Source organism: Ctenopharyngodon idella, chromosome 15 (assembly GCF_019924925.1).
Source record: "Ctenopharyngodon idella isolate HZGC_01 chromosome 15, HZGC01, whole genome shotgun sequence".
Classification (NCBI taxonomy): domain Eukaryota; kingdom Metazoa; phylum Chordata; class Actinopteri; order Cypriniformes; family Xenocyprididae; genus Ctenopharyngodon; species Ctenopharyngodon idella.
In genome coordinates, this window is record NC_067234.1 from 4,674,829 (window position 1) to 5,251,544 (window position 576,716).

Below are 576,716 nucleotides of genomic sequence, written 5' to 3' on the forward strand. Positions count from 1 at the left end.
ATTTTCCACAACAGACCTATATTATTTATTTCATTCCCTTCCCCTGTCTCTGTCAGAGTGGCTCTGATGGGGTTAATAAAACAGGGGCCCGGGGTCTCGACTGTTTTCTGCCAAGGACAAAGCAGCATCTTTGATTCGCAACTAGCCTCCTTCAATCGATGTATCCATGTCAATATGTTTACCTAGCGCTTCATTCTTTACTCCTCCTCATCCAGCTCTCAAAAAATACCTCCGTTCTTCGCATTCCTTCCCCGAGCTGAGCGACCTACATGCCTGTCAGAGCGATTTACTAAGAAAAGCAGATTTGTTTGGGCTGGCTCACCATCTCATTGTCTCTCAGTAAATGTATTTTTTTAGTAAATCCCTCTCCTTTCAGAGGCCAGGATATGAAATCATAGTGAAATGTGAAGGAGCAGCAGTGTCAGGCTGAAGAAAATCCCCATCTAATGAACTCATGCTCCCGTGGCCACCTGCCTTACGTTCTAAAGCTCAACGCGCACATTGACTGCTTAATGCTAACGCAATGACTTACAACAGAGTCTTTCAGAGGAAACAGAATGAGAGTGTGTCAGAGCATGAGTGTTGAGCGATGTACATAAATCCTTGCCAAACAACAACTGGCGTCACTAGACCTGAGCTGAAAGGAGCTGTAGCCTCAAATCTTTTCTGGAAAGTTTAGAATGTCAATAGAGTACAAGAACATCATGAAAGCCATGGAAGTAAAAGTCTTTCTTTCTGTTTCTCTCCCTGTATCCCAGCGCCCAGTGCTCCTCCTCAGCAGGTGACAGTTCTCACAGTGGGCAATCAGAACAGTACATCCATCAGTATCTCATGGGATCCTCCTCCTGCAGAACATCAGAACGGCATCATCCAGGAATATAAGGTAAACAACTTGCACTCTTTATTCTGAGAAAAAATATTTCACCATTTTCTTATATTACATTATAGTATTATTTTTTCAGTGTTAAAGAAGATAAATGTGCATTTTCTATGCAATTATAACATATTACTTAACTTTATTAAGAAAAAATCTCTTAATTATTATATTATATTATATTATATTATATTATATTATATTATATTATATTATATTGAAACAACAACAAGCATGTGTGACTCCATATGATGTTGTTAAATTTAGCAGTATTTCATATTTACAGTATTAAGGAAAAATCCAAATAAGCTTGCGCTCTAAATTATGAGAAAAGTATATTATATTATATTATATTATTTTTTCATATATTATATTATATTTAGGCTTGGGAGGGTTACTTTAAAAATGTATTCCGTTACAGTTACAAATTACTTCATAAAAAAAGTATTCAGTAACGTAATCCAAGTACCACAATATGAAAGTAATGTAATCTGATTACTTTTGGATTACTTCAAGGTCCCATATATATATATATATATAAGAAAGAAAGAAAGAAAGAAAGCAAGAGAAATTTGGGGGGGGATCAACTTTACTATAAATAAATTGCATTTTTAAATTTAATTTTAATTATTTTTTCTCAATTTCTGCAAGTTTTTAAATGTTACACGTTCCATACTTTTGAATGGGTCTCAACAATAAAAATATTTTATAAATCTGATAAATTATCTATTACAATATTTTTATCATCGTTGTTGTTTAGAGCTTAAAAATATTAAAGTCACATCAGATCATAAACAAACTGAACAAGCTCAGATCAAACATTTCTGTTTCATTTTAATGTTTAGCATTTTGGTTACTTTTAAAACCGATTAAAACTAAGCAATCATGTCTCATTTCCACAACTTGGGAATACACAGCCCTGAATATATATATATATATATATATATATATATATATAAAGGGCTATTCAGACATCTAGTGGCTACAGTATGGTATTACAGATTATTTTTTTAGTCCTTTAATAAAGAAAGTGTTTTCGTAGCCGGAAGGCTGAGTTTGCACTGTACGACCATGTTGTTTGCATTTTCTTCCTTGAAAACAAAATAGCAGCAGAATTTACATTAATTGAAAGTGTTTTTCCCCGCGGGCAGCATCATTTCAACTAGCAGCAGTGATTAAATCTGCTCTGAGGAGATTGTAGACGGATGTTATTTGCGCATGCACCAGCGGGTGGCTCACATGAGTCATCACTGGCAGCAGAACCAGGAAATACTGTATAATCAAGCAGCACTTAATATGTGTTATTATGGCAAAATAATGATTTATTTAGTTTTAAATGAAACGATTGTAATCATGATAGTATCCCCCCTTTTTTCAAAATGTAACTGTAATCTGATTACTACGTTTTCTGACGTAACTGTAACGAATTACAGTTACTGGATTTTTGTATCCTGATTACGTAACGCCGTTACATGTATTCCGTTACTCCCCAACCCTGATTTTATTATATTATATTATATATCTGCATTAGAAAATTAAAGGCTGTAAGTTCAAGTCCCACATGGGGCAATTTCCATTCTTCCTGAGAATTTCATATAACCTCAGGTTGTTTGATGGAGATTGAACTCAATAAATAAGTCATTGTGGATAAATGTTTGTACTACATGACTGTTTACTGTATTTACTTTTGTGCAAAATGGGCCTCATTTATGAAACAAGCAGAACAAATTTCTGTATAAATTGTCTGTAAATCCCATTATTCATAAATTGCTGTACTGAATTGAATGCACTAATTTACATAAGAATGGCTTTACGAGTAATTTACACAAAAATCATTTTCGTTAATGAAGCCCAATCATTAAAAATTGACTTTTTACAGACAATTTGCTGTTTTCCCTCTCTCTCAGATCTGGTGTTTAGGGAACGAGACCCGTTTCCATGTAAATAAGACTGTGGACGCAGCCATCCGTTCAGTGGTGGTGGGGGGTCTGCAGGCGGGGGTCCAGTACCGGGTGGAGGTGGCCGCCAGCACCAGCGCTGGGGTGGGAGTGAAGAGCGAACCACAAACCATCATTATTGGTATGAGACATCTTTTGCTTTCGATAACCTTTACTGTCACACTGCATATGCCATTTATCTGTGATGGTCAGTGAAGAAACTCACTTTTCTTTGGATTGGTTTTGAGTGGGGTCACCAAAATCAAAATTAAATCTTACGGTCAGGGCTGTAAATTTTTTTTCTGTGCTTTGGGTGTTTACAGTGTGAGTTATGTGAGTTGTAGCAGGTTGTGACTGGCTTGACCCATAAGTGATGATTTGGTCGGTGACGTGCCCTTATTCCCAAATGTCAAGCTCACTATCCATCTTCACGCACAGCCAGGGGCTGATAAACTATTTATCAACACTGCAGTTTGTGTGAATGTGTGTGTCCTACCATCTTTTGAAGTAAAAAGGCTGATTAAAAAAAAAGTTACAAGCCAACATAAAAATCAAAATGGACCCCTTTTAAACTTTTTTTTTTTTTTTTTTTAAACTAAGGGGGGATTTACACAACACTGTTTTCAACTAAAAACAGAAAACCTTTTATGTGTTTTGGCCATTCATTTACATGACAAAGATGTTTTGGGGGCCTGAAAATGCAAACTTTTGAAAACGGGTTTCAAAGTGCAAGTTTTTAAAACAATACTTTATCGTCTCCATGTAAACTATAAAAACACGAATTTGTGAAAACGGTGACGTCATGCGCATGCGTATTATATGTTCAGTCTATAGGCGCATAGTGTTTCTTTAGAAAGTGACATCGCTACTGGCCAGGCAGCAGAATACAGCGTTTTTAGTTATTTTCGCCGATCCGTGTGAACATGGATTGTTTTAACAATATTGTCGTCTGTACGCAAAACTTTTAAAAAATGCAAAGGAAAAACATTTCCGTTTTTTGTACATTGTTGTCATGTAAACATATTCTAAATATCAGTAGTTTTATTGTGAATGATTCATCAGTGCACATTACTTCAAAAGGGAATTTTTTTTAATAATATTTCATCAACTTTCTTTGCCTCCAAACAAATTTTTTGCTGTGGGATGGGGTTAAGTAATATTAACCAATAATATTTATAGCCTAACATGATTCCATCCAATCAAATCTTGATGGATAAAAAAAGAAGTCTCAACTTGCATTATTTCCTATTAATATTGTCACATTTAAAACATAATAATAAATGTGCTGTAAATACTGTTTCTAGTTATTTATACAACATTTGTATTACTTATTTTTTTATTTAATTTTTTTTACCATCTGTTCACTGAAGTAACGCTAAAGATCAAGGTGATGAGCTTTTAACGCTCTAGTTGAGTTGATTAAATTCTGTGCTGATGTTCGCTGGAGCACAAGTGTTTTTCTCATGCTATTAAACTCATTTAGAAACTCACCCACAATTTTCAGTTTACTAAATAGCAGTTTTCTCTTGTGTGTGTGTGTATTCATGTAGGTAAAGACTTCCGGGATGTGATCATGAGCAGGAACAACAGCATCACGGAGCAGATCACGGACGTGGTGAAGCAGCCCGCCTTCATCGCGGGCATCGGAGGGGCCTGCTGGGTCATTCTCATGGGCTTCAGCATCTGGCTCTACTGGAGGAGAAAGAAGAGAAAGGGTCTCAGCAATTATGCAGGTAGAGACAAGATCCGCTTGCGGCTACTCAAATACACAGTGGCGATTGTTTTCAGATGTCTCGGAAAGCACAACTTCTTATAGAATTTAATAATAATTGCAGAAATCATGTTTATTTAGATACAAATAATTCCTATATGTATTATATAATCACTCTTGGTGTGTTTCAGTATTTTAAAACCATGGCTCATTGAGCCCAATTGAAGTGCTCTATGGCTCTATGGTTCAAAGAGTGATGCTCATTGGCAAAGAGCTTTTAATGTGCCATTTTGGGCTCCTGTTTGCATTAGAAATGATGATTGGGCACATTCAGCTTTCAGTCAACATTTTTTTTCTCAGCTTCTCTACACAGTGATTGGTCGAGCTTTCAGATGAGTGGGACTTTTCAACAAACAGCTAATAATTCAAACAGTGATATGTTTTATTTATTATAGTATGTTTATTGTGGTAAAAATACAATTCTATATTATTTTTAATTAGCAATTTTTCTGTTTAGTAGTAGTTTTAGAAGCAGAATTGTAAAAATAGTTTAAAATAAAGTACAAGTTATAACATTGATAAGTCATATCTATGGAAGCTTGTTTCCGTCATGAAATAAAAAATAAAAAAGGTTTTTAAAAAATAAAAAAGGCTTTTTATCTCATAATTCTGACTTTTTTCTCAGAATTGCAAGATATAAACTCACAATTGCGAGTTATAAAGTCAGAATTGATATAAAGTCAGAATTTCTTAATATAAAGTCAGAATTGCGAGTTATAAAGTCAGAATTGATATAAAGTCAGAATTTCTTGATATGAAGTCAGAATTGTGAGTTATAAAGTCAGAATTTCTTGATATAGTCAGAATTGTGTGATATAAAGTCAGAATTTCTTGATATAAAGTCAGAATTGTGATATAAAGTCAGAATTGCGAGTTATAAAGTCAGAATTGTGAGTTAGTCAGAATTGTGATATAAAGTCAGAATTGCAAGTTATAAAGTCAGAATTGTGTGATATAAAGTCAGAATTTCTTGATATAAAGTCAGAATTGTGAGTTATAGTCAGAATTGTGATATAAAGTCAGAATTTCTTGATATAAAGTCAGAATTGTGAGATATAGTCAGAATTGTGATATAAAGTCAGAATTTCTTGATATAAAGTCAGAATTGTGAGTTATAAAGTCAGAATTGTGAGTTAAAGTCAGAATTGTGTGATATAAAGTCAGAATTTCTTGATATAAAGTCAGAATTGTGTGATATAAAGTCAGAATTTCTTGATATAAAGTCAGAATTGCGAGTTATAAAGTCAGAATTGTGAGTTAAAGTCAGAATTGTGTGATAAAAAGTCAGAATTTCTTGATATAAAGTCAGAATTGTGTGATATAAAGTCAGAATTTCTTGATATAAAGTCAGAATTGTGATATAAAGTCAGAATTGTGATATAAAGTCAGAATTGCAAGTTATAAAATCTGAATTGTGTGATATAAAATCAGAATTTCTTAATATAAAGTCAGAATTTCTTGATATAAAGTCAGAATTGTGTGATATAAAGTCAGAATTGTGAGTTATAAAGTCAAAATTGTGATATAAAGTCAGAATTTCTTGATATAAAGTCAGAATTGCGTGATATAAAGTCAGAATTTCTTGATATAAAGTCAGAATTGTGAGTTATAGTCAGAATTGTGATATAAAGTCAGAATTTCTTGATATAAAGTCAGAATTGTGAGATATAGTCAGAATTGTGATATAAAGTCAGAATTTCTTGATATAAAGTCAGAATTGTGAGTTATAAAGTCAGAATTGTGAGTTAAAGTCAGAATTGTGTGATATAAAGTCAGAATTTCTTGATATAAAGTCAGAATTGTGTGATATAAAGTCAGAATTTCTTGATATAAAGTCAGAATTGCGAGTTATAAAGTCAGAATTGTGAGTTAAAGTCAGAATTGTGTGATAAAAAGTCAGAATTTCTTGATATAAAGTCAGAATTGTGTGATATAAAGTCAGAATTTCTTGATATAAAGTCAGAATTGTGATATAAAGTCAGAATTGTGATATAAAGTCAGAATTGCAAGTTATAAAATCTGAATTGTGTGATATAAAATCAGAATTTCTTAATATAAAGTCAGAATTTCTTGATATAAAGTCAGAATTGTGTGATATAAAGTCAGAATTGTGATATAAATTCAGAATTTCTTGATATAAAGTCAGAATTGTGAGTTATAAAGTCAAAATTGTGATATAAAGTCAGAATTTCTTGATATAAAGTCAGAATTGCGTGATATAAAGTCAGAATTGTGTGATATAAAGTCAGAATTTCTTGATATAAAGTCAGAATTGTGAGTTATACAGTCAGAATTGTGATATAAAGTCAGAATTTCTTGATATAAAATCAGAATTGTGAGTTAGTCAGAATTCTGATATAAAGTCAGAATTTCTTAATATAAAGTCAGAATTGCGAGTTATAAAGTCAGAATTGTGAGTTATAAAGTCAGAATTGTGATATAAAGTCAGAATTGTGTGATAAAAAGTCAGAATTGTGTGATATAAAGTCAGAATTTCTTGATATAAAAATGACTGACATTTTTTTCTCAGAATTACAAGTTTATATCTCATAATTCTGACTTTATAAGACGCATTTGCAAGATCACACAAATGCAAGAAAAAAAGTAAGAATTGTGAGATGCAAACTCGCAATTACGAAAAAAAAAGTCAGAATTATGAGATAAAAAGTCACAATTACATTTTTTTTTTTTTTTTTTTTTTTCAATTTAGTGAAGGAAACAAGCTTCCATAGATATCTGTGCTTCCCCACTCTTGAAAAGCACCAGCCACCACTGAAACACACACTCTTTTATTATTATTATTATTATTATTATTTGTTTGTTTGTTTGTTTGTGTGTCTTCTGTGTTAGACTGCCTGTCTCATTCCTTTGGCTGCTGTCTTGCTGTCGTGACTCTGATGGCATAACACAAACCTTCAAACACACTCCAATATGCATGCAAATAATCATGCACAGAAACACACAAACCTTCCAAAGCCCGACTGAGCACTGCAGGCTTTTTAACACACACTCTTCTCTGTCTTCTTGTTTTTGCAGTTCAGTCGTTCACCTTCACCCCTGCAGGTACTGTTCATTTGTCCCGTCTTTTCGAAGCCCCAATTCCTTCTTCCTGCATTTCTCTTACTTTCCTTTACCCAATCAAGTATCCCTTTCCCATGATTCAAGTTGAAGTCTTCAGATGATGCCCACCTGACTTTGTCAGCACAATATGAGGAGTAATTTAACATTTGGCTGAAATAGAAACAGTTTCAGGGGTCTCAAACACAAAATATGAATAATTTTTTGTCATCCAAAAGTTGCATACATATATATATGTAAGCTAAAATGCAAAAAGTGAACATTGATTTGTTGGCTGTGTATAAACTGTGACCCCCGTTTTTCTTTGTAAACTGTATTGACAGAGTCAGATGGAAGATCTGTGGGCTGCAAGATCCTGCAGTTCTCCATTTGTGTTTCTTTGTACTTTTCTTCAGGTCATTTTTTTTCAGTGGTCACCTGTGCTGATTTTCTCATGTGGTTTTTCCATCTCATCTTTATCCTTCTTTTATTGTCCTATTTTCTCTTTCTAACTTTTTGTTTGTGCAGGTGTTGTGAACTGTTTTTGTTCTCTACCCGAGTTCTCCGTTCTTTGATTCATACCTGGCTTTGTTATTAACCGCTTGAACAAACTTACATGTGGGATTCAATTGTTCTCGCCATACGAGGTTGTCGACATGTTTTCTGAAGGTTTTCTCATTTCCCTCCAGTCATATATGCTTCTACATGTTCTGTTTTAACCAATATAGATATTATGGACATGGCTCTGAGTTTTTTAAAGAGTGGAATACTTGCTTACTGAATACTGTTTAGTATATACTGCATGTTTTTACAAATTGTTTGTGAGACACAGCATCAATGTTATTTTAGTATTATTTACATACAATTATAATTTGGGTGAGTTGCATTGTGGGATATTGAACCCAGTGAAATGTGCTTTGCAGCTTTTAGCAAATATAGTATTCATTGTATATACGGCAGAAAATAGTATGCCGTTCTGAACATAGCCATATTGCCACCGATCTCATGATTTTCGGTCTATCAAATACCATCCCATTCTGAAATATGGTCACGCTGCCATTGATTTTCCACTTTATGTTCACAATAGCAGAGAAGTGTTTGTAATTCAATGGTTGGTTTGTCCGCAAGTAACGTGAAATATAGGAGATTCACAGGCCTACAGAGGTTAACCAGTGATGACCTGATACAGTCACATGGTCGGCCACAATCACACAGTGAATTGATAACACAAAAAGAAAAAAAAAGTCACTCAGCTAGCCCAGGTTCCCTCCACATCTCTCGGGGATTGTGTGCGGATTGAGGTGTGCTTTTATCTTGTAGTAGGGTTTCGCTCCAAACTTCATTACCGATGAAATCAGTCTCCCTCTAAAAGTGGACACCGCTGCACTTCACTTTTCCCCAGGAAGATAAGACCTTAGCAGTCAGGTGTCCAAGTCGTATGGCCTCAATATCCCCAGTTTTCGTTTTAATGCACTCCAGTGATCTCTCCTCACCTCTGCTTCAGTGGGCTTCAAGGTTGCCGGCTCCCAGGGGACCACATCCTTCTTGGTTTCCCAGCACCTATGTGCCGAGCAGATAAGTGTGGCGTTCAGACACATTACCGACATGCCAGACCCCATGTGCGTGATGCTCGCAGAGGCAGCGGCCCATGCTAGCGAGGGCATCTTCTTGCACTGAGTGAAAATCTTTGTTTTATTCTTGTTTCCTGCAGCCAAATTGTCTTCATCTCATTATCATGGTTCACTGCAAATTATGTGAACATTTCAAGGTTTAGAGAACAAAGAAAGGCGGCCGATTCTAAAAGGATGGGACGTTTGCATCAAAGCATCTTTGTTCTGAAAAGATATGGCATGCAGTTGTATGTTTAATTGAGGCCGTAGGGTGTTAAAAACATGCAATCCGAATACACCTGTTCACACAAACGCACACTTTCCCTCTTTAAACCTGTCATCGCCACGAGGCTAAATCAAGTTGTGCTCAGGCGAGAAGGAAGGATTTGATGGAATTTTTATACGGGCGATTTTGTCGTGCCGCAGTAAATGCTTATTAAAGAGGAGTAATCAGTTTTCATATTGGAGAGAGTGCTTATCTGGAGCTCAGCCTAAAGCCGAGACCAGCGCCAGTCTACGGGCCACATCAAAGCGCCAGCAATGTGTCCTATTGTAGATAGGCACTTAACAGACCCGCACACACACATAGTGCCACATAAAACGAGTCCCTTGGGGAGAGAAAATACCTTTAGTGTTTGTTCTCAATTTACTGAAATGCCAGATTCTGGAATTAGCCATGAATGCAAATAAACCCAACAAACAGCAGGCTCAGAGGAGAGACGGACCTTGGTTAATGTTCATCAGGTTTAATGTTTGGACTGTCTGTTTGTCAAAAGAGGTGATGGATTGTCAACAGTTGAGAGAAAATGTCACTATTTTAATTAAGATTGGCTGTGTTCTCATTGTCAGTTTTTGGGATTGACAACCGCATTTACTTACAGGTTTGAGTCTCGAAATGTCTCGTTCACACAGCAACTTATAGTAGCGTCTCGAATGTGCAACTGGAGTCAAGCCCGTATTCTCTTACCAGTAACTAGTGACGGTGACCAAAATAATATCAAAGATGAAGCGATGAGGCTTTTCAGTTTTATAGTGACGTCCATGGCTCAGGACGATGGCGAAGCCTCAACGCTTTTGACATGATGATAGTCCAATTGAGCTGCGAGTTTGTCCGTCAAATCTGCATTAACCAATCGCAGCTTTTATGAGTCGCGTGTAAAGCACAAATTTGACAGGAGCAGCTGTAGTGTAGACCTCTTCCTACAGGGTTTTGCGGGTGGGAACAGGAAAAACGTTAAAGTTTTGGGCGGGAGCTGGATAAAATCTAACATATTTTTGGCGGAAGCGGTACATAATCTTGCGGGAGTGGGCAGGAGCGGGATTGGAAAAATATATCCCTCACAGACCTCTACACTGCAGATCAACTCACTCACACTAGCTGCGTTTCCATTAACCTTTAAATTGCGCAAATTGAAAATACACTCCTTGGAAAATGTCAATTTCGCAAAAACTCCCATATATTGAAAAAAATTTTTACGCTCACGAGGTGGTTTTTCAGGCAATTCGAAAAAGAAATATTTCGCAAAACTGCAATGGAAACAGTTTGCAGGACACCTGCCGCATGGAAAAGTCGATCATTCTTTAAAGACTGCGCAGTAATTTTGGACAGAAGATGAGAGTTCTTCATTAAACTCATAAAAGACAAAAGTATTATGGAAATACTGGATTCTAAACAACAAAGAAATGCCATAATTTGAATTTAACTAGACCTCGAAGCACATAGGAGGGAGAAACGCCCAGAAACGTGGTCACTCCCAAATATAAGGGGCTTTCCTTGCCATAAATGCTTGGATAACATGTCTACATCTCTTTTGATTAAAAATAATGGCTAGTGCAGCGGCTGGGATATACGTAAACCTACCAACATCCGTTGTCATGATTTCTGGAATGACTTATCACAAGAGGGAAAAAAAGACGTTTTAGTCACATAACATTGGTTAATGGAAATGCCATCATTTCGCAATAGTTTTTTATTGATATTTAGAAAATATCACAAAAGTTTTGCGCAAATCTGTAATGGAAATGCGGCTACTGTCTGACACAACAGACAACAAGTTAACCAGTCCGGTTCCGTTCACACACTCAGGTTTTCCGAGAATGTGGTTGTGAATCCTGAAAATTTACGGGTGTGAGTTTGGTTATAGAATGCGGTTGTCACTCCCGTAAATAACTGAACTGTGTGTGAACGTAACCGTATTAAGGACTCAAATACAGGACTGACAACTGTATTCTGCTCCTGGGTAAACGTGACCTCAGATTCTCTGCAGTCTAAACAGACCAAGAGTCACTCTGGATTAGTTCATGTGATATTTGTTAAATAAGTGTGAATGCTTAGATGGAAAATTAAAAGGGAAAATGAAAATTCTGTATTAATTTACTTTAAAATTTATTCTAAAAGAAGAAAAAAAAAATACTGAATACACACAGTGGGATTAAGTATTGTTTTACACTCCATTTACATTAATTGAATGGACAAAAACATTCTTCAAAATATCTGGAATCAAAAAGTTCCCGGTTTGATCCCTGCCAGGAGCGAGTCATGGGCTATTGCTGTTGTGCACTTGAGCAAGGCACTTTGAGTTACTTTGGATGAAAGTGTTTTCAAAATGAGTGCTTACTAAATAAGTACACCTGATTTAGTCTCCTTTTTATCAGTCATCCATCCATTCTGTCTTTCTTTGTGCACACTTTTTTGTTTCAGTTGCTTTCTTTTGGCAAGAATATGAAGAAAAAACTCACGGGAAAAAATAGGAAATCATGGAGATAAAGTGTCAGGATGCTTTGATTTCATAAATTCATTGTGCATGTTCATCTAATATGTGCTCTGAGCAGTTCAGTCACTTTTTCACAAGATTACGATGACATATATACACACACACGCATACATAGACTTTTTATTTCTTAATCAGTTCCCGCTGTTTTTAACTTGTCAGTGTGGAATCATGTTTAAAAACCATTAATTAGAACAAGAATGATGCATAAGAGATTGAATTTTTGCTGTGAGTTTATGATGATGTTACAATGACTCAGTTTCTTTCTCTCTCTCTCTCGCTCTTTCTCTCTGTTTTCTACCCTCTTTCTGACCCCAGTGACGTTCCAGCGTGTTGATGGAGGCTTGATGAGCAACGGGAGGTAAGATTCCTGTCATCCACTCTCTCTTTTCCCCTTGTTTTTCCTCGGCATGCCACAAAACAGCGCTGGTTATTATCTTTGTGCCAATCACCTGCCTTTAACCTTCAAAGACCAGCCCCTCAATTCCAAACCTCATTCATATTCTGTCCATCATCCCCTGGAAGGTCATCAAAACCATTATCCTCTACAAGGCAGTCGTCTTCCAACCCGTACTCCGCTTTTAAGGGTTCGCGCCATCCCTGCACTGTTAGAAATTCATCTTGAGAGACGCTGCAGAGGAGAGAACTGAAAGGTTGTTTCTGTAGGTTTCCGTGAGAGCTCTTGTGGCACACAACCGTTTCACATGGGTCAACGGCTTGATTAACCTTCTAAAAGTCACAGTAGAGTCCATCAATGCGGAACAATTCTTTGCATAACCATTAATACAGTTCTTTCAAATTTAAATAAACAATTCAACCAGATGTATTCTTAATACTCGGCGCTATGAGGGTCTTCAGCAGGGGGTCCATGCATCAGTAATAAAGACAATATTATGTCATTTATTTTATACGCGTATATATATATATATATATATATATTTTATATAAATTTTATATTAAAATTCTATATTATAATATTATATAATATAATATTTACATTTTTGAGACTTAAAAATAAATTTAAAAATAAATGATTAACTATACAATTGTTTAATTGTACAATAAATTAATTTTACATTTATTTATTATTAATAATAATTATAATATTAGGCCTTGTTAACTTATTTAAAATAATTTCATATAAATATATATATATATATATATATATATATATATATAATATAAACAATAAGCTATTCAAAATATAAATTAAATATCAATTGAATAGCTCATTGTTTATATTAAATTAAATATATTAATTATTTAAAATAAGTTAAGTGTCTAATATTACAATTTAATAACATTTAGTTAAACATTCAAATGAACTCTAGATTTTTGTCATATAAGAACTATTTTGACACGAAGTCGTATGTACCCATGAACACCCAGTTTAATCAACAGATCACCCACAGCAAGTCTGCGCTTATACATCAAGCTCGCTCCGATATCATCATGTGACTGATGGATAAAAATATGAGCTCTGCCTGTTTGTGTACCCTACATTCTGTCAAACACACACCACACACACATACTGTACGTACACACACAAATCTCCGCACATCTCCCTTCACGGACGGCTAGGCACTCATAAATCTCACCCCCCAAAAAGAATTAGCAGGAACAATTTAAGCAGAGAGGGGTTTTATTTTATCATTTGTCAGTCCCCCCCCTTCGTCCCGCTGCCTGTACGGACCCCCGCAGTGATAAATTTGCCTGTCACCTCAGCTGGGCGGCTGGAATATGAGCATGTGTAATAATGTAAAAATAATTACCCCAGGGAGAGCCTAGACTAACCCTTCCGGAATCTTCCGGCAAGCTTTAGTTTTTTTTAGGGGGCGGGATGGAGAGTAAGGGTTCGTTTGAATGACACCAGTTACCAGTCGGACAGGAATGGAAGGTCTGTCTTTTTTGCGCCCGGGTGTCTTTTATCAAACCCGACAGGCCAAATTCACTCAGAATCTGAGTTTGTGGATCTTTTTTGTATTAATTCCACACACCTACACGTCCTCTCATTGTCTCTGCTGCTGTATCTATAGATTGAAGGTGTTTTAGAAGCTGAAATTAAAGCCCCAGCAAGTGTCACCTGATTCCCCTGCAGGAAGTGAAGTTCTGCTGATTGATTTGAAGATTCCATTCCAGATCCCATGGGTCTCGTATCTAATCAAAAAGGACGTCCAATTGTATTTTTTTTAATAGTGATACCTTGTCTTTAGCTATATAGCACCCTAGAGATCAGAGATAAGGACTTACCTCTGTAGATCTCAATTAAGACAATCATTCTTGGTAACACTATGAGGTCTGTGTATATGATACATTATATAGCCATTGACTTATTCTCATTTTAACCTATATATAAGTCATCATACATATTCAAAATGATTCTAAGCTGTTTTGTAAGGCATTATGAATGTATAGTAAAAAAGCTGTCTCATTGCTTATATTTTCTTTGAAATTAAAATAGTAGTAATATTGTTTAAAACTATATATATATATATATATATATATATATATATTTCATTTACATATTATTTTATTAAACAAATTCACTCTTTTGCTTGAGCATATATATATATATATATATATATATATATATATATATATACCAATCAGCATCCAGTACCTTAATATAATGAATTATATATACTGTCTTCATAGGAAGTGTTACCAAAAGTGGGTTTATGCTGTGAAGGTGCTCTACATGCATCAGAACACTTGATCTGCCTTCTTCTGTCAGATCGGGATGAATCCCCATGCTAAAGTTCCTGGAGAGATGATGGGCGAACAGGAGAATGTGTTCATTTGTTACAGTCTTTGTTTATTGCATTAATTAGACGATGGCAAATGAAGCCGCGTCTGTTTCTGCAGCTCCTCATTGGCTGTTGCCAAATTGCTTGTACTGAACAATTACGCTTAATCGATCACAGAATAAATGATTCATGGAAGATGAATAGGCAGCATATTGGTCAGGCCTTGAACTGATGGAAACTGATAATGGCAGTTTTTTTCTTACATGCTTTCTTTTTCTTACACACTTTTTCTTCCTTTTTTCCTTTTTATTTCTTTATTAGCAAATTCATTCATTTTCTTTTTTGTAGCTCCCACAAAACACACACATAGTGCTGGAAAGTAACTGATTACATGCAATCTGGATTACGTAATCAGATTTTAAAAATTAAGTAATCGTAACTAGAATATATTACGTTTTAATACTCGTAATCATACAGTTACTTTTTATAGATTGCATGATTACATATTATTCACACAATGGGCCTCATTCATGAAACAAATGTTTGTGTAAATCATTCCTAAAGCCGTTCAGATGTAAATTTTCGGATTCTTGAAAATGTTTGTATTTTCAAAATGTTAAGAAATTTACACCCGCACCTTACCATGTGTAAATAGTAGGGGTGTAACGATACCTTCATGTCACAATATGATACATATCACGATACTGAACTCACGATACGATATTATTGCGATACTCCAAGACGTGGTAAAAGGTTAACAAAAAATTTACTGTTGATTAAAATGCTAAATTTGGAATTACATTGGGAATAGGCTTGGACTTGGTGTTGGTAACCCAATGCACAGGACGATGTTGACACCAGAATAAAAATATTCATGATTCTAATGCTGAAACAGATTTATTGTCACTGATTAGATATATTTAAAATAATGTAGGCCACTTTTTACTGGTAACATAAGATATTTGGCATTATCAGGACCCACAAATATTCCCCCATTGCATTATACATAATATTCAACATTATATATAGTAGTTTAATGTAGTACTGGCACTAAAACACTGTAAACTTTTTTTCTCACACAGTAATTTTCATTTTGGGTAAACTATGCACAATACATAGTGTCACTATCCTGGATACGATATTATTGCATTTTTTGTATTTCAATATATTGTGTCACAATATATCGCTACACCCCTAGTAAATAGTGCGTAAAACAATTTTTTTTTTTTTTTTTTCCCAAAGCTCATTCCTTCCCTTCCTTTCTTTCAGATCTATATGTTTATACCGGCATGTTTGTGTGTATATTAGATTTTCACTGTGCTCAAAGCAAGCGACAGCATCCTCCAGCTAATGTAAATCCAAAAAGCAAATGCATGTTTCAGCATGCTTTAAGCATAATTTAATGTGCAGGCTTTTAGTTCAGTCTCTCTCACGTTCTCTCTCTTTCTGCTGCTGTATTGGAGGGCGTGTGGGCCTGTAAAGCCCGTCTGATTTATGAAGTAGGATTGGGATTAATATTGCTCACTCGGCTTGTTTACTACGATCCTCACAGACGCGCTGCGAGGTTGTATTTCACAGTTGCGCGCGTGTCTAGGAGCGTGGCAGGGAAAAATGGAGCCAAATCAAATCTCTTTGGTCTCAAGGCCACAGTGCGCTCTTGCTGTCTGAGAAGAGGGATTCAGGGCTGGTGTCAGGGCTGGGATGAGGCCCCTGGCCCCGCTCCCGGTGATTTGCAGGGCAGAAATATGCCCGCTAAAACGATATTTCTCAATCTAATCATCTCGCACGGGAGAAGATGAATGCAAGGACAGAGCCGCCGTTACCACAGTCAACATCATCATCACCCACACTTACAAATGATCCCTGTGAGGGCTGGTGGAGAGTATGCATGTGCTTGTTTACAAGAGAAATCAAAGTCAAACTCATGAAAGTCCATTTTTCTGGCTCGCTCAATTTACCAACTCTTCAATTTAAAGTAAACTGCATTCACTACACATTTAGCTTACATGATAAAGCTAACCTATAACTATAGCTATATTAGCGTCCACACTAACAAACGATAATGATCTGTTTATGATAAGCACATGGTGCAGTTTTGTCTTCTTCCACTTTAAATGCTCGAGCTCTTTAAAGTCTGGTGGACTCTGATTGGCTGTCAATGCTTTTATTGTTCATCAGCTGGAAAAAAAAAAAATCCTTCTTAAAGTGATTCCAATGCTGTTGTTTCTCTGTTGTGGTGTGGACTCTGCTATTCTTTAATATTTAGAACGATTTTTAGAACTATATCTATATCGTAGTTGTCGTCCTTGGTGTGAACAGGCCTTAAACACTTTATACTAATCTTGTATATGTTAATGTCTTTGTTAATGTTCATTTTTATACAAACTGACACATTTTGACTTAACAATTTGTATATACAGTAATACATGATCAACTATTATGAAAAAATATTTTTCAGAAATTGTTCAAAATGCTCAACACTTTAGCTAAAGTTATAGAACCTGCAGGAATACAACTTTCCTGTGAAACAGAAATAATATTGGGCAGGGCTTGCTGTAATTTATCAGGATTTGATTTGATTAGATTGTGAAACGCCAATCTGTGATATTATTGGTTAATATTATTGGTCCCCGCCCACACAAAATGACAGATGAAGTATAGAATGGAAAGTCTGACAAAAAGTCATTTCAGAGATGGAAAGAGTTATTATGGAAGCCCATTTCTGCCTTGAAGGGGGGAAAATAAGTTAACTGTAAGATAAATTTTTTTAATTTAAGTAAATAAATAAGAGAATATAGTCACATTGTGAGATATAAAATCACACTGTGATGTTTAAAATATATAAAAAAAAAAAGATAAAAAATATTAGAAAAAAAGTAAATAAGAACATGCAGTTGTACATAGTCACTATTATGATAAATAAAGTCATATTTTTTTTCTTACTGTGGAGCAGAAACAACCTTCCTTTATATGATATTTTGATGAAACACGAAAGAAAACAAATTTCCCTCTAAAATAACATGCACATTTATTTTAAATATGGAACATCTTATTTAAAAAAAAATTGTTAAAACACTTGAGATTTCGATTTCGATTTTAGAACGAAAAGTAACTCGTAAAGATCACCTGAGGGCTAAACGAAACAAAAACAGCAAATGTAGAGAGGACCTGATTGTAAAGAGGTAGGAAAGTGCATTTCTTCAGAGGTGAGGAGGGCACAGCATTGTTTTTCAGACAGAAAAAATAAATAAATAAATAAAGCAGAGGCAGAGGGGGAAGGTTTGAGAAGTCCTCAACGTATTACCCTATAAAAAGTCAACGTGTCTTAGGAGGAACCATCAATTTGAATGACTCGTCCCCCCTGAGGGCCTGTTTTGGCATTCAGCTGCCATATCAGGGGGCGCTTAGTCTGTCAGGACCCCCGCCTCCTCAGCATGAGACCCTCCATTCGGGCTCCGCTGGTTCTTATTAAAACCTGTGGCTTAGAGAGCGACAGGCTGCTACACTGCCATTACCGGTATATTGCCCCCGGCTTCAAAAACCACACACTGTTCCCCGGACCTGGGGGAGACAAGCCACCTCAGGGCAAATGTACATCCACAGAGAGCAGGTGTGGGAGGAGACGAGAGAGAAAGTCACAGTGAAATAGAGAAAGAAAAGAGACAAAGACGACTGGTGTGTCTTGATGCACATCTACAGTACGCCTGAGTCACTGGATGAGCTTGTTTGCGCCGGAGACTGTACACAGGTCAAACGAGGTCAAATAAATAGGAGATATCACAACGCTCAGTATGGCAGCTGACAGAAATGAAGCCTCAACTCAAATGAAGCTCAGTTTTGGGTTAATTATAAGTTGCAAAGGAATATTGTGGATTAAATATATACGTACATGAATGCACTTACAGTGGAAGATTATTCGACAACTACGGTTAAACCTATCAAGAAAATTTTGTGTATATGAAGTATATAAGCTGGACCAGTGTTTGTTTTTGTTGTTTTTTGTTTTTAGTTGCCATGAGAAGGGGTCATGGACTTTATTTGTATATTAATAGTAATAATAAATACTTATCTATATATGTATTTATTTGTTTTATTTTTTGGCACAATATTACAGTTATACAATACAATAATGCAATTTGGAACAATATATTATTATTATTATTATTATTATTATTATTGAAACAACATGCATGTGGGTAAATGACAGAAACTGTATTTATTTAGTTACTTATTTTTGGAACAATAATACAATTGTACAATACAATAATGCAATTTGGAACAATAGTACTATTTGTTTGTTTGCTTGTTTGAACAAAAATACCTTTGGGTGGTAAATGACAGAATTATAATTAAAATTCAATTTAGAAGTTTTTAAACACTTCAGTTTTTATTTATTTTGTTTTTATTTGCTTAATAATACTTTATTATTAAGCTAATTATTTATTATTATTATTATTATTATACAATTAATAAATTATTAATGATATAATACAATAATGTAATTTGGAACAACAGTATAATAATTATTATTATTATTATTTGGAACAACATGCATGTGGGTAAATGACAGAAAATTTAGTTAGTTAGTTAGTTAGTTAGTTTTGGAACAGCAATACAATTGTACAATACAATGCTGCAGTGGTTCCCAAACTATTACTATTACTATTACTATCCTTCTGCGTACCCCCTCTCTTCCACTTAGACTGCACCTTTTCCATTAAGGGACAATATTTGCCCCCTAAATTGACTTTCCAGTGCATTTATTATCTTTATAAATACCTTTACAAAATTAATAATGTTTTAAATAAAAATAAAAAAATGTTCAAAAGAGAAACATGCAATGATGATAAAAATGTGAAAAGTGATTCTTTTACATACTAAAACCGCCAGTAGGTGGTGGTAAGTCTTAATGCGTGAGTCATTTATGAATCATTGAATCAATGACTTTCACGAACGATTCATCCCAACAGATTCGTTCACGAAACACCGCTGTCTGTTGTAGTTCTGCTGTGGCTTTCGTTGGAACTATTTCGTTGCAAATACTGACAATACTGTGAAGAACATCACTTAATATTACCTGTTTGTTTTTTGAACTGTTCTATAAAATCAATGTCACATTTGCAAACGTGTGAATATTTGGATTTGCATTCTTGCTCATGTAATATTATCAAAATTAAAAACAAGAACTCACAAAAGGTATGTTTTGTATCAAGAGTTTAAATCTTAAATTGATCTTTATATGCGCCTTCTGTGCCAGGCTATTTGTTTTTCATGTTAGTAAGTGCTAAATCTACAAGTACATTATCGAGAACGGCAGTAATGTAGCGCGATCTGCTTAAGGCAGCAGACTCTGACGTAATCTATAGTCACCCATATGCAGTTTGACCGCAAAAGATGTGGTATTTTGATTGGATTTCATGTATTTATGGCATTATGTCATGAAATACATGATCGGTTTTAATGTTATTTTAAGAATTAAATTAACAACAAAACTCAGCATTTTGTTCGCGTACCCCCTCTGTCACGTCACGTACCCCCAGGGGTACGCGTACCCCAGTTTGGGAACCAGTGAAATAATGCAATTTGGAACAACAGTATTGATTGATTGATTGATTGATTGTTGGAACAGAAATACCTTTGGGTGTGCACATGACAGAATTATAATTAAAATTCAATTTAGAATTTTTTTAAACGCTTCAATTTTATTTATTTGTTTTTATTTGCTTAACAACAATAACAATAATAATAATAGTAGTAAAAATTTGAACAACATGTGGGTAAATGTACTGTATTTATTTAGTTTTATATTTTTGGAACAATAATACAATTGTACAATACAATAATGCAATTTGGAAAAACAGTAATTTTTATTTATTTATTTATTTATATCAGTTTTGTAGATTTCAAGTAGATAGGAGCTGTACTTGCATGGCTTGAAAATAGCTGTTGGGCGTTTGATGGCCGTCGAGTGGACTGACTTGCTTTTAAAAATGTCTTTTGGTTTGTGCTCCTTGTGTTCTTTTAAAATCTCTCATTCGCACCAGCATTTCTCTGACTCTCTGTGACCATGACCACAAATTGCTCCTCTAACAGTGATGAAAGGCGAAATACATAGATGTGGGCCGAAAAAATGAGGAAGTCCTTGAGCATTTCATTCATCCACCTCTCCACTCATTCTCCATTCCTCTATTGTTACATTCCCAGCCTTGGCACAACCAATGGCTCTTTATTTCCATCTACACTCATTCTGAAGAGAAAAAAAACAGCCATTTTTTATAGTGGGAATGGTGCTTTAGCAGCACAAAAACGAAGGAATGGGGGTAAAAACACCACAGAGAGGTTGGAACACAAGCTCTCCTCAGCATCTGTTGCCCATGGCAACAAGCATCCGAGAGGTGATTGCACAGTAAAGTGGTCGTAATGGCCCACAGCACTCACCCATGACAGCTTAAAGTCTTAATGATGCCTTTACACCACACACACCCTTGGGAAGACTCACAACACCTGTTAAATGAAACCTCCAATGTGAGCCGATTGTCAGATGTGGAGGAGTGTGTTGTAAAACACAGGAGTTTGGTGAGCTAAAGATGCTGTATTATAGTGAGGGGTGATCTGTTAAATGAGGGTGTGTGTCTGTCGGCTTGTGTGTTCGGTTTGTGTGTTTCTTATGCATATACAATGAAAGATGCCTTCTAAAGCTTTCTGTTTATTTCCAGGTTTCAATGAAAAACAAAATATTGAGTTGACCCCACTATAATACTAGTGTTTCAAATAAGAATAAATTGGAAAAATGTGGTAATCCTCACTAAAATCCCTAGAAAAATTAGCATTTTCTATTGAAAAGAGATGCCATGAGAATGGCAAACACGTGTTACTTCACTAGTAACTTGAAAAAGTAATCTGATTACATAATTTGCGTTACTTGTAATGCATTACCCCCAACACTGTCTGTAATGAAAATACATATTCCATGTGCTGTTGTGGAGCTTATGAATAAAACTTTCATACACCCATGAGTGAAATTCTTCTTTTCAGTCAAACCAGTTCACTATTATTAAATTATTCTGTCTCAGTCAATCTGAATCAGTATTTAAAAATCCATATCCAATAATCACAAATGAGTTGCAAAGTTATGGAAATTCATTGCACAAATAGTGTGGAAACTCAATATGGAGAATCAAGTCTCACATGCATGGTTTCTCTTCCCGCAGTCGTCCTGGTCTGCTGAATGCCAGTGATTCGGGGTACCCGTGGCTTGCCGACTCCTGGCCGACCACCAGTCTCCCTGTTAACAGCGGTTCTGGAGGACCCAATGACCTCAACAACTTCGGCCGGGGAGGTAAATCTACTGTTAGACCCATTGCTGCATTGGCTAGAAATTTTGGACATGTTAAAATGATCAAAAATGTGGTTGTAGTCAAGAGTTTAAAGTGTTAAAAGCAAGCTCTCTCCATCATCTGAAAGAAAATGTCCCCTTCCCTTTTGACATTTCTGGACAATGATGTACACCTGTATGCATATTGCATCGGGTGTGTTTGGACACACGCATTTATTCATCGTGCGCTGGAGACAGACCTATATCGCCACCCGCATCCTGCTGTCATGCTGAAACTAATGGCTGTCGTTCTGACCCACTGTCAGACAGAGGAAGGGCCGATAGCAGAGGAGAGAGGTGGGGGGTGTGAGGAAAAGATGGTGGTCGGGCAGCGAGTCGTGAAGGACAGCCACAGCTTGAGTGGTGCAGATGCAGCTGCTGTATATCATTTTCCCTTCAGTACACACACATACACACAAATGTGGAGTTACAGCATTATTTCACCCAGAAGTGTGAAGAAAAAATGCAAAAAGAGCATAGTAGTAGCAGTGAGCTAAAGGGAAATACTGAAAATAAATTAAAGACCTGTTCACACCAAATAGTATAGTATTGTATTGTATTGTATTGTATTGTATAGTGTGGTGTGGTGTGGTGTGGTGTGTAGTCTAGTCTAGTCTACAGTCTACTCTAGTCTAGTCTTGTCTAGTCTATAGACTAGTCTAATCTAGTCTAGTCTAGTTTAGTCTTCAGTCTAGTCTACAGTCTAGTCTAGTTTAGTCTAGTCTACAGTCTAGTCTAGTTTAGTCTACAGTCTAGTTTAGTCTACAGTCTAATTTAGTCTAGTCTACAGTCTAATTTAGTCTACAGTCTAGTCTAGTTTAGTCTACAGTCTGGTCTAGTCTACAGTCTAGTCTAGTTTAGTCTACAGTCTAGTCTAATTTAGTCTACAGTCTAGTCTAGTTTAGTCTACAGTCTAGTCTAATTTAGTCTACAGTCTAGTCTAGTTTAGTCTACAGTCTAGTCTAATTTAGTCTATAGTCTAGTCTATAGTCTAGTCTACAGTCTAGTCTAGTTTAGTCTACAGTCTAGTCTAGTCTACAGTCTAGTTTAGTCTAGTCTAGTCTATAGTCTAGTCTAGTCTAGTTTAGTCTACAGTCGTCTAGTTTAGTCTACAGTCTAGTCTAGGTTAGTCTATAGTCTAATTTAGTCTACAGTCTAGTCTAGTTTAGTCTACAGTCTAGTCTAATTTAGTCTACAGTCTAGTCTAGTTTAGTCTACAGTCTAGTCTAATTTAGTCTATAGTCTAGTCTATAGTCTAGTCTACAGTCTAGTCTAGTTTAGTCTACAGTCTAGTCTAGTCTACAGTCTAGTTTAGTCTAGTCTAGTCTATAGTCTAGTCTAGTCTAGTTTAGTCTACAGTCGTCTAGTTTAGTCTACAGTCTAGTCTAGGTTAGTCTATAGTCTAGTTTAGTGTACAGTCTAGTCTAGTTTAGTCTAGTCTAGTCTAGTCTAGTCCAGTCCAATCCAATCGCACATATTCACAAACTATGTGTGATGTTTATTTTTAATAGAACTGTATATATTTTGTTATCTTTCGTATATATTTGTTATATTTTGTTATCTGAAATTTTGTTATCTGAGTCGGTGTAAAATTATTAGTATTATTAGTAGTATTCTTACATATATATTTTAATTTATTTAATTTATATAATATATGATATGACATTTAAAAATTAATTACTAGTAATATATAAAATCACATTTGACAACATCATTTTTAAATATTATCATATAAATTACATTAAATAATATAAATAATACTACTAATAATAATTTTACACTTACTCAGATAACAAAATTTCATAATTCCATAATTATCTGAATATTAGGTATAAAAATAATAATATTTGAGAATATTAATAATTTACAACGATTCTTCTTCATATCATACATTTATTGTACGCATATAATTGTATTGTTATTATTATTAATTGCATGGTGTATTACTGTATTATTATTATTATTATTATTATTATTATTATTATTTACACTGACTCACATTCCATAATTATTTAAGCATTATGTATATGTGTGAATGTGTGTGACACTTTTTGGGGTATTTAAAATGTAAAAATTTACCTACAAAATCAACCTGGTTTTCTGAAAGAAATAATATAATATTAAAATTAAATAAACATAATATTTTAATGGCAGTTTGTAGAAATACATTGAAATATTTTGTTTTGATTTATTTCAAAAGAGACATCACTTCTGCACTTCTACTCAAATGTCTCTAAGATATTAGCCTCACAATCTTGTTCATCTCTCCTTCCTTCCATCTTTCCGTGCCTCTCAGACGTGATGCCCAGTGCCCAGGCTGATAAAACAGGCACCATGCTTTCAGACGGAGCCATTTACAGCAGCATTGACTTCACCACCAAAGGTGGATTTGGCAGTCCAAGCCCCGCCTCCCAGGCTACGCCCTACGCCACAACCCAGATCCTCCATTCCAACAGCATTCATGAGCTGGCCGTCGATCTGCCCGAAGCCCAATGGAAGACCTCCCTACAGGCCAAGCAGGAAATGGCCAGCCTGGGCTACTCACTGCCAGACAAGAACTCCTGCAACAACAGTGAGTCTTGCTGAAGGGCCAGGGGTCTCTGTGTGTGTGTGTGTGTGTGTGTGTGTGTGTGTGTGTGTGTGTGTGTGTGTGTGTGTGTGTGTGTGTGTGTGTTACTTCATGTGAGCTTGTTTTTGTGCAGTTTTTATGTCCAAAATCTTTTGAAACAAAGCCAATTGCTCTATTTCTGGATATTGCCTGAGGTTTGTATCAGTGTTAATTTGACCAACATTGTATTAATGTTGCATTTTTTTGACATCCAGAAATAATATGAATGCGTATCATTGGCCCATAACAAAATCCGTGACCCTTGAATGTGTTTCCGACCAAACGGACTGCATTTATTATTTAAATTGTCTTTGGGCTAAAAGAATGTAACATCATTATCCAAGATTTATTCTATTTTGAAAAGCTTTTAAACAAATGCACACTGCTTTTTTAATCGAAAAAGTACTACTATCCATATTAATGAACTTATTCTCCTCAGTTGAACAGAATGATAAATTGTAGCTGTTCCTTAACGCAATTAAAAACCATTTGCGCTTTCATTTGGACTTGAATAAACCTCCAACTATAAAATTACTGTAAATCACACGTATAAATGTTTCCATGGACTGGTTAACTTGCCAACAAATAGAATTAATTCCAGGAAAAATTAGCACTAATGTATGTTGTTAACATCTGAATGAGACACTTTCCCAAGAAACTAGACAAATTGAGAGATTTTAAAACAATTAGGCTCTGTTCCAAAACCTAGTGAGCTGCCATGCTGCCTGCTACCTATTAAGGCAGCATCTTAACTGATGCTAAAGATGCCTCAATTGTATATTTAAATATTATTATATTATATATTATATTATATTATCGGCAACTCACTCCGTTTGGGAACAGATTGAAAAGTGTTCAAATTAAGTAACAAGTCTAAGCATTGTTAAATTAGAAATAATAGGCATTTTAAATAGGAGTTGTGTGTGAATTCAGTGCTTTGCTTGTTGCTCTAACTGCACGCCCTTGCATGCGCTTGTGCCATCTTGCCCTCCACCTGATGCCACTTTTTTGCCCTTCGCCTCCCACTAGCACTCCTTTTCATTCCTGACTACCGATTGGCTGACGGATTGTCTAATAGAATGCCACACAACCAATCGCAGGATTTCAGCACCACCAGCTCCCACAACAGCTCAGATCGAAGCAACAGTCTGTCAGGTTGGTATTTCACCGGTCCAGGGTCAGCAACCCACCCGCATCTTTCCTTCAGTCTGCTCCTCTCCCCTTTCACCTCCACTAACCGTGGTGCACACGCCATGACTCCTGCTGTATACTGTGAATTGTGTGGTTTATATAATAATTGTGTTCCTTGTAGCTGTCATCTCTACTAGATCTACATCCACTGTGTGAATGTAAAAGTCCTGTTTATCTAAAAAAGAAAAGGTTTATATAAACCAGCAGGTTCAAAGTGGTAAAATATGATGGATTCTGCTGTGATATTAGGTGCTTCACAAACCTTTCTGTAATAAGTTTGTCCATAAATTCATTCTTAAAAAGTCTGTTTAAAATCAAGAACGTCTACACTATGTCTACACCAGATGCAAGCGGCGCGACATGAAGCAACAAAAGCAGATGGAACCTATTATAATCAGTGATGCTGTCTACACTGGATGCGGCGCGACACGACAAATTCCTGTGTTACTAGTAGTGTTGGGGAAAGTTACTTTTAAAAGTAATGCGTTACAATATTGCGTTAACTAATTGCGTTACTTAGTTACTTGTTATGAAAAGTAATGAGTTACGTTACTTTTGCGCTACTTTTTCTAAATATTCTGTTTGCATTTCACTGGCTTTATTAATTTTGAGGAATACTGAATCTGTTTATTTATTTATTTATTTTTTTTGTGAAATAAGTAAATGCATGCTCACATTTAGTGTAGAACTACAATAACCATCATGTTCACACACAACGCCTCTGCACTTATTCATGATTTCTCTCAACATGGAGACAGGAGAGCTGTCAGTCAATACATGGGGTCAATACATCAATACACTTGCATTACTTATTTGAAAAGTAACTCAGATATTTTTGTGAATTTAAAAGTAATGCATTACTTTACTAGTTATTTGAAAAAAGTAATCTGATTACGTAACTCGAGTTACTTGTAATGCGTTACCCCCAACACTGGTTACTAGAATCTGATTTCACAGATAATTTGTTTTTTAATAGAAAAAATGTAGACAGAATGTAAAGCACTTGCTTTGGCCCTTGTTTTAAATGATTTTGTTCCGTTTTTGTGTTTGTTGTTGTCCTCTCTTGTCGTTGTACAAGCAGAATGTGACGGTTGGTCGTGTGGTATTTGTCCCGCCCCTCCTCCACTGTGATTGGACGGCTGGGTAAAAAGTGACAGCGATTAGCGTTACGTTTTACCCAAAGTTGAACATTTTTCAACTCTCAGCGCCAGGCGCGCATGAACAGGTTACTGAGCGCCTATTTCATGCGCGCTTGGCATATTTTTCTGGTCGCCAAGAGTTGAAAAATGTTCAACTATGGATAAAACGTAGCGCTAATCACTGTCACTTTTTACCCAGCCGTCCAATCACAGTGGAGGAGGGGCAGGACAAATACCACACCGACCAACCGTCACATTCTGCTAGTTGAACATTTTTCAACTCTTGGCGACCAGAAAAATACACCAAGCGCGCATGAAATAGACGCTCAGTAACCTGTTCATACTGCTGTTTTTAAATACACAGTGTTCCCACTGGAAACAATTGAAAAAATATGCTGACCTTACCAAAAAACAAAAAAAAATGTTTTGGTGGACACACTGCCTTAAAGTTTGAAGAATTTAGCATAGATTTTCTGGTCTTCTCCTTTCACATTTTGGTTCCTCATGTGAATGGGAAATGGTGCATGACATGGTCCACTCAATCTTTATCTTCTGCCTCCATTTGACATGTTGCACATGCTGTAATTCCAGCAAAGCATCTTTTGACATTGTCATTGACCTTGTGTTAACAATGTCAATTTGTTTATGATTTAAGCACAGGTTTGTTTTGCCATTGGCAATTGTTGCAATGTAAAAGAAACCACTCAGAAATGCACACACACTCTTGAGAGGGTTGATTTGAGCGAATTCCTCCCGTTAATGGTTACAAGCTACAATAAAATTCATGTACTGAAAATTACAATGTCATTTATAGGACACAGAGACGGCCCCCATCCTCTCGTCTCATTGTCCATGTGGCTCTCTTTCTCCTCTCTAATCAAGTTTCATGCCAGTGCTTTAACTGTGCAGTAACCCTACACAGCCTCAGACATTAGATGGGAAGCTCTCCAAGCATCTGGCTCAAGTGTTTCAGAGACCACAATTAGGACTCCAAGGGTAGATTTAGGTCAAACATCTCAAGCTCTTCAGGCAAGGATTGTTTGGAAGATAGAGATCATGACCAAATCAAATCAATCTGATCTTGTTTAACCTTTGCGTAGCATTTTAAGGCTGTAATGATATACTGTGATACTACATGCAGCATACAGTGCCACTTGAAAGTTTGTGAACCCCTTGCAGAATCTGTGAAAATGTGAAAAATTTTAACAAATTAAAAGAGATAATACAAAATGCATGTTATTTTTTATTTAGTACTGTCCTGATTAAGATATTTTACATAAAAGATGTTTACATATAATTCACAAGACAAAAAATAGCTGAATTTATTAAAATGACCCCATTCAAAAGTTTGTGAACCATTGATTCTTAATACTGTGTGTGGTTACCTGGATGATCCACGACTGTTTTTTTTTTTGTTTTTGTTTTTGATGGTTGTTCATGAGTCTCTTGTTTGTTCTGAACAGTTAAACTGAGCTCTGTTCTTCAGAAAAATCCTCCAGGACCTGCAGATTCTTCAGATTTCCAGCATCTTTTGCATATTTGAACCCTTTCCAGCAGTGACTGAATGATTTTGAGATCTATTTTTTTCACACTTGAGGACAATTGAGGGACTCAAACACAACTATTAAAAAAGGTTCAGACATTCACTGATGCTCCAGAAGGAAACACGATGCATTGAGAGTCGGGGGGTGAAAACTTTTGAACAGGTTGAAGATGTCCAAATTTTTCTTAATTTGTTTAAATATAAATTTTCTTCATTTAGTACTGCCCTTTGGAAGCAACAGAAGATACCTACATGTTTCCCGGAGACAAATTAAGTACAATTTACCTTGATCTTCAAATTCAAAAAGTTTTCACCCCCCGGCTCTTAATGCATCGTGTTTCCTTCTGGAGCATCAGTGAATGTTTGAACCTTTTTTAATAGTTGTGTTTGAGTCCCTCAGTTGTCCTCAGTGTGAAAAGACGGATCTCAAAATCATTCAGTCACTGCTGGAAAGGGTTTGAATATGCAAAAAATGCTTGAAATCTGAAGAATCTGCAGGACCAGGAGGATTTTTCTGAAGAACGCTGGGCAATTCAACTGCTCAGAACAAACAAGGGACTTATGAACAACCGTCACAAAACAAAAAACAGTCGTGGATCATCCAGGTAACCACACACAGTATTAGAAATCAATGGTTCACAAATTTTTGAATGGGGTCATTTTAATAAATTCAGCTATTTTTTTGTCTTGTGAATTATATGTAAACATCTTTTATGTAAAATATCTTAATCAGGACAGTACTAAATTAAAAATAACATGCATTTTGTATTATCTCTTTTATTTTGTTAAAATTTTTCACATTTTCACAGATTCTGCAAGGGGTTCACAAACTTTCAAGTGGCACTGTATCTAACAACCTGATTAACATGGAAAAAAACTGTTTTCGCATTTCCATACTCATCATTCAGAAAATTTATAGAGATCATGCTTTTGGAAATATACATTATCGTTCAAAAGTTAGTAAAAACAGTAATAATGTGAAATAATTTATTTAGAATTTTCAGAAGCCATAACAGTGTCACATGATCCTTCAGAAATCAATCTAATATGCTGATTGGCTGCTCAAGAAACATTTCTTATTATTATAAATGTTGAAAACAGTTGTGCTGCTTCATATTTTAAAAAAAGTGATTTTTTCAAGATTCTGTGATGAAAAGAACAGCATTTGTTTGAAGTAGATTTTTTTTTTTTTTTTTTTTTTTGTAACAATATTAAGGACCTACTGTCATTTTTGATCAATTAAATGCTAGTAACAAAAATAATAAATGTATCAAGTAATACAAGTATTAAAAGTATTAAATAAGTATTAATAAAAGTGTTAAAATTGACCCTAAACTTTTGAAGGTTATATATTTTATCATTTTTTACTGAAATAATTGATTATGTCAAGATGGTTTATTCAAAAAATGCTTTGAGCAAATGGCAGAGAGAACAAATTCGAAGTATGCATGACTGAAGGAGAAAAAAGCTGAGTGAATAAGCAAGGGTCACATTTGCATTTCCAAAGACTACGCTTGATTGTTTCCAAGCAAACACATGTACTTCATTTGTTTGCAGCAGGTCATTTTGGCTTACTATCCCAAATAATTGTGAAATATTTGGACTTTTAATATTGATCCCAGTGTATTGGCATGATGTCCACACAGAACATGTGAATCATTTCAGTGCTTGAGTTTAATTCTATATCAGGAATCACGTCACTTTTAGAATCTGACCTTCTATTATAGATGTCAAGGCAGGTTTTTAATTAATTTAAAGGTGTTTAAGGAAAGCAAAAACAGTGAAACATGTTTCACCCATTCAAAGGGTATATTTGCTGTTTTGAAAGCCAAAATTCACAGCCTTCCTTAGTGAAAAACGTTCTTGTCATAATCAAAAACACATGCATTTCCCTGTAACAGAAAGCCATAAAGTCTTTGTACTGCCCCATTAAATACAAATTATTTTCAAATACTGTTATTACTCCTTTTTCCCACCATAGTGTACAATTAGGTCATAATTCATTGTACAAGATAGAACAGATCTGAGTTGAGCAAGCTCTCACTGATGTGTTAAAAGTATGGAACTTTAAGTTATGAAATACAGCCAAGTTTCTTCACCTCTGATCTGGCCTAGTTCAGAAAGCAACCTCATGTTTGTCAGTTGAGTCACTGCCGTCCCATAGCACCCCTCCTGTCTGTTTTCCTCACATTTCTTACGTTGGTAATTTCAGGAGCTGCCCCGACTCCTCAGCAGAGACTCGTTTACATTATTGATGCCCTCTACTCAACAAACAGAGGGAGAAAGAAAGGAGGAGAGAGAGTGAGGAAGTGAGGGAGTGATTGAGTAATCATGCCATCTCTCCATTTATTGTCCGACGCCACGCGTCACCCAGAGGAACGATTAGGAAACCCAATTACTTCCCCCCACTCCAGCCACTTCTGCCTCTTCTGCCTCTAGCCTGTTGTTATTTTTTTATTACTAGCATGCTTTATTCATCTTCGTTTGACACTTCCATCCTTTCGCAAGTCTCCTAATGCCTCCCGCTCTCGCTCACCCGTCGGAACAATAGCGCACCGTCAGCGAGAAGTTCCGGCGATGGGAACGCTCTCTAATAGGCCGACTGCCGAGAGTATCATAAACGTCAGCCTCCGTATGACAAATCTGCCTTAAACTGTGCATAGCTACAGTACTCATCCTATTGCTTTCTCGTTTCTTCACACTTTCTTAAAGGAACAGTGCACCCTGAAATGAACATTTTGAAAACACACTCTTGTGTCATTTCAAACCTGTATGACTTTCTTCAGTTTAACACAAACACAATTTTTTAGAGCTATACATGTTCATCTTTACTATGTAAGGACTGCTTAATAAATGTGAACCTAAGCTTTCAAGCTTAAGATAGGGCTAAAAATACAGTTTTTCATTTCATTCACCCGAATCTTTTAGACACAGTTTTGTGAACTAGATCAACTAATAATCAAATGGTTTAGCCATTTTCTAGTTCACAGCCAGTTCACAAAATCCGGTCTGAACTGGGTTTTGTGAATTGAATAGACCAACTGTTTGAAAAGATTTAAAAGAATGATTCTTATTGCACCGAGAACTAGTTATTTAATGTCCATAAATGACTTCAATTTGGGACAAACTAATCCTAAAGTACTATAAAATCATAAAGTACTAGTCATAGGGACCAATTTTATGTTGCTTTTGCATCTGACAGCCTCAGTCTTTAATTCAACTCATTGATCAGCACAATTTCTTTATGTTCCACAGAAGAAGGAAAGTCATTGGGTTTTTGAACAACATGATCATTTTCATTTTTTGGGTGGAATATTCCTTTAGGATCCTGGAAAGATAGTCTATTCATAGCCCTTGAATGTGATTCAACATGGCTTTTATAAAGAATTTTTTAGACTTAATGTATAGCCCTGTCAAAGTCCTGGCATCATATTAAATAACATGATGTTTGTAGCCACAGGGTTGCCTGAATCGGAACATTTCGAGGCGGCAGGGACGATTAGAGGCCATTGGCAGACAGAGGCAGATGATGACAGATAGGATCCCATACAATACAAGTGCTGCCAGTGAAGGTTTTCCCCCCTGTTTGCATTTGGCCGTGTGTCTGACTCCATCAGCCTCAGCTATTTTATGCCTGGCTTGAAACACGGGAGGATCTGGCAACATGCACCAAAGCACTGGTCACGTCGAGTTTGCCAACGGCAGCATTAATAATTTACAGTAATGAATCCTGCCGCCTCTGCATGTACTCTGCGGAGGACACGCATATACATCACTTCCTCGTCCCAAATGTCTTCATCTGGCATTGATGGCCGTTACATTTAGATGGTTTTGTTAATTAGATTGTGACAGAAGGGTGATTAATTACTATCCTACGTACTGGTTCTTGGGCAAGTTTGTGATTTGCCAAATCGTTTGTCCTGGGAGATTGTGGGAGTGTCATATTCAAGTTTAACAGCCTTTTTTTCTTCCCATCTTTCACACATTTCTGTTTCTTTCTCAGTAGTTTTTTGTTGTTGTTAGGATAAATAAAATGAAGTGCATATACTCATTGAATGGAACTAGAGTTGCAAACAAAGACACTCCAGCAAGTTGCATGAATGGCAATCGTGGTAAAAAGGTCAAAGTTTTTTACAGAAATGTCTTTTTTTGAGTCTTCATCTTTTCAGACATTGACATGCCGTAAACGGTTTCTTTCACCACGCAGCCTTGAGATTGCTTTTATGGCTGTGTTGGCTCAGAACATTTTGAAAGCAGTCGTGTGCAGAGGAGTTGTATATGCTAAAATACAAGCAATTGCATTTGACAGTGGCATTGGAAGAGCCTTCACTTAGTGTAGAGAATTTCAAGCACATGTAATGTTTGGGGAATAAATCAGTGTGAAAACATGGAAATTGGAAATCACGTGACTCCATTCTGTATTCAAGCTCTAACTAATACCCCCAACTTTTGCTCTTGTAGGTGGGAAAGGTGGAAAGAAGAAGAAGACCAAAGCAAACGCCAAGCCCACCAAGATGAATGGCTCCAACTGGGCTAACGTTCCACTGCCTCCCCCTCCTGTCCACCCTCTTCCAGGCACGGAGATGGACCACTACGCATCAGAGCACCATGATGGAGGAGGGTAGGGTCCTGAGTCACTCTTTCAGCTCTGCTTAGTACAAGTAATAGTGTCAATACATACTTCAAATTTAACGCTCACATCTATAATATCTAGAGATGGTGATCCATGTAATTAAGCATTGAATTTTCCCCATCAAGTTTAAAATAAAACCGGCTATGATGTGCATAGGACATTGTTCAAAGCCTTGTTCTTGCTGGCTAATACCATCTGTAAATCCACTAATGGTATTTATTTATTCCTTAGAGAGTTAATCAAACTGCTTGCACTAAATGGTTTATTTGTTGTCCATTATAAATGGATGGGATGTTTCTGCCAATGTGTGATAATCTTAAAACCTTGTTTGACAAACTGTTCAAGCTCAGCAACTTTTAATATACTTTCGCCACTGACGACACTCCACTCTGGTCTGACATCAGCGTCTGCCCATCTGTACAGTTAAAGGAAAACGTGAAGGTGGTGATTCAAATTAAATATCCTTCTCGAGAGGTGTGCTTGCCTTTCAACCCTGTTAATTTCCATCTAGGAGAGTCATCCAGCTTAATAGGCTCTCTGGCAAATGAGTAGTCTTCTACGCTGTAAATCTCGCCACTGTCTTTAATGGCTTCAGATTAAAACTGTTATGTCCTACGGGATGTGCACTGACAAATTCCTCTAATGAATGTTGGCTTTATGACATGTATTATTTCAGCATGTATAAGCACAGTTCTGGGAAATAAAAAACACAGTCGTTCTGCTAGATCAGCCTGTATTAAAGAACATGTAAAGCTGTGAAAATCCCTCTTGATTTTTTTGCATTTAACCCAAGATTTAACACTATGTTGCTAAACTTGAGTCTCACTATATCCAGAACTGTTGGCTAGACTGACATTTAAAACATTTTTAAGACATTTAAAAAAAAAAAAAAAAAGTCATGCCTAACACACAACTGGTAGTGGGGTGCCACAGGGACCCGTCTGCATTCCATTTTCATTTTGTTTCTGTGTTTTGTTCTAGATATGATAGTGATGGTTGGGGCCCGCCATTGCCAGTGCAGACGTACCTCCATCAGGGTTTAGAGGATGAGCTGGAGGAAGAGGAAGAACGGGTGCCCACTCCACCCATAAGGGGCGTGGCCTCTTCCCCTGCAGCAGTTTCCTTTGGCAAACAGTCCACAGCCACACTGAGCCCATCCCCACGTGAAGAAATACAGCCCATGCTCCAGGCCCACCTAGATGAGCTAACCCGCGCTTACCAGTTGGACATGGCTAAACAGGCTTGGTAAGATCTGAGTTAAAGGGGAATTTTTGTACCACTAGAGCAGAGATGCCCAATTTAGGATCCACTGGTTAAGTGCACTGTTGAATTTGCACAAATAATAGTATGTAATTTGCTCTGGAAATTTTATAGAGGTTGTCTGAGAAAAACACAGACATGGCAGATTAGGATGATATTCTGCAATCATTTGAAATTTACCTATGACATTCTATGACATGAAATTTATCTAAATTTAAACAATCTCATGGATGTGGCTGTTGTGGTTTGTGATCATATGGGCACCAGCTGCTGCAGTAAATGTGGTGTATTCAAATGACTTTGACATAGTCCTTTTATGTTTACCCATTTTAAATGCCTATTGCCCGCCATGCACAGTTGCCCTGAAGCCACCGGCTTGGCGGTGCCACCGGCCTTGGGCCCGTCATCGCTGCTTGCAGCTATATTTTAATTTTTATGTTTTGAAATGTAGATAATATAAATGAATTTGATTTAAAAATGTAAATTTTAATATAATACACAGCAAAATCCCCAAAGTTAAATCAACTCTGCTCAGAGAACATATGGTCCCTCTCTATATAGAGTTAAAATAACACTGAAGCAGAGGTAAAGTTAATGAGATAATATGCTGTTTGTGGAGTTGTGTAATCAGATCTTGAGAGATTTAATGTCTTTTATCTTCAGTTGAGTTCATCTCAGACTGTGGCTGGAAGTCAATTGTAGTTCTTGTTTTTTACTTCAGTGATTCTGCTTGTTAACAGCAGGTGTTCATTACTAATGCTCAATCATCACTTAATTAATCACTTAATTATCTCATTAACTTCAACTCTGCTTCAGTGTTACTTTAACACTATATAGAGAGGGACCATATGTACTCTGAGCAGAGCTGATTTAACTTTTGCTTTGTATAGTTAGATGTGATGCAACATTTTAGGGGGGGACACCTCTGCACTAGAGGCACCAAATGCAGTTGTAAAATATAATGGCTGAAGATCTGATTTTTCTTTGACTTTCTTTTTCTTTTTACCCACACAAAATTTCATTACAATTTAAACTGAATAAGATGTTTTTTATTGCACCGTATTTGTTAGTCGTTTTCAATAAAAGCAAGGTATTCAATAAAAAAAAAATGTGAATGCAGCTAAATTAAATCTGAAAACAATTCATAGCCGTCCACCCCACACTGTGTAAAGCATTCTTAAAAAGCCCCCATGCTAAACCCTTGCTTCAACCTGTCTTTCCGAGAGAAACCGACTTCCGCTTATTACAGTCGGCACTGAGGGAACGGCCACCACTTGTCAGGAGGAAGATGTCATGTTGCCGCCATAATGAGTATGTTGCTCATAGTGCGTTTTTGACGACTGAGAAGAGCCCATAATTATATCCAAATCCTGGCACAGACCGCATCAAAGAAGCAGCAGCACTGCACAAGCACACACGATACACATATATATAGACACACAGTGGCTGTCATCGAACCTAGCTGTCTAGTGGGTGACAGCCACAGCAAAGACATGCCTGTGGTGGTTGCCATTGTATCCCCTTCAAGCTGCAATTAGTAGGTCATTGTGTTAGCATGCAAACCGTGGCACTGCTGAATTAGCCGAATTGTCCCAATTCATCTGAGAGATGACAAGGAATGTTCTAGGAATACTACATTTCGCCTGACAGACAGCACACCCCACGCATTTCTCTTTTGTCTGGGCTTGTCGCTCATTGACACCCTTTGTCTCCCGCTGACAACCCTTGAAGCTCTTGCTTGGTTATGCAAAAAAGCATGATATGTTCATGTTTGACTTCTTTGGAATTCTCCGCAGGCACATGCAGGGTGGGCCTTACCCGCCCCAGGCCCCTGCGCCACCCGTTGGGTACGTTTCCAGCACTCTAGTGTCCGATATCGAGACAGACCTCCCTGACGAAGACGACGATGATGAGGAGGATGAAGGATACGAGATGTCGCCACCAATTAGGGGCATCGAACACACACCAGGCTCCAGCATGGACAACTTGGACAGCTCTGTTACGGGTAAGCATACACTTTTATGATTATTTCTGTGATCTTATTTCTATGAACTTTTCCTGTGAAAGAACATGAAGAAGTTCTTCAAAAAGAGCCCTTATCTAAACCTTTAAACCATGTTCAGTTTGGTGCACAGTTAGATGTCCGGTGCAGATTGCGTTCTTTCACTGCAATAACTCTAAGCACTGCAGGGGTGGCCATTTCATTTGCTCATTATCCCATCCATTGGGATTTCTATCTCTCTTAAATCATTTCAGGACTTTTGAACTCAGCATGGACAGTAAAGAAAAAAAAATCTCTATTTTTTATTTAAAAAGTTATTTAACATGCAGTCCATTTGGTCAGAAACACCAAATGATATGATCTACTCACATATCAAATTACAATTCAACAGCATGTGCACATAAAGATAAGACAATAAAACAGAGGTACTTATCTCTGTCTATAAAGCAGCATATTTCAGTCCAGCGGGCACGTTCAGATTGTACTGCTGATGTTTACATGGGAAGCAGTCGTGGTTTATTCACATGTGTACCGCATGTGGTGGCTTTGTTTATACTAGCATGGTAAAATACTATGTTTTGCTCTGCTTGTCTGTAAATAGTTGTGTTGGTTTGTCATTATGCTCACGTGTGTGGCTGGGTGCATGTTTATTTTCACCTCACCTGAAAATGGGCGGATTGAAATCCAGTTTGTTCTGGCATTTGGGGATAAACTCTAATCACCATAATGAGGAGAGATAGACTAAAAGACTAAAAAAGGGGGAGTAAAGTAACTTAGAAAATTGAAACAAATGATTTTACTCAATCACAGCCCTCATTGCTTCCATTTTCCCATGAAGATTTTGAATAAATCTCACGTTCAAGGCTCCATTTCCCCATTGAAGACAGGAGGCACCATTTACATTTTACAACTTATTGAAAGGGTTTTATGGGCCGTCTGTCATAAGGGACACATGAAGGGTATGACATTGCAGGGTTAGAAACTAAAAGCCCTCTGTTCTCTAATTTACCACAGGACTGAGGCAAAATGGGACAGTGGTGCTCCTCTAATCAGGCCGAGATTATCATTGCACTTGACATGGGTGCGGATGGATGGATGGATGGATGGATGGACGGATTGACTGACTGACTGACTGACCGACTGACTGACGGATTGATTGATTGATTGATTGATTGATTGATTGATTGATTGATTGGTTGATTGATTGGCTGGTTGGTGGGTTGGTTGGTTGGTTGGTTGGTTGGTTGGTTGGTTGGTTCATTGGTTCATTCGTTCGTTCGTTCATTCATTCATTCATTCATTTTGAGTTGGACTGGACCTGTGAGGTGCATTTTTCCCCTGAATGATGAAGAATTGGTCATCTCTGACATCTCTCTGTAGAGAGATATCTGGTGAAACACAAAACAAGTGTTGTTTAGTGGTGGCTGTTGTCCACTCTCGACAACTTCCTTTCACTGCTTTCTTCCACCAGAGTCCTTTGTTTTTGCCCACAGTAGCACCAAACTGACACTACACTAGTAGAGGCAGAGATTTGTTCTTCCTAAAGAGAATAAAACAGTATTAACAACCATTTCTTTTGGGCAGCTTAGTTGAGGAGAAATAAAGATCACTGGAACATATTTTTCTTTATTGTGCTTGATTATTTATTGCATGCACAACCCTCAGCAGATCAGTGAGTTTGTGAAATAGCGAGGGTGTTTTATAGGAGTTGTAATGTGAGCAGTGAGCTCACTGTCCTGCTCCACTCTGCTCCCATAAACCCTTGCACCAACTGCAGATCGGCAGGTCACGTGTCCTGAGGCGGGCGTCTCCTCCTACTCGTCAAGGGGAATGATTACGATGCTTAACGATATGCAGATGAGGGCTCGGGGCAGTGTAAATCAGCTTTAGTGGCAGCAGGGTGTTGGATGAGTTTTACAGTCCTGCGTAACTCCATTTGGCCAAGCTGTGAATATTAAGCGTGGATTATCGGAATGGAAAGACGTTCTGACTGTGTCAAAAATAGCCTTTATTGAATCCATAAAATGTTCAAAAACCATGACAGATTTTTGTATTAGCTCCATATTTATAGCTACAGTATTGTAGCTTCAAATGTTTGCTGTTTGTGACTGCCAACTCCAAATTAGCAACAATTTGTGGGAAGTTCTCTTCATGGTACGCCACGCTGTATAAAAACATTTGGGTTTGCGAACGTGATCCAGAATTTATTTTGGCCAGAGAATGGTTATTGTTTTGCAGCTGCCAGCATTATTATATGGCGAAGAGTGAAAGCTTGGTATTTTCGAGGATCTGTTTTAGGTGGCTGGTTGTTAGAGAGGATGTCGTCTCTGGAGGAGGCAGGAGGCGCTGAGGCGTAGTGCAGGTATTCTGCAGGAGCCGTCCCTTCTGATGTGGAGCTCTGTACCTGCCTCTGTCTCTGCCAGCACATTCAATTCATTATATGCAGTCTTGCTTTGCTGAGAGACAGTCTCGAGGGACTCAACTTTTTTTTTAGCGAAACAAAGCAGTATGCAGTTTCTGAGGAAATTAAAAGGAAGAGACTGTCAGGGAGAGTTTTCTTTTTTTCAGGTTTTTTTTTTTTTTTTTTTTTAGTCTGCATCCTATTATTTTCTCTTTTAGACAAAAGAAACACGAAATGTATTTTGGTGCTTTGAAAATCTTTATATTTGCAGGTATTACAGGAATTTGCAGGTATTAATATGATTATTTTTAGGGTTTTATATTCCAGCAGGAAGCAGTATTTACTTTACAATATTAACACAGTGTTGTATATTTACCATTTTTATTCGCAGGTATTATAATATGGGGGTTGTATGCTAGCAACAATCAGTATTTACTTCACAGTATAAAGATAGTGTTACAGATAATAATAAATAACTGATAATAATAAATAACTAATAAGTTATTAGTAGTAGTAGTATTTTCTAATAAACTATTTTTATAGTAGTAATAAATACATTTTAAAGCCGCAAGCAAAAAAAAAAAATCTTAAAGAAAAAATGTTTTGAAAGCACTACACTGTTTTTAGTGTCACCAAGACCTACAAATCTGTCACCAAGACCTAATTAGCTCAATGTTAAATCTTGAAACATACTTGAAACTATAAAAATATTTCCCAGGCAACATTGTAACCCTCTTAACTTTACTCTCGGATCATTAAGCAATAGTCGCGCCATCTCACATCAGCTTCCCCGAGGATATTTGTGCCAGGTTGCCATCAATCAAAAAAAAATCCATGCCATAAATCTGACAAGTGCCAAAGAAGAAGAACAGCACAGAGCCGTGTGGTTGCTTTGATCATGCTGCGTGTTTCTGTGTGAGATATCAGCTGCTTCACCTCAGGCCACGTGCAGGTGCGTGCATTCCTTCCCATCAAAGCAATCAAAAGGAAGTGAGGTCGTGATGTTGTAGTCAGGTGGCTGGTGTGAGTTTATATGCTGGATGAAAGCAGGATAAGTTACTTAAAAAAAAAAAAAAAAAAATCCTAAAAATGCCAGAACAGATTAATGAACCAGAAAGATTATTTATAAAAAAAAATAAAAAAAACTTCTTCTGTGATATTAAATTACATTAATGTTTTAGTTAACGAATTACGCATATAATGTAACAGTGATATGTTAACCAAAGCCTTTATTCTATGCTGTTTTTCTTTTCTTTTTATTTATTTATTCCGTTATTTTGCTTACTTGTTTTGTCTGTTTTGTATGTTTTGTGTTGCCTTTTTTGTTTAGTTTTTTTTTTTTTGTTTCATCATTTTTGTTTGGTTTGTTTTCTTTTGTTTGTGTCTTGGTGTTTTGCTTTTTTTTTTTTTTTTTGGCTGTATTCTGTAATCTACCTTACTCAGCCATTTTGTTTTGGTTATTAGTTTCATAACAGTGACTACCTAATAATTATGAAGGTGTCTGGCTCATCTCGTCAAACGTGCTCGTCACCTGTGCTATAACACATCTTTATTCAGATGAGAGGATAATCATTCCCAGCACACATCCAAAGCCGAATTTTACAGTATTATTCTGATCATAAATGTATTTTTCCATTTGCCCTCGTAAAGGCATCAGTAACTTATTAGTGTGTAAATATTAATAAAGCGTATATCCTGTCTCAGCATACATCCTGTTTTTTCTGGAAAAAACGAAACTAGAAAACTTGGTCAATCTAACGCCCATGCGGCCGCTCCTCTCCAGGCTCTATGGTGAACGGTTGGGGCTCGGCTTCAGATGATGATGACAGAAACTTCTCCAGCAGGAGGTCTAGTGCCGGCAGCTCCTCTGACGGCTCACTCTTCACCCATTGCAGCTTTGCACGAGCCCTGGTGGCGGCCGCAGACAAGGCTGGTTACCGTCTGGACGGCACCAGCCTGAGCAAGAGAGGTCGGTTTGGAGGAATCAAAGGAATTCGAGTCTGAAAGTCTGGTGTTTGTTGACTGCACAATGGCTCACTTTTAACAGAATGATGCTTCTTTTCTGCTTTCTGATTTTACGCTGATGAACTTTTGCTTTTATCTGAAGGGTTTTTGAAAGCAGCATGGTACAAATACTAACATCTTTTTGGATTTGCTTGTTGGGTTTTGGTGACGGCTGTTTTTACTTAGCAGGGTTTTGGTTCTATGCTTTCAGTTTACACTGCAAGCGAATGAAATAACTGGGAACAGATCTGGCGCTTATGTCTTCAGATTCTTTTATTATGTACTTTAGGTTCGACTTTGTGCCTCTTTCTGACTCTATAATAATCTTGATTGTTAAGAACTTCATCCACAGATATTCAAGAAGCCACTTTCACAATCTTAAACCTTTTTTCCAACAGGCTACGCAATAAAAATGAAATGATTCTGCTGCTTCTGAATCAAACTAACAAGCTATCCACCCTAATTCTGAGCAACATGTCATGCTTTCCTCTCAAAATTCGTTTACATTCTCTAACATTTCGACAACTTTACAGGCTAACCACAGTTCTTTCTTTGTTCCCTGCAGATAAAGGTCTACCTCATAGACCTCGTCCCGCTAGCCCGTTTTCCACAGATGGAAGCACGGTGGGCACACACAGCCTTGGTCACCAGCGGGCGCCGAGGCCCACCCGTAAACACAAAGGCCCTGGCACTGCCCCGCACCGCCGCGATGCCAGCGCTGATGGTGAACTTTAGTCCAGTTTTAAATGAATAGATAATACTAAAGCATGGTTTACACTTGATAACTGATCTCTCTTGCATGCGTTATTGAATTAATGTGGTAGTCAACATTGGTTAAAGGAGACAGATGGGGTCATAAGCAAATGCATTTAGCAATAGCAAATATCCGAGCCATTAAAATCATTTATCAAATAGAATGAAATCAATATTACCCTTTTGAGACCATTTATGTAGTTACAAAAGACACCTACTGTCAAATTATGATAAATGCATAATTTACATAAATGGAAATGCTGTTCCTGCACGTTGAATTCACATGGCCCTTCTTGCTTCTATCCCAGATCTGCCTCCACCACCAGAGCCTCCACCCTGCCAGACAGCTCGTGTCCAGGGGACGAGGAATGTGCCCAACCCCTCTGACCGCAAGGCTTCCTCTTTGGAGAGGCAACCCATGATGGGCCTGGAGGAGATGAAGAGTTCCTTGGACCGGCAGGCCCGAACCTCACTGGAGCGCCACCGACAAGCCCAGGACAGACTGGGATCCACAGAGAGAGGAGAGGAGAGCAGAAGAGGACAGAAAAATGGCCCTGTTTCAGGTAGGATGACGGACAGTTTACCTTGAATGTATGACACAGCTCAGTTAGGAGTCTTAAATTGAGACATAAAGGAGAAAGTGTTAGCAGGGGATGCTAGTTAAGCTAATTTGTCCACCAAGGGATTCTTGGTCAACCCGCTTGACGGGAAAGACCATTTTGGTCAACCAGCTTCCAAGAATTTAGGTTTAGGTTGTAGTTTACTTCCAGTCCTACTCCAGGAGGGCCAAGGTCCTGCAGAGTTTAGCTCCAACCCTGGTTAAACACATCCGAACCAACTAATCAATGTCTTCAGGATTTCTCGGAACAGGTAGGTTGGAGCTAAACTCTGCAGGAAGGTGGCCCTCAATGCGCAGGATTGGACACCCCTGAGCTAGGCCAACACCACACTAGAGCTAACCAATTTCAGCACCAAGACTTCTTTAGAGAACCAGCAGGATAATTTTGATCAACCAGCTTCCAAGAATCCAAACTTAACTAGCACAATAACCCTGAGCTAGGTCAACACCAAACTAGTGTTAACCAATTTCAGCACCAAGACTTCCTTAGTCAACCAGCAGGATAATATTGGTCAACCAACTTCCAAGAATCCAAACTAGCACAATCGTGCTGTTCACCAGTTACTCCAGTCCTGCTCCCCAAGGGCCAAGGTCCTGCAGAGTTGAGCTCCAACCCTAATTAGCTGGTCTGAACCAGCTAATTAAGGTCCTCAGGATCACTAGAAACATCTAGTCAGGTAGGTTGAAGCTAAACTCTACAGGAAGGTGCCTAGGCCAATAACAAATTGGTGCTAACCAATTTAAGTCTGAACTGGGTCTTCAGCACCAAGATTTCTTAGTCAACCAGCTTGTCCAGAAAGACATTTTGGTCATCCAGCTTCCAAAATTTGAATAGTTCACAAACTAGACCAGCACCAAACTATCTCTAACCAGCTTGTACCTAAGCTTCAGCAGATTTAATGGGCATCATAAATGCCTTCTTATGGTTTTTTACTTCCTTTTAAATGACTCAAAAAATGAAATATGTTATTTATTTTATTTTTTTTTATGAAAGAACTGAACCTGGTCTTACATGTCCTCATGAGTTAAATCAGCCTGACAGAGTAAACACGCTCTTAATTCAGCAGAGCAGGTCTATAAAATATTATCTTGCTATCGTGGTCATCAGAGGCAGATGTTTGACAGCGCCAGCTGTGGACCCTTGGCATTCATTTACGGTCCCTGCTGTAAGGAGGCCAAGCTGGAGCAAACAGATTGCCTTGTCTCCCCCTCTTAGTGAGCTCTTCCATGGCCAACACTGGCCTTCTCCAGGAACCAGCAGACAGGAGGCACACTTAGCTGCACAGATGTACTCTAATCGTTCCAGCCCTAATTTTTCACTGTATACACACACATGCTGCAATGAAGCCGAGCTCCATCTGTGCCTGTCTGATCATTAGGATCCACCATTCTGGGTTTCCAGCCCAAACGAAGCATAAAGAACCAGGCCTGGATCTGGCTTGACACAGAGAAGAATGTGGGTTGGGCAACCCGTCTGGTTTGGTCTCATATGTCTTCATTTTCATCTTAAACTTTGGTGTGGAGATTTGTTTAGCCATCTGAACATATTGCTAATGAGTACAGTTCGGTCAAAGCTGGCAAGAGTTGGTCACCTCAGTATTAGTCAGAAAGAAACCAATCATGGACATATTCCAAGCTGGAAAAAGTCCAAAAAAATTTATATATGGTTTGGATATTTGTATGTTTCCAGAAGAGGCCATATTGCCATACAACAAACCATCATTCCCATCCCCCGGGGGCCACAGCTCGTCTGGGACGGCCTCATCTAAAGGGTCAACGGGTCCTCGTAAAGGAGAAGGGACGAGGGGACAGCACCAGCGCTCCACCACAGAGCAGGGTGAAAGCAGCTACATGGGGACCAACGCGCAGTACTCTGGAGAGTTATGTGAGTCTGAATAGGTTATTCTGGTACAATTTCAATATAAAAGGTGCATGGACAATAGAGAAAATTATCAAGCAACACTTGCTGATTGAAAAGAATTTAATCTATTTAAATGAATGCATTTTGCACATTGGCCTTGAAGTGTGAAAAGGAGCCATTTAATACAAATCAAAGCAGAGTACAAATTTAAAATGTTTTAGATTTGAAATTAGTTGGTGAAAGGAACAGCAAAGGAAGTGTGCTGAAACCTTGGTTTAAAAGTTAAAGGTATTGCTGGTTTACCTTCTCTAGAGTTAGTACTTTTTCAGTACTTTTCCATTGGTGTAAAATAAACATGCCCCCAAGTTTCTGTATAGAACAAGTAATTAAGAAGTTTGTGCAGTTTTTTTTTTCTTCAGTTTCTTAAAATCTGACAGTGAATATAAAACTAAGGGGTGCATCAATGTTTCATTATTTTTACATTTTTCAAAACTGACTTGCATGTTCACTTTGTATTGTTTACAGAGTGAGCCTTTTTGATGGAAACTGAAGAATGCCTTTATCTGTTCTGGAAATGCCTCACCTGCTTGGTGCAGTGGACTTGTGAAGCGTCAGAAGGAAGAAGAAAAAAAAAGAAAAAACATGAAAAGGACAAACTGTAAATGTGATGTAAAGATGGACATGCAACCCACAAGATCCGCAACATCCCTCACCTTCCTCCTTAAACTATTCATTCACGGAAAAAAAAAAAAAAATGTTGGGGACAAAAAAAAAACAAAACAAAAAAACCATGGAAGGCCTGAGATCTGAGTCGCCCAGCTTTGGTGAACTTGCGGAAAGGAAATCGAGTTTCCTGTAAATATATTCTTGACATCGGAGATTGAAAATGACATTATTGTTATTGCATTGCTATGCAAGCCAAGTTCTGTTTCTGCGCTCTCCTCCCTCTTACGCTGTTGGTCGTTTGTACGATATGTGAATTGATGGGCTGTGGTGCCATAGAAATTATGTTGTCATCCATCATTTGTTAATACTTCTCATGAATTAATTGTTGTCATTATAATAATTATTATAATTAATTATTTTCTTTTGCACTGCAATTTTGGTGATAAGCACAATACCATAGCTCCTGCTGACATGAAGAATTGGAGGAAAAGAAATGTGAAGGGGAGTTTCTGTACTGTAACTAGAGATAAGAAAATATATAACCGTGTACAGAGATATATTAAGAGATGCCTGAGTCTATGCTGGCGGAAAGACTTACAGTTCTTACGAAACGAATTGCGAACTTTCAGCAGTGGGGTTCCTGCGAGAGGAACCAGACCCTCTCCATGCTGGAAATAGTCTGAGATAGGTTCGGAAACTGTTTGCAGGGAAATTTATTCTAAGTGGTTCTCTTTTCAACACATCCAACTACCCCTACTAGTTAATACTACTCAATCTAGTCCAATTGGAATATATTTAGGCCAGATCTTTGAACTACACTGGACTACAGGTACCAACTTTGCCTCTTCCGCCTGCTCACTGTTCGCCGCTTGCTTTTGTTTTGCATTTAGTATTTTGGTTATTTAATTTGGTCCATCTGAGCATAGCAAAATTAATAGACACCAACATGGCTAATGTTTGGAGGTGAATAGTTCTTTCACTTGCAAGATAATTGGGCTTTTTTTAATTTTTTGATCTCCACTCAAAATTTGATTACAAGCACTTGAAACCTGAGTAATTTAAAAGCCATATGAACAAGACTACAAGGTCCCTGCCTTCCCGTAAGGCTTCTGCCTTACTCTAGAGGTCTTGTAGACGTCAAGATCCCGTGCTTGTCTTGAGATTCTGCGTACGTCTCAGATCACGAGTGGAGAATCAAGTCAGGTAACTTAATTTAGATTTTTTTGTTGAGCACTTAATGTATCTTGTTTTTTATATTTCTGATGATGTCCCAAATCCTTGTTTTCAAGTTCTACTTTACCTATGCAGGGCACTGAATCACTAGGATCCATAAACAAATCCACATTCATTGGTATCTTGATTCAGATATTCGTCCTGTAATCACATGCGGAAGTCTCAAAATGACTGCATCGAGCTAAAGCCAATAACATTTTGCCTTTGCAAAAATACGGCAATATCTCTCACATGATCGCTAAGATTTTTCCACGTCCTCGGTGTGTGCTGTAAAACGTCAATCAGACCTCCAGAAAACGTTTCCACTGTCTTCGGCCACTACATACAGTACGTTTACCGAACAGTCCAGTTGGTTGTTTTTGCTTGATGAAATTTTACATTATATAAATATATTATTAAAAACAAAATGTACAAAAGGCTGCTCAAAAAAGGATATTTTTTACTGTGGAATCTTCAGGAGTTACTGGTGAAATGACTGTTTTCTTTCGTTATTTCCGTCTTCGTTTTTGTACAACGTTACTGAGGAGAGGTCTCCCAGACCGGGCCGACGTCCCGTCCACGTCTTTCTCTCGGAATTCACATCATTTCAACGCTAGTGTCCAGCTGTTTGGAATAATGAGGTGCGAACGAGTATCTCAGGTGATTTTACATCTATATCGGTGGTGTTGATGTGGGTGTATATAAATGTATATATTCATATGCATCCTCACGTAAGAGAGTTCATTCCATGTTCGCTATTGAAACGTTTCTCCACCCCTTGTACCTGATGGATTGCTATGCTCTCTCTTCCTTTTTGGCCCTGTCGACAGTGGATTTCCATTCCTTTTCTCTTCCATCTGAAAACGTGCCGGTACACTAAATGTCCATAAGACAAAGATGTCACTTACAGAACATACCAAAATTAATATTGATATTTCTAATGTCTAATGCATTTTAGTGTCTTTTTTAATACTTGTTTCTTTAAACATCACAGTGTTGTTGTTTTTTTGTATTTATTAAGATAATAAAGGTATATTGTGAAAAATGCATAAAAGCTTGTGGTGTGTTTCTCCTCGATTTCCTGCACACTTACTTCATTTCACACCAAGGTTTTGTTTTCACGGGCTGAATCGGCTGAATTTGAGATGCTCGGATCATTTTTTATCATTTGTATGCGCAACCTCCCGCTGCTTTCTCAACAGAAAGGCAACAAAAGGATGATAAATACAGAAACGGCGACAAAAGTCATCAATCCTTTCCAGAGATGGCACACATACTGTTTTTTAATACCATGTGCTCTTAGTCTGTCCCCCTTTCCATCTGTACTTTAATAGCCTACCTGTTTTTCCAGAAATATAGATTATGTACTATAAAAACTGGAAAGTTTTGAAGGAAATGTTCATTTGATATACAACCTGAATTTTGAATAAAATGAAAACTTAAAAGACTTTCAAATCACCAATATTTTATTCACAATAGAACATAGATAACATAACATAAATGTTTAAACTGAGAAATTTTACAATTTTATGCACAAAATGAGCTAATTTCAAATTTGGTGCCTGCTACAGGTCTCAAAATAGTTGGGACGGGGGCATGTTTACCATGGTGTAGCATCTCCTCTTCTTTTCAAAACAGTGGGAAGACGTCTGGGCATCGAGGTTATGAGTTTCTGGAGTTTTGGTGTTGGAATTTAGTCCCATTCTTGCCTGATATAGGTTTCCAGCTGCTTAAGAGTTTGTGGTTGTCTTTGACATATTTTTTGTTTAATGTTGCTCTAAAACCTTTATATACCTTTCAGCATTCATAGTGCCTTCCAAAACATGTAAGCTGCCCATACCGTATGCAATTATGCACCCCCATACCATCAGAGATGCTGGCCTTTGAACTGAATGCTGATAACACGCTGGAAGGTCTCCATCCTCTTTAGCCCGGAGGACACGGCATCCGTGATTTCCAACAAGAATGTCAAATTTGGACTCGTCTGACCATAGAACACTTTTCCACTTTGAAACCGTCCATTTTAAATGAGCCTTGGCCCACAGGACATGACAGCGCTTCTGGATCATGTTCACATATGGCTTCCTTTTTGCATGATAGAGCTTTAGTTGGCATCTGCAGATGGCACAGCGGATTGTGTTTACTGACAGTGGTTTCTGGAAGTATTCCTGGGCCCATTTAGTAATGTCATTGACACAATCATGCTGATGAGTGATGCAGTGTTGTCTGAGGGCCCGAAGACCATGAGCATGCAATAAAGGTCTTCAGCCTTGTCCCTTATGAACAGAGATTTCTCCAGTTTCTCTGAATCTTTTGATGATGTTATGCACTGTAGATGATGAGATTTGCAAAGCCTTTGCCATTTGACATTGAGGAACATTGTTTTTAAAGTATTCCACAATCTTTTTACGCACTCTTTCACAGACTGGAGACATCCCTCTAAGACATCCCTTATATAGCTAATAAAAATGATCAATTAACTTAATTAGTTGCTAGATGTTCTCCCAGCTAAGTCTTACCAAAATATCTTGCTTTTTTAGCCATTTGTTGCCCCGTGCCAATTTTTTTGAGACCTGTAGCAGGCATCAAATTTGAAATGAGCTCATTTTGTGCATAATATTGTAAAAATTTCTCAGTTTAAACATTTGTTACGTTATCTATGTTCTATTGTGAATAAAAGATTGGATCATGTGATTTGAAAGTCTTTTAGTTTTCATTTTATTCAAATGTAAAAAACGTCCCAACTTTTCCAGAATTCGGGTTGTATATTCTATACAGGGCCAGACAGACAGACAGATATATAGATCTAGTACTTAACTGGAGTCATTTAGACAGATATATTTAAGCAGTACGATCAGAGGTCTGATGAATGAGATTAAAAAATGACACATTCATCCTGCAAAATCCACTAAATTATCTGTGTAACTCGTGCAAATATGCAAATTCAGGTGACTAGACTTTGTTTCGATTGTGAGAACATGCTGTTCCCTGCATGGTAAAGGTTCAACCGAACCCTGCCAGCTTGGACTCCTCATTTTTCAAACAGGAAATTCCTCCAGGGTGTCTTTCGCTCCTAGGGTGCCCAAGATGGCGCACTCTCTCCAGCCTGAGGCATGCCAGTCCCCTCGTTCTGACTGCCTGGTTCTCGGTCCATGTTTAATATTTTCTGTGTCCACCTTTGTCTCCTCCTCCCCAACACCGTGATGACCCATTTAACACCACTCTGTGCTCGCAACCACTGCCCAGAAGCCGCACAGATCTTTCTTTGGTGCCCAAGATGGCACAATCTGCAATCCAGATGTCGAATGATCAAATCATTACAGGAAGTTGGTAAAAACAGATTCTATTTGTTGGTAATATTAAAGTAAATCCAAATGTACATTATCAAAGAATCTAAAGATGGTCTAAAACTAATAGGTCATCATTTCGCATTACTTTTTTTCTTTTGTATAACATAAAAGAAGTGTTTTTTATTAATTGCAATGACAAGGCGCAAACCAATGCTGTTTGGTGCCATATAAATGATGACACTTTTTGGTGTTTTTGAACACAAAGATGGGAGTGATGTTTTGTCATTTTCAGTTCTACATTTCAGAGATATCTTCAGACTATGAATGAAAAAAGGGACTGAAAATATGAGAAAAAGAAACAGTCAAAACCTGCCTTTGTTTTCACTGAAAAATGAGCATTTTTGTGTTTATGGCATAACCTGGCTTGTGTTTTCATTTAATCTGACCCTTTGAGTAAACTACGCACACACTGCTGTATAAGCCTGCAAGGCTGAAAAATAATGACTAGCCCTTTTATTTTGCCAGCAAAGCAACTTTTCCTCTCTCTCCCAATTTCATGGCTTTTTCCTTCTCATTTTTCACCTGCTTCACCTAAATCTATTTTCCCCTTTTTATCCATTTATTTGGGAAATGATTGCCTTCTACAGTTGCAACATTAACACCCCGTCTACGCCATTTTATCGCTGGTCCTCATGGTGATAAGAGATGAACTCGTGCTTAACTATTGACTTTTAATTGTGTGTACGGAGCATGACGTTTGGTGTTTGATTTCATTGTGTTGGTGCTGCATTTGAACCCACAACTGCAGCAGATAAATGCATGAGGGTGCTGCCATTTGTGGTTGTTGGAGAAGTGCTGGTATGTGGGTTAATTAAAGGAAACATCCCTGGCTGCTGTTGCTGTTTTTTCCTCTCTCTTTTTGTATTCTCTCTCACACACAGTAATGAGGAATGGAAGCTGAGGGGCTTGTGGTACCAGTACAGCACAATTCATCATTCATGTCATCCATACTAAAGCCAGCTGCTCGGAACAGACACAGAAAATTAGCATTTCACCCCCATCTCTTTTCTTTCTCTCTCGCTTTGAGTCGCTCTTCTTCATCAACCCCCTTTATGTCACTTCCTCACTGTTAATGGTCCTCTCTTCTTATCATTTAACTGGGAAACTAATTCCTGTCTTTGATTACTGTCAACCACAGCACAATGACCCATATCCGTCTCCTCTGGTTTTGCTGAAACTGCCGTTTCCCTGGATTGGATGTCAAGACAAAGTAATTATTCTCTTTTTAAACTTCTGGTTTGAGTTTCTGTCTTGGCTTGTCTTGCAATACATTTACATTTACATGTGAACAGAAATGTGAACTGGGCAAATGTTGTCTTTCATGACACATGAAGTGAACTCAGACCTGCAAATTTACATTGCAGACATTTGACCATTGGAGGCAGTAAATGTGGCAGATTGAACTCTGGGCTGAATTCAGTGAACTGGACCATGAACTTCTGGACCATGTTCACATATGGCTTCCTTTTTGCATGATAGAGCTTTAGTTGGCATCTGCAGATGGCACAGCGGATTGTGTTTACCGACAGTGGTTTCTGGAAGTATTCCTGGGCCCATTTAGTAATGTCATTGATACAATCATGCTGATGAGTGAAGCAGTGTCGTCTGAGGGCCCGAAGACCACGGGCATCCAATAAAGGTCTTCGACCTCGTCCCTTCCACACAGAGATTTCTCCAGTTTCTCTGAATCTTTTGATGATGATATGCACTGTCGATGATGAGATTTGCAAAGCCTTTGCAATTTGACATTGAGGAACATGTTTTTAAAGTATTCCACAATCTTCGCCACTCGTGGTTTTCAGAGTAGCAGAGACTTAAGTACTGCATTTCTGCTGCATATCAGAGCTGCAGTTCTACACAGAAAATAGTCCACCAAGACCAGCACATCCCACGGATGCTCAATTGGATTGAGATCTGGGGAGTTTGGAGGCCGGAGAAACACCTTGAACTCTTCACCATGTTCCTCGAACCATTGCTGAACAATGTGTGCAGTGTGGCAGAGTGTGTAATCCTGCTGAAATCATAGGCACTATGATTGGTCTGTAGCTGCGCAACCCCATACGCAGCAGAGTGTGATTCACAGTGTTGTGACACATTCCTTCCATAACCATCATTAAAATTTTGTGTGACTTTTGCCACAGTAGATGTTTTATAGCACGTCCTGATTTTGCTGAGTAAGACATGTTCCTGGACCAAGATATTTTGTTGATCCTTAAACAACAAAATGTCTGAAAATTCAGTCCTAAACATATCCCTAACCCTAAACCTAACCCTACCCATAAGTTATCCCTTATGATAGGTGAAAAACAGTGGTGCAGAAGCACCTAACCCTGGTTGTAAGCCTAAACTTGACATAAACTGTAAACTTGTCCCTCAAATCTGATTGGTTAATTGGAATGTTGCTCTAGGACCAACAAAGATGTTGATCCAGGAACATGTTGTACTTGGTGAAATCAGGTTCTGCCCTTCTAGACGGGATAGCTTTCATTGCCCTCATGCATCGATGAGCCTTGGGCGCCCAGCACCCTGTCTCCAGTTTGTAGTTTGTCTCTCCTTGGACCACTGTTGGTAAATTCTCAGTACTGCTGACCTGGGAACAACCCATAAGCCTTGCCGTTTCAGAGATATTCTGATCCAGACACTTGCCATAACAATTTGGCCCTTGTCAATGTCGCTCAGATCTTTATTCCTTCCCATTTCTCCAGCATCCAACTAATCAAATATACTTAGACCTTAATGTGTGGCCTTGTTAGGAGATGATGGTCATAATGTTTTGGCTCATCAGTGTTTTTTTTTTTTTTTTAATATTAAATAAAGGTTATTAGGCATTGGATATTGAGAATTCTTACAAAATTAGCATCATGAAGTTTAATTTACATGAGGGAAAGTGTCATATTTACATCCAAATGGTAATAACCTAAACTGAAAAGAACCCAAACTGTGGAATTTAAATATTCCTGTAGCTAGAACAGTAGTCACAGGTTTGATTCTGTGTAAGATAAATGAGCAACAGTGTGATATGGCTGTATATCAGCCATTTGGCCTTAATATTAAATAATTAACTTTAACATAGCCCAATTCAATTAGCTCAGGAACAAGTAATAGATTAATAAGATCAAAATTGCCCATTTTGTGTACCTAAAATGAATTATATCTCATGTTTAACCACTATAAGACACAGCAGCAAATCGCTGAAGCACTGGCCGAGATGAAGCTGTTCTCGGCGGGTACACGAGCACCTGAACGGACACTGACGGCCTGGAGCTCGCATCTCCAAAAACATCTAAACAAATTGTAAAATAGGCACTATGATTAAATATGAGTCACATATTTCAGGTCTAAACAAATACATTATCGCCTAAAAAACTCTTAAAACTACAGTTTGTGGTACAACAAGTGTAGTATTTGTAAAACATACGGTGGGTTTGCTTGGCCGCCATGACAGTCATTTCAAGTGGAGTGATACAAATGGTGAAAAGATAAGAGTGGTTATCACTACAATATCGCACGGCTCTCAGCCAATCAGATTCAAGAACCAGAAAGAACTGCTGTATAAAAATATATATCTTCAGTGCAATACATGATGCTTTGGATAACATCATCTGCCAAATACATGCGTCAGTGCAAATGTAAATACTGAAATCATCTGCATTCAGTCAGATTTACTGTGTGTTTGTGTATTTGCCACTGCATGTGGAACTTGAATCAATCTCGACAGACATTTTATTTCAACCAGTGGGTGGGTAGAGTTCATTCCAATATTTACAGAATATTATGTTGATAAATAAGTTTATAGTGTATTTTTGTATTTGCCGAGTTGCTAAGCAGCATTACTTTGCTTATGTGTGTGGTTAGAAACATCATGTTTTTATGGACCATGCCATCTGTACTGCAGTGAGGTCCAATCACTGTAAATTAATTTAACATTTATGCTTCCCAAACTGGTCAGTTCTTCCTTTTGTTTGAAAGCAGATAAATTGAAATGAGGTCTTTTCTTTTCATTTCACTTTTAACTCCTAGGTCTTGTTTTTCCTCTTATCTCACAGCTCTACCATCTTTTCATAGAGTCAGCTCGACTAGGCTCTCATTGCTGTCTTTATAAGCTATATCCTTCCAACGGATAGCTGAAGGACTGCTGTAATTAACCATGAACCTTTGCTGCAGCTTTTCCTTTTATCAGCCTAAAGAAACCAGAAGGCCAATCTCGGAGCGGCTGTGACATTATCTTCAGATTGAATAAAAGTTGAAGGAACTCTTTGTAAGAGAACATCTATTCAACCAAAGAATCAAAACGAAGAAGTTTTTCCAATCCTCACACTGGTTATCCACCTGCAAGTCCACCTGTTGGAGGTTTCGGAGACTGATTTGGTCCAAGCCTTGGCTTGTCTTCAGGTGGGATTTCCTTGATGAACATCTCTTAATCAAGCTGTAATTGTTTGAGCATGACCTTACTTGACTTGGTTAATGGGAAAGGCCCTGATTAACGATGTGTGCTCAGTCACACAGTGGGAGGCGCCGCCCACACCCACGAGCCATTGGTTCATTAATTAATTTATTAATTAAAGGGTAACAATGAGGCAGAAAACAAAGGACCAGCCAAAGGACAATGAGAAAGCAATAGTCTTCCTGTGGTTTGCTGTTAAAAATGATTTATGTTTATAAGCATGATGATTGATAATTGTAAAGCATCAAGCTATATCAAATTGCTCTCAGTTTTAAATTAAGCAAAGGAGGGTATAGAAGTGCTACATGTAATTTAATCATATTCCCTGAAGACTCCAACAGGAGAGGAATGGTGGCATAAATTAAACATCTATTATATATTTAATGGACAATGTTATAGTTGCAGTAAGATTAAAACAAAACTAATCTCTCTAATCCCTGAAAACCATTATTTCGCCAAGTATTCCTAACATTTTAGCGATCCTAGAACAAACAATCTTAACAAATATGTATAATACATAGAGATAACTATCTGTTAGCATTTTCATCTCATTTCAATGATAGTAAATGATTTGTTTATTTGAATTATAGTGCACAAATTGCATTAACTTTATGGTTCTGTAACGTTTTTTTTTTTTTATAGAAAGAAACAACTCCTTTTGTTCCATGAATCAAAGTCAAGGTTAGGAAATGAGAGTGAGTAAATGATGACAGATTATTTCTTTAATAGATATTAAAATGCAATATATTTGTTTTATTTATTTATTTTAAAATAAATGTAACTATAGCTTACCTAACCTGTGCTATACAGAACATTTGACTGCCCAGCCAGATACTAAACATTCATACACACGCTGATGTACATAAAGCAGGGACAATAAACATACACGCATATATTAATTGTGACTGTTTGATAAGCTTTAATGACATACACATTTGTTTGGTGAAGCAAATGTCATACTGAGTCACCGTTGTGTTCCAAATACCTTCTGTATTTGTTCACACTAATAATCGACAGATTTTTATTGACATTAAAATGTCAACATTGAATGAAAAAGTAGAAGATCCATTTCACAAACTTTGGTGATGTGACAGATCATATTCGCCTCACGTCCCGCAATCTTTAATGTGAGGAAAATGTCACTCCTTTTATGTTTGCATTTACTTCGGAACCAGAGTCAAAAGGAAAGGTTGGGGTCTTAAAGAGTTAGTTCACCCAAAAATGAAAATTCTGTCATTAATTACTCACCCTCATGTCATTCCACACCCGTAAGGACCTTTGTTCATCTTCAGAACACAAATTAAGATATTTTTGATGAAATCCGAGAGGTATATGACTCGTCCATAGACAGCAATATAACCACCACTTTCAAGGTCCAGAAAGATACTAAAGACATCATTAAAACAGTCAACGTGACTGCAGTGGTTCAACTTTAATTTTATGAAGCGATGAGAATACTTTTTGTGCTCAAAAACAAAACAAAAATAACAACTTTATTCAACAATCTCTTCTTTTCCCTGTCATTTTCCTTACGCAGGTGACGCAGTAAGCACAGTGAAGCCTTCCGTGTTTACATCTGAATGCCAGCTCAGTATTGGCCAAAGCTGCACACATGATGCAGGAGCCGGCCAATAATGAGCCCGTGTTCTGACGTAGAACCTGGAAGCGCTGGATTTAAACAATGTAGGAGACTGACACAGAGGAGAAGATATTGTTCAATAAAGTCATTATTTTTGTTTTGTTTTTGCCCACAAAAAGTATTCTCGTCGCTTCATAAAATGAAGGTTGAACCACTGCAGTCACGTCGACTGTTTTAACCAATGTCTTTAGTACTTTCTGGACCTTGAAAGTGTCCGTTATATTGCTGCCTATGGACGAGTCATATGCCTCTTACATATCAGTTCTTACGTGTGTGGAACGACATGAGGGTGAGTAAATAATGACAGAATTTTTCATTTTTGGGTGAATTTAAAAACCGCTTCCCCCAGGATTTTGTGAGGCTACCTAGCTCTGGTGTTTTAGGAAGCCAAACAATTAGAAAAATAATAATAATAACAGCTAATAATAATAATAATCATCATTTTATATAATTCCTATGACAGTAATAGCCATATATTTGTAAAACAAATGCACTGGAAAATTAATATTTCATAAGTATATTATTTTACTTTACGACACAGTAGCAAAATCACAGTACTTTTGTCATAATTTCTACACTTGCAAGAGACGAACCCTCGAGCTTTTATTTTGACGGAAAAACACCGGATCACGAGCTGATCACGTGCAGTGCATACTTCGCTTTGAAACACGCAGGCGCAAACAGTATACTTATTTAATTAAAACATTTTTATTTGATAAGTCCATAAGCCATTAGATTTTGGTTCATTTGACATGTACTTTGCCAAAGCAGTTTATCTTGTTTATGTCATTACGAGAAGTTTTAAAATATTTTCGGTTCATTGTGAATGTGAAACAGTGGCGGCACAGATTACAATATGGCGGCCGCCAGTCTGGTAACTGATGGGAAATACTGCATTTTAAAACGTCTCAGTATATATTTTGTGTAATTAATTCGTCAAGCTCACCATCGCATGGAGAAAAAGACAGTACTCTTGAAAAACTAACAACAAATATAATTAATTACTGAGTAAAAAAGAAATTAGCATCTTAAAATGTTTTAAGTGGCATTTGTTGCGCATGTGTATGTCACGGTGCTTAGCTCAGTTATCATTTGCTCAGGGAAACAAGCGAATAAAGATGTGTTGGTAATGTATTTGCCCTTTGTTTTTTTCTTAAAAAGGTACTTTCTGTTGTGTCTTTGAGACAGGAAAATGTCGATGTGAGTTACACCTGGAAGTTGAAACGCAGGAGAGCAACAAGACATCTCTCTCATCAGTTTTACCCGCAAAGACAGGTAGAAAGCTTCACAATCCCGTCTTGCATGTCTGGTAAATCCTCTGATTTAGGGACGCATAATAGTGAAGGTTATTTTTAATAATTTGAGTGGCACCTGAGCGTGTGACTCTGATGTGTTTTTTTGCGTGAAGGCGGCTGAAGTTATTAGACATGGCGCTTTCGATGTAGCGTCTCACTGAAGCAGCAAATTAACACAAAGACACGGCGACACATTAAGAAAGGGGGAAAGGGGGATAGAGAAAAGAAATATTCCTTTCCTGCTGTATCCTTCCACTCTCGCACCTCTCAATTTCCTTCACCGTTTAATCCCACAATCTGTTCCAGTGTTGACACATCCACGTGTGTAATGTGGAACCCATTAGATGTTGAGCAGGTAACTGAGAGCGGCGTACCTCAGGGGCACAACACTTCTGTATACAAAACACTCTTCTGAGAGCGGATGGAATGCAATCAGCTTGAAATTGCGTTCATAAATCCATAACAGCGCGATATTTTGTTGGCGCACTTTTAGTCTCTACGCAATTATTCTGTCTGCAGATGTGCAGTATTTAAAACAATGAGTCATAACTCTGTAGGCAACACTTTTCATTTAGTATTTCAATTAAACACAAACATCATCTGAGGCACATGTTCTCCTGAGGGCCAAATAGTGACACGGCAGTTCAATCAAGAGGGTTTACAGCTGGTTGGTTGAACACTGCGAGTATCTTGAAAAGGAAAATTAATAACGAAACATCCCCTTGCTGTTATTTTTTGTAGAGCAAAATACTCTAATTTTTTTTAATCCTCTGGTGCCCCTCATTTAGGAGTCACACTCATACTCCTCCTGAACACCTCAAATGTAACTTTTTTTTTTTCTCTCTCTCTCAGTAAAATCAGTGTAATAGTATAATATCATTTTTTCAATTAATTCCTGCATTGTGATGTATTGTACTCCCAAAAAAATTATATATATATATATATATATGTATATGTATAATTTCCCATTCATTTCTGTGGCAGTCATTTTCAATCAGGATGAGTACAAGTGTGAATATTTTTTTAGGACCATGCAGGACCTTTTCAAATGAAATCATGTCCACAATTTTTTTTTTGTGTGGTCACATAGCAAGAGCCACAAAAGTCATCAAGTATCATACCATTCCGATGAAGTAAAAAAAAAAAAAAAAAAAAAAAATCAAAAAGTAACATTTTTTGGTCAGTGACTGCAGGGCTCAATACTAATTTTTTCAAATTTTTACTTGTCCTTCCAGAGTGTTTACTGGCCCCACAACAAAAACATTAAAAATTAAAAAGTAAAAAAAAACAAAACAAAAAAAACAAATATATATATATATATATATATATATATATATATATATATATATATATATATATATATATATAAAATAATCCTACTTATTGTTTTTAATACATGTGAGGTTATGACACCAAAAGCTGTTTGATTAACTCACTTAAATGTTAAATATTGTTAAATAAGTAAACATTAAGTAATACGATAGGAACAAATCATCAAATTACAAGTAATAGCACAAATAAATACAACAGAACAAAACATAAATTAAATTGTGCTTTTCAGGTTTTTTTTTTTTTTATGTAGGCTAGAGGAGATTTTTCAGGTACAGAAATTGTAATCTAATGTATAGCCTAACTGTAAACTTTATTAAAGTTAATCAATCATGAGCGGTTACAGATGCATAAATAATGTTTTGAAATGTTGAAAATATAAAATGTTAAATACTGTTATTTGAAATTATTTATAAAATGAAAAGATAGTTTAAATGTGAAATTCAACCTGCCAGTAGGTGGCAGCAACTTCCTGTTAATGAGCGAGTCATTGAGATTCAACCGATTCATTCAAACGGCTGATTCATTCAGGAAGTGTTGCTCAGAGACGCAAAACAATTCTGTGGACTTTGTTTGGAACTATTTTTGTTGGCAAAATAGAGCGAAACATGCGATTTGGTGTCTAAAATGTAAGTCACTTAATATAAACTGCTTGTTTATTAAACTGTATGTTGTATTAAATCAGTATCACGTTTGTAATCATGCTTATGTGGATAAAAATGGCGCTCTTCGTGTAATATTGGTGAACTACATTAAATTATATAAAGACATACAGGGGTATTTTTGCTTTATCTTGAATTCTGTGGGCATTCTAATATTCTATATCTGTCTGATTTTAATAGACTAAATCACGCAGTGAAAGCGTACACTCTAAAAGTCACACGCGCACTCATCTAATCTACTAAACTACGTCACTTAGTGTATACGTGCACTCAATGGGTGTGTTTTGGTTTGGTTTTTGTAAAGTGAGGGACTTACTCAATAATGTCAGATCGTTAAATTAACAATCACAATATCATAGAAGATATATAACGCACGCCCCTACAGCACTGGCCCGATCGGGCAAGTCTAACTGTTCCAAGCGTCGTTCACACTAGCCATCGAGCAGTCCTCCTTATTGTCAAACATTTCTAAGAAATTAGCACTTGCATTTTGATCTACTTGTACTTTCATCTCAAATGTCATTGACCCTCATACTAGACATTGTAATATTTTGTTCTTTTGCGATATATATTGCGATATGGAGGAAAAAAAATCACCAGATGACTTGAACAGCTCTATTTGGAAAGAATTAATCATTCTAGAATGATTGGGGTGATTTTGTAGGGGATTGAATGTGCATAGAAAATAATTAACAAATTACAAGTACAGATGAATAGATACAAATGAAGGGTACAGAAATTGAATAATCAAATGCAAAATAACACTGCATAATCTTCACTCTGTAAATTAAATATAATTAATCTTTGCTAAAGCTACAAAAGTGATATTCTCTTTGTGTTTTGTTGTTTGATTAAAATTAATGACTCAGACTGCAGCAAGAATATTAGGCTGCTGTCACTTTAAGACAGAATGCACTCACCATAATGATACGCATCCGTTTTCTTTCTTGTTTATGTTCACATAAGCCATAAGCGACTGTGTTTACAAGAATACCCACCAAGACAGGCATTTTGACATAATTAGTGTGTGTATGTGTCCATTCAAGCACAAATAGAGCAAGAGGAAGAGAGTGTTCGGTATTCGCGTGCCTGTGTGTGTGCAAGTGTTCAGAATTGAGTTCTTTCGTGCCTTCTTGCACTCGAATGGTTTAAAATCTCTTGAATGTTTAAACTAACAGGACCAAAACGTGAAATCGTGCGTTTCGAGCAGTGGTGTTGGTCCATACGGGTCAACTATGATCCCAGTACTGGATCCCAATCGCATATGTGCACATCGCAATATCGATGCTAAAAGGATTGTGCAGCCCTACCTCATACATTTAAGTACATTTTAGTTAAACTGTATATACAATTTCACATTTCAGTCTTTAGATGTTCATATAATCTTTCAGAGCAATAAAGGTAAAAGTTTTGTCTTGCGCTGTCCTCAATGCAGTGGCGCGAGACCGGACTCTACGATTTTCAGACCGAATTCATTATAGAAATAAAGGTGCGGCTGGAGGATGGATGTCACTGTTGCCAAAGGAGTGAGGTATGCAGGCATATAGTATGAATTCATTGTTTTTTTTCCACTTAAGTATTGTGTGTAGAGTCCATAATGCAACAGCATGCAATAGTATTTTTAATTGTGCGGTCTTTACAACAAGTCTCTGTGGGTAAGCACTTCATTATTTATTTGAGTTTTATGCAAGTAAATTGCCATTTTATCAGTTTGCATCTTTCACAAACATAATGCAATTCCTCATAAAATGCTTGTAAATGAGGGCAACATATTTTACATTTCGGATTTTATCTGTATTTCAGCTTTTTACGCCCTGAAGCCACTTAATCTTTATTTCATTCAGACTGGTGACAGAACATACATTTGTCATACAGCATTGTAAAACAATCGTAAATACCTCTCCTTACACAAAGCCATTGTGTTTAATATTATCGTGGGTTTATAACCCCTTCACGTGGGATTTTATCACTAAGCCTGCTAAGCATTTGATCATAAATGTGTATGTGTGCGAGTAATAAAACGTTTGGAAATGTGCAGAGAACAGCATTGTTCTAATGGATGTGCAAATTCTGCCTCGGAGGGATAGAAACCACATCACGTTACCATCCAATTTGTGTTCCACTCACCAATTACTTTCATGCTCGGCTTCCCCCCATCTTAGACCGAAAAGAGATTATCTGTATTGCGTCTGAACGCTGCGGTTCCTAATTAAAAAAACACAAACGAGAGGCATGTGTGCTGATAACACAACTGTGAAAATACTTCGAACGTATAGGTCCTTATGACAATATTTACATGTTATGCAATTTTTTTTTTTTTTTTTTTTTTTTTTTCAAAAATGTGACCCTCTGTGGTTATGATGTTTGCTGATAATGCTAAAATCTTAACGGTATGATGCATCAGTATTAGCGTTTTCTGTCAACTGTTTTGTTTTGCTAGGTCAGGAATGTAACATGAAATATGACTCAAAATTGGTTGATGTTTATAGTATGTGAAAATGTATTCAATTTATATTTATAAATATTCCATTGATGCTAGTGAAGATTGAAGGAAGGTGTCCCTGTTAACCTATGTTTAGATAGTTTTTAGCTGCTGTTAGCATTGTAGCATTTGTTTACTGGTGAATTTTTGTTTTTGAGTTATCACAGATTTGACCTAAAGACCAGTAAAATTACTAATTTCAGTGTGACGTAAGTTTTCGAAAGTGTCCATATACATTTTAGGGAAGCTGTATACAATTTTACAATTTGAAAATGGTGATATAATCTTTTATGTTGATAAAGTTTAAACTGTTTTGTCTGTTCTTCCTCAATGCAGGTTCACAGGAGTGAGAGTAGACTTGACTCTACAGTACCCAGACCTAATTAAATAAAGAAGTAAAGGTGGAGTTGGAGGATGGATGCCAGAGGAATTGTCTAAGGAGTAAGGTATGCAGCCAGTCTGTGGATTTATGAATTCATTTATATTATTTTTCCCCTAAACCAGTTCAGTGCAAACTCCACTCTGCAGCCATTTCTAAAGCTTTCATTTGGCATGTTAATCACAGTTCTGAATTCCAAAAATGGGAAGTAACAAAGTACAAATACTTTGTTACTGTACTTAAGTTGATTTTTCTGGTATCAGTACTTTACTTAACTATTTATTTGTTTGACAACTTTTTTTACATGGTAATGCAATATGTTCAGTATTTTTCTATTTTTCAATTATTATTGCACATATTTTGACATTTAGGCAATTCAGAAAATACAGTTTTGTTAATTCTAGATTGTCATTTTAAAACAATAACACATGGTCATAAGGTGACACTTTAAATTTAGGTACAATAAATTTATATTATGTGCAAACAAATTACAATGAGGTGGTTGTTTTGCAACAAGGTGGAGACAGTTCTGTTCATAACAGTAGGCAAGCTGAAAAAGTGACAGGTACAAGAAAATGAGTAAAAATACACAGACAGACAGACTTGATGCATTCATTAGCTAACAACATTTGAAATGTACTTTTTTTTTTTTTTTTTTTTTAATTAATATGATGTGAGGTCCAGTTACCAAAATGACACTAAAACAGGTGGTAGTAATAGCTACTTTTTACTTAAGTGCATGTCAGAGCCCATACTTCTTTACTTTAACTTGAGTAAAAAAGTGTAGTCTGTAATTCAACTTTTACCAGTCTTTTTAAACAGTATATGTGAAGGATGTCTGTACTTTTTCCATCTCTGATGGATTTATGAATTAAATTATAGGTTTTGAATGCACAGTTTGTTTGGATGCTGTTTTCGCACATTTTTTTCTCTATATCAGTTCGCAGGCGCAAACTCCACCCCACAGCCAAAGCTTTCATTGGTCATTTTAATTACAGTGCTAAATGCCTATCCAATACTAAATCAATGCCAACCCTAACCTACACCCTAACCTTAACAAAAACATTTTTAATTTAACATTAAAAAAAAAAAAAAACACTTAAACACAAAAACACTTGTCTTAAATATACTTTTTTTCCAAAAGTATTTAAGTAAATTTTAATACAGTTTCATGGCTGGTAAGAAATATATATGGCTTTTTTTTTTTTTTTTTTTTTTTTTTTTTAATTGTCACTGAATGCTGTTTGAAATGCGTTCATCATCACAACATTACTGACAACCTGCTGTTGTCTTTTTTTTTTTTTTTTTTTTGAGAGAGAGAGAGAGAGAGAAGAGTGCAAGACTGTAAGGAATTGTTGCAATGGGGCTACTGATGCAAGATCTTGATCTTAGATTAGCATCCCTACTGCAAATACAAACTAAGATCCATACATCTGTGAAATGCTTTAGAAATACATACTCTACCCATCTGGCCTTATTTCTAAGTTTTTCTCAGAACTGAATGTGAAATTTCCCAGTGTAGAAATACCAATTTGTGTGTTTTTCTATTATGCATAGTTTGAAGCCATCTATTGGGTTTCTATTTTAAAGGATTAGTTATGCAGCACATTTATAAGAGCTTGTTGCACAAATGCATGAATGCACACACCAGGTAGCATCCCTCTACTTCTTCCCATCGGCCTAATGAAGATGGATTTATCCAATCTATTCCTTGACACCAGAACCAGAACAAGCCAACCCGTCCCCTGTGTGGTGTCATACTCCTCTTCTTCTTCTCATCCTTTTCTCTTCCGTTCCTCCGCTGTACGTTTCGCTCTGTACAACGGATCAGGCCTCCCCGGTGCGCCACCAGACCAAAAAGCGAAAAGGGCAAGAAATTTGTCATCCTCCCCAACAAGACCCTCACCAGACAAAAGAACAACGGCATTAATCATCTGACATTTCAATATTGTATTACCCTTTCTGGTGAAAATCAAGGGGGTCATTAAACTGGTAAAAGGAGACGGGGGTGCTGATCAATAGAACAAGCCTCGAACAGAACCTTGAGCTTTACTGCCGTCTGCAGATTCACAGCTGCTGTCAGTAGGTATGATAGGAGACGGCCTTAACTAATTGCCTCTACGTGAAGGGCATGAAGTGGCGTTCAATGCATTGATGGCGGCAGTGAAGAGAACACTTAATCAGCAGGCAATGAATATAAACAGGCAGAGACCACCAGAGGGGAGCTCCTTGTTTGTGGTGGCATTCGTAATGAGGATCACTGGTAGTGTGAGGTTTTGTCTCTGTAAAGCAGTAAAAATATACATTGTATATTTTTATAAAATATACAATATACATTATACAAATTATTTAATTCCCCAATGTATTAAATACATTGGGGAATTGCGAATGTTGAGTTTGAAATGTCATCATAGAAATGATTTTGACAAGGGTAGATTTTGAGAATATGAAGTTTGGGTTTGTGCCCTCAAAATGTTTTTATGTTCTGTTTTATAGTAGAGAGACAGGGAATGTTTTTCTTCAAGGATGAATTAAACGACTGACTAAGTCATTTCTCTTCGCTTTCACAAGTCTTTCCTGGCCGTTCACCTGTGTCTTCACCTATCATCATTCATCATGCTGCAATCGTGGTGTGTCTGTTCAGCAGGTCGTTTAACTACAAAAACATGCCAATTTAGTTGTTTGTGTGTCCACGGTCCTTTTCAAACGCTGTTTGATGTGGTCAGTCATCATCATGTTTTAGCTTGGTCAGAGTTCGGGTTTGTGATTGTGGAGCTCTTAAAGGGAACCCCTGGTGTTAAGACTTGTATGGCTTAATATAACAAATGATGTCTCTTACTGAAATATGTAGTAGAAAACCCATGAAAGATTTACGTTATTTAAAAAATCCATGACACATTTGGACAATGGGCGGCGCCATTTTGTTTGCATTTTATGTCGCTGACGTCAAATGGTTGCACTCACTGCTCACCAAAACATAAAGATAAAAAGCCTCAGTCATCAGGGCTAAAGTGAAGAGAACAAAGATGCAGTTAGGAAGTTTTATTCGTCCACATTCTTCACAACTTCCCATTCTTTTCTCCTCTTATCGCTAGTAAAGCAGTAAAGACATCACTTCTCTTGTGGCTTATCGACTGAAAATTACAACCAAAAGCTGCACAGTGTGGCATCGTACATTATATTCCGAGTTGTGTTGCGTTAAAAATAGCAATATGACAGTGTCAGTAGAGCAGTGAGTGCAACCATTTGACGTCATCGACATAGAACGCAAACAAAATGGCGCCGCCCATTGTCCAAATTGTTCCAGATATGTCAAGGATTTTTTAAATAACATAAATTTTTCATGGGGTTTCTACTACATATTTCAGTAAGAGACATCATTTACGTTATATTAAGCCATACAAGTCTTAACACCAGGGGTTCCCTTTAACAAAACAGTGATTAAGGCACAATATGTAAGATTTTTGGATTAAAATATCCAAGAACAATGTGTATATTTTGTTGACTTGTGTACTTACATTATCCCAAATGATTCCAAGAATATTTAAATCCAGAGAAATAAGCAATTTTAACCAGGACACGAATCGTGTCCTTGCGTCGTTTTTCAATGACATCATACCTGCGTTACCCTCGATTTCCGATTTTTATTTTGTAGAAACCATGGAAACCCCAAAGACGCTTTATGTGAGCAATTGTTTAGATACATTCATTGAGAGAAAACTAATCATTGTTATAGCTCAACACAGTAAGTCTTATTGTTTAAATCTTGTTTTCTTCATGTATCGCGATTACCATGTTTTACCATGACTAATATTGATCTAGCTTACTGCAGTGTGCAACAAGTGTCTCGTAGCCGCCGAGCGAATGCGCAGAGTAGCATTATAACAATTTTTAGCACACATATGTATCTAATATGGTAAAACAGCGCTGCTTTACCCCACATACACATGACCAGAAGAAGCGGACACGGTCGTTTGCGGCATAATAAAAGCTCCACTGCGCTCGAGCCGTGTGTCGCGCTTGTCTCTCATTAGCATTGCTCCAGTGGCCTCGTTCCACTCCAACGGCTTTCAGCCACACCCTGCTTCATGCTTCACAGTAATGTTAATAAATCTTTAATACATTAGCTCATCAATGAATATTATTTCTGCCTGAGTCCCATCAGGTTCTTTCCATCGGCTGTAGACGTAAAGACAACACCTCCCATGATTCTGCGAAATCAGGGCGTCTTCAAGCTACACCTTTGTTTTGAATAAGTGACCTCTAGTGGCATAAAATTGCATATTGTTCCTTTAAAGACTGAAAAGTGTTTCATCTTTTTTTTTTTTTTTTTTTTGTTAAAATATTTCCCCTTAATATGTCTTAATATGCAAAGAGGCATTCGTTGATATCATTTGATCACAAAAAAAAGTCTTTCGTTGGTTTATTTTCCATGAAAAGCACAAACACTTCGGCCTTCTGTTTGTTTGAACCTGTTTTTGCATTTCTGTTTAGTGATGGTTAGCAATAATGAGAGGGATAGATGAATCCAAGAATTAACAAATGCTTGAATGATTGTACCTGTGCAACTCCTTTTTACATATGAATGGTTCCATGAATTGCTTTTTGATAATTTACCTGTTTTTGCAGATCAGCGTACGGTTCACTGAAAGTCTTTTGGCTTTAACAGGTTCTAACGTTTACCATGTGGTATTGCACAGGTCTGTAAGGAATTGTGCCATTTATCAGCTTGGCATGTCATTTCTTTTAATCATTGGTTTATAGAGACATCTTGGTGCATAATTCATCCATTCATTTTCCTTTAAGATGGAATGTCTTTGTCAGCATCTGTTGATTGCTTCACACATTTACGGTCTTCCTGTCATCCACTGGTGATTTGGCTCGTTCCAGCGTTCTGCTTTTGGCAGGGAGATAGTTGCATAAATTTGACTAAACTTCTTCCTGACTATGTGAGCCTTATAATGTAATTGATGAAAACTAATAATAAAGTAGATGGAAAAACTGGCCGCGACTCGTTGGCTGATGGGACGCATGGGGTTACGTCAGCCTGTGAGATGTGCGGGACCGACTGCGGGGAGGAGAGGTGAAGTTCTTCCAGGTTAATTGTGAGGTCTGAACACGGATGGAGTGAGTTCTTCTGGAAGGACTTATTAAAATGGTGTTATTAAAAAAAACCCTGCAGTTTGGTAGCCAAGACACTCAGGGGAAGACCAACTCCACAGCTGAGAGAAAGATGATTGGAGAAAAGTTGGGCATCGATTTAATTGAATTCGACAAATTTGTTCAGAGAAGTTTTCCAGGGTGATGAGCTGTTGTTATTTTAAGTTCTCGTCTTATGAGAAGACATACTTTATTTGGAAAGAAAAAGAGGTGAAGGAATGGAGGAAGGGATGGAAAAGAAAGGAAGAAAATGAAATGAGATGAAGGAAGAAGTGTGTAAAGAGAGTGGGATGAATTAAAGATGAAAGGGAAAAGAAAGAAAGAAAATAAAATGATTCCAATCAAAATCCTGTCATCTAGGCTCCACAAAGAAAAGACATTGTAAATGAAATTCGGCTTCTCCTCTCGCGGTGATCGGGGTGAATGAGGGTGGTGGGTGAGCAGGTGGGATTGAGTCGACACTGGTCTCTGTGGGCAGCGGCAGACAGGAGGATGGCTTTTCTGACGGCATACAGCTGTTACTCTTAATTACCTCCCGTTATGCGTGTGGGGTTAATTAAACCAGTTTAGGTGAAAAATAAGACATGAATTTCCTAACAAAGGATATTAGGTTAAACCCTACACGTCAACAGAAAAACACTGAATTGAGCCTGTGTTAGCTCAGAATTTAGCGTCTCATTTAGCTAGCGAGCACTCATTAGCGCCACAACAACGTTAGCAGGAAGCAGATTGGATGTTTGGTTCATTTCCTTTTTCCTTGCATCCGTTTATGTTGTAAAAACAAAAAGCTTGCATTTTCTAGTCAAGCACATGCTGTTTTCAAACAAATTAGCTAGTTTCTTCTAGAGTTCTGTGAAGCTAACGGCTGTGTGTTTGATAGCAATGAGAGACTCAGAATTGACCCTGTGTCGCCAGGTACTGTATGTCGTCTTATAATAATGACCGAGATGTACTCATCTCTAGGCTACGTATATTCATAATATTTGCAGCAGAGTCAGTGTCTGCGTGTGTACTACCTTTAATCACCTGTGCCTCATTGTGCGCAGCATACACACCTTAGCTCATTAAAATGATGGATCGAGCCAGAGGGGAAGCTCTCGGTCGCTCCAGATTTGTTCTCGTTTAAAAGGTGTTTAATAGGGGAACACCTGTAGGGAACTGCTCTTGTTTTCTGACAGCAACCAAGACTGGTGGCAGATGCACAGGAGAAGGCATGCGTTTGACATTTTAGTTTCTGTATGTCCCAATATTTGTCTGTGGATTTTGAAATGAAGCGTGTATATAGTTGTCATAGTGCAGTGGCTCTCAATAGGGATGTTCTGAACACTATACGTTTTCAAAATCGACTTTGTCAGTGGGTTGCCTAAATGACTAATAGGCCTTAAAGAATCCAGATATAATTAGGCTGCTGTTGGGTTCTAATCAGACGCATTCATTATGGGCCTTTATATCTTGTTTAAAAAAAAAAAAAAATAGATTGAATGCAACAAAGTCGAATAGAACACGGACTTACTGTGCAGTGAAAAATGTGTAGCCTTGCATAGTTAGAATAGTAAACATAAATAGGCGTTTCTAGGTTTAAAAGGGCTGAGAAATGCTTCCCATATTGTTTGTTGTGAATGTCAAAGGCAGTATATCTAGCCACAAATTTATCTGTTATATGTAATATGGCTAATACATTATTTTTGTTCCATGTTTTAGGCTGGAAAATGACACTTGTGCTGTTTGTGCATTTATAAAATTTTCAATTTTTCCTTATGCAATTTATTGCAAGATTAGAAATGTTTTATTTTTAATTACATTTTTATTAGCTACCTTTCAGTTGATGTCCAATGTAAAAAGCTAAGAAAGGCTACATGGGCTACAGCTAGTGGTGTTTTTGGGCCTGTTTACACCTGGTCACTTCATGCGTTTCCTCTGATCAGATAGCTATCTGATTTATCAAAACGATTCCATTTACACTTAATAAATGTGTGTCCGCAAAACAGATACATTCGATCTTCAATTCTTGCATTATATGCAGATTTCAAGTCACTGAAAGCAACAAATATGAGCTGCATTTTATTGATCATCAGCTAATTTTAAAATCAAAGACCGCAATAGGAGAGAGAGCGTGGCAACAGCACTGGTAAGATCATTTAGTTTCATTACTTTTAATGAAGATGATTGCATGTTGTGCATCTGTGACTTGCTTTCAGTTTCATTTGCAGCAGTTTGCGCGTTGGCTTGCTGAAGAGATACTCAGCTGCTCATCTGTGGCGATGTGTGTAGATAGATGTTGGCTATAACATGTTATTTAGCCTACACGCTCTCACACGTTTATTTTTTTAGAGTTTTTGGGAGGAGTTACATTTATATATGTGGTTTCAACAACCAGATGCATTTAGACCTGTTCAGTTTTGACTGGTTCCAGACCATCCCCTGAAGTGGTTTGAGCAATTGGATTTAAATCCGTCTTGAAGGGCATTTACACCTGGTCTTTTCACGATCGGATAGCTATCTGATCAGAGAAAACGCATGAAGTGACCAGGTGTAAACAGGCCCGTTGATAGTACCAGTACTTGGGTCACTTTTTCAAAACTCTTCACACAGTTCTCCAATTCAACTTGACACATTGACACAGAAGTTAATTTCACAATCAAAATGCACTAAAACTACCAAAACACTTCATACATGTCTCAAATCAGGTCTTTTTTCTGTGACACTAGCAAAGGTTTTCAACCAGCAAACATACTTTGTCACTCGTAAAACAATGACCTAAAACACCAACAGCAGGTAGCATTATACAGTGTTTTCTGTTGTAAAGTTTCTTTACAAAACAAGATTGACATGCTACTGTTTATAATTCACTTTAGTTTCTGGTACGTGGTCTGTGTTTACATTACTGTACAAAATGATTGCTATGTCTTTCCCTTTTGTATAGATGGTAATGAAATTGAACTGTGTTGGTGTTCAGCTACTTCTAATTACTTTGGTGTTTAATTCAAGATTTGGAGTATATTTCAATATTACTGTAGAAATGTAGCAAATTGTGAGCTTAAACAGTTTTGAAAAGAGTGTGTAAACATGTTCAGATTGGCCTGTAGGTTCATAGAGGTGTTTGTTTCTAAGTGAGAAATGTATTCATGTCATTTGATTGATGTAGTCATTGAACGCGTTTAATTTTGTGCCAAAGCAATGATAAATGATCCACAGTTTATCCCAATAGACTGTTGTCACTGTGTGAAGAGTTTTGAAAAAGTGACCTAAGTATTGAGAAATGTGCCCTTGTGATTGTAAATTGAAAGGCTAATACCTGTGTGGGAATTTAGCTACATCTAATTGTTTTGAACTGAAGTTTAATGGTTTTGAAGAGAGTATGTAAACACGTGCAAACTGGCTTGTAGGTATATAGAGGTTTGGTGGTGGTTGTAGTAATGCATAAATAAGCCAAAAAACAAGCAGTCAGTTTCAGTATTTTGATTTATTTTTTTTCTTCGCTTTTTTTGTTTTAAGAAACAAATGCTTGCAGATGTCAAATGAATTAACACTCACATCCTCACCACTTTTAGAGCATGACTGACACAACCAACCCATGAGAGCCGGGCCCTCGGCCAGCCAATCACGACCACCCCAGATTCTCAAACCGACACCCACTTCCTGTTAAGTGCATATGTAAATCAAAAAAATGATTTCTCTTTTTAGTAACGAAAGTGCACAGGTGGAGCAATACTTTCGTAAGCATAACATCCCTGCATTATTCCTGTATCTTTTTCATTTTTGCAGGATGTCTTGAGCTGGAATGAGAATCTGGAAAAGACACCGAAGGTAAGGATGCAGGGATTCGTTTCCATTCATTCACTCGTTTGTAAACAGCTTATCCTTTTTTTCTTTTCTCATAACCCTACATCGACAGGTTTAACAAGGCCTTTTGTCGTACCGTCCGCGCTCCCCTCGCGTAAGACAAAGGTTAATCAATAACATGGTTTAAAATAAAGTTTAGTGATTGTGCTTTTAAAACCAAAGTCAAACATAGAACAACAAACATCAACAATGACAAAAGAATAACAGTGCATTACAAAAAACAAAAACGAACAAACAATAACCCTCAAAATGTGGCACGTTTCCTGGGGCAGTTTAAACACTATGACAATTTACAACCAGGATGATGGCTATAAAAAAAAAATTATATTAACTGGCGTAATTTAAAATTATTCAAATAAGTCAAGGAAGACAAATTTAATGTACCACAATGGATTATAAAAGACAGTTAGATATGTATACACGTGTATGTACATGTCAGTCAGTCCCTTTGTGCCTGGAGTTTCATTACAGTAACAGCTGACTGACAACCTTCTCGCCAAGGTGAACAAAGCCATAATCAGTTTCAGGAGCTAACGGACGCATCATATTGCATTGGAATCAAAACAAAACTGCTTTAGCCCCTCTCAAATGTACCCTTTGTTTTTTTTTTTTTGTCTATTTTTTTTTTTTGCTTCTGTATTTTTTTTCTTCTTTAAATGCACATTGAAATTAAGGTAAATAAATGAAGAATGGTTGGTCAGTTTTCCAAACGTGACTCTGGGTCGGTAGTTTCCAGTAAAGCACCGCCGAGATGGTCAAACTGCACTGAAGATGGTTGCTGAGGACATTTAGACAGCCATATGTTTTATCTTCAGCTCTCCACCATCTGAAAAATCAAGAAAACAAAATCAAACATCAAGGAAGAAAAAAAGTACTATCCAAAGAGGGATTAGGCACAGTAACAGTAATGAACTTAGTTTTTTAGTATTTCTATTTAGGATGTCTTCTGAGGATATATCAGGGGTGTCAAATTCTGTTCCTGCAAGGCCAATGTACTGCAGATTTTAGCTCTAACCTGCCCCAACACACTTGGCTAAGGCTGCATTTACACCGCAAGTCTTAATGCACAAATCTGATCTTTTGACCATATCCGATTTTTTGGCCAGTGTGTTTACATTCACTTTAGACGCGACTGGTATCCGATATCTGTGTTTACATTACTTCCTGCCCAAAAATGATTGTCATTAATAGTTTTACATGCACATAGCAGACCCTCGGGTTTTGAATGGCCGTGCTATTAAAATTATTTATATATTTCATGTCGAGTGGCCATGATTACCTGTCAGAATGGATAAGTTAACAGCTGTCAGTGTCATGGCTGTATTGCAGTGCGAATTCTGACTGAACGGATATAGACCGGAAAATAAAGGTAATTTGCGTTTGATATTTTATGTACAGTTATCAGTTTTAGAATTCCATTTTTTTTAATGAATTCGAGTGAGCTAGGGAGAGAGAGAGAGTAGCTACAGTGCTTTTGGCTTATAAGAAAAACAACAACATGGCGGTCGCTTTTAAATTAACCGGGCAAAGGTTGAAATTCAGCTGCTGAATGTATGTGTGTGCGTGCAATTTCTTTCTAGAAAAATAGATAATGTTAAACATATATCCCACCTCAATAAAGCTGCGAATTTTTAGTGCGAGTGCATACAAGCACGTCTGCTTCATAATGCAACATAAAAGCTACCTTTTAGTGAGCAAACGTGCCACCCTCGCCTTGTGATGGCTTGGAATTCCAATGGGAATCGGATATGCGTGTTTAGTCGCATGTCCAGAGATTGGATATGTATTGGATTTAAAACCACATTTGGAAGTGGCTCAGATCGGATGCGAAAAAAATCGGATCTCGTGTGAATTGTTGTGTTTACACGTGTGCAACTAATTCCGATCTGTGTCAGCAAAAGATAGGATTTTTTTGAGCAGGTGTAAACGCAGCCTAAGTTTCTTGTAATCCTGAACACCTTGATGGTTCAGGTGATTTAGATTAGGGTTGGAGCTCAACTCTGCAGGATAGTGGCCTTCCTGGAACATATATATGTATAGTTATATATAGAATATAAATATATATAGTTGACCACAGAATGTTATTGACCAATCAGATTGAAGTATTCATTTCCAGGAAGCGAGGACATACCTCAAGTTCCTCCCCTCCTGTCTGGAAGGCTCCTGTGGTGTTTAGCCCAACATCTGCAGGGTTTCTGCGGGCCCCTGGAGCCCCCTCACCTCTCCGCCGTCCACCAGACCCCCGAGAGGACAGTGAACTGGAGGAGCTGGGGTCCCTCTCTCCACGAGGACTGTGGACGGCTGGGAAAGATGGGCGACTATAAGGTAGGATGTCCTCTGAGCCTGAAACAGACAAGAAAATGCTAAAGATAGTAGGGCTGGGCGATATGGCAAAAAAAAAAACTGTTTAACTAGTCAACTTAAAACTTAACTATAATATGATTTAAGTAAAATTCTCTTTATTAACAATATAGTTAAATAAAGTTCCATTCCAAGTGCACCACACATGAAGTGATCAACATGGTGTAAATGTAAAACAATTTGTTAAATATCTTTGCAGAAATATGCCTGAAATATGAAGGCAAATGTTGTACAAACTTCTTAAACACATCCTATATACTCAGAAATAATATAAAATGCTAAATATTTCTTAGCCACAAATAACACCAGTAATAGACTATTATTAACAGCAAATGCTTTGTAAAAACAGAAAACAGCAGCTTTCAGCCTGTCACCATCATGCAAACATGAAATATCAAACAGGTTTACAGGTTTTTGCATTCCATTGCGCTATTTGTCCTATTGTTTTTATGTTTGGTGGACATGTTTAGGTGTTGCACTGGTGTCTCGCATCTTTTGCAGCATCTCACCCATGAAACGGCATTCTAAAAACACGGCGGTCAAGTTAAACTTGCATTTAATAACTTTGCCTTTTTTTCTCATTCCACTGCCTGCGTCTCATTTTTATAACGCATTTCTGAATGAACAGCCGCTTAAGAATAGTGATGTGTTCTACTTTCATAGAGCGTCACATGAGAGCGGTTAATCAGGCGCGCCGGCATGAGGTCGGATCATTTTCTTCTCCTAATACGGTTATCATTGCTGTATTGTCAACATGTCCAATTGTAACGCTTGCTAACATTATTCAACATCGTGATTTCTCGATTTAATAAAATCGAGGCAAAACATTAAATTTCAATTAATCGAAAAAAGCCCTAAAAGGTAGGTAACTTGACCGTTAATCAATTAAAAAAAATGTAACTAATCACACTTTTTTTTTGTGATTAATCACACCTAACATTAAAGTTTTTAATGTTGTAGTAATTTCACATTTAACCAAATTAATGTAGAAACAACATAAAAACAGTACATTGATCCAACAGGTAGGAAATATACAGAAATCGAATAAGATAAGTTATCAAACACTTCACAGCATAAATTAAATATAGATATATTTAATTTAATATTATATAAAAGTTATTCAGTCAAGAGCAGTGAGTAATTTTCTCTTTCTTTTGTTGTTTAACATTTGACATCACAGCAGCATTATTAGGCTGCTGTCACTTTAAGATCTGACACGCATTCCATTTCCTCACAACGCTAAGTTCATTTAAGACTATGCTTATGAGGATACTTAACGGGCATTTTGGCATAATTGTGTTGTTTTTTTTTTTTTGTTTGTTTTTTTTTGTCCAAGGGCAAAAGTTCTCTTGTGCTATAAAAAAGCATTTGCATGAATAAGAACATGATCATATAATGTAACGCTAGCTAAAGGTTGACAGAAAAAACAGATGCTGCGTTAATTGCTTGAAATATTTTTAACGTGTTACACTGGAAAAACTTAATTGCATGTGTTAACGCATTAATTTTGACAGGCATAATCATAGTATTTAATGTGAGACGACAAGAATGTAGTGCAGTACCTGGGTGCTGGCGGCTCTTCGGGGCTGCACTGGCATCTTGTTTGCTGCTTTTCCCGGTTCTTTGACCCCTCTGTATATCTTGGCCCTCCCGCCGTTCTGAAGAGCTGGTCCGGGTGTCCGAGCCATCCCGGGGCCTGGGTCCGCCCGAACCTGTTCGCTTGTCCTTGCCATCAGCAGAACTGGATCTGGGCGACATAGCCCCCCGTGGGCCCTCCGGGATAGTTTTGGCTGGGTGTGTTGGAGACTTCAGCATGGCTGGGGGAGGAATTGGAGGAGGGGGAAGATCTGTGAGGAAACAAATTAAAAAAGCATTAGTTTTGTGAATGTTTGATATCTTGTGTCAGTATACCAATGCTAGCGTTTACCATGCAAGATTATGTTTTAGCTCACTCAAGACACGCTATATTCGCACATGCTAGTGTCCTTCAGAACCAGACGTTCAACTAATTGACACCAGAACTCATTTGTCTGGCACCCAGAAGGTGCCATGGAAACACAGCTGTGCCGTTGCGTTGCAACCCTCCAAACAGCTGCACGCTGGAGCTCTTTCCCACCGAGGTGCTGCTAGTCAGTCGAAAAACTGTGAATGACGGTTCATCACTGTCACTGGATGTCTCAACGCTTCCCATGCCAGTTATTCAGGGTTGTTTACAATTGCTGTTCTTGTTAAATAGCATCGCCTAAAAAAAGTCTTCTGAGCTTCACGGATCCTGTAAACTTGTGCCAGGAACAATGAAATCTGAATAAATTTTGAATGCATATGAATGACCAGAGACACAAATATACCCGTTACGTAAACACTGCGTCACTAAGACGCTTAAAAAGTGCTAAAATTGTGCCTTGGTGCTGCGTCAACATTTTTACACATTCAAGGTCAAAGCACACCGAGCGCGTGTCTCGTTTTGTTGGGGAGAGCTTAGCTTCATCGCTGCTCTGGCACTCAGCAAAATACGAGAAGGATCAGTCGATCATGGACGTGGATGGGTTTTTTTTAAGTCCTGTGGTGTCTTGCAGTAAGTCAGGCAGCGGATCGATGCCAGGGTGAGAGAGATAGGGCACATTTCACAAGAGCAGAAGAACGCTGTTAGATTTACGAGGGGGATGAATGAGCGAGGGAGGGCTCAATGCTTTATTCAACAGCTAACGCTACTGTCCTTATTTGCTTGTGTGGTTTCTGCAAAACACGTGCTTCTTGCTTGGGTGAGGTTTGAATGACAGTGTTTAACTTTGTCATCACAGGAATAAATTAATTTTTAAGTTGTAATATTTCACAGAATTGCTGTTTTTCAGATCAAATAAATGACGCCTTAGTGAGCAGAAGAGACTTCTCTCAAAAACAAAAAAAATCTAATCAAACTTTTGAAAAGGTAGTGTATGTCTTTGCAAGTGCATTAGCTATTTATAAAATTGCCTTTTGCTTGAGATCAGATGGTAGTTTTAAATCAATCTGAGCTGCTTAACACACACTCCATTCGAGCAGAGGCATGAAACCTATTTCTACAGATTGTTTCTAATGTCTTCCTGTATTTTATTTTTACTTGGCTGCAGTGCAAAGAAGTCGAATGTTAACCAACTGAAACCTCTAGAATGTCAGCCATGTCAGCTTGGCTCATGAATAGCCAAACTGAAATCAGTCCTACAGCTGTTTGTAAAGTTCGAAAATGACTGTCAACCGGACAGGATTAGTTTTGGAGAGGTGGGGTAAAGTAATTATTACCCCGTCCGAATGCGAATGTCTGTGATTGCTGATGTTGTATTATCCTAATGCTTCTCATGTGTTTTGTGAGCTACCATTTGCACACCAATCTTCAGCATACTTTAATTTCATTTCAATAGCAATTCAAGACCCTCTGTCTAGAAAACACACATTCACCTCTGTAATAAACACAGAGATGTTAGTCCCGTCCAAATCGGTACACGAAATCACAGACAGAGTGATTTAAAAAATAAATAACATCGTTTGGAAAACTAGTCCCGTCCTCATAGGGCTTAAGAATATTCATCATTCAAAATCTAACAGACAATTTTGTCATTGTAATATTTGCATCATGAATTTATAGAATTTCTTGTATAAAATTCTAAAATATTTTTTTCTAGTTGTGCTCACTACCAAAAATGTCTGACATTCCTGTAGAAAACTTTTCTTGAAATCTGAATAGAAACATGCAAAAGAAGGAAAATAAGACAAAGAGAGGGAAGAACGTCTGGAAAAGACTGGCTCTTTTCTCTCCAGACAGAAGTGGAGGCAGATGAAAGGTTAACAGGGCCTTCTGGAGAGGAGTTGGAGGACGACGAGATAATAAGCCTGGTGTCACCCAAAGCACTGAGCAAACAAGAGCAAAATTAACAGAGGCGGGAGGGATTGCGTGTTTGACGCGTGGTATTTGGGGGGGTTGGTAGGCAATCTGTGTTTCAGATCATTTAGTTTTGAGTGTGTTTGTGTGAAATGCACTCAAACGACAACCTTCTTCTTCTCTGTGCGAAACACTGTATTTAACCCTCCCACACAGCGTAGCCCGACGAAGGCCTATCAAATCACACATTCAACAGAAACTTGAGCTGACACAGACTGATCAATCTGGGTCTCTTCAGCGGCCAACCGCGAACAAAGACGAGAGAGAGAGGGAAGGGAGAAGATTAGAAGAGGGGGAGGAAGAGATTACAGTGAAGGGAGGGAGCGAAGGACAGATGAGAAGAGCTAGTTGATCTGATAGAGCCGACCAAGGCCTGTGTGTGTCTGATATTAAATCTTAGTGTCAACACACAAGGACAACTGACTCAATGACGAGACGCAGCAGATGAGAACGTGTGCACAAATACACACTTGCACAAATGCGAGCAGAAATTTCGGATGCATTTGTAAGCACTTCCTTTTTCAGTTCCACACGCATCACACACATAACATGACCTTTCTGAAGGCTTCAGAGAGCTCTTCAAGCTTTGGAACCTGCTGCAATTTCATTAGAGACTCAATAGGAGTCCTTGCTTATGACACACTGTAGCTGGACGTCACTGTTCCACCAACCTCTCCATACCTTCTTGCTCTTCATAATATATAGAGTAGGTACTTTATGCATAATATACCCATTGACTTTTTAAGCAACATCAAGATTTTAGATTCAAATTTACTGTATATAAATGAATTATGTTCACCTCCAAATAATCTTTTTGTATTTCAGGCTCATGAGATGTTTTAATATTCTAATTTATTTCATTATATTTAAGTAAATTAAATATTAAAAACATTAAAATGTTATCAAAATAATATTAAAAAAAAAAAAAAAATGTATTTTTAAGGAACGCTGAAAACAAAACATTGTTACCAAAAATGTAATTTTTTTTAATGAATCTTCAAAGCTGTTTTTTACTTCTTAAAAATACTACAAATTCATAATGTAAATGTCTGGCGACACTTTGCTAACATGTTTAGTCCTTTGATAATATAATTATATTCTTTAAAAAAATATGTATAATATAAATCATATTTATAATGTAAATTATATGTTTGGCAACATTTTAATGTTCAGTTTTTATTAATTTTATTTAAAATTATAATTTAAATTATAATATTTTGGTTATATTTTAATGTTTCATTTTTATTATTTATTAATGATAAAAAGCAAAACATTGCATTTTTTCCAAAAAATAGTAAACAAGAATTTAGCATTCATGAATCCCATCTGTAATGATGGTGTACAGAAAGCAGAATTGTGTGTGTGTGCGTGAATGCGGACGTACCCTCTGTATAGGCCTCTCGTCGCTGGTAGCCTGTCTGAGCAGCTGGATGTTGTTTTTGCCTCTTTAGGGGCCTCCTCTGACCCGGGGCTGCGCTAACGTTACTGTCTGTGGACACTGGGCTGCCTGGACGATGGCCCGCAGGGAGGTTTTGGTATTTCCGTGCTGCTCGCAAATTAGAGGACAGAGAGTTTGCTTAGTTCAGCTCTATTAAAGGCTGTAGATTTGAATACAAATTAATTCACAAGGTGTAGAACATACAGTATTACAGTTGGTGTCTCCATTTAAAACCATTAGCATTTAAATTCCTGAGCAAACATTAACAACTTTTGGTGGAACACTTCCATATCTTCCATAATGTGGCATATCTCCAAGTGAAACAGAATATTTTGTGAAAATAATGCAGGCTGGGACTTAACTGTCCATAAAGAATTGATTCAGGAGTAGGTTTAAAATGTTAGGCCTTGGTTAGCAGAAAAGAAAGTAGCGCAATAACGTCAGGAATGTTTATTAATAAATTGTATACACATTCCATTACCTCCAGACACTGGAAGCTGATGGTGGCCTTTCCCAGGATGCTTTGCCACTCGTAGACCAGCATATTCGGCCGCAGCTGCCACGGCCTGAGCAAAATCAGCATCGGTAAAGAAAGATCCGTCTGATGAGCTGACGGCGCTGGAACGACCCGATGAGGCGTTGTCCTCCTCTGAAGCCGAGCCCCAGCCGTTGATCATAGATCCAGTGACGGAGCTCTCCAGGTCACAGGTGCTGGAGGCCGGGGTCTGTTCCAGGCCCCGCAGGAGAGCCCTCTGCTGGGGCAAGTGCTGCTGGTGAGGGTGGGTGTGGTGCTGGTGGACTCGAGCCACCTCTGCATCTGTCTCGTCACCCTCTTCCTCATCCTCTTCTTCCTCCAGGCCATCTGTGTCCAGACCCAAGGGGCTGGAGATGTAGCCGTACGTGTGCGGCGGGGAGAGGGGGCGTGGTGGAGGGGGTGGGCTCACCAAGAGTCGCCTAACAGACGTCAAATATATTGAAACTGTAAACTGGGCATAAATAGTTTAAAAAAGAAAAGCATCATCAAGCCGTTGCAGCTGGTGTACCTGCGCTCATGTAAGTCAGGGTTATCCTGCAGCATGGGATGCATCTCCTCCTGAGGGGACGGGGTGAGGGTCGCGGTGGACTGGTGACTGTAGGACACGGCAGCAGGTGAGGAAGCCGCTCCCCGTACAGGAGGTGTAGGTCCGCGCTCCAGCTCCACCTCTTCCTCCTCCTCTTCTAGCTCATCAGGTTGCAGATACATCCGAGATGGTGGTAAAGGACACTGCATGTCTGTGTCATAACTGAAGAGAGGACAAAAGAACATATGATCGCTTTAAAAAAACATAAATTAGAGACATTTTTATGTATTTTTCAAAGACATAACCCCATAAACACCATAAGTGAAAACCTGTCTGTGTGTTGACCTCACCTGTCGTCCATCGAGAGGGTGTATTCCTGACATGGTGGTGGATTAACCGGAGGAGGCGGCAACAGTTCGGTCCAATTCATTGTGTTCTGTTTGGCCTGTTTAGTTGTTCGCCCACCTTTTTTCTGCCCTTGACTTCCTGTAAAGCAAACAACCAAAAAATAAATAGTGGCAAACACAGCTATAGTAGTTCTCAGCCAACAATGCCATCTGAACTCTTAAATCAATTTGATTGCAAACTAAAATGTGTTTATAAGCTCTGGTTCATTTCTTTTTTGTTAGTTTGTTTGCTGAGCTTGATGCATGTGTGAAACAAATGGCACTTTTACACTCAGGAGAAGCAACATTAATGACACCCACACCATAATTTATGCGGTGTAAAACGCTTATGTGCATTATCTCTCTATTTGTAATTAACGCTGCACTCTCCATCAAAAATGAGTCATTTTTCAAAACTAACACTCTCCATTGCCCAGAGGAGAGGTAGAGTGAGAGAACATTAAAAAGAGAAACATTGGAGGCCAATTAACAGAAAGGAATTAAAATTCAGAGCCAATGAGCTGTGAGGACCTCCACGTACTCAGACCCTCTCTTTAATTACCTGAACTTCAAATACAATATAAAAATAGATACGACGCATTACGCCAGCAGCCTTGCATACGCCGCAGAATGGGGCTCATTTATCTTTGTCCCGCAACAAACACCAGCTTTCTGACAACATTATCCCCCCTTTCTTTGAGTCGGATGGATGAAAGCCGGAGTAATTAATGACGGTGGGGCGAAATGCAAAAAGGGAGGGGGGGGGGATATCCTCCCAATCAGAAACATCCCGGGAAAATGCGGCAGAAATCTGCAGGGAACATGGTTTAAACTAAAGGAATTAAGAAGGAGGAAGTGATTGTTGCTGCTGTGTTTAAGATATGCAGCCATGCACCTCAGAAATAGTAGGGAAGAATCACCCCCTTTTGTTCTGGCATAAACGTTTCTCTTTGTTCCCCGGAGTTTCTCAACAATGAGCGAGCGATTTGAAAATGTCCTGTTTTGCATATGATTTACTGCCCCTTAAAGTGATGAAAAGGCCCAGAAATAATGAAAATGAAAAGAAAATGGAATAATGGGTAAATTGCAACTGTTTAGTTAGTTATGTCTGCAGGTTTTAGGATGGATGGATGGAACAATAGATGGATGTCTTACCAGAGGTGCTGCTCCCCCTGTCTGAGCTGCTGTAGGTTCCTCCTGTGAGGGCGTCCTGGGCCTGGTTATAGGGGATGGTGACTGAGACAGGACCCTCACCTCGGTAGTGGTCTAACGGGGTTACAGTCAAGGCATTATAAAACAGGCTTTCATATACCAGAGTAACTGAAAAATTATTTTGTGAACTAGACAAATGAAAGCTCTTATAAAAGCAGACACTTTAAAAAAGAATGTTTCAGAGTGGAACATCAGACAGTCAAGTGGTAAAAGGTTACAAAAGGGTTTCAGTCATAAGCTGTTATGACTTGTTGGTGACTGGTTTCAATTGTCTACCAAGTGTGAAATATCACACCCACACACAGTTAAATTCATGCAAGTTGAGTAAGAAAGCAAACACAATGACCTTTTTAGTGGCACAATATGAAGCAGCAGATAATGGATAGCTTTGAGCTTGAGTTACATTCCCCCTTATTTGTACAGTAATCTAAGATCTCTGGCTTCACACTGTTCTGAGACATCCGACACTTCACAGCCTCCTCTTTACCTTCATCCCCATCCAAACAGTAAAACAACAGCTATAAATATGGATTAAGTTGACTAGCAGAGCATAGAGTTAAATTACACATATATGCAATACGAGCAGCCGTGACAGATATAAAAGTGGTTAGAAAGTGAAAGAGCCCCATGTAAAGGTGCCAGAGATGCTATTAAGAATCAAAATTGTGTAACACTTTTATTACGGTCTGAATATGAGACAGCTGAACAACAAAACCAGAAGAGCAGCAATTTGATGACGCACCTTTGTGGTAAACCGAGAAAACATGGTATGGGTTTCTTTGAAGAGTTTGAACTAGTCTTCACAATCAAATTTGAATATGAGGAGACAACTGAACAACAAGACCAGAAGAGCAGCAATTTGATGACACACCTTTGTGGTAAACCGAGAAAATGTGACATGGGTTTCTTTGAAGAGTTTGAACTAGTCTTCACAATCAAATTTGAATAAATCTGCTTTAACTTTTTGGGTACGCTCTGAATATGAAATGACAACTGAACAACAAGACAAGAAAAGCAGCAATTTGATGACACACCTCTGTTGTAAACCGAGAAAATGTGACATGTGTTTCTTTGAAGAGTTTGAACTAATCTTCACAATCAAATTTGAATAAATCTGCTTTAACTTTTTGGGGACTGCAAATAAATCCACAGAACTCACCCTTATTCAGTTTGTTTTGTTCCATGACATTATACTGCAGTGGTGTGTTGATGTCGGCCTGTTTTTGAGGCGTTCCCTGGCTGCTCTTCCAGCTCTGCTTCTCGTTAAGGTCGGCGCTTCCTCCTCCACTTCCACCACCACTGCTGTTCATGTTGTTGTTGGCCAGGCTGGACTGGATGAGCTGGGTGGTGGCATAGGGCGTGGGCTGACCACCGGGCCCCACGAAACGGCCATCCTTCAGGTTGGGGCTGTTGAAGGTCTTCATCTCATTGATCTTGTTGGAGAGGTCCACGTCACTGTAAAGGCCTGTGTCTGGAGCCAGCAGGTTGCTGGCCTTGTTGTCCATTTGGTTGCTATAGTTGGCAATGCAGTCGGCTGGACGATAGAAGAGGGGTAAGACATTTTAATAGCCAAAGGACTTAGTAGACTGTTTAGGGTCTATGGATAAACCTGGATTCTGATAAATTGATCACACTGAAGAGCATTTAAAAAAAAGTGAACATTTACATAAACTCATGGAGCGAAGACACTAGGTTGGTTGTAATAAATGCTGATTAGCTTTAAACCAAAAAGAACGATGTTTTCAGACAGAAAGGACACTTGAAACTACAAATTTCTAAGGTGATGTGGCATACCCAAAATTCCAATACTAAGATAAAACTTGTTTGTCAAAATCCCTGATACCGTACAATCTTTTTTCTCTATAGCTTCTCCCTCGTCCATGACACAAGCCAAGCGTGTCACTTTGAGTTTCCCAAGAAGCCGCGCGAAAGGCATCGCAGCTCATCAAGCGGGATGTTCCAACACGTCCAAATCAAAAGCCTCCAAAACGAGGAACGCTGTAAAAGACCATCCTCTGACAGATCCAATTTTCCCCGGCTCATAAAATATTCAAATCCTCCCTGGGATCTGAGCGAGAAGCTTGGCGCGTAAATACCGCGGCCTGCCATTGGACAGATTTCGAGCATAGCTCGTGTTTCCATATGAAGGAACGGCTCTGTACTTCAAAGGTTGACGTATCAATGAAAAAAAGATCCCATGGAATGAGACAAACTAAGTCGTCTTTCCAGAGAAGCCCTGTGGGTACTGATCCGGTTAATATCCTGGAGATTTTTAGTATTTGGCACACCAGGCAAGCGGGTGTCAAGCTTTTAAAATGTCATGCTGTGAGAATCACTCGACATTTATCCTTCATTCCTGCTTTGATGAAGGCGACATGGATAAAATCTGTTAGTGAAAACACTCCCAATAAACGGATATCAAAGGTAAAGCAAATCTTTTGTGGTAAAAAATAGCCCCGTCTATGGTTTCTGTGAATGGTATGAACAAACACAAAGCCTAATCCTCAGGTCTACCCATGAATATGGTGGCAAATTTCTTATATTCAATAGAAAGACATTTTCTAAAAGGATTGGATCCATTTAAGGGTTGTTATGATTGAAATACTCTTAGCCAATGGATTAGTTACACCAGCTGATATCTGAGAACAAAAAAGCTCTTGTAGTGACGTTTAAATATCATTAAATGATCAACAGTAACACTGCTTTCCAAACTAAGACTTGCTTTGTGAAAACTGGGTGACTGTGTATATTAACACCACTTTGTCACTTTCAGTGTGCATGTCTCTTTGGACTCATGAGTCAACCTGGTGTTCTTTTGTTTGTAAAGTAACTTGCTGACTCCTGAAATAAAGCCACCTGGAGGTGTTCCATCACTCCTTCTCTTTCCTCGCCCTCTCTTTTTCTCTCTCAGGTCTATTTTGACCTCTGCATCTACTCCTGGTTTTCTGAATAAGCGAGCACTTAGAGAAACTGCATTAAAAGGTTCTAACGGCGGTATGGAAATCAGGTGGCTGATTGGATTAGCTGGACTACAGCCTGCAGGGCCTTTTCAATATCGGGAGCTTTTATTTTCCCTAAAACGTCCACGTTCCAACAAATCACACACAGTTGTGTGTCAAAGGAAGGCCACAATACTTATGTTGCATTCCATTAAACTTGGAAATTTGGAATTTCCTGCTTGGAACGGTGCAATAGAAAGCCACTTCTTCCAAGTTGGAAACTTCAGTGGAAATTAACAAGCCGAAACTTCAATGAGATTTAGGAAAATGTCATTGCACGAACACGGTGGTATAAGGGGGAAATGAACACCGTTAATGGTAATTGGTTACTTTAAATCAAATAAAACACATAATTTAGTCACAGTTACCATAATAAAACCTGTTTAGCTAGTCGTTAGCAAGTCTTTTCCTCATTTATAAGTAACATACTCTTTTCCTCATTTGTCACTTCAGATAAAAATGCTTACTAAATATTGATAATCATAATTTTGTTTCTTTACACATCAGCTTCCATGAATTTTAAACTAAAATGCTACATCTTTGGAAGTGCAAGATGTTTGTACACTACAACAACTAGACTACTACACACAATCACACGCTTACCTGGGCGGCTGTAGGTAGCCAGGTTGCTGTCGCTGTTTCCGTTGCTCCCGGTGCAGCAGTTGATAGTGCAATCATTGTGATTGGAGCAGCTGTTGGGCCAGGTGTCTGCAAGCCAGGGCTGGGTTGCTGGTTCACCTATATTCAATAAACCTGGCCTGAAAAACACAGACACAATGCTATTTATTACTAAATTTAACTTAGAAATAGTAAATGTATAAGGTATGATTCATGATCAGAAATATTAAGTCCTGTTTTAATTTGAATTTTAGACTTTTGTCACTTTTATTGACAATACAGACAGGAATCATTTGAGGCCAACACAGTAACGTTGGAACAGCCAATAGCATAAGTTTTAGGGCTGGGCTGTTTGTCTGACCAATGGAAGGCAGAGGGAAAACTATTCCATTTGGTGGAGCAAAAAAGACACAATTCAGCTTTAAACAAGAAGCCCATCCCATCTTCTTCTATCCCAGTGCATCTCTCAGGGCATTAGGCTCTATCTGTGCTAAATGGATTGTGTTTGCTTGAGTTGCTCATGGCTGATGACACTGTTCCCTAAAGCCTCGTGACCGTTAGATCTCTGTGTGGATTACCCAAGTGCTGGAGAACATTGCTGCTCCAGCCTGGGAAAGAAAAACACAAATGAACCAAGCCATCGCTAAAAGAAGGACTTGGAGCTTCCAGCGCATGCCAGGGTGTCACAGTCAATCACCATGATCTCAAGAGCTGGAGAAGGCTCTGGATGAACTCGTATATGAACACACCCAGAGCCGTAGTAACCGTTTCAAGTCAGTGGTATGAGATATTTATATTTCAAAACACTGATTTTCATTAGATAATTAGCTATTGTGATAAAACAAGGTCACATTATAGTGATTTTGAGGAAACCGAGAGAAATAAAGGAGGGTTTTTTTTCAGGGACGTTCATCAAAGACAAAAAGAGCATCAAAGAAAGGGTTTTGTGCAATGAATCTTCAACATGATGCTTCAAAGTAAACGTAGCTTCCTCTTCACCCGGTGCGTGCCTTATCCCTGCAGCATAGTCTGTTAGTCTGTCTCTTTCTTGTATTTTTCTAACATACTCTTTAAGCTTCAAAAACGGCTTAAACCTTTCATTTAGGCAAGGGCAAAGACTTGCTCGATGAAAAGCTGGACTCCAAAAGACAACATAAAGGGAAAGACACACTAAGTATCGTCTGCAACTATTCAAACGAGGACAGAGATGTCACACATGCACAACTGCACGAGCATGGGTGCACCTACATGCACACAATGCACCAGTGTAAATGGTTAAATGAATTGAAATTATTGCATTAACATGGTAGAAATGAAGGGCTTTTGTCTCATCTGGGTTCTGCAGGACTCTGTCTGAACGTACAACCTCCAAAGGCCTCTTTGCAAAGACAAAAATGCCCCCTAGTGTCAATAAAATGCAACTACACTACAGTACACACCCTCCACATGGACATTGTTGGCTTCTGATGAATATTAACTGGAGTATTTTAAGGTGTAAAATAACGAAATGTGTATTTTTTCTGAACATCTCACCTTCCTGCACTGCTGACAGCCTCTCCTCCTCTCTGATAGGCCACTGGAGATAAAAGAAATTACATTAATGAAGAAAAAATAACATGGAAAACATCTAAACATTTAGCTGTTAAAGGCAAAGACAATTTCTTTAAAATATTTACTTTTGTGTTCCACAGTAGAAAACAAGTCATGGAAAAGTATGTGGATGAATAAATGATGGCAGATTTTTAATTTTTGGGTGAACTATTTCAAGCTAAGAATGCTCATCCAAGCTTGTATATTTTCTTTCATATCTCACAAGTCCTCATCAGTGTTGCCAAGTCCGCGGTTCTCCCGCAGAATTGGGCTACTTTTACACTGTTGCCGCGGGTTGTTTTTCATGTCCGCGGGTTCAAGCAACCCCAAATAACATGATATTTAGCCCCTGGAATGCGAATTTTACCAGGGGATCCCCCCAAAACACGATTGGGCTGGTTTTGGGCTAGTTTTGAGAAGCAATTGGGCAGGTTTTGTTGTGAAAACCTGGCAACCCTGGTGTTTCGTTTAAAGCCAGTAAACGTGTGAAAATAAAGCTTGCTTGGTTGCATTTGCTACTAAAAACAAGCATTCTCTTTCTCAATCCTTCCCACCCCTCTCGTCTCTCATCCCTTTAATAAAAAAAATCCCAAAACTAGGTGAGTCAACAGCGGTTACAGACAGATTGCACGAGATGAAAAATAATGAAAGGGTCTAAGTGTCTTTCTCTGGTATGTAAAAGTCATCTGAGTTCAATCCTCACGCTAGGCCAGTTCCTCTCTTTGTCTAATTGGCCACAAAACTTCTGATGTCACAGCTTCCTATCCAGCGTTAGGGTGGGTGCCTGCGCTTTGATCAGCTCCTTTGCCAGTTCTAACAGCCCTCTTTAGTCAAGCACTCTTCTCTTTAAGCATTTTTCTCCCTCTCTGTCTTTTATTTTTTACTTCTTTTTATGCTGACAAGTCCGTGCGACTGAAGTTCTCTTTGATTATCCATGTAAACCTCAGACTGGGGTTCCTTTCTTGTGGCGAGATGTATTTTTAAAGAGAGACCGTACCTCCCACACTTCGCCTGGTGTCATATTTGTTTCGAGTTCTGCTGGGCAAAACGAACGTGACTGAAGTGAGTGTTGAGGGACACTTCATTACACTGGCTGAAACACATTATACTGCAGTGCACTTTCCAACGCCAATGGGCAGGAAGTCGTCACACTCTAGGGATTGTGGGAATTATGGGCATATGTGCTGCGAGGAAGGTGTGATTACCTGTGGGGGTGAAGGTGAAGGAGGGCACTGCAGACACAGAACAAAGAGAAAGAAAAAGAATGCATTAATTATTCATCAGATTCATATTCAGAATTATTATTCGAAAATTAAATATTCATCATAGCAGAACTGTGCATTAAACTATGTATGCAGTTATTGGAAAAAGTTTTCAGTAAGGCATATTTTTACAGTCTCAGATGTAACAGGTCTGTTACCAATTACTCAGAACATTTAAACCTCATCATAAATAGAGTTAATTTCTTTCTCCTTGTCGTCTGAACTCTGTGGTTTTACAGTTGTGGGTTTCTGTGTTTGATTTGCTGCATATATCTATCCCAGAGAGAAGAAAATATTGATATCTAGATTTTAGGGAATTCAGAGTGGTCGCTTATACTCGCCAAAGTAAAAAGACTTACATATACATACACACACATACACACACATATAATATAATTAACAATATAACAATATATATATATATATATATATATATACACAGTATATACACACAACTATATTCTGGTTCCTATATGTGGCTTAATTGTAAATCTATAGAATTCCTCCTCAATTTTTATCATTCGATTCGATTACAGTATCAATAGTGATACTGATACAAAAGCTCCACTAAATGTAATTTAAGCATGATAATAAATCATAATATTTAATTTATATTATATAATATTATTATAGCAAATCATTTAAAATTATATTAATATTAATATAGTTAAATAATAATAAAAAATAAATATATAATTAAATAATTAAAGCAAGCATTCGTGCCAGGCTGCACTCTAACAGGGTAATTTATTAACTTTGACTTAAATCTATTATAACACATGGCCTCGATCTGATCTGAAATCTAGTTTCTTTCATGTTGATCAAAGGCTCCAATAAGCAGATGAACACGGCTGAATCAATCTGAGCGATATGGGGTCAGAATTCATAATAAACAGCCCATCAAAAACATCAAAGTATCCGTGCAGGAAGCTGTTGCGCGTGATGCCGTCAGGATTGTTCTTTGGCAGCGTTACACCGATACATCAGAATTCAACACCTGCTGTCTTCACCTTCTCATCTTCGCATATTTACGGGAAAACAACCTTTAAAATTGTCAGCCGCTGCCGTCCTTTTCAAATGTCACGTTTATCGGCTGCGCTCGTCTGGTTCTTGGCAGTGCTCTGAGAAAAGAGGAGTCTAATAGATTGGCCTGTTTTTTTGATGATTGTATCCTGTATGCATTGAGGTTTTGAAGCAGAAGTAGACTGATGCTTGGCAGGCCATATTCAGCATGGGAAAAAGAACATTTGATGGACGATAAGTAAATCAAAATCTAGGAGGTCTGGGGATGATCTGTGTATTTAAACAATTTATCACACATACACAGGTAAACGCACATACTTAGACAGACACACTGCAAGATTATACATCTCTCCCAGCCGCCCTGCCTGCATCACCCCGTTCCACCCGGAAAACAGATTACCACTTCATGTGTTTACTATTATCCACCTTTGCTCAAACACGTTCACGCTTAAGAAACTCGCAGCTACTGGTTCAAACATGGCAACCTGTGGATTCTTGTGGCTTACAGAGCAATACAGGAAGTGGGAAACCATGGCTAAAACCAATACAGAGGCCCATTGTGGTGCCAAAAGTCACTTGCGGGCACAAAGAGACACTTCTTTTTGACGTACCTTCTGCAAAACGTAAGTTTATACTATCATCCACAAATCAGGGTGGATGTGCTGGATGTGTACTGGGAAAAAAATATATATTCCCAAGCTTCCAATTCTATTGATTCTAAGCTTCCAAGACAGATAACATGGTTACAACTAACTTGACTAGGAGATGACTAGACTAAATAACATGTCTTATAACAAGTTTGCAAGTCATAAAAGCACATATCCACATGTAATCCTTAATGTTAAGCCTAACTAGTCTAAGATGTTTTATATAATTCCACTAACATTTAGAAAGAATGTCTCTTTAAAAGCTGCCTGTCAATCTCATGCAGTTGTTGAAACAAGATGTTGTCGAGTCATCCTGGTAAATGAATTCAGGTGCTCTCAACCTTGAAAAATGGACATATTCATTTTGGCTTTTTTGTGCTCTTGTGGTCGACACGTTCAATTAACTTGAATGCAGCCCAGCCTTGGGAGTCTATGAATGCTAACGCTAATGAATGGCTTGGATCTTTTCCTTTAGATTCCTGCCAATAAACATTCCATTAGCTTCATGTCCTTGAGACATGCTAGCTACCACACATCGGAAAAAAAAAACAGCATTGTTCCGTTCACCATCTCTGTCATCTCTTCAATGAAGGAGAAAACGGAAAGAAAGCAAAAGCTGCTCTGAATTCAGACTGTAAGGGATCTTTTGTGATTCATCAGGGTCGAAAGAGGAAACGGCCTTTTAAAATACCGGACCACAGAAAAAAAAAAAGAAAAAAAAATTCTATGGCAGTGAAGGGATCAGACTTATCTAATTTAAGAAAACTGGACTAAGTCACAAAACCTTGAGTATTTTCATACTAGCTTTAATAAAAGAGCCTGACGTTTGGGATTAAACCTGAGATTACAGAGAAAAACACAAGCAGCTGCACAGCTCAAGGCCAAACACTAAACCAGAGACATTACTAGAGAAAGAAAGAAAGAAAGAAAGAGTAGCTGATAGTGAAACATCTGCCTCTGACTAACACATGAACACACAAACTCTATATTAAAAGATCAGTTGGATTTCTTTTCTTTGAGACACATGTCACGCCTTCTTAATGAAAGCTCATGGACTCATAATTATTAGGTTGGAGTGACTAACTTCTTACTCATGTTATATTTTATCTATTTTTAAATCATTATATGTGAATAGACAGTAAAATCAGTAGTATAGTATTAACAGCGCTAAAAGAAAAATCAAGTTAACATCTGAACCTGTGTGACTGGACTGACCTTTGCGGATGCCGGCGTAGCTGGTGCTGAGCCCGTTTCTCTTCTTACGGTGGCGGTACAGCCAGATGCTGAAGACCATGAGGATGATCCAGCAGGCTGCGCCGATGCCTGCGATGAAAGCCGGCTGACGGACCACGTCTGAGATCTGCTGAGAAATCGTATTCTCATCGTCCAGCGGCGGTGGAAGAACACGACCTGATGAGTCTGAGATAAAGACAATGAGAAATGAGATATAGGATTGAGAGGTTCATAAAATATTTGATATAAACCATATCACTGATACAAAAACTAGAATATTCCAGGTTAAATACACCTGCGGCATGCTGTCAACTTCACAAGAAATGACTTGTACTTTTCAATCCAGTTCCAAAATAAATAAAAAAAAATGCATTGACAATTAAAGTTGATAAATTTAGTATTCAAGTCAAATAATATAATAGACAATTGAAGTCAATAAACAATATTTTTTTCCATGTCAGAACTTGTCTAACCCAGAATATAGTTTACGGATAATAATATTAACAACAATAATTATTATGAACAAAAGCCATAATTCAACTTTAAACATAAAACAACAACAAAAATGTTTTATTTAGTGCTGTTCATTTCTCTATAAATTCTATTTGAATTTTGCTAAAAATGGACTTTGAACTGGAATAAGAATTAGAATGGAATGTTCGGTGCTTTTATCTATTATGTAAAAAATAAATTATGAATGACAAGACACTGTCTGTCTGCAACCAAAAAAAGCAACTTCCCTTCTTTTTTTTTCTTTTCATTAAAGAGAAACTAGGGCTGTCGACCCAAAAGACATTTCATTCTGTTGACTTGTTTCTTTGTTTTCATCTTTTCCTCTTCCCCCCTGTTTCATGTGGGCATCACTTTCATCATTTTACTATGTTCAATTTTTTGTCTTCTTTTCCAGCCAGGGGCAAACAGGTTCCTCTGAAACCTAAGCATTTCTTCCTCATCCCTGCTCCGTTTTTGTTAGTCTGTCCTTTGTACTTCCTGTCTCTGAGGTTTGTTTGTTGTTTGGTTGTGACGGAGACTCTGCTGAGAAGCTAGGCCAGGACAGGTGCGTAGGATGCAGAGATGCAAGAAAGCCCACGGTGTGACACATGCTTTTGAGACCAGCATCCTCTGCTTCCAGTGGCCCTTTTATACCTCGGTGTAAGGCCACAGAAGCACACTCAGCAGGGGAATCGGCGGCGGTGAATGGAAGCAGATCAGTCACTCTGTTCGAGAGTTCATTCATCCCACACTGCACTTCAATGCAGGAGCAAACAGACTGTCTGAAAATCTACTGCGGATCTGTTTGTGAAGTTACAGTTCAACTCTGTACTAGCAAACAACTTTCAGTGTGGGACAAGTATTAGTGTTACCCAGAATGCAATGTAATGTTACTCTAAAACATGCAGACAACTATATAAACTACCATTCAAAATTTTGGGGTCAGTAAATTTTTTTTATGTTTTTGAAAGAAGTCTCTGCATTTTTTAGATAAAAAAAGCAGTAAAAACAGTAACATTGTGAAATATAATAATACGTCTTGTAATCCAGAGATGTCTCTATGGTTTTTTGCTCGAGTAATCCTGTGTTTGCGTTTGTTTTGGATTTACTACTACATGACATGCGTGAATCGGTGGGCGGGGCTAAAGAGGCAATGATGTAGAGGTAGGCGTCGATCTTCTTCTGCAGAGGCGGTCTTTTGTCACACTACTATATCATGCTGAGTAAAATCCGAAAGAAGTCATTTTTGGACTAATAAGGAAGTTTTGAGTTCTGAAACTTACAGGATATTTTATAGTAAAATTACCTCTTATTGGTCAAAAGGCTAAGGAAAATTTGATTTCTCAATTTATGACCCTTTAAAAATCAGCTCATTCTACAATTGAGAACAAGGCGATCAACTGTTTTTCTTAGTGTACTTTAATGTATGTGTCTCTCTGTGCATCCAGCAAGTTTTCAATATACTATTTAATCTCTTTCTGTCAAACATCTGACTGTAAATTAGTCTTTTAAGGCACTGTGATTGACATCTTATTAAAAACAGATTTACATAAAAGGATGGCCTATTATCCACCTGTATAAACTGGCACAACACCAGGCTGCGTCACAATCATTTCCATTTAGTGCAATTTAACTGCTTTCACCGATGTCCTGAGGCTGAACAAGTTAAAGCTGGTGAATTTATGAAGAAATAAGCTTTCAAAGCTATCAAAGGCTTTAAACTACACTTTACGTGACATCTCTTTTATTCTCGGATGAGAATGAGGACTCTGATAAGGTTGTTTTTGTAAATTACATACATTTTGGTGACTAACCACAAGGCAAGTTACAACCGTGCCATTCACAAGCGTAAACGGTACATTTTTTAAAGAGAGGGCTCAAATAATGGCCATTATCATAAACCTTTCCAGACATAACACAGCTGGGCATTAAAAAGGGCCGGTAGCTGTATTAGAGAGTTTGTTGTGTTTCAGTAACCCATTTTCAAGAGAATGAACTGTTTATTGTGCTCTTCTTTAGCTGCTAGTATTGAACAACAGCTGTCAGGCAGGGTCGAGCATCTTGGTTAACCAGAAACAACAACCCGGTCTGACTCACCTAGCTGAAAGGACGTAGCCTCGCTCTTCACCCCGGGACCGGCCCCGGTGCTGGCTGCCACCTCAACCTTGTACGTGATCCCTGCGACCAGGCCGGGAATCAGAACAGAGTATGTAAAACCATCCACAGTGCGGTTAATGTGGTATCGGCTTTCGTTACCAAGACACCAGATCTGAGGGAGGAAAAGTAAAGAAAACAGGATGGGAGACAAGTGTTTAGCACTTAATAAAAAATTATTTATGTTGAATAACAAGTCTGATCTGAACGAGAGAACCTTTTTAAGTGATACTAACACAGACTAACCAGTCAAAACTATAACTATTTTGCACATTTTTAATAAAACCCTTTAAAACTTTTACTTAAACTTATTGTTTTAATAACAAACAAAACTTTAATTAAACTTCTAATATGTAGGATTTATTATTATTATTTACTTTTAACAAATAACTAATTTAAAGCATTTAAGCACGTCTTTTGAACAAAATAATTTTACGTTCATTAGAAGAATTGTGTCCAAACATTTGTGTAAAATTATATTTTTTTAAATATAAAATATATTTATATTTTGTCTAAAAAAACAATTTCAAGCATTTAAAATGAGTCTTTAGAACAAAATATTTTAATATCAAGAGAAGCATAAATTCAGGCGTGTGTCCAAACCTTTGTGTAAAATTATTAATTTATTTTTAATATTCAGTCAAGTGTCCTATGTGTAATATTATTATTATATTTGTGTCTAAACACTAATCTCAAGCATTTAAACACATTTTGATCAAAATGTTTTTAAGATCATGAAAAGCATCAGTTCAGTTAAGTGTGTCCCAACTCTTGTTTATACAAACAGACATAACTTGTTTCACTAAATTACTAACTTTATCTGATGTTATATAAATATCTCTTGTCTGGAAATTATGACTGTCCTTAAAATAATACTAGTTTCCTCAAAGCTGATAAGTAAATCAATTTGAACATTACGTCAGCCAGCGTTGCCAAGTCTGCAATTTTCACGTAGAATTGGGCTACTTTTAAACTGTTGCCGTAGGTTGATTTACCCCCGTGGGTTAAAGGTTTGACATATTGCATAAATTATATTTGACTGAAATGTTTGTATTGAAAATTGTTATATTCTACCAATGATTACTATGTCTTGTGATCACTATGACATAGTGGTGTTTATTTTGCATAACAGTGACTATAAAATAAGTATTTTAGGTATTGGAATGGCATATTTTGAATTTTGATATTTGGACTATTTTTGATTGGCAATTGAGCTAGTTTTGTTATGCAGACCTGGCAACCCTGCCGTCCTGCATAAATTCACACGCTATCATGTAGCGCTAAAGTCGAAACGTGTCATGAAAACAAGATTCACCACCTACAATAACACTCCCTATCTGTGGTACAGACATTCCGTCTTCATGTCAAAGGCCTGTTTTTCCCTAACATGAAAATGCAGTTTTCTTTGTTTTGATTGCGCGCAGTGAACCCTGGCCTGTTTTCTCCTCTTGGGAAGCTCAGCCAGCCGTGCCGTCCAAATGAGCGTCAAAGTGTGTGTGCGACCCTGTGCGTGACCAGAGCTTGGATCACCCACCCTCACCCTAACACAATCACAGGCCCGGCAGGGGGCCCATTCACTGGAGTGAAATGTGATATAGCCCCCTCTCTGACCGCCTAACTTCCATCATAGGGTCACAGATCTACACTGAGCTCTACTGAATGACACAGAGAAAAAAGAAATGCATTTTTACATGTTTTTCAATGCTGACGTCCCGATTTTCAGAAACGCTAACCAGATTTAGATATCCCCGAAGGCTTCGAAAGGGAAAAAAGTGTAAAAAAAGAGAGAAAGTGAGGTAACCAGAAAAGACGTTCTGAGGGTTCTAAAGTTCTCCTGAGGCACAATGGGGCAGAAAAAAATAAGTGTGCAAGAAAAGTGATTAGCGAAAAATCCTCCTCCACCCAATTTAACAAGCATGAAATTACTCACTAGCTTCCTTTACACTGCCTGAAAACATTTACCTGGAAAATTAACTGGGACTGAACGACTCAAACCGCGCCTCTTCCCGTCAGCCGCGGCCTACGAACTAAATGCTGAAACGCCGCAAACCCATTAAAATTTGAGCGCTTGAGAGGAATATCGTATGAGATGGGCTCTGTTATCTTGTTTGGACAAGAAAAGCACATAAAGACATGCAGAAAGAGAATAAAGAATGAACGGTACGCTGGGAAATTGCTGCTGCAATTATAATTGTATGTCTAGTCATATTGCGATTGTACATACTAGCAAAACAGACACTAAAAGCCACAAAGCGACTACAAATAAAAATCTAATTTATATTCCTTAAACGAAATCATCTTAAGAAAAATAACGTAGCGTGTTCATAAGGGAACATTGTGGCACATTACTAATCAGTCAAAAGGATATTTTGTCAAAAAGACCACCAATAAAACATGGCAATTTTATAGTGTGTATATATATATATATATATATGCTTGTAAGGGAATGTTTTGACATATTGTTAACCGGGATATTGAAAGTACCCTATATGACCCTCTACCCTGTCTATGAGCACATCTGTCTGGCAAACATTGTGGTAACACCCCATTTTAACCACTAGGTGGCAGCATGTCACAACAACTAAATTCCCCTCAAAGAAAATCAAACCAATATCCTCTAAACTCTCTCCATTCATTCACCAGCACATCATAAAATGAATGGACTGTAACCCAGTAAATATAATTTCCTTTTCCACTTCCTACTTCCTTCCTCTACTTCCATCCTTCATTCTATTGTTTTTTTCACACTCTCTTTGTCTGCCTCTCTCATTGTCTGTTTCCTCTCGTTCGTACCTTATACTCCTGCACCACGCCGTTCTGCTCCTCCTCTGGGGGCGGTTGCCAGGATACCAGAATCGTTGTGCCGTTGTCTCCGCTTCCTGTTACAGTGACCCCCCTGGGAGCGGCGCTGGGCGCTGCGATAAGAGACACGAGCAGAATGTTACACACACAATATACACGTGTTCTTAACACCTTAAATTATGCAGATTTCACGCATCATACATGTACTTGTGTGCATTATGTACACATGCATATGGACTATACTGTACGTCTGCATGCAGTAGCTTGTGTATATGTGTGTGTTCTCCGAAACACATGTAAGCACTCATTTTAATAGTACATACTCAGCAGTATTAGTGCACTTAAATAATGAGCAGCGACTGCCAAGCAACATGATTCAGCCGCCCCACAGTGCCAGATGCCAGCAGAACGACTACTTGAGCTCAGAATGTTGTCACTGTACTTCACATAACTATTATCCACTTAATTCATACATGAATGTTAACACAAAGCCCTGGAGTGAAACATTTGTTTTGCGTTTGCCGTCATTTCAATTTGTGTTTCAAACAAAAACAGGCGCACAGACAGGAGAAGTTGGAGCAAACCAAATCGCTGCCGTTCTCCAGAGCCACAGACAGACACACCCTCAGAACAATTAGCACAGCAGTTGTTTGAGCTTTCGGTTTTTGGCTTCTCGTTGGCTGCTTGGCTTTCGTGAAGCTTTTTAAATGGACTGCTTTGCCCTTCCTCATGGGCCACAGACCACACGTTAACATAAATGAGAACTACTGAATGCAGGCGGACGTCTTTCTTACGCCAGACGTCTGCGTGGGCATGCGGGAAGCCAGAATGTAGCCTGTAAATGTGATCGAAACAACCCAAAAATAATACCAATGTCTATACATTTCACCTAGGTGCAAACGCAGGAAGCAAGAGTGTTCGAATTCGCCGAGTGAATATAAATATCATATATAAATATAAAAAAATATTTATAATAATTTATATTTATACAAAAAGAAATATATATATATATATATATATATATATATACACATATACATATATATATATACATATATACACATACACACAGTATATTATTAATTCATTTTTTATTTTATTCTTTAATTAAATAAATGTAAAAAATATATTATATTGTGTATTATAAACTTATGGAAGCTTGTTTCCACCACTGAATAAAAAAAGAAAAAAAAAAAGTAACTGTGACTTTTAATCTCACAATTCTGACTTTTTTTCCCCTCACAGTTCTGACTTTTTTTCTCAGAATTGTGTGATATAAACCCTCAACTGTGAGAAATAAAGACAGAATTGTGAGAAAAAAAAAGTCAGAATTGTGAGAAAGTTGCGAGTTAACGTCACAATTAGGACTTGTACGCAAGCCAAATATTCACACATGCAAGGCAACAAATGTTCTTCAAAACATCTAAGCAGTCATTTTAATAGCCAAGCAACTGCCAAAAATCTGACTCAAATTTTGTCTGCAAATCACATTTGTCATATCACATTTGACTTGTGTGAAGCGAATGAGAAAGGAATCATGGGACATTAAGCTATAAAGCACACAGAGCACATGGTCAGATGGGCGGAAAGCTCTCCTCACCTTCCTCGAGGGTCTTGCCCACTTTGATGTCGCTGTCGGTGCCTTGGAACTCGTTGAAGAAAGGTCGGACTTTGAACTCATAGGTCACGCCCTTCTTGAGCTGGGGGACGACTGCGCTGTGCTCCCCTGGGGTTCGAACCTCAGACATGGCCCATTCCACACGCTGCTGAGCACCCTCAGGGGACGGCCGGTACATCACCTTATAGCCCTGAATGTACTGAGACTGCTGCTCCACCTAGAGGAAAGAACATGAGAACATTTAAGGACAAAACCACTTGAATGTCTTTAAATGCCTGCTATTAATTAACATTAGCATTACCCATGACTAGGACACTAGGAAGCTCTAAAGAAAGCGAGTTTTTAGTTTTTGTGTATGGTTAGCTAAACTATGCTTTATTATCAGACATCTTTATCAACATAAAGTAGGTAAGTATTATAATTTACTATAACTTTGGTTACAATGAATGAAGATGAATATATACCATATTTTCCAGAACTTAAGTCACTTTATCGTCATCTAAAACATGCTGTGACTTGCTGGTAACTCAGTTTCATTTAAATAATAAATATTAAATTATTTAAATAAATTTGTTTAGGCATTTATAATAAACATTTTTGTAATGACTACCACTTATGTTCTATTCTGAATATCGATAAATTGAATTTGTTGTGGAGTAAGGGGAACTTATACTTATAATACATATTCTAGATTTAATGTGTAAAAATCAAATTTAAAGATTCAGATTTGACTTTTTATGTGAAGGTATTTTTATATGATTTTTATATCAGAGGTGTTCAGCACTGGGATCAGTCCATATGGCTGTGGAGGGAGGAGAATTGTACACGCTTGTAAAGATTTTAATCAATTCTTGATCCGCCCCAATAAAAGCAGATGTTGTTTCAGCTGTTTTTGATTAAATACGTATAAAGTGCAAACAACCCAAAATGCTAAAAACAAACATGCTGGGAATATTTCTGTTTGTGTGCATGTGTTTGTGACGTGAAAGTCAGTACGGATTTAACCGCAACTTCAGATGTTTGAACACATAATTAACGCTTCATTAATTTGTTCACTACCACAAAATACGTGAAATTTATGATTAAAATTAGATAAAAAGTCAGTGAGTTAAGAAAAATTAACTTCATTGAAGAATAATTCTCTTTAAATAAGTCTTACTATTGTACACAATTTTGATTCTCAAGTAAGCACTGTTTATCTTACTTTGAGGATGTTTACATACAGTATTTCACTGGAAAACAATAATAATAAAAAAAATTACTGAGAAACTGAATTTCATGTGCCAAGTTGTGACTCACCAGTTTTGGGGGTAACGCATTATAGGTAATGCAGATTACAAGTAATCAGATTACTTTTAAAAGTAACTAGTAAAGTAACACATTACTTTTAATTTTATAACAAAATATCTGAGTTACTTTTCCAAAAAAGTAATGCAAGTTACTATGTATTGACAGACAGCTCTCCTGTCCCCATATTGAGAGAAATCGTGAGTAAGTGCAGAGGTGTTGTGTGCACTGTGTGTAAACATGATGGTTATTGTAGTTCTAGACTAAATGTGAACATGCATTTACTCATTTCACTTGCATGAAAACAGATTCAGTATTCCTAAAAAGGAATAAAAACTATGAAATGAAAACTTTGTTAAATAACACAAATATACTTTATGTATTTAATCTCACTTTATTAACCAACGTAATTAGCAAAATTGACTTTAGATAAACATCACAATTCTGTTACTTTCTTTTTTTTATTGCTAAAGTAAGAGTGTTGAACTTTCTTCTCCTGCGTCCTATTCTTCTGCAATCCAGAATGGCAGCACAGCTAAAAGGTTTGTTTGAGCGGCGCCCTCTACTGTACAGGTGTGAATTTCCTTCAGCCTGAGACTTATTCATTTCAATTTTGGTGTGAAATGGCCTTTAAATTGACAAAAATAGGACTTTTTTATTTTATTAAAAATAAACAAGCAAGCCCAGCCCAGATGTGAAAAAGTAACGCAAAAGTAATGTAACATATTACTTTCTAGTTACTTATTAGTAACTAGCAAGTAATTAGTAACTTTTACATAACTGGTTTATTTTTAAGGAGTAATGCAATATTGTAACACATTACTTTTAAAAAGTATCTTTCCCCAACACTGATTGTGACAACTAAATTTACATTTTTGTGTGAACTGTCCCTTTAAAAGAAAATGTGGCGGCACTCACAGTCCACTGGACTCTGACAGAGGATGATGAGAGAATTGTGGGATTGTGGAGGTGAATGACAACATCTCCTAGTTCCCTCTGGATCTGGCCATGGTCCACTCCCTGACTGGTTGGTGGGATGTCTACTCGCATAAATACAAACCACACAAAAAATATATAGTACATGCATATACGTTTCTAAACACACAAGCATATATGCAAATCAAATACCCCAGAATACACAAAACAGCAATGAATTAATGTAAAAAAAAAAAAAAAAAAATGTAAAACACATGACAGGATACTTGTCTGTGAGGTCAAAGGTTAACAGACCTTGTGTTTTGACAGCGTCGCTGATGGGGCTGGGGTCGCTCAGGCCGTACGCATTGGCCGCTCTCACCAGGAACAGGTAGACAGCGCTGGGCTTCAGACCCTTTAGAACGAAGCTCTCTGTCTTCACGTGATCTGCAAGCGTCTGCCAGCTGCTGCCCGCCGCATGGCTGCCGTCCATACCACACAAATCAAACATGAGTATTTATCCTGCAAATTGCTGCAGCCCAAACTTTATATCGAAATATCGTTACTACAAACATTATACCAAACAACGAGGTTACCGCAAAACGCTCGGCTTACAGGAAAGCACGGACATGGGTATGATTATTTATGACATGCCGCAGCAAATGGACTTGGTATTTACACAACCCCCATTAGCTTGTGAACTGTATTTACAAATGCTTGTAAAACACAAGCTTGTACAACCAAACCAACCAATGACAAATAAGTATACTGTCAACACTGATGATGTCACCTGAAGGCCTCTATCACATAAGATGTGGGCGTGGCTCCAGCGTTCAGGTTGGGCTTCCAAGACAGAGACACCGAGGTGCGGCTGACGTCTGTGACCTCTGGTTTGGAAGGGGCACTGGGGATGAGGTTTGGATCTGTGGGTCGGCCAGGCTGAACTGGAGCGCCAAACTCTGAAAGAAAGCCACATACACACACATAAGCATGTCATCCTGTGCAACTGCTCTGGATTACACCAAAAAACAGAAATGTGATTACATTCATGTTCATAAATTGTTCATTTTATATATATATATATATATATATATATATATATATATATATATATATATATATATATATACACACACACACACACACACACACTAGCATATAAATGTATCTTGCTTTAAATATGTTCAGTTATTTATAGGACAACAAGACAAAAACACTGAAAAAGAAAATTATTATTTTTATAATTTTTTTTTTTTGGGCAGTGCAGCAGCTCAAGTTTACATCAAGAAACAATGAAAACCAATTACAGCCAGACGAAGGTTTAATTTCAAACTCAATTTAAAACTTAATTTCCTGCCGTTCGTTTCTCAGTGCCTTCCACTGTTATCTTACAGTCTGTCTCTCGGCCATACCTTGCACCTCCAGGTAAGCCTTCCACGACGCCTCTCCGCTGGGGGTGGACGCGGTGCAGGTGTACATGCCAGTGTCTCCCAGCTGAAAGAAAAAAAAACCTCTATGAATGCAAATATATGCATATACATTATTAATGCTTTTCCTACATTCAGCTCCAAAATAACTTATAGTTTGAAGCAATATTGTTTCATTTCACACAAAAACACACAATATGTGTACCTCATTGAGACGTTTATTCAATGTATCGTTTTTATATTGAAGATGCCTTTTTTGCTCACTTATTTGCCATACGTTGCTAAAATGTTAAAATGACATTCAGAAGATGTTTTCGCAATATTTACGATTTAGAATGTATGAAAAGCTGCTTTTTTAGAAGATTGTTAGATGGTTGTACACCAATATAATATTTAAAGGTGATGTGTGCAGTTTCTGCACCACCACTTCTGCACATTTGAAAAGAAAATTGGAGGACTTACTAGGTAACCTGAATAAATAAGTATTAACAGAAAGAAAGAAAATAAGGACAGACAGATATATAAGAACATCTACATGTATGTTCCTAGACATAGCTTTCTTGGAAAAGAGTGACAATAATAGTAATTGTATGATGTGGTGTTGGCGTATGCTAATATCTTAAGGAAAAAAAGGACACATTTAAGAACACGTCAACCGATCCGTCAGTCAGTTTTCACAGGCGGTATGAAAGTCCCCAGAAATAGACAGTCTATCTTGAGCTACTGGTGTGCATGTGTTCGCTTAATGACATGTTCATTAATGCGGACCGCCCGAAGCGCAACAGATAGAGACGCATCTCCTCGTTTCGCTTTATCTCTCCTCTATTCTTTAAAAGAAGCGAGACGTCGTCAAGTGAGACATCTACGTTAATTAAAGTCGCATTCTGACAGCCCACACTGCGGGGACCTTTGACCCCTGTGCAGGGGAACCCGGGTGTTCGTGTGTGTGTGTGTGTGTGTGTGCTGTGACAGGAAACGCTCCCCTCCCCCTCGCTCACGTTCGGAGGGTATGTGTAGCTCCACGCTGCTGATGGGGGGTGACAGCGGGAGTGTGTGTTCGCACATCAAAACCTGCAGGCTGACTGACGGCTCTGAACACTGGCCGTCTGTGTGTGAGATGATGTTTGTGCTGTAGTGAGGGATGAAAGGAAAGCCTGTCTTATGGAGCATAGCACACATGTATGTCTATGTTCACTCACACATGTACAAAAGCACAAACCTTCAAAGATGCAAAGATATTATGACTGTTTTGCAATCATTATCAAATTTTGATAATTAAAAGGTACACTATGCAACATTTGGCCCTCTAACAGTTAAAAAACAACGCATGCATTTTGCGGAAGAACATTGTTTTGGTTGTGCTTCGGCTCTGTGTGACTCTGTGGATGAATATGGTGATCCTACTGCTCATAAAACATTCACTACAAGGCTTAAGAGATATAACCAGTTTAGAGAGAAAGGATCTCAAGCTGACTAGCTGAATACGTTACTGTAGCTTTACCCATTATATACACGGTGCTTCCTTGAAAATAAATTCCAGCACAGCTCTACAACAACCATAATGAAATGACCCTTCACAATAAATAATGCTTTACAATGAACACTGTTAGAGAGCTACATATGGCAATTTATCTGTTCAATAAAATACCTTACTCACCTGTTGAGTAATACAAATGCCATCTCCTTTTATGACATTTTAAATCTCCAAAAAACCAAGCTAATGTTGGTTCTTGTTTTATTACGAGCTCTGTCGCGTTCTCTTTTTGCCATCAGACTCTCCTCTGTTCACTGGTTTTTAAAATGTGTGATTCCCTGAAGGTTGCAGATTTAGCTGCTCCATGTCAACCTTTCTCACTCGTTGTATCAACTAACCTCTGCCACACCCACACCAGACACGTGTCAAAGTAGCCGAAGCAACTTTTCTCTATTTATGACGAGACGCACGGGCGAGTGACGCATATATACGCAATTTCCCACGAAAACCATCCTGTCGAGTCTAAAATATAAACATTTGTAACAGGCTAACCATTTTGAATCAGGGTAAGACAAAAACACGTTTTGGAAGAAGGATTGATGTATTGATTCTTTATTTCAATTTTGTTAATTTTGAAAAAAAAGTTGCATAGTGTATTGTACCTTTAAGGAAGTTTAATAATATATCAATATAGTTGTATATTGCATCAATACTTTTAGACCCTTGTATCTGTATTTTTTTATTTATTTACAGTGAGGCCCAAAAGTACGAGACCACACTCAAAATATGGGATACAAAATCTAGTTTAAACCTGGAAACAAAGATTTAAGAAAAAAAAAAAAAAAAAGGCAGCAAATCAAAAAATAGTGTTTTTGTCTAGTTTTTTAAAGGATTAGTCCATTTTCACATAAAAATTACCCCAAGCTTTACTCACCCTCAAGCCATCCTAGGTGTATATGACTTTCTTCTTTCTGATGAAGACAATCAGAGAAATAATAAATATCCTGACGCATCCAAGCTTTATAGGGTGAGGGTGAGTAAAGCTTGGGCTAATTTTCATTTGAACATGAACTAATCCTTTAATAAAAACTATCTAAACATCCTTAAAACAAGATAAATTTACTTGAGAAGCAAAATGCTGTATGAAATATGATGTACTATATGAAATATTAATGAGATTTTAAAGGTGCAATAAGCAATTTCTGAGAAACGCTGTTGATATTTGAAATCACCAAAGCAAACACGCCCATACCCAAAAGTATCACACCCTGATATTTATAGCTCCTCCCCCAAATTCACAAACACGCTATGCAACACAGGCACCTCCCCCTAATGAGTGGACACGCCCCTTACTACTGATTGGCTACAAGTGTGTCCTGGTCCTGGGTCTGATCCACTTTTAACAGCATTTTTCAGAAATGGCTTACTGCACCATTAAGTCTTGTTTTCAGAGAAATTAGTGAGATTTATGCTTAAAAAATGCCAATAGGGTAAAAAAATAAACTTGTTTTTCCTCTGAATTATGTTTATTTTTTAGTTTATGAAAATGATCAAAATAAAATAAAACTATTTTCAATACTTAGTAATGAACTTGTGAATAAGGTTAATAAAAATAAGCTAATAAACAAATTAACTAATAAAAAGTCACATTGCCAACAGTTGGGACAATAATATGTGGTAAATCTGCGGAAATGTTACCCAAACATGTGCAAAAAGAATTCGAGAAACAGTATTTTTTTAAGGGAAGCTGTGATTTTTGATTCTGTCAGTGAATCCTGCAGTGCTGTCTCAGATATTCTGAATAAAACAGCTAACTGCTCAAAAAAAGATCTGCCAACTTCAGCTCAGAAAGAAACAGCAGTTAACCGCATCCGATAAACCATATTGCCGCATTCAGAAACCTCCATGAATAAAATATTAATAAAAGTAAAAAAGAGAGGCGCTGAGTCTGAGACGAGCGGCACAACACAACCGCTCACGATTCCCTGTAAATAGTTGTTCTGTGTGGTGTGCTTGGAATGGAAAATTCCATAAAAAAATCTGTTACTAAGGAAAACCGAACAAGGGAAACAGTACTTTACGAGAACAAGTTGGTTTGGTGCACCAAACGAACACATGCTCAAACCTCCATACGTGAGCCTTTTTAATGCATCATAGGGGTCAGAAAGGAGTTACAAAGCTATAAATCCATGAAAGGAAATGGTTCTCATGAACCGGAGTCATGTCCCCTGTTACTGTACATTAATCTGCATGATAAATATGTCAGGCTTTGATGTAGTCCCGACCCCTCAGAGCCACCGTACCTTAGCGTAGCGGATCTGCAGGGCTCCCGTGTCGAGTTGTTTGAGTCGAGAATCATGGGTGGACACCAGAACCCCATCTTTCCTCCACAGGATGGTGGGAGTCGGCGTGCCGGTGGCTTGGCATCCCAGGACCACCGTCCCATCCACAGCCACGGTTTGGTTGGTGGGACCCTGGCGGACGATGGGTGGAGGTCTGTCTGATATCACTGTGAAAGAGACAGACAGAAAGAGACACCCTCAGAAACCAATCACTGCCTTATTTAGGAATATAATAGTATGAGAGTATAAAAATAGTAACAAAATAATAGCATTCCTAATGTTCACTTATATTAAAATAAAATAAATCAGACGATTTCTGATAATCATTAAAAATTATGAAAATTTTTTCCTCTTCCTTTTTTCTTTTCATTGCCTTTATTTCTAAAATAAAATAAAAGAATAAAAAATAAAATCAATCACTTTAAGATGAATCGCTTTGTTGTATTTGTAAGTCTCTTAAAATAAAATAATAATATAATAATAAAATAATAGTAAAATAAAAAAAATAAATCAGTGTTGTAGTTTTTAATCATTAAAAAATATAAATAAAATAAAATATATCATTTTAAAATGAGTCATTTTGTTATATTTGTAAGTCACTTTGGATAAAAGCATCTGATAAAATAAAATAATAAAATAAAATGATTTTTTATGCATGCAGCTAAGCTACAAATGGTTTGGCACTATGAATGTAAATGATCTATCATGCCACTAAAATGCATTAAACTAAAAAACAAGAGAAAGACAGGATGAGACAAAGAGAAAGAGAGTGAGACAGAGCGAGACACAGACATATTGGTCTCATTTGAAGACAGAGTTTTAAAGCTGTCCCAGACCTACTAATATCATTATAATAACTATAATGAAACACTACTGTACTCCAAACCAAAATCCAAAATACCTCCTTCCACAATTTATAAGAGCCACAGAAGCGAGTGCGTGTACGGTCAGAGGTAAAGAGAACGAAGAACGCAAATAAAAATAAATGTAACCAAGGAAAAAGAGCATGTGAGAGTGGAATGTCTGGCAGCAAACGAGCTGAGTACATGTTTTAAGAACGAGAGAGAGAAATAGAGATGGAATCCAATTTTTTCAACTGGAAGCAATTTTCTAATCAGTCAACAGCAGTAGAAGAATGAAGCCAAACTAGAGACGAGCAATTAATACCGGCAGCATTTCAATAGCACTAAATCTCCCTCACACACCAGCCATCATCACCACACTAAAACACAGAAATACGCCACGTCTATTAAAATCACCCCCCGCGCGTCCTCTTCTCTCTCACAGAAGACCTAGGCTGCATGATAAATGCTGTGATGTTTACGTCCATATGATTGGGTTCGACACTGCTAGAAGCATTACTGCCATTTAAGCGGCTGCAATTTGCATAACCGCCACTACAGCGAATTTTCAAAGCTGTACTACACTTTTGTAAGGACCATCAAAGGCATGAATTATGCATCAGATGACATGCTCGCACATGCACGGATGTGTCCCCGCGTCGATGCTGTTGTAATTACTGAATCATCATGGCGGTGACCTGTAATTACGATCCGTGCCCACAGTAAGAGCGAGGCCAGAGAGCAGATAGGCGCTAAAATAACTGTTATTATTCTTTCTTTACCTCACTCTCCTTCTTTTTGTCTTGCTTTGGTGTTTTTTTAATAGACTCACAGGTGATTATATTGGATGAGATTGAACTGTCACTATTCTGTTGACGTGTCTTATTTACTATTTTGAGCATACAAAGTAGGGCTGGGCGATTTTTTCCGATTTTTTTTTTCGATTAATTCGAATTTAATGTTTTGCCTCGATTTAAATATTTTTTTATACGAGAAATCGCGATTTTGAATAAAAATGTTAGCAAACGTTACAATTAGACGTTGACAATACAGCAATGATAACCGTTAAGAGAAGAAAATGATCCGACCACATGATGGCGCCGGCGCGCCTGATTAACCGCTCTCATGTGACGCTCTATGAACGTAGAATGCATCACTAGTCTTGAGCGGCTGTTCACTCAGAAATGCTTTATTGTGTTGAAAAAATGAAAGGCGGGCAGTGGAATGGGAAAAGAGCAAAGTTATTAAAGGATTTTTTTATTTTAAATTATTTCTGAGTATATAGGATGTTTAAGATAAGTTTGTCATATTTAATGCATATTTTTAGAACTTTAACCAGATGGTTAATAAAGAAAATGTTACTTGAATCATATTGCAGTTAAGTTTTTAAGTTGAATAGTTAAACATTTAAAAAAAAAAAAAAAAAAAAAAAAAAATCAAAATCGGTCAATTGTTCTGAAAAAATCTAGATTTTATTTTTTAAATCGCCCAGCCCTAATACAAAGTAATCAATGTTGGGGTAACGCATGGATTTCTTTTAAAATTGTTGTTATTTGTGTTGCATATAGGATTTTGATTTAATAAGTTCTGTCATGATGGCGCAGGCTGATGACACCAACTCAACTGATATTTACATTGTTAAAGCGTTAGTTCAACCAAAAATGAAATTTCTGTTATTAAGTACTCACCCTTGTGACGTTCCACACCCGTAAGACCTTTGTTCATCTTTGGAACACAAATTAAGATATTTTTGATGAAATTCGAGAGGTTTTTTTTTTTTTTAATCACCCATAGAAAGCAATGAATTTAACACATTCAAGGTCTAGAAAAGTAGTAAAGACATCATTAAAACCGTCAACGTGACTACAGTGGTTTAACCTTAACGTTATGAAGCGACGAGAATACTTTTTGTGCGCAAAAACAAAACAAAAATAGTCACTTTATTCCATAAACATGGAAGTGCTGCACTGCATTCACTGCGTCAACTGCGTAGGAGACTGACAGGGTAGAGAAGAAATTGTTGAATAAAGTTGTTACTTTTGCTTTGTTTTTGCATACAAATTATACTTCTCTGGACCTTGAATGTGGTAATTTTGTTGCTTTCTATAGAAGATAAAAAAAAACCCTCAGATTTCATCAAAAATATCTTAATTTGTGTTCTGAAGATGAACGAAGGTCTTGCAGGTTTGAAACAACATGAGGGTGAGTAATTAATGACAGAAATTTTATTTTTGGGTGAACTAATCCTTTAACTACATAGCACAAGCTGATAGGTTCATGTCGCATCTGCAGCCAATGAGCTTGCAGCTCAACATTTAAATAGCTGGTTAGCATTCACTATAGAGTTTCTCTGAAACCCTCCCCCTTCCCCAGCTCCACCTGTATAGATCTGCTATGGGTAATTCTATATATGCTATTTGTCCAGCCACAAATATTAAACAGCTTTTAGCCCTTTATACAGTGCATGCTGCAAGTTTTTCTGCATGCAGCAATGTCTACTAAGCCAGTTTTATGAACTGGTTCTTTTTAATGTCTCAGTCAAAAACATTCATGAACTCGCTGCTGAGTCAGACTCTTTTAGTCAGCGAATCGTTCAGAGAAATTACTGAATTCACAACTGACATCCTTCATCACATACATCATGTATGATATTTACAAAAAAAGAATGTTACAATATTAAAATTTAAAATTAGTAAAATTAGTTATGAATACAAAATGTTCCTGGCGAATTACACCTCTTATTCTGTATTGTGCTGAAATAATCTGTTTAAGCATTTGTCATGGCTACACAAACCTAACAGCCAGAAATCTGAGTAGTGAAGGACAAATCTGTTTTTATCCTTATAATTCCCATATGGAAAAGGCTCTTTTGGGTTTTACAAATAAATAAAAGAAATATAATGAGTAATGCATTCACAGTGCAAAACTGAGCAATTCATATATTGCAATCAGAATAAAACAAAACAAAACAAAACAAAAATCAAAACAAAACTTTTGGGACTAACTTCCTCAAAACTAAGTAGCAAAAAAAAAAAAGGAAATATATGCACACAAATGTCTTTGCATTTACCATCTGTAACCTCCAGCAGGGCTTTGGTGATCACACTTCCAGCGATGTTTAGAGCCTGACAGCTGTAGTAGCCTCCGTCCGAACGCTCCACTGCCGTGATGGTCAGATCGCCCGTCTGAGAGACAGAGAATCGACTGGAGGGAGGAGGAGGTTGAGAGGAGAACAGGAGGTTCTGGAGAAGGAAAAAAGGAAAAGATGTATGAATAGAGAGGTAGTATTTGATAACAAAAATAGAACAAAATAAGTTCTAATTTATCCAAGAATATTCAGTATGTGAGAAATAAACATCTTGTCAGGACTTGCACATTTACACTTATTATTGGCACTGTGTGCCTGAATTCTTGAATGTGTGACGAGTGATATTGATCAAACCAAGATGACTTGAGGTGTGTTAGAGGTGTGGAGTGTTACAGAGCCCATTAGATGTGTGTAAATGTGCAGATGGCCTTATAAATCTACCAGCCTCATAAATCTGACTGACTTTAACGGGGGAGAGTGCCAAGCATGTGTTACTGTAAAAGTGTGCTCAGGAAATGCATCTTTGTATCACAAGCGAACATACACTGATACTCACCTGACTGCCTTCTTTCTGCCAAAATATGGCAGGCTGAGGACTTCCTGTGGCTTCGCACTGAAAGGTCACAGTGCGGCCCATCCCGGCTACTTGATTCCTGGGTCGCACCACAAACACTGGAGGAACTGCAGAAATAGGAGTTAAACAAATCAATTACCAAAGACAATATTTCGACTCTTGGATTGTAAAAAAAACAAACAACAACACATTTACATTAATGCATTTAAAATGGAAGTCTATGGAGCAACACAATAATACTCTTTAAAAGCCAATGTACAGTCTTTATTTTATATAGTAATTTGTATTTTATTAAATCGTCTTTCAATATATATAAAACAGTTGTGCTGCTAAATATTTTTGTGGAAATCATGCTTTTTTCAGGATTCTTTGATGAATGGAAAGTTCAAAAGAACAGCATTTATTTGAAATAATCTTTTGTAACATTATAAATGTCTTTACTGATTTTTTGATCAATTTTATGCATCCTTGCTGAATATATGTATCAATTTAAAATAAATAATAGAAATCAGTGAACATAATATATGCTACCCTATTCTAAAGTGTATATACACACACACACACACACATATATACATATATATATATATATATATACATATATATATATATATATATACATATATATATATATAGCCTATTTATTTATTACGCTTACATTGGAAGTGTAACTGTAAATGCAATTTTTATGGCTAATGAATTTCTTTAAGCAATGCTATAAAATGGCTTTTTATGCAGTTTTCAGTAACACTTTACTTAAAGCCTTTATGATAAACACATTATTCATAATGTAGGTTTTAATGCATTATCTTTTCATAAATAATTGTAACCAAAATTTAAAATGTATTATAATATTTGCAGATTCTTTGTTACATCTTAAACTGGTTGTTTGCTACGTGTTTTAATGCATTATACTTTCTAAAGGTGTAGCAATGAATAGATTAGTTTTATAATGTATTATAACTCTGGTTACAATTATTCATAAGAACAAAATGCATTATAAGGTGCATTACAAGTAGGGCTAGGCAAAAAAAAAAAAAAAAAAAATGTTTTTTAAAATGTGGTCAATTCGATATCGATTCTCAGAAGCCAGGAATTTATTTTTTTCGTATTTATTTCCGCAAACATTGAACTCAATATCTGATTGACCTTAATATTATCCTCTTAATTACCTTGCGTGATGTTACAGCGGGGACAGTTTCATTCATTCATTCAGGCCTCAACATGGCGGATGCACGCGCGCCTTTCAGCGTTAAAGATGTTCCGGACAGTTGAAGGAACTGTCAGTGTCCCGATCGGGCCAGCGCTGCATGGTCACTAAAGTTTATCATTTGCACTCGTTTTCAAGCCTTGCCAATTTAAGCACTGAAGTGAAAGAGAACTCGCGCGCGCTGTGTGAGAACTTTTGTGACACACCCGAAGCACTCACAGCTTGCGCGTCTCAGACCGTCTCTTTCACCTCTCCTTGCGTCTAAACGGACAAATTCACACAAATTTATCTCAAAATGTCCGCCTTTGCGAGTATCCAGGTAAACATAGTCGGTTACGGTAATGGTAAGCATTAGAGAAAGAACGCGCATTAGTCTTAAAGTGACAGCAACCGAATATTCCTGCAGCTGTCTGTGTTTTAATGTTAATCAAACTACAAAAGGCAAAGAGAAAACCACTTCCTGTTCTTCACTGAATAACGTTTTTGTAACTTTAATAAGGATGAACCTTTATTTAATTTGTACAGTGAAGATCATATGCAGTGTTATTTTACATTTGATTACTTTATTCAGTTTCTGTACCTGAAAACTACTGTTAGACCTACCTGAAAAACCTAAAAAGCACTGATTATTTCATTTGTATCTTTGTTCTATTGTATTTATTTGTGCTATTGCTTGTAGTTTAATCTTTTTTTTTTTTTTTTTTTAGTAAAGACTGTTTACTTGCCTTTAATAATATGAAATTTATATTAGTAGTTTTAGCTGTGTCTCAAATGGAATCGAGAATTGTTAAATTTCACTGGTATCTAAAATATTGGGTGTCATAACCTTATTTATTACAATACAAGGATACATGGGTCAAAAACAATAATTATTTTATTCATTTATTACTTTTTTGTGGTGGGGCCAGTGAAAATTTAATAATTGAATTCACTGAATCGAAAATCGAAAATATATCGAGAATCGCAATCGAATTGGGACATCTGAATCGATAATTGAAGTAAAGTGTTACCCAGGTTTTTTTTGTGTGTGTGTGTGTGTGTGTGTGTGTGTGTGTGTGTGTGTGTGTGTGTGTTGATATTTTCATATTTTTTCTTGAAACAGGAAGTTGGGTCAATAATCTTTTGTTTATGTTATAGGCACATTTGGACATACCATGAGTGAAAGATGAGTCATTAATAATTTTGGTCCTCGAAGAGAAAGACTGCATATTTTATATGTACATTTCTGCTAAAAAATTAATTCTGTCTACTATTACTAGCAAATTTCTCATTTTGATTTCAGGGGGACTTTGATATCAGCCAAATTTCTTGCATATAAAGAGCTCCAGCCTTTGGCGTCAAGTTAACGGCAGAGATAAAAGAGAGAGTCACACTGGTGTTTAATGGAAGGATATGCAGGTATGCTGGAACATAAAAACACATGTAGGCGCAATATAAAAATGGCATGACCGCCACGTCTGCTTCATTTGCATCGACAAGGGCACAAAGCAATAAAATTTACATGGAGATGGGGGGATAAATTTGGGCCATCTGTCCCGTACTGACACTCTTTAATGGCAACGGAATGCCATTTTTTCATGCATCTTAATGACTCGGAGTGGAGAGACGCTGATTCCTGACGCAAACTCCACTTCAGCTTGTAATAAGAATGAATATGTTCATAATATGTGATGTGACACAAAGTATGATCCCATAGTATGACGGCAAGCGCCACGTACACCAGCAGTGCCTCCTTCTACCAGTGAACCAATCTTAAACCTGTCAAATCTTACACTGCTATAATGCGTCCGGAGGAATAGAATTTTCAACTAAGTGAGAATAAAATGAGGCGAATTTGACGTTACCTTGTACGCTCAGAAAGAGCATTAGTTTTACCCAGGCCTGCTGTGCTGTCACTGTTGCCGGTGACAACCCAGACAAGCGTGCTGATTGGTGGGAGGATGGAAGGTGGATGGATGGTGGTTCTGACAACTTCCTGTTGCTGTCAATGCAGCAAAAATGGTGACGGGTGACATTTGCAACTTACCAGACACAACTGAAAGAGGAAAAAAAAAAATAGAAGCATGATAAAACACAGATGTGATAGATGTGCAAATTAACCGCACACGACATGAAGCAAAAATGACAGGAAATGCTTACTGAACAAAATCAGCGCAGTGATGTATTTATGAGCATAACACAAAACATACAAGAAACATTAGGTGTGGCAAGCACACACACACATTGTAAATATATCATGAGGCTGAAATATATAGCATAAACCACACAAAGAAACAGTTGTATCAGTATTGAGTTGTGAGTGCGAGGTATGAATGGAGGTTTTATTCTTCTGGTCTGGCCAAAGGTTTTATTAGGTGGACAATGTAACCTGGTGTGTGACCCTTTTAAAGCTGCAGTGTGTCATTTTTACACCACTAGCCTGACATAACAACACTGGCTCAGCCAATGGCATGAGTTTGTGGGCGGGACTACCTGCTTGTCTGAATCTTGGCAGACGATAATTTTATTTCTCAAATATCTTTATTTTTGCAAATTTGTTTATTTCTGCTAGTGTGTGGAAATTAGCTAAACTCTTTAAAGCTGCAGTCCGCAAGTTTTGCCTCTTTGTCGCCATCTCTGTTTGAAACCTGCAATTGCAGTTATTTGCGGATTTATCATGTTTACGTGGGTTGTGCATTGGCACAGCTCCTCAGCGCGGGTGAATCTAATGTTTGCTGTCAGTCACCATACCGATGTGGATACTATACTTTGGAATCACAGATTGTACTCTTTAAGTATGACCAAAATAAGAATTTTCACCAGAAAATGTCATCTGAAGACGTAAGTAACATGTCTGCCACTTTTGTTCTGACCAACTGAGGGGAAAAAAAGCATTACAATAAATCGCGCTGCCAATGGTGATTAAATCTAACGATCGCTTAGCTCATATAACATCAAACCGTGCAAATTATTATTATTGTTATACTATGTTCTCAAATTGTTAATGTTAACAACATCAGCATTGCGTAAATTGTGTATTCAGTGTTTAGCTTAACCTGTAGATTACAATTTCTGTAAATCTAATCTCTAACGTTAATTTGTCATACCATACAATACGCCATCCAAATGATAAATTTAATTATTGCAGCTGCTGTGAGAAAAAGCTATAAATGATCCGCCTCACATGTGATTTAGCCTACTAGCTGGGACTGTGACGCAATGATGAACGGCGACATGCTCGAATTTCCCGTGGCTAAGGTAAGGAGATAGTTTTGAACACTGGCTGGTTATGTACTTGCTCAAATTGATTTTGGATCATTTTTAACCAAAAAAAGTTACGGACAGCAGCTTTAAGCACAAATTCTTAAACATTTGAGCAGCGATTTAATATTTTAAGGAACCTAAAAGCCTGTTGCTGTGTAAAAACCCTCAATCTCCAGGACTTTTAATTTTGAAAAGTTGAAAATAACATGAAATGGCATTTAAAAAGCATTTAACATCTGTAAAGTGACATATTTCCAAATGAAACCTACTACTTTTAGTTTGAATAATGTCAGGTGGGAATTACATTCTGATGAAAGATTATATGAAAATAAGAATTTTCTGTAACACTTCATAATAAGGTTTCATTTGTTAACATTAGTTAACTACATTAGATAACATGAACTAACAATGAACAAGACTTCTACAGCATTTAATAATCTTTGTTAACTCTTTCCCCGTCAGTGTTTTTTTTTTTTTTTTTTTTTTGTTAAGCTGCCAGCCACTGCCAGAATTTTGGATAATTTTCCTAAAAATTTCATGGCCCCCAGAATATTTTGTTGTATGAATATCTGAACATGCAATATATCAAAAGAAAGAACAGAGCCTCTGCTTAAAAAAAAAAAAAAATATATATATATATATATATATATATATTTATTTATTTATTTTTATTTTTATTTTTTTTGAACAAAAAGCTGAGAAAATACTTTTTTGTTGTTGTTTTTCCCCCCCAAAGACTACAATGTTTAAAGGTGCAATATGTAGGATTTTCTGTCCGCTAGAGGTCACTAGAGGCCTATTCAAAACAAAGGCGTAGCTTGATGACGCCAAGTTTGAGCGTGGAATCTTGGGACATGTGGTCTTCACCTCACAGCCGGTGGAAAAGAATTGGGATAGGACTCGGAAGAAATCATGTTCATGGATGCGATTATTAACGTTACTGAAGTATGAAGCAGAGCAGGGCCGAGTGTTGTGGGAGCTGAACGAGGCCGCTGGAGCGATTGCGCAACACACACTGTGAGAAGCGGGACTTTTATTATGCCACAGTCGCCGCCGTTGCTTCCGCTTTTCCGGTCATAAGTATGAGGTAACACAGCTCTGTTTATCATATTAGATACATTTGAGTGTGTTGGCAATGATGTTATAACGTTACTCTGTGCGTTTGCTCGATGGCTGCTGCGAGACACTTGTTACACACTGCAGTAAGCTAGATCGATAATAGAATATCATATTAAATGCTGGATGGCTTGTGTTGATAAATGGCATGAAATTAATTTTAAAATGTACTGTATGATGGAGAAAATTCTGTATTACTGTTACTAAAAATAAAGCTGCATCTGATTATGCTATGTTAGCTACTTGACAAAATAGTGTTTTTCTCTGAGGCATGGTAAAGCATGGTACTCGCAAAAATCAAGAAAATTAGATTTAAACAATAAGACTAAACGTGTTGAGCTATATAACAATAATTAGTTTTCTGTCTATAAATATAACAAAACAGTTGTTCCCTTGTCTAATAAAACATAATATATTAAAGCGCCTTTGGTGTTTCCATGGTTTCTACAAAATAAAACCGGAAATCGAGGATAACGCGGGTATGACGCAATTGACAGGCGACTCCTCACACGTCCCGGAGCCTTGGTTAAAATTGCAATTTTCTCACGATTTACAAATAGTTGGAAACATTTGGGATATTGTAAGTACTCAAGTGAACAAAATATATAATACTGGCCTAGTGGTTTTTGGATATTTTACTGCAAAATTCTTACATATTGCACATTTAAGCAATGCTTCTATCGCTTGTTTTTACTCCTTTTTTGTCTGTGTTTTGATCTGGAGGTTTCAGAAGATGCATAATAGCACCCCCTTCCGTATAACAATGAAAATACGGAAAGCCTGGAAAATTCCGGCGATGGCGGAGAAAGAGTTAATGTTAACATTTAATAATTTAAAATTAATGATGAACTATTCCTTTATCATTAGTTAAAGGAATAGTTCATCCAAAAATGAAAATTCTGTCATCATTTACTCACCCTCAAGTTGTTCCAAACCTGTATGAGTTTCTTTCTTCTGCTTAACACAAAAGAAGATATTTTGAAGAATGTTGGTAACCAAACAGTTGATGTACTCCATTGACTTCCATAGTACTTTTTTTCCTACTATAGAAGTCAATGGGGTCCATCAACTGTTTGCTTAACCATATTCTTCAAAATATCTTCTTTTGTGTTTAGCAGAAGAAAGAAATTCATATACATTTGGAACAACTTGAGGGTGAGTAAATGATCACAGAATTTTCATTTTTGGGTGAACTATCCCTTTAATGCACTGTGAACTAACATGAACAAATAATGAACAACAGTATTTTTAACTAACATTAAGAAAAATTAATAAATTCTGTGTAACACATTGTTTATTGTTATTTCATGTTAACTAATGCATTAATTAATGTTAAAATATGAGACCTTACTGTAAAATGTTTCTGACTTTCCTTTAGAATAAAGATGAATCGCGCATAATAAAATCAAGGAAATTTGTTAAGCAAATACAGTAAATAAGCCAATTTTGAACTTAAAGTGCAATAACTCAGCCCATTTGGAGTCAATCCTATGAGATGGACAGAATAACACAAATGAAGGGTGAGAAATGAGGGAAAGCAGTAGATTTCAGAACAGCTGCTTAAAGAGAACTCGACTTGGACGGGGTCGTTTGCTCTTTTGGCAATGGTTGTGGCTCTCGGTCTACTTTGTTTCCATGGCCCCATTAGCGCAGCTACTCCTGGGACTCGCATGGCATTCTAGCACTTTCCTCAAATACATCAATACTAATGACTAAATCACCAGCTGAGAGAGGCCTCGTTTGTACCAAACATTATCTTTTCATGGCCTTTTAACAGAGAACTGACTCTTATTCGAAATTACTTATCTCGGAGAATGTGTGTTTGTGTGTACATGTGCGCTTGACTGTGTCTCAAATTCTTGGGAGCTGCATACCTAGATGACATTTACAAATTCAGAATTGACAAATGGTTTAATGAATGCACCTACAATGTCTAAACATGCTGTCTAGGTAGGCAGCTCACTAATGTAATTCCTTTAAAACACCAACCAGACAAAAGACATTCTATAATCGAAGTAATCATTTTGATGAATGTCATTCCTTGGCATCTGAAAAGCAATAGTGTGCCAAAGGCAAGTTTATTAATAAGTCCCTTCGCTGGATGGACTGGTTATTGAAGCAGACTTGTTTATAAGTCTGGTTCAAATGCTACTGGCCCGCTAAACACACATGTAAAATAATAATTCAGCAATTTCTGTAAGCAGTAAAAACCAGTAAAAGCAATAAGTGGCGCAACGAGGAGAAGGAGAAAACTGCTCAGGAGTGTCAGGAGACAATGTGGACATTATTCTCTAAAGAGTTGAGCCTTCAAGAGTGTGAAATACACTCAAGGGGACTTAAAATGAACAGGACGAAACAAAATGGACCTACTTCATGAGTAAAATAGATGTGTTCTTATGTATGGGTGTTTATTAAACCACTAAACCACCATTATGTCATAGTGATTGATGGTGTTTTTTTTATTAACTTACATTTTTTTTTAATTAAATTATTTCATTATAAATAAATTATAAATAATAATAATTTTTCTTTGTTAAATAAATATTATTGCTGTTTTATCTTTTAAAAAAACTGCTATTCTAAACCAAAAGAGTGACATAAACCTAAACCAATTCAATATTTACAACCCGAAGTCCAGAAAAGTTGGGACGCTTTTTAAATTTGAATAAAATGAAAACTAAAAGACTTTCAAATCACATGAGCCAATATTTTTATTCACAATGGAACATAGATAACAAAACAAATGTTTAAACGGAGAAATTTTACAATTTTATGCACAAAATGAGCTCTTTTCAAATTTGAAGACTGCTACAGGTCTAAAAATAGTTTAGGGAATGTTTACCATGGTGTAAGAGGGCATCTCCTCTTCTTTTCAAAACAGTTTAAAGGCGTCTGGGCATCGAGGTTGTGGGTTTCTGCAGTTTAGGTGTTGGAATTTGGTCCCATTCTTGTGTGATATAGGCTTCCAGCTGCTGAACAGTTCGTGGTTGTCTTTGATGTATTTTTCATTTAATGTTGCTCTAAAAACTTTATATAATTTTCAGCATTCATAGTGCCTTCCAAAACATGCATGCTGCCCATACCGTATGCACTTATGCACCCCCATACCATCAGAGATGCTGGCTTTTGAACTGAACGCTGATAACATGCAGGAAGGTCTCTCTCCTCTTTAGCCCGGAGGACACGGCATCCGTGATTTCGAACAAGAATATCAAATTTGGACTCGTCTGACCATAGAACACTTTTCCACTTTGAAACAGTCCATTTTAAATGAGCCTTGGCCCACATGACACAATGGTGCTTCTGGACCATGTTCACATATGGCTTCCTTTTTGCATGATTTATAGCTTTAGTTGGCATCTGCAGATGGCACGGCGGATTGTGTTTACCGACAGTGGTTTCTGGAAGTATTCCTGGGCCCATTTAGTAATGTCATTGATACAATCATGCTGATGAGTGAAGCAGTGTCGTCTGAGGGCCCGAAGACCACGGGCATCCAATAAAGGTCTTCGACCTCGTCCCTTCCACATAGAGATTTCTCCAGTTTCTCTGAATCTTTTGATGATGATATGCACTGTCGATGATGAGATTTGCAAAGCCTTTGCAATCTGATGTTGAGGAGCATTGTTTTTCAAGTATTTTTACGCACTCTTTCACAGATTGGAGAGCTTCTGCCCATCTTTACTTCTGAGAGACTCTGCCTCTCTAAGACAATCCTTTTATAGCTAATCATGTTACAGACCTGATATCAATTAACTTAATTAGTTGCTAGATTTTCTCCCAGCTAAATCTTTTCAAAATTTCTTGCTTTTTCAGCCATTTGTTGCCCCCGTGCCAACTTTTTTGAGACCTGTAGCAGGCATCAAATTTGAAATTAGCTAATTTTGTGCTAATTTGTTCATTTCTCACTTTAAACATTTGTTATGTTATCTATGTTCTATTGTGAATAAAATATTGCCTCATGTGATTTGAAAGTCTTTTAGTTTTCATTTTATTCAAATTTAAAAAACGTGCCAACTTTTCTGGAATTCTGGAATTCTGTTTATTGTGAAAAATTATTACTACACACACGGCATACAACTGTGCCTCAGTTGTAGCATATTAAGTAAAATAAACAAAATAATTTCCAATCAAGTTGGGAATTTTGACCAAAAAGTTGACCAAAAATGTTTTGTTTTGTGCAGTTAGGATGCAAAAAATACTAGCTTTGAATTTAACCCAAGCAAGACGAAGATGTCAGTGATTTTAAACATTTAAAAATGTAATTTACACCACAGGGTGTTATCAAACACAATAAATCATCTGAGATGTGGAAATGACAGTGTGGTGGGAATTATGCTTCAGAAAAAATGACAGAAATCATCCTGTGTCACTCACAGGATACAGAAAAATATGGTTTTCCAACAGCTAGGAAAAAAAATGGGAAGGAACATTCACAACGATCCAGCATCCATTCGGACAAAACAATCTGACAACCTGTCAAAGCTGCAAACGTCTGTCTAGAAACTAACAGCCGTGAATAAACAGGTCAAAACACACAAACACAGATTCCCGCCTATCAAAAGCATTGGTTATTTTAAATTATAGATTAGTGCTGACAGGATCAGAGCAGTTTGTCAAACAGCGTGAGATGAGTGACAGCGTGTGTTTGTGCATTCTTACCGTGGACGGTGAGGGTGGCGCTGGCCTCCGTCTTCCCCATCATGTTCTCCGCCTGACAGGTGTAAGTACCGGCATCTCCTGAAGTCAGTCTCTTCAGTTTGAGAGTGTGATCCTCCCAGATCTCATGCCTGAGAAGACAATACACAAACAAATATAGATGCCATTAAACAAGGCCATCCTGAGACAGTTCATGTACTCTTTCTTATCAGGAGGTTCTTTAAGACTTTAAAGGACAGAAAACACATTCCTCATCTGCATGTAATTGGCTTAATATAAGCTAACTAGACATTTTATCACTCATACCTTCCCTTGGGTAGCTCTCCGTCCTCTTTCCTCCAACGGATGGTGGGAACAGGGTCTCCTTGAGCTTCACACCTGAACTCAACACTCTGGTCCACCAGAACAGACTGACTGCTCGGCTTTCGCAAGAAGCTGGGCCTCTCTGCACACAAACACAGTGTATTATGTAATACAAGAAGTTTCCCAGTCTTCCCTATGAGATATTCCCTTCTCTGATCCGATTATGAACTTACAGTGAACTATATCTATTAAACTCTGACTTGTTGTTTTAACCTAAACTTTCATGCAGCTAATCCTAAAGTAAGCTTCCTATCTGATTTATTTATTTATTAAGATTATGTAACTTTTATGTTAGGATACTAATAATCTGTTACAGGGATAAGTCAACCAAAGATGAAAAACCATCATCATTTACTCACCCTCAAGCAGTGTTAATATTCAGAGCAAATTTTGATTTAGTTTTGGTCATAGTCTTTTGACTAAAATGCCTTTAAGTTTTAGTCATATTTTAGTCATCTGAATTGTTTTAGTTTTAGTCTAGTAGATTTAGTCGATTAAAATCTAATGGGTTTAGTTAAATTGTAATGCATCAATTAAGCATTTCTCTAAAATGTTCAAACTCATTATATACTCCTGGAGAAAACATCTATTAACCTGCAAATATGAATTATATTAAGGTCTAAACATGCAATACAGACAGATTTAACTAATGTGACATATAACGTCTTTATTTATATCTTAAAATTAAATAAAACCACTTCTCATAAAGAAACAAGAACATGGTCTTTTTAGTTAATGATATGCATTCTTTATAACAACTTGCATACAACATTCTTCATTCTTTTTCAGCAGACATAATTATTTGTATAAATTAAATATATATTAATACTTAAAGATATTAAAGTTATTCAGTCAAGAACATTGAGTGATCTTTTTCTTTTGTTGTTTGATTAATATTCACGGGGCTGCTGTCACTTTAAGGCAGAATGCACGGAAACAATTCACTGATACACATCCGATATTCTCCCAACTGTTTAAACACTTGTTTTATTTTTAATCATAAAACAAGTGTTTACATGAATACTCGCCAAAACTGACATTTTGACAATTTTGTGTGTATTTGTCCTTTTAAGTGCGAAAAGACGTGAAAGAGAGCTTGATTCAGTACTCGTATGCTGACGTCTGAGAGGCAGATTTCTGTGTGCGCACAAAAAAAACATACTGAATTGAGCTCTCTTTCACGTCGTCAAGATTTTTTTCAGATTTATTCATATGTCTGCTCTTCTCTTTTTCACAAACATTTATATTTTGGAATGTTTTATGAGACATGTAGCAAGTGGATGTCAACTTATGTCCTGTTGGGTAGATCAGCACATTACAATTTAAATGTGCGCATCTTCCACGTAGGACATCAGTTCTGACTGGATCTCATCCCAAATCGTCCCTCCGAAACATTGCCTCATTTTTATTCACCGACGAAAATGTCAATAGATTTTCGTCAATAGTTTTTGTCATTCAAATCCAGCTTTTATTTAGTTATAGTCTCATTTTCGTCAGTGAAAAAATGTCGTTGATGAAAATTATTTATCAACAAAATTAACAATGCCCTCAAGTTGTTCTAAAACTGTATGACTTTCTTTGCTCTGCTGGACACAAAAGAAGATATTTTGAAGACTGTTAGTAACCAAACAGTTTCTGGTCCCCACTGACCATAGTAATTTTTTATTTTTATTTTTTTCATACTATGGAAGTCAATGGGGACCAGCAGCTATCTCACTCTATAACATGATTAATTCGTACATATTTTACGAGGTGGCTAACTCGTAAGGATCTGTACGACGTCACTCATACGATTCATACGATTTGCCTAAACCCCAGTGGCGGGTAGGTTTAGGGGCAGGGTTAGGGTTAGGTCATTCGTACGAATTCAAACGAATTTGGAAACTCGTAAAATATGTACGATTTAGCAAAAAATGTACAAATTTGTACGAGTGAGGTCATACAAATTAACATCATATAAAATATCTTTTCTGTTTAAGAGAACAAAGAAATTCATACAGGTTTAGAACAAATTAAGGGTGAGTAAATGATGATATAATTTAAATTTTTGGTGGAACTATCCCTTTAAGATTAGGACTATCTAATGGACAACAATTAAAATCAGAAATGTTGCCTCGGTAGCAAACTGAAACAAATACCTTCAAGTTGAAGAACTAAAATGACTAAACCAATGGCATGAGTTGGGGGCGGGGCTATCTGTTTGAGCAACCAATGGCAGAGGGAAGAGTATTCAAAATCTGGTATAAAAGTCATTCATTTTGCCATTCTGTTTTGTGAGTCTACTGCCACTAAAGATGGCACACTTCACCTCTAAATTGAATCTGAGGAGATGTTTTTGGAGGAATTAGGTTTCGCTCCATTTCTTACACTTGATCTAAATTGAGAATGACAGTAATCTTGACTTGACGTGGCTGGTGACTTTCTCCCTGTAATGTGTAAATATGCAAGCAGACATTGAATAATGATGGTAATGAGGATGGCTGTGTTGCAGAGATTAAGGAGAGAAGGTCAAAGGTCACAACTCTGATGTGGAATAGTGTAAACTGATATGTTAGGGTGTTGGACACAATGTATATTTTTGTGTGTATGTGTGAATGAAGGGGTGTGTGAAGGGTGAGCTGGTATTTGTTTCATGGCAAACTCTGATGATAAGGTTTAAGGGTCCATGTCTCCTAAACGGGGTCAATGACACGCTGGAGTCTTCCTACAGCTAAGCACACAAACTCTAAACATCTGGACTCTCTCCTGCACTGCCTATAAACAAACACTTCATACAACGTGTGTGTGTTTAAGTGAATCCATCTGCATGCTTTTCACAATCAAATGCACCAGAGGTTTGTGTGGGAACCTGATTACATATACACATGTGCCTCTTAAGGAAGGCCGATCATATGCCCGAGTATTTGAGAATAAGACATCTGATTTACTGAAATACATAAATTAAAGCTGAAATATATTGAAAACGTACCGAGAACGGTCAACTCTGCGATCTCACTCTCTCGTTCCCCCATCATGTTGGTTCCCACGCACACGTATTTCCCTGCATCCGTTTTGCGGGTGTTGGTAATCATCAGTTTTCCTCCTCGTATCTGATGGAAAGAAAATATAAGAAAACATAAATATAACTATTTAAGGTCAAAACCCTTATGGTGGGAGGGTGGGAGGGTGGGGGGTATGTTTAAAGCCTCCTTAATTACACATATATATATATATATATATATATATATATATATATACATACACACACACACACACATACACATATATATATATATATATATAATATAATATAATATTATATTATATTTATAAATGAGCCACGTCTCCCTGAGAACATTAGCAGCTGTGTTTTTCACCCTTTTTGTCAGCTGGGTGTCCATCATAAAGTTATGTACATGTTTTTCGGCTTTAGTTAATTCCATTTTTTTTGCGACCACAGCGAGTACCAAAGCAGTGCATCCGGCACCCATGATGCCGGTTAGGAGACAGACCCCTTTCCCACAGTATGTATTAGGAACCATATCTCTTATACGTATGTAGTGTCTATTCTGGTGGCTTATAGTTTCCCAGGATCTGAGTACAGGCCAAAGGGGCCCTTTTTTTTTTGTTCTCAAGCAATTGCATGTGCAGCTGGGGGTTCTCATTCACCTGAGCACATCAAAATCACACACAACAAATCTGACCCCTGCATCAGGGGACCACACGGTGAGAGTCAATGAGGGGGAGCAGAATGTGGCCGCTCTCCTGCGGTCCCCTACCTGCCTGCACTTACACAGGTCAACATGTGGGTTCACTTTATAACAGATCATGTCATGTCTCATTGATTATCATTCACTGCGGTCAGTGTGCCGCAGAGTCCAGCGGCTGGATCTGACTGTGTTTAACATGTGGAATGTGTAAACAGAGTCTCAGTGATAAAGACCAGAGGCATTTGCTGTATATCCCATAATTTACAAATTAGATACAGTTATTACACTTATGAGACACAAATGCCACATACAATCTAGTCTGCACTAAAATGTGACACTGCAGCTCAAAATTTTGATGGATGGATGGATGGATGGAGTGCATGAAAATGTGACACTGCAGCTCAAAATTCCCAATAATTGATGGATGGATGGATGGATGGATGGATAGATGGAAAATTAGAGTTTTTATCTGATAGGTGTAAAATGAGAGTTTTTATCTGATTGATTTTTACAGTCATTTACATTTAAAGGACACCAAACATGTATGGATGGATGGATGGATGGATGGATGGAGTCTGCACTAAATTGTGACATTGCAGCTCAAAATTCACAATAATTGATGGATGGATGGATGTATGGATGGAAAATGAGAGTTTTCATCTGATAGGTGTAAAATTAGAGTTTTTATCTGATTGATTTTTACAGTCATTTACATTTAAAGGCCAGCAAACATGGATGGATGGATGGATGGATGGATGGATGGATCAAAAGGTGGATGGTTGATGATGAATGATGGAACCATGAAAGAAAAGCTGGATGATAATTTGTGGTAACGATGAAACGAAAGGTGGATGGAACTATGAAACAAAAGATGGATGATAGATGATGGGAAGATGAAACCAAATGTGGATGAAGAATTGATGGATGGATGGATGGATGGATGGAACAATGAAACAAAATATGGATGGATGGTTGATGGGTGAATTGATGGATAGAATGATGGATGGATGGATGGATGGATGGATAGAACAATAGACAGACAGACAGACAAACAGATGAAAATATGGAAAAGTATAGAAAGTATAAATGTAGTATCAATAAACATTAAAATGTAAATTTTTCATTTTCTGTTCACAAACACTCAGAGGTGTAAAATGAGAATTTTTATCTGATTGGTTTTTACAGTCATTTACATTTAAAGGACAGCAAGCATCTAAACAAAACATTCGCCAGGTCTCATGGGACGTCTCGGAGCACTTCCAAACCGGACACGTTCTAAAACTTTCTGAAGCATTCTTGAGCCCTGTCGCCTCTCCTAAATATTAATGGTGGAAAAGAGTCTTCAAACAAAGGAGAGGTAGGAGGGGAAAGGAAGGAGGGTGAGTTTATTTAAGGCACCCTATGGTGTTGGAGAGGGTTTGAAGTGTCATTATGTTACTGTTTGTTTGAGCAAGAGCTTAACGGCTGAAACGGCACAAGACTCACAAAGTAGACAAGGTCAGGTCAGACGTAGGAGTGAGTGTATGTGTGTGTGTGTCTACTGGGGAAATTATACAGTGAAGAGGCTGAAACCAAAGGAAAAGTGAGAATGTGCCTCAGGGAAAACTCAAGCTCCATTTCAAAAGATGAGCTGCTTGTTGCAATGAGGTGTGGTGTTGCCTTATCTGTTAATGAATACATGTAGCATAATCTAAAAGCATACCTATGAAACCTAAAAACTGTTGTCTAGATAGGAAGCTTGCCGTTACATAAAAAAAAATATGTAAGAGCTCTGCTAGACAGCCCCAAAACTCCTCTTCACATCCCAAGCACACGCAGACACATATTTGGAGTTCCATCACGGCAGGGCGGCTTCACTGTCGGCCCAGAGTCAATGAACCCACCTTCGCTCCCTCTGTCCTCGGCCTGCTGAGGATGCGATCAATCTGAGCATTGGGAGATTACTTTATTCGCATGCCTTTTGTCTCGTGTGGTTTGGCAGCGCTGCCTAAGCAGAAGTGCTCGTACAGGGCTCATGGTGTGGAGTCATTCAGCAGGCCAGATAATCACACACCAACTCAGAACAAAAAGCTGCAAAACAATATGGAGCACAAGCTTCAATCTGCTGCGCTGCTCCAGTTAATTTAAGCAGACTGCAGCAATTACTGCTGAAAAGCAATTAATGGCCACATTGGAGCTCTTTAATTTAGAGATAACAGTGGAATGCAAAACAAAAGTATAATGTTGATGCTCATTACTGTATGCAGAGCTGTAGTTGAGCCAATGTTTCAACAAAAATCAGTTCATTGCTGTGAACTGCATTTTGCCCCTAAACAAAAAACAAAGATGCTTCTTACAGGAACAAAACATGTTTACACTCTTTGCACAATTAAACCATTCTGTATTCTCATTTGCATAATGGCCACTCTCAAGTCTCATTGCTGTAATGCAATAAAAATTAAAAATTTAAATATAATATAATATTTTAAAATATATTATTTAATTACTCACTACATCCTGTTAGTATTGTTGTACCACTTTAAATTTATGATGTTAATTAAAAAAATCTTATATTCCATAGATATCCAGTAGGTAATCACAACGTGCTGATATACAGCCATATCACACGGCTACGAGTGTGATATTGCATTTATATAACAATTCGACAGCACGAGTGTGTAAATAAATAAGGACAACAACGGAGTGTCTTTAAAACCCTCTTTTGTGCAGAACTATTTCCTTCCGCCATGGATTCAAATCTCAAGTTGACAGTTCGACCAAGCCTCCATTACTAATTTTAAAACGTCACTTTAGAACTAGTAACAAAGGAATGTTGAGTCCCTCCATTGAAACTCACTGTATTTGTACAGTATTAGAGAGAGAGAGAGAGAGAGAGAGAGAGAGAGAGAGAGAGAGAGAGAGAAAGATATCGCCTGAGCGAGCATTACCTGTGTCTGGTATAACATTCATTCTTCAGGTCAATGTTCATAATAACTGTTTGAATGTCCGCTGAGGAAAACAATCTTTGTATTTGTCCTTTTTATGGTTAAGGGGATTTCCCATAACAGTGCAAAAACATCCTTTGTTTACAAAATTCCCATTCAATTTAAAAGTCTCTTGCGACTGACTCATAAATATAGCCTTAATATTAAATTATTAAACTTAACATAGCCCAATTCGATTTGCTCAGGAACAAGTAATAGATTAATACGATTTTATTTACCCAAAATTAATTATATCTCATGTTTAACCACTATAAGGGGGCAAATCCCCGAAGCACTAGCCGAGATGAAGCTGTTCTCGGCGGGTACACAAGCACTGAATGGCCACTGATGGCCTGGAGCTCGCATCTCTGAAAAAGTCTAAAAAAATTGTAAAATAGGCACTATGATTAAATATGAGTCACAAATTTCAGGTCTAAACAACTACATTCTTGCCTAAAAAAAACTCTTAAAACTACAGTTCGAGGTAAAACAAGTGTAGTTTTTGTAGTATTTGTTTTTGAAGTACCCATAAAACATGGAAACCAGTGTGTATGTGTGTGTGTGTGTGTGTACTGGTTTGACTTACGTTATAAGGACCCTTATATTTTAATGTGTATTCAGGTTTCAGGCCACGCCCCCTACAGTATGAGTACATGCCGATGTCTTCATAATTCAAATTGCTAACTGAACATACTAAACTCTTTTTTTTTTTATTAAAAATGTAAAAGAAAGATTTCTGTGATGGGTAGGTTTAGTGGTAGGGTTATGGCCTAGAAAATGTCATTAGCTCAGTATAAAAACCATTATGCCTATGCAATGTCCTCATAATGATAAGTGTATCAATGTGTGTGTGTGTGTCTGTGTGTGTGTGTGTGTGTGTGTGTGTGTCTGTGTGTGTTTGAGATGACCATACAGTTTAATGTCTACAAAATTGTAGACTGCAGACTGGAGATAAGCTAAACACACATCCACCACCACCACCACTAACATCAACAACAAACTTGATCTTGTTTGATTCAGCTTCATCCTAATCAGCACAATCACAACAACATCATAGTTACATGTTGTCGGATCTTTGGAATGCGTAACACATTCCTTCATTGCCTTTATAGTCAGTGCTAAGCACTAAATTGCTATTCTCAAAGACCCTGTCTACGGTTTGATTAAAAATAACAAAACCCCCCAAACCACCTTTAGCCTTATTCTACACAAATAAGCCACATGGAAAACGAGCAGCAGCGTGCACATCAAAGTCACTCTTTTAACGACAAAAGAGGCCTGATTGATCCCGTTACTTAATTTCCCACACATTTAATTAGAAAAACCTAATTGGTGGCCCTGGTTTAAAGACTGCATTAAATCAGCAGAGAGAGAGAGTTTTCGGCTCGTGAACGCTAGCGAAGGCAAACTTTCATTCCCACATGCCCTTCCAATCAGATGAATGGGCTCCATTAATTTTCCCTGACAGAGTCGGCCACGACGCAGTTTAAACACTCATCAGCAGTGCCCTAATCGGCCTTCATTTGCTTGAAAAATGCAGCAGAAGCAATTGTTATCCACATGCATTAAATAAAGGAACTTCTTTTCGCTGTGTCTTTTTATTAACGAATCAGCAGGGTTTCGTTAGCAACTCTAAAATGAAAATTAGGAAGGGACCTGGTTTAATTTGCAAACACAAGGCCGGACGTGAAGCTTACAACAGTAAGTCATCCATAAAAAATGTGTAATTTGAGCACTAAATTGGTTCAAGTCATCAGTTTTGCAGTGGGACTACTGTTTTAGGTGGATACATTTTAAGTGGATAGTTTTTCATATTATCCAACAAATCCTCTCATCTGAGCTTTAAGTGTAACTTTGCCGATTTTCACCCTGCTTTATATGGTTACAATGTCGGTAGTTAATGTAAATGAACAATGTTTATTCTTTCTCCGTGTTACATGGACCGAGAAATTCACGTATATTTCTCAGCAAAAGTCCGCTGGATGACGCATTTTGCGATGTCTCTGACTTTTGACAGCTACAGATTATACTTCTGAATTTTTGTATCCCATCCACGGACAGTCGGACCGGCAGAGGGTTATTAACAGAACAGTTTTTATCACTGAAAATTGTATTTGTACTTTGTCTACTCTTTAAACAGTATTATGGTGAAAATGGAACACTATGGCAACAGGTTTCTTACCTGAACTCGACGGCGTTTTCCTTTGGGAAGAAAGAATGGCAGTTTGACCTAAAACACTGTGTTTGAAATCATCCAGCTTGAATGATGTTGACTACAAATAGTGAGGCTCTTCAGATTTTCTGTCGCGGCATTCTCTCCATATTTACGATTCTTTGCAGCCTTTAGCCGCTGTCTACAACACGCTGGATCCTTCACTGGAAACTAAAAGTAACTCACGTTCCACTAAATGTTTACTCTTTAAAATCTTGCACCCAGGAACAATACAAGCCGACACTATTAAAAGATTAAAAATTTAATAAGAAGTATTTCCTACTAAAGCAAAGTATTTGACTCTGGTAAGCGTATCCATAGCAGACTGGTAGGAGTGGCCTTGGACGGCAACCTAGTGCATTATGGGTGTTGAAGTTTTCCTACCTATTTGGCAACAGCCATTTTTCTCTGTTTTCTCTAGTCAGGCTTTATTGAAAGCCCATTTTGTAAGCAGTGAAGTACCCCTTTAACCAGCCAGTGTAAAACGCTCTTCCACCAGCTAGATGAGCAGCACTAACCAGCTGGTCTTTTCAACAGGAAACATTATCAGATATGCTTACCGTTATTCTCTCATCTCTGTCGTCGATGGTGACTCCATCTTTCTTCCAGGAGATGGTGGGTTCGGGGTGTCCGCGGGGCGGCTGGCACTCCATGACCGCTGGCTCACCCGCTGCCACCATCACGTCCACAGGGTTCTGTCTGAAATCATCTCGAAGAACTGATAAAAAAGAGAGAAGGAAAAAGAGGGATTTTAGAAACCCGTACAGCATTTCTATCAGGAAACTACTCATGCTAACATTTAAAGGAGAGGAATAACAAATTAGAAACCACGAGAGGAACATCTTTCTACTCTTGCCCAGTGCAAACCACCTCTAATCTATTTCAAACATACAAAGATTAAACCTAAAACTCCTGTTTACATTAGCTAAAAAGGCACAAAAGAGGGTTTGAAATATAAAGTGCTCTTCCTGCATGGAAGTGGAAGTGATATTAATGTGGGACACAAGTGAGCAGTGAAGATTGAACATTCATCTAGACCACTGCTGAAGTGTGCAATAATGCCTGAACCCAAAAACACACTGTATATTTGAGAGTATAAGCATGTTAGTTGACCCTGTTACCCTTCTGATGGATCTGCTTAAAGCATTCCCATTAATCCGAGACAGCATTCCTTTCAGTGTCAAGTAGATACTGTACAGCAGCACATTAGATTAGTCCAATGTTTTAAATTATACACACATGACATGGGAAAAGCACATGTGGTGAAACACGACAACTTGACATGAGATATTTTCCAAAACCCAGCGAGCTGCCAACCATATTTGCTTTTGCAAAGCACATTTCTGATCTTATTACACATCGTTTCACACATTATTACAAAGAAAATTAATGTTAGACTTGGTAATCTTTTTGGAAACATTACAAATTTTTTATGTTTTTGAAAGAAGTCTCTTATGCTTACCAAGGCTGCATTTATTTAATCAAAAATATAGTAAAAACAGTAATATTGTGAAATATTATTACAATTTAAACTATTAGTTTTTTAGTTTAACATATTTTAAAATTAAATTTATTCCTATGATGACAAAACTGAATTTTCAGTATCATTACTCCAGGTCTTCAGTGTCACATGATCCTTCAGAAATCATTCTAATATGATGATTTGCTGCTCAAGAAACATTATTTATTATTACATAATTATAACATTTATTATTGTTATTACTATTATTTATTAAAAGGTTACCAAGGTGAACATGTGTATATAATATTTTAATATATATATATATATATATATATATATATATAAAAATATTATATATATATATATATATATATATATATATATATATATATATATATATATATACACACACATATATTTTAATATATATATATATATATTATTATTTTTTTTTTATTTTTTTTTTTTGTATTTGTTGAAAGAATAAATATTATATAAATAATTAAGCACATATCAGTAATTCCTTTTTCATAAAAGTACTTGCAAGTCAACAGAAACGCAAACTTCTTTTGGCTCTCACGCCCCTGAACGTGTTCCTGTCAGCACGATTACCCTCAGCGCTAGATCAAAGTGAGATGCTCAAGGTAACCTGAACTCCTGACTGCCTCCAAATTCCTTTAAGACTTTAAGCACTTAATTGGCCATATGATTCCAGTTTCTACTGCTTGTAATGTCACAGCAGGTAAAAGTCCTCCTTTACCCCACTGAAAAGTCCAAGAGGAGGTGATTCGCTGAAAGAAATGGAAATAATTTCTTCTCCTCCTCTCTCACTCTCTTTTTCCATCGTTTCTCTGTAACAATCTCTCAAGCATATCATTCCTTCCAGCCAAGGATTTCAACAGGCGTCTCGTTTTCCTCGACTGGCTTAATTAGGCAGTCTATAGAGGAAAGATACACATGTACACCAGAAGATCACTGGCCAGTGGAGAGAGAGATGAGGGTCAGTGTCTAATGTGAACTGTGTTCGCTGTCCGTGGATCAGCTCAGGGATTCTGATTTTCGCAGCGGACCAACAAACTTGGATTGAGTTTGCACAGTTGTGTGAAACCAACCCACGCTTGATTTGCACCCTAAGCTGAGAAACTTGATAACATGGTTGCTTTCTAACAGGGCCTTGTGGGGAAAGTTGTGTCTGTGTGTGTGTGTGTGTACAGATGTCAAGTTCTGAACATGTGTCTACAAAATGGGAATAGTCCTGGAAATGATATAAACCGCTGAAGTGAGACAGAAAGAGTGATGGTAAGAGAGAGAACCTAAGCCTGTCTCTTTAAAGTGACAGTCCACCCAAAAAAGTAATTTAACCTACTTTCTTCTATGAAACTTTTGAAGAGCATCGAATAGTCATATTAATTACTTTTATTCTGCATTTGTATCATATTTGCAGCTTGAAAGCATCAATCCATATTCAGTGTAATTGTATGAAAAATGAGCTACCAGTATAATGTTCAAATTTTTTTTCTTTTTTGTGCTCACAGAAGAAATAAAGTCATATTGGATTGAAATGACACAAAGGTGAATATAGAGTATGACAGCATAATTTTCATTGAGAATTTTGCCTTTAAACCTTCTAATCAAAATTTATATTGAATGAAAACAGCAAATAAATAACCACAATAAGCATATCCCCAGTAATTCTATGACTTCATTTTTGTATTAATTACAAAATATAGGCCATATCATTTTTTGGATGAGCTTTGGATGAGCAGACCAACTTCTAATGATCCATCTATGTGTAAAAAAAAGTATCAAATCTGTACACAAAGTACTGTATGCTCAGTCTCTTCACTGCCATCCAAATCCTCACTTCGTAATGTGGCAACCAAAAAAGTGGTTGTTCAGTTTCTAGAACTTTTTATTTCACAGAAATTTGAAACAGATGTGGTAACGTCAAATTAAAATGAGATTTGTGTTGATATGCCTCCGACATTAATGAAATGAATATTTAATACCACACACGGGTTACAGAGGGATGATAGTACGAGCTCTGCTGGGCGGAAATGAAATGGATTTTGCTGAGCCACCACTGAGGGTTTCTGGAGTGTTCTACTGGAGCCATTGGGGAACTGGAGATTTGCTAAAAAAAGCACTTCAAAAACCCAGAGCTGGCAAAGACGCAGGGAGATTTGTCAGGAACAGGATTGTGGGCCTTGAAGAGAAACCATGGGGAACGACCAAAATACAGCAGTTACAGAAGAATAAATATGTATTATAATCACGATGTCTATCTGCTTAGAAGTTTCCTAAACATTATCATCCTGAAAAGCCCAGCCTATGGTGTGTTTTGGATGTTGGTGTGCTGGTTCGTCCCCACCAGACTGCCTAACCTCAACTAGCATAGCACTTTTAAACCAAAAATTCACAATAATTGTAAAAGCAAGATCCTGGTTCTTCACTAGCTTAGTCAGCAATGTGTTCACCAAACTAGCACTAACCTAACTTGGTAGGTTTCAAACCATGGGGAATTCTGCTATAGAAACGGAAAGGAACTGTCATCATCATCATGTTTCATCACAAACAATCCATAACTTCCAGCATCTGTCCAATCCAGTATCACGTACAAAGTGAAATGTCATTGGGACGAGATTGCAGAATCGTGAGAATATTTGAAGAAATCAGAACATGTACGTCAGGTTTGCGAGAACAAGTCCACATGAACAATGTGCATATGTGAATGCAATCGTTCCCAGATGTGAACCCATGGAACACCACCGCACATTCCCTCTCCTCCAGATCATCTGTCCACATGGTGCCTGCTAAACATAATACAAAAATGGAGGGATGACAAATTAGAGCGAGACCTCATTTAGAACGCTCTCCGCACCCTGGGTCACCGCGCCATTGCAGGTCAGACTAAAGCTGGAGTCATGCCAGTCGCTGGTTATCCAACACTGAAGACCACCCGCTAAAAGAATCAGTTCTGAAGAATGGAAAAGAGGTAGGAAAAGCAAAGTGTGCGTCTGCCATTACAAAAACTACTGTGGCGGCACCATGGAATAGTGACAGCAAAAAGCAATACCACAGTACTCTTGATATATGGGTCAGTGACGTGACGGTTCATTTTTTTTTTTTTTTGTCCAAAGGCCTTAATAATAATTAACAAAGATATGACATCCAAAGTATGTAAGGTAGTACAACTAGATCTCCAAAAGGTTTTGATTTCATTTAGCTACATATTAATGTATTTTAAAGATTCTGAAGTGTCAAAAGGTCATTCGGTTTAACCGTCCAAAGGTCAACACAGCCAATTCATTTGTGATTAAAATATCTTAAAATGTAATAAACATATATATTGTTTATTCTGGCATAATTTTATAACATCATATATCAACATAGTGCAAAATGGTATTAAAATTATGTGTAGAAGTCATTGCTTTGTTATGAGAAAGAATGTCCAGAAAAATGAGTTTCACTGATGTAATTCGGAGTAACCAATATAAAGGGTCCATTTTGGATCAAGCCATGAGGTCAGTATCATGTGACAGGATGTGACATCATTCAGACACCTGCAAAGGACCACATGGTCTTGAAGCAAAGTAACTAACTCTCTCTTAACTACTTGAAAAATTCATTTTTTCACTTTCCGTCATACGCATGTCCCGAAACATCAGGTCATTCGGTTCAACCGCTATAAAACATGGAAAATGTTGTAATATTTTAAAAACTTCTACTAAATATAAAATGTTTGATTGTCCTTTTGCTAGCAAGCTAACTAGCTAGCTAGATATCAGCCTGTTAGCATTGTTTGAAAATATCGTCATTCTGTATAACCAAAAGTGGTTTGGTAAATCAAAATTTTGGTTAAACCAAATGACTTTTTTGGTAACAAATTTTGTCCATCTTGTAAAAAATGACAAAAGCAGTGTTAATGATTATAAAAACCACATAATCTCATTGTAAACATTTAATAAAACTTCCAAATTAATTATATCTCCATTATGTTTTTTTACACTTGTTGATGGAGTTTTTTTTTTTTTTTTTTACACCTTATTCATCAATGACCCATATACCATGGTACCATAATTTTAAATGTAAAATTCTAGCTGGTAAAAATGATAATTATTGTTAGACTATAAATGGCAGATATTAAAATTCTATATTATTTATATTATGTCTAAATAAAAAAACATCTGAATACTACAATTAAAAGGCTAGACCGCCTTCCGTATTCAACTAACAAAGAAAGTGTACAACTTTTGCAGTTCAAAATGCTTATACTACTTACACTGCCATTATAAAGCTTGAATGTGTCAGGATATTTAATAATATAACTCAGATTGTGTTCATCAGAAAGAAGAAAGTCAAATACACCTAGGATGGCTTGAGGGTGAGTAAAGCTTTGGGTAATTTACATTTTAAAGTGAACTAATCTTTTAAATATCCATTATCACCCGACTCAGTTTACTTTATTAATGGACAACATTCCAAAGGAAAAAAAAAAAGAAAAAAGAAAAAAGAAAAAAGTCTTTTTTTGTGAAATTATGCTATTTAGCTATTTAGGCAATTTAGCTATCACAATTACTAAATTGTGAATTTTTTCTTTTTTTTTTTTTCTTATTGAATACAATTTTTAACTCAAATTACTGAGGTAAAATGGACTATAAAAGCAAAATTTACTAGCTAGTCAAACATCTAGAGGACAAGCTTACTTTCACCTCAACAAATGCCTCTTCCACTCTTCCTCCCTCCATTATTTTCCACCAAACCATCATGAGTGCCAACCTCATTCATCACTGCCTGATGCTTGAACCCTCTCTGCTGTCTGTAGGGTCTCCAGGGCTGGTGAGGGCCAGAACTTGCCGCTGGAAATGCACACTTTAGAGAGGACATACTATACCTGCCTAGAGTCTCAAAGAGCGGATCGATACGCTGCTCTCATTAGCAGCAGAGAGCTGGGAGGAGATGGGGGGATACAACCCCGCAAGTGCATTCACAGCAAGCTAACCCTGCCTGGAGCTGCGGCGTCCACTGGGGTTTACAACTCTCTTTCGCTCTCCGCAGCTGATACCGCTCTCCTGGTGAGTCTCGACTTCAAAGGAAGGCCCCCAGCTATGGTGCGTTAACCCCCTGCTCCTGCGCCCATGTGGCGGCACGGTCAAGGTCTGGTGTGTGCGCGGATAAGGTGTCTCTGAGGAGACGAGACGTAACGCGCGATCTCAAAGGTAACAAAGTAATCTTTGGCACATTCTCCAATAAAGAACTGCCCCTCTCTGAGCCTAGTTTCTCCCAAGTTTTTTTTTTCCTCCCCTCCCTCTGTCACCTGATGGAGTTAGGTTCTTTGCCACTGTCGCCTTTGACTTGCTTAGTTGGGGTTTGAAAGACACTTAATATTTAGTAATATAGACCTTAGTCAGGTTAGGCGCTATATTGAATTTAAAGGTGCAATAGGTGATTCTCTACAGAGACATTTTTTGTTATACTGGCTGAAAGTCTCCTCATATCCTGATAGCAATGTTAAACGGTCTAAATGTATTTTAATAAATGTATATTGTCTGTGGAAGGCGTAGGACCATAAAATGTTCATCCAATCATTAAATTCAGTCCGAATGAAATAATACGATGTCCTACCTGCCTGTCAACGTATGTTTTTTTTTTTTTTTTTTTACATTTCGCGGACCCTGTTTGTGCAGACATCATACGTCATCAGTGTGTTTCATGCCATGCAGAGTTTATGTAGACAGACGTCAGTCACGGAGCACCACAAACAAACAGCAGCCACCTTTTACAGTTCCTACCGAATCAAAACAACGAGCTTATGCTAACTACCATAATTAAGAGATGGTAACCCGCGACATTCTAACTGGAGCTGTTCGTGTCCTCAGACTCGGAATTATGCATTTTCATGTCAACAATATCAACACCAAAATGAATCTGCAGCAGTCAAGTGGTACAGGTCAGTGCTCTTTAAAGTTGTTTACATTCATTATTATTTGTAATGTTATGTGCTTTGAGACATGAGGTAGTTTAATGCCTTCTCGTGGCACTTTGCCGAAAGCAGCTGTGTGCGCACACACGTTCATGTGTTTTGAAGGAGGCGTGGCTTTGGAGACGCTCTGAAGGAAGGGTGGGATGTTATGATTTGAAAGTTAGCTTGCTATAGCTAGCCTCTCCGAAAATGTCCTATTGCACCTTTAACACAGATAAAAACAAGGCTGTGAGGGATAGGCTTACAGTCTTTACTATGGCAAGCATTATCTAAGTCCAAGAGTCACAACTTTCAACACTGTTTTATGGAGTTTTTGTCTACTGAATTTTTTTTTTCTTTTTTTCGGAAAGACATTTCGTTAGCTGAACAATCGGTATGCTATTAAACAACAGTACAATCCATTAAACACACTGTACTTGTATTTACGATCCTGTCAGTAATTAAATATGGCACTCGATTAAGGTCTTTTATATCAATTAAGGTCTATTGATTTGATTGTACTGACACTATTGAATGAGAACAAAAAATGAACTGCTTTATAGCTGAATCGAATAGATAATTGATTAATTTTGCAACATCGACACAGTTATTGAACTGAACCCACAATGAACTGACTCGAGGTGATGAACGACACTATTGCCTTCTGTAGAGCTGCTTGTAGCTGAATTGGACTCATTTCATAATTGATGAACTTTACACAGTTATTTAACTGAACTGAATCAACACTGAACTGACTTGATCTGAATAATGACACTATTGTCGTCTGAATTTGTCTTATATCTGATGAAGTTTGAATCATTGATTCTGTTATTTCCCTGTTTTCCTCTTGAAACTATCGGTTTTACATAAAGTGCTGTATAGGTAAAGGTGACTTGGCTTGACTTTAAACCAAATATCAGCACTTTAAACCAATAAGACTCATATTGAGCATGTGCAAGAGTGTGTACGGCATCTGGCGATGAGGTAAACAGTGGTGTACGCTTCAGCTATGCAGAAATAAACAGACAGTATGTGAACGGCAACCAACAAACTAACGCTTGAGAAGAGGCACCCGTCACACTTAACCAACACACCTGACAGTGGCGTTTCAGATTAAATCTCCCCTATCGCTCTCGCAATGACCTCAAAACGAGGCTCGTGCTCTGATGTGCCTCAATGTGTGTGTGGAAATAAAGGCTTCTTTTCAACCCCTCCACGGTCTGTTAGTCTTCAGGGGGCCTGTGGAAATGAAACAGCAGGCACATGATTTTACTGCCATATGCTTTGCTTGGCACTGATGAAGGACAAGTCCTCCCTTAACTATTCAATTACCTAGTGACCTGTTTTTTTTAGGGGTGGCAGACACGGTACAGGACATGTAGTGTACTTCAGTGGGGTGATTTAGAGGGTCTTATAACTCATTTGGGAGCGCTAAAGAGTGTTAACATAGAGGGGGGAAAAAGTTACATTAGGACGAGAGTTGGGAGACTTTTCCTAACTCGCCCAACCAGCCGGTTCCAGCAAGAAGGGATTACGAGAGGAAAAAAGAGGAAACTCTAATCAAGAGATTTAAACAATGACGCTACAATCAATAAACAAATATGAGGGAAACATCATTTCAGTGGCCGTCAGGAATTCAAACTTGGCCTAACTGGCTACGATTATGAAAACATTTAACAAGTCGCTGGAGATGCCAAACGAAAGCGAAGTTGGAATCGAATGGAAACCGTTTCGGTTGATTAATAGTACTTGTCAGGTTTTAGTGACCTGTTATTTTAGGGTGGCGGACTAAGAAAAAGGCTAATTCATCAAGTCTAGTGGAAGAGGACCTGAAAGGAAACAGCTATTGATAGGAGTCCCTGCCTCATTCAGAAAGGCGACACTAAAAAGCACAGGAGACAGAGAGCCTATTCACTATATCTGTTTATTAACATGGTCAAAGCTGTTTGTAGGTGCTTGAAGAACGTCAGGAGCTTACCAAACCAGGTTTAGGTTTAGGTCACATTTAGCATGCCATGCAGCAAGGCAGACTGGGAAAATGTAGCTCTTTTAAATGAATAATTCACCCAAAATGAAAATTCTGTCATTGACACACCCTCATGTAATTCCTAATCAGAACACTTTCTTTCTTCTGTGGTCGTTTGGACCCCATTGACTTTCAAAATATCTTCATACAGATTTGGAACAGCATGAGCGTGAGCAAATGATAACAGAATTTCATTTTTGGGTGAGCTATTATCCCTCAGTTTCAGCACTACATCATTTATCACATACCACGTGCCTGTTTTTGGAAACACCGTTATCAGAGTCACAAATCGTTTTTTCTTTTAACCTCAGAGGCAAAGGAAACACAAAGTAGCTATTAGTTTGATCAAGCCTTTGTCACGATTCACACAGTGCTCAGCTTCCGCTGTCATTAACAGAAGCGCCGTGGGGCGTCCGTTCACAATCGCCATCAAACAGCAACAGGGTTGCAATGATGGCGAGGGGGGTGTAATAATAACAAAAGCTTTCAAATATACTGTCCAAACAAGTCATATCGGCCCACTTGAGTGGTGATGTTGTTTTGTGTGGAGGGTTTTTTGTCAAGAGCAGAGCAGCAGAGCGTTTGACAGGTCCTCATGTAGCTACGTGGGTTAAATTGCCACAGCGGAGAGCAGCTGAACGATGGTTTAAATTAGCGGACAGCAAGAATAAAATGAGTCTCACTGAAAACCGAAGACAAATAGGACTAGATTTTAACATTTTCTGAGCATAATAATGAGAGGCGTCTATGCAAAAGCCACTAGTGTGCTATGGATGGTTGCTATGTGGTTGATAGGTTGTTACTTACAGGCCTAAATAAAAAAGTCCCTCTTTATACAAAAGTCACACTCTCTCTCTTTCTCTATATATATATGGGTCAATGACGAATAAGGTTTTTAAAAAGGTTTTTTAAAGTGTTAAACAGTTTTAAAGTGTCATTCGGTTTAACCAAAATTTCAGTTTTACCAAATGACACTTGGTTATACCATATGACGATATTTTTAAACAATGCTGAAAGGCTGATATCTAGCTAGCTAGCTAGTTAGCTTGCTAGCTAGCTAACAAAAGGACAATCAAACATTTTATATTTAGTAGAAGTTTTTAAAATATTATAACATTTTTCATGTTTTATAGCGGTTGTACCAAATGACCTGATGATTCCGGACATGAGCAAGTGAAAACATGAATTTTTCAAATAGTTAAGAGAGAGTTAGTTACTTTGCTTCACGACCATGTGGTCCTTTGCAGGTGTCTGAATGATGTCACATCCTGTCACATGATATTGACCGCATGACTTGATCCAAAATGGTCCCTTTATATTGGTTACTCCGAATGACATCAATGAAATTCATTTTTCCGGACATTCTTTCTCATAACAAAGTAATGACTTCTACACATAATTTTAATACCATTTTGCACTATGTTGATATATGATGTTATAAAATCATGCCAGAATAAAAAAAAACATACGTTTATTATATTTTACATTTTTATTTTAGTCACAAATGAAAAAGCTGTATTGGCCTTTGGACGGTTAAACTGAATGACCTTCTGACACTTCAAAATGTTTAAAATACCTTTATATGTAGCAAAATATAATTAAAACCTTTTGATTCAATAAAAGAGATCTAGTTGTACTACCTTACATACTTTGGATGTCATATCTTTGTTTTTATTATTATTAAAGCCTTTGGACTTGAAAAGAAAAAAAAAAAGACCCGTCACATCATTGACCCATATATATATATATATATATATATATATATATGCTCAACAAGTCACATGATAAAATAAAATAAAAATATTAGCTTTGAAAAATTATGAACATTATTTTTATCTCTTCTTTTTTTCCTTTTATTTCTAAAATAAAATGTGAAAAAATAATAATCAATAAATGAATCACTTTAATATGAATCGCTTTGTTGTATTTGTAAGTCACTTTGAATAAAAGCATCTGCTAAATAAAATAAAATAAAATAAAATAAAATAAAATAAAATAAAATAAAATAAAATAAAATAAAATAAAATAAAATAAAATAAAATAAAATAAAATAAAATAAAATAAAGCCATTAGCCAGTAACAGTAAAAGGCAACAAAAAATTTGGAAAGGCATAACATTTGTAATGACATGTTGTGGGAAACTTAATCAACGATAAACCAAACAAATTTTGCAGCTACATTTGGGCTCTTGTTAGACCTCTTCAAGTCAAACATTTATCTTCAGTTTCTACTTGCACAATTAGTGGTTGAACAAATGTATGATTTGTTTAGAAAACTACAGTTGAGCAAATGAAAGCTCTTGTCAGTGTGAACACACAGACATGCTATTGTCTGCTCTAGCTATTTCTCTTCAAAATGAAGCATAAATGCAGCACGCAGACACTGCTTAGGGCACGGCGAGCAGGACGACCTCCAGAGCGCACGCAGAGGGGCATCGAGCCCCGGGGGCCGTAACATAAGCCTGAGGTCTTCAGAAACACACACTCACACAGCACACCACATACTACTCTACAAGTACAAGTTTTCCTCTGTGGTTAGATAATGGTGTAGACACGGGTCAGAACTACCAGTGTTTGGTTTTCTTTTGTTTGGAATGAAAATTGTATTGTTTATTGGCTTGATTTGGAGCTTTATTCTTATGCTTTGCACCGAAATTGTGATTTGCCGCATACATAAACGATCTGATTTTCATGCGTAAACAAACTGACGAAATCAGACAAAAGGATTAGATGCTAGAAGCTTTGGGCAACCATCTCCACATATTTGCAACCAAGAGTAACAAGCAGAAATGAATGTGTGCGTGTGTGAAAGATTGGAGCAGGAAGCGTGCCAAGAAAACTCAACAGCTGGAGTAGTTATCTAGCCTGTGTGCTGTTTCCATCGTCTTACATACAGATACACATTTTCGTTTTCTGGGAGCCAAAGCCATAAACACCAAACACATCTTCATAAATCCACATAAAACGAACATAAATAAGTATACAAAAGTAGATCGTGCGGCCCACAGCAGCAGGAGAGCGGGTTAATCCAGCTCTACTTCAACTGTGTTCTGGTTTCCCGTCAAAAGACTCTGGAGACGTGGGTCTGGAGATCAGGGACTGCGGTGAGCTGCGAGTACAAATGTATTATTTATTCTTAAGGCCAATACTGAGTCTTGGCAGTGTGACGGGTAAAGTGATATATCAGGACATTAAGTTACAGCGCGATCGCTAAGAAAGGATCAGTGGTTTCGACTAAGTGCTGGTTACCACTTTGGTTTGTTTTTCTTTTCTTTTTTTTTTGGGTTTGTTCAGCAGAAATATCCCAAGTACCTCAAGAAAATCAGGCAGTGAGATCTTAAAGGTGCATGTACTCCATCATTTAAAACGTTTTACACAAATAAAAAGTTTAAAATATGCATTTTAGTCAAATCAGTAGCTTAATAAAAGCTGTTATATTCAACAAAGAGTTCACCAGTCACATGACCAACACCACTCGCTTTAGGTCAGTTTCAACATCCCTACTACAAAACAAATCATGGCTGACAGCAAATAGCACATTTCTACAATGCCGTTGGGAACCAAAAACTATTGGATTTATGTCATAAATGTTCATACTCTCAAATCGTTCACTGGCAATAATAATTCACATTTGAGTTCACATCAAAATATCAGAGGTTTTTCTGTTCTGTGCAGTTTAACGCCTCATTTTCTAAATAATAAAATAAAATACAATATATATATATATATATATATATATATATATATATTGTAAACACCTAATTTTCTCATATTAGTGTACAAAATGTTCAAAAAGAATTGTCATTATTCCAGCAGAGAGTTCTGGGAAGATGAGGTATAGTATAAAATATTGTAAAGCCAGTTGGTGGAAAAAATGAAGCTGGTTTTGAGATTTTAGTTTGTTGAGATCATTTGTGTCCATTTGGCAATGTATATCTGTAACTAATTATTTTGCAAGCTGTTTTCTGAAATGTCGAACAGTCTGTGTACGAGAGAGTGAGAGAGAACTGGAGAGAGTGGGTGACAGACCGTAATGTGCTGAATAGAATGAGAAACTGGGATTACGTCAGTCACATGAGGAGGAAACATAATACAGGCTGTTTTACTGTCATAAAACACTGTCAGACAAAGAGAGAAAAGAGAGAGAGTGACAAATAGCGAGAAGGTTACAGTAAAGACAGACACTGATATTCACTCAGGCTATGTTGGGAATGGAATACTAGCCTACTACTTACTGAAAACTGTGCAGTTTACAATGTATACTGCATATTAGCTTTTAAAAATAGTATGTGAAACAGTAGCCATTATTCTATTGCTCAGTGTTTCAAAACATTTTTTGTTTTCTACATTGTTGTCACATGACTTCATCTTGAGAGTCCAGTTATCATGATAGTTTTGTGTAACAGTGTCTCACATTTGGCAGTCTGATCACATAATGAGTCAAGAAATTGTGTAATTTATTTTATCACACTGAAAATGGAAGTTGAGCACATTGCATTGTGGGATACCTAGGGCCAGATTTACTAAACAGGGCAAATTAGCATGAGACAGCAATCCCATAAAATCCCATCCCATCTCATTACAATAGTTTTGCAAGAAAAATATCCATATTTAACACATTATAAAGTAAAATAATGCCTTCCATATTCAACTTCGCAGTTTAAAACGCTTACGCGACGTCAGTTACGCTTTCTTCCTAAGCTAAATATGGAAGGCGGTCTGGCAGAACCTAGTTATTTTAATTTATAACGTGTTAAATATGGATATTTTTCTTACACAAACCCATCACTTTGCTTCAGAAGGCCTTTATTAACCTCCCTGAGCCGTGTGGAGTACGTTTATGATGGATGGATGCACTTTTTTGAGTTTCAAACGGGTGGTTTCTGTGCACTGCCATTATAAAGCTTAGGAGCATCAGGGTGATTATTAATATACCTCAGATTGTGTTCATCAGAAAGAAGAAAGTCATATACACCTAGGATGGCTTGAGGGTGAGTAAATCATGGGGAATTTTTTTATTTTAAAGTGAACTAATCCTTTAAGTGTTACCAAGATATCTTCTTATGTGTTCCATAATGAACAAAAGTCTTATGGGTTTGGAACAAATTAATTTTCATTTTTGGGTGAACAAATGTCCTTTAAGTCATGCTTTTTAAATAGTGGCGCAAATACCGTAAATTGACTAGCGCAAACCTTAGTAAGGTTTAGCAAGGCTTAGCAAGGTCAGCCGCAAAAATAATCGTGTCCAAGCCTTTTCATTGCTAATTTTTCACTGTGTGTCTTTAGCAAATCCTGACAGCAGTTTTTTAACGCCAAAAAAAGGGTTTGTGATGGCGCAAGCTGTCAGTAGATCTGGCCCCTAGTGTGCACATTTTAGCAAACAACAGCAAGATAGTAAGAGAATGGCAATAGTAAGAGTATTAATACTATACTAAGCTTACTCAAACTCCGTTTTTATTCACAATTCAGCAGATGAAGACACTGCAAATGCTGCGACCGACTGTCTGAAACAATCTGACTGGCCGTTGGATAATCACAGCTTCTTCCAATAGCAATTTTACAAAAGCATCCTCAGCAAACCCCTCCAACAAAGAGTGAGAGACAGAGAGAATACAGAGGAAAGAGAGAGAGATGGGGGTAATTGGAGGGGGAATGAGAGAATGAGAGGGGTAGGAATGTTAAAGAAAGCGAGACAGAGCAAATAAGGGTCCCGGGATTCAAACATGTGCAGCAGTAGATCCAGAGGGGCACATCTTTCTCTGATCAGCCCGGGTCCTCAGTCCAATGGCTTCCACATGCCTGCTAACCTCTACCAGATGAGCCCGGGGAAGATGAAACAGCGCTCATATCCCCTATCTTTAAAAAGAATCTAAGAGGATGGCTACGGAATAAGAGGGAGAGGGAGAGAGAGATAGAGAGAGACAAAGCAATGTGGAAAGAGATAGAAATTGCAGTGCTGGTGGCGTTGCAAACATTCTTGAGAAAAGGACAAAAAAAAATGCTTTTGAAGAATTTGGGAATGACAGATAATTAATGAATTATGTATTTAAGTAGAAACAGTATTTCCTGTCTTGTTTTCCAATGTAAAACTTGAGAAGAAAAAGATATTAAGAAGATATTCAGATTTACGCAATTATGCGTCTCAAGTAAACAAGGATGTTGCTTTAATATTACAACATTCCTTACAATATTCCCAGAGCACCAAAACAAAGCCAAACAGTGTCGAAAGACTGTGGAAAACTGGGTCGGAGGTAATCTCAGACTCTGCCACCGAGGAAAGCCATAGATTTCTCCTGCTCTCGTTTTACGGCCGACTCTGCTACTGTTCACCGTAAAGACATTCAACTGTATGATCTACGATTCCTTTTCCCCTCAGGCACAACAGAACGCTGCCAAAATGTAGGACTACTAAAATCCAGAATATTCCCTAAAAATATATGGTGCTGAGCCAGGCTTTTCCCCTGATATGGTTCCTTGTTTTCTCCTTCGAAACAAAGGAAACACATGGGAGATTACTGAAGCACAAGAATATTTAAATACATCTCCCCATCGATCGCTCTTTTGCATTATTGAGGCACAAGTCAGACTAGAATCTGAATATTGCTGAAGGCAACAGATTTACTGTTCATAACAAGCTCAAACACATCAACAAGCTTTTCCACTCACACTTAGACTGTCATTTTAATTGATTTGTTTGCGCTTAAACAAAACATTAAACCTGCCAATTGAATAAAAATGCTTCAAATATTTTAAAATTGTCATAATAACCAAAATGCTGTATATGCTGATTACATAATCCGATAGTTATCTTTTACAGCCTGTTCACAATCAGAATGGGTGATTGCAGATGTCTTGGATCTTCTTTGTGCAGGTGGTTTAAAGCGGAAGGGAATACCTCTGCATCACCTGTTCATTTCCAGGAAGAAAAAACAAAACAAAACAGAAGCGATAAAACACAAATGCCACTGTAAGGCTACAGCGAAACACAGACTGCTAATATGCAGTGTACAGTGACTGGTTAGGGGATGACATCTGGAAAGCAAAAGAAAAAGGAGGAGGAAATTAAACGAATGTAAGATGAATGGAGAGAGAAAGAGAGCGACAGATGTTAGAAAATCCTTTGCCAAAGTAAAGTAGCTGACTATTTGTTCCAGCGGCCTGTGTAAGCCTGGTGTCAGCGGACAGTCTCGAGCACTGGTGCCTTTTATCAAGCGAACGGAACAAAGTAAGACAGGAAGAGAGAAACAGAGAACGCATGAGCATAAAACATGTGCTTTCGTACAAACATTAGTCTGATATTTAGTCTGATATTCTGGGAAAATATGTGGATCATTCTACAAAACGGAACCATTTGTGTGAGTTTAACAATGACGTGCTGATGACAAGTTGAACCATATTTTAATATAAATATACATTTATATATTACTCAACACACTGACAAGAACTAGTAACTTCATATTTGTTCTCTTTCTTTCATCTTCAAATATGCTTTTTTGGACTGTTCCCAACCCAATGTCTCCATGCTGTATTAGCAAATATGCACATTTTGAAGAAAATAAAGCTAGCATTTTAATCTTTTTCTCTCCATCTATATAATTGTATATTTTAGTCGACATTATGCTTATTAAAAATGTGTCACCAGGTTATGCGGCAACCCAGTTCCAATCAAATTTTCCTTTTTAAAGTAATTAAACATTTTATTAAAAAAAAAAAAAAAAAAAAAAAGTCAATCAGTGTTAGGGTAACGCATTACAAGAAACTTGAGTTATGTAATCAGATTACTTTTTTCAAGTAACTAGTAAAGTAACATTACTTTTAAATTTACAACAGTTACTTTTTCAAATAATTAACTCAAGTTACTTTGTTTTTCCATTTATTGACTAAAGGCTCTCCTGTCCCCATGTTGAGAGAAATTGTGAGTAAGTGCAGAGGTGTTGTGTGTGACATGATGGTTATTGTAGTTTTAGAATAAATGTGAGCATGCATTTACTCATCTCACTCGCAAAAAAAAAAAAAAAAAAGGAAACACATGGGATGTTTTATTTTAATGTGCTATTTTAATGTTTTATTTTAATGTTTTTCAGTAGGGAATGATCTTAAAATGTCAACTCAAGCAATTGATTGATCATTGGAAAGTGGATTTTTGTAGAAATATCAGCATTAAATGGCCTTATAGTTTTACTACACGCAAAGTTTGTCAAATGAACATATACTAAACTATTAAAAACATTGGTAACACTTTACAATAAGGTTTCATTTGTTAACATCAGTTAACTACATAAATTAACATGAACTAACAATGAACAATACCTCTACGCCATTTATTAATCTTATTATTCTTAACCTGCGCAATCAATCAATCAATCGATCGATCGATCAATCAATCAATCAATCAATCATCGATCGATCAATAAATCAATCAATCAATCGATCCATCAATCAATCAATCAATTTTAATAATCAAAAGTATTAATATAACTTGAGATGGCAGAATGCAATTAAAGTTGGTCAGCTAGACAGGAAGTACAAGTATGATTTTTTTTTATCCATATATTGTAATATTTATGCCTAATTTAACAGTCCAATGAAGAACCACCCAAAGACAGTTTCACCAAAAGGCTATTCAGATCAGGTAGAACAAACAATGTGTGATGGGAGGAAGAGATAAACGCTTCTGCGTTCCACACGCTGCAAAGATAAGACCATGATTTCAACCAAGACCAAAACAGTCAGTTCAAGCACCCCACCGTTTCATGTATAAATTCAAAAGATGCACCAAAATATGACAACAAATAACAGATAGTGCATCAGCGAGCTAAAACGCTACATTGTATTCTGCTGTGAACCTCGTCTTTCAGCTAGAGGATGTGACAGGACACGCTCAAGCAGGGCAGATTCAACATTCGCTATCTCTAAAAGCAGGGAGAAAAAAAAAAGAAAAAAGAAAAAATCAAGCCCACACTGCAGACAGGAAAATGCGGGCAAAAAACGCTCCATGGGGGCAACGGTCCCGACTCAACAAACCTCCCAGATCCCAGCTGCTCTACCTTCCCAAAGCAAGATAAAACCAAATCTCCAGCCACAGGCAAAATCTGTTGTTAAATATTTAACACTAAGCCCAAAACGTCAGTCCACACGTTATATTTCAGGCCCCAAACACCTGAACCTCTCCTGTTGCCTATGAATGCCCCAAGGGGGAAGATGTTCCTCTTGTCAAGCCCGGAACTGGGAGCTGTACATCTGCCGGAGAAGAGCAGCACACCTGCACGGCACAAAAGGAGACGACAATACGAAGCAGCCCATTGACGTTCACCTTTGATGTGTGAATAGCTGAGCGAATAGGCCCTCAGAACCTCTCCACCATCCTTCAGCCACAATCGTGTGGTTTCATCTCTGCCTTTGAGCACGGAATGCTTTTGAGACTCGGCAAGGGGACGTTTTTGAGGTCACAGGAGAGGCTGAGCCGACCGCAGACCACGTGAGATTGCGAACATTTGATCGCACCCTCTTTAAAGCATTGTTTAAGTTTAGAGGCCGGCTCTTCAAATAGGACCTATCAATGTCACAACGTTTCCACAGTAGGAACTTTTGTTTCGGTCATGGTACGTCTGGTTCGAGAACTTTTGGGACACTATTCTGAGTGCATTCTGGCACTGTCTAAATCCAAACCAATTCATTTTAAGCTTCATACGCTACAGAATATCTTACTCACCAAGGCCACGTAAAACGCTTTTAACTGATTTTGAGGCTGATTAACGCGGGCTATAAAAGTGGAACTGGCAAAAACTCACAGGCGCCGGAGGTCACCGGCAGTTTTGTTTGTGTTGGCTGATGAGTGTGCTGCTCTTAGCGGGACACAAAGTGAAGATGACTTCACTTCTGTTTGTATTGGCATACGCAAGGCAGTCGGGATCTCGAACGCTCTACATGAGTAGGATTTACTCTTGTAGGTTCCCCCCTCCCGCTCCTAAACGTTGCCCAGCCATGAAAAATCGCATAATAAAGAGCTACGGTTTTTGATTATACATAACCCGTGCATTATTCAGCCCAAATAGTGGACTCTTCCTAACATCATTCCCATGTTGTTCTGACCACCCAGAATCTGAATGTTGAATGAAAAATGGCGTCTCTGATTTCTACTTCTGAACGGATTGTGGAGATGAGGGCAGGAGATGACAACCTGAAGTCCTTGTAAATAAGGCCAGTGTGTTGGTTGATAGATATCTGTTCAAATAAAGATTAAGAAAAACCTAAATAAGTGCACACGAGTCTTTCATCTGGGCTATAGTAAAGCCATGACATACTCTATGACCTCAGCACTTCTTTGTCTCTTCAAAAAGTACACAAAATGGACAAAAAGCCGTCAAAGCTTTTGACACTTTTTGTGCCACACTGCAACAACAGTGTTAACTTATCAACAGAATTACATACAAAAATGTTTGAGACTGTTTGACACTGCAGAGAAGCTTAGGAGTTTTGCATGCGTAACTCAATTTCTAAAGTCTGTTGACAGTTATTAGCACGTCATCTATCTGCTGGTTACCGGCTGGCAGCTTCACTTTGTTCTGAATGGCTCTCAGTCGGACCACCATGTCTCTGTCTCCACAAAATCACAGCCTTTCAATTCTGACCAGCTCTTAAGCAAACACAAACACTATTCGTCTGCCTGCCCTGTGGAAGTCCACACATAACCCGTCAGCGCCGCTCATTCACACTTCCATCATATCTCACGCTCCTCACAGTGGGCGAGACCGAGGCGGTCTGGGATTCATCATAGTCTCGAGATCTGTTTCCTTTTGGGGTGAGGAGGTCAAAAATTCAAGCTACTCCATCACTGAACTTTGTTGATTGGTCTGAAGGAGAGAAAGAGACAGCGGCAAAAGAAAAAGAGGGCGAGAGAGACTGGTAGGATAAAAACATGAGAAGCTAATTTCCTGACCTGAAGTGTTTTTCTTTTTCAATGCAATAACTACAGTAATGGAGAGAAAATGAAATAACTCAGGAAGATGGATGGAGCATGACATTCATTCAAAAAACATGTGCATGTAGGTAGAGACACACACACTCACGCATAAGGTTCATTCGCTGGCAGTACTGCTAAATGTGCGATATCACCTCCTGAACATCCTTCTCATGTGCGTTCCTGTGCCAAGAGAGCCGTGATAATGCCCCATTTACAGTCGATCACCAGAGACACGCTGTAATATTTCACTTAAAGGTGAAGTGTGTCGTTTTTCCAATGTTATAATACTGTCTCCTATTCCAGCTTAATATGCAGAGACTCAATTTGACTCTAGAAGCACAGAAATGATGCACTTCTGCCAAGCTAACCTGCAGAAATCAGGAGAATGAGTTAGGAGAATACATTTTCACATTGTCAGGGCATGAGAGAAGCTTTAAATGAAATGTGACTTGAACATAACAGATCTATAAGAAAATTGAATGTTGTATTAGTTTTGATGTTTCGCGATACTGAAAATTTATATGCACATTATTAGCAGCATTAATGCAAACTGCATTACTACTAATGTTCATACAATAAGTTTAATACACAGGATTTTTGTCTAAACCTGTCTTACAAACCTGCGTTATTACTTTTCTAAGCAATTCAGGCCTGCAATTTTTATCTGACATTTATCTGAATACAACATATTATTTATATAAAATAATATTTATTGAACAACAATATTTAAATTAATAATAATAGCCATTATAAATGACAACAGGAAATAAACAATTGTACAAGTCACACATACAAAAGCAGTGCTCTACAGGGTGGAAGTTAAATATAGCCTTAATATTAAATTATTAAATTTAACATAGCCCAATTCAATTTGCTCAGGAAAAAGTAATAAATTAATAAGACAAAAGATTGCCTGTTTTATGTAACCAAAATGAATTATATCTCATGTTTAACCACTATAAGAGCCAGTGGCAAATCCCCGAAGAACTGGCCGAGATGAAGCTGTTCTCGGCGGGTACACGAGCACTGAATGGCCGCTGACAGCCTGGAGCTCGCATCTCCGAAAACGTCTAAACAAATTGTAAAATAGCCACTATGATTAAATATGAGTCACATATTTCAGGTCTAAACAAATACATTATCGCCTAAAAAACTCTTAAAACTACAGTTCGTGTAGCATTTGTAAAAAATACAGTGGATTTGCTCGGCTGCCATGACAGTCGCTTCCAGCGGTGTAATACAAACGGTGAAAGGGTAGGAGTGCTGTTATCGCTAGAATATCAAATGGCTCTCAGCCAATCAGATTCAAGAACTAGAAAGAAGTGTTGTATAATATGTATATAACATCTTAAATATTTCACCAACTTAAACTATCAACACTGACTTGCACATTGATGGTCAAACAAAAGAAACTATACTCTCTTAAAAATAAAGGTTCTCTATTGGCATTAATGGTTCAATGAAGAACCTTTAACATTCACGGAACCTTCTTGAAAATGCACAAAAGGCTCTTTATGGAAAACGTATCTTGATTATTAAAATGTTCTTCACACAAAGAAGAAAATGGTTCTTGTAAGAACTGTTCACTGAAAGGTTCCAGAAATGGTTCTCCACTGTGAAACCTCTCTTTTGGAACCTTTATTTTTAAGAGTGAAGCACTCAGTCCAAGTGCAGCTCCAGCATGGGCTTATTAGCTTCTTCATGCTCTTGTTCTCAAGTTCAATGAAAGCCAGATGGACCAGTGTAGTTCCGGTGATTGACCCCTGAGCCTTTGGCCGGCAGCCCGACGGCTGAGACAGAACAGTGACCCGCACCAGGGATGTGACCGTGGCCTTATCAGTGTTTCTAAGACAACCACAAAGACTCAAGAGCCGAAGGTGACTCAAGACCCAACTTCTCTGATGACAAGCCAATTTCCAAAGAGACTGTGTCTCTCATTAAGAATCAGAAAACCTTAAAAAAAATCACGTATTCAGATTTACATACTCAAAAAAAGAGAGAGAGAAAAAAAAGTTCTGTTTTAGTGACAGAGATTGAAACTTAAGGGCCTTTAGTAACTGTAACTCATTTGATTTCAGAACAAAGTTCCTTTTGTTTCCTTCATATGACATTTATACAGGAAACAATCCAGTGCTTGTTTATCCATTCCTTTCATTGTCCATTTTACATGTTTATGTTGGTCTGTTCCCTCAAATTAAGGACTTCCACACTCAATAGTCTTGCTGTTGTCTTGAGGAGTGTTCCCAAGTGCTTCTCCGCAGATAACATCTGCAGAGATACAGCTCAGGGAGGGGAAGACATCTAATTGGCCTTAAATTAAAGCAATTGCCCTCTAATTTACTCACTTCCTGCATCAGTGTAAAAGGAGGGATTGAAGGAGAATATTCTCATGGAAGCAACCGAGGGAAGCGCCAACAATGCCAGCTGAGAGAATCTGACGGTGATCGAGTGGTTTGTCAGTGGACAGTTAATGCCGCGTGTCACACGTCAAAGTCTGAAGATCTTCGATGTCAGATGTTACAAATGCATGTTGACAAGAGGCTAATTGTGATAGACACTAATATAAATTCAGTGTTTAGTGATGTTATTCAAATGTTCATTCAAAAGTGTCCCAGATATGAAAAGTAGATTACTAGGATGTCAATACAAAGTGTATGTTTTCACCTGGAAGATGAAGTCATTGGAGCACTTTCTCATTTAGTAAATTCTCACTGATGTTTTTGCAGTGTTCTTAAAGATTTAAGATTAAATTTTTATAAAATGTTTGCAGACAACTGTGATGCTTTAACATGAAATAGCATTCATAACCCATTTTACTCCAATAATGTGACATATTTCCAAATGAAAAAAGATATTCTAGGACAAAGGTGAGAAAAACTACAAAAATGTGAGCGGGACTTAATTTTATCAATTGGGAATTGCTTGGATTGTGAAAAGTCCATGTTTCTGTCTTTGGTTTTTGGCCTAAAATTAATGTTTTTTGTTTTTGTTTTTTTTAGAATGTTTTACTTCATTGGAATGGTATGAAACTTTGTAAAGGTTTTGGCACTTACTATGTGAACATACATACAAAAAACAATAAAAAAAAAAATCATGGACAGGATTTGAAAAGGTCAAAAATGACTGCACTGGAAATAAATTTCATCTAGTGGACATGTTTGGTACTGCGACCAAACAAAATCTTACTGAAAGCTAATTTTTTGAGAAATCACCATCAAATTTGGAACACAACTTGTTGATAATTATGGCTTTGATTTTCTTTTTGGGCATTTTTCATAACAATAAACTATTTTTAAGTGAAATTTAAGTGAAAGACACTTTTTTTCCCACTTCAGCAATAATCTGCCAAGTGTCTTTAAAAAGAGACCAAACTGGAAATTTCATTTTCAGCTCCTCAAAAAGTGATTAACAAATAAATGGATTATAACTACTGCATAAATATAATTTACTACCATAAAATCCACTAAAAATACAAAATATTACATAAAAACATTATCGAACTAAAATATAGTCCATTCATTTCATTAAAAAAATTAAAATAAAAATCTGTCATGGCGCAAGAAGCACCCAGAGGGTTAAAATGTGATTAATACAGAACTACTGTATCAAAGGAATAACTACATCTATTCTACGGACGTGGCTAAATCAACAGCATGCCTTGTGGTTTTTACCTCAGCCAAACCATTCCCAGCATCCACTCAGTGTCTAAGAACCCTCCTCTTAAACTGAAGCAGCGTGAGGGCTTGTTTTGTGTAAACTCTCCAATAAAAGAGGCTCTGAGGTATCACATGAGCAGTGGAGGGTAAGAAGTGGATATACCAGATTACATTAAAGACATTCCGATGCAGCCGTGGTCATCCTCAGCACCGGCTCGGGAACACAATCCATCGGTGTTGTGAATCCCCCACGCCAGACAGATGCCAGAGTCATTGTTTCCCAGGCTTGGAACCCGACACCCCATGACTGCGGGTGTCACCACGAGACCCTCTCCTCTCCCTAAGTCATCCGATCCGTCCTCTCCTCCGCTCAGGAATGCTTTCTTTTTGCCTTTTCAGCTCTCCAGCATCACCGCTGGTCTCCAAGCTGTGTGGAGAACTTCAGTCTCTCTGAGCCCTTGATAAAGAAACTCTATCCCTCTCTGTGAACAGATCTGGACGGTGTCAATCACGAGGTGCTCTGGTCACCGTCAGGGTGAAGTGTAGAGGAAGGGAGGACCGCCGAGGACTAATTAGTCATGTCAAACAAGTCTGCAGCGCAGTAAGCGTTAGATCAAGTGCCAGGGTTATACTCACAGAATATTGAGGTCATATATTTAGACTGCTCACATATGCTTGGAACAACTAAAAATTGAACTACCCTGCCAAAATACAGAAGGTACTAAAGTTTACTGTAAAATCATTTTAAATTAATAAGATCTATCTGTCTATCTAGCCTTTGTCTGTCTGTCTGTCTATCTATCTATTAGGGGTGTGACGAGATAGTTAGCTCATGAGACGAGACACGAGATTTAGTTCACGAGAACGAGACGAGATTTTTTAAGTATTTAAGAAATCCTCAATGACAAAATACATGACTAGAAAAATAGTCTCCAGGTTATTTGCTTTGACCAAGCATCTTGTAATGAATGTCATTTCAGTCCTACATTTGAATTTACACTAGCGTTTTACTTTCGCGATCGCGCATACTCTGTGAACAGGGAGCGCCGGTGCTGAGCACGAATTCTACAATATAAGACATTTATCAGACGCTTAGGCTCTGTCGTGCAACGACTCCTCCGCCATGGTCTTGTCAGTCATCTCGTCATTTACTCTCGTCACATGATCAGTGAACTCTGATTCCTGCTGCACTATGTACAGCTCTGCTGCTCGTGTTGGATGAGATGGACGGAATTGAAGCGACCGTTATCCAACTGAATTAAATGGTTTTTATTTTTATAAAAAGCCATATGAAAGTGGAGGCGTAATGTAAATGTAGTGGTGGCATATTCTACCCTAATTTCACCCTCACGCTCTGTCATGACAATATCTATCTATCTATCTATCTATCTATCTATCTATCTATCTATCTGTCCGTTCGTACCTCCGTCTGTCTGTCCGTCCGTCTAACGTTATATCTGTCTATCTATCTATCTATGGTGCTCCAAGGTGCTTTGGTTACTATGGTCTAAAATTAAAAAAACACAGTAGCACCACAGTACTATTCAGCACTTTTTTGTTAGAAAGGGCTATTTAAAAAAATCTGAAATTCATAGTTAATTTTTGGGTGTTTCAAAATGTTGCAAACACTAGCAAATCAGTAGTCAAATGGTCAATAAAATAGTGAGAACAGACATACTTCTAGTTCAACAGCACTGTTTGAGAAATGCCTCAGAGACTAAAAACCAACACTAACACTTCTATCTCCATCTCTGTCCTTATCCGAGCTCTCATATTAGCATAATCCACCACAGTGCATGTAATTTGTGTAGAATTAATTCACTCCTGCTTCATTATGAAGCATAGCCATTAAAAACAACAGAATTACCATTTCAATGAGCTCTACATAACGCTTTGTGTTGCAAGTGTTTCACACAGTAATTGGCTCTATTAAGCCAAGAGAAATGACACTTGTGTACACGCGTGCGTGTGTGTTTATGCTGATCAGAGGGACTTTAATTGGGTCGGGTCATGTGTTATCGTGCGTACATCTGTCATGGGAGTAATCCAGAGAAACTACTTCCTGTATGTTACTAGGATTTATGTACATATACTGTGAAAACAAGACAAGAATTACCTCAAGAAAGAAAGTAAAATATACAAAGTGTAGGATTCAAAAAAAAAAAAAAGAAGAAAAAAAAACAAAAAAAAGAAATCTTATGTATATCAGCACACCAACATTTCTTCCTCAACGTTCCTGTAACAGAAGGAGGGAATTTGCTTCAGACCTCAGATTTTGATAAATCTGGTCATTGGCTCAGAATGTGATTCAATTCACCCCAGCCTGATGAAATGAGGGGAAAACACCAATGATGTCCTTGAATCACACGACAGCACACATTTGTTTTTATTCCACCCTGCTGTGGGTGTGTTCCTCTAAACAGCTGTGTTTGTGTGTCTGAACCAGCTGAATCCCATCATAAACTCCCTAATTATGTGCTTTTTCATTATCAAAGCTCACTTTATTGTCATGCAAACATGCAAAACTGTCTGGAATGAATTCAATGCTGCAATGTTTAATGTTTCTGCCACATTTTCCCTCCTGCTTCCTTTCTCCTCTGGACTACATTTCCAATCGCAGTATTATCGGATGTACGATTATTCAAAATCAAGTGTGTATATACATATGCACCAGAATCAAATAAACTTTTCTTTGTAGCTAAATATATAACCAAATGCTGTTTATCAATGTTTTAGACTCAATTATAGTGTCTTTTAGCCTAATTAGCTGTATTTAGTTCAAATTTAGCTAAATATAGCTAAATATTTAGCCAAATGGTGCTGCTTACCACTGTTTTCGACTCAATTATAGTGTCTTCCAGCCTCACTGGTTGTATTTAGAGTAAATGCATCTATTCAAAATGCTGAGATCCTCATTGTGCCTGATAAACCCTGCTCTAAAACGGGGCGCATGTTTCAAGGTAGTTTCCCCAACAGTGCACATGAGTTTGTAGGCCAAACCCATCATTCTGCACCCCCACCCCCACCCCATTCCTACACTGCCCCCTTCCCCCATTCACCATTCGGGCTTGATTAACAACCTTCACTCTTTTATTTCCTCATTCCTCTCTTCATTACACCTCCCCTTCCATTCTCTCCATCCATTAGGTGCTCAAGGTTAAAGGGCTACTCTGACATTTTATTTAGCGGGTGAGGGAGACCAATAAAGCAGACAGAGAGAGGGATGAAACAAAGAGAAATCAAGAGATTTCAGACACCTTTTAACCCTGTTCACTGTAAATGGAACAGGGCGTTGCATGGCAGTCAATGGAAAGCCAGTGTTTCATAATTGTTGCTGGCATTTCAGATATAGAGGATGCTGCATTTCCTCTCAATTAGTGTCTGATGTGTATGTATGTAGCTGCAGCTTCACATGACCCACAGGTCTCTGTTCCATTTGACTACGGGCAAAACACATCTGCAGGTGTGATAAGGGTAAAAGAAAAAAAAACTGAATAAATGGTGTTAAAAGGAAAAAATACAAATAGACAGTGCTGTTTAAAGAGCTACAGTAAAGGAGAAAATGCACTCAAATGTGGCTATTTTTTGCAAACTTACGATGATAAAAAAAGATATGATTTTATGCCCCAGTCAAATATTTTCTCAAAAACCACAGTTGTTCCATAACAGTGAGTAAAAGGTGTACATTTTTGTACGTTTTGAAAACTGTCAAAATTAATTACGTTTAACTTTTAAAATAAAACTGATTTTTGGGAAAATAAATCAAAATGAAAATCAATTCATAAAAATAATTAATAAATTATTAATAAAATACATTTTAATGAAAATTGAGTGCATTTTCTCAAGCAACAAGTAACATTTCTAAGAGAGCAAGTATGAAAAGCGTTGTCTCATAAATGACGGAAAATTGTGTCAATGGTGGGGAAGCGTTGTCTCATAAATGACGGAAAATGTCGTCAATGGCGGGGAAGCGTTGTCTCATAAATGACGGAAAATTGTGTCAATGGTGGGGAAGCGTTGTCTCATAAATGACGGAAAATTGTCAATGGTGGGGAAGCGTTGTCTCAAATGACGGAAAATGTTGTCAATGACGGGGAGCGTTGTCTCATAAATGATGGAAAATTCTGTCAATGGTGGGGAATCATTGTCTAATGAATGACGAAAAATGCTGTCAATGGCGGGGAAGCGTTGTCTAATAAATGACAGGAAATTCTGTCAATGGCGGGGAAGCGTTTTCTCATAAATGACGGAAAATGCTGTCAATGGCGGGGAAGCGTTTTCTCATAAATTACGGAAAATGCTGTCAATGGCGGGGAAGCGTTGTCTCATAAATGACGGAAAATGCTGTCAATGGCAGGGAAGCGTTGTCTCATAAATGACGGAAAATGCTGTCAATGGCGGGGAAGCGTTTTCTCATAAATGACGGAAAATGCTGTCAATGGCGGGGAAGCGTTTTCTCATAAATGACGGAAAATGCTGTCAATGGCAGGGAAGCGTTGTCTCATAAATGACGGAAAATTGTGTCAATGGTGGGGAAGCGTTGTCTCATAAATGACGGAAAATTGTGTCAATGGCGGGGAAGCGTTGTCTCAAATGACGGAAAATGCTGTCAATGGTGGGGAAGCGTTGTCTCATAAATGACGGAAAATTGTGTCAATGGTGGGGAAGCGTTGTCTCATAAATGACGGAAAATGCTGTCAATGGTGGGGAAGCGTTGTCTTATAAATGACGGAAAATTGTGTCAATGGTGGGGAAGCGTTGTCTCATAAATGACGGAAAATGTCGTCAATGGCGGGGAAGTGTGTCTCATAAATGACGGAAAATTGTGTCAATGGCGGGGAAGCGTTGTCTCATAAATGACGGAAAATGTCGTCAATGGCGGGGAAGCGTTGTCTCATAAATGACGGAAAATTGTGTCAATGGCGAGGAAAGAGTTAAATGTTATTCTGACCAAATCACCAACTTGGCTAGTGAGAAACAAGAGTTTGACTGATGTTGTTGTGATTTGTTTGTTTGCTTTAATGAGTCATTAGGTAACGCGTGCGTCCCTCTCAGTGAACCGCAGCAGGTGGGCTCAGCAGTGGCCGTATCGCTGCTCTGAGAGCTACAAGCACTGAGGTCAAGTCTGTTTTCTTTCTTCTAAAAGGAGACCGCACACTTTTCGTGAAGCACGTCATGAGCTTTAATCTCGTCACTGAGGTATTCCAGCATGTGGTGCAGAACAGGACGGGGCTGGTCTGTCTAATCTCCCGGAGGACAACAGTCTTCCTGGGACCATGACCTCATTTGTTCCAAATGCGAATGCGACGATGACAGGACTTGACTGTCTCTCAGTTTCTTTAGGTCTGGATTAGTCAACGAGTCCCTTGCGACACTGAAGTGGTGTGTTTAGACTGCACACACTGATATGTGGTAGAGATATGCAAAGAGAGTGTGTGTGTAAAACCAGGATACAGTTCATATTTGTGGTGCATAAACACATTGAAATGATTTCTGAAATGGCCTGTAAATGCACTGATTTTAATTAAAACCAAGTCGGCTACCTGGGCGGTATAGTTAACAAGCGAAATAATTCGTATCCCTGGTGATTCACAGGAGTCTTTTTTAGTTTGCTCGCTCACACTCCCTGCTTCTTCTCGGCTACTGCTATCTCGTGGGAACACCTTGACACCAGTGATTGTCTAAAACAATGATAGGCCGGACAAGGCAACTTACACACATCTGGTTTGGATGACTGGACTCTGTGTCCTCCTGAGATGATTCCTGCTTATTTGCCTTTCATTTTGAGGCTTGTCCTCAGGTCTCCTCCCTATCGGAGTGGGAGACATCTTCGAACTCACTTCACTAGCTCTGCAAACAGGAGTTAATTGACCCACTACCACAAACAGACCCTTGTCACCCCGACACAATGGGGCAGGTGTGTCTGCCGGCTGCCGCTCAGTGAAATGAAAGCTAAAGTAAACTATAACAAATCATACAGGAACCCAAACAGTTATCTGAGGCCCCATCCACATGAAGCCAGATCTTTTTTTTTTTCTTGTCTCAAGAAATATCTGCGTACACACGAAACCACTGAAACGACTCAAAACGATGTAGTATACATGCCAGACCAGTATGTGGCGCTGTAATTCTGCCACAGAGATGGACTAAAAACAGAGAAAAAGACTTGGAGCATGCGCATAAACCTTGCGCGCTGTATACAAACTTTAGTAAAGCTTAGAAATAACACTTTATTTTGGCTCGGTAGCTTCTGCAGCACCAACACAAGCATTTGTTGTTGTTGCTGCTGCTGTTTTGTGCTGTTAGCGGTGTCTGACTAGGGTCGACATGTGGGGTGATGACATCATCGTTTCACAAAATGTACGGATAGGCTGTACACACCAAAACGCAAGTGCTTCGTTTTCAGATTTATCCACTATGGGACCCGGTTTCAAAAAATATCGGATTCATCTTCTAAAAATGCCGGATTCGTCTGGACGAAACGCCTATCCGATACAACATTTTTGCGTATTCACCTAAACGCGTCTCCGTGTGGACGGGGCCTGAGGCTTGGACAGCAGTGTGAGGAGCAGTAACATATGGCTGGACATAAGAGATGATTGATCGTGTGTATAGATAGAAAGAGAGTAAGAAAGAAGAGATAATCTAGAACTGTGTTACAAAATAAAGTTATATTTATGTTGGAAAAAAAAATATGAATTTTTTGCTTTTATCATATATTTTTTGTATATTTTTTATTAAGTATATATATATAAAAAAAAAATTAAATCAAAGGTATGAGAAACTTTCGGAATCCATCCATCTATCTATCTATCTATCTATCTATCTATCTATCTATCTATCTATCTATCTATCTATCTATCAGTCTGTTCATCTATCTGTCTGTTCATCTATCTATCTATCTATCTATCTATCTATCTATCTATCTATCTATCTGTCTATCTATCTATCTATCTATCTATCTATCTATCTATGTATCATCAATCTATCCATACGTCCATCCGTCCGTCCGGATCTATCTATCTATCTATCTATCTATCTATCTATCTATCTATCTATCATCTATCTATCTATCTATCCATTTATCATCAATCTATCCATCCATCCGTCCATTTATCATCTATCTGTCCGTCCGTCCGTCCGTCCGTCCGTCTGTCTATCTATCTATCTATCTATCTATCTATCTATCTATCTATCTATCTATCTGTCTGTTCATCTATCTGTCTGTTCATCTATCTAGCTACTGTATCTGTCTATCTATCAGTCTGTCTCTCTATCTATCCATCCATTTATCATCAATCTATCTATTCATCTGTCCATTTATCATCTATCTATCTGTCCATCCATCTGTCCACCCGTCCATCCGTCTATCTATCTATCTATCTATCTATCTATCTATCTATCTGTCTGTCCATCCGTCCATCTGATATTGTACTCCCTTTCTCTAGTTTATATCATATATTATATATGAATTTGTACTTCATATGATATACCGTACTTCATATAATATACTGTATATAGTATATATATTCTAAATATATAAATAACGATAATAATTTGAATCAACGTCACATTGACAGTAATTCACTTACATTTTTTTGTAAATTTATATATTAGTATATTGTTAATTTAGTGTGTGTATATATATATATCCAGTATATTATATTTCTATCTTACATATGTAGTTTTTATTATTATTATTATTATTATTATTATTATTTTAAGCTTAGCAAAAATACTATCATCAAACTCTGTCTTAGAAAGCAGCTGCTTGTGTTGTGTAGACTGCTCACTAGAAAAGAGCAAATGTATATACATATATATTTCAGGTATGTGTGTGTGTTGGGGGAAGGGATGTTTCACACAGGTTGAAAAAGCACCTCCAGCCTCCAGTTGGTTTGTTTTGCATTTCTTGTAATCACATGCAACCAAGCATGCGGCGTGTTCGCAATAGAGCTGTTCTACAACAGAACATGACATTCTGACATCATCAGTTAGTCTGTGACTGCCCACGCCAAACACAGAGGTCAACAGTGTCAAAACTAGAAGATTCCTCCCAAGAACTGACCCTAAACAGACACAGAAACACCTTTCTGTCATGCTTTCCTCCCCCTCTTTCGCTCTTATTGAGGATCTGGTCTTTCCTCATGCTCATTTACTGCACAAAATCCGTCTAACGTGACGGATGAGGCCTGTTCGCTTTTTAGTGCAGAAGATGAATGGACGAAATATGCTGATTCTCCTCTGGAAAAATGAATAATTCCCATCCGGACCGCTCCTGAAATAACTGCATGTTCTGCCCTCAGGGGACGGGTGTAGTTTCGTCTTTCTTTGTCTGAAACGGAGGATGCAAACAAACTATGAAATGCCTGAAAAGCAAATCAAAATGAATAATATCTGTGCTGCATTCCTCGATTCGTTCTGCTGGTCGTTTGCCAAGCAGTATTGTGGAAAGAGATGAAAATCACTGCTAAATTTGTTGGTTTTAATTGCATGGCAGAGGGAGAGAAATTTTGCAGGTCAACCCAAACAAACAAATGCAGCAGCTGGAGGAGTGTAATTTAGTGCAACGAACCAGTACAAAGGTGAAAACTATCCAACAACATCTCCTCTGTGGAATATATAAATGCATTTTACAGCTTTTCATCTGTCATCCCCACATTAAACATATTCCCATTTGAGAGTCTGAGGTTTGCTGTAATTATCTCCAGCTCTAGTATGAACTTTTACATGAATATGACAAGTATGACAAGATATTTGAAGACATTTATGAAGCTCCCAAGGCCAAGAACCTCTTCTAATATTTAGTGTTGACTACAAGTTAAACTTTATTGATAGCATCTTAACAGCAAAATAATTCTGATTTTTACTTCAGTTTGTAAAATTAAACCAAGAAAAGTGTAAATGCGTTACTGTCAACCCATCTTTTATGACTTGTGTGTCAAAGGTGTTAGTCTAGTAAAGATACAGTAGCAAAAAAAGCCTATTTAATTCTAAAGGTCGAAAGAGATTAGTTTCACATGACCATTTTCTAAATTGCGACTCTTTCAGTGCAAAAAACCTTGATTAGCAGTGGACTTCAGGGGAATAAATTACAGCAAAAGAGTAGAATATGGCATTTTTGACAGCTGGTACATTCAAAATATGTCTTTCAAACTCATTTTGCAGGGAAAGGTGGATTGCCAATCATAACAGAAGTAATTGACATAAAAGTTTTAAAGGTACAGTCTTTAAGGTTTTACTGTAACTCAGAAAAGGTGGAAAATGATCATGTAAAACTAAATTACAGCTGTTGTGCAAGAGACCTTGAATAATGCTATAAAAATACCTCAGTGAAAAAAATGAATAAAATGCTGTGAAAGTGAAGAAAATAACCCCTTTAAAAGCTGCAGAGCATCAGCGCCATACAAGGTTGCAGCTAATGGAGTTTTTTCCTCACTTCTCTAATCACAGGACACTTCTTATTCTAAAACATTTCAGCTCATCTAATTGCAAATATGGCTAATATGCTGTATTAATCAATAATCTAATTAGGCGTATCAATTGTTGCCATTGCTATTGGTTTGCTGAGACTGTGTGAAAGACCACAGTCTTTCTTAATTGGAAAACTGAATGTAGAGCCCTCATGCATAAAGAGTCTTTGTGTGATAATTGTTCGACAAATAGTTATCTAAAAGTCTGTGACCTACAAAGTGCATTTAATTCCAGTGACTCACACCCACACTCATGTAAACACACACACGCACACACACAAAGACATATGCAAAAAACCTTCCAGGATATGCACTTCTTCAAACTTCAAAACTCATGCCACGTCACCAGATCTATACTTCCAGTGCATTTTTTTGCTCTTTATAAGGAGTCATTACTCACAGATTGCCTATTGAATTCTAAACATTGTGTTCACATTGAGACTAATTGAAGCCTTTTGCTTCCAAACAGTATCATGTAACGTTTTCAAACAGAGGAAGCGCTCTGCGATTCATTGCCTGCAGCCAGAGTCTGTGATTTCCACCACCGCAGAAATGGAGACTATGTGTTCTATGCAGACTGAGTTTATAAGCAAACTGCTTTCTCTTTCCCTTCTCAGGAGATCAAAAAAAAAAAAAAAAAAAAAAAATGTTGGCTTAGGAATCATTCTAGGCCAGGAAATAGCCAAAGACCAGATCATACCTTACTGCTGCCGAAAGCCAACCAAAACCTTGATAGAAAACAAAGGAAATCCTCAGAAACAACAATATTATGGGAAATTATAGTGACATCCATCTTGATCTGACATCTAGGAATGTATGGAATCAGCTGTGAAAGTTTTCTGTGCTGTTTGGCTGGACATTGTGATTTTGTCAAAGAAACACAGTAGCATTCGAGTGATTTTATAATGATAAAATACACTAATGCTCATAGTGCTAAATAATGAACATTACTGTGACAGTAAAGTTGTAGGGAAATGCTGTTTTTCTTTTCTTTTCTTTTCTTTTCTTCGCATGCCAAACAAGCAACTTTATTCAGGTCAAAAAAATATATTTTATTTTATTTTATTTTTTAATTATAAATTTAATTTATAAAATATAACAAAAACATTTTATACACAATGTTATCATATCACAAATAATAAATAATATTTATTTTTATTCTGTTTTATGCAAATATGTATTTTTATTTGTTTTAATTATTAATATAAAACAAAATAATAATTAAAATAATGTAACAACAACAATAATCACAATAATAATAATAATAATTATTAATAAATAGACAGACAGACAGACAGAGAGACATGATAGATAGATAGATAGATAGATAGATAGATAGATAGATAGATAGATAGATAGATAGATAGATAGATAGATAGATCTAGAAACTATTCAGAAACTATTCAGCTGCCAAAGAAGTTCATTACCACTGGCTTTTTAAATCATATCCATTAAAAGTCCAAAAAAAGTCATCAGAACATTCAAAATAGCTTATCAAAACAAATAAAAACCCGAGAAGGGGTCCAGCGGTCGAGGATTGAGCAGCACCTGTCATGTACAGTCATGCCTCCTGCTCCGAAGGCCAAAGTTTATACCCAACAGCTGCCCTGCACCACAGAGAGTTCTTCCATGCCATGCAATTAACACCAGCACCCCTCCGCACGCTCACCGCAACCTTCGACCTTTGTTTAATAGCCCTTCTTGTGAAGAATCTGTGGGCTGGGCGTGTCCTTGGCTGCCCTTCCATGAATGGCCAGATCAGATGTTTAACGCATGTCCTGTTATTAGGCTCCTTTGTGCTTTAATGTATCATTATTTGTAGGTAAGCTAAAAGAGGTCACAAGGTCGCTCGCCCTGACCTGGGAGGATTCTGGGTGCTTGATCAGCAGTGGGCCGGTATTGACAGTTGGTCAGGGAAGAGTCATGCGATTGGATGAGGGCTCTTCGGCGAACCGCAAGGAGAAGCAATTTTCAGAATGTCAATGTGGGGAATTAAAAGTCGATGAGGAAAGGCCAAGCCAATCAGCACTGCCCTCTTATTTTAATGGCTCCAGGTCAACCAATCAAAAACCGCCACCGCATACTAAACAGATTGTATGGCGGAAAACCAATATTTCATGTCACAGAGCATGACAGAGTGTTGGCAAGAGAAGAAAAAGATGGAAATTTAATCCAACATTGCTTCACTTTGGTATGATCCAACATCACTGCTACCATTATCATACAGAGAGACATTGAGATTTAACAAAAAAGAAAGAAGGAGAAAGTATATATATATATATATTTTAGGGGTGCACCAATTTAAAAATTTTGGCCGATAGCGATAACCGATAAATCTTTATATTTGAAAACCGATATATTTGCCGATAAATAAATTCAAAATGTAATATTATTATATATTAGGGACATTAGGGATGCACCAATATAAAATTTTGGCCGATAACCGATAATTCTTTATATTTGAAAACCGATAACCGATATACTGACCGATAAATAAATCCAAAATGTTATATTATTATATATTAGGGACATTAACCCTTTCGCACGTAAATTTAAAATATTCTGGCTGAGCCCCCAACATGAGTTTTTCAAGGCGACCGTTATTTAGAATGTATCACTTTGTTTCCATGGTGACGCGTCATTGCTTGTTACGCGACACACTGCAGTGCTTTATGACTAATGGTCTGCTTTTATTTAATATTTCCTTTTTGTATTCAAAATATTCACAAATTTGTTAAATATAGCATGAAATATCTGATATTCCGATTGTCAAATATGTGCAAGCGGATGTGTTTTGCCGTTTAAACGCCTTTATAATGATCACGTTAGTTGAGCTATACTCGTGATGGGCGCCGCCATGTTTGTGCTGCAGTACAGAGAATCGGATCTGTTGGATTTACAACATGTGAATTCATCCACTTCTCCCGAAATACACGAAAGTAAGTGAGTCGGTGAACAGGGGAAGAGTAGACTAAACTTTAAAGTTACTGACACAATGTTTATCTGTTATGAATAAAATGTGTCGTCTAATTAATGGAAAGGAATGTTATTGCCGCTTCTATAGACATCAGTATGGAAGGATATTCCGGACAATTTTCAAAAGAAATTGCAAATTGTATTTTTCATTTTCTTTGCATCGCGTATGTAGTCTGCCAAAACTCAAATGCAATCGCAATTCATTTAGCATTTGAATTTCCGATGCCTTACATGGAAACCTGTCAATCAGCGTCAGAGGTGGGACTACACTATGGGGCGTTCGTCACTCGCAGTCGACTGTCAAGAGGGTAAATGTCATGCTGATGTGTACTCTATACAAAATTGTATATCATAAATGTCATCTCTGTACTCTTTACAGTCATAATAATAATAATAAAGAAATGTCATGCCGAATGCTTTAAACAATGTAGGTGATCGGTGAAATTGTGGAGGAACTTATGATGCTCGCGAAGCAAGTTGACGACGCCAGATTGGAGGATCTGAGCGAACCATTCGTAGAAGACTAGAACAGCATGGATTAAGGTACATACAATTTTAATAAATTTGTGCTTTATGGGGGGAAAAAAGCATTTTGGAATGTATGGCACTGTACATATAATGAATATTAATACATACAATATAAAACATATATGGCAGCTACCTTTGGCTCTCCAGGCCAAGACTTCCCTTATGAAAATTAACCACAGTTTTATTAAGGAAAAAAAAACAAAAAAAACATGGCTATTGTAGTTATTCAATGGTAATCACAAATTAACCATGTTTTTCTACAAAAAACATACTTTAACTAAGGTATTTGTGTGGTTATACAAATGGTAATCAATACACACACAAAAAACATTAAAACCATAAGGGTTGTTTTTAAAGGATTGCTTTGATGTGTTAGGTATTTATGCTTTTATTATTGCCTTATACAAAAATATATATCATCTGACAATCTGTGGTGTTAATCTTCGTTATATATTATGTACAGTGTCATACATTCCAAATGCTTTTTTTTTTTCCTCCATAAAGCACACATTTATGAAACTTGTATGTACCTTAATCCATGCTGTTCTAGTCTTCTAGGAATAGTTCGCATTGATACCCCCAGCAGGTTCGCAAGCTGGACACATGAGTAACCACATACAGAGTAGTACTCAACTATATCTAGTGGTCTGTCAACAAAAGACGTCCTGGTCCTTTAGTTATTTTGTCCCTCACAAAAAAGCCGGTCAGCCACTTCACTCAGGTTGGCGAAGACAACATTACTGATGCTGCTGTTCGTCAAGGCGACAAACTCATTTAACCTGTTCAAAAATGACTTCTGAGTAAGAGGAAATCTGTAGAGAATGAACTGTCATACACTTGCTGCGCGAGCATCATAAGTTCCTCCACAATTTCCCTGATTACCTCCATTGTTCAAAGCATTCAGCATGACATTTCTTTCTTTCTTTTTTTTTTTATCAGGTTTATAAAAAAGTACACAAAAATATACAACCCTATTAACAACAAAATCACAAAACGAAAAAGTAAAATAAAGAACAAACGAAAAAATAAACATACAAAAATATACATAAATATAAATTACATTATATAAAGTAAAGGTGTCTCAAAAGGCACTTTTTAACAGCCAGGCAAAAGGTCACAGAGCATACTGTCAACTGTATATTATAGGAAAGAACCAATATTAGAAATTCAAATGCTAAATGAATTGCGATTACATTTGAGTTTTGGCAGGCTACATAAGCGATGCAAAGAAAATGAAAAAGCAGACATGGTAATTTAGATTGCTATTTAAATATGACAGGGTCATAACTCGAAAGACATGGGAAATACAGTTGCAAATGGACTTTGCTTTTCCATTTGAAATTTGGCAGTCATTTTGCGTTCGGGACAGCAAAAACGCAAAAGGTAATGCAAGATTTGCAATTGCGTTTGGATTATGTCACAGTTTATGTGTCCACATGTCAAACGCAATTGCAAATACAATTTGCAATTTCTTTTGAAAATTGTCCAGAATATCCTTCCATACATCAGTGTGTACTTTACAAACTCTGAATGTATTGTTTTTTTAGTACTTATGTGTATTTAAATGTCTGAAACCTCAAATAAACATTATGTGGTTGAAAACACTGCATATTTGTGATATGAGAAGCGCTGAGCGCGTCCGGCTCTGGCTTGGCACCAGCCAAAGAGCGCAAGCACATTTGAAATCAGCAGTTGATCACGTGATGCACTGAACGTTCTAATCACACCGGTGTGATCGTACGCTCCAGGGACCAGCCAAGACTGATCAAAGGGTTAGGGATGCACCAATATAAAAATTTTGGCCGACTGCGACAACCGATAATTCTTTATATTTGAAAACCGATAACCGATATTTTGGTTTTGATTAATAAATCCAAAAATTTATATAATTTTTGAGACCCTGATAACAAAAACAAAAGTCTCACCATTAAAAGCCATGTCTCAAGCACATAATTACTGTATAACTGAACCTGTATTTTCCTTTTTTGAAGTGATTACAATCATATTTCAAGCAATTTAAAATCATAATTGCGAACAGTGCGCATCTGAAGTATCTCAGCTGAAGGAAATAATCCATTATTTATCGGCTTTAATATATCGGTCAAATTTTCTTATCGGGCCGATAACGATAACATTAAAATGAATATATATCGGCTGAAATCGATATTGTGGTCGATATATACAGGTGCTGGTCATATAATTAGAATATCATCAAAAAGTTGATTTATTTCACTAATTCCATTCAGAAAGTGAAACTTGTATATTATATTCATTCATTACACACAGACTGATATATTTCAAATGTTTATTTCTTTTAATTTTGATGATTATAACTGACAACTAAGGAAAATCCCAAATTCAGTATCTCAGAAAATTAGAATATTGTGAAAAGGTTCAACTTTGAAGACACCTGGTGCCACACTCTAATCAGCTAATTAACTCAAAACACCTGCAAAGGCCTTTAAATGGTCTCTCAGTCTAGTTCTGTAGGCTACACAATCATGGGGAAGACTGCTGACTTGACAGTTGTCCAAAAGATGACCATTGACACCTTGCACAAGGAGGGCAAGACACAAAAGGTCATTGCAAAAGAGGCTGGCTGTTCACAGAGCTCTGTGTCCAAGCACATTAATAGAGAGGCGAAGGGAAGGAAAAGATGTGGTAGAAAAAAGTGTACAAGCAATAGGGATAACCGCACCCTGGAGAGGATTGTGAAACAAAACCCATTCAAAAATGTGGGGGAGATTCACAAAGAGTGGACTGCAGCTGGAGTCAGTGCTTCAAGAACCACTACGCACAGACGTATGCAAGACATGGGTTTCAGCTGTCGTGTCAAGCCACTCTTGAACAACAGACAGCGTCAGAAGCGTCTCGCCTGGGCTAAAGACAAAAAGGACTGGACTGCTGCTGAGTGGTCCAAAGTTATGTTCTCTGATGAAAGTAAATTTTGCATTTCCTTTGGAAATCAAGGTCCCAGAGTCTGGAGGAAGAGAGGAGAGGCACACAATCCACGTTGCTTGAGGTCCAGTGTAAAGTTTCCACGGTCAGTGATGGTTTGGGGTGTCATGTCATCTGCTGGTGTTGGTCCACTGTGTTTTCTGAGGTCCAAGGTCAACGCAGCCGTATACCAGGAAGTTTTAGAGCACTTCATGCTTCCTGCTGCTGACCAACTTTATGGAGATGCAATTTTCATTTTCCAACAGGACTTGGCACCTGCACACAGTGCCAAAGCTACCAGTACCTGGTTTAAGGACCATGGTATCCCTGTTCTTAATTGGCCAGCAAACTCACCTGACCTTAACCCCATAGAAAATCTATGGGGTATTGTGAAGAGGAAGATGCGATATGCCAGACCCAACAATGCAGAAGAGCTGAAGGCCACTATCAGAGCAACCTGGGCTCTAATAACACCTGAGCAGTGCCACAGACTGATCGACTCCATGCCACGCCGCATTGCTGCAGTAATTCAGGCAAAAGGAGCCCCAACTAAGTAATGAGTGCTGTACATGCTCATACTTTTCATGTTCATACTTTTCAGTTGGCCAAGATTTCTAAAAATACTTTCTTTGTATTGGTCATTAGTAATATTCTAATTTTCTGAGATACTGAATTTGGGATTTTCCTTAGTTGTCAGTTATAATCATCAAAATGAAAAGAAATAAACATTTGAAATATATCAGTCTGTGTGTAATAAATGAATATAATATACAAGTTTCACTTTTTGAATGGAATTAGTGAAATAAATCAACTTTTTGATGATATTCTAATTATATGACCAGCACCTGTATAATGCATATATATATATATATATATATATATATATATATATATATATATTTGTTTGTGTGTGTGTGTGTGCTTGTTGATTGCTATATGTTGCCGACGCTTTCTTGTAATGTCAGTTAATGGCACACGCCCTGAAATATAACAAGGAACATTAGTTTTACCTCATTTCTCCTTGCTTGGAGAACAGCTTAAGTAAATGTGGCACATCTTACCCCACTCTCCCTTATTTGCTGAAGTGTGTGCAGTGGCTGCAAGGCACATTCCCGTGACGCGCGGCTGCACCAGCTGTGAAGACCACATCTTTAGTGTGTCAGCAAGCACACATAATGCATCTGTGCTGCTCTATTTCTTCCTGTCGTCCTTTTTTCCTCTTCTACCCCATTCCTTACTCAACCCCTCCACCCTGCCTTCTTTTTGGCTCATTGCGATCTCTGGTAGCACTCAACAAACCACGTCTGCCTGCTCGAGTCTCAAAGCTGCACTTGCAGACCATATAATGGCCTAATGTCTTCCTCTGTTTTCAAAGAGGAAAAAAAAAATACCAGTTAGAGCCAAGACAAGGCTTTTTAGGCTGACAGCAGGAGTAAATTGAAATGCTGAAAGAAAACAAGAGTGTACTTCTGCATGAGGCAGCACTCTGGAAATGCGTTTTTTTAATATAATTTACTGATAGATGAAACAATCCGGGACATCCGTACGTATCAGAAATAACCATCAGACAGCGATTGTAAAGAACGGAATTATAAATCAGTCCAGTGCAGACCTGAGAAACGATTCTGTCTGCACTGTAAAATGAACACTTCCAAGGGCTGTTTGTCATGAAATGAAACATTTCTGAAAAAAAAACCAAAAAAAACCCGCCTCGCCATAATTCAAACCATACTGTATTTCTATCACGCCTGTTTAGAGAAGTAAATCAAAAACGAAGACAGTGGAAGGAGGAGAGAGAGAAGCTCTGTTCCAAATCCTAGTAAGTTACCATAATACATTATCCCTACATAGGCAGCATCCTAAATAGAATGAAAGTGAGTGATTTAGACCGCTCTACATAGACACAAACTTTGTGCGGCATACAAATAGTAGCCAAAGTGACTTCAGTATAAGTGACTCAACGTAAAATTGTCTATATTTAACAAATTATTTTCATTTTTTATCAATATTTTAGAGTATTTAATGATTGCAATGCAAGTCATTTTGGATAAAAGCATTTGCCAAATGCATAAATGCAAATATGAATATTTTGAATAATAAATAACATTTCTCCACCATTTTTTTTCACTGGCTGCATCCGAAACGAGGTAGGAAGGCAACAAGGCACATCCGAATCTAATGATCGTGTCACTTCCTGTCTCCTGACATACCTTCATCTGATGGATTTTTAAAAGAAGCAGAGATATATCCTTCACTGCCTTTGATATCCCACAATCCTTTGCTTTCCATTCCATGACAGTTGAACTAAAAATAAAGATGGCATCTGAAAGTTGCGGTTGGTGGTCACTTTGTGTGTAAATGTACATTTTTGACCTACTTTTCCCACTTTTGATGTAATTAAATATTTGCTTAGTTATTACCAAAGCTCTCTCCATTTTGCTGTAGATCTTTAAACCGTTATGCTGCCTCAGATGTCTATCCGAAATCAGTTTCGTGAGGTGCCTTTGTGTGCAAACGCTGCCTGCAAAGTCACTGCCTGATAAGGCAACAAGTCAGCTTCCTAAGCTTTCAAACACAGCCACTGAGCTCACAATGCATTCTGGGATTGGATTCGTCATGTATGCCTTAGTATTTGGCCAAAACAAACCTAATCAAGCTGCCTATCTTTTGAAACACACTTCCTGTTGAAAATAAGTATGGCAGCACACTAAGTTTTGGAATAGAGCAACTAAAACAAGAAAGATACAAGACGCAGTATTTCCTGTATACAAGCTGTAGAAACAACACAAATGCAGCCAAAATGAGACATTTTTGGACTGAAATGAGAGAAAAAGCCATTTCATCAGGTTTCTTTCTCTATCTGCCGGTCTGGCTGAAGGCATCTGCCCTAGATACGTGTGCTCCTGCTGTGGTCTGAGTCTCTGTGAGCCAGAATCAATGCAGTGATCTTTGTCTAATCAATGTTTCATTACCAGCATGAGATATTGTATACACAGTTTACTAAGAGCTGCCAGGAGGGGGCTTATTGTTATATATTGGCAAGCGATGCATGAATCACCACAGAAACCCTGGCTTAACCCGGTAATCGCTCTTTAAGGCTGTCAGATAATGTACTATCGTCTTAAAAAGGTCCAACGGTTAAGCTATAAATAGGTATTGTAAATGTTTTGGGTGTCTAACAACTTTCAGGTACCTCATTCTGTTAAATCTGTAAATGTAATGTTAGACATCTCAGACATGCCAACTCAATCCTTTCTTACAACAATAACACAATACTTGACAGTCTTTAAAATGCTGTTTCAAAGGCTACACTATAAACATGTGTTTTGGTGGCTCTCAGAAACCACAGTCTGATGACTTTAACAATACAAACAAATGTCAGTAACACATTTTAATGCATTAATTATGCCTTGTAATGCATTGTATGGTCTCATTATACATAAAGGCTTCAAGTAAAGTGTTACCAAAACGTCTTTAACTTTATTAAACAGAAAGATGTTACACTTTATTTTAAGGTGTCCGTGTTACAGTGTGATTATATTGTACATTTAAGTACTGAGTATCAGTGATGGGGGTAATGCATTACAAGTAACACGAGTTACGTAATCAGATTACTTTTTTCAAGTAACTAGTAAAGTAACTTTTTTCAAGTAACTAGTTGCATTTCCTTAAGCCTGAGGCTTATTCATTTCAATTTTGGTGTGAAAAGGCCTTTACACTGACTAAAAATAGAACATTTTTGTTGTTATAAAAACAAACAAATGAGAAAAAGCAACGTAAAAGTGATGTAACGCATTACTGTAATGTATTACTTTTAAAAGTAACTTTCCCCAACAACTGCTGAGTAATAATAATTAACTACATGTACGTACTATAAGAAAAGTGTTTAGGGTTAGCTGCATGTAAATATGTACAACCTATTGCAATTATTATGTAACATTTAGTAACTACATGTAACATGTAACAAGAATACTAAAATAGTGTTACACAGAATGATTTCAGAAACCTCAGCTTAACCTGTAATCAATTCATTCTTTATGTGAAATGTTGTATTATCTTTTTGAAAAGGCTTCAAAAACTAAACCAAATGTTTTGAAAACCTCAGAATCTAAACTTAGGTGTCTAAAATGTAAGTTGTTTAGTGTCTAAAATACGAACAAACACAAATTAAACCATCTACATTATCACTGTTGTGTATCTAACAGATAAATTTGTCAATACTGTTGTTCATGTCTCTGACGGAAGAAATGAGATGCAGTTTTCCTTCAACAGTATGATGTGCACTGAATTTTAAAAAATACAAATAAATCACTCTCCAGCCAATTCTGTTTTCTGTTCCTTCAATTACGTGAGCTTTGTGAGTGAAAGAAAAGAAAAGGGCAAGCAGAGAGCACTCGATTATTGATTCAAAAATAGAAGCACTAAGAAAGAAGAATAAACATAAGTGGTGGACGTAGGTATATTTGAAAGCTATGGATGGGTAACGCAACAGTTCCAGGCCTTTCCGAATTACATAAAAACCATTACGTGGACGTGAGCACGATCAGAATGATCCATCTGCCACTCACAAGGCCCTTCTTTTAAAAATACGGCATCACTCCCTGCTGTTCTCGTAAACCGCATCCCTCCAGGAACCCTAGAGCTGCCTGCTGTGAAGAAGAAAAAAAACTTGTTGACGTGACACTGATAAACAAACTATCAAACAACACAGAAATTAAGAAGGATAATCATCATTCTGGCGCACAGGTGTTGACAGCACAGTTCAGTCATTTCGCCGTGAGAGTTTCAAAGGAAATAAGATTATGAATCCTCCATTGTGCTGTCAGCCATTGATGGCATTTGGTTCTGTGTGAAACAACCACTCGTGTCGACAAAGCAAATTATTAAAAGCAAAACATTCGTCTTGAGTTTCCCTAAAGTTTGCACGTCTAATTATCATCCATATCTGCTGCAAAGATGTGCAGCGGGACTTGCTGGAAAGAGGGAACAGATGAAAGACAAAGGCAGGAGAGAACAGAGAAGGGCACACTTTGATGCGCACATATTTTGCCAAGTTGCATCTCTGAGTCTTGTCACATTTCCATTACTGTGGATTTCTTTCTTTCTTACGAACGGTTTTTAAGGTTTTCCCAAATCTGACACTGCAGGAGGCTGCTGTAAATCTCTGGTGGGTGTATTTGCCACCCGTCTCCTCTACAAACTCAAAGCAGAGTTTAGCAAAACATCTTAAAGGATTATTCAACATCTTATTGACTGTGGTCTAGACATACCTTGATACCTAACAAAGGTGACTAGTTGAGAAGATTTAACACCAGACTTGGTGCTGGTTGTCCACACCAAGTTTCTTAACTTAGATTAACCAACAAAAATACCAAACTACTACTAGCCAGCATAAACATTCTTACAAGCACTAAAATATTCAAAACATGTTATAATGAAATATAATATATTATAAAAAATGTCCATTATAAAACATATATTGTAATGGTTAGTGTTATATAAGTTAGCTTTACTAAATTTGTTTTGGTGGTAGCAAACTAGTAATATACAACATAAAATCACCTTAAATGCAATAAATAAATGAATACATATGAAAGTTATCATTATAAAAATAACAATTTTAAAGGTAAGCATTATAAGAGTTAGGCTACATTTAGAACGCTTTTTAGTACTGTAAAATCGATTAATCGCATTTATCGCATCTAACATAAAAGTTTGTATGTATATATATATTTTATATATATATATATATATATATATATATATATACACGATGGTGTAAAATATGGCTGGTCTGCCAGCTAAACCAGTAGCAAAACAGGGCGTTACCAACACCAACATAAATTAGACAGACAGACAGATAGATAGTAGGGCTGTCTTAGGTAGTAGGGCTATTTTTCGTGCAATACGAAAAATAACTTTGAAATTGCGATTAAACGCGATTCTTGGTGCGATTTTTATGTGCAGCTTGTCAATGAAGTATGGCTTCAAATGTTAATCCATCTGAAAGCACTGCGAGTTTGATTTGCTTATAATGTGCTTTTGAAAAAGCAACACACGTCAAACATCTTTCCAGACATGAGAAGCATTTATTAACATCTTGTCCAACAGAAGAAAACTTTTAATAACATGTTTTTACTCCAAACTAACTTCATAACGACAGTTGAGCATCCTTCTGTGAGATGATGTGGCTTCTTACACAGAATAAGGCAGTCGTGTGTTTATTAGACATGTTTAACTCAAAGCGTTTCGATCTTCTGTTTATTCAGCTACAGCGATAGTATGATGCCCATAGGGATTTCCTGGAATGACGTGTGTTATCTACTTCAACGGCAGGGCATATTTGGAGTTTCTGTGCAAGAGCGCCCTCTGGCTTTCAGATGGGGAAGCATTACTACTGAACAGAGCCGTACAGCTCTGACAAGCTGCGCATAAAGTATTCGCAGCCTTTGACAAATCGATCGATCAACCGATAGATAGATAGATAGATAGATAGATAGATAGATCAAATGAACAACAGACTGACAGACGGACAGGCAGACAGATAGAGCTCACTCTGTCAGACATGTCTGTAAAAAATGAACCGCCAGAAAGGAAATAAAAATGAGCAAAGAGAAGATCAAGGTATGAGGAGATGGAAAAGAGAATTATTAATGACACCTGTGTTTTTAGTAGGAGTTCGTTCACTGTTAAGGAAGTAGATCAGCTACATAACCAACATATACCAGTCTGATACAAATTTCTTGCTGGTCTAAACTCATCTTTTTAGCAGGGAGTTTCACTAGTTAGGTTATGCTAGAGTAAAATATGACTATGCATAATTATATTATGAACCAGAATTAAAATTCTAAAAATTAAAATTGAGCAGGGATCAACCAGCTAGGTTTTAGATCACCTAGACCAGCTCTAAACTAACCAGCATAAATCAACATTATCAGAATTAAAAAATATTCAGATTGTTTTTCAGTAGCGCTAAACTAGTTTCAATAGCAAAGTTGTGATGATGTGAAATACACCTGTGTTTATCGACCAGACCAGCACCAAACAAGAAGAAGAAGAAGAAAAAAAACTTTACCAGCACAATAATGGTGTAAGCTGGTCTTTTCAGAAGACATATCTGACTTTTCTGAACTGAACCAAAAAAAAAAATCTTGCTTAACCCTGATTCTGCACATTCATGATGAATCTCCTAGTAAATCATAAATCATAATAATAAAATGGTGTCACACACAAGACTACCCATTATTTGACTGCGGGTTGCTAGCTCTTGTGACCCTACTGACCCGGTCTTATGACAATTTATCATCTCAAAATGATTTTGACACCTAAGCGATACAGTGTGAGAGGTTAAAAGGTTACGCCGTGATTTTTGGCTTCATCTCTGCATGGTGCGTTTTCGCCACAGGAAAGGCATAAGTCACCCATAACTGTTTCCTCTGATGGAGACAGCAGTGGTCTGCACATGTGCGATAGATTGAGCCGTCCATAACTTGCAAAATTGAAAAAACCAAACGGATATATACTGCATGGAATATGGAATCGTATTAATTAAAAAGAGAGTAAAACGAGAGCGCAAGAGAGACCTCCTGCAGAGTGAAGGAATAAGCCCTGCAGCGTGGACCTTATTAGCAGCAGGTTCGAGAGCAGCAGGTCTCTGTCTCTGCTCAAATCCCCACCCAAACATACAGCAAATACACGCCGTGCCCCCACCCTCACCCAGGCCTGTCCCATCCATCACACAGCAGGTTAATGGGCACACACACACACACACACACACGTACGTCTTTGGCCCCATGTACAATGTTTAAAGCTCATAGCTCAAATCTGTCAAGGTGAAGTCAGTGCTAACAGAGGAACACTGTTAAAATCCATTACCACATTCCTGTTTCTGGATGAAAAGAACTTGCTGTGCTGAACTCCTCACAATAAACCACTAAACCTAATCTAATCCTTAAATAAATAGAATGAGAATGTGTTGCATTTAAATAAACACTGAAAATCTAGTAGACAGACAGACAGATAGGCAGGCAGGCAGACAGACAGACAGACAGACAGACAGACAGATAGATAGATAGATAGATAGATAGATAGATAGACAGACAGACAGACAAGGCAGATAGACAGACAAGACAGGTAGACAGATATATAGACAGACAGAGAGACAGACAGACAGACAGACAGATAGATAGATAGATAGATAGATAGATAGATAGACACAGACAGACAGACAGACAAGGCAGATAGATAGATAGATAGATAGATAGATAGATAGACAGACAGACAGAGAGACAGACAAGACATACAAGACAGGTAGACAGATATATAGACAGACAGACAGACAGACAGACAGACAGATAGATAGATAGATAGATAGATAGATAGATAGATAGATAGACAAGGCAGATAGATAGATAGATAGACAGACAGACAGACAGACAGACAGACAGACAGACAGACAGACAGACAGACAAGGCAGATAGACAGACAGACAGACAGACAGACAAGGCAGATAGACAGACAGACAGACAAGGCAGATAGACAGACAGACAGACAGACAGATAGATAGACAGACACTAATAACACTAATAATTTGTCTTTAGCTTATTTGAACTTGTTCAGAGACGCACGCGCACGCATGCGCACACACACACACACACACACACACAGCAGTACACTTAAAGGCGATGCTGAACTCCACATATAACCCTCTACCTCATCACGACCCTCGACTCATGTGTGTCCAATAACTTCAGCCACCATTTCGGGCATGACATGGCGACCTCCAGGGTCCAAATGTGACACCTGAAGCACAGCGGCCGACAGCTGTCACCCCTGACCCCAAAACACACACATGTGCGCACACAGACCCCTCACATCAATAACAGCAAGTGTGATCTGGATTCTGAGGGGCCGAAGACTTCCATGCTGTTTTGTTTGTAGGGGAACAGGGCAGCAGACTCCACCGCTAAGTGGATGGGGACCTGGAATGACCCCTGGGTGGGGGAGAGAGCCGTCAATCAGTGGAGCAATTTACCCTAAGACACCAAAAACATCTCGATCTGACCTGCTCCTGCATGACACACACACACACACAGACTCTCATTATTAAGCCAGGATGCTTGGGCAACTTTTCTCTGAATGTACCTAGGAATGTCATGTGGATAGATTGGCTGTGTCTGTGTGTGTGTCTGTGTGTGTGTGTGTGTGTGTGTGTGTGTGTGTGTGTGTGTGTGTGTGTGTGCCCTGGCAGGTCATTACCACTCAACCATATCTAAGAAATCACATGTGACACACATACACACTCTCACATGTGGACATACACATTTTCAACACCATTCCGATACGGTGTTATATACCAATATCTAACCAATATCACATTTATTCCTCTTTTCCCATTCCTCAAACCCTTTTCAGAATTCCAGGTTCACACAGGAAGAGAAGAAAAGATAGCAAAAATAAGACCAATAGAATCAAAAGACTAGAATATTCCCTCCCAGAATTCCGTGTTCATCCAGGCAGACGCCGTCCCCTCATTCCATATTCCAGTGGCAGAATTCCGTGTCGAGGCCCATCAGAGCTAATAAGAGGGACCTGTGATCCCAGCTCAGAATCCTTCATTTATATATTTTTTATCTATCCGTCAAACGGGAATTCAGGTCAAACATTAATTGTTCCTGTCAGATGGCTGGAGGAATTGTGGGTAACAGGGGAATCTCTCTTTGTTTTTCTTTAATCATGGGAGTCTGCGTAGGGCGGACTCCTCACATAAAAATAGAAGATGTATTAGTTTTATTCCAGTTGGATGCAAACGGAGCTCCCTACTTCACACATACGCAAATACCAAGGGTGTTCTCGCCTTTTCCCCTCCCATGTGACTTCCCGTTTCCCCCACAGACACAGAAGTCCCTCTCGGCAGTTAGATAAATGGGCTTGTCTTCACGAAGAGCTTCTAATTAGTCTCCATATTGCATTTTATAAGTTTCCTCCCCCATACGCTCTTTATGAAAAGCTTCTCGGATCCCATGTGCTCCACAGATCGAACAAGGGAATGAACAGTGTTTCTATTATTAGCTTCAGGGTTATTTTGAATGAACTGTGTCTATTAATGATATAACAATTAGTGAAAGACTGAAAAATCAGACAGTGTTTCACCATAGACAGGATGGATACCACTATTCAGTCCACGAAATACTGAAAACACATTCTTTACTTTTTAGTGAATTAAAGGGTTAGTTCATCCAAAAATGAACATTCTGTCATTTGTTGATCTTCGGAACACAAATTAAGATATTTTTGATGAAATCCGATGGCTCTGTGAGGCCTCTATTGCCAGCAAGATAATTTACACTTTCAGATGCCCAGAAAGGTACTAAAATCATATTTAAAACAGTTCATGTGACTACAGTGGTTCAACCTTAATATCATAAAGCAACGAGAATACTATTTGTGTGCCAAAAAAAAAACAAAAAACTTTTCAACAATATCTAGTGATGGCCGATTTCAAAACACTGCTTCATGAAGCTTTACAAATCTTTTGTTTCAAATCAGTGGTTCGGATCGCGTAAACGAAGCCTCGTTTACTGAAATCACGTGACTTTGGCACTCCGAACCACTGATTTGAAACAAAAGACTTGTAAAGCTTCATGAAGCAGTGTTTTGAAATCCCTCATCACTAGATACTGTTGAAAAGTCTTATTTTTTTTTATTTTTTTGGCGCACAAAAAGTATTCTTGTCACTTCATAACATTAAGATTGAACCGCTGTAGTCACATGAACTGTTTTAAATATGTTTTTAGTACCTTTCTGGGAATCTGAAAGTGTTAATCATCTTGCTGGCAATAGAGGCCTCACTGAGCCATCGGATTTTAGCAAAAATATCTTAATTTGTGTTTCAAAGATGAACGAAGGTCTTACAGGTGTGGAACGACATGAGGGTGAGTAAATAATGACAGAATTGTAATTTTTTGGGTGAGCTAACCCTTTAATATAAATTTCCACAAAAAAAAAAAAAAAAAAAAAATGAGTTGTGAAAATTAAACGTCAAATTAAAGATGCCGTTTACCCTTAACAAAAGTTCCATTATAGGTTTATCATTAGGCAAAATGATCTCTGTATCAAACAGCAGTGTTGGGGAAAGTTACTTTTAAAAGTAATGCATTACAATATTGCATTACTCCCTAAAAAAGTAACTAATTGCATTACTTAGTTACTTTTTTTTATAGAAAGTAATGCGTTACATTACTTTTGAGTCACATTTTCTCACCTGAGCTGGGCTCGCTTGTTTGTTTATTAATAACAATGAAAAAGTTCTATTTTTGTGCACATGAGATGAGTAAATGCTCACATTTAGTCTAGAACTACAATAACCGTCATGTTTACACACAACACCTCATGATTTCTCTCAACATGGGGACAAGAGAGTCAGTTAATACATGGGGGGAAAAAAGTAACTTGAGTTACGTATTTGAAAAAGTAACTCAGATATTTGGTTGTAAATTTAAAAGTAATGCGTTACTTTACTAGTTACTTGAAAAAAGTAATCTGATTACATAACTCAAGTTACTTGTAATGCGTTACCCCCAACACTGTCAAACAGTATCAAAAAGCTTACATATCCATGCTATTTGGTGCACATGATATCCATAAAATTGTATTAAATAAATATAATGAAATATATTATAATATATATAAAAATAATGTCCAATAACTATATATATATATATATATATATATATAATTTTTATATAAATGTCACTTGTTCTGCTCACAGAAAAGCAACGAGGTATACAAGTTTGGCTCATCTTTCTTGTTTTTTCACTTCATCATCAAAATCTGCGTAATAGTGGTTAAAAGAAGGAACAGATGTGACTTTAGAGCCCAAAAAGTAGAAGAAGAAGGCAGCGCCCAGAAAACTGCTGATTACAGAGAGAGAAAGATTACAGGACTGAGAGAGTCTATCCTCTGAACACACACACACACACGGTGCTCTCATGAAAGGACTTTAGCAGGACTGATAGTTAAAGTGATAGAAGATAGAGTGGGTTCATTATTTCTGGAGAAACAGAGAATTGTGGGATGTTAGCTTGTTCTCTCTGTGGACTGTCTTTGTGTGGTGAAATGAGAGAATGTGTCAGACCGGACTATTCAAGCACAGAGACTTTAATTGCTCTGGCACACTCTAATTAAGAAAGACCTCTATCCTGCCGAGTATGTGTGTGCGTGTGTGTGTGTGTGCGTGTGTGTGTGTGTGTGGCAGGTGAGCAGCACATGACAGGATGGTCTCTTTACTGGAATGTAACTACTTTCTTTTCACATACATAGTTTGGCCAAGCTAAACGAAAGGCAGACTGTGACTGTTCATTGTTAGTTTAACTATAACATTAACTAATGCTAATGTATAAAACCATATTGTAAAGTGTGACCAAAAACCTAATTTATGAATCATTTTTGCAGACAATTTTGTTACTAAACTACAGCTAAGTTAATAGACACACCTACACAATCATGACTTTCCAATGGGGACTTTCCATTCATAGTTTTTATACTGAGTTAAGGATATTTCCTTTCCCTAAACCAAACTTAAAATAAACAGTTCTGTGTTGTTAGATTTCATTAAGACATCATTTAGTATGTGTTTATTCAGCCATTTTCCTCATGGTAACTGTTAGTCTGTTCTGCGATGTAGGTGATTTCAGGTTTTACTACCCCTGTGGGAACATTTGGTCACCACAATGTTGGCAAAGCCTGACCTGCACAAACACACAGACAAACACATTCACAAACCAACACTGTTGAAAAGCTTTTCATCTGCCACAATACCAGAGTAAACAAAAGCACATTTATGATCCTCTCTTTTTCTGTCCACTCTTATTTTTATTTACCTGAGACAGCCCTTGTTTTACTGTCCCTTATTGTCTGCTTGTTCATACACACACACACACACACACACACGCTAAGGACTCTTTGAAGTGCTGAGGGGAATGTTAACTTACGACGTCTATGATCAGGAGGTTTATGAGGGAATACTGAGAGTTTTCAGTCACGTTTGCTCCTGACTGAAACAAAACGGTACTAGACTACATCATAAAGACACAATTTCGCTATTATTTTACACAAAAAAAAAAATGCAATAGGAAACAAAAATAACAATTGAAACCGCATTAATATCTGAATTGTTTGTTCTAGGCTGCAATGAGATTAAATGAAGAGCAAATTGATACTTTTTAAGTCTTAAAGGGATAGTTCACCCAAAAAATGAAAAATCATCATTTACTCATCCTCATGTCATTCCAAACCTGTATGACTTATTTTATTTTCAAAATATATTCAGAAGAAAGAAATTCAGAAATAACATAAGGGTGACTATCCCTTTAAGACATGAGCAATCATGTTGAGTTTCTCATCAACATCTCAAACTGTGTTCAGATCTGTGCAGTCAAAAGTAATTTCAAAATGAAAATTTCTCATATATTTCTCATCAAGAACTTAAAAATATAGGCTATAAAAGGGGGGTTTGGCAGGGATGCCATAGAAAAACCATTTTTGGTTCCACAAAGAACTTTTCATTGAACAAAACCATGTTTTTTCTTAGTGTGAAGAACATTTTTAAAAATCAAAAGAACCTTTTTCCACTATAAAGAACCTTTTTGGGTAATGGAACATTTCCAATAAAGAACCTTCATTTTTTTAAGAGAACACCAAACAAAATGAGTCAACTATTCCACAAATGAGATCTCTATGAGCTCTATGAGAAATAAAATGCTCCTCTAGGATGTCGTCACTATGTTTTGCTTATACGGAGGAGAGCGAGATTACTGATTAACTCTTCAAAGATGCTGGAGGAGCAAACAGAAGCTCTTATCTCAGACCTGCTGTTGTGTCTATTGCAGAAAACCAGGTCAATCAGCACGAGAGAATGTTACATTTCAGACCCGCTACATTCCACGTAGTCAGTCCAGTCTACTTGGAAAATGAATGTTGCTCAGGGGCAAGTCAAATAGATTTGATTTCACTGGTATCTAGTAACACTGGCTCGCTCTTTTTCTTCCTTCTCCTCGCCTGTAACAGTATATTCCCTGTTCGAAGCCCCCAGGAGAAATCTCAGCGTTTTGAATACAGAGCATAGCTGAGGAATGAGGAGACGAGGGAGGAAAATAAGCCGCGTCGATGCTCGGAGCCGCTCCGCTGGGACGAGACTCATCTGAATCTGACTGGGAGTTCAGGAGCGAGCAAGCGGCCAAGAAAAGAGAGAGAGGGAGATAGAGAATGAGAGAGGCCTGAAAATCAATAAACCAGCAGAAAATCAGAGAGCGCTGACTTGAGCCAGTGCCTCCCTCTCGTTCTCCTCTTCATCTCCTCAGCACCCTGAACACACATTGATTCACACCAGTGTCATTGTTTGAGCTCAGACCTCCAGCTCAAAAAAAAAAAAAATTGCTCAGAGAAACCAACTTGTAGGCAGTCAGGGATAAAATAACAGCAAATTCCTTACATGAATCTACACCAAATCTCCTCAGACTGGTTCAGTTTATCCGTCAGTCCTCAATCAAGTGCACTGGTGCAAGGCTTTCAGTTTATATAAAAAATAGAAGAGGTGGGCAGTGTAACCAAAATCACAAAATATTAGCTAGAAATTCAAGATTTTTTTTTTTTTTTTGATAATTAATATTTCATCAATTTCAATAATTGATTTTAATTAATATTAGATTATTAAATAATAAAATGGACTGCTACATAATAAATATATAATAAATGTAAAATATAACAATTCTAAATTGTTATTAATATTACTATTATTAAAATGTGTGATAATTAATAAAAAAATGATTAATTCTGACATAAAATAGTAAAACTAAATTAAATGTTTTATTAAATTTAACAATTAAATAAATTGTTAACTAAAAATATAACAAGTATGAATTATAAATAAAAATATAAAAATAATTATATATATATATATATATATATATATATATATATTATTTTTGTATTATTTTTATTATTATATATAATGTTTTATCAAATTAAATAATCAAATAAATAGTTAAATAAAAATATAACAAGTATGAGTTATAAATAACTATATATATATATATATATATATATATATATATATATATATATAATCATAATTAAACAATTAAATAAATTGTTAAATAAAAATATAACAATTATGAACTATAAATAACAATATGTATAATTCTCAATAATAGACCGTAAACATCTGTATTATTAAACTATATAAAGCTATATTATGACTATATTATAAAATGTCCTACATTTAAAGCTGTAGTAAAATATTTGCTTATAATTTTTTTATTAGCATATCTAAACTTTACTTTAGGTTACACCCCTATTTATAATCAATAAACAGTTAAGTATTTCATGAAGTATATGCATTTTCGCATTATTCCATATTGCCATATTCGCTTTGGCATAGAGAAAATGTAAAGCAAATAAAGCCAAATCTCTCATCATGTGACTTATACTGCCCAGTAAATATATGGATATTACAAATAAAAGTGTGTTTCTGTGTGTAGGAATTGCATAGGAATGGCAACAGTGCCAATCGAAAAAAAAAAAAATGTACATGTCATGTTGCAAGACGTGTTGCAAACTCTACGAATGAAACTTCACAGAAAAAGTTAAGGAAAAACGTAGTATTTTATGTTACTAAAGGAAAAAGAAATGCAATGGAGAGGACTTTGCATGCATCTCCAACTAGTTCTGAAACCCTATGCGAAATTTAAAGCGGCTCATTATCAGAACATTCTAGGAGAGACGGACTCCCCGGAGAGTCCGAGCGCACTGATAGCATCTTCTGACAGAGGCACCCAGACGCTAAAGAAATGAGATACGGCTAAAATGAGAGCGAACAGAAGAGGAGAGTGGGGGCCGGGGCGCAATATCACGATCCCAAAGCCTCTTATTCAGTCAGAGTGTCAAGTTGAGGGCGAGACCGTTCGAACGGGTTTATCTTTGCGCTAGCTTAGATGTAGGCTAATCACTCATGCCCTGACACGCGCTGAAAGGGTATTTCCTCAGCTATTAGCAGAGAGCGCCATTCATCAGCCCGCTGTTAGCACGCTTAACCTTTACTCCGAAGAACCTTATCGATTCCTCTTTAAGCCAAAGACTCAAAACAAATGTTCTGACCTGAGAGCAGTCGCAGGATTTCGTCAGACTGAATGATTAAAGTCACAATAATCAAGGTAAACAGAACAGAATGGTTCACAAACATGGAGCGTTTCGTTTGCTCCATGCTATGACCTCGCTTTCACCCCTTTAATGAAGGGAATGATGGAAAAGAAAGGGATGGAGGGATATCAGAAGGGTGAGTGGCAGTCTATATGAACGATTCATTTGAAAGAACCTGTTCATAAGAGTCATTTGTGCTTGAACCAGGCTATACTGGTGGCGCAGCATGTTTGTTTTTGCATGCAAAGATTCAATACAAATGCACGTTTTATCTCATCATATTCAATTAAAATGGCAAAATATAAAACTTTGGTGGTGCGTATTCAAAATGAATGTGTGCATCTGTAAAGACTCATTGTTTTGGACCAAACACCATGAGGTCAGACTGAAGTCCTGAGGCCATATGACGAACAGAATGAGTTCATCTTTACACATCAAAAGTCTTTCCCAATCTGTCGACATTCAGCTTTATTCAACTTACTGCAAAAGAGCTGATGACAGCAAGGAAAAGAACAAAGGTGAATATTCTAAATTATAAATGAGCTTGTATATTTCATGACAAACTATGATTATTGAAATCATAAATAATGGACGTCAGCAACGAGGAAACTCTGAAGACAGCATTCGTTAATTTTCCCAAAGCAATTCATCATAAATAAAGATGATATTGCTTAATAAATCCACTTCATATTGGATATATAACAGTGTCAAGTATGCTGCAGTCCCATATACTGCAAATGTCACATTAATGGCAAAATAAACAGGCAATTAATTGTAAATTATTATCATTTACCAAAGATATGAGAAACCGGATGCTTTCAGCTTCGATCTCGCCTCGAATCTAAATGTTTGCCGATTCAAAACAAATAAAAGTCATGGAGCTGAAATATTAGGGGGATCTCGGCAGAAAGAAAACAAATAATCGGGTGTGCAGTTGCAGTCATGTGAATTGCTGCAGTAGCTGGCATTTGCTCGCAAATGAACAAAACCTCCCCGTCTACGGATGTGAGGCGCGGGGAGAGAATGATAATTGTGCTGTTCAAATCCACAAGAAATGTGTTGTGTCTTCATTTTCAAATGGAAGTATGCACTGTAAAAAGAGTTCTCGTTTTTGTGTGTGTATTGAGCAGGAATGTTTTATGCCTGGCTGCCAAAAAACACTGGCGTAATAAATGTGTTTCACACACTGAAAATCCCTAAACACCTTGAAATTAAAATAAAACTGTCACACAAGTCTGTGGTGTAATTAAAGTCGACACTGCCATTTGCAAATGCCATTTTACGTGACGTAATTGAGCGAAACAGGGTATTTGACGAGAAAACAGCCAGAACAGGATTTAATTTTATCCATATGGAATTAAATTGGATCATGAAAAGTGGGCATATCATACTAGAATAAAGGTTGGAGGAGAGGAGTGATGATGAAAAAAAAAAAAAAAAAAAAAAAATCAAGCGGATTAAACTGTTACATTTAGAATAAAGATTATGATTGTGGCAAGCAGGGTGGGGCCAAGAGCCGTGGGAATGGAGTGAGGACGGTGGCACGAGTGCTAATGAGCGTCACCTGCGCACCACACCGGTCTCGAGTCCCACGGAGGAGCTCCAGAAGGATAAAAGGAGGAGTGACAACAATGCAAGATGAGAGAGGACCAGGCCTGGACTTTATGTTGGTGTTTTATAATGTTTATATGCAGGAGTCGTCCGAGAGGGGCTGCCTCTTTACTTTCATTTTGTTGTTTATTTTATAATTAAAATTATGTTGAACGCTCACCGTTTTCTGACTCTTTCTTCCCTGAACTTTAAACATTGTTAGTATTATTATTATTACTTAAGAACTGATTACAAACATGTGAATATTTGTTAAACTAAATGATTCATAATAAATTAAATTCATGCTGAAGATATAGCAAGCCTGCATATCATGCACATTTTGAATAGACATTTGGTTACATTGCGAATAAAAATAACGAAGACAAAAGTAAAATAAAATAAAATAATAAATAAAATAAAATAAATAATGCCTGCATATTAAAGAACACTGAATTTGAATTCATGTTGAATTTAAATACATATTAGTAGGGGTGGAACTAACAATTATTTTTTCAAATCGATTAATCTGTTGTTGTTTTCCCGATTAATCAAATAATCTAGCGATTATTTAAATAAAGATTATAAAGACAAAAAATAAAATAAAATGTCTATTTACTAGGGGTGTAACAATATATCGTGTCACAATATATCACAATATATGTAATGGTGGAATATTTATGGGTCCTGATAATGCCAAATGTCTTATGTTACCAGTAAAAAGTGGCCTACATTATTTTAAATATATCTAGTCAGTGACAGATTGTAAAGATATTCATCTAAAATAAGTCTGTTTCAGTGTTAGAATCATGAATATTTTTATTCTGGTGTCACCATCATCCTATGCGTTGGGTTACCAACACCAAGTTCAAGCCTATTCATTTCCACTCCCAATGTAAAACCAAATTTAGCATTTTAAATCAACAGTACATTTTTTGTTAACCTTTTACCATATGTCTCGCAATAATATCGTACCGTGAGTTCAGCATCGTGATGTGTATCGAATCGTGACATGAGGGTATCGTTACACCCCTACTATTTTCCCATATTAAAAAAAAGATAAATAAGTACAAAACTGTTAATATTTTTCAAATAAAAGTAATGTCTAATTAAGAAAGTAAATAGAGCCGTTTTTGATTTCAAGCTTACTTTAAATCCATATGGCGAGCAAATGACTGTTGTATACAAATGAAGTTGTGTTTATATCCCACATGCTGATTTTATTCAGAACCAGAAGAATGTTTGCCACATTCTGAACTTTCCTTCAAATTTGTCTTGCGCTCTCTTATTCCACACTTCTTATTATCTTTGAACACAATGCTTGTTTGTGGGCTGGATATTTATACCGGATTGCGGGCTTAGTCTGCGTTGCCGCGTTTTGGCTCATGCCTCTAAATATTCTCGGTTTAGCTCTGGTCAAGGTTGTGTGTTCTGTTTGGATTGAGGCCCCCATCTCTGTTTGCCAACACACACAGAACGGACCCATAACTCACTCAGCAAGGCCCTTGAGAGACACGACGCACTGGGTACTCCATCCTCTTAAATAGAGAACTACAGCCCTGCGTACTAACGTGTCTCTCTCATTCGATTCAATCTTTTGCTCCCTATCTTATCTTTTCTATCTCTCATCTAATATTCTTTTTATCTCTGTGTAATGAAATTGGGATTCAGAGCATGCCTCTTTCTCGCCCCCCACTCGTTCGCTCTTGCGCTGTCCATCAAACGGCAGAAGCGAGAGGTTATCGACTCCTCTCTCTCTTTCACCCGGCTCACTGAAACCTTCAATTTAACAGAGGAGTAGAAACAGACTACCAGTCTATCTTTAACAAAGCCCCACACTATTTTCTAGCCCTGATGAGATCCGCCGAGCTCCCCTTCGGTTCCCAGGGGTCCCCGGCGTGCCTTTTGCGTTCAAAGAGTGTCAGCCCCCATTACCCGTCTCTAAGAAAGACAACTAATAACACTGGATCAGCTTGGCAGACCGCAGTTGAATTCGTTCACTCAATTTGACGCCTGGTTTCTCTCGCCTTGATTTGCTCGTGTGTTTAGATCAAAATGCCATGTGACGAGATACACTAAGCGAAGACGGACTCTAAAAAGGGAACGGGGGAGGGGAAGGGGGGAAATCACCACACGTCAGCGAACTTTCAAGAAAAAGCGTAACGTGTTTTGCATGTAAAGAGGATGCAATCAAGCTACAAAGGCAAGTCTGCGTCCGCAAACCAACCACCCACACATACGCCCGAACAACGCCATGTTCCTTTCCCTTGAAATACCTCCGCATTGCACATGTTTTGAGCCTTAATTATTCTCAGGATGCTTCTAAACAGACATACGTGCCTCGCCCACCAGCCAATAACCCAGCAAAGAATCACTTAGCATCTGCCTGCCATTAAATCCAAATCCAGAATGCAGCTGTCCGCAAAAAACTCCTACAAAGTGACCCGAGTTGCTCAGTCTGGTCAGATGTGGAGGCCAAAAACAGGGCTGCAAAACTCAAAGCCAAAACCATCTGCCGGTCGCAACATACACAAAGCTACAACTGCCAAAACAGGCACACGATACGGAGCTAAACAACATCAAACAGAACGGAAATACAGATGAGACGCTACGTTATGCCTATTAACGAATTTGCGACTAAACAGTTGCTGTGCCTCAGAGGAAAAAGGGTGATAAATGATTTTGTTTTTTTTTTTCTACAGCTGGTACTGATATATAATATACATAATATTTTTGTTTAACTTCTCCGATAACAGATATTAATTTTTATTTATTTTTTGAAAATTATTTTTGGCACAGTAATTAAAAATAAAATAAAATAAAATAAAATAAAATAAAATAAAATAAAATAAAATAAAATAAAATAAAATAAAATAAATGGCCTAATTATTATTATTATTATTATTATTATTATTAATAAATAATGTTTTATTGTATACATTATAATATATCATATAACATAATATAATATATTATGATACATTATATATTATATTATAATATTAATAATATATTATTATTATTATTATATAATGTATACAACAAAACAATCTAATAATAATAATTATTAAATAATGTTTTATTGTATACATGATAATATAATATAATATATTAGACTATTAATAATAATATTTTTATAAAATTATATTATTATTATTATTATTGTTGTTGATGTTGCTGATAATTAATGTTTTATAATAATAATAATAATAATAATAATAATAATAATAATAGTAGTAGTAGTATATTATTACAATAATTTTCTGACACAATAACAAAAAAAAATTCTACAACTGGTACTAATACATAATATTTTTCTTTAACTTTTCTGACAGCCAATATTATTTTGTATTTCTTTATTTATGAAAATCATTTTTGGCACAAAAAATAAATAAATAAAAAATAAAAATAAAAATAAAATAAAAATAAAAATAAAATAAAATAAAATAAATAAATAAAATAAAATAAAATAAAATAAAATAAAATAATGGCCTAATTATTATTATTATTAGTATTATTATTATTAAAAAAAGATGTTTTACTGTATACATGATGATGATGATGATAATAATAATAATAATAATAATATATAATACATTATGTATTATATAATATTAAAAATATTATTTTATATTATTATTATCATCATCATCATCATCATCATCATGTATACAATAAAACATTTAATAATAATAAAAATAATAAGAATATATATTATATTATAATACATTATATTATTATTATTATTATTATTATTATTGCTGTTAATTAATGTTTTAATATAATAATAATCATTTTATATTATTTATCATTTCTGACTCAATAAAAATTAAAACAAGTAACAAAACAAGTAAAAAATTGTTTTACAATAAAAAAAAGAATAAGAATACTAATAAAAGTATAAGAATTAAAAATATATTTAATATTATTAATAATAATAATAATAAATATTATTATTATTATTATTAAAATAATGTTTAATTATATTAATAATAACAGTAATTTTAATTTTATAAAATATCTGGTCAAATGTGGAGGCCAAAAACTTGAAGCCAAAACTATCTGTACACAAAGCTACAAATGCCAAACAGGCACGTGATATGCAGTTAAACAACATCAAATGCAACGGAAATGCAGATGAGACCTTTACTTTTCTGTAGAAGGAAAAGGAAGTGATAACTGCGATGTTAAAAGCTCTGACGCTCTGCTACATGATTATCTTTCTTTCTATGTAGTCAATCACTTTTACAAGAGCACTTTCCTGTCTTTATAATCCTATAAGCTAGAGGAGCGAGCTACTAATATTGTCCATCAGTGTCTTGTAAAAGGTCTCAGTGTGTTAAGGAATGATAGGCAGCAAGAAACAAAAGACGGATGGCGAAAGTGGAATTAAATGCATCGAAAACCTTGTCAGCGAATTCCAAGGATTGGGGGCGGCATGTCTATTTTTCAAAACGACATTTCTTTATTTGACAGCACCTGCTTGAGGGATAGCATCCCGAAATGGGATAGCCGTACATCACCCACGTCATACGGTGCATGGATGTTATTATCCAGAAACGTCCAGCATGACAAGATGCAGGAGATACCAGTAAACTGCATCCGTGACGGATGGCGCAGGCGTGTACATGTATATGTCTGTGCGCATACGTCCGTGTTTGCTGTCACTCTGCCAGCCCACCATCTGGGCCTGTGCACCAACTGTCCTTAATGAGGGGATTAGACCTCATGCGATGCTGGGGGACCCTCAGCACCGGCATATATCGTCCCCTCCTCCTGCTCGCTTTTATATGGAAAACATTACAGCGGGAAGGTAGAGCCGGCAAATCGGGCACCCAGCAAGGGCCTCTGATGAGCCACGCTTAACTGCGGCCATTTTTCTGGCCCTGGCTTTTGTGTGCATGTACACAACAGAGGTTCTGCAGGTGTTAGATCCCTGCATGTGTGTGTGTGAGCAATAGAGATTGCTGGGTATGCGCTGCACACGGTGCTGTTTCAGGCCCCCTGGGTTTGTGTTGGCAGACCTTGAATCAGTCCATAATGAGCTCTGCCAGTTCTAAGCTCCAGACGCAGGACAGTGGAACAGCGGGGACTGCAAGAGAACCAGCCGCTCCCTCCATATCTCACTCACTGCCTCCTCCGGTCTGACACAAACAAAGGACAGAATAGATTAAAAGAACACAGGGCATGTAAACAGAGAGGCCACACTCCTGAGGAAGATAAATGAAAGCGTCAGCCTCTGCTCTAATAAAGAGAAAGCCGCTGGCTTGTGGCATGTGAGCTCGACGGTCAACGAATGCCATGTTAATAGAACTATGAATATCCTCCAATGAGGGAATGATTATAGTCATTAGAGAGTTCCGAAGACACACATTTTTTTCAGCTGTGGTTGGACTTTCCAAGATCTACCAGATGAGATGTTTTTTAAAGTGATTTATTGGGTGGATTTCTATTCATGTTCGTACACACTGGGTCTGATTCACTAACTTTGCTTACATACATAAATCCACAACAAATGATGGCAAAAAAATTTAGAACCAACTATAAACTGATACAAAATTTCCCCGCCAATTATTCAGAATGATATCTGCCAATACCGATAGTTTGATTTTCTTAAGGGGGAAAAATCTCTATATACAGGGAACCCTTTCATTTGGTACATTACTATAATATACAGAGTCAAGCCCAACAGAGTCCGTAACAGGTCCCAAACTATTAAATTCAACTGCTATTTATTTTCAGATATAATAATTACACTCAAATAAAAACTGAAATGTTTGTATATAAATCAGTTGCACATAAGGTAGTTTTCATAATTGTCTTCATGACAAATTTACTCAAACATACATATATAATTAACACTAAATAAGCTCCTCTCTAGTGTTTTTTATAACTAACTAACGAACTGTGAACATTGCATGAGTTTCCTGAAGTAAATGCAATGTTAACTGACATATTGTTCTCAAGCTGTTTTATTGGCATCTTTTAGCGGTTGAAACACTGATTGAGCGACTACATGAGACATGGTACATTTCGGTAAGTTGTACTGTATCGTTCAACATACCTTCTGATGTTCATGCATGTTTTTTGCGCTGTAACTTGTATTAAAGAGGAAGAGATGACTCGCTGCCCCTTGAACTGAGGTGCTACAGCGATCTGTCATGTCACATTTAAGAGCATCATTTACGTCATTTATTGTATGAATTTCATGATAAAATGGACAGAATTTGAAAGCTGAGTCTTTGTTTCTTATCCGAAGTAACAAAGCCCGAAAGCTCTTTGTGATTATTGGATGGGAGCAAGCGTGCCGCACGAGTCCTGAAAGGTGAAGCCAAAGCGCCTCGATCGCCCTCAGGTGGTTGGTCCCAGTATAGGTCATAAACCCCGCCCTCTCCATGTAATCTTAAGGTGCGTTCACACCACCTTGTAATTCCCGTAATTACGAGATTCTAGCTTGTAAAAAGTGTTCACGTCCTCGTAGAGCTCGTAATTACAGCTTGTAGGATGGGAGTTTTCTGAAAGCTGACCGCTGTAGATTCATTTAGGCGTTGATAGTGGTGCCATAGAAACGCATAATTCCCAGTCCAAGGACGTGAACAGCCCCAAAATATAACGTCACGTGTTGTCATCTCAAGATTCCGGTAAATACGTACGAGGTGGCGTGAACGCAGCAATATAGACGTGAGATAAAGTGAACAATTAAATTACACTTCAAAATGTTTTTTCTGTCTTTTTATGTAGTTATCATGCTGATGTAAGTTCAAGTGTTCATTTTTTAAATAAGTTTTGTTTTAGTTAGTTGTTTGATGCTATAAGAACGGGGGTGTGACATCATGATTGACATGATGGGTCCCGAATCAGCATAAGATGTCAGCACCATATTGGGAGATAGGCGGCTTCACTTTTCTACAATGGAAGAGGTGCGTCGTCCATATTTTTTTTTTTACAGTCTATGGATGGGAGGCTTGTTATGAATACTGTTTGGTGTAGGGAAAAACGCAGACCTAGCAACCCTGGCTTGGAACCACGGTTGATTCAAAGGGTCAAATAGATCCTGCTTTTATGTCACTATTTTTTAACTGTCAATGCGTTATTGTTGTGTTAACTTTGACAGCCCTTATTCAACACAAGGCATTTTCTTCACACAGTATGCATCGCAGTCTGACATGTTTTTCCTCCCCCTTTCAATTCACAGGATATAATCGGCCCTGATCATCGGCTGTTTTTAAACAATCAGCCGATGGCCGATAGTGAAAATAATTGCTTTTATCGGCCGATACCGATTACCGGCCGATACATCAGTGCATATATATATATATATATATATATATATATATATATATATATATGAAATACATAAACTAAATACAAATTTCAGTAGGAAAATTTCAAATTCAATTGAGGCACACACTCCCTCACTTAATCCGAATTAAAATCAGATGAAAATCATGCACAGTTTTTAAATGAAACTCACTGTTCAAACAAAAAAACAAATACTATACTATAACATTTATTTTACAATGTTTACAATATTCTGGTCTCTAGATAATATTCTGGCTCAGATTCCTCCATCATGTAAGTCTGTAGGATATTTTTGCATGTTACATTGTCTGCCAAGCAAAAATCATGAGTCAGATCATTCAAAATAGAAACAGCACACCTCTCCCCAACAAGCCACATGATTTGAGATATTATTCATATCCGTAGTACAAAAGGCTTAGAGTTAAATGCCTAAGTTTAATACTCAGGGTTAGTTGAGCAATAAATAATAGCGATGCTTACTTTGGTGAATGCCAATAAAAAGAAAGAAAAATCAGTGAACCTTCTTTGTAAGACTCGTATATTAACAAATAATTGGAAAATGTGATAAACTTGTCCATTTTTGTAAGCGCTTTAATGACCTTATGGCTAACAGCAATGCACCTGAACACCTCAGTTTTGGAATTATCACAGAGGAACAGTGTGTTCAGATCTCCAAGGGCCAAAACACTGAAGTGGCCCTCAATTTCCAGAGCTAATCATTCAGTCCTCAACAGCACCTGTGAAGTAATGGCAGCTCTAGGGCCAAGCAGTGTAAAGACCTGGCAAGAATCGAGCTGAAACCAGGGCACTTTTTATCGCTGAGGACATTAGAAGAGCATTATCCAGCTGTATTTAGCTGTTTGTTACTGTGGCCGGGGCAGCCGTCCAGCGGCGGAGGACATTGACGAACAGAGCGAACCTTGTTGTGTTCTGACTGGCACTGTTCCACCGGCCGTACGAGCGCATACACAAAGCCCCGATGAACTAGCAGCGGTTTATACATCTCGCTTGGGCTAAAAAAAGTCTGAAATGTCAGCCAGCCTGAGAGCGATTGTCTTACGAAACCCCACTTTTCTTCTCCCCTCTTTTTGTCGTTCATCTTCTTGAGAGGTGGGATGAATACCCTCTCTGCTCTTTATACACTTGTCCTCTGCTGGTTCAGGGACTTAGAGGAGGGCAGCGGATCTTAAATAAAGCTAGCAGAGGGGTGACATGCGTGGCGAAGGGGTAATGGCAGGGGCATTGTGGTCCGGGAACAGAAGGCGGGGAGACCCGGAGCAAAAACACTTCAGCGCTGAGAGGACTTCTTCTGAAAGAGCTCCGGCCGATGACAGCACAAAACAAGAGGCCCATAGTCATCAATTAGAAATCAGCAAAACACAGCTGGAGCCAAAGGGGCCTGCTGGAAGTCAAGGGCTTAGGAATTTTAAGGGGAGGATGGGAGGAAAAAAAAAAAAAAAAAGAGTAGGAACAGCATTCAATAAAGGCTAGAGGAGAGAACGGGATTGTGGGAGTTGTGATTTAGAGATGGGGAAGGGAGGATGACACGACTCAGGACTTATGCAAGCTCAAGGAACGGATGGGAAACAAACGTACGGGCAAAGCCCTGACGCAGACGACTGCCGATCCACCAGTTCAGCTGTATCTCCTGTGATTTCACAGTTGTCGCTGCCCTGTAAATTTCTGCTTGTTTTTCTTTAGAGTTCTTTAACAGAAGAGATGCCAAACGTCACATGGGGATTCGGCCTGATTTGGACTGCTAAATGCCTGTGGCTCCGTGTCAAAAACAGAAAGGCAAAAAATCAAATCTTGGCACTCTATCCTGAAGCATTTCCCAAGAGGAAGGGCAACGTGACAACATTTCATGTTTTCTGACTTGACTTCTGGAAGATCTTTAGCTTAGGACGCTTAAAAGTAAAATACTACATATCCTACACTACAAAATATAATGTTTTTCATTAGTCTTTTTTGATAAACATACACAGTGGGCAACAATACATAAAACTCACAATAATGCATCTTTAATATGAGTGTATTTTGTCTTACTGCACTGGCTGATTTTTTTCGCTTGTTTTGAAGTCCCCCTGCAGTCAATAATTTTATCCCTTAAAACTTATCTTTAATCACCAAAAAAACATATTTAAACATTTTTTTTCCTGTGAAAAAAAATCTTCATTCCTTAAAATAGCTTGAATGTAACTCTACACCCTTGCTTCATTTAGTATATGCGGATCTAATAATATGCTAATTAGCCCCGCCTCCACTCACTCAAAATTTTTTACTAAAAAACAAGTTTTAAAAAGACTAATTAAAATGTATTTCTTTGCAGTTAGTGTAGCATGTAGAAAAAAGTACTATTTATATTTCAAATAAATGCTGTTCTTTTGAACTTTCTATCATCGAAGCATCCGTTTTACTGTTTCCAAGAAAGAAAAAAAAAAGCAGCACAACTGTTTTCAACATTGATAATCATAATAAATGTTTCTTAAGCAGCAAATCAGCATATTAAATTTTTTTCTGAAGGATCATGTGACACTGAAGACTGGAGTAATGATGCTGAAAATACAGCTTTACCATCACAGTAATAACTTACATTTTCAAATATATTCACATAGAAAATTATTTTAAACTATAATATTATTTCACAATATTACTGTTTTTATTGTATTTTAATCAAACTAATGCAGCCTTATGCTCACCAGCAAATGGTGAGCATAAGAGACGTCTTACAAAATCTTTTGAACAATGGTGTGTAAATAACTGCTTTATCACATCTGCAATAAATCCTCAGTATCCTGGTCTAATATCCAACAAAAACATGCACACAGAATTCTTACCCATAAAGAGTTTACCACATTACCACAGTTTCCTCTCAGATCTCTTCCAGACAGTGTTACACACAATCTCTTTGTATTGCTCATGTTGATTCAGTAGTGACTAATATATTAGTCACTACTAAATCAACAAAAAAACACAATTTACTTGTGGAATACCTTGGAGCATGTTTTTCTTTTAAATGACACTTTTACAGTTCCGCACAACCAGGTTGTATCTTCCTGGTCTAGTCAGCTAGCCAGCACTGTGGCCACTTGTGTGTACTGCCTTTATTTGACATAACACCCTTCAACAGCCCTCTAACAAGACAAGGGGGCCCCAGTGTACCAGCATAGCCAATACTGAGAACAGATTCAAACACACACACATACACACACACACACACACACACGGACAGACACAAGCACTGTTATGATGACATTCACAGCTGTTCTGTGTCTGTCAGAGCTCCTCAGCGGCTGTTTTGTGTCCTTAGCTAGAAACACTAATGACAGATGCCATATTTCTCTCGCTGGCCTTAAAGACCAGGATCTGGGCCATGACTCCATGTCTGCTGAACCCCACAGGAGGCTACTGGATCCCCAGGCAACAAACGGGCTGAAATTATCATGCGGAACTGGTCCAACTAGGTCACATGCCCACAACAACAAAATAAAATAATTGATACTTGTAGACATGGAGGATTTGTTTATAGAAAGTCTGGGACTAATCATATGAGATGAGAATAGCAGTAGCAGTAAATTACTGTCACCGGAATTCTCATTTCATCCTTTGAATTATTCCTCGTGTCTTCCTCTGGATTGGCTCAGGTAGTTTCTTTGATTTCCCATGTTGCGTTAGGAAATAAGTATGCTGAAATCTGTAACAGCAGAGAAGAAATCAGCATGCTTTACAAGCATAAATGTCACTTGGGATGACAGACTGCTAAATCAAATGCTTAACATATCAGAAAAATGTACATGTGCACTGCATGGATTTGGCTGAGGACATCAGTCACTGTTAAACAGCTTTGAAAGGAGCTCTTGTGGGCACACGTGGTGACAGGGTCACTTTTAAAAGGAGGTTATTTTCTATATAGGTAAATAGGGGGCCAAGAGGTCCGAGGACGTGCAGGCGCACCAAATATCTACAGATGCAATCCATCACCACGCCTACCTTTCAGCATGGATTTCTATAAGAGACCTCCAGTGTCCCACATAACTGTCCCCATTGAGTTCAGACTCTTCGTGAGCCATTTGTGCATTTGTAAACAGGTTTTTATTAATAGACCTCTTGTTAAACCATTAGAGGTCTAGTCTAATGCCATGTGAAGTCTTCTAAATCTTGGCATGATGAAGGAGGTGCATCTGGACCATGAGAAGCATTTGGCAGGTGTGGATGCTAACGTGAGCATGAGGGAGAGATGGGATTTGGAGGAGAAACTGAATGGGGTTGGGCTACATTTAGCCTAAGAATCCTGCCAATAGGACACTGTTTGGCACTGTTTTGGCACTACTCTTTCCATTAATTTCTCCCATAGGGATTTCAAAAAAAATCTTCATCACAATGTTAAAAGCCATGAACCAAGCCAATCAGCTACGACACTACAAGCAAAAAAGTTTTAGAAAATCGGACATAAAAACAAAGGTACAAAGGTACTTAACGGCTTTACTGAGGGAAAGAACTACAATCCCATGAAGCATTGTTAACAGGATAATCTAATTAAAAACGATGGGGAAAAAAGTAAAAATGTTGATTATATGTATGAAAACAACATATTTTTAGTTTATTGCAAAATATGCATATATATTCAAACACAAATATTTTGCGAGCGTAGGGAGAGCGACTTGATTACGTCATTCACAGTGATTCATGGGAGTGGGCAGAGCTACAGAGATCCTTTGGCGCATTTTGCTTGTTTTGACTCTCTGATTGGTGGAATTTTCTGTACAGCATCATGGGTAATGTAGTTTATTGGTAGAATTTTCTGTACAGCATCATGGGTAATGTAGTTTATTGGTGGAATTTTCTGTACAGCATCATGGGTAATGTAGTTTATTGGTGAAATGTTCCGTACAGCATCATGGGTAATGTAATTTATTGGTGGAATTTTCTGTACAGCATCATGGGTAATGTAGTTCATTGGTGGAATTTCCTGTACAGCATCATAGGTAATGTAGTTCATTGGTGGAATTTCCTGTACAGCATCATGGATAATGTAGTTTATTGGTGTAATGTTCTGTACAGAATCATGGGTAATGTAGTGTATTGGTGAAATGTTCTGTACAGCATCATGGGTAATGTAGTTTATTGGTGGAATGTTCTGTACAGCATCATGGGTAATGTAGTTTATTGGTGGAATGTTCTGTACAGCATCATGGGTAATGTAGTTTATTGGTGAAATGTTCTGTACAACATCATGGGTAATGTAGTTTATTGGTGGAATTTCCTGTACAGCACCATGGATAATGTAGTTTATTGGTGTAATGTTCTGTACAGAATCATGGGTAATGTAGTGTATTGGTGAAATGTTCTGTACAGCATCATGGGTAATGTAGTTTATTGGTGGAATGTTCTGTACAGCATCATGGGTAATGTAGTTTATTGGTGAAATGTTCTGTACAGCATCATGGGTAATGTAGTTCATTGGTGAAATTTTCTATACAGCATCATGGGTAATGTAGTTTTTCACATTGAATTCTGCTGTTAAACAATTATTTTAAAACTAAGTTGAAATAAAGTGGGCTAACGGCTTCAACAGAAGCAACTAATATCGATTAACAACCTTGTAGCTCACAGTAAGGCTGTCTTTAAAGGTTTGTAAGTTCAAAAATCAATTTCCCTATGGAGAAAATGAATGGAGTTTTTACTTCCAGAACCCAACGTGCACTCTATAGAAAAGTAATGAATATGAAATGAAAGTGCTGCAAAAAAAGCAAAAAAAAAAAGCAAAAAAAAAAAAAAAAAAAAAAAAAAGAAAAGCATCAATATTGTGTAAAATAAGTAAAAAAAAATAAATAAATAAAAAAAATAAATAAAATAATATATTATATATATATATATGAATTTGTATAATAAATATTTCAAATAAATATTTGAAATTTATTGAAATTTTATAGCAACTAATTAAAATATTATATATAAAACAAATATTACATTAGCCATGCAGGTTAGTGACCAGCGGTGATAATTTTCCCTTTTTGAAGAATAAAATAAAAAAAATAAAATAAAAAATAAAAAATAAAATAAAATAAAATAAAATAAAATAAAATAAAATAAAAATATTCCAACGGAATTTCACATGATGTTGGGCAGAAACAGCTTTATTTGAAGAGGAGTCAGTGAGCTGAGTGCCATGTGTAAACTGCTTTCACAGTTCACTGCTGGCTCCTGTCAAAACGAGCGGTGTCAACTCTGCCAAACTTAAACACAACATAAATCTGTTACTTGAGCGAGTCAACAGCCCCTCATCTCAGGGACAGATGTGTAAAACCTGGCAGGGGAAACAGACAGGAAGAGATAGAAGGGGGCTGGCAGCAAAGAAAGAGTGTGAGATAGAGCAGGATGGGCGGGATGGGCGGCCATTTGCTGGAAATGTCAACTGTCTACTCGCTGTTTATGTTAATGAAGGATGCCACAGAGCTGTTTTGAGAACTGTGTGTGGGCTAGCGGTATTAGTTTCAGCCGTGCAATGATAGAAGGGACAAACGGGGCAAAAATAACTTTAAGCAAACATCCTAGTTTCAACTCAGACTAAAGCAAAGCTTGCCATCAATTAAACACAGCCTGGACACAGTTTGTTCTCAAAGCAATCTTTGCAATTTTTTGTATTCATCATAATGACACACACACACACACACACACACACACATACACACACTTACATCTTTTCTTCGTTTTGTCTTGCTTTCCCAAAGCCATTGTAGAGGCAAACGTCACAATAAAAGAGTCTGAATCAAAACAGCGTGAAACAAGGTGCTTAAAGCAACAGGACATGGGAAACAAAGCGAGATAAGACACAACTGCATGTGGATGATTAGAAATGAATGGCTGCTGGAGAACAATACCAACAGGCCTCATCAGCAGGGCTTCTCATCCTAGTTCTGCTGAAAATTACTTCCAAATACCTTCCCTGTCAGCATGTGTATGTGTGTGTGTGTGTTTTCTGGAGGGTTAGGTGTTTTCCGCCTCACCTAAATTGTCAAGCGTTGTTGAGAATCACACACACACACACACAGACCAAATTGTATGTCCACGGTCTTTATTAGACAAAGAAAATGACAAGCTATCACTGGAGACCACAAAGACAGCTGAGATTGAAACATGTCTGGCACAATCAGAGAGACATGGGTTTTGTACAGTGATTCTTGTGATTAAAACGGTCATGGTCGAAAAACCACCTCATTATAAAAATACACAAGCAAGTCTGGTTTAAATTAGATTATTTGAACATTTTTTTCTCCAGTCTATACATCAAAACATAGATAGACATGCATAAAAAACACGCATATTGAGAATGTTTATATGTACCATCTCACACTGATTATCTATCTACACATACATACAGTACTGTGCAAAAGTCGTAGGCAAGGTAACGTTAATATTTTCACACACACAAAAAAAAGGTATTTAAATATTTTGCTGTCGTGTATATATATATATATATATATATATATATATATATATATATATATATATATATATATATGTATATATATACATATATACACACACATAAATATATATATATATATATATATATATATATACACACAGTCAAACCAAAATTTATTCAGACACCTTGAACATTTCATTCATTAATACAGTTTATTCACTATAGTTTAAAAAAAAAAAAAAAAAAAAAATGACAAGATCTCAGAGTTAAACCGTGTGTGAAGAATTTTTGGGTATAATATGTCACAGTTTACTTTATTTTACTATCCTCACTTACATAAATCAACTATAGTGTCCTGCACCCACTAGTAAAAAATATCAAAAATATCAAAAATGTATGAATAATTTTTGGTTTGACTGTGTATATATATATATATATATATATATATATATTTTTTTTTTTTTTTTGTATATATACAGAATCTTGAATTTTAATTCCTCGAGGTAAACCTTAATTTGTGCTTATTATTAATTTTATTAAAAGTACTTTAAAGCTAAGGAATGCTACTCCAGGCACACAAAATATAAGTTAATCAGTAGGCAAAATATAAGTTAAAATATAATTTAACACATTTATGAAATATATTTTAATATTACTTATTTTAGATTTTAAATACTTAAAATATTTTTTATGAATATAAGAAGGATTATTTTAATTATCAGATTTAAATAAAACAAATTACATTTATATTTGTCTCTTTGAGCACAAAACAGATGAGCCACGTCATCCACCCAGAACTAGAATATCAAATTCAACACTGAAAGGTAGATATATCCCATGCTGCTTTGTGGTCTGGGCGTCTTTTCCGCTCAGCAATAGAAAAGGGAGATTAATTAGAATTTGGTTAACAATGCTATGGCTTTCAGATTAATCCATCTGGCCTCTGACCTGTATTGAGCACAAATGCTGCCTGGGAAAACAAGAAACCAAAATTGCTGCAATGCTGGAACTATCTACCATTCCTTGAGATAGTTAGAATGTACAAACTCTTAATTGGGGCCATCGGCTCAAAAGTTGATTACCTTGCATGGTAATTAAGACCACCGAGCACTATGCAACAAACAAGACATGGCCTGGGAATTTGTATGCAGACACATTCCTCCGACATATACAGAAAACCAGCAGGATAAGAACACTTATCGGGCTGGACATCTCCCACACAAGTATGACTTAACACCCCTAAATAACATCACCCCATGACACATTCTTCTACACACTCCCATGAAAAGAATTCCAGCAGAACCGATCCTCCCGATCGATAATCCATGTCTGGGACACACACAAACCTGTGGACACGCTACATAAATAAATATGAACTCCATACCCTCCTTAGCCTCCTTCAGTCAAGCCAAAGGACAGAAAACAGACTTAGCTGCCGAGTCAAAGGTCGCCCAAGACTAAATTAGGGAGTCCCATGTGGATGGGGGGGACAATTACCCTAAATCCTTCAGTGTCTCTCACACTCCCCTGTCAAAGTGCTGCAAACAGTATAAAAGTGAGGAGCACACCCCCTTTTAGGCTTGTCAGGTTGTATATAGTTTATAAACAGAGATGGGAGGGGTCAAAGGTGTTGAGGTGAGAGGTCAGGGAGTAAGAAACGAGAAGATTGAGAGACGCAAACTCTCCAGCTGATGGATAACACTTGGGTTGGGAAGTGGCTCACTGAAAGCTGTGGGACCACACAAAAACCGAGAGAGTTGAAATCTCAATGCCTTTTAATGCCTCATTTAAATCGAATTAAAACACATAATCTACTTATTGTGTAAGAAAGACCTCAACATAAGCCCTTTTCGGACAGGAATAGTCAGGTAAATTATTATTTTATAGACTTATATACTTTGTGATATTAATTTAGTCTTTATCAAACAAAAATTGTGGAGGCAAATTGTCTACTGTTTTTCAGGACATTTCTGTATCTTTTCCCACAATACATTTTCTAATTTATTTTAATCTTCATTACTGAGGCTAAATTATTATTATTATTATTATTTATGCATTTGGTATCATGAACTAACAATGAACAATTCTTTTCCATCATGTTTTACTCTTGGTTATTTTTGTGGCATTAATTAAAGGTACACTATGTAACTTTTTGGCCCTCTAGCAGTTGGAAGAACATTGTTTTGGTTGTGCTTTGGCTCTGTGTGACTATGCGGATGAATATGGTTATCCTACTGCTATCACTACTAGGCTTAAGAGATATAACCAGTTTAGATGGAAAGGATCTCAAGCTGACTAGCTGAAGACGTTTACTGTAGCTTTACCCATTAATAGACATGGAATTTCCTTGAAAATAAATTCCAGCACAGCAATACAACAACCATAATGAAATGACCCTTCACTATAGATAATGCTTTACAATGAACTCAGATACATATGGAAATTTATCTGTTCAGTAAAATACCTTACTCACAATGTTGAGTAATAAAAACACCATCTCCGCTTTGCTTTTACAACATTTGAAATCCCTCAGTTCTCGCCATCTCTGAAAAGCCGAGCCAATGTTGGTTCTTGTTTTATTACGAGCTTTGTTGCGTTATCTTTTTGTCAGCAGACTCTCCTCTGTTCGGTGTTATTTTAAAATGGATGATTCCCTGGAGTTTCGAGATTTAGCACGCTCCATGTCAACCTTTCTCGCTCGTTGTATCAGTGTTTTTGAACAAATCATTCGAGTGGATGATTCACTGACTCGAGTGGATGATTCACTGACCTGTTTCATTTATGAATGAATCAGTGTTTTTGAACAAATTGTGATTTGTTATTGAATTAATTCAAGTGAATGATTCAATGATTTACTCATTAAGAGAATCACTTGATTCTAGGGCTGTCACAATTCCTCGATTAAATTTGAGTACTCCATTTTAAAAAATCCTCGATTGCAATGTACCATATGATTACTTGCTTTTGATACTTTACTTGAACCAAAAATTATTGCCTCATTGTTATATATGTATTTTAAGTCATTTTAAAGGCTATCGTTTGCTTAGGTTTATTTGTATTACCACAAAAAAAATATCAAATTACTTGATTAATCGTCAAAATAATCAACCGATTACTCAATTAGCTCAAAACAGCCCTACTTGATTCATTAATAAATTAGTGTTTTGAATGGATTGATTACTGAATGTTTCAATGATTCATTCATAAAGAGAGTCAGCCAATAAAATTTGAGGGTAGGAACTAACTCTTGTATAATTATAAATGTAATATGAACAAATATATTTGAATGAATATAAAATACAATTACCTTTAACCTAGATTAATAAATGTTGTAAAAAGTTATTTCATGATACTGTACCTAATGCATCAATTTTGAATTTGCACAAACAATTCATATTGTATTTCATGCTGTCATTTGAAAAATAAAATAACACAACCAATATAATGAAGGACAATTTAGTATCATGCCATAAAATCAAACTGTTTTATGTATTGCACGGTGCCGTTGAGCTGTGTTTATGGTCATCAAATGAACACTGACACACTAGAGTTGCTAGGTGATCCTCAGACAAACACACTGTCAGAACATGCCTCGGTTCGCTAATGGAATCTGAACACAGACTCTAAGCGCTCTTAAGAAAGGACCAGAGACAAACACAATGAAATTAGAGGTGAAGGTTACTCCGTCAGAGTTACATTTATCTCAAATGTGTCAGTAATCACAGAGGTCTGAAAGCACCGTGAGCTCTTAAATTAATCAAAATTGCAGCACATCATCTAATGTTCCAGACAGCAGGCAGATGTCTTTATCTTGGGAGCGTAATTATGAGCTAAATGCGCCGTAATGTGCCTCAAGGTTTCTCGAGCTAGTATAAAAATGTTCTTCATAAGAAGGTGTTTACCTGTAGTTAATCCATCGCACTGTTTGGATTTTCAAATGGTGCTTGAGGTGCAGTTTCGGAGGATGTATGTGATTTAATGTATTGATTAGCACTGGAAAGGGATTCTTGATCTTAATATATGATATGGAGGAATTTATTTATATGATGATTTAATTTAATTTAATTTAATTTAATTTAATTTAATTTAATTTAATTTTAAACATGGACAACCAAATCTTTTTGTTGGCAAAATGACACCAAATGCATTAAGTAATATTAACAAATATTATTAATATAAACAAATTGAATATTATTGTAAAGTGACAAAACCCAGTAAAGGAAAATATTTTAATCCACTGAAAAGATCCGTTGTTGAATTTTAACTGAGTATCTGGTACTGTAACTAAGTTAGGAGTTTCCATCAGCATGTGTCAGCACTAACAATGAATAAGCTAGCTTGCAGTTGATTTTTGACTTTGCCATATACACAGAGGAAACATAACAATGTTTGTGGGCCAATCACAGAGAGGTGCCGTCAGCAGTGTGGAGAGACTGTAGCATTGCATGATGGATACTTCACTCCCAGAGGGGTTCGAGTCAGGCTCTGGAAACCGGCCACGGTTTAGGGAGCCACGTTCACGTTAACACACACACACACACACACACACACACACACACACACAATTTCAGCTGAAAAATTTCCCCACGGATCTAATCCATCTCACTTTGGTCCACAAACACGTCTCCAGACAGTTTGCATAGGCATGAGAGAGGAAGATCTAGCAGAAGAGTCTGTTTAGCTTAATGCTGACCAAGAACTTCAAGCAAGCACTTCTCGCAAGTGCAGTTGAATGGTTTTAAAGAAATAAAAAATTAAATTGTGTATTAAAATAATAAGTGACAATATTTAAAATATTACTATAAAGATGTGCGTGTTTTGTGTGTGTGTGTCTCTATGTGTGTGCATATTATATATATATATATATATATATATATATATATATATATATAAAATATTTATTTGAATATATTTCTAAGTATTGTTATAGTTTCGCTTAAAACACTGACTAATTTGTCAATGAATCAAGTGATTCTCTCTTTATGGACAAGTCAGTGAATCAATTCACTCAAATTAATTGATTAACATATCAAGTGACAATTTGTTCAAAAACACTGATTCATTATTGAATTAACCAAGTGACTGTTTATAAGTGAGTCAGTGAATCATTCACTCAAGTGATTTGTTCAAAAACACTGATTCATTAATGAATTAAGTGACTGTTTTTGAGTCAGTGAATCATTCACTCAAATGATTTGTTCAAAAACTGATTCATTAATATATTCAAAGCAATAGAATTCTTGCTTGTGCAACATTGTTTAATACTATGGTTAATATTGTTCATTTTGCAAACGTTAATTCACACAACTTAAAATATATATGTATAAATTATCATAGATTAATAAATGCCACAAAAGTAACCAAGATTAAAACATGATGTAAAAGAATTGTTAGTTTATGATACCAAATGCATATCACTTAAACTCATTATTTTGATGGCAAAATGTGACTTTAAAAAGTGGATAATAATTGTGATTATCTTAAATATTGTACAATATTTTAAATACTACAATAAGATATAAAATATTTTAGATAACTAAAATCATGTATAAATGCATTTATTTCATTGTTAAATTGTTATATTCGTTAAAATTCCTTATTTGGATGGCAAAATGTGACTAAAAAGTAGATAATAATTGTGATTATCTTAAATATTGTAGATTAAAATGATTAATTAAAATATTTTAAATACTACAGTTTGATATAAAATATTTTATATAAATAAAATCATGTATAAATGCATTTATTTTTATTATTATATTGTTATATTCATTGAAATTCCTTATTTGGATGGCAAAAAGTGACTAGAATTTAAAGTGCGCAACAATTGTGGATATATTAAATGTTTTACAGTGTATTAAATAATAGTAATAAGGGGAATATTGGCCTACTTGCAACTAAAGTGTGACAGGCCTACTTGCAATAAAAAAAAATTCAAACAATGTTCAAAAGAAAGTAGATTACACCAGTGAAAACTATGAGAGTTGAGTTTAACTTTGATGTACAGCAGGGAAACAAAGTCACACTATTTTGGGTGAAAATGTTGATTCTTGCTGTATTTTTATGGCTAAGCGAATAACAACTCATTGGATCATGTGTCGAGGTGCTTCGTTACAGAACGGACCCTCTATCCCTGATCTGTTGCGGTTCAATCCCCGTATCTTCTTCCAGTTAAGTCCTTCCGACTATGACTGTCTATCACAATGGGCACAACTGGTGGAATAGACAGGAGCCACAATGGTTCCTTGTTTCCCGAGCAGGCAGCAGTTGTCAGGCCAGTGCTCCCACAGCGGCGATTAAACGACACCTCTGCGGGTCCGTGCTAATTCCTCATCCATTGCCACTGGAAGGGATTAAGCAGCAGAGTGATGGAGCGCTCTTATCTCGCCTCACACTGATAAATCAGGTGCTAACACAAACCGCTGCTTCAACAGATCCACACCGAGGGAACGGTCATCGCAGATAGCAGAGCTGTTGGAACAAACGGCACCGTGAGACAAACAAGCGACTCTTAAACAAAAGCCTGTTTGTGTTTAAAAAATGCCCATTTGCTGTCTCTTGGCTCAAGTCTTGCCGCTGCAAGGTATTAACAGGCTGAGGATTACGGCTGTAGACTTGGCCTGGAAGAGAAGGTTTTATGGTGGAAATGCCTCACACGTTGAGCTGGGAGGACAACAGGCACCTGGATTTTGATATCAGATTCTCTGCAATTAGGGCTGTCACAGTTATCACATTTTTGGCATTTGGTACTCACAATTAATTGTCATAGAGTTCTTTTCAATACATGGTTGTTAATAATTGTGTGTTACAGTTTAAATGTGCACATTTACTTTGTTCTGCCAAAATTCACAAACAAAATCCAGTCATTTCTATACTAATTTTCAAGTGAGGGCGAAAGATTTCTACCTGGAGATTTTAGAACTGGTTCAAGTTGGTTATATGGATCCGTCATGCTGACAAACAGAAGGTTGCTTGGCTAAAGTGACTTGTGTAAGCTGTGTTTCATACATCGCTACAGAGAATGGACATTTTTTGCCTGTTGAAATTTTGCTAATGTGACCTTAAGCCTAAAACATATACATATGATATATATATATATATATATATATATATATACACATATGATATATATATATATATATATATATATATATATATGGGTCAATGACATGACGGGTCATTTTTTTGTCCAAAGGCCTTAATAATAATAAAAAACAAAGATATGACATCCAAAGTATGTAAGGTAGTACAGCTTGCTCTTTTTTTGAATCCAAAAGTTTTTAATTATAATTTGCTACATGTAAAGGTATTTTAAAGATTCTGAAGTGTCAAAAGGTCATTCGGTTTAACCGTCCAAAGGTCAATACAGCCATTTCGTTTGTGATTAAAATATCTTAAAATGTAGTAAATGTATATATTTTTTATTCTGGCATGATTTTATAACATCATATCTCAATGTAGTGCAACATGGTATTAAAATTATGTGTAGAAGTCTCTGTTGTGAGAAAGAATTTCCGGAAAAATGAATTTCATTGATGTCATTCGGAGTAACCAATATAAAGGGACCATTTTGGATCAAGTCATGCGGTCAATATCACGTGACAGGATGTGACATCATTCAGACATCTGCAAAGGACCACATGGTCTTAAAGCAAAGTAACTAACTCTCTCTTAACTATTTGAAAAATTCTCAAAAGTCTCACTTGCTCATACGCATGTCCTGAAACATCAGGTCATTCGGTACAACCGCTATAAAACATGGAAAATGTTGTAATATTTTAAATTTTTTACCAAATTTAAATGTTTGATTGTCCTTTTGCTAGCTACCAAGCAAGTTAACTAGCTAGCTACCTATATATCAGCCTGTTAGCACTGTTTGAAAATATCATCATTCGGTATGACCGAAAGTGTCATTCGGTAAAACTGAAATTTTGGTTAAACCGAATTACTTTTTTTGGTGACAATTTTTGTCCATCTCGTAATAAATGACAAAAGCAGTGTTAATTGATTATAAAAACCACATAATCTTATTGTTAACACTTAATAAAACTTCAAAATTAATTATATCTCCATTATGTTTTTTGACACTTTTAAAAACCTTGACAATGACCCATATATATTCACATGAGTTTCTTGTTTGGATGGCAAAATGTGACTTTAAAATGCACAATAATTGTGATTATCTCAATATTATATTTTAAAATGATTTATTATATTTTTTGAATATTTCAATATGATTTAAAAAATATAATATATAAATATTTTATATAAAACAAAATGTGTAAGTGTGTATTTTTCATATCACATTGTTGTTATTCACTTAAATTCCTAATCCTTAGAATTTAAAGTGAACAGTAATCACAGTTATCTCAAATATTATATAAAATAACAGGGATCATGTCTTTGGGGACATACTGTAAACTACATGTCAATAGATGTCTCAATACAACTCAATACAAAAACATATTAATCTGCTTTGCATCCTCCAACAGGAAGCTCCCACTTACATCTGCTCTCCACAGCATGAAGACAAAATGACCAAGAGATGATCTGCTAAAACAAGCAGACAGCTGAAACAACTTGAGTCTGAGGGCAGAAATACCTCTTCCCAGAACAAAGTTGGCTTTAAGTACTCAATTCCCCAAGGGCTGGGAAATCGAAACTGCTGGATAAAAGCCCTTAATATTTCATAACAGTGTCATCTCCGACTGCAGATGAATAAAAACAGAGCAAAAGGGCCATACATGAATACCTAACAGTAGCTCTTTTGTGTATGTTGAGCTATTCTACCAAAGTACTGTTATGCTTTCTTCGGACAAAAGGGCTCAGTTCTTCTACTCCGCTATCCTGCACACATTTGGCCCTCTGTTAGGAGCTCTCTGTTATGAGTCTTCATGCCTTAGAAGGTTAAAAACAGACAAAAGTGAGGGTTGAGGGGCTTAAAGCTGAAAAAAAAAAAAAAAAAAAAAAAAATCAATGAGACTAAGGCCCTGTTTACACCTGATATTAAGATGCATTTTGATCGATTGGATCACAAGTAGATGGAGACACATACCCATTTACACCTGGTCTTTTAATCTGTCTCCTTTGTCTACTTTCGACCACTTTTGTCCTGATTTCTTCAAGCGATGGGTCTATATGGGCTTTTTCAGATCTTTTAATCTAATGGATGAAATAAGCTCACGCAATTTAATGCGCCAGGGGACGAGTGCGTGTTAGAAATCAGGAATGGTGAGAGAACATTGTGCTTGGTACATTTTTTGTCTTCAAACCAAACTTGGGTCTTCAGCCGACAAAGGTTAAATCCCATCTGGCTAGCACACATCCCATAATGTTTACGCATTAGGTCAGTAGGCGAAGAGTAAGCAGTCTTTTGTGGCTGTTCGAATGCATTCGACCACATGAGCGTTTACACTTCGAAAGCAATCCGGTCAAATGTGTTTTCGACTACCTCTAGAAGTGGTCGAAAGTGGACAAGCTCAAAATGTTTTAGACTCCATTTACACCTGTATTTAGCGTCATCCACTTGTAATCCAATTGACCAAAACACATCTTAATACCAAGTGTAAACAGGGCCTAAGGGTGTGTTCACACTTGGTTCAGACCAAAAAAATAAAATGATACACACACAAACAAAGATCTGCTGCAAGGGAACAGGGGTACCAACCTGTGATGGGTAACATCGCGACTATGATGAGAAAAAACAGGTGTGCTTGAGCTTTCCGTCCTTTTTAGGGTTGCATCTTCTGAAATCACATCCTGTTTTTGATTTGTTTAGATATCTTTGGTCTGTGTTACGCTCATATTTCATTTGATCCACACCAGAGCTTGTTTGGAAGCAGAGCGAGACCCACGGAAAAGATCTTGGTCTGCTTATGCTGTGCGTGCCAAGGTTCGGATGGCAGCATTTACACTTATTCAAATGAATGGCACTAACAGAACAATCGCACCTGATTTGTTTTAATCGAACTGAATCTGCCAAGTGTGAACACACCCTAAAACACATTTTAAGACTTGGAAACACAACCAAAAGTGAATTTAAACCATAAACACATCAAGTTAGGAACCAAGTTTCAGATGGCAGCGTTTACACTTATTCAAATGAACCGCACTAACAGAGCAATTGCACCAGATTCGTTTTAATCGAACTGAATCTGCCAAGTGTGAACACACTCTAAAACACATTTTAAGACCTGAAACACAACCAAAAGTGAATTTAAACCATGAACACATCAAGTTATGTATGATCTGCTTCTAATATTTAATCTACAACTGCAAAACTTGACGGACAATGTGCTGTGACATGGAGCAGACAGCATGATCATACTGTGTGTGATTTATGCTAATAAAGGATTAGCTGAATTACAGCAATCTTTTGCAATAAACAGTTTGCATTTATCAGCTGTTGTGTTGCATTTATCTTGTCTGGGGAAAAAAAGCAATATAGACAGGGTTATACCCATGGGCTTATTTGACCCCCTTATGAAATGAAATGCATAGATTCTCTGACAGTGGCGTAAGTGTTTGGGGAGTTTGTGTGAAAAGCAATAATAAATATCCTAGCAGAGAGCAGCTATCCGATAAAGACCAATACGCCGACTGTGAGTGCAGAGTGCTGGAACAGCGAAACCAATCTTTCTCTCTAATCGCCAGTCAAATCCTCTTGTTTTCACACTGATATGCAATTCATTAGTACGCTAGAGTGAACTGAAACCCACTTTTCTCGAGCGGTGAGGACTCATTGATTTATGTGAGGGAGGTTAACTCTGGCAGCTTATCAAAACTTATAATCTAATGAAATAAATTAATAAAGCGGGATCCTTACGCAAATATCTGTCTGCGAGAGATAAGATGCCATAAAATGTGCGCTGGCTTGTGAAAGAGTGTAATGGTGGTCTTAAAGATTGTGAATTGTAATGTACTCCCTTGAGATTAACTCTGCAGGACTCATTTTCACCATCCAGTGATCACTGTCTGACCAAGCAATTACCTTCATCAAAGCATTTATTATGGACAAGGACACTCATGGATGCTTACAGGGCTACACAGATTTGAGTACAAGGGATGAATATATTGTTGCTGCCGGGTGGAAATCTTGTATCTACAAAACCGCTACTTTTCAGGAAATGGAAAAAACACTGGATTTTTTAATGAACTTTAAATTACCGCTTTGTCAAAGTTGATATTGTGGCTTTATGGTCAGGCATTATTAATATTTTACCAAAATCAAGCTTAAATGGACAAATGGAGACATGTTTTCTCTGGCTGACACGGACAATACTATATATTTAACGTTCAATAGAAACCTCAAGATTTCAAATTGGCATTAAAATAATGCATGCACTCATTTGTACTCATTTGTATTTCATTTGTGCGTCACTGCCTACGAAGAAAGCAAAAGTATGCATGCACATGAACTAATAAAGATCTGTTTGCTCAAAATTATGAAGAAAATGCGAGTATGGATGAATTAATAAAGATCTATTTGCTCAAAATTATGAAGAAAATGTGAGCATGGATGAATTAATAAAGATCTATTTGCTCAAAATTATGAAGAAAATGTGAGTATGGATGAATTAATAAAGATCTATTTGCTCAAAATTATGAAGAAAATGTGAGTATGGATGAATTAATAAAGATCTACTTGCTCAACATTACACAGAAAATGCGAGTATGGATGTGCATAAATTAATAAAGATCTATTTGCTTAAAATTATGAAGAAAATGCGAGTAGCCTATGGATGAATTAATAATGATCTATTTGTTCAAAATTACAAAGAAAAAGAGACTATGGACGCGCATGAATTATTAAAGATCTATTTGCTCAGATTATGCAGAAAATGCGAGTATGGATGTGCACAAATGAATAAAGATCTATCTGCTCAGATTAAGCAGAAAATGCGAGTATGGATGGGGGAAATGGGGAAATGGGCTCAGTGTGCATTGTCATAATGCCACGTTTAATGGTTAATGAAAAAACATTGGTAGAGTAAAAATGATAAAACTTTGTATTTCGTTAGGGCAGTACGCCATTTTATATTGTCCCATATAAAAATACTGGAACTGTAAAATGTAGGCCTACTAAAATTTCGTATTTCACAAGATCAAACGCCCCTTTATTAAACCACTTTGTCGGATTTAACGCATCCTTACAGGTGGCAGAGAAATGCATATTTTCTTCATTCAGTTCTAACAGCGCTTATTGCGAGCAGAGCCATAGACAAAGGACTTTAGATATAAAGGAAGGCAAATGTTTAAAAAAAAATTAAAATGAATAATTAGCTAGATTCATCCTAGACAAACTGGTCTAAGAAAGCCAGATTTTGAGCAAATACAGGTTTATTAGTTCATGTGCATCCATACTGTCATTTTCTTCATAATTTTCATGATCTTTATTAGTTAATGTGCATCCATACTCTCGCTGTCTTCATAGGCAGTGACACACAAATGGAATAGGTTATAGTATACACAAACCGGGAATTGTAACGCGAGCGCACAACATAAGTTTTTCGTGTGCACGTGATACATTTCTTGTGCGCACGCAATACATTTCTTGTGCACACGCGAAACTCTATCAATTTTTTATTTTTGCAAAGGTCCCATTGGGGGCTCCGTACAATTAATTAAATTATTAGTAAATAAATATTTAAAATGTAATAATGTTAAAATTTTAATATAATAAAACATACATTTAATACAACTTCCATTTTGATGAAAACTGTGCTTATTTGCAAAGTATTTTTGTTACATAGCTTAAAATGGATGACAGTAGTGTGGATGTATATAGAACAAAGCTAATGCACCTGGGAAACATCAGAAGCTGTGCATAGACAGGTGAGCTAACCCTCCTAGGCAAAAAAATGTCAATGTCAAAGGCAAGTCCCATCTATTCCCTTGAACTTCAGAACAGAGGGAAACGGCTGAAGAGAGCCAAGTCCAACAGCCAATAGACCACCCTGAGAAATAAGACAAAACCATTAATGTTGATGTAGTAAATCAAGGCCCACAGGATGAGTCTTCACACTCCATTTCAGGAAGCATCAGAGCTAGAGGGCAAATCTGGACATCAAAGTCTCTCAGCATATGGCCCAAAAGACCATTAAAAAGAAGTTATGTATGTAACAGTTAAATACACATCTATTATTTGCACACATTGGCTGCAAATGACCTGGCACTTTCAAGCTTTGTAGTCAGCGTACGTGAAGCACACTGTGATCTGTAGTGTGGAGTACTTACACAACGCTGTGCTTGCCCAGGACTGTACTTATTTGCCAACAGCAAATAACAGCGTGTGCCCCATTTGTGCCATCTCCTCTGGGCAAACAAAGCACCCTAACGTCACAATGGCAGTGTTTGGAGATCACTGGAGTGACCATCAAACAGCCCTGAGCACACAGACACAGAGAAAGTGAGAGAATAATGACACAAAATGTCACCTCTTCCATTCACATTAGCCAAATGTCTCTGACTATTACTGAAAATGAACAACTTCTGGTCACTGCCAATCACTCTGAATGCTCCTTAAAGGGACATTTTGCACAAAAATGAAAATCCTTCACTCACCCTTGTGCCGCTCCAACAAAATCTCATGGTAAAACTTTTTTACGTTTTGGAGAATTGGTGGCTAAATCATATGAACTCATTCATACGTTTTCGTACAGTAGGGTATGTTTAGGGGTGGACCTTCATGCTTTTTTTCTTATATTCGTACGTTTTTGTGTGATTAATATTGTACAAATTCATACAAAATCGCCACCTTGTAACATAGTTATGTTTTCCCGTGAGATCAGGTCATTCAAAACCTGTATAACTTCCTTTCTTCTGAAGAACACAAAAAGAAAGTAGTGTTTTTGTACATCCAATGAAAATAAACACTATAAACACATTTTAAAAATGTTTCTCAATAGAAAGTCATACAGGTTTGTGAGATGAGGGTGAGTAAATGATGACAGAATTGTCATTTTTGTGTGCACTATCCCTTTAACATGTCTATATGTTCACATCAGCACATAGCACGAGATCTCTTGGTTTTTCCCTCCTCATGTGGATCTGGTGTCAGACATTAAATCATCTGAGGGTGCTGGCATTACCTGGGTGTGTGCCAGAAGGGAAGAGAGGGAGACCCGGAGGATGGGACTCGGCTGGCAGACCCACAAAGACTACCAAATACAGACAGACACACAAACACACAGGCAAACATGCACATTCTTCGACACGCACACACACAGAGACCGAGCCGTTCTGAGAGTTGCCAGCTGTCTGACGTTCTTTCATCAGACTACAAACCACCTGTCTTCTTATCTTCTCCATGCAAGCACAGCAAGCTTTTCAGCTTTTTTACTCCCTCCTTCTCTCTCACTCCCTCTCTCACTCCTGCTAACAAATTGATGTTCTAAAAATGTTTTCCAAGAATTCCATTTTGGTGGTGGGAATGTTAAAATGTACCGTTTTTACAGTTTAAAATGTACTAATGTGAGTCTAACATAACGTTACTAATGTTCTACTAACTTCATCCGATATCTATTAACATTTATCCAAGAGATTTTAATTAAAACATGAAATGTGATTGTGTTTTATATAAAATATGTGGTAACACTTCACAAGAAGGTTCCATTTGTTAACATCATTAAATATTCATTTTAAGCTTAGTTTCAACATTAAATAATATATTATTAAATAGAAAAGTTGTATGACCTCAGCTAACATGAATGAAAAATGAATTGTGAATTGTATTTTTATTAACTAACATTAACCATGATTATTAAAAACTGTAACAAATGTGTTGCTCATTGTTAGTTAATGTTAGTTAATGCATTAATGGGACCTTATTGTAAAGTGTTACCAAGTATTTATGAAAAATCTAAATTGAACAATTGAAAAATTGAATTTAACAATATTTATTATAAAATAATAAATTATATATATATATATATATATATATATATATTTATTTTACTAACATTTATTTATTATTAAATTTATTATAAAATAATATTACTACAGAACAATATTTATTATAAAATAATTATATATATATATAATTATCAGGATTATAAGTATATATCCTGAAATACTATACCAGATATATTATTGTAAAACTTATTGTAAAAATTTTCCAAAACTGAATGTATAGTTGCTGCTATCTTAATAAATATAATGTTTAGTTCCCAATATTTACACAAACTATGTTTCCAAAGTTATAGCAATGTTTTTGGAATGTTTGGGGAAACTACGGCCCCAAATCTTTGACCACACGTCTGTCTGCATCACACAACTATTCTTATCTTCCTCCTATTTGTTTTCTTTCAGCGATTGCCTTTGAACCGTGTGCCAAGAAGGTTTCTGGGTAATATCCCACATGTTCTGACAGTGGGCTGATTTAGACATTGTTGTATGCAAACGTTTGGGCGGGACGGTCAAAAGGAATGGCAGGGGTGGTTATGCGATCACGGAGGGTGACGGAGGGGTCGTGTCTCTCATTGGGCCTGACATCACAATAAGATAAGCGATGACCAATCGAGGGCCGTGTCTGCTGGAGGGTCAAGGTCTGTGTTTTACCTCTCTATCTCACCTCATTTTTCTTTCCGCCATCATCTACTGTTTGTCTCCGTGTCAACGGAGCGTTTACGTGCGGACAGGGTGAGATTTGCCAGACCAGAACGAAAGCGCCAGCCTGGAAGGGACGCAAACAGTCCTGGAATACCTATGAGAAAGCAAAAAAATGTACCGTCGCGGGTGGAAGGAAGGTTTCCCAAACAAGTCTTTAGAAGCACATGCTGTTTACTGAAGAGTCGCCCCCGTACCGAGTCAGCGGTGTCCAAACAGTGGATGATGTTGATGCACACGATGACACAGGTCAAAGGGCAAGCAGGTCTGAGCGAATAGGGATGCATGCTAGACGGCTGTGCTAAATGCACCGTGAATGGCACCCGGTGCCGGGCGGGCAAATAAAAAAACGAAATATGCAGTTTCCAGGTAACGGAGGCGTAAAGTGTGTGTGACAGGTCAAGCTAATGGGCCGCGGCTCCTCTGAGAAAACACAAACACACATCTAAATGCACAGAGGCTGATGCTCAGGCCAGCTGTCGATGAGAAAGCAGGATGTGGAGCTTATCGGAAGCTAGTTTCCAATGAGAGTCAGCAGATTTCAGGTTACTGTGAGTCGCTAAGCTAAATGAAACCTTGGAATTTGGTTAAAATGGGCATACATTTCCACAATACATCATTCATATATATATATATATATATATATACACACACACATAATGTATATACACACATAATATCTTACACAGCATTACATTTACCTTAGGCAAGTCATTTAGTGTCCACAGCATGTTAGTTCACTAGAGAAATGAACTCTAGAGGGGAACATTTCACTAAATACATGCACTATATTAGCTTATATATTCATTATATTTATTTTACCTGTTAGTAATGTCTTAATTTAATATATGTTTAAATAAATTTTTCACAAAAACAAGCTATGACACTAACTGTGTAAGCATTCAGTAAAGAGCGTCAAAGATATCTATTTACAACATGTTTTTGAAGCGTCGATCATTGTAGCCAATCACAGACATATCTGTTGAGCGCGTGAACACAATGGCCAATCGGAGGTGTTTAAGAATCGGCTCAACAGCGCTCAAAATGCTAGGGGGAAATGCTGGTATCGTCTTATTGTTCTCAATAAGATCACAGCTATAGCAAAAGACAACGTTCCAACAATCCAATGAATTCCCAATGGACAATCAATTCCCGGCCTACATTTCATCTTGTTCGATAAGCCATTTCACTCAGATACACTTCACAATAGGAAAGAAAACACTCGCAACTTCTGTTTCATGCTAACTTAAAAGGTGCTACATCTACTTAAGAAACATTGGTAACAACTTCTCAAGTCTATTCAAGCAAGCTTAACAATCAATGACAGGAGTTTACATACTGTAATGCCTCTAAGCTAGCATATTAAACATGCTAAACACGCTCTAGCAGGTTTTCTCCCTCGTTCTCTCTCACTTTCCTGTTCAGAACTGCTACTTCGCAATTGCTCAGATATCAGTCAGGTCCAATCCACTGAGGTGGACACAAATTTACACGGTACTTATAAGCCTTGGGGGGTTGTCTGATTGAATTCTCTTCACCCCCGTCCAACTGCGATTAACTTATCCCCTCCTCCTCCATCGGACGTCCTTCTACGCTGCCCCAGTGCATCTCTGTCAGCCAATCAATAAGCTATTATGGCTCCCAAACAGCAGGTGAAATTAACTTATAACAGTACCTGCAGACTCGGCACTCTGGTAATCCTGTTGGAAAGGGTCTAATGAGGGAGAACAGGCCACAGCAAAGGCGCATTTCAATGACACAAACGCACACACCTGCAACAAAACCTGCAGCTGTGTTGGGAAAGCAAGGACCGTCCTTGAGGACACCTGCACTGCGCTGCGGTTAACTGGGGAGTAACTCCAAATATTATTACAGTTCCTACCGGTGTTTGCGCATATTTCTGCCGTTTAATTTACATAAGATCACTGCACTCGGTGCCCCTGAAAACCATAGTTTCCACCGAAACACCAAGTATACAGTTATTGTTCGTGCTTTAAAACTGTGGTAACTTGGTTACACATGTTAATTTACGATTTTACAGAAGTAACAATAACTTTAATGGTATTCTAGTGGAAACTGTGGTTACCATGGAATTTTTTTAAAGACACAAATAACTGTATGCTCTAAAAATGTGGTGTACTGAGAAATACTGAGGCTGGCGCTACAGTTCAAGTCGTACTGACAGTATTAAATGGCATTTTATCATTTATGCACCCTGACTCAGCATTCAGATTTGTTTGCTTTCTTTTCCAGGATTAAAGATGTTCCCTAGGAATTTAAATTTTTAACGGAAAGAAGATTCGTCTATGTACGCTCTAAAAAATAATGTGTTAGCTCAAAAAAAATAAAATAAAAAAATAAACAAATAAATAATTAACGCTACAGTTTTCATCTATTTTTTTTTGAGTTATGACAACTTTAAGTGAATTTGAGTTCAACCAACAAGCTACCTTGAGTTGGAGGAACTTAAACAGCCTTTTTGCGGTTTAATATTCACAAACACTATATCGCAATTAAAATAAAGAACTTAAGAATAAAAAAACTTACCATTCACAATCATCGGCTTGATCAAGTTGATCGTCGAAATTAAATTGAAAGTTGCGCTCTCCCTCTGAGGTAAATTCTTCCAGAATTATTCCTCACTGTGTCTCAAAACGATGTACATGAATCTGACCAAGCTTGATGCGTTTTTTCGAGTTTATGCAGGCGCTAATTCTGTTGCATGTAACGCCTCAGAATTTGCCTTTGAATAGTGCGCGCTCTCCGTGTGTGTGGCCACATTAGCAGATAATGAGGTGACTCGCTAATGACTGACATCTCTCTTTTTCAAACAGATTACACAAACAGAGAATATCTGTTTTCAATTTGACTTACATTATTTAAAACCTTACATTTCAACGTTTCTTTAGACATATGTCTCATGTTTGTGTGATAAGTATTCACTAAGTTACAGTTAATTTTCTAACGAGTATCAGAATGGACTTCATTGAGAAAGAGACTGTATCATGTTAGTTTTCTAAGCACATGAAGCACAACATTTTTTTTTTTTTTTTACTGTGAGAGTGTACACAAATAAAAGAAGATATTCCACAGTTTTTAATAGTGTATAACTCTTATTTGTATGTCCAAAATTGATGGAGTATTTTGAGTCTCTTTCGCACTGGTAAGAAAAAAACGAGGTGATATTACAGGCGCAAAAAGCCAATTAACGCAGAAATTTGAGTTTAAATTGCAAATTATATTAAGTTATGTCAACAGAACTTAACAAAATAATGTTAGCAACTTAAAAGGTTTAACTAAAACAATAAATTAGAATTTCTAACTTGCAACCATGCATTTATTTATGTAGTGGTAACAGGAGTGTATAAGAATGGTAATGCGTTTCGTGTATCGCTCTCTACAACATCGGACAGTAGTAGTTGATATGATTAGCCTTCGGCTTGACTATGTTATCAAACAGCTAATAATGTGTTGCTAATGTTACACAAAACATGTTCCCGTTCACAATCTCAGAGTCAGACAGCTGCCTTCTAACAATCAGCATCCTTAGAAATAATGATAGGAAAAGCCCCGCCCTCATGTTGTGACGGTAAAAAACAGGGGCGGTTTCAAACCGTGTTTTTGAGACACTGCTGTTTTAAGGAGAAAATACACAGTAATAGTGTTGACTGATAAATTTGCACATGGTTTGTCTTAAAGCATATTAAACACACTACATAGTCATAAACAACATTAAAAACTTGATTTTCACCACAGGGGGTCTTTAATTTGTGTTTCTCTGTCTCACAGCCTGACACACTGACCCTCAAATCACTGCCGTCACCTGATCCACATTCAATGTTCAAATTAAATCAGTCCAGTCACCCTGGGCAGATCCAGAGAAACCTTCCTCAAAAACCCTTTTCAAAGGTTTCTTTCAGACAGCTCTCTCGTCTTTATCCCCCTTCTATTCAATCATTTCATCCACGTTCTTTGTGTCTTTTCTTTATGGTTGCGCGGTGTGGGGTTACGCAGGAATGTTACAGTTTCACAGCCACACCCAGCTGAGAGGGAACGACGGCGAGCGGACAAAGGAGGCCGCTGTGAGTGTTTGTGACATTTTCAGACGGCTCGTCTAGCTGCTACAGCTGTTTTGACAGCAATATGACAATTTCATCTCTTTCCTGCAACACTGCAGCGAGAAACCTTTTCACAACACGCCAATATGGAGTCAGAAAACATAAGACTGTGCGTCGGTGAACCTGTAATTCAACATTTCTGAGATGTATCAACCTATGCAAACACCATTAATCTAGTCAAACTCTAGTCAAAAAGTATGCAATCTCGTGACTCTAGCTGGCTAAATGACATCTGACATAGTGCTAATTGGAAATTAGTTTCAGTAACTGCCGCTTCATTTCAGAGGTTCATCAGTTAGTTATAGAAAGTTAACAGAGTAGATCTGTTTTGATTACAGTCACTTGTATCTGATTTGTGACTGAAATTGTTCCAAGGTCAGAGTCACGCCATGTCATAATGTCCTTTCCAGAAGGATTAGCGCCATAGCTGCCGTGCCTCAAAGAGTAGCAAGCTAAGCCAAACACATCTCTCCTCCACCAGATCTCTATCTGGGGCAGGGGTTTAAGCTGACCTCGCCATTCAAACTATTACAGCTACGTGTGTCACAAGAGTGTGTCTGTCCCTGTCCATTCATTTGTTTACTCTCTGTTTGTCTTTCATGATTTCAGAGGCAATCTAGGGGTCATGAGCAGGAGGACTTACAGGCACTACAAAAGATCTGATATACAATGTCAATTGTTAAAAATGTATGCATTTTCTGCAATTGCAATTGCCTATTTTCCTATCGATCTTCTATTATTTATAGAAAGTTTAAATTTTCTATTTTTATCTATCTATCTATCTATCTATCTATCTATCTATCTATCTATCTATCCATCCATCCATCCATCCATCCATCCATCCATCCAAATGTGCAATTTTAAAAGGAACATAAATAAATTAATTTATTTATTTATAGTTCCATTTTCATTCAATTTCTTTAGAACTAAATAAAAACATTTAAGTTCTAATTTTTATTTCTATTTCTTGGCATTAAAATTGAAAATAAATAAATATCATTTTAAAAATATGCATATTTGATTGTTTATTTATTTTTAATTATTTTATTACATATTCATATAGTTTATTTAGTACTGTACAAAATTTTAAACATTGTATTTAAAATGTATTTGTGTTGTATGCCAAAAAAAAAAAAAAAATATATATATATATATATATATATATATATAGCCATAGTGGTAAGTGTTTTAACCATCTAGACCAACGACCAACCAAGAACCACGATCATAAAAATTGTGGAAATGAGGGCAGACGGGATGCATGAAATAGTATGTCCTCAGAAAGTATCAAGTTACGCTCGAGTTGCATCACTTATTCCTGAACTTTCCAGCAGGAAGTAACGAGCAGTAGAGTTTCCGATAAAAATACATGTCATTTATAAGACATGAGCCCAGATTTTCAAAACCGAAGAAATTGTTGCCTCAAATCTCTGATATTTCTCATTTTCCAAACTTGTTAATCCTTTCTGGGCTCTACTAGTTGATTGAAAGGCTTCAAGCGATGGCTTAACCTTGCTTTAATAAACGCTTAAGTTTAGCAGAGCAGGACAGCATCATAAAGATGTTTGAAAAAATAAACACAGAAAAGAGAGCGAGAGAGAGAGAAACACTTTCCTCTCAATCCCAAAGGCCACAGGAGACTCTCAAATCAAAAGTGGGGGATTAGAGACAGCAGCAGGACTAATACTTCGGCCCTCCGTTCGAGGGGGGAAGATTAGCCTCTGAGACACACTTCCTATCTGGGCCTCCGACCGAGAGGGACTGTACAATCAGCCGTGTTTATCGCAAATGGAGTTCAGCCAAGAGGAAATCACTCCGAATCACATGGGTCGTATCTACAGGCTCTTGCCACAGGAGGACCAAATAGTTTTGGCTACGCTATGTTTATCAGGATGAGAGCACGGGGCCCAGGTGGAGCCGACAGCGAGACTACACGCATCCCTCCAAGGCTGTACTAGATGTGTGAGAACAAACTGAACCGCTGAAGGACAGAATTCTAAACGAACCTCTATAAAGACATCTCAGAACAACTAAAAAGGCTTTTACAGGAATTAAATGCCAGATTTTAGCCATAACAATTTCATAAATTAGGGTGTGCGCTTCAGGGAATGATTTGCGCTAAGCCACCTGGTTCCAGAGGGATTTACCTTGTATTTGTGGACTGTTGTCCATAAACTGACCTCAGTAGAAATGCAGCCAAGCTCGCACAAGTTATCTCCACCTGTCTGAGGATGCGGCGCATTTCCTGGGATCAAAGCGAGTCTGAAATGCTTGGTCATGGTGAAGGCCTCTAATTACCACCGACGAGCACATCTACCTACCTATCCTCCATTTTGAGCAAAGCCCAGATGCCCAAAGAAGATCAACATCCACCATCTGTTCAAACTGCATTTTTTGTTTCTCCTCAAACAGCTCTTTTATAGCTCTAACTTCTGTTTCTTCATTGGAAGGGAATTTTTATTGTTGCTCCAGTCATATCTATGCAAATGAGATTCACAATAACTTTAGGCAAACCGAGTGTTTTAACGATTATAAGTATGCAAAAGCATAGGTACGTACTTCCAATGAAGTCAAAGTTGAAGATTAAACAAACGTATTGTAACTCCCAACTGAAGGTAAAACAAGGATTAAGACACATTGTCATCAGAACTAGTCAAGTGCGTTATTTCATCACCCAAGATGGCCTCGGTCAGATACTGGAAAACGGACATAACGGTCATACTCAAATAACGATGCAGTCGTCAGGTCTCTCACCCCGACTGTCCGAACCCGTTACCCTCACACAGCAATCCATCCTGAAGTTGTCATCCATCCATCCAGCTCACTCCACCACTCATTACTGAGATGAACTTTCTGACCCTACTTCCATTCGTCCATCTCCCTTCGTCCATGAGCTTTGCAGTGGGAAATCTTTGTCTTTGACAAAAGCAGAACAAAGCTCTAAAACTCCTTCACATCATTACTTTATCTTCTCAAGCCACCATCCACCCGGTTCCTTGACAATTCTGCAGCCTCTTTATGCCAGGTTCAGGCTAAATGATAGTTTTGTCTTTTACGATAGTCAGATTATGTGATTTTGACTCCTAAATTCTTGTTGTGTCGTGGACAAGAAACATGTCAGGCAACATGTTGCTGTGCGACCAATCATCCCTTGCCGTCTTTAACGATGTGAGTGATGAACTAACGGCTAACTTCCAGAAACAAGAACGTAAACAAACAGGCTATTGAAGCGGCGTGTTAGCTTAATGCTAATTCCAGTACTCAAGGGGTTGCTGAAGCTCCTCCGCTATCGTTCACCAGCATTTATCTTTTTTCACTCGAGGAAACATCATAACGGCTGTAGTATTGTCCACGAACCTTACCTCCATTACATAATTCCACCAAGCAGCACCAATACAATTGTCTCTCATTCATTTCGTCATGTTTGAAAGCTGTGTATGGAAGAGCACTGTGCTCCTATTGGTCAGTGCCACAGACGTTGTAAAGCGTTGTGAAGCATTGCAGACGTGGTGACGATTGTCGTCCACTATGACATACTACACGAGATAAAACGATTGATTCTTGCATTGCACAGCCATTGTCATTTTACGAATCACTGCTATACCCTACGTCAAATGGGTCGTGCCAAAATCGGGCTGATATCGTGTAGTCTGAACCCGGCATTAGTGAAGATTTTCTAAACTTACTGGGCACTGATCTTCTGTGCCAAACAGGGACGATACTTTTTTCTTTTTTTCCTTAATTCTGACAGCACAGCTGTCAGAATTAAGGATGCACACTATTACAATTCTGTTCAATGCCGATAACCTGTTATTATATAATTATTTCCAAGTTATGGCCAATAAATCAATAAATTGTTTCATGTTATGGCCAATAACCTATAAATGGGCAAAATTAAAAAAATCTAAAATATACTTGTATATTTAAATTATTTTTTTTATTTAATTTACCATTTTGTCTGACTAAATTAATATAAATTGTTTAATATATTATATTAAAATAGTATACATTATTATTTTTATTATTTTTAATATTTTAATTTACTATTTTGTCTAAATTAATAAAAAACGCTAACACTAAAAAATCTAAAAGCATCACAATATAATTGTAAAGCATGAAAAAAATCATCCATTCTGAGATTTGCTACAACAGAAATGAGCCTGCATATATCTATATACACAATATTGACTGATACCAATAAATAATAATAAAAAAAAAGAACATCAGTCGATAATCGATATGATACCAATATATATTGTGCATCCCTAGCCATAATCCCGACCAAACCGCAGTACCACGCATCTCTGACTTTTTATGCCACTAGAATGAGATGTTGGAATCACATGACTGAATATCCATGGCAGATGTTGCATGGTTTGGGGGCATGAAGTTGAAGCAATTATCCATATTAATGCTAATCAGGTTGAGTACAAAACAAGAGCTAGTGTGGATCTCCAGAGAGATGAGAGCATGATAGCATGGGAAAAACCAGGAAGAACCTGCACTTATCTTCTCTGGTCTCTTTTTTATTTCCGTCCATCCCCCAAGGGCTTTCAGTAACTCCCCTCAGCGCTGTAATTAAACATCGCAGATTAGTTTTCCTTGTAATTTCTGGGCATCTGCAAATAGTCCCCGTGACGCTTAAGGAGAAACACACCCACTAGCCAATTAAAGAGAGCTGGTTTGCGACGATTACCAGTACTGACAACTCAAAAGCAGATGTGAGGAATGCTGTCTTCCTACTTCTCTTGGATTGGGAATACATGTCAAACATGGTTCATGCAGGAAACGCTACGCCGTTCAACTGTTTTCAGGGAAATAGGCCAAAATCTGCCGCCTACGTGTCTCTACCTGCTCCCATCCAAAAAAAAAAAAAAAAAAAAAATCACAATTAAATTAATTTTTGAAATGTCAGCAGAGGTATGAAGAGGGCTGGAAGGATCAGGGGACATTATAAATGCACTAAAGAATCCTGAAAGAGGATTCTCCAGGGACCCAAACCCTTGTCCTCTACAGCTATGACGTGGCTCTCTCTTATAAAACTTAATGAAACACAAATATTCCCAGAGCAAACAGTGGAAAGCACGTTGGCGCTTGCGAGGGGAAGAGGACAAGGAAGTGAATTCTGCACAGCTATGATGGATCTATAATGGAAACGGGTTGGTTTGAATATCAAAGGCGGCGGGAGCACACAGATGTAGTGGAGGGGAACATCCTGTGAGGGAATAATGAGGGGTGTCACCCAACCTTTCAGAGGACGAACGCCAACTGTCCCCCTCAAGTTTCACAGACGAAACGTCAACTTCATTTTGTGTCTCCTCCTTTGCACCAGATATGAACCTCTCCTAAAGCTTTCTGTGACTTTCTGCCACGTTTACTGAAAATAACAATACAGAATGTAGCGTAAATGATGCGAAGAATATGCAGGAATGGGATAAAGGAATGGCCATAAGCTAGTATTGAACTCGAACTGCTCACATGCTCATCGTTTCGGAGCATATGCGGCTAACCGATAGTCATCAGAATTTTAAATACAGCTTTTTGGAACTGTTTACCAGATATTTTTTTTAAATCAGTTACCAAATGCTCAATTTTAGCATTAGTAGAAAATAGTATTTTTTTTTTTTTTTTTAATACAAGAATGGAATGATCTCATGATTAATGGTTTCACGGATTAATAAGTGACTAATTTTCTCTAAGACCAGGACTAGAGAGCGCTTTAGACCGTTCCACACATCCTGACAGGGTTATCGGGGTCTGGCGTACTGATCCACATTCCCGCCGCAACCCAAGAACTGGAAGAGTACACTATAATTAGAGGCTTTCCACATGCTGCAGTTGTTTAGCATGCTAATAAAGGATAATGCTGACTTTTCAAAGTGTACTACAGGTAAAATGTGAGAGTTTTGGGAAAATTTTAGCTCTTTTGACTCATACACTGCAAAAGACTTCTTAATAAGTTAATTCATCTTTTTTTTTTTTAAACTTATTTTTCAGTTAAAATGTCTAAAAAAAAAAAAAAGAAATGCCTACAAGATACACTACCATTCAAAAGTTTGGGATCAGTGAGTTTTTTTTGATGGTTTTTTTTAATGTTTTAGAAGTCTCTTATGCTCACCGAGGCTAAATTATTTGATCAAAAAACAGTAAAAACAGTAATATAGTGATATATTATTACTATTTAATATAACTGTTTTCTATTTTAATATATTTTATAATGTAATTTGTTCCTTTGATGGCAAAGCTGAATTTTTAGCAGTCATTATGCAGTAAGCTCTTATGCTCAAGAAACATTTCTTATTATTATCAATGTTTAAAACTGTTGTGCTGCTTAAAATTTTGTGGAAACCAGGATTCTTTGATGAATAAGAAAAGCATATATTTGCAAAAGAAATCTTTTGTAACATTATTAATGTCACTTTTGGTCAATTTAATGCATCCTTGCTGAGTAAATCAATGAAAATCTTTCAAAATCTTACTGAACAGTAGTGTACATTTAGGCCGTGTGTCCAAAGCGTTTTTTTTTTTTTCTTTTTCCTAAGACCAATGTATTTTTCAATTGTTTCCAATGGGAGTGCTGCGTATTTAAAAATGGGGCGAGGTGCTGAACGTCTATTTCATGCGCGCTTGGCATTTTTCTGGTCGGCAAGAGTTGAAAAATGTTCGACTTTGGGTTAAACGTAGCGCTCATCACTGTCACCTTCTATCCAGCCGTCCAATCACATTAGAGGAGGGGCGGGACAAATACCACAACGACCAACCTTCACATCCTGCTTGTACAATGACAATAAATGACAACAACAAACACAACAAAGGGACAAAATCATTGAAAACAAGAGCCAGACCAAATACTTTACACTGTATCAATATTTTTGTATTCAGAACAAACTATTTGAGAAAACAGATACTAGCAACACTTCCGTGGATTAGAGAACCGTTTTTTTTTTTTTTTTTAGCTGGCTAAAAAACGCTTTGGTGGACCGGGCACATGACCTTACTGCATAAGATGTTATTTAATGTTATTTTAAGTATAAACACGTTAAAGAATCTGCCATTGCAATAAGAAAAAAAAATACGCTTATATTCAAGATACAATCTAAGGAAAAAAGTATTACATTTGATGCAGTGTTGCTTCTCAAGTAAATTTATATTTTAAAGTAGTAAAAAAAAAAATGATTAGGGCTGATTTTTGCAGTACACAGTGCTATAACCCCAACTAATCTAACCTGTTTCATACTGTAAGTAGTCATAACAGTAAAATGACACATTACCGCCCATCAATCTTTTAACAATCTCTCATTGTCATTTATGCGGGTCCTAAAACACCCTTTTCTTTGATCGCCATTTTTACAGCTGTTTTTAGAGTGCGAGAAATCCTCCAACAGACACGTCTGTCATCCTTAAAAACGCAGCCTGATACTATGCATTACGCAACGTGTGGCCCGGAGCCATCGGGGTGAACAGTGAGCTCTTATGGACAAAGCCAGCCCATCTTACATTCCTCTCTCTCATTCTTTGTTCCTCTGCGAGTCATTATACTCTAACAAAGCATGACACATGAAGCATTATAAGCCTCCAAGTTTCATATTGAAAGGAAAACATGGAAACAAAAGGGGCAAAATCCAACTTCAGGGACTTACACAGGGCACCCAGAGCAGAGCGAATGCCCGGATTGACCCATTTTACCTCAGTGCGCTGCACAGAGCCTCCACTGTACGTGAAGTTAATAATAAACCCACAACAGATCTGCGCTAAGCGTCATTGCCTGGCCAAACATGGCTTGTTGAAAGTTGGATTAGATTTATGGTCCGCCGGGTGCTGGTCGATCGTAAAAGCGGGATTATTAAAATAACTTTAGAAAAAGGAAAGATTGTGTACATAGTGTTCAAACTGGATTCTTGTAAGAGCGGGCTAGGCAGAACAAATACATTTTGAGGTCTTAACTTCCTTTTCGGCGGTTTTCTTGGCAATGGTACGACTGACATTCCTGGTGTCAGTCTGAATAAGTAGGTGAGTGTTGATATCCGAGAACTGATAGATTTCTTTATACCTCTGACACTGACTGTCTAGTTTTGGATGGAAAAAGTGAGTTTAGGTAGGAATTCTACTACCTTCCTGTCGTAGGTTTCCATCATGGTTGCCTGAACGGGGTAATTACATGCATGGCGGCGGGACGGGGGGAGGAGGGAGCGGACAGACACTGAGGGTTTTGAGCTTTGCCACTGTGTCATTATGGTCCTGTTTGAACCTTATTCAGAATAAGCAGCCTGAAGGCTGCGGCCAAACAGCCCGAGCTTTTCCTCATGTCGGGCCAAGTCGTCCGTCCGCCCGCCCGCCAAGCTTCTTGTTTTTGTTCTTACACACAAAAAAAGAAGGCCTCTAGAACAAACAGCATACAGTATATCACCCTCCGTTTGATATACCGCATGATATTTTCTCACTTTTTAGTCTCCAAGCTCACATAATTTTCCCACCAACTTCCACACACACACACACAAATTTATGTTTCTGTTTGACTGACATTGACCTACAGAAGCTAATAAATGCATTGTAGCTTTGCATCTGGTACCCTTAAGAAAATGTACTATTCATTAATTACTATATATATATATATATATATATATATATATATATATATATATATATATATATGAGCCATTCTACAGAATTGGTTTAAAGTCCAGAGTTGGAAACGTATTGACGCATTTGAAAAAAATGTATTTTTCCACAAATTTTGTATGTATAATTGTATAATATCCAAGGTACACATTTCTAGTAATTGTGCAGTTAATTCTCATATTGTATTTTCAGAAAGTTTTTGTAATAGTTTATATATATATATACACATTTCATCAATTATATTTATGATTTTACATGAGGTTTATTGTGGTCTTTCACAGTTAAACAACAACTAGATTGCAAAATTAGTTTTATTAATCAATGTTATACCTTGTTTTAGGACTGTTCTAATATTTACTGGAACACAAGATAAATTTACTTGAGAAGCATTTTTTTTTTTTTTCAAGATATATTCTTTAAAAATATATATAACTTGAATTCAGTTTATTTCTCTTACCACACTGTCCAAATATCTAACAAAAACTTTTTTTTTAAGAATATATAAGCATAAATTTCACTAAATTTAGTAGGTCTAAAACAATAAAAAAAAAAAAAAAAAAACATAATTCAGAGAAAATAATAATTTTCTGAACATTTTTATTTATTCCATAAAATTTAGTTTTTATGTGTGTTCAACTGTTCAGAACTGTGCTAGCTAACCATGTGTTGATTAGCATCTTTCAGCTAAGCTCAAAAGTATCTAAAATTGTCACTACCGAAACAGTCATGACCGAAACATGTGGTGAAGTTTCGGTTGTGACGTTTTTTGTTTTTTTTTGAGTGTTATTCTATAAAATTTAGTTGTTTTCTGTGTACAACTGTTCAGACCTGTGCTAGCTAACCATGTGCTGATTAGCATCTTTGAACTAGGCTCAAAAGTATCTAAAATTGTCACTACTGAAACTTCACCACGTTTCAGTCTTGACTGTTTCGGTAGTGACATCATTGTTTTGGTAGTGAAAAAAAGGGAACATATAATCATTTATTTGGGGGAAATAATCAAAATTTGAGTACAGTTATGCAAATCATTAGAATTTTAGTATGTTTTATTATGAAAATCATTAGTGTTTTAGTATGTGAGTTAAAATTCTGTAATGTGATGTGGTGGCTACCAACACATTACTGTCACTACCGAAAATGTGCAGTCACGACCGAAACATGGGATGTTTTGTCAAAAATAAAGTATATTGAATTATCAACTAAGATGTTATTATAGTGTTTGGTTCAATGTATTCAAACTAATGAATCCTTAAGTTTGAAATCAGTATGATTATCTTTATGCCTTTTATAAAGAAAGATTGGATTCAAAATACAACAAATCTCATAAATTACACTTGAAATATTGTTAAAATGTAATTGTTATTGATTTACCTGTGAAAACTATATATATATATATATATATATATATATATATTTTCAATTATTTATTATTGTGTTTCGGTAGTGACAAATTTGGGGAGAGGAAAAATATTCCAAAACCTTGGATATTATACAATTTGCATACATACAAAATTTGTGGAAAAATAAATTTTTTAAGATGTTTCCAGCTCTGTCTTTAAAACCAATTCTGTAGAATGGCCCATATATATATACATATATACATATATATATATATACATATATATATATATATATATATATATACATATATATATATATATATATATATAGTACATTTCCATAAGGGTAAGATGTTACGAGTGAGTAAGACATGCCATTGGTACACACTACACGACCGACTCACCCCCCTCTAGCTCCACCGCTGACTCGATTAGATTACAACAAGAAGCTTGGTGACAGCTCCTAGGCATACTTGAAAAGCGGTTGATATCTGAGATCAGTCCTTTCATGCTTAAAGAGAGACGGTATGTAATGCATATCACGTCCAAGGCCAAGGAGAATCGCTGAAAACCACAAGTTTTAAGTAATAAGCCCATTTAAACTATCTGCTTTGAGCCTGTACACAAAAACGTTTTTGTGAATCCTTTTTAGAAAGGATAAAAATTGACCCGGTTGATGCACAACTCATTGAAACTGAAAAACTACACGCCAATTGGACAGAGAGATACAACACACCTCAATAAAGCGTTACAGATAAAGGTAACTACTATCTTGTGATCTCTACTGTAAATATCATAAACTACTGTGAGTTAATTTATGTTTTTTATAGCTCACGACCACCTACTGCGACCTATTCTGTTCTCTTCAGGCCGTCTGGCCTGTTTCCTCCATCAGGATCATCATGCAGGTCCAGTGGCAGAGTCACATCCTGCCCATCTCCAGCGAGATTATCCGACCCACTGAGTCCATTGAGACCCAGAGACCCAGGAGGAAACTGGAAACTCTTTCTATTCAGCTGGAGAGGCTACAGGCTCTCTTATATTCAGTTTGAGGCCAGGAAAGTCACAAACACAAAGCCAAATTAAGACTGGCCTGCTTTCAAACCTCTCCTGGAAGACGATATGACTCTTAACGAACTGCTAAGAACACATCTGAAATCTTAATATCATGTACTATAAATATGCAGACACCCATAAACCGCAAGAGCCCAGTGCGATAAGAAACCAGCCGAGCACTTACTAGCTACTTCCAGTGAGGCGTTGTGGCTAACCGCTTCTCCCAGGTAGTTACGGGCCACACAAACGTAGGAGCCTTCGTCAGGTTTGCTGCGCCGGCCGTGTACGATACGCAGAAAGAAGAGAGAACCACTTGGCAGGAGCATACGGTGGGATCGAGGGTTGTCCCGGTCCGTTTCCACACGTTCTCCATCCTTGTACCACTCCACGGTGGGGGTGGGCCGCCCTTCAGCCTTGCAGTTTAGGGTGGCGGGCTCACCTTTGGATACGATCAGATCGGAGGGGTGTTCCACAATGCGGGGTGCAGAGTCTTCCTGACGCAGACGGGATCCTGACAACAAAGAGAGACATGTTTGATTAAGTAACAATTAGAAAAATGAGATTTTAAAAAATAAGAAAAAGTAAAACACGTTAGAATATAACATTTGATAATATATTAAAATATTGTAATAATGTATTGAACAAAAAATAATTTATTAATTTTCTTTTTTTAAAATAAAATGATATTAGCTATTTTAAACGATATACATACAATATGCATATATATATTGTATGTATATTGTTTAATATATATATATATATATATATATATATATATATATATGCTGTGTATGTATATGTATGTATATCATTTTAATATCATATATTATATATATTAAATATTTATTAATAAATGTAAACTATATTATATTAGATGTTGTATGTCTAATATATATAGAGATATATATATATATATATATAAATGTATAGTCAAATATATGACATGAAATTTTATCTCACAACAAAGAGAAACATGTTTGATTAAATAATTATAATAAGATTTTAAAAAATATATTATGCATAATTAAAACGTTACAATATAACATTTAATAATATATTAAAATATTAATATCATATTATATTATAATTATATAATCATATATATAATATTAAATATTTATTAATAAATGTAAACTACATTATATTAAATATTATATGTAATTTATGTATATACATATATATATACATTTTTATATTACTATATATATATATATATATTTTTTTTTTTGTTGTTGTTGTCATATTTATTATATATATATTTTGTTGTCTCTTTGTTGTCATATATATACATACATACAGTATATATAAATGTATAGTCAAATATATTTGACATGAAATTTTATTATAAGTATGTTAAACGATATACATACAGTATGTATATCATAATAATATCATATAATATATAATATTCATATTAAAATATATTAATATGAATATTAATATAATTACATAATATTAAAATGTATTAATGAATAAAAATATTTATTAATAAACTTAAACTATATATATAATTTAATGCATAGTCAAATATATTTAACATGAAATATTATATCATTATATAGTCATGGAAAATTAATAAACACCTTGGAATGCCTGTCAACCAATCAGAATAAATAATTCAACAACACTGTTGTATAAATTTAAATATGTTTCATAGGATGATTCACGATGCACAGACAGCTTCCTCAAGTTTCATACGCTAGCTCAATGATGCTGTTCTGATGTACAAGCACAATCAATATTAGAGTAATATTAAGAACGATCAATTTTCCAATGAACTTCAGGTCAGATGAGATTCTATTTTGTATCCTAATGCAAATTCAATACAAATAAAGTGCACCGCTGACTAGATCCAGATGGATGTATCCCGATATTTTCATGCCTAAACGTGATGACTTTTGGCTACAGGAGACATTGACTGAACTCAGAGCATGATGTCATGGGGATGCATTACAGCAGACAACGCTGGTTTCACTTTTCTTGTTTATTTAAAGGAATAATTCACCCCAAAATGAATAGTAAATAAATAAATAAATAAATAAATAAATAAAAAACTCATTCATTCATTAAAAAAAAAAAAAGAATTTTCATTGATCATGTGCTCGCCCTCACCAACAAGACGTTCTTTCTTCTGAGGAGAAAAAAGTTCTTCCATACAATGGAAGTGAATGATGACCAAGGCATTTTTAACTCCAAAAATGAAAAAAAGCAGCACAGATTCATTTCTGCACAAAACGCATAAATGAGTTACTTCTCTTTAAATGTTAAGCTGGTCACGATTCACTTCCATTGTATGGAAAAGAGCAGCATGAAAATCTCTTTCAAAGAAGAAAGAAAAACACAACAGTTTGGAGCAACATAAGAGTGAATAAACTCCTTCAAATTTTCTGTGTGTAATTCCTGAAGCAGGTGTTGGCAACTTCCTACGAACATATTGGTGTGGTTTTGACTAACACAAAAGCTCTGGGAGGGAACAAACCCCTTCATTACCAAAACCTCTCTGTTCTTTGGACTGCGGCAGACCTGTGCTTAAAACCAAGCCACTGTCATTTCAGTGGTGCGCCACTTCCCTGATCAAAGACGTGAAATGAGAGGGCTGTAAAGTTAGGGATGAGGGGGTGTTTGGAGGAAAAGGGAGATAAGAGACATTATAGCGAGACACACACATCAGACAGCTCCGTGGATGTCTGGGTTTGTGTGTGCGCGCGTGCGTTTGAAGGATGGAAGTGTAAAGGAAGCACAGTCACTGCGTAGGAAAATACAAAAGTAGCTAAAATTGGAGACAGCCAATCTGCGTTTTTGGACTTAAGTCGTTTGCTTGTGTTCAGAGACCAGTGAACTGCACCCGTAAGACCTGGTTTATATGCAAATGAGGCTTGCATCTTTAATGCCTAACGGGTACAATATAGTGTGTGTGTGCATCTCAACACTGGCCTTCGGAGTCCATTCAGCCCCAATTAAAAAGAGGTAGGATTAATTGGCAGTGCAGGGTCAAAATATATTCATTCAACCCGCTCAAACCCCCCACCCCCGGCTTTTCTCTCTCTTCATCCCATCCCCCGTTCCTTACATCCAACTATCCCTCCCCTCCGGTCCTTCTGCGGAGGGAGAGCCCTACAAGACAGCGTCTATGAGCATTAAATCATCTCTAACATCAGCAAGAGTTTGAGCAAGGTAATGCATTCACTGATTTGCATGTCGTGGAGCTGAACTGTTGGCTCTCATGTTTACGGTATGGGTAAATATGTAATGGGAAGATAATGAGCTGTGCTTTCTGATGCATACAAACACACTGCGGGCTGGCAGGACAATACACTACAGTACCAGTACTCTTTTCTGCAAAAGATACAGAGCGAAGGCAAAACTGTTATTGTTTGCATAGCTTCTGTTTGTGTACAGAAATGACCTGATATTGTTCATACAATATGATTATTAGCAGTATTGGGGCGTAAAGCATTACAAGTAATGTGAGTTACTTAGATTACTTTTTTCAAGTTACGCATAAAGTAACGCATTATTCACTTTTGGTGTGAAAGGGCCTTTACATTCACCAAAAATATAACTTTTTTTGCTATAAAACAAAAAAACAAAAAAAACAAGCAAGCCCAACCCAGGTAAGAAAAAGGAACGCAAAAGTAACAATGCATTACATTCCATAAAAAGTAACTAAGTAATGAAATTAGTTACTTTTTTACAGAGTAATGCATTACTTTTAAAAGTAACTTTCTCCAACACTGATTAATAGTCTAAATGTACAGACTACATTATCAAAACACATGAAAATGAAATCAAACAAAGTTATTAAAAAATAGGAATTGGCAATTTTTTTTTTTTTTTTTTAACTATTTTGATTGATTTGATGAATAAGGTTTTTAAAAGTGTAAAAAAAAACAAAAAAAAACAATGGAGATAATTAATTTTGAAGTTTTATTAAGTGTTATCGATGAGATTATGTGGCTTTTATAATCAATTAACACTGCTTTTGTCATTTTTTACAAGATGGACAAAATTCGTCACCAAAAAAGTCATTCGGTTTAACCAAAATTTTGGTTTTACCGAATGACGATATTTTCAAACAAACAGACTGATATCTAGCTAGCTAGCTAGTTAGCTTGCTAGTTAGCTAACAAAAGGACAATCAAACATTTTATATTTACTACAAGTTTTTAAAATATTACAACATTTTCCATGTTTTATAACGGTTGTATCAAATGACCTTATGTGTCGGGACATGCATATGAGCAAGTGAAAACATGAATTTGTGAAGTGAAAACATGAAAAGCTAAAAGAGAGTTAGTTACTTTGCTTCACAACCATGTGGTCCTTTGCAGGTGTCTGAATGATGTCACATCCTGTCACATGTTATTGACCGCATGACTTGATCCAAAATGGTCCCTTTATATTGGTTAGTCCGAATGACATCAATAAAATTAATTTATCTGGACATTCTTTCTCATAACAAAGCAACGACTTCTACACATAATTTTAATTCCATTTTGCACTATGTTGATATATGATGTTATAAAATCATGCCATAATAAAAAAAAAAATACATACATTTTTTACATTTTAAGATATTTTATTCACAAATGAAATGGCTGTATTGACCTTTGGACAGTTAAACCGAATGACCTTTTGACACTTCAAAATCTTTAAAATACCTTTATATGTAGCAAAGTATAATTAAAACCTTTTTGGATTCGATAAAAGAAATCTAGTTGTACTACCTTACAATCTTTGTTTTTTATTATTATTAAGGCCTTTGGACAAAAAGAATGACCTGCCACGTCAGTGACCCATATATTTTCAATCATAACTTTATATATATAAAAGTGTACACATTTTGTCACATTTGATTAAATATTGCATCCAACAAGCTTTTTAAGCAATACAATAAGCATTTATTATATTAGCAATATGTTAGCCACCCACTGTTCTTTAGATATCAATATCAATAATAGCTATTAAAAACCCCATATTGGTTGTCTATAATAAATGAATGAATGATAAAGAATGGTGACAGAAGGAGATTTCTAATAAAGCAGTGTCAGAAAAAATAATGAGCAAGAAAAACGTCTCAGGGTGTTCTCTCGGATGGAGCGTCTGCATATTAAGTTAACCCATTCAGATCCGGTTCTTCAATCCTGTTAAAGCAGTCTGACTTCATCCATACTGGATGCATATGCTTAGAAATAGAGAAGTATCCAGACCGAGAGAAGGTAAAAAACTTTCCCCTTCTCCACCACCTCCCCTTTCAGAAGTGCTCACGGGTCCACTCACACAGTCAGAGAGACCTCACTACACGCAATATTCCCACTGCACTTTGAAATGCAGAATCCCTGCTCTCGCTCTCAGCAGACCGGCCATACTTCTGTTGTTTATTTTTTTATATACGGTGGAATGCTGCATATGTCCAGTAATGAGAGGTACTGCTGAGGGCGGTGCTACATTACACGGTGAAGTGTTTAAAATTTACATGGTGTGAAACCTAAAGAAAGAAAGAAAGAAAGAGAAGAACAAAAGAAATTGCATCTACTGTCTATCTCAGTCTCTCTTCATGGTTAATAAATAAAAGCGTCTGTGTTTCGAGTATTTCTTTCTCAGCACTCCGCTGACTCTTTTCATGTTTATTTCCACATCTGACTGCTTTCTTCCTTTTGCTTGTCCACTGCTTTTGGTCTCCTGTAGCCTTTCTTTTTCCCCTCTCATTTTTTTCCCATCTTCTTTCCTCTTGTGCTCACATTCTCTTTTCTGAGAATATGAGATGAGCTAATCAGCTCCATGGGCTCAGCGGAGGGACGCTGGGAATTCTGCATCTAAGATCTGATCGATCGCTGCCTAGGGCAAGAATCATTTTCCTCCTCTCAGACTGACACACACACACATACACAAACATACTCCATACATACACATGAAGTACGCTCAATATGTGAGCCCATATCTGTCTCGCTATCCTTCTACCACTCCACTTTTCCTCATCGGGCTGAGGGAAGCCACTGGAGGTTTGCTTTGGAGGTAATTAAGGAGAGAGGAAAACTCGGACAAGGGATTCAACAGTATCCTGAAAATCCCTTACTCTGGTTGATTTGGTTTCAAACATATGAATGCTGTCAATCCTACCACTGCAAGTATAAATTTATATGTGTTTTCTAAACCAGGTTGAAAGATCATCAAAGAGAACCTGCTTGATGTCAATGTGCTAATATATAATGCTCAAAGTGAGCCTGTAATATCTTCTATGGAGTGCAGGCAGCAGTTAGTATCTGGTGTGGCCGGCAACTGCTTTAAGTACTATAGTGCATCTCATCCTCATGGGATGCATCAGATTTGCCAGTATTTGCTATGAGATGTTACTACCCTTTTCCACCAAGACATCTGCAAAGTTCTTGAGAGCAAGTATGGTGCTCTATGAGCATGTAAGATATGCTGCTGCTGCATAAAAAGACATACGTAAGTCCCATAGCAGATCTAGACAGGTGGATCTGGGGGAGGTGGAGGGGTTCAGAGGAACTCTGATAGCATGCTCCAGGACTAGCTTACAGCTAAAAAGGAACCAGACATAATGTAATGATGTGATTGCTTGCAAAACAAACCAAATCAGCCTGCGCACTCTAGAGTCTCATGACTAAACTAGTCATGAAAATATGTGTGTGTGCCATTTTCCATTCTGCTTTTTAGTTTTATTTCATATAGTCTATATGAATATATTAGGGGTGTAACGTACACAGAAGTCAGGGTTAGATACGTACTTCAGTTTTGGGATCACGGTTCGGTACGATTTTGGTACAATAGGAAAAATGGTCACACTTTAGTTTAGGATCCAATTCTCATTATTAACTAATTATTAACTATGACTTTTGCCTCAATAAACTCCTAATTACTGCTGATTAATAGTTAATAAGGTAGGTGTTAAATTTAGGTATTGGGTAGGATTATGGGATGTAGAATATGGTCATGCAGAATAAGGCATAATATCTACTTTATAAGTACTATATAAGTATAAGTAATAAACAGCCAATATCCTGGTAATATGCATGCTAATAAGCAACTAGTTAGTGAGAATTAGACCCTAAACTACCGGACAAAGGACAAATTTTATTTGGAATAGACAGCAGTGCAAATCACAGTTTGTTACACCTAGCGGCATTTAGTCCCCTAGTTGGTACAGTACAGCCTCCTATAGTGTATTAAGCACTAAGCAGTAAACAGAATGCACTCTTGCATAGGTCATTTTTTTGCAGGGCTGATTAAAAAAAACAAAAGAATAGTGATATGAATAATGATACATAAAACTTGTGCATTAGGAGTGTAACAATTATCTCCACTTAAACTGAATTTAAACAATCAAAGCTTAAGCTCAACCCTCCAATACTTAATTTTCCCCGTTCCTCTCCATTTCACGCACAGTATTCTCCTTTGATCATGAGCGCAGAAAGAAGCATCTAGTGGACTTTGCGCTGTTGTTCTTCTGCTATTTTTCCTGTTGTGACAGTTAGCAAACAGTGTTGCATTACCGCGCGCGCCTCCTTCTGGATTGGAGTGTGGATCACCTGTGGCTGACTGTATTCGTCGCCTGATTGCAAGCACCGAACCATGACATTCATACCGTACGGTTCGGGAAGAATACATGTAGCGTTACACCCCTATATATATATATATATACACACACACACACACATATATCAGGCAAGGGAGGCAGTGACTCCTCAAAAAAACTGGATGAGAAAATAATCGATATTACAAAAATAAAACAACGCAAATGTTACAAAATTTGACATTAAAAAGTGTAAAAGTCACTCGTTTTTCTAAAGAAACACTGTCAAACAGCGACACCCGCAGGTGAAGTTACAGCGGGGAGTCCGCGTCTCTCTGCCTCCCTTCAGCTCATAGAAATAAAGCAGAGCCCCCTAAGTGTGCGGTGGGTTTAGTGGGGTGTAATTGAGAATGAATGGGGGAAAGTCACGTGAGAGGAGGCAGTGCCTCAATTGCGCTATGATTGGATATGATCGGTAATGATTGGACATGATTGATAAATCCCGCCTCTTGTTTTCGTGCGCGTTCTCGTCGAATCGGCCTGAATGAAGACAGTGATGGCGTTAATGGGAAGACTAATTAAAAAGTAAGTAAACAACTGTCACTTACATATTACCGCTTTGTGTCATGTCAAAATCAAACTCGAAATGACCTGAAAACATGATGACTCGGGGGGGTTTTAGTGAGCAATCAGCGTGGTGAAATTAAAGGTACATCTTCGTGTCTGTGACCACTAACCAGTGTGTACAAACTTGATGACTGCTGAAAATAAATTGACTATTAAAAAGAAAAGCTGAATATTACTTTATAAATAATATATATTGTTTAAATTGTTACTGCCTTTAGTTATTATTTTGGAATAAATGTAAAAATGAGTAAAAACACTAACTTGATGAAATTTATACTTGGTTTTAATAAATAGAACATTACATAGTGTAAAAATAACAAAATAGAAATGTATTTGGTCTCTCTTTTTATGTAATGTTAACTTAAAATTGTGTAACAGGGACATATATGAGGACTTTGCCTCCTCATTTTAAAACACCACCACACACCACTGATAGATATTTTTTTTATATATATATATATATATATACACACTACATTTCTTTTTAAATATGACTTCATTCTGATTCTCATTACATTAATTTTTAATTTGGACTTTATTAGCTAGATACTGTAATAATAATAATTATAAAAAAAATACTTATCGTATTCAGTAGCTCACAATTCTGCCTGAAGGTGAGGAAAAATAATTTTGGGTTGATCTATAATTGTTATATCTGGGGTCTTCTTTAAATAAAGTGTGTGTGTATGTGTGAGTATGAGTATGTGCACGTTTGTTAAGTTGCCTGAGAGGAACGGAGAGCATATCAGTGGGGTGCTTTCACTCTAGTCTGCCTTTGCAATTAAAAAGCTCCACACACCTCTCAGACATGTTAACCTACACAGCTCTCAGCTATATTCATACATAGTGCAATTACATTACAACCTACAGTGTAGTTCACTTCATTTATTTCCACACAGAGGGGAGGAAGGGAAGGGAAGTGTCACATGGCAGTTTTAATAAGTTCAGCTTCAGTGGCTGCATTAACTTCAGATGGAAATGAGCTTTTTTCAGTGAGTCCTCATCAATGAGGAGATGAGATCCTGGCAATGAGAGAGAGTTACGGCCAGACTCAGATCGCCTGAGGACGCCAAGGTCATACAGTGGGCTAGTGCGGTGTGTGTGAGAAAGAGAGAGAGATGAAGAATAAAAGAGAGATCAAAGCAAGCAAGAAAAATGTATTTATCAGTGCAAGTTATACTAAAAGGTTTTTTATAATTTATACGATATATTTTACATTTAAGTTTTATATATATATATATATAAAATATTAAGCAGCACAACAGTTTTTAATGTTGCTAAAAATAAGAAATGCTTCTTCAGCCACAATGCAATCAAATCCTGATTTATAGTATCAACTTCCTTTTGATGTGTTAATGTATTGTGTCATGAACATGGCATGCACAAATGACCTGGATACTGTACTGTATGTGTGCACTCTGCAGTAAAACCACTGTTATCTCCCCTTATCACGACTCATGAGATAACCAAACAACCCTTAAGTGTGTGCAGATACAGATGCACAACTTTTCAAAGGCCTTAATGACGCTCAAAATTCCCCTTTCCTGCAAACATGCCCTATAGCACACCGCTGAAACAAAGGAGAGCATGACTCACCGTGCAGGACTACTCTGCTTCTTTAGAACCTCTTTAAATCACCGCTGGCCGAACTCCGATATGAGTATTTAGGCAAAGATAAGACGGCAGCACCATGGAGTGCTGCGGCCTATTTGTAACACCATTAATCTGTGATTAACAGGTCATTTAGTGGGATTTATTGGGCAAGATAAGCACAGGGTGTGCATTCTGCCTTTTCACAAAGATAGCCTAGCAACACCTGTATTAGTCGTAAAAATGAGTCAAAGAGTCTAAAAACCAGAGGGTGGATCGGTTGAAATGTTAGAGATCGGTGAAAGAGATCGGTGAAAAAGTTTAGCTCACAGTCCTGCCACGGAAGAGACAATCAGATAAAAATTTTAATAAAAACGGAAAAAATCTAATTGAGATTTTTCAGACAAACAGTGTGATTGAGGTTGAAAATGTGATTTAAAATACATTTGTGCTCCAGGTTTGCTGTGATTGTTTGTAGGGCTGCACAATTTGGCCCAAACTTTTGTGATTATATATCAATATGACTACAATATTTAATAATGTTAATTATTATTTATTTCACAATTTACAATTACTGTACAATAGCAATTTCTTATTTTGTTTAATGTTTTCATTTATTAATAATGTTGGGGAAAGTTACTTTTTTTTAAGCTGCTGTCTGTAAGTTTTGCCTCTTTGTCGCCATCTCCGTTTGCAACCTGCAATTGCAGTTATTTGTGGAATTATCATCTTTACGTGGGTTGTGCATCGGCACGGCTCCTCGGTGCGGATGAATCTAATGTTTGCTGTCAGTCACCATACCGGTGTGGTTCTGTACTTCAGAATCACAGATTGTAGTCTTTAAGTATGACCAAAGCAGGAATTTTCACCGGAAAATGTCATCTGAACAAGTAAGTAACATGTCTGCCACTTTTGTTCTGACCAACTGAGGGGAAAAGCAATAAATCACGCTACCAATGGTGATTAAATCTAATGATCGCTTAGCTCATATTGCATCAAACCATGCAAATTATTATTATTGTTATACTTTGTTTTCAAATTGTTAATGTTAACAACACGTGACGTAATGACGCAAAGACAAACTGCTGCATGCTCGAATTTCCCACGGAAATCCACCAGTATCGATTTATTATAAAACATTATTACAAGCTTACTGTTGTGAATCGAGCTAAGGTAAGTAGATAGTTTTGAACACTGGCTGGTTATGTACTTGCTCAAAAATTGATTTTGGATCATTTTTAACCAAAAAAAGTTACGGACTGCAGCTTTAAGTAATGCTTTACAATATTGTGTTACTTCGTACAAAGTAACTAATTATGTTACTTAGTTACTTTTTATGGAAAGTAATGTGTTACTGTCTGTGTGTGTTGACTTGGCTTTTGAGTTCACCTTCGTGTTGCTTCTATGCCGCTGACTGGACAGGGTGGAGTCATGTGACTTCACACACGGTAGCATGTTTTCAAGGGGAAAGTATTAAAACCGAAATAACTGTCATGGGAAAATTACGTCGGTTAGAGGTTCTAAATTTCGGTTTTGATTACTTTGATCAATTGTCCAGCCCTATTTGAAAGTGTAACTCAGATATTTTGTTGGAAATTTAAAAGTAACATGTTACTTTACTTGGTACTTGGAAAAAGTAACCTGTTTACGTAACTCGTAGCTCGCTACTTGTAATGTGTTACCCCCAACACTGATAATCCTGTTCGATAATCAATCTAATTCGATAATTCTGATAATCATTTACAGTGGACAGAGACACATCATACATGAATCATACAAAGCCATTTCACATTTTCAGTTTTATATTGATTAATCGTACAGCCCTAATACTGGCTTTTCCACATGATATCCAACATAAATATCTTATTAATTAGAGTTAGCCTCGACAAGCCTTGAGATTCTTTTGTTTTCTTTTGCATTCAAAGCATTGCCCACATTAGCGCATGAGCCTTCTAGGGTTATTAAGGTTAAATTTTGCATATCAGTGAGCTTAGAATGAGACACATCGACAAAATAACAAGTAAAATTCCCAGTCAAAGCCCTAAGATGCGTTTTGTACAGTCTGACGGCTTCGTAACGCACAATCTGACAGTTTACGTGTATAAAGAGCAGAAAAAGCAGCGGCCTCACGTAAGAGCTCAGAAAAGGACACTGCCACTCTCTGTCATTTGACGTTATTTGAGAAAGCGCCATTGAAGCTCTTCAGAATGCAGACGCCAGGCCTCATATTTCAAACTCAGAATTCGCATCACAGCCTCAGCCCGAAACGTCCATCCCTGCGAGTCCCATCTGGGGCTGGCAGAGGATTTCAGAAACAAAGGCGAGCCTGGAGAGGAAGGCCTCTGTCAGCTGTGAAACAGATCCGAGGGGTCTCCCCTGGCTGTGGGGGTCAGGGGCAGCCCGGGGAGCGAGGGAGAGCTCCTCTGGGAGGCTGCGGCCCATCCTGCCCAGGGGCCCCCAAGTCTGGAGGGCTGAAACAATAAGAACAGTCTCTCTGCCTCTGGCTCCAGTCAATCTCAACAGACACCCTGAAACAGATGGAGAACGGCTGAGTCTTTCCTGAGAGAAGACGCTTGATGTGGACTTCAAAAATGACAGTGTGTTAGTGATGTGCTACACTCATAAGTCATTGTGAAGATCGCTGCTGCTGTATGAGACCTGAGGATCAAGGCTCTGTACGTAATGAAATGCTAGCGTACTACACACTAAATGCTCCCTACTTTTTTTTCTAGATAGTATTGAAACAGCATATCTGACACACTGCAAAATGCAAGATCAAACTGAGTGCACTGCATTGTGGGAGTATGTAGTGTGCTCTGTTACATACTGCATCTAAAAAATGTAATCGGAGTGTATACATTCAAATAACGTGCTTTCTATATACACTATACATACTATATAAAGCAAAACTAGTATAAAGCAAGCATTTTTTTTTTTTTTTTGATTTGAGATATTTTTATTGTTTACTCTCATTTGTGGCTAGAAAAAAGTTACTTGATCATGGTTTTCTGACGAACTGTGCAAAAATAGCCATTTTTCAGATCTCATGACCTGTGGCGCTGTTCCCAAATTTGGCATGGAGCCTTAGATCATGGTTCCAATGAAGTGTACCAATTTTCCTTCGATTGCTCAAAGTCTGGCCAAGATACAGCCTCTGAACCAATTTTGGGTTGACCTCGTTATGTTGGCGACATCATATCTTTTGAACAAAGATTAATGAAAAAAAAAATATGTTCAGCCATTTCTGTGCGGCTCAGTCCAAAGATCATCTGAGCCAATTTTCATAAGAATTGGAGAAGATTTGAAGGAGGAGTAACGAAAAAATGGAATATTTTACTTTCCAATATGGCCACGACTGAAATGAGTCATAATTTTAAAATATATAAAATTAATAGCATAGCATTTTGAAACTGTCAGGCCATACAAAATCCCTGAGGTATACTGGTTTCTTCTGAATGAAAAAATCACAAAAAGAGATGTACAACGGCATCACATTCCTCACAAATAAATAATTCACCTGTTGTCCTTGCGTCCTCACCCTCAGAAAATTCACAGCAACAGGACTGAGCTTCTCGTTAGCGGATGAGGGCGATGAGCAGTTGGATGGAAATATTCTGACTTGCACAGAGTCACAAAGAGACGCTGTCACTCTTCCTCACTGCTGCTGACAATTAAATCAGCCCCTCATGTTTATATTTACAAGACCTCTCAGTGTGTGAAAACACTTTCATTCTCAGGGGATGGCTGTGATGCCTGCACTATGGTATCTACACTATTAAACACACAAGTTTAAGATCCAGTGTGTGTGTGTGTGTGCGCGCGCGTGGTGAAGAGATTTAGAGTCACACTGGGAGATGTGTGAGTGAAACACACTGCCAATTACATCTTGTTCTTGTTTTTCCCCATCGAAGCAAATCCGAGTGACTTTGACCAATGTCTCCATTGTATATCAGGACCAACTCCCACTAGCGGGAGAACCACACACAACAATAAATTAAGAACGTGAAATATTCATTTCCCAACAGAGGATGTGCTAGTCATTTAAATAGACTTCTCGAACCCATGCCAGAGACGCAGGCCAAATTCCCATCAACTGAGCAGGATGGAGCAAGTGCATCTCAAAGTTTCACCTCCCAATCCAACTAACTTGAAGTTGGCAACTTTTCAACATATTGAATTTTAATTATGGAAGAAAAAAAAAAAAGAGGAGAACATTCAGGTTGCAAATTTCTGCTAGTGCTGGATGCTATAATACATTTTCAGAATATATTTGCAATAATGCTGTGGACAATTGTGGCAACATTGTGAATATTGAAATATTTAACAACATTAAACATGAGAAGAAAAAATGGTTTTAGAATTGGAAAGTTGGATCCACCCATCATTTCAAACTGTCTGTTTCCATAATTCTATCCCAAACTTCAAGATTTGTTTACCTTAATGATTTAATTCAATGATTCAAATCAGTGTAGAAATCAATTAAATTATTAAAATCAGTTAAAACCATTTGAACTGATTTGAATCATTTAATTGACTCATTGCTTCAATGAACTGACTTAAAACTCAATGACTCCTACGCATTGATGATTCCATTAAATCATTTGAATAGGTTCAAAGAGTCCACTTCAATGAACTGATTTCAAAATTCAATTATTCATTATTCAATTATACCATTTAATGATTCAAATCAGTTCAAACTGTCCACTTTAAGGAATCATTTGAAAAGTCGATTTGTTTGCATTAATGATTCAGTTCAATGATTCAAACTGTCCTCTTCAGTGAACTGTTTCAATACTCACTTGAAGTGGCGCTGTGCAGACCGATCGTATTATATCAAAGTATCACGAGAGCGATTAGAGAGCTGACAGCTCCATATGCTTTCGAATCGTGCTCGCGGGACGTCATACACCAATAGGTCTGTGCAGCGCCACTTCAAGTCGAACGCACCTATTCACATTAAATTATTTGAATCAGATCAAACAATCCTCATCAATGAACTGATTTAAAACTCAAAGATTAATTTTTTAAAACATTTACTTTGCAAAAAATGGTTGTTTCATTGAAATAACTGGTACGGATTGAAAAATAAATAAATAAATCACCATTTCAACTCATCTCAGAGCAAATACAAATATCAAATACTGTCAAAACACTAAAAATATAGCTTTAGCTATATCACCCAGGCTATTCCTACTCACAATATGTGTGTGTATGTGTACCAAACTGCATATCTGACCTAGAGGCCTTTCCATTTTTGCCTACTGTACTGCATAGTACGAATAGAACACATAAAATTCAACAGCGGATCAGTTTTTCCCAAGGTCAAGCTTCCTCCCGGAGTTTTCTCTGTTCCAATCTCACCTCTCAGAGGGAAGACAACTTGACCCGAGCCCCCACTTGGCACCCTCAACCCGTATATGAATATGGCACTTGGGGCTCGACGCCAAGACAGAAAAAACAACAACGTCTGAAAGGTTGCCAGAAACATAAGCATGGCAGGCAAAGAGGCTGGGGGGGGGGGGGGGGGGGGGGGGGGAGTTGAATGCCTTTTAAATATCATTCAGGAGATGGCAGATGAGATAGCAGTGTAATGGAAGTTGGGTAACATATCAGCAGTTATCTGATGGCTTGCGGCCTATAACGGTTTTCAGGAGATGGTACATGACAAGGACATGGGATACCGGAGGAGTGCCTCAGGGTTCGCTACTGGGACTCACAAGTATGATTACAGGTTGGAGTGCAAATCAGTTAATATTTCAAACCTGTAAAAGAGACTTTGCTCGAACGATTGCTCAAACCTGATGTTTAACAGCTGATAGGACAGGGGAATTCCACCTAATCTGATGAGCGCATCACTCTGTGGTTCAGTGATATTGAATGACTGACTCTTCACAGCTTTATGACTGCATGTTGTGTGCTATAACTTTACGACCGTAATTCTTTGTGGATTATTCAGTGAGAGGTGGATTCCTTTTAAAGTCCAGAAGTCCAGTGCTTTGAAGACTGACACTCTACCCCGGTAAGATCAGAACCGCGCGGCCACGCCTGAGACGGCATGACACCATCTGTTCCCTCTCCAGTTGCTTGAGAACACATAAAAGAAGCAGGAACGCATTTACAGCACGCAACTTCCTGTCTGACCGTAATTACTCGGGAGCTCCCGTGAATGTCATTCACCCCCTGAGGATGCCACTTCAACACGGCTGACATTTCTCCTCTCAATTAAAATCCCTCTTTTATGCCACATATAAAGATTCGTGCACGGCAGACTAAACGCTGCCAATCATCGCTGAGAATGAGACAAGTTTTCTATCCAGCATGCATAAAAAAACCTCACATTAGCACTTTGTACCAAGCAAACATGTTTCACGTCAAGATCACTGGAACGAGACACAGCTAAAACGACGCTAAATGCAGCGGGATGCGAGCCTAATGGCTGCTTTATTTTTATAAATAAATTGTAGGGTGCCAGAAAGCTTAAAAAGTGTCTGTGCTGACTCATTTTTTGTGGTTGAGGAACATGGCAACCATGCAAAGTTAACATTCGGGTATTTCCACCAAGGACGAGTAGCATGAGAAAGCGATTATTGAGACAATAATTATCATCATCAAGACTAAAAGTAGGGGAAGAAAACAAAAATCAAGTCTGAAAATTAGCTGTGATGCCACAAGCTTTCAAAGTGATATACAGCCAGAGGAACACAGAGCTGCAATAATCCTTAGCATAGCAGTAGAAGTGCCCACACCAGGGACCTTCGCCAGAAAGCTTGTCTTACATCAGCAAAGCACAGGCCAACCTGAAATCTGAGCGCGCGGAACGGTTTCTCTAGCGAGGGCTCTAATGCCAAGCCAAAATCCTTTGTTTCAGTTAGCGACAACAATAGGTGTAAGAGCAGTTCACTGATTATGACAGGATCTGTTTGGCTAGCGGCCAGACAGCGCTAGCATTATACTATTAGGGATTTTATTGTTGTACAGACCTCAAATATCTGAGAACAGTGTGAACAAAGCCTCAGGAACACAGAATTCATTCTGCTTGGTTTCTGATAATCCTGCAAATGCTGTTAGTGAGTCAAACTGGATTAATTATTTTTATCAAAATCCACTCATAAACATGCTTTTGACATCTTTTATGCAATTCTTTTTATGAAACCTTTTTTCTTAGAATTAGCTACATGTCGTCTTTATGCCGCTCACTTCATGCCTATGCAAAATCTTTAAGCACATTGCAAATTGAAAATTAATGTGCAAATTAGCATGTTAAGTTCACTACATGAATTTCACAGCAACTTACAGTAAAACCAAAATTTTGGTTAAACCGAATTACTTTTTTGGTGACAAATTTTGTCAATCTTGTAAAAAATGACAAAAGCAGTGTTAATTGATTATAAAAAACACATAATCTCATGGTTAACACTTAAACCTTCAAAATTAATTATATCTCCATTGTGTGTGTTTTTTTTTTTTTTTACACTTTTAAAAACCTTATTCGTCAATGACCCATATAACATTTTAAAAACATATTAAATCCACATTAAGTTCAACACATGAAATTCACATTAATTTACACAAAATCACAGGCGATTTTTGTGTGGTTATATAATGTTTACATGTAAACTCAATGTTTAACATGTGATAGCATTGTTTCACAAGCAAATGTCAATTTTCAAATGATCTGAAAACAATTCAAAATGTGACTAATGTCATTTCACCTTGTTTCCACAGGGTCTAAATTTTTTTGAGCATTTATATAGCCAATCTTATACATGTCGTAATGCATATGTAAAATCTTTAAATATATTAAATGCATATTAGGCTCAACACATAAAATTCACATTATGGTTTAACATGCAAACATCAAGCCTCAAATGATCTGAAAACAACTATGTAAGTATTGTTCCACACACACTGTTGAGCAAATTATCAAATTCCTTTACTTCTTCTCCATGGTTATACTCTAGAGATGATAGCACATCATATAGCAGCTCCTTAGCTACAATTTCAAGGTCAGGCCTTGGATAATTATGCCTCTTGGAGGACTTGTCTGTCTGGGGAGCTCGCTATTCCGCTTTACGGCCTGTCTGCTCTGGGATTAGCCCTGGGGCAAAGAGTGCTTTAAGATGCTGATCAAGCCCCTCACTCAAATTAGCCAGAAAGCTTCTTCATCAGCAGGTAAAGCATCCCAGTATGAGGTGGGAAAATCAAAGAACACCAAGTCTCTGAGTTTAGAAAGAAGTCTGCGCCTAAGACAACCTTTAAAATAATCTATATCATTTATACTAACGCCTGCCAAACTGTATCAAACTGATTTGGATCACTTGCAAATGAGCGAGATTTTGTATTCGGCAGACTCGGTTTCCTGTAGGAGCCCAATTAGACTGGGCAGAGTTACAAATAGGAGGGGGAGGGCTGCTAAGACCCCGTAATTGAGGAAAATCACTTACCCACAATGCAACAGGGCTGAGGGGGATCAAAGGTAGCCTGTGTATGTGTGAAGGTGAACAAACCGGGAGGGGGAGGAGGGTCCATGTTTTTAAATCTACTAATTAGCGGACCCTCTTTTTCCCTGCTAATTTAATTCCCTTCTCTTAAGTCTTTTGATTGTGCTCTCCCCACCAAACCGACACCTCAAAAAGGGAGCGTTAGCATTTCAAAAGTGTATCCAAGCTTTTCCAAATAGAATGGTCACTAGGAAGCTGATCCTGTCAGGAAAGAGAATAAGGTGAAAAGGGAGGGGGTTTGGGGAAGGAATGGCTTTCAATGCCATCTTTCAGATTTCAAAAACACTGGGTTTTGGGCTGTAAAATGACCCTATAGAAGACTACAGCTCATCCAACCCAACAAAGGCTGACTTGGGATAACTCGAACCCAAAGCGAGTACTGCTGAGCACTGCAAAACATGCCAAACTCCGGATGTGTCTCTTTGTACAAGATAAATCCATAAATCACACTCTCTCGAAGTAATGCATGCTCACGCATTTAGTTTTCGTCGCAAAAAAAACGTGTCTTAAATCTCTGCTTTCTTGTTGCACTATTAAAAATAAAGGTTCCAAAAAGGGGTTTTCAGAGTCATGTCATTGAAGAATCATTTTGGGTTCCCCAAAGAACAGTATTTAAAAGAACCATTCTTTTCTTAATGTGAAGATCATTTTAATAATCGGAAAATAAACCTTTTTCCACTTTAAAGAACCTTTTGTGCAATGGAAAGGTTCCATGGATGTTAATGGTTCACCGTAAACCCGAATAAGTTGGGCTAATTCAAAAAATTGAGATAATCAGTTACATCAAATGCTTTGAGTAATGATGTTCCCAATTTTAAGTTAGCAGAACTATCAAGTTTTGAGTTTGTAGTACTCATGCGTGTTAATTGCTCCTAACTTGAAGTACTGAGTTAGCTAACTCATACATTTTGCAATTACCAAAGAAAAAGATTTAGTTCATTAACTTTATTAATTTTGAGTTCTTGCAAATCAAATTATTAATTTACGTCACTGTAAACCCTAACGAGTTGTCAAAACTCAAAAAGAGTTGAATGAGAATTTAAGATAAGAAACTCAAAGTTAAAGTAATATTTTAATATTTCGGTAAAAATTGCGTTCCGGGGGATAAAATTCGCATTTTTGGCGGGGTCCCCTGGTAAAATTCACATCCCAGGGGCTAAATATCATGTTATTTGGGGTCGCTTCAACCCGCGGATATTAAAAACAACCCGCGGCAACAGTGTAAAAGTAGCCCAATTCCGTGGGAAAACTGCAAAGCATGCTGGGAAATAAAAAAAATCCTAGCCCAGTTTCTGTTCTGTTAGTCTCAATTAAAAGAAATTAGTTCATACAATTCAAAACAATGAAACAGTTCAGTTTACTTGAAATATATCAGTTTTGTGAACTCAAAAGAAAAGAAAAGTTCTAAATACTCGTAACAGTTCACTTAACTGAACTAATTTGTTTAAGTTTGTCCTACTCAAATCAATTAAGTATTTTGAGCGTTAGGGTTTACATTGTTCTTCATGGAACCATAGATGCCAAAAAAGATCCTTTATTTTAAAGAATGTAACAGTGCCAAAAAAGCAGCTCTTTGCTGTTCATGTTTTTGGACAGAGCTCAGTCTGCTTTTTTACTCCCTGGGGAAGCTATTGTGGACCCCGAGTACATCGTGGAAAGCCCCTCCCCTTCCTCTGGGCCTAACAATTACCCCGTTGAGACGACACAATGCATGAACCCCGTGTCAGCCCCCACTGGGCTTTTCTGCGTGTCGGCTTGCTTTATCTGTCAAAGGCAATGCACTGACCGACAAAAAGGCAAGTCTTAAAAACAGTCAAAATATAGGGGGGGGTTGGATGGAGAACATTCAAAACAGCGACAGCATTGGAACAGCATTAGAAAAGCTTAAAAATTGAGCAACACTGTGCAATCTCTGAATTTCATTTGCATTACAAACAAATAAATGTTGAATCAAGATGACACAGATTTCTCAGTCTAATCATAACCGTATGTTCCAGTTCCACTCTTTTCATTTTGGATAGATAGCGATCTAAGCAGACAACCATCCCAAACACATAGTTTCCCCATAATCATGGTCTAAAAATCCTCCCAGAACCATCGAGGCATCAAGAACACCCCCTTCCCAACCTTTAAACGTCATTCCAGCGTCTCTGACAATCTCTCAGCTCATTCCCAGACAGTCCGACGCAGCCATCTGCATTAAACGCCAGCGATCACCGCATCGCTCTTTACCCCTCATCACCACGCTGGCCCTGTGACAGCTCAAGGGGTACGCTTGCATTCCTTGAGGGTTTAAAATACCACAAGAGTGCCGGAAGATATAAACAAGTGAAGCGGTCGCAGAAAGGACGTCCCAAGGGCTTTGAATAAAGCCCGTATGGGGCATCACCTCCCACTGAAGCGCTTATCCGTGGGTGCGCTGCTTCAGTAAGTATCGATGTCGAATTCATCTGCTAATTAATCCAATTAAACAGCTCTCACATGCTCATTAAACATTTAGTGAGACTGTATAAATGAGAATCAAATCAGTCTGTTCTGTTTTAATAGAAATAGCACAGACAAAGAGCAAAATTATGACAAGGCATGAACCCATACAGTCTGCAATTTCGCCATTCCCAACCCCCCATTTTGCCCTAATCTGAAGCACCATGTCGTTTAATTCCGCCTAATTAGGCTTAGGCAGACGTTAATTGGGATTTAGGTGAACGTGGCGCACACAGCTCAGTGGGCGCTGTCATTTTTCACAGGTGTGTGAGGATCAGGGTTACTAATCCCTTGGCCTGTTCTCAAAGACTACTTCCTGGTGGGAAATCTCTGGCGTTTTTTGTCAAAATTGGCTTTTTCCCCGATATCGTTATTAGTAATGCTGTAGCTGCTGATGATATTCTTATTACTGTTATTATTGCAAGCACAACCGTGCACCGATTTCATCATCTTGACATCATTTCATTAGGCCACATGCGAGTCGTCAAGGCCAGCGTGCAGGTCCTGAGCGGAGAAAGAAGGAGCGCTGGAGACAGATACATCGCTCACCTGCGAGAACAGAGGCCATTAATTGGCCTCTGGTGCCTGCTGTGCCCCGTCAGACACTGACAATTTATTATTTGCACTTAGGAGACCATCCATCCCAAACTCCACCATGCTGCACCGCAGGGGTTAATGTGATGGATAGTGGTCTGGAGACATTCCTTCGTGCTTTCTTTTTGTTTCTTACTCTCTCTCTCTCGCGCGCAGACTTACATGTATGTAGACACACCCACTCCGGCATCTGTAACTTTGCTGCATGCGGTGCTTTCTTTCAGAGCCACCCATTTAGTCTGTATAATGCAAACTTGAGTTTACAGTCACTGCTACCTGGCTCAACCTGTTTGATTGACAATAAAATGCAAGTAAAAAGATGATGAATGCACAGTATGTATGTAAGATGTAACAAAAAATTCTTTAACGAACATGCCTCTCAGAATGTATTTAATAACTGGCCATACTCATATATGAGTAGTTGACTTATTTTACAATTATTTTGCATTAAAGCTTTTATGATCATAAAAACTGAAAGACAGTATAAAATCACACCAAATCTCACACCAAAAGACCTTAAAAAAAAAAAAAAAAAAAGCTTATTAAAAAAAAATGTGGAAAAAGTGATCTAAAATATAAATGTTCTTTTATACATAACTTTATTTTTATTGACATCAAGATTTTAGTTTATTCAAATACTCCATGCAGTCTGAATTAATATCATCATAAAAGCTTCATGCAAAATAATTAGTAAATTCTGAAAAAAAAAAATATTTAAGAGGTAATATTAATAATAATAATAATAATAATAATATAGTATTCTATCTTCTTTTGTCTAAATACAAAAATAAAAAATAAAAAAATCAACTGTTTTAATGCTAGTGATTATAGGAATCAAAACATTATAAATGCACAATATTGAGATTTGCTAAAAAATTAAATTGAACAATATGGGAAATGAGCATGCACAATTAAATAGAAACTATTATTTTTTTATTATTATTAATAAAAGTAAATATATTGCTATAATGGGTATTGTTCACATTCATGTTTTTAATATTTCATATATATATATATATATATATATATATATATATGTTTATACACATACATACATACGAAAATTTTGGCTGATACCAATAACCGATAACTTTTTATATTTGTGAGCCAATAACCAATAAATTGGACAATAACTCTAAATCCAAATTTTTATATCATTTTTGAGAGCCTTACTATAAAAACAAAAATCTAACCATTAAAAGCCATGTCCCTGGCACACAATTATAATGATGTTATATTATATCATTATAATTATATGTAGCCTATATGACAGATTTGCACTGCACATGTTGCACTTAACTGTATTTTCCTTTTATGAATGTCTCCAATCATATTTCAAGCAATTCAAAACAATCATGGTGAAAAGTGTGCATCTGAAGTGTCTCAGCTGAAGGAAAAATCCATCATTTATCGCCTTTAATATATCGGCCAAATTTTCTTATCGGGCCGATAACGATAACATTAAAAATGAACATATTTTGGCCGATACTGATATGGTGGCTGATATATTGTGCATCCCTAATATATATACAGTCAAACCAAAAATTATTCAGACATTTTTGATATATTTTTACTAGTGGGTGTAGGACACTATAGTTCATTTATGTAAGTGAGGATAGCAAAATAAAGTAAACTGTGACATATTATACCCAAAATGCCCAAAAATTCTTCATATAGTGGAGTACCAGGAAAATTTGGAACCAAAAATTATTCAGACACTTTGACCTGACCATGTTTTGCTTAATGTTATCTGACATAATTAAGATTATTTTTTTCTGTCACAGTTTAACTCTGAGATCTTGTCATATTTTATTACCATTTTTTTTTAACTATAGTGAATAAACTGTAATAATGAATGAAATGTTCAAGGTGTCTGAATAAATTTTGGTTTGACACACATATATATATATACACACACATACATACATACATATATACATATATATAATATTGTTAAAAACTAATCTAATATTGGCAATAACCAATATGCTACCAATACATCATGCATCACTTTAGTCTCCAATTAGTTCTTAACACAAGTATCTGTTCACGACCTTAAAATCTCTATTCACCGCATTGCCGCTGTTTTATCAATTACGAATTGCATCTTTGGGTTAAGTGCTGACGATTTTCAGAGGTCATGGAAGAGCTGGTGAATTCTTGACAGATGACATTTGAGCCTCTAATAGGGACAGTTTGACGTACAGTAATAAAACGGGCTCCTGCGGTGAGACATGAATCAGGGCCACATGACGGATGTGCTCTGTCTTAACTATCATTTCCCAGCCTCACAACAGAGCCATGAGCTAATCAGCAAGTCCTCACAGGCCTCACTGTACAACAGACAGGGATTAGAACAACACCATCACTCATTGTCAAGCAGAAAACACTGCTCAGTAGTCAGGAATCAACACCAGCTCCTCATATGTCAACGCTGTTGGGCAAAAACTTCCGGTTCCTTGCTGAAGCTACAGTTGGGATTGTCGCCACGTCCTTCAACAGCACTTGAAATGCTCCAGCTGACTGTAAAGCATGGCGATTTAGACTCAAATCACGAACAGCATTGCTGGTAATGTCACTGCTGACTATGCCAAAAAACACAAGCCGTCCTTGACACGGTTGTCTTCGGATCTAATGATAGCACATACCTTTACAATGCCTAGTATAATTACAGAGCTCTGTACCTGAAAACAACCAGGAAGAGGGTGTATTTCTCCATCTCTGGGAGAAGATGAGCCCTACCGTGAAGTTCGAACCTCAACCTTTGACCTCTCTCCCTACGGGCGCTTGTTAAAGCGCTACACTGTTTCCTCAACGCATATATGCCTCTCAGCAGTGGTGCATCGCGCAGCTAATTCTCAGAGCAACTCCATCGGAATTCAATACAAGCAAGGCACATGGGAAAGGGATCCATGCTTTTGCCCGAATTAATTTCCTTCGTGAAATACGACTTCAATCCTCCTCTCTGTTTCAGCTCGCTGAGAGACATGATTTGAGCTGTTTATTCATGATTACATTAATCAAGCAATCACTTCATCTGTAATCACGAGCAGATGAGAAAAGTCTGTAATTTGTTGCCTTATGTTTTATTTATTCAGTCTCAGTTGTAAATCCATCTAGTTACTCTCATTCTCTCTCTCTCTTTTCTAGCTCTGTATTACTGATGCAGAATTGCACAACAGCCATTTTGAAGCTGAAGTGTGTCATTTATGCACCAAAAAAGCACAAAATAATTGTTTTCTAATACTTTTTGTCCACCATTAGTCAGGCAAACAGATAGACCCACCCCAAACTCCCGCCACTGTTTGAGCCAACTGGTCGGGATGCTTAAAAAACAATGTTTAATAGTGTCTAAATGTTGTGGACATCAGCTTATAAATCAGTCTTTTGAGGAAATCAGCTTATAAATGGTTTACTTATAGTTGTCTCTGCAAATAAGCTGTAAGAAGAGAAAGTATTTTAAAAGTATTTTTGTAAAGAAAAATGACACACTTGAAGTTTAAGGCTATAATATTCTTTCAGGTTTTAACTCGAACAATTACTTCAGGCTCAACTGTAATCACAAAGCAAACTGAGGCAATAAAATAAAGCAATCAACAGTTTAAGTCATAACAGCCTCCTAAACCAGACTGTCTGTTTGAATCATTGTGTTAGAGGAGCATTACAAACAGACCCAATTCACATTCAGTTTCCTTAATGTAGCAAACCTGCAGTGAACACCAGGTCTCTGAGGACATGTCTGAAAACCTAAAGGGAAAGGAATCCAGTCCATTTAAATCTGTGACAATGTTACTAGGTTTGCAGATAAAAAGGCAGAGAGTTTGTTTTAGCAGAGCTTTAGCCAGTTATTCGCAAAGAAAGAGGATCAGGGGCAACGTCAACTGGGATTATGCAGGTCTATTACATTCGGCTTAAGGTTTCTGTCAAAATCTCTGCTCAGAGCAGTTCCAACCGGGCCTGCCAGGGGCTGGAAACTGAAGGAGGGACGGTGATCTCAGAATGGGATGGTCTAGGCACTGATATGGGACGGTTCTATCGGAAACAAACCTAAGTGCATACGAATGCAGAAAAATAATGACTTGACTGATTAATCATTAATGAAAGTCAAAGGGTGATTATGAGAAAGGTGAATGTCGTAATGATGATGATGATAGAAAAGAAGAAGGATGAATAATAAAATAACCTAAACTTCAAGAGCCACGGTGAACTTTGCCCAAATACTTGGTCTGAATAACAAATGATTTTCTAATTCACAAGAACAAGATAAACAGGTTTAGCACAACCACAAAACACATTAAGGAAGCAAGGCATCCACAATGAACCTTCCGCACTTTCTAAACAAAGAATTTCCAGTCAAACTAAGCGAGCGCTGCTTCTAACTAATGACTGAAGTAAAAATGATTGATTTAGCAGCTTGTCATATAAACACTGGACATAAACACTGACAGGGAAGTGTCGTGAAAAAGACCTTTCCTGTACAAAAGCTATACATATTAGTCAGTGTTAAGAATGGGCTAGCAGTTCCTTAAGTGCCATGGCAAATAAAAGATAAGCAAAGTTATAGGATACTTAGACTAATGCTCTCATATGCATTACTAAATCTGTGGAAGCATTGTGATCTTAAAACAAAGTAAAGCTTTTGAATCTGATGCAAGCATGGCAAGATAATGCTCTCAAGTGAGTACCACTGTTACATTAGCAGCTCTGGGATGATAAATGGGGTGATACGGTAGCCTATAGCCTGCAAAAATAACTTCATCAAGTCGGTTAAGAGCATTTGGAAATGATTGTTCAGATACATACAAAACAGAATCACACAAATAGGTAGGAAAATATCTACGCAACTTCGTTATCACCACTGTTCATTACTGTATTGAAACACTCGCAAATGTCAAGCGTTTACCCCATTTCACGCGAGTTTTTAAGAAACTGCGCTTAAAGTGCTTGTACAGCATTATTTAATGAAATGTACGTACCTGTGCAAACGTGTATAACTGCGATAAAAAGCACGAATCCAACAATTCTCCCCGTCATCGTTCAAATATTCGCGTTTTAGAGAGCTGTTTGTGTAATCCGTAAAACAACAAAAAAGAGAAAAGAAATCAGATTTTTGTGCGTTTTTGATCCTTCATAATATCCAAATGCAGTATATTTTGCTTTTCCACAATACTTGAGAAATCCTCAAATTTCATTAAATTATTATTTTTTTCTTTAAAGTCCCCGTTAATGTGATTGTAATCCAGTTTATTTGTGTTAACATGCGCACCCCATGAGTCCAAAATGAATAAAAAGCTCAAAATTAATCGCAAAAAAGTTTAAGGGAACTGTGTTATGTTTTGAAATGACCCCCCAAAATAATAATTCTGCAAGCGCAGAGTTGGTCACTTCGTATCCGCTGATCGCATCCTAAAAGATCCCATAGAAAGCCAGTGAAGAAAAACGAACTCAAACTCTTTCCCAAAGTTTTAAACGTAATAAGGTCCTCAGCCTAAAAAAGTGACCAGTGTCACATCGTTCAGAAACAACGTGAATAAGTCATTTCGAACTCAGAAACTTATGTTTCCATTGGAAAAGCAAAAGCTGATGCTGAAGAATTTGCTGACTGAAGTCCATTGGATTTATATCACTTCCACTTTTCCATTGCTTTGTAAATGCAAGTGTAATTCCAATATTTCCCCTCTATTGTTTTTTCCTCTTCTTTCAGTTTTTCTCTCAGTGTTTTAATATTTGGATCTATGCATTGAGGTCCCCCGTCACTTCGGGCTGAGGGGATTCATTTGAAACAACGGTACTTCATTCAAACGGCATGAATAGTAAATGTCATGGTACGTTCCAGGCTCCCCCTCCGAGGACTCAACAATGGATTGTTCCTTGCCTTGGGAGAATTAACCTCAGTGTTGCCATGTCCGCTTATAAGCGACTTTGGGCTTGATTTATTTTTCATAAAATCTTTGTGAAATATTATATATATATATATATATATATATATATATATATATATATATAAAATGGGAGGAATTCTATAAAACGCAACTCTCAAATGTGTAAAATGACAACAAATTGTAGTAACTATTAACCTGTAGGCTATTTGTTTGAGGAACAATCTCAAAAATCAGTGTAATTTAGCTAACACGTAAAATAAATTAGGACTATCTAATAGAATGTTTAAAATCTTGCAAAAAAAATAGTTTAAATCACCTTATCAAACTGAAAGACACCTGTTTCATAGAATGATCAATTGTTTTTTCCCTGCTTTTTTCTATAATAATTCAATATATTTTAATTATTTTTGTAAAAGGATTTAGTTATTGAAAATGCACTTTATTTCTAGTAATGCAAGTGTATGCTACAATAATAGATGAATGAAATCAAGTAATTATACTTGTGCAGTTTTCTAGCGAGATCTGGCAACACGGATTAACCTCTTCAGCGCGGCTTCGCCTGTGAGAGAAACGGTTCCCTCAAGGCAAGATTCTGTTTGATCAAACTTTAATGAATTTACATTTTAAAAGACATTCCCGACATTGGTGACACAGAATAATTTGCTCTTAATTATTTTAAAAGGCGACGCGTAATGTGGATTTACGGAGTGGTTTATTTGCATATCTACTGAAAAGGTTTCCTTGCTGGATTTAAATTAGTTTTTGTGTGCGTATTTGTCTGCCTTTATCTACAAAATTGCATTCGCTGGACGCTTATGCCCCTATTAACGTTGTGGTTTATTATTATTTGTCATTTATTTATTTTTTCTGTTTTACTTAAGAACAGATCTTCTGAAGTAGTGTCTATTCTCCACCTTCATCTGACAGGCGCGCCATACCTAACCCAACACCGCCCTCTGCTGGTCACCACTACAATGCCGCCAATTTCATTCAGATATTTCAGAAGATGCAATACACAGTTTTAGGAACAGAAATAAGAGTACTTTGGGGACTTTACAAGTGTATACCTCAAATCTAAAAGTTTGTGATAATAATTTTTGATGTACATTAGCATAAGCGTTCCTAGACCCTATTTAGGAAGGCTTCAGTCACTGCTCCAGTGAAACTACAAAATAAAATACAAATAAGCCATCATAACCACCTACTGACAAACAATTGTAAAGTCATTTTGAGTAAAATGCACAACCTCTGAACCATATTATTGTATGTTCAGGGCTAAGGCTAAAATCCCAGAACTGTCCCTGAACTTGCCATTTTAATATAGAGGACAGTAGAAAGCAGACAGGACAGTGAATATTTATCTTAATTGTAACTTTAATTGTACAAATTATAATATATAGTACCAGTGACAATTTTGGAAACATCTACTCGTTCTTTAATATGACTTTTCCCCCAAAATTTTTAGAATAATTAGCAAAACTATGAAATAACACAAATGCAAAGGGAATTATGTTGTAAAGATTTTTTTAGATTATTCACCACAATGACACTGTTTCTAGTCATCCATTTAAAAAAAAAAAATGAATTAAAATCTTTAGATTCAAAAGTTTTTAACATCGCTAACAAAAATTTTAACATTGGAATATCTAAACCAAATTCAGTCAAGTGTGTCTAATCTGACGACTGGTATTGTGCCAAACAAAACCCCCACATTAACCTAAAAAACTTAGACATAGATCTAAACTACAAAACTACAGCCCATTCATGCCAAGCTTCCTCTGAGATTTGTGACTGTATTCAATCTCACATCCCATCGCCAAAGTTCCTGACCTTCACCAGTCCAGAGCTATGTCAAAAAGCCTGATATAGTGGATATGGCAGTTTTATGGTGAGCAGACAGGAAAGCGCATCCAACATCTGAGCCAAATATCCATCCTTCACCTGTCCTCTAATAACACAGAAGGACAGCCAAACTACAATTCTCCTGTTCCTCTACATCAAACCTCCAGTGTAACATTTCCAAAAACCCTAAGCTCATTGATTCAGCATAACGTTAATTTCAGTGCTAAACCACCATCAAAAGAGCTCAACATTTCTGAGCAGCATGAAACAGTGTACAAACACATAAAACTCCAGGCATAATTCAGTGCTAATCTAACCCTTGTGTCAGACAAATGTGTTTAGATATCGTGAACTTACTCTGGAAGACCTGGTAGCATTTATGAGCCTTGCTGTTGGGATGGCGCAGTGGCATTGGGCCGTGATGGGCTCCTAGCGAGCTTCCTCGCAGACGCTTACACCACTGGTTCGGTGGGTTCCTGAGGCTTGCGTGGCGAGGGACTCCTGGAGTTCCTCCATGTTGGACGCCCATCATGACGAAAATAGCCAAAACTGAAACAACCAGTGTCATGGGCTCCATGGTGGACACTTTCTTCTACAAGAACGTTAAATGATTCTCACAAAATCATCTACTTTTTAACGTTCATCAGAAGAATTATCCAAAAAAATGTATCATAACTCCAGTTTTTAATCTCAAACTTCCCGAAAAACAATTGAACCCTCCTCGTTGTCCATCATGGATGCTTTAATTCTTATCGCAGCACATGACAGAACCTTTTTTAATGAGCCAGGCGCAAACAGAGACAATATGGTCAGCGAGGGACACTCCCCTTTTTTGGATTTAAATATCTTACACATAATAACCTTTATGCTGTTCGGTCTGTAATGCTCTGTTTGATATTCAAAGCAAGTTTTGGTGGATGTTCTCTCTTTTCTTGTGATGTCTCTATGTGGGTAAGAGAAAAAGGAGTCCCTTTCGGACTCCATGCTGGGGCATCTCTTTCAACGTGGACGGACCCCCCTCATCCACCCTGGGCTGTATCGGTATGGGGGCGAGGGTTTGACACAAGCAGCGAACGAGAGAGAAACACATACCCTTTCCCCCTGACTAAGACTATTTTACGCCTCCTTTTCAAGCAGCATCACCTAACAAAACAGCACAGGCTAAAACAAAAACATTCTCCAAGAACAATACTCCCCATAGAGAGAAGAAAAGCTCGCTTTTAAACATGAAAGAGAAAAATGTCACTTTTTTTATCTCAACGTGGGGGCAGTGCATCTTGGGACTTCATTCAGGAAAAGCACGGGCGAGATTTAAGGGATGTTTTGCAGATTTGTTCATTTACAATGCAGTTTAATGGTAAATGTGATTTATTTAGATTAACGATAATAGATTTATGTGGTGAGAGGAAGGCCCTAGTAAATTGTCTGTTGGCTATTTTTAGACCACTGCCCGTTTACACATCCATTCCAATATTATCGTCTATCGCTCCTGCCAAAAACTTTCAGATGTTGTCCTTGACAGTAAAATCCTGTTTATTTACTGACAACGTTTTAAAACTTTAAAATTCGATACACTATACTGATGCTTCCTTTTCTCTCCAGGTGCTGGAAATAGATAAGATGCTCAAAAGGACGGAACTGAGTTTCTTTTATAATGACACGTTATGAAATGATTATCTATACTTAAAAGATTTCATATTCTAAACCATTGTGAGATGACTGGTTGACATCTTTTGAGAAAATGATTTGCTAATCCCATGAAAAGCTCTGACAGTCAGCAGTTTAGTCATTCTGACGTAGTACGTTTACACAACAACGATGTACTAAAAATGGAAAAGTTTTTCCTTTGCGTTTTTCGCATACAAATGACAAAGTTGTCAAAATGATCCCTGTTCACACGGATCCGAGAAAACGGCTAAAAGCGCTGTATTATGCTGCCAGACCAGTAGTCGGCAATGTGACTTTGTAAAGAAATACTACTCGCCTATAGACTGAACACGTAATACGCATACACAAGACGGCACCGTTTTCACAATTTCACATTTTTGTAGTTTTCATGGAGATGTTAACAGTAATGTTTTCAAAAACTTGCATTTTGAAACCAGTTTTCAAAAGTTTGCGTTTTCAGGCCCCCAAAACGCCACTGTAGTGTAAATGAACGACCAATTTTTTTTCCATTTCTAGTTGAAAAACGGTGTCGTGTAAACAGCCTCTTATTTCAAGACAAGGAATTATATATATATATATATATATATATATATATATATATATATATTTTTTTTTTTTCAATCATGACAACTCTCAGAAGATTGTTGGCATGGTAATACATTTGACAAATTTACATGTTCATTCCGACTGAAAGATTTAGTGGACTGTTTACATGACACGTTATCTAATCCGATATGGTGTTTACATGTGCGGCACTTTCAATCGGAATGACTTTGTGACTTGCGCACATTAGCCTATGTCCTGTTTGCCGCCTTTTATTCCTGTCAACATGGAGTTCCTTTATTTCTTATGCACGCCATTTGTATGTAAAGTGTTGCTCTTAATCAAGCAGCAACAGTGTGAATTTGTAGCATATTACTGCTGGAAGGTATGAGGAAAAGTCGGGCGCAGGAAGCTAACCTTTTTGGTGGCTGTGCAACTCTAAGGAACATCTCAATACTACCCCTCCCTCCTCCGAAAAGCAGAAGTGTGTGGATGAAGGTCCGTAGTAATGATACACTGAGTTCCTTCGGTGTATTTAATAAATATATTGTTTCAGTTTTACTCCAGTTTGATTTTGCCGCCGCCATTTTGCATTCCCACGACCCCGACCTCTTAACGTGATGACGTAGAAGCAAAGTAATCGGTTTGACGCGTTTAAATTTTTATTTTGTTCAGTTTATAGAAAGGTTTATTCCAATTCAAATTAATGATGACAACCCACACATTGCGAACTGCATTCTTTCAGTCACAACTTATTTATCGATTAGTGAAGGCGGGACAGGCGGAATCGTGCTGAATGACACAGACCAGAAGCGCTCTCTCTCTCTCTCTCTCTTTCTTTCTTGCGCTCGATCCCAGTTCTCTCAGACAGCGCGCGATCAGTTCTCCTTGCGACTGAATGGTCAAATGCACACATAGTTGTCAAAATGTCCATTGTGTGGAGTATCTCACGTAAATACAGTCGGTTATGGCTTAAGTGGACGTAAACATTTGGGTGAAAACAGGATATGTGTCAGTATCCATGGATTCGGTCTTAAAGGGACCTTAGCCTATATTTGTCTTCAATGTTAATAAAACAACAAAATATGTTAAATGAATGTATACATGGTAAATAAACCTACTGTATCTGAAAAACAAGCTTATTTTATTTGTATCTCTATAGTATTTGTTGTATTGTTTGTAATCAGCTTGTGCCAAGTAGTTAATGCTGTAATTATCATCAGCTTGCGTTAAGACCCATGAGCCATCTAGAGTTTGACGACTGCACTATGTGTGTATATATATATAAAATTTTATGTTATAATTTATAAATTAATGTTGTTCTTTTATAAATTTTTATTTATTTATTAAATGTATTGATTTTTCTTACTTTCAAAAAACAAGGGACAAAGAAAAAAGACCATCTCAGAGATCATCGAGAAAAAGTTGTCAGGAAGATACAAATCATCTGCAGTGTCACCGTGTTAACCCAGCTATGATGAAAGACAGCAAATCATTTCTGGAGTGAAGTACAGGAATGCAGATCACACTGCTGCCTGTCTGCAATAATGCATACATATGAGCTCCAAAACAGGCAATGACAAATCTGTTCAGATCTAAGATGAGGAGCGAATCCTGTGAGGACAACTATAAGTTGCTGAGCCTCTGACCTTAGACCTCTGACACGAGGCCACACCGGCTGGGAAACAGTGTGTGCACTAAGTGCTACCTTGTCATTCCCAGATATTCTTCCAAGCAGAAAACTTCCGTGACTTGTCAGCCTGGCTAAGAAACAACCAAGCTAGGTTTGAGCGATCTCTCAGGACATCTTCAGCACAAGTGTTGTCACTGGGAAAGAATGTCTTGCGGAGGGCCATCTGGGCTCCAACCAGGATACGGATCAACCACAGATTCACATTAACAACATCAACCAAAAAAAGTTTAACAACATAAAACATCAATGCTGAGAATTTTTAAAGGACAAAAAAAAAAAAAAAAAAAGCCACGGAAAGGTGAGGCACAACAGAGCTGCACATTTCTCAGACAAACAATATAAATGTAAAAATACATCCGACAGGAAAGCGCACAAAGAATGGAAGTCTAGAATTGCATGAAAACAGCATAAAGAGGACATTCTCTTCATTCATTACAAACCCTGTGTTGTGCTTTCACAACTAAGGGTGGATGGGCTGGGGGGCGAGCTGAACAAATCTGTTCAGCTGAACAAATCTGTTTCTGTTTTGCCATTCAGAGAGGCCCTCCATGCAGAACCCTGCCACGACTGACATTACAAAAAAAAAAAAAGACAGACGGCAAAATGAAGGAAGTGCAAAAGAACGTGAGAGCTTTGCATTACACCGCAATTGGAAGACACAAAAGCTTGGCTAACGGGTAAACAGGCTGTTGCGTTTCCGCTCGCCCGCGTGGGATGAATCCCCTTTAGCACCAAGTATCTGTTCAGGAGACAGAGGCTAGCATCTGATTGGGATAGATTTATTTATTCATTTATTTATTATTTATTTATTTAGTGGTGAAGATGGCAGTGCAATATATGTTAGTGTCTTCACCTGTGTAATGGTAAAACAACCAGATTAAACTGGACATGTGGATCCACATACGCTGACAATGAGCCTACCTCTACGACATCTAATTTGCACAATGCCATGCACGAGTGCACCAGGAGTAACAGGCCGACAGGATCCAGATACATTAACAATCAGTGTTGGGGAAAGTTACTTTTAAAAGTAATGCATATCAGTATTGCGTTACTCCCTAAAGAAGTAACTAAGTGCATTACTTAGTTACTTTTTATGAAAAGTAATGCATTACATTACTTTTGTGATACTTTTTCTCACCTGGGCTGGGCTTGCTTGTTTGTTTTTAATAATAACAATAAAAAAAAACTATTTTTGGCAAATGTAAATGCAAAAGTGAAGTGAATAAGCCTCAGACTGAAGGAAATACATATTTACGCCTGTACAGTAGAGGCCGCAGCTCAAACAAACCTTTCAGATGTACTGCCTGGATTAAAGAAGAATAGGATACAGGAGAAGAAAGTTCAACACTCTTCTAAATCTATTTCTAAATCTAATATGAAGTAATTTTTTGCTTATTAGTATGGTTGAATTGGATCATTGAAGGTCAGTAGCAAAGACATTGGTTAATAAAGTGAGATTAAATACATAAAGTATATTTGTGTCATTTAAAGGTGCAGTGTATAAATTTTAACAGCATCTAGCGGTGAGGTTGTGAAATGCAACCAACGGCAGCTCACCCCTAGAGAAGCTACGGTGGTCGTCTGGCTGACACAAGACAAATATGTCGTCGTCTGAGACAGCAGAGAGTATGTTAACCACTCAAGCAATGAGGTTTCGTTTTACTTCTAACAAAGAGCGGTCTCTGCTTCTAATAAACCAGACGACTACTACTACTACTACTACTACTACTACTACTTCTTTGTGCGTATTCAACGTAGTGACGATGCAAGCTGCCTCTAAAAACGCGAACGATTTAGAATAAGAACAACGTAGTGATGAAACGCGTTCTGTAGAGTGTTTGTACATTTAGGGCTGCTGTAGAAACATGCCGGCGCAAAATGACGACTTGACATTGAGGGGGGACCCATGGTGTATGTAGATAGAAATGGCTCATTCTAAGGTAATAAAAACATAATGGTTCATTATGTGAACCACTAAAAACATAGTTATGTATATTGTATTGCATTTCTGTCAATAGATCCTCCCAAATTTTACACATTGCACCTTTAATATATTTAATTACAGGTTTGCGTAAAATTCTGAGATTGAATTTCACTGTTTTTATTTATTTTGAAGAATACTGAATGTTTTTGTGCAAGTTACTTGTAATGCATTACCCCAACACTGTTAAAGTTCAATATTAATATTATAAAGCGACGAGAATATATTTGGTGTGCCAAAAAAAACAAAATAACGACTTATATAGTGATGGCCGATTTCAAAACACTGCTTCATGAAGCTTTGGAGCGTTATGAATCTTTTGTGTTGAATCATGATTCAGAGTGCCAAAGTCACGTGAAAATATAAGCCAAAGTCACCAAAAATATTCTCTTCGCTTTATAATATTAATATTGAACCACTGTGCTCATATGAACTGATTTAAATATGTTTTTAGTACATTAATGGATCTTGAGAGAGAAAATGTCATTGTTGGCTATGCAGGCCTCACTGAGCCATCAAAAATATTTTAATTTGTGTTCCGAAGATGAACGAAGGTCTTACGGGTGTGGAACGGCATGAGGGTGAGTAATAAATGACATTATTTTCATTTTTGGGTGAACTAACCCTTTAACAATGAAACAATGGTCTTTCGGATAACTATGTGACTTTTCAGCTTGTCCCAATCTCTAACTAGCCTCATCAGAAAGAAGCACATCCCTCTGCTCTCCCTTTATCCTTTATGCAGACTGGCAAGAACAAGACGCATTGTGTTTTCATGCTTAATTGGCTTAATTGGTTTACTGGTTGAAGAGCTTAAATGAAAGGAGGAGCTGTCTAAGAGAAACTGAGCCAAGTAGTGCCTTTGTCTTTGGCTTCATGTGCCCTCCCCACCTTCACAACGGGGGATTCGACCAATCGGTGCCTCGCAAGCTGTTGGACAAGACCCTCACCAGCAGTCCTGCTGAATTATTAACGCAGCCCCACAGAGCAGGAGTGAGAACAAACCTGGGGAAGTTTACTACACTGCAGCAAGGACAACTGGATATTCCTCAATCAAAGCTTATGTATCCTGAGTAATGATTAAAACATGACCATGTGGAAAGTACAAGTGGCACTTTTGCTGATTGTTCCCACATTACCCTTGACACAAACACAGTGTCTGCCAATCTTCAGGACAAAAGGGAGAATGTTATCGCACGCCAGTGCCCAAGAGGTGTGCATCTAAAGTTTGGTTGGCACTTGCAAAGGCAGTTGCCTCCATTTGTTTTCCGGCTTGCAAAAACCCAACAAACCAAGATGCTGCATTTAATTCAGCACAAGAAAATTGAGACTCAAAAAGAGTCTAAAATATTCATTCTAACAGAGTGAAGATAGTATGGCTTTTGACTGGATAGAATGACCCAACTGTAGAAACAAATAAATTGAAAACCCTGCACTTCATTTTGATTTGATTTATTTAGGAATGCACATGGTGCTTCTTTCTGATTTAGAGAGAAATAGACATATTCTTAAGAATTTACTTTCCAAATCACAATGATGTACAAAAACATCTGCTCCTACATGTGTAAAATCATATAGATCTCTCAAGTAAATTTATTTGCACCACAAATAGGAGGATTTACAACATGTTTGACATGGTCTAACACCTGGAACTCACATGTGAGATGGATCTCTGCAGTAATGGCCAAAAAAGTTACTTTTCACCTCACTCTCCTTCCCATACGCTCCAACGTTCAACCTCCCAAACTTCTTACATTCCCTCTCTCACGTCCTCTGCTTTTAAAAGCATGTCCTTCCTCCGACAGAAACACCGCAAGGGTTCTTTCTGACTTCCTGCTGCTGTCAGCTGCCAAAACACGCAGGTTGCAGCGATGAGCACTATAAATATGATGTACGGCTTATGCAGTGCCACTGACCTCACAACACGCGCCGAAAGAGTGCGGGGGAGCAGGTGCCATGCAGATTTATGACACTCAGCGAGAACTTTCACCCTCCGCATACTCTCATGCCCCAGCGAGCAGAGAGTCCGGCCTGTGATGGCTGAACACATTCACTCCTCCGTGACAAAACAGCATGTGGGAGAAATACGGCGTGTATGTAAAAATGTGCAATTGTTTGGATGCACTTTCATTACTTTGCCTGTGGCAACTGGCACTGCTGAAAGTTCTCCAGCCACCCCCTTGTTTGGAAAGTTTTTGAGAGTTTTTAAGTACTGTTGTTGGTTTATTTCAATTTCTGTCATATTCAAATAAACTGATGGAGGTTGTAATTTCTGTGGAAATTGCATTTTAAATATAGCATCACCACTGAATGGCCAGTCAGATGTGAAGTTTTTCTAAGCTAACATGTCAGCATTTCTGAATATGCTGGTTTGGAACCAGCACACGTTTTTTCAAATCTGCCAATCAGGTGCAAACTCATTTGACAGTCATGAGGGGACCATATGGACCTCCAGACTCAACACAAAAAGGGGGGCGTTGAACTTTCTTTTTCATCCCGTCTTTTCCCTTCAGGAAAGTGCAAGCCACTTATGACTCAAGCTTAAAAACGAATTCTTTGGAATTTTGAAGGCTATTTAATTTTGTGTACCAAATGGCGCCTAGCTAGCACTTGGCAACGACAAAACCATTTTGTATTCCTTCACCCATACTAATCTCAGCGGCAATAATAAACAAATTTAAATTCTTTATCCTGTGCCAAACAGACGTGTTGCAGAATAATGAGAACCTCAGCACCACCAGCTTCTTATCTCCAACTAGTCCACTCCTTTCATTCTCCACAGCACTCCAGTCACTCTTGACAGAATTAGACTGGTTCAGCATTGAGAGTTTGGCCTGATGGCCCTATTTCCTTGGACATGGGGCGAGTTAAGCTCCGGGATTTGTGATGAAAAGAGATTGGATGGGGTAAAACGAATATAAGAAGTGCCCACATCCTCTGGTTGACTGCGGTGGAGGTAATTACATCTCAAGTGGGATCGGACCTAAAGGAAGGACCTGCATTTGCCATGTTTTCCACCCTGGGGAGAAGCAAGCGCTTTATGGGGAATATGCTTTGTGGATAAGCTCCATTGTAAGAGTGCTTGTGTTCCTTGAGGGGTGGAAAAATTTAACCCTGAACGTGTGGGAGATTTGCATTCACACATCCCAGAGGCAAAAACCACGGCCACTAATAATACAGGGCATTAGGAAAGCAGTCATACTAATGATTGTGGGGCCTTCAAGGTCAGGTCTTTAGGCCTGAGCAGGACCCTGTAATGAGGATGCACAGGAGATGGGATTAATAGTATATTCAGTCTTTGTCCCTGTTTACACCTGGTATGAAGATGCGTTTTGGTCGATCGGATCACAAGTAGACGAGGGAGACACATTTCCTTTTACACCTGGTGTTTTAATTTGTCTCCCTTTTGTCCACTTTCAACCACTTCTGTTTTGATTTCTTCAAGAGGAGGGTTTGTGGGTGGGTAAATCTAAAGGCTCAGATCTTTGAAAGTAATAAACGAAATAAGCTCATGCAATTTACATATGAACGCGACCCAGAGACAGCGGAAAAACACAAAGCAGCAGCTTTCGTTTCTGCTCTGAAAGCCGCAAGACTACGCCGAACAAAGTTAGTGCATGTTAGAAACCAGAGATGGTAAGAGAACATTGTGATTGGTATGTTTTTTGTCTTCAAACCAAACTTGGGTCTTTGTTGGAAAAAAAGTTTAAATCCCATCTGGCTAGCACGCTTTTCATAATGTTTACGCACTAGGTCAGTAGGCGGAGAGTAGGCGTTTTTTTCGAGGCGGCTGTTCGAACGCATTCGACCACTTGAGGGTCTACACTACGAAAGCAATCTGGTTGAATGCGTTTTGACTACTTCTTTAAGTGGTTGAAAGCAGACAAGCTCAAAACATTTTAGACTCCATTTACAACTGTATTTATCCACTTGTAATCTGATCGATCAAAACCCATCTTAATACTAGGTGTAAACGAGGGGATGTAACGTATGACGGTATATCACGGTATGAACACGTACGATTGTCATATCGTGTACATTTGCTTATTTACAGTATTGAAAAAAAAAGAAGCAGAATCTCACCTGCGCATAGACAACTGCTTTCCACTTCACTAGACTCTAAACTTGCACCCACACACATACAGCAGAGACAGAGGTTGCTATCTCTAATCTCTCCACCGTCCAAAAATAAGTTAAAATTTGCAGTATGGGAATACTTTGGATATAGAAAAACCAACGCAGGGTTGTCCTCGAAGGTAGATATCCAGTTTGCAGGACGCAAAGTACCTGCAAAAGGAGGAAACGCATCGAACATGTTCACCTATATTCGAAAACACCATCCGTGCAGATAAAGGTTCCGTTTATAACTTAAGTCGTATGATGTGCGTGATGAAGAGGGAATCCCGGAATCCAGTCACGATAATGGAATTTACAGTATAACAAAACGATGTCACGTAAAAACGCGCGATTTGATGGATTGATGAATAAAACGAAAGTAGAGCTGTACAATAAATCAAATCGCGACATGGTCTAAGCGGGGTCTGTGAATATTAAAAGAGCAAAAAGACAGCTGTATAAATATAGTATATCTGTTTGTTTTGTGTCTGTCTTTGTGAATGAGCTACTCTGTTTCGCGTACTACATACTCAAGTATGCGCGACGCTCTTATTGTTTTTTCAGTGTTTGCCGTCTCGCTATCTGAGGACATGAACACAAACATATCCAAGGTTGCTCTGAGTCTGAGATAACGCTTAATGAGCATTTCATCATTTTATTTAAGAAAAACCATTGTCAAATACACTGAAACTCAAAGCTCTTCACTACATCCCGTCAAAATAAAAGTATAGTTTTTAACTCGAAGAAATTGACAGAAATATATGATTGTAAAATAGAATGTACTTCTCAAAATAATAATAATAATAATAATAATAATAATGCAATTTATTTAAACACTATTTAAGGAATATAATTTTTGTCCATACTTTAATTTAGTAAATCTCTGTTGTGCAGCACTTTGCCAAAACTTAAAGGTGCAATATGTAAGAATTTTGCAGTAAAATATCCAAAAACCACTAGGCCAGTGTTATATATTTTGTTCACTTGAGTACAATATCCCAAATGTTTCCAACTATTTGTAAATCGTGAGAAAATTGCAATTTTAACCAAGGCTCTGGGACGTGGAGTCGCCTGTCAATTGCGTCATATCCGCATCACCCTCGGTTTCAGGTTTTATTTTGTAGAAACCATGGAAACACCAAAGACGCTTTAATATATTACATGTTTTAATAGACAAGGGAACAACTGTTTGGTTACATTTATAGACAGAAAACTAATTGTTATATAGCTCAACACGTTTAGTCTTATTGTTTAAATCTTTCTTGATTTTTTTCCGAGAGTACCATGCTTTACCATGCCTCAGAGAAAAACACTATTTTGTGAAGTAGCTAACATAGAATAATCAGATGCAGCTTTATTTTTAGTAACAGTAATACAGAATTTTCTCCATCATACAATACGTTTTAAAATGAATTGCATGCCATTTATCAACACAAGCCATCCAGCATTTAATATGATATTCTAAAATCGATCTATCTTACTGCAGTGTGTAACAAGTGTCTCGCAGCAGCCACCGAGCGAACGCACAGAGTAACGTTATAACATTTAACACACTCAAATGTATCTAATATATTAAACAGAGCTGCGTTACCTCATACTCATGACCGGAAAAGCGGAAGCGGCACCGGCGACTGTGGCATAATAAAAGTTCCGCTGCTCGTGAGGCGTGTGTTGCTTAATCGCTCCAGCGGCCTCGTTCAGCTCCCACAACACTCAGTCCTGCTCTGCTTCATACTACAGTAACATTAATAATCGCATCTATGAGCATGATTTCTTCCCGAGTCCTATCCCGATTATTTCCACAGGCTGTGAGGTGAAGACCACATGTCCCAAGTTTCCGCGCTCAAACTTGGCGTCATCAGGCTACGCCTTTGTTTTGAATAGGCCTTTTGTGACCTCTAGCGGACAGAAAATTTTACATACTGCACCTTTAAAAGGATAAAAAGTTTTATGCATTAATTTCATTACCACCATTTTTGATAATATATTTGTATTAAATAATAAAAGCCATTAGAATTAAGTCAAACCAGAATTTCAGAATTTTAATAGATTATTAATTAAAAGTTGTTCATCTAATCCATAATCATTTACTAAATTTACTTGATTGTTTTTAAATATTGAAATTTGAATAGACAAAACAAACATTTTCAGTAATTTATTGGTCATTTTAACCGATGATAATAATAATAATTGATTGTTTAATACCGTATACCGTGATACTTTCTGAGATGGTTATCATATCGTGGAAATGTCAGACGGTTACAACCCTAGTATAAACAGGGCCTTAGAATGTCACCCAGACAGGCAGGTGCATATGGAACCACCAGACCAAGTTTTACGCAGCACGTTTTACCCTGACAGTATGTTCAGTGTTGATGCAACAAGATGCATGAAGACTACGCATCACAATAGATGAAATACTTTATCATACAACTCAATACATTGCTTTTCATTCTATTTCAAAGATTTGTACCAAAGAAGGTACACTGTATTCCCAAAAGTTTTGGGACGCCTGCCTTTACGTGCACATGAACTTTAATGACATCCCATTCTTAATCCGTAGGGTTTAATATGGAGTTGGCCCACCCTTTGCAGCTATAACAGCTTCAACTCTTCTTGGAAGGCTTTCCACAAGGTTTAGGAGTGTGTTTATGGGAATTTTTGACCATTCCTCTAGAAGCGCATTTGTGAGGTCAGGCAGTGATGTTGGCGAGAAGGCCTGGCTCGCAGTCTCCGCTCTAATTCATCCCAAAGGTGTTCTATCGAGTTGAGGTCAGGACTCTGTGCAGGCCAGTCAAGTTCCTCCACACCAAACTCGCTCATCCATGTTTTTATGGACCTTGCTTTGTGCACTGGTGCGCAGTCATGTTGGAACAGGAAGGGGCCATCCCCAAACTGTTCCCACAAAGTTGGGAGCATGAAATTGTCCAAAATGTCTGGGTATTCTGAAGCATTAAGAGTTCCTTTCACTGGATCTAAGGGGCCAAGCCCAACCCCTGAAAAACAACCCCACACCATAAACCCCCTCCACCAAACTTTACACTTGGCACAATGCAGTCAGGCAAGTACCGTTCTCCTGGCAACCGCCAAACTCAGACTCATCCATCGGATTGCCAGACAGAGAAGCATGATTCGTCCCTCCAGAGAACATGTCTCCACTGCTCTAGAGTCCAGTGGCGGCGTGCTTTACACCACTGCATCCGACGCTTTGCATTGCACTTGGTGATGTAAGGCTTGGATGCAGCTGCTCGGCCATGGAAACCCATTCCATGAAGCTCTCTACGCACTGTTCTTGAGCTAATCTGAAGGCCACACGAAGTTTGGAGATCTGTAGCTATTGACTCCGCAGAAAGTTGGCGACTTCTGTGCACTGTGCGCCTCAGCATGCGCTGACCCCGCTCTGTGATTTTACGTGGCCTACCACTTCGTGGCTGAGTTGCTGTTGTTCCCAATTGCTTTCACTTTGTTATGACACCACTAACAGTTGACCGTGGAATATTTATTAGTGAGGAAATTTCACGAATGGACTTGATAGGTGACAACCTATAACGGTACCATGCTTGATTTCAATGAGCTCCTGAGAGTGACCCATTCTTTCACAAATGTTTGTAGAAGCAGTCTGAATGCCTAGGTGCTTGATTTTATACACCTGTAGCCATGGAAGTGATTGGAACACCTGAATTCAATTATTTGGAGGGGTGTCCCAATACTTTTGGCGATATAGTGTATCTTAAAAGGTAGCACGATTAAGTTAACTACCTTTATCACTACATTTTGAATTGCTTTAAATGCATCATAAACTACCATTCAAAAATGTGTTGTTAGTAAGATTTTTTTTTTTAAAGAAATTCATACTTTTATTCAGCAAGACAACAACATATTACAGTTTCCACAAAAAATATTAAGCAGTACAACTGTTTTCAGCAGTAACTGGAGTAATGATTCTGAGAAATTTCAGCTTTGACATCACAGAAATAAATTAAATTTTAAAATATATTCACATAGAAAACAGTAATATTGCTGAATATTATTACGATTAAAACAACCTTGGTGAGCATAAGACTTTTTTTCAAAAACATTTTAAAAGTCTTACTGACCTTAAACTTTTGAACAGTAGTGTATGGAGGAAGATTCTGAAACAGAGCTAGAGCAATACCAACAAAGAGCTCTGAAAATGTTTGCTGAAAGTATTAGAAGAAACATAAAAAAAGTTTGTTTATAATACGCAACACTGTAATCCTCTAACACTATAAAACTGTATTATGAGTTTAAAAGACCAACACTAAAATATATTAAAAACAATACGCTTTTTCTACCATATAGTCAGGCAGGCAATAAGTATCATCTGTACTGTATCTCTGTCCTTGTGAGATTCTGAAAGGGAGTGCTCTCTTGAGGCTGTAGTGTCATTCTCTGGTAGATTTATACCAGCTATTCTCATCTTCCACTGGATCACCCACGTAGTCAGAGCTGCCTTTTCAGTTATCGACTTGTTTCTCCAGTGAAGGTCAAAATGTTAGCAAGCTTTCTCCAAACATAACACCACACACACAGCAAGAGACTTTCAGCTCTGGCCTCCCAGGCCCCTAGAAGGTGAACTCTATTTCCACTTAAGCAAAAAGGGTTAGGGATCTTCTCTCGCCGATTGACTCATCTCATCTGAGTGCATTTAATCTGGAAATTGAGGTTCTGGCTGACTCTACTCCTTTAAGTCACAAGTGTCAGAACATTCATGGCTTATCTCCCGAAAATAACATGGAAAGGGTGTCCAATTTTCAAAGCTTGACTTAAGTACCATTTGTAAAGAATATAAACTGTTTATAAATGGGAAAACCTTGCTCAATACAGATGCACCGACAGACTTAAGGTGAAGGTTATGCAAACCATCAATGGAAATCCCGGATGAATTAGAAACTCTACAGAAGGACCTGCAATGATTGGATCAGAATCAGGTCATATCTGCATAAAAACTTTCCATGTTATGACCTGGCAACCACTAATTTATCTTGCAAAAAGTCAAGGAAGAGATGAAATGACAAACAATAAAGCAAACATGTTATTTAAATAAGATGTTTGAGAGAAGTTCTTCTATGGTATATATAAAACAGTATTTTTAGGTAACAAAAAAATAGCAGTACCTGTGTAGCCCAGAGAGTTGTCATCATCGTGTTCTGCAGTGGGGGCCTCTGTGACCCTATTGCTAGTCCCCTCCTGAGTCCCCGTGTCTGTTGGAAGTAACACAGACTCTGAGTCTTCGAGCAAAGAATATTGGGCCAACGGCAACATGGTAGCGCCCCAGTATCCCTGATACCAACAGATAAGCAGTACTAGGCTCTGCAGACAGTGACTTTTAAAAAGTCTCTGTCTGCAATTGCAACCTCCAAACTGCATTATCATATCAAGAAATCACTGCAAACGTCCCTAAAACACCATATATAGAAGCTCCAAGGTGTTAATCAGTTGTTAGCCATTAATCCATTGGAGAATCCCAAGAGTCCAGGTCCTAAATATGGTGTTTTCCTTCTCTTTGCAGGCGTAAAGAGGTGCAGTTAGCCCTGAACGTCTATGTGTATGTCTGAGGAGTGACAATGTGTGCCCTCTTGTAGCAGACGGTCCTATAGAAGCACATGGGTCGAACTAGGACGAACCAATTGCAAATACACACACAAAGTCACTGACACACACCCTATTTAGCTCTTTATACAGTCATTGACTAAACTAATTCCCCAATCAACGCATGTCGCTTTTCTGGAAGATGGACTGACAGCCCTCCTCTATGCTGGGTTTAGAAAGGGAGGACCAGGCAGGGGGTGTGGCAGATGCCCCCCATCATGGCGAAGTGTGGGATAAATCAGACTGGGGCCATGCCCACTTCCATTGTTGGGCACTGACAGGGGGTTAATTTGGGATGAAGGGAGGTGAAGAGGCCTGTTTAATATAAAGGGGGTCAGAATGGGCCAGATGACTGGGAAGCATCCTGTCAGGACCGTCATGGACCGTGAATGAAGATTGGCATCATTTACGGAGATAAAAAAATCAGACAGGCAAAACAAAAGGAAGTCATTGGAGAGCACTTAGGGCTCTGCGAAGTGTGACCACTGTCCGTCCTTTCGTTCACCCTGTCGCTAGAGCTCTCAGTGCTTCTGTTTCAACATTTTAAAGTCATAATTGAGTGCTTGAATGAATTTCAGGAGAGGTTAAATGTCTATTTTATGACTTGGGCCATGCTAGCTAGCACTTCTGTTGATGCATTTAGTGAAATGACACTTTTAGCCTGCTAAATGCTGAGATGGCTGTTTCTCAACAAACACCTTACTGAGTATGTTCGCAGTATCTCAAGGTTGTGACCGTCAGGAGACTGTTGGCTATCTTAGCTTGTGTTGGAATCATTCAAGCAGTCAAAATACAACAGTTTTGCACAATGTTAAAGGAAAGAATCCGTGCTTATAAGATCAAGTTCACAAACACTTAACATCAAGCATGCAAGCACATATGAGTCTGTCTGTTTGTGTTTAGACACCATATTGGCATTACCATAGTTTTACCATAGTAAAACCCTCATTGTCCTATTTTTTAAAAAGCATATACAAGCATATTTTCGAACACAGTTTACAGTTTTAAACAATCAAATGTACAGTACATCCTTGACAAATATATAACTAACACTACACAGAATTAGCGCAACACACATAATTCCGAAAAATTGGATCAAACATTCTTCACAAAATATTACAACTACACAAATTTCTATGCATAAAAATCTAATTTACATCTACACATCAAATATTTTATATAATTTGCTAATACTTTCAGTGCTCTCACTTCCATTTTATAGATATTTACACATCTCTCTCATGCAATTTGTGTACAAATCTTAAAGTTGGACTGTTTTAGAACTTCAAAAACACTGTTTGGAAGTTAGTCGGGCCGACACCAACAACAAATGTCTAACCAATCAGCATTAGGGGGCGTATGATGGTCGAGGAGAGAGAACGAGCAAGAGGGAGATCTGAAAAGAAAAACTGCAGAACGAGAGATCGGACACAATACAAAAGAGCTCAAAAGAACATCACTGGAATTAAGGTTTATGACTGGGCAAATGCTTTAGGACCCGCCTTTATATTAGAAAAGTTTTGCAGCGCTGGAGAGAGCAAAGTGGGAAGGTCTGAAAACAGCCCAGAGGCTGCTTTGAATCCTTCTCATGTGAGTAACACTGGAGTTGCTGCGCTGTTTGCAACTAACAACGAAACACTTCGTATTTACTCTTGTGTACTGTACACTCATTTTTTGTGCTTCCTTGTCGTTCGTTCATCAACTGCGCTTTATTTTTCATGACGCATTTTGTTGCGTGTCAGATGTAGTAAGCGATTTCTGAGAAATGCTGTTGAAAGTGAATCAGACCAACCACCAAAACACACTTGTAGCCAATCAGCAGTAAGGGGCGTAAACGCTCATTGGGCAGAGGTGCCTATGTTGCATAGTGTGTTTGTGACTTTGGGGGCGGAGCTATCAAGATAGGAGTGTGATCTGTTTGGATAAGGGCGTTTGTTTTGGTGATTTCAAATATCAACAGCGTTTCTCAGAAATCGCTTACTGCACCTTTAATATACAAATTCTGTTCTGAATGTCTTCATCTGAAAACTGGAATTTAATAATTGAATATTTACAGCTAATTTAAAAAAAAAATAAAAACTCAAAAAAAAAAAAAAATGCTGGATTAAAAACAACCCAAGTTGGGTTGAAAATGGACAAACCCAGCAATTGGGTTGTTTTAACCCAGCAGTTGGGTTAAATGTTTGCCAAACCTGCTGGGTAGTTTAACTCAACTATTGTTTAAAAATTACTGCTTAAAGTAATTAAGCTTTCTTAAAATGAACCCAAAATATGTTGGAAATTAATGTTTAATGTTTAATAAATGTCCATATATTAACAAGTTTAATGAATAATAATTAAACAATAAATATCTATTAAATTGCTTATTAACAAATGTTTACCTTTTGATTATTATCATTACCTCTAGTAATTATTTGTCTGATTTTTAATTTCAAACATATTTTGGGTTTGTTTTAAGCCAGTCATACAGTAATTTTTAAACAATAGTTGAGTTAAATAAAACTGCCCAGCACGTTTTTACAAACATTTAACCCAACCACTGGGTTAAAACAACCCAATCACTCTGTTTGTCCATTTGTAACCCAACTTGGGTTGTTTTTAACCCAGCATTTTTTAGATTGTATGTGGGCCAGTATATAACCAAACCAATTCTCAGCTCAAAGACATTCTTCACAAAGACTGACCTAAAAAAAAAAAAAAAAAACACATAGAAAGCTCAAATATATTTGTACAAAGCACAGATATTGTATATCCCCACAGAGAATCAATGCATGAATATTCTAGTTCCAAAACTGTACTGACAGCTGACAGTAGAAAATGTTTTATTGTGGTCTTAGAGGGTGAATACTTCACGACTCATTAACAGGTGGTGTGCCCAGATGCCCTGGAGGACACACAAGCAAAAACCTGGTGCTCCCTCAAATTCAAATGGCCCTGATCCACACAATCCAATCCAAAATGCCCTGCCTCCCCTGATGACTAATTAAACCGAACCTTATGCGGCTAGCTGACATGTCTACATGGGCCTATTAGGAGGATGTTCCCCATGCACCCCAAAGCCCCGGCTGTCCCCTCATTTTCAGACACACAGCCTGCTTTCTCGATTTCTGGCTTTATTGATTTAAGGAGAGGGTGATGTACTAGCTCAATAACAGTGGACTCAGACAACCCATATAAACACAACAACAACAATTGGATTTGTTCATCTTAAAGGCTTTAAAAATCAAGGCCCATTTGTTGGGTTTGCCATCAGTTGGTTAATTATTTTTAAAGGCTAAAGAGGGCAAAGGAACTATAAAGAAAAATGAGTTACCGTGTTAATCAGTGCACTTTAACACCTCTATTTTGATAGCAATTTCTCAATTTTGGTTCAGCTTAAAGGCCCTGATTTATGAAAGAGGTTTAATTAAGTCACACGACCGAACTAGTCTGGACACAAATGAATATATCCAGAAAGAAAGAAATATGTGAATGGTGCACCCAGACTGCAAATTACCAAAGATTATGTTAAAAGATTGTGTGGAAGGACACAGCTGCTGGTCTGCAGGAAAGAGAACGAGAGCACACTTTCTCTTTGAAGCCGCACACGGAGAACATATGATTACAAGATCCAGAATGTGTCCACACTTCTGAAAATACCAACATTTGATCACCCATTTAAATGATCTGTTAAAACCTTAAATTATTAGCATTGCTTAATACCTGCAACAATAATCATATTAAGCAGCTTGTGCCAGCAACAATTTAGTCTCAGCCTCAGACGTCATAAGGTGGTGCATAAGGCACACAAAATGGGAAACATTTTGGGAGTTTCAAAGTCGTCATCTGATGGGATGAATTCTACAGGATTTCGGGGAGATGTGTGTGTTGCGTTTTTTAATGGTCATGATGCCAAACCCCCTCATGGAAGAAGAAAGCCGTTGTGTTTACAATGAGCGCTTATTAGGATCAACTAAACGCTGGATTTTCAAAAGTAGGTGAAGTTTGCATGCCATTGTTACAGTAAACTTGCACATTGTTCTTGAATTAATAATTTATTAGATGTAAACCGATCTGTTATCATAGGGAAATCGGCTTTACATTTTCACACCCCTGATACAGAACAAAACAAACTGTGATTGGTTGCTTTACATGTCAGTCAGATGGCCTCTAGCCGGTCCCCGGCCAATAAAAGCTGTGATGGAGTCCAGAACTTCTGCCGTCAGTCTGGCAATGTTATACTAGCAACAATAAAACAGTGCCCATCTAAAACCAGTTAAGGTCAACAATCCTACAGTTTAACTGCTACAAACTGCTCTAATCTGATTTTTTGTCTCTCTCTCTCTCTCTCTCTCTCTCTCTCTCTCCAGCTGGGCATCAAGAAAGAGCGAAAAGTAGGCCACAATGTGTAGAACAGTTTCCCCTGAATTGCTCACCAAACAATTCTCATAAGAAGCTAGAAAAATTTTAAAGGGGTGGTATAATGGCATTTTTACAAGATGTAAAATAAGTCTCTGATGTCCCCACAGTGTGTATGTGAAGTTTTAGCTCAAAATACCCCACAGATAATTTTTTATAGCATGTTAAATTTCACTTTTTAAGGGTGAGCAAAAACACTGTTTTTGTGTGTCCCTTTAAATGCAAATGAGCTGCTTCTCCTAAGCAGAGGGTGGAGTTTCAAGAGCTAGTGTTAGCACATAGTACTGTTAGCAGCGCCAATCACCTCACGAAGACTCACTGAAAATGTCAGAAACTGTTCAGCCTTTTTTGTTCAAACCGAAGTCGGACAATGATGGAGAGACTCAAGAAGAAGTGACAACATGTAGAATGCAACAGGACGTTTCTGAACGGTTAGTTGCTTAATTTATGTAGCTGATGTGGGATATCTTAAAGTCATTGATCAGCATATTCTGTCATGATAATCTATAAATCGTTTGTGTGGGAACTGCTGTAAGAGCCAGAGAATATATGCTGCACGCAGATAGAACAGGTATTGCAATAACATGGCCTCACCCCTTTGTTGCATGTTCTCGGAGGCAGGGTTTATGTAAATTTTAGGGTTAGTGATGTCAACAACCCGGGAAGAAGCTCACTGTAGTCCCTATACCAGCCGTTTGTTGTAGTCATTAAACAGAGAATTCTTTAAAAAAAATTATCTCCCTTTGCTTTGAACTTTGCGCGTCGTAACTTTGCAGATGTTTTTTATGCTCAAACAGCAACATTACACACTAACTAAAGCTAAAAAAGTGAAATCATAATGAACCTTTAAGGTTAAAAAAAAAAAAAAAGGTGCCTTGTGTGCAGTTTTTGTACTGTTTGAATTTCTGAAATTGAGTTCTGAATGTCTTTCTAATCAGAAAACTAATTTAATAATTTGAATATGTACAGCTAATTTCACCTAAAAAAAAAAAAAAAAAGTATATTAAGAATCTGCTGTTTAAAAAAAAAAAAAAAAAGTTTTTTTTTTTACAAATAAGAAAATATAAATAAAAAAAATTATTTTTTTTAAAAATCTATAAAATATCTCAATAACAACTCAATTGTTTTAAATGTCTCAGGTATAGAATTCAAATGTACAAAAAATCTATTTTGTAAATGTCTAAAATTCAAATGTACAAAACCCATCACACATTCTCACTCTCAACTCATCACATATTGAAGCTTGGTCAGGACACCTCGGCATCACTTTTTAACGCACAGGGTACCCCTTTAGCATAATTTTTCGATGTTCGGGGTGCTCCATTGCTTTCAGTTGTTTGCCTTATGTTTCAGATCAAGACGCATTTAATCTTTGCTTTGAAATGATTTTAGAAATATGGTTTTTTCATAGATATAGCAAATAAAATATAGACACGGGTATATTGCAAAAACTGACCAAAAAACAGTATACAATTATTACAAACAACTCATGATGCATTCCAAGTCTTCTGAAGCAATATGATATCTTTACAGGTGCTGGTCATATAATTAGAATATCATCAAAAAGTTGATTTATTTCACTAATTCCATTCAAAAAGTGAAACTTGTATATTATATTCATTCATTACACACAGACTGATATATTTCAAATGTTTATTTCTTTTAATTTTGATGATTATAACTGACAACTAGGAAAATCCCAAATTTAGTATCTCAGAAAATTAGAATATTGTGAAAAGGTTCAATATTGAAGACACCTGGTGCCACACTCTAATCAGCTAATTAACTCAAAACACCTGCAAAGGCCTTTAAATGGTCTCTCAGTCTAGTTCTGTAGGCTACACAATCATGGGGAAGACTGCTGACTTGACAGTTGTCCAAAAGATGACCATTGACACCTTGCACAAGGAGGGCAAGACACAAAAGGTCATTGCAAAAGAGGCTGGCTGTTCACAGAGCTCTGTGTCCAAGCACATTAATAGAGAGGCGAAGGGAAGGAAAAGATGTGGTAGAAAAAAGTGTACAAGCAATAGGGATAACCGCACCCTGGAGAGGATTGTGAAAACCCATTCAAAAATGTGGGGGAGATTCACAAAGAGTGGACTGCAGCTGGAGTCAGTGCTTCAAGAACCACTACGCACAGACGTATGCAAGACATGGGTTTCAGCTGTCGCATTCCTTGTGTCAAGCCACTCTTGAACAACAGACAGCGTCAGAAGCGTCTCGCCTGGGCTAAAGACAAAAAGGACTGGACTGTTGCTGAGTGGTCCAAAGTTATGTTCTCTGATGAAAGTAAATTTTGCATTTCCTTTGGAAATCAGGGTCCCAGAGTCTGGAGGAAGAGAGGAGAGGCACACAATCCACATTGCTTGAGGTCCAGTGTAAAGTTTCCACAGTCAGTGATGGTTTGGGGTGCCATGTCATCTGCTGGTGTTGGTCCACTGTGTTTTCTGAGGTCCAAGGTCAACGCAGCCGTATACCAGGAAGTTTTAGAGCACTTCATGCTTCCTGCTGCTGACCAACTTTATGGAGATGCAGATTTCATTTTCCAACAGGACTTGGCACCTGCACACAGTGCCAAAGCTACCAGTACCTGGTTTAAGGACCATGGTATCCCTGTTCTTAATTGGCCAGCAAACTCGCCTGACCTTAACCCCATAGAAAATCTATGGGGTATTGTGAAGAGGAAGATGCGATATGCCAGACCCAACAATGCAGAAGAGCTGAAGGCCACTATCAGAGCAACCTGGGCTCTTATAACACCTGAGCAGTGCCACAGACTGATCGACTCCATGCCACGCCGCATTGCTGCAGTAATTCAGGCAAAAAGAGCCCCAACTAAGTATTGAGTGCTGTACATGCTCATACTTTTCATGTTCATACTTTTCAGTTGGCCAAGATTTCTAAAAATCCTTTCTTTGTATTGGTCTTAAGTAATATTCTAATTTTCTGAGATACTGAATTTGGGATTTTCCTTAGTTGTCAGTTATAATCATCAAAATTAAAAGAAATAAACATTTGAAATATATCAGTCTGTGTGTAATGAATGAATATAATATACAAGTTTCACTTTTTGAATGGAATTAGTGAAATAAATCAACTTTTTGATGATATTCTAATTATATGACCAGCACCTGTATATGAAGAACAGAGTAGATCTTGAGGTTTTAATAGCTGAAAATGATCCTGCTTCATGAACGCAGACAGTCATATCAAAGCCACTTGAAGGCAAGCCTGCAAAGAGGCCATTTTTTTAATGGATGTCAATGGAGGAGACGCTTCACTATGCTGAATGTTTTCTCTTTAACATTCATTTTAGATTGATCTATTTTTTAGTTTACACTGAAAATAACTCCAATGCTGTTTTATAAGAGAAGTCAAAGACAATTGCGAGACTGGTATCCGATACCATGGTATCCACAAAAGTGACTGACTGTCGCACAAGTCTGAATGAAATTCAATGACTTCAAGGCTGTAATGTGATTGGTTATCAAGGCACATGTGATCCAAGTTAGCCGTTGCGCTTTCTCCAATGGTAGGGTCACGGACCCTCGTATCTCCCAATAATAAGACTATATATGGTCATATCTCATTCAAAAGATACACCCAAACATTAGCATTACACAATCGGTCACGAGACACACGGGAGCCAACGCCATTTCACAAACAAAGCTGACGTAATGCTTCTGGATGGAGATGATGATTGTCTTTGGCTCCGTTCCTGACACAAATCAGTCGTTTTGCCTTAGAACAACTGGAATATTTGTACTTTTTGAATAAATTGCGTCTGTAGTCATATTTGCCTGTTGAATCCTGTGTGTTATGTTATATAATTCACAAATGGGATGGTTTAGGTGTGGGGTTGGGTTACATGCTCAAACATGTCTCAATAGTGTAAATAAAAAAGATAAATGTAAGTAAAACAATGCTGGCTGATTAAATTGAGAACCACATTCCAACATATATGTCATAATGGCAAAATTATACACCGTTTATATACAGCAGGGGTGTCCAAACTCGGTCCTGGAGGGCCAATGTCCTGCAGAGTTTAGCCCCAACTTGCCTCAACACACCTGTCTGGAAGTTACTAGTATGCCTAGTAGACCTTGATTAGCTGGTTCAGGTGTGTTTAGTTGGGGTTGGAGCTAAACTCTGCTGGACAGTGGCCCTCCAGGAGCAGGATTGGACACCCCTGATATACAGTAATTTCATCATGATGATGAAATTCCAATGCCCATCGCATCTGTGTATGATGCCAAAGGTTTCCCATTGAAAGCAATGGAGTACCCTGCACAAAAAAATTCCACTAAAGGGGTACCCTGTGCATTTAAAAGTGACGCCGAGGGGTCCTGACCAAGCATCAATATGTAATGAGTTGGTAGTGAGAAAGTGTTGCAAACTCATGTACAAAAATGTTTATATCTACATTTAAATTGGGCAAGAATTATCAACAAATATCATGGCATTTGTTCAAATACCCAAATTACACCTTTATTACTTAGAGTTAGGAGTTTGTTCAAATCCTTACCTCTAAGTAAGAGCAACAGTTATAGTGATGATAGCCTTAGAAAATACCAGATCCAGTTTTGAGAGAGCAGCCCATCAGTGGATATCATCAAGGCTCCAGCCGGACCACACCAGGGTCCGTGGTTCTCTGTGGGTCTGATTAGCTCCCATATTATTGAAAATTACCAAGGGAGGGATTATGCAGATGAGGGTATTGTGGTCCACACAGTGGGCAGGAAACCAAGCATCGTAATGAGAGACTACAGAAGAGGTTTTCCTTCTGTAAGGGACGAATACAGACAGGGAATGGGGGAGAGGTGGTTAGGGGAAATTAAAGGGTGGTTTCAGAGAGCTTAGGAGAACCAGACTGTCTGGCATCTAGATATTAAATAAAGTTGTGACCATAGACATATCTATAGTGCTCCTGAGGTTGTTAGTATTGGCCCACATTTTATTGCTTTTAGCTTATGAAATTTAATGTAATTCTTAGTTAAGTTTCAGTTAATTTTCAACAATGAAAGTCTCAAACGTCTCCTAAGATGCCTTAAGAGAAATATAAATAGAAACAAATGAAACAACTGGCATACAATAACAGTATACTGAAAAGTATACTGAAAAAATGAGTCTCTTTCAATTTCAAACTTTGCTATAATGGCAAATCAATCAGAGTTTGAGATTAACAAGATGAAAAATGAAACTTTCTCTGAAGGGGAAAAAAAAACAAGAAACAGGAATGTTAAGCAAGAAGTTTCCATTTGTTCTCTACTTTATCACATTGCTGTATTAGAGAAACAATTGAGATATTAAAAGATCTAATTTGTGATTTTTTTTTTTTATCCTACAGGGAAGGAAATTAAACAAGCAAATGTGTGCATACATTCTCGCAAACAACAATCTCAATCAGTAGTAAAAAAAAAAAAAAAAAGGTACAGGTTTCATTTTGTTTTGGCAAGTATATTACTTTACCCAGAGAAAATTGTTGGATTGTGCAACAGACATTATATAACTATAGCTGATATGGCACTAGTAAACACTAGTAAAATTTACCCGTGGCTGTTTTTCAAATATACATAACAGATTTTCAATAAAATATCCAAGTCTCCCAGTCACTGAACTAACTAAAATTGTGTTATTTACAATCCCCTGTTGTTAAAAAATGTTTGGATAAAAACAGATTAAAAAACAGGTGGGTCAAACCTACCTATAAGTGCCAGTGGGTCAAATTTACCCTTCTATGCCTTCATGTTTGCGCTGTCACTTTTGCGCCGCTTATGTTTTAACGTTCTGTTACCAGGTAATGCCTTTCACCCACTGAGATCGCGGTAATCAGTTTTAGTCACAATGGATAAAAGAAGGTGATTTTATGGATGCCAAACATATATTAGAGACACTAAATACCATGAGTTATGAGTGCTATTTATTCTAGTCTGCCCGTTTCCCAAAACAATATTTCTGATCTATGATGTAATGAACAGTGTTGCCAGGTTTTCCCGTGGAATTGGGCTACTTTTACGCTGGTTGAAGTGACCCCAAATAACATGATATTTAGCCCCTGGGAATGCAAATTTTACCAGGGGAACCCCACCAAATACACAGATTTTAGCCCCTGGAACGCGACCCCCCATGAAACGCTATTGGGCTAGTTTTGAGTAGCAATTGGTCGGATTTTGTTGTGAAAACCTGGCAACCCTGGTAATGAATAAAACAAATTTTAATAATTACCCCAAGTTTATTGGTGTTGTTCTCTTATTCGAATTATACATTACTAAACAAATTAATAATTAATTAGGTGAAACATCTTATGCAGTGCAGTGAATTATTATTGCTCTTTATTGTCTATTTAGGGTACTTTAGTAATTTAAATCACATGGGTTATCTTAATATGTGATTAATGACATTTTATTATAATATTACACCACTCAAATATGTATTTATTTCCTTTTAATTCTCATTGTCATTGCAGGCTCGTTTAGCCAATATTCACCAAAAAGTGATTAGTGTAGCTCGCCTAAAATAGCATAAAACAACAGGACAAAAACACAGTTGATGACTGAACATTATTTTTTTTTATAACTCTAGACATTACTTTGTGAAGACAGTAGCACAATACAGTGACATAATACGTTTCTTACTAGAGTTGTCAAAAGTACCGACTTCAGTACCTATAGGTACTCCACGCTGCTGAGCGGATTCTTAAACACCTGTGATTGGCCATTGTGTTCACACGCTCAACAGATATGTCTGTGATTGGCTACAATGATCAACGCACGGCAGCATTTGAAAGCACACGGAAGTGTTTGAATTTGAAAGCGTTTTGAAAGTGGGAGCAGGAGCGTTTGAAAGCACTACTTTCAAACACTCCCGTGTGTATCTGTGTAAGTGTGTATCTTGGTGAAGAGCCTCATTGATAACTATTTACAATGTTTTTACAGCGTTGATCATTGAAGCCAATTACAGACATATCCGATGAGCCATGAACATATTTTTAAAATTTCAGTACCGACTAGGTACCGAAGTCGTACTTTTTGACAACTCTATTTCTTATCAAAACAGTAGTCGTGTGCGTGGGTAAATTTTACCCGCTGGCGGTTTTAGGTATACACCGACCCCTGGCGTTTCTAGTGTTAAACTGATCAAAAATCGTCCGATAAATATCGACGGCCAATACACCGGTGCATCTCTAATAAAAAGTAATTAAAATGTAACTCAAATGCAATGCACACTTGAAGCCATCTTGTGGTTGAGTGTCGTAAATGCCAAGCATATTATTCAAATGCTCAATGACAGTTAATGGTATAAGTGAATGACATTCACTCACCATTATGTTTGATGGAAAGCTAAAATTGTTTAACTGGTAACAAAGCAATGGCTCTCCATGAATAAAGTAAGACAGGCTGGCTTTGAAGAGCCTCCCAACCTCATTTGCTTTGAGTAATGTGTTTGGATGTAGTGATTACGCATGCACTTGTTCACATACTCAACTAAGGATGTGAACACCAGACAAATAAGTCCAATCATCTACTGACAAGTTGCCCTCAAAAACACATCCAACAACCTCTGTTCAAAAAAAATGCCAGGAATTCTACAAGGAAAAGTCTGATTAGCACCAGTGCGAATGCTTGTGGCTCACAGAGTCACCACGGTCATAGCCTGTTCAAGTGCTCTAGGAATAATCCTATCAATCTACGTCAAAATCACGGCAGGCCTGTGAAAGCCAGAACAGCTGGCGAGGTCTCACGCAGCTAAACAGAGCACATGATGGGCATCGCTCAGGCCACGGAGGTTAAAGCATTCGGTACAATAAGCTCTTCTGTGGCGAGTAAATGAAAGCCACTTCAGGGCCTGAAGACCGTGGTGAAAGGGCACAGCTGTTGAATGCAGTGTCATAAAAGCCAAGAGTTACAACCATGATTAATGATGAAGCTCTCCACAAGGACAAGCCATCTTCAATCTGACAGACACGCTTTGTGAGGTTTTACTCTGAGTTCTTCTTCAATATTATGAGGACATTTTTGGATCTTTGAAGGCACTTGGGTGCTTAGAAGCCATTTTGGTGTCACTAAAACAACGCTCCAACACATTGAGCCTTGGTGCTCAAGTTAGCGGCTGAAGTTCAAATCACGCTTTTGACACTGATCAATGACTTTTTTTTTTTTTCAATTTTCATTGTACTATGAATAAAAGGTGACAGAAAGGAGAGAAAAAAAGTAGACTTTACTTGACTTCTTTCAAAAACATTTGAAGAAATCTTACCGACCCCAAACTTTTGAACGGTAGTGTAAAATAATTATTTCCACATAATAGTTTGTTTTTTTAATCTGCACTGTATAAAACCCTTGTACAGAGAAATTCATTCTGAAAACTCAGTCTGAGATCTGCAGTGCATTCCTTCAAGGTCATGGTTCTTCAAAAGCAATGTTGTTAGAAAAGGCCTTTCAACAGTACAGGCTCTCCTCCAGCCTCAAAGCTACTGCCGTCATTAGCAAAGTGCCAACATGACAATAGAAGGGGAATTCTTTTAGATTTATTAAGAGTGTGACAGAACCTCGGCTAATTCAGCAGAGCTCCAGTCTTTGAAGCTGTGCTCTTCCACCCTGTGTTCATGTCTGAATCGCATAAATCTTCAACCACCGCAACACTTTGTTGTGGGCAAAAGTCGAGGAGTCATTCTGAAAGAATCTCTGCTTGATGATGATACATTCTTTGACTTATTTGCATGTGTGAGAGAGAAAGAGGGAGAAAGTGAAAGATGGCTTATACTGTAAAAATTCTATAGCCTCGCATTCTGAAATGATTAATTAAATGTTATATAATCTAATTTTAGCATTTAGAGCGTGCACAGATCTGTACTTTGGATTCTAACCAGAATACTCTTTGGAATACTCATTTCAACATATTAGGATTTGGGACACACTAATTCTAATTTTGAATACTATTTAGATGGATAGTATGTGAATAGGGATGCAGCAACTGTTTTACAGCCCAGCAGAGTTTAATTCCACCGCTGACACACATACCTGTAGTTTCAAACAAGTCTGAAGGAGTAGTTCAGCTTGATCAGATGTGTTTAATTAGGGTTCAAACTCTGTGAGGCTGTGGCCCTCCAGAAACTGAGCCCCCATACCCTTAATAGGGTACTATTTGAAGGGACAGCCATTTGTAGTGGTGTCCGAAACCATAGTGGACGTTATCAAGTAGGGCTGGGACAATACACTGAATCTCGATTCGTGATACGAAGAATCGGGAGCGATTCTGATATTTTCCGATGTATCACGATTCTCTCTCAAATCGATTCTGAGCTTAGTTTTTAAACAGCAGATGGCACTACTATAACTGCTTTAGAAACACTTGTACACTGCCTGCTTCCAGTTCCTTTACACACACCAGTTAAACCTAAAATAATCATTCAAAAAGTTTAAAGCAAATTACAAATAATCGCATCATAGAGTAAAAGCATTCTGAGCCAAGGTGCAAGTATATTTAACATATACGTGACTCAGTCAAATGCATGAGCGCTGTACAGCAGTCTTCTTCATGAGCGTTTGAGAGTGTGCGGTTAAAAACTAGCCTAGAGCACCATCTGCTGTTAAAAACTAAGCTCAGGATCGATTAGAGAGAGAAAATATTAGGATCGATCCAGATTCATTGTATCGATCGAGAATCGATGTATCGTCCCAGCCCTATCAAGTGCGCTCATTCAATCCCATAATACACCGCAATAACAAGTGTGCAACTGATGTACACTCAGCGGCTTGAAAATACCCATAATGCACTGTGAGGCCGAATTAATTACCGTGTCTCACCAGAAGATGGCGCCCACAGATGAATCATCCATCCATCCATTTTCCAAACTGCTGGTCCAATGTGTGTACAGTGTAATATCATACAGATATAAATTCATTTTTAATTCATTATTAAATTGTTTAATTAAGGTTTATACATGCTAGTTTCCATGACAGAGCATATTTTCATTACTATTGGAGCTGCCAGTTTGCTAAGTTTCAAATGATTATTTAAACAGCAAGCAAAAACTATACAAAAGCGGCAGTCCTTCCGGCGCATTCAGTGTCCGAATTCGCTCACTCATTTTCATTCACTCCCTCAAATGGACTATTTTAGTGGAGCAATGTAGTGAATGAGGGTATTTCGAACACAGCTTGAGTTTTGCACCTCTGCTTTAATTGTTTTCACCCAAAAATTACCATTTCATGTCACTCCAAACCTGCATAACTTTCTTCCTCTGTAAAATAATTAGGAAAACATTTTGAAGAACATTTCAACCATGTTTATCCATATAATGAAAGTCAGTGTGGTCCGATGTTGTTTTGGACCTCACTGACATTCAGTGATATTCTACTAATAACATACCAAAACCGTTTCACAATTTGTTTCACATGGGAAATCCCTATAACAGTTAAACAGACAAAGATATCCTTAGTGAACATTCAAACTGATTTTTTATTATGTGTATGATGCAGATGCAGGTAATGCACTCGCTTAGTCAATCTCTCTCATAATACATCTCTCTACATAAAACAATAATCTTCAACTCAATGTTCCTTCATTGCTAGTTCTAAAGTGACGTTTCAAAATTGAAACAGAGGTTTGGGCTGATCAGCTAAACTGTCAACTTGAGATTTGAAAGAGGGTTTTTAAAGACACTCCCTTGTTGTTTCTTATTTATTTACACACTTGTGCCATCGAACTGATGTATAACTGCAATATCACACTCGTAGATATGGCTCTATCAGCATGGCTGTGATTACCTGCGGCCTTGTGCCTATGGCCGAATCACAGCTGTGCTGATATAGAGCCATAGTCACACTCCTACTCAAGTGATATTGTTCATATATATTGGTAAACATCAGTAAATGATGATAGAATTTCCACTTTTGGGGTAAACTATCCCTTTAACAGACAGTTATGAATTGGAAATGGTCACGATCTACAGGATCATTGTGATAAATCTTAGAACAAAATGAAACTTGAAATTCTTCAAATTATTCACACAAAATAAGGAAATCAATCTAAGCAGTTAATTTACAATTTAAGAATAATTACAGTGTACTTTTTCAGTTGAGAGCTGGTCACAGTTCACCAGCCATCTGATCCAGAGTCAGGCAAGCTGAACAAACAGCAAGAGCCTATCTACTTTTTCCAGACACACAAACACACACACTTCTCTACACGCTTACATGCACAAACATGTGCATCCATACGCATGTCACTGAGACCACAGTACGACAGCACAATTTGCATCCTTTCAAGAGCAATTAAACCTGAAAAAGACCTAAACCACCACCTGAAACGTTGCTTTGTTTTACTGACATGCCAGGAAATAGTCTCAAACCTCAAGCTCCCCGGTTTCAGATCTCAGCTGAAGGAGAATGATGCTGTTAAATGGAATTGCCATATTTAACCTGAGGGGAACTGTGGGATAGAGTGGGCGTAATTCCTACTGAAAGATTTACTCTGTAAAGAATTCACTGTATATCAACACTGCATAAATAGATTATGCTCTTGGGCAGAGGATGATGGAAGGCGTTTGTGGGAGATCAGGAAAGCCCAGATTTTGATTTATAAAACAAATTATATAAAGTATATCAATTATGATTAATAAACATCAAACCCTAAATTTACAGCTTAAACGTTAATATTGTGTATAACCTTTCAGCGACACAATAAAACCAGACAAAATATTTAAAAGACGATCACAAGTGTAGAACACATGTGGATGTGTAGAACTTCTATGAGTTTTTTTGGGATTGCCGCCCACTCACAAGTCTTTAATATCTCATGATGACGCGATTTATTATAGGCCTTAAAGTGCATTTATAAGTCGGGATGCACTGATCATTTTTCATAGCCGATTCCAATTGCTGATTTTTTACAAACAAATGGGCCGGTTCCGATACCGGTTGCAGATTTAGTTTCTCTAAGCAAATTAATTTTTTTGTTTATTTGCTATATTACATATTACACACATGTGGCATGAGCAGTTGTTTTTGAATTAAATAGCATAGTATAATTGCAAGATTTAAAGCAAAAGAAAAGAATGGTTTAACTTCAGCTTTGTGAAATTATGCTACATAAAACATACTGCACAAAACAAATACAGCAGATGGACTGAATGAAAATGCAAATTCACTCTCTGTCAGTAGATGGCGCTTATGGAACAGCAGGGCTATAGCGTTTCCTTGGTTACCGCTGTAAACAAAGCAGTGCTTCGCTTATAAACGGAGGTAAGAGGGAAAACAAATGCCATCGAAACCTTTCTGAAGACAGTCAGGTCCCTTTCAGAGATACATTCATATAAATCAACACCCCCAATTTAATAATAATTATATTTTTCTTCCAATATTTCGAGCAATGCAAACAGAGAGCTTGCTGTTCCTGGTACAAAGATTTAAAAAAAAAAAAAAAAAAAAAAAATCATGCTTTTGGAGCAAAAACTGTCCGGTTCCGATTTATGGTTAGTCGACCGGTGCATCTCAATTTATAAGAGTTATGAATGATCTGTAGTCAGAGGCAGCCTTTGCAATTTGGAGGCCCATTTCAAACAAACAGTTGGATTTTGTTGGGAAATACAGCAAAAACAAACAAGGTTCTAAGAGTAAAATGAAAGTCACCTAACATTAACTTCATGTTTACTTCATTTTTGCCCTATATATCTTGATTTTTGGGTGGCTTTTTTGCCCCAAGCCCATGTTAATGTCCGTGATGGCGGAGGGCGGGGCTCTTTTTTTTCGAGCGCAAGTGGACAGACGCCCCTATCTGATGTGAGGCCCATTTCAAGTGAAACGGGTGAAACATAGCAAATGTATGTAGTTCCTGGTTAAACCTGGTATTACTAACTGAGGTTGCATTTACCGTTCATAATGCAGCTGAAGTTTACATGTTAGGCTTGATTGAAGTTATGTGCTTTGTATTTTTCACTCTTTATATTATCTGTCAAAACTCTGAGAAAACTCTTTAAAATGCAAACTTATTGTCTTACAGGAAAAAAAGAAGATGTATTTTCAAAAGCCTCTTTTGTCATCACTCTCTTTAAGCCCATCACATAATTAAACCTGAACTTGTTTATACTTGAGTTTTTGCTGAAGGGACTGGTGACAGCTTAATTACAGGTCATGAAACAAATTGAAATATTTCATCAGAATGAGACACATCTCATTAGAAAACATTAGAAAAAAATTCACGTTCCACACAGCTGTCAGTCTTCGCTGACACGCAGGATGCAATATGATGTCATGTGATCCTTCAGGTTACGGAGACCTTTTTTAACCTGTGTACGATTACAAAACATTTCTTCATGTCCTTGGTTTAACGTCACATGATAACAGTATAATGTGTGAGATCTACTGGCAAATATGACCATTCATTTGGATAAAGACCTTGATTAGGTTGTGTTCCAGTATGAAAAATGGTGTCATCGCAAAACAGATCAGTTCAGCCCTTCACTTCAAAACTTCAGCCCTACACAGTCCACATATTCACACAAAGTACACACAGAAAAATCTGATCTGTTCAATTTAAGCTGAATGGATTATGTTTAGTGCTAACTTTATGTTGAACCTCATATCTTGCTCGCTAAAAGAAATGACATAAATGCAAATTACACACACATTATGTATATATATTTTATAAAATAAACTGTAATAATGAATGAAATGTTCAAGGTGTCTGAATAAATTTTGGTTTGACTTTATAATTTTTATTTTTTTTTGGTAGAAAACATGTTCCTTTTCATGAAAGATGGATATACATTCCATTCTAAGACAAAAATAAAATAAAATAAAATAAAATAAAATAAAATAAAATAAAATAAAATAAAATAAAATAAAATAAAATAAAAAATTGTGGCTACTGATTTTTTCAGTTTAAATAATATTTTGTAATAGCTATATTTTAAAATTGTATAATTATATACTTTATATTATTTTATAACTGTCTTTTGAAAATAACTTTTAATGAAAAATGCATATACAGTACATTCCATCCTAAGATTTCGTAATAGGTTAAATAAATAAAGCATTTTTTTTCTTGTCTAAAGAAACTGTAAATTTTTTTATGAAATTAGTACATATTTTATCATAAGACTAAACTAAACTAAAATAAAAACTAGAAATATTGGCAGATCAATACTAATATTAAATAATGCAAACAGGCCAACATAAAAATAAATAAATAACAAAAAGTTGTTCAAATCAATGTTGTTAATCCTGTTTTATCAAGCGGTACTTTATTTAAACTTCTACTCTAAAAAAAACTACAGAGTTCTGGTCTGTTCATCATGAAATGCAACAAATGGATGGATCTGGCCACACCTCTCAGACTGCAACGCCTCCTTTTATTGGTGGCTGCTGAGTAGTTATGTATCCAGAATGCAGATTGGCTCTGGTACCATCTGCTAAACCAAACATATTGATATGAGGAGAAGAATTAACATTCCTCCTCTCCCTCCCTCTGCTTCTTTGTATTTTTTAATGAACACAGCTCTCAAAACAAAATCTGGAAACAGTGGTCATGGTCACGATGGGGTCTATAATGCATTAGGTCTTTTTAGCAGCTAAATCTGCTGAAACACAAATCAAAAATGACACTGGCATCATTTTTGCTACTTTCATATGGCTAGAGAAAACAGATGAAAGAAGAGTGTCCTAACGGTCAACAACCATTACTAATGGGTCCAGTGCTGCCGATCTGTCTTTGAACATTACAGGCAATCATCTATAGTCAAGCACAAAGTCAGGGGCAAACAATGACAAGAGAATCAAGTCAATTACAATATATTGTCTTTATATAGCTGACTACTCTCATTTGACTGCTGGTCATAAGAAAGTCATACAGCAGCGACTTGTGAGAAAAATACGAACTGCTCATTCACATTTAAATATCTCCAGTTTTCCAAAATATGCTAATTACTTACTTCCTCTAAACTAATCACTGCTAGAAACTGCACTTCCATGAAGTTGTTAGAGCAGATGACGGTGTTATTGGTAACCTAGTAACCAACAGTAAATAAAACACCATCAGCGGAAACAGCTGTTTACAATTAGTCACATGGGTTTAATGTTCGCTACATCAGTATTTATTCAGCAAATGCATTTCCATCTCCCAATATTCGCATTAACTCTTTTTTTTTTTTTTTTCCACAAGTCAAAAAGCACCTCAAGCGAGCGTAAAACCTTCTTTTGCGAATTAAGGGATTTTTTTCTCTCGAAATTTGGCATTTTCATCACTCGTTTCTTATGCAATACTTCAAAATGTGTGATGGAAACATAGCTACTGTGTCAGATGTTCATTCTGAATTCTGATTATTCTTAAATAGTCTCACAATTATTTAAATTTATCTCCAGTTGACATACTCAACCAGTTGCATTAGAAATCGGCCAAAACAAAAGCTTTATTTCTGCCTGTCTCTCTCTATTTAAAAGCACAAAAGAGAGGCCACTGCAAAAAGTAACTCGCACACCTCCCATTGTTTGTCTTCGAATTTCCAATTAGCATGTTAATTAGAATCAGCGTGGTTATGAAGTGTCTGTCTTCATCATTCGCATTAGGAGCCGAACGGATGTGCCATTCATTTCCTTATATCTACACCATCTCAGCCACGCCAAAATAAGCTGTCCATCACAGCGCTTGTGAAATAGCCTTCTAAGCAGTTTTAAGTTCTTTGTGAATATAAAACATACATTTTATGAACCCTTTTGTGTTTCCCTGCAGCTTTAAATCGCACTTCATTTCAGACACGTCTCGTGCTTCTGCAAAGCCATTGAGGTTTCTTGCGCTCGCACACAAATATTCCCAAAATGACAAAGCTTCCCCTGTGGAAACCAGACTTGGTACTTAATGTCAATTTACACTTCATTATGACATCACGTAACATAAAGAGTCTGAAACCATCTGAAGCATTTTCTGCCATAAAGCTGAATATAAATGGCAGTCATCCCTGTCCACTCCTTATTGTGGCCAATTGTTGCTGTGGTTCGTGCTCATAAAAACAGCTCCAGTCCTGAAGCACATTTAGGTTAAGCTCAGAATTATACTGTATATCATAATAAAAGACCTAGAGTCAGCGCAGCTAATTATGTGTGACCGTCGAGTGATCTAGAAGGAATATGACAGGGGATTTGACATGATGAAAGCTAGCACTGTTCACCAACAAGTCATCAACAATTTCAATTTCAAAGACACGCTGATGGGATTCTTTCTCTAGTATGGCTTAGCTTCCAGAGACAAATAGATTACTGAGGCCTGAAAAGCTATAACTTGTCAAAGCTAAGAGATTTACACTGAGAAGGTGTTCAAAAACCTTCTCAGTGTACAATATCTTAGTTTTGATAAGCAGGCTAACACTACACCTCTAGCATCAGAGCAAAATAATGATTGCTTCCCAACACTCCCATCCAGTAATATTTAGCTAATATCTAAAAAGCTAATGTAAACAAGGTTGAGGCCTAGCCAGGCTTACCTGCTGGAAAGGAAGTCAAGTTTGCATCTGCAAAGAATCACAACAGCAATCTCGTAGAATCCTTAACAGTAGGACGATGCTCATGTTAATCCATGTTTTGACCCCAGTATTTGGTGAGTATTGTACAATTACATACTTCATCTTTAAACCCTGAGGTAAAAACAATACTGCCCCTAGTGTCAAAGAAATAGAATGTCAAGACCAAGTTAAATGATATTAACCCTACATATGTTTATCTTTACTTCAGTATCTTTTTGGCTACTTTGTAGTTTGACTGAGAATCAAAGATATTAGCAGCTTTTACTCTCTTCTTGACTACATTTTTGAATACTATTTACATCAATACATTTGTGTTGAGTTATGCAATCATTCGTTACATTTTGCATGGCACCCAACTTTTTCTGCAGCAGTTTATTTCTGCTACAAAAGAAGTGACATCGCCATCTACAGGGCATTGAAGGTACTATATCTTGTGCGTTTTGCCTTTACTTGCCCAGACTTGTCAACAAGGCTACTTTACGTTAATGTTAGTGCATTAGCAGGTTGTTTCTGAATCGCAGGTGCTGATGAGATGAGGACATGACTGCAGCCAGTGATGAAGTCGAAACCAGCACGTCCAGTGCAAGTATGCTTTGATTATTCCATTTTACTCAACATTACTTTATTTATGCTTTATTTTTAAGAGACCTTTTTGAATGATATTGGTTTACTTATGCCCTTTTGGAGCACTTGTTTGTAGACGTTTAAGTGTTTACCTTGGTTTATTGCAATATTGAGGTGTTCAGTTTTATTTTGATTTTAGAAATAAAATTGCTCTCTTCACAAATCAGCTAGTTCTTGTTTTTCGCTGCATGTCGCTGGTGACGTCACTAGTGGGTACCGAGTAACGTTTACGAATGACATTCACAAATGTTTTTCCATGTTGTAGCCAACAAATCAGTTTTCTTGTCACTACAAACAAGCATTTTGGAAGGAAAAGATTAAATATGAATGGAATTAGTACATAAAATGCTTAATATAAAAGATGAATAAGAAACAGTGAATGCTCTTTGCCATCTCAGCTATTTATCCGCGGCAAAAGCGCAAGCACTGGTCTATCTGGGTTCACAAAACTATTCAGGCAAAATGAGTCAGCATGGCGAGTACCACTGTATGTACACAGAGACATAATAAATTATAGGAAAATTGCTGACGGCTAAAATTAACTTCTGCTCCATCTTGCCTCGACACTCCACTACAGTGATGGATCATGTGTGCTCCACTGACTTCACTCCTATTGGTTGTTGCTCCCAAAAGTCACTCTCCATTTGCATAAAATTAAACATATCCCAACTTTGTTGTGTCGCTGGACACGCCTACATCCCGTCGCCAATGGTCACTGTCGCTTGTGACGCCAGAAATCGACAGCTCTCCATTGAAATGAATGGAATCATGTCTCTTTGTCGCTGCGTGTCACTGGTAGTGTTAACGCAGCTTTAGGTGTTGAGGACTAGTGCATTTTTGAGCCTACATTCAATATGAGTAAAATACTTAAGTACTGTTAACCCTTAAACACATACCCCTGGTTCTTTAGTGACCCAGGACGTCATTCACTCCTCATTCATTTTTTAAAGTTAGACATCAACCTTCTTAGTATTCCTCAGTCAATTCATCATAAACAATATAACAAAAAAATTATAAAAGAATGCCTGTTGTCCCATTCATTTATTTGTAAAAATTGTATAGGGTTGTAAGTATATTTTTTCTGCACAACAATAATTGAATCTTTGATGACTGAATAAGTTCAATTCACCTATATTCTACAAGGTGGCAATGTCAGATTCACAATGATGCAGTGACGTTTCACTCACAGTTAGTGCAGGCAGACAACAAAAGAACAGGAAGTATCATCAGCAAAACTTGAAATGGCTCAGTGATTTACTGCAGAGCAAGACAAGTACTGAACGCAATCAAATATGATTGTCACTGTCACTTGATAGTGGATCTGGTGAAGAAGCTGTCAGCATTCAAAATATTGATTCTGAAGATTTTAAAAATGACAGTTTTATAATATGAACCAGATGCTGAATGACGAGGACAGTGATGATGGTATAAATATCTGCTCATACTGAACCCTTCCAAGATCCAAAAAGTAACAAAATATGCTTTATTTTATTCTTCTGTAATTGTTACTCTAATATCAGGAGAGTTTTATATTATCGTGACAGGTAGAGATCCATCCATGTATATATAGTTCCGGGTCGCTAAAGACCTGAATATGTGTAACCCCTCTACCCAGGTCCTACTTGCCTCGCTCTGCGCGGGCCTCGAACCTGAGTCTCTGGTGTGGGAGTCGGATGCTCTAACAAGGAGGCTAAAGGCTGCAACCTCTAGTGTCAGTTGCTAGAGCATCTCCTGAGATCAGAGGAGTGAGGTTTACTCACACAGCGACTATTAGCTGGCCTCCGTTACACTCACCCCCCTAAACCTCACTCCCATCCGGGTCACGGCACCAATGTGACTGTGTATGTGTTGGATGGAATAATTCAGGCTGAGATCAGGTGGATGGTCACTCAAAGTTGCTTTACTGGGCCTGGGACAAGACACAGCTGGGACAAACAGCACCAAAGACTGATCAGAATGCAGTGCATCGATGTTGCATTAGAAGTCAGCAGGACGAGCTATGTGACTCTTCTGATTACATTTTCTCATATAGTGGACAAAATAACGTAGCCCTAAAATGGCGCAGTTACACAGGACAGCATGTGCGAAAGGATAGAGGATGTGTGCTACTAGCTAACACTCAACTAATATTTTTAACACAGAACATGGCAATAAAACACATACCTGGGACAAACAGTACCAAAAGGCTGATCAGAATACAGTGCATCGATGTTGCATGAGAAGTCTTAAATGAAATAAACAGGAGTTCGGAGTTCACAAGCAGGCCAATTAACACACTTCATCTTATAGTCACAAATAACACATATTTGACTCAACTAACACAACTAGAAGCTGGCAGACAAAATAAGTAAACTTTTGTGTAGTTTAAAGTTCAAACTTAGCCTTGAAAATTATCCAAACTTAGTTATAAAGACGGAGCAATCATTGATGCAACTTACCAGCAGGACGAGATATGCGGCTCTGCTGATTACATAGCTCCGCCCCGCAATATGTGCACAAACACGAGTGACACAACAGCCAAAGGAGTATCCCCAATTTAAGCTGAATTTAACTAACATATTTTTAAACCCCGGTACATATGTAATAATGATTAGCAAAACATTCATGCATTTAAAGGTTAAAATCTGGTATTGGAAATGGTAACTTGTAACTTGTAATTTGTAACTTGTAACTTGAGTCATTTTCGGTATCTCTGCATTTACTTATGCTTTTCAGGTACTCTCCATGAATTAATTTAATATTTCTTTATTTTATCAGAGTTACCATATGAAAACAAACCATTATAAGCCAATGTTCATATTTTCACTTAAAAAAAAAAAAAAACTTTGTTAGATAAAACTGATCTGTTAACAACAAAATCTAACGAACCTATTAAAGAAGCAGCAAAAAGAAGAAACATACTAACATGTTTAACCAAGCAATTTGTGCAGCACTTCTCTGTAAGGATGACCCCAGGAAAAGGTGCCTTGAAGGGGACAAAGAGTATTTTCATACAGTGGTGTGCATGTGTGTACACTCAATATTCGTGTCCATATGTGTGTAAAAATGAGCGCACCTTGGGACTGTAAAGGAAAGCAAAATCTCCTTCAAAGGACTGCCTGATCTGGTTTTAACTCTGTAAGTTCTTTTCTGAGCAGACTTATGACCTTATAACCCCCATCAGATCCCAAGAGCCCCTGGGCTGCCCCCTTTCCTAATGCACTGCCTCTCATAGCCTTTAATTTATTGGCTGTCTCTCATCCTCTCTCATTCCACCAGTTTTTTCGCTCCTGCTCGAGAAAGTTTCAATTCCTCACATGATTCACTATCCGCTAACTCTGAGGTCACATTCCTCTCTGTGGAAAGCGTGAGAGAAAGTCCAACTATTACAAACTGCTCTCGATATTTTATTGGAAAAAAAAGAAAAAAAAAAGGGACTTTTGAAGTCAATATATCAGTCTATCACTGCTGATAACAACACAACTATGTCATCTCCAGCAGGAAATTACATTACTGTGTTTTAAAGGAATATGCTAGTGATTACAATTTCCCCAGGTAACTTGCTAAATTAAATGTAATTTCATTGAAAAAGCAGTTTGAATTCAATTGTACAAAAACCTGATTCGTTCCACAGATGTTGTGAGGTTCAGATACGCTGCTCTTCCTCAGTCTCTGAGCTCTGACCTTGTGGAGCGTACAGTAATTGAGATTCACAGCTCATTGTTAGCTAATTAAAGACACCTCAAACCTCCTGGAGCCCAGAGAGAGCAATTGTGAGAGAAAGAGCAGCAGACATGAACAGTGACCTCTAAATGCGAGACGGTGCATCTGGGTCCTTATTTTAATTAGCAGCTGGCCTGTCTTTATTATTCTAATGCTCATTGTCTATATTTAAGTCAAGACCACGCGTCGCTCACACACCTGCTCCAGCACACAGACACAAGAGAATTACAAACTTACATGTAATCAAAATGACAATTGCACAAGGTTACATATAAGGGTGTTGGGCACTTTTGGCTAATACATATTTCTGTCCTCAATAAAATGTTCACAAATTATATTTAACTTGATTTACCTTCTTTGCTTTCTTCACATATAATGTTTCATATTTCATATCAAACTCACTGACAATGTTGTTTAAAAAAAATTACCTGATGGTCGAAATGACATTCCAGCTGTGTGTGTCAATGTCATTTCACACCACTAAATACTATATTGAAAGTTTTTTTTTATTATTTGAATATGTATCTGAATCTGTTTGTTCAGATATATATATATATATATATATATATATATATATAATGAAAATAAAAATATAATATAATAATAATAATAATAATAATAAATAATATAATAAAATATTTTTATATTTTATATAATAATAAAAATATTATTAATATAATAAAAAATAATATAGTAAATATTATTATAATATAATAAAACAATAAAATATATTATATATTATAAAAATATATGTATATTTTAATATTTAATATACAATATACTATATATAATATAGTGCTGTCAAATCGATTAATCACGATTAATTGCATCAAACATAAACGTTTGTAAATATACATATGTTTGTGTGTGTGCTAAATGTAAGCAATAAGGTATGAGAGGCTGTGCTGTAAAGCCAGAAATATGTATCAATACAACTTTCATGAAGTAAACTTTTTCTAAAAGCCTTCCTTCCGCCAGAAAAAATAGTCCCTGACCGTGAACAGCAACAGAAGTTCCATTTTCACAGCATTAGATGGCGGCAAAGACTGTCTTTATGAGTGTGTCGGTCAGTAGCAAAGACTTTTACATTGAAAAGACTGAATTGTTGTAAACACGGAACAAGACGCAACTGACAAATGCTTTGACTAGCGCTGTCAGTCATGGGAAAACCCCTTAACTGTTAAAAGGACAAGATATTGCAGCGGACATTTAAACATATTTTTTATTATGAACATAGGACTGACCTGCAGGAAAATGCTAAACCTGAATGCAGGTAATAAACTCAATCACTCAATCTTTTTCTCACAATACTCTTCTACATAATACAGGAAGCTTCAATGAACAATATCAATTGAGAACATACAGTTTACATTGCTAAGAGTGGTTGCTAAGGGTGTTGTGTAGTGATACACAGAACCGTTGAGTGAAGCGGTGAATAAAACACAGCTATTGACTAATCACAATCAAGGACAGGAATGATTTATAATATATATTACAATCGGTAACACTTTATTTTAGGGTATTTTAACTAGTTGCTTATTAGCATGCATATTACTAGAATATTAGCTGCTTATTAGTAATTAATAAGAACATATTAAAGCCTTATTCTGCATGACCTTATTCTACATTCTTAATCCTACCCAATACCTAAACTTAACAACTAACTTACTAACTATTAATAAGCAGTAAATTAGGAGTTTGAGGGAAAAGTCGTAGTTAATAGTGAATACATGTTCCCTATACTAAAGTGTTACCTTACAAGCTATATATATATTATATATATATATATATATATTTATATATTATTATTATTATTATTATTATTATTATGACGATGAGTTTCAATGAAGTACCACTTGTTACATTTTCAGATTTATATCTATACAAAAAAATAAGTACAAATGAAAAAGGGCTAGAAAAAAGTTTTCCTGGGACATAAAAAAGCTCATAGTTTGAACAAACACCCATATTCATAAATTGCACTTACCAAAAAAGAAATAAATAAATAAATAAAAGTTTGGTCAGATTTTTGTTTTGGAAAAAAGTTGTTTTATTCAAAGGAAAATATAGTAAAAAAAAAAAAAAAAAAGTACTATTTTGAAATATGATCAATTTAAAATAAAATACATTTTCTATTTGAATATATTTTAAAGTGTAATCTATTCCTGTGATTTTAAAGCTGTATTTTCAGCATCATTACTCCAGTCTTCAGTGTCACATGATCCTTCAGAAATCATTCTAATATGCATTTCTTAAAAACTGTTGTGCTGCTTAATGCTTTTGTGGAAACCATGATAGATCTTTTCTTAGATGAATAAAGATTAATAATTAATAAAGATTGCAAGATTGACAATATTAGAGAGAAAAATATAACCATGCAACCGTCCACTACAGTATCCTGTCAGACAGTGCATTGTAGTGTCCCTGAGGAAAAATTAAATTAATTCGCTGCTTTAGCAGAGGAAGAATTGTCTAAACTTGTTAAATCATGAAAATCAACAACATGTATGTTAGACCCAATACCGACTAAGCTATTGAAAGAGATGCTTCCAGAGGTCATAGATCCTCTTCTTAATATCGTTAATTCATCTTTATCGCTAAGATACGTACCAAAAACTTTTAAGCTGGCTATTATTAAACCTCTTATTAAAAAACCACAACTTGATCCTAGAGAATTAGTCAATTACAGGCCAATCTCAAATCTTCCTTTTCTATCAAAAATACTAGAAAAGGCAGTATCATCACAACTATGTTCCTTTTTAGAAAGAAATGGTATCTGTGAGGATTTCCAGTCAGGATTTAGACCGTACCATAGTACTGAGACTGCTCTCATTAGATTTACTAATGATTTGCTCTTATTATCAGATTGTGGTTGTATCTCTCTGTTAGTGTTACTGGATCTTAGTGCTGCATTCGACACTATCGATCACAAGATTCTTTTAAATAGACTCGAAAATTATGTTGGCATTAGTGGAATTGCTTGTGGAATGATTATTATTATTATCATGACGATGAGTTTCAATGAAGTACCACTTGTTACATTTTCAGATTTATATCTATACAAAAAAATAAGTACAAATGACAAAGAGCTAGAAAAAAGTTTTCCTGGGACATAAAAAAATCATACTTATCTGACCGTTATCAGTTTGTAGTAGTAAACGAAGAGATGTCATATCGGTCACAAGTTCAATATGGAGTACCACAAGGCTCAGTACTAGGACCGTTGCTTTTCACATGCTACCCTTGGGAGATATCATTAGGAAGCATGGTGTTAGCTTTCACTGTTACGCTGATGATACTCAGCTCTATATTTCTTTGTGCCCCGATGAAACTTACCAATTCACTAAATTAACAGAATGCATAGCTGAAATAAAAAATTGGATGACCAGTAATTTCCTTCTATTAAATTCAGAAAAAACAGAGATTCTAATTTTTGGACCAAAAACTTCTTCACGTAATAACCTAGAATACTTAGACAGTATTCTAGGTTATTACGTGAAGAAGTCTAACACTAACACTAGAATACTGTCTAACACTTGATGGCTGCTCTGTTAAGTCTTTGTCGTCAGTTAGGAACCTGGGTGTGCTCTTTGATACCAATCTTTCATTTGAAAGCCATGTTTCTAGCATCTGTAAAACCGCATTCTTCCATCTTAAAAATATATCTAAACTACGATACTATGCTCTCAATGACAAATGCAGAACAGTTAGTTCATGTGTTCATGACCTCAAGGCTAGATTACTGTAACGCTCTACTGGGTGGTTGCCCTGCTCGCTTGATAAATAAACTACAGCTCGTACAAAATGCAGCAGCTAGAGTTCTTACTAGAACTAGGAAGTATGACCATATTAGCCCGGTTCTGTCAACACTGCATTGGCTTCCTGTTAAACATCGTATAGATTTTAAAATCTTGCTAATTACTTACAAAGCACTAAATGGTATAGCTCCCCAGTACCTGAGCAAGCCCCTAATGCATTATAGTCCTTCACGTCTATTGCAATCTCAGAATTCAGGCCAGTTGATAATACCTAGAATATCAAAATCAACTGCAGGCGGTAGATCCTTCTCCTATTTGGCACCTAAACTCTGGAACAATCTTCCTAGCATTGTTCAGGAAGCAGACACACTCTGTCAGTTTAAATCTAGACTAAAAACGCATCTCTTTAACCTGGCATACACATAACACATTATCAATTTTTTGTTTTCAAATCCGTTAAAGGATTGTTAGGATTGTTATCTGCATAAATTAGGTCAGCCGGAACCGGGAACACTTCCTATAACACCAGATGTACTCGTTACATCAGAAAAAGAATGGCATCTACGCTAATATTAGTCTCTCTGTTTATCCCGAGGTTTACCGTAGTCAGCCAGATCCGGGCCGTATCCAAGTGAGATCGAGGACCTGCGCCTTGACACGACCACAACACAGCCCTGAAGTGTCAGCAGAGATTGAGTCAACTAGATCATCCACTGTGAAGGCCTCATCGACACGACCGTCCATACCGGCGCGATGAATACGATCCTCAACTGGATGGAACTGGATTAAATATTTTGACTGTTGCGATCCCATCGGACTTATGATTCAGGCAGCTATCATAAAGCACTGTTCGCTGTTGGCCCCCCGACTGAGCCTGGTTTCTCCCAAGGTTTTTTTCTCCATTTTAACACCTGTTTGCCACCTGTTTGCCACCTGATGTCACCTGTTGGAGTTTGGGTTCCTTGCCACTGTCGCCTTATATTGGGGACACTTGACATTTGATATTCAACAGTGTTTTGATCTGCCTGCATTGACACCATTGTATGCAAACTGAACTGAGCTGGATGATGACATCACTGTTTACTCCAGTGCTGATACAGATAAATTAACTAAATTAATAACTATTGATTCTTACATCGGAATGAATCAATACTGAATTTACTTAAAGAAAATGGTGTCATTATCCATCTTAAGAGCTGCTGTGCAGCCAAAATTATATACCAGTTATCACTTTAAAGCTGCTTTGACACAATCTGCATTGTTAAAATCGCTACATAAATAAAGGTGACTTGACTTGAATAAAAAGTTCAAAATATTAGTATTTATTTCAAATAGAAATCTTTTATAACAATGCAAAAGTCTTTACACAATAAAGACAGATTGGATTCAAGCACACATTACATTTTCTAACATACGAAAATTTATTTCAAATTGAGAAGTGAGCAGGTAGAAGTGAAAGTGTAAAATAAGTGTCTGCTTACTGTAAACATGCATTAGTAGCTGCAACAACATTATATAGGCAACCTTGAGAAAGTCAGTTGAATAGACATACAGAAAGATTTAATGATGACATCTGCCTTTGTTTTTTATTCTTCACTTCACTCTCCTTAGCAAACACATTCCCTGAGCTTTCACAAGCATAAATGTGTCTGTTTCTTCACTCAGTGAGATAATGTTGTTCCTCAACAATCACTGAAATGATTTCATACAACAGCCACCGAGGGAAATAAGTCACCTAACTTTAGACAGAACATTCTAGCAGAAGGACCAAATATTCACTCTGTTGTCTCAACAAGACCTGACAGCAAAGACACAATGTTTTATTTATTACGTCCACTCAACTTTCCCAGAGCACCTCGTCCTCTTTTCCCTTTGTGTTTGTCCTCTTTTAAAACACAAGCCAGAACTGTGTTTGTTTGTGTTCGTCTGGTTAACAATGCATTTGAGTTTACTTACAGGGTATGACAGCAACCTGCCCAGCTGCTGAGCGTGGCTGACGTTATCGCTTTTAAAGGTGAGCTGTGTTCATGCATGTAATTGCAGCATAAAACATGTGTGGCTAAATGGACGTTTTAAGAGCGAGCATCATTAGACCACACATCAGACACCACTTCCTGAACGCTGATAGGTAATGGAAGGATGCTCATTTTATTTTCAAAAGCTTTCTGCTGTAGCGTAGGCATTAGTAAAAGAGAGTCGCATTATAAAGTAGAAAACAACACTGTGGTAAATCAAAATGAAAATGGGTTGAGGATAGATCCCTGAGGAATGCCACTGATAAATTTCAAACATATGAGGTTTTAGCAAGTAATCTTTTTGCCAATGTTCTCCAATATAAATATATATATATATATATATATATATATATTACACTTTCATACATACATACATACATACATGCATACATACATACATACAACAGGTCTTTCTGGTTCTCGAATCTGACTGGCTGAGAGCCGTGCAATATTCTCCCAGTATCAGCACTGGTACCGTTTCACCATTTGTATCACTCCACTTGCAACCATTGTCATGGCGGTCGAGCAAATCTACCATATTTTTTTATAAATACTACTGTTGTTAAGTCATGAAATGTAATTTTAAGAGTTTTTTAGGCGAGAATGTGGTTTTTTAGATCTCAAATATGTGACTCATATATAAACATAGCACCTATTTTACTATTTGTTTTGATGCTTTCGCAGATGCAAGCTCCAGGCCGTCAGCAGCCGTTCAGTGCTCGTGTACCCGGAGAGAACAGCTTCATCTCGGCCAGTACTTAGGGTATTTGCCGCTGGCTCTTATGTAAATAGTTGTTAAAAATATAATTAATTTGAGGTATATAAAACGGCAATCTTTGGTCTTATTAATCTTAATTAATATTACTTAATTATTAATAATTAATATTAATATTACTTGTTCCAGAGCAAAACTATTTGGGTTAAGGGTAAACTGTTAACTTAAATCCTGTACTAGAGCGCTACTTTTGTACATTTACTGAATTGTTTGCTTGTGTTTATGTCTTTTATGGCTATTGTTGTTCATTTAAATATTGTTAAATAAATATTATTTTTCAATAATAATATGCTGTATTTGGTATTGAGAAAGGGTCCATCAGTAGTATCAGTGAAAGTTACATTATTACGCCATTAGATGGCGGCAAAGACTCTCTTTATGAGTGAGTCAGAACAAGCCTTGTAGCTTGTATAGAAAAGTATTTAAACAAGGAAGTTGTTTTAGCGCTGTGGGAACTTTTAAAAGGACAAAGACAAATATGTCATGTTCCTCTTTGGACATTCAAACTGATTTTTTAATAATGGATATAATATTATGGACATTGACCTGAAGAATGAATGCAGGTACTCGTTTAGTCGATCTCTCTCTCATAATAATATAATACTCTACATAATACAATAAGCTTCAATGAAGCGACTCAACGTTCCTTCATTACTAGTTCTGAAGTGACGTTTTAGAATTAGTAACGGAGGCTTGGGCTCAACTGTTAAACTGTCAACTTGAGATTTGAATCCGTGGCGGAAGGAAGTAGTGCTGCACAAAAGGGTTTTTAAAGACACTCTGTTGTTGTTTCTTATTTATTTACACGCTCGTGCCGTCGAACCGTTGTATAAACGCAATATCACACTTGTAGCTATGCGATATGGCTGTATATCAGCACGCTGTGATATATTATTAAAATACTACAAAAATTAATAAAATGTAATCAAATATCAAATAATCAAATGTAAAAAAGAAAAAAAATGTATGTGTGTATGGAAACCATCATACATTTTATTTTCAGGATTCTATGATAAATAGATAAATTCGCAAAGCTTCATGGGATAAGTACTTAAATCACTTGTAAAAGAAGTAAACGCCAATGATAACAATTAAAAAACACTAGTCTTTTTCATTGTTTCTTTACTTTTTAAATATTCTTTCAATTTTTTTCTTTTTATTTTTCTATGCAGTTTGAAATGTGATTGATCTAGGAGCTGGCTGAAATCCCTAAAGAGAAAATGAATTATCTTGAAGCGTGCTACATGTTACAAAGTTAAATCTCTAATTATGTTAATATTAAACACAATATTGAAATAGAATCTTGTTTTATGCTTCACCTTTTCCAAATCTGAACCTAAGCAGGATAGTGGAAACAAATAAAAGTACTAAAAATTTCCAAAAGTACCAAGCTGTTATCTGTCTACTTGAAATGTGGACACCAGATGCTTGTTTTTCAGCAACATAAGGATGTTGCTGAAAAACGAAACCTCCTTGACCTTCTTGCATGTTAAAATAACAAATGATACTCTAAGTAAACGAAGTACAACTAAATAGAACTGACAATAAAACTCCTCAGCTCATCTCCAGCGTGCACCTGTGAATGAACGAGCACCTGACTCTGCTTTCACACCATCGTAGTTCACAGAGAGAAGAGGTCAAGAAACAGATGGTCGCAAGTGTGAAACCACATGGAACTCCAATGCTGAAACTCAAACCATATTGAGCCACATAGACAGTAACCAGCACATGATTTATGAAGCCTCCAGATCAACATAAGGCAGTAACACTGACCGTAGAACATTTGGTCCATACACACATTTATAACAGGACCAATATGTGTAATGATGTTGAATGAGACACTAAAGTATCTGATTGTAAGAGGTAGATTATGTCATTTTACAAAGTCTTGATATTGTTTTGGGGTCTACTAGAATAGGTTTTCATGCTTAAATGTTTAAAAAACACATTTTCTGGTCTCTATGAAGCCCCTCCTTTCAAAAAGCACAAAGTGCTCTGATTGGTTGGCTGGACCAGCGTGTTGTGATTCATCAACCTGTTTCCAGGGTGTTTCAGAAATGTCACACCCCTTACCATAACCGCGGGTTTACTAACACACTAAAGCATCTCAATTAGGCCTTAACCCTTTTTTGCGAATGAATTATTAAATGAGGAATATTGTGACATGTTTGTTCCCAAAGGAAAACTCAAGACTACAATGGACGCGTTTCAGGGAGTTCAGAAACACTGTTTACTGATATAGAGAATAACTCCATCTGGAGTGACTTTGTGCTTTGTAACTTTGCAGACCTTATTCATGCTCAAACAACATTACACACTAAAGAAAGCTGAAAACGTAAAAGCATAATAGGTCCTCTTTAATACCAAAATGCCATCTGCCAGGATATCTCCAGAAGAGGCTCAGAGTCAGATCAGCAATCACCAAACAGACTCTTTGGCAGTCAATCAACTTCACCACAAAGAGTCTACTGACAATCTCAAGAGTTGATAGTGTTCTGATGATAAGTACAGGCCTTCTATCCTCTGCACTTGCATCTAAACATCACTAATGGACATCTTAAGTGTACATGCTTTTACTGAGCTCTCACACGCTGCTTATCACGGATCGCTCAGAAGAGCAGGAGGAGAATTGTATACAGCAGACTGCTCTGTTTGGTTCTGTACAGTTAATCAGTCATAAAGCATTTAATGAAGAGTTTAATACCTCTTTTGTAAAGCCGAATAGTGAATTACCATTCATAACCCATTTTACTTTCATAAAATGGCATTTATGATTGAAACAGCATATTCAGAGAAAAAAAATATTGGGACGGAACTGATTTTATCCAGTGGAATAAGAAAGATTATTTTTGAAAGAAATTAGTACTTTTATTCAGCAAGGATGCATTAAAATCGGTCAAAAGTGACAGTAAAAATATTTAAAATGTTACAAAATATTTTCAAGTAAATGATGTTCTTATCAGCTTCCACAAAAAAAAAAAAAAAAAAAAAAAAAAAAAAAGCAGTACAACTGTTTTCAACTTTGATAATAATAATAATAATAATAATAATAATAATAAATGATTCTTTAGTATAAGCATCAGTATATGTGACCCTGGACCACAAAACCAGTCATAAGTCACATGGGTATATTTGTAACAACAGCCAACGATACACTGTATTGGTCAAAATTATCGATTTTTCTTTTATGCCAAAAATCATTAGGATATTAAGTAAAGATCATGTTCCATGAAGATATTTTGTAAATTTCCTACCATAAATATATCAAAAATGTGTTTTTGTGAGTGGATATGCATTGCTGAGGACTTCATTTGGACAACTTTAAAGGCAATTTTCTCAATATTTTGATTCTTTTGCACCTTCAGATTCCAGATTTTCAAATAGTTGTATCTCGACCAAATATTGTCCTATCATAACAACCCATACATCAATGGAAAGCTTATTTATTCAGCAGCTTATTTATTCAGATGATGTATAAATCTCAGTTTCAAAAAATTGACCCTTATGACTGGTTTTGTGGTCCAGGGTCACATATTAGAATGATTTCTGAGGGATCATGTGACACTGAAGACTGGAGTAAAATTCAGCTTTGATCACAGGAATAAATTACATATTAAAATATATTACAAAAGAAAACAGTTATTTTAAATTGTAATAATATTTCACAATATTACTGTATTTTTGATCAAATAAATGCAGCCTTGGTGAGCACAAAATATTTCTCTCAAAAACATTTTTACAGACAATAATGCTAGTTATTTTCGTTCACTCTGCCAATGAAAATAGTTCCAAACAAGCAAATATACAAACATCGAAATGTTACAGCACTGAAATAAGAAATATCCGCACTTAAATTATAATAAATATACTTAAATAAATTTCTATTATATCTAACATAAATTCAGGGATTTTAAAATGTATTTTAAATTCAATAGCAGAAGACACTAAAAAAAAAAAAAAAAAAAAAAAAAACCTACAATGGTAATCAAACCTCCACTGAAGACATTCAACAGATGCAGAGAAAACCACTGCACTGCAAGAATAATAAAACAAAAAGAGGCCATAGTGTGTGGGAATATATACTTTTTTGTATTGAAAAACATGTGAGAAGGAAGAAAAGGAAGCGATTAAGAGCAGGGCGGTTACTTACGAGACCTGTCCCCTTTCCATCTCCACCCACCCTTGTTTCTCCCCGGCTTGTCCCCATCCCAGCACAGCCCGAGCTCCGTCCAGACCCCCAGCAGCAGGAGGCTGATGGGTAACACCAGCCCTGCCCTCATTCCAGTTTGTCTCCAGAGAGAAAGATCCACACACAGCTTCACATCACATCCAGCTGAACTGAACGCTCCCAAACCCTTCAGAGGTGTCGCTACAAACTGCACACTGTTACTTTACCACCAGAAGAAGATGAGACAAGAAATTCCAGGTTCAGCAGCGCAGTATTGATCTTTTCATCCCACCCAGTCACTCCAGAATATTTACAACCACACCAGCTCTCTAGACGTTCTCTAGCTTCAGTTGAAATCCAATTTGGACACAGGAGACTTGTGTGAAAATGAGAGTCGTTGAAAACAGCGTGGCAGGTGTAAGAAAGATATCGGCACACCGCTACTCCTCCGGAGAGCAGCGGTGGTCCCTGTTACAGCCTCCCTTTCCTCTCCTCATCCGAGGCACCAGGGAGAAGCTTCTGTTGATATGAAAACAGCAGATAAATCAAAAGTGGATGGCTGAATCCTGCAGTCACAGCAGCTGAGTGAGTGTGAGAGAGAGAGAGAGAAAGAGAGAGAGCGTGTATGAGAGAGAAAGTCAATTCAAGCTAACAAGTGGCAAACGTTCCATTAAGGCAGCTCTTGTCAGTCGAGTTACAGCTCCTCTGAAGTGAGACAGACTTGTTCAGTAAAGCTCCTTACAGTCCTCCTGGGAAGCTCCTACTTAGAAATCATAACTGCAATGTGAGTTTGGTCGCAATATTTTCACTTCCTAACAACAAAAAGTTTAAGTAAGATTTGTTTTAATGCTTTTAAAAGTCACTTATGCTCGCCAAGGCTGCATTTATATAATTTATAATTGCATATATATATATATATATAACAGGTGAATGCTTAATCTGTTAACCTTCATGAGGACGCCGACTCACTGAAGCGTTCTTTGTTTAAATTAGTTCAATGTTACTGCTAGATGTAATTACATTGAGAAACTATACATAATTAAAAAGACTCAAGCTTCAATTTTTGACCTCTGTTTTACTCTCAAAATCTTATAATGACTGTAATTTGTTAATATGTGTCAGAAGTTATAAATATGAAAGGCTGAGTTGATACCTTTTGATTGAAATATGAGCGCCAGCCACATTCATTGAGAAAAAAAAAAACTCCTGTATGGTCGTCATGAAAACGCTTGACAAAACAACATCCCTCAGGGATTTTATTCAAAAAGCATGCGCATTTGGAGAAATATTGATGAATTCTCATATATTTATGTCAAATTTCTATACAGAGGAGTAATATTTATTCATTTTTTACCCAAAATGCGCTGATGTAATCATTATTAGCGCTGGATACTCTGAAGTACTGTGTTTTCAATTCATACTGGCAGCTTAAGGGCGCTCTGTGCACATTTTGTCCACAAATGGCACTCATGATGAACAGGCATATCATGTGACATTCCAGAAAAATCAAACAAAGGATTCCAAAGATCACTATAACATGCAGATAGACACTTTTGAAGACAATAAACACATGACTGCGACGATATATGGTTTATCTGTGTCCTTCATGGCATGTCAGGTATTTTCATAGTAATAGATTATATTTATAATGCAATGCTAATCGACATAGCTTTTATCATTGTGCAGAATACCATAAAATAATATATTTCTGTCTGATTGTTTGATCCAAGGCCACATCACATCACAGAAGGTAATTTAAAAAACGCGACTTGTGATATAAAGTAAGTTTGGAGCAAAACATGGTTTTAATCTCATAAATTGTCATGTTTTGGTAGTGTGCTAAGCTAACATGCTAGCTAACCCATATGCATCTTCTTCGGAATCAGTTTCTGGTTCAATCGTATATGGCTGAATTAAACCAATATTTCCACTTGTTTACTAGATGACCAAGTGGATCAGGTAGTCCGAGCTGGTGTGACTGAGTGGAGGTGGGGACTAATTTACATATTCATGTATCCGCGCATACAAAATGAAGCAAGGGTGTAGAGTTACATTTAAGCTGTTTTATGCTATTGAAGAAATTTTAAAGGATTAGTTCACTTTAAAATGAAAATTACCCCAAGTTTTACTCACCCTCAAGCCATCCTAGGTGTATATGACTTTCTTCTTTCTGATGAACACAATCGGAGTTATATTAATAAATATCCTGACACGTCCAAGATTTATAATGGCAGTGAACGGGATCAACAAGTATGAAGCTCAAGAAAGTGCATCCATCCATTATAAACGTACTCCACATGGCTCCGGGGGGGTTAATAAAGGCCTTCTGAAGTGAAGCAATGTGTTTGTGTAAGAAAAATATTCATATTTAACATGTTATAAAGTAAAATATCTAGCTTCTGCCAGACTGCCTTCCGTATTCAACTTATGAAGAAAGTGAAACGCCTCTTGCAGTTCAAAACGCATGCTACGTCCTACGCCTTCCGTATTCAACTTAGAAAAAAAGTGTAACTGACGCAACATCAGTTATGCTTTCTTTGTAAGTTGAATACGGAAGGCAGTCTGGCGGAAGCTATTTTACTTTATAACTTGTTAAATACTTGACTTGATTTAAAGTCAGCATAATACTGTCTTCAGTATTCCCAGCATGCTCCCATATAGCTGTCTGTGCAACTCAAGCATGTCTATCAAGCTCCACACAGGCAACAAACAGCACACCCACTGACCATACACACCTGTTCATACACACCTGTTCACACACAAACATGTGTGTACATTGCAAAACAGGACAGATATGTGTGTTTTGGTGAGTGTTAAATTATAGAATGGTGTTTTAAAGTCTCTTCCACATACAGATAAAAGCATTAACACAGTGTTTAAATGAAAAAGGTCCTGCTCATAGCTCACTCCTCACAGGGTTTTTATCCAGAAATTATGTTTGGTTCTCATAACAACATTACATTAGTTAACCACTGAAGAACGTTCTGTATACATTCCTATTACATTGTCATGCAAAAAACTCCCTGCTATTCCCTGATCCCTAGTACAAATCGGTTCCCAAAAACAACCAAACAGGAACCATATACTAATGTTATTCTGTTCTTTCTGGATGAACACTAAACCACATGCTTATATCTGCTTGGCAAAGTATGATAAAATCAATTTATGTGAATTTCAGCTCGTTCCTTTGATCAGCTGAAGTGAATGGAGATGGACATCAACACCTTCAAATGCCTTTTAGATCCTTTAGATGGTGCTTGTTGATGCTCTAAGCCCTTTCTTCATTTATTGATATATTGAAAATATGTGAAAAAAAGTAAATGAGCTTACATTAGCGGCTGATGAAGCCCTGCTTTGATGAAACTTTAATGATTACTCCTACCATGTAATTACTTTTATGAGGAAGCAAAGGACCCTGCGGCCTACTTTGTTACCATAGATGCCACATTACCATTATAATGCCATTTGCAAGCAATAAAGCAACTTTAAGAACAGACCAGCGAGGAGGGTGAAAAGAGAAACACAAAAATCCAATGTTCAACAGAAGATAATCTTGGTTAAAATGACAAAAATTTACATATACAAAATAGAAATATTCCATATATATAATTTATTTTCCATATATATATATATATATATATATATATATACTTGGCTCAAAACACTAACTCGCTTTGCCAGGTTGGGAGAGCACTTTAAAGGACTTATGCTGGTTTAAGCCGTTTCCCCACCACCACCACCCATATATGAAAGTGAAGGAAATTAGTCGACCCTTTAAACAAGGTGATCTGAACTGAATTAATACATAAATTGAATTGTGACCATGAAACTGTTCAGTGTTTTCGGCAGAACATCACCTACTTTAGATGTAAAAAAAAAAAAAACCCTGGAAGCAATAAGTGAAACAGCACCGGGCTGTGGCCTCCCTACAAAAGCTGTCGAGTTATTCTTCAGTTGACCTTGTCCACAGTTGTGATTTAGAGATGCTCAATTGCCAACACACACACACACACACAAAATGAATGCAACTCCAGTGTCTCCACCCTCACTTCAATCTCTTCCTCTGCTTGCTCTTCCTTTTACAATCCATCATCTGAGCTGTAAAAAAATTTATATGAGGCCTCACCAAATGTGAATTAAAACTACATTCTGTGATCTTTTAACATACAAAACATTAACCAGAGAACAAACAAAAAGAACTGTGTGTGTGTGTGTGTGTGTTTGTGTGTTTGGGGGGGATGATTACTCAAAATCTCCCTACAACAAATGAAAGTGACATCATTTCTGGTTGGAAATGAACAACACAAACAAAGTATTAGTAATGGATTTGATGAATTGTGTAATATATTTGGCATTACTTGATTTGTTTCATCTAAAATGTTCCATCCTGTTTGATAAAATTACAGAAAGTACAATACTAGTGTACAATACTATAGTACAATACTATACAAATTTCAAAAGAGGGTTAAAAAAAAACAACGAAATTAACTTCAAGAGGACATGGTGGACAGAGTAACTACATACACTTAAAAATCCTTACAGAAAATTGATTTTTTTTTAAACTAACGCGCAATATAATGTTTCAACCACAGAAGGTGATTAAGATTCCATAGTGTAATCTCTGTCAGAATAAATTTAGTTTATGCATATAAAGAGGCCATATTATGTCCATTTATAAAGTCTTGATTTTGTTTTTGTGGTCTACTAGAATAGGTTTTCATGCTTGAATTATCATTTTTTCACATATTTGACATTATTGCAGCACCTCTCCTCCCAGTCTGTCAGTAACGCTCTGTTTAGTTCTTGTCTATGAAGCCCTTCCTTCTGAAAAGCACAATGTGCTCTGATTGGCCAGCTGGACCAGTGTATTGCGATTGGTCAAGCGCTTCGCTATATGGGAAATGTCATGTCCCTTACCATGGGCCCTATTTTAACAATCTAAGTGCATGGTCTAGTAAGTGCACATAGGCCGTGTCCAAATCCACTTTTGCTAGTTTAACAACTGGAACAATTGTCGGCGCACCCGGCGCACGGTCTTAAAAGGTTGTCCCTATTCTCTTAATGAGTAATGGGTGTGTTTTGGGCGTAATGTGCAATAAACCCATCTCCCATTCCCTTTAAAAGGCAGTTGCGCTCGCACCATGGTGGATTCGCTATTTACATGGCAGACTTTGCAAGCAGAAAAAACTGAACGCTTCTCTAGTGAGGAAACGGATCTGCTCGTGCATGAGGTTAATGCGCGCGAACAGACAATCTATGGGAAAAGCCGGATTCCACCAAAGCATTTTTTTTCTTTATGCACACAATAATAATCTTTTACATTGTAATCCTTGGTCATGGTCTAAAGTCAATGGCGCAATTTTTTTTGTTATTTAAAGAGCGAGTTAGTAATACCCCCTTTGTGTGTGTGTGTGCCTTGATCGGAATTATTTAAATGAGGAAGAAAACTCAAGACTACAATGGAGGCGTTTCAGGGAGTTCAGAAACAGTGTTTACTGATATAGAGAATAACTCCCTCTGGAGTGATTTTGTGCTTTGTAACTTTGGAGACTTTTTTTCATGCTCAAACAGTAACATTACACACTAAAGAAAGTTGAAAATGTAAAATTGCATAAGAGGTCCTCTTTAAATCACAAAAGAATAGATCCCATTGTCTTTAATCTGCAAATATGAAAACATAAATTGTGACTGATTAGTATACAGTGAAATTTTAGTTACTGAAGATTCTCTCATTTTCAAAATAAGAAATAACACAAGTTGTAAAAGTGATTAAATAACCAGTGAAATGTTGCTAAAAAGTGTTTGACAGGAAAAGGGCCTGCCATCATAACCGATATGCCCTGGGGAGCCCACACTACACTTGCTCTGTCCCCCCAATCAATCAGCTGTATCCCTCTCCTCAGAGCGCTGAAACAGATCCAGAGAGCCGGAATCAATTAACAGCTGATGTGGGCTGAAGGTTAATGCATGCAAGACCAGGCAAACAGCAGCCATTACTCATGAGCGAGGTAATCATGAGGCTTGTTAGCTTATCAGGAGCTGTTGTGTAGTTTGCCCTACACAAAGCCTTTCTTCTTCATTTAGAGGCAAAGAGACGGGTCACCTTTTTCTTTTCATACAATCTGTAAAAGTAGAAAGTATGAACATGACGACCTGGACTCCAGGTATCATAGTTTGAGCCTTTACATGGTTCATTTCTGTTTCCTGAAACTTTTTAATAGAAAATATTTTACATTCGAAAACGATGTGTTAAAATATTACTATATTTTATTATACAGTCAAACCAAAATGTATTCAATCACCTTGAACATTTCATTCTTTATTACAGTTTATTCACTACAGTTTAAAAAGTGGTAATAAAATATGACAAGATCTCAGAGTTAAACTGTGTCAAAAAAAACCTTAACTATGTCAGATAACACTTAAGCCAAACATGGTCAGGTCAAAGTGTCTGAATAATTTTTGGTTCCAAATTTTAATCAATTTTAGAAGAATTTTTTGGGTATAATATGTCACAGTTTACTTTATTTTGCTATCCTCACTTACATAAATGAACTATAGTGTCCTGCACCCACTAGTAAAAATATATCAAAAAATGTCTGAATAATTTTTGGTTTGACTATATAAAATATAATATATATATATATATATATATATATATATATATATATATATATATATAGAAAATGATATATTCAAATGACGATAAAATGTACTTTGTATGCTATTTGTATTCAGAGAAAAGCACAGAAAAACAAAAAAAGTCTTTTCATTTCAGGTCTAGTGTTGTTATTGTTAAGTACATCAAATTATTTTAAAAAAATAATTTTCAGTAGTTGAAATGGAGCTAAAATCAAACTTTTATTTTTATTCAAAAATAAAAATAAATATTCTATTAAATAAAATAAATAAAAACAGATGAAAAGCTTAAAACTTAAACGGTAATAAGTACTAAAATTGCTTAAACTAAAATGGAAGCAAAAAATAAATTAAAGCTACAATGTAAAAAAAAAAATCTGTAAAAAAAAAAATAAATAAATAAATAAAAAAAATGGATAATGTACTGGCAGAAAATTACCAGGACATTATCCAGTAATTTTACGTACATTTCCGTTAACCCTAAAACACAACACAGTGAAGTTCAAAATTCAAAATACAGGTAAAACACCTGTAAAAAATTAATACGGAAAATTCCATCAGATTAATACAGAACATATTTTTACGGAGTGTAAATAGAAACTAATGAAAAAAAATTAATAAAACTTAAAAAATAAATAAATAATAAAAAAAATTATATATATATATATACACACATATATATATATTATATATATTAAACTACCACTGTTAGGATTATTTTCTTCTGCTGCTTTAAGTTCTCCTAGAAATTTCATCTAAAAATCACAATTTTATGTGAACAAACGGGATCTCTGATAAAGACACGAAGCTTTTTTAGCACTAGTGCAAGAAAATGAAGAACAATCAATGCCCATTTAGGATTAAACTTTTGCTTTATGCATATTAGCATTATTGTGCTGCCACAGAGAAAGATAGGAAATGTGATTTTGGTCACCCAAGCTTTGTCACCTCATAAACAAGCTAAGTTACACACACACAAAAAAAATATTCTAGCAAGCTTCATCACTTTTCTTAATTAAAAACTAAACTATACAGTCAAAATTCTATGCCAAAGGCTCCAGGTCTGGCTGGTTAGCATATCCTCTTCTTGTAGCCTATGCCAAAACCAGTGTTGGGGGAAGTTACTTTGTAAAGTAATGCATTACAATATTGTGTTAATCCCTAAAAAAGTAACTAATGTGTTACTATGTGTTACTTAGTTACTGTTTATGGAAAGTAATGCGTTACATTACTTACCTGGGCTGGGCTTGCTTGTTTATTAACAAAAAACACACAAAAAAGTGTAAAACTTTGCGTCTTACGTCACAAGCTGGAACGCCACTCTCTCGTGAATGAGCGTACGACAGCTAGCGGAAGCTAGAGATTACAGTTTATAAAGTTTTAAATATGGATATTTTTCTTACACAAACGCATCGCTTCGCTTCAGAAGGCCTTTATTAACCCCCCGGAGCCGTGAGGACTTCTTTTATAATGGATGAGTGCATTTTTTTTTTTGTCTTTAGAATTTGGGGCACCATCCACTCCCATTATTAAGCATGGATTACCCTGGACATTATTTAATATAACTCTGATTATATTCGTCTGAAAGAAGAATGTCATATACACCTAGGATGGCTTGAGGGTGAGTAAATCATGGGGTAAATTTCATTTTTGGGTGAACTAGCCCTTTAATTACTGCATGTACGCCGAGTGCCACCCCAAAGTCCCTAGTTCCTGGGGAAAGTTCCTGCAGTGGAAACACAACTTTAGATATTTTGTTGTAAATTGAAAAAGTAATGTGTTATTTTACTAGTTACTTGAAAAAAGTAATCCGATTACATAACTCATGTTACTACAATGATTTACCTCAACACTAGCCATAACAAACCATTCTACTCGGAAAGTTAAACTCGGTCCTGCAAAGTTTAGCTCCAAGTTGCCTCAACACACCTGCCTGGACGTTTCTAGTATGCCTAGTAAGACCTTGATTATCTGGTTCAGGTGTGTTTACCTGGGGTTGGAGCTAAACTCTGCAGGACAGTGGACTCCAGGAGCAGAATTGGACACCTTCTTCTAGGCTAAAACACCCTCAACCATAAACAAAGTTCCTACAGAGGTTTGAAAATAGAAATTGTGAAGCATGGCGTGTTTGAGACTGATGACTCACTGTGAATGAAGTGATGAGGCAGAAGAAGTGTAAAACTCTGATGAATACTGCCTCGTCTGCGGTCTTATAATAGAGCCAGACCCTGACGAGAGACTGCGCTGTGCACACACGGGCAGATTTATACTGCCCTCTCTGCATGAGCGGATAGTTCTGTTTTGTTAGCGTCTCTCTTTACTGCTCTGTACTGGGTAAGAGTAATTACAGCTAGAGGACGTACGTCTGCATCTATAAGAAGCTAAACAGATTTACTGCTAATATCGCTCTCTTCTCCTGTGTGTGTATCTGTGAGATTTTGTTTACTTGCTAAAGCTCACAGTAATAAAGGAAAAACATTTATCATAAATTATTCCAATTTGATATAAGGTTTTAATGTTTTTCTGTCCTGTCTCAGTTTAAATTGCTCTAAATGCTATTAATTTGACCAGCCGAGGGCGATGTTACAAAATTTGCATCATTTATTTATCATTTTCACATTTTAAATTTTAAACAAATGATGTAGTATTGATGTAGCATGATATTTGTTGCACTGCCTTTCATTAAATTTTAAAAAAAAAAAATGGAAAAATATTAAGTAAAACTAAAAAACAAAATATTTTTTAAGTAAAGAAAAAAATTACTAAAACTATTACAATAATGAGAATCATCCTAATAGCAGATCACATATTATTTATGCAAAATATATATATATACACACATTTATATATATATATATATATATATATATATTTATATTTACACACACACACATACATAATGGAGATATAATTAATTTTGAAGTTTTATTAAGTGTTAACAATGAGATTATGTGGTTTTTATAAATCAATTAACACTGCTTGTGTCATTTTTTACAAGATGGACAAAATTTGTCACCAACAAAGTAATTCGGTTTAATCAAAATTTCGGTTTTACCGAATGACACTTTTGGTTTTACCGAATGATGATATTTTCAAACAATGCTAACAGACTGATATCTAGCTACCGTAGCTAGCAAAAGGACAATAAAACATTTTATATTTAGTACAAGTTATTAAGATATTACAACATTTTCCATGTTTTATAGCGGTTGTACCGAATGACCTGATGTTTCGGGACATGAGAAAGTGAAAACATGAATTTTTCAAATAGTTAAAAGAGAGTTAGTTACTTTGCTTCATGACCATGTGGTCCTTTGCAGGTGTCTGAATGATGTCACATCCTGTCACATGATATTGACCGCATGACTTGATCCAGAATGGTCCCTTTATACTTATATATTTCCAGACATTCTTTCTCATAACAAAGCAACGACTTCTACACAATAATTTTAATACCATTTTGCACTATGTTGATATATGATGTTATAAAATCATACCAGAATAAAAAATATATACATTTACATTTTATGATATTTTAATCACAATTGAAATGGCTGTATTGGCCTTTGGACGGTTAAACCGAATGAACTTGGGGGAAGGGGTGTAGGGATGGGATTTTGGTGAAATGCAACCTGAACAACTCTAGACCGGTTTCACTGTAAGAGATTTCGCCAGAAATGTTTTGACCAGCAGAGGGCAGTGCTGGAACATACAGTAAGCAGTACAACAACAACCCCACAGAAGAGAAAAGAAAACCTCAAAATAAGAATCCACAAACTTTCTTTGTAAGTATTACTTTTTTGCACAAATTATGGATTTCTGCACAGTATCAAAGGACCCCTGACACCTGTGTGGTGTAGGATGTATTACTAAAAAGAGTCAGTGTTTGAGGAGACAGTAGATGTTTAGCGGGAAAATGCATTGTAGTTTGAAATGAGACTAGTCAAAAAAAACAAACAAACAAAAAAAAAAATTAACTTATTTTGACAGACTTATATCAATATATTCACTGTCCCAAAGAGCAAGAGTGATCTCTTTTAACTCTCTGAATCTTTACACTTCAGTGAAAAAACACTTCAGTGAACCTTTTGCTCCCAGTTGAGCCTTTCAATTGCAAATGGCTCTTCAAAAAGCTCTCTTTGAACGAAAATTCCTTGGGTTCCTCAAAGAATCATGCTCTCCAAGGCATTTTCAATGACTACGTGTTCTCTGAAAAACTTTTCAGTCAATCATACAGACAGTAGAGGTTCTTTAGCGCTATTCTTTTCCCCGTCTATCTTTTGCAGTTGTAAGTCGCCTTTGGTCCAGTAGATGGCAGCATCTCATTGGGAGTCGAACAAAGGATATCATGAGAATGAATCTGCAGAGATTCTGTTAATAATCAGGAGTAGCATTTTGTTCTGTGCGCTGTTTTGGAATACTATATGACCAAATATGACCAATATGCTTCAATCTCATCAACAAAAACGTAGCACATATTTAGACATGGTACAATGGTAATACGGTGTCTTTTGGACATGGAAAATTATATATTCTTGGGAAGTTCATTTGAGAGTAGGCCTACTGTGTAAATACCACGGTACATAAGTATAGTAATAATTCAGTACTAGGCTACCAGCATAACATATTACCTTTCTGATACACCGGTGCTGCAAAATAACTTTTGGTCTCACATTTGTCTAACATTTTAAAATATAGCTTACGTATAGTTCCCTTAAATAAAACAATTATCAATAATTATTTGAATAGTCTAAACAACTGAATCTCACTTAACGAACCATTTCAAGAAGCCACAATAATCAGACAGCGGCAGTTCCTTAACTCGACCAACAGAGGGCAGCGCTGCCTCACATTGTTGATTCAACAGACGGCTGACTCCAGACAGACGACCCGAGCTTTACCTCAACCTTAAACAGGCAATCATAGAGTTTCATTGGGATTAATTACCGTCGTTCTTCAAAAAGCAAAATGTGAATGATTGATGCAGTTTGTTTTCAAATTAGCATCCAAAATGGCTCCTTTAGCGCATGGAGCGGCTAATTGGGGTAAGTAAATACACATACACCCATAATGCAAATACCCCGGGTGAGCTGAAATACATAACGTCGACGCTGTCTGGCGGCGACCTCGCTTTCATTAATAAGCTCGTAAGCCCTCAGAGAGGAGCAGAGGAATAATTTAGGGGTGGATCAATGGGGCGCTACGGTGAGGTGAGATCTTTATACCGCGGGACTGGCTTAGTTCAGCCGCTGTGAATAAAAAGTTCAGGATAAAAAGTTGATCCTTGGGAATCTTATTTACCCAATGGTGTATTTCTCGTTGTAAGAGTTTCACATACAACCCATGAACAAAACTAAAGTTTTGCTACATGTTCGACTTATTTTAATCCGAAATTGCTAAAATGTTCCTTGTGGTCAGAAATACATTATTTAGCCTACATTATCCCCTAAATAAAATAATTAAAATTGTGTCATTGTTTTCTCAACCTTACGTCGTTACAAACCCGACTTAATGTAGAATAGCTACAAAAGAAGATTTTCAGAAAAATGTTGGGAACCAAACAACATTGAAACTGTTTTTTTTGGGCGAATTATCCCTTTATCATATATTTTGAAAGTTAATGGGGTCAAAAAAACAACTATCAGGAGAAACAACTTATCCCTGTATGTATTTATATCACATAGGCTATGTGTAAGTGTACTAAATATTTATCACAATACGACTGAAATACTACAATACTGCAAAATAAAATCCAAATGGTTAAATATATTCCATCCTGTATATTTAACTCCAAAATCAAGTTAACAAATAGCACAACAATAAACAATTATCTAATTTTCCAATTATCACACTAATCCCAATAAACCAAAATAGGATTTCTAGAATGGCAAACCAAGAATCCACATGCACTGACTGTGCAGTGCAAGACAGCAGCTATTTTTTTTTACCTATGGCTCATTTGAAGGATTACAGGGGCGTAGAGATAGATCGACGGCCGGGTGAGCGAGACATCTCAACAGTGTCCTGAGACATGTGCTGGCGGCTCCCTCTCAGTGGCAGTATGCAAATCCGCTGCTAAATTTCATTTTTCTAATCCCCTTAATCAGAAGCAGGGGAATAGGAGCCAGCTGCGAGGAACCTGTGTTAAGATGTAATTAAGCATCTGATTGAATTTCACCACATACCCAAAGAGAGTCCATGCCAGGGCGGGGAACGGCCCCGTGAGGAGGTATTTATGAAAGCACGAGGAGATGGGTGGAGGGGGCTGTTTTTACGCATCAGTTTGATGGATTCCTAATGGGCCGGGGGGCGACTGTAGACACTGCAAGTCAAATTTCTGCACATGGGATAAACAGCAAGCTCTTGTGTTGATATGTGCGCTTTGTTTGGATGACATATATAATTACACTCATTTTTGTTTTATTTTCAACCATGAGATAATAATCATATAATCATCAATCATATATATGTAGAGAGAGCGAGAGAGTTGTGAAAGAATATATCGTGTATATATAATTGTAGAAGAAATGATGGTATATACATACATATTATATATTTATATTATATTCTGTTTCTCGAATCTGATTGGCTGAGAGCTGTGCGATATTCTAGTGATAACAGCACTCCTTCCTTTTCACCGTTTGTATCACTCAGCTTGAAGCGACTGTCATGGCAGCCGAGCAAATCCACCATATTTTTTTTTTTTACAAATAATACACTTGTTGTACCACGAACTGTAGTTTTAAGAGTTTTTAGGTGATAATGTAGTTGTTTAGACCTGAAATATGTGACTCATATTTAATCATAGCACCTATTTTTTAGTTTTAGATGTTTTCGGAGATGCAAGCTCCAGTCTGTCAGCGGCCGTTCAGTGCTCGTGTACCCGCCGAGCACAGCTTCATCTCGGCCAGTGCTCCGGGAATTTGCCACTGGCTCTTATAGTGTTTAAACATGAGATATAATTCATTTTGGGTACATAAAATGGGCAATCTTTCGTCTTATTAATCTATTACTTGTTCCACTGCTTTTTTTTTTTTTACATTTGAGTGAATTGTACAATTGTGTTTATTTCCTATTGTCATTTATAATGGCTATTGTTGTTAATTTAAATATTGTTGTTCAATAAATATTATTTTATATAAATAATATGTTGTATTTGGTATTGAGAAAGGATCCATTAGTGCGTAATATGGATTGAGTGAAAGTTACATTAATACGCCATTAGATGGCGGCAAACTTTACAAGTGAATGAGTCAGTCGCAAGAGACTTTTAATTTGAAAGGGACTTTTGTAATCAAAAGACGTTGTTTTTTTGCTGTATGTTATGGAAAATTCCCTTAGCTGTAAAAAGGACAAATACAAGGATCACTTTCCTCAGCGGACATTTAAACGGATTTTTATAATGGATATAATATTATAGACTTCGACCTGAAGAATGAATGTTATATCAGACACAGGTAATGCTCACTCAGGCAATCTCTCTCTCTCTCTTTCTCTCTAATACTGTACAAAATACAATGAGTTTCAATGGAGGGACTCAACATTCCTTCGTTACTAGTTCTAAAGTGACATTTTGCAATCAGCAACGGCGGCTTGGTCAAACTCAACTTGAGATTTGAATCCATGGCGGAAGGAAGTAGTTCTGCACAAAAGAGGGTTTTAAAGACACTCAGTTGTTTTTTTTCTATTTATTTACACATTTGTGCCGTCGAACCGTTGTATAAACACAATATCACGCAAGTAGCTGTGCGATATGGCTGTATATCAGCACGGCTGTGATTCGGCAGTATATGAGCAATATCTATCTATCGTACATAATTAAAAATAATCATTTATTAAAAATAAATATTCTTATATTGTTCTACAACACAACCATCATACTAACAGATTAACACAGAGAAAGATTTAAACTCTTAGTTCTTTTTCGCGCACACACACAAAATCACTCACATGAGTCTAATTCTGCTGAAATTCCCTTTTCGCTCAGATGGAGGCAGATGAAACGGAGAGGCGCAGTAGGAGGTTTGGAGAGGGGAGGAGAGCGGAGGGATGTTAAACTTGCTCAGGTGGCTTTGGGACAGAGAGGGCTTGGGGGAAGGGGGCAGATCTATTACGCTTCTCTTTCATCAGTGCCAACCGAGCCGCGCCCCACCTGTGGCACCCCGCACGACACCGCCGGCCATGACCCCACAGCGACCGAGTTAACAGGCGGATCTGTGCCGCCACCCGCTCGCTGTCTGCGCCGTCTCATATGCCACTCCTGAGGGTTATCAGCTGAGACCGCTGCCCCTCCTTCCACATTCGCTCATTTTCTGGGGCTATAAGAGCCCCCACGTAGAGTGAAGTGACATTCACACTTGGGTGGAGAAGGCAACACGTTGCCACTGGATTGGGGACTCCCTACCGACCCGAGACAAAAGCTCACGCTTTTCATCTTTATGCACTCGGCTTTTTTCCCCTGACGTGGTTTTCATAGACTCAAACTCAGATTCTCTTAATCTCTCCCTGAGAGGAAAGGATGAATGGTAGCAGGCGGTCAGAAACTTGAAAGATACCTCCCTAGAGCAGTTTCTGTTAAGTCAAAGCAACACTGTCTTAAGTAAAGGATAAATAAATATACAGTTAACCAGTTATTATCAGAAGATAGATCGATTCTTGACAGAGTCTTCAGTTAAGCAGTCATTTTACAAAAATATCTGACTAGAGAATGCTGATAAGAATCAATAATTATTCAAAGAATAATGCTTATTAATGTCTTTTAATTTATGAGGAAACATAATTAAATTACCGATCCAGCTCTATAAAACCATTAATACTGAGACAATACAAGCAGTGTATTACAATCCCCCTAGAAAGTGTGGCACATTTGAAGCACTCTTCATTCTGATGAAAACCTACAGACAGCAGTGCTTTAGGTACATCCAATGTTTTACCAGATGTGAAAGTGGCATTGATTTTTCTCAATTGTGTTTGCTCTGTGTTGGCCTATTAGATATAGATTCTCCTTGACGGCCATCTCGACACTTCTTAAAGTGACGTCCTTTCGATAAAACTGTCTCAGGGTTTTTCAATAAAGCCATGTGTCAAAAACAGCCACAGCGAGACTCAATAATGTCATTCAATGAGCTCAGAGGCCTCAACGCTCGAATGATGCTGCAGTCAAACCAAGACAAGACAAATGATACTGACCCTTAAACATATTTTTTTAATACATATTTTTCCTTTTTTTATTACTGAAACCAATTATTTCCCATTTCCAGGAACCCCAAATTTGAGCTCACATCAGTTCCAAAAGTTTAAAAATAGTTGCGTCATAAACTCTCCCAAAATCCTGTCAAAAGTCACCAGATCAAACTAAATCTCCCCTAAAGAACACAACATCCGCAGAAGCTCCAAAAAATTTCCCTCGGATAGATTTAAGGCGGGTAATTCATCAAGCAGAGCAGCTTAATCCACAACCGTGAGGGGTGATTCCAAATAGGTTTTATAGCCATTGTATTATCTAAGCCGCAAAATGTCATTGGAGACGCTGAATCTCCATTTGCTGGCATATTCTGTTAAGGTCAAAGCTTTTAAAATGGATTCTTTGACATCAGCTACTGAGCTACTGCCTGAGACACGACAGTAATCGAAAAAAAAAAAAGGAAAAAAAAGACGCCACACACGAGTGGCTTGAGGAGCCATTTTAATAATCGGATTGGATGTTGGAAGTGTCACTGCGTCCCTGTTGCAAGAAGAATAAACTGTACTTGAATGTACACTGGATATAGTCTTTAGGGCCATTTCCTCTGACGAATGGAACAGCTCCCTGCCCAGAAGACATTTGCAGCACAGCTACAGAAGGACCAATGTGTGTTATTATGGAGAATGATGGCTGTTCTTTTGCCATTGTTGTTTCATTAGATTTTTGAGGCTGCAGAGCAAGACTGAGGACAATGCTACTTGTGTAAACCAATACAGTATAATCTGCCACAGAAAGTTGTAGTAAATCTGGTGTAAAACAAGGATTACATGCACGGGTATTTCTTCAGCTATGGGCACTTTTGGCCCTGTAGACACTTAGGCCCTCTTTACACTTGGTATTAAGATGCGTTTGGTCGTTCGGATTATAAGTTGGCGATGCTAAATACAGGTGTAAATGAATTCTAAACATTTTGAGCTTATCCACTTTTGACCACTTCCAGAGGTAGTCGAAAACGCATTCAACCGGATTGCTTTCGTAGTGTAGACCCTCATGTGGTCGAATGTGTTCAAACAGCCACAAAAGACCGCCTACTCTCCACCTACTGACCTAACGCGTAAACATTATGGGAAGCGCGCTAGCCAGATGGGATTTAAACTTTGTCAGCTGAAAACCCAAGTTAGGTTTGAAGACGAAAAATGTACCAAGCACAATGTTCTCTTACCATTCCTGATTTCTAACACACACACTCAGTGTTCGGCATGGTCTTGTGGCTTTCAGAGCAGATTTACTGTTTTCTCACAATAAATACATTAAATGGTTAATGTCTAGGTCTGGGACAAGGGTAAAAAAATCTGTACAAATACAGCCATTTGAAAATAAACATTTCCAAGTCAGTTAATGAGAACTGTTGTTTCATATAACAAAAATAAACCAATTTAAAACTTTCAGTTTTAACAGAAAAATCAACCCTTGGGACATAAACATGCCTATAATTTGAAGAAACACTGGTATGTGTGGTCTTGGAGGAATCTTATCTAAGGCCCTGTTTACACCTGGTATTAAGAAAAGTTTTGGTAGATCGGATCACAAGTGGACGACGCTAAATACAGATGTAAACGGGGTCTAAAACGTTTTGAGCTTGTCCACTTTCGACCACTTCCAGAGGTAGTTGAAAACACATTCAACCGGATTGCTTTCGTAGTGTAAATGCTCATGTGGTCGAATGTGTTCGAACAGCCACAAAAGACCATCTACTCTCCTCCTACTGACCTAATGCGTAAACAGTATCGGAAGCGCTAGCTAGCCAGGCGGGATTTAAACTTTATCGGCTAAAGACCCAAGTTTGGTTTGGAGACGAAAAACATACCAAGCACAATGTTCTCTCACCATTCCTGATTTCTAACACTGGTCTCCATTTGCTTTCAGAGCAGAAATGAAAGCTACTGCTCTCCGTATGTTTTTCCGTCATCTCCGGTTCAGTTCGTATGTAAATTGCGAAAAAAAATGTAAAATGACCTTATTTTGTCCATTAGATCAAAAGATCTGAAAAAACACATACATTTACCCACCCATAGACCTTCCCCTCGAAGAAATCAGGACAGAAGTGGTTGAAAGTGGACAAAAGAGACGGATTAAAACACCAGGTGTAAACAGGTATGTGTCTCCCTCATCTACTTATGATCCGATCAACCAAAACGCATCTTAATACCAGGTTTAAACAGGGCCTAAAGCATGAATCAGACATTTTGTGAGTATGTCAGCAAGCAGAGGTTTAACCTGAGACACCAAGCCTGTAGCAAAGAGTGAGCTGCATAAGAAAGACCCCACAGTACATGAACATTGCAATTACTTCAACTTTCAGACCATCTGTACCTCTAGACGCGGAGGATTTGTCTTTTGAAAGAACATTTGGTTCTTTCCAACATTTTGATTGTTTTTTGTTCTAAAAACAATATGAGAGCAATAAAAAAAATAATCAACATATCACACTGAAGGATTTTCCTCACAGCAGAGCTTCTATTACCACTATCTCTTTCTTTGTACCAAATTATCGATTTTTTCTGGCTCATAAACATCATATATTCTATAACATGAGAAGACACCGGGGACTGCAGGTCATACTGTAAATAAAGACAAACACCGACATGTTGTCTTTTGGGAGACAATATGGCTAGACGGGTATATTATCCGTAGAAAAGCTGAACTCATTAAGTTGGGTCTCGTGGCATAGTTGCAAGGAAGGTGACAGAGAATTAATCTTCACGCTTGCGAATTCGTCACACTCGTTTCCTGACGACCTAATGACACTTTTATCATAACTCTTTATTACCATTCCCGAACCTAAACTCGAAATTATGTAAATGCAGCGGCGTCATACACTCTGAACGTCGTTGTGTTTGTTGGCTGTTTGCTCAAGCGTGAATCCAATTCCTCTCAGTGTCCTCATTAATGAATTGCTTGGTTATGGTTTGACTAACCGTCCAGAGGACCAGACGCGCAGGAAGGTTTCCAAGAATCATCTAATGTTTGGACTTTTGTGTCGTCGCCTCAAACATGCCATCCCCTTACTAATGCAACCCTGGATCATCATCACGGGGCCGCAGTTGTCCAACACAATTACTAGGTTATGGTTCAGCCAAAGCGTAATCACGGCTGGAGTCTCCTGTCTCTGGTTTTATTGTTGTACTTCACAGCTTGCAGAATAGGATTTTTGTTTTGTCTTAGAAAGAAGGAAAGAAAAGATTGATGGAGTTGGACATCCATATTTATAGCTGATTTTGTCCTTCACGTTCACAGAATACAGAATGCCGCTGTTGATTCTATCAGTCTGTTGGAGATTCTGAATCTATTTGAGCAGGTACGAGGTCACAAACACTCTTTATGATAATTTCCTGTAGTCTCACCTCATTTTAGAGACTTCCTCTAAACCTTGAGCCTGTTTTTGGATGGTTCAGTTGCAATGTAATCTATCTATCTATCTATCTATCTATCTATACAATTTCTGCCCTTGGATTCCACACAATACTGCCACTGTTAGCATTACCTAAACGTAACAAAAATACAATCCTTAAAAAGCACAAAAAATGCTCTTTGTGTGCATCAAGGCCAGGAAGAGTGTGCAGCCCTGTCTTTGTGTTTAGGGTCTGTGCTTGGAAACAAAAGCCCCTGCAGTGCAGGGAAAACTCTCAACAGTAAACACACAACAGCTGTCTCCACTGGGCTCATCTGGACAGACGTCCACCATCGGACGTGCTGCCCTCTGTTTACATTGGTCAGTGCTGAGTTTACCGAACAAACTCTGGCCAGAGGGACAGATGGGGGGTGGAGGTCCGGCCGTTGTTTGCCATCCTTCCAGATGGGGAGACGGCCAAGGAGAAAGAGAGAGACAAAGAGTGAGAGAGAGAGAGAAAGCAGGGAAAAGGACAGTTGGACAAGGGGTGATCAAAAGCACTGAGTAAGCATGTAGGCGAGGCTGCGGAAGAGGAGAATTTATCACGCCATATGATTTTATGGCCATGGATGAACTCTCTGTGCAAGAATTGCACCCTTCATGCTCCATGTACTATGTGCACAGGTCCTGTTAAGACCAACTGTAGAAGCTGCTATTTTTATGAAATCATAATACAGTCGCAGAGTTTTACAATTGCCAACAGTTTTATATGTGTTCTGTTTCTTTAACAAAACAACAGGGCTGTACATAACACCTTAAATTAGCCATAAAAGCCACCTCTTGCTTGTTTTATTGTTGCACTGGGCATAATATATAATAAAATAATCATTGCTGTAATGTTAGACACAGGCAAAAGAACATTATTCAGTACTTTAATGGTGTTTGCAAAGGGAAGCATACACTATTGTTTTTCATACTTTATTAGTTAAATTCAGAATTAAAATTTCCTGATAATTTATACTCACCCCCATTTCATCCAAGATGTTTATGTCTTTCTTCAGTCGAAAAGAAATTAAGGTTTTTGAGGAAAACATTCCAGGATTTTCCTCCATATAGTGGACTTCAACGGCTACCAACAGGTTGAAGGTCCAAATGCAGTTTCAGTGCAGCTTCAAAGGTCTCTACACAATCCCAGACGGGGAATAATGGTCTTATCTAGCAAAACGATCTGTCATTTTCTAAAAAAAATATAAGTATATATATATATATATATATATATATATATACACACACTTTTAAACCACAAATGCTCGTCTTGCACTAGCTCTGCGATACGCCACGTATTACGTAATCAAAGCGTGACATAGGCGGAAATACTGCGGTAAGGCAGAAAACTCATTTTCTCCTACAACTTCAAAATCGTCTGAGATCATTGTGTTACTTTTTTTTGTAAAGGCCGTTTGACTTAGTATTTACATGTTCACTTAAACACTTGCTCGGTACTTCCGTCTACATCACACGTGACCTTTCCAACGTTTTTTTTTAAGAAAACGACTGATCGTTTTGCTAGACAAGACCCTTATTCCTTGTCTGGGATCATGCACTGAAACTGACATTTGGACCTTCAACCCATTGTACCCTGGTAAAGTCCACTATATAGAAAAAAAACTTGGAATGTTTTTCTCAAAAACCTTAATTTCTTTTCAACTGAAGAAAGAAAGACAAACATTTTGGATGACATGGGGGTGAGTAAATGATCAGGAAATTTTAATTCTGAAGCGAACTAATCCTTTAACGTTTTTCAAATTTAAATGTTTTTCAAAATCTACCTGACTCACACACACACACACACACACACATACATATATATATATATATATATATATATATATACGTAAGCAATAAGGTACAAGAGGTTGTGCTTCGCGTCGTGCCTAACAACGCCCTTCAGCCGTGACTTATTCACGATACAGCACTTGCCTCGAGTACCTTATTGCTTTTATAAAATGGTTACCACACAATACCAATATTAAAGCCAAAAATATGTATCAATGCAACTTTCATGAAGTAAACTTTCACTAAAGCCTTCCTTCCACCGGAAAAAATATTCCCTGACCGTGAACAGCAACAGAAGTTAAATTATTACGCCATTAGATGGCGGCAAAGACTGTCTTTATGAGTGTGTCGGTCAGTAGCGAAGACTTTTACATTGAAAAGTCTGAACTGTTGTGAACACAGAACAAGACGCAACTGACTTTGACTAGCACTGTCAGTCACGGGAAAACCCCTTAACTTTTAAAAAGACAAGATAATACATCGGACATTTAAACAGATTTTTTATTATGAACATAGGACTGACCTGAAGGAAAATGCTAAATCTGAATGCAGGTAATAAACTAACAATCTCTTTCTCACAATACTCTTCTACATAATACAGTAAGCTTCAATGAACAATATCAATTGAGAACAAACAGTTTATGTTGCTAAGAGTGGTTGCTAAGGGTGTTGTGTAGTGATACACAGAACCGTTGGGTAAAGCGGTCATAGCCGTGTTTTATCGTGAATAAAACACAGCTACTGACCAATCGGAATCAAGGACAGGAATTAACTGTTTTATAAATATATTTATACATACACATAAATATATATTACCTAACACCAAGATGCAAGAAACCAAAAGTGTATACAGACTAGATTTTAAAAGAGATTTTATAGATTATAAATATGACCGTGAGTGACTATATATTTTGGATTCATTCGCGCATTTAAATGTGTTAATCACAAACAAAACATTTCAGTGTGTATGTGGCCACTGATATTTGACATATAATTGGCAAGATAAAAGTGTAAATGACAATACTGATAAATGCCTGGCCTCATTGTGGACCCTGTAAATATAAGAATAGTAAAACTCTGGCCTCTTTTTTCTCTCTCTTCCCTCCCCTGTGATTTGTCTCTCTCTTTCTTTACCTCTCTTAATGTTCCTCTCTCTCGCGCACACTCAATTCAAAACCCACAGGTACTTGTGAGCTCCAGGGCTCATGAAAGCACTGTTCCCCTTCCTCACCAGGTCGGGAGGTCAGTCCACCTGAGACATCCTCCTCTCTGACTTTTTTATGCCGTAATGGGGAAGCAAGGGAGCAAGAGAGCACCTGTCTCCCCTGGCTAGCTTAATTGGATACCCATGACATCGGTACGAGCGCATGCTTAACTGAAAGACCCAGACCAGACGGTCGGTTTAAGGCTGAATAATTGACTTCATTTTAAAAATGGAGAAAGTCCCTCCAAATCTCCGCCTTTAAAACTGAGGTGATCATTATTTTTTAGCTAATGGTCTTTTCAGATGTCTTGGGACACCTTCTCCATGCGGAAAGAGACCTGGTTTAAATTTCTGTTCGTTTGTCTTCTAGAAGCTGCCAGCTAGTGGTGCCATTCGATTAGCCTAATTCGTCTAGACTAAAATGGTGCAAATCAGAATCTGCATTGTTTGAAAGGCCTGTAAGGTATAATAAAATCGCCCATTATTCTCTGAATCGACAGGTCAATCACTTTAGAAAACTCAGGGCTACGCTGCTCAATTTGTAGTGTTGGCAGCTCAGGGCTAAAGTAAGATGCTGCACTGAGGTATGTGCTAATGTGTGTTAATACACTAAAAGCCCCCTGTCTGTCTGGGCCTGTGGATCGCTGGCGGTAAATCATCGCATGTGTCAGCTTTGGTCCAAGGTCTGTGTCAGCCCACTGGATCCAGATTAAATTAGTTGTCAAGTCTAATTGTACAGGACTTATAGCACAAGGTATGATGAGAAATACACCACGTCAGCATTAAAATGAGGAATATTCTGGGTTAAATACAAGTTAAGCTCTATCGACTGCATTTGAGGATGAAAATAATATCAGCTAGTGCAAAAAAACACCTTGATAATGAATGTCTGTGTGGCAAACGTACACTTCTGTTGTAAGCGTTTTACTGCAAAAATGATTTTTGTTTCTTTTGTGGTAATTGCCACAGATGCTGTCAATACAGCTTAACTTGTATTTAACCTTGAATATTCCTTAAATATCTTTCGATTCTTTTAGAGAGGGCGCTGCAGCAAATATAACAAGGCCTTTCATAAATTTACCTATTTAGTTCAACTTTCCCACCTGGTCACGTTAGGTAGAGTGCTGCTTACAGGTATGAGACCACCAGACTGGTGTATAATGTCTAATACAAGTTTAGAAATGGCTGAACTCATGAAGACATGGTCAAACGTTGAGGCATGCACTGTGTGATCTGGTTTTATGCATGTAAATGGCACAAAACTAGACATTTACGATATATCATGATAATGAATATGCACAATATTGTTATTGTGGGCACTTCAAAATACCGTGAATAATTATTTATTACGAATTATTAAATTTTTTATAATACATTAAAAATACTTTCCCCATCAACCGTATAAAATGCACAAGACCGCTGTATGCTGCGTAAAAGGGACACGCGCTCAGATGTAAACAAGCCCAATGTGCATGAGAAGCACATGGCTCAACGAGTGAAGGAGATACGCTGAATAAAAGTGCACATTCACTGTCATGTTCACGTTCACTCGTTGTATGTTATGCTACTGTATGTGTGTCCCCATATATGAGATAGGCCTACCAGATTTTACTCTCATCTTTTTAAATAATGAGTATCTAAAATCCAAAATTAACTTTACCAATGACCAAAGAACTATGGGTACTTTGTAAGGCTGTAACCAGGGATTTAGGAGGATGAACTTAGTTTATAAGCGTTATATGCAGTTTAAAAAAGTATTTATTCAAATGATGCAAATATATTCAAATGATTATTTCATTTAAAAAGCTACATTAACATTTGAAATCACAGGAACATTTGTAAAATATATATTTTTTTTATTGATGAGTTTTAGGGGGTGAACACTTCTGCATTCAACTATAAATTTGACAAAAGAGGCTTAAAAGGCTATATGCTTTGGCTTATGCAAGTGTTGGTTCATCAATTCAAAAATATTTTAAATATCGTGGAAGCGCGGAAGATTATGGTGGTCTATGGTAGTTATGGCCCTTTAAGCCTGAGGTGGAAAAACAATTTAATTGTCTCATAATATACACTGCACATCACCTAATTTCTCAAAGAGTCTGAAAATGGTTTGTTTAAAGATTTAGACTCTCTAAATCCCTCCTTTCTGAGAGTCTACTCTGCTCTGATTGGTCAGATGGCCCAGTCTGTTGTGATTTGTTCTAGTCAGCCATGATTTGTCAGATGGCCAGGTCTGGGCTGCGTTCAGCCCCGACAAAACATTGCAAAACGTTTTTTTAAACGGAAACGGTGGTGCGTTGAATACCCTGTTCTGATGACGCATGAGTTGCAACTATGGCAGCTGAGAAGGCCATTCTTTGTGTTCTTTTTGAAGAATTTTCGGAGCCTGATGAAATCAGTATAAATACGTGTTTAATACTGCAAAATACATTCGATGTTACAGTCACTGCCCTTGTCGTCCAGAATAAAAGAGAACACATTTGTAAACGACTTTACTTGGACCCATTGTGCGAGCTGTCTCTTTAATACCGCATGGTTTATATACATGTTGCTGCTGATTGGGCTGACATTTTTGACACACCCACTAAACAAGAGAAAACGTATCTCAAACCCCGTTGCACACCGTTTCCAGGAAACATGTCGTTCAACCCAGAAACCGTAGCAAAACGTTGCGCACCGGTTTGACCTTGAACGTGCCCCTGTTGTGACTGGTCTAGTCAGCTCTGATTGGTCAGACGGCTCAGTCTGTTGTGATTGGTCTACTCTGTTCTGATTGGTCAGACGGCTCAGTCTGTTGTGATTGGTCACCGCTTACAGCATGCGTCGGAAACGAAACGGCAATTACCATTATTGAATTTCAGGCCTGGAGTCTTCCACAGCACTTGCAAAAACAGTGATATGAACAGTATTGATGCTGTTGGTTTTTCCATATCAATTCCAGCACGATTCCATCCTCATCCTTTGCCGCGCTGAAAATAGCATCTTCTCGACATGTCGACAACACGAACCAAACTCTTCTTGGCCTCAGTTACACCTACAGTGTTTGAGGGCAGGCCAAAGTATCAAACATTGTTTTCACGAGCAGCCAATGAAGACTGGCTTTACGCAGATGTGATAACTTGTTTTGGCAGTTCAGAATCGATTCTTAACTTTATTTGTTGTGCATTTTGATCTTTAAAACTGTGCAGACATTTTACATTCACAAAAAGCTATATTACACACTGCATGAAAGTTAATATTCGAAAAAGCATAATAGGGGTGTTTTAAGGACAATGACACACACATGACTTTGAAAGACAAGACATCATGAAAGACAAAACATATGTCAGAGTCAACCTATGCTTACTTGTTTAACTATTTCTTACATTACTATCATAATCATAAACACAGCTAATTACACCCCGAAATATTTTTTGACACCGATATCTGGTTATTTATTACAGAAGCCTAAAATATATTCAGTCCAATACGGCCCTCAGGGAACATGTGAATGACAAATCTGCCGTCAGCAGAAACATCTTCATCAGTATTGAAATTCTCAGAACAGGGATTCATTACGGGTTCCTGATGCTACGGGATCTACAGACGAGCGCGGACAAAGGCCAGCGCTAGACAATCGATCCTTCTCTGCCATCAATTTCGCTACTTATTCTGGCCCTCGACACAGGGATTATTCTTTTGGGCCGAACCCCAAAGTGGTCCACTGACTGATGGGAAATCAATACGGAAGGGCCGAATTCTCAGAAGTGCTGTGGGAAGAGAGGAGACTCGTATGGTGATGTCAAAGATTGGGATAGAAAAACGCCTGTCAGCGGAGAAATGAAGATGTGATAAGAGCGTGACGGAGTGAAAAGTGTGAAAGAGTCTGGAGCATCTATTCACACATCAGCATGTAAATGAGAGTTACCCACACAAAAGAAAAAACACAGATGAGATCTCTACAATATCACAGATGTTTTTCCTAGATAGCAGAAAGATTAAAGTTGCACACAGTGATTTTCGTCCTCATTAAAAAGGTTTTACACAAAGAATAAGATGTAGTCATATTAGTAGTCACGCTTTGGTGCCGCACAGACTTGTCAGGCAGTCGTTCGCCATGGAGTCGGCATTAATTACGGCATGGAAAAAGTGTGCATCCATAACAACTGCAAAGGAGGTGCTCATGATCACCCTTCAGAATCATAAAATGATCAATTGGACACCCTATAGACCAGGGGTGGGCAACTCTGACTCTCCAGATCCACTTTCCTGCAAAGTTTTTCATACATACCTGAACAAGCTAGTCAAGGTCTTGAAATGACTGAAGTTTTCAGATACACTACCATTCAAAAGTTGGAGTTGGTAATGTTTTTGAAAACAAAAAACAAAAAAAACATTAAAAATTCTCACTAAGGCTGCATTTATTTGATTAAAAATACAGTAAAAATACTACAGTAAAAATACTAATTATTACATTCTGTCACGTGTCTAATATAGAGCTTCAGAAGCGATGTCTCAAATTGCGCTCGGGTTTGAAATCTGAAATCAAATTTTTATATGAATGAACATTTCTCAAACTCTTCCAAGACTAAATAATCGAGATGATCTACAATCCACATCCAATGTTGTTTTGGGCCTCATTGACTTTCATTATACCATCTGTTATAATTTAATTTTTATGGACAAATGTCTTCTTTTGTGTTCGTAGAAGAAAGTAAGTTTAGTTTAGAATGAAAGGTTAAGTAAATGATAACCATATTTTCATTTTTGGGTGAACTGTCCCTTTAAGGCAGTGCTTAAAAGAAACAGAACAACATCTGAGCAATAAAATCTTTATATGGATAAAAGAAAAAATAGACGACAATCACTTTTGCAAACACATACACACACACACAAATGTGTGCAGAGCTAAGACATGTACCACTTGTCTTTGTCTTCTGTCTACTTATTGATCTCAGTGTCTCCGAGGGATTTCTGACGATCACTGAGTCGTCAGAGAGGAATAAAAACCTATTAGACAAATAAATAGGCGGTATAAATAAGTAATGCTCTGCTTGAGAAACGGGTGATGCCAGCACACGCACAGACGTGTAACCTTGACTCTTGTGACACGTGCACCGTCAGCGTTTTCTCCGTGAGGGTGAAGACGGGCTGCCCTTTACCTCACAACAGCTGTGAAGGCCTACACACACACACACACACACACACACACACAGGCCGACAAAATAGCACACAAATGCCTCAAAATGCCACGCTGGCTTACAGTTCCAATTAAAGCGCTATACTCTGGTCACATGACCGCAGGAATGGAATATTACATCTCAGCAAAAGACTGACTAATAATTCTTTTACCGCATCAGAAATGACAGTAACAATTGGATGAATTTGCTCTTAAAGAGATAGTTCACCCCAAAAATGAAAAGTCTGTCATTCACATACAAAGACAAGAATGGATAGCAAGAGCTTTTAGTGAATAATGACTTAGTAAGGAATGGAAAAAATTATGTCATCATTTACTCACTTTCAAGTTGTTTCAAAACCTGTATGACTTTTTAAAGCAGGGGCAACACTATGGTCAGAATGGACCAAATTTTAAGTTTTTGAGCAAACTATTTCTTTAAATTTCAATCATTTCCTCACATAAAGCTAACTGACTAATGAATTAACAACTTTTCTAGCCACATTTCTGATGTAACATTTTATTTCAAATCACACTTACAAAGAGTATTTCTAGCCAAAGACATCCTTTATTTTTTTAAGTTTAAAGCCTAGCACTGTTAGAGACAGGTGTGATATTTCAGAACTGATTATTTAGTGATGTCTGTAATATATATATATATATATATATATATATATATATATATATATATATATATATATATTATATATATATATTCTATTGTATAAATGTATGTCATTTTCCTCTACATATATTAGCCCTTACATAACAAACACAACAGCATCATGTGAACTAAATAATAATAAGTCATTAAAATTCTATTTTAAGTACATATTATTTTTAATATTAAGTTAAATATTTAGTAAATAATTAATTTAATTTAAATAAATGTATTTATTTAATATAATCTCTAACGACAAACACTTAAACTGAATCTAAAATAAATAAAAACAAAAATGAAATGTGTCCATAAATGAGCTATAGAACTAGAAAAATGTATACTGACTATAGAAATTTCTACCATTTTCCATGACCTTTTAAGATATAATTACTGACCATGACGTCTCCAGGCCAGGAAATCACACAGTTGGAATATCCTGACATTTACAAGTTTTCAAGAACGTACAAACCCAGTTTGTTGTAATTTTATGGTTCGTTATTGGAGATGTTATTGGTCATGGTCACCATTTAATTTCATTGCATAGAAAAAGCACAGCTTGGACATTCTGCTAAACATCTCCTTTTTTCTTCCACAAAAGAAAGAAAACATAAAAATGAGTAAATGATGACAGAATTTTCATTTTTTACTTTAGGGTGCACTATCACTTTAAGACTGTCTGAACCTATATTCTATATTTTCTTGTGGACAGTGTTAAGTGCCATCCACTCCGAGATGTCATTTTGCAACAGGGTGGGCCAGCCCTCCTCTGTTCACTATCTGATCTACTCCAAGGACAGATGAAGTGATTACACAAGGCTTATGTGTGTGGTCTGCCAAAAAGAAAAGAGAATGTTCTGCCAAAGAGAAAGAGTGTCGGCGCAAGTTTTGCTGGATAACACCTGTGTGTGTGTGTGTGTGTGTGTGTGTGTGTGTGTGTGTGTGTGTGTGTGTGTGTGTGTGTGTAGAGCTGGACAGGATGACATCCTGGTGACAGCGTGATTAATGATCAGAAACACAAAGACCGTAACTCTCCACCTGATAAGAGACCCCCCCCCATCCCACCATCCACACAGCCTACCCACAATCCATACAGATCGAAGCCCCGCTTGGGCTGAAAGATTCAACGGGCCAATCAATGCCTGACCCTCCCACAGTTCATCTGATACTGCAGCAGCACCAGGAGGACGGATTCATACATGACGATACACCACAATGCCGCAGTTCAGAAATCTGCTTATGTGTGTTCAAACAGTAATATTACTCCATGCTAAAAAATAAAACTGAAAATGACTGATTTAAAAACATATACTCAAATAAAGTCATTAAATGTATACATTAAAATATAAAATGTTAAATATTTTAGAGATAAGATGCTGATTTTGAATCAGAGATACATGCCAAAACCAGCTGACACGAAATTGATGCTCACAGCATTCTACTTCTCATATACATGCTTTCCTGTGAACTTGCAAGATGTTTGGCAAGCAGAAAGTACATCAAAATATGACCATGGTATGCAATCACTGTAATATTTCAGTGACATCTGTAAGGTAATGCAAGGTAATTTTATGTAAAAAAAAAAAAAAAAAATAAAAAATGCAGCAGCGTTAATTTAAAGTAAACAGAAAATTAAAAACTAAAATACTACCAAGACGTTCAGGCTGATTAGCGCCATTTTAGCTGATGGAACAGCCTAGCCTAAGTGCGCTTTCATTTTAAAAAGCATAACTTTTTCTACGGTTACGCCTGTCATTTACACTACTCCGGCTTTTTCAACCGTCGAAAACTGAGACTTTCGAAAACGCTGCAAAGCCCGTTTTAGTTTGAGAATGCTGAGGTTGCGTTTCACTGTAAACGGACCAAAATGGAGACTTTTGAAAACTATGGTGTGGCTGCCCACGCTCGCTATGTGTATCCTTGACGACCATGTAAACAATAACATGGAGACTGAACTGCAATCTTTGCTGGCTTTGTTGTCATTTTTAGCAGCCATTGTGCAGTTAATCTCTCCATTTTTTTTTTTTTTTTTTTTTTAATATTGCATTTATTAAAGTCACTCCAAAGGGAGTTATTCTCTAGATCAGCGCGCACTGTTTCTGAACTCCTTGAAACGCCTCCATTGTAGTGTTGAGTTTCCTATCAGGAAAGAACACGTCACGATATTCCTCATTTAAATAATTCAAACCCAAGGCATAAGCAAAATATAGGGGCGAGGCCTGGTTGGGTTGCCTTGGTAGGGTGTTGAAACTCATGGTTATGGTACGAGGCGTGACATTTCCCAAACACGCTTGAAGCAGTAGACCAGTAACAACTCCAACTTTATTTATAGAGCACATAATAAAACAACATAGTTGACCACAGTGCTGTACAATAAAATCAAAAAGCAAAAATTACAAAAATTAAAAACCATGACAAATATATTATACATTTATATAAATATATTATATATTTACAACACTTGTAAAACTTGTCCAGCCGACCAATCAGAGCACATCACACATTTTGGAAGGAGGAGCTTTATAGAGGCCGGAACTAAACAGAGCGTTACTGACAGACTGGGAAGAGAGGTGCTGCAACAATGTCAAATATGTGAAAAATAATCTGGGAGTTTTTTTTTACATTCAAGCATGAAAACCTATTCTAGTACAGGCCAAAAACAAAATCAAGACCACTGAGGGCATAATATAGCTTTGTTTGTATTCCTGAGTACAACATAGTAATCACCACATATGCTGCTCTTGTCAGCAGGTTATATTTATCTGATCTTCTGTGCGGTATAAGGGTTTTCAGTGTGTAGGCTGAAGACTCTCAGTAGAGCGTGTATTATTGAACATTACTCATCATACAGTCGCTATAAAGATTCTCTGCCTCATTAGTGAACAAACACTCAAACCATCAGCTCAGTCAGATGGCATTTCAGCAGAATCAATCTCTATATCGCTTAACAGACGTGAACTAATTCTCCTGTCATCCCATAAAGCAGGCCATATATGTGCGTTTGTGGGAGACAAACTTTATTCCTTTAAATTAAAGTGACATAATCAAAGATACACAGAAACAACTATAATATAGGCAAAAGTTCTGAAAGCATCGGTCACATTGTTCAGCACACAGGGACGAACAGATGACCTGTGTTATCTCTCTATCTCTGTCTGTCTCTCTGTCACTGCGGACGTCAGTGAGATGACAGCGTGACATTAATGTGAAGGACAGATAGAAGCATGAGGAGCCCATCTGATACTGACACACGTGTGACACTTCACACACACACACAAGGTGCCATATTTACCGCGTCAAAGTCACAAGCGTCACTCCTATTCAAACTGACAAGCCTGCACTTGATGAGGCAAATGTTACATTTTTAAAAGTAATGCATTACAACATTACCTTACCCTGGAGTTGGTTCACTCTCCGCCTATGATCAGAAAATTCATATTTAACGCATTATTACACAAACGGAACTTGAAAAATATAGGCCTTATTTGTAAATGACTAGTATCACTCGGAGACCCGCCGCCTTCAACTATTTTAATGGTGAGTACACTCAAAGTCTTTGTTAAACATCAATATGCTACAGATGTAGGCTAGCCTACATAATTTTATTGCTATTTGGTATGTATCGTTTTTATTATTGTGTTGTTCGAGGAACTGAAAAGCTTTTGTGCCTCGTGTTTGCAAAGTATATTGCCATAATGCAAAGGGGTTTCATTTTTGGTGTAGTTTGATCTAGGATCAACTATCTTGTGTTTTTGTGGTAATATAGAACTTTATTTCATTATAGAAGTCTATTTCTTTATATATTGAAGTCTATTTCATTAATAATAAATACGGGATATTATTATTTTGGTGAACATCTGTTTCTCAGATTAAAAATGTGTGCCCCCTATGAAAAACGAATGCCCCCCCATTCTATATGTTCTGGTGACAGCCCTGATATAATTACATATTAATATAGTTACAGTATATATACACACACACACATATAAAGAGTTTGGTTCCAAAACGCGATAAACGGCATTTAAAAAAAAAAAAAATAATTGAGTTTCCGCCAAAATCAGTATTGTATCTGGTCGGTACTGAAAAGTAATTTATTAATTTTGCGCAAAATGCGATATCCGTCATGTTATTCTGTCATGTTTTCTCCGTTTCTTTCCAAAACGCGACAAACGCCAGTCTCCTTTCTCTGCAGAACGTGATATATCTGCTCAACCAATCACAGCGCACCATTCCACGCACTGTAAACAGTAATGGCGACGCTCTGAATACACCGGCATCCTAGTTTTACTTATCTGCTTTGTACTTTGTGATCAACAAAAACCCAAAAATGAATAATTTTGACGGCATTCATGAACCTGTGGTGGTTTCTGCAGTGGGGAAGAAACATAAGTCATCGAAATGTAATCATTTACGTGAGGAAATTAAGAAGATGAGGCACTCGAGTCGGGAGGAGGAAAAATTCTGGCTGTTGCTTGTTCCACGACAGCATCAAACTTCTGTCACGGTCCCCAAAACTGAATCATGGTGTCACGAATGTGGCTCTCGTGCCTCCTCCTCTGCACCACCGGAGGGAGCCGTCACCTGAATATTGACTGGTTTACATTCGGACTACGTTTCCCATAGGCCCTCATTCCTGGGACTGATTGCGCACACACCTGCACTGGCTGGAAGGAGCACAACACCCGTTCACCATACTAACCGACCACAAGAACCTGGAATACCTCCGGTCTGCTAAACGTCTAAACCCCCGACAAGCTAGGTGGGCCATGTTCTTCACCCGGTTTCAATTCACGGTAACCTACAGACCCGGGTCAAAGAACGTCAAGGCAGACGCCCTATCTCGTCAGACGGAGGAGAGGGAACGATCAGAGAACGAAGAAAACATAATCCCAGTCAAACTGCTACTCGCTCCGGTTCAGTGGGACGTCATGACCGAAATCACCCAAGCGAATGAACAGACAGCACCACCACCAAACTGCCCACCGGATCGCACCTTCGTACCTGCACACCTCCGCGACAAAGTGTTACACCACGTTCACGATCTCCCCAGCTCTGGCCACCCTGGTATCACAGCCACACTACACCTACTGCAGAACCGGTTCTGGTGGGACTCCATGGTACTAGACACCACCCAATTCATCAACCAGTGCTCAGCTTGCCAAACCTCTAAAGCATCTCATCAAGCCCCAGCGGGCCTGTTGCAACCACTGCCCATTCCCCAACGTCCGTGGTCCCATATTGCCGTGGACTTTGTCACTGACCTCCCTGAGTCCCGTGGTCACACCACCATCCTCACTGTAATTGACCGGTTCTCCAAAGCATGCCGTCTCATACCACTCCCCAAGCTACCCACCGCATTGGAAACCGCCGAAATCTTATGCAACTACGTGTTCCGATTCTATGGTCTTCCAGAGGACATTGTATCTGACAGGGGCCCACAGTTTACATCCCGGGTATGGACAGCTTTCTTCAAACACTTAAATGTCAATATCAGCCTCACCTCCGGGTACCACCCCGAGTCCAATGGACAAACTGAACGCCTGAACCAAGAACTCACCAGGTTCCTTCGCACGTACTGTCAGCAGAACCAGTCAGAGTGGAGCCGCTATCTGCTGTGGGCCGAATACGCCCAGAACTCGCTACAAAAACCTGCCACTGGCATCACGCCCTTCCAATGCGTCCTGGGTTTCCAGCCTCCACTCTTCCCCTGGTCCGGGGAACCATCCAACCTACCCGCCGTAACCGAGTGGATGCAACGCAGCGAGGAGACCTGGGACCTGGCCCACCATCACCTCCAACGAGCTGTAAGACGACAGGAGCTACAGGCCAATCGACGTCGTCGTCCCAATCCCGATTACACCGTGGGGCAGTGGGTCTGGCTGTCGACCAGGGACCTGCGTCTAAGACTTCCATGCAAAAAGCTCAGTCCCAGGTTTGTAGGGCCTTTTCAAATTATTAAGCAAATCACTCCTGTGTCATTTCGTTTGAAGCTACCTGCTAATTACCGTGTTTCTCCCACTTTCCATGTGTCGTTGCTGAAACCCTCTGGTGGTCCGAGAGGAGAGGCGGAGGGAGCCGAGGCCCGCAACCCCCCACCCTTGACGATCGAAGGCGAGGAGGCCTATCAGGTTCGAGAACTGCTCGATTCCAGGCGATGGGGTAGGAGACTACAGTACCTAGTCGACTGGGAGGGGTACGGCCCGGAGGAGCGATCCTGGGTCAATTCGGATGATATCCTGGACCCGTTACTCATAGTGGAATTTCATCGGACGCATCCGGAGAGACCGGCCCCTCGACCACGCGGTAGACCCCGGCGCCCGCTTCCTCGCGTCTGGAGCCGCTCGCAGGGGGGGGGCTCTGTCACGAATGTGGCTCTCGTGCCTCCTCCTCCGCACCACCGGAGGGAGCCGTCACCTGAATATTGACTGGTTTACATTCGGACTACGTTTCCCATAGGCCCTCATTCCTGGGACTGATTGCGCACACACCTGCACCTCATTACACTCACGCTATTTAAGACACACACACACACACACACACTCTTTGTGAAGTCTTGATTTGCCCCGGTGATCACTACTGAGCGTTTTCTTGTGGATTGTATTTCTGTTGCCGTTGGACTGTTTATTGGACTGTGTTTGTTTGCCGCCTGCCCTGATCCTTGCCTGTTATTTGGACTGTGTTTGTTTGCCGCCTGCCCTGATCCTTGCCTGTGACTCTACTGTGTTTGTCTGCCGCCTGCCTCGACCATTGCCTGCCCCTGTTTATGTCTCTGCCTTTGCCCCTGTCTGCTTTGGTGTTTATCTTAATAAAGCTGCAAATGGATCCTCATTCTGCCGACCCGTCATTACACATGGACAGTTTTTAGAAGCCGTTTTTAATACCAATGTACTCGGCAAATGTGTTTATTTTAACCGTGCGGTGTCGCCAGATACTCTTTAATCGGTAATGACAAACGGAGACATAATTCATTTATAACATTAACAAGATGACTCGTTGAATTCATTTTGGGAGCGACGGCTGAATGTATTTTTAGTAAAATGCCTGTATATAAGATTAGTATTGGCAAAGTTCAGAGGCTGTCATATATGTGAATCAACTTACTTTGTTGTGTATTTTCAATATGAAAAATAACTTTTATATTGATGGATTAATTGCATTTTGGAAAAAAAAAACGTGTCATGGATTTATTGCATTTTGCATAATCCGTTTTTATAATAAACCTTTTAAAATCAAAATGTAGATTTGAATTTTTAATGTTTTTTACAACCAAAAGATGCTATGTGAAAGTTTGAAACAGAAAATAGTGGTTTTCATCTTGCCACTTTCTTGGTAAAGAAAACACCTTTTTACTCAAATTAATCAAAATGGAGTTATAGCGTTTTGGAACTAAACTCTTCATATATACACATACATCTGTATATAATATGCCAAACAAAACTGTCTCTGTGTAAGCTTGTATGCTGAGGGTGTTTATACCACATTTTATCTGTGCATTAAAGATGGCACACAATAAAATTCACACCTTGACATGTTGTGTGTGCGTGTGTTTGGCGTGTGCATAAACGCCAGATCTCAAAAATAATTGCAGTATTATGGTGGCGTCTACTGTAACCTCTGCTGAATCTCATCTCTCTGATCTGTGAGTTTCTCATCCTCAACATCCTTCAGACCTTCTGATTCAGGATGCGGGCCAATAACGTTTCAGCACTGTTTTGTCTTTGTCAGCACTGCATCTCTGCTGCTATAAAGCCAATGTCGTCCTGAAGTTCAAATCGTAGAGTGTGTTTTAAGAGCGCTATGAAATTGGGCTGGTCAATATAGCTAAAAATATAGTCCAATATGTACTTGCTCTGAATGGCTTTTGTTTTTCAGTCAGAGGAACAATTTTTGTAATACCATTATAAGTAAATTTAAATAAAATTAGAAATCATACAGATGGCTGTTGTGGTAGATTTTCCCCTATGCACCTGACTTAAGTTAAACCGGGTGTCGCAGACACCTATGAATTTATAGTCTACTTAGAGTATTTCAATACCTGTATGAGTCGGCCGATGTCTCGCCTGTTTGAGCACTGTCACCTGGTAATAAGATCTTTAGTGCTCCACTAAACACTATCACTTGAGTATAGAAATAAGATTCTTTAGTGTCTATTCTGCTGCACAGACTAAAAACCAAACAGACTCCAGACTATGCCTTAGAATATGCTTTAATCACAGCCGGAGGACCTCGTATCAATCAAAGAGAATCCCACCAGCAAAAAGAATACAACAGTTTATATAGGATAGGAGGCATGGCAAAGCATCCTACAATATGATTGGTTCTTCATATGTCAAACCCTCCTGTTACTAGGTAAAGCAATATCTGCCCAAATCATGTGTTTATTAGCTCGTTGGTTAATCAATATCATGTGGCTATCATATTTAGATGGTTGTCTAGCTGTCCCTAAGTTTCATTTCCCCTTTTCTTATTTTTGGACATGATTCAGACACACACTGACTTAGGCCCAAAGTTTGAGGATATTTAGTTTTCAAAAGCATATAAATGTTATTCCTGCAAGGAAAAAGAAATGTTAGTTATGATTAATTAAAAAATTCCATCACACCGTCAATTACAATATGACATGCTGCACTGGACGGAATTATCAGAAAGAAACCTTTTTGCTTATTCGGTTTGACGATTTTTGCTCCAGAGCATCTATGGTTATTTGTGAGCGTTTCTGAGAGAGAGGGAGCGAGAGAGACAATAAGACAACAAATGAGATATAGATATGAGGTGAGATAGTGAAAATGTGTTTTCTGGCTGCATTTTAATGTGTTTGCACTCGAGTCATTGATCAAGTAAACTTGTGTTCGGTGCATTGGGAACATCTCCTTTAATTAAAGATTCTGCGGGCGACTACACCGGCAGAGGTAAGACTGCAAATCAAGATAATCTTTCAGACGGCAATGTGAATCCCGAGACTCCACAAAGGCGATGACAACAATGATTACAATAAGATTAATTTACCGCAAAATGCATTAGTTGTTGTGCAAACGAAACAGTCAAGGGAGTCGGAAAGAGTAAGTGGCAGGGATTATGTTTAAGGGTGTTTCTTCAACTATACGCACATCGTGCCTTGTGGGAGAAAACGCTCTTAAAACACACTTTTCACACTAGATTATTTACTTTACTTACTAACAATGTCAAACGGTGAATTCCTTTGTCTTGCTAAGGCTATTTTCATAAGCAGCTTTTTATACATCTTAAATACACACAATTTTCATACTTTTGCATAACCTGAAAAAAATACAGCTTGATTGGAGATGACATTCTATAAAAAAATATTCATTTCAGTTTATATTTACTTTGATTTTTCTTTTTCTTTTTTTTTCTTGACACATCCCATGTCTCATTTAACCTGAAGCACTTCACTGACGATACTGTTTCCTTGGTAACTACTGGAAGAATATTAACCTTTAAAAAAAAAAAAAAAAACTTTATTAGTAGCAAAACTAATGGGGGTGGGGGTGGAAATAACGCCACCACTAAAGGACAGTCAACTGTGGACAGTTATTGATATAAATACTTTTCACATGATAAACACTGAAATAGTTTATATTTTTGACAATCTTTGATTAGATTTGCAAAGCTTTAAAATGTAATAATTTATATTCTTTTATGGATTTTAATATTTTACAATTATTTATATACTATTATATTATTTATTTATTTAATTTTTAAATTCAGTTTTCAATTTAATTTTAGTTTGTTTTAATAAGGTTTTGTATGTAATTTTGATTAGTTTATTATTATTATTATTATTATTATTTCTATTTAGCTTTGATTTATTTTATTTCCATTTTAGTTCCATTTAGCGAACAAATTATTTTTTAGTTTTTTCATACAATATTTTTATTGTTTTTATATTTTTATTTTTATATTTCTAGATTTAATCCTATTTATTTTATTTTGGACTAATTTCAATTAATTAAAATAGTTTTAGTGTTAATTTTAGTTGACAATAATAACCCTGTTTAAGATCGAAAGTCTGAGTCTGGTACAACAATAAAATCTATACAAGGCATTTGAAAAGTAGGTAAAATGAATAATGAAGCCCTTATGAAAACATTTCAAGACCATTTTAAAGGGGTACTTCACCACTGGCAAAAGACTTTCAATAAAACTTGGCTGCCTATGCAGTAGAAGTTTGAAAAAAAGGAAATCGGTGCTGCCTGACTAGAGAAAACAGAAAAAGGCTGCTGTCTTCCCTTTTGCCAAATAGGTAGGAAAACTTCAAAACCCATAATGCACTGGGCATGTTGCCATCCAGGGCCACTCCCACCAGTCTACTATGGATACGCTTATCAGAGTCAAATACTGACTGCCTTGCTTTAGTAGGAAATACTTCTTAGCAAACTTTTAGTCATAATGGTGTCGACTTGTTCCCAGTGCAAGAATTCAAAGACTAATTTTGAGACTAATTCTACTAATTTAGAGGAAGTGAGTTACTTTTGGTTTCCAGTGAAGGATCCAGCATGTTGTAGGCAGTGGCTATAAGCTGCAAAGAATCATAAATACAAAGAGAACGCCGAGACAGAAAATCTGAAAAACCTCAGTGTTTGTAGTCACCATTTCAAACTGGATTGAACACAGTGTTTTAGGCCAAACAAAAGGGAAAGTCAGTTCCCCCTAAAGCAAAGCGCTGTCACGTACAAGAGAGCTGTTGCCATAGGGTTCCATTTTCACCATATTACTGTTTAAAGAATAGACAGAGTATGATACAGTTTTCAGTGATAATAACCGTTCTGTTAATAACCCTCCTCCGATCAGACTGTCCGTGGGCGGAGATACAAAAAAGCATAAGTATAATCTGTAGTTTTCACGAAAGCCCTGGAGCTGTCAAAAGTCAAAGAAACCGCAAAATACTCCATCCGGCAGACTTTTGCTGACAAATAAATGTGAATTTCTCAGTCCAGTTAACAAGGAGAACAAGTAAGCAATGTTCATTTACAATCGACATTGTAACAGGTTAAAGTTACACTTTAATGTGACCATTTTTTAATACAAAGAAATCATAAAAGTGCTCATAGTTGAAGAAACACTCTTAAAACTTTTAAATATCCTATTATCTTGTTCTACTATAATTTCCTTAATGCTTTTTTTATCCAAGTTTACTAGATATAATGGTCTAGTAAAACTCTATAAGAATCTGAAATAATTTTCCCCCCAGTGTTACGAAAACATCGTAAACATGACCTCGGCGCAGCACACTGGAGATAAGTTGGATCAAGGCCAGGCAACAGCACAGCGCTGATAAAGCCAGATAATACACTCTCTATTTTTCATTTCCTAAAAGATGTTATGAGCCTGTGCCTCTGAACAGCACAATATCACTCACGTTACGTAGGAAATAAACAGAGGCCGATATGAAGAACTGCTGCTCGCAGCTCAAGCGTTTGGGAGCCAACAGACATCAGCAGGGGTCTCGAGAGCTCGCTCAAGTCTCATGACTCATAAAGTTGCACCCCTCTAGATTAACTCTAAGAACGGATCAGAAGAGATGAGGGCTGATGGGGAAGGTTTCCAATTCTGTTCATCAGTACAGCATCCAGCCTTCAGGCTACTAAACAAACCCCTGAGCTGCTCATTAAACAGATACCAACACAATGCACATCAATATTTCATAGCATGCGTACAGGTGCTTAACATTACACACACAGACTCTTCGGGATAGACACTCGTATAGAATTAATAGAGCTCGGCGTGCTTATGAATATAAGAGCACTGATTAATCCAACATGTTTGTGTGTTTTAGAAACAGCTGCGCGCTGGTATGGAATTACAAAAGCGTCTCTGAGATGCTGTCAAGGGAGGAAAACGCAGTGCACATCTCTCAAAAATGAAACGTTAGCACTTAGAATCTGTGTAGAAAACACCTGAAACTTGAGCTAGAGACCATTTAAAACTCATAAGCAACTTTATCTTTACCTAAATATAGCTTTGAACAGCTACATCTGAAACAAATTAAACAATTGCTATAGTTTGAGAAATGGCTCATTTGAATCTCTATATTGCTTTCTGCAATTTGTACCAAACGTTAAATCAACCTACACTGAAAAATAAAGTGTGATTTAATCATGTACTTCGGTCCCACATGAATCAATTAAGTTAAAAAACATAATTTGTTCACATACTTTCAACATCACGGAATGAAGTCATTTTTAAGTGAACCAAAAGTCGTGGGAACGATTTGTTTATTTGTGGTCACAAATATGCATACTTTTTCCCCTATGTCATGTGCAGGGCTCCGTACTTTACCATCACTTTTGGTAAATTTAAATAGACTTTAATGAATAAAAATACTCATTTATTTTAAACAAATCTTACTGACTCCAAACTTTTGAACAGTAATGTTCATCTTGTTCACGTATCAGCATCAATAACAGAACTGATTTGCTAGCATCAACATATCTTGTTCCTATGGAGTCCCTAAAGGGACATGGTGGTGGAAAAAATGGGGAGATGGGAGGAAACATAAGTAGATGCTTTTGCATTCTCTCGCAAAACTTTTGTGTTCTTTGCGAGTGAACGCAAATCTACTCAAGGGAATGCAAACATTTTGCGAGCGAATGCAAAGTTTCTCCGGAAACACAAACATTTTGCAAAACGCAAAGATACTCGGAAACGCAAACATTTTGCGAGGGAATGCAAAGATACTCGGGAACGCAATCATTTTGCGAGCGAACACAAAGATACTCAGGGGAACACAAACATTTTGCGAGGGAATGCAAAGTTTCTCAGGGGAACACAAACATTTTGCGAGCGAACGCAAAGATAATCAGGAAACGCAAACATTTTCTGAGCGAACGCAAAGATAATCAGGGGAACGCAAATATTTTGCGAGCAAACACAAAGTTTCTCAGATGAACGTAAATATTTTGCGAGTGAACACAAAGTTTCTCAGGGGAACGCAAACATTTTGCGAGCGAGCGCAAAGATAATCGGGAACGCAAACATTTTGTGAGCGAACGCAAAGTTTCTCAGGGGAACGCAAACATTTTCTGAGCGAACGCAAAGATAATCAGGGGAACGCAAACATTTGTGAGCGAACGCAAAGTTTCTCAGGGGAACGCAAACATTTTGCGAGGGAATGCAAAGTTTCTCAGGGGAACACAAACATTTTGCGAGGGAATGCAAAGTTTCTCAGGGGAACGCAAACATTTTGCGAGCGAACGCAAAGTTTCTCAGGGGAACGTAAAGATTTTGCGAGTGAACACAAAGATACTCAGACGAACGCAAACATTTTGTGAGCAAGCGCAAAGATAATCAGGAAACGCAAACATTTTGTGAGCAAACACAAAGTTTCTCAGACAAACGCAAACATTTTCTGAGCGAACGCAAAGATAATCAGGGGAACGCAAACATTTCGTGAGCGAACGCAAAGTTTCTCAGGGGAACGCAAACAATTTGCGAGCGAACGCAAAGTTTCTCGGGGGAACACAAACATTTTACAAGTGAAAGCAAAGTTTCTGGAGGGAACGCAAAAAATTTGCAAGAGAATGCAAAAGCATTGACTGCCATCTCATATTTTTTCTCTTTCACCATGTCCCTTTAGATGCTCTGTATGTTCCTGCCTCTAGACTGAACATGCAAATGCCAAAATAAGTGTGTCATTTCCAATTATTTCATCTTCAAATTTGAATAGCACACATTAAAAGGACATTAAAGATCAAATGCATGTGCGAAATTTGCACGTCAACATGTAAATATTATTGTGATGTATGTGTGTTTTCTGGTAATGGCCAGTCAAGAGAAAGATGACAGTTTTACAGCACCATGATTCATCTTAATTACATGAATATTGATAAGTATCAAAATGTGGCATAATGTTAGCATAAACAGTGTGACATAAACAGTCACTGGACCATAAAACTCGTCTATATTCAGCCAATAACAACAAGAAAAATAGTAGCATCTAAGATGCGAGCTGAAATCTAACAGCTGCTAAATGCGACTATAAGGCATGAAGATATTAAGATATTATAAACATTATTATAATGATTTTCAGTAAAGCTGCTTTGAAACAATGTGTTATGAAAAGCACTATACAAAAAATTGACTTAGACTTTGACAAATAACACTCTAAAGACATTTCAATAAAATTGTAGTCAAACATTCCAAAAACTCATTCTGAGAATGTTGTTCTAAGAACGTTTTCTCTCAACATCACGAGAACATTCATCAAGTACAAATTACAGGACGTTCCATGAACGTATTATGATAACATTATGAAATCATTTAATAAATAAAAATAACATTATAAGGACGTTCTGAGAATGTTATTCAAAGAACGTTTTCTCTAACATTACAAGAATACTCATCAAGTACAAATAATAACGTCAAAAGGACGTTCCAAGAATGTTGTTCTAAGAATATTTTCTCTCAACATAACAAGAACGTACAGTAACCATTAATAACATTGTTTTAAGAATGTTTTGTCCTAACATTTACATAGCTCTAAAAGAAAGTTATAGTGAAAATTATGGGAACATTCCCTGTTAGCTGGGAATGTGCTGAAGTGAGTGTCTTCTCTTGCCAGAAGCTTCAGCATCACATACAGAAACCCTCTTGTAAATGTAAGAAGACATTCTCACTGATTGCCTCAGTGGACCGCGACTCTACTGGCATGGTAAACAAAAACCTAGTGATGAAAACAATACAGCCACGCATCTATTCCAGCCTCACCTCTCCTCTCCTCCTCCTCAGCTCACTCTCTTTTCTCATGCAAAAGCGCTCGGCCACTCCAGGGAAGAGGAGAGACGCGTACAATTATTTCCTGGCCCGGACGTGGCGGAGCTGTGATTGACAAATGAAAAGATTGAAATAGCTCCTCTTTTAAAAAGGAAGAGAGCTGCCAAATCGGAGATCATCTTTAATATCTCACCCGGGAGGGGAGGAGAAAGACGGATAGAAATGGAAACTGGCATCATTCAATCCTTTCAAAAGCAGCGCTAAATGTCGCACTTAAGAAAGAGGCTGCGTGAAGCAGCAGTGGAATAACACTACATATTCATGAATACCCTCGCAGAGGAATCAATGCGCTTCACTCATCAGCTAATGGGAAAAGATTCAAAACTCTTTAACTACAAGATCACATGACCAGGTGGTTTGTGTGGGCAGCACCTTGGTCCTTCTTGCTAAGTCAATAAAACCAATAATTAAGAAAGTCTGAACATCACGAAACACTTTAAAGGGACAAACAAATTCATTCAAACGATCCCAAGATAATAGCTGTCCGAAAGAACAGATTATAAGAGAAATGTCAGTATATATTTTGGCTCCTCGAAGAAAAGAGCATTTTATGTGTTTTTTTAAGCAAAGTTGGAGAGAGAAAAGGGGACGGGATCAGAAAAGGCCATGAGTCGGACTCAAACTCTGGACGCCCGAAGAGCAACTGCGCTATATGTCGCCGTGCTGCCCACAAGGCTACTGGCACCTTTTTGCCATATTATTAAAGTGAATGAGGAAAGTGGCTGTCAGACTCAAGCATAATCAAGCATTCCTTCGGACTTGAATGCTATATTTGCTTTTTTGGATCTTGACAGCCCAAGTCCTTGTTTACTTTTATTATATTGAAAATTGTGGCCAGCATATTCTTTAAAAAAAATAATTTTGTCTTCCACAGAAGAAATAGTCATGCTGGTTTGGAAGGACGAAGAATAACTCTGTTAGTATGCAGTTAGACCAGCAATAACAGCATAAACCAGTCTAAACTACTATGGAAATAAAGGAAGACCTGCTTTTTCATATTACATCTTTTGGATGCATAGGAGGATGAATGCATGCTGGGAAAAAAGCAAGTGGCAATACAGGAGAGGGCCTCTTCAGCAAATCGCAAATTACGGCAATCTTAGACCACACACACGCACACACACATATACACTAAATCATCAGCAATGATTGAAACAGAACGCCCACATCTCTCACCAAATAAATAGCTGCAAGTGTTCTCAAACATGATATTTGGATGAGGCCGAATGGCTTGTAAAGACAGGGAATCTCATTTTCCACCTTGGCACGTAGCCTCATGGATTTCCTATCACAGCCCAGTAGAGAGTCCTGTCTAAACTGTCCACTTTTTGTTTGCACCAGGTGAGGTTTGATGGAAGACAAAGACACAGGGTCAAAAAGTCTGAAACGCTAGTGAATACCAGCTTAAAGGAATAATTCACTCACAAATGAAAATCGCCACCTTGGAATTATAAGGTTCTGTCTGCATTCTGAACAGTTTTGAGATATTGAGCTTCAACGTTTTTGCATTCCATATAGCAAAAATGATACTGGGAACAAGTCTCTTCCATACATTAAAATGACAGAGACCCTAAATGTATTCTAAATGTACAATATCAAAATCCTCTCAATTTGTAAATGGGGATTTTTGGAACTGGTCAAATGCAGATAGTACCTTCTAATTTAAAAAAAAAAAATCAAGTTTCTATCTTGCAAAACATTAATGGAAGCAATAATTTTGAAGAAACACAAACAGTTTACTCATAATTTGTTTTTACTAATAATTTAAAACAAAATTAGTGTTGTAACAATGTGTCGACATGTATGAGAAAGTTAACTTTAAAGCTTTCTATGACATTTATTTCATATTTTAGGACTAATGATTATTTTCTTTCTAGTTAAGCATAAAAGGCAGTGCTAAATATTTTGTCCAGTGCAGATGTTTATTTTAGGTAGGAATATGATGGGTAATTAAAAACATTATTGCAGGAACCCTTAGTTTAAGGGCATTTTCACACATGTAGATCGATTGCATTGTTTTGAAAAAGGGACTTAATTTGTTACAATGTTGCATTTTCTTCTTAGTTCGGTTTGCTTTCACAAGGCAATATTTCAAAGCATACCAATAAGCAAGTCACATGCGTGTACAACTGTCCCCTTATTGGTCAGAGTTTGCTCTGCGTCATCCATTAAAATGATTGACAAGTTCGCATCATGAGCATATTGTGGCTTGTTCAGTACCTATTGTCGAGAGACACGCAAACACTATACGAATGTAGCCCTCGATCCCGCTGTTAAATTATGTACTACATTCGTACTAATTCAAGCGAGATCTCTCTGTATCTCCCAGCGCTGTCTAATAGACTGTGTCGAGACACATGCAAACACTATATGAATGTTATAATGCAGCTAGAGCGGGAATCAAGGCTTCGTCGGGACCGCGTTCTTGCAGATAGTTTACTTTCACACCACAAGCGAACCACCCCAGAGTTTGTTTGCAATCGGGCCAAGACCACCTCGTTCAGGCGATCTCGGGTTGATTGTTTTGGTGCGGGTCCGAGCGCGATTGCCGTGTTCACATATGCCTAAACGAACCGAGCCAAGGGAGAAAACGCACCAGGTTCCGAAACAAATGCTCCGGTGTGAAAACACCTAAGTTTCTTTTGGTTTAGACAGAAAGCAGCTGCTGTCATACATCTGACCAGGACTTTATTCCACAGAAAGTGGGACAGGTAAAATGGCTTTTTCTATAGACATCAGTATGGATTGAAAAGTTTGTAAACAAACTTTGATGTTGGCTTGAGAAAGCCTAGCCAGAAAGTTTGAAGTAGTTTTAACAGCTTTAAGTTTAAGGTTTTAAGTTTAAAATAGTTTTAAGTTTTAGTTTAGTAGATTTAAAAGCTATAATTTTAGATAGACAGACGGACAGACGGATAGACAGATAGACAGAAGCTTAAAGAATAGAGTTCGACTTTGTAGATATAACCTTTTTGTTTTCTAAATAAAAATTCCCAAAATGAACACAAATGTACACAAAAACCATCACAATGTAAATAAGTTGTCACAGAATAAGAATATGTGAATAACTTAAAGGGTTAGTTCACCCAAAAATGAAAATAATGTCATTTATTACTCACCCTCATATCGTTCTACACCTGTAAGGCCTTCATTCATCTTCGGAACACAAATTAAGATATTTTTGTTTAAATCCGATGGCTCAGTGAGGCCTGCATTCAAAGCAATGACATTTCCTCTCTCAAGATCCATAAAGGTACTAAAAACATATTTAAAACAGTTCATGCGAGTTCAGTAGGTCTACTTTAATATTATAAAGCGACGAGAATATTTTTGTGCACCAAAAAAAACAAAATAACGACTTTTCATATAGTGATGGGCCGAGTGCCAAAGTCACATGATTTCAGCAGTTTAGCCGTTTGATAGGAGATCCGAGTCACTGATTCGATTTGTAAAGCTCCGAAGCAGCGTTTTGAATTCGGCCCATCACTATATTGTTGAAAAGTCGTTATTTTGTTTTTTTGGTGCACAAAAATATTCTCGTCACTATAATATTAAGGTAGAACTACTGAACTCGCATGAACCGTTTTAAGTATGTTTTTAGTACCTTTATGGATCTTGAGAGAGGAAATGTCATTGCTGTGAATGCAGGTCTCACTGAGCCATCTGATTTAATCAAAAATATTTTAATTTGTGTTCCGAAGATGAATGAAGGCCTTACGGGTGTAAAACGACATGAGGGTGTGTAATAAATGACATTATTTTCATTTTTGGGTGAACTAACCCTTTAATTTTGACAAAAATGTCAGATAGAACCTTATAATTCCAAGGTGACGAAATTCTGTCATCATTTTTCATGGCTTCAGATGACTTGGATATAGCGCAAAAGTTATATGCACCACTTTTATAATATTTTTGCATCCCTTCGGAATCTTGAAGGCTCATGATGGTAAGAAAATGATGACAGAAGCATAATTTTTGGGTGAACTATCCCTTCAAATGTATTATTTTTGAAAGCTCTGACAACAAAGACAGATAAACCATCCAGACACAGAATCTCGGATGCTTTCAAACCAACAATACATGCTCTATTTTCAGATATTATCACCAGACATATGGAGCTGACTCACACTGACTGGCTTGGCAGGAACGTTTCGCAGAAGCTGAGAAGTTAAACGAGGAAATTTTAGTCGCTTTGGTTTGATATTTCGAGTACGATCACAAACCGTACACTTGTGGCGAACAAGTTTCAGGATTTAACGAGCGTGTCATTGCTGTAGACACAACAAATGCTATGAGGAATAAGTCATCATCACTCGGCATAAAGCCTGCTGGGAGTCGACAGAGACGGTGAGAGTCCGCAGGGTGTACGTCGATGGAAAGATGGAGACGAGAAGAGAAAATAAATTGTGTGATGGCTGAATATCAGCTTCCATAGCGAGATGAGATGAGTGCGTGGCTGCTGCTTTTGGCTGTTATGTGTCACATCACATCCAGAGATGATTTACATCAAACGTTTAATAGGCCAAACTGCTATAGAGGGAGAAAAAGTGTGGACAGATGAAGCGGTCCAATAACAAATTATTTTAAAAGACTTCTATTTGCACAGAAACACATACACTGAGACTGAATGAATGAATGAACTACAGAAGTTCATCCCGAGGGGGGGATATGGATATTTTGTCCATCATTTTCAAATGTATTTATATTTACTACTTTACATATACTATTTTTATACTTGATACATTGAACAGGATTCTTTGATGAATAGAAAGTTCAAAAGAAAAGCATTTATTTTAATTATAAAAAAAAAAAAAAATCTCTACTGTTACTTTTGATCAATTAAATGCATTCTTGCTGAATAAAAGTATTAATTATTAATTGTCAAAAGAAGTTTTGAATGGTAGTGTATATCTGTTAAAAGTCAACTTGTAAATGTAAATATCCACAAAACAAACTGACTAAAAGCCACAAAACTCACATTTCAATTTAGTGTTACACAAATATTAACCATCAAACTGGATTCTGTTGGACATTGTCATTTTTATGTATACATTCCCAGTTGGTGCCATTATGTATGAGATCATAAAAATAATCTAATATTATCAATGTTCTATCGAATCTGAAAATGTTTTCCGCTTCAGATTTCCTCAACCGATTACAAACAGAATTGAATTCCAGGAAAGAACGCATACGAGGCATCTTTCTTTATCATCTAGAAAATTATTAGGATTTCCCAAGATAACTCAATGTGTGGGCTGTAAATATTTGTTCTGTCAGCACTTTGGAAACGTAAAGGCAGCTCATATTCCTTCATCTTTTCATCCTTTTCTCAATTACAGGAAACTCACTGGCTCTCACAGAGAGATTACCTCGTGAATCAAGCACTATTAGTTTGCTTTCCTGCTCCTGATTTGCTCCTGATCGTAAGGCTGTGTTGGGTTGATCTTAAGGTTCATTCCTGTCAAGACAGGTGTTCACTTCAAAACCCTTTGTCATGGTATAGAGATTACACAATCCTTATCTAGTCAGTCATTAGCCATGCTTCCATCCACCTACAACCCGAATTCCGGAAATGTTGGGACTTTTTTAAATTTGAATAAAATGAAAACTAAAAGACTTTTAAATCACATGAGCCAATATTTTATTCAGAATAGAACATAACATATATGTTTAAACTGAGAAATTTGACACTTTTATCCACTAAATGAGCTCATTTCAAATTTGATGCCTGCTACAGGTCTCAAAAAAGATGGCAGGGGGGCAACAAATGGCTGAAAAAGCAAGAAATTTTTAAAAGCTTCAGCTAAGAGAACATCTAGCAACTAATTAAGTTAATTGATATCAGGTCTGTAACATGATTAGCTATAAAAGGATTGTTTTAGAGAGGCAGAGTCTCTCAGAAGTAAAGATGGGCAGGGCTGTGAAAGAGTGCGTAAAAAGATTGTGGAAAACAATGTTCCTCAAAGTCAAATTGCAAAGGCTTTGCAAATCTCTTCATCTACAGTGCATAACATCATCAAAATCTCTGTGCGTAAGGGACAAGGCCGAAGGCCTTTATTGTATGCCCGTGGTCTTCGGGCCCTCAGACGACACTGCATCACTCATCAGCATGATTGTGTCAATGACATTACTAAATGGGCCTTGGAATACTTCCAGAAACCACTGTCGGTAAACACAATCCGCTGTGCCATCTGCAGATGCCAACTAAAGCTCTATCATGCAAAAAGGAAGCCATATGTGAACATGGTCCAGAAGCGCCGTTGTGTCCTGTGGGCCAAGGGTCATTTAAAATGGACTGTTTCAAAGTGGAAAAGTGTTCTATGGTCAAACAAGTCCAAATTTGACATTCTTGTTGGAAATCACGGACACCGTGTCCTCTGGGTTAAAGAGGAGAGAGACCTTCCAGCGTGTTATCAGTGTTCAGTTCAAAAGCCAGCATCTCTGATGGTATGGGGGTGCATAAGTGCATACGGTATGGGCAGCTTGGATGTTTTGGAAGGCACTATGAATGCTGAAAGGTATATAAAGGTTTTAGAGCAACATATGCTCCCCTCCAGACGACGTCTATTTCAGGAAGGCCTTGTATATCTTCACACTGTTTTGAAAAGAAGAGGAGATGCTACACTGTGGTAAACATGCCCCCGTCCCAACTATTTTGAGAGCTGTAGGCATCAAATTTGAAATGAGCTCATTTTGTGCATAAAATTGTACAATTTCTCAGTTTAAGCATTTGTTATGTTATCTATGTTCTATTGTGAATAAAATACTGGCTCATGTGATTTGAAAGTCTTTTAGTTTTCACTTTATTCAAATTTAAAAAAACGTCCCAACATTTCTGGAATTCGAGTTGTATTTATATGCGAATTTTGGAATATCACATAAAAACGCTGGATGGAAAAGGCAAGATGCGGATAAATAAAAAAAATAAAAAAATGCACATACATTTTTTTCCTATAAAAAGACATGCATAAACCACAAGGGGAACACATTTACAGAATAAATTCCTCAATGCGCACCAGATTAAACTGCAAGCTACTGGTTAAACATAATTTAAATAGTCAAATACATGCTTTTTTTAAAAATGAAATACAAGAAAGAATAGTGCAACTGTTTAGTGAATTGACTAAACTATTAGTCCTGATTTACCTGGAAAAATTTTATCATGTCATGTCCAGTTAGGACAAAGTGTATACGTGCAAATCACAGAACTTCCTAAATGAACCTGCCAACCTGTAAATATCTTCTATATCAAATGTTTTTCTCACTAAATTACAGAGGCGCTTGCTTCTGCATTTCAGCACTAAATTACTTTCGTAGAACTTTCCATTTGTCCCCTCTATATTTGTCTGTATCAACCCCAGTCCACGCCAATGTGTTTCAATAATGGCCCTGTCTCCGACAAAAGAGAAATGAAAATATGGCACTGAAATCAACGTTTTTCAAACAAACACAATTACAAGGCAATTTGTAAAGTGCTCTGCAAAGTAATGTTCAATTGCTCTTCTCCAGAGGTGAAGGCCTTGCGAGAAGCGTTCCCATAGCTGTGTGATTTGTACCCGTCTCATTGGTAAAAAGCTTTCCTGCGTCGTGTGCCAAGAGCGGACATTACCAGTTAAATTGCACATCATTTAGGTGAATGGTGTATCTGAACAAGTGGAGATGATGGCTTGGATGAAATCGGACAAACTCTGCTTCTTGTTTGAGGTGATTGGTTTATACAGCCCTCGGGGCGGGCGGAAGGGTGATCCGTTCGCTTGGGTAAAAATAAGGACTGGAACAGAACATTGACAAACATTATTTAAAGGAGCTAAAAACGGTTGTTGTGATTGAATGAACTAAAACTAAAACAGAGACCATTAGAGAAAATTATAGATGGAATCAAAACAATACTGGTGTAAAAAAAACAACAAACAAACAAACAGAAAATATTTTTTTTTAATGACTAGGTATGAAAAATAAAATAAAATAAGTATGTCTGAACTGTCAACAAGTTTCAGTTTGTTCACCACTGTTTTCTAGAACTAATAAATACACCATAGGTCATTTTAAAGGAAAACAAAAACATGTCTGAGCCTTTGTGCAGAGGTCATACAGTATGTGCTCCTAACAAATTGAGCCATGGTGCTCAAGTGGTTCAAATCTGGCCTGCAACACGTCCAGAAACTGCAAATTCCCTTCTACTGCAAACATAATAAAAAAAAATTGCAAATATCACTTCGACAATGTCACTAATAACCAGGGTTGGGGAAAGTTACTTTTAAAAATAATGCATTACAATATTGCCCTACTCCATAAAAAGTAACTAATTGAATAGGATACAGGTAGGACATTACCTTTGGACTTATAATGAACAATAACAAAGATGACTTCCTGGTTAACAACTTATGCTGGGAAAATTTTATATACACAAATCTAAGTACTTAAAGGTGAAACCAATGTTTTATGCATTTCATAATGAGTTTGTTTCTTATACAAAAGCCCTCAAAGTGATGAAAAAGAAAAATGCAATAAAGCTGTTTTCCACTATAGAAGAATATGATTTAAAAGAAAAAACCTTGCCTCCTTTCTTAGATTTTTTAATTTTTTAAAATTTATTTTACTATTATTATTTTGCTTTTATCTGTTATATTGTATTCTCTCATGCACCTGTTCTGTAAATTGTAATGCAACGATGTGTTGATAATGCCATGTTGTTTGTACATTACTAATTGGTTAATAAAAAATAAAAAAATAAATAAATAAAGAATAGGATACAGGAGAAGAAAGTTTAACACACTTAATTCAGCAATAAACATTTAAAAAAAAATAAACGAAACACAAATGTGATGTTTATCTAAAGTCATTTTTGGTTATTAGTATGGTTGAAGTGGATCATCTTTCAACATAGGGAGAAGAGAGCTGTCAGTCAGTAAATGAGAAAAAGTAATTGTGTTACTTATTTGAAAAAGTAACTTAGATATTTTGTTGTAAATTTAAAAGTAATGCGTTATATTACTAGTTACTTGAAAAAAGTAATCTGATTACGTAACTCAAGTTACTTGTAATGCGTTACCCCAACACTGATAATAACAACGAATGTTCAAAACATACATATCTATAAACCAACCAGAACATTTCACTTTCTCACCAACACAACAAAACATGACTAAAGTATATGACAATCAAAAGAAAAACAAAACAAATCAAAAAAAAAAAAATATATATATATATATATATATATATATATATATATATATATATTGCAGAAGAACATTGTTTTGGTTGAGCATCAGCTCTGCGTGATTGTGCGGATGAATATGACTCTTCACAATAGATAATGCATTAAAACTCTGTTAGAGAGCTACATTTGGCAATTTATCTGTTCAATAAAATAACTTACCTGTTGAGTAATAAAAATGCCATTTTACAACATTTCAAATCCCTCAGTTCTTGTCATCTCTGAAAAGCCAAGCTAATGTTGATTCTTGTTTTATTACGAGCTCTGTTACATTCTCTTTTTGACAGCAGACTCTCCTCTGTTCTGTTTTTTGTTTAAAACAGGTGATTCCCTGGAGGTTGGAGATTTAGCGGCTCCATCTCAACCTTTCTCACTCATTGTAACAACTAACCCTTGCCACTCCCACATCAGACACATATCAAAGGAGCCAGAGGAACCTTTCTCTATTTACGGATATGACGAGGCAAACACGGACAAGTAACTTATGTATGCAACTTCCCAACAGGTCTAAAATATATAATAGGCTTACCACAATGAATCAGGGTAAGACAAAGACACATTTAGAAGAAGGACTGATGATGTATTGACTTAAATTTTGTTAATTTTGAACAAAAAAGTTACATAGTGAGCCTTTAAGCACCAAATAGAAAACTTATTTTAAATTGTAATAATATTTTTAAATCTTACCAACTCCAAACATCTGAACACTCATTTTGATGAAGCAACATAATTTGTGCAAAAGGACACAATAAAAAGTTTGTTTTGATTAAAAATCACAGAAATACTATATAAGGCAGTCCTTCCAGGATTTCGCAGGACTTTTTTTCTGATTTTTGCGGCCTAAAACGACTGAATTTGCGGCGGCTTTTCTCAAAATTTGCAGCAATATTTACAGCATGTTTTCATGGGTTCATAGAGATTATTGCCCCCAGTGATGAAACACTGAAATTTCAAAACGTTTCGAAACACTTATGATGTAACGAAGCCTCGTTTACTGAAATCACTTGACTTTGGCAGTTTGATACGTGCTCCGAACCACTGATTCGAAACAAAAGATTCGTAAAGCTGCAAAGCTTCATGAAGCAGTGTTTTGAAATCGCCCATCACTAGATATTGTTGAAAAGTCCTTATTTTGTTTTTTTGGTGCATAAAAGTATTCTTGTCACATCATAACATTAAGGTTGAACCACTGTAGTCACATAAACTGTTTTAAATATGTCTTTATTAGCTTTCTGGGCATTTGAAAGTGTTAATTATCTTGCTATCTATGAAGACCTCACTGAGCCATTGGATTTTATCAAAGATATCTTAATTTGTGTTCTGAAGATGAACAAAGGTCTTACGGGTGTGGAACGACATGAGGGTGAGTAATTAATGACAGAATTTTCATTTTTGGGTGAACTAACCCTTTAAGTTCTAAGGTGGCACCAGCCCCTGATTTGGCAGTGCTGTGAGGGCTGACAGAAAAGCTCTGAGCTTGAGTTGAGATGCAGATAATATTAACTTTAATTTTATTATTAATAAATATTAAAAAATATACTAGGGTGTGGAAATGGCTAAGTATGAAGTATATGAACAAATAATGTTTTGGACATCACATTAAGAATAACATTCAAACTGGGCAATATTTAAAGCTTTGAAGTGCTGGGAAAAGTTGTGTGAAGCACTTAAAAGCACTTGAAAACATTAGACCATTTTTGCCACAAGTTATTTCTGTTAGTGCATTTAGGTTAAATTTGTTGCAGAATTCTCTGTTAATATCAGATCAAACAGTGTCCACAGCGGCACCGTTTGATCTGGTATCTGTGTCTGTGGTTTAACAGAGAATTCAGCGACAAATGTAAATGCTTCTCACAAGATTTCACACCGATGAAATTAATTCTGCGGTGAATTCAAGCGGTTTCTTCTCAGCGCTGTGTAGAAATGTTGTTGTGTGATCGAGATCGGCCCGGTGCTCTGAACTCCTTTCGCGACGCGTTGTTTATTGTTGGTCCGAGCTGAGCAGCTCAAACGAGTTGACTAAATGCATTTTGTGATGACGTCACGGGACGTGTCTAAGCCCAAAATCTGCGGAAAATCTGCGGCAATTAAGAAAAAATGCAAGCTCCTCTGATTACTGCAGAGGTTACTTGATTTTGCGATAAATTCAGCGATTGCAGAATCGCAAAATCCTGGAGGGACTGATAAGACAGTAACAGGAGCATTTTACCCCAACAGTAGTGAAAAAACATGTCAGCCTTGAGTAAAATGCCCACGGGGAGCTATAGTGATATAGTGTAGATATAGGGACTATAATGATATGAAATGATGCAATATATAGTGACAAACAGGTATGGAGGAAAGTACTGTTGCTATTTGTTGCTATTTAGTGTTTCAGAAGCGAGTCGGTCATCAGCGGTGTGAATGTATTCTCCTTCAGGCTATGTTCAAGCCAGCACCTGTTATAAAGTGCTACGGTCGTCTCGCACAATTGGCCCTGTAATTTCAAAAAAGGTCACAGCGGCTGTGGCGTAATTCAATATTCTTATAGTGCTGTATTAACTACATATTTAATCACCACGTGTAGGGCACTGACGGAGCGTCTTGGTGTGGCAGGGCAACGGAACATATGCGGACCAAAGTGCTGCTGTCAGCAGCACATGAGGGATGAGCATGCAGCTCCTTCAAGGGCCTGTCCCATGATGCACAGCTACCAAATCTGCTGTGTTATACATTCAGTCAGATATCCAGCTATGACCCAAAGTCCACCTGTGTTTTTTTCCTCTTCAAGCCCCCTTTCCTCACTGACTCACAGATATTGTAGATATAGATGTACATAAATAGAAAACAGATTATAGGCCAATATATAAGGGATAATGCACAGCCAGACAGGATGATCAGGATGTGAAGCGAAAGGGTCTTGTATCGCTCTAAAGAGGATTATTTTGAGATAATGACCAAAACTGTACTTTTTCCTGTATATTTCACTGTTACTTACCAAATAAATACATAAATGGGAATTAAAATTGATTTGAGGTCAAATTATTCTATTAACTGAGAAGGAAAGAGTCCACAGAGTGATAAGAGAAATTACATTAATTCATCTGTGTATGGCATTGCTACTGTATGTAGGAAATTATTTATTTCAGCGAAATTAGCATTATTATATACATATTTGACCACAAAATACAGCGAATGACCAATCAGAATCAAGTTTACCATAGAGCTGTGCAATAAATACAGGGTTACACTTTATTTTGATGGTCCCTTTTAGACATTCTGCTGACTATAATGCTAGCATGTCAACTAACTCTCTTTAGAGTATTAGTTGAGTATTAGTAGACTGTTAGGGTTAGGGTTAGTCAGTGGCGTGTTTAGATTATTGGGGGCCCTAAGCAAATCTCCAGGAGGGGGCCCCAGCAAGAGTGTTTCGGTGGGGGCTTGTTTGGGATGGGGGGGCAGTAGTCTACTTTTTTGTAGTGAGTATATTGTGATTTTTCCCTCCCAGCCTCATACTCACCCGTCCCAGAGCGACACCCCTATAAGCACCACCACACCACTAATGCATATAGCATGCATCTGATCTAGGCTACATGTAATTGAGAACATTCTGAAACAATTTCATCAGCATGTCAATTTATTATGAGCAACACAAGACTTTAACAGCCAACGACATTTACAGCTGGAGAGACTGGACTGATTTTCTACTGTTTAGTGTCAATCACCATCTAACTCAGCCAGTTAAGATCTACATTTAGCCTTAGATGTTATACGAATATGGTCCCTGGATCATAGGTTTTATCAGCTGGCAATTTTCAATACACATTTGAGAGTGCAAGTTGTAACTATTAATAACAATGGAAAGATTAGGCTTATCAGTATGTCACAATATCACCCTGTTTGGACTCTGTTTTGCACCATTTCCTGTCAGTCTCTCATCATAGTTATGCATTTCGATTCACAAGCTTGCAATTAGAGTCAAGATCAGTTATTTTGGATATACTGTACATCAGGTAGGCTACAGTACATGGCAAATGTTCAAGAAAAAAAAAAAAATTTGGTACTACATTAATATTGAAGGTTATAACGAACCAATTTGTTTACAAACTTAAATTACACTTTTTAAATTATTTTTTTATAATAATAATGTTATAATAGGCCTACTAACTTTAAAATGATTAAAATTCTTTTTTTTTTTTCTTTTTTTTTTTTTAAATATTAGCATTTAAATGGTGGCTGTCAACTGTCAACCTTATTCAAACATGAATTATAGGCCTTTAAAAACATAAAAAATTATAATTAATATGTAATATGGTGCATATATTTAGCTTAATGCTCCTCAGTTCATTTTTAATTTTAGCTGACTAACAAGTTTATGGTCACTGAATATGTTTGTTCTGAAGTAAATGTGATGTTACGTTTGTTTGTTTACTAGCTTTTTTTATTACCGTCTTTCTGCGGTTGTACACTGAGTAAGCGATTACACGGATTTCAGTTATTAAGTTACCTTATTAAGTTGTAATGTATCTTTTAACATAGTTTTATATGTTCATTCATGTTTATTTCGCTGTAACTGGTATTAAAGCGGAGGAGAGGATCAGTTCACGTGGGCGTCAGGCTGCCGCTTCTCTTGAACAGAGGCTACAGCAATCTGACTGTCTCGACACATTAAAAAGCGCCAAATCCGTATGCTCGCGCTCTTTTAAGTGGATATACGGAAATCCTTGACCTTTCCTAGTGGGTATAAGGCATATACCTGCGTATCACATAGACTACACTGAGGGGATCCCCCTACAGAGAAACCGCGGGGGACCCCCGTTCGTGCTTTGCGTGGTGGGTAAACACGCTACTGGGGTTAGTAGAATAAGTAGACATGGTAACACTTTAGTATGAGGAACACATATTTACTATTAACTATGGCGTTTCCCTCAATAAACTCCTAATTTACTGCTTATTAATAGTTAGTAAGGTAGTTGTTGTAGTGCCCAAACTGAATGAAATTGTAATCGGTTTGAGAGGGCTGGGATAAACCTTTCTATAAACCGAACAAAATAAAAATTCTGCCATGTATATGCTTTAAACCGATTACTTTGCGTCTACGTCATCACATCAAGAGGTCTGGGGTCTGTGAAACCTGTGGGTTTGGCCTCTGAGGGGGCCCAACTCATAGAATCTGGTCTCTCAACTGAGGTTGTAGAGACCATTCTTCACTCCAGAGCTCCTTCCACAAGGAAACTATATGCCCCGAAATGGAAACTTTTCACTTCTTGGTGTCATGAGTGACAGTTAGATCCAGTCAACTGCCCTATTAGTACAGTGCTAGAGTTCTTACAAGATCGCTTTTCATCTGGGTTGGCCCCATCTACTCTGAAAGTGTATGTTTCAGCTATCTCTGCCTACCATGCCCATGTGGATGGTACCACTGTGGGGAAAAACCTGTTAATGACTCGTTTCCTTCGTGGAGGAAGGAGGCTGAGGCCTGCAACACGCACTAGGGTTCCTGCTTGGGATTTGGCAATTAAAAACTGTTTTCCTTCTTGCCATTTCTTCCCTAAAGAGAGTAGGAGACCTTCAGGCCCTATCTGTATCCCCAACCAGGGATGGTCAAAGCGTTCCTTTACCCTAAGCCAGGTTATATTTCTAAGGGTCTGACCAATATTCCAGAGCTCACTCTACCAGGACTATGGCGGCCTCCAAGGCCTTAATTTCGGGGGTTTCCCTCAAAGAACTTTGCGATGCGGCCGGCTGGTCCTCGCCACTCACATTTGTGAGATATTATGATCTTGACCTGGACTCAGCTCCAGGGTCTTCAGTGCTCATGTCTTAGTGTGCCACAGTTTCACACGGACAGGCATTTTGGAATTACGGTGTTTTGGTATATTGTTCCCAAAGTGTCCTGACGGATGCTGCAGGAGTTCCCTCGAAAGGGAACGTCTCAGGTTATGACTATAACCATAGTTCCCTGAGAAGGGAACGAGACGCTGCGTCACGTTGCCATACTCCCTGCATCCCTGTGATCAATTTGCTTCGGCAATTGAAGCTGAAGCCGGTCTTGCCAGATGTGTATTTATCCTTTCCTGGTCATGACGTCACCCGCCCGTGATGTTCACTCTCGCCATTGGACTAGTTGACAGATGTGCATCAGACACAACCATGCTGGAGGCGTTCCCGAAGTGTCCTGACGGACGCAGCGTCTCGTTCCCTTCTCAGGGAACTATGGTTACAGTCATAACCTGAGACGATTGATGGAAAATGAATCAAGTTCCTATCAAAAATATGAGCGAATGGCACACGTCTATGCAAGTTAATCCAAAATAATCCAAGTTGCTATTCAGCGATTCAGAACAATAACTTATTCACAATCAAATCATACATACTCCAACTATAAGTGAACCATTTCGAATGATTCTAAAGAACGAATAGTTCGCAAATCATTATCACAATCTAATTATTCAACTAGCATTTTAATTACCATAGTAAAAGTAGCAAAAGTGTCTGGAGTAATGAATAAGAGTAAAATGATTCATTTGCTTTCAAAATATGGTAGAGTGAACATTTATACTCAGTTGTAATATTATACTCCTGTATCTACTTAAAGTCAGCTAGAATTATTTACAACCCATTTACTTCCGTAATGAGTAGAAAAATAACTACCATTCAAAAGTTTGGGGTCAGTAAGTTTTTTTTTTTAAAGAAATGAATACTGGACACAATAAATTGATCAAAACTGACAGCAAAGGCATTTATAATGTTACAAAAGATTTCTATTAAAAAAAAAAAAAATGTTGTTCTTTTGAACTTCTTATTCATCAAAGAATCCTGGAAAAAAATGTGTTTCCACAAAAATATGAACTGTTTCAACATTGATAATAATCAGAAATCATCAAATCATCATATTAGAATGATTTCTGAAGGATCATGTGACACTGAAGACTGAAATAATGATGCTGAAAATTCAGCTTTGATCACAGGAATAAATTACATTTCAAATACATTCAAATAGAAAACAGTTCTTTTAAATTGTAATAATATTTCACAATATTACTGTTTTTGCTGTATTTTTATCAAATGAATGTAGCCTTGCTGAGCACAAGAGACTTCTTTCAAAAACAGTATATCCATCGGGACTTGATAGGATTGTGAAATGTGAGAAAAGCCAGACTGAATAAGAATTTGCTAAAAACAAATCATAAACAGCTATTAGCCTACTGGTCAACATTGCCAAAATAACAAATAACACACACACAGCCTACGTGACGTCAACAGAAAAAGAGAGTTGTGTCAGAAGAAGAGAAAATCTGTGTATTGTCATTAAAGATTACAAATGCAAACATGTGTTTTTCCTTTAGGGTACTGTGCACCAGTGAATCATTCAAAACACACCAGGAATGTGTATTAAAAAGTAAACGGTCCATTTTGATTCCAAATTGACTAAAAGGTCAGTAACATCAGAGGAATTGATATCATAGCTGTACATTGGTGCATTAATGTGCATCTATATCACACAAAACCAGTTCCATCAAAGTAACTCTGAGATTGTCAGGTGGTTAGAGAATGCAGCCAGTCATGCTCAGCTGTCCACTGTTCATTGTGCGGCTGCAGCATCTGTTTACAGCTCAGTGGCGGCTCCTGCGCAACGCATCAGGTAGAGTGAATTGGACTTCGGGCAGGATGCGCCTGGCTCAGCCCTGTTCATTAACGCTGCTATATCGGGCTCCAGCTATCAATGCAGGCTCGCAGCGAGCAAAAGGCATCACCGCACGCCTGCTCGCGACTGAAATTACAGCCGCCTCCAACGGCACACCAGAAAAGAACATTAAACCCAGAGAGACGCGCACCAACAGACCGAACTGACAAGTAAATTGTTTCTGAAGCAGCAGGCAGGGGGAATGAAAGGAAGGAAGGTAAACAAGTGAGGAGAGGGAATCATATTGGACAGAAGTGTGAGGCAATAAAGAGGAAAATGGTTGAATAACAGGATGATTTGGGGAGGTATCATCTTGGCTGATGTGAATTAGGGAGAGAAAGACTAGAAACGGAAATACAGAGGGCCAAAGTGAGATTTCGTTGCAGAAGTCGGCCATAATGAATTGTGGGAATAAACTATGCTTTACAGGGAACGTACAATATGCTGCTGCTAGTAATGAAGAAACTGATGACATGCTCACTAAGTTTCCCTAGATAAAACTGTATGAGATGGAAAAAAGGGGTTTTTAAATTAAGTGAAGCTTTAGAGGAATAATTCACCCACACATTAAATATTTGTTTTCATTAACTCTAACTCTAATATTAACTATGTAAACACAAACCCATATGACTTTTTTGTGCTTTTTTCACTATACCATTTACAAGTTTAGGGTAATTTATTTAAGAAATTTGTACTTTTATTCAACAAGGATGCATTAAATTGATCAAAAGTGACAGTTCAGAAATGTATGTCACAAAAGATTTCTAGTTTAAGTAAACTTTGTTCTTTTGAACTTCTTAATCAAAGAATCCTGTAAAAAAGAATTGTTGGTTTAACTTAAAAAAGTAAGTTACCTGGTTGTCTTAAAATTTTGAGTTCATTTAAATTAAAAATTTGAGTTAATACAATGAAGGCAATTGGTTTAAATCAACAGAAACTCAAAATATTATGTTATCTGAACCACATTAATTATTTAAGTTGATTTGACAAAAGAAAAAATGTGATAAATCATGAAAAGATTTTTTTACAGTGTGGAAAAAAATGCGTATCACTGTTTTCACAAAAATATTAAGCAGCACAACTGTTTTCAACATTGATAATAATAAGAAATGTTTCTCGAGCAGCAAATCAGCATATTAGAATGATTTCATAGGATCATGTGACACTGAAGGCTGGAGTAATGATGCTGAAAATTCAGTTTTGCCATCACAGGAATAAATTACATTTTAAAATATATTCAAATAGAAAACTGTTCTTTTAAATTGTAAACATATTTCACAATATTACTGTTTTTGCTGTATTTTATCAAATAAATGCAGCCTTAGTGAGTCCAAAATGGAAAAAAAGCAAAACAGAAGTGGTTCATTTGATTCATTCAATTTGATAATTTTGGAGACCTAGTCCCAATTTCATTTCATTATTGTATATGCAAAAGCCAGACAAAAAAAAAAAAAAAAAAAAAATCATCTTTCAAGTCATGTGGGTTTAGTATAACATGAGCCTAACTGAATAATTTTGGGGTGAACTGTCTCTTTAAATGCTCAGTAGTTTCATGTAGTCTCACACTATTTAATGTATCCGCTTCAATGCCCAATCTCATGATAAAAGGCACATAGGCAGAAGATAGCAGTCGCTCCTGACTGATGTCTGTCGTTTATCTTGAAATCCTCCTTTCGTTTAACATTATTCATCATTCACCTGAAATAGAGAGCCAGTTGATCTGACAATTCCTTGAATGGTGCCCATCACACAAACAGACAGTTCATCATATGACTGAAAAGACAGACGAGACAGGGAAAACACACCAGAGCCACGTGGGAAAAGCACATAAGCCTGCACTGCAAAATATAAGAGTCATGATTTTTTTGTGTGTGCTAGTGCTCCCATAAAAATGACCAGCTTTTTGAAAGTTCAGGTGCAATTAGTAGGCTTATGTGTCTATTCCACATAGCTTGGAAATAACCTGGGAATCCACATCAGCACCTGGGAATAAAAATACAAAACACAAGGCTCATGCACGCTTACCTGGAACCAAAGGACCCTCCGAAAGCTCAGACTGGACAAACTGCAGCAAAGTGAAAATTATGAGGACTGTGGTGCCTGACCATGTGACCTGCATGATTCTTACAAAGATGGCATCCCTGGTCGTCTCCAATATTAATCTGGACAGACAAAGAGAAAAAGAAAGGAATTAAATGGTTGGAACTTCAATTTTTTGGACGAGATAATCGACAATTCAGTGAAACAATGATTATAATTACACATTAGCTACAAAATATACCATAAATAAATAATAGTCAGAATTAGAAAGTGCATTTTGTGGTTCTGAAGACTGAAAGATTAAAATCCCATTTTTTCATGCACCAGACTTATTTGGATCAATGCTCAAGGCTGAAATGAGATCTCATGCCCAGTGGTGCAAAATTAATCTAGTAGTAACTCTGATCAACCAAAATACAACTGCAGATAATAAAATAAAATAAAATTTTATATTAAAAACTTTTTCATTTTTTTAAACAAAACTCTAAAGGTTTTTGCAATATACCTGTACTGAATGGCAATGAATAATAAAATGATATATTAATAAATTACATTTTAATATAATATAATGTATAAATGTATTCTAAAAATAAATAACAATCATATATATATATATATATATATATGCACAACACATGGGTCATTGACAAAGAAAGTTTTTAAAAGTGTAAAAAAACAAAAAAAAAACATAATGGAGATATAATTAATTTTGAAATTAACAGTGTTAACAATGAGATTATGTGGTTTTTAATAATCAATTAACACTTCTTTTGTAATTTATTACGAGATGGACAAAATTTGTCCCCAAAAACATTATTCGTTTTTTAACCAAAATTTCAGTTTTATCGAATGACACTTTTGGTTATACCGAATGACGATATTTTCAAACAATGCTAACAGGCTGCTATCTTGCTAGCTAGCTAGCTAGCAAAAGGACAATCAAACATTTCATATTTAGTACAAGTTTTTAAAATATTACAACATTTTCACTGTTTTATAGCGGTTGTACCGAATGACCTGATGTTTCGGGACATGCGTATGAGCAAATGAAAACATGAATTTTTCAAATAGTTAAGAGAGAGTTAGTTACTTTGTTTCACGACCATGTGGTCCTTTGCAGGTGTCTGAATGATGTCAAATCCTGTCACATGATATTGACCGCATGACTTGATCCAAAATGGTCCCTTTATATTGGTTAATCCGAATGACATCAATGAAATTCATTTTTCCGGACAATTTTATTATAACAAAGCAAAGACTTCTACATATAATTTTAATACCATGTTGCACTATGTTGATATATGATGTTATAAAATCATGTCATAATAAAAAAATATATACGTTTATTACATTTTAAGATATTTTAGTCACAAATAAATTGGCTGTATTGGCCTTTGGACGGTTAAACCGAATGACCTTTTGACACTTCAAAATCTTTAAAATACCTTTACATGTAGCAAAATATAATTAAAACCTTTTGGATTCCATAAAAGATATATAGTTGTACTGCCTTACATACTTTGGACATACTTTTTACATTCTTTATTATTATTAAGGCCTTAATATATATATAAAGACATCTGGTGTAGCAAAGACACACATACACTTCTACTTTTCTAAGACACTTCCTAATTCAGTTTAACCATAATGGCTTGTTTGTGGTAGACACAGTAAGCTTGTTGACTGAAAGGCTTTATTCTACTCTTATCATTGGACGCACAGTAAACATTCTCTCTGTCTCCATTTGGACCATTTCCTGGCCACAGAGCTGAAACCGTAGCGGAGAGCTCTGCTATCTGATTGGAGCAACCGGCCGTCTCATTGTCACACTCGTACCTTATCATCCTTTATTTCCCGTAGTGTTCTGGCAGCCTGATTGAATTATTGTGCCTAACAATTGCATAATTTGCATGCCATGATGACAGACGCATTCGCTACAAACCGGACGATTGAGTGAGAGTTGCATTTATTTTCTGCTCTTGGCTTTTTCCTCACTCCCTCATTCATAAAACACTCAGGTCCCCTTCCTCCAAGTATTCTGTGGTGGACACAGGAGGGTCGGATTGAATTCTTCCAGATAATTGTGTCAGATAGGCAGCCAAAAGCGTCTTTCACAAGCGATCAGATAAACACCCAATTACCAGCGGTGAGATGCCACTGTCGGCCGGGCAGAGGAGGTGCGCCGCACCAAGATGGCCTCCTCACCTGACACAATGGATTTAGGCAGAGGAGACAGCTGAGAGTAATTATTCAATTCTGTTGATTAATGAATACAACCATTGAAGATAATGGAAGATTTATGTGTAGCACCTCCCCTTTCCAAATTAAATGCACATGGATTGAGCCAATCAGCGGCCAACAGACCAGAGTCTAAAAAATTCGTTTTCTACCCTATTTTCTTCAGTTTATCTTTGCAAACATGAGCAAGAATTGCATTTATAGTATGCAAAATGTAAACATCAGAATGCAAGGTGTTTCAGAAGGTGAAATCAGAAATGTTTCAAAGAAAGATGCAGTGTCAGATTCCAACCTGAATGAGGGTATGTTTACAGGACAACGATGTACTAAAAATGGAAAAGTATTTACTTTGCGTTTTTCGTGTGCAGATGACGGCGTTGTCAAAACGATTCCCTGCTCACACAGATCCGCGAAAACAACTATAAATGCTGTATTCTGCTGCCAGTTTAGTTTATTTTGCTATCCTCACTTACATAAATGAACTATAGTGTCCTGCACCCACTAGTAAAAATATAAAAAATGTCTGAATAATTTTTGGTTTTACTGTATATATATATATTACACTATATTGCCAAAAGTTTCAGGACACTTGCCTTTACATGCACATAAACTTTAATGACATCCCATTCTTAAGCTGTAGGGTTTAGTATGGAGTTGGCCCACCCTTTGCAGCTATAAAAGCCTCAACTCTTCTGGGAAGGCTTTCCACAAGGTTTAGGAGTGTGTTTATGGGAATTTTTGACCATTCCTCTAGAAGTGCATTTGTGAGGTCAAGCACTGATGTTGGCGAGAAGGCCTGGCTCGCAGTCTCCGCTCTAATTCATCCTAAAGGTGTTCTATCGGGTTGAGGTCAGGACTCTGTGCAGGCCAGTCAAGTTCCTCCACACCAAACTCGTTTATCCATGTCTTTATGGACCTTGCTTTGTGCACTAGTGCGCAGTCATGTTGGAACAGGACCAAAATGTCTTGGTATGCTGAAGCATTAAGAGTTCCTTTTACTGGAACTAAGGGGCCAAGCCCAACCCCTGAAAAACACCCCACACCATAATCCCCCCTCCACCAAACTTTACACTTGGCACAATGCAGTCAGGCAAGTACCGTTCTCCTGGCAACTGCTAAACCCAGACTCATCCATCGGATTGCCAGACAGAGAAGCGTGATTTGTCACTTCAGAAAACACGTCTCCACTGCTCTAGAGTCCAGTGGTGGCGTGCTTTACATCACTGCATCCAACGCTTTGCATTGCACTTGGTGATGTAAGGCTTGGATGCAGCTGCTCGGCCATGGAAACCCATTCCGTGAAGCTCTCTACGCACTGTTCTTGAGCTAATCTGAAGGCCACACGAAGTTTGGAGGTCTGTAGCTATTGACTCTGCAGAAAGTTGGCGACTTCTGCGCACTGTGCGCCTCAGCATGCGCTGACCCCACTCTGTGATTTTACGTGGCCTACCACTTCGTGGCTGACTTGCTGTTGTTCCCAATTGCTTCCACTTTGTTATGATACCACTAACAGTTGACCGTGGAATATTTAGAAGTGAGGAAATTTCACAAATTGACTTATTGCACAGGTGGCAACCTATCACGGTACCACGCTTGAATTCACTGAGCTCCTGAGAGGGACCCATTCTTTCACAAATGTAGAAGCAGTCTGCATGCCTAGGTGCCTGATTTTATACACCTGTGGCCATGGAAGTGATTGGAACACCTGAATTCAATGATTTGGAGGAGTGTCCAAATACTTTTGGCAATATAGTGTGTGTGTGTGTGTGTGTGTGTGTGTGTGTGTGTGTATTTATGTATGTATGTATATTGAACCATGAACCTTTCATTTAACCCAGAATGTTCAAAATAGAGCACAATATTACTCAGAATATCCTGTTTGTCTCATCATGACAACAACCCTGTTACACATTGTATCGGCATTATAATAGTCACTGGAATCGGCCATTAAAGAATCCTTATCTGTCAATCACTAGTCCACAACCAGGCCAAAACCATACTGACTCACTGTAAAACTCTGTGCTCAAATTGAAAAAAAAAACAGAGAAATGTACAACAACAAAAAAGATGAAGACATTTCAATTTCCACAACAAGTGCTTTCTGAGGGAAAATGCATGTCTTTTGGTGTTCCCGTCTCTTTTCTTCTTCTGCTTTTGGAGTTTCTTTTGTTGCGTTGGGCGACGTGAACAAAGTCAAACACCCATCCCGACCCTTCATGTACTGTTTTGAGGTTTGGCAGACACTGACTAAACTGTCATTTCCTTTACACACTGCTTTCATTTCGAACATGACATGACACCATTTCCACATGAATAGGTCTCCTCACATCTCACGAGGGGCGTCTGGCGTGTTAAAGGTGGAGGCATATAGCAGGTAAATTATTGCAGGAAAGTGTTCAGAGGGCTCCGAGAAATCAAATGCACTTCAAATTACCTCTGACAACACCCACTGTTCCTTTCAGCTTAATCTCTTGCCTTTCATCTTCCAATTTCTGCCTTTGGAGCTCCCCGTAACTTCAGCCCGGGGAGCCAGATGCTACGAGAGCTGGGGAGGGGAAGGAAAGAGAGACAGAGACAGGAAACAAAGAACAAAGAAAGATAAGGAAGAGATGGGCAGGAGGCTGATATTGCGTCGCACAATGGTGTGCGATTGTTAGGCTAAAGAAAAACCAAAATCATCCTATTTTTTTCATGGTCCAAATGGGAAGGCTGAATGATTTGGGCAAGAAAACAGAGATGCACAATATCACTATCATTAACGTTATCTTTGACCAACGCTGACTTTTCCCCATAGACCACCAGGCCTACTGGGAAGGTGGCTAGTGGTTCAATTAGCCAGACCAGGACCCTTTTTTTTTTTTAAAGGGAATAATGCAATGCGCCGACAGGAGTATGCAATGGCTGTGCAAGCCATAAGGAGAAGAGCATTCTACAATCGCACGCTTACGTATTCATCCCCTGTTCATGCTCTAGAGCTACATTGTGCACTATCTGGATGATGCAGATGCCGTCCCCCGGGACTACAGCCAGGACAGTGAGTAAACACATATTCGCCTATTGTTCATGATTTCCAGGCATTTCACAAAACCTCCAGCACTGCATTTCCACTGGCCATTCCTCCTCCTGGTTCATTAATTTGAAAGCATTCTGTGTGGATTGTGCACTATTTAATCACATACTGGAGCCACGGCCTAGAGGTAAATACGAACACTCCAAGACAACCAAGGATGGGCACTTTAATTGAGAAGGCTTTTAATATTACTGAATTTGAATTGAGATATTCAGGATAAAGGATTGTATGCATTTTAAAAGCAAAATCTGTCATTTCTGCACCATCACCAAACAGAGTTGAAAAAAAAAAAATCAACATTGGTTTTCCAAACACTCCCTCCCTAATTGTCAGCCAAACAGATAGTCCCACCCCAAATTCACAGCACTGGTTGAGTCAATGTTGCTTTGGGGTCAGAAAAACATTAAAGGGTTAGTTCACCCAAAAATTAAAATTCTGTCATTAATTACTCACCCTCAGGTCGTTTCAAACCCATAAGACTTCCATTCATCTTCAGAACACAATTGAAGATCTTTTTGATGAAATCTGAGAGATTTCTGTCCCTCCATTGACAGCAACTACCACTTTCTAGGCCCAGAAAGGTAGTAAAATTAAAATAGTCCATGTGACTCCAGTGGTTCAACCTCAATTTTATGAAGCGACGCGAGTGCTTTGTTTGCGCAAAAAAAAACATAATTTACCACCAAGTTATTTACCACTACTAAAAACAATTTTTACAAAATATAAGGAGTGGTTAATTATGATTTCAATTTTTTTTAACTTTAGTTAGTGTGTAATGTTAGAGCATAAATAACATCTGCTCAAAGTTCAATGCAAAGGGAGATATTTTCTTGTAAAGAATTCTCTAAGGACTACAACAAACGGCTACAACGAGCTTCTTCCTGGGTTACTGACATCACTAACCCTAAAATTTACATAAACCCTGCCCCTGGGAACACGCAACAAAGGCGGTGAGGCCATGTTTGGCTGCTTTAGAGAAGAGGAAGAGTTGTTGTCGTAAAGAGTTGTTGCCATGCCGTCATTTTATGTCGGACTGCTTCACAAATGAGGGTCAATTAAACGCTTGATTTGCACAAAAGATTAACATGACGGCACATGCTAGTCGATAAGTTGAATCAACTCCACAGCAACTACATAAATTTATCCACTAACCGTTCAGAAACGTCCAGATGCATTTTAAAAGTTGTAACTTCTTCCTGAGTCTCTCCATCAGTGTCAGACTCCAGTTTAAACAATGTATGGTTGAACACGTTACTGACAATCGTCATTTTGGCTGTGTGAGATTCTCCAGCTTTGTTGTTGTTGAGCGACTGAAGCTGTTAAAGCTCCGCCCTCTTCTGGAAAGGGAGCCGGGAGCAGCAGCTCTTTTGCATTTAAAAGAAAACACAAAAACAGTGTGTTTTTGCTCACACCCAAATAGGGGCAAATTTGACAAGCTATAATAAATAATCTTTGGGGTATTTTGAGCTGAAACTTCACAGACACATTCTGGAGACACCAGAGAATTATATTACATCTTGTAAAAGGGGAATTATAGGTCCCCTTTAATTGAAAGAAGTTTGAAAGAGATAGTTGCGTAGGCTGTCAATGGAGGGACAGAAAGCTCTCAGATTTCATTAATAATATCATCATTTGTGTTCTGAAGATGAATGAAAGTCTTACGGGTTTGGAATGACATGAGGGTGAGTAATTAATAAAAGAAATTTCATTTTGGGGTGAACTATCCCTTAAAGTAGGCTTACAAGATGGAAACCTATACAAAACCCATACATACTTCTTACAAAGACTATGCTGAAATTCAGTAAATTCCTGTTTGGTGTGGCCAGTTCAATTTAAAGTAACATAAATAAATTCACAGGGTGCCAATTCTTAATTTTTCCCAACCCTGAAACGAGCAACATGGGTCATTCACTATTTGATGTTTCATATCCTCTCCCAACTATAGTATAACTTATTTTCTAATGTATTTAATTAGTAAGATCTGTAACATCGATTAGTATATCTGAAAAGCTAGAAGTGCTACGATGCAGTAAAACCCTTAAACAAGACGCTGGCATTAAATTTCCATGCACACTTCTCAATAAGCCTTCTGAATAAATATCAAACTGTTCGAACAAACACAATTTCATGCTCAGACATTCAGCCTTTCGATTATTGTAATCCGTTATCAGCATGTGAGGCCGGTGAAGCTCGCGCCTCAGTGTGCGGCTCGCGGGGCATGAAGATGAGTTTGAAGGTGGGGGGAGAAGCTTCTGCACTAGAGGTGCTGAATCATGTGCCACAACTAGTCTTGTGGCAAAATTGCTCCTCAAAAAGCCTCCTGAACTGTTGAATAGACGAATTCGGATAGCGTGCTTCATTACATACTACAAACAGACCGTCGGTATCCATTGTGGAAGCGCAGTCAAGTGAAAAAGCAATGGAAAGGGAAAGAATGAGGCTTTGCTGCAGAAGTGAGGACAATCTCCTTAAGTGACTGCTCAGCTGTTTTGCAGAGTCAATGTCATGTTTGTTATGGATAGCGCCGTTCGGCTTCCTCCACGCTGCTCCGCCCTCGTAAAGATGACAGACAGGGTTTAAACGTCCTGTGTTTACAGTGCATTAATATTTCTGCCACTTCATTACAATAAAAGGATTAACCTGCAGCTTCGCCTTGCAGGAACGCCACACCGCCTCTTCCTCTTAGTGTATATTACCTCCTGTCGGCCAGCAGGAGAGCACACACTAATCATGATGTGCTTGCACATGCTATGCGAACACACACACACACACACACACACACACACACTCATTCTCATTCTCGAGCACCCATTTCTCACGCTCTCGCAGGACCGTGCAGAGAAAGATGGAAGAAGGGTAATGTGCTATGAATCTTGAGTGCAACCTAACACGGTGACAGGCCTTTGCTTACAAAACCAAGGTCGGAGATGTCAACCAAGCTGAGGGAGTTTTAACTAAGGTTCGAACTATGGAAATATTTTAGTGTTTTTTTGCTAAGGCAAGCATTTACTCTTGTTGCTCGAACTAAGGATGTAACTGTTACAGACGAGAATGGCAGCTCATATTGTGCTACATGTTTGGAGAAGGTATCCTATTGTTTAAGCAACCAGACTTGTCGCTTTACTTTTATTCAGCAAGAATGCATTAAAGGATTAGTTCAATTCTGAATGAAAATTTCCTGATAATTTACTCACCCCCATGTCATCCAAGATGTTCATGTCTTTCTTTCTTCAGTTAAAAAGCAATTAAGGTTTTTGAGGAAAACATTCCAGGATTTTTCTCCATATAGTGGACTTCAATGGCTACCAACGGGTTGAAGGTCAAAAATTGCAGTTTCAGTGCAGCTTCAAAGGGCTCTACACGGTCCCAAACGAGGAATTTGGACCTTCAACCCAGTGAACCCCACTGAAGTCCACTATATGGAGAAAAATCCAGGAATGAGTAAGGGTTTTGAAAACATTATCCATATAAAACCATAATTTACAGACAAAGCATTATGAAATCATTTACTTATGGCTTGTGATGCAGCTGCTGTCAGATCCAATACAGTTGTCTGCTTCATCTGTCAACAAAAGTTTCTTTCCTAACCTTCCATTACACTGTGCCTCATTTACAAAACAAAATGCTCCGAACAAACATAATCTTCGACACGATCTGGGATGCCATTAAAATAAACCATCAGCTTGTTCCGATGCTGGGATTCTTCTGAAGTCGGTACGGAAACACAATAGAGCTGTTTAAACAAGCAAACGTTCTTTCGCTCTTCCATTTGTCCTGTTGTCGGCAGGCTCAAGTGTGTGGATTATGTCAAAAAGTGAATGAGCATCTGTATACTGTATCAGTGTAGACAGCATCAGTGATTATGATGGGTTCTATTTTCGTTTGACATGACGCTCTCATCCAGTGTAGGAAAACATCAGCCGTTAAGCGACTGGCTGTCAGTGGGCGGGGCCTATGTTTTGATTATGTAAAATTATTTGTCGAAGTCTTGCTCTAGAGGCAGTCATATGCAAATGTGTGTTCCCGTGTGACATCACAGGTCACCCAATATCAAAACAAGCCGTTTTTGAAGCTTAATTAAAGAAATGATTTGTTTATAATGAGGAGGACGTTTTAAGCTATGAAACTTGCAGAATGTTTTAATGGTTTATATGTCAAAAGATCAAGTCAAATTTGATTTCTCATGTCATGACACCTTTAAATTTCTCAAAATCCACAGTCAAAATGTGTATATTGTTTAAAAAAAAAACGATTCCAAATAAACGCTGTTTCTTCTTTTTTTACTGTTTAATTGATGAAGGGTGTAAAAAATGCATGAACTTAGATTGCTAGCTAACTGCGTATGTTAACGTTTGGAACAAAGGGCAGAAAGCATTTACAACATGACAAAGATTCAGCTCCATTTTTCAAAATTATAATTGTTTCAGATGCAGATGTTTAAATCTTGATTCAGCTTTTTCATCGCAGGAATACATTTTATTTTATAATAATATAATTATAATAATATTTCACAGTATTATTGTTTTAACTGTATTTTTGATCAAATAAATGTGGCTTTGATGAGCATAAGAGACTTCTTTCAAAAACATTAATGAAAAAACAATTACTGACCCCTAAATTTTTGAACGGTAGTGTATATTATGTTTATTTCTGAATTTATTACCTTTATTTTAGGGATGCACAGTATAGAGCTCCGGATGTCATGTGACCCATTCCGTTTACACCACCATGCTGGCAGGCAAAAAACATAGGCCTGTACACAGCAAAACTTAATAGATTAAACATAACAGATCCCTATAATGCCCCTGGGGTGCTTTTAACGTGTATCGATAAAGGAACGAATAGCTTTTCTGACCTGTAGTATCCTGATATCTACAACTGCATCATCAACTTTCCCTCGTTCTACTCCGGAGACTCTTTAAAAGCCTACAAAAGCCTGGAGGGGTACAAATGGATGCAATCTAATTTTGTGATGAATATTCAACTTTGGAGTCTGCCGGCTAAAACCTGCTTCATCATCATTGGAAGGGTAAGTCAACTGTGTTGTTAGGTAACGTAATCGGCCTTAGCTTTGTAGGTAGCCAGCATAGCTATATCACTGTGAATACAGTAGACATCATAAATGTCATTAAAATCTTAACCAGTTTAATCCCAAATTTTTCCAATTATTTTTTGAAATTTTTATGGAGAAGTGTGTGAAAAATTGTGTTTTATGTTCGGTCACAGTTGTGACTGGAGGGATAATGTGAAAATTTTTATATAGCCTATATCAGCCCAGTTATTTAACACATTTTAAACTCTTTCATGTCATTTTAGGGTTACTATTAAACATAAAAACCCTTATACAACACTTATAGGAAAACTGAGATAAAAGACAAAAAAATAAATAAATTTGTTGTTTTGTTTTGTTGTGTTGGTTAGCACATTTTATTGCAGTGAACCATTTCAGGCATCTATCGGGATCCTTAGGAATATGATAAAATGATTTCCCCCTTTGCTTTCCCCCGCCCGTTCTGGCATCCTGGCGCACAGCAGCTGTCCACCATGTTAAAATAGTAAGGTTTGTAAGGTCTAAAGAGTCTGGTTTTAAATTATTGTTCGCCCACTATCAATACCAATGCTACAGCCGCTCTCCTGATGGCCTGCCAAAATGGCAGAGTTTAGATTGTGTGACGTCAACCTCCGGAGCGCTATATCAGGGGCCGTATTCACAAAACATTTTATCTTACCACTAAGAGTTCTCCTAAATAGCAGTAAAAGTTCTTAGCTAAGAGTTTTCTCTTAAAACCTATTCACAAAGCTGCTGAGACAAACTTTTACTAAGGAATAGACAGAAGTCTTAAGCTAAGTGTAAGGGCGGGGTTGACCTCGTTGCTATGGATGATGTCAACACGCTTACTAACTATGCCCACAGTGATTGGCTGATGGGGGAGGAGTCTCTGTCAGCGATATAATCATAGAAATATTGTAGAACGAGATATCATGTTTCCATATTCAAATAAAGGTTTTAAAATACAAATGTTGCCATATTCAAAGAAAGATTTTTTTTAATAAAAAAATGTTGCCGTATTGAAATAAAGATTTTAGCACTAAAATGCTTTGTGAAATACTCTTAAAGCAAAAATTAAATTTAGGACTGACACGCCCATTATTTTTAAGAGTTTCTCTGCAAGTTAGGAGCTACTTTTAGCCTTAAGATGTTTTGTGAATACGGCCCCAGTACTATTGCAGTTATTAGCCTATTAATATTATGAATATTAATAATAATTGACATGGTACCAATACACTCATATAATTAATATCAATTAATATTAATAAAAATAAATAATAAAACTGTTACATGTAAACTTTAGCAAATCTCCAAAGGAATATCCATTTTTTATACTGTACATTATTTATTTGTATCATTTAAAACTGTTTTTTGGTTTTTTAATTGTAATTTTTATATACAAACTAGTACAGAATTTTAACATCAGCCATTAATCATCTTTCGCAATATGAAAACAAATATTGGCTTTTTAAAATCAGTGCATCCATACTTTCTTTAGTAAAGAGTAGACAGAAATGACATTCAAACCTCTTAGTCAACAGCTCTTATGGCATAAGCACGTACACTACCCACTGCACCACAGCTCCAACAACACAGTATTACATTTTATTTCACTCCACAATCTTTAGAAATGGAAATATGAATCACAAGCTGTTTTTGCATTGCCCGAAATCGATTATGAACCGGATAAACTACCAGCCTCTTCATATATATATTTATAGCACATACAATAACATAATTTATTCAAAAAATTCTTATTCTTAAGCCTGGTTAACAAGACATGCTGGTTATCCCTGGTGGAACCGTTTGGGGAAATTACATTTAAGACACGACGGCGTCTGTGCATGCAAGCCTCTTATTAGAAGCTGCAGGCCGAGCCAAAATTACGATTAATTTTCTACAAAAGCAACAGAGCGTTCCTGGCCGACGAGGAGGCAGACAGGCCCGGTCACCGAAGGGACCGAATGCAGTTATCCGTCATTTGGTCTGCAGGATCGTGGAGAAATTAAAAGCTGATTATATCCTGCGGGGAGAAGAGGAAGACCGTGGGCCCCCTGGTCCGCGAGCTAAATTTGATGAATTAGTCCCAACTGTCTGCCAAGAAGAAGGAGGGGGAGAAACATGACAGAGTTAAGAGCCGTCCTCCATCAAGACAGATGCTACTGGACAATTCATTTGACTAAAAGCTCCAGGAACAACATTTCATGCTATTCCGAAACTTTAAAGCCTTTGAAATGTTTATAAATGACTTTTGATTTATGGCTGTAAGTCAGAGAGACATATTTGTGATCCACAATGAAGCCAAACCAATAATTTGACGCTATCACTGATATAATGAGCTATAGACAGATGCATTGTGGGACAGACGACCTTCAAAAGCGGCATTCACTACAGCACACATGCTTATCTTGATGTAGGACACGTGTGTGATCCTTCAACTGAAAGGAGGTTTTTCACAATACTGCTCAATTCGAAGGTGTCTGCGCCGCTCAGGCTGAGAGCAGGTCTCATTTGGAAGACGCCCGGGCTCTATTTGCCCGTTCTGATTGGATCAGCAGGAGAAAGAACAAAGAACGCTCAGCTTTCTATTGTGCCTCTTTGTATCCCAGATGTCAGAAGTCCAGTGTGCAAACAATAAAGCTTCTGCCACAGTGACTACAGCAGTCATTATCCTGAGCAAGGATCGCTGGTTTTGCCCTACTGCAATCATAACTCTAATTAAGAGCGATGCTTTGTAAGCACAGAGGTTGCACGATGTTAATTACCAGAGTACTGCGCTGCGAACACATCCCTAAATGCCACTTGTCATTGTTCTGCACTGGTACTTGTCACAGTCCCGCCACAAAAACACTCGGGACGTCTCAGGCACGCTGACGCTCACCGGAGGATGACATGTTATGATTTAAAACAACTGACTGTCACTAAAAATATATACAGTTTAATTTGCATACAAGGCGATGCTGACTTGTTAACTCTCGTTGACAGAGTTGATATAAAGTTCACTATGAGGTGCACGAAATGCCAGGAATCATCCAGAAAATATTTTTAAAATAGTAACCAGTTTGTGTAAGAAACAGTTCTTGATTCTGTAAGATTTGCTTCTGAAAGTTTCCTCTGACTTCATGGAACATAAGAATAGAAAAAATAAGAAATATGAACAGAAACCCACGAAAGCGCACTAAGATTTGTTTGTTTCCAATTAGTGATTCAATGCAAATCTTAAGCTAATATTATGCACTGCTGCATAATCAAAAGTTTAAGGTCAGTAAGTTTTTTGCAAGATATTAAGACATTTATAATATTACATTATATAAATAAAAATATATAAATGTTTTAAATAAATGCTGTTCTTTTGAACTTTTTATTCATCAAAGAATCCTAAAATGTATTATGTTTTCCCAAAAAAAAAAAAATAAGCAGCATGTTTTCAACGCTTCTTGAGCATCAAATCGCAGCAAATCAGCATATTAAAATTATTTCTGAAGGTTCATGTGACACTGAAGACTGGTGATGCTGAAAATTCAGCTTTGATATATTAAGTTAGAAAATACACTCAAATACATCCTTATTCACATTACTTAAACTCATGTAACTACATGAACTTAATTTAACTGAGTTGTTTCTACTAAAAATGAGTATTGTCAGCTTAAGTGTTTGTTCAGTCAACTTTACATGCTGAGTGAAACGCACAAATTAATGTTGACATAACTAACTGGGCAGTGGATCCATAGTTCCCAGCATGCTTTGCAGGGGACAGCAATAGGGGAGTAACCCTGCATCCCCAGTGTGCATACTATTCACCCTATCCGCCCTAAATAGTATTGAATATTACTAATGTCACATACTATTTAGGATGGATTGTATAGACATTGAGACGCAAGTTAAATTTATGGATTAAAGTGTTATTTTATGTGTTTTTCAATAAAGCGAAAGATGTTGTTAGTTTATGTTAGTGTTTAATGTTAAATTATGTTGGGCATTTAGAGGAGTTTCGGTAATGTTTTTGAATTTTGTGGTTACCATTATGCAGAAAAGCAGTGCATTTTGTAGAGCAAATACTTAATTTATTAGGTAAATTAAGTCAATAAATGTGTTCACCTTACGTAATAAACATAACATTATTAAGTAAATTGCACATATAAATATTATGTAACAGTGACAAATTCAAATGATTTGTGTTTACTCAAAGAAATTTTGTCAGCTTTACTTAAATTTCTTTTGTTCATACAACTAAATTGTAATTTAATTCACTCTGTCTTTCAACAGCGTTTCTCAGAAATCTCTTACTGCACCTTTAACTCTGTGCTGCTGAAATACAAAACACTCAGACAAGACTATAAAGAAATAGCTCACAAAAAAAAAAACAATTCAAAATGAAAAACTTCAATGAAACTGAAGGATTTCCCATTAAATTGAATGGGGATGGATGGGTTTCAGCTCTAAAAAGCACGGTAAAAGTAGTCTATATGACAATATTTTAAGTCTTCTGACGTGATTCAAAAGCTTTGCAAACACCTGAAGACCTGAATTATAGTGCATGAGTCATATGGACTACCTTCATGGTGTTTCTATAGAGCTTTTTTGTCCTTTTTGAAAACGGACATTATGCAAAATGTCTCCTTTTGTGTTTCACTGAAGAAAGAAAGTCATACAAGTTTAAAAAGACATGAGGGTGAGTAGATGATGACAGAATACTTTAGTAATTTAACACCCAGTCTGTACAGTCTTTGGTTGACTGTCAATTTTGCTTAATTGCCAGAGCTGAACCCCGTGCCCTGACAGCAGAACCATTTCTTAATCCTAAGGGAAATGTCACAGTAAACATCAGCTCAGCCCCGACAATTAAACATATCGTACATACACCATAATTACCACAGATAGAGTGATTCGCTAATCTCCTGAAATGAATTTGCCGGATTATTCACAAATAAATGACATCACACTATCAGTATCAGTAAGCAGTATCACACAAGCTTAATTAAAGCTAATGCATTTTAATAACACCAGATATTTAGATTACACCTCCCATAAGCCTCAGCTAATTAGAAAGCTGAGGTACAGTTGACAAACATACAATTATTTTAGCAGCTATAGACTAATAGAGAACAGAACAGTTTTGGTTATATTTACTTTGAGTTTTGGCTTCAAAAAATGTGATATCCATGTTTAAAAAAACCCATTCAGGCAGCTTGCAAACAGCTTGAAACATCTCAACAGCCCTTTCCTAAATTAAACACTCTCTATCAGTGTTGCATCCTCATTAAAAGCACCTGAGAGAGGAAGAGGGTACTTGCCATTCTAGTCTCCCACATAATCGTTCCTGACGAGCAATAATACAAAAGGAAAACAACAGCCTGATTTGCATATCTGCGTTTATAAACAAAGCCCGCAGTCACACCTGAACTCTTGCTATTTCGCTCCAAGGGCAACATTAACTTTCCGCTGATGTTCACTGATGGTATATTATCATAAATTGGCTTATTAGTTGCAGGTTATTGAGCCAAGATAGTGTGTAACTTGCCGCATTTGTGTGGGAAATGAATCACGTCTTAATGCGCTTTCGAGATTCGAAGATTCCGCCCGTGGATGTGACTGCTTTTTTGAGAAGGCCATGAAAAACTGGACTAAAATGAAAAGCTAGAAGTCAAGAGAGGGCAATAAAAATTGTGGATTTCAAGTCATTCTCTATTGTATATTTAAATTATTTGTATGAAATCCTGGTCTTTCATGTATGGCTGTGTGGTTTTTAGAAATAGAGCGCTCAAGGCGCTGCTGATAATAATAAGAGTTGTATGAGGTTACACTGCAAGGTTTGGGTCACAGAGCAGGTCCAAGAAAACCAAATTAGTATGGAAAAAGAGATCTGGGAGCAAGGGTCAAGGATATTTGAGCCTACACATGCACTTTTTTCCTCTTTTTGAGATCATTTGTTGTACATAATTCATGTAGAGAGAGTCTAGGTGGCTTGGAATAAAAACTGCGGGTGAAGTGTGAACAGCATTTCAAGACAACTGATACAAAATATCTATGAATTTATTACATGATCTGAATCAAAAAGGTGGCTTGAAAACTGAAAAGAAAATGAAAATTCTGTCAGGATTTCTTCACCCTCAGGTCGTTCCAAACTTTTCTTTCTTCTGTAGAACACAAAATGATATCGAATACACTCTTTAAAATAAAGGTTCCAAAAGGGGTGATGCTATAAAAGAACCATTTTGGTTCCCCAAAAAACCTTTTAGTGAACATTTCTTGAAAGAACCATTTTCTTCTTAGTGTAAAGAACATTTAAATTTTTTTCTACTGGCCCGGTCGGGCCAGTGGTTCAAATTTTTACTTGCCCCGCCAAAATTTTCACTGGCCCCACAACAAAAAATGAATAAAAGTAAAAGACAAGAAAATGGGCCTATAAAATAAGCATGGTGTTTTCGTTGTCTTTGTTACATTTAACCTTAATAAATAGGGTTATGACACCAAAAGCTACTAGATTAACTCACTTAAATGTTAAACATTGTTATACAAATAAACAGTAAGTAATAAAATAGTAACAAATAATCAAATTACGAGTAATAGCACAAATAAATACAACAGAACAAACAATTGAAATAAGCGGTGCTTTTCAAGTTTTTTGTGTAGGTTTAAACAGGAGATTTTCAGGTACAGAAATTGTAATCTAATATTCAACTATATAGCTATAGATTAAACTTTATAAAAGCTAATCAGTCAAGAGCAGTTACAGATGCATAAAAATGTTTTTAATGTTGAAAATATAAAACGTTAAATACTGTTATTTGAAATTATTAAAAAAATGAAGACACTTTAAATGTGAAATTAAACCTGCCAGTAGGTGGCAGCAAGTCCCTGTTAATGAGCGAGTCATTGAGATTCAACAGATTCATTCAAACGGCTGATTCATTCAGGAAGTGTTGCTCAGAGATGCAAAACTGGACTTTGGAACTATTTTCGTTGGTGAAATAGAGCGAAACAAGCGATTTGGTGTCTAAAATGTAAGTTACTTGATGTTAAGTTCTTGTTCATTAAACTGTACGCTGAATAAAATCAATATCACATTTGTAAACATGCTGATATTTGGAGAAAAACGGTGCTCTGTGTAATATTGTTTAACTATATTAAATGATATAAATATAAAAGATCCCCTTTTAGTCCCCCAAAAGGTGTTCCTAGAACTAAAATCGTTCCAAGTTCCTGCGGTGTAAACACGTCAAAAAGCAGCTACTTCTGCAAATAGTTATAGGAACTATGAAAACGCGTATTGAACCATCAATGATACTAAAGAACCTATATTTTTAAGAGTGTACTAGTGTTGTCAAAAGTACCGACTTTGATACCATACCACTCAACCACGTGCCTGTTACAACAGAAATTTTAAAAATGTGACGCTTTGAGCGCTGTTGAGCAGATTCATAAACACCTCTGATTGGCCATTGTGTTCACACGCTCATCAGATGTGTCTGTGATTGGCTACAATGATCAACACTTCAAAAACATGTTGAAAATAGTCAGCAGTGACGCTCTTCAACGAGCGCTTACACAGATACACACAGGATTGTTTGAAAGCAGACGTCTATCAGCGGACCGGTCAAATGCTACCGCTCCCGTGCTACCGCTCTAAATGCTTCAAACGCTCCCGTGCGTTGATCATGGTAGCCAATGACAGACAGACCACAGATCACAGACATATCTGTTGAGCGAGTGAACACAATGGCCAATCAGGTGTTTACGAATCCACTCAACAGCGCTCAAAGCGTCACATTTTTAAAATTTCAGTATCGACTGGGTATCGTAGTCAGTACTTTTGACAACACTAGAGTGTATTTGTAATAAGCAAACAAGATAGATGTCAATTATACAATGTGACGTTTACAAGTTCTGATCTGGTTCTTGTTTAAAGATACCGTATTGCTTCAGAAGACTTAAAAATATAGTCTACGAGATGTTTTTGTCCCTTTTCCTGGTCACAGGATGTTTTTTTTGTGTGTGTAAAAAACACCCTTCAACATTCTGCAAAACACCTCCATAGAAGAAAGAAAGTACAGGTTTGGAATAAATAACAGAACTTTCACTTTATTTAACGTTTGGATGAAGCAAATGTTTTCGCCTAGCCAACTGTGGTTTTCAATCAATAAATTTGTGACTTAAATTCCCATTTAAAAAAAAAAAAAAAAAAATCAATTTTGATCTCCTTTTGCGTTCTCAATTGATTTCTCAGCACTGATTTCTCATAAACCAAATCACAGTCCCAAATATTCACTGTTTTGCTGGTTTATTTGCTTTAACAATAAAAAAGGCTATTAATTAAACATTTAACATCACGTATACTACGTGGCTGCATCAAATGTTTGAATAAGGCCTTAATGAACCACTCATTAGAATACAAAGTCAAATCTATATCTTCAGGAAACTTCGTTATGACGTATTTCCAAATACAACCTTATGGGATCAGATTGAATTGATGCAAAATGACTGAAACAATCAATTTGAAACACGATTAAAAACGCCACCACAGATCAATACACCTTGATTTCCTATAAGACACTGCAAACTGCAAGACTTTTGTTATTGCAGCTACTGCTGGTTGCTGTTAATATTATTATAGGGTTCTTTCAGACAGTCAACAACCGTACAATGAAAAACACAACAAAAAGCAACAAAGCAAGGACAAAAACCAATCTCCATCGGCAATACAGAACAAGGAAAAACATGTACGTCTTCATGTGACCATTTATTTCTCCGATGACAAGAGCAAAAAATATCAAATATATAAAAGATATGAAATGAAATGACCCATAGTGTTACAGATATACATTGTATGACCTCTGCCCCTTTCATTCTTCACATCTCTCCTTATGTCCAGCTCTCAATGAGTGCATTTGACATGTCCAGAGGCGAGCGTCCTGCTTAATGTTCCACCAGGTTATTTCTCTTTTGCTTTCAATTACAAAGACACAGCAGCAACCCAACTCCTTCTTCAACAAGCCACCACCACACACACACACACACACACACACACATTTCTGTCTCCTGCAGGTTGATATAGATAGATATCCCTCCCCGTTGAGTCTGAATCTACATTAGGTCATTTCAATAAGTGGAGAGGCCTCAAGGCATTGGTCAGGAGCTGGGGTGGAGGCAGGCCTCCATCCGTCTTAGTTTGATTCTGACTCGCTGACATGCAGGCAGACGGATGGAGGTCCGGTGTAGCCAATCTCAGTTGTGTTTGTTATAATACTACATTAAGGGGCCTAATAGAGCATGTCAGGAAATATTGCAAGCATCACAGGAGGCGGAGTGCTTTGTTAAAGTATGTTGTGGATGAAAGGAATCTTTTTGTTGTAAAGAACCTGGGGGAGGGACGTCAGTAATGGCTTCAAGGTGAATGCTGACCTTGGGCGTCTATGGCGGGACACTTCCTTTGGAAAACAGGTGGAGGGTGTGACTTTGGGGGCATGTTTTAGACAAAGGCGTGGCTTCATTTCATACACCAACCACAACTGCATAATGCATGGAAAACTTCCTGCAAAACTTCATGCAAAAAGAGTTAATTAACTGAAAATAAGCATAAGCTGAAGTTAGCTACTAAAATTAAAACTTAAATAAATGAAAAGCACATAACAAAATGACTAAATCACTAAATTGACTAAAATTAAAATTAAACTGAAAATATAAAAATCAAAGAAAAATTTCAAAATAGTAATAAATATTATAAATAAGAAATAAGGTATGAGAGGCTGTGCTGTATCGTGAATAAGTCATGGCTGAAGGGCGTTGTTAACCCCTTCAGCTGTGACTTATTCACGATATAGAACTAGCCTCGAGTACCTTATTGCTTTTATAAAACGGTTACCACACAATACAAATATTAAAGCCAAAAATATGTATCATATGTATTTCCAAATACAACCTTATGGGATCAAATTGAATTGATGCAAAATGACTGAAACAATCAATTTGAAACACGATTAAAAACGCCACCACAGATCAATACACCTTGATTTCCTATAAGACACTGCAAACTGCAAGACTTTTGTTATTGCAGCTACTGCTGGTTGCTGTTAATATTATTATAGGGTTCTTTCAGACAGTCAACAACCGTACAATGAAAAACACAACAAAAAGCAACAAAGCAAGGACAAAAACCAATCTCCATCGGCAATACAGAACAAGGAAAAACTAGGAAAAACTAGCCTCGAGTACCTTATTGCTTTTATAAAACGGTTACCACACAATACAAATATTAAAGCCAAAAATATGTATCATTGCAACTTTCATTAAGTAAACTTTTTCTAAAAGCCTTCCTTCCGCCGGAAAAAATAGTCCCTGACCGTGAACAGCAACAGAAGTTAAATTATTACGCCATTAGATGGCGGCCAAGACTGTCTTTATGAGTGTGTCAGTCAGTAGCGAAGACTTTTACATTAAAAAGACTGAATTGTTTTGAAAACGGAACAAGACGCAACTGACAAATGCTTTGACTAGCGCTGTCAGTCACGGAAAACCCCTTAACTGTTAAAAGGACAAGATAATACGTCGGACATTTAAACAGATTTTTTATTATGAACATAGGACTGACCTGAAGGAAAATGCTAAACCTGAATGCAGGTAATAAACTCAATCACTCAATCTTTTTCTCACAATACTCTTCTACATAATACAGGAAGCTTCAATGAACAATATCAATTGAGAACATACAGTTTACGTTGCTATGAGTGGTTGCTAAGGGTGTTGTGTAGTGATACACAGAACCGTTGGGTGATGCGGTCATAACCGTGTTTTATTGTGAATAAAACACAGTTATTGACCAATCAGAATCAAGGACAGGACGTTTGTTATCACTGCCGTAAAACGTGTTGTAAAGCTTCTTGAGGCAGTAATTTTCGAATTTGTAATGAATTTAGGTCTGTTCCTCATAATCGTATGAAATCACAAGATGTGAATTACACCGCACAAATAAAACTGATTACTTTTGTGAATTTATGTTGCATTTTTGGTGTATTTTATGGTTTGATTGTCAGTCACAGCATAAGACTATACTGAGAAAACACATTTTGTGTGATAAATATGTAATGAAATGATAAATAATGGTTAAACAATGGCAGAAATGTTATTCAATTTAAGGTAATCATTTTAAAGTGAAGTCTTGTTTAATATTATGTAATCCTTCGAAACAAGTTTGCAGCAGAAGTCACAGAACAGAGCGAAATGTTATCATTTCATATTAAGTAGATGAGTAAACTGTGTGTAATAAATGCAACTGAAGACATATTGATATGACAATTGAATACAATAGAATCAAAATATTAATGCCACAATTTTAATACTCATAAATAAGGATTTGTACACATTTGTATGTCTGTAAAGTTGTTCATGCGCAAGTAATTTACATTTTAGTGCTGTCAATATTGTACACTTCAGTGTAAGTAAGTAAATGTACGTGTGGCAAAACCACACTTTCCGTACGTAAAATACTAATGAGTTCAACTTGCAGCAATCAAAATCTATGCAATAGATTTTAAGCTATTTTGTTTGGCATTTACTGTACAGCTGTTTCTGAAGATTACTGAAGAATTCATTTTTCAATGCCGGCCTGTTGTTGTGGTATAATCTGTTTGGAATAAACCTGCCTCTAAATGGCTTATAAAAACAAAGCGATCACTTAACATGCAGCCAGACAGTCTCTTGGCCAAAACAAGCTGCAAACCGGGCCAGACTAAATGTCACAAGTCAAAAAGTTTGGCTACGTGACACTACTGGACTGTTTACAGAGGTGTCGCTCAAAAACACAGCGCTGTCTCGAGGCCAGTAGTAAAATAATAGCATCCCTGCCAGAGCCTGTTGGGATAGGTAGGGTGATGTACACCGGGGGTAATTACAGACAAATGGCAAGATGGTCCCATCAACTCACTCTGAGAGGAGAGAGACAGAGGGGGGACATTAAAACCAACCATTAACAAACAGAAACTGACGTCTGTCCAGAACCTCAGGGCAGCAAAGTATTTGACAGACAGCACAACATTCATTATAATGACAAATTATGAGTAGCAAGTGTCATATGATGTGCCATTAAGTGAGAAAAGCGAAATATTGGAAGTGTCCGAGACACAATCAAGTATCTTTGTTCCTGAGAAAAAGATGGATAGAATAACAATTTCACCCACAATCCTCACCTGACCTTTAACCCAAACCTTTGTTCTTTTTAAGTCTCTGATTTAAATTCGCACGGAAATTGTTCTCAGGCCATTTGCAAGTCAATCAGTCACTCACATGTGCTATTGACACGTCACATCAATAACCTAAGGACCCATATTCACTCTGATCTCAATGCATGCTCCACAATTCATCTTCTCTTGTCTTATGCTTGGTCTTTCACAAAGCACTAAATCTCAAAAGCTGAAGCATTCTTCTAAATCAAATTTTCAAAATCTTTCTCTATGACAACAAGACAATTTACAAAACACATGCGAGATCTGATTCTATGTTAGGGTCAATAACGTGATAGGTCTTTTATTGAATCTAAATTAATTATATTAATATAATTAATAATTATATTTTGCTACATATGAAGGTATTTTAAAGATTCTGAAGTGTCAAAAGGTCATTCGGTTTAACCATCCAAAGGCCAATACAGCCCATTTCATTTGTAATTAAAATATCTTAAAATGTAATAAAATGTAGATATTTTTTATTCTGGCATGATTTTATAACATCATATATCAACATAGTGCAAAATGGTATTAAAATTATGTGTAGAAGTCGTTGCTTTGTTATGAGAAAGAATGTCCGGAAAAATGAATTTCATTGATGTCATTCGGAGCAACCAATATAAAGGGACCATTTTGGATCAAGTCATGCGGTCAATATCATGTGACAGGATGTGACATCATTCAGACACCTGCAAAGGACCACATGGTCATGAAGAAAAGTAACTAACTCTCTCTTAACTATTTGAAAAATTCATGTTTTCACTTGCTCATACGCATATCCTGAAACATCAGGTCATTCGGTACAACCGCTATAAAACAGTGAAAATGTTGTAATATTTTAAAAACTTGTACTAAATATAAAATGTTTGATCGTCCTTTTGCTAGCTAGCTAGCAAGTTAACTAGCTAGCTACCTACATATCAGCCTGTTAGCATTGTTTGAAATTATCGTCATTCGGTATAACCAAAAGAGTCATTCGGTAAAAAAGAAATTTTGGTTAAACCGAATGACTTTTTTGGTGACAAATTTTGTCCATCTTGTAAAAAATGACAAAAGCAGTGTTAATTGATTATAAAAACCACATAATCTCATTGTTAACACTTAATTAATTGTATCTCCATTATGTTTTTTTTACACTTTTAAAAACATTATTCGTCAATGACCCGTTAAAAGCGACAAATCGGATGTACACTAACGTTTAAAATGTTGATTTTTTCATGTTTTTGAACTAATGCTCACCAAAGCTAAAAATGTAAAAAAAATAATAATAATAAAAATAATATTGTGAAACATTATTACGATTCAAAATAACAGTTTTCTATTTGAATTTAATATATTTTAAAATGTACTTTTTTGCAAAGCTGAATTTTCAGCATCATTACTCCAGTCTTCAGTGTCACATGATCCTTTTTCAGGATTCTTTAATGAATAGAAAGTTCAAAAGAACAGCATTTAATTATAATTGAATAATAATTTACAAGTTAATGAAGTACTTCAATGTGTTACTAATACTGCTGTACCCAACAGCTAAATAATGTTCTCTTCTGACTGACGGTTGTGCTTTAAATATTGCTGACCTTGAAGAAAGGGTGCATTGACTGGTTTGAATTTGATGGATGACTTACCGGTTTGCACCTGTCACATCAAACTCTATTGTCTCAAATAAAAGTGTGATTCACTGCCGTGGCCGTGTTAGCATGTGACTGCGCATGTGTGTCTTGAAGAGTTTTGGCTGAGAGCTGAAGCATCACTGTAAGTCTAATTTTAAAAACGCCAGCCTGGCAACATGCAACCTAACTGAGTTTTGATAAGATTTGGGAGCAGAAATTTACATGGAGATCCAATTGGCAGCCAGAACCTGAACTGAGTCATTGGTGAACAGTAAGTGGTATCCAACCAAAACATGCAAGTGAGTAATAAAGATGCAAGTGTCCATAAAACCCAGTATGCAATGTTTGAAGGCTTTGTAGAAACCAGTTGCCATGCCAACAAACTGGAAAAATCACAGAACTAGACCGCTATGTCATTTGCACTACAAACTGGCACATTGACTAACAGAAGTGTCTCCTCAAACTGGCAGCGAGGCTAGTTAGGATTTAGGAACAGTGTTTGTCATTATAATTCGGAGTTAATGTTCGGTGCATTGCTATTATGACAGTTGATTGTTATTGCGGCAGTTAGGACATTCATGAGCGCCAGTTGGCAGAGCTATTGTGTATTCGTTGCGTTTTCCATTAATTATAAGAACGGCAAAGTTGATAAGCAAATATTTACTCTAAGCCAAAGATAAAAAGTCTGGCATACAAAAATGTCATGGGCATAAATTTGGGTATGGATGGCTGGAAATTATGGAACTGCTGATAATAACCTACTGATATTACTGGTATACCTGTATAAATCAATATTTCTATCAATCAAAGTTGTGGCTGAATATAATTGTAGTATATGTCTGTCATGTACGTTAACAGTCAGTTGGAATCGGGCTTGTGCAAAATTCAAATTAAACAACTGGTCACCGTTCGATTCATGAATTTAATTGGCCACACCCCACAGGAAGTTGTACTGGAATGACAGGAATCAATCAATCAACCAATCGACCAATCAATCAACCAATTGACCAATCAATAAATCAATCAATCAATCAACCAATCAACCAATCAACCATCCATCCATCCATCCATCCATCCATCCATCATTTCTGTCTACGTGAGGCCATTTTAAAGTTTCAAACATGCTTTCATCAAGCCCATATTAAAAGTTTGTTTTGACTAACTTTGTTTTTCTAGTTAAAAATTACTGTTGAATTTCCATTCTTTTTAATTCTGCATCTTTACATTTAAACACAGTTCTGCTATCTCAGCTCAGATTCATGAACTGAATTGGAATTTAAAAGGCATTCTCAATTCAACTCTGAATGCAATCCCTGATAGAAATGCTGTATAGCCTTGTTGTGGCGTGAAGCACGAACCGCTGCAGACGGCGCACACATGCACAAAGGAGTTTGCCCTCAATGTGTTCTCAGAAATGACACAGCAGCACAAACAACATGTAAGCTGTTCTGCAAGAAGTGGCAATGAGAAAAATCCTTTTTTGTCAAACTATGTTTGTGCTATGAATATGAACTTCACCATTAACCCTTTGACGCGTACGATCACACCGGTGTGATCAGTCTAGGCTTGGCCCTGGAGCATAACGGTGTGATTAGAACGTTCAGTGCATCACGTGATCAATGCTAAATTCAAATGTGCTCTTGCGCTTTGGCTGGCGTTGAGCCAGAGACAGACACACTCAGCGCTTTTCATATATCACAAATATGAAGTGTTCTTAACCACATAATGTTTATTTTAGGTTTCAGATATTTAAATACACATAAGTACTAACAAAACAATACATTTACAGTTTGTAAAATACACTGATGTCTATGGAAGCAGCAATAATAATACTTTCCATTATAATTAGACAACATTTTTTATTCATATCAGATACACATTGTGTAAGTAACTTTAAAGTTTGTTCTCCCAGTTCACCGGTCACTTACTTTCATGTATTTTGGGAGAAGTGGATGAATTCACGTGTTGTAAATCCAACAGATGCAATTCTCTGAACTGAGGTGTAAACTAACATGGCGGCACCCATCGCGCATATAGCTCAACTAACGCGATCATTATAAAGATGTTTAAACAACAAAACACATCCACTTGCACATATTTTACAATCGGAATATTATATATTTCATGCTATAGTTAACAAGTTTGTGAATATTTTGAATAGGGATGCACCGATATGATTTTTTGGGGTCGATACCGATATTAACAAACAATTATTGGCTGATACCGATATTTGTCACTTCCTCTCTTATTTGAAATGTTGTCATCAAAACATATTTTGATCATGTTTTAAATAAGCAAAGTTCAAAAACACCTGCATTAAAATATACTAGCAGGTTTATTGCTGCATCATCAAATAATTTCTAATGAACATTGATTGGATCCATTTAACATTCAGCAAGCCTACATAAAAACAACAGAACAAAGATACATATGAAATAAACAGTGCTTTTTAGGTAGGTTTAATAGTTTTCAGAAATAAAGTAAACAAATGTAAAAAAAAAAAAAAAAAAAAAAAACCTGCATATTCTTCACTGTATAAATTATATACATATTAATCCTTCTTTATTGTAACAGACTTTATTGTGATTAATCTTCTAATTTGTTTTTGTGTACATTTTAATATTTTTTGTAAGTTTAAATATGTATTAGATCTGCACTATCTCCTTTACTAAGGCGGGACTCTTATTTTGACGGGTGTTCTCGTCTACGGTCTGAGGAGAGCGCGCTCTTCAGAGAGTTATTTTGCAGATTTAAAGTTTGTCCGTTTATTAAGCATCCCCCGAAAAGGCATAAAAATCTGTATGTATTTGTTAACTGTTAGTTGTAATAAGTGTTTTGAGTAATTCGCTGTGTGTTGATGATAATGCAACGGAGAGAGTTTAATGCGCACCTCTTGTGCTCTGTAATGTTTAGCTTTTGTGGTGATTTGTTTGGAGTGAAAACGGACGCAATAATCCTAATAAAACATCAGTAAAGGTTTGGTCATCATTCGGATGGGGTCTGCTACACTTATGAAAGTTACAGAAGTTATTTAGTCAAGAATAGTGTGTGATTTTTTGTTATTTGATTAATATTAAAGCGCAGACAGCAGCGCTAGGATTACGCAACAGTCATTATACAGCTCAGTGCCTTCACGCAGTTAATTAATAAACCATCGGTTTGTTATATCGGCCTTTTTCCTCCTACAGCCGATATGCCGATGGTTGTAAATTGAGCAAAAATCGGCCGATACATCGGTGCATCCCTAATTTTGAATAAAAAAAGGAAAAATGAAATAAAAGCAGACCATCAGTCATACCGTGCTATTGTGGCTGCGGTGTGTCACATGATAAACAATGACGCGTCACCATAGAATCAATAAAGTTCTAAATAACGGTTGCCTTGAAAAACTCACATTGGAGGGTCAGCCAGAATATTTTAAACTTAAGTGTGAAAGGGTTAATTTACAAAAATGGGTAAAAAAAATCCTCCTCATCATAAGCAAAGTATTTATTTAATAAAGCTCCAAAAACAGCTCATTTTGATATTGGGTGACCTGTGACATCACATGGACACATAGGCTACATTTGCACATGACTGCCTCCAGAGCAAGACATCAACAAAAAGTTTTACATCATCGCAACATAGGCGCCGTCCACTGGCATCCAGTCGCTTAACGGCTGACATTTGCCTACACCGGATATGTCGCGTTAAAACCCATTATAATCACTGACGCTGTCTACACTGGATACAGTATACAGATGCTCATTCACTTTCTGACATAATCCACACGCTTGAGTCTGCCGACAACAGGACAAATGGAAGAGCGAAAGAACGTTTGCTTGTTTAAACAGCTCTATTGCATCTCTGTACAGACTTCAGAAGAATCCCAGCATTGGAAAAAAGCTGATAGTTTATTTTAATGGCATCCTGGATTGTGTCAGAGGATTATGTTTGTTCGGAGCATTTTGTTTTGTTAGCAAGGCACAGTATAATGGAGAGTTAAAGAAACTTTGCAGTCAACTGTATTGAATCTGACAATGTTTTAAAAACCCTTACTCACGTGCAATAGCGAGTGGCCGTTGATACTGTTACGTATGCAATGACGATAGCCAATCATAACAGTGGCCGTTTACTGACAAGCCTTAAAGGAGCCGCCCCTTAAAAACTGATTATCTCAGACAGAGGGTCAGAATGAAGGTTGAAAATAATAATTTTTCCGCATATATATTTGCTTTCTGGGGCAAAAAAAAAAAACGTTATTAACATTATAAGTGAGGAACTCACTCAAGGAACATATTAAAATAATAAAACAAACATGTCATGACCCCTTTAAAACTACTCTAATTTTACAGAAAGAGCAAAAAAACAGTTGAGAAAACTATAGAAATTTGCAATTATAAGCACATTCACAACATTAAACATCATCATTCACAACTAATCCGTAACTGCACCGTTCACTGTACCAAAACTGCATTACAATAATCTCCATTTTTATGGTAAAACTGACATTTTTAATGCCTGACAGAATGAGAGACGTCAGAGTGGCTTCTTTCAATCTGTGCCTGACTGTAGAAAGAGAAAAGCACCTACTGAAGTGACCCCCTGAAAAGACCCCCTCTTTTCCCACCTGCCTCCCCCTCCAGAGACTGACATGAGAAGCGCTGGCTGTACTTCACATGGGCCACAGGAAAGTCCTGACTTAAAAAGCACATTTAAGAACCAGTGAAGATGAAAAACACCCCAATTACCTCCCTAACCCCCCGCTGAGCCCCAAGCTGTTTTATGACATTAAAACCTGCTAAATTATGAAACACCACACGGCTGAGGATACAAATGAAAAAACGGGGACTTCTTTTTCGGAATCGTTAGTGTTTGTAGGGTGTCCGCTGATGCTGTTATGATATTCACAATGCTTAGTGTGATGACTTTGCAGTCACATCCCTCACAGTGATGCTGTAGGCTCGCCAAAGGCTACAATAATACGAAGATATGTCAGCAGATAATGACGAAGATATGTCAGCCTAGAGAATTCAAACGATATGTGTTGGAGATCGTTTATGAACTATTACAGACATAATGAGCATTTGTTAAATTAATTCCTGAATTAATTAATTATTCATTTGTGTATATTTCCAACTAATTGCATTGCATTTCATAATGTGACATTCAAAAATGTTAATTTCTACGATGGTTAGCATTGAGGTAAAGGAATAATTCACCCAATAATTACAATTCTGTCATTATTTATTTCCCCAAAGTCATTCCAAACATGTAAGCTGCTATTTTTCATTGTATAGAAAGCTCTTTTCTATACAATAACAGTTCATAGTGACTGTCTGCCAAAATGTACATTAATGCAATGGGCTTTCAACGTATGCATTTTATATACATTTACTGGGAATCGAAACCCATGACTTTGCTTAAAAAGCTCAAAAAAGGAGAAAATAATCCAAAAATGCACCATAGAAGTGGGTCATATGACTAAAGTCCAAGTCTTTTGGTTTCAAATAATAGCTTTCTGTGATTTAAATCTCTATTTTCTCATGATGTTCCTCTCCGCCAAAGCTCTGAAATGGACTACAAATGTAATAAGAGCTGTTTGACTTTATTAATGTTAATCATCATTGGTTCTCATGTGTCTCGTGACCAGACATCATTACACTGTAAAAAGTAATACGCTATATCTACTCTATCTGCAAAATTTTGGCAACAGATTGCAAGCAACATTATTAATTAAATTCAACAATAGAATTGAGTTAAAATAATCAAATGAATTGCTTAAATGTCAACCATTTCAAATTTAAGTGAAATTTAAACAAAAATATCTGAATAACAGACAGACGTCAAAGATGAATTAAGAACTTTATTTTTTATTTATAGCATTGAAGACACCTGATGATAACGAGCAGAATTACTGAAGGAAAGAGAAACAAGAATTAACAGAGATTTAAATGTTGATTTTATTGAAAGTATCACCATAATGGTGATCAGTGTTTCATTTAGTTGGACAGTTTGACTCTTTGCTTTTTATGTCAGTTTGTGGTTTTCGTAATGGTGTTTGCTAATTTTACACATTTTAAATGGTTGACTTTTAAGTAATTAATTTGATTTATTCTAACTCAATTCTTATATGTTGAATTTAATTAATAATATTGTGTGTAATCTGTTGCTACAATTTTATTAAGTAGATAGAGCGTATTACTTTTTACAGTGTAATAAACTCTACTTAAGTCAGGAATTGCAGAGAAAAAATGCTTTATAATTTTTTTTAGCCTTCTCTATGCATTCTCTATGAACCATCTGGATGGAAAAGATCTACACTATCATTCAAAAGTTTGGGATCAGTAAGATTTGTTTTTAAAGAAATTGTTTATTCAGCAAGGATGCATTAAATTGGTCAAAATGCCAGTTATATTTCAAATAAAATGCTGTTCTTTTGAACTTTTTATTCATCAAAAATTATTATTATTAAATTACATTATTATGGTTTCCACAAAAAAATATTAAAGACACCCTGTGGTGAAAATCAAGTTTTTAATGTTGTTTATATGTCTATGTGGTGTTTTTAATATTTTTTAAGACAAACCATGTGTGAATGCATAAGTCAACACCATTGCTGAGTATTTTCTCTTTAAATCTCCAGTGAACCAAAGACGTTTCAGAAATGTGGTTTGAAATCGCTGGTGTTTCTGGCGTCACAAACTACCTTGTTTAGCATATTATTAACTGACCGCGCAAGGGAGTATAGTTTTCTGTTGATATAAAAAACCGGGTAGATTTAGCAATATAGATGGTGTATTACGATGCTATGGATATGATGAACTATATGCCTTTCTCCACTGACGTTCTAAGTTGTTCAAAGCATTTCTAAGGATACTGATTGTTAGAAGACAGCTGTCTGACTCTGAGATGAAGAACGGGAACATGGTTTGTGTAACATTAGCAACACATTATTAGCTGTTTGATAACGTAGCAAAAGCAAAAAGCTAATCATATTAATTACCATTATTATGTTTCCAACATTGTAAAAATCGATACCACTGTGCAGCGTTTACCTCAGTAAGTTGACCGAGTGGATCTCTGAGCTTGTGCGAGTGAGTGGAGGTGGGAGTAATTAGCATATTCAAGCTATTTTAAAGGCATGAAGAAATTTTTTTCACAGGAAAAAGTGTTTAAATATGTAATTTTGGTGATCAAAGATGTATTTTAAGGGATAAAATTATTGACTACAGGGGGACTTTAAGAAGCACAACTTTTTTCAACATTGATAATGATAAGAATTGTTTCTTGATCATCAAATCAGCGTATTAAAATGATTTCTGGTGAAGTAGTTAGGTTCAGGGACAGCAAATTCTGCCTAAAGTAGGAGAATGTGTAGTCATGTATTATTTAACTATTTAACTACCTGGCCATTTCTCTCAGTGAACATTCTGAGGTAACATTGTGTTTGCTTGTTTAAGGTCTTGTGGCTCTTCTCTTCGTCAGGGTGAGGGCTACGATCTGTCAGGTCTTCCCACCAGATTACACACTTACACAAGGGTCACGGAACCAGGTCTCTGACATCTGTCACACACACAGGGCTTCCTGCGGACAGCACTACAAGACAGGAAACAATTCAAGCAAACCTACCCAGAGGACATCTGATCACATCCACATGTGCAACAAATAATCCATCTTCACAATTCCCCAAAGACAGAAAGCGAGTGAAGAGCAGAGAGAGAGAGAGAGAGATTTATTAACAGCCATAGGCTATTCAGGTCTGCAGTTGTTCAACGATAAGTCCGCTGATAACCAGTCATTTCCTGAGAACAGACCATACAGTGCGCACCACTTTTGTGGAACTGCAAAATTTCCATTTCCAATTCTACATCCTTAGACACTGTACGATATTTAACCCCCACGGTCCAGGGCCAGACCATATCAGCACGTCCCCATTGGCTGCAGCACGCAGGCTAAAATCCAATTTCAGTGATAAGCTTCAGATTTGCCGTGAGGGCTGGAGTTGCGTTCCTCTCTGGATTGCACGCGTTTATCCAAGAAAAGGGCAACAGAAATGGATCGGAAGTGGCAAGGGGCATGGAGGCCGTGTGGGTGTGGATGCAAGCGCAGACAGGTGTTGAATCATGATACAATTCATGTTCACACTCCTTCGCTTAAAAACCACATCTTGCTTTTCACCCCCTGATCCCCAAACCAGCTACTTATGGCAATAAACCACATTCTATGGACGTGAGATTAACGTAAAATTGGCAGTTTTCATCCATCAGAGATTAATTTTGTTTTGTGCAAAGAATATGTGTATGCAATGACTAAATTGTTTCTTTATAGAAAAACAAAGTTGAAGGCATACAATTATCTATAATTAGTCACTTTTTCACATGAAATGCAAAAAATTGCAGTAAAATGGCCTGAATACCTTTTCCAATACCACATGCAACAACATTTTTGTGCTTTTTATGTGTATTGCTACCATAAACACATCTACATGTGATATAATTTGCCCGAAATTAACTTCAAAATCTGCATCCACTTGGTTTTTCACTTGAACATCTGTCCAATTTGACTTTTCACAATAAAGACGATTCTGATTTTTGACTCCTGTGTCACAAGCTTACGAGTAAATGGCGTGGAATAATTGTGTTAGCTTCCTCAAAACATTGTAATTTGGACACACGTCTTACATCAGAACGTTTTCATCTGTTTCAACCTTTATGATCATACATAGAATCAATACAGAACTTTTTCAGCAATGTTACAACTTCTTTGGCTATCAAATAAGCTTAAATCAACATGTCCTTAAAAAGGTCCATGATGCTACATGTGACCATTTCAACATTAGGTTCTGTTTATATAGTGGTTGACTGATAGTTCAGCCATGAAACTCTATTCGCATTCTGATTGGTTGTTTTAATGTAAATTCTACAGCTAATTGATTACAATCACATCCAAATCAAGTGTGCCGCACAAGTCCTGAAAAGTGAAGCCAAAATGTTTCAATCGCCCCCAGGTGGCTGGATGCAGTATAGCTCATAAACCCCGCCCTCTCCATGTAAGCGAATGGGACGTGAGACAAACTAAACAATCAAATTACACTTCAAATAATTTTTTTCCAAAGATGGTTTCTGTCATTTTAGGTAGTATTTATCACGCTGATGTAAATTCAAGTGTTCGTTTTTTTAAATAAGTTTGGGTTTAATTTCAATAACTGTTTATTTCACACCAACATAATGAGCTGTTCTGCAGTAAGCTGTACTAACTGATTCTGCGGGAGTGTATGTGGGGTCCTGATACCGCAGATCCACTTCATGCTCACTACTGACTCGGGTTCCAAGATGTCAGCGCCATATTTGGACACTGGCGGCTTCACTTTTCTACAATGGTAGAGAGTGAAGGTGCGTCATCCATCTTTTTAAAAGTCTATGATCCCAATGAAAACGCTAACTCTGCTTGTTATGTAAATTCTTATTCTAGCCCTCCGCCTCCCCAGCACCACCTGCCTAGATTTGCTACAGGGGGTAGCAGCTGCATTTTTCATTCATTTTTTGTTCTGAGTATATAGCAGAAACAAGTCGCACTTTCTCTGCAGCAGCAGCATAGCTCTAGTCCACCAAGACTAAACCTATATGTACATTCCATTTACATTAATAAAATGTTTTATAAACTATCCCGAGAGTTGTCATGACTGAAATGCAGTTTTCAATGGCCAATAGTGATCATGACAGCAGGGCATTCAAAAGTTTGTCAGCTTTTAAAAGAATTTAATACTTTTATTCTGCAAAGATACATTCAATTTATGTAAAGTTACAGACTTTTGTAAAGACTTTTACACTGTTACAAAAATGTATGCATTTTGTATGCATTTTAAAGGCTGTTCTTTTGAATTTTCTATTAATTAAAGAAACAAAGAAAAGTATTATGGTTTCCACAAAATAGCAGCACAATTGTTTTCAACATTGATAATAATCAGAAATATTTCTTGAGCAGCAAATCAGCATATTAGAATGATTTCTGATGTGACATTGAAACCTGGACTAGTGAAGTTAAAAATACAGCTTTGATCACAAGAATAAATTACACTTTAAAATATATTACAATAAAAAACAGTTCTTTTGATTTGTAATAATATTTCACAAAATTATTGTTCTGCTGTATTAAAAAATGCAGCCTTGGTGAGCACAAGAAAAAATATTATAGGTCAAAATAAAATTCAATGATAGCTTGTACAGAAACTTGCTGAATTAACTTATTTTACACAACATTTACTCAAAATGCATTAAAAATAATCTCAAAGTATTTGCCAAAATATTTGGAAAAATGGCATTAAATTTACACCAGAGTGGCTATTGCATATACTGTCGCCTTAAGATTTATCTAGAATTAAAAGACCTATAGATGAAATCGTTCAATTATAAGGGTGTGTCCACATCCTTTTGGCCACGTAGTGTATGTCAGATTACAAAATTATATTTCCAAACACCACCAGCCAAGCAAAGTCTGTTCCGTCACGCATTTCCTGTCAGACCTCCTGCGGACTTGCACACAGTAGAAAGAGAAAAAATGAGATGGAAGAAAAGATGGTAATCTAGCGACTTTGGCTCTGGTCCAGAACTGTCTATCGAGCAACACTGTCTAGAAACTGGCATGCCAGCGAAGAACCCACTGAGGTGAATCACATGACATTATGGAGGTCACGCATGGGTCCAGCCACCTAAAGAGCCCAGATACAAGCAAGAAATAGAGTATTTTACAGACCACTGGTCCACCTGCTTCCTTCAAAACCCTCAAATTCAGTTTTAATCGAAACCCATGAGTAATACAATTCATAGGACTTAAAAATAGTCACACTTGGGCTGCCAAAGGACCCCTAGAGAGGCACCAACAAAAAAGGGCACCAAAAAGTACTTTATCATAAAATGAAGAGTGTGCTGGAACGCTGAATTTTAAATTACAGCACCTGGCTGGATAACAACGCTAAATGAGATCAAATTGACAGCCCAAATACCTTGGAGACCATATGTCTTGCATGGTTCACACACATGCAAATGTCATGAGAGGCTTTACAATCACTTTGGTGGCATCTGTTCCATTTTTTTTTTTTTTTTCTGAAAGCACAAATTGTTTCATACTTTTACAAAGAAAATGAATGTTGATCTTTGATGAAGATGCCTTTCATTCACTGTGATTAGAAAACACTCTCAAAAGGCAAAGCTCAACGTCTTCTCACCATCGATTTTAATTGAGGCTTGATTAAATATACAATGAACTGTATAGGGTCACGCTTTTTGTAATTTGAAATATTTTCAGCTTTATTGAAAAACCACAATGGGTTGATTTCTCTTGGGCATAGCTCAGCACAGTACAAAAGACTATATTACAATCACTGGATTAAACAAACGCGGCACGTTGAGAGAGATGATTAATTCATGGAGGTATTCTCCATTTCATACATTTATGAAGGACGTTACCCGTTAAAAATACATTTATGTATTCCGAGCACACCTGGCTGTTCTTTGAAACTTTCAGCAGGGGACAGCTCTCACTTCCACACAATGAGGACTGTTTGCATGCTCTGTCTGGGCTTTTACAGACCCCAAGCCCATTTTAATAGCTCAAAAATAGGTTGATGTATCAGATTGCTACCTTGTAATTTGATAGGAACTGATTATAAACAAGATTTTAACCTCAAATCAGGCTTTAAAAGATTGAACAATTCTCTGAATGAGTTAAACTCATGCATGCTTTCAGCACCAGAGTCAGCTCCCAATTTCATGGGCTCAAGATCCGAGTGCAAATAGCTTTAAAAAATCTAAATATGTATATATCAGGTTAACACTCCTAACTGTATAATAACTGCCAATTAAAAAAAAAAAAAAAAAAACCCATGTTAAATATTTTTATCATGGTTGGTGTCAAAGAGATGGATTAAAATGTATTAAAGCCCAAACAACAAGATATTTATACATAACAGTCACTATTCTGAAAAGTGCATGCCTAATTTGTGGTGAAAAAAGTGGGCTAAAGCTTCAATAATATCTGTCTCTTGGGGTTTAATTGGTCTTTAGAGGAAAAGATGTGAAAAATTACAGAACCTGAGGGTCAAACGGCTGATCGCCAATAAGCTGTGTGATTGTACGCTGTTTCAGCAGTCCACCGTTCTGCTCAATGCAAGTCTAAGCAAAATTCTGATCTCAGGGCCAAAGAGTCTGTCGTTCACTTTAACTGCAGATGCAATAAGACTTTCAAATGGAATCACAACTGTTTCTGAGTATATCACATGTTACTTGATCATATTATTGCATGCAAAATTACACTTTACTTTCGATTCAATTAACTTGTACATAGAACTGTCTTGAATGCAGCATGAAACCATCAGCATCCTTCTTAAGGCTGATATATATATATATATACACTTTAAATACACATTACAGCACTTCACAAGCTTCTATAAAATATTATTTTCCGCTCAGAATGTCTGTCTGATGCATGCAATACATGGCCAATAGAAAGTTCGTCCATTCACAAAGCCCTTTAGGCTGAATTGGACAAATTGCATTAAACTTCTTTTGAAAAAGATCAGATCCGAACACCTAAAATACAAGACATTCTGCTGGTTGACTGAGAGGCTTCAATGCACAAAGCTTTAAAACGCAATAATGAAATATAGAATATCTTACCCACTTTCCTGATCACAGACGATGCTTGATAATTCCAAGAACAGAAGTGCAACTACTCTTCCATCTCTCCAATGAGCCGTGCGTAACTTTCCAAGGGATGGTCAGCACTTGGAATTTAGATGCGCTGGGAAACAAGGTGAGCTCTAGTTTATGGCAGTTCAGCCACACAGGAAAGAAGAGCGAGACGAGCACCGGAGTGTGCCGGTGGATAGTGTCTTTTTGCCGCGCTCTCACGCGCTGCTGATGAGGTGCGTGTGCGGTAAAGCAGATCTGTCCACGCGCTGTCACTGCGCTCTGCCTCCCCGGGTCCTAAAGCTGAACCGCAGCGCCACTGAACTTTGAGTTATTGCACTACGAGCATTGCATTATTCATCCTTCCACCGTTTTTATAATTAATTTGCCTGAATGTACAAGAACAATCAAACTGTTTTATAAATAAGTCCAGTGACAGGTTCGGTTATAAATTCTAATCTCGAAGCTGTAAAACAACCACAAAAAGGATAGTTCGGATTTTAACACACCAATATAATCAAAATAAGAGTTTTTGGTTCATGTCTCGCAGCTTTGAGGAAATATGCGAGTGTAGGCCTATGCCAAATAGTTGACAAAAGTAATTTTTAGCAGATATAAGCATTTTAAACGCAGTCTCACTCTCAAGGGAAAACAAGAATACTGATGACTCATCTTGCACTAGACGGATATGTGTCCAATCAAACGTTCCGCTCCAGCTTATATGATGTTGTTTACAAACTAACGCCGTGTGCCTGCTGCCTTCACGTGCTCTCGGAATTATCGTAGCCTAAATATAAGTTTCTTAGGTAAAAATTGCACATGAACGCCCTCCCATTTCGAAACTTGAATGCGATGAGCTCGTAATCACAACTTCAGAAGTGGGAATTATCAAATTTCCGATAGCACTTGAAGGCAGATTTACATCCGGGTAATTCCTCTTTTTACGCTGCGACAAAGGTAAGGCCAAGACCATCGATTATTTACAAGTAGCCTACACAGTTTCATCAGTACCATAAACGACGAACAGTTCGGCTAATAAATTAAATGACACAATAGATGGATTGTTTATTCTGATTATGAATAACATGGAACAGTTTATTGAACATTGAACATGTACTGTCTAGCGATAATGTGTTTTTGCTGAAGTTAAAGTTATTTTCATTCATTCATTCATTTTTTTGTTTGTTTGTGTGTTTGACCTCGTAATCCATGGATTGAAGTTGTAATTTTCCCCCCAAAAGATTCTGATTCAATGACTTTCAGAGCCATTGTAAAATAGCTAAAATTGGCACATAACCTCATGTCAGTTGAATTTGATAGAAGTTGCTACATTTCTTGGCAACCATAAACACCCTATACAGTTATTCTAATATTTTTGTCAATAATATGTCAGTATTTATTGAAAATTGGTGTCTTTTATCATATTGCTGTTGTTGTCGTATTATAAAAGCAATAAACTTGAGGCCTTACAATACAGGTATTTTGCCACAGTCAAGTGGGTTTATTGCCTGCGATGTAAAATTTTCCATAGTCTTGCATTGAATGTTAGTTACTCATAAGTGTCAGTAATCATTGTACTATATCAGCTTCAAGATTTGACAGTGATTTTGCATCGTGTCTTCTTTGGAATTGTTGTGAGTATCAAAATGATTTATTATTTGGGATTTCTATAGTTTCGATACTGAATTATAAGGTCTTTCACACACATTGCATTTCAAGTACAAGTTACAAGTGTTCTTTATTTTGGCATGTTTAGTTTGTTTTATTTCCAAACTTTTCACTTTTGAGGTGGGTGTGCAGGGGAATTAATCATAGGCATCTAGATCCTAAATTAGAAGTGTGACTCCTCAAACATGCAATATGAACAGACATTTAATGGATTAGTTCACATCAAAATTAAAATTTCCTGATAATTTACTCACTCCCATGTCATCCAAGATGTTTATGTCTTTCTTTCTTCAGTCAAAAAGAAATTAAGATTTTTGAGGAAAACATTCTAGGATTTTTCTCTATATAGTGGACTTCAACAGCTACCAACAGGTTGAATGTCCAAACTGCAGTTTAAATGGAGCTTCAAAGGGCTCTGCATGATCCCAGCTGAGGAATAAGGGTCTTATGTAGTGAAACAATCAGTCATTTTCTTAAAAAAAAAAAATTGTATACTGCGCCACGCATTACGTAATCACGTTGTTAAGGTCACGCGGAAGTACCGTGGTAGGGCGAAAAACTCCATCTCAACTTCAAAATCGTCCAACATTGTTTTAACTTAATAGTAAATTAATAGTAAATAATAGTAAATCGTGCGCACGATTTAGTAAATCGAGGGAATGAATTTGTAAATCGTGCACACGATTTAATTTTTTTTCTTGCATGTCATAAGCGGGGCTCCGTATGTTTGACTTCTACACATTCACTTTGTAAACACTTGCTCGGTACTTTCGCCCACGTCATGCGTGACCTTTCCAACGTGATGATCACATCACAGAGCTAGTGCATGATGAGCATTTGTGGTTAAAAAGTATATAGTTTTTAATTTTTTTTTTAGAAAATGACCATTTCGCTAGATGAAACACTTATTCCTCGTCTGAGATGAAGCTGTATTGAAGCTGAAATTTTGGTAGCTGTTGAAGTCCACTATATGGAGAAAAATCCTGGAATGTTTTCCACAAAAACCTTCATTTCTTTTCGACTGAAGAAAGAAAGACATAAACATCCTGGATGACATGGGGGTGAGTAAATTATCAGGAAATTTTAATTCTGAAGTGAACTAATCCTTCAAATTATTAACATTAAGTCTTTTTACATCTCCATTCAAACATTCACACTTCCACATGTCTTTGTCCACAACATAAAGTTGTGATATGGTCAACCCATTTAAAGCAACTTGGCATTTAGGGACACCGACTTGTCATTCATTGGAAGGACCAAGCGATCCACACAGAATTAAACAGACCTTTGTGCTCCAGCCACCCACGCCATACATTTACCAGGGCTGACCGCTGTAGGAGTGGGGTCACGTCCAAAGGGACTGGGAGGGACGCCCGTCATTTCCAATGTGCTGCCACTCACCTCATCTGACAATATAGAGAGACACCCCATCCTGTCTAATGTTTGGCGACCCCATAGGCAGGTCAGTCTGCGAGCACCGCTCCCTTCGTCCGTGATTAAAACCTTCATCAGAAGCGCCCTGAGCTTCACTTTTGAGTCCCTCGCATTAGGCAGCTGTAACTACATTATTGAGTAATTACTTTCAAGGTCTCAGTGTTTTCACGTTGTCAAGCCACAATGATGGATGAGTGCGAATATCAATAATACTGTGTCTCTCAAAGCGAGACTCTCCTGAGAAATTTGATGAACCTAATAAAGAGTGCCAGAAAAACTATAAAAGTCCCAGTAAATAAATAATTCCGATACTCATCGCAGACGAAATAACAGTCTTGAAGTTGATGTGCTGTAAGTGAGTTGTTTCTTCAAGCTTTTAGATGACAGTTATGTGATTATGAGTGAACAAAAGGTTATTTAGGATGCATAGAAACTGATTTGCATGCATGTAAACAATTCAAAAATCTGCCAAACAGACTGGCAGAGCAGCAGGCAGGTGTACGAGACAGCAGTTGGTAAAAGCAGTGGTCAAGGGCATTACAATAGCAGTCAGAATGGACTTCCACACGCATTTGTTGGCCCCATGTTAGTTTTTTCTTGATGCTTTGAAACGCTTCCTACAGCTATCAAAACCAGAGATCTAAGCTATTGAAATGGATTGCTTGGAGAGAAAGGCTATGTTGTTACCCTGCTGATATTTGCTCAGGCTATACCCCAGTTTATTCAGGAACACAATTCTCATTTCCAGGCCTTTTCTGTAGGGACAAAGTTTCCATCTGAAAACTTCATTGCATTGCATTGCAAAAAAAAAAAAAAAAAGAAGCTTCATGCTGTTGGTAAGACAGCTGGTTAGTGGGAGAGGGTGAGACAGCTAAGTTCTCACTGCAGATGACTCGATGGGCTTTCATCCCACAGTGTCCATGGAGATGACACCCAAGTTCTTGATCAACAACAACCTGGACGCAAGCTATCAATGTGTTTTGATTCTTAAGTTCCCAAATGTAACCTTGTTGAGTCAGTTTAAATATTCAAATTTGGCAAAACATGAAGTCTGAACTATTTTGCAACAATCTTTTGAGTTTCCTTCTAGCATAAGGCAACACATGCTGGAGGTTGAAGCTTGGAAGCAAACAGATGGCCCAAGATGAGATGATTTCAATCAAAATACAAGATCTCTTCCATCTGGGCTCTCATGGCACTTTGAAGATAAAGTGTAAAGTGACTATGCGAAGCCTTTCTTTCATTTACTGCACTTCTGCCAGCTGGAGATGGAGACTGTGGAATTAAATGGAAATATTGTCAGATCTGATTTTAAGACAGGAAAATCTTAGACAAATGTGGAACCGCTTGAGAGTTAGATGACAGACTTTGGATATTTGGAGGTTGTGCTTTTCGATTCAGACGTTCCAGTTGAATTTGCATCTCGATTGTGAACTTCTCTGCCTCTAGTGCTTTGTATTTCCTTTTTAATCTCCGCCTAGGTGCTATTGCTGGAAGGCCCAGACTCTGACATGCAGACGGTCTCATTAAATCTCACATCATGGTGTGAGTTCAAACCTTAATGGATCAGTCAAAAGCACCTCACACACTAGCACCGTAATGGCTCCTCTCTCTCGTGAGAATTTTGATCCATCCTAGATACAATTTTACTGCATTTGACTGAATTCTGTCCTCTACTGTTAGCGTTCTTTCAACTTACATCTTCTTGGAAGCAATACTAATGAGACAACTGTTGACGTATGACCACACATTGTGCTGGATAGTAACTGATTACATGTAATCTGGATTATGTAATCGGATACCAAAAATTAAGTATTTGTAATTTAATTATATTACGTTTTAAAATACTCGTAATCAGACTACAGTTACTACTTTATTATTGCGCTTTTCACACTGTGCTAAACCCCGGGTTATCGTCATTCTAAACACAGCTTTTAACCTCGGGTAAAGGAATGTTTCACACTTGAATTTAGAAGCAGGTTAGGGTTAGGGTTTTACCCGGGGTTATGAAACCATGCTTCGGAGCAAGGTTAGCACCACTTTTTGAGGTTTTAACCTCACATTGCGGTGCCAAGAATGTGTTAGAATGTTACAGATAGCAACAGACAACCAATCACATACTTCATATTTGCGTGATTTGGACAGTAACAGAAACACTGGGCATTAAACATGAAATTCAGCATTTGAAAGGGAAAAGTCAAATGCTGACAGAAACCACAACAATTTTAGTGAAGAGACCGTCTTACCTTTATAGTCCGAAATGTCCATTCAGTATAAACTCGATATAGAGTCGGCAATAAGAGGATTTTATGTAAACGGGTTGCATGCTGCGTTCATCCAATCAATGACACTGATGCCATGAATATGCAAATAAGAACGTTAACCCAGGGTTTAGGAATGTACAATGTGAAACGTCAGCTTATGAATACCCAGGATTGCAGTTTTTTACAATTGCTAACAAGCATTTACCAAAACTTAAAAGTACTTTTTCTAAACTCTTAAATCAGCAACACACCTACATCACACAATTAGCCAATTAGTTAACCCTGTTGAAAAAAACAGCATATGCTGGTTAGGTATGTTTTGAAGCATGGAAGCTGGTTTGAGCTGGTTTATGCTGGTCCTTAGCTGGTTTGAGCTGGTTTATGCTGGTCCTTAGCTGGTCATGAGCTGGTTTAAGCTGGTCAAGTGCTGCTGCTGAGCTGGAGCTAGTTACTTAGGACCGTATTTTGTTAAATAAACACAAACTCTACATTTCAAAATGCTGAAAACCTTTTTCTACATATACTGACTCTATCAAACACAATTCAAAATCGAGTCATTCTGTCAAAACACTAGCACTAGTTTTCTATCCAACGTGAACATATAGTCAATCATTGCGCAATGACTGTCAAAATACTAACAGTTGATGGCATTACGAAAACTGAATTAGCTGTCATGTTTCAGTTCTACCTGCAGACAATATGAAATCTATTGTTTTTATAATTAAATTTCCTTTTACTGCAGTAAAAATAGAATGCTTACATGTAAGCCATTCTACATTTTTGGTTGAGTGAGTGTTGAATGTGTGCATTCTTGGCAACATATCTAAAAGTGAATGAGTCAATACTTTATAGAGTGTACAGTAGAAAAAAAGAAGAAGAAAGTAACAGAATTGCTCAGAGCAGCCACTGGTCAAATGTGTCTCCTATGCAGAACTTCAGTTGCCACCTCTGTTGAAATGGGAGTGGGGTGGGGTGTTGATGGTGCCCATAGAGGGTGGGATGGTGCCCCCTTAGTGCCCTACGCAGACTGCATATTCTGCATATATGAAACAGTTGTATATGAAATTGTTGTAGTAAAAGCTTTACATGAAGCTTTTACTGAAATGAAAACATAAAATTGCTGCCCTTGATCAACAACAAATCCAACATACATGGCCTTTGGTTACTATGGAAGCTTTTTTCCACCACCACAGAATAAAAAATAAAAAAAATAGTATAAAAGGTAACTGAGACTTTTTTTCTTGCAATTGCAACTTTTTTTCCCTCTGAATTGTGAGCTATAAACTAGGAATTGAGAGAAAAGAGTCAGTATTGTGAGATAAAAACTCACAATTACCTTTTGTATTTTCTATGCATAGCAGAAATAAGCTTTCATAGGTTCTACATGTGTAAGGGGAAAAACATAGAGATGCACAATCCAGCACACATTCTTACTCCTCTCCCCTACCTCTTCTTCTCCCTTGTCCTGATCCAACTACTCCTCTTCTCCTTCAACTCTTCCTCTCCCTTGCCCATTGTTTCTCTCTCTGCTTCTCTGAGTTGTTCAGCATCCACATTAAACAAAACCAAAAGTCCCTTTTTTACTGTGTATGTCCAAGTAATGGAAGGAACTTCAACAACTGACTGAGATTGGAATCAGCTATTTCTCAATATTTCAGTGATCTGTACCTAAAAATGCTTATCAATTGTTTCAATATTTTTAATACAATTTTTTCAATACTTTTGAGCTGCTGTTGTTGCAGATGTGGAGGTTTTATACTATATTTAAAGATTGGAACATTAGGTCTTCATTTCTGACATGCTGTGTTTAAGCATTTGCAAATAAGATCAGAAAGATCCATGATTTTGATATTGGGTAAGCTTGTGTGAAAATAAAATTTAAGCATTTTAGAAACGTGTTAATTGACTGCATTTTGTGTGAAAATGACATGAATGGTGTTAATGGTATGGTCACAGCAGACGGATTTTGTGCTAATTGTGTTTAGAGTTTTGAAAATGTGACTACAGATTGGACAAAAGTATGTTAGCAATTGAAAAAAACTGTAATTGTTAACCCCGGGTGAGTTATGAGCAGTGTGAAACGTGAGGCAGGATAACCCAGGATTCTGTTTATCTGGGGTTTAGAATGACCCAGGGTTAAGTGTTTTAAGTGTGAAAAGCCCTATGTATTTTTATATCAGTATGGCACAAAATTATTTAGAACAATGTGATAAAGGAGTTAGGTCAAAAGTAATCTAAAAGTAATCAAAAAGTAGTCAGATTATATTACCTAAAATGTAATGGATTACGTTACTGACTACAATTTTTGTCATGTAATTTATAATCAGTTACAGTATCGGACTACAATTTGTAAGTAATCTACCCAGCACTGACCACACATCATTTGAACTGTACAGTATATTATTGCGCTAATGTTGCAACTATATTTCTTTAGGAAACAATCTGTATAGTTTTTTTTTAATAATACATTGTTGTTGTTTACAGCTCTTTTTCTTTTTCTTTTTTAAGAACATGATGTTTGTGGTGGTCAACATTAAATGCTCGAACTGAACTTGTAATGAACCGAGAAAATTCCTTTAGGCTAAAATTGTTACTTATTTTGTGATCCATGTGTGAAAAAAAAGTCATTCAGGTTGATGTGAGGGTGAGTTATATATTCAGAATATTCAGTTTTGGTTAGATTATCCCTTAAAACAATTTCTTGTCCTGTATTGAGTTTGAGTGAATGTTAGTTGAATGATAACATGTGTAAATGCTTTGTCTCTTTACTGTGTGTTTGAACTCTGACCCCTGAGATGTGCCATGATATATTGTCTGGAGTGAGCAGGCAAATGTATTCCAGCTTATATTCAGTAGGAATCAAAGGCTGAGACTGCATAGAAAATTGGGATTCACAATCAAATTGACATAAGATGTAAAATTACATGCGGATAAATAAATAATAAAGGAGAAAAGGAGAAAATTTACTTATATTGTACACCTTTTTAAAAAAAAATTTACTGTACAACTTGTGGAAAATATTGGACCAGATTTTCTTCCTTCAAAGCACAAGATGTTTTGGAACATTGGAACAATTGGAAAATAACACGAAAAATATTAAGAAAAATGCGAAATAGCAGCATTTCACTGGTGTTCTCAGACTTTTGGATGCTACTGTAACTACATGTATATCAGATGCAGACATTATTTCTCTTTTTGGACAAAAATGAAAGTTAAAAGAAACAAAACTTGTATTAAAAAAGTTTCCTTATTCACTTTGCTATCAGTTCATTACCAACCGTCCCTGATTATTCTCTCCCTTAAACATCCTCATTAGTCCTCTTAAATTCATCCAACAGTGATGAGCCACAAAGAGCGGATTCCATCAGGCTGATAGTTACTTCCTGTCTGCCAAGCTTCATTAGACTATATTTACCTTCCACCATCAGCCTTTTTTGTTGGCATAATTAAAGAGCAAATGGTGACCTCATGACCCCACCCCCCCTCTGTACCCCCTCTTTAAGTGAGGCTGTGTTTAGTATGCACAGGAAGCTGCAGACTCCGACACGGAGGATATGATACGGAGGAGAGGACTTGTTCTGACCTTCATCAGGGAGCCAGAGTAGATTATTGGTGAGTAATGAGCGCAAGAGCATCTTTAGCCCTCTGGATCCTTGAAGAGTTTGGATACTTCCTTCAAAAGCAGCCTAGTACTCTCTCTCGCCCACATCCTCAAGCCCTCATGACTTTATCATCTATCTATCTATCTATCTATCTATCTATCTATCTATCTATCTGTCTCTCTGTCTGTCTGTCTGTCTATGAATCTGTCTGTCTGTCTATCTATCTATCTATCTATCTATCTATCTATCTATCTATCTATCTATCTATCTATCTATCTATCTATCTGTCTGTCTGTCTGTCTGTCTGTCTGTCATTCTAAATTTCTATCAATCTAACGTTCTGTCTGTCATTCTAGCATTCATTCTTTGTTCTCTATCTATCTATCTATCTATCTATCTATCTGTCTATCTGTCTATCTGTCTCTCTGTCTGTCTGTCTATCTATCTATGAATCTATCTATCTATCTATCTATCTATCTATCTATCTATCTATCTATCTATCTGTCTGTCTGTCTGTCTGTCTGTCTGTCTGTCTATGAATCTGTCTATCTATCTATCTATCTATCTATCTATCTATCTATCTATCTATCTATCTATCTATCTGTCTGTCTGTCTGTCTGTCATTCTAAATTTCTATCAATCTAACGTTCTGTCTGTCATTCTAGCATTCATTCTTTGTTCTCTATCTATCTATCTATCTATCTATCTATCTATCTATCTATCTATCTATCTATCTATCTATCTATCTATCTGTCTATCTGTCTGTCTGTCTGTCTGTCTATGAATCTGTCTGTCTATCTCTCTATCTATCTGTCTGTCTGTCTGTCTGTCTGTCTATGAGTCTGTCTGTCTATGAATCTGTCTATCTATCTATCTATCTATCTATCTATCTATCTATCTATCTATCTATCTGTCTATCTGTCTGTCATTCTAAATTTCTATCAATCTAACGTTCTGTCATTCTAGCATTCATTCTTTGTTCTCTATCTGTCTATCTGTCTGTCTATCTATCTATCTGTCTGTCTATCTATCTATCTGTCTGTCTGTCTGTCTGTCTGTCTGTCTGTCTGTCTGTCATTCTAGCATTCATTCTTTGTTCTCTATCTGTCTGTCTATCTATCTATCTATCTGTCTGTCTGTCTGTCTGTCTGAATCTGTCTGTCTGTCTATCTATCTGTCTGTCTGTCTATGAATCTGTCTGTCTGTCTGTCTATGAATCTGTCTGTCTGTCTGTCTATGAATCTGTCTATCTATCTATCTATCTATCTATCTATCTATCTATCTATCTATCTATCTATCTGTCTGTCTGTCTGTGCCACTGATTTGTGTCACTGTAAATAATGACAACATTTTCCTTTTAGGTAAACTGTTTCTTTAAGTAGCTGAATCACTTTTCATCAGGAAAGGAAGCACCAGCTCATTTCTTATTGCAAATAATAAATCTATATTAGACAGGAGCCATTGGAAGGTCTGGCTCACTGAATGGAAAACCTTAAGCCTTAATCTGTTCTTGCTGTCCCACAGGCTTAATCAATAGCTGCAAGCTGTTATGCCAGTCCTTCAGCAGAGGAAGACTAAACCCAGAATAAACTGCAATGAGGACCAGACTTTATGCTGCATGTCAAAAGTCTGACTACTCAAGAATGGATATGATTAAAAATGCTGTATTATTTACACAGACTGCTTCGACACAGAAATGCATTTACGCACAAATGAAATATATATATATATATATATAATAAAAATTATTAATATAGAAACATGAAATTATAAATAAAAAAATATTCAACCATGAATTACTACATTTACAGTCTGTCATGACATTAACAGCAAAGTTAAAGGCTGCACTGTGTAAAGATGCCTTTAGACCTGCATGGATACTGAGTAATGGTCCTTGTCTGTGTGTTTGTTCTTCAGGTCAAAGAACCACATCCACATGTACACACAGAGGACAGGAAGAGGACAAACCAGAGTATTAGCGTCATTCAGGGGACCACAATACTAATGCATTTGAGGGCTTCTACACTAGATTACAAATTCCCTCTGCCTGTCAACAAAAGCACCTGCTCACCGCTGGACGTTAATTTGTTTTGACATGCTTTATAATTTCATTCCAACACAGAATTAACTTCCAATACCAAAAGCTATTAGCCGGGGAAATGGGGACGGCGGACTCCTGTGTGCTTGGTCCCAGGTGAGCCGGTTTCCTTTAACACCAGCGTTCCTGAATTGCTTTCATTGTGCAGTGGAGAAGCTCAAAGCTAATGCAGTTCTTTGAAGAGCCTGGATTGATTCGCTCACAACGCTGCAGAACTGCCTCTCCCAACATGAGTCAACGGCTTACTCTGTCTCCCATCTAACAATGTTAGAGAATCAAAGGAGAAGTCTCCGCTGTTGATTTTGGAGAGCCTGTGTGTGCTAATATACGTTTGATTAAGTTCGGGGTGAGCTGGGGTCGGGTCGAGGGCAGCCTCTCCACTGCAGGCTTTTATGTCACTATGCTGATTACAAAATTTATTAAGGGTCAATTAAAATCAGGCTATGTGTTGGCTATGCCACACCAAAAAAAAAAAAAAAATCTATCTATCTAGATGTCTGTCTGTCTGTTTGTCGGTTGGACTATCTATCTATCTGTCTATCTGTCTGTCTGTCTGTCTGTCTGTCTTTCTGACAGTTGGTCTGTGTGTGTGTGTCTGTCTGTCTATCTATCTATCTATCTATCTATCTATCTATCTATCTATCTATCTGTCTGTCTGTCTGTGAGTTGGACTATCTATCTATCTATTATCTATATATCTATCTGTCTGTCTGTCTGTCTGTCTATCTTTCTGACGGTTGGTCTGTGTGTGTGTGTGTGTGTGTGTGTGTGTGTGTGTGTGTCTGTCTATCTGTCTGTCTGTTAGATAGATAGATAGATAGATAGATAGATAGTCCATCTATCTATCTATCTATCTATCTATCTATCTATCTATCTATCTATCTGTCTGTCAGTTGGACTGTCTATCGATCTGTCTGTCTGTTTGTCCATCCTTCTTTTACGGTTGGTCTGTGTGTGTGTGTGTGTGTGTGTGTGTGTGTGTATCTATCTATATCTGTCTGTCTGTCTGTCTGTCTGTCAGTTGTACTGTCTGTCTGTCTAATTATCTGTCTGTCTGTCTGTCTATCTTTCTGACAGTTGGACTATCTGTCTGTCTGTCTGTCTGTTGGACTATCTATCTGTCTATCTGTCTATCTGTCTGTCTGTCTGTCTGTCTGTCTGTCTATCTTTCTGACGGTTGGTCTATCTATCTATCTATCTATATATCTGTCTGTCTGTCTGTCTGTCTATTTATCTGTCTTTCTGTCAGTCTATCTTTCTAACGGTTGATCTAATTATCTATCTATCTATCGATCTGTCTGTCTGTCTGTCTTTCTAACGGTTGGTCTATCTATCTATCTATCTATCTGTCTGTCTGTCTGTCTGTCTGTCTGTCTGTCTGTCTATTTATCTGTCTTTCTGTCAGTCTATCTTTCTAACGGTTGGTCTATCTATCTATCTATCTATCTATCTATCTGTCTGTCTGTCTTTCTATTTATCTGTCTTTCTGTCAGTCTATCTATCTATCTATCGTCTGTCTGTCTGTCTGTCTATCTTTCTGACGGTTGGTCTGTGTGTCTATCTGTCTGTCTGTCGGTTGGACTATCTATCTATCTATCTATCTATCTATCTATCTATCGTTCGTCTGTCTGTCTGTCTATCTGACGGTTGGACTGTGTGTCTATCTATCTGTCTATCTATCTGTCTGTCGGTTGGACTATCTATCTATCTATCATCGATCTATTTATCTATTGTCTGTCTATCTTTCTGACGGTTGGTCTGTGTGTCTGTCTATCTATCTGTCTATCTATCTGTCTGCCTGTCTATCTGTTGGTTGGACTATCTATCTATCATCTATCGATCGATCGATCGTTCATTTGTTCTATGTATCCTTCCCTTCCTATTTATTCTGTCTGTCCTTTCATCTATCTATTATTGTTTTGTTCATTTTTTTGTTCTGTTTATCTGTCTGCTCAGTCATTCATCTGTTTGCCTCTCTATGAAAGAAAAGTCACAAATAAGATCTTTTTTAATATTTCAGCTGTTGCAATAAAATTATTCTTTTGCTAAAGTTGCTTCTCAGACGTATCTTTGAGAAAAAGACTTCAAATCTCTCATCCCCTCTAGAGTTCCAGCAGTCTTATGGGCTCAGATGTGCAGAGTTACCAACTTCTTCGGTTGACTGAGATTTCAATACGCAATTGATCATTGCTTATGAAATTCTTCCAAGACCAAATATTCTAAGCAGCATATCCACATTAATTTTTTGCCTCTATATTTTTAATGTGTAAATATAAATTAGCTCAAATAAGGCACAGCCAATGAGCATTTAGAGTGAGATCTGTTTGCTTTGCTTAGAATGATTTGTTTGCTTTATTGGTTCTTGCATATATTGCAAGCACAGCATGTTTGAACACGCTGAAGCATGTATGATATTCAGCCTGGATAATCTGTTAAATAACAGAGTTTGTGTTTAACAGAACAATAAAAACACAAATGTGATGTTAAAATGACACTATAAGAGTAGATGATAACTGTATTTTCACTGTCCCTTTAAGCCTGAAACAATTTCAGATATTCATCTCATGCATTGTATTATTTGTTGGTATTTACCCCTCTCAAGCCGCACTGTGCATAAACATGAAAAGACATTAGCAGTTAACATTATTGATTGTGTTTTAGTCTGTGTAATAATACCAGTTTGTATTTTTGCAGCAGTAGCCGCAAGCACACTCACAACCATGGCAACAGACGGACCAGACCGTGTGAGAGGATGGTCTGATGTCAGTGAAGGAATGACAGGTGAAAGAGAGGTTCTGCCCTTTGATTAAGATTGCATCAAGGGTGCAGATGTGAAATGGCTATTGATTGGTTCCCTCTCTATCTTCTTCTGCCATGATGAACAGAGAACACAATCACAGTGGGCGAAGTGGTCTTAGAGTGGCACTGGCACTTTATTCGCAAGTGTCCGTCATCTGTGTCGTGTTATCTTCCGTGATAGAGCGTCCGGCCTCTCTTACCTCCCATTACTCACAGCCTTATGACATCATAATGGTTGAAGATGGAGACCGTTAGTGATAATTTATGAGGCTATTATCAACACTCTGTGGGGACCTTAACAAATATCTAACACATATACAGCATGTAACAATGAAAAAAAAATAACACATCAGAAGTGGGGGATTTTAAAAAGCTGGCTTGTTAAATACATGTTATATGTTTCAGAAAAATCAATAAATAATGTAACATTACATAATGTGACAAATTGCTTTTATAGGAAGAGGCATTGAACAATCTCAAACTGAACCAAAAATAGATCATTGAATTGACAAGTACAATTTGTCCCTGAAATTGTTATATTGTCATCATTGTCAAGATTGTCACCACTGAACTTTTATCTATACTTTTTTTTTTTTAAATAATTTTTGTAGCATTTTAAATATTTTTTGTCTTATTTATTTATTTATTTTTTTAAACTTGATAACAGTTCTAAAATGTAATATAAAAATAGTTTCACACAGCGCCAAGTCTCCATCTCAGATGGTCCCGCCCAGCCTCCCAGTCCTTCCTCCTCCAAGTAAGCCGTCCAGTTCTTCAGAGTCAGAAGACTCCTCAGCATATTGATGTTACAATGTCTCGAGCCTCCTGTGGTGCAAGGTCTGGCTCTGCCTTGGGCCTTCAAGCCCAAAGCTCCACCTTGGCCGTCAACCAGTCGGCTTTATCTTGTCTCCTCGCTTTTGCTCCACTTGGGACCATCATCCTTTCGGCTCCACCCTGGTAGTCTTCTGCTCTGTCTGCTCCACCCTGGTGGTCTTCTGCTCTCTGCTCTGCCTTGGTGGTCTCCTAACCCTGTCTGCTGCACCTTGGTGGTCTTCTGCTCTGTCTGCTCTGCCCTGCTGGTCTTCCGCTCTGTCTCCTCCTCCTTGGTGGTCTTCCACTCTGTCTACGTGTGTGTGAAGCTCTTGTAGGAGTCTTGTTGCCCTCCTACACCTGCGCTCCTTCCACCCTTGATGTCTGCAGTGACCATCTGGCATTCGGCCTTGCCGGGCTCCCTCGGTACGTCGACTCCATCTGGGTCGGACATCGCACCACCTTTGCCACGGACTTACGGGCCGTTCGCTGCTCTCCGGCCCTCCACCCCTTTGGCAGCAGCTAGCTCCGCCCTCCCTCAAGCTCCACCTCGGTCGTTCCAGCTCAACCTCTGCCCTCCGGATCCCTGCTTCAACCTCGGGGGGTCGTCGTTGCGGCTCTGTTGCGGTCGCCAAGGTCATCAGTGTCCTGTCACTTTATCGGCTCTCTGGCTACGTGGTGGGCTCCATCTCCTACGTCGACATCACCTCCATGACGTCATCCGGCTGTCTTCCTCCATGGCTCCTCCCTCCAGCGACACCACTGAGGAGCACAGCCTTGGTTGTGCACTGGTGTACCATCAACCTGCCCCTGTTCAAGGCCACCCGTTGGATCACACCACCTGCACCACCCTGGACTTTTCGTTCGATCCCTCTCCTGGACTCCATTCTTCTGCCGGTACAAAGTCATGCCTTTCCGGGAGGGTGTGTACTGTCACAGTTTTACTCAGTTTGAAATTTGTTTTCCCGCTTGCACTATTTCCCACCACTAGTTTGTTGTCATAGTTTTTGATTTGAGTCATCACTGTCAGCTGTGTGTCATTAATCACCTCATATTTAAGTTCCCTTGTTTCTGTATGCCATTGTTGGGTATCGTCCATGTTACATGTGTGTGAAGCACTTGTTAGGGCCCGAGCACCGATGGTGTGAGGACCCTATTGTAATTGCTCGGCCAATTATTCTTCTTCTCTGAAATGAATCGCATTTTTGAGGGCCTAAACATGCTCGAAAACTCATGAAACTTTGCACATGCGTCAGAAGTGGTGAAAATTTACGTCTAAAATGGGTTTCAGAATTAGGTGTGGCAAAATGGCTCGATAACGCCACCTACAAAATTTCAATTAAGCGCCCTTCGTCTTACGTTTCACGTACAGGTATGAAATTCGGTAGACAGATGTAACAGCCCAATACATACAAAAGAGCCCATTTGTGCAAAATCTGTAAACCCAACAGTAAGTGAGATATTTTGAATTTTCTCTGCAAAATTTTGGCAGTTTTTGCCATTTCCACACGTTCTACTTTAACAAACTCCTCCTAGAGCTTTAATCAGATCAACATCATATTTGGTCAGTCTAATCTAAAGGCCTTTGAGACGTTAAATTGTGAAGATCTAGTGTTTTCGCTGAAGGGCGTGTCCGTGGCGGCCTGGCAAAGTTCGATGTTTCACCATGAAACAGGAAGTTGTTCTAACTTGGGCATACAATGTCCAATCTGTCCGAAGCTTCACATGTTTTATTAGAGCTCTGGCTTGAAGACATCTACATGGCAATATTCAGTTACAGTCACAGCACCACCTGTGGGTAACAGGAAATGACATGTTTTACACTGTGATTAACTCTTCATAGAGATTTAACCAGAAGCACATCATATATGGTCAGTCTAATCTTAAGGCCTTCGCGATGTTAAATTGCAAAGATCTTGAGGTTTCGTTGAAGGGTGTGTCTGTGGCGAACTGACAGTCTGATGTTTCACCATGAAAGGGGAATCACATTTTTGAGGGCCTAAACATGCTCAAACTCATGAAACTTTCCAGATGCATCAGAAGTGGTGAAAATTTATGTCTGATATGGGTTTCAGAATTAGGTGTGGCAAAATAGCTCGATAGCGCCACCTACAAAATTTCAACGAAGTGCCCCTGACACTACGTTTCACATACAAGTATGAAATTCGGTACACACATCTAACGGCCCAATACCTACAAAAAAGTTAAAGCAAAATCTGAAAACTAACAGGAAGTCAGATATTTTGAATTAACTTGCAAAATTTGTGCAATTTTTGCCATTTCTAGACGTTGTACTTTAACAAACTCCTCCTAGAGCTTTAATCAGATCAAGGTCATATTTGGTCATATTTGGTAATCTAAAGGCCTTTGCAATGTTAAATTGCAAAGATCTAGAGTTTTCACTGAAGGGCGTGTCCGTGGCGGCCTGACAAAATTTGATGTTTCGCCATGAAACAGGAAGTTGTTGTAACTCACGCATACAATGTCCGATATGCCCCAAACTTCACATGTTTTATTAGAGTCCTGGCCTGAAGACATCTACATGGCAATATTCAGTTACGGTCAAAGCGCCACCTGTTGGCAAAAGGAAGTAGGGCACTTTGAAATGACTGTCATAATTCTTCTGTATTCACTCGCTTACATGCATGCCACCCACTGTTCGCTGTTTTCCTAAGGCCACCGGGTGGTGGTGAGGCCGGGTGCGAGGGCCCTTTCATCGCTGCTTGCAGCTTTAATTTGGATTTACCTTTGGATTTATTAAAGACTGCATTCTCTCTTCATCATCGTGTTAGTATCTGATCATCTACACAGCGTTTGTGACAATAAGTTATCTTACCATATACTTAGTTTTAAAAAATATTATACTTGTAATTTTATTGTAAAATGTTAAATTGTCAAATTGCTTGAAGTATGAATTGTTTGAAATTTACTTTGAAATATCTACATTCTTTTAACAAGAAAGATTTGATGCTAAAATGACTAATTCAATAATTCATCTTAATTTATTTATTCATTCCTAGAAGTCTGTTTAAAGGTGCAATATGTAAGAATTTTGCAGTAAAATATCCAAAAACCACTAGGCCAGTGTTATATATTTTGCTCACTTGAGTACTTACAATATCCCAAATGTTTCCAACTATTTGTAAATCGTGAGAAAATTGCAATTTTAACCAAGGCTCCGGGACGTGTGAGGAGTCGCCTGTCAATTGCGTCATACCCGCGTTACCCTCGGTTTTATTTTGTAGAAACCATGGAAACACCAAAGACGCTTTAATATATTATATGTTTTAGTAGACAATGAAATAACTGTTATGTGATATATTTATAGACAGAAAACTAATTATTGTTATATAGCTCAGCACGTTTAGTCTTATTGTTTAAATCTAATTTTCTTGATTTTTTTTGCGAGTATGCTTTTACCATGCCTCAGAGAAAAACACTATTTTATGAAGTAGTTGACATAGCATAATCAGATGCAGCTTTATTTTTAGTAACAGTAATACAGAATTTTCTCCATCATACAATACGTTTTAAAATTAATTGCATGCCATTTATCAACACAAGCCATCCAGCATTTATTAATATGATATTCTAAAATCGATCTATCTTACTGCCGTGTGTAACAAGTGTCTCACAGCAGCTGCCACTCAAATAGAAAGCGGAAGCAGCGCCGGCGACTCTGTCATAATAAAAGTTCCACTGCTCGTGAGGCGTGTTGCATTCGTCTCTCGTTAACAATCGCTCCAGCGGCCTCGTTCAGCTCCAACAACACTCAGTCCTCCTCTGCTTCATACTACAGTAACGTTAATAATCGCATCCATGAACATGATTTCTTCCTGAGTCCTATCCCGATTATTTTCCACCGGCTGTGAGGTGAAGACCACATGTCCCAAGATTCTGCGCTCAAACTTGGCGTCATCAAGCTACGCCTTTGTTTTGAATAGGCCTCTAGTGACCTCTAGCGGCAGAAAATCCTCCATATTGCACCTTTAATTATGTTCCATTTATATAGATGTGTTTGTCTCTGATTTGTTATCAGTTATGTAAATTAGGGGGTTTTGTGTGATACAATTTGTTTTTAAATGCACTTTTATTGCATAACTTTAGTGTCTTGTTTGTTACCCTGATGATGTTTTGTTCTTTAATACTGTGATCTGTCCACATGTTCAGTAGTCCTGGTTAATGCAAAGGCCAAATTCAATGTACTATATACAGTATATGCAGAGAAGTCACAAAACTGTCCTCATGTTGTTACTGTGCTTTTTGTTGTTGTTGTTGTTTAGTCAATTTCTGGCTGCAAGATTTGTTCTGCAAATGTAATTTTACAGTGTTTTATATGTATCTCCCCATATACCACAATTTCCTAAAGCTAGAAAATAGCTATCTGTATTTGTGTTGATTTAAAGAAGAAAAGTCATTATTTTTGCTCTGCAGTCCCTTGCTTCGGTGGTACACATAAAAACATGACAATAATTCCGTTCACACATTCACTCGCGGCCATGTGTGCTACTCTGGGAATTCTCCTGCAATATAGACACTACTGCGGCACAGGCTAGATATCAATTAGTGTGATGTATGAGCCCAGCTTCTACTAATTGGGACATGGCAATGTATTTAATAACACACATTAAAACCGTAATTAGGTGTAAATTGAGCTGCATCCTATTGTCTCCCAATCAACTGCATGAATGATGCCGGTAAACAGACTGATTAATACTCTCCACAGGAGATGCGATTTAGCTCAAAAAACACCCAGCGTTCCACACATCTACACAGTGGGATTTTCCTGCGTTTACGATAAAACATTGATCCGCCCGCCGTTTCAGTCCTGAGGTTTGCTCAGATTGCTTCTGCAGGTCACGTTTAGGTGAAACTATTTCATTCATAATACATATCACATTAAATTGTTAGCCCAATAACATCAAACAAAGAAATAATAGAATATTCATAGAATAGCATGCACCCTCCTGAGATTACATGCCATCAAACTACCGTACGACATTTGAAATGCAGCAAGATAAGGGTTTAAACATCAAGCGGCTTTCTGCCGAATGCTGCATCGAGGAGCACTGCAGGTTTACAGACCTTTTCTGTTGTACCAGCTGGAAAAACCTGCACAGGCATTTTATGGATTGGGAGGATATTTGTCAGGCCTGCAGCAAAATGCCCTGTCAGTATAAAGGATTATGGTTTTTATGAGGGTATGTCGAGGAGGAGGATCCAGCCCCAGTAAACATGCTCTGCAGACCTGCGCTACAACCTGGAAAGGCCATCCAATCACCTAGTTAAAACACCCTTTCAGGATGATTGAATGCATCCGCTGATGCAACTGAAACAAGGAGCTGGTTGCAGTCCAAATCCATCTGTGTATTCATAAGCTGCGTGTTTGTCATGAGAGAAATTGTTTTGCTTATGCAAATAGATGATTTCTGTGCAAATGCCCCAACAGTTGTCCTGTTGTTTCCATGACGATTTAATATGATTGTAAATGATTACTGAGAATCAATATGCAATTCTCCCTCCGTTTAAGTCTTTCTTTCCTCCTTTGCTTCCTCCCGAACATGCCCTCTTTTATTGATCATATTCACTTGTGTCTTCTTGGTTATTTATATGATAATGCAGGGCAGGATGACAGATTTTCATCTTTTTTAATCTGCACAATGCACATAAGCAATTCATGTGCCTCAGTCTCTGAATTATTGCTTATTTCAAATCATATTTTCTGCATTTTGATAAAATTGCGTTCTGATCAAGTCCTTCCCCTCCGGAATGATTTGATTCCGGGGAATCTTTTATTTCCGAAGCAGGGTTTACAATGACGGCTAATTCCTTGACATGTCCGACACAGGTACGGGTTTTTCTGTTTAAAGGCTGTATATGTGTAGCATCAATTTCCTCCGTGTTGCACTCTGGGTCCTTACCGTGCTATTGCCTAATGTAGACCAGGCAGGGGAAGATAATGAACTGTGGGTATTGATGTGGAACAAGAAAGTAGACTAATGAATTAGAGCTACTGGGGTGAAATGCTGAATGAGAGCTGATTTATTGTTGCTACAGAAATAAGATGCAGAGTCACCGACGAGCTAAAGGCTTCTGCTGAGAGCTGGAGACTTTCCAGTGATATTATATGGAGTTAACTTACTTGAGGAAAACTTTTTCCCCACTCACACTTTCTGTTTACAGCTCACTCTAATCTGCGGATTGATTTTAACCCCTGCTGGGTCTTTTCTTCCTGTGTGTGTTTTTTCCAGCCTTGCAGATTCAATAAATCTCTGGTGTGTAAGAGGCAAATTGGCATCAGTTTAAAGGCTGCCTGCCTCGACTGGTGATTTGTGTGTTTGTGTTTATGTGAATACCGATCATTTTCATTAAAGGTCTGCCTGACAATCACAACGTGTCAGGTGCTTCAGAGTTGTATTTCAGTATAAAGTAGAAATGAATCAATGCTGCAACACTTGGCCTCAGATTTCACATAGAGACAACCTTATTGAACAGTTTTTGCAAAGTAACACTACATTTAAAAAAAAAAAAACACAGATTATGGAAGCTTGTTTCCGCCTCAGAGTAAAACAATTTAAAAGATAAGTGCGACTTTTATCTCACAATTTATCTCACTTTATTTTCTTATAAAGTCAGAGAGATTGCGAGATATAAATTAGCAATTCAAAAAATGTCAGAATTGCGACATAATATCACGCAATTCTGACTTTATAACTTACAATTGCGAGTTTATATATGGCAAATTCGGACTTCATAACTCACAATTGCGAGTTTATATCACGCAATTCGGACTTTATAATTCGCAATTGCAAGTTTATATCTCGCGATTCAGACTTTATAACTCACAATTGCGAGTTTATATCTTGCAATTCGGACATTATAACTCACAATTGCGAGTTTATGAGTTTATATCTCGCAATTCAGACTTTATAACTCGCAATTGCGAGTTTATATCTTGCAATTCTGACTTTATAACTCGCAATTGCGAGTTTATATCTTACAATTCAGACTTTATAACTCGCAATTGCGAGTTTATATTTTGCAATTCAGACTTTAGAACTTGTGATTGTGGCTTTATATCTCGCAAATTCGGACTTCATAACTCGCAATTGCGGGTTTATATCACACAATTCGGACTTTAAAACTCGCAATTGCGAGTTTATATCACACAATTCGGACTTTAAAACTCGCAATTGCGAGTTTATATCACACAATTTGGACTTTAAAACTCGCAAATACGAGTTTATATCTCACAATTCAGACTTCATAACTCACAATTGAGAGTTTGCATCTCGCAATTCGGACTTTATAACTTGGGATTGCGACTTTATATCTCGCAAATTCGGACTTCATAACTTGCAATTGCGAGTTAATTTCACACAATTCGGACTTCATAACTCACAATTGCAAGTTTATATCTCGCAATTCGGACTTTATATTTCGCAATTTTGAGTTTATATCTTGTAATTCAGAATTTATAACTCGCAACTACAAGTTTTATCACGCAATTCTGAGAAAAAAAGTACATATTGCGAGGGAAAAAAGTCAGAATTGTGAGATAAAAAGTCGCAATTACCTTTTTTATTTTTAACGAAGTGGCGGAAACAAACTTCCATACAGATCACCATTATTAGATCAAATGTAACTAAATATAATAAATTATAGTAGGCCATATTTGTTTAAAGTAACATCCTGAACCAGTGTCAGAAAATGTTCAATTTCTATGTGTGTGTGCATGTGTGTATGTGTATATCATGTATTGTCATGTATTTTAGTATGAATCTAAAATAATTTATACCAAAATAATATAGTAAATTAGTGTTACTGCGGTAAACATTCATAAGGGTGAGAAAAACTACTTACTATGGTACAGTGATGGTAGTACCATGTATTTTGATATAGGTCTTCCATGATACTGAATACCGTATTACTTCCATGCTATGAAATCCGTTGCATATTCCAAATAGTTTGGTCCCGTTGGTTCCGCTTTCTAGCACCACAGGGAAAGTTGAGTGTGATGCGTTGTATTTACAGGCTGCAGGCTTTCAGCATAGCTGCAGCAAATAGACTTAATTACACCCTGTGCGCTTCAGAAACCCTCTTATCTCAGTTCTGCAAGTCACCACCTAGCCAGCTCTTAATTACAACTCACTAAACCTTTCCATCGTTTATATTCGACTGCCGGCAAACCCTTGGCTGCGTACTCTGGAAGCGCTCAGGGCGGCGAGCGGTATTTGTTGTTCGTTTTAGTCTTTTTAGGAAGTGAAATATTAAATTGGTCTCCCGGAAGCGCTTTTGGGTTCATTAAAGTGGTGAGTTAGTTAAGTGTTCGAGTGACGAGGGCGTTTTTGCTAGATTTGCATTTGTTTGAGTTCGCACAAGTGCCAGAGTCTGGTGTCTTCAGCTAACTTCAAGAGTAGACCCAGAAAAATGTTAAACGTTAAAATGTTACTCCCACAATGTTACAAAACCAGATGCTGTTTTAATTTTTTTTTCCATATGTTAGCTTATAATGACCATTGCTGTCAAGCTCAAAACAAAGACAAAAAGACACCATAAAAGTAGCACTTTGGTGCACTATATTCTAAGTTTAAGAAAGTAACACAGTAACTTTTCTTTTATATATATATATATATATATATATATAAACTTTTATATTAGATGTGATTAATCGCGATTAATCGATTTGACAGCATATATTTTGACTTAAGAGCTAAAGAACAGAGGCAGATTTACAGTGAATGATGTCTTAAAATATGACCTTTTTATTATAAAGCTATTGTATGGCTTAAAAGACAGTTTTATGGGCTACTTTTATGCTTTTTGGTCCTTTTTGCAGCTTGGTGTATGAAAAAAGCTGACAAAGCTGAAGTTCTTCAATCATTATTTTTTGTGTCCCAAAGAACAAATAACAGCATGTAGGTTCAGGGTGAGTAACTAATAATAAAAAACACATAAAAGTGATTCATTTTTTATTTTTTCATATAGCAATGATCAAAACTGCTAATGGAAACAGGTCAAAAATGATAACGCTTTGTTTCATATATAATCCAGTGCCATGCAGCGATACAAAATGCAGTGCAGAGTAAATACAGCAAAGTTTCTGTGCTTGTGTGTCAGGAGGAAAGAACAACAAACAGATGTGGAGGGAGAGAAAGAGAGCAGAGGTGTGGAGATGAGCTGCGCTCCAGATCATGAGAGACTCGGGGAGAGAAGCAAAATAAAACTGCTGAAGTGAGCTCTTTTTCTTTGTCAAGGTCAGTGTCTCAGCGTAAGCATGGGGCTCTTTCCCATTATGTGCGATTGTGTGTGTGTGTGACTGAAAATAAAAGAAACCCCTTTGCCACCAGAAAGCACAATACAGGCTTTGTTAAAGGACTATGAGATCCATAACAGCACTGTTCTCTATTGTGCAGGTGTAGTCGTGTATAATCAAGCTAATATTGAGGTTCTCCCTGCTGAAAAGACCACCATATGTTGTGTTCGGGACACTGGTGGTGCACTGGTTTGCCCCCACCTGGCTGCTTCAACAGCTTATACAGCAAGATTTTGCTCAAGAAACTTCACAAGAAAGACCATGCTGGTCAACCTGCTTTAACTATAATTTGAGGTCTGTCCCATTATGCATATATATTACCCACAATACAATTTGCATCACTCATTTGATTGAACTGTCAAAAGATAAAGTCGACATGAAACAGAAATTGCACTTTTTCCCCTATTGTGATGTATATCTGATTGAAATAACTTCTCAAACAAGAACAAATGTAGAGCGAGACTTGATTTTGTCCATGGGGAATTGATTGGATGGTTGTGGTTTGCTATTGGATGAAAAGAGATTATGATCCACGCTGTGTATGAATACTTATCCACTTTTTCATGAGAAATGCTGTCCAAATGTCCTGTTTGTCATGATGACATCTAAAGTCCCCGCCAAAGGAAGTAGTCCCTTTTAGCAATTTGTTAGCAACTGCCATTTTTAACACACAATAAAGGTTTAAAAAAATCACAAGCGGGTTATAACTGGTGTGTTTTATGTCATAGATCAAAACGTGAAAATATTTAGAGGCTTTGTTAACCACAGACCTTATTTCAGGCGATTTAGCAAAAACCCATTCAAAAAACCAAGTCCTAAAATGCTAACTCGCTTCCGGGTTTTGCCTACAAAACACGTCATCCTTGAGGTACTCTATTGCGCATAATTTTAGTCATTCCCGCAGGTTTCGCGCTCACACCAAAAGCGTGCGCACCACTGATCTATATAGGTGGAGCGGACAAGCCACACTCAGTCTCAAACAGAGACAGAAGTCAAACAGAGTCACAAGTACCAAAATGAGTGGCTTACTGCGCTTAAACTGTCAAATACATGCAAAAGTATGTCAAAACCAGCGGCACAGGCAATCTTGGCGAGTATTCAGATAAACACAGTCAGTTTTGAAACGTTAAATAGCTAAGAAAGTGAACCCATGTTGTAACAGTATTGGGTCCGTTAAACACCGTTCATAAACTCTTAAAGGGACAGCAGTCCAATATTTCTGCTGCTGTCTGTTATGTTAATCAAAGAACAAAAGGCAAAAAAAAAAAAAAAAAATCACTTTCTTCTCTTGACTGAATATATTTATAACTTTAATGGTAAGAATTGATCTGCATTAATATTTACAATAAAGACTACAGAAATTAAGGTAACCAATGTAAAATAACACTGAATGTGTTATTTTACATTTGATCACTTTAATTTCTGTAGTATTTCTTACCTGAATAAAAACCCAGTTAACCTGAAAAACTTAGTTTCATAGCTCTCTTTATTCTATTGCATTTATTTGAGCTGATTATATTTTATTACTGACTTTTTACTTGTTTTTTTTTTAATGAAAATAAAACTTTGCGTTGAAGAAAAGTAGATTTTTGTTTGTATATGTTGTCAATTATAGTTCTTAGAAAGAAAATCGGAATCGGCAAAAATTGGTATCGATTATTGCATACACCGATTTGCGAGTAAGACATGGTGCTGCTGCACAAATAGCATAATAGCATATGTCAATAACCCATAGCAGATCTATACAGGTGGAGCTGGGGAAGGTGGAGGGATTTAGAGGAACTCTGAAGCGTGCTGCAAACTGCTATAGTGAATGTAACCAGCCATTTAATGTTAAGGAACAAGCTCATTGGCTGCAGATGTGACATGGACCAATCAGCTTGTGCCAAGTAGTTAACACTGTAATTATCATCAGCTTGCATTAAGACCCATCAGCCTGTGACATCTAGAGTTTCATGACAGAACTATATATTTAAATATATATAGCAAATACAGTATGGCAGAAATGCCATGGAGATGAATAGAGTGCTGCAGTGATTATTGCAGAAAATAAGCTAACAAAAGCTTATGATTCTTTGTTCATCATGATAATCTTCACAAATGAACACAACTTTTATGAATCAGCAGAAGTAAAAAGCTAAACTATAGGCTATAAATGAACTACACCATGGTCGCTCAAATTCAACGTCACTATCACTAAAATAAAAACTCTTTCAGTGTTTATTTAAAAACATTTTCCTTGAAAGTTTGAGTTATAATAGTTTGCAAGAGAGTGATTATAAACACAACGAGGCTGTGAAAGCGACTAGCGAGTAGATGAGTTTACATGTTCGGCTGATGACGTTTAATGTCCCCGTCAACCACTATTGTCCCATTTAGACACCTGATATCAACCGCCTTTTACAAGACAAGTGAAAGCTTTAAAAGAAAAATCACAACAGGGTATTACTGATGAATTTTAGAATAAAATGTTAAAATATCTTGAGCTTGTGTTCACCACAGTATTTAACCAAAAACCCATTAAAAAAAAACCAGTGACTTCAGGACGATGGAACCGGAAGTGCTAAAATGCTAACTTGACTACAAAAATACATCATCCCTGCAGCAATCTATGGGAATGCTAAGAGATGTCATATCCAGAATTAAAAAAAAAAAAATTACAAAGTAAAAGACCATGATAAAAAGACAAAATTTCAAAATAAAAGTTGGTCAGCTGAAACTAAAACTGAGCATAAAAAAGGTTTAAGAATTTTTTAAACAATGAAAAAAAAAGTTTTTCAATCCAAACGTGCTCAAAAAAATAAAATAAAATTTAGGACTAAATTTAAGATTTATGTATTTGAATTGCATGTAAATTTTTCATCCATTTGAATTGCACATTTTTAACATAAACAACCGTAAACTTAATGTGATGCATATCTGTCAGTCATACATAAATGAAACAGGTAAGATTTCTGCACTCAAAAATCATGGCATAGTTTATTATTAACTATTTGCATCTGTTTGATTTCATTTACATAATCATATTTTCAAAGTGAATGTATTCAAATTTCTTAGAATCAGCATAAACCTGTTTATTGCAAAATATGGCTAGCTGTGAAACAAGTAATATTCAGTTCATTAAAAATGTATGAGACTGAAACAAATTGGATATACTAATGATAAATAAGCCTGGTTATTGTGTTTAAAACATATCAGTTTATCAGTACTATTACAAAAATCTTACCGGTTTCATTTATGTATGTCTGACGCATATGCATCACATGTTAATGTAAAAATGTGTAATCCAAATGAATGGACATTTTAGGTCCCACTTTATATTAAGTGGCCTTAACTACTATGTACTTACATCAAAAAATAAGTACAATGTACTTATTGGGTTCATATTGAATTGCAAAACACTTTTGCTGCTATTGAGGTGGGATATGGGTAAGGTTAGGGACAGGTTTGCTGGTATGGGTAGGTTAAGGGTAGGGGTAAGGTGTAAGGGATGGGTCAACAGTATAATTATAAATGTAATTACATGCAGGTAAAATATAAGTACAATGTAAAAACATACACAATAAGTGCATTGTATCAAATGATTAATTTAAATGTAAGTACATAGTAGTTAAGGCCACTTAATATAAAGTGGGACCACATTTTATATGCTCTTCAAATACAAAAAATTTTACATTTTGGCCTAAATGTTTTGAGTGCATCTGGAAGACCAACACTAACAGTATAATGTGATAGGAAAATAAACCAGAACCAGGGTTCGATTCCCAGGCAATGCACTAATTTAATGTATAGCTTGAATGCAATGCATATCGCATTGGATCAAAGTGTCTGCCAAATTCATAAATGTAAAATTCTCCAAAGTAACATTGGAACGTTTTTTTAAAACAGACAACACTGATTGTAAAGACCAGTGGACAACACATAGATGCTGCTCCATCTGATATTTGTGTTGGGGAGGCAGTGGTTGGTTAAAGGTCAGGTCTAAACCTGTCGTCTGGAGCAATAGAAGTCTGAACCCGTCCTCCAAAGGTCATAATAAGCAGTACAAAGCAGTCAGACACCTCATATTTCCCCCAGCCACGAAACACCGGTGATTCTGCCCACTCACGTATGCTGTGTAAATGTCAGCTCATGATATATGTATGTAGTATTGATGTTGACATGAACTCTTAGCATGTACACACAAAGCAGAGGCAGAGAGATGCTATTTGTTTTGTCAGTCTTTGCACATAGCAGGGTTGAAAACGATTCTGAATATATGATGTGGCTCAGATCATGATGAGTTGAAAGATGAACTGAATTGGCCACAGAAAGAGAAAAGACCTGAAAAGACATAAAAAAGACAGGAAGAGAAATTCATTGAATTGCAGTTCAAAGACACTCAAATTTCAGCACAAGCACTTTTTATGGAATAATTTGACATTTATAAAAGACTTTTTACGTTAAAGTAAATAAATAAATAAAAGGGTAATCATGACTTTATTTTTCACAATTCCACTGTGACTTAAAGGATTAGTTCACCCAAAAAAGAAAACTCTGTCATTAATTACTCATCCTCATGTCGTTCCACACCTGTAAGACTTTCGTTCATCTTCGGAACACAATTTAAGATATTTTTGATAAAATCTGAGAGATTTCTGTCCCTCCATTGACTGCCTTTGCAACTGAAACTTTGACACTTCAAAAAGTTCATAAAGAGATCGTAAAACTAATCCATATGAATTTAGCGGTTTAGTCCAAATGTTCTGAAGCGACTCAATCGCTTTATATGAAGAACAGATTTAATTTAGGCTTTTATTCACATATAAACATTGATCAGAGAACACAAACAGAAGCTCAACCTAACTTGCTTGACGTGCGAGAACAAACATCTGCTGAAGCTTAAACGTGCTGCGTAACACGAGAATGAACCTCATTGGTTCTTGCTGAAGTTCAAACGCGCTGTGTAACACGAGAATGAACCTCATTGGTTCTTGCTGAAGCTCAAACGTGCTGTGTAACACGAGAATGAACCTCATTGGTTCTTGCTGAAGCTCAAACGCGCTGTGTAACACGAGAATGAACCTCATTGGTTCTTGCTGAAGCTCAAACGCGCTGTGTAACACGAGAATGAACCTCATTGGTTCTTGCTGAAGCTCAAACGTGCTGTGTAACACGAGAATGAACCTCATTGGTTCTTGCACATCATGGAAAAATACTTGAGCTTCCATTTACCACAACTGTGTGAACTGATGAATGTTTATGTTATAAAAGCCTAAATTAAATCTGTTCATCATAAAAAACGATAAAGTTTCTTCAGAAAATTTGGACTAAACTACGGATTAGTTTTACAATCTCTTTATGAACTTTTTGAAGCATCACATTTTCTGTTGCATAGCCAAGGGCGGACTGGGGCAAAAACGTGGCCCTGGACTTTCCGGCACAAAGCAGCCCATCACATGGTCTGCAACACCTCACCATAAAACCCACCAATTTTTTTTTTACACCACTTACTAATATAAAAATATAAATGCTATTTGTACAGAAATATAAAAGCTATTTTTTTTATTGAAATGCTTATCATTAACATTAATGAATGACTGGCATACTTCTTTACGTTATAATTTGTCTTAATAATAAATCATTTTGAAAAAATTTCAAATCTCTTTTCCATACAGGGAAGTTTAATATCACTAAAGTTCAATACCTACCATTAAATCAGTCCATATAACAATGCTCTGGTATGATCTATAAGACTTAGAATGTAGTGCAGAATGTGGACTGTTTTATGGTGCCTTTCTAGTATTTGTCCTTTCAGGGGCTTGACAACTGTCATTTTATGGAATAGAGGTCCAGTTGTGGAAAAGAGTGTAAAAATTCTTATGTTTATGAAAAAATACAGCATATTAGAATGATTTCTGAAGGATCACATGACCGAGGACTGGAGTAATGATGCTGAAAATTCAGCTTTGATCACAGGAATAAATTACATTTTACAATAAATTCAAATAGAAAACATCTATTTGAAATTGTATTCATATTTTATAATTTTTTTTTTACTGTATTTTTGATCAAATAAATTCAGCCTTCCTCTTTCAAAAACATTAAGTCTTAATTCAAACTTTTGATCGCCAGTGTGTAAAATGATGCATGTGAACTAATTAGCAAATTATATTTTATTTTAGATACTTTCCTAACACAGACATAGGCTACTTGAATATGAAAGTTGCCGGTTTAGCATGTTTTAGTGTAAGTTTGAGAATGATATTTTGAGTTTTATGAATCATTTTCAAATGATTGTGAAATTACTGAAGAAATCCTGACAACAGATAGGCTACACAAACATTCACTCTTATCTGACATGCTGAAAACTGCTACGTTAATGTTTCTTTGTGCATTGTGTGACGAATAACATAAATGCCATTAAAATATTCAAAAAGGCCAGAAGTAGTTTGCATCCCTGGAAATTAATGTCCGTCGTTTAACAGTTTTTATTTTATTTATTTTTTATTGTAAACAGTCGGCAAATATTGCTGTAGGTCTAATGCCTATCTCGTCATGTTCAGCTGCTTATTTTTCCTCGGCTCGCATTCTTCAAGCATTAAAAAGTGCCGCACTGCTCGGTTTATGTGGACAGCAAATCCCACCTCCTTCAATTTGATTGGATATCTCAAACATTTTGACATTGACGCTTTTAGACAAACTGGGCACGCTAAACAGATTAGAGATTTTGCATTAAGTGGGCCGCGCCCGTGCGAGCAATTCGTCTGGGCCGACGGAAGGATATAGACTACGTAAATTTACTATAATTCATTCTTCATAAATATTTACTTTGCAACGGGCCGGCCCACATTATCCAGCGGCCCACTGGGAAAACTCCCGGTACTCCTGATGGCCAGTCCACCCCTGTGCGTAGCTGTCAACAGAGGGACAGAAATCACTAAGATTTCATCAAAAATATCTTAATTTGTTTTCCGAAGATGAATGAAAGTCTTATGGGTTTGGAACGACATGAGGGTGAGTAATTAATGACAGATATTTCAGTTTTGGGTGAACAAACCCTTTAAATTCTTACTTTAAACTTCATTTCATTTCAAACTTTTATTATTATTATTTTCACTCTTTCTCGCTCTCTCTCTCTCTCCTCTATATACTTTGGTTACTTTTGAATCAAAATAAACTGTGAGTGATTTTAGCAATCTCTCAGCTAAATTAAAGCTACACCTCCGTACCTGCGACCTTCATTCCCCTTGCGGTGTTTACTGAAGATTTGATGACTAATGATCCAAAAAGAAGTTGACTATAAATAATATATAAATAAAAACCAGTGGTAAGCTGTTTAGTATGTTCGGCACTATATTACTGTAGCTATTATTTTTAAAATGTTTAAAAACACTTCATGAGACATTGCTGTGGACTGGTTCTAATAAATAATATTTTAATATTTATTATAATATAAATATAGCATTGGTTACTATAGTCACATGCTAAAATGATGCTCTCTGTGCCTTTAACTCTGAAAATGTGTAAACATCGAATGAAAAATTAATTTCCATTGGACTAAAGAGAGGGGATTTTGCTTTCTCATTTCAGAAGACTGCCACACGCCGCTGCCTGGCACATACACACTCGATCTCACTCTCTTTCGCTCTCCCATTCTCATTTCGCCTCCTCTCAGCAGTGAATTCCAGCGGATAGAGAAGGGCATGCAGGGTGAGAGGCTGAGCTTGGCGTCTCAATGTATCTGCAAGTGGAGTTGATATACAGGTTGTGACCTTTGAGAATCTCATCTCAGATCTTATTCCTCAACACCTGCACCTCATCTCGCCCTCTCTCGGTCTGTCTCCTTTTCTCTCTCCCCTCAAATCAGATGAGACAGATGAGAAACATATTGGAATTTCACTCTGCCAAATCCGAGCTGCCAAACCGCAGAGTTTTGCAGTGATACAACGCTCGCTTCCTGTTTATCATTCAAGACTTCCATGTCATTTAGATGTGTGCCAATTCCTCAGCGCGAGCACGCTAAGCTGAGGCTGCCATCTCCTCTGCACAGTTGGATGTTCTCTGAAACACTAAATTACATTCATGGAACACCTGAGCAAACGTCAGCTTGTGCTCCCCAGTGGCCGTATTCAAATAAGATCCAATTTTATCCTCACGCTGACGCCGGCGAAAGGTTGGAGACTCGAATAGACCTGTGAGCTCAAGGGTCATGCACACAAAACACATTTCTGAATACACTCGACCCCGTCTCCAATCTTTCTTTCTGTCTACCACAACTCCTGTTGGACATTGTGATTGGCATCTTTTGTTTTCGGTTGTTGTTTTGCTTCTCCCAAAGTGGAGAAACAGCATTCCCTCACGATAAATCCAAGCCGCGTGCCGACAAACGACGTGGTAAAAATATTCATCCCATTTAAATAGATTCATTCATATGCATGAGATATGCATCCCCACCACCTGGCCAAAGAACCGCACCTGGACACAATAGAACACATTCACAATCATTATTAGTGTACTATTAAGGAATAAATGATATCTAGACTGTTGCTGCATCCCAATTCATCCTACAAGCTTTAAAGGATAGAAATAAAGCATCTCAAATCATAGTATGGTGAAAATAGCATTCCAAGGATTTCCATGCACACCCATGCATGCTTTTTTTTTTTGCCTAATATTACCCATAACCTCCTGCACTACAGATGAGGAGGCGTTTGTGACAAATATTTGAGAAAAATATAGATATTAAAGGGATAGTTCACCCTAAAAAATTGTAAATTGTCATCATTTACTCACTGTCATGTCATTCCAAACCTGTATAACTTTCTAGTTAACACAAAAGAAGATGACATGTTAGTATGTTTAAATACACAATGCATATTTACTCAAAAGTATGTACTTTCCTATTCCCATCATCAGCGAAGTACAAGCAGTGGCATTCAAAACCTGAGACTACGATTTGCTTTTGATTTAAGTAAAATTGATAAAAGTAAAAATTTGAAAAAAAAAGCAAAATTTGATTTAAGTAAAAAATATTCTGCCTATTTTTTTTTTATGACTTATCAAATACTTTTTGTCTAAGACCCTCACTTTTAGTATTGTGTAATTTTTTCATTATTTCTTCATGCTTTCTTTTAATCTATATTTTATTGTATATTACTTCTTTTGTAAAATTTTGTTGATTTAATTTGGCTGCAAACCTAAGGTCAAAAGTCAAAGTTATTTCACCACATTTACCCACTGTCACTGGTAGGTCCGCAAAGGATGACGAAGAGGAAGGTTTAGAGTAAATAGTAGGGTAACACTTTATTTTAAGGTGACATAGTTACACGTTACTACATGTACTTCCTATAGTGATATCAGTAAATAATGCATAATTAAAAGTAACTAACCCTAAACCAAACCATTACCATAACAGTAACTACATGTAGCTAATTAATATTACTCAGTACTTATTTGAGTAAGTACAATGTAATTACGTCACTGTAAAATAAAGTGTAACCAACAGTAGCATTAGCTTTTAATTCAACAATATAACAGAAAAAACAAAGCAACAGCATGTACTGAAACACGTTCAATACTAGACAATGAGCGGAGAGAACTGAAGGACTTAAATACACAGGAAAATGAACTCAATACAAAACAGGTGGGCTCTAATTAGTAACATAATGAGTAACCATGACAACTATGATGGCAGGAACACAGGAATAAAGACAAGCAAACTAAACGTCTAAAATGAAAATAAAATGAAACAAAGGCAAAACGTGACCCCCCCTCTGGAAGGCGGCTCCTGATGTCGAAACAAGTCCCGTATAAGTGGAGGCAGAAGAACAGTCCTTTAGGAGGGAGTGTCAGGATTGGCAGTCGAAGAGACCACCAGAGCGGCGCAGACAGTGGGAGGAGCCAGGGAGGAGACGAATGCAGGTGGAGGCAGATGGAGGTCCCAATTACAGGTGGCAGAATAGAGTACCAAGGTGGATCAGATGGTGGGAGGAATCAAGGAGGAGGTGATGGCAGGATGAAGCAAGTGGAAGCCCAGAGCACAGGTGGACAAAGGCCCATGGCAGAATCAATAGTGGGAGGAACCAGGGTGGAGTTAATGGCCCGACCGCCAGGGATGGAACTGAGAGATCTGGAGACCCGGGTGAAGCTGAGGCAATGACGGGACCGGACAACACGGCAGGATCTGGAGACCTTGGAGGAGCTGCAGTGATGAGCACCTGAGGTGGAGACAGGGTACCGGGGGACTGATGCGACTCCGGTGCGACTGAGAACCAAGGCGAAACCTGATGGAGTCGAAGGGGACGAAGCTCAGCGAAAGGCCCGGAAGTCCATGGCACAGACAGAGCGACGTCTGATCAAGATGGAGCCGGAGAGACGAGGGAGCCCGGTAGAGCCGTGAGGACGACGGACCAAGGTGGTGCCAAGGTGGCGAGGAGTGATAAATTTAACTGCTAAATCCATTTTCTTCTTCTGACAGTTGGTCCAAAGTTGGTCCAAAAAGTGCTGTAACTTTGATGAAACAAAAAAGTATAGAAAATAAAAAAACAATAAAACAATTTAAAGTAAAAAAAAGAAAGAAGATGATTTCATTTCAAACTGTGTCGAAGCTGAAATAGATTGGAAAAAGCTGGAAGATTTAAAATTGGCTAGAAAAGAAGCAGCCCTCATGTGAACCTAGGAGACTAAGAACATTGCCATTTCTGCCAATTGTAAATAAAATAATGCTAAAAGTAAAATTATTTTATTATTGAAATTTGATATGCAACATATGATTTCACATTACGTTTTCGCTCCAATCTCAGGGCAAGACTGCTAGAATTAAAATGAAAAGACAAATCGAATCGAAACATTTTACTTTTCATTTTGGCGTACTTTGCGGGCACTCATGTGAACTTGGAGACCAAGAACATTGGGAAACAAACCTGCCCAACAACACCAAACAATAACCAAGCTTCCAGCCATCTCAAGAGCTTCTGGCAGCAATTGTAATTTCTGGACAATCGGTGAAGTTTTAAAGCACTGCTAGTGTATTACATCCACAGAGCCAGTACAACGGCGATGTGATTGATAAGGTGTTTCTTTCCCAGCCCCTCTCGGCTCTCGCACTGGAAGCTTAATGCTTTCTTCTGTGGGTTATGAGGCTCTTAGCTGCACCAACATGAAAAGGGGCTCATGGGGGACTCAAAGCTGGAGTATCTGAGACAGGTTTTAGCTTCAGGCGGGATGAGTCTTAGAGAGCTCTCCACAAGGACTTTCATGTTTCGCCTGCCGCTACATACAGCCCTCTGTTTTAGACTGCGGGGAGTGATTGTCTGTCTCACAATCGTGAGTGCTATAAATGTATTCGTTGGGCACAAAAAGCTGACCCCTCATTTCAGGTCACTTTTGACTGTCTTTGTTGCAAGCAGGGGAGTTTTTCTTTTATAATCTAAATGGATTCTTCAAAAAACCTGCTTCTTGTTTAAAAGCACTAACCCTTTTGCAGACGTTCGAGAGTGCCTGAGAATAACAATGACTGTGTGTGTGTGTGTGTGTGTGTGTGTGCAGGTGAACATAGATGTGCTTTTTGTGTGTGTGTTGTGTGCACTTCAGCCCTTCGACCCTGGTTTCTGTGGCAACAGCATCAATAAGACTGCTGTGGAGCTCGGCTCACTCCTTGACTCTCAGCAGTATCGTATACCTGTATTCCCACCTCAGGCTCCGTATATACTCATGCACACACACACACAGTTCTGTTTTTTCCCACTGGGACAAATTTATTCTCTCATCAGCTTTCTGCGCTGTGACTTTAGGTTTGACCTCAGCAGATGGGCTCTGTCTGTAATGTACGCCGTTGAAAGTGTGAGATTTGGAGGCATGCTGAGAAAGAACCATGATGATAAACTGAACCGTTTCATCTTCATTCATCTAATGGGGAATTATTTCATACAACAAATACTTGACATTTGTGGATATATTTACAGAACAAAAAGGTGCTGATAGGTAGTGTTATAGATCTTTGAACCAGTGATGATTTCAGGACACATTATGACCTCACACATAGTAATTTCTGTGTAATCCAATCATCATGCATTATGCAAATAGATTAAAGGTTTGTGAAGTTAATATAGTTAATAAATTCCATCATTATTTACTCACCTCATGTTGTTCTAAACATGTTTTCTCTTTCTTTCGTAGAAGACAACAGATTTGAGGCAGAATGTTCTGGCAATGAAAGTGAACGGCGATGAAGGCTGTTGAGAAAATTGAACACTGAAAAAACACTGTAAACCCTAACGCTCAAAATAATTAATTGGTTTGAGTAGGACAAACTTAAATTAAACAAATTAATTCAGTCAAATTCACTTTTATGACTTTTTTTTTCTTTCAAATTCACAGAACTGATATATTTTAAGTAAACTGAACTGTTTCAATGTTTTGAGTTTTATTAACTTATTTCTTTTAATTTAGACAAACTTAAGTTTAACTGAAACTGGGCTGGGATTTCTATTTCCCAGCATGCTTTGCCCATGGCACTCGAAAGGGAGAGTAAATGCTAAAATTAAGTGTTATATAATGTTTTTTGTGCAAGATTATGTGCAAGATTTCTGCCAATTGTAAATAAAATAATCAAAGATAAAAAAAAAAGAAAACTAACATAAACCATTTTATTATCGAAAATAATAAAAATAAAATAAAAGCATTTGATTTTTATTATAATTTAATTTTTAAGAAACAGCCAAAAAAATAATTGATTGATTGAATGCAATTGATGATTTGACATTTAATTTTCACTAACAATCTCAGGGCAAAACGCAAATGACCTGTTAAAAAGAAAATTAAAATCTGAAACTATTAACTATTACTTTTATTTCTTATTTTGGTACTTTGCAGGCACTTTTCAATACTGCTTCGATTTTCATTTTGTCATTTGAATAATTTATTTAAGATAATACCTTCCATACAATGTAGTGTTTTGCTTATGTATAACAGCATGGCACAGTTTACACTGCGGAAACTTCCTGAATATAATGATTTTTTATTTTATTGTGGGTTTTGTCTTTAAACTGCAGGTCAAATGAGTCTTGGCAACCTGCTACCACCTTTTAATTAGATTTCTTGGGAAAATCCTTCACAGTTGCAGCTTTGAGAGAGTCTCCTGTGTCTTACTTTCACCTGAGCATGGCTTCCCAAAGCTTCTCCGAAAATATAACAAAAAATGTCGCTTTATTTTTTTTTAGGTTTCATGTTTCATTTGCATGTATAGTGTGTGTTTGAGGCAGAAAGAAAGAGATTTTTCCCATTTGAAAAGTTATTTCCATACCAAAGAGCTCTTCTGTTTGAGAACATAATGAAACATCACAGGAGGACAGCATGAATGCAGCAGCCAACTTGCAAATGAATTAAATCATCTAGAACCCTGCAGGCAAACCGGAGGAAAAGGCCCGTGTCACTCTCTTCACAGCTGTACAATTCCATATCCTCTCCAATTAAGATGTCTGTGCCCATTGGCTAAGAAAACCTGTTAACCAAATACAAATCAAAGCGATTAGTCACCACAATGCATTTATTGTGTTGCAACATTGATTTCACATATTGTGACTGGCCTTCTGGATGTTTCTATTCATTATGGTTGTTTATTTTTATAATAAGCTAAAGTCAGAATTTATTCTTTTGAATACATTTTGATATTATAGCAAAATAAACAGACTGGAAATTGTATAACTCATTATCAACCACAAAGTGACAAACTGAAGTGTACACTGGCAAAAATAAAGTAGTTTCCCTCTTGAATTAAGTTTATTTTTCTGACCCCATTGGTAGATATACTTTATCGTTTTAAGCATACATTCTCTTTTTTTTTTTTCAGAAAACAAGAATGTATAGCTCAAGTCCTTTTGCTTCTCAAATAAATATATCTCGATTTAAAAATGTTTAGATATTTACACTGGAGAACGACAAAAAAAACTGAGGAAGAAATTCATTTGGTAACACTTTACAGTAAGGTTTCATTAGTTAAAATCAATTAACTACTTTAGTTAACATGAATTTACAATACTTCTGCAGCATTTGTTAATCTTAGTTGTTGTTCATTTCATTTAACTAACATTAACAAAGGTTAATAAATACTGTAACAATACATTGCTCATTGTTAGTTCATGTTAATTAATACATTAACTAATGTTAACAAATGGTACCTTATTGTAAAGTGTTACCAATTATTTTTTGCAGTGGAAGCAATGGCAGAATGGAAGATTTTCAAAATTATGATTAACAAATCAGAAAATTGCACATACTGTATGTCATATGGACTAGTTCTTTTGGCATTTCTGAAGCTCTTAAACGATTCTAGCTGTTTGCTGAGAATATTTAAATAAAATAAGCTGAAACAACATCTTTAGTTTTTTACTTGATTGTCATTTGCACTCAATTTAATTATGTTAAATTAAATTAAATTTGTAAAATGTTAAGTTAACTTAAACCATTTGTGTTGGGACTATATGAATCATTTCTGTTGCACTGAATGAAACTGGGCAGTGGATTTCTAGTTCCCAGCATGCTTTGCATATATTTGTTAGTGTTTAAAGTTTAGTTTTGCTGGACATTTAAAAGAGTTTCTATGTTGACATTTTTGTAGTTACCACTGTGCTGAAGAGTAAAGCTTGTTGTTAGCTTGTGGGTGGTGACATTAAACTATCATGCATGTTGCTTTACTCATTGAGCCAGCTTTGTTGGCATCAATGTAGTGATAGGTAACTTCTTGTTCATTATATTCACATGCTGTAGATATAAAAAGTTATGTATGAACATGTTCCATACAATTTATTGTAACTTAAAGTAAGATTAGTTGATTACAGTGCTGCTCTTCATATGCAGATTAAACCATCTGCATACAGTCTATTTTTCTGACATAAGAACTTAAGTTAATTAAGTTTGTTCAACAAACTATTATTTGTTTAAATGGACTTGTTGTAGTCTTGTTGTATGAACCTAACTTAAAGAGTTAGTTCACCCAAAAATGAAAATTCTGTCATTAATTACTCACCCTCATTAACCTGTAAGACAAATTAAGATATTTTTGATGAAATCTGAGAGCTTTCTGACTCCTCCATATAGACAGCAATTTAGCCGACACTTTCAAGTCCAGAAAGGTACTAAAGACATCATTAAAATAGTCCATGTGACTGCAGTGGTTCAACCTTAATATTATGAAGCGATGAGAATATTTTTGTGCGCAAAAACAAAAACTTTATTCAACAATATCTTCATTATTGGCTGACTCCTGCGTCAGCATCACACGCATGCATCATGCTGCTCACGTGATCAGCTTTGGCCAATACTGAGCTGGCATTCGGACGTAAACACGGAAGCCTTCACTGCTTACTGCGTCACCTGCATAAGGATAATGACAGGGAAGAGAAGAGATTGTTGAATATAGTCATTTTTTTGTTTTGTTTCATCAAAAATATCTTAATTTGTGTTCTGAAGATGAATTAAGGAGTGGAACGACATGAAGGTGAGTAATTAGCGACAGAATTTTCATTTTTGAGTGAACTAAACCTTTAATTGTGTGGAAAAGTTTTCCTTAATTCAATTACGTTCAATGAACAAACAATTTTTCGGAGTAGACATTCACTTCTTTTGTACAGAAGAAGAAAAAACAGTTTGTATATTCTGCTAACCATCACTTGTGTTAAATGAAATCAAGTCATACAGGTTTGGAATTACACAAGAGTAAGTAGATTTTAAATGTGGAACAGAATTTTAATCTTTGGGTGAATTATTAATTGCACAGATGTTACAGTTTTGAATCTGCTTTGCTAAGGGCTCAAATGTACATTTAGTTTAAGTCTAGACTTACTGCAGCATTATGCAGCTGTCATCTGTCATGTGAAGGTCGGAAAACTTCACCATCGAGATCCATCTAAACTTTGGAAAAGATCTCAGTGCGGTCTGAACTACTGATGGATTTCAGATCAGTCGTTAGTTCATGTCTTTCCTCTTCAATCACCCAAACCACAAACGACCAGCTACCCGAGGCTACGAATGACTCATCGCGAGCCAGTCTGCGTGAGAGTTCCTCTTGTCAGGAAGAGTCTTTTAATCCTTTGTCCCATGGCCCATCCTCTGCTCTTGTCGACTGAGGTTCAGAGTTTTGCTTGACACTGCGGAGTCTGCGTTTCCAATCACAAGAGCTGTACTAGAAAAAGAGAGACTGTAAGGTGGGTGGTGGGTGATGAAATCCATTATTTAATAAACACTTCAATGAGTGTGACATTATTTAATGTGCTTTTCAGAACACAGTAGTGTAGAATGATTTTGACTTAACGTCACAAGGACTAACTCAAGGTAACTCAAGGAGTTCAAAATAATTCTAAATTTAAAAACACTGAACTAATACACATTTCAACATGTTTCCAACAGCTCTGAAATTGAAAATTTAGTCAACTTTTTTAAGAGGCAGAAACATCATTTAATAATACATCTGTCTAAATGAAACTAGATTTGCATTTCCTGAAGGAAATACCAATACCAAAGGAATAATATTAAAGGAATAAAGGCTTCCTTTGTAAAGGAAATGATGTATTTCTGTCAGATACATTTTGAATGCTGAACATTCTATCAAATGTAAGTCAGTTTAAATAATTACATATAACAATGAAAATTCTGTCATTATTTACTCACCCACATGTCGTTCCAAACCTGCATGCTTTAATTTTTCTGTGGGAGATTAAACAATAAAAAATAAAATGAATGAATATGTTAAGCTCCAAAAAGGTCATAAAAGCATCATAAAAGTAGCCCATAGGTCTTGTGCACTACATTTTAGAGTTTTAATACTTAGATTTAGATGTTTAGAATAAACCCAAGCCAGAATGTTTGATTAATATCAAATACAAAGACTGTAATGATTCTGTTACATTGAGCTTTCAATTTGTCCTTTCTATCCGGCTCTTGGCAGGCATTCAACAGAACTCAAAACAGAGATAATTCACGCATGAGGCATTTACAAAGAAATCATTTGAATGAATTACAATCACTTACCATTTAGATCAAGTAAATTCTCAACAAAACTCTTGAGAAACATGAGGTGATGTGGTTTTAAACATCAACACAATATGTTGGTGAAGTCACACAACAGGTATCTGATTGTCTAGTTGTTTTCAAGCACTACTTAAAATTAACGTATTTTTGTATCTTATCATGCACAATTTGATCATTTGGAACCAATTTCTATTTTTATTCTAATTAGCATAAGATTCTCATTTGAATCAGTTCCGCGATATGGGTCAAATACACATTGTTACCTCTGCGTGTCTTGAGTTATGCTGAGATCTGCATTAAATAAATTGAGGCCCTATTATTTTTCCAATTAGGTTTTAGGCAAACGTGATTAAAAGATAAGTGCGAAAACGCTGACGTTCCCCTCCAGTAGACTGGAGCGCATCACTCCGCCTGAGGCGAAACCTTTGAACAAACAACAAAGGTTTGAAACCTCTGAGCCAAATAACATTCATTTGAATGGAAGGAATGATTTCCGGCTTAAAATATCAAAATTAATGTTCATTTTGCCAGTAGAACATGCTAGTTGTAAATAACTGCTAGTTTCAAAAAGCACAAATCTGGCACGTTATAGTGACAGCTAATAATTAAACTACATTTTTACATTTTCTGAAAAAAACAAACTCACCGCCATGATCTAAAGATGTTCTGCGATGTTGCCATTTGGCATTATTGGGATGCAATCCTGGAGTCGACATTTGGATATGTTCATTGGAAACTGAAATCACTATGAGAAGAAATTAAATTTGGCCTGGAAAATATGATTTTGCCTTTTTAAATATACATAAGTTAAACAAAGATAAAACACACTATTTCAGTCTTTCTACTTCCAAATTTCACGTGTTTGCCATTTTTTTGTACTTATTTCTGAAATGTACTAGTTTCTGAGTGAAACTAAGTCTTACATGAAATTTATATTAGTGTACAAAACACTTATAATGCTTAGACAATTTCAAAATAGCCAACATTTGTGAATTAAAACTTCTCTTAATTTATTAATTGCCCTCGCCTGGATTCCTGAACTGCAATACTTCGAGCGCAAAGTCGTTTAGTTTGTTCCTCTGTGTTTGTGGCCCCCGAACACGCTTTAATTGAAATTGTCCCCCATTGTTCACGCCGACAGTTTTGATTTACAGAGATAAGCGACTTTGCCTTGACCTTGGTGGGCTGTGACATGGGTCATGGGCTTAGGTGCTTTTGCAAGCATCCTCAATCAAGTCAGACCGGCTCAGATTAAACCGCACCATTGGCCCAAAAAGATTAGTTCTTTATTTGCTCCGTCGTCTCTTTCTTCTCTGTTGGCGGCATCCTGAAGAAGGGGGGAAGGAAACGTGTAAACAGTGCTTCAGTCAGCAGCTTGGCAGCCCCTTTAGTTCCAAATGACCAATGTTATTGATTACATAACACTGCATGGTCCACTCCACTGCCCTTCTATTGTACGTGCTTATCAAACGAGGTGCACAAAGCAAATTCATTTACTGTTTACTGTCCCTGAGAGGGTGGAGTCCACATGTGGAAAAAAGATTTGGGGACTTTTAATTAAATAAATAAAACTCTTTTGGATTTTGCTGCCCAGCTCAAAAACATACAAAACAACTGCCAATTAATCCCCAAGAAACTAGGAATAAAAGTTTTTTTTTCTGACTAAATGAGGTTTCATTCATATGATTTTCAGTTTCACATTGTTTATAATTTCACTCAAAAATGAAATCGTTGAGTATTTACTCACCCTTATGATGTTCTGGAACCCGTTTCACCTTTTCTGTGGAAATCAATACATTAGAACAGTGGTTCCCAAACCTGTCCTGGAGGACCCCCAGCACTGCACATTTTGAATGTCTCTCTAATCTAACACACCTGATTCAACTCATGAGCTCATTAGTAGAGGCTGCAAGACCTTAAGTAGGTGTGTCAGATAAGGGCAACATACAAAATGTGCAGTGCTGGGGGTCCTCCAGGACAGGTTTGGGAACCACTGCATTAGAATAATGTCCTTGCTGCTCTTTTACATATAAAGTGAATAGGGACTTGGTTTGACAAGCTCCTGAATGACAAAAAAGAACCATTAAAAAGTCATAGGTTTGTAAGCTATATTATAAAGTTATACTAAACTAGATTTTACTCTAGGGTCACCAGTTTTCAAACAACATGAGTGAGTAAATGATGAGAAAGTTTTAAATAGCCCCTATTATGCTCATTTACAATTTCATAATTTTGTTTAAGTGGATCTACTAGAATGTTTAGAGGATTTAATGTTAAAAACAACTATTTTTTTGTATAATTTGCATTGTTACAGCCCCGTTTTCAGCCTCTGTCTGAATGGTTTGTTTTAGTTTTGGTTTCTTTAATACCCGCCTTCAGAATGCGCAGTCTGCTCTGATTGGTCAGCCGGCCCAGATCTTTTTTTATTGGTCTACTTCATATAGCGTGTGTCAGAAATGTGACACTGCATTCACACGGGGCGTCAGCGTCAATGCTTGATGGAGGGCGTGTCTGAAGCTTGGTGCTGACACGACCATCATAGTGACAACAGCCAATCACTTTACTTTCCGGTGTTGCATGAACGCAATTGGCTAGCGACTGCTCCAGGGTATTTGCATAAGGCGATCTGATTGGCTGACACCTGCGTTGGCACCTTGAAAAGTTGAGAAATTTTCAACTTCTGCCGCAAGCAACGCGAGCAAAGCAGTTCGGCAACGTGTGACGTCACCCATTCAAGCGTTCACGTCGACGCCAGCGTAACGGCCCTTGCTATAATCGGCGGGTATCAGCTCCGGAGGCTTCCTGAGGTGCTGTAAACACTAGTGTACCTATGCTAACTATGACGTCAGTTTTATATGGAAGCTTGTTTCTGCCACAGAATATACCATTTTAAAAGATAATTGTGACTTTTTATCTCACAATTCTGACATTTTTCTCACAATTGGGAGTTTACAGTTTACATCTCACAATTCTGATTTCGTTTCTCAGAATTGCAAGATATAAACTTGCAATTGCGAGAAATAAAGTGAGAATTGCGAGTTATAAACTCACAATTGCAAGATATAGACAGGGCTTAGATTAAGCCAGGATTAGGCTTTAGTTCAATTAGGGTATTTAAGTAGCTTTTATAAACATACCCTAGAAAAATACATTACTGGTGTGCATCTTGAGTCAAAACAATGGCTCTGACATATTTTAAGATATTTCAGTGCAAGTTAATTTCAGTTAAAACAGCTCAAACATGCATTTTAGTCTAGGATTAGCTTAAACCTAGTCTGTGAACCTGGGGAATTAATCACAATTCTGACTTTTTTCCTGCAATTCTGGCTTTTTCTCGCAGTTGCATTTATATCTCGCAATTCTGACTTTTTTCTCGCAATTGCGTTTATGTCTCGCTATTCTGACTTCTTTTCTCAGAATTGCGAGATATAAACACAATTGCAAGAAATAAAGACAGAACTGCGAGTTATAAACTCACAATTGCAGGATATAAACTGACGCAATTCTGACTTTATAGCACGCAATTACAGAATAGTGAAAAAAGTCAGAATTGCGAGATATAAACTTGCAATTACCTTTTTTATTTTTTATTCAATGGTGGAAACAAGCTTCCATAGTTTTGCCCTATCAGAGATGTGATGTTATAATTGTGTCATTTCTCTACATCACTACATCGAACTGCACGGTTCAGGAAGCAGTCATTAGAAAAATGGTGAGAACACAACAAAAGGTTGTGTTCTCAAAACAAAACCACTGATTCTTCATTTTCTCTGCCTTTGGAAGCCCATGTAATGATGTTTTCCCCTCACAGTAAAAAATCAAAAAAAAAAAAAAAAAAAAACAGTGTTTCCTTGACAGTTATAAACTCGTCCTGGCCTTACAATTACTTTAGTTTGAGGGTGAGCCAAAGTAGCCAGCAGGCGGGCATTATGTGTTACATGTTGATGTAGCTGCATTGTGGAAATAATGACTGGACTACAAACAAGGCATTTAAGGCAGGTGTTTTCAATCTCAGGAGAGATTCAATCTCTTTGGCATAATAGGTCCCCTTTCATTTTTTAGTTAAACCATCCCTTTAAGCAGTTACCGCACTGGTCACGTGTCACATGTATTCGTTCACTTCTATCATTAGAGTCTCACTGAAGTGTGAAGTGAGTTCATTTCATATTAACTGTGTTCATTCTAGTGACCTTGCTTACTGTAATTGATATTAATCGCCTGTCACACATCTTGTTCTGTACACACACTTGGACCAAATCCTTGCTCTCATGCTTTCAAGCTGCATAACATAATGAATTATTGAGAAGTCATATATTCCTCATGCCTGGTCAAGAGAAAATTGATTGTGCAGGATAAAGCTGTCAAGCTGCTTATACCGGCCTGTAGCTGCTTTACTGTAGCTTTTCAATCCAAATAATCGAATGATTCACAGCAGCTATTGATCCGACGAATGAATTTATGAATAGAATTAAAAGTGTTGGGCGTGAAATGGACATTTGGAATTATTCAAAGAAATGAACCTGTGGATAAAGTCTCTGGCAAGAAAGTATGAGTTATTTATGTTTTTTTCTATAAAAAAAAGATCAAGAAATCAGCTCTGCAAATGACTTCTCATCAATAATCAGGATCTTAACAGTATGCATAAAATAAATATTAATAATCAATTGTAATAAATAAAAAAAGATAAATAAATAAATTTACTTTTATCCAAAGTGACATATTGCATTCAAGTGTCTCATTAGTGTGGCTCACACGAAGACAAAAACACTTTATTTTGGTGGCACTGGCCAACTTACTGACACAATGGCTGCGTCCGAAGTCTTGAAAATGCTGCCTTCAGAGGATGCATTCCAAGGTAAGAAGGCCTCAAGGCACGTCTGAATCCAGTGTTAGCTTCACTTCCTGTCTACTCAGATGCCTTCATCTGATCAGTTTTTGAAAGCAGCATAGATAGATCAATTGCTGCCTTTGATATCCCACAATTTTGTGCATTCCATTCTGTGACAGTGGAGATAAAAAAGAAAGATGGCATCTGGAAGTTACGGTTGGTGGTCAGTTTGTGTGTAAATGTACAGGTGCATCTCAATAAATTAGAATGCTGTGGAAAAGTTCATTTATTTCAGTAATTCAACTCAAATTGTGGAACTCGTGTATTAAATAAATTCAATACACACAGACTGAAGTACTTTAAGTCTTTGGTTCTTTTAATTGTGGTGATTTTGGCTCACATTTAACAAAAACCCACCAATTCACTATTTCAATAAATTAGAATACTTCATAAGATCAATAAAAAAAGGATATTTTAAACAGAAATGTCAGGCTTCTGAAAAGTATGTTCATTTCTATGCACTCAATACTTGGTTGGGCCTCCTTTTGCATGAATTACTGCATCAATGCGGCGTGGCATGGAGGCGATCAGTCTGTGGCACTGCTCAGGTGTAATGGAAGCCCAGGTTGCTTTGATAGCGGCCTTAAGATCATCTGCATTGTTGGGTCTGGTGTCTCTCATCTTCCTCTTGACAATACCCCATAGATTCTCTTGCTGGCCAATCAAGCACAGTAACACCAGGGTCATTGAACCAGCTTTTGGTACCTTTGGCAGTGTGGGCAGGTGCCAAATCCTGCTGGAAAATGAAATCAGCATCTCCATAAAGTTTGTCAGCAAAAGGAAGCATGAAGTGCTCTAAAATTTCCTGGTAGATGGCTGCGTTGACTGTGGACTTCAGAAAACACAGTGGACCAACACCAGCAGATGACATGGCAGCCCAAACCATCACTGACTGTGGAAACTTCACACTGGACTTCAAGCAACATGGTTTCTGTGCCTCTCCACTCTTCCTCCTGACTCTAGGACCTTGATTTCCAAATGAAATGCAAAATGTACTTTCATCTGAAAAGAGGACTTTGGACCACTGAGCAACAGTCCAGTTCTTTTTCTCCTTAGCCCAGGTAAGACGCTTCTGACGTTGTCTTTGGTTCAGAAGTGGCTTGGTACGTGGAATGTGACAGTTGTAGCCCATTTCCTGAAGACGTCTGTGCGCGGTGGCTCTTGATGCACTGACTCCAGCTTCAGTCCACTCCTTTTGAAGCTCTCCTAAGTTCTTAAATCGGCTTCGCCTGACAATCTTCTCAAGCCTGCGGTCGTTCCTTTCACTTGGACACCTTTTCCTACCACACTTTTTCCTTCCAGTCAACTTTCCATTAATATGCTTTGGCACAGCACTCTGTGAACAGCCAGCTCTTTCAGCAATGACCCTCTGTGACTTACCCTCATTGTAGAGGGTCTTGATGATCGCCTTCTGAACAACTGTCAAGTCAGCAGACTTCTCCATGACTGCTGTTGGGATTACTGACCTAAACCCAGTATTTGTATCCTGAGAATGGTAATTTAATAGAACTTGAAATTAAATATTCTAATAATTTGAGATACTGATTTTTTGATTTTGATGAGCAGCAAGCTGTAATAATCAAAATGAAAACAAAAAAGTCTGGAAATATTTTACTTTATGTCTAATAAATCTAGAATATATTTAAGTTTTACTTTTTCATGATATTCTAATTTATTGAGATGCACCTGTATGTTTTTGACCAACGTTTATCACTTTTGATGTCATTTTAGCAAGAAATTACTATTGTAGTAATTAAACATTCACTTAGTTATCACCAAAGCTCTGTCTATTTTGCTGTAGATCATTAAACAGTTACTCTGCAGCAGAAGTCTGTCCGAAATCAGTTTCATAAGATACCTTTGTGCTCAAACGCTGCCTGCAAAGTCATTGCCTGCTAAGGCAGCGAGGCAACAAGTCAGCTGCCTACGTTTTCGGACGCAGCCATTAACAAGGTTTTGAAGAATGAATTAAGTGTTTTGGCTGAGTTACTACATTTTGCAGACATGCAATAGAGTTCTTTAGAGAATGTTAACTCTTTCCCCACCATTGACGGAATTTTCCGGCAATCCATGTTCTCACTGTTATACTGTAGGGGGTGCTATTACAAATCTTCTGAAAGAGTAGAGAATCTCTGGATCCAAAAACAAGTGAAGAAGAGGACAGAAGCATCAAAGCCACTAAATGACAAGCCTGCAACCATTAGCCAAAAAAGCATAATGGCTAATGCTAACGCTGCGGCTGCCAGTACGCAGGAAAGGAGCCAGAGGCTGTTTTTTTTTTTGTTTTTTTTTTAATGAATGTCAATGGAGAAGAGGCTTCACTACACTGAATAAACCATTTTGTGGGGAAACAGCTTATCATTTAATGAATCGACTGCCTGTCTGCTAATCTTCAACATGTTTTATTTGTTGTCATTTGTTGGGAACGATATGTAGACTTTACTTTGATAAAAGGGTTATTAAGAGAAGGCAGAGTAGGGAATGTCGCGACAGGTAGAACTCATTTACAGCATTACCATAGTATTTAATAGTAATATTGATATTGTATGTTGTATAAAGAAAGTAGAAATACCGATGATTTCTTTCTTTGGCTTTCAGGTTTTACCAGTTATAAGACTTGAATGGTAATGACTATTATAACTGCATGTATGCACATGACGCTGATATTATGCATTTTAATGAATAAAGAGAAAATTAATAATTTAATTATTGTTATTTTGTATGTTCTTTAACCGTCATGTACTGTTGCGGGTCAATTTGACCCTTTTTGATTTTTGAGTTGTTGGAAACATCAGTTAACCTATATTTTCTTCTTTAAAATTTATCACTTTTTCCTCATATAGAATTAAGCTTTTAGTGTCCTCTTAAATGTGGTGTAATGCGCCCTGCAGTGAACTTTGCAGCTAATAAAGATATTCACACTCTTTAAAGCACATTCCACATACAATGCAGTCCTACTGTACGTTTACTAGCACTGTAACAGCAGATATAGAACATTTATTCACAAGACCAGTGCGGTAATCCACAAGAAACTGATTAACATATACTGTAACTGACTGTCATAAAACTTTGAACAGCGGGCACTGACATCACTGCCATTACACGATAGGCTGAGGTGCCTCATGTGATCCAAGTTAGCCGTTACGCTTTCTCCAATGGTAAGAGATACAGACCCTCTCATCTCCTTATAATAATACAATCTCTGGAAGCATTGTTTATGCACATTGTTGTCTTTGAAAAAAAAAAAAATATATATATATATATATATATATATATATATTTTCTCAGCTTTTTGATCAAAATGATGCTTTTTAATTAAGCTTACCCACATTCAAGTGTTCATAAAAAAGAATGCACGAAGCTAGAATAAAATGTTTTTGTTGGTGGTGTTGTTTAAAAGCAAAGTATCTGTTCTTTCTCCGTTAGTTCTTTCTGGGGACCATGAAAGTTTTGTGATAATGATCAAAAATTCTTGTGGTGGCTGGCAACTTTTTAAAAAATGTCTGGCGGGGAAAGAGTTAAAAATGAGCCAAAGCGATTGAGAAAAACTGCAATACAATCAAATAACTGTGAATTTTAAAACTTTAAAATAGCAAATGACTGATACTGTTTATGTTTTGCCTAAGGTATTGTTTTTTTATCCTTACCAAAGAACCAGATGCCGAAATGTTGGTATCAATCCAACCCAACTTTACAGTGCTTTGGCAAATGTGATCCAAATCGATAGTCTAGCGCACAACTCACGCAACTGTAGGACAGTAGACTGAAAAAGAGAATTAAAGGACTCTTTACACGAGCCAGAATTTAGCAGAATCTTGGAAATGGAAGTCTTTGAAGACTTCCATCCTAATCCCGTCTGCACCCGTGCCGCCCCCTCCACAGCTTTAATTTCTGAAGTCTAAGCCCTTCTCCTGCCGGAAAGCAGACAGAGGGTCAATGCAGAGTGCCGAGATTGGAGCCTCGCGTTGTAAGGATTGAAACTGAACAGATCACATTGTAGCCTTTTCCTGAATGCGACATTAATCCAGTATGGATAGTAAGAGGATAGAGAACTATTGTTGGGGAATTGTGTAGGGTGAATTCACGTCTGAGGCTGAATGCTTGCATTTTTCTAATAATGGGCTATGCTTAGCATTGTTTGGGTGCTCAATGGTCGATTATTTGCAGCTGTAAGTGGGTTGTCAATATCCTCTGGGTAATATCAAAAGCCAACTCATATAACACACAGGCTCAGACTAATCCAGGATTTAAAAGAATTTTAGCATCTGCAGCGCTGTACTCGGTTTAATTTTTCAGGCAGAGGATCATAATCAATAACTAATCAATGAAAAACTGTGATGTTTCACATCACGGCTGATCACCCAACGGTGAAATGAGGAACGGTTCACTGAGGATTTTCTCTGCACTCTCAAAGATCTATAAAAACAGACAATATATTTCATGTTTGTTCTGGCATTGTAAGAAGAATGACGGTGGTCGTACTTCTTAAATGGACGCCGCTTTTGATTTACAAGCCAACAATAAGAAGCTCTAAAAAGACAGATGGGCACGACATGTGAAAAATGGTGGGTGATTTGTGCTTGAGGGCCACTCTTTCTTTAAGAGTAAAAAATGAAAGAGATAAATGTCTTGAGATATGAATCTGTACAAAACTGCTCATTTGCTTTTAAAACAAAGACAAATTCATGAGACTGCTTGTCAATATGTGGGATACACTATTGGACAAAGGTCAGGGCAAGGGAGGGGTTATATCAATGATCATTAGCATACACGAAGACGGTTGGTCACATGATGCAAATGCCATTGCCCATTGGTCTTGGAAGCTTTGGAAATTACACAAAAAGGAACAAGGGCAGGGGAATATTTAGTTGCATGCTACAAAAGAGAAGAAAAGAGTCACTGTAGTGAGGTTTCAAACAAAGTATAATGAGGCTGAACTAATAAATCATATAATGAATACATATCATGGAATTTTTTTTAAAAAAAGAAACTACTACTTTTATTCAGCAAGGATGCATTAAATTGCTCAAAAGTGACAGTGAAGACATTTATAATGTTACAAAAGATTTCTATTTCAAATAAATTCATGCATCTAAATGCATCTCTGCTTCCACAAAAATGTATATAAAGTATATATTAAGCAGATATTAACTCTTTTCAACACTGATAATAATAATAAAAATGTTTCTTGAGCAGCAAATCATATATCAGAATGATTTCTGAAGGATCATGTGACACTGAAGACTGGACTAATGATGCTGAAAATTCAGCTTTGATCACAGGAACAAATTACATTTTCAGATATCTCAAAATAGAAAACAGTTATTTTAAATTGTAATGAAATTTCACAATATTACTGTTTTTACTGTGTTTTTATTATAAAAATCAGTCTTGGTGATCATAAGAGACTTTTGAAAACAATTTAAAAAATCGTACCAACCCCAAACTTCTGAATGGAAATGTAATGAAATCAGACCAAGAAAGTCTTTCAGTGTATATTTGGAAAATACACTGTACACGAATGAGCAATTTAGTTTAGATTTATCGTGACTAAAGCTCTGTTCCAAAATCTAGTGATCTACCCACCTATTTTAAGGCATCACATGACACAAAAATCACAAGATACCTGTTTTTTTTTTTTTGGCCAGACTGACAGAGAAGAACATTTCAGCATGCATTGCTGCAAACCCTGTGGAAACAAATAAGCCAAAATGGTGGTGTCATGAGAAAAGTATCATAAATAGATTTATTTTTCACTGTTCATTCAATACAGAAATTACATTCAATACAGAAAATACTAATTAAAAAAGTAATATTTTGTAATAATATTATATGAAATTGAACTTACTAATCAAAATGGTTACACTTTATTTTACAGTGCCGTAGTTACAGTGTAATTACTCAAAAAAGTACTGAGAAATTAACTACAAGTACTTACTATAGAGTTACAGTTAGGGTTTGGTTTAGGGTAAGTTACTTATAATTATGCATAATTTACTGTTAGTGACTGCAACCCCTCCAGCTGTGACTTATTCACGATACAGCACTAGCTTTGAGTACCTTGCTGCTTTTATAAAACGGTTACCACACAATAGAAATATTAAAGCCAAAAAATATGCATCAATGCAACTTTCATGAAATAAAGTTTCACTAAAAGCCTTCCTGTTCAAAAAATAGTCCCTGACCGTGAACAGCAACAGAAGTTACATTATTATGCCATTAGATGGCCGCAAAGACTGTCTTTATGAGTGTGTCAGCGCTGTCAGTCATGGGAAAACCCCTTAACTGTTAAAAGGACAAGATAATACATTGGACATTTAAACAGATTTTTTATTATGAACATAGGACTGACCTGAAGGAAAATGCTAAATCTGAATGCAGGTAATAAACTCGCTCACTTGATCTCTTTCTCACAACACTCTTCTACATAATACAGTAAGCTTCAATGAACAATATCAATTGAGAACATACAGTTTACGTTGCTAAGAGTGGTTGCTAGGGGTGTTGTGTAGTGATACACAGATCCGTTGGGTGAAGCGGTCATAGACGTGTTTTATCGCTATTGACCAATCAGAATCAAGGACAGGAACTAACCATTTTATAAATATATATAAAGTAAATTACTAGTTGATCACAATTGCACAATGAATAAAGTTGAATGGCAGGCGTGCTTGTTGTGTAGATTGCTATAATGTTGTGTGGCAAAACACTGGCCCACCCAGAAAAGTGAATGGGATCAAAAAACAGCAAATGTGCCGAAATCCTCTTACAAATCATTGAGTGGTTTGACGTCCTCTGCTCAATCTATCATTCTCGGTGACACAGTCTGCCCTGCATCAGTCTGACCTTTTGAAAAACCAGCTGTTCCTTTTCGCAAAATGTGACCAGAGGGGTGGTTTTGCCAGACACCAATTGATTAGACGAGCATTAATCAAACAGAAGGATTATCCCCTTCCATTTCTATAGTAAACCAATTATAGCTCTCATTGCCGAGGAAGGTTAACTGGCTGGATGGGCAATCCGTTTAAACAGCTGACGCTTGAGATGTGGGAGAAGGTGAGCAAAGGCAATGTGCGAGATGGACTTGTGGGGGAGACAAGCACGAAAGGACACAATTGACCATTAAAGTTAATTGAGAAAATGGCCTTAAAAGGGGCATAAGATTCAAGGATGCATGGCAACCACCACGCTTGCCCTGAAATTGGCCCTGATGTTGTTGTGCTAGACTGGGGGAGGCCAGATTGAAGCTTCGCTCTCTCTTTAATGAATTTCATGGGTTTAATGATGATAGCCACTTCTTAAAACTTAATGATCCTTTGCATTTTCAGCACAGCTAAACTGACCTTGTTTAGGGCAACATTGAGCCATCACACCAGACTCTATAAAATTTTATCTGGTTCAATAAACTATAAATCCTTAATTTGGGGGGAGAGGTCCATTGCAGCCTAATGGTCTTTTTATTAATATCAATACATGATTATTTCCTAGTCATTGCAGTCACATCCGGGTAATGAATGGAGTCATGAATGGTATTTAATGTGGAAGTGTCATGCAATTTCCATAGCTGAGTGCTGCATTGCCATTGAGATGCATTGCTCTTAATTATTAAACCAGCACTTGGATATCATCAAAATGCACCTACTGTGCTTTCTTCAGGTGGGCATCTGTGGCAATTCTGGCTCATTTGCTGCCCAAGATGAGATAAGACATTACAAAAAATAGAAAAAAACTTGCTGGTGGTTATTCTTAATGTAAGGGCACCAGAGTTAAAAGACCAACCCAAAATGTGATGTTTCTAATGAACAGAATTAAACCTCAACTGAAGTTGTCAGTGATAAACATGCATTTTCATTGTAAAAGAGCAAATCTGATATTTGCATAGTAAATTTTGATGTTCTATGCGGGAAAAAGTCATACGAGTTTCAAGTGAATAAACAATGGCAGAATATTCGTTTTTAAAAGCAAATGATCTGTTTTTCTGATACAATAGCAATTATCAAAAGGCAATTATTTTTGGGGAGTTGCATTTATAATCTGATGTTTCTGACTTCCAGGCACTAAATTAGACACTAAATTTTATCGTGTCTGTCATTCAAGTTCACATTGTCTTTGGAGAGCATAACTGTTGCTTTCAGGCATCTTTGATGTGGAAATTTACAAACTTAATGCTTTGAATGAGAAAAGGGAATATACTTTGAGAAACTCACTAGTTAGCGTCTCTCCACAACATATCTCTTGCATGATTGATCATATTCCTCTGCAGAGTTTATCATCTATTCATATGGGCCAAAACAACATGAATTAATAACAAATAAATATTCAACTTTATCCTGCATAGTACACTACATTACTAAAAATATGGACAGCTCCGTCTAATAAACCAGTGAAGACAAATCTTAACACTACACCATACATTGACATCCTAGAGAACAGTGTGCATTCAACTCTGTTTGGGGAGGGTCCTGGGGAGGGAAAGTATTTACCGAGTCTGGTGCAGAAGTAATTTACTGGCCTGTACAAAACTCAGTCCTGAAAATGTATTGCTGAGCCAAGCTTGGTGATCCTCTGGTGTCTGAATGGGAGCAAATCCCTATGTTCATGTTCCAGCATCTAGTGGAAAGCGTTCCTAGAAGAGAGGAAGCTGTTAGAGAGTTGCACATGGTTTTGCGATTAACTGTCCAACAAGCAAATATGGGTGTGGTGTTTGGCTATCTACATACTAGTTTTGGCCATATGGTGTACAGCCTATCCATCTGGGTTGTGTGGCATTCAGAATTGAGAATACCTTTTAAATTCCAATTCAGTTCCTGAATTTGAATTTGAATCAAGACAGCAAACAGGATGAAGAATTGCGATTTGAGTTTAAATGTAAGGAAGTAGAATTCAAATGAATTGAAATTCAAAGAAATTGGGATGGATGGATGGAATGGATGGATGGATAAATGGATGGATGGATGGATAAAATGATAGGTAGATAGATTGAATAACAGAATGATAGACAGAACCGTCAGAGCGTTAGAACATCAGAGCGATAGAACAACTGACAGACTGCCAGACAGACAGACAGACAGACAGATAGATAGATAGATAGATAGATAGATAGATAGATAGATAGATAGATAGATAGATAGATCACTCAAATAATAATGAAAGTTCATTGAAACTTTATTCTACTTAATAGAAAAAAGTTACATGAACTCAAAATTTCATTGTAGTAAGGTGAACTTAATATGATTGAGTTGAGTTGCAGCAGATTTCTAATTCCCAGCATGCTTTGTGTCAGACTGTATAAATAAATGTTGAAATTAAGTGTCATTTTGTGTGTTTTTGCACAAGATTTATATAGGGAAACATACATCAGGTAAGGGATAATGTATATCCAGCCGGTTGTTATCACAGAATAAACCCTGACAGGGTGATCGTGGAGGGGTCTTGCATCAGCCTGAAGGGGTTTATTCTGCAATAACAACCGCAATTTACATTATCCCCCTTTTTACACAGCTACTTGCCACATAAGTAAATAATTAGACATGAAATATTGATCTGAGTCAAAATATTTTATTAGCTCTTTAAACGCAAAGCTTCCGCTGAGAGAGCAGTTGCTAGTGCGGCAAGTTCAAACTAGGCGGACATTTAAGAGCATTCAAGGACATTCAATCACAAAGCCTCTGGATGGCGTGATTGACCAATCAGAATCAAGTATTCCACAGAGTCGTGTAATGATGTTCAATATTGTGTTATGTTGGGATTTACAGGGGGTTCTGTTACGTTAGTTTTGTAGGGTTACCATTGTGGTGAAGAGTAAAGCCTATGGTTAGGTTAAGGATGGGCTGCAAAAGACCACATATACTGTATGTTGTTTGATTATACACATGCAAGTATATAATGACAGTCTCTTTGATAGTTATAATAGCATGTGTTATTTGCTATCTAACATTTAACCAAGATCTGAATGTGATGTTCATGTAAATGAATGTATGCATGTAATTGTGGACCACATTGGCCTTTGCTCCACTTCCACAGCTCTCGGCCCCACCCCACTTGTGACAAAAATTTTAAGTTCTACTAACTTAAAAAAATGAGTCAGTTTACTCAAATGTTTTGAGTATTCTGAACTTATTGAGTTTTACAGTGTAGTCAGCCAGATAGATTGATCAAAAATTAAAAGAGAGATCATTGTTGAATTCTGAATTGCCCAATTCAGAAATTATTATCTATTTAAAACAGGAGAGGTCAGTCAGTAGCTAAAGAGAAAGGCAATTTTCTTGCTTTGCTTGGATGGACATCTAAAAACAATTGTGAGACCTCATATATTGTTATTCACACATCTAGAACACTGCTGCTGCTTTTAAATGCTCCAGTGGTCCGAGTCACTGCAGATGAGGCAGTAGGAACAAGTCAGATTTGAAAAGGTCACCATGCCGATTATTAATGGCATGTCAAATACCAGCGATCTGTATTAGCATTTTAACAATGTTGTCCCTGATATCTAAACGTCTGGTAGCTAAATATGATCTCAGGCCTGATATAAAGATTAGCACACATCAATATTTAGACCTTCAAAAGCTGTGCTCAAACATCCTAAATGCACATCTAAAATATACATTTAAAAATCATCTTGTGTTTTGGGTAAGGGGTGGACCTGGGGTTTGACTGACAAGGTTGCCCTCCAATGTTGACCTTTGGTACTGGGCACAGGTGGAGCTTCATAACGCTTCCCCACTCGAGTCAAAATCACTGTTTGACCGGTTTTTTATAGGTCTGTACTGCTGTGAGTTATTGAAGAAGAGTCTGTTTGAATGAAATCTTATTCAGATTAGATGAGATTCAAATTACATGGTCTGTGCAGACAATATTACAACGCTTCACTTGGACACTCCCTTTTAGATTACTTTATGTACGAAATAATTAATGACAGACCAATGAATTATTGAAAATTATTGCACTCTGCAAGCAGTGCACATCTTGAACTGGCAAAGTCTGCTCCTATTGTAACTTTACACCTTCTACACATCATATCAATCAGCATGTGTGCTGTTTTCTATCAAAATTTAACATGACACACTGTTTCTTGCAATTCATGTGTAAGTAAATACATTTAGAAAGGTGGCATTACTGTTAAATTTATGATAAAAAACCAGCAGCTGTGGTTGCCAGAAATTTACTGTAAAAAATATGGTAGCAACGTTTTAGGTTTTATGGATTTAACTTAAATTTACAGTACAAAACCATATTTCATTAACTAATAATGTTAATTTATCAACCTATTGAAGAACTAATATCTGTTTTGTACCTTTGTAATACGCTGACAAGAGTCACATGATGAAAGTTCATCACAAGCAGCTTTTCCACAAGCTGAGAAGGTTAATACTAAAATATACAAAAAGTGAACACAGTGTCATTCACACAAACACTAAACACTATCATGGTAACACATGAAATTAAAAAATGCAATATACATTATTTTAACAACATTAGATGTAACATAAAATCCTAATGTACATAACTGATTAGAAAAAACTAAGAAAAACTAAGAACAGAGTTATTTACATATTTACAAAAATACATCAAATGTGAAGTGTCACAGGGAATTCTGTCAATTTACGTTTTTGTTTTTTTTACTGTAAATTATACAATGACGTTCTTTTTCACTTCCAAAAACTGTTTAAAATTACATTAAATGGACGGTTATACCTATTACAGTTATTTACTGTATATAGTAGGCTATGGAAACTTTCTGTTTTCCAATTAACAGTTTTTCACCATAGCATTTTTACAGTCTTTTACCATTAAAATCACCATCATTTTTTACAGTTTAACCATAATATAATCAAATAATTTAACCATAATGCTATGCAGGAGCTTTGCAGGATTGTCCCCCAATCCCAAGGCGGTTACGCTTAATTACTAGTCAATTGTTCAGATCCATTTCTGATTCTATATTCAATGCATTTCTGTACAAAGAAGCCATCTTCAGGTCCTTTCACCTCACATATAGATATACCTCACATAAAATAATAAAAAAATTAGTAAAATTTAGAAATAAAAAATGAGCATTATATTACATTCAGCATATACAAGACTTTTTTCATTAAACTATTGAGATACACAATCACAGTCATAAAGCTATTAAAAGCCTCATTCAATTATTACAACTGCCTATAAATTCAAAGAAACATGACATCATGATGAGATTCAAATGGCTTTTACATTGTTAAGCAGAGACATGATTCGTTTACTCAATGGACTTTGTCCCTAGAGGCTACAGGGCTTGAGGATTAGAACTGAAGGAAAGTCATGAAATATTCATTGCATTAATAGCTTTACATACATGTTTTTAATTACAAGTAATCTGTGCTATGCAAGTAATGGAAACATATCAGGACTGATGGGAAAAACTGAAAAATGCAGTGCTTTAGATCCAAATCTCAATAAAAATTGAGATCTATAAAAGCCAGATGTAAATTGTTTATTTTTAACCATTTGCTGTAACACTGGATTCCACTGACCTTTTTGTCAGCAGTTGATGTTGAAGTGAGCGCTCCATCATTAAACTGAAAGGCTTTTTAAAATACGAATGTACACAACTGACTGTGCATTTTAATAAGTGTTAAAGGTCACCATCTGGAGTTGGACAGAGACAATATGATAGGCTACTAGTTATTCTAAGATGCCTTTCTGAGCATAAAGTGTTTAAGTATATTCTGGTTGGCTTGACTGAAACAAAAATGTGTTTATCTATTCTTCCAAGCCCATGACTGCTGGTGTTCCAGAACCTCCTCGCGGTGTCCTAGATCCAGATGGTCACTTCATTAGTTTATGCCGTGACGCTACACTGGCCGTGTAAACAGCCGTGACAGACCTGCGGCTAATTGATATGAATGAATGTGGGTTTCTCACTGGTGCAGGAGTCTCAGGAGCAAAAACAGTGAAATAATTGTTGGAAGAAATGCAAATGTAGCCTTCCACCGGTGCCGGCTTGATAATTCCTGCAAGATGTATCGGACTTGCTGACTTTTTTGAAACTCACAACTTAAAGAGGAGCTTGTGGGACAGATCTCAAATTTGCAAGTGTTCTTCTGTGAATCTCTCCATAAAAATGCATTTAAAATGATCTCAGTTGCTACCAATTATTTTCAGGAAAAACGTTAGTCAGTGGAACCTTTTGGACACACAATGAATGCTAGAAAAGTAAGACAGAGAGCTAATTGGAGCAAAGACAGGCGCTTTGAAGCTGACTTGTGCTTAAGTTTTGTTTTCACATGTCAGTGAGATTTGCTTGTGATTGGTATTCCTACAGAAACTCAGTGGCACAAAAAGTCTAATGCTCTCAATTGTCCTTTCTGCAAAGTAATTGATACAAATAGAGAGTGAAGTCCTCTGAGGCATGAGCTTTTGCATTCTGAGTGCAAGGTCTTGATTTTACCAGATGATATATCTAAGACTCTATTGTTAAGATGAACATAGTGGTGCTGAAATCAACTTTAACACATTTGCTATAGCTCCTATAGGCTAAAGGCATCTAAATATATTATGTGAATATATTATCTTAGAATAGAATTTTAAATATAAGAAATATCTTATCTTATAAGAATAATACACAAATAAAGCATGTATCTTTACAAAACATTACTACTGACTTGACAAAAGTGAAAATTATGTAATATCAAAGCGACTTAAAGTCCTACTTGTTTTAGGTCCTATTAGTTAGCAACACCAGAAAAAACAAAATGGCTTATTTAAAGGTGCAATGTGTAAATTTAGCGGAATCTAGCGGCGAGGTTGCGAACTGCAACTAACGGCACACACCTCTCGCACCCCTCCCTTTCGGAGAAGCTACGGTAGTCGTCTGGCCAACACAAGGCAACGATGTCGTCATCTGAGACAGCAGAGAGTAGCCTGTGTGAAGCAATGAGGTTTCTTCTTACTTCTAACAAAGAATGGTTTTTGCTTCAAATAAACCAGACGACTACTACTACTACCACTACTACTACTACTTTGTGCGTGTTGAATGTAGTGACGATGCAAGCTGCCTTTAAAAACACGAGCGATTTAGATGAACAACATAGTGACGAAACACGATCTGTAGAGTAGTTTGTCCGTTTAGGGCTGCTGTAGAAACATGCCGGCGCATAATGGCGACTTAACATGGAGGGGCCGTGTATGAGATAGAAATGGTTCATTATGTAAGGTCTTTATGCACCACTGAAAACATAGTTATGTATATTATATTGAATTCCTGTCAATAGATCCTCCCAAACTTTACACATTGCACCTTTAATATGTGATATGGTTATTTTGTCAACACCATCATGTCATGTCATTCAGATTTTTTTTTTTTTTAAATCGATAGAGCTGACAGTCAGTATAAAAAAACTTACTGTATTCCCAATTCAGAGTTGAATGTTAGATTTGTCAATATTTATAATAAATATTTGACATGGCAGTACACATTATCTGACAGTGTTAATACACAGTATGAGAGAAATAACACATTATGTGATAAAACGAAGAAGGAGGAGGTTGTACCAAAACATAAGAAACTTAATAAATATAAATATTATAATAAATATTACAAAATCATATATTATAATAAATACTATTTACTATATATGTAAATAGACATTTAATTTAATTCTGTAGCCGTCTGTGTCTGATAATCTGCTCATTTTTTTAATGACACTCCATCTTTAAACATGCAATGTGTACTTGAATGTTAATTCACAAGCTCTAAATTCTCCCTGACAACTTAATTGCTGAATATATAATAGAAATGAACAGAAATAAAGGTGTTTTTTTTGGGTGGTGGAGGGGTAGCAGAAAATGATATAAGCTGCAGTTTATATTGCATTGTGATTGACAGGATTAGATGAACATGCTCCTCCATTCAGAACTCCATTTAATGAATTCAATATACGCCTTTCCCTAAACTCAAAGGTAATAATTCCATATTATACATGTACATTTCAGTGCAGCTCAAATCGTTATACTGGTAATATTATTTGTAATTACAAAAATAATTGAATTAAATAATTTAAAAAAAAAACACACAAATAAAAGACAAAATACAAATAAAAGACAAAAACACAAATATATATATATATATATATATAGGAAAGCATGCAAGCTATGTACCATTAATAAATTATATTTAATCATTTATTTTTTGCATAAATAAGGCAGAAATGAATTTGAGAATTCATCAGAGATGACTGCACCAGACGTTGTCCTATTGTCTCCATTATTAGTCTAGACAAAGAAATTTTTATATGCACCTTCAGCCAATTAAAAGTGATTTTGGCAACATCACATCCCTTCTTAGACAAAAGCCTGGCAGAAAGATAAGGAATCAATGTTTTTCCTCTGGTCATTGGTAACAGCTGTCCCGCTGTCCCACAGCACCGAAAAGATTCTGAGACGAAGCCAAAGACGCCAGATTCATCCAAAGAGGACCAACCCCCACAGTGCAAAGCTCATACGAACCCCATCATCTACATGAATCCTATTATCACAGACTCATGCTATAGACCATCGCACACGTGCAGAGGTGGTTATTCCAATATATATTTACAGCTTTGTGTCTCATCGGCTAAAATTTGAATTTCAAATCTCACCTCATGAATCAATGTTTACATTACCTCTGGAATCCGACCTGACTCACATCATGACTATGAATAGTGAGTACCACGTTTGTTGCTTGTTGCCATGAAACAAAAGCTAACATTGGCGCAATAATTTAAATACAACGAAGAATTGTGTTGGTTGATCCAAACATCAGACAATTAAAAAACTCACTAAAGCCAACTTGAGAATGATTATACAGAGACAAAAAAAACCTAAAAGCTCATCCAGAAATGATAAATTAGTAGAAGCCAAATGCAATTAAAGTTCTACTCGAGCATATCGTGCATGCCTGTAGCTTGGTTTCATTACGGTGCAATACACCTATTCCTCTGGGCTCCACGAGAAGCCCACATGAATAAACATGAGTATTTTTTTGCCAAACGCTAAAGGCCATGCTGGCGCCTCCTCTTCTCTGACAGACCACCTACCTCTCATTAACCGAACTCAGAATGGGCTGCAACCTTCCATTCTTTTTCACATGTCCACATTGCTCTGTCAAGCCCATTATAGTCTGCGAGATGTTGAATGTCTCTCTGCAAAGACAAAAGAAGATTTAAGAAAGGCCACCAATGTCTAGAACAATCATGTAAGTGTAATTAAAATGCAACTACTCTGACTGAAGATGCAATACATACAGAATCTATTAAAATCCAACATCTGAGCAAGGTTTTTTGTTGATTTTCTAAAATGGTGGCATCATTCATTTGATTAAAAGAGTTTAGAACTCAAAATTCGGACTTTTTTTCTCAGAAATGCGTAAAGTCAGAATTGTGAGATAAAAAGTCGTAATTACTTTTTTATTTAGTTGCGGAAACAAGCTTCCATAGAAAACAGATTGTTTTCTATGGAAAACAATCAGCTTTCAAACAGGAACGCATGCAAGCTACAGTGACAATGGAGGACTACATAGACGAGAGATTGTGCGAAGAGGTTAGAAAATACCCTTATTTGTACAAATCTAGCATGAATTCAGACTTTAACTCGCAATTACGTTATAAAGTCAGAATTGCGAGATATATACTCACAATTCTGAGAAAAAAAGTCAATTCTGACTTTATAACTCGCAATTGTGAGTTTAGCCTACATCTTGCAATTCTGACTTTATAACTCGCAATTGCAAGTTTTTATCACACAATTCTGACTTTTTTCTCACAATTCTGACTTCAGTTATAAAGTCAGAATTGCGAGATGTAGGCTAAACTCATAATTGTGAGTTTGTGACTTAGGCAATAAAGTCAGAATTGCGTGTTTTTTCTCAAAATTGTGAGTAAAAAAGTCAGTCTCAGAAGTCAGTCTTTTTCCTCAGAATTGGACTTTGAATTATAACTCGCAATTGCAAGCTTATATCTCACAATTCTGATAAAAGAAGTCAGAATTGCGAGTTTATATCTCGCAATTGCGAGTAAAAAAGTCAGAAATGCAAGTAATAAAATGTCAAAATTGCTAGTAAAAAAGTCAGAATTGCGAGTTTATATCTTGCAATTGTGTTTATAACGCGCAACTGCAAAAAAAAGTCAGATTTGTGAGATAAAAAGTCACAGTTCCCTCTTTTATTTTTTAAAAAAGTGGTGGAAACAAGCTTCCATGCAAATTTCGTCATCAGAAGAATACGTGCGTACTGTACGCGCACTGGCGGATTTTTGTAACCTTGCATACTTGTATGTGCAGCTCGCACATGCATTTAAGTTTTTTTTTTTTCTTTGCAGTAATTAGTTTATCCACAAGGTGGCAACTGTGCCCTGGGGGCATCGATTCACAAGGTAGTCAAAGAAAAACTGCATAAACAGAACAGACCGTTACCAAAGAATAACAAGAAGTGACACTCAATCAAATGCTGTGTTCGAAATCGCCCCCTATACCCTCATTCACTATTCGCTACATTATTCCACTAATATAGTATAGTATAATATATTCAGACCTAGATACTATTATTACTACTACTCCACTAGGTCTGAAATATATTGTTCGCCGCAAACATGATGATCTTAAATTTATTAATTATTAATTTACTATTAATAAATGTGTAAAGTTGCATAAAATGGAAATACTCAATAAAGTAGGCTAACTACGTTACCTCAGATGGATGAATGGTTGGATTCCACAACTGGTAAAATAAAACATATAAGACAATACAACATTTACTGTAGGAGCCATACAATTTACTGGTGACTTAATTTAAAAAACTGTTCTACTGCGCTTCTGATTTGGCAGTGAAATTCGCCGATTTTGGGTGCGTAAGATGTGAAGGATTCTATGGTCCAGTTAGTATTTTCACCCCATAATGGCGGCCGCGCTACCGGAGCGCCATCTAGTGGCTGTTACCCAAAAAGTATCAAAGTGTCGCCTGTTGGGTTCTATACTCTTTGCCGGAACGCATGCAAGCTACAGTGACAATGGAGGTCTATAGATGACAGATTGTACAAAGAGGTTAGAAAGTACCCTCATTTGTACAACTTTACTCTAGCATGAAAGAATACAAAGATGTTTATATGGGTTGTAACCCGTGGCGAGATATTGCTCAAAACTGCGCATGCGTCGAACGCCTGTATATGCGTACGAGTCAAGTAAAGTATATGCTATTTTCCAAGGCTGTGCATTTGACTGTGCGCATACACTAGTGTACGCGTAAAAAACGAAGTACAGGGCTTTATAGTGATAGACAGTCATGCCAATAGATCACTGTCTGTGTGTTTTAAACACCATGATTAGAGGAAACAACTATGCATTGTCTATTCTTTTTCTGTCTATAAAATCTTATGTTCAGACTCAGTCTCCTGCATTAATGCAACTAGAACGCATATTACAGTCTCTGATGAGCATCAAGCTGTCTCAGAAAATTCAGTGGGTTGTAAGTGAGTGCTGCAATTTACCTGGAATATCAATATATGCGTTTGCACTCGCTCTTTCTCTCCCTCGCTCACATACACAGAGGCACATACAAGGCAGAACACCTTATCGATTAGAAGACATCTGCAAGGGGAATGTGCTAAACCGAGAAAAGCCAGAGAGAAGCTGGAAAGAAAAAATGTAAATTCAAAAGAGAAACAAATGCTGCTGAGAAAAAGGATGAATATGGACTGCATCTTTGCAGCTTTCTAATGAAGAGAAAAGTGGGGTAACACTTTAGAATACTATTTCTTACTGCATAACTAATAACGAATTACTAAAGAACTAATAGGTAATTCTTCATTAACACTTAAGTCACTACTGTTAACTACTAAGGAAGATGCGTTAACTAATCAGTATCTAATAGAATTTTATGATTTTGTTAAGTAACAGTTAGCTAATCAATAACTTCTGAATTATCTTATGTCATACCTCCTGAAGAACTTGAAGAAAGGTTCAATAAAAATAACTATGAAGTAACTTCTAATGAACAGTCAAATATAATTACATTGAGTTGTGACCCTTTCTTATTTACTGTTTTCAGTAGTAGTATTATTAAAATGCAATATTAATAAAATACAATAAATTTTATAGAGGTTTTTGCCTGTGTGGTAAATGATTGTTTTGTGAAAGTGTTCTGTAAGAAATCAACTTTGGAAAGGACTCCAACCCCCACTCTAAATGCCTTGCCATAGCCAACTTACCTCAGATTAGTTTTTATATTTCATATACAGTACTGTAAGTGTGTCTGTTTTCCTCAGCATATCACATTACCATTGAGTAAATTCCAGTATGTAAGGCAATGACTGAGGGAAAGTGAAAATCCAGGGAACCCATTAGTAATTAATAAAGAATTATCAAATAATTCTGCAGGAATTACTTAGAACCTGAAACAGTATTCTAAAGTGAAAATCCAGGGAACCCATTAGCAATTCATAAAGAATTATTAGATAATGCTGCAGGAATTACTTAGAACCTGAAACAGTATTCTAAAGTGAAGATTTAAGAAACACATTAGTAATTAATAAATAATTACCACATAATTATGACTCAAATCAAACTTACACTCTGAAAAAAATAAAATAAAAAAAACACTATTAATGTAATAATCTAAAAACTTTTGTAAAATACACAACACAACCACTAGTTTCATTATATCTTCCTTTATTTCAGATGAGAACATTTCTTAATACAGTATATTTTATTCCGTTTTAACATGTATACAATACTTACATTTAAACTCGTTTAACAAACATTTTAGAATCAAAAGTTAAAACATTTAAAAGCAATTCAAGTGTAATCAACCGGCCTCTGTTATCCCTTTTCCATAGGGTAGCGGTGCTGGATCTCGTGCGGGAGTTGGGCTCGTGTTCGGCGGGGAAACTTTTAACTTCAGACCGCTGCCCTGTGTTTCACTCATTGCCGAAAGATGCTGTGATTGAGTCCATAACCTGCCCATAAACAAACAGTGCACAGCTCTGAGGACATATTTTAACATCTTAAGTAATTAGATTAAGTATCTTTAGAAATAAAATCATGTGTTTTATGCAAGGGATCAGGCGTTTCCATCATGCAAAAAGACCGATGCGACACTCGTTAGTTAGGTTACTGACATCGCGTACATGTATGTTGCTTTGCATAAAATAAAATGATTTACAGCACAGCAATACTTTTATAGATAAAATAAAACGTACATGAACCTGTATTTCGGCGAAGAAATGCACCAATTCGGCGGCGCTAAGAACGACTCTCTCCTGAAGAGTAGGGATGGGCAGATCGATATGAAGTATCGATATATCAAATGAAACTTTGGTAAGTATCGATACTCAAATGAAAATATCGATACTAAGGTGTGTTTTTTTGTTTATTTAACAAAAAATTGCATGCATACAATATGCATTGAATTGTACAAATAACCTATGTTAGCGAATAATTCATAGTAGAAGTGTTTTCCTGCTCATCTGAACACGGCCGAAATCGCGTTTGGTGGGTGGAGGTTCGATTGTTCTCCCGCGGTAGAAATCGCGTTCCTGGGGGCAGAAATGGGAACGCGGGGGCACCGCGATGCGACCGCCAAGGGCACTTTCACTTTCGCGATCAAAGGGGCAGGGGGCTTGTTGTAATGAGTCTTTTTGGGAGTGCAGCATATACATGCATATTTAATTTCCATAATAATAATAATAATAATAAGTGGTGGACTGTAACGAAGTAGTTGTAATTTTACTCAAGTAATTTTGAAAATGAATCATTTTCTGTACAAGTTACTTCATAGTTATTTTTTTTTAACATTAATCAGTAGATAATTAATAGTAGTTCTTGACAGAATTCATTAGTTATTGATTAGCTACTGTTACTTAAAAAAATTCTATTACATAGCCTACTGATTAGTTAACACATCTTCCTTAGTAGTTAACAGTAGTGACTTAAGTGTTAATGTAATTCCTAATTAGTTATGCAGTAAGTAAGAAACAGTATAGGTCAATATGTGTATGTCAACAACTCACACATACAGTACATCATACATTTTTGTAATTCATGATGATTCTTTAGCAATACATTTTGTATTTCAGCATAAATCCAGGGCAGAACAACAAATACCATCATAAAGTTTAAACAACTACTATTTCAATGTGTTTTCGCATCACTGGAATGAGAATGAGATTTTTCTGCATTTGAAGAATTTGAAGGAGAAATGTGCTTAACTGTAATGAAAATCATGTCATAATTAAGAAAAAAAAATCTAAATGGCTATAAATAAAGGCTTCAATTTCTTTAAACAAAAAATAATTTCTTGTTTTTCCTGAAATTCATCCAATTACATTTGATGAAAATAATTTTAAGAATCAGAAGGTAATTGCTTTTTAAGGCATCAAGCGCATGTTTTTTTTTTAAAGCAAATAGAAAACTACAAGTGAAAAAGAGAAGGATAGAGAGAAAACGCAGAGGGGAGTGTTAGGCTGCAAACATCGTCTGGCTCTTCTTACAGTCAAAGTTGCTCATGCTGATTTTGGACCAGAATCCAAATCCCGACCCATGCTATCAGGATCAAAGCAGCCACGAAAACTAAATTACTCACAGCAGAAGTGTGGAAGGGCTTTTGCCCAATAAAAATCCATAGTTTAATTTCACTGCTGCTTATTCATTATGAATCAAAATGCACATCATGTCCTTCTTCATTTTTTTCAGATTATGGTTATTATTATTCATGGGTTTGATGCATAATTACCATTATTATTTTTGTGGTCTGTAGCCTATTGCGTCATGCATAAGATAAATTGCATGTAACCTTGCGTGAAAAACAGTTCTTTTTTTTTTTTCTCTCATTTAAAGCATGAAATCATGTGAACCATGTGACCCTCACCATGGTATTGTCAGACCATATTCCAGACGCAAAATGGTGGTTCTGTTCAAAACAACACGATTATCAGAGAATACCAAGGAATGTACAACAATGCAAATTAAAATTGGATTCAATCCCAAATAATACACCTCATGTAAACAATTTGAGAGACAAACCACTAGAGGGAGCCAAGAAGCCAATTTGCTTTTAACAACTAACTCCCTGCAACCTGTAAACCTTAATCTATTTTCTTGTGGTGACAGAAATCAGATTTATAAAATGATGGACCTGCGACATGTTCTTGTTTGTGTGCTGCAGCCTGTCCTGTCATGTAATGTGTGCTGACATCCTTTCCCAGCCTGTTTACATTCTGTCTTCCCTAGTGAATTTAATTGTTTAAAAGTGTTCTCAAATCAGATCAGTTTGAATGACACCAACCTCTATGATTAAAATAAAATTTAAAAGCCATTATGCAAAACCACAGAGTGATAGTATGCAGAGAGTTTTCTGTCTAGTGTTGGTATGACCTTGCCTTTGCAAATCCGTAAGTGAAGATGATGATTTATAAAGTGGCCAATGAACATGTAGATCAGACAGGACTTATTACTGAATATAAGTGTGTAGTAATCTGGGCCACATGAGCACTTTAGGCCCTCAGAAATGTGCCTGTGAAGCCCGGGATACACTGCATGATTTTTGGCTGTCCCAGATGAAAGACCGCCATCGTGAAACAATCGTGGCGATTTCTGTGATCGTGGCTCTTAATCGGTGGTCCTATGTTGTACAGTGAGAGAGGTTAAAAAACGGCCGTTTTCCCGGTCTTGCGACCAAAGATAGCCTACAATCATTTTCTGACAGTGTCAGAAATTCAGCATGATCAACGCACAGTGTGTTTGCTGCTACGACCTATGTCTACTGACCAGCCAATAAATATGCAACATGAAATCAACGTGACATGGCGCTAAAACTTAAAACTGCTTACCTCAAGCTCTTTTCCCTTCTTCTTTCGCAACTTTGTTTTTTTTAGCACACATAAAAACTACAACTGCCAAAATGTGATTCAACATGGTCTTTTTGTTTAACACTAGCGCATGCTAATGACGTTTTATTCTTCTGTGGAAACTTGCATCGTAGGCCCTGTCCCAAATGGCACACTTCATGTGCACTTTCGTTCTTGTGGACTTACAATGGCCACTGCGTGCACGTGTCCGTTAAGTCCACAAGACCGTAGGATGTCCCATTCGTCATTTAAGCTTAAAGAAGGGTGCTTGTGAACGCCCCCTTTGCGGCTGCTATGCGCCCTCGATGCGCACTTCTGCTGAGCCCGCAAGTTTGCGAACTACGCAGAGGACTTTACCTGGCAGTCAAAGCGGCATTACGTCATGAAAGTGCAGAATCAGAGGAAGACCGTGAGGGTTTAGGGTGCCATTTGGGACAGGGCCGTAGCCTACGAGCCAGGCCCTGTCCCAAATGGCACCCTAAACACTCACGGCCTTCCTACGAGTCCGCATTTTCGTGACATAACGTCGCTTTGACTGCCAGGTAAAGTCCTCTGCGTAGTTTGCAAACTTGCGGGCTCAGCAAAAGTGCGCATCGAGGGCGCATATCGGCCGCAAAGGGGGTGCTCGTGAGCACCCTTCTGAAGCCTAAAATTGACAAATTGACAAACACCCTACGGTCTCGTGGACTTAACGGACACACACACGTGGCAGCCATTGTAAGTCCACAAGACCGAAAGTGCATAGAAGTGTGTCATTTGGGACAGGGCCTCAATAGGTGTCATCATCGTACAGTCTACATGCATGTCGCACCCAAGTTTAATAGATCCATGTCGCATGGTGGAGGGTCCATCATGCTGTGGGGCTGTGTGGCAAGCACAGGTACTGGTAACATTGTCAAAGTTGAGGGTCGCATGGATTCCACCCAGTATCAGCAGATTCTTAAGAACAATGTTCAAGAATTAGTCAAGAGGTTGAAGTTCCGCCAGGGTTGGTTGTTTCAGCAGGACAGTGACCCAAAGCATTGGTCCAAATGTACCAAGGAATTCAGATACTAGGGCTGGGTAAAAAATATAGATTTCTCGATTTTAATCGATTCTCATTTTTACGAACCAATATCAATTCTTAAATCCCAAGAATCGATTAGTCTAGTCTGTTTTCAGTTGATGAATGAACAAAACATATAGCGCACCTCCCATCCAATAAATTGTAATAATCTTTGTGCTTTGTTACTTTTGATATGAAGCAAAGTCTCAGATGACGTCAAATGATGTCCATCTTATTATGAGATTCAAAAAATAAATACCGTTTTGGTGCTGTTTAATGTGGCCTGACAGATCGCTTCAGCGCCTCAGTTAAAGAGAAGCGGCAGCACGGAGCGCATGTGAACATCCTCTTCTCCGCTTTAATACCAGTTACAGCGCGAAATAAATATGAGTAAACATCTGAAGGTATGTTTAAAAGATACAGTCCAATTTACCGAAATCCGTATCATGTCTCGTGTAATAGCTCAATCAGTGTTTCAACCTCGGAAAGACGTCAAAAAAACAGCTTAACAATGTCACATAATGTCACATGTACCTCAGAAAAACCATATTCAGTGACCATAAACTCGTTAGTCAGCTAGAAAAATGAACTCTAGAGAGCAGGATTCTGATAAATATATGCACCGTAAGTTACATATTCATTATAATTTTTAATGTTCTTCAATATTTAATGCATGTTTGAATAAATCAGTTATGACAGCCACAATTTAAATGTTTATATTTAAAATAAACCCGAGAAGAAATATGATTATGTAATTCTAAACTTTATTTATTATTAAAAAAAAAAAACATCATTGTGTTTGTATATTAATAAGTTAATTTTAACCTTCAATTTTATAGTAGTGTAGTACCAACTGACTCCCATGTGTAGTTTACAGCATTAGTTGATTTTATTCCTCTAGAAAATTTGCCATGTACTGTATCTGATATATACTACATCCAAAATAATCGATATCGAATCGAATCGGAATCGAATCGCAAGCATGTGAATAGAAATCGAATCGAATCATGAAAATTGTGTCAATACCCAGCCCTAATAGATACAATGTTCTAGAATGGCCATCTCAGTCCCCAGACTTGAACATCATCGAAAATCTATGTAATGATTTGAAGCAGACAACTCCATCTAAAGCATGTCCTGCATTGAATTTAAAGCTCAGTCCTTATGGACTTGTTGTGTTACCTCATACCTGAATGGACAAATTCAAGACTTTAACATTATAAATCAACTTGTGTCATGGCTGGATGGTTTTTATATCTAAAAAGGCTATAGTAGCAACCAACTTCACATCTTCTATCACTCCAAGTGTCACCATAACACTTTCAATAGTGCATCGCATTGGCCCAAGGATGAAGCAGCCATTCAAAGCTGTAGTTATGGTGAAGACAAAGCAGATCATGATCATCCCAGATTTACCAGGAAGATGCTTATATTGGCCCGTGACCACAAGAGTCAAACTCTATTGTGCTTTTCTGCATCGCAGTGGTGGTTTTTATATCTTGAGTAAATTGACTTAAGAGATTAATGGCGAAGGGACAAAATGGGATCAGGATGGATGCACATAAATTGATGGATGGAGAGCTTATCTGATGGAGCTTCATTAAAAGGAGCAAAGCCTGCCAAACAATTGCTTGTTGAGTCCAACAAGAGATCTGAGGGATTATCATGTTGTGTGGGAATGACGTACATTAGTGCCTATGTTACACATACTGCATAATAATAATTAATAGTATGTAATTATAAGCAACTACACAAAACAATTGCACATTAAGCACATTATGTCGGTAATTAGCATACATATGTCAATAAAGCATAACACTAACAACATTCCAATGTAAAAATGTTTGTAGATTGTTTTAATTAAATCAAAGCTTTCATTTTTTGCTAGCAAATAAATCTTATAATTATTTTGGTGAAAAAATCTATTAAAATTATCTATTTTTTTCTAACAGTATAAGAAGGAAGCAGTAGAAAAACCCATCAAATGTTGACTTTATCTTATTCTGTCAGACCCCCAGCACTCATGTTCTTCCTCAAGACACTAAATCCTGACTGACTAACTGACCCTTTCATCATCTGCCTCTGCAAATGTCAAATGTCATCTTCTCCCTTCACAAACTGACAGTAAGTGGCAAAAATAAAGAGCTCTGACTTGACAAGAACCCACCTTAAATTACAACAGAAACACTTAATTGTTGTTCCAGAATAGCAGTAATCGTGTGATGGGCCATTTATGCCAACAAAAGTGCCTTTTGAAATTGCTTTTAATGAAAAGTGGGTGACTTATTGTGCACAAATCTGACACAAATATGAAATGCATTTATAATGCCTTCCAAATGTCAAGTGAACTGCACTTTTGGGTCAAGATGTGATGGACAAGAGACATTACGTCTTCCATACGATTCCTCCATTTTCCATAAAAAGCAGATGACACAGAGCTGACAATGTTTTTATAGCTGTTTCACTTTCCTTTTTTTTTCTCGGACAGGTGGAAAAGTTGCTAAAATATGCCTATTATATTATGATATATTGCAACAGCTACATTCAAAGTTTTTCTTTGAATTCTTTTCAGTGTCTTTTTTGTTTGTGTTTGAGAAAAAAAAAAAAAAAACATACCTGGAAAAAAACATGTTGATTCAATCACATTAAATTATATTTTTGACTTAAAATAAAAAGTCAATTTAAATGTCAGCACACAAAGGACCTTTTCAAAACACCTGACAGACCCATTTTATTGTGAATCAATATGCCAAAAAAACACTGAGCAAACGGTTTTGTTCATTTTCATTTCTAGTATGCATTCTCAGTGTTTCTCTATTTTTACACTTATAAACAGCCAAATTCTTGTTTTTCATTGGCATTGTTTTCAGGCTGTATGAAGTAATTAAGAGTGCTCAAATAACTGTTGTTTAAACTGTTACATCATCACAGATATGTTTTGTAATTTATATTCATAGTGTCAGTTTTGCTGACTTAGTCGATACACATGTCTGGTCATTATGGAGAAGTAACAGCACTTACTGCAGCTAAAATGAAGCATCTGTCCAAGCACAATCATTACAATCTCAATCATTTGTTTCCCCAACACAGTTAACAACACATAAGCATACCGTAAATTAATTTATTATGCCATAACAACAACTATTACTTGTGAATGTAGATGCATTTCACTAACATCAGCACATATATCAATACAACAGCACCACTGCTAGCCGTAGTTGAGTGGACCTCAGAAAGCTGAATAGATGCTTGAATTAATATGTACAAATAATCCAGGGCTGAAAGTGACACATTGTAGACTGCCTCTGACATCTTTTGTAGCCAAATCTGATTCTGCACTTGTTAGATCAGTTAAATTCACACCTCTCAAGTCTGTTGTAATCATAATTAATTACAGCAATTTTGTCAATTTGGCTAACAATGGATGAGGAACTTTATAACTTAATTTAGACTTGAATATTTAGCATCAAGTCTGACAAATCTAAATGTTGTTACTGTTAAAGGTATGCAACTTTTTTTGTTCAAAATTAACAAAATTTAAATAATATTGAGTCAATACATCATCAATCCTTTTTTTTTCTCCTGTCTTACCCTGATTCACTATGGTAAGTCTATTATAAGTGTTTATATTTTAGACCTGACTGGATGGTTTTCGCAGGACACTGCGTACATATGTCACAAATGCCTAGTCATATCCGTAAGTTGCTCTGGCTACTTTGACATGTGTATGGTGTGGGAATGCCATAGGTTAGTTGTCACAATAAGAGAGAAAGGTTGATATGGAGAAGCTAAATCTCCAACCTCCAGGGAATCACATGTTTAAAAAATAACACAGAACAGAGGAGAGTCTGCTGGCAAAGAGAATGCGACAGAGCTTGTAATAAAACAAGAATCAACATTGACTTGGCTTTTCAGAGATGGCGAGAACTGAGGGATTTGAAACATTGTAAAAGCGACGCGGAGAATTTTTATTACTCAACAGGTATTTTATTGAACAGATCATTTGCAATATGTAGCTCTCTAATAGAGTTCATTGTAAAGCATTATTAATTGTGAAGGGTCATTTCATTATGGTTATAGTTGTTGTGGCGCTGTGCTGGAATTAATTTTCAAGGAAGTACCACGTCTATTAATGGGTAAAGCTACAGTAAAGTCTTCAGCTACTCAGCTTGAGATCCTTTCCATCTAAACTGGTTAAATCTCTTAAGCCTTGTAGTGAATGTTTTATGAGCAGTAGAACAGTCACGCAGAGCCAAAGCACAACCAAAACAATGTTCTTCATAGTGTAGCTTTAACTAAAACTAAAAAGTAGTCTTCAGTAATTGAAATAAAGCATATAAACTAAAATATAAATATTGCAAGAAAAACTAAAACTAAAAAACTAAAAACTAAAACTAAAACTTAAAACTTAAAACTAAATGAAAATTCGAAATGCTGCCTTGGCAACTAACTAAAATAAATCAGTTAAATTTGAAGTACTAAAATTACTAAAGCCATATATATAAACTAATAACTGAAAATATAAAAACAAAAGCTGATTAAAAATATTAATAAATACTACAATAGTATAATAATACTAATATAACATTGCTAATCTAGCAACTATCTCTAAATTTGTACCTTTTAAAAAAACTGCTCCGCTTCACCCTACTGAGTGCTTTTGATTCTGCAATAAATGAAGTGGATGCTATTTAAGGTTCTTTAGTGGGCGTTTTGTATCTGCTTGGTTTCTCACACACACCTACCAGAGCAGATTCTGGTTCTCTTGCGACAGATGGCTCGAGAACTTAATTGATTTGGTAAACTCTGAGCAAGTTGTTGTTTCTTTCTAATGCTGTGACAAGTGATTACTTGAGGAAACTCATTAACAGTCCTCTGAAATCAAGTCAGCCCCCTAGAGAGTTAGTAATTGCAGTGTTTTCTGCACCACCATTCAGTGGCAGCGCTCCTGTGAATAGAACATGAAAAACAAACCTGTTTACTGCAAAGTAATACTAAGACAACGCATCTTTCTATTCAGTTGCCTTCTCTGGCTGCAAAAACAAACATACAGTACAGTGTGACTAGTATGTTCAAATCATGAACAAATGCCTCTTAGGAAATAATTATTTTAATGAATCGCAAAACAAGACTAAAAAATATTGGTTTGATTCAATCGAATGGTCCAACTAAGGTATGTGAACTAACTGCTAGATCTAGTAATTAATTAATAATAAAGATCAAAACAAATACCACAGCCATTTGTTGCTGTTTAAATCTACAGTGTTCCAATTCAATGTCATTCAAATATTTTAAACTATTCCAATTCGGAACACAGGAACAAATATGATACAATTCAAACCATCAGCTTTAAACTTGCAGGAGGAATGGGAGCCATTTAAACCTTGAAATAAAATGGACAGCACATTTCTCCACAAAGTGAGCCAACAGTCCCACAGTTAAGTTTCGATGTTGTCACAGCACCTCTTCAAGAGCTTGGAGCACCTCGTCTTTCAAATAAGAATCTAGATCAATCTCAGGGTCATCCAGATCAATGTTGAGGAATTTCTCCACCACCTCAGCACACCTGAATCAAAAAATACATTTTAAGTAGGAGGAGGAGAGAATTTAAGAATAATACTGTTTCACTGTCCAGGTCTGTGTTTCTCAAAAGCATCGTACACCTGAGTTGATCGTAGAGACCATTGGTAGCAATGGTTCTAAGACATACTTAGGCTCACAATGCTTTTGGGAAATGCAGCCCAGAACCATCCTTTACCTGCTATTCTGTACATCTGCAGATGGCCTGTCCATCTTTCTGATGGTTCTTCCTGTTCTGTATAACTCTGACACCTGCATATATGACGATATTTTGGAGATTAAACGGTTAGTTCACCCAAAAATGATAATTCTGTCATTAATTACTCACCCTCATGTCGTTCCAAACTTGTGAGACCTTCGTTCATCTTCGGAACACAAATTAAGATATTTTTGATGAAATCCAAGAGGTTTCTAATCTCCCTATAGACAGCAATTTAACCACCACTGTCAAGGCCCAGAAAGGTACTAAAGACATCGTTAAAATAGTTCTAGCCCACATTCTGACGTAGAACCTGGAAGCGCTGAACATAAACAGCATAGGAGAATGACACAGAAGAGAAGATATTGATGAATAAAGTCATTATTTTTGTTTTGTTTTTGCACAAAAAAAGTATTCTCGTCGCTTCATATAATTAAGGTTGAACCACTGTAGTCACGTCAACTGTTTTAACGATGTCTTTAGTACCGTTTTGGACCTTGAAAGTGGTGGTTAAATTGCTGTCTATGGACGAGTCAGGTACCTCTCGGATTTTATCAAAAATATCTTAATTATCTTAAAACGAAGGTCTTACGGGTGTGGAACGACATGAAGGTGAGTAATTAATGACAGAAATTTTAATTTTTGGGTGAACTAACCCTTTAAATCCTATAATGTCAACTAGGGATTAAATAATAAAAAAAAAAACAAATAAATACATCAGCATGCACACATTTAATTCAAAGCTGTGTTTTATTTAACTGTGAAAGATGGATTTCCCAAACTACTCCTTGGAAAAATGCAATAGAACACTACTCAAATTTGAAAACCTATGTTATATATGCACAACTCATATACAGAAGCAGGACATCATATAAATATGGTGACTGAATATTCAAAGAACATTCAAAAGTAAAGTTCCCATAATGTTTGTAAAATGATAAAGTAGAAAGTTCCCTTAATGTTTTTTTGAAACATCACATAACCAAGAAAAAGTGTTTTTAAGTGTTTTATTTTTGTTCGGGGAAATGGAACACCTTCAAAAGTAGGAGATAGCAAAATAGGAACATCTCACATCTGAATGTCATTAAAAAAGACAGTAAGAAGTATTTCAGTGTCATACCTCCACTCCTCTCGTAACCAGGTCATTGGGAATGCCGGCCAGAGTGGCAATATTAGCCGCACAACTCGACTGGCAGATGCCATTTTTCACTTGGTACAAAAACACCAGCTCTTCCCCTTCTATAGCTGTCTCCAGAGTCTGTCAAACAATAAACAACAATGCATAAATTAGTTTACTGGTCTTAAAATCACAGTTTTGGAAACAAAAAAAAAAATCAATGACAATGATTTTTGGTTTATAAAAAATGTCTTCTCCTATCATAGCATTGTTAAAAGCCTGTTTCTATGGCACCAGTAAAGACAGCAGTGGGGAATCAGAGATCAAGCCCAGCTGTATGAGGCTGTGGAAGCAAGTTGACAAAAGTAAGTGAGGACACTGAGGCCCACGACGCAACCAGTGATTGAGACATGCAGTCAGGAGAGACAATCCATCCACCTGCATCATAAACACACACACAATATTAGTTATAAAATGCCTTCAAAAAGTCTTCTGTAAGTCCTGTTTGCTCCTCTTGTCTCTATACCACACTTACCGTGTTGGTTCCTTTGCCAAATTCATCCACCAGGACAAGAGAATTCCCAGTGCTGTAGTTCAAAGAATGAGCCATCTAGATTGAACAGGAATCATAATTATTAGAAAACATCTGAAGGATGATATTGCAATTCGCTGTGTAAATATTTAAATGACTCAGTGGCAGTTTTGAATGGCTGCCTTGCAAACACTGTACAAATTCAAGCTACATAAAGCAAGAGACATGACAGTTTGGTAACATTCACAAAATCGGATGAACTGAGATGTATACGGGCATTTGTGTGTACAGGGTGAGTGTGTGATGGTCTCACCTGGTTCACATCTATCATGAAGGTGCTCAGACCCACTGATACAGACTCACGGCTCTGCATGCGGGTGAAGATTCCGTCCACCAGCCCAATCTCTGCCTCTTTAGCGGGTATATCTGAGCCGATCAGTGCCATGAACACAATCAGACCCACCTTTAAAGACCAACCAGAATACAGGATTTTACAAAAAGAAATGATGAAATGCCTACATTTAGGATTATTCCCAATCAAGCGTCAGGGAATGCTGTATTTAGCTCCTTAAAGGTAAAATTCCATTTTACATGATTGTGTGTTGGCAATGTGTGTACACAACCACCCTATAATGATTAAAATCCACCCGCTCCTTTTTTTTAAAAATTCCCATAAGTCATAAGCAGTGCCTCAGAACAAGCCGTTTGCAGTTTCTGGGCAAAGTGATGTCACTTTGCACAGGGACCCCCCACGACTGCTGACGGACTCTGCCGTATTAGCATAGACCCTGCCCTGAGCGAGTTGTACACTGTCCGCCATTTTCTCCAGGCTGGAGCAGCTGTAGCGACAAGAATGTCTGGTAAGCGATTGAGGTGTTTTTTTGTCAGATGTAAGTGTGAACATAACAGTCTTCATGTACTCCTGAAATCAGAGCTGCTGAAGACGGAGTGGATTAGTTTTATTTGTAATGGGAATGTGCCCTCATATACCTAAATTCGTTTATGTCTGCACAAATCATTTTACACCAGACTGCTTTGTGAATGAATGTCAATACAAAGGGACAATACAAAACACAGCTTTTGCTAAAAAGTTGTTACTCAAGGATGGATCATGGCAGCACACTTTATTATATTTAATCAGAGTTGATTTACACATATAAAGCTTACCAGTTTATTAGGCACCCCCCGAGGTCTGTATATATTTGTTTACTGTTAGTTGTAACGAGTGTTTCTGTGTGATTCGCTGTGTATGTTGATAATAATGCAAGAGAGAGAGTTTATGGATAATATTTTAATGTACACATGCACTGTTTTATTCAGCTCTTACAGTGATTTTCTGCAGTGAAAACAGGTGCTTCATCTTTTGTGTAAAGTACAATAAACATCATAAAACTCATCTGTAAAGTTTTGGCTATCATTCGGATGGGGTCCGCTACACCAGGCTTGTACTAATAATGGATAAAAGCAAGATGACAACGTAAGTTATAACTAATTAAACTAAACTATACCTGTTCTATCTCCATGCAGCATATATTCTCAGTTTCTGACATTATTATTGCGTCCTGACTCCTGACACCAGAGAATGAGCTCTTGAAGCTCCGCCCTCTTAGGCTGGGAGCAGGAGCTCATTAGCATTTAAAGGGACACGCACTAAAACGGCACGTTTTTGCTCACCCCCCAAAAGTGGCAATTTTAACATCCTATAAAAATTATCTGTGCGGTATTTTGCCTCTGTGCAGCTATAGAGTGCTGCAGGGATGACATATTTTTGTAGGCCAACCCAGGAGTTCGCATCACCCTGGTTCCCTCAACAAAAACCCAAAAGGATTTTTCCATTGGCTTTTGGATTATTGCAGAAAATAAGCTCTGTGTGACCAACAAAAGTTTGTTATTCTTGCATGTTTTGTTCATTGCAATAATCTTCACAAATGAACACAACTTGTATGAATTCTGAAGCCTAAATACAATCGGCAGAAGTTAAAAGCTAAACGTAGTCTATAAACAACGTTCGACTTCAACGTCACCATCGCTAAACTTCCGATAACTCCTTCAGTCTTTGTTTAAAAAAAATTTCCCTGAAGGTTTGAGTTATAATAGTGTGCAAGAGCGCGATTATAAACACAATAAGGGTGAGTAGATGAGTTTACATGTTCGTCTGATGATGTTTAATGTCCCTGACAAACTGTACTCTCATTTAGCCACTTTTTAACCGCCTTTTAAACTCTTTTAAAAAAAATCACAAGAGGGCATTACTGATGTATTTTAAATTGTAAAATAAAACATGAAAATGTTGAGCTTGTGTTCACCACAGACCTTATTTCAAGCATTTAACCAAAAACCCCAAAACCCACCCATTCAAAAAAAAACATTAACTTCAGGACGCTGGAACTGGAAGTGCTATCCCTAGGTATTGGCCTACAAAAATACATAATTCCTGCAGCAATCTATTGTGGGCATGCAACTCCTGTCCACATGAATGGGGAAAATACAGAGATCTCAAAAACTGCTTGCCAAGCTCACATTTAAATATTATATTATTTCAAATTAGCAATAAAAATATGTAATAAACGGATCCATAAATGTTGTTTCTTATCCTTAAATATAATTAAAAATCATTTAAAAAGTGTTTATTTAACTTGGCCCATCCAATGTGCATGTATAGTCTGAAGCGCACATCTCAGAACACCAATTGTTGCTATGGGAACCTATTGCTGATTGGCTCTTTTATTTAGAAGGCGGGACTTATTCCATCATATTTCACTTTCTCCCATTCACAGTAATATGAGTGAACCGTTTTCTATTTCAAAGTTAGTTCAATTTACAGCGTTATGTGAATGTGAGGCCTGTAATGTTTATTGCTGCCTTTGCCTGTTTTAGATAGATGCTCTTGCCAGATGAATTTGGTCCTGTAATAACTTTCACTTTGCCTTCAGTTTCAGAGCTGATGTAGGTGTTTGACACAAATACTGGAGTACACAGCTCCAGCAAAGGATGTCTGAAAGATAAAGGGTGGAAGAGATAGAGAGATATAAATTCATAAGAACAGAGATCTCAGAAATGAAAAACCAAAATGTAACATTTATCTAATTAGAAGAGATGATTTGTACCGTGACTCAATCAGGACCAGTCTTTGGTTTGGTGTCAGGGTTGGACAGCAGTAGCCGTGATCCCGAGAGGCCTGAGCCAGAGCAATGAGACAGTCCAGCTCTGCACACAGGGACATGACCTTATGAAGAGAGTCGCTCCGCTGAAGCACTGAGGCCTGAAGCTTCCTCATTAATGCCATCTCCATATCTACAAAAAAAATAACACGATTACGTAGTTTTTAAAGACATAAGGGTTTTGTGCAATTATGTCATTGATTAACTGCAAGAAAGAAGAAAAAAAAAGACCTAGGATGTCACAATGCAGGTCTCCCAGCATGCTGTCCAGCTCTTTGGTTCGAGTGCTGCGGTAATGCAGTCGGTCTTTTGACAGAAACTAAAACAATCCAAAAAATAAAACACAAAAATCAGCTCTTACCAACTTTCTGATCCCCAAGAGAAAGCAATGTAATTATCACATTCAAGGTCCAGAAAGTTAGTAAAGACATTGTTAAAATAGTCAACGTGACAACAGTGGTTCAACCTTAATGTTATGAAGGGACAAGAATACTTTTTGTGTGCAAAAACCAAACAAAAATAACTTTATTCAACAAATTCTTCTCTTCCCCGTCAGTCTCCTATGCAGTTGACGCAGTGCAACGCTTCCATGTTTACGTCCAAACGCCGGCTCATTATTGGTCGGCTCCTGCGTCAGCATCGCATGCATGCATCGTGCTGCTCACGTGAACAGCGTCGGCCAATACTGAGGTGGCATTCGGACATAAACACAGAAGTGCTGCACTGTGTTTACAATGTCAGCTGCATAGGAGACAATGGAACAGAATAAATTGTTCAGTAAAGTTATTTTTGTTTAGTTTTTTTTGCGCACAAAATGTATTCTTGTTGCTTCATAAAATTAATGTTGAACCACTGCAGTCATGTGAACCATTTTAAAAATGTCTTTACTACCTTTCTTGAAATTGGTTATGACGTTGCTGTTTATAGGCAGGTCAGAAACCTCTCAGATTTCATCAAAAACATCTTAATTTGTGATCCGAAGATGAACGAAGGTATTACGGGTTTGCAACAACATGAGGGTGAGTAATTAATGACAGAATTTTCATTTTTGGGTGAACTAACCCTTTACAGTTCAGGCTAAATTAACTGCAAAAGTATAATACTCAATGTGTTCCAATTTAAACAAATCCTAATTATAGTGCGTTGCCTTACAAACAGTGTAATAAAAAGCACTGGCATACTCACGATGAAATCAAGACCCTCTATCTCAAAACTCTCTTTATCCAGCATGGAGGGTAATCTTGGCAGTGACAGTAAAAATCCAATCTGTCATCCAACACAGAATGAAATACCAGGATGTCATCATGTATATCAGTTAAACAATATAATTACTATCCATCAACATTTATACAGGCATTTTATTATATGTGAATGCATACCACTGAAATGCACCTTATACTGCTCACTATCAGTTAGCAGCTCTAAAACCTATTCATTTTGTTATTTCAATGATAAGATCTCTTAAGGTGAAAAGTCTTTTTTTTGTGATGTTAAAATATTTTCTCCTGTCAAAATTTAATATGTAGAGACCGCTATAAGTAAACCTTTAATAGGCTGATTTATCCCCAAAAAGTGTGGTGCTTGCAACATTGCATTGTGTTTGAATGGCTTAAAATGTCTCAGCCAATGGCATGAGTTTGGGGAAAGACTTCCTCTTTGCATGAACAATAGAAAAAGAGGAATATAAATGCATTTGGGAAATCTGTTTGGAAACATTCATTATTTTTGCAATTCTGTTTGGTGGCACAGATAAGTCACAAAAAAATAAATAAATGAAATTCTATGACTAATTACAAGCTATTTCACTATTTAATAAAACAGTACTGCTAGCTGCTTTTGCTAACCTAGATGAGATGTCACAGCTGTTACTGCACAGTCGTTACAGCTGCTTGTCATTTAGCTGCACTGCAGTACACTAATTACAGGAACAGTCATCTTGGAGCAAGCTGGGGTCAAGTGGCCTGCTCAGGGGCATAATGCCAACCTTACTGACTCTTCATTTATTGGCTCGCTCTAACATGTATTTTGACCTGCAACCTTTATGTTAAAATCTCAGTGTCAACAATTAGGTTACACATCACATTTTAATGAACGGAGGGGAGCGTTAATCACGTCCTGACCAGAGGCATGTAGATGACACTGCAGGTGGAGAAACGAGGGTCCAGGTTTTCCAGCTCTGTACGAGCCACGCCTGTCAGGAAATCTGGCAGACCCATCATCCTCCTTTTCTCTGTAAAAAAGAGAATAAAACAAAAATATAAAAATCTATATAATAAAAGTGAAGCAAACTTTACAAAGTTCATGATTCAAACTGCTGAGAATAACTGATAATCAACAAGTGAAGAGTTGGTTGTCCTTTTGTGTGTGTGTGTGTGTGTGTGTGTGTGTGTGTGTGTGTGTGCACATGTGTGTTTTAAATGCAATTACAAAGTTATCTGCTTTTGCTAAAAAACAAACTTTTAATATATATTAAAAAACATACTTTCAATGAACTTTAATTTTGTAAGTTACCTGCATTTTTTTTTAGTTAATTATTACTTTATCAAAACAACCCAACTGCAGTTTGACTGATATTACTTGGAATGCACAAAAAAAACAAAACATGATTTATGAGAATTAATAAAAACTGAGTTATCCGTTTTTGCAAATGAACTCTTCACTTGTTGATTACCTCGTCAGTGTTTTTAATCTCCACTCTGTTATTTAGCAGTTTAGATAGCTCTTTAATGCTGATCTAAGCAGCAGAAGACACTAGCCAGGGTTTAAATCCCAGTTGCTCAGATGGGAGCTGTTGTAACACTGCATTACAATGTGCCCCTATTACAACTATGCTATTCAATCATGTTAGTGACATAATTCACATTAACAACTTTTTATTTTCTATTAAGAAACCATGAGAAAAAGGTGAATAAAAATGGGGCATGTTGTTACATTTCACTTCCATTCTTTCGGGGTAAATCAAGAAAAAAGTATACAATGTATTAATGAAACCAAACCACATAATTGTACTAGACATGTGTGAAATTAATGTGGGAATAAATAAAATACTCTGAAACACAAGTGGTTTTACACAAACTGAGAAAGTCAAAAAGTGTTAGGTTGTGCCGCTCTCCCCTAGTATGCGCACTGCCAAGACAAGACGACGACAGATGACAAGAAACCTTGTGTAGTGTGAGCATCACAGCAATTCAGCTAGTCTTAAGGCCGGAACACACCAAGCCGACGGTTGGCCGTCGGGCAGTTTTTGTTCGTCGGCCGACTAAGTTTTCTCAGTGTGTTCTGCACCGTCGGCTGAAGTCGGCGCTCGTCGGTCCGTCGGGCCATCTGATCATTCTGATTGGCTGTTCAGCTACTGCCACCTGCTGGTACGGAAAGGCATGTCATCTTGCGCAGGCACAGAATGGACGTGCTACTTGGTCGGGTGTCGAGTGTCGGTTTGGTGTGTCAGGGCAACTTTGGACACAGACGCTGCCGACGTGAGCCAACCTGCTTTCGTCACCACTAGTTCGTCGGCGTCGGCTTGGTGTGTTCCGGCCTTTACAGTCCTGTAGTGTGAGCTTGCCCTTACTTGCAGACCTAGGATTGTTCACTGATAATTAGAATCAGTTCAATGGAATCAGTTAAAAACATCATACAGATGTGCTGAAAAATAACACTGATTTGATCTTAAATCTACATTGCAAAAAAACGACATACTTCTACAAAATCAGAATCGAATCAGAAGTCTTGCACACCCATAGGAAACAGTTCACTTTCACGTTGAAAATAAGTGGATAATTAAACAATCGTTTAGTTTTCCCAGTTACCTGTGAATAATATATTAGCCACCGATATACTGTGCACCTTTAGTTGCTATACCATCAAAACTAAAAAAAATCCATGGAAAACCACTCACTCTCGTCAATAACAGGGTCGACATTCGGCCTAACAGTGAATCGGTTCTCGGCTGCACTTCCTTCAAAGTCTACCTGCAATGGAGAATGGAAAATGCAAAGCAATTATATTAAATCAGTAATAATTTAACATAAACATCAGTTAAAAACATGCATTGCTCCATGTTCTCACCACTTTACTGATGTATGTGGCGATGTAGAAAAGATCATCGGTGAAGTTTGCACTGATTTCACTGAAAAGTTGGATGGATTGGGGCATGGAGCGAACAGTGTCCCTAATGCACAATGCATTGTACACCGTCTTATAAAAAAGAAAAATTGGGGGGGGGAAATCAAACCAGGATAGCCAAGCCTCTTTAGGAAGAATGAATGAACTTAAAGGGTTAGTTCACCCAAAAATGAAAATAATGTCATTAGTTACTCACCCTCATGTCGTTCCACACCCGTAAGACCTTCATTCATCTTCGGAACACAAATTAAGATATTTATGATGAAATCCGATGGCTCAGTGAGGCCTGCATTGCCAGCAATGGTACTTCCTCTCTCAAGATTCAAGTGTTTTGAAATCGGCCATCACTAAATATTGTTAAAAAGTCGTTATTTTGCTTTTTTGGCGCGCAAAAAATATTCTCGTCGCTTTATAATATTAAGGTAGAACCATCGTACTCACATGAACTGATTTAAATATGTTTTTAGTACCTTTATGGATCTTGAGAGAGGAAGTACCATCGCTGGCAATCCAGGCCTCACTGAGCCATCGGATTTCATCAAAAATATCTTAATTTGTGTTCCGAAGATGAACAAAGGACTTACGGGTGTAGAACGACATGAGGGTGAGTAATTAATGACAGAATTTTCATTTTTGGGTGAACTAACCCTTTAATCTTAGCGTTGTGCCACACCTTATATAGACTTTGCCAGACTGCGACCTTCGGAGTGGAGAGAGACATTTTTTGCAGCAATGTCTACATGAAAGACAAGCTAAGAGTCAGTTTTTGTTGTTTGGCTCTGCTTAAATAATGTTGAGCTTTAGAAAAAATGTTGCAAAATGTACCGAGATGTTCTTAATATTCCGCAGGCAACTCTGTAAAGTGCTCAGATCAGCAAAGTTTCGAGGGGATGTAAAGAAACGGATCACTTCCTGACGTCTATTCAGGATGTTCAGATCTCGAGTAGGTCTATGGAACCATTGCCTGAGACAAAGGAAAAGGAAGTCTTTATTTCATCCAATTAGGGCTTAAACACCTTTTAAATGTGATAACATCTCTGTTATAAAACTAGGGGACATTACCGTAAAAGCAGAGATCCAAACTTGCTCCGACAGCGATTCAGAAGACCTGCATAAAGCAAAATGTGGCCACAGTTTTCCCACAAATATAAAGAAAATAGCTTACCCTAAAATGAAAATTCTGTCATCATTTACACCTATTCACTTTTATTGCATATGATTAGCATGAGTATTCTTCAGAACTTACACTTTCTCTTATAGTGTTGAACGGAAGGTTTGTAAATGAAATGAGAGTCAGTAAATGATGACAGAACTTTGGGTGAAAAAATTCCTTCTGCAGACTTTCCATAAAGCAACAACCATTTTCGACTTTTCTGAGTACACACTTAAACAGGTGTGAAGGAAATTTTTAATTAATTATAACTAACATTCTTTTTCTTGCAGGATTAACATTTATATGCTTTTGAGAACGAAATGCCCCAGCACTTGAAAATACTTTGTTTATATTACATTACTGCATTTTTTAATCTTTCTACTACAGTACTCTACTATAGTACTGTACTTTTAAAATCTATTTTTATTATTTTGTTTGATCTTTTTTTATTTTTATTTATTTGTTTTTACATTTTTCACACTGTTTTTGCCACAGACCTCTTACCGCTCCCTTTTCCACGCCAGTTTGAAAACCCCTGCACTAAAACATAACAGGATTTAATTAACTGTAGATGGTGGTAAAAAGAATATGTTTTACCATAAAGACTCAATCCCTCTTTCTCTCCTGACTGAAGTTTAAAGACGGAAGGATGCAGCTCAGATTTAAAGATCTGTAGTGCACTGAGGAAAAAGTGCAAACAGGTTTTTACAGCTCTAAAAAGGTGTATGAACAGAACAAATAAAGGAAGGGACTTGTTCATACAACCAACCTGTATGTGTCCCTGTCGATGTACACAACATCTTTCCTGCAAAATAATGAATGAACAAAACGAACAAAACAGATTTTTATACTTTTTTATACTATGTACAGCACTTTGGTCAACCTTGGGTGTTTTTAAATGTGATTTATAAATAAATAAATATTGTATTGTATTGTACTCACTGGAAAAATAAGAAAAAAACATTTTTTAAATGAGTGGCTGATACATCAATGTCTTACAGCGTGTACGTCAGGAACTTGAATATGGGGATGCCTACACTGCTGTCCTCCAGCTCTGAGCCGACTCTTCTCCTCTCTAGACACTTCAACAGTCCTCCTATTGACCTCATCTACAACAAAGAACATCATCATGATATGTATGTTCATTTGTTCAGAATCAGCATAAAACATCTCTGATGCCTCACCATCAGCACCGAGTCTAATGGGATACAGGAGGAGAGATACGGGATTTTCTCACTCTCTGTGATGTTGGGAGGGAGAAACGGGAGGTGTGCTGAGAGGAGTCGCTGTCTGCTGATCTCCAGACCTGCAGAGGATGGGAGAGGATCAATTACTGTGACCGAATCTTCACTAAGCTGATGAAACACTGCAAAATTTCATGCACACATGTGCAGTTCATGCACACATGCGATTAATTTTTTTCCAGTTTAACGCATTAAAAATATTAACGCAATTAAATTTTTTCTCAATTGCTTAAACACATTTCTTGAAACTATGCCTCGTATTCTCAAAACAGTATACACAAATCCATAACGTCTCACCCAATTCCCCAAACATCCTATTTTCAGGTCAAAATGAAGCTCTACACTCAAAACCATTCACTCTTGCTGAAAAACCAAACTTTGCCCTCACTATAATACAATACGCACTACAACATAGTCTTAAATTCTGCAATAAATTCAAAACAACATTTTCAAAACTGGTAAGTTATGTTGCTTGTGGTTCCCCCCTCAAAAACCTTTTCACATGATGAACACAAAAGACACAATCAATGTATACATTGCACATTTTTATTCATTCATAACACAGTAAAAAAATAAAAATTATAATAAAATAATTAATAAAATTAAAAATTATTAGCTCTTTGGTCTGGGTCAAGACAGAGAATCTCATCCACATCACAATTGGCCCTAACCGGGCAGCGGGGGTAAAATCCTCTACATGACTGCCTGATCCACCCCTGGCATGCATATGTCTAGGCAGGCTTCTTCCGTGGCCTGGAGGAGGTGAACAAAGATATAAGGCTCTCAGTCATACACTTTCCACTGCCATGCCGAAAAAAACTCCTCTATCAGGTTTAGGACTGAAACTCTATCTGTATGCAAGGCAATTTGATGCATTTCTTTATTATAGTAGCATAGTGCAACAGTGTATGCGTTGTCACAGCACAGAGTACAGAACTCAAAAGTTACTGTACAGAGCAGTCTTACTCTAAGTACACCTACCTATTTTCCTCCCTGAAGGTTCTGATGATGGAGGCAACGGTGAAGCGACTCAATTTGGCTGTAGTCATTGCCCAGCCTCCCTCATAGTCATACCATGGACAAGGACAAGGTCAACTAAAGTGGCGTGTCTCCTTGCCCTTGCTTGTTCTCATCCTCCTTCTCTACCTCCTCCTCATCCACCTCCTCCTTCACCTCCTCCTCCTCCTTCACGTCCTCCTCCTCCTCCTCCTTCACGTCCTCCTCCTCCTCCTCCTCTCCTCTCCCTCTTCCTCCTCTCCCTCCTCGACCTATTCCTTCATTTCTCTGTGGATCCATTATTCAAAACTCAATGAACTGATTCAGGCCCTTTTATCTATCTACTGAAGGATCTGATTGACGTATGTTCAAATTTGACTCTTAGTGTTTTTACCTGGGGAATTGTGTGCTAATTGAGCTCAAGCTGTGCTTACTTAAGTGAACAGTATTGAATGCTAGTGCTTTCAAAATGACCACTTGGTGTACGCAATAAGAAATTAAGGGATTTGTGTGTAGAGTTCTGCAGTGACAGCTCAACAAATCTGACTCATGTGTCAAAACAGGGGAGTAGTGTTTAGAGTTTAGGGGATTGGGTGTGCTTTTTGATAAATGCCGTTATGGTTTTGAAAGTTTAGTTCAAAAGCCTGGTTATAGTGTTTTAACAATCGAGAAAAACTGTAATGCAGCATCCGTTTTTTTCTGTCATCCTTTGGCTAGCATTGCAATATATGATCACGCTCTTATTCATGCAAATGCTTTTAAACCATTTAAAGGGTTAGTTCACCCAAAAATGAAAATAATGTCATTAATTACTCACCCTCATGCCATTCCACACCCTTAAGACCTTCGTTAATCTTCAGAATGCAAATTAAGATATTTTTGTTGAAATCAAGATCTCTCTCAAGATCCATTAATGTACTAAAAACATATTTAAATCAGTTCATGTGAGTACAGTGGTTCAATATTAATATTATAAAGTGACGAGAATATTTTTGGTGCACCAAAAAACAAAATAACGACTTATATAGTGATGGCCAATTTCAAAACACTGCTTCCTGAAGCTTCGGAGCGTTATGAATCAGCGTGTCGAATCAGCGGTTCAAAGTCACGTGATTTCAGCAGTTTGGTGGTTTGACGCGCGATCCGAATCATGATTCGACACGCTGATTCATAATGCTCCAAAGCTTCCTGAAGCAGTGTTTTGAAAGAGGCCTGCATAGCCATTGCTTGCTATGCAGGCCTCACTGAGCCATCGGATTTCAACAAAAATATCTTAATTTGTGTTCCGAAGATGAACGAAGGTCTTACGGGTGTGGAAAGGCATGAGGGTGAGTAATTAATGACAGAATTTTCATTTTTGGGTGAACTAACCCTTTAAGCGCGCCAAAAGAGAAAATGAGAACACGCTGTCTGTGAATGTCCTGTCACACACACGACGCACAGAAAGACGCGCGCCATCGTGCGCACGGAAGGCGCACCAGAATCGAGTTCTCTGTCACACTTGAACGAACAATAACAGTATCAGTTAAAATGAAAATATCACTTTTGTCAAGTATCCTCATAAGAGCAGCCTTGAATGAGTTAAATAAAGTCTCAAAACAAAAGCTGTGAGAAAGTGGGATGCGTGTGAGATCCGCCTCGTGCAGCAGCGGTAGCCTTTAAAGTGACAGCAACCATTGCTGTCTGCCATTGAAGATAATGAAAGAACAAAGGTAACAGAGAAAATTACTCACTGCTCTTGACTAAAGAACTTTTGTAGCTTTAATAATGATTAATCTATGTTTAATTTAGGCTATAAATTATTAAGTACAGACTGTTTGGTAACTTTATTCAATTTCTGTATTTTCTGTTAGACATAGGAAAGGCACAGGTAAATATGACATTTATTATGGGTTTATGTGAGGATTGTTCTAAGTTCACTTAAATTATAAGTTGTTATATTTTTGAAGCCTAATAAATGTAAAAAAATAAATAAATAAAAAAAAGAGAAATCTTTCAATTACACTGTAATGTTGAATGGCTATAATTCATGTTTAAAATTTGGAGAAAAAATCAATTTCGTCGAGACATCACAGGGCTCTACAGTGCGACCATTTCAGTCGCATTTGCAACTAAAAATAACTGCGTGCGACTGTGAAAAAATATTTAGGCGCACCAGTGCGAGTGACCCGATCGATTCTCATGAACAGATCTATAATACAATCGGAATAAAAAGCACAACTCCCAAAATGCATCTACACTGAACAACAGTTATTTTTCATACTGCAATCGGCTGCTTTTCATACCTTCATTCAAAGACTTTACTTCAGTCAGCAGAGCAAGTGCAAAAGACGTGCACGAAGGACTACACTTCAAAGATTGTTTACAAGCTGAAACAGGTATGACGCACTTACCAGACCATCTCATGCTGCAGATGTTTCAGCCAAATTAACTGGAAATACTACATTTGGATTATCATAAGCAAGGTCGGAAATTAACGGGGGCTTGGGGCAAAAATGCCTCTAAAAATTAATTAAAAAAAAAAAACACAGTTATGAATGCCCGTGCGCATACTTTCACTTTTTAAGTAGCAGCAATTCTTATTCTAAAAAATTCTAGAAAATATTTATTATACGAAAAACACAACAACAAAACAGTACAATGACAAACTCGCTTAAATATGCGCGTTTACATTTCACTTTGCAAATGTTCTTCCATCGTCTTGTCATTCAGAAAAGTGAGGCGAAATGGGCGAAGTGAGGTGAAATCTGACTCCTGCAGTTGATCTGTGCTGGACTCCCATTCGGCTCACTGAATTGAGCAGAGGCGTTCCGTTTTAACTGTAGTGTCTATTCTCTAACTGAACTAAATGAAAATTAAAACGACGTTGGGAGCTGTGCTGCGGTCACGGTGGGCAAGTGATATAACCGGTGTTGCTGCTGAACACCAGTAACATTGTCTATCGCAGCTGTTTCTCCGAGTATTGGCATGATTGCAAATGTGTTACTTATCTTATTGAAGTCCAATAAACAAGTAGATATTAAGTGACTTAACATTAGACACAATACTGTCTGTTTTTGCTCTATTTCGTGAAAATAGTTTCAAACAAAGCCACACCAGAACTGTTGGCGTCTCCAAGCAACTGTGATTTTGAATGAATCTGCTCTTTGAAAATCTGAATGAATGACTAGCACATTAAGATTTACCGCCACCTACTGGCGGTTTTATTTTCATATTTACACTTTACATAGGCTGTTTTTACTTAAATATCCCACTTTTAAAGTTTTTTTTTGTTGTTTTTTTTTTACATATTTCTATTCAAAAAATTGTATTTACCAATGAGCTGCATGAAGTAGTCCATGTAAATGTGTCTAAGCTTCTGTGTCACTTCTGCAGTTGCAAACATGGATTTTTTGATGATTTCTTTTGATTGGAGACACAGTCTCATTGGGTGTTATTGTTCTAACTGAATTTATTGTTTAACATTTAAAAACAAATTTTCTATTTTAATTTAACAAATTGACGAAATATGATGCATACATTTAATAAGTTTAGAAAAAATGCTCTTATAATGGTAAAAATGCCCCTAGAAATTAATTTAAAGGGTAAGGGTTAAAAAAAAAAAAAAGGATAATGGAGATATAATTAATTTTCAGGGCTCGATAATAAGGACTGTCCGATGGCCCGGGGCCAGTGTGAACGACGATCGGGACAGTAGACGGAACTGTCACTTGCCCGATCGGGCCAGTGCTGTAGGGTGTGCGTTATATATCGTCTATGATATCGTAATTGTTGATTTAACGATCTGATATTATCGAGTATGTCCCTCACTTTACAAAAAACAAAAAAAAAAAACACACCCATTGAGTGCACGCATGCACTACGTGACGTAGTCTAGTATGTTAGAATAGTGCGCGTGCACATTTAGATTGCACGCTTTCGCTGCGTGATTTAGTCTATTAAAATGCCTTTAGAATGCCCCAGAATTCAAGATAATGGGCAGAAATGCCCCTGTATATATTTCATATTTATATCATTTAATATAGTTAACCAATATTACACAAAGAGCGCCGTTTTTCTCCAAATATTAGCATGATTACAAATGTGATATTGATTTTATTCAGCGTACAGTTTAATGAACAACAACTTAATATCGAGTGACTTACATTTAAGACACCAAATCGTCTGTTTCACTGTATTTCGCCAACAAAAATAGTTCCAAAGTCCACAGAAATCTCTGAGCAACACTTCCTGAATGAATCAGCCGTTTGAATGAATAGGTTGAATCTCAATGATTCGCTCATTAACAGTGATTCGCTGCCACCTACTGGCGGGTTTAATGTCACATTTAAAGTGTCTTCATTTTTTTTTAATAATTTCAAATAACAGTATTTAACGTTTTATATTCTCAACATTAAAAACATTTTTATGCATCTATAACTGCTCTTGACTGATTAACTTTAATAAAGTTTAATCTATAGCCTAGTTATAGTTAGTTATACATTAGATTACAATTTCTATACCTGAAAATCTCCTGTTTAAACCTACATGAAAATCTTGAAAAGCACCATTTATTTCATTTATATGTTTGTTCTGTTGTATTTATTTGTGCTATTACTCGTAATTTGATTATTTGTTACTATTTTATTACTTACTGTTTATTTGTCTAACAATATTTAATATAAGTGAGTTAATCTAGTAGCTTTTGGTGTCATAACCCTATTTATTGAGGTTAAATGTAACAAAGACAATGAAAACAATAACTATGTTTATTTTATAGGCCCATTTTCTTGTCTTTTACTTTTATTAATTTTTTGTTGTGGTGCCAGTGAAAATTTTGGCGGGGCAAGTAAAAATTTGATCCACTGGCCCGACTGGGCCAATAGAAAAAATCCTTAGCATTGAGCCCTGATTTTGAAGTTTTATTAAGTGTTAACAATGAGATTATGTGGTTTTTATAATCAATTAACACTGCTTTTGTCAGTTAAGAGAGAGTTAGTTACTTTGCTTCATGGCCATGTGGTTTTTTGCATGTGTCTGAATGATGTCACATCCTGTCACATGATATTGACCACATGACTTAAATGGTCCAAAATGGTCCCTTTATACTGGTTACTCTGAATGACAATCAATGAAATTCATTTTTCTGGACATTCTTTCTCATAACAAAGCAACGACTTCTACACATAATTTTAAAACCATGTTGCAATATGTTGATATATGATGTTATAAAATCATGCCAGAATAAAAAAATATATACATTTATTACATTTTAAGATATTTTAATCACAAATGAAATGGCTGTATTGGCCTTTAGATGGTTAAACCGAATGACCTTTTGACACTTCAAAATCTTTAAAATACCTTTATATGTAGCAAAATATAATTAAAACCTTTTGGATTCAATAAAAGATATATAGTTGTACTGCCTTACATACTTTGGATGTCATATCTTTGTTTTTCATTATTATTAAGGCCTTTGGACAAAAAAAAAAATTACCCGTCATGTCATTGACCCATATATCAAAGATTTTTTGTGTCATTTTTGGAGTTCTACAGAATCTCCATCCAGGAAAAGAGCAGCATTAACATCCTGTTAAACTACACAGAATAACAAATTTTCCTGGAATTATGATAGAGAGCAAAATAAAAATAACAATAATAATAAGAAGTTTAAGTAGAATATCAATATGTTGGCTTTTCCAAGCCAACATAACTATTTGTGAACACTTACCAAAGTTTGCATTTGGAAACATCACCATTTCAGGCTTATAATCAGGATTTAATTCTGAAATTGAAGCAAAGTTTGATAGTATGACGCTTTTTGCACAAAACAAACAAACAAACAAAACAAAAAACAACAAAGTGAGAGATGATCTTGCTGATCATCTAAAATTATGATTTAGAGAAAATTAAAACTATTACCAAGCCTTTCGAGAAACTGCGTCAAGCTCTGCTCTTGTTTGGCACTTGTTATTATGACGTTTGGACTCAGCTCTTGAATGACTGAAACATAAAATTCATGATGGCAAAAACAAACCAACACAATCAAGCAAAAACATCATGCATTCCTCTACCTACTGCATCTCCAATCAGTGTATTCTGGCTGATACAACCAACAGACGCAAGCAGGGAAATGTATGAAGAAACAACCAACGGGAGACAGATGAAAGAGAGCAAGAAACTAAAGAGACCTCTATGCACCCATGCATGCAAATACAGCAGAAAGCGGGTTGCAGTGGATCCAGTACCTCTATCCAGCAGGTGGAGGTCGCTGTTGTCCATCGTGTCCAGCATGAAATGCAGCGTATAATCGCTACTGTCATAGTAACTCAGCCCAATTTTACCTTGTTGAATAAATACACTCAGAAAAATCTAAAATAAAACAAAATTATCACATCGCTGTGTTACTAACGTAATTAAGTACGTTATAACTGAGATATTATTAAATAATAATAACTATTTACCTCAGAGTTTCCCTCATTCTCCTCATCTTCATTTATACTCACAGCGCTACTTTCTGGTTCTTGTAAAATGTTGCTTTCAGCCATATTTCACTATACATTTAGACATTTACACTTATCAAGTCATTCTTGACTTGACTTGTGTTCGAGTATCTAAAACAAGAAATAACGCGCAAATAATATAGGATAATCAGCTGTTTTAATATTTGTTGTTTTTTCTGTGATATTCGACCAAATGTCGCCGCTGTCTTCTGAGTTCTGACCACAGGCACGAGACACGTCAAGCGCCCTCGAGTCACAAGCGCGTGAATATGGCGCGAAGCACAGAATAAAAACAGATGAATTTTAATTCCTTTTAATTTTATTTAAAAATTAATTCATTTCTACTGTATAGAAGAAAGTAATTTCAAGCAAGACAGTGGCCACAAAAAGTTTTTTTATTTGAATTTATCCATGAGTGAAATGCTTACATCTCTACGAGGCAATGCTGATAGAAACATTAAAGGCTTCTTGTTAGGATTGTTGTAAAAATAGATACAAGGTTCTATGAATTTCTTTATTTTTGAACATAACTTATAATTATTCAAGATATCCCCAAAAGTTTGCTGTTGTTAGTGGTGGTGGTGGTGTTAGCCTACATTGTGTCTGATTTTTTCGTAATAGAGTCCATTAGTTAAGCTTATTGTGAATAAAGCAATGCCAAAAGAAGTGAGAGCAGGGTGCTGGACCATATGTAAGCAGAACTGGTTGAGATGCCGTTGCAGAGCAGAGTATCACAGCAGTCGTTGGTGAAGGTAAAGTTTAAACCCATGGCATACTTTTCTCCTGTTATTCCACACAGAGCAGGAATAACACAGCTCTTTTCATACAAGATGATCTTAAAATCCCCTGTTAAAGAAAAAAAAAAACACAATGACAAGCAGAGAAATACATGCACAGGCAATTTGTATGGTACCTTTTTAAAAATGTCTGTCTAATGCAAATTTCCATTTTATATTAATAATCATTTATCATTTGTGCTTATGCTCATTGGTGACAGTGACATCCAAAATACTCAACACAGTGATCAATTGAATTTTAAGTTTTCACTGCTTGCAAGTAAATCAAGCACAAAAAAATTCCAATCATCTGTCATAGACTGAATGACATAAATTACACATACATACCTCGCTCTCCTACAGCTTTGCTAGAAAGACAGAGCTGACCCGGTGGACACCTGGTGGGGAACTTGAGACAGTCCAGTGGTGAGATGGAAGGAAATACACATGTATAACAGAACAGAGGAACTGCAAGAGGACAGATAAAGAGACTTATATAAGCAATATTGTAGTAGATGATATTCAAAGATAACAGAGTTAAATAAGCTTTTTATTTTGTTAGAGTGCATTGTAAAAAAAAAAAAAAAATCACTAAAGTGCACCCTAAACACGATTACTTCCTATTCCTAAAAATTACTGTGGTTAATATAAAAGAGTTGAAAATGACATACATACACACATATACATAAAATGTTTAAGAGCTATAAGAGCAGTATACAAGAGCTATTTTAAGTAACAAAGCTTATGAAAGTGGAAACACAAATGTGAAAAACAATGACGACTGCTTTATCGATTACTTTTTTACTTACCCACAGATGGGAGAAGACAAAAGAAGAGAATGTATCTAAAAAGTTGAGACATATTTATATTTTTTTAGTCTACAATGATTAATCAGCGTATTCTTTTAAAGGTCAGAATGGTCCAGTTTGTACATTATCCGATCTGTATCATCAGTGATCTGATCCTCAACTCAGATGTAAGCAGTAGATTATTTATCTTTTCCTCTAACCCTGCCCTTTAAACATCAAAAATGCATCTCCACCCTAGAACATAATTCAATTCAGTCTTCAGCAGTTTGTTGATACAGCTCTGAGGTCAAAATATCATTGGCAGAGGTCTCTGAATGCCCTTTTATATAAACATGCAGGCAGATTTATTTATGATTTAATGCCATATCAGCAGGCTATATTCATCATGGCAAAATCAACAGTATTTAATTTTTTTTTTTTTTTTTATATAAATATTACAATATCATTTCAGTTCATTGTTTACAAAAAACAATCAAAACAAAAACATACATAATAACAATAGTAATATTAACAATCATATAGAATCTTTCAATTTAATGTATGATAATTCTAAAATGATTCCAGGAGGAACCTTAAAAATGTCCATTAATATATTTTCTGGATAAAGACGTTGTCTAATATCATTTAAAAATGGACAGTCTAATGTTTTACACTTTTTAATGTTTTAAAATTCTTACACAAACCAGTTTTGAATTGGTCACTTGAGTGACCAATTCAACATTTTGTACATACTTTCAAAATGATAATTAACTACTTGATTTAGTTTACGCCATATAGTTTGTTATACATGCATTCATTCAGTTCCATTCACCATTTATTGTATATAAATATAGATCCAACTTAGGTTTAATGTCAGATGCTGTTATGTTACATTGTCATTTCCAACTGAAGTGCTTCAATGCCAGCCAATCCCACATAAAGGAAGACACAAGTTACAATCTTACTCCAAACTACACATCTTCAAAACAGCTGGCTTGAATTTCAGTATGCAACAAGAGGATTTCCTTATCTTAAGGTTACGATGGTTAAGGTGAAGGCTTTTGCTGGCAAAAGTTGAGCAGCAGCACAAATTTGATTAGAGAATATATTTGTTAATGAAAGACACGCAGGGTAGAGGATGGCATGTCAAATGACTGAGGGTCTTGTGACTGTAGGATTCAAGAAGATCAAATCATGTTGTATATAAAGAACTACTTAATTCAGTGATCTCAAGGCAGCTTAGATCAAAAACTTTGAGCAGCGTACAGAAATAAGACATGTTAGAGCCAATCAGTTGTCATTTTTGACCATGCAACTGCTAAAACAACAAGGAGCACTGACTCTACACATTACTTTGGGACACATGAACTGTTTATCTGAGGTAGATCACACATTTACTAAAACTCAACTTAGAAATGATTCACACAATCAAATAGTTCACCCTTGTACACTACCTGACTCTGAACACCGGAGATATCGGCAATGCATCATTATATCAAGCAGAAAAAGAGCAGACAAGAGTAGGTTTCACACTTCCTTTATTGTAATCCAAATTTATACAAAATGGAGATTAGCGGTTAGACTTGGCCACTCTCTCCAGCTCATCTTTCTTCTTGATGGCATAAGAGTTGGAGGAACCCTGCAATACAAACAGAAAAAGAACTTTGCAATAGCAGTCAAAATTCAACAAAAAAGGAAAAGATTCATAAGTTAATTTACTATACATGCTCTGGACATGTACACAATAAAATGCTCCAATCGGATTGCCTATCTCACCTTGGCAGCATTGATGAGCTCATCAGCAAGACACTCTGCAATAGTCTTGATGTTCCTGAAAGCAGCTTCTCTTGCACCGGTGCACAGCAGCCAGATGGCCTAAAATCATAAAACATCAACAGACAATAAGTGACCACTTTCACATAAACCGCATCTTCACCGGCCATTTCTGTGCTTTATATTTTCAGTGAATGACCAAGTCGCAAAGGCCTAAAGTGTTTTGGGTTACCAAAAGCATCCTAACTTACTACAAGTCCCTTAAAGTTCAACATGAAATCCACAATAACTCATTTTAATGCACATTTCTGGTCTCACTGATATGCGGTCTTAAAACAAAAAGGTTGCTTATTGGCATCTATAGTTTCATGAGCTTTTAACATCCATAGAACCTTTTCATTTTCTTTTCACAAAAGGTTCTTTAGATTATCAAAATGTTCTTTACATTAAGGGAAAATGCTTTTTTTTTTTTTTTTTTTTTTTTTTTTTTTAAGAACTGTTCATTGAAAGTTTCTTTGGGGAACCAAAAACAGGTCTTCTATGGCAGTGTGAAAACACCATTTTGGAACCTTTATATTTTTAAGTGTACATCACTGCCAAAAATAAGTTAGCGTGCATATATATATATATATATAGATAGAGAGAGAGAGAGAGAGAGACTTGTCAATCAGACTATTACTTAAAAGGTGCAGTATGCAGGATTTGTCCGCTAGAGGTAGCTAGAGGCCTATTTAAAACAAAGGCGTAGCTTGATGATGCCAAGTTTGAGCGCGGAATCTTGGGACATGTGGTCTTCACCTCAACAGACAGTGCAAAAGAATAGGGATAGGACTCGGGAAGAAATCATGTTCATGGATGCGATTATTAACGTTATTGTAGTATGAAGCAGAGCAGGACCGAGTGTTGTGGGAGCTGAACGAGGCAGCTGGAGCGAATGCGCAACACGCCTCACGAGCAGCAGATCTTTTATTATGCCACAGTCGCTGGCGCCGCTTCCGCTTTTCCGGTCATGAGTATGAGGTAACGCAGCTCTGTTTATCATATTCGATACATTTGAGTGTGTTGAAAATGTTATAGTGTTACTCTGTGCGTTCGCTCGGCGGCTGCTGCGAGACACTTGTTGCACATTGCAGTAAGCTAGATCGATTTTAGAATATATTAAATGCTGAATGGCTTGTGTTGATAAATGGAATGAAATTAATTTTAAAACATATTGTATGATGGAGAAAATTCTGTATTACTGTTACTTAAAATAAAGCTGCATCTGATTATGCCATGTTAGCTACGTGACAAAATAGTGTTTTTCTCTGAGGCATGGTAAAGCATGGTACTCGCAAAAAAAAAAAAAAAAAAAAAAAAAAAAAAAATCAAGAAAATTAGATTTAAACAATAAGACTAAACATGTTAAGCTATATAACAATTAGTTTTCCGTCTATAAATATCAAAACAGTTGTTCCCTTGTCTATTAAAACATGTAATATATTAAAGCGTCTTTGGTGTTTCCATGGTTTCTATAAAATAAAACCGGAAACCGAGGCAGACTGAGGGTAACGCTGCTATGACGCAATTGACAGGCGACTTCTCTCACGTCCCGGAACCTTGGTTAAAATAGCAATTTTCTCAAGATTTACAAATAGTTGGAAACATTTGAGATATTGTAAGTACTCAAGTGAACAAAATATATATAACTCTGGCCTAGTGGTTTTTGGATATTTTACTGCAAAAGTTACATATTGCACCTTTAACCAAGGATAAGTTGAAATGCTTCACATACAGATGCAAATGTCAAAACGATCACCGTTCACACGGATCCACAAAAGCGACTAAAAACGCTGTATTATATATGCCAGCAGTTGGCGATGTGACTTTGTACACTACGGACCTACAGACTAAACACGTAATACTCATGCGCATGACGTCACCATTTTCACAAATTCACATTTCTGTAGTTTACACTGAGACGATAATGGTATTGTTTTCAAAAACTTGCACTTTGAAACCCTTTTCAAATGTTTGCACTTTCAGGCCCCCAAAACACGGTTGTCGTGTAAATGATCGGCCAAAACACAGGAGTTTTCCCATTTTTAGTTGAAAACTGTGTTGTGTGAACCACCTGTAAAGAAACTTTAAATAGCCAGATAGCTATTTAAAGATTTTTAGCAAGCTCTCTCAAGTTGTAAAATCAGACCTGGTTGACTCTGCGCAGGGGGGACACGTCAACAGCCTGTCTCCTCACGGTTCCAGCACGTCCGATACGAGTGGAGTCTTCACGAGGGCCACTGTTGATGATGGCGTTCACCAGAATCTGCAGAGGATTCTGGAAAGGAAATAGAAATGGTCTATCATTAATACAGACTTAAGATCTCAGAAACAATTTGCTAAATCATAATACCATGTTTCCATTCTGCAATATTTTTAAACAGGCATTATGACAAAAACCAGACCAAAGGCAGCTAAGCAGGAATAAATCTGGAAAAATCGCCTCACCTCGCCAGTGAGCAGGTGGATGATCTCAAAGGCGTGTTTCACAATGCGGACGGTCAGCAGTTTCTTGCCGTTGTTGCGTCCATGCATCATCATGGAGTTAGTGACGCGCTCCACAATGGGACACTGAGCCTTACGGAAACGCTTGGCTGCGTATCTGCCGCTGGAATGGGGGAGGTATTTGGCATATTTCTCCTTCACGGCAATGTAATCCTATCGAAAGAGAGAAACACACTGATAATTATATACATGAATTTCTACAGCCTCCAAATAATAAACATGATCAAAACAATGCCAAAAAATCTACATGCCTTCTGTCGTCTGATTGATAGTTCATACTTTTTTAGCAAGTAAAAAACCTTTTAGTATAATTGTAAAAATGTCCACCTTCAGGTCATGATAAGAGTCTTTTTTGCTGATATATACGCTGAAATATTTCATGTTTTTTATAAAGTAAACATAATAACTTTTTTATTATTATTTCAAGAGAAACATTTTTACAGGACTGAAGCAACTTGGGTTTACTTGATTCATACATGTTTAGAAAAATCATGTTAAGTATCAAATATAACACTACAGGCTTTTGAGTAACATTTATTTGTGGGTAAAAAAAGACACAGAGGTCCACATATGCAAAGCACATTAAACGCAAGTAAAACGTCTACTTTTAAGGTTTCAAATAAGTTTTGGGAGAATAAAGTGTCAAAATGTGGGTGAAAATGTTCCATTGTCATTCAGTGTAACACTTACATTTGTAAAAGTTGAAACAACATACTTATTCTGACCTGTACGTATTAAAATATATAAAAGAATAAGTGAGCATACTAAATATTATTGCATTTTAAATGAATAAAAAAATTCTTGCTGACAAATGGGCAAAACCTAGGATAGTGGCAAAGTTTAAAAATTTAAAATTACAAGTAATTAGCATCTTTAATATGGCATAAATAGATTTTTTTTTTTTTTTTTGGTAAATATCCCTGAAAAGATTGTTACACTGAATGACATTTTAGTGGGTGTCTTCTGTAAATCATGGTAAAAATGTATGATTGCTCAAAACAAATTAAACAGGAACCATTCTGGTGTATTGAAAAACAACAATTCAAAGCTGTACTACACTTATTGTTTTGATGCTTAAAACCCCTTTTTCATCTTTGACCCTTGTACATCTCTCACTCATGTTGCATTGCACACAATTACAAAGCTTTGACCTTAAAACTAAGAATTTTATTATCTTACCAAGACACATTGAGAGATATAGAATGACAACTGATGTTTATATGCATTGAATAGTCTATTATAAAAATCTCATTGATGTACAATAAGCTATCAGAATTTCATCTAACTTTTTGGCCATACAAAAAACTTACGCACTAAATTGTATATTTGGTCAGTTTGGTCCTCTGAATACTTTTTTGCTCCTTGAGCACAAGTATGCTATAAAAACACTTTCTTATTGTGTCTTATGTACTTGTAAAAAGATTTTTTGACCATTCTTTTGTCAGAGTAAGGGTTAATGGGCAAATAAAAAAGCAAATAGGCAGTGTCGCATTTATGTCGTCCTGTGTGAGAGAGTCAAACACACCTGCAGTGAGATGTCATTGATCTGAACATCGTCAGTACTCCATTTGCCAAAGAGTTTGATCTCTGGAGTCTCAGCAACAGCTGGCGCAGCCTCCCAATCTTCTGCCATCTTTTCAATGAAATGAGAATGTCACTTATGTACATAAGGGTGTCCACAAAACACATCACCCAAAAAAAAAAAATTCATACATTATTGGGGACTTGTCTCCCATAGGCATTGATAATTCAAAAATGGCCCTAATAATTCAAAATGGCCAAATTGTCCCCCCTAATATTTGATATTTCTTAATGCTGCTCTCCATTATGTCCACACCGCTATGTTTGTTGTTAGGATGACAAACAGTTTAAAAGATGAAATGAGAATGTCACTTATGTACTTAAGGGTGTCCACAAAACACATCACCCAAAAAAAAAACAAAAAAAACATACAAGTTGATTTCAATAAGAATTAAATCGTGTCGCAATTCTATTTTATTGTAAGATTAAGAGAACAAAAACTTTCAATTAATACAATACAATACAATACATAAATGTTTCGTTCGACAGACAATTTATATTGGAGATTTAAAAAAAAAAAAAAGGATAAAAAAACACGATCTCAAGTCGTCATATACATTATGAATATGATCACAACATATTTAGACCATAAATTTACTCTTAATCATTACGGCGCACCCCAATAATACAGTTAACATTAATCAGCTAAATTTGACATAATTTGTAAAATAGAAAAAAATGTCACAACGCAGAGGTGCGGATTCACTCTTGGTCTTTTCTAAGGGAGACAGCGGGCTCATGGAGCGCATTTACAAGACGTTCAAATTCATCATTTTGACGAGCTACATATGACATATACGGGTTAAAATATAAATATCAGTCTATTAACAACCAGATAAGTCTATTTTGATGTGTGTGGAATGGGTATAAACGCTTTAAAATATGTTTTTCATCGTTACCTTCGCAGCGTGTGTGTGTATGGCGCACTCGAGCAGGCGGAAAGGAAGAGCGACACGAGGGCCGAGAAAAAAACCACTTCCGCTCAAAGCGCTTCCGTGTCGAGCTCTTCTTCTGCTTTCTCATGTGGACGTGTATGGGGAATTATCGCCACCTGGCGCTGACTGCGAATAGGGTACGAAAATATGACCTAAAACTCTTAAAAAGTAAAGATATTTTCATTTTTCAAGAAATAGTCAGTGTACATAGCCTCTAAAAAATGTTGATCATCAAACTAAATATTAATCAGCTGTTTTAGTTTTGAATTAATTTTCAGCACGTTTTGCTATTTTAGGGGTAAAGCTAAGGTAACAAGTACAACCCTTGTAACAAAAAATGAGGCGTAAAAGTAGTCTAGTTCTCGTTCAAAGAAAAAACTGGACGGTGTAATACAATTGTCACCTTTTATAGGCTACGTGTAAAAGCATACTAAGGGAAGAAGGTTGAGGAGGTGACGGGGAAGACGACGTATAGCAAATCTAATAATGTCACTGATTAAACCCACTGCCTATCACTCAATAAAATAATCACATAGCTGAGTGTTTTTGAAAGTGTTGTATTTTGTTTTGTTGTAATAACATTACATTTGCGAGTATGACTCTCACTCGGCTTGTGAATGAGTATAACTTGCATGCAGCCACTTCAAAACTGTTCACGAGCTCCTATGGGTTTGAATTTGGTTGTCATTTGTTGAAATAAATACAAAAAAATACAGTGTGTCGGTGTCTGTCATAGACTGTAAAAAAGGGTGTCTGTCCGCTGAATGTGACCCTCCGACCCTCCTCCGTGGCCATATGGGAAAGTGAATATTTACAAAGACAACATTAAAACTACACTTACATTTAACGTTACACCCTTCCAACAATGAAATGAATCGACTTCTGTCAGCTTGTTAAACATTTATTTATTTGGACATTTTCTACCATATGATGGCTAAAGCAGCAGCGTGTGACACTGTTCTCATGGTAACCAGATCAACATTGTGAACGGAATTCTACAAAACTTAAGTGAAAACACCAAATTATCATTCAGTGTGTTAAAATAGCTTCTCTTCCCTGCAAACGATACTATGAAGAATGTGGATATTTAACCAAGTCAAAAACAAATAAGGTAAGCAGGTATCCATATTCATTTCAGTATCAGCAGACGCAAAACGCTATAAAAGGCGACAAAGTTAAAGTTGAAAAACGATATGTTATGTAAACGACATAAACACCTTCTGGGTTCTCGATTTTATCGATTTGAGCAAACATAAACGACACAAAACATACGAATTTCGAGTTTTTGATAGGATTCCTATATAGAAAAATCACTTCCTGCCCTCCAAACTCAATCGCGCTGCTGCAATGACGTCATGTGCAAACATTTATTTAAGTTTAATTTGCGATAAATTTAAAAAAGTGTGATGTTTTTTTTTAAAAAAATTTATTGACATGCTATGTTGTTTTATAACATTTTACTTTTTTGTGATCAATGTGAAAAATTAAGAATTAAGACTAAAAGCCGGCTTACACACTTGTGCTGTGAGTGTGACCTGACACTTTTTTTTACATGAGAGCAGCTGTTTGTTTAACCTTGTTTCTAATTATAGCTGGCATTATCTTTAGAGATCCATCCAGATAATCTCACCTTAACCACATATCCTGTTTTTGCACCACTTTACAAACAAAACATCTGTCTACTAACGCAATAGCACTATCCCGAATCTCTATTGAAGTATATGATTTAACCAGTAGAGGGCGGTGAAGCCTACACTACTTGTCTTTACCACCCATGCTCGCGACAGGACGTTAATGCGCAAGACCGTCCCATGTCTTAAAAATGCCCAAGCACAGTGACAGCACACTTAAGTTGACTTAAAGCACACTAAATCCACACTATCTACCGCTCCGGAGCGGTCTTTGAGGCTAATACCGTCATTTATCATGTCTAGGAAAACCTTCCAGTGTAAGTTCATTAGATATTAACGTTACATATAATTCGTCTGTGAAACGTTAAGTGTTACACATTTTATTGGAGCAGAGGTTAGGCAATATGTAGCCTAGTTTGTAAAACGTTTGAAAATAAAGCAGTACAATCACGCAGGGATTTAGTGTGTACCACTGAGTAAACAAAACGTATTTTACCACTTGCGGTCTTCACACCCACGCCCGCTTGAACACTTTGGCCAAACTCCGGAAATACGTCATTGTTGGCAGACATACAAGCGGCCAAGTGAAAAAAAAAAGAAAAAAAAGAAAAAAAAGACGCAATGTGGGGCATGTGGAGGTGTATGCAGAATGCTGTTAAAAAAGTAGAAAATTGGGCTAATGAATGGGGTTTCCGTTTCTCTGTAGCAAAAACTCTGTTTTACAAAAAGAAAAATCAATCCAATAATGAATATTAAAATGTATGGTCAGCAATTGGAGCAGATGTCAGTAATTAGATTGGAATGTGGATGGACTCTAAACTGAATTTTAGAATTCATATTCAGAAAATGGTAGACAAAGGTAAAAAAGCGATAAATGTAATGAGGTGTTTGTCAGGAGTGGAATGGGGGGCATGTCGTCAGTCTCTTAAAAAAGTATATACTGTGCACCTATAAGAGCAGCTTTTGATTAAGGCAGTATGGTGTATAGTTCTGCATCTAAAACACAACTGTTAAAGATCGAGGCAATTCATTCAAGCACTGCCAATATGTTGTGGAGCAATAAGATCATCTCCAATAAAAGCAGTACAAGTAGAGATGAGTGAAATGCCTCAAGAAATCTGAAGGCTCAAATTAAAGATGAGATACTGGATTAATGTAAAGGGACACTTGGATAGTCATCCACTTAAGAAAGTTCTGAAGGACTGCTGGGAATATTGCTGCACTGCTATATTTGTTAACATATTTCTTTCTTTATGTTTTTCTTTATATAACTGAATGTCAACTACTGGCATTGGGAAAAACCAAGGAGGAATTGCTGAAGTTGCCACAGAAGGGACAATATTGATGTCACTAATTCCCATATTCTGTGCCTCCTCATTATAGCAGTCCATCCAAAGCTTGATAGTTTTTTATCACTGTAAAACATTTTCAGCTGGTTAAACTTAGAAATGTAAGTTCACCTGCTGCCTTAAAAATGTGAATAATGTAAATAAATGTAAATAAACGCATTACTTTAAGTTAAAATTTAAACTTAAAATAATGCATTGTCTTGACTATTTGTGAGTTGAAACAAAGATTATCTTCAAGTTGAGTTAACTTATCTTTAGTTGAGTTAACTCACATTTTTAAGGCAGCAGGTGAACTTTCATTTCTAAGTTTAACCAGCTGAAAATGTTTTACAGTGAGAGGAGTTCATGGTTGACTCAATGACTGTGAGGTGCCCAGGTCCTGTGGCTACAAAACCAACAAAGCCCACAATCATCACCCCTCCACCAGCATGCTTGGCTTTTGGTATGAGGTGTTTGTGCTGATATGCTCTTTTGGTTTTCACTAAACTTGGCACTGTGCATTATGGCCAAACATCTCCACTTTGGTCTCATCTGTCCAAAGGATTGTTCACTTTGCTAACCTAAGCTAACCTAACCATTTTGCTGCTGTGTTTTTTTTTTTTTTTTTTTTTTAGAGAGGAGATACTTTCTCCTGGAAACCCTTCCAAACACACCATACTTGACCCATATTTTTCTAATTGTCTTGAACTTTATCATTTAACATGATAACTGAGGCCTATAGAGTCTGAGCTGTAGTTCTTTGGCTGTCTGCAATTTCTCTGAGCATTACACAGTCTGATCTTGGGGTGAATTTGCTGAGACATCCACTCCTGGGAAGATTGGTGTCTGTTTTGAATGTCTTCCATTTGTGAATAATCTTCCTCACTGTAGAATGATGTGATGACTTCAAACTGTTTGGAAATGGCTGTATAACCTTTCCCAGATTGATGGCAGCAACATTTGCTTCTCTAAGATCATTGCTGATGTCTTTCCTCCTTGGCATTGTGTTAACACACATCTGAAGGCTCCAGATAATTTTGTCACCTATGGCTTTTTTATTTTGGCTTTATCTTTGTTTAATAAATAATGACACGGTGTGATATGTCATGTGTTGCTGATCATATGAGTTTTTATTTTCCAAATTTTAAGACCTGCCAAGGACCAGATGATTTTTTTATTATGCCCTGATACAGAAACCTTGGAATTCAATATGGTGTCCTAACTTTTTCACATGACTGTATGTCATGTGAATTAAACTCTAAGTCCATTAATAAATGCAAATTATTTTCTAATGCACTGTTATATTGGTATATTTTTATTCGATAAGTTTAGAGTTCCAATATATATATACAGTGCCCACTATAAGTATTGGAACAGTAAAGATAAAATTGCTCTGACATCTATAAATATGATTAAAAGATTAATATGAGGCAGAAGTACAGAATGTCACATTTTATTATTGGCTGTTTCAACAAAATGTTTTACCAGCTAAGAAGTACAGCACTTTTAGTGTTTCATCCCTCTGCCTAATGTGAGCATAAGTATTAGAACAGTTTAACTTAAAGTTGTAAATGTGTAAAAGCTAATATTTAGCTGTAAATCCCTTGCAAACAATCACAGGAGCAAGTCTGTGACCCATAGACATTACCAGACTCTTGGTTTCACACTTTGAAATGCTTTTCCAGGCCTTTAATGCAGCCATTTTCAATGGTTGCTTGTTTTGGGGAGTTTCTGCCTTTAGTCTCGTCTTCAGCTGGTGAAATGTTTGTTCAATAGGATTTAAATCTGTAGACCTGGCCAATCTAAGACCCTAAATTTCTTTACCATGATAATCACCTTGATTGAGTTGGCAGTTCTAGTGTTTTGGGTCATTGTCTTGTTGCCATATGAAGCACTTCCCAGTGAATCTGGTGGCATTTTCTTGAACACTGGTAGGCAAGATTCTTTTGTACACTTCTGAATTCATTCTTCTGCTGCAATCATTGAATAAGTCATCAATAAAGATGAGTGAGCCTGTTCCAGAGGCAGACATGCATGCCCATGACATGACACTACCATGCTTTCCAGATGAGCTTGTATGCCTTGGATCATTTGCAGTTTCTTTTTTTCTCCACACTTTTGCTTTCTCACTTTGATAAAGGTTAATCTTTGTCTCATATCCATAAAACTCTGTTCTAAAACTCTACTGGCTCATCTCTGTGTGTTTTTGCAAATTCAAATTGGCTTTTCTATTTTTGGTACTGATCAGATGTTTGATCTTGCTGTGTATCCTCTGTAATTCTGTTGGTGAAGTCTCCTGTGAACAGCAGATTGTGGAAGTCGATTTAACTGACAGTTATTTTTTCATAGCCCTTGTCATTTGTCTATATCAACTGCTGTCTATCATCTCAGCTGACCTGGTCATTGTCGGTTGCTGAAGCTTGCCAGTGCATCTATCTTTTTCAGGACATTCCAAACTGGACATTTCAAGTCAGTTTCCAAATTTAAATCCTATTTAACATGCATTTCACCAGCTGAAGACGAGACTAAACCATCCCAATACTTAGGCAGAGGGATGAAACTGTAAAAGTGCTGTACTTCTTAGTTGTTAAAACATTTTGTGTTGAAACAGCCAATAATAAAATGTGACATTCTGTACTTCTGCCTCATATTAATCTTTTAATCATAGATGTCTTGACACCACAGCTAACAGAGCAATTTTGTCTGTATAGTTCCTGTAAACATTTTCAGCTGGTTAAACTTAGAAATGAAAGTTCACCTGCTGCCTTAAAAATGTGAGTTAACTCAACTAAGCATAAGTTAACTCAACTTGAAGATAATCTTTGTTTCAACTCACAAATAGTCAAGACAATGCATTACTTTAAGTTTCATTTTTAATTTAAAATAATGCATTGTCTTGACTATTTGTGAGTTGAAACAAAGATTATTTTCAAGTTGAATTTACTCACATTTTTAAGGCAGCAGGTGAACTTTCATTATTAGAAATAAAACTAAATACGATGCAAAACGAATTAATTTAAAGTGAATCAGAAGCATACCTTTCTCATTCGGCACGAATCCAACAGTTTCCATTTTCGTGACGAATGCTAAACTATTATTTATTATGTAAGCTTTGTACTTCACTCGCAGTATCGACATTATCTTTCACATAACAGCACAGTCAGGCGGTGGTCACGGGTGGTAAACGGCAGATTGTAGGCCTATTGCAGAATTGAATTGAGCAGTGTAATGTTTTATATGTTTGGTTGTATTTTATTTTAATATTTAACAGCCTGCGATATCAGGTAAGCAATGCAAGAATTTGTGTATGTGCGCGCAAGAGGTGCCGGCGTGACCACTGGAATTTTTTTTTCCCTTCTAAGACAGTAAACTGTACTCCGTAATTTATGGTCATACAGGTTTATAGCAAGACATAATTCATACATTTACAAAAGAAACTTAAATAATGTCTGTTTCCTTTCCTAGATCTTTGGAGTGCGCCACAACCACTTTCGTTTTGTTAATCTGTACACCTAATTATTTAAGTGAAATATTTCACATAGCCTATAGGCCTATTCCCTTTTACAAACCCGATTCCAAAAAAGTTGGGACACTGTACAAATTGTGAATAAAAAAGGAATGCAATAATGTGGAAGTTTCAAATTTCAATATTTTATTCAGAATACAACAGATGACATATCAAATGTTTAAACTGAGAAAATGTATCATTTTAAGGGAAAAATAAGTTGATTTTAAATTTCATGGCATCAACACATCTCAAAAAAGTTGGGACAAGGCCATGTTTACCACTGTGTGGCATCCCCTCTTCTTTTTATAACAGTCTGCAAACGTCTGGGGACTGAGGAGACAAGTTGCTCAAGTTTAGGAATAGGAATGTTGTCCCATTCTTGTCTAATACAGGCTTCTAGTTGCTCAACTGTCTTAGGTCTTCTTTGTCGCATCTTCCTCTTTATGATGCGCCAAATGTTTTCTATGGGTGAAAGATCTGGACTGCAGGCTGGCCATTTCAGTACCCGTATCCTTCTTCTACGCAGCCATGATGTTGTAATTGATGCAGTATGTGGTCTGGCATTGTCATGTTGGAAAATGCAAGGTCTTCCCTGAAAGAGACGACGTCTGGATGGGAGCATATGTTGTTCTAGAACTTGGATATACCTTTCAGCATTGATGGTGCCTTTCCAGCTGCCCATGCCACACGCACTCATGCAACCCCATACCATCAGAGATGCAGGCTTCTGAACTGAGCGCTGATAACAACTTGGGTTGTCCTTGTCCTCTTTAGTCCGGATGACATGGCGTCCCAGTTTTCCAAAAAGAACTTCAAATTTTGATTCGTCTGACCACAGAACAGTTTTCCACTTTGCCACAGTCCATTTTAAATGAGCCTTGGCCCAGAGAAAACGCCTGCGCTTCTGGATCATGTTTAGATATGGCTTCTTTTTTGACCTATAGAGTTTTAGCCGGCAACGGCGAATGGCACGGTGGATTGTGTTCACCGACAATGTTTTCTGGAAGTATTCCTGAGCCCATGTTGTGATTTCCATTACAGTAGCATTCCTGTATGTGATGCAGTGGCGTCTAAGGGCCCGAAGATCACGGGCATCCAGTATGGTTTTCCGGCCTTGACCCTTACGCACAGAGATTGTTCCAGATTCTCTGAATCTTTGGATGACATTATGCACTGTAGATGATGATAACTTCAAACTCTTCTATTTTTCGTCGCAGCATTGGGGGAATTGGTGATCCTCTGCCCATCTTGACTTCTGAGAGACACTGCCACTCTGAGAGGCTCTTTTTATACCCAATCATGTTGCCAATTGACCTAATAAGTTGCAAATTGGTCCTCCAGCTGTTCCTTATATGTACATTTAACTTTTCCGGCCTCTTATTGCTACCTGTCCCAACTTTTTTGGAATGTGTAGCTCTCATGAATTCCAAAATGAGCCAATATTTATCATGACATTTCAAAATGTCTCACTTTCAACATTTGATATGTTATCTATATTCTATTGTGAATAAAATATAAGTTTATGAGATTTGTAAATTATTGCATTCCTTTTTTATTCACAATTTGTACAGTGTCCCAACTTTTTTGGAATCAGGTTTGTATATTATATATGTGTTATGTAGGCCTATAGATTTATTCTGTTTTCTCCATTCACAGAAGCGCTGCAGGTGCGTGATGTGGCGGTGTGTGAACTCATGTTCTATATCCTGCAATTTCCGCTGGTTTCAAAACGCACAACAAGCTGCATATTACTTGACATTAATTTTCATTTAAATGTAGGCATAATGCTTGACGGTTGGTGAAACTAATGCCAGGGCCAGAGCCGGCCCAAGGCATAAGCGAACTAAGCGGCTGCATAGGGCCCCCATGGGCACCAGTGGCCCCCCAAGAGCACATGACAGCTTGATTTTTACAGCGCACATTCTGTCAGTTTCAGTTGTGTGCCTCCGTCCAATACTGTACAACTTGACGTACATTCGCATCACATGTTAATGCAGCGGTAGAATTACACTCACGGGATACTGCACTTTTTCATAATCACAAAAGTTCATTATTACTTTTTAAAGCCTTGCCGGTTAAACATTTCATTCGCGTGCTGTTCTGACATGCGCCTTTTCTGAGCGCGTACATCCGAAGCGCGCGCGCGCACACTAAAAAGCCTGTCAAACAGCGTCTGATGACTGGACTTTATCTTTCGCATCTGATTGCGCTAATATTGTCAAATACACAGGTTTACATAAACACAGTTGGTTATGTCTAAAGTAAAAGTATCGGTTGAGAGAAAATCGGATGTGTGTCTGTATTTTAGATGCATGCAGGTCTCAAAGTAACAGAAGCCAACTAGTAAACATGCTGCCCCTTGTCCTTAAAGGGATAGTTCACCCAAAAATGAAAATTCTGCCATTATTCACTCACTCTCAAGTTGTTCCAAACCTATATTAATTTCTTTTCATTTTTGGGTGAACTATTCCTTTAATGTTAATAAATTTATTATTGTTATTTTGTCACAGGCCCATCTGATCTGTTCATTTTATGTCATTATTTAAGTATTTAATTTAATATTGTCCGTTTTGTACATTTACCATTATTTTTTATATAAGAAGATACTGTTTATCTTAAATTATTTTAACCAAGGGGCCTCCAAATAAAATTCTGCTTAGTGCCCCATAAAAGCTTGGGCCATTGTGACTTATCTTACCTATGATGACTTGACAGCTGAGTAATAGCAATAATGTTGGATGCGTCAGCGTCACATTTCACTCACGTTGGATGCGTCATTTGATTTAGTTTCCGTTTCTGGTTACGTTCCGGTCAAAATTTCGTTCGTTTCTGGTTTTCGTTTTTGTTCTTTGAACCGGTTCAGAGCCCTGCAGTAAACAAAACTGTAGTTTTATTTAACTCGTTAAGTTTCCCTTTCACCTTGTATTACTTGTTCAGTTTCCTTATTATAATGTTCAAGTTATTGAGCTGTAAAACTATAAAATGGTGTCTCTTTTATACAGTGTAATAATAAGTATTTGTATTTTTCATTAAAAAGATATTTTACCTTTGCTTTTATAATTGTTTTATTGCAACATTTTGAACAATAAACAATCAAAGGCAACCATGAAAAACACCAATCATGGCAAATCAAAAACCCAAGTAAACACAAGAATACTGATAAGAAATTATACATATAGGGTAAGGTGACCAGATTTTTGAAATGAAAACCGGGGACGTTTCCTATTTGAGTGGCCAAATATGGCAGAAATCTCATTTGTTATTATCTAACAATTAAAAAACGGGGACAATACATTTTTGAATGTTTATTATTATTATTATTATTATATTACATTAATAATGATTTTTAATAATGATTTATCATCAGCTTTGTCATAATGACTTATGATTTAGTTTGATTATTAGGATTTTTGGTCTGGTTTCAATACAATTCACCAAAAAACTATTACACTATTAATAGTAACATTGTAAAAGCAGTTCAAAACAATATGCCTATTATGTTATAACAAAAGTATAACTTTACAAAAGTACTTTACAAAAAATAAAACAACATAAATATAAAAAGATAAGTTAAATAAAACGGTATTTACCAATATTTTTTAACATTTATTATTGAATTTAATGTTTTCATTTTCTCAAGCTGTTATACTCTCTTTTTTTAACTTTTAACTGTTTTTAACTATTTTGCATTTTAAAAACATTTTAAGCACATTTAAACCAACAGGCTGCTGCGGGCTTTTTTGCAGTGTATTTGCGGGTTGTTTGGAACGAGCTGTAAAACGGGGACATTTCCGGGGACAGCTATAGACCTTATGTAGCCCCGCCCCTTTTCAGCGTTGCCCTAGTTGTCTTTTGACTTCCGGTTTGTATTTCCACAGCGATCTTACATTTATGAATGAACTGCTCGTTTTAAAATCTTCCCAGTCTACTGACATTTGTTAAGACATCTGCTTTAAACATTACAATGCTCATGATAACTTTCATTAACACTACAACAAGTAAATCCACTTAACCAGCTAATTATTCTTTGACAGTGATGCCATAGAAATGTACAGAGCTACCGCAAAACGGAAGTTCAAAGACAATTTTATAAAGATGGCGGCGCGCTTGTTTCTCTGGCGCATAAGGTCTATAGTCGGGGACAGAACACGAAAAACCGGGACTGTCCCCGGAAAACGGGGACGTCTGGTCACCCTAATATAGGGTATATCAGCATCTTGATAAGCAAATAGCATTTGGGCTGCTATGCTCTGTGAACCTCTCAAAGGAAACATTTACATTTTAACAGTAATTTACAGTCTTTTTTGCTTTGTTAATGCTATTGAAGTATGAAGGCAGTAAGCTATTCCTAATTTAAAATGAGTAAAAGTATTTTTAAATTCCATTTACATATGTGGATGAAGAGCTTTCTATACATGGAGAGTGCTGAGAGTGTTTGGGGCTTTTATTTTGAAATCCTCCTCACTGCAGGTTTGCGGAAGTTCTCGCTGGTGATTGTAGACTGAATACACACACACATACACATTCATACACATACACATACACAGACGGTTCTGCGCTCAAATTTGGCTAAGAAATTACACACCAAACCATCATATTCCAGGAAACACACCGTTATTCGCTAGAAAAGGCCGCCGAAGGAGACCCAAATAAGGTGTGCTATTGTTTACTTCTCTTTTGTTGGTTGTTGTGAAACTAAATATTGTACTGTGCATGCAGAGGCCTATCAGAGCATACCTATGCAAAACCACAACTGCAATTGCATTTACGCACATATTCTGAGTCTGGCGTGATGCTAACGATTAGAGGGGCTTCGAATCTTTTGTGGTTTGTACATCACTGATTTAAAGATAAACAAAGGCGTTAACTAGATAATTATTATCTGTGTCTTATCCATCAAACTGGGCCTCTGCTTGCGCAAAAGTAGGGGGCTGTGTCTCAAACTAATCTACTGCCCACCCAGGAAACACCATAGACATGTCTGAACTGGTGAACCATCAAAGAATGATTCTAGGTAGACAGCTCACTAGGTTTGAGACACAGCCAAAGTGACTGAAATCTGCCATTCAGATCATCAAAGTTTTGTCGAGCCCTTTATATCACATATAGACATGGACTGCAGGTATACAACCTTCATAACTTCAGCTTATTCACATAGATCTTGATGCTGAGTCCATTAGTATTTGTATAATGTGTTGGGTGTTAACAGTTGCACAGTCAAATATACCAAAACTTCACAGCTGAACAATACATACCTGTGATTTTCATCAATTATCTACATTATCATCTACGTACGTACATGTGTTGATCAATCTCTGCTGAATTAGATGAAAATTAGACTTCCAGTTAGGACAAAAACATGCATTTTATTTGATCTGTTCTGAACCTATGTCATTAGATAATGTAATTAAACTAGTCTGTATGATAATTTTAATATTGCTGGCATCAGCTGATAACTTCCTGTTGGCAAGAGTATCAGGGTGTTTTCTGAATTTCCTGTTTTGTAGTGTTTTTGAGTGAAATGAAGTAAAAATGTTATTTATAATATAATAATTAAAATAATATTATGAATATTAATGAGATAAACAATAGCAAAAATTTAGCAAATAATAAAATAAATATGAAAAATAATAAATATGAGTATAATTTAAGCAAAAAAATAATACTAAATAAAATATTATTTCACTTTTATATATATTATATTCTCGGATATTATTTATTCCAGAATATATGACATTAAGATGAATTTTACATATTAAATAATTATATAAATAAAAAATACCCTGCAATATCCAATGTAAATAATTTTGTACTTCACTGTTATAATTTACTATATTTTAATTTGATAAGAATCTTTAGAGTTCCTATAAAAATCTGCATATAATACATCCCATACAATAATTAACTAAAGTTTCCCTTATACCCTGTCCTGTATTACTTATTCAGTTTCCTTGAATTATTAATAATAATTACTAATAATAATTTCCAAGTTATTGTTACTATGTAAAACTATACTATGGGGTCTCCATCAAACAGTGTGTGTATTTATTTATAATAAATTTATAATAGACCATCAGAAATTGGAGTTAATAATCTGCATAAAATGACAACACATGAAACACATTGTGACAAACTAGAGCTGTGTCCGAAATCGAATACTTCTCTACCATATAGTACGCAAAAAAAAGTATGCGAACAGAGTAGTATCTGAATTCATAGTATTCGAAAAACAGTAGGCGAAAAGTACCTGGATTGACTTACTACTTCCAGTGAGATTCTGAAATGCGCTTATGATGGACACTTTACTATCCCATGAGGCCACGGGAGTGGATTTGTGAATGGCGTTGAAAGGATGTAACTGACGCTGGTAGGTCATGTGACAGATGTAGTATGTCCGAATTAATTCATACTACATGCATTCGTACTTTATAGAACATACTTTTTCAACTTTTTCGTGAAGTAAATTTAAATTCAAATGTAGTACCTACTCAACAGTATGTGATTTTGGACGCAGCTTAGGTGTTTGAAACCAACACAAAAACATAACTATAAATTAATGTACTAATAATTTTGTTTCATAGATGACTAACCCTGTGTCCCCTGGCTTGTACAGTATTGTTGATTTTGACAGTACAGCATGCAGCAGTAATAGTTGGCAATGCAATGTTATTAGCATCATGTGCAGCAACTATGAATGGCATTAGCATCATATTAGTGTGGCTGATCAGATAACCTGTAATTGATCTTATGTAGCCATTGCAGCAACTGTGAAATAAATGTTTAGTGCAGGGGTGTCCAAACCCGGTCCTGGAGGGCCACTGTCCTGCAGAGTTTAGCTCCATCTTGCATCAACACATCTACTTGGAAGTTTCTAGTATGCAGAACCTTGATCAGCTGGTTCAGGTGTTTTTAATTGGGGTTGGAGGTTAACTCTGCAGGACAGTGGCCCTCTAGGAGCAGGATTGGACACCCCTGGCTTAGATGCATCCTTTTGCATGTGAACTCAGCATGCCAGCTGTCTCAGCGAGCCTTGGCATCTGTTTGGGTTCAGATTTGCGTTGGGGCAGACATGGCGAGCGTGGTCACCAGGTCAAGGATTTGGCTAACTTGCACAAGCTGCGTGGAGATTAAGTGGCTGGACGTATGGTCCTGTGATGCACAGATCCCACGAGCTGACAAATGGAGTATGCAAAGCACATGCAGCATAGCGGCAGAGTAATTATTAATAATAGTGTCATTGCGTGTGTTTTGGAAAAGGGTAATGAAAAAGCAGCAGGATTTGATTTAGTTTCAGGTCAGTATATTTATTGAGGATTTTATGCTTGAGTTTCGCTGCTGTGATCATTATGGAGGAAGCCAGCACACTGTCAGCCTTATTCATTTAAGAGGTGTCTGCTGCACATTTCCTGTTTGTCAACTTCGCCAACCTTCACATCTGTGCTATTTGAGACACTTGGGTGTGTGTGTTTGTTTGAACATAAAGTGTAATATATCACACCCTGAACAGTGAAGATCTTCCTTCTGTAATCAGTTGTTTTTCTGTTCATTCATTCTTTTAATTTTTTCGTTCTTTTGTCCATTATTTTATTTGCCCTCCTGTAGCTCAAACAGCAGATAATAGAGCTAACCATAAGGCATCTTTACTCAGCTGAGTTAAAGGGTTAGTTCACCCAAAAATGAAAATTCTGTCATTAATTACTCACCCTCATGTCGTTCCACACCCATAAGACCTTTGTTCATCTTCAGAACACAAATTGAGATATATTTGATAAAATCCGATGGCTTTTGTTTTGAATCAGTGGTTCGGAGCGTGTATCAAACTGCCAAAGTCACCTAAAGACACCTGTTTGCCACTTTTGAAGCGCTTCTGTGCCACCTTTGTTTGCGGTGTAAATTTGGCAATAGATCTTTATATACATAGATGTCTCATTAATGGCTGTTTCTATGGGCCACTATATGTAAGTTGTCGTCCATATTGGAACAGTCAAAGCCGATCCATGAACATTCAACAGCAAGGTGACTGAGCATCTGCAATCGTAGTTATACGCATGAATATGTGTATCTGCAATAGACTTAAGCAGATGATTTAACACAATACAAGACGAAAGCGCCAGCTAACAACGACAATTAAGTTACTATAGTTTAAAAACATATAATATTGAGTTAATACATATAAAAACACAAACCAACAAATTCTCACATGTGAAAGGTTTTCCCATTTTATCGCAAATTTAAAGGGTTAGTTCACCCAAAAATGTAATTTCTGTCATTAATTACTCACCCTCATGTCGTTCCACACCCGTAAGACCATTCATCTTCATCTTCGGAACACAAATTAAGATATTTTTGATGAAATCCAAGGGTTTCTGAACCACATAAATAGGCAGCAACATCATTGCACCTTTCAAGGCCCAGAAAGGTAGTAACGACATCGTTAAAAAATAGTCCATGTGACTACAGTGATTCAACCTTAATAATACTGAGACAGCATTCTGATTCTTTAGTTCTATCATCTCTTCATGATTTAATTAGTTTGTTCAATCTTTTATTGATCTTCTGATTGTTTGTTCATTCTTTCATCTGTTCATTCTTATGTTTAGTTCATTATTTGTTCCATTTTTGTTCATCATTTGGTTTGTTTATTATTATTTGTCTTCCCTTGTTCATTATTTCTTTCTGTGACTATGTTTTTCCTTTGCTGATTCTAAGTTGGTTGTACATTCCATTATTTGTTTTTTTGTTCATATACGAGTTTGTTCATTCGTTCTTTCTCAGTCATTTTCTTTCCCTGTCTTTCTCGTTCACTTTCACAGCTGGGCTCTCTGCTACCTGGTTGCCCTGGTAACGTGTTGCCATGCCGTTCCCTTTCGGTAAGTCTCACAAGTGTCCTGCGGACATTGTGAAGAATCTAAAGGACAACATGACCATTCTAGAGAAGCAGGACATTTCAGACAAGAAGGCTGAGAAGGTACTAAACACATTTGTACACAGTGCTGTTACACACGGGTGTGGTACAATGTGTTTGGGCTTGAACTGTGAATATTACCCATTAAAGAGTGTCATAAAGCCATTAATAAGAAGGGTGTGTGTCTGCAGGCCTCTGAAGAGGTGTCTAAATCTCTGTTGGCGATGAAGGAGATCCTCTACGGCACCAATGAGAAGGAGCCGCAGACAGAAGCTGTGGCTCAGCTCGCTCAGGAGCTCTACAACAGCGGCCTGCTCAGCACCCTCGTCGCAGATCTGCAGCTCATTGACTTTGAGGTGGGAGCATCAGTTTAATAGACTAGGCCAGGAAAAGACACTCAAAGTAGCCCAAAGTCCTCCAAAATCCACTGAGCAGCTCTCAAATGCTCTTTTGAAGGATTAGTTCACTTCAGAATTAAAATGTCCTGATAATTTACTCACCCCCATGTCATTAAAGGAACACTCCACTTTTTTTGAAAATAGGCTCATTTTCCAACTCCCCTTACCGTTTTCGAATCCATTCAGCCGATCTCCGGGTCTGGCGGTACCACTTTTAGCATAGCTTAACATAGTTCATTGAATCTGATTAGACCATTAGCATCTCGCTCAAAAATGACCAAAGAGTTTCGATATTTTTCCTATTTAAAACTTGACTCTTCTGTAGTTACATTGTGTACTAAGACCGACGGAAAATGAAAAGTTTCGATTTTCTAGGCCGATATGGCTAGGAACTATACTCTCATTCCGCGTAATAATCAAGGAACTTTGCTGCCGTACCATGATATTGATATTTACTCAACAGCTTCAAAAGGCTCTACATGATCCCAGATGAGGAATAAGGGTCTTATCTAGTGAAACGATTGGTCATTTTCTTAAAAAAAATAAAATAAAATTATAGACTTTTTAACCACAAATGCTCGTCTTGCACTAGCTCTGTGATGTGCCACACATTACATAATCACGTTGGAAAGGTCACGCATGACGTAGGAGGAAGTACCGACCTAGTGTTTACAAATCGAATGTGCAAAGACTTGATTATGTAATGTGCATCGCAGAGTTTGTGCAAGACGAACATTTGTGACTGATCGTTTCACTAGATAAGACCCTTATTCCTCGGCTGGGATCATGTAAAGGGGTTGTATGTGCACATATGAGCTCTGCACTTTCCTCTCGATAACACAGCTATGACAGCGATGAGAAAGCAACAGTTACGAAAAACATTTGATCATATCAATGTGGATATCAGCTCCGCAATTTGGCCCTGCAGTAAAATCATGTCACTTTATACAATAGATTGCTTTAAAACAAGCTGCTTTACAGTACTAAACATGAAAAAACAGTGACAGTGTCACTTTCAATTAGATTTACAACTTCAGTTTCTAATACAAAGTAGCTCTCCGCATCTCCAGTGTGTTCATGTTTTTTCGCAGATATCTGACCTCGACAGAAGATTTCCATGTCAGAACCTCAGAGCCTTCGCTATGGGGTTGTGTGTGTCTGAAGTAGACACACCCATAGTGAAAACGCAAATTTTGAAGCAGTTTTGTTCAATTTTGAAAACGTACGTTTTTAATAAGTAACTAGATAAGACAGTTTGGGGTGTGAGTGTGTGCAGTGTACGTTGTAGAACAAAACGTCAAAGTATCGTCAAGGCTTTATTTTACTCAAATTGAAAAACCCCATTATTAAACCCCATACGAAAATCTCAAAGGAACCAGCAGCGAATTACACTTCTGGGTTCAGATCCCTCTATTGAGTTATCAATGGACCAATGGTAGTATGACAGTGCTTAGTAGCTTAGGCAAGCTGTTTCGAATTCCCAAAATGAACAGTTTGTTTGACATGACATCACACCAATTCGTTCTTCGATTTCGCTAGTATATTAGGGCCTTTAAACTTTCTAGTTTACACCTAGACATTAACATTTATTCATTTATGCAAAGCGACTTACAAATGAGCCAAAATGACTTACAAATGACAAATGCTTTGTGAATCACATTGATGTGAAGGTGGTCAGGGATGCATTTGTAAAACTGCCCCAAAACACCGCATGCGTCCTGAACAAAACTGAATGTGCGTCTAGTCCAGGCTCTGAGGCTCTGCAAGATATTTCTGATACTTCTGCTGTAATGACAGAGCTGTTCATTTTCACACTTTATGTACAGAAACTAGGAGTGACAATTTTAATTAGTTTATTACATATTTATATAAGTATTATAAATTATATGTATAATAATAATGTTTAATTAAAATAATTATTAATATTTAAAATAATTCCAGAAGTTTGAGTAATTGAATGGGTTTGCACTTTTTATTACCAATGAATTTACATGCTTTTTCCAGTCATTTTTTTTTTTTTAATGTTTCTACCTGATAAAATATTTTAGAACTTAAAATAACTGGAAAAAAAGTATATTCATTATAAACATTTTTTATTTTATTTATTTATTCTTTTTTTTTTTTTTTTTTTTTTTGGGGGGGTTTTAGGGTTATTATTATTTTCAAAAATTCAAAAAAATTCAAGAAAATCAAAAATTCCCTCATATATCCAGGTTTTCATGACCATGATAACCCTGGTTCTTAAATAAAAATAAAATAGGAAATACGATATCTGCTTACATATTGATTTTTAGCTTTTTTAAGCATATGTCGTCTTATTTTAAATTATTTTAAGCCATCTTGTGGCCCTTGGAACTGATCAAGCTACATAACATTTTAAACTTTGCTTGTTAGGTAAGAAACAACCAGTCAGTTAGAGAGAAAAAAAAAAAAAAAAAGCAAGAAAACTCCCAAGATTAACATCGTCCCTGATTTGTGATAAATGATATACATAGCCACAAAAGAGATGCTTTCCTCAATGAGATCTAATCAAAAGTGGCTTCTTCTTGTGCAACTGAGAGACATTAATACTGCGTGTATTAGCATATGTCAATGGCATAATACCAGGTGTAAACATTTTGACATGTCTACTTTATTTCTGAAATTCCAGTTTGTGGAAATGCATGCATGCATTTTGATTACTTGAGCTTTTCATTAACTGTTCTGCATGTTATTTGTATTTAGGGCAAGAAAGACGTGGCACAGATCTTTAATAATATTTTGAGGCGTCAGATCGGCACACGGACACCCACTGTTGAATACCTGTGCACTCAACAAAATATACTCTTCATGCTGCTTAAAGGGTGAGACACACACACACACACACACACACACACACACACACACACACACACACACACACACACACAAACACATTGTAAAGACATTCATTCGATTTTTATACTCACCAATTTAATGTATATCCTAAAATTTTGCAGTTGTCAGACTAGTTCAGTCTGCTTTTCTAATTTAAAGACTGGTGTTTAGATCATATCACAAACTAAGATATCAAAGAATTGGTTTGGTCACTAACATGAGAATATAAGTAAATGTTCTTAGAAGAGCCGTCATTTCCCAGATGAGTATTTACTCTGAGTCAGCATTGTGAACATCTAATCTTAAATCACTGATATCATCTTAAATGTGAATGTTTTTTGGGTAGTTCACCACATGTTGGTCCTTTTCCAACTTTTAAACCTTAAATGACTTCAGAGGATCATAATAATCAATCATAATATAGTTTTGAGTCAGCAATATAGCACACAATCATATGGACTAGTCAAATCAAGTCATATTTACAATGCACTTTCTTACAAAGAAGCTTTGCAGAAAATCACGATGTTAATGTTTATAATAACTTAATATCTTCATGCCTTGTAGTTTCATTTATCAGATTAGAGCTGGGCGATAAGAGTTTACATTTAGTGACGACACAAGCAATCAATCAGTTGAGATATGCTATATAGTATCACTCTTCACAAGTATACTGTGTGTATGCAAATAAAGTTAGACATACTTATATATCCAACTTTGTATAAATATCTGGGCGATAATATAGTTGCATTTTATGAAAAAAATCAAGCATTTGAGATTTGCTATATACTATATATCGCTTTATGTGAGTGTAGAAGAATAAAGTTGGATATAAAATATATCCAACTTTATATATTAAGCTACTTTTGTTTTATTTTAGACTACTTTTATGGTACTTTTTTTTTTTTTTTAAATTTTTGGAGCTTCACAACCCCTGATCACCATTTAGTTTCATTGTATGAAAAAGAACAGCATGAACATCCAACTTAAAGGTGCTGTATTTATTTATTTTGACTGCTAAAGCATAAAAATACCATATGTTTGCAGAAATTTAGGAAACATGCTAATTTTAAATACTTGTTTCTCTGAAAAACAATGCAACAGCCAGTTATTCTGCTTTGAAATGTGTGTACTTTGTCTTTTATCTCTGTTTGTGTTTTGATCCCGCTTACTGCCGATTTACCCAATAGGATTTCAACACCCCGGGTTGCCAATTGGAGGGAAACACAGCATTTTGCAGGCATAGGGGCTTTCGCAACGAATAGTCCTAGGAACTCAGTTATAGGAACTGTTAAATCGTTTTTTATTTCTTGGGCCTCACTTTTTGACTTTTTTTGTGTCTTGGGATTTTTCCATTGCACATCATGTACCTACCTAGACAAAACAAGAAGTAGTAGTCCTTGGACACACTGACACTCTCACACGCAACCAGAAGTTGAAGAGAGACACACATTTACGCATATACATTTATTATTTGTTATTATATTTCTTGAAATGCCATAAATGGTAAGGTTTGATTCTTAAGTCGTATGATTGGATGCTCAAGCCATCCTGGAAATTGTTGTTTGACCTATGTCTATAAATATGACCCTTCTTCCTAAATAAATCTGAGAATGCTTTGTACCACACTTGATCTATGTCTGCTTGGTCATTCTCCCGAGATCTCGTGCTGCTGCTGCCATGCATCACGGGTTGAGGCGCCTGTTTCTAAACTGATGACTGAGACTACGAATATTCTACCTATGATTGAGATTTTAATCTAACAGGAACTAGCCACTAGGATAGTTCCCCGAGAACTAATATCTCCCTCGGGCCATGTTCCTGGTTGTATTGGCACCGGGAATAGGAACTCTAAAGCGGCCGACAGCGGCGTCTTTAAGTGCGGCATTTACAAACACTAAAAACCGTGATCGGAGCTGTGTTTGTTCTGTGTTGTGGGTTTCGTGATAACAGAGATGGAATGTAAATGTATACTTTATGCAACTGAAAGGGTAAAAATTGGGGCTAAGAGATGAAATATCCTATGACAACTTTCAGTATTACATATCATCAAGCCGGAGAAAAGAACACCACCGTTCAGACAACAGGTAAATTCTGTTATCGCTGTTTTCCATGTTCGTGAAGTAAATATGTTTACATGGCTTTTTAAAAATACCGGGTGCCGGTGTTTGTCAAGCGTTTGACCCCCATAAGGAGTTCCTAGAACTAAAATTGTTCCTAGTTCCTGCGGTGCGAACACGGCAAAATTCAGGGTCAAGTCTAAGGAGGAGGGGGCAGGAAACAGCTCCAATGTTTTGAATTTGGACTGCAGTACCCATTTCAGCCACTAGCTGTCAATATTACATACTGCACCTTTGAATCTCCTTTTCAGTCTACAAATGAAAGAAAGTTTTGGAACAGCGTGAGGATGTGTATATATGGTGACCAAATATTCTTGTTCTTTTTGTAGTTACGAGTCTCCAGACATCGCTCTGAACTGCGGGATCATGCTGAGGGAATGCATACGGCATGAGCCACTGGCAAAGATCACCCTCTGCTCTGAGCAGTTCTACGATTTCTTCAGATACGTGGAGATGTCCACCTTCGACATCGCCTCGGATGCATTTGCCACTTTTAAAGTTAGTATGTTGACGAATGAACAAGCCATAGGTGTTTGTTTTGTCTGAGTATTTCATCTTCAGATTAACTGTATAATTATTTTGTCTGAAGAATTCCATTCGTTTGGTTTTCTTCCAGGATTTGCTGACGAGACACAAACTGCTCAGTGCTGAGTTCCTGGAGCAGCACTATGATAGAGTGAGTCACAGGCTTTTCTTCTCATAGATTTGGCTTCCGTTGTGGCCTGTTGTCATTGGATCTGATTAAATCTGTCAGCCATTCTGCAACAAGTTCCTCATTTGTTTCTTTGCACATGATGTGAAAGTCAATACATTTTGGAAGTGATTTGAACGTGAAGTGGGCCCAAAAAAGCATTTTAGTCACACTATAAATATCGCAATGTCTTTACATATGAATTTAGATATGAATATAATAACAAATGCAAAAAATCTTGCACTTTGGTGTCAGTTTGATTTTAGGATGTATGATTTTTTTGGATTTATGAAGTCAGCTTTTCACATCAATAACAGCTTTTTGTAACATTCGACAACCACATGTCCAAATACTTTTGTCATACATTTGGATTGTATGGCTACGTTCACACTGTCAGTTTTTGGGATTGACAACCGCATTTACTTACAGGTGTGAGCCTCGAAATGTCTCGTTCACACAGCAACTTACAGTTGCGTCTCGAATACTGTCTGTATGAATGTGCAACTGGAATAAAGTCCATATCCTCTTACCAGAGAAAGTGACCAAAGTAACATCAAAGATGGCGACGTCCATAAAACTAAAAAATAACACTTTTGACATGACGAGCCCAATCGAGCAGTGAGTTTGTCTGTCAAATATTTGTTAAACGTCAGCAGCTTTTATATCTGGATGGAGAGCGGAGCATTTGAGTCACACATAGAACACGAAACTAACTGGAGCAGCGCCAGTGGAGAAAACCTTTAGATGACACGTAGGTAATATCTCCATTGTTGTACGTTATCGAAAGCGAAACCACACATAAAAACCTGCAACAGACGGTAGACACATGGTTGTGCAGTGCAGAGCGGCTCTCCTGCACTCTATGATGTGACAGGCAACTAGTTGTCGAGTCCATTTCCATTCACACAGCGCGGGTTTGTTTGAATGTGGTCTTCAGGTGTGAGTTTGGTTATGGAATGCGGTTGTCACTCCCGTAAATAACTGAACTGTGTGAACGTAACCGTATTAAGGACTCAAATGCAGAACTGACAAACTACTTCTTGGGAAGTGCTTGAAAATCTTTCTTTAAAATAACTACCACTTTATTTGATATTTTATCTAATGCAAGCGTGTTGTAAGTATGCCAATATTTTTTGGTGCTACTGTATGAGAAGAAGCCAGGCAATTTGGTATTTACTGTATATCTCTGTCCCCTCTTTTCTCCACTTTTGGTCTTCAGTTCTTTAGTGAATATGAGAAACTGCTTCACTCGGAAAACTATGTGACTAAGAGGCAGTCGCTAAAGGTAAGGAACGGGTTAATTTGTTTGTTGTTGTGCTTATTTAAACTATTGTTCAGAAGGTTGGGGTCTTCTGGGGTTTTTGAAAGAATTCATTTATTTGATAAAATACAGTAACAGTAATATAGTGAAATATTATTATAATTTAAAATACACGATACAGCACTAGCCTCGAGTACCTTATCGCTTTTATAAAACGGTTACCACACAATACAAATATTAAAGCCAAAAATATGTATTAATGCAACTTTCATGAAGTAAACTTTCACTAAAGCCTTCCTTCTGCCGGAAAAAATAGTCCCTGACTGTGAACAGCAACAGAAGTTACATTTTCATGCCATTAAATGGCGGCAAAGGCTGTCTTTATGAGTGTGTCAGTCAGTAGCGAAGACTTTTATATTGAAAAGACTGAATTGTTGTGAACATGGAACAAGACGCAGCTGACAAATGCTTTGACTAGCACTGTCAGTCACAGGAAAACCCCTTAACTGTTAAAAGGACAAGAAATCGCAGCTGACATTTAAACAGATTTTTTATTATGAACATAGGACTGACCTGAAGGAAAATGCTAAATCTGAATGCAGGTAATAAACTCGCTCACTCGATCTCTTTCTTACAATACTCTTTTACATAATACAGCTTCAATGAACAATATCAATTGAGAACAAACAGTTTACGTTGCTAAGAGTGGTTGCTAGGGGTGTTGTGTAGTGATACACAGAACCGTTGGGTGAAGCGGTCATAGCCGTGTTTTATCGTGAATAAAACACAGCTATTGACCAATCAGAATCAAGGACAGGAACTAACCATTTTATAAAATATAATCAATTTATTCCTGTGATCAAAGCTGAATTTTCAGCATCATTACTTAAGTATTCAGTGTCACATAATCCTTCAGAAATCATTCTAATAAGTGGATTTGCTGTTCAAGAAACATTTCTTACTATCAATGTTGAAAACAGTTGTGCTGCTTAATATTTTTGTGGAATTTTTTTGTAATGTAAATGTCTTTACTGTCACTTTTGATCAATTTTATGTCCTTGTTGAATAAAATAAATAATTTCTATCAAAAACAATCTTGACGACAAACTTTTGATTGCTAGTGCATATCTATTTGTTTGTATAGTTGTTGTATAGTGCAGCTTTAGAATGCATTTAAACTGAATTGTGTGCATGTTTACTATAGCCATTAGATCTTTATTTGTAGGTGCTTCTGATGTGTTTTATGTTTTCCTCTTCCTCTCAGCTTTTGGGAGAGCTGCTTTTGGACCGGCACAACTTCACTATAATGACGAAGTACATAAGCAAACCTGAGAACCTCAAGCTCATGATGAACCTACTGAGAGACAAGAGCCGCAACATCCAGTTTGAGGCCTTCCATGTATTCAAGGTATGAATTGTCAGCTGAATTTTGCCACACTATCATTATTTTACCAACTCACCAGTATGCCAACCCAAAACTTGTCTCAAGCTTCAATATCCTGAGTGAGACGGTCTTTCTCTATGCATTCAGGTGTTTGTGGCCAATCCGAACAAGACCCAGCCCATCCTCGACATCCTGCTGAAGAACCAGACCAAACTCATCGAGTTCCTCAGCAAGTTCCAGAACGACCGCGCAGAGGATGAGCAGTTCAGTGACGAGAAGACCTATCTAATCAAACAGATCCGAGACCTCAAGAGGCCAACCCCGCAGGATGCTTGAGAAGGATGACGAATGTATTAAAGTGCATAGAGGATGTCTAGACAGTGTTTTAGGCAACGTCTGGACGATGTTTGGCTCTCTGGGACGTTGAGTGGCCGTAGCACTGGGCATGTTTTTGTGTTTTGCAGGAACCGTTAAATGCCGTTTGAGCTCGGCGGGGCGAGTAATATTGCGACGAGGATGAAGAAGAATCTTGCTTCGCTGGACATACAACCTCTTCCCCTTACAATGTTTTATTCTCATGTTTCACAAAACGAGCAAAATGAACAGAAAGGATGGATGTAGATGCTGCTGCTTTATTGCACATAAAGGAGGGTTTTGTACCTCATACACAACCATACACTCAAGTGATGCTAATTAGCCCATGCAGATTGAGTTTGCTAATTGAATATTAGTGAATACAAGGAAATTTGACATGCAAAAAGCACTTGACATATGCAGTAATGCATTCAAACACACTCCTGTCAACTCATTTGCTCACTGTCACCTGGGTTAGTGGCATAAAAGCTAGAAATGTGATGCGCAAGTCATGTTTTGCACAATTTGAGGTTGCGGATCCTGGGTGAGTAAATTTGTACATACTGTAGGCTTTTTCATCTTCCCTTTTTTGATTTTGTAGACACCTCACAGCCTCTAACGGTTTATGGTTGCTATCAGATTCATTTTGAAAGACAGTTGGTTGTGGCTGTGCTGTTAATTCTGATTTAACTTTGCCATTGTTCGCTCATTATTAGTCACTGCCTTGAGTGGGATGCAAAGGAAAGTTATCTTGTAAAATCTGAATGATTTCTGTGGTTGTGACCTTAAGATTTATGACCTGCTTAGTCTAGTTTTCAGTATAACTAACCCCAATGGCATAGTATATCTAGTACTCATACCTTTTAGACAGTTTAGTTTTGTGTTAACTTGGTTAATTTGGTAAGTAAATGAGTGAATCTCAAAAAAAAAAGAGTCACATTTCACCTCAAAATCAAAAGGAAAATATGTTGAGACTTTCCTGTTACTATAAAGCATCTGGTCTTAATTCGTTGTTTTATTTTATTTTTTGTAATTTTCATAATTGTCAATAGTAATTTTCATTAAATTCCCAATATTGTAACACAGATATGAAGTTTTTTTTATTATTATTATTTTTTTTTTTTACTGAAAATTGATTTTATTTAAATAGTGTTTACAACCAATTTGACAGTAATAAATTTTTTATATAAGATTTGCCTAGTTAATTATGACAATTATATATAATTGTCATTAATAATTGGACAAATCTTTATATATATATATATATATATGTGTGTGTATATATGTGTATGAGAAATATTTACGTGTGTGTGTGTGTGTGTATATATATATATATATATATATATATAACACACACATATATACATACACACATATACATAATTGTCATGACTAATTGGACAACTATTTAAATAGTTAAAAAATTTAAATAGTCCTATAACCATACACAAACTATAATTTCCTATTTCTTGCTTTTGAAAGTGAAATGTGACCTGGACAAGTTCTTTACTGGTTTTGTGTAATTTGACTAAATACACCAGCTCAGATACTGTATCTCTTTCCTTTCTGTAGGTTTTTAGTTTGGGAAAAATTTACGAGTCCAATGTAATATTATTAGCAGCAGACTAATCTAAAATGGTTGGATGTAGGGGAGCCGCTCAAGCCCATATTAGCACCTAATTGTGGCTGCTGAGAGAAAAGGCAATGTGAGCACCCATGCCTTTTATGAATGTTTTAATATAGGTTTGTTTTAAGAACAGTGCAGTGGTTGATGGGGGTTGTCATTTAATTCTTTAAAGTTGGTGCAAGTCTGCAAAACCACACAAACCTGAAAGTGATTTGGAAGGTTTTGGTTGATCATTTTCAAGTTATGACTGCTTTTACTCACAAGACAGCCACAATCACCTGCCATAAACCCTTAATTTTTCCATTAAGCAAATGCAACTGTAATTCATAATGGTAACTCTTACTCATTTTCAATGCAGAACTTTGCCGAACTCCCATTAAAACATGTTCTGCTGAATGTTTACAGTACTTGTAAGAAAAACAGGGATTGACATGTCTATAACAGTATTTTATTTTAGTGGAAAATACAATAAGTAGCTTAAAGATGTACATTTTTCATATTTCAGTCTCAGCATATCCTGTTTAAATGGTGACTGGCAACTCACCATACTTTCTGGTTTAGTCTGCATCTGTGATTCAGGTCAGACTAGACTCTTTCCTTGGTTGGCACAAGTAACAACAGCCAATCACAGTCGTCTTGTAAGCCTAACATCATAATGGCCCAGAGCATTAAGAATTCTGAGAATTAGTAAACTTATCTTGCATATCAGTGCATGTTTCTATTTTGCAGCCTTAGATTAAGCATGGGCATCTAACGGACAAGCTGTAAACTTCTTGGCCTGCTGTCTGTTTAATTAAACAGTCCAATCTAACCTATATTGTTCTAGCTCGAGTAATAAGACTTGGGCACAGAAACGTGGAGTTTCATCTTAAATGTCAATCCATAGACAGACTAACAGTTGGAAATAAAGTTTGGAATAAAATACATGTTTCTACTGTCTTTCTTTGATTAAAAAGCGGTGGTTATTCAATAAACTTACAACCATGTTTTTGACCTGGTAATATCATATTATATTATATCACATATATTATTCTTTTAACATTCTGGTACCTTATATGTAATATACAGATAGATACGTATACTTATGATTTTTGAACATGAGCACTCATCTTCAGTAGCGCGCGTCATTATCATTAGTATAATATTTGAAAATACCATAGTATTACTATCAGATAGATAGTTAAAACTATATATTTTTAAAAAACAATATTCGTATACAGACATATGATGTACACAAAACGTGTGCGCGCTTGCTCCTTCTGGGTCGCGCGCATCATCACCAGTGTCGCTAGCACTGTGACTTTAAGAACGATTTTTTTTTTATATAGAGAAATATATAAATAAATAAAAATAGGTTCTTCCGGTCTATTATAACAAACGGCAAATATTGTGTCAAAAAGCCAGGGGATAAAGGATCCGCGTGCACGCTAAAAACAGCGTTTTCTCTCTTCAACATGGTGAAGATAAGCTTTCAGCCCATCACAGGACAAAAAGCCGAGAAAGAGGAGGGTGATGGAGATAAAACTCAAATATTCATACCGCATCCTCACGTAAGTTTCGCTTTTCGTGTGCTTAATCTGAAATGTCACGGAAAGCAGCGGTTCCAACGAACCAAAAGCCGGAAAGGAAAGAACATTTATGGTAAACAATCAATCACGTCATTTGGAGTAATATGATCTATTGATAATGCTCCACGAACGCGTGTGTATGTATTCGTAGCTGATTTGCATATAAATATTGTTGCCCTTTGGTTTCATAACAAGAGGACATGGATGCTGCAGCACCTGCACCAATAACATCACATCATGCAACATGCATCATATTCATCTCTGCCATAAAATGTGCACTTTATTTCCTTGTGCACTCCATATGTGTGCATTATTGTGATATGTTCATCAAATTGCTCTTCTTTAATAATTTAATAAAGTGATGGGGTAAACATCTCGATTATAAAAGAGCTTAAAACATCTTGCCCCTGCATTTTAAAAGATATTAACTGTAATGTATGTATGTGTAATGTGTATGGCCTTTATTCTTAAGAGCTTATAATGACAGTGGATAAAATTTGACATAGTGCAGCACAGGTTTATGTGTCTATGCAACACACACACACACATATACACACATATCCAACAGAGACAAAATGGCAGATGGCTACGGTGAGGAGAAAGGACTTTGGAGAGCTTTAGCTGTTTAATATCGTTCCTTTACTAAAAGGGGTGAGTGTATGTGTTTGCTGGCTTTATGGGCCAAATGAACTCCCCACGATGAAAACAACTTAAAGATGAAGTATGTAATTTATGAGCCCTTTGTCAGATACTTCCCTAATATGTAATATGCAAAAATCATGTCAAATATGAATATGCAGTATTCATGAAACAGTAGGCGAACACCCAGTTAACAAGGAATGTTAATTTAATATCTTTAATAATGTTCTCAAAATGTTAGCACAAAAAAATATTTTTATACATTGTTTTTTCTGGAAGGTTTTAATTGGATGTTCATCTAATGTTTTTTTAAACGTTAACATTTAAAGTAATGTTCCCATAATGTTTTCAAAATAAGATGGAACTTTCCCTTAATGTTTTCTCTAACATTCAAATAACCAAAAAAAAAAAAAAAAAAAATGCGTATTTAAAACATTTGAAAAAAATCTACGTTTTAAACATCCAGAGAACATTCAGGAATAATAGTTCCATAATGTTAGCAAAACATTCTTTGAGCATATTTTTGTTAGCTGGGCAATATCCAGAGAAACTGAAGTGTGCAGTTAGTGGACTCTTTGCTATCCCATAAAGCTATGGGATCTGAGGAGCCAGAGCTGAAAAATATAACATGAGAAAAAAACACACACTTCACTTTAATATAATTTTTTTTACAAAAAAAAAGTGTCTGTATGGGTTAAGTGTTGGGTTGGTGTATTTCAAATATTATAAATCACATTATCTTAATATAAAACCAACAGGCCTATACGTCAAAAGGAAGTCTCTGTCATGATTATAAACCAAACATGCGTGTGTAAGTTAAGAACGAGGCCATTTCAGGCCCTGTGCTATGCGGTTGGCAGATGGGTTGCAAGACTGAGGGCGTTATTAGTCATTGCCTATCAGCATCTCACATCTAATAATTTCCTACTGTAGTACGAGAGCACTGAATAATCCATTCTTTTCTGCACATGACACAAGTGAATGTAGTGCCAACTGTAGCACGTCTCCCAGCATGTGGGTGATCGTAATGAAAGTGGCACGGTATTTTGAGGACATGATGAATTCATTACTGTAGTGTGTGATCGGGTTTTGAGGACCGTGATGTCCCTGCAAAGAGAGTAGGCTACAACCTGAAATGATCTACTTTGTGGAGACCCGTGGGAGGAGCTCATGATGAAAACAACTTTATAATCGGGGCTAATTAATGTCTTCATTCAAAATTAGGGTGTAGTAATTATAATATGCTTTATTTAAGGGAAATAAAAACAAAATGTTTCTGTATTTGTAGGTGGAAGAGGAGCTGGTCTTGCCTGTCGGACGGAAACGCTCCTCTCTGAGTGGACTTTGCTGTCTGACAACTGCACTGATTGTCTTCACCTGCAGTTTGATATATGCTTCAATATATATCTACCGTTACTACATCATTCCACAGGTAGCACACAATTAAGTGGAATAAACTCAAAATAACTGTTATATAATTAAATAAGTGGAAGTAAGCTTCCAGTAAGCTTATTTTTGTCCCAGAGTTTATGCGTTATGTTCTGGTGTTATTAGGTGTGTTCAACTTGAAGAGGCGCTGTGAAGACTAATCGGTATATGGCATCAAAGTACCGCAAGAGCGTTTCAAAAGCATACGGATCCATCTAATCTCTAACCGCTCTTGCAGTACTTTAATGTCATACGCCGATCGGTCTGTGCAGTGCCGCTTCAAGTCCAACACACCTTGGGTGTGTCCGAAATCATCCACTATACTCTTATTCACTATTCCCTGCATTACTCCACTAATATAGTTCACTTGAGGAATTGAATGAAAACAAGTTTGGACACTGAGTGCACTGGAAGAGGTGCTGCTCTTGTATAGTTTGTGCTTGTTGTTTAATAATCATTTGAAACTTAGCAAACTGGCAGCTCCAGTAGAAATTAAAACTTGAACTCTGTCATGGAAACTATGTATAAACCTTAATTAAACAATTTAATAATCAAATAAAAATGAATTTATACCTGTATGATATTAAGTGGTACCCACATTGGACCAGCGATTTGAAAAATGGATGGATGGATGATTCAGCTGCGGGCGCCATCTTCAGGTCAGACGCGGGAATTCGTTCGACGCCCGACTGTCACAGTGCATTATGGGTGTTCTCTAGCTGTTGAGCATACATCGGTTGTACACTTGTTATTGCGGTGCATTGTGGGATTGAATGAGTGCACTCGATAACATCCACTATGGTTTCGGACACCACTACAAATGGATGTTCCCTCAAATAGTGCCCTATTTAAAGGGAATGGGGGCAATTTCGAACACAATCTTTCTGATTTGCTGCTTTAATTCATCTGTATTGTGAATCATTTGAGCGAATAGGTCTGAAGCGGCTCTGCACAGACCAATCGGTGTATGACATAAAGTACTTCGAGAGCGTTTCAAAAGCATATGGATCCTTCTGCTCTCTAATCACTCACTCATAAAATACAGTTTGTTGCCACCTACTGGTGTAATGATATCGATATAACCTGTAGAAAGATTTCTGGAACGTGCAAACTTGTACGCGGAGTGATAGATACAGCTGTTGGGGAATGTTACTTTTAAAAGTAATGCATTACAAAATTGCGTTACTCCCTAAAAAAGTAATTAATTGCGTTACTTATTTACTTTTTATGGAAAATAATGTGTTACGTTACTTTTGCGTTACTTTTTCTGATCTGGGCTGGGCTGTAAATTTAAATTTTGTTGTAAATTTAAAAGTAGTGCGTTACCTTACTAGTCACTTGAAAAAAGTAATCCGATTATGTAACTCGCGTTACCCGGTTAAAGTGGTGCATAGTAATGATCGATTTGTGGATTTAAGGGATCAAGATAGATAGAAAAACAATAGAAATATTGTTATCTTATGTTCTTGTGTTAAAAGATATAAAATAGAATTTTAAATCATGTATTTTATATGATGGCGATTCAGGTTCCGGATCAAAGTCGGTTCCACTGCCGTGTTGTGTATGAGGACTCGGTGGCTGCTCCACTGCGAGGGTCTCAAGAGCTGGAGGAGAACGTGGGGATCTACCTGAAGGAAAACTATGAGCAAATCAGCGTGCCTGTGCCCGACTTCAGCAACACAGACCCTGCTGACATCATTCACGATTTCCACAGAGTAACACATTTCAAAACACCTCACAAATTTTCACAGTTACAAATGACACATGAGTTTCCATTATGCACACTTGCATTTACGGAGCATGTTTTCACATTATTGTTGACTTGAACTCTGTTTGCATCATTGAATCATTATTTTTCTGTTATCACTGTAAAGCTGCATTGAAACAATATGTATTGTATAAAGTGCTAAATAAATAAAGGTGATTGAAGTGACTATTATCTGAATTTTGTCAATGTGTTTTGGGTTTTTAGGGTCTGACGGCCTACCATGACATTGCCTTAGACAAGTGTTATGTCATCGAGCTCAATACCAGTGTAGTAATGCCACCACGTAACCTCTGGGAACTGCTCATCAACGTCAAGGTACTTGTATTGTTTGTGTATAATGGCAGTTTTGAATTGTGAATTATATCTACTTGATGATGTTGCCTTTCTGTCTTTTTGTAGAAGGGGACTTACCTCCCCCAGACATACATTGTCCAGGAAGAGATGGTCGTGACTGGACGTGTTAATAATATGCATCAGCTGGGCCGCTTTATTTACCGTCTGTGTAACGGTAAAGACACATACAGGCTCCGTCGCCGCACCTCTCGCCGTCGTAAGTTGACAAATTTTTGTCTTTTTTCTTAAGTGTTAATAGTAGGGGTGTAATGGTACATGTACTTGTTCTAAACCGTCATGGTATGGACGTCACGGTTCGGTGCATACAGTCAGACAACAAATACTGTCAGTCACAGGTGATTCACACTCCAATCCAGAAGGGGGCGCTTGCGGTAATGCTGTTTGCTAACTGCCACAACAGGAAAAAGCACAGAAGAAGAAGGACAGCCGATGCATCTATGCATAGATATGGGTGCTTCTCATTTCAGGATAGAGGACCGAGGAAACGAGGAGGGATACTGAGAAGCACCCTATGTTTACGTATAATCTCTCAACCAGTATTTCACCAAAGAAAGTCATCAATAAAACAGCTTGAGAATAATATCTCACATAGCATTACATTTACCTCAGGCAAGTCACATAGTGTCCACAGCATGTTAGTTCACTAGAGAAATTAACTCTAGAGGGAAGTTCATTTCACTAAATATATGTAAATTTAGTATTGAGTATATTGAAAATTCAATTAAAAAATAAATATATTGTAATTCAGTATTGATTCATTCCATTGTAAAACTCAATAGTTATTAATGTAGTTCTCATACAAAGGTGTCAATGCAGGCAGATCAAAAACATTGTTGAATATCAAGTGTCCCCAACTAAGCAAGCCAAAGGCGACAGTGGCAAGGGACCCAAACTCCAACAGGTGACATCAGGTGACAAACAGGTGATAAAAATGGAGAAAAAAACCTTGGGAGAAACCAGGCTCAGTTGGGGGGCCAGTTCACGTCTGGCTAACAGTCAACAGTGCATGATTATGATTCAGGAAGCTTTACAGATCATAAACCCGATTGGGATTGCAAGAGTCAAAATATTTAATCCAGTTCCATGTAGTTGAAGATCGTATTCATCACGCCGGTATGGGACGGTTTGTTGGGAATCTCTGCCACTGGCTGTCATGTCGGTGAGGTCTTCACAGGGAATGATCTAGTTGACACAATCTCTGCTGACACTTCAGGGCTGCGTTGTGGTCATGTCAAGGCGCAGGTCCTCAATCTCACCTGGATACGGCCCGGATCCGACTGACTACGGTAAACCTCGGGATAAACAGAGAGACCAGTATTAGCATAGATGCCATTCTTCTTCCAAAGTAATGAGTACATCTGGTGTTATAGGAAGTGTTCCCGTTCCGGCTCACCTACTGTAATTTATGCAGCCTAATAATCCTTTAACGAATTTAAAAACATAAATTGATAATGTGTTATGTGTATGCCAGGTTAAAGAGATGCGTTTTTAGTCTAGATTTAAACTGACAAGAGTGTGTCTGCTTCCCGAACAATGCTAGGAAGATTGTTCCAGAGTTTAGGTGCCAAATAGGAGAAGGATCTACCGCCTGTGGTTGATTTTGATATTCTAGGTATTATTAGTTGGCCTGAATTCTGAGATCACAATAGACGGGAAGGACTATAATGCGTTAAGAGCTCGCTCAGATAATGGGGAGCTATACCATTTAGTACTTTGTAAGTGATTAGCAAGATTTTAAAATCTATACGATGTTAATTAGGGAGCCAATGCAGTGTTGACAGAACCGGGCTAATATGGTCATACTTCCTGGTTCTAGTAAGAACTCTAGCTGCTGTGTTTTGGACCAGCTGTAGTTTGTTTATCAAGTGAGCAGGGCAACCACCCAGTAGAGTGTTACAGTAATCTAGCCTTGAGGTCATGAACGCATGAACTAACTGTTCCGCATTTGTCACTGAGAGCATATGTCATAGTTTAGATATATTTTTAAGATGGAAGAATGCGGTTTTACAGATGCTAGAAACATGGCTTTCAAATGAAAGATTGGTATCAAAGAGCACACCCAGGTTCCTAACTGATGATGAAGACTTAACAGAGCAGCCATCAAGTGTTAGACAGTATTCTAGGTTATTACGTGCAGAGGTTTTTGGTCCAATAATTAGAATCTCTGTTTTTTCTTTACTGGTCATCCAATTTTTTATATCAGCTATGCATTCTGTTAATTTAGTGAATTAGTAAGTTTCGTCATGGTGCAAAGAAATATAGAGCTGTGTATCATCAGCGTAACAGTGAAAGCTAACACCATGCTTCCTAATGATATCTCCCAAGGGTAGCATGTACAGAGTGAACAGTAACGGTCCTAGTACTGAGCCTTGCGGTACTCCATATTGAACTTATGATCGATATGACATCTCTTCATTTACTATTACAAACTGATAACGGTCAGATAAGTATGATTTGAACAATGTCAATGCAATTCTACTAATGCCAACATAATTTTCCAGTCTATTTAAAAGAATCTTGTGATCGATAGTGTCGAATGCAGCACTAAGATCCAGTAACACTAATAGAGAGATACAACCACGATCTGATGATAAGAGAAAATTATTTGTAACTCTAATGAGAGCAGTCTCAGTAGTATGGTACAGTCTAAATCCTGATTGGAAATCCTCACAGATACTTTCTAAAAACGAATATAGTTGCAATGATACTGCCTTTTCTAGTATTTTTGACACAAAAGGTAGATTCGAGATTGGCCTGTAACTGACTAATTCTCTAGGATCAAGTTGTGTTTTTTTAATAAGAGGTTTAATAATAGCCAGCTTAAAAGTTTTTGGTACGTATCCTAGCGATAAAGATTAATTAACGATATTAAGAAGAGGATATATGACCTCTGGAATCTCTTTCAATAGCTTAGTCGGTATAGGGTCTAACATACATGTTGTTGATTTTCATGATTTAACGAGTTTAGACAATTCTTCCTCTCCTATAGTAGTGAATGAATGGAATTTTTTCGCAGGGATACTACAACTCACTGTCTGACGCGATACTGTAGTAGATGGTTGCATGGTTATAATTTTCAGTCTAATATTGTCAATCTTGCGAGTAAAGAAGTTCATTACTGCTGTGCTGTTTGGAAATATCAAACGAATAGGTCAATTAACCACTGTTTAATAAAAAAGAAGCAATTTTATGTTTAGTTTTATCCCCCCTGCTGTACTTAACACATACCAAAACTGAGGTACGTACTGAACCATCATTTTTGTGTATTGTTACACCCCTAGTTAATAGTAGTGGTCGACTGATATGGTTAGTCAATGTCGTTTCTAATGATGACATCTAGAGAAAATCACATCACTCTGAAATGAGATAAACATTGATTTTACATAATATGTAAAGGTATAGTTGACCCAAAAATTAAATATCAACTAAAATATTTTCATTGTTATAAATAGGTATAAATCTACTAAATTTGCCAATACTGAGCTACGAGTCCAATTTGGCAATGCCAACTTACGGCATAATCTTCTTGGTGGGAGGAAACTGTGCTCCAGTGTGGCTTCACAGCTGCCATGCAAATCTGATTGACATCCAGCTTAATAGCTCATTGCAGCTAATTAGCGGAACAATTAAGTAACACCCACGGTATGGCTTCCTGTATTAAGCAGTCTATTTCTCCATGATTCCTGAAGATCCAAGGCTTTTTTGTGAGAGTATAATATGATATTATCCATGACAACCACAAACTTTGGTGAAACTGGGATGATTTCATGGAAGCAGGCCACCTGCATTAGAACAGATCAAGCAATTATGATCCATTAATATTCAATTGTTAGTTCCTATTGTTACATACTTCTGTACCCCATATTTTAGATTTTATGTGCTTATATAATGTATTATACAGTTCTTGTACACAGTATCCCAGCTAACAGGGAATGTCGCTAACGTTCTTGCAAGGTTCTCTCAAAGTTATAAACAAACGTTCTAGTAACGTTAATAGAACGTTCGGTCAGAGTTATCTGGTCTTTAATAATGTTCTCAAAATATTAGCACAAAAATGTTATTTAATTTTTTTATGATATGGTCATCCAACATTTTCAGAACATTTAGAGAATATTCTAAATTAATTCCCATAAAATTAGCAAAATGTTCTCTTAACATTTGCATAACCAAAAAAAAAATTAAAAACTGGACGTTCAGAAAATATAGCTGCGAGCAGCAGTTATCGGGGTTCAAGTCCTTTAAAGGCTTTAAGCGCATGCGTAAAAAGGTATTATGTTTTATTTAGCAAGCATGTAACCACTTAGATCATAGATGTAAAAGACCATTTACAGCCAATACAGGCTACGTGCTTGAACCCCTAATAACGTTTTCATAACTTAAAAGGAACATCAGCAAAATCTTCTTAGAACATACTTTTGTTAGCTGGGATACTAATCCATACGCTAAATAATAGTGTATGTAAAATATTTCTTAATGCAAGTAATTCTTAGTATTTTTTGTTTACATTATTTTCGTATTTTTCCCTTTAGGTATCACCAAGCGTGATGCGCAGAACTGTCACCGAATCCGCCACTTCGAGAACACGTTCGTGGTGGAGACAGTGATTTGTGAGACTCCATAGGCTGATTGTCTCGTTGCCCCGCCCATTTCTGATGAGATCACATGCGTTGTTCTCGGTAGCCACACCCCTTTGAAAATTACACTCTTTACCTCTGCTCCCACATGTCTTTAAATCCCATTTCGCTCTCTCTTTTTGTACTTCTCTCTAGTAATTCATTACAAATGTTCCTGTCTGAACAATCTGCATATTTGCAATAATAATAAGCATTTTCAAATTGATGCATTTAAAAATGTAACAGTAGCATCTGAAGTCTTAAAATGAGAAGATTACATGGGCATTAAGCTGCACAATGCCTGCATGCTTGTACCTGCGTGTGACTGGCTGTTTGTGCTCCATCTTTGCTCTCTTATATATTTGTGTGTTTTTAGATCCATTCTGCTCAGTCATGGATAGAGATGCATCGAAATTTTGGCCAAAATGCCATAAAATAATGAGAAAACTGGGCAAAAATGTTAACATTCAGTCCTTGAACTCAATTCCATTAATGTAGCTTAATGTACACCGCAAAATGATTTTCTTACTTAGCATTTTTGTCTTGTTTTCTATCATAAATATCTATAAATATCTAAGAAATCAATACATTTTCTTGAGAAGATATTGTTTTATTTTCTGAAAAAATAAATAAATAAATAAAATAAGCGAGTTAATGCATAAAACAAGAAAGTATATCCGTGATTGGGGTAAGAATAATAATATTGTTTTCCTTTTAAATGTAACTTTTTTTTCTGACCCCATTAACAGATGTTTTTTCTTATTTCAAACAAACTTGCTTCATTTTGATAATTTTTTCAGAAAGCAAGACTTAATATCTTAGTCAATTTGCTTCTTAAGTAAATATATCTTGATTTAAGAATCTTCAGATATTTGTACTGAAAAACTAGACACTAGAAATTCATTTTTGTTCAGTGTAAATGACATAAGATCATATGTAATTGGAAAGATGCCCCATTTACAGCTTTCTGTGTACGATTGATAAGCACAACAAACTCACTGAAGTCTATCAAAGCATTTTGTGGTAAAAATGGCTGTACATTTTCTAGTTGTACAGTAAATTTAAAACTATCGATTGCCATCTTGGTCAAAGGCACATTATTACAACGCAAGTTTTCAAGTGCTTGCGCAGAGCCCGTGAGTACTTTTCTTTCGGTGCATCGCTACTCATGGATATCCTAACTGATCCTAGTGCGAGTTAAAGCGTCTGATGAAAAATCACAGCCATCATTACATTTATCACATGTGTTTGTTTACTATGTATCTCAATATCCAGTACTCGCTGTATGCCACTTTAGTGCTTCTACAACACGCTTCCTGCGCCACTTCCTCTTTTCTTCTTTCTCTCTGCATGCTTTTGAAGAGAACATGTGCATTGTTTGAGTATTTTCTTATCATATGAGTGAAGCCTTAGGCCAGATTCATGCCCTGGACTAATGTATACAATCTATGAAGCTCTTCATGTTTATGTGTTTGTGTTGAAGTTAAAAAAAACTGGTTTAGTTGGGTGAAGCAAACATGTAAATAAACCAATAAACCTACCCAAGTCACTGAGCATCTTTTTTGTACTTTCTGGTACAAACCATTGACAGCATAAGCAAACACAGGGTTTTTATGTTTTCACAATTACAAAAATTGCAGTTTATGTTGCATAACTGCTTGTTTCACATCCTCTGTAAAGATATCTTGGTCGCAAACAGCATGCAGAATACATTATATGTAGACCATTTTGATGTGAAATCAGCAGGGAAACTTCGAACAATAGTAAGAATGAGGAAATGAAATTTGTGTGTGAGATTTCTGCTACTGTGAACCATTATTCTCATGTCAGCCTTCGAAATTATCTTGCAACTTCATGTGCCCTTGCGTTAGATAATCTTTGATCTTGTTCAAACTTCCTCTCAAAAGTTCATCTGTCATCTACTGTACGCCTATCCTTCCGCTTTTGGCTCAGTCAGAGGTTACAAATAAGACGGTAAGATTGTTTAAAGGGTTAGTTCACCCAAAAATGAAATATCTGTCATTTATTGCTCACCCTCATGTCGTTCCACACCCATAAGACCTTCGGTTCATCTTCGGAACACAAATTAAGATCAAATTAAGTATCTGACCCCTCCATAGACAGCAAATGTTATATTGTAATGAGTCAGTGTTCTGACGTAGAACCCAGAAGCGCTGGACTGTGATTACAACATAAACAACGAAGGAGACTGACATGGAAGAAATTGTTGAATAAAGTTGTTATTTTTGTTTTGTTTTTGCACACAAAAAGTATTCTCGTCGCTTCATAACATTAAGTTTGAACAACTGTAGTGACTATTTTAACAATGTTTTTACTACCTTTCTGGGCCTTGAAAGTGGTAATTAAATTGCAGTCTATGGAGGAGTCAGAAAGCTCTTGGATTTCATCAGAAATATCTTAATTTGTGTTCTGAAGATGAATGAAGGTCTTATGGGTTTGGAACGACATGACGGTGAGTAATTAATGACAGAAATTTCATTTTTGGGTGAACTAACTCTTTAAATGTAAGTCATATGTAGTGGATAATAATACTCTGACAACTCATGAGTAGTTTAATCAGAAACAAACTTTCTTTCTGTGGAACAAGAATGCAATGATAGTTAATATTAACCATTTAATATTAGCTGCTAAGCTCCAAAAATGACAAAAGGCACCATAAAAATAGTTAATATGATGGCCTACATTTTTTGAAGTCATGTGATATATTTGTGGGAAGAAAAAACTTCAGCTATGAATTTAGTATTTTAAGTCATTATTATTCACTGTTAACTGGAAAATTGAGTCAGTGAGCTGATTCTAGAACTGAATCAGTTCACTTTGAGAACAAATCATTCAGTTTGATTTGTGAATTGGATCAACTGATTTATTAAAATGAACTGGCTCAAAGGATTTATTTATTAACAAATTGGACCGTTTTTGGAACATGTTTGGAACATGAAGGTGAGTAAATAACAAAATCGTCATGTTTGTGTGAACTATTTCACTATGTAACTTTTGTTCAAAATTAACAAAATTTAAAAAATGAGTCAATATCTCCAACCTGTGGGGAATCACATATTCAGAAAAATGCAGAACAGAGTAGAGTCTGCTGGCAAAAAGAGAACGCAACAGAGCTCGTAATAAAACAAGAACCAACATAAGCTTGGCTTTTCAGAGATGACGAGAACTGAGGGATTTGAAATGTTGTAAAAGCAAAGTCAAGTTATTTTACTGAACAGATAAATTGTCGTATGTAGCTCTCTAACAGGGTTCATTGTAAAGCATTATCTATTGTGAAGGGTCATTTCATTATGGTTGTTGTAGCGCTGTGCCGGAATTTATTTTCAAGGAAGTACCGTGTCTATTAATGGGTAAAGCTACGGTAACGTCTTCAGCTAGTCAGCTTGAGATCCTTTCCATCTAAACTGGTTATATCTCTTAAGCAAAGTAGTGAATGTCTTATGAGCAGTAGGATAATCATATTCATCTGCACAGTCACACAGAGCCAAAGCACAACCAAAACAATGTTCTTCCGCAAAATACATGCAGTTTTGTTTTTTTAACCACTGCAAGGCCAATGTGTGTAAACTAAATACTACTGACAAAAAACAGTTCTCAGTTTCCAGCCTTTAACCTTTTCCAAGCATGTAATGATTCTTCGAAGTTATTTTATAGCTGATGAAATATGCCACCAAGAGCAAAGGACCACTTCCAAACACGGCATAGTCACCAATCCTGCAGCTTTATGCATCAGCAGTGTTAGTTTACAAAATCTAAACACAGTTTACAGAACAAATTCTTGACAGTTAAATAATGCTCAAGACTTTCACAAAATGGGTTTATTAGGATTATAAAAGATTGTTAAGTTTGTGGCAGCTATAAGACAACAAAAACACACTATTTTGCATTAGTCCATCTAAGGTTAAAATTGTTTACAATATTCACTACTGCTGTTTAATTCACAGGCATATTGAAAGCTATATGGTATTAGTCTAGCTTTTTAGCACAAGGTGAGAAGAAACATGACTCAACCTGAAAATATGACACTTGCAAGGCAACTGACAGATTTTTATATAACTATAAACATGTAAACATATAGGTCTGTCAGCTAAATTTTAATTTAATGTGACAACAATTAGCTCACATGATCAAAGACACTTTAATTGAGAAATCCCTGTGGTAAAGACGTCAATTTTAAGACTTTTTAGATGATAGAACAAACAAAAAATCCTAAAACTGTTCACATAATTATTCTAGACATAAACAAATCTAAGAAGTTCTTTAAAATCACATATATTAAATATACAACATAAGCAGATGTGTATCATATTTAAGATCAGACATTATGGCAGGTTTTATGACAGACACATTTATAAACCATTAAAACCGTAAGAAACTATATTCCTATTATCATATTTAAGTTTGAAGTTTAAGTCTGATCATCTGCATCCCCAGGTGACTTCATGGTACCTTCCAAATTTAGATGGAACCCAGACAAAATTTACATTTTTGTGGTTGTGACGGATGAGTTTTGCCAACAGATGCACACAGAAGATCCTCTAAAGTAGGGGTATCAAACTCATTTTAGGTTGAGGGCCGGATGGTAAAAAATGTAACCATGTGTGGGACGATTTTTTTTTTTTTTTTTTTTTTAAACCGTAGTAAGCTGACGGTTGCATTAATATTAACCATACAATCTACACATTAATTTGCAAGAAAAAAAAAAACACACACTACTCTTTGAAAACAGCATTTGTTTTTACTGCGAAAAGACTTTATTAGACTTTTAAAATAATGTTTGATTGATAAAACTTTACAATAAGGTTCATTAGTTAACAACATCAGTTAACATGAACTAATAATGAACTGCACTTATACAGCATTTATTAATCTTTGATGTTAATTTCAGCATTTACTAATACATTATTAATATCTTGTTAACATTAGTTAATGCACTGTGAACTAACATGAACAAACAATGAATAACTGTATTTTCATTAATGTTAACGAAGATTAGTAAATACAGTAACAAATGTATTGTTTATGGTTAGTTCATGTTAGTTAATATACATTAACTAATGTTTAACTAATGAACCTTATTGTAAAGTGTTACCATTTGATTCAATGTTTTTATTAATGATGCACCAATTTTTTTTTTTTTTTTTTTTTTTTTTTTTTTTTTTTTATGGCCAATCCCAGTTTTTTTGGAGCAAATTTGATACTGGTTGCCTTTTTTTTCTTTTCTTTTCTTTAAGCAAATTTATTTGTTATTTGTTCTATAACAGGCCAAACTGGCTTTAAACAAAAAAAATATGTGTAGCCATTTAGTATACAGGCACCACTGCATTTTGAGCATGAGCAGTTGTTTTTGATTTAAATTAGATTGTATAATTTCAAGATTTACAGAAAAAAACAGCATGGTCTGACTTTATAGCTTAGTGAAATTATGCTACATAAGACGCTTGCACAAAACAAAAATAGCAGACGGACTGAATGAAAATGCAACAGCAGCGATATAGCGTTTCCTTGGTTACCGCTATACACAAAGCATCGCTGCGATTATAAAATAGGCTACTTATACGGAGATCGAAACTTTTCTGCAGACAGTTCCCTTTTAAGCTACATTCATATAAAAACCCAATTCAAGATTTATATTTTTCTTCTTATTTATATTTTTCTTCTGGCCGTGTTAACGTCCTGTTTACAGACTTCGTAATATTTTCAAATGACAGTTTGGGAAATGATTGCAAAGCAGTTTGTTTGCAAGTCCAGAATAGATATTGGCCAAAATTAACTAATAACCGTTCGGATTTATAGCCGGTGGACCATGCATAACTGTTTGTTTGTTTGTTTGTTTTAATTATTGTTCAAATCATCCCCCGGGCCGGATTGGACACCTTTTTGGGCCGTATGTTTGACACCCCTACTCTAAAGTGTTTACTGGCCCAAATATTTTGCTTTTAAGAACGCTGAGGTTGCATTGAATCAGAATTGCCACATCTTGTTAGGCTACAACAGGAAGTGGAAAAAAGCATAGCTTCAATGTGGTTCACAAGTCATCATTATAAAAATAAATATAAATACAATTAAAAACATGTTTTATACATGAGCCACAAAAAATATAACTTTTCTCTGTTGAAGATATTCTGAAAGCCACATATATGTTATACTGCTAAGTATGAGGCTCCACACCAGAAAATACTAAAATTACAGTACATTTCAATAAGCCAGTTAAAATATAATGCAATTAAAGACTATTATGCAATATAGTATAATCACAGTATATTCTAACCAAACAGATCCAATAGCGTATGGTATATTTAAAGCACTTATTTGGACGTATTTGAACATTTAGGTGAGATTTAAACGAAATATCCAACCAACGTTTTTAACCCTCTCAGGATGGTTTGATGTATGAAATGCATTGTGAAGTTCACACATGTGTTCTGAAAGATTAACACAGTAGTTATTAATCACAACACTAATGTCTGACACCCACAAAGTGTTATATACCCTACGTTTTTAACACCCATGTTTATACTTTCTATCTTACCCAAGTTCTGAGGCCACAGGTTTTTTCTCTCTCTCAGGCCAAACTTTTGCGATGGAAATAAAATTATGTGGGAGAAAAGCTCTTAAGAGCGAACGCAAATTTTCCGGGAGAAAGCAATACATTTGCAAGGTTTTCGAGGGAACGATAAAGCACTGAAATATATTTTTTCCTCTAACTATTTTTCCCCATCGCCATGTCCCATTCGGGGCTCCGTACTAGTCTCTCTACTGTGTATCCTAACTATTTTCAGCTAGTTTAAGACCCTTTCATTCGACCTGCTGAGAGAATACGTGCCAACATCCATTTGTCTTTTACTGTTGTCCTGCCAGAACGAGTCCAGGGAGAAATAGTAGATGAGAGGGTCCAGACAGCAGTTGACACTCGCCAGGCAGATGAGCGCTCGTAAAATTTCGCTGTCGTTTTCCCCCTTGAACGTCAAGAGTTGTAATGTAAAAGGGAGGAAAAATATAATAAACACCAACATGTTGACTGCAAAAATCAGTATCACGTTCATTTTGTTGTTCACTTTGGCCGCGCCAGCGCTGGGACGCTTCTTCAGCACGACTATGACCACGACCGTGGAGACGATATTGATCACCAGCAGTATTAATATAAATGTCGCCTGTGCGACTGCCATGATTGTCGAGCCCTTGGCGTCCCCTTGATACTCAAAACACGGTAGGTTGGTAACGTTACAGATATTGTTCAGGGTGCTGTGGAGTTTTATAATCTCCCGAATGCAAATGATGGTGACGAGGATCCACACAGCCGCGCAGCACTTGCAGGCGCACGCGGAGGTTCGCAGACACCGGGAGCGCAGAGGGAAGACCAGGGCGACAAACCGGTCCACACTGATTAAAGTGATGAAGATACAGCTTGTCCTGATGTTAACTCGAAACAGCATGATGGCAGTGGTGCATGTGGCCACTCCAAACGGCCATTGGTGCGTCGCGTAAAAGTAGACGCGCAGCGGCAGGGAGAGCGCGAGGAGTAGGTCAGATGCGGCGAGGTTCACCATGAGCACGGCGCAGGATGACCGGAGCCCGTGACTGCGCAACAGGATCCATAGGGAAAACGTGTTGAGGGGCAGACCCACAGCCAGAACCAGTCCATACACGACAGCCGACGCCTGGAACCGGACCGAATTTGCAGGTATGCTAAAGTTAGTACAGTTTCCATGCATATTTCAGACGAGATCTGCTTTCGAAATCAGAAAGGTTGGGTCTAAGTCGTCCTCTTAGTTTTTAATTGACCTCTGGGTGGATTTTAAAGTGGTTTTGAGGGAACCCAGCGTGTAAATGAAATGACTAAAGAGGAAGGGTGTAGATTAAGGTGAGGGGGTTTCTCCGCCCCTTCAGTTGAGCTTGTCCTATTTCTCACGGAAGATAGCAAAACATGTAAAAGGTGATCATACAAAAAAAATTAAACCTTTTGTTTTAGATGACAGGTACTGTATATATAACCATATTGATCAATACATTGAAGCAATAGCATCTGGTATTGTTTTCCTTATTTTTTTAAATGACCCCCCCACACACACACTTCAATATAATATTATATAATACTTATTTGAACGTATTATATAATATAACTGATGATGGTAGGCACATGATAATGACAGCATGGCAAATGTAGTACTACGCACACACATACTTTCTTAGCGGTGGTGAAGTAATTACTTATTCAAAATAAGCACCTACTCAAGAGAGTATGTGGTTTCGGATGCAGCCAGTCTCTCCTAACCTCATCTGTCGACATAATACCGGTGAATTGTGGAGCTGTCGCTAACATATACATATCACTATCATCAGATGCTTTCTTAACTGCTGTTTTCTCACCTCTGTCTTTTGCTGTGTGTTAATTTTGTTTTTGAGGAAAGTGCGCAGCACATATTTACTTCATCTAAACATCACTCTCAGCAGCATGGACGACATCTGTATGATCATTAACAGTAGGCTATCTGTACAAAGGTATTTCCAACTTCTTTTTACTTCTATGCAAAGAAAAAGAACTTTGATGTAAGTATATTAAATCACATGCAGTCTCTTGTATGTTACGTGCAGTGTTGGGGAAAGTTACTTTTAAAATGAATGCATTACAATATTGCGTTACTCCCTATATTGCGTAACTAATTGTGTTACTTAGTTACTTTTTATGGAAAGTAATGTGTTACGTTATTTTGTGTTACTTTTTCTCATCTAGGCTGGGCTGTTTGTTTGTTATGTAACTTGCATTACTTGCAAGGCTGCACAATTAATCCAAATTGAACCGCACGCGATTTGGCAAAGGCTATGATTATTCCATGTGCAGCTTGTCAGAGCTGTACGGCTCTATGTTCAGTAGTAATGTTTCTCCATCTGAAAGCCAGAGGGCGCTCTTGTGCAGAAACTCCAAATATGTCCTGCCACAGAAGTAATTAACACATGTCATTCCAGGAAATCCCTATGGGCATCATACTATCGCTGTAGCTGACTAAACAGAAGATTGAAATGCTTTGATTGATTAAACATGACTAATAAACACACGACTGCTTTATTCTGTGTAAGAAGCCACATCATCTCATAGAAGGATGCTCAACTGTCGTTATGAAGTGAGTTTAGAGTAAAACATCTAATTAAATGTTGTCTTTTGTTGGACAAGATGTTAATAAATGCTTCTCATGTCTGGAAAGAAGTTTGACACGTGTTGCTTTTTCAAATGCACATTAAGCGACTCAAACTCGCAGTGCTTTCAGATAGATTAGCATTTGGAGTCACACTTCACTGACGCAGCCTTTGCGATTTCATAATCGCACTAAGCCAAATCGTCTAATCGCGATTTCAGTGTTACTTTTTTAATTGTGCAATAAATCGTGCAGCCCTAGTTACTTGTAATGCATTACCCCCAACACTGGTTACGTGTGCACAAGTGCGAGCACGAGCAGTAAGTTGCTGGCTGCAGTTCACTTAATGCCCACCGGTGTCGCTAATAACAAGTGTTTCTGAATTCTACATATAGCCCCTTTAAAGGCAGGAACACACCAAGCCGACGCCGGGCTTAAAGCTGCAGTCAGTAAGTTTTGCCTCTTTGTTGCCATCTCTGTTTGAAACCTGCAGTTGCAGTTATTTGCGTAATTATCATCTTTACGTGGGTTGTGCATCGGTACGGCTCCTCAGCACGGATTAAACGAATGTTTGCTGTCAGTCACCACATCGGTGTGGATACTGTACTTCGGAATCTCAGATTCTACGTCTTGGAAGTATGACCAAAATAAGAATTTTTACCGGAAAATGTCACCTGAACACCTGAACAGACACATGTCTGCCACTTTTGTTCTGACCAACTGAGAAAAAATAGCATTACAATAAATTGCGCTGCCAATGGTGATTAAATCTAATGATCACTTAGCTCGGATCATATCAAACCATGCAAATTATTATTATTGTTATACTTTGTTCTCAAATTGTTAATGTTAACAACATCAGCATTGCGTGACTATGTGTATTTAGTGTGTATTAGCGTTACCTGTAGATTTCAATTTCTGTAGCCACTCCACAGTCCGAAGTCTTTTGCTTTTGACTACAGGTGAATCTCCAGTTGTCAGTGATAATTGTCATTTGGACCTTTCTGGATTACAATCCGCCATCAAAATGATTTTTAATTATTTCAGCTGCTGTGAGAAAAGGCTATCCGCTATCAGCAGCATCCTCACATGCCATATAGCCTATGAAGGGTTGGATTCTGGAATCCACTGCCACTTCAATATATATCTTTTGAGTGATTTATAATTAAGTTATTAATCAACATTTATCTTTCTAAATATTAAATTATTTGAGTGACTTCTTCAATGTATGTTAAAGCATTTATTTTCCTTTTCATCTTCAGACACTAGAGAATAATGATGAATATTGTCTGTACCTCTCACAGCTCACCCTGTGCCTAAATCCATGGTCCGAGCGTCAGCATCTTGATGGATGGAGATATGCTACTGACTATCAGTCCATGCTTGGAAAATGACTAATTTTGTCTATTTTTCTTAGCCAATCAGAATCGGTTAGTTAACCTGAGGTAATGACGTAGTCAGTAGACTCTGTTATAGTATAATTGCCGTGGAAATGTGAATGTACGCAGAACGGCCTTCTCACTCCTTGTGGGCTTGAAGCTGGCTTCTGCTGATGAAACTGCAAACTATTCTTCAGTAAAATTTCTACAGTTTATTTATAACTCTGACTCCGGGTCTTCATTCATCATATCTGGTCTTTTGGGTCTTTAACTGTAAAATTCCCCTACACCTACTACTTGGTCTCCTTCTTCTAATGACTCAAAGACAAACAGCTCGAATTTCCAGCGGAAACCCACCAGTACCGCTATTATTAGAAAACATTAATAAAATCTTACCGTTGTGAATTGGTCTAAGGTAAGGAGATAGTTTTGAACACTGGCTGGTTATGTACTTGTTTTAAAATTGATTTTGGATCATTTTTAACCAAAAAAAATTATGGACTACAGCTTTAAGTAAACATAAAATTCACCCCAATCATTATCTTCAAGGGTTATGTTAGAATTTGTTAGAAAAATGTTCCTGCAAATTGTAAAATTTCTGTTTCACATTTATAAAATCCAGTGCATGAGAGTTACTGTGAATTTTGGAATTTTGGACACAAATTCACCTGCCACCTGTATACACAACACCATCCTATGTATACTAAGTATAGACTTTCTACATGCATACTCCTTTATATGTATGTACTTCCTACTGCCAAATATCAAATGATTGTTTTGGACAGCAAATATTGCAAATATAATCATAAATATATGGTTAATAAATAGTACATTAATAAATCTAAACTTCTAACAGATGTTTCTATGATTGTAACAGACTTTACTGAACAGTTCAACCTTTCAGCTTTAAGAGAATGAATGTTAGTGTGGTTGTGTTGTTCTCAAACAAAACCACTGGAGGAAAAAATAAAAAACAAAACACATTTTTGAACTAAGAGCATTCAGAGTCTGTGTGGCACCTAACACATTACCACAGCTAAAAATAAGTGTTCTTGAGGTTTATATTGTACAGATCAGGATGATCTCTTGTACCCACACTGGCAATCATCTTGAGAAAGGAAGCTAAATGAATATGCCTCAAATGGTTCACATATATTTTAATACAAAGTCTTGTTTATTGTAATAAATAGCATGAGTATCAAACAGACAAAAAGAGATGGTGACAACAGAACATCAGAAGTACAGATTAATAATCAGAGCACCTTTTGTAGAAAAACAAAACACATTCAGTCAGGGATACAGCATTAAACTTGATTTGAAATAAAAAACAAAATGTAGTGTTTTGTCAAACTTCCCTGCTATAAAACAAGACACTCCCTGTCGGTTGCATTTAACCTTTACTCTCTCATAACACATTTCGATGCACATTTCAATCAAATGCTTCTGCTTTAGAATGGGAACCTTTGACATCAACTTAAACTTTATTCTATGTTAGGAAAGTAGTGTTAAAGTTAATCATTACTTTAAACATGAACACTGTCACTGAACTCACTTTATGTGAGCTATAAACATCTTGTTGGCTGACGAGCTTTGGAAATCATTGGAAGCAGAAGGTCGTCCTCTGCTGGTGAGAAGAGGAACATGAGAGTTTGGACCAAACGAATCAAGAAAACAGGTGCACGTTCCTAAAACAGACTTTCATAATCAGGTTTCAAAATATTCTCTTGGATTAAATCTGTTGAAACAGTATTTTAATATTTTGCACAAGCAAATTGTAGTCTACAAATAGGACCTTTGTTGCATTGTGACATTTTCAGGACAAAAGGTGCACGAAATATTGACAGCTAGCGGTTGAAATGGGTACTGCAGTTCAAATTCAAAATATTGGAGAGAGTTGTTTTCTCGCCCCCTCCTCCTCAGACTCGACGCTCACGCGGGATGCCAGATTGAGGACACTCAACTGCGATCTCAGACACAGTTTGTTTGCTTGCTTCCATTGCTGCAATACGCTGTGTTTTTCGCCAACTGGCAACCCGGGGTGTCGAAATACTTTTGGGTAAAGTGGTAGTGAGTGGACGGAATTACACAGACCAAAACAAAAACAGACATTCCGACACGGAGCGCACATTTTAAAGTAAAATAACTGGCTGTCGTTTTTCAGAGAAACAAGTATTTGAACTTAGCATGTTTCCTAAATCTCTGCAAACGTATTATGGTGTTATTATGCTTTAGTACATTGAAAATACAAAAAAACCCCCATCTTTTCTTAATTATTCTTAAATGGTTATTCTCATCACTGTAATAGCCTGCATGTAGGCTAATTTGTAATTATGTTGATTAATCTGATTAATGCTTTTTGTAATGTTTTTTAAAGAAAATAGGCCTAATTTTTAAAGTTAATTAAAGGCAGTATAACATGTTTTTTATGTATAAATAAAAATAATTTCTAGTTATTTATTTATTTATTTTTAATATTCCTGGTAATTTTAATGTTACAGTAACGAGAATGAGACTTTTTATTTTGCATCACAATAATGAGAATTGGAGGGTAAAATTAACTTAACTGTCTTGAAAATAATGTCACAATGCAAAAAACTAGAGGGTACCAATATAGTAGACTCAACATAAAAATATACTTTCATTTTTATTATTATTTTTGGGGTAAAATGTGACCCAGTCCGGACACCTCTTTTGTTTTCAAAGGAGGTGTTAAGTAAACATAAAATTTACTAAAAATATTGTATATCATGGCATAAGCTATAAATAGAAGTACGTGATTTTAAAAAACTGATAATAATAATAATAATAAAAATACAGCTAAATTTTGTTTTAAAAATCACACCTGTGTTTAAAATAGGGCACAATGTACTGTATTAATTTTACAGAATTTTTCGTGTTTTACCTGTATTTTGAACTTCATTGCGTTGTGTTATAGGGTTAACGGAAATGTCCGTGAAATTACTGGATAATGTCCAGGTCATTTTCTACCAGTAGGCTACATTATCTGTTTTGGATTTTTTATTTTTTTTTACAGTGTATACAGTACTTCCCATCCACCTGCACACTCAGCTCATCCATATGAACATGTCTGTGTACCATCTTCCTTTGCTGTGTAGGATTAATCATCCTAGAATTTCGGCTTTCCTGAATTCCCCTGTAGGTCTTTATGTAAAATCAGTAACCACACATATTTCCATCTTTTCAGTGTCTGTGGACGTACCATTATTCATTTCGCCAAATAACATTTGACAATTTGAACTTCGTATGCGCATCTCTCTGGTGCGTATAGCCATTCTCCTCTCTCGCTTTGCAGACTCCAGGTTCTCTTTAAGAATGAAGTAGTAACATGCGCCATCTGCCAAGATGTTCATATTGCTAATACACATGCTTATGTGAACAAAATAGCGCAGTTTATCGATGCTGTTTGAGTTCAGATTGCTTGTCTTGGCAGGGAAGTACATCAGCGCCGCTATGTGGTAAGGAATGAAGCATGTGAGGAAGACCACCAGGTTGCTGAGGACGATCTTCATGCTCTTGTTGTTGCGCAGTTTGGCATCGCCTGGATTGCGTGCCCTCAAGTGGTGCAGAATCTGCACCACGCGCACGGAGCAGAACACCATTAATATGACACTGCTGCAAAACACTGTCTCCATAGAGACCAGAATCCAACTTTTCGACCAAGTTCCGTTGGAGAAATCCTGGAAGCAGTAAGTTGTGTTGATTGAATAATCGTGAAATTTGTAGATGGGGGTGCTGAATCCAAATAGCACCACCCACATGACCAGGCACACGAGCACTGCCTTGCGTGGAGATCGCAAACGGCGCGCAGCAAATGGAAACTGAAGAGCGATGTAGCGGTCGGCCGCGATGCAAACGCTCAGCATTATGCTGCCATAGATGTTGACGTAGAGCAGGCTCTCCAGCAGGGAGCAGAAGGTATTACCAAGAGTCCAGGGCTTCTTGTATGCATGTATCTTAAAGGGCAGAGACAGCATCAGCAGGCAGTCGTTGATGATCAGGTTGATGAGGTAAACCATGGATTCGCTCAAGCGTCGAACACGAAAGAGCAGCAGCCACAGAGCAGCCAGGTTCAGGGGGAGGCCGAAAACCATAATGGGCACATACACACACCACTGGACCCAACACACCCAGTCACAGCTGTCTGTTTTGGAGAAAGAGAAAAAGAGACGTTAGTATTCCAGCTAACTGAGAATGTTCTCAGAACTTTGGCAAGGTTCTCTCAAAGTCAAGAACATTCATAGTAACATTAATAGAACTTTTGTTCAAAGTTATCTGGTCTTTAATAACATTCTCAAAACATTACCAATTTTTTTTTTTTTTTCTGAAATGTTTTATTTGGACATTCATCTAACATTTTTTAAATGTTACTTCTTGTTTCTGAATGTTGAAAGCCACTCAAAAGCAAGGCTTGACATTAATATTTTTTGCTCACCAGTCACTGTGGCTAGTGTTTTTTTTTTTTTTGTGACATCGATACCCAGGGAAAAAACTGCCATATAGGCATATATATATATATATAACACACAGAGGCATCTTTATGCGCATGCACTTTGGGTGTGAGCACAAAATCTGAGGGAGTGAGTAAAATTATGCCCCATACATGCACTCATAAGGTGAAATTCAAGCCCTGTAACAGCAACAATATTCATCCGGAGCTAATGATACGAGTGAGGGGAGGCAAGTTTGTCATCTCACTGTCACAGCGAGAAAGCACAGCTGATATCATGTATCTATTCTTTGTAAAATGAGTATTGGGAGTATTTCATTTCAATCGATATGTATCAAAAAATAGATATTTTTGACAACTATGTATATATTATATATCAATTTCAACCCGCCAAGGTGGCTAGTAGGAGGGACTGCGTTACACGCCACTGCTGAAGTGTTAATGTCAAGCCCTGCTCAAAAGTAACATTCCCATAATTGTTCAAAAGTGACAGTAAAGACATTTATAATGTTACAAAAGATTTCTATTTCAAATAAATGCTGTTCTTTTGAACTTTCTATTCATTAAAGAATCCTGAAAAAAAATGGTTTTGGTCATGGTTTCCACAAAAATATTAAGCAGCGCAACTGTTTTCAACATTGATAATAATAAGAAATGTTTCTTGTGCAGCAAATCACCATATTAGAATGATTTCTGAAGGGTCATGTGACACTGAAGACTGGAGCAATGATGCTGAAAATTCAGCTTTGTATCACAGGAATAAATTACATTTTAAAATATAAAACAGTTATTTTATGAAGTTTTATTTAACAAAATTCGGGAGGCGCACGTTCAGGTAATCAACCAATCAGTGCAAGAGGAAGCCGGTATATAAAGCCGTCTCTCACCTCTATCCCGCGACAAGTTTCACAGCATCCCTCCACCACCCCATCACCTCACTCTTGGCTGGTTTCTATCCCAGTTAAGGAGGGGGAGTACTCTGGGTTCGGGCCAAATTCCGAGCTCGGAGCCCTCCCCCGGACAGCACGCCAAATACGCATAAATTACTATACAAATTACTTTATTTTGATTTCATGTACGTGTAAACTCGTGAAATTGTAATAATATTTCACTCTATTACTGTTTTTAAGTGCAGCCTTGGTAACAATAAAAGCCTTTTTTTGAAAACATTAAAAAAATCTTAATGACCCCAAACTTTTGAACAGTAGTGTGTCAAATTTGACAACTTTGTTGCTATGACAAATTACAAATACCATCTACCTTTACAAATTCCATCTACCTTTTTTACACTTAGTGAAAACAGCCGCTGCTAACATATACATATAATGGGGGGAAATGTAAATGTACGATGATGCCGTGACTGGCATGTGATGTTTATAATTAAAGTTTTGCCGATCACTTCAACAGTTTTGTGGAATGAATTACAAGTTTTTGGACATGAATTACTAAAAATGCAAATATTCACTGTAGTGACACCTCATCGTACAGATCATATTTACATTGATACAAACACACCTGCACCAAAATCAACACCTTCTGCCTTCAAAAATGGTCTAATGGTCTATTATGGCTCATTGTTGATTGAGCACTGTGTCCGAACTGTTCGCACTTTATTTTATACGCATTATCTTTCTATTCTTTTAATTCTTTTTCTTGTTTTTATTTCATTTTTAATGCATTTTATATCTTTTATGTATCATCTTTTTATTTCTGACTTTTAATGCATTTTAAATCTTGCTGTCTGGTTGAAAGAGCTGGGAGAATTAGGAAGTAAGCATTTGTTATCTCTGGATGGAGCTCTGACAGAGTTAGTCCAGGAAGATTTGTCTTTAAGGGTACTGTTTAAACGCACAGCTAACTGACAAATATTTTTAGAGTTATCCCTGGATGGAGCTCTGGATAGAGTTAGTCCAGGAAGATTTGTCTGTAAGTAGGAGTGTGCGATATAACGATTTTTGATCGTGGACGATTAAAATGTCTCCACGATCTGCTTATACAGAAATATAGTAGTATCGTGCTACAGTGCTTTCTATCAGTTGCAGCTCCAGCACCTCCGTCTCAGCATACTGTTCAACGTGACGTACATTCACATTTTAACGCAGCGGTAGAGAGTAATATTCGCAGGACACTTCAGTCCACAAAAGTTCATTATTTCATGTGCCTTGCCGGTTAAACTTTTCTTTTGTGTGCTGACATGCCGCATGTGTTTTTCAGAACAAGTACACGCGAAGCGCACAGGCACTAAAAGCCCGTCAAACAGCGCCTGATTACTAAGTTATCTTTAGAGTCCGATTGCTCTAATACTGTCAAATACACACAAAGTTTACATAAACATAGTTGGTTATGTCTAAAGTGAAAGTAAACATTTGAGAGAAAATTGGATGCGTGGCTGTATATTAGAGATACGTGCAGGTCTTTAAACTGACAGAGCAGCCTAATATTAACCATGCTGCCGCTTGTCCTTAAAGCGATTATTTACTCACTGTAATGTTGTTTCAAAACTGTATTAATTTATTTCTTGTGCAGAACACAAAATAAAATATTTTGGAGAATGTGGGTTAACCAAACAGTTGCTGGTCTCTATTGACTTCCATGGTAGGAAAAACATAGTCACTGTGGACCAGCAACTGTCTGGTTACATTCTCCAAAATAACTTTTATTTTCAACAGAAGAAAGAAACTCATTAGGGTTTAAAACAACTTGACAGAGTAAATTATGGAAGGGGGGGGGGGGGGTAACTATCCCTAATTATCCCTAAAGAGAAAATCACCCACTGCTCTTGACTGAGAACTTTAATACATTAGCTTTATTAAGAATCAATGTATAATTTATACCGTGAAGTCTAGTGTTTTATTTTTATATTTGTTCATTTAATTTTTTACTTGAATGCTACTGTTAAATACACCTACTGTAGCTGAAAAAAAAAATAAAGCATTTTATTAATTTCATTTGTATAATGTGTAGTCTATGTTTTCTTCTTTTTTAATAGCAAAGATAAAATAATGACAAAGATTTCCACTTTGGCCTAAATGTCTGCCATTTTTTTTATTTTATTTTATATTTTGTTATTTTGTAAGGCTTTGTTTTTAAAATAGGGAAATTAGTTTGGCTGTAATGCTCAGTCACTTGCAAAATAGTAAAAACAACATGAAGAATCGTGATTTTCCTGAAAAAAATTGTGATATGATATTTTTGCCATATCGCCCACCCCTATCTGTACTGTTTAAACGCACAGCTACCTGACAAATATAAATAGTTATCCCTCTGCGTGAGGAAGATCCATTTAGATCCGCTCTGATGGATAGATCCGTTTAGATCCTCTCTGACGGACAACAAAAAACTCCCTGAAACTTCCTAACTCTTCCATTCAGAAAGCGGAATTCTCTGTTTTTACTGTTATTTCTATTTCTTATGCGTTCCATTTTTTCCAAATTTGTATTTGGTTCTTCTTTATGTAAAGCACTTTGAATTACCATTGTGTATGAAATGTGCTAAACAAATAAAATTGCCTTGCCTTGCCTTGTTGCATAGCAGATAGCAGACTTTATGAATTAATTATGGAGCCACACTGTACCTATTATGAGCCCACATTATACAGTTTTCATTATCTTTCATGAACAAATATTGGATGACTGTGGGATGGTGGTTTATATTTCAACATGTTGATTGTTCTCCTATAAGCAAAGCAAACTTCTATGGATACAACTTCATTAAAGTCTGAAAAACTGTTGAAACACAAGTGTCTATCTTTAATATTGTTTAATATCTTTAATATGTTGAAGAAATCAAGATGGAAACCGGTTTTTTGGGGGGGGGCAGGGGTGTATAATAAAGTGTTGCTTACACAGCTATGAAACGGCACATGTGACAGAACAAAATATATGTACACTAGTGACATCATGGTTTTAGTTTACTCACGTTTGCCGGAACTAGTGCCGGTGATCAATCAGGATGGTCTACCCACACTATATTTGTGTCGATTTTTTTACGGTAAGAGTTTGAGGTTTGTCTTGGTTGTAACACATCCTGATATGTATTTCCTGCTTACATTTTAAACACACTTACCAAGTTGATAGTACTAAAAATTCTTCGTGTCATATGATACACTCTAAAGAGAAATGGTTCTAAACAGTACCAAATTTGGGTTCCTCGGCTTGTAACAATAGCAGAACCCATTTGAAAGTTAAAATTTATAGACATTTTAAGAAAGAAATAATTTACCTGTTGAGAGTGTGTTGACAGTCTATGTAATTAAATGGCTAAGCTCCAGAAAACCAGTAATGATGTGGCTTTGACAGTTACAGGTTTGAAAAACAAAAAGGCGGGAAAAAAGAACCCTAAACTCTAACACAAAGAACCATTTCAGCATGTAAAGTGTTCTTCAGGGTCATGCGGTTCTAAATAGAACTGTAACTACGTGTAAAGAACCTTCAAAGAACCATCTTTTTTTAAAGTGTATGTGCCAATTTTCAATATGACGGTTTTAAATATAAGCTTAGAATTTTAATTTTCAGAACAGCTAGCTAAACCCAGTGTTTCAAATTTCCCTGCATTGTCTCTCCTGAACAATAATATTTGAATATATATATATTCAAAAAGTTACTTCATTTCAATAGCCCACTTTAGACATTATATACTTTGCAAGTACAATTAACTCTCGTTTAGTATTAGTAGACTGTTAGGTTAAGGTTAGGTGTTAGGTTGCTGTTTAGTAGAATAAGTTGACTAGTTGAATGTCTGTTGTGGCATCAACAAAATAAAGTGTTAGCAGATATTAAGCAGACAGCCTACTAATACAGGAAGTTGACATGTATTGCAAAGTTACTTATAGTTAGTATAGAATGTCTAAAGTGGACTATAAAAAAAACATTTAAAGCATTTGCATGGTTAACTATGTTACAATTCAAGTTAAAAATATTTGAACATAGAATTATTGACTTATCCTCTAAGTAGCCTTCCAACCCTGAGGTGTAGAGATGAAACTCTTATCTCATCTAAAACAAACAATGTATGGAAATACATGCAAATAGCCTTATGCTGGAGTAACCACATCTGTGTATCTTTATTAAAATACAGAATTATCACTGAGAAACATGGTCAGCTTGTGATTTGAAGATCTCATTATAAATAGGTCAAATAGATTAATCTTCTGACTAAGATTAACTTAAGATTCAAAAGGGCTGCTTTCCATCCGAACACTAGATATTGGTCAACTGTCCCCATAAGTAGGTTAGATCTGATCAAACACCAGTCGCTGGAAATTCTCTGATGATACAGTGGAAGACGGCAAATGGAAATGTGGTCTCCCTGGGATTTTTTCTTTCCGTTTTTTTTTTTTTTCTGCTATTCTAAATGTATATGTTAACCACATTAAACTTGAAAACTTTGTTTATTACCACTTTGAAATAGTTACTATTAAAGAAAGTCGAGTTGAAACTCATAAAAATCAAGTAGAAATTACAGAAATTATTGTGGCAAGATAGTAACGATGACAATATTATCTTCACTGAATTCGTTTGAACCTAACCAAAATAAACGATTAAAAATACAAGTTGAGAAAACTCAAACATTTCCTCCAGCTGGTTGCCTTAAACTTTTAAGTTTTCTCAACTTTAATTTTTTACAGTGTGGGTCACATTTTTATTTTCTAGCAACTAATTAGGCCTATCAAGTTTTTAACTAGGCTACAATGAAAACAAACCTGAAACAACATGCTCTTGAGCTTATTGATATACAGATAACGCTTAATTTCAGCGGAAACTGCGGTTACTATGGTAAATTGTTATAATGAACACCAGACGCGCCGGTTACTCACATGTATTGTTGGAGTTCATTCCCACGGCCAGTCCGCTGTTATCCGTACTTCAAGGCAAGTTCTTGATCCTCACGACTGTTGATGTGTGAAAACTGCCGCTGAAGCATTGCGTGCGGTCTGTCTGTTGAATGAGTGAGTTCTGTTTCTTTTGTTTCCGCTGCAGACCAGCTGAACTCTGTAGTCAGACAGAAACTGGTAAGATATCTGCCAAAAGAGAAACTACTGTTACACGCGCTCACGCACTAGCCTCAACTGTGCTCATGGTGAGTTTGTTGGTTTAGTGAAATGCGAAGCCGAACAATTAGCCCACCTACACACACCAAGTCATTTTGACAATATATGGGGTTTGAAATGTCAAAGTGGGGGAGCCCACCTACAAGGGACCTTCTCATAACTTTGTCTAACATTCTGGCAAGGTTCTCAAAAGTTAAAGAGCAAATGTTCTTTCAGTAACGTTAATAGAACGTTCGTTCTCAGTTATCTTGTCTTTTATGAAACAATTATGAAACACAAAACAATTCAATTTACTGTGTTTAACTTGTTTAGCTGACATACAGGTATAGTGGCGCACAGAAAATATACAATAAGGATTATTTATAAACCGCCAATAACATCTAACAGTGATTCACAATTATTAATTGAACAAAAACACTGCAATTTTGGTGAAAGACAACATTTACAGTAGCCCTGAACACATCTTCACTGTTTGTGGACGGAGCCTCAAGATCTGCGGTATGCCACTGCTTGCGCAAACCATAATAGACAGGAAGATAAATAAAGATAGTGTGCGAAATAGCACTGGTAAAGACCGAATTTTTCCACTTCATTCTAATGAGGAACATTTCACTTTTTCTCACGGCAGCAACACTGCATGAATGGGTAGAAGTAGTAAAGTAGTACAGTAGTGTGCTCCTGCAAAGTACCAAACCCACTGATCTATAGGCTACGAATGTCATTTTTTAAGAGATCAGTGACCAAACCTCAACACTAGATGACGACAAATCTCAAGTTCCGCTTTTAACGGCTTGCAGAACCATTGCTGTGTCCTATTTTGCCTACTTACTATGCCCTAAAAGTATATGTAGAGCCTAAAGTAGGCTACATACATTTGAGTGGGTATACAGAATAATAGGCAAGCTCTGGGACATTCTTCATCATAACTGCATCATTAACGAACCGCTCTGTCTCTGCACTTACGTGCATCTGTTAAACTGCCCTGTCAATCATCTTGTCACAGTTAAAATCCTTCACATTCTATTTAATTTATTTTCCTACCGAATCGGAGAGATATGTAAAAGTACATTGATCTGCCAGTCGGGTCTTTATTGCGGAGACTCATGTGTTCGCATAATGATAAATTTAAAAGTTAATGACCAAACGTATCTTATAAAAGTTCACAATGCTGTTGCAGATGAAATATAATGTGGATAACATTGAATAAATAGCCTATATTTTCTTCAGGTTAGATAACTCAAAACCTTTATTTAAACCTCTTTACTTAATGCGATAGTTCACCCAAAAATGAAAATTATCCCATGATTTACTCACCCTCAAGCCATAGGTGTACATGATTATCTTCTTTCAGACGAACACAATCAGAGATATATTTAAAAATATCCTTAGTCCTCCAAGGTTTATAATGGTTGTGAATAGGGGGCCGTGTTTTGAAGTAAAAAAATAATGTATCCATCCATAAAATATACACATGCAATTTCTTTACTTGTTTATGTTCAAAGACACAACTGACTGTTTATGTAAACTTTGTGTGTTTTTGACATAACCTTGTGTGTATTTGACAGTTTAAGCCCAATAACACGTGAAAGAGAACTTAGTCTGATACTCAAAGGCCGTCTGACATCCAGCTTTCTGTGCACGTGCTTCGGATGTGTGTGCTCAGAAAACCATATATCAGAAGTTTAAACTGTTATGGCTTTAAAGGTTAGTTCACCCAAAAATGAAATTTCTGTCATTAATTACTCACCCTCATGTCGTTTCACACACGTAAGACCATCGTTCATCTTCGGAACACAAATTAAGATATTTATGATGAAATCCGAGCAACGAAATGACCATATTCAAGGTCCAGAGAAGTAGTAAAGATATAAAATAGTCAACGTGACTACAGTGGTTCAACCTTAATGTTATGAAGCGACGAGAATACCTTTTTGCGTGAAACAAAACAAAAATAATGAATTTATTCAAGAATTTTTCCTCTTCCCTGTCAGTCTCCTACCCAGCTGATGCAGTAAACGCAGTACAGAGCTTCCGAACATTGTCCGAACATCGCCTAATACAGGGTCGGCGTTCTGACATTAACATTCATGATGATGAAGAACTGCAATGTCACGTTAGTGTAGCCGCGACAGAGATAATAATCAAAACCAAACAGATGTTTTGTTGTTTTTTTGGCAGAGTACCTGAGGCACGAGCTGTGCAGGCTCCGCCCTCTTCTGGAAAGCGGGGTGGGGAGCAGTAACTCTTCTGCATTTAAAGATACTTGCATGAAAACAGCATGTTTTTCCTTCCACTCAAAAATGGGCACATGGTATAATAAATGATGATAAGAATTTACAACATACTATAATAAATGATCTGTGGGGTGTTTTGAGTCTGAAACTTCACAGACACATTCTGCAGACGCCTGAGACTTATATTACATCTTGTATAAATAAAAGGTCCCCATATGCCAATTAAAATGTACTACAGGCTTTTTCCAGGTATTTATAACCTTATTAAAATTATGCCGAACAAAACGACAGATGCTTTCATGAGCCATCACATAGGGCTATTTGCAAGCTTTCAGCGGGAATCTCTTGAGTGAGAAAAAGCTTACAGATATGTTGCCCGCCCTTAATGACTTCTGTAATTTTTAATGGTTCGATTCTGCACTTGATGCATCCTCGATATCAAGAACACATCCGGGTACTTTCATGCGTTGTCTGTACTTGCGTTCTTGAGTATTGGAACCGGGCTTTGATGGTTAATGATGACGTAGTATACAAGAACGCATATTGAGAAACGGTTCTCGTCTAATGCAATGGGTTGTGGGCAATATTAGTCACTAGAGTATGCATGGATCTGCACTTCGGATTCTAACCAGAAGAAGTAGTCCATCCAGGTATTTTTGGAATACTAATTTCAACATATTATGATTTAGGACACACTAATTCTAATTTCGAATACTATTTATTGTATGTGAATAGAGAATGTGAAGCTGACGTCACGCCGTGTTAAGGTAACTGTCTTGTTTAGACGACATTTAAGGAGAATCGCGCTGCCTTTCTGCAAGTGAGTTTAAAGAGTTAGTTCACCCAAAAATGAAAATTCTGTCATTAATTACTCACTCTCATGTCGTTCTACAGCCGTAAGACCTTCGTTCATCTTCAGAACACAAGTTAAGATATTTTTGATAAAATCTGATGGCTCAGTGAGGCCTCCATTGACGGCAAGATAATCAACACTTTCAGATTCCCAGAAAGCTAAAGACATATTTAAAACAGTCCATGGGAGTACAGTGGTTCAACCTTAATGTTATGAAGCGACGAGAAAACAAAATAATGACTTTATTCAACAATATCTAATGATGCGTGATTTCAAAACACTGCTTTATTAAGCTTTGAAGCTTTACAAATCTTTTTGTTTGTTTTGTCATTTATCAAACTGGCAAAGTCACGTGATTTCAGTAAACGAGGCTTTGTTACGTCATAAGTGTTTCAAAACGTTTCGAAATTTCAATGGTTCACGTGACTTTGGCAGTTTGATACGTGCTCCGAACCACTGATTCGAAACAAAAGATTCATAAAGCTTCGAAGCTTCATGAAGCAGTGTTTTGAAATTGCCCATCACTTGATATCATTGAATAAAGTAGTTATTTGTTTTTTTGGCGCACAAAAAGTATTCTCGTCGCTTCATAACATTAAGGTTGAACCACTGTAGTTACATGAACTGTTTTAAATGTGTTTTTAGTAGCTTTCTGGACACTGAAAGTGTTAATTATCTTGCTGCTAATGCAAGCCTCACTGAGCCATCGGATTTTATCAAAAATATCTTAATTTGTGTACTGAAGATGAACGTAGGTCTTACGGGTGTAGAACGACATGAGGGTGAGTAATTAATGACAGAATTTTCATTTCTGGGTGAATGAACCCTTTAATGTAGTGTTTTGATTTTCTGTCATGACTGTGAAAAATATTGCCATTGTAGGTCATTCATGCTGCGTTGAAAATTGCCATAGTAACTTACATCATTGCTCAGGGAGAAAACTCCACTAAAATATTAGCACTATTTTTCAGCCAGTGTTTTCAATTCACGGAACTGAATTCTGCAAAACTACAGTGAGAACATCAAATTATCACGTAGTGCAATAAAATAGCTTCTTTTCCCTGCAAATGATACCATGAAGAATGTGTAAAAACAAGACAAAAGGTGCAGGTAATTTCAGTATGAGTAGCAGAGGGCGATCCTCTTAAGATGGAGGCGCCGTCCCAGCATGCAATGCGGCGTGACATAGCTTCACATTCTCTAATGGGACGCAGCACATGAACCTGCTTATTACGTTACTTTTAGCTTTTCTCCCAACCTTGCTAAGCTGATCTTTAGCTCGTTTTCCAGCCATCCTTAAATATCTAAAATTGTTTCCATGGATTTCAAAAAAGTATTTATAATAACAAAATAATAATTAAAATCATTACTTATTATCAAATATACGAGATAATAAAAACTATCATAAAAATATTAGCACGTGTTAAACGAAGGACCAAAGCAACAGCACAAACAATATTTGTTATCTTATCAACACGCCGCATGGACTTTGATCGCACTGCTGATGATCATTTAGACAAGGCTGGGCAGTGTTTCATCTATAGAACTGAGGCACACCTGTTCTTCACAGGTGAAGTTTATAAGAGAGAGGAGTCACATTGACGCAGCGCTCTTTTCATTGGCGTTACATAACCACAGGATTCCGAGGATTCAGAGAATCCACATTCCATCCCAAAAACTCAATACTGACAGAAGGCTTTGTTTATACACCCCCTACCTCCGAATACTCTGACAAACACAAATTCACCTAGCTATCTACACAAGGACAAAAAGAACTAAAATACATCTAAAATGGCAAAATGCAAACCCAAATCTCACTGCCAAAATAAAATGTTTTTAACATTTTTTTTTTTTTTTAGATTTTAACTTTAGATTTTAACATTATTAACTTTTTCAAAATTTGGTTTTGTGAGATTTACTTGACTTACATTATTCTGCAATTTTGGCCCCAGAGTACGGTTAGATATAGACACACAGAAGTCCCATAATCCTTATTTCTCTCTCAGGTATGCATGCTCTTTCTCCTTGTAATGTAATACTGATCT

The 576,716-nt window shown here is 37.1% G+C and overlaps 9 protein-coding genes and 4 long non-coding RNA genes across 27 annotated transcripts in view; 5 read left to right on the forward strand and 8 right to left on the reverse strand.

The window, feature by feature from the left end:
• Positions 1-47,088, forward strand: part of robo2 (roundabout, axon guidance receptor, homolog 2 (Drosophila)) — a 502,406-nt gene extending 455,318 nt beyond the window's left edge. For 4 of the 11 annotated variants that reach the window (XM_051864113.1, XM_051864115.1, XM_051864114.1 and 1 more), the window contains 16 exons: positions 759-883; positions 2,782-2,953; positions 4,362-4,544; positions 7,619-7,645; positions 12,339-12,381; positions 21,979-22,106; positions 24,439-24,714; positions 25,780-25,905; positions 33,085-33,244; positions 34,238-34,501; positions 36,313-36,521; positions 40,703-40,888; positions 41,489-41,647; positions 41,985-42,239; positions 43,986-44,180; positions 44,682-47,088. In XM_051864113.1, coding sequence (XP_051720073.1) covers positions 759-883; positions 2,782-2,953; positions 4,362-4,544; positions 7,619-7,645; positions 12,339-12,381; positions 21,979-22,106; positions 24,439-24,714; positions 25,780-25,905; positions 33,085-33,244; positions 34,238-34,501; positions 36,313-36,521; positions 40,703-40,888; positions 41,489-41,647; positions 41,985-42,239; positions 43,986-44,180; positions 44,682-44,683 — 2,510 coding nt within the window. In that variant the 3' untranslated portion in view covers positions 44,684-47,088. The remainder of the gene's footprint in view (positions 1-758; positions 884-2,781; positions 2,954-4,361; positions 4,545-7,618; positions 7,646-12,338; positions 12,382-21,978; positions 22,107-24,438; positions 24,715-25,779; positions 25,906-33,084; positions 33,245-34,237; positions 34,502-36,312; positions 36,522-40,702; positions 40,889-41,488; positions 41,648-41,984; positions 42,240-43,985; positions 44,181-44,681) is intronic. The other 7 variants (XM_051864120.1, XM_051864124.1, XM_051864116.1 and 4 more) reach the window with 4 other exon arrangements.
• Positions 47,089-70,218: 23,130 nt separating this feature from the next.
• Positions 70,219-411,558, reverse strand: robo1 (roundabout, axon guidance receptor, homolog 1 (Drosophila)). Of its 3 annotated transcripts, XM_051861494.1 has the most exons (32): positions 411,325-411,556; positions 374,468-374,604; positions 276,266-276,352; positions 232,254-232,580; positions 129,394-129,551; positions 122,938-123,058; positions 119,913-120,051; positions 119,610-119,737; positions 112,615-112,623; positions 109,361-109,485; positions 108,787-108,958; positions 104,836-105,041; positions 101,044-101,125; positions 100,422-100,590; positions 99,947-100,113; positions 99,635-99,756; positions 97,412-97,646; positions 95,803-95,924; positions 92,953-93,124; positions 90,346-90,549; positions 87,404-87,430; positions 86,142-86,184; positions 84,594-84,748; positions 82,151-82,525; positions 80,935-81,045; positions 79,744-79,879; positions 79,376-79,615; positions 78,814-79,286; positions 78,279-78,440; positions 74,541-74,825; positions 72,749-72,960; positions 70,219-71,443 (listed from the first exon to the last, which is right to left on the reverse strand). In XM_051861494.1, exons 2-32 carry the CDS (start codon positions 374,559-374,561, stop codon positions 71,429-71,431), a joined length of 5,073 nt encoding a protein of 1,690 aa, XP_051717454.1. In that variant the 5' UTR covers positions 374,562-374,604; positions 411,325-411,556; the 3' UTR covers positions 70,219-71,428. The 3 variants fall into 3 exon arrangements, with proteins under 3 accessions (XP_051717454.1, XP_051717455.1, XP_051717457.1); XM_051861495.1 differs by lacking the exon at positions 112,615-112,623 and having other exon boundaries at positions 78,279-78,443; positions 411,325-411,558; XM_051861497.1 differs by lacking the exon at positions 112,615-112,623.
• LOC127495082 (uncharacterized) lies at positions 184,846-186,782 on the forward strand. The gene is made up of 3 exons (XR_007925050.1): positions 184,846-185,148; positions 185,363-185,530; positions 186,515-186,782. It is a non-coding gene; the product is annotated as an uncharacterized LOC127495082 (long non-coding RNA).
• Positions 411,559-420,148: 8,590 nt separating the features above from the next.
• LOC127495842 (uncharacterized) lies at positions 420,149-426,163 on the forward strand. 2 transcript variants are annotated; one of them, XR_007925195.1, is made up of 4 exons: positions 420,149-420,314; positions 422,222-422,498; positions 425,097-425,183; positions 425,288-426,163. It is a non-coding gene; the product is annotated as an uncharacterized LOC127495842 (long non-coding RNA). The 2 variants fall into 2 exon arrangements; XR_007925194.1 differs by having other exon boundaries at positions 425,097-426,163.
• A 24,884-nt stretch (positions 426,164-451,047) lies between these two features.
• Positions 451,048-454,148, reverse strand: LOC127495994 (uncharacterized). The gene is made up of 4 exons (XR_007925225.1): positions 454,082-454,148; positions 452,981-453,661; positions 451,975-452,010; positions 451,048-451,484 (listed from the first exon to the last, which is right to left on the reverse strand). It is a non-coding gene; the product is annotated as an uncharacterized LOC127495994 (long non-coding RNA).
• A 29,580-nt stretch (positions 454,149-483,728) lies between these two features.
• msh5 (mutS homolog 5) lies at positions 483,729-505,933 on the reverse strand. Its single transcript, XM_051863999.1, has 24 exons — positions 505,668-505,933; positions 505,452-505,575; positions 505,126-505,206; positions 504,935-504,988; positions 498,166-498,287; positions 497,981-498,090; positions 497,751-497,786; positions 497,579-497,661; positions 496,891-496,936; positions 496,654-496,792; positions 496,502-496,564; positions 495,772-495,900; positions 495,602-495,674; positions 493,827-493,936; positions 492,892-492,972; positions 491,938-492,025; positions 491,653-491,839; positions 491,414-491,540; positions 488,859-489,008; positions 488,549-488,623; positions 488,308-488,451; positions 488,017-488,154; positions 486,876-486,949; positions 483,729-486,683 (listed from the first exon to the last, which is right to left on the reverse strand). Exons 1-24 carry the CDS (start codon positions 505,749-505,751, stop codon positions 486,572-486,574), a joined length of 2,430 nt encoding a protein of 809 aa, XP_051719959.1. The 5' UTR covers positions 505,752-505,933; the 3' UTR covers positions 483,729-486,571.
• Positions 505,934-506,090: 157 nt separating this feature from the next.
• lypc (ly6 domain containing, pigment cell) lies at positions 506,091-508,570 on the reverse strand. The gene is made up of 3 exons (XM_051863158.1): positions 507,292-508,570; positions 506,831-506,950; positions 506,091-506,552 (listed from the first exon to the last, which is right to left on the reverse strand). The coding sequence occupies exons 1-3, from the start codon at positions 507,341-507,343 to the stop codon at positions 506,344-506,346; spliced, it is 381 nt and encodes a 126-aa protein (XP_051719118.1). The 5' UTR covers positions 507,344-508,570; the 3' UTR covers positions 506,091-506,343.
• Positions 508,571-508,791: 221 nt separating this feature from the next.
• On the reverse strand, positions 508,792-514,198 carry rps5 (ribosomal protein S5). Its single transcript, XM_051863157.1, has 6 exons — positions 514,068-514,198; positions 513,113-513,220; positions 511,531-511,740; positions 511,232-511,360; positions 509,047-509,145; positions 508,792-508,909 (listed from the first exon to the last, which is right to left on the reverse strand). The coding sequence occupies exons 2-6, from the start codon at positions 513,218-513,220 to the stop codon at positions 508,841-508,843; spliced, it is 615 nt and encodes a 204-aa protein (XP_051719117.1). The 5' UTR covers positions 514,068-514,198; the 3' UTR covers positions 508,792-508,840.
• A 10,471-nt stretch (positions 514,199-524,669) lies between these two features.
• Positions 524,670-541,087, forward strand: cab39 (calcium binding protein 39). The gene is made up of 9 exons (XM_051862427.1): positions 524,670-525,224; positions 529,384-529,538; positions 529,667-529,831; positions 532,598-532,716; positions 535,176-535,344; positions 535,463-535,522; positions 536,757-536,822; positions 538,063-538,206; positions 538,330-541,087. The coding sequence occupies exons 2-9, from the start codon at positions 529,425-529,427 to the stop codon at positions 538,516-538,518; spliced, it is 1,026 nt and encodes a 341-aa protein (XP_051718387.1). The 5' UTR covers positions 524,670-525,224; positions 529,384-529,424; the 3' UTR covers positions 538,519-541,087.
• Positions 541,088-541,417: 330 nt separating this feature from the next.
• On the forward strand, positions 541,418-552,073 carry itm2ca (integral membrane protein 2Ca). Its single transcript, XM_051862465.1, has 6 exons — positions 541,418-541,713; positions 543,659-543,802; positions 545,325-545,513; positions 545,771-545,881; positions 545,966-546,116; positions 550,450-552,073. Exons 1-6 carry the CDS (start codon positions 541,618-541,620, stop codon positions 550,539-550,541), a joined length of 783 nt encoding a protein of 260 aa, XP_051718425.1. The 5' UTR covers positions 541,418-541,617; the 3' UTR covers positions 550,542-552,073.
• LOC127495542 (uncharacterized) lies at positions 546,505-561,405 on the reverse strand. Its single transcript, XR_007925139.1, has 2 exons — positions 560,984-561,405; positions 546,505-547,212 (listed from the first exon to the last, which is right to left on the reverse strand). It is a non-coding gene; the product is annotated as an uncharacterized LOC127495542 (long non-coding RNA).
• Positions 554,358-558,629, reverse strand: lpar5b (lysophosphatidic acid receptor 5b). Its single transcript, XM_051862464.1, has one exon. The coding sequence runs from the start codon at positions 558,267-558,269 to the stop codon at positions 557,337-557,339; it is 933 nt and encodes a 310-aa protein (XP_051718424.1). The 5' UTR covers positions 558,270-558,629; the 3' UTR covers positions 554,358-557,336.
• An 813-nt stretch (positions 561,406-562,218) lies between the features above and the next one.
• On the reverse strand, positions 562,219-576,700 carry gpr55a (G protein-coupled receptor 55a). 2 transcript variants are annotated; one of them, XM_051863805.1, is made up of 3 exons: positions 576,600-576,700; positions 571,351-571,525; positions 562,219-565,229 (listed from the first exon to the last, which is right to left on the reverse strand). In XM_051863805.1, exons 2-3 carry the CDS (start codon positions 571,367-571,369, stop codon positions 564,232-564,234), a joined length of 1,017 nt encoding a protein of 338 aa, XP_051719765.1. In that variant the 5' UTR covers positions 571,370-571,525; positions 576,600-576,700; the 3' UTR covers positions 562,219-564,231. The 2 variants fall into 2 exon arrangements, with proteins under 2 accessions (XP_051719765.1, XP_051719764.1); XM_051863804.1 differs by lacking the exon at positions 576,600-576,700 and adding an exon at positions 573,332-573,428.
• Between the last annotated feature and the right edge of the window lie 16 nt (positions 576,701-576,716).

Excerpts from the sequence above, each read along its gene's own strand:
- robo1 (XM_051861494.1), bottom strand. The coding sequence starts at position 374,561 with ATGCAGGTCACATGGTCAGGCACCACAGTCCTCATAATTTTCACTTTG. Across the intron at positions 129,552-232,253 it reads CGCCTCACTGGAAGTAGCTA|TTCTTCGAGATGATTTCAGA; the intron begins GTAAGTGCTCGG and ends CTTTTTTATCAG. Across the intron at positions 105,042-108,786 it reads CCTGCTGGAGGTTACAGATG|TGATATCAGACAGACCTCCA; the intron begins GTAAATGCAAAG and ends TCTCTTTCACAG.
- msh5 (XM_051863999.1), bottom strand. The coding sequence starts at position 505,751 with ATGGCTGAAAGCAACATTTTACAAGAACCAGAAAGTAGCGCTGTGAGT. Across the intron at positions 492,026-492,891 it reads TAGAGGGTCTTGATTTCATC|TTTCTGTCAAAAGACCGACT; the intron begins GTGAGTATGCCA and ends GGATTGTTTTAG. Across the intron at positions 486,950-488,016 it reads TGGTTACGAGAGGAGTGGAG|GTGTCAGAGTTATACAGAAC; the intron begins GTATGACACTGA and ends TCATATATGCAG.
- lypc (XM_051863158.1), bottom strand. The coding sequence starts at position 507,343 with ATGTCTCAACTTTTTAGATACATTCTCTTCTTTTGTCTTCTCCCATCT. Across the intron at positions 506,951-507,291 it reads TTGTCTTCTCCCATCTGTGG|TTCCTCTGTTCTGTTATACA; the intron begins GTAAGTAAAAAA and ends GTCCTCTTGCAG. Across the intron at positions 506,553-506,830 it reads CAAAGCTGTAGGAGAGCGAG|GGGATTTTAAGATCATCTTG; the intron begins GTATGTATGTGT and ends TTTCTTTAACAG.
- rps5 (XM_051863157.1), bottom strand. The coding sequence starts at position 513,220 with ATGGCAGAAGATTGGGAGGCTGCGCCAGCTGTTGCTGAGACTCCAGAG. Across the intron at positions 511,741-513,112 it reads TCAATGACATCTCACTGCAG|GATTACATTGCCGTGAAGGA; the intron begins GTGTGTTTGACT and ends CTCTTTCGATAG. Across the intron at positions 511,361-511,530 it reads TCCACCTGCTCACTGGCGAG|AATCCTCTGCAGATTCTGGT; the intron begins GTGAGGCGATTT and ends TTTCCTTTCCAG.
- cab39 (XM_051862427.1), top strand. The coding sequence starts at position 529,425 with ATGCCGTTCCCTTTCGGTAAGTCTCACAAGTGTCCTGCGGACATTGTG. Across the intron at positions 529,832-532,597 it reads TGCAGCTCATTGACTTTGAG|GGCAAGAAAGACGTGGCACA; the intron begins GTGGGAGCATCA and ends ATTTGTATTTAG. Across the intron at positions 535,345-535,462 it reads ATGCATTTGCCACTTTTAAA|GATTTGCTGACGAGACACAA; the intron begins GTTAGTATGTTG and ends GTTTTCTTCCAG.
- itm2ca (XM_051862465.1), top strand. The coding sequence starts at position 541,618 with ATGGTGAAGATAAGCTTTCAGCCCATCACAGGACAAAAAGCCGAGAAA. Across the intron at positions 541,714-543,658 it reads TATTCATACCGCATCCTCAC|GTGGAAGAGGAGCTGGTCTT; the intron begins GTAAGTTTCGCT and ends CTGTATTTGTAG. Across the intron at positions 543,803-545,324 it reads GTTACTACATCATTCCACAG|GTTCCGGATCAAAGTCGGTT; the intron begins GTAGCACACAAT and ends ATGGCGATTCAG.
- lpar5b (XM_051862464.1), bottom strand. The coding sequence starts at position 558,269 with ATGCATGGAAACTGTACTAACTTTAGCATACCTGCAAATTCGGTCCGG.